Source organism: Macaca nemestrina, chromosome X, assembly GCF_043159975.1.
Source record: "Macaca nemestrina isolate mMacNem1 chromosome X, mMacNem.hap1, whole genome shotgun sequence".
In the NCBI taxonomy this organism is placed as follows: Eukaryota; Metazoa; Chordata; class Mammalia; order Primates; family Cercopithecidae; genus Macaca; species Macaca nemestrina.
Genome location: NC_092145.1, coordinates 21,669,757 through 22,246,472, shown reverse-complemented (window position 1 = coordinate 22,246,472; position 576,716 = coordinate 21,669,757). Strand labels below are relative to the sequence as shown.

At 40.5% G+C, this 576,716-nt stretch overlaps 1 protein-coding gene, 1 non-coding gene and 2 pseudogenes across 4 annotated transcripts; 2 read left to right on the top strand and 2 right to left on the bottom strand.

Moving 5' to 3' along the window:
- Positions 1-108,853: 108,853 nt before the first annotated feature.
- Positions 108,854-108,957, bottom strand: LOC112426589 (U6 spliceosomal RNA). Its single transcript, XR_003017967.1, has one exon. It is a non-coding gene; the product is annotated as a U6 spliceosomal RNA (small nuclear RNA).
- Positions 108,958-113,127: 4,170 nt separating this feature from the next.
- On the bottom strand, positions 113,128-571,343 carry LOC105481423 (glypican 3). 3 transcript variants are annotated; one of them, XM_011741015.3, is made up of 8 exons: positions 571,019-571,343; positions 539,583-539,744; positions 335,058-335,752; positions 277,600-277,733; positions 265,012-265,137; positions 234,447-234,567; positions 175,726-175,885; positions 113,128-113,684 (listed from the first exon to the last, which is right to left on the bottom strand). In XM_011741015.3, exons 1-8 carry the CDS (start codon positions 571,191-571,193, stop codon positions 113,515-113,517), a joined length of 1,743 nt encoding a protein of 580 aa, XP_011739317.1. In that variant the 5' UTR covers positions 571,194-571,343; the 3' UTR covers positions 113,128-113,514. The 3 variants fall into 3 exon arrangements, with proteins under 3 accessions (XP_011739317.1, XP_011739319.1, XP_011739318.1); XM_011741017.3 differs by lacking the exon at positions 571,019-571,343 and adding an exon at positions 565,431-565,519 and having other exon boundaries at positions 113,129-113,684; XM_011741016.3 differs by lacking the exon at positions 571,019-571,343 and adding an exon at positions 565,425-565,501 and having other exon boundaries at positions 113,129-113,684.
- On the top strand, positions 243,646-244,061 carry LOC105481422 (small ribosomal subunit protein eS24-like; annotated as a pseudogene).
- LOC112426574 (small ribosomal subunit protein uS2 pseudogene) lies at positions 343,312-345,283 on the top strand (annotated as a pseudogene).
- Positions 571,344-576,716: the final 5,373 nt, after the last annotated feature.

Genomic DNA, 576,716 nt, shown 5'->3' with positions numbered 1-576,716 from the left:
GGAGAATGGAGTGAACCTGGGAGGCGGAGCTTGCAGTGAGCCGAGATCGTGCCACTGCACTCCAGCCTGGGCGACTGAGCAAGACTCCGTCTCAAAACAAAACAAAAAAAAGTTTGTTTGACAGATTCAGCCCATCTTCAGCTGAGATTTCACCCAGTAGCTTTCCTCCCCTGCCCCGTGCCTCTCTTTCAAGCAACCAATGTCCTCTGTTTACTTTGTACAAAGGTTGATTCTGTGAAGGTTCCAGAAACTTAAATGATAGATGCCTTTGAGGATCTGACAGCTTGTTTAGGGAGGTAGGACCCATATATACATGGAGAAAGACACTGACAAATATAAGGCAATGCATGTATGCCAGTCATCCTGAGACAGGAGAATAGGGTCTGGAGGCAGGGAACCTAAGGCTGATTCAGGCTGACTTCCTAGAACCAAGTCAAAAGGAAAAACCCAACTTTCCACGCCTCAGTAACAAAAGGACCAGAGGCTACACCTTTTGCAAGCCTCCTTCCTTTTTCTGTGTGGCAGATGGAAAATTGAAAGTACCTCTGATTGGTTGCTTTTTGAAACCAATCAGACGTTTGCATAGGAGTGTAACTTTGTAACTTTGATTCAGCCTCTTATTGGTTGCTTTCCAGAACAAATCAGATGTTTGTATAGGGTGTAACCTTTGTAACTTGGCTTCAGCCTCTGATTGGGGGCCAAGTCTTCATTTGCATAGAAGTATAACTTTGTAACATCATTTTAGCCTTAGCCTCTGATTGGTTGCTTTCCACAACCAAACAGACGTTGGCATAGGGTGTAATCTTTGTAACTTCCCTTCAGCCTCTGATTGCAGGCCACTACTTCATTTCCATGGGTTGTACACCAGGTGGCCATTGGGAAACCTCTAGACGGTATTTAAATCCCAGAAAATTCTGTAACTGGGTTCTTGAGCCCCTGTCCTCAGGCCCGCTCCCACCTTATGGAGTGTACTTTCATTTTCAATAAATCTCTGCTTTTGTTGCTTCATTCTTTCCTTGCTTTGTTTGTGTGCTTTGTCTAATTCTTTGTTCAAGACACCAAGAATCTGGACACCCTCCACTGGTAAAAATCCCAGTTTGCTCTTTTTTATGAAGTCTGGTTTCTTTCTTGGTCACTCTGGAAACTTTTACAGAAGTGCCAGTAATTAAAGGATCAGCCACCTGGAAGGAGTTGATGTGAGTAAATTTGTTCCTGTCTCCCAATTCCATATATCCCTTCAGTATTCTTTCTTTACTGCCTGAAATTTGCTCTGCCTTTCCTTCTCCCTCAGAGAGCTCATTCGTGTTTACAGATTTAACCACCAGCTATAGGTCCCCAGCACCCTACTTTCCTTTGTGTGCCTGTGTGTGCAGTGGCTCCCAGTTCTGTAGTTGCCTGTCTCTCTTAATCACTTGAATCTATTGCATCCTCCTTTCCATTCCACAACCATCAACCCCTATCCAGATTCCATTACCTCTTGTCTAGACTGTAGAGCCACCCTCCTAACAGATCATCTGACCTCCAGTGCTCCACTCCATCCATCCATCGAGGGAAGAGTCCCCATATCTATCTTCCTATAACATTTACAAGAATCATACCCCTTGGTTAAAACGTCTTTCATGGAAAGACAATACCACAATAATAACTGATATTGATTTAGTACTGTGGAGTTTATGAATTGCTTTCACATGCATTATCTGTGAAGTATGTCATATTTTCCCTAATTTATGGATGAGGAAACACATTCAGAAATTTAAATTGAAATTCTCTTGAGTCCCAGTTTGATGAAACAGCCATTTTTTACTATACTCTAAGCCCAAAATTTGCCCAAGAAAACATCAAACACAGTACAAGGCTGGTGGGTAAAAGACTGGAGATGGTAGGAACCCCTTGAGGCCTTGTGGGATGAAGAGGAGTCCACCTAGGCAGAGAGACAGGGTGGGGAATGGGAGGCCAGCAGAGACCCGTGAAGGCATTATCTTGAGTGAGTACAGGTTCATCTGGGAGACTATGATGAAGTAAGATGCCGGATAATGGAGGCACATTATCCTGAGGTCACAGTGCCATCTTGAGCCTCTCAACACTGAAGATTTACAAGCAGAGAGGGAGATATCAAAGTAGTACATTGGAAAGAATGATCTGAATGGGTGGGAGGCTTAGGATGGATTGAAAAGTGGCAAGTTGCAGTCTTCTCAACAAAGAGGCGAAGGCCCAACACTTCCTCATCCAAGGATTCTGTATGAAAAGCAAAAAATAAATATGGCCAGGCACGAAGGCTCACGCCTGTAATCCCAGCACTTTGGGAGGCTGAGGTGGGCGGATCACTTGAGCTCAGGAGTTCAAGACCAGCAGAGGCAACATGGTGAAACCTTGTTTCTACAAAAAATAAACAAAAAATTAGCTGGGCATGGTGTCACCTGACTATAGTCACAGTTACTAGAGTGGCTGAGGTGGGAGGATTGCTTGAGCCTGGAGGTTGAGGCTGCAATGAGCTCAGATTGCACCATTGCACTCCAGCCTGGGCAACAGAGCAAAACCTTGTCTTAAAAAAAAAAAAAGAAGAAAAGAAAAGAAATACAATAAATAAATAGAAGGAAAGAAGAAAGGCAGTGTTACCCAATGAAAGGGCTATGGGGCCAAGCAAACAGAGTTAAATCCTGGTTCTGCCATTTACTGTCTGTGTGTCCTTAGATAAGTAACACCCTCCCTGAGCCTTACTTTTCTCATGTGTCACACCTACACTATGAGGGTTAAAAATATAGACAGATAGAGCAATAGATGCATATAAAGGGCATCCCTCTTGGTCCAAAGCATGCCTAATTCATTTTTGCACCCTCAGCACCGGGCACAGAGTAGGAAATACATATATCTCGAAGTAATTGGAAAGCACTTAGCACACTGCCTGATACAAAGCATGTATTTATTTATCCATTACTCATTCCTTCATTCAACAAGTATTTACTGAGGATCAGCACTGTTTTAAGCTTTGGAGATATAGTTATGAATAAAACAAAATCCTGTCTCTCATGGGGCCTAAAAGCAGGCGCTCAATACATAGTAGCTACTATTATTATTATTATGGTTGTTATAAATTCCATGTACTTCGCATTTTGCTCACACCCAGCCCTGCCAGCACTAAATGCTATTTAGTATGATAGTAAATTGATCTAATAATTTTGTATCAGGGCTCCTGAGTTACATCTGTATTGGTCCATAATTAGCATTGAATTATTAATTATTGTGTTGTAGAACAGAAAGGGATTTCAATTACTTTCATACAATATGACCTCCTCACTACAGAGAAAGTGTTTCTTATTATCCTCATTTTCCTGACAAGATAACTGAAGCCCAAAGAGTAACATGGCCATTCTTATGTAATAATCATATAAGTGATTAGTATTCGTGTTATTATTTGTGATAATAAGATAAGTGATATAAGTGATAATAAGATATTTGTGATAATAAGATAAGTGATATTATTTTATACTTTACTACAGGGACAAAGGTTGCATGAAGTATGCAGCTTTTGTAAAATTTACATCTCATGCCCCATGCTCATAGGAGAACAAAGACCAAAGGCAGTATAGGAAGAGAGCTGGCTAATGTTCCCTGCACCTAAGCTTTAATTTATAGTCTGATTTATAAAGAGCATTTCTGCCGGGCGCGGTGCCTCATGCCTGTAATCCCAGCACTTTGGGAGGCCGAGGTGGGCGGATCACGAGGTCAGGAGATTGAGACCATCCTGGCTAACACGGTGAGACCCCATCTCTACTAAAAATACAAAAAATTAGCCGGGCATGGTGGCGGGCGCCTGTAGTCCCAGCTACTCAGGAGGCTGAGGCAAGAGAATGGCGTGAACCCAGGAGGAGGAGGTTGCAGTGAGCCGAGATGGCGCCACTGCACTCGAACCTGGGTGACAGAGCAAGACTCTGTCTCAAAAAAAAAAAAAAAAAAAAAAAGGATTTCTAATTACTGAAAAAAGAGCCCACATTTCAGTGAGTACACTTCCATGTGATGGCAGAATAGTTGCCATAGATATTCATTACTCTAGCTTGTTGTACATGATTTGATCTACAGTTTTAGATGTAAAATGTGCATTTCAATGTAATTGGGGGAGAGTTTCTTCTCTAATTTGCCCACTGGACATAAATGGTTCATTCATGGAAATAAAAGTATTTCTTTTTTTTTAGACAGAGTTTTGCTCTGTCGCCCAGGCTAGAGTGCAATGGTGCCATCTTGGCTCACTACAACCTCCGTCTCCCCGGTTCAAGCGATTCTTCTGCCTCAGCCTCCAGAGTAGCTGGGATTACAGGCGCCCACCACCACACCCAACTAATTTTTTTTTTTTTTTTTTGAGACAGAGTCTAGCTCTGTCACCCAGGCTGGAGTGCAATGGCGCAATCTCAGCTCACTGCAACCTCCACCTCCTGGGTTCAAGTGATTCTCATGCCTCAGCCTTCCAAGTAGCTGGGATTACAGGTGCCTGCCACAACACCTGGCTAATTTTTGTATTTTTAGTAGAAACAAGGTTTCAACATGTTGGCCAGTCTGGTTTCGAACTCCTGACCTCAGGTGATCCGCCCACCTCAGCCTCCTAAAGTGCTGGGATTACAAGCATGAGCCACCACACCCAGCCATATTCTTTTGATTAAATAAAAACACTGACACTTCTAGTTGGCTCTTAGATTGTTGAAGGTACTTCTGGAACATTTATTTTTCAAACATGTTTCTATTACTCTTCCACATCTCACCTGGCTGATGAGAAAATCGCACAGGCAAAAAGAGACAGGATGGAGGCAGGGAGTTTACATTATTACAGCAGAGGCTGTGGGAATATGAGATCTGGAAGGGGCCTTGGCATTCTAGTCAATCCACATCAAACTTGACCTTTCCTTTTTTGCTTTTCAAAATCTCAAGCCTGTGAAGGGCTGTCACAGGCAAAGCGCAAGGTCTGACTAGAGCAGTTGCTGTAGCAATGGTGTTTTCCAACCTTGCTTCTCCTACTTGGATTTCATATGAGAATAAGGGCTCCCAGGTATCAGGCACATTTATGGCTCAAGATTGCAAAGGAAGCCTGGTGACATGTGGTACTGAACATTGCCTTTTCTCTTTATTCTCTACCCCATTTGGAAAAGCGGATAAGCTGTCTGGTGTCAGCTTCACTCTCCCAGGGCTCCAGGGAGCCGAAGGGCACCCTCCCCCAACTCTGGCCCTGAACTTTATGAAACCTGCTCCTCTTCAGTGAGGATCAGGAAACCCCGAGCTACAAAAACAGAAAACAACAGAACGTTTTAAATGGACATGAAAATGGGCTTAATGAAGTGCCAATTAAGCCCAACAGGTTTTTTTGGACTTGCACTTCAAACCTGGGGAGTTGGAATGAATTCCTTTTCTTCTTTTCTCCTCCTCCTCTTCTTTCTCTTACTTTTTCATAGCACCATCATCCTTGCCTTTATGTGAAGAGACAATATGCATTTTTAAGAAGTCCCAGCAGGGAGCAGGCATTTTTATTCCAAAGAGATACCGTAGATAAAAAGAGTTGGAGAGAGGGTCAGCCATAGTTTGACATTTGTCATTTTCTAACCACTGATGGGCAATGTCTGTGGAACTGCTGCTGTTATTGCTGCTACAACAATAACGCATTCAAATGAGGAAGGAAACTATGAAACCTGGATAGACATTCCAAAAGTGTAGCTAAATCCAGGCTGTCCACCAGCACGAGGGAGTTGGCTTTTCCCATGTCCCTGTCTACTGACATATGCAAACTTCTCTCACCCAGTCTGACTTTCGATGATAATTCTATCCAACATTTTCTTAATAATTCTCAGAGGGCCTGACATGGTGGCTCATGCCTGTAATCCCAGCACTTTGGGAGGCTGAGACAGGCGGATCACAAGGTCAGGAGTTCAAGACCAGCCTGACCAATATGGTGAAACCTTGTCTCTACAAAAATACAAAATTTAGCCGGCTCACTGGGACAGTGAAAGCTCTCACTTTTCTTCTTTTTATTCTTTTTTATAGAGACAGGGTCTCATTCTGTCACCCAGACTGTAATGCAGTGGTGTGATCACAGTTCACAGCAACCTCAACCTCCCAGGCTCAAGTGACCCTCCCACTTCAGTCTCCCTCCCGAGTACCTGTGACCACAGGTGGGCACCACCACACCGGGCTATTTTTTTTTTTTGACTTTTAGTAGAGGGAGGGTCTCACTAAGTTTCCCAGGCTGGTCTTGAACTCCTGAACTCAATCGATCCTCCTGCCTCAGCCTCCCAAAGGCTGGGATTGCAGGCATGAACCACTGCACCTGGTCATCATTTTTCTTGCTTGCTTTTTTCTTCTGTGCCTAACGTTCCCTGTCTTTTACTTACATCATATCTCAACTCACTTAAAAAAAAGTCGTCTTTCTTCTTGTATAATTCTCAAACATTTACCAAAGCAGCTACTCTCTAAATCTGTCATCTCGAGACTTTCAAGCGAGTGTGGGTAATGGGTGATGACTAGAACTCAGTGCTGAGTTATCAAAGCCTGTGCAGGATGCTCAGAAGCTAGAAGAGCTGGAAGAGTGAATGCAATCAAGTTCTGGAGGGAAGGCTGAGGATCAAGAATGAGAAGTGACTGTATGTATACAGCATCATGGAATGGAACTGGTGACATTACCAGCTACAGAGCCAAGAGTGCAGAACCAAGTGGAAATTGGGTAAATGTAAAATTTGATAGGGCCGGGCTCAGTGGCTCACACCTGTAATCCCAGCACTTTGGGAGGCCAAGGTAGGTGCATCACTTGAGGTCAGGAGTTTCAGACCAGCCTGTTCTCAAAATTATCCAGACGTCGTGGTGCAGGCCTGTAATCCCAGCTACTTGGGAGGCTGGGCAAAAGAATCACTTAAACCTGGGAAGTGGAAGTTGCAGTAAGCCAAGATCGCACCACTGCACTCCTGCCTAGGTGACAGAGCAAGACTCCTGTTGGGGGCATGGCCCATCTTTACTAGTCAGGGGAAGCTGGGTGCCTGGCTGTCAGACTGCTTAAAGGTAACTGATTGAGGTGGTTTTCTACTCTGAGCTGATTCCTGTTAGTTGTTGCACTGTGAAGGCCCAATACTGGCTTGACTCCTTTAATGTTTCCTTAAGGCTGGTATAAGAGGTTGCTGCTAGACCCTAGATGATAGCTATTTTTTTTTTTTTTTTGGTAGACACAGTGTCTCACTATGTTGCCCAGGCTGGTCTTGAACTCCTGGCCTCAGCAATCCTTCCACCTCGGCCTCTCAAAGTGCTGGGGTTATAGGCATAAGCCACTGTTCCTGGCCTGTTGATATACTTTTTTAAATAGTGGAAGACACAGTCTCTCTCTGTCACCCAGGCTGGAGTGCAGTGGCTCAACCATAATTCACGGCAGCCTCATACTCCTGGGCTCAAGTGATTCTCTCACCTTAGCCTCTCGAGTAGCTGGGACTACAGACATGTACCACCATGCCCCGCTAATTTTTTTTAATTTTTTTTTTTAATTTTTTTTCCTGTGATGGAGTTTTGCTCTGTCACCCAGCCTGGAGTGCAGTGACGCGATCTTGGCTCACTGCAAACTCCACTTCCCAGGTTCACGCCATTCTCCTGCCTCAGCCTCCCAAGTGGCTGGGACTACAGGCGCCCGCCACCACACCCGGCTAATTTTTTGTATTTTTAGTAGAGACGGGATTTCACCGTGTTAGCCAGGATGGTCTTGATCTCCTGACCTCGTGATCCGCCCACCTCGGCCTCCCAAAGTGCTGGGATTACAGGCGTGAGCCACCACACCTGGCTTTTTATAATTTTTGTTATTTTATTTTTGTAAGTATGGGGTCTCCCCATGTTGCATAGATTGGTCTCAAACTCCTGGACTCCAACGATCCTCCTGCCTCCACCTCCCAAAGTGCTAGGATTGCAGGTGTGAGCCACTGTGCTTGGCTGACACACTTTCTTTCTCATGGATCATTTCTGGGTGTTATAAGTGAAAGTTCTATCCTGTTTCCCTCTGTGAGGCAGTCGTTGAATAGTCTGTCAGTAGCAAATGTTGGGGGTTGGCATAATGTGAAGTTATTGGGCTATGAGTCCTATGGCTTCTGATTCAGTTCTAACTCTGCCGCTTACCACTTTCTTGTCCCGAATTTTCTCATCTCTGATATTTGAACTCTGGAAGTTCTTTTTTTTTTTTTTTTTTTTTTTTTGAGACGGAGTCTCGCTCTGTCGCCCAGGCTGGAGTGCAGTGGCGCGATCTCGGCTCACTGCAAACTCCGCCTCCTGGGTTCACCCCATTCTCCCGCCTCAGCCTCCCGAGCAGCTGGGATTACAGGCGCCCACCACACGCCCGGCTAGTTTTTTGTATTTTTAGTAGAGATGGGGTTTCACCCTGTTAGCCAGCATGGTCTCGATCTCCTGACCTCATGATTCGCCCGCCTCGGCCTCCCAAAGTTCTGGGATTACAGGCGTGAGCCACCGCGCCCGGCAAACTCTGGAAGTTCTGTCCAGCTCTGACATTCAATTTTTGCACTAGACATGATCCTGGACTTCAAAAGGCTTACAGTTTTACTGGGAAGCCAAGATATGCCTCACCAAGAGACAACTGATGGTCCACAACAGCATGTGTGCAACACCAGTAAATTAATCTTACAGGTGTTTGGAAAAAGGAGCTTTTCTTTTAGTCTACCTTCTCCATACAACATGAGGAAGCCTTTTCGATGATTTTCAAATTCTTTACTGTAACAGCTGCTGCTGCACCAGTAATTTAGACGTCTTGGGCACTGCTCAGTTGGTGATATTAGCCATAGGGACCGAAGGCAATAGTGAAAACAGAAACGTTATAAAGGTTGAATTGCGGAGCTGTCAGCAATGTCCAATTCTGGCTGCACAAAGCTAGCTGTTTGCTAAGGGATAAGGAGCAGCTGGCCTAGGTCCTCCCCTAGTCTGGGGAATGGCTGCTTCCCTAAACTGAGAGAGCAGCAGCAAAAGCTTTGACCCCACCCTGCACCCATGAAGAAACACTGCTGTACCACCTGCCTTGCAGGCCCTCTTTTCATTCTGTGAAAGAATACTACACTGCTAACTGCAGCAGCCCCTCTGTGCACTGTGTACTGTCACATCCCCTCTTTGAATTCCATTCTAAATGTTACTTAACAATTGGATAAAATCACATTTCAAAGAATGCACTGGACAACATGCAGCAGGGACCCATTAAAACATTGCTTTGGTAGATACAAAAATATACTCATTTTCCCAGATTTAAATACTTCTCAGCTCTCTCCAAAGGACTGCATAACAGATGGTTTCAAAGCGAGTCACATTTACAAACAGCAGACAAAAATATGATTTAACAGATTCTCTAAGAGTTCTTCTGAGCCTTCCAGAACCAGTCTTTTTCCATGGACTCTTTTATTTCTAATTTGTGGATTCCTAACTAAAACATCTTTCTACTTGCTAGCAACCTCTCTGTGTATTTCCTGGCTTGTGGAACATAAGAGTTGAAAGAAGTTCTAGAGCTATGGAGCTGGCTCTTGTGTTATTTTAGAAAATGCTACCTTGCCTTGAAAAATAGGAATCATTTAGCCCACCATGAACACTAGCCAAAAAACTGGGGGTGGGAGGTGGAGAGGAGGAGAGAAGAAGGAGGGAGGAATAAACTGATATAGGAATTGTCACAGGAGTTATGAATCATGTACACAGCCATTTAGTAAGACAAATGATGTTTCACTTAAAGTCATCAAAACCAGAGTCAACTCCTGGACAACACCTTGCTTTTGAAGTTTTGAAAAAAAGTCACGTCACAAGCATATACTATGAACAGGGAACAAACCCCAGCCCTGGCCTGCCCTACAACAGCATCCACTGTTGGTGAAGACCTAAACATTAATTCACAAGGCAGGCGGTGTGTGTTAGATCCAGATAGCCAGTGGTCCTCATGGTCAGAGGAGGGGTGAGGTCATTGGGCCTTCTGTGGATGGGCTCAGGCAAGGGGAGTTATTCATACCAGAGAGGCTTCAAAGGGGTAGGAAGAGGGCTGAGGGCATACCAGATAAATAGAATACCTTGAATAAAGGTCTAGAGCAAGGTTGTCCAATTCGCGGCCCATGGAGGCTTTGAATGCGGCCCAACACAAATTCATAAGCTTTCTTAAAATATTATGCGATTTTTTTTTTGAAAAAATTTTTAAGTGCATCAGCTATCGTTAGTGTTAGTGTATTTTATGCGTGGTCGAAGACAATTCTTCTTCCAGTGTGACCCAAAGAAGCAAAAAGATTGAACATTCCTGGCCTAGCAGATGAGGAGCATTTGAGGATGGGCAGAGAGAGGAGACTGGGAGACACTTTAGCTTGGAGGAAGAGTGGACACAGAGGGAGTGAGAGGAGGAAGTGAGGAGAACCTAGGGGTTGACAGCGTAGAATCCTGTCTGGTTGGAAGGAAAGCAGGCTTGACGATGTATGACCAATTAGGTTATATTCTTACTGTGTCAATGAAGACTACATTTTTTCTCTTACTGTTAGCTTTATCTGGAAAACTAACTGTATTTACATCATCTTTAACACACGTATTGACAAGGAGAAGAAGGAGAAGCCTGAGCAAAGTAACAATATATCTAGGCCTGTTTCAGATTAATAGCACAATTGTGGGTTGTCAGAGGGAAGCCATGCACAAGGAGTTGGTGCATTTTCATCTCTTACAGTGAAATTCTCCTGTTTATTCCTCCCACTCATGTTCTAGAATTTTATTTATAACACTTTTTGGCCTGCTCTTTAAAGTGTGTGTGTGCCTCTGTGTGTGAGACTGACTGAGAAACTCAAGTACTCTATTGGGCTTTGAGCTTCTGGAAAACAGGCCCCACAGACATTCCAAGTATTCTAATCATGATCCATTATGCATAAGGAGAAGCAATAGAGACAGAGACGGTGGCCCACTGTTTTGGCTGCACCGTCTGGCATAGCTGCCTCCTGGGCTGAATATCATATGGACCAGCCTCAGCTTCCTCTCTGGCCCTAGCAAGGCTACCTAACCCCCAGGGCCATGGAGCTTTCTGGGAGCTGTCTCACTGCACTGCAAGGGGCTTAAGGGAGTTGCCGGATCCAGTCTTCTGCTGCCAGGCAGGTCCAGGACAAGACACCTCAGACAGGTGGCTAAAGGTGCCTAGAGAGGGAGAGGCTACCAGCCCTACTGGGCACTTGGCCTAGGGTTCACCCAGCCTGACAGGCAGGAAGGGCTCCCCCAACTCCTGCAGGGTTTGGCGGGGGAGGGTGGGCCTCCTTACCCTTGTGTGTCGCCTGGAGTTTGTGGCAGCAAGCTGCAGAGGGACTCGCCCACATTAGGCCAAAGTGAGCCCAGGTGTCTTGCCTGGACAGGGTTGCTGTTTCAGTGCCAATTTGAGCCTGGGTAACCACTGCCCTTTCAAAGGGATGAAGCTTAGTGACTGAAGAGTCTTCCTGTTGCGGTTTAGGACCGAGGGCTCTTCCACTGGCCCACAGGAGATAAGGAGCAGCTCAGTACTTTGCCCGGGGCTGGATAGACGGAGGATAGGCTGGATAAACTGAGATTTGCCCTCAGTTCTCTCCTGGTCTGGGTTTTCTCATTAATTGCAAGGGGGCAATGTGATGTAATAGAAAGGACATTCGATTTGAGATTGGACAAACTTGTGTTTGAATCCTTCCTCTGCCATTTTGTTCAGATGTGACCTTGGGAAAGTTACTTAATCTTTCTAGGCTTCAGTTTCCTCAGTTGTAAAATGAGAATAAAAATAGCATCTTCTGGCCGGGTGTAGTGGCTCACGCCTGTAATCCCAGCACTTTGAGATCAGGAGCTGAAGACCAGCCTGGCCAACATCTCGAAACCCCGCCTCTACTAAAATTACAAAAAGAAAAAAAAAAATTAGCTGGACATGGTGGTGCACGCCCGTAATCCTAGCTACTCAGAAGGCTGAGGCAGGAGAATTGCTTGAACCTGGGAGGTAGAGGTTGCAGTGAGCTGAGATCGAGCCACTGCACTCCAGCCTATGTGACAGAGCGAGATTCCGTCTAAAAATAATAATAATAACAACAACAACATCTTCCTCAAAAGTTGGCTGTGAAGATTAAATGTGTCTTTTTTTTTTTTTTTTTTTTTTTGAGACGGAGTCTCGCTGTGTCACCCAGGCTGGAGTGCAGTGGCGCGATCTCGGCTCACTGCAAACTCCACCTCCCGGGTTTACGCCATTCTCCTGCCTCAGCCTCCGAGTAGCTGGGACTACAGGTACCCGCCACCACGCCCGGCTAGTTTTTTGTATTTTTAGTAGAGACGGGGTTTCACCATGTTAGCCAGGATGGTCTCGATCTCCTGACCTCGTGATCCACCCGCCTCGGCCTCCCAAAGTGCTGAGATTACAGGCTTGAGCCACCGCGCCCGGCCTAAATGTGTCTTGAACATAGTGTACAGATGATAAATATTAGCTCACACCACTTTTTTTTTTTTTTTTTTTTTACCCTAATGGGTCATACAGATTTTTCTTTTTTAATCATTTCAAAAAACATGCAGGGACTATCTCAATTTCTGTTGATCTAAACATTGCTTTAAATAAACATGCCACTGCCTAGAGGTTTAGACAGCATTTTGCTATAGGGAAATGGGACTGTGATGAGAAGTCTTACAGCAGGATCTCACCAGTATATTCAGAACTTTTCATGCCTTTGGTGTTTTCTTCAGGGCCCTCTTCGAATTTCTTTTCAATACCTTGCAGAAGGGCTCCAGATTAGACTCAGAACACTGGGTAAGTTTTCATCACTGCCAAGTCAAGTGGAAGAATGCCTTCTTGTTTTTGCAGATTATTGTTTTTGAACAAATACAAAATGTTCATTTAACATAATGAACATTTAACATAATGAACATTTTGTATTCGAAAATAATCAATATCTCAGCCTGGGCAACATGGCAAAGCCATGAAATTAACAAAAATTAGATGGCCTGTAGTCCTGGTCCCGGTGGAGGGTGTCCAGATTCTTGGCATTTTGAACAAAGAAGTGGAGAGAACGCACAAACAAAGCAAGAAAAGAATGAAGTAACAAAAGCAGAGATTTATTGAAAATGAAAGTACACTCCATAGGGTGGGAGTGGGCCCGAGCAGCCGCTTAAGGGCCCCAGATACAGAATCTTCTGGGGTCCAAATACCCTCTAGAGGTTTCCCATTGGCCACCTGGTGTTCACTCCATGTAAATGAAGTGGTGGCCTGCAATCAGTCTGATTGGCTGCTTTCTACATTCTTCTGCTTTCTGCTGAAGTAAAGTTACAAAGGACACACTCCTATGCAAACATCTGATTGGTTGCAGGAAGCAACCAATCAGAGGCTAAAGTGAAGTTACAACGTTGCACTTCTATGCAAACGAAGACTTGGTCTGCAATGAGTGTAACTGGTTGGATACAGCAATCAGTCAGAGGCTAAAGTGAAGTTACAAAGTTATTTTATTTTATTTATTTTTTTGTTTGTTTGTTTTTTGAGACGGAGTCTCGCTCTGTCGCCCAGGCTGGAGTGCAGTGGCGCGATCTTGGCTCACTGCAAGCCCCGCCTCCTGGGTTTACGCCATTCTCCTGCCTCAGCCTCCTGAGTAGCTGGGACTACAGGCGCCCGCCACCGCGCCCGGCTAATTTTTTGTATTTTTAGTAGAGACGGGGTTTCACCGTGGTCTCGATCTCCTGACCTTGTGATCCGCCCGCCTCGGCCTCCCAAAGTGCTGGGATTACAGGCGTGAGCCACCGCGCCCGGCCTACAAAGTTATTTTTAATTTCCCCTCTGCCAGTGCAGAAAAGGCGGGGCTTTGCAAAGAGAGTAGCCTCTGGTCCTTTTGTTACTCAGGAGTGGATAGTTAGGGTTTTCCTTTCAATTTAGCTCTAGGAAGTCAGTGTGAAAAGGCCTTAGATTCTCTGCTTCCAGACCCTATTCTCCTGCCTCAGTCCCAGGCTACAGGCTGGAGGCTGAGGTGGGAGGATTGCTCGAGCTCAGGAGGTTGAGGTTGCAGTGAGCCGACATCATGCCACCACACTCTAGCCTGGGTAAGAGTGAGACCCTGTTTCAAAAAAGAATAAAAATAATAAATATAGTCATTTAACTTAAAAATAATTATATTGCAATAATGATATGTGAAGTTGTATTAAATGAGATAATATAGGTAAAGTGCACGACATAGAGTAGGTATACAATAATTAGAAGCATATATATATATATATATATATATATATTTTTTTTTTTTTTTTTGAGACAGGGTCTCACTCTGTCACCCAGCAGGATGGAATGCAGTGGCACGCTCTCAGCTCACTGCAGCCTTGATTTCCCAGGCTCAAACAATCCTTCCGCCTCAGCCTTCTGAGTAGCTGGGACTACAGAAGCATACCACCACACCCAGCTATTTATTTTTATTTTTGTTTTTAGTAGAGATGATGTCTCGCTATGTTGCCCAGGCTGGTCTGGAACTCCTGAGCTCAAGCAGTCCTCCACCTCAGCCTCCTAAAGTGCTGGGATTACAGGCATGAGCCACTGTACCTAGCCTAGCGGTTGCTATTATTATAAGTACTTCTATTATTATATTAAAGCAGAAGATGATGAGGGAGGACGCTCAAGAGGAAAGCATTATCCTTCCTCCCCTTGACTGGAATGCTGAGCTCCAAATGGATATACATTACATCAAAGGCCTGTTCAGTCATCTTAGCGAGATTTTGAAATTCCCCCATCTGAAGTCAGTGAAGTCCCCATATTTGTCAACTTGATCCTTGAGCCTGAGACCAGACAGAAAGAGAAAGTGACTGGCCAGCCTGAAGTTCTTTGTAATTGCTCCGGACAAAAGGTTAATGAGGAAGTGCAGAGGCCCTTCCCCAGAGGACACAAAGGCCGGGCCCTCCCCTCAAGGAACTTAGACTCTCCCCTAGGCTCACTCCCCTCCCTATTATACCCACTTGTAAGTTGTTTTGTAAGTGTCCTGAAGGCTTTTCTCAAGAGAGCCGCTTGGAGATCGCTAATTAGGCCTGTAAACCCATGGGAGACTAGGGCCTCTGGCTTTGATTTCTTTTGTTTCCCTCTCCCTCTCACAGAGACTAGCACAGGGCAGGGCCTCAATAGAAGTTTCTGGCTGACCTTGGAGACTTGGTCAACAGGCTAGTTAGAAGCTCCAGCTTAAGTTGTATTAAATGGCATTCACTGATGACTGTGGCTGCCTGGTTGGCTGGCTGACTGGTGCAGACAGAGCCAAAGAAATCAGAGTCCGAGGCTGCCAAGGGCAGTTCAGGAGGGAAAGCCAGGCAGTGAGGAGATGGGGATTTGGGGGAGGTGGCACCGAGGGTGGCTCAGTCATCTCCACCAGTAGATTAGATGTAATTGCCTCTACAGCATGTGCTCAGATTACCTTCTGTGCAATTGACAGCAAACTGCCTGTTAAGAGTGATGGGAGCCAAAGGGAGTGAGGGTGAAGCAGATGGGGGGTGGGTGTATATTTTGAAAAACTTGACCTTTTAAAATGCATTTAATACTGTAAACATCTTTTGATTACTGCTACTACCGCCACAGCAGAGGCACTGACTCTATGGGGTTTTATATGATATTTGCCTCTGTTGGCTAGGGATTCATTTCCCAGGTTAGCCAAAGCACAACTGTCGATTGGGCGCTGTGGCTCATGCCTGTAATCCCAGCACTTTGGGAGGCCGGAGCGAGTAGATCACTTGAGGTCAGGAGTTTAAGACCAGCCTGACCAACATGGTGAAACCCTGTCTCTACTAAAAATACAAAAAAATTAGCTGGGCGTGGTGGCACACGCCTGTAATCCCAGCTACTCGGGAGGCTGAGGCAGGAGAATCGCTTGAACGCGGGAGGTGAAGGTTGCAGTGAGCCGAGATCGTGTCATTGCACTCCAGCCTGGGCGACAGAGCAAGACTTTGACTCGGGCGGGGGGTGGGGAGAAGCACAACTGTCTGTCTGGTGGATAATGGAAATTCAGGGCAGCCTTTTTTTCTGCAGGGGATAGAAGAGAGCATACCTGGAGTAAGGAGGCATTCCTAGTAGAGCCACTGGGATACTATGTGACTTAGGGACTGTCATATCCCGCTTAGGATCACTTATCTCCCTACATAGAATCCTAAGGATGGAAAGGCATCTAACCAACTGAATATGACCATAGCAGGTGCCCAACCAAATCTGAGAGTGGGAAAACAACGTTGCTGAGGTCTGTTGGAGGAAGAGGAAGCAGATTTAATCTGTGTGGTTCCTAAAGGCGGAGCTGGGAACAAAGGGGAGAAGGTCCAAGGAGGCAGATTTCACCTCTATCTAAGAAAGAGCTTTCGAACCCATTAGAGCTGTTATAATTTAAATAGGCTGCCTGCTAAGGCAACGAGTTCTCCAAGCAGGGAATTGTTTAAGTTTCTGATTTAGTCTCTCTAACCACATATCCTGCTTCTTTGCCAAAATTTGCAAAACCAAAGCCCCAACTGCTCATGATTCAAAGCGACTACATGTGAGACCCTGACATCCTAAGCTCAGTGGCTTTTGACTCCAGGGCTACTGCCAGACCCTGCTCTCATATGTGGATTTCTTTCTCTAGAAATCAAAGTAGGAGCCCCCAAACTGGTCTCCTGCTTGGGGCGTGGCTCCCATCCCAGCACTTCCTGGAGTGAGTTAAGACGTTCCTGCTTTGGCCCTCAGGGAATTGGACACTCCAGGTGTTGGCCCTTCCTTCTGGTGTTGGACTTTCCAGGTGCCAGGCAGGCCCTGCATCCCACCTGCTCAGCGACTCTCCAAGGCAAGTCCATTCCTCTGCCCCAAGGAAGATCTGCCACCAAGCAAGCTTGGCAAGAAAATACAAGATGTTTACAAAACTACAAACCATTTTTCACTAGCTTGCCAGTCCCCTAAAGGTACTGTAAGAGCAAAAGACATGAAATTAGCATTCATGACCTGTGACCCCACACAAATCATCATTCACCAGAAAGAGTGGCTATTCACAAAGCAAAATTCAGCCATTCCCTCCTGATTGACACAACCTGGACATGTGCGTTTAAAGAGGCAGATTTAGAGCCATCCTGTGTGTTCCATCTAAGCTTTAAATGTATTCAGCCTTCAAATGAGTATTCATTACAAAGAAAGCGTTCAGGACTTTTGAATACTACTTTCAATAATAATACTTTACCTTGGGGGAGGGGAGGAGTAATCTATTTACAATTTGCAAAGCCTTTTCAAGAACCTGGACCTAAATCAAAGCAGCAAGATTCAGCACATCCCTGGAACGTAAGTGCTCAATGAATGTTAAGATTTCTTTCTTGTTTTTCTTTTTCTTTTCTTTTCTTTTCTTTTCTTTCTTTCTTTCTTTCTTTCTTTCTTTCTTTCTTTCTTTCTTTCTTTCTTTCTTTCTTTCTTTCTTTCTTTCTTTTCTTTTCTTTCTTTTCTTTTTCTTTCTTTTTTTTTGTTTGTTTTTGGAGACAGATTCCCACTCGGTCACCCAGGCTGGAATGCAGTGGCGCACTCATGGCTCACTGCAGCCTCGACCTCCCCAGGCTCAGGTGATCCTCCCACCTCAGCCTCCTGAATGGCTGGGACTACAGGCGTGTGCTACCACACTCAGCTAATTATTTTGTATTTTTTTTTTTTTTTTGTAGAGACAGGGTTTGTCCATGTTGCCCAAGCTGGTCTTGAACTCCTGGACTCAAGCAACCTGCCCTAGCCTCAGCCCCCCAAAATGCTAGGATTACAGCGTGAGCCACTGTACCGGGCTGAATGTTAAGATTTCAACAGAAATGTGATTCAGTTGGGGGAATTTACTGATGAAATCATTGCCAATGGGGGTGGCAGAGAGTATGTTTGAGGGCAAGGCATTACCATCTGTTGAGTGCCTGCCAGGTGTCACTTGTTTGTTTCTAGGTGCTTTCTTATGCTATCTCATTTAATCCTCTTTAACAACCTTACGAGATAGAGTTACTATCCCCTATTGTAAAGAGGAAGAAACAGAGGCACCCCTAGAGGGGCAGGCACCAGCCCAAGGTCACGCAGCTGGTTTTCCAGGTACTCCTGTGTGTCTAACTTTAGTGCCCGTGTTCTCTGGGCTTCGCCACAGCATTCCAGGTGCCCAGCATTGCCTGACAGGAAAGAACAAGGAGACAACAGGAGATGCTTTTCGTTCCGGGATTCCTATCATCACCATTCACAACATTGAGCCTGGGAGGGTCTTGAGCTGCCCTGCCCCTCTGGATGGTGCCTGTCGGATTCTTCTCGTGTTTACCCCCCAGATACCCTAGGAATACACAAAGTCTTTAGTGTGCATTGCTCCCCCCTTCCTCCCCGCTCACATAAAAGCTGGAGCTCTTATCCTAGAATTCAGCCCTCCCCGGAAGCAGGAATCTATGTGCTAATGTGTTAATCCTCCTATTCAAAAGGTCGCTTCTTCCCTACTGTGGGGACCAGCAGCAGTCTATAACCCGCCCCGTACAGTATTTCTGTCCTGGGGTGAGCCTTGTTCCAGCCTAATTATAGCACAAAGGGGAGTTTAGACCCACTCATGCAGTTGTTTAAATTTACTGGGAGCAAATGGAGCTAGGGGATTTGGAAGGTAGCAATAGGGTCCTGACTTCCAAATTACTGGAGGCCACGTGACGACCAGGGCTCTTAGAGAAAGCAGGAGGGGATAGGGAGGAAAGTCATGCACGTGTGCCCTAGCCAGACAGAGGAATCCCCCAAAGGGTCAGGAGAGTGTGCGCAAATGACCGAGGGCTAGAGCCGGCATCCTGGAGGAGCATGGTCCTCCCTTTGGCATGCCATGGGCACCCAAAAAGGGGCTGCGTCCATTGTGGGAGCCTTTCTTTCCTGTATGGGAAAGAACTAGGATCAGATTTCCACCTGGCCATTCTGAGAAGGCCAGAAAGAAGGGAACGGCGGACACAGGCAGACAGAGTCTTTCATCATGGTGGTGGGTGGTGGGGAGAGACAATGGTGGCCTTGCTATCTGGCTGGGGCTTCTTGGGGAACATAGGCTAAGTACAGCTGTGGGGCATTGGCTCTTACTTTGCTGAGCAAATGGAAGGGGGAGAATGGGAGAGAATAAGGGCATTACATGCTGCCCCTTTCCTGTTGCCACTTGGCAGCTGTGCCATGGCAGTGTCAGGAGGTGTGGGCCCCAGCCACCGGCCCTGGGAGGCTGCTGAAAGGATCTGTGGTTGAGTGAAGGAGCACTGGACTGGGAGTCAAGAGTCAGACATCCAATCTCTTTCAGGTTCTGGCCATGTGTCTTCATCTGTCCTCTGAGTGGGTTGAATGAGCTCATTGCTAGAAACTTTTCTAGCTCCACAATTTTGGAATTCACCTCCTCAGGAGAGTTTCTGGAAGTTAGAAGGTAGGACAGGACATGAGACTGGAACACACGGAGGACCCTTTCCACTGGTGAGTCAAAACTGGGATGCCATGGTGGCTGCCCCACTGCTCAGCCCTCCTGAAGCACTCTTATGAGGCCACAGCTAACCAGCCATGGCTGCCCCTGAGGAGCCCTGGGGCCCAGTGAAGAGTACAAGTCTATTGTTGCCCTGTGAAGTCCTTCTGACTGACAAAAGGCTCAAGATCCTAACGAGTAAGCTGGGCATAGTTGGGGGACAAATGCACCAAAGTGTATCCGTGGGAGTTGCAATCCTGAGATTAGGGATGATGGATTATTTTCCCTTTTTCATATTTTCAAACTTTTCAGGAAAGTGGTTATATTAATTTTTTTGAACACTGCTTTGCTAAAAGGAAGCTTTCCAGGGGTCACTATCGTTAGGTGGCAGGGTGACTAAAGCCTTGACTGGGCTGAGGTTTACTTTGGAATTGTACTGTCCAGTAAGCTAACCAGTAGCCACATGTAGCTATTTAATTTAAGTAAAATTAAGCAAAATAAAAAAATTCAGCTTTTCAATTGACTAACCACATTTCAAGTGCTTAGCAGCTACAAGTGGCTAGTAACTGCCATATTGGACAGCACAAATATGGGATATTTCCATGGTCTTAGAAAGTTCTACTGGATAGTGCTGCTTTAGGATATCTATGAAAATAGGTTTGAAAAGCAAAGTTTGGCTAGACACAGTGGCTCACACCTATAATCTCAGTGCTTTGGGAGACCGAGGTGGGAGGATTGCTTGAGCCCAGGAGTTTGAGACCCCATCTTTACAAAACATAAAAGTATTAGGTGGGCACAATGGCATGTGCCTGTAGTCCCAATTACTTGGGAGGCTGTAGTGAGAGAGGATCACTTGTGCCCAGGAGTTTGAAGTTGCAGTGAGTTATGATGATGCAGCACTGTACTTCAGCCTGGGTGACAGAGCCAGACTGTCTGAAAAAGAAAAAAAAAAAAAAAAAGCAATGTTCTATTGTATGCGTGTTAACAAGCTGGGCACTGTGATACTTGCCTGTAGTCCCAGCTACTCAGGAGGTTGAAGTGGGAGGCTTGCTTGAGCCCAGGAGTTTGAAACCAGCCCAGGCAACATAGTGAGACATTATCTCTAAAAAAAAAAAAAAAAAAAAAAAAGTGTGTGTTGTCCTTACTAAACAGACCAATTGTCTTTAAGTCACCTACATGGAAATCTGTGCTTATAGTAATGTGAATATTCCGTATTATTTTCTTATATCCATTCAAAGAGGTGAACCCAACCTCTTTGCACAATACTTTGTTAGTTGTTACTATTACTGCATGATTGAAAGTAATAAAATTGTATTTCTTGAAAGCATAATCTTACTACTTGTAAGGTTGTAATTGACCTGGACGCATCTTTCTGGATCCCAGCTTTTCCTGTCATTCTGTAAGAAAACTAGTCCATTTAAAAGCTGCTGTTTTTGCAGGATAGGTGGGATCTCCTGGTATATCTTGAAATGCCTGAGAGAATTTCAAACTTAGTTGTTGCTCTCATAACTCATGGAAAACTAGGCCTTATATTGGGAAGTGGGAGCATGAGGCAGAGTGGAAGTAAAGTGGAGGGGTGGGAATGAGGGACAAGCCCAGGCAACAATGGCCTTTGACTATTATCCTAGTGCTCCTGGGAAATGAAAACCAATACTCCTTATAAGGAGATCAGGGGCCGGGCGTGGTGGCTCACACCTGTAATCCCAGCACTTGGGGAGGCCGAGGCGGGTGGATTACCTGAGGTCAGGAGTTTGAGACCAGCCTGGCCAACATGGTGAAACCCTGTCTCTATTAAAAATACAAAAATTAGCTGGGCGTGGTGGCACACGCCTGTAATCCCAGCTACTCAGGAGGCTGAGGTAGGAGAATTGCTGAGCCTGGGAGACGGAAGTTGCAGTGAGTAGAGATCATGCCACTGCATTCCAGCCTGTCTAACAGAGCAAGACTCTGTCTCAAAAAAAAAAAAAAAAAACAAAACAAAAGGAGATCAGGAGTCCCCAGATATCCAGATATCCTAGTCTTTCTCTCTGACTCCTCCCAACTAAAAGAATACACCGTTACTGGGATCTTGCTGTGGTCTCACCCATTGAAACTCCTCAGGGCATCTTAAGCATCAGGTAATAGGCTAGGCTTTTCTGGCCAGGCCCTGTGCTAGGCATTATGGATTCAGAAATGAGTAAGACCCAGTCTCTGCCCTCAAGAAGCTCTGAGAACTAGCCAATAGGTGAATTTTCACACCTTTAACCAGTTCAATGAGTTTATATGAATGACACTAGGCACAAAGGACAGTGCTAAGCACTATGGGAAATATAAAGAAGAATAGGGCATGGTCACTGCCTTCAACTCTCCCAATTTTTAAATATTCTGGAAAGACATCAGAGAGTTTGCCTATAATTTAAACAGTGGTGAATGTAATGCTATCCCAAGACATCTAGACATATTTAAAATTATATCGGGCCGGGCGCGGTGGCTCAAGCCTGTAATCCCAGCACTTTGGGAGGCCGAGACGGGTGGATCACAAGGTCAGGAGATCGAGACCATCCTGGCTAACATGGTGAAACCCCGTCTCTACTAAAAATACAAAAAACTAGCCGGGCGAGGTGGCGGGCGCCTGTAGTCCCAGCTACTCGGGAGGTTGAGGCAGGAGAATGGCGTAAACCCGGGAGGCGGAGCTTGCAGTGAACTGAGATCCGGCCACTGCACTCCAGCCTGGGCAACAGAGCAAGACTCCGTCTCAAAAAAATAATAATAATAATAAAATAAAATAAAATAAAATAAAATAAAATAAAATAAAATTATAGCAACTTCTTTTGAGACAGAGTTTTGCTCTGTCACCCAGGCTGGAGTGCAGTGGCACGATCTCGGCTCACTGCAAGTTCCACCTCCCTGGTTCACGCCATTCTCCTGCCTCAGCCTCCCGAGTAGCTGGGATTACAGGCGCCCACCACTACGCCCGGCTAATTTTTTGTATTTTAGTAGAGACGGAATTTCACCATGTTAGCCAGGATGGTCTTGATCTCCTGACCTCGTGATCTGCCCACCTCGGCCTCCCAAAGTGCTGGGATTACAGGTGTGAGCCACCGCGCCCGGCCTATAGCGAATTCTAATAACAACTTTGGTAATATGAAGGTTTTTTGTTGTTGTTGTTGTTACTGGGAAATCATATACATTTAGGTAGAAATTTATTCTACTAAGATTAAAATGTGGCATTTATGTATTTGATTTTTTTTTTTTGAGACGTAGTCTTGCTCTGTTGCCCAGGCCGGAGGGCAGTGGCACAATCTCAGCTCACTGCAACCTATGCCTCCCAGGTTCAAGCAATTCCCCTGCCTCAGCCTCCTGAGTAGCTGAGATTACAGGCACGTACCACCACACCCAGCGCTTTTTTTTTTTTTTTTTTTGTATTTTTAGTAGAGATGGGGTCTCACCATGTTAGCCAAGCTGGTCTCAAACTCCTGACCTCAGATGATCCGCCCACCTTGGCCTCCCAAAGTGCTGGGATTACAGGCATGAGCCACTGTGTCCAGCCAAAATGTGGTATTAGATCACCTGATTGCCCCAGAGAAGTAAGAACTTGACCAGAAGTTCATGTTAGCCAGTTCCTTCTGTGGCTTTGGGCACATACCCTCTCTGTATAACAGTTCATTTTTCTTAAAAATGAGGACATATCTAACAGTGCTTCTATAGTTGACAAGGCTACCCTAGAAAATTTACTTTCAAGTCCTGTTAACTATTTCAATATAGATTTATATATGTAAGACATTTTCCTCTACGCTCTGTTATTCTTTCCATTTTTTTCCCCTTTACTTTGTTTCTCAGGAGGATCTGGTTCTCTTTCTCCCTATGATTTCCAGAACGTTTCAAAACTTGTCAAATGAAAATATGCGAGTCATGACTTGTGGGTAGCAAGCTAGGACTTGTGGGGACAGTTAGGGGGAGGGCAAACCCTGAGATCTGCCAGCAATTGTTTCTCCTCTTGATTTGAACGAAGGAAAAGATCATGTTATTTATACAGCATAAGGTTCCAGATTTTCAGGAATGGAATCTGAGCCCAGCATGTCAACATATTGGTCTGGTCTGTCTTGGAATCTACAGTAGATGAATTTCTTTGTACTGGGAAACATTAGGAAGGTCAACATTCTTTTCTAATTTTTTTCCTTTTAAGAAAAGGGTTCATTCTCACACTCTAAAGTGGTGGTGTTAGATATCATCCAGATAATACACTCAATGGTTGTGCAGACTTCAGTTTCAAACATAAAGCCCTGGGGCAAACAGCTTTTATGTATTCAGTTACATGTTCTTTATTTCACAGATAATGTTTTTCAACAAATATTAACGGCCTGGGAGGAAATACAGAAGTGAACAATCAAATGAAATAAAAATAAAACTGATGTTAATAACAATAAAGCCTCAAATAGCAATGAACCCAGAGAGACATCAACCTGGGCTTCCCAATCATCCAGGAGTTGTCCCAGAAAGGATAATCCAACAGATGCAGCAGGTGAGATAGAAGCCTCCCAGCAATGGTGGGTGGTTGACCCTGTGGAGTAGTGGAAAAAGCACAGCGCTGGGGATCAGAGGACTTGGCTTCAAGACCTTCCTTTTCTCTGATGAGTTGTACAGGAAGGTGTAATCACTCACTCTCCCTGGCTTTCAGTTTCCTCAAATCCAAAGAAAGGGGTTGGCCTAGACCTAGAGGAAAGGGCTTGGGCTCAGGTGTCAAGACAGCGGGAGGTCTCCCTCCTGGCTCTGCCACTCCCCAGTGTGTAACCTCAGACAATTATTCTCTGAGCCTCAATTTCTTTCCCCTGTAAATCAAGGACAATAATACCTTCTGGATTGAGCTACCCTGAGGATAAAAAGGGATAATGTTTTTAAAGCGTCTGGCACATAGTAGGCAGCACTCAGGAAACTTTAGTTTCTTGCCAGCTTCCTCTTTAAATCTGTTCCAGCTCTAAAACACGCTAGTCCCAATCCAGTTCCTTTGTCTACTAAATCCAGTCCAAAGCTTAGAAAGATCCCTAATTTCCAATCACTTCAAGAGCACACACACACCTGAATTGTCTCTTTCAGTTCTCCAAATTGCCACTGAAACTTTCTTCCTGGGAAGTATTTGCCCCAATTCCCTATCTCTTAAAGAACCTATCTACACAGTTTTCTTCCCTAACTTTACATAAACTTCCCTTTTTCAAGGCGGCCATGGAGGGAGTCTTAGGGCAAAAGAGACTGCCTGGTCTTCCCTTTGCAGCCACCAGCCGCAGGACTGCCCTGGGGACAGAGGTCCTCTTAGCCTCCCATTTCCGCCCCTTCAGGTGTTTTACTGCAAGCCCAAGAGTTAGCTAGTGTTTCCCAGGTAAGAAGGGCACAGACCCTGCCCACCTTCCAGTCTGTGGCTTTGAGATTAGCGGATTCAAAAATAGGGTCCCTTTGGCGGTTAGTTCCTTGGTGGTTTGACTAACTTGGCATGGATAGAGGACTGCTGCGTGGTGGTCCTTCTTTGGGAAAGAAACTCCTTGCTCAGAACTCCTTAATTCCAGGGAGGTTTCAGATATATGTATTTATAAAAGTAACATATAATTTATATATATATTTATAACAGGAATATAACCACATTACAGAAACTTTGAAAAGTAGAAAAAAAGAAAAGAAAAACCCTCCCTATTCATAATTACACCTCCTAAACACAGACACTGGTAGTATTTTGCTTTTTTTTCTTTTTAAGTCCTTTCCCAATGTGTAGACACACACACACACACACACACACACTTTTTTGTACCTTGGTTTTCACAATTATTATAAACTTTTCTATGTAGTGGCTTCATAGTTACTATTATTTTATGTAATTTTTGTTTTTGAGACAGAGTCTCGCTCTGTTGCCCAGGCTGGAGTGCGGTAGCCTCAACCTCCTGGGCTCGAGCCATCCTCCCAGGCTCAGCCTCCTGAGTAGCTGGAACTCCAGGCACATGCCATATTATTATTTTAGTATCTGCAGACTACATCTAGTAGATTCAGTATCATTTATTTTAGTTTTTCTTTTTTTTGTTGGTCTTTTAGATGGTTTCCAATGTTTTCTATCATAACTGCGATGAATATATATTATCATGAAGCCTTTTCACTCAAATTTCTTATTTCCTTAAAGTTGCCTCCTAGGAATTGAGATTTGGTTTTAAACAGGTAGGTTTTTTTTTTTCTTTTTTTTTTAGATTTTAGAGACAGCATCTTCCTGTGTCACCCAGGCTGGAGTGCAGTGGCATCATCATAGCTTACTGTAGCCTCAAAATGCTGAGCTCAAGGCATCTTCCCTCCTTGGCCTCCCAAAGTGCTGGGATTACAGATGTGAGCCACCCCACCTGGACAGAACATGTTTATCATTCCATAAATCATGCCCAAATGCCTTCCAAAGAGTGGAGCCAATATATCCTCTTATCTCCATTGGGTGAGAGTATCCTTTAATCACATACTTCCTAGCACAGGCTTTCTTTCCTTCATAAACGTTCATTGTTGGCCAGGTGTGGTGGCTCAAGCCTGTAATCCCAGCACTTTGGGAGGCCGAGGCGGGCGGATCACAAGGTCAGGAGTTCGAGAACAGCATGGCCAACATGGTGAAACCCTGTCTCTACTAAAAAAAAATACAAAAATTAGCTGGGCACGGTGGTGCACACCTGCAGTCCCAGCTACTTGGGAGGGTGAGGCAGGAGAATCGCTTGAACCCGGGAAGTGGAGGTTGCAGTGAGCCGAGATCATGCCATTGCACTCCAGTCTGGGCAACAGAGTGAGACTCTGTCTCAAAAAAAAAAAATTTATTTATTTATTTATTTATTTAGAGATGGAGTCTCATTCTGTTGCCCAGGCTGGAGTGTAGTGGCCTGATCTTGGCTCACTGCAACCTCTGCCTCCTGAGTTCAAGTGATTCTCTTGCCTCAGCCTCCCCAGTAGCTGAGATTACAGGCACCCGCCACCATGCCTGGCTAATTTTTCTATTTTTTTTTTTTTTAGTAGAGACGGGGTTTCACTATGTTGGCTAGGTTGGTCTCGAACCCCTGACCTCAGGTGATCCACCTGCCTTGGCCTCCCAAAGTGCTGGAATTACAGGCGTGAGCCACCACACCCGGCTCATTGTTTTTTTTTTCAAGGTAACTTTTGATTTTCTGTGAGAGGAATGCCCCCCACCCCCCTTGAGTTTTATTACAGTTTTTTTTTCTGTTTTCATTTTATAAGCAAGCTTCTTGACACGAGTGAGTGGGATTTGAATGAAGAAAGAAGTGTCAGTGACTAAAAACTGGGAGTTTTTCCCACTAGTGATGTTAAAGGAGGAATAGCAAAGCAGATAGAGTGAATGGACAGAACAGAGGAGGAGATGGGTTTGGGAGGGGCCCATGATAGAGCCTAGCCCCTTGATGTGGTCCAAACTGCAGGTGTGAGAAAGTTGTATCTAGAAGCAGCTGCTTGGACAAATTGGAAACAAGAGAGGTTGGGGTCCAGATATGAAATGAGCATTAAGGATTTGGCAAAGAGATGAAAAAGAAGTGAATTTCGAATTTGTTAAAGAAAGGACAGAATCTGTATCGGGTTCAGGGGGAAGGGAACACTCTGGTCTAACTCTCTTTTATTGATCACCTTCCCTGTGCCCAGGTACTTTTAGGAGGCTTTTTTTTTGTTTTTTGTTTTTTTTTTTTTGACACGGTATCACTCTGTCACCCAGGCTGGATGCAGTGGCATGATCATAGCTCACTGAAGCCTGGAACTCCTGGCCTCAAGCAGTCCTCTCGCTTCAGCCACCCCAAGTAGTTGGGACTTCAGGTACACACTACCACACCTGGCTAATTACAATTTTTTTTTTTTTAGATAGAGGGTCTTGCTATGTTGCCCAGGCTGGTCTCAAAATCCTGGGCTCAAGCCAACCTCCCATCTCAGCCTTCCAAACTGCTGGTATTAAAAGCACCAGGCCTGTGGAGACTGTCTTAATGAATTCTCATGATAACCCAAGAAGAGAATTACTATTGTTATTCCTATTTTACAGATGTGGAAACAAGAGCAGAGAGGTTTAGTGTCACAGCCAAGGCCTCATATAGACCACAAGTGGCAGAAGTGAGAATTTGAAACTATGCCTTTCTACTTCAATCCTAAGCACCCCTGGGATCAAGAACAAGATTTGGACAAAGGAGGAAAGGGAACCCACACTTATCCAGATGATGAAACCCTGGGGATCAGGCCTGGGCAGAGAAAGACCACAGGGACCAGTGGCCCACATCCCACATTCTTGTGGGAATGGAGGCTGGGGGCTGCCACAATCCCAGCTGGAATCTGAATGGCTTGTCCCTAAAGGCTGCTGAGCAAGGCCTCACTAAGATTCTGATGTCTAAATCCTCAGCTGTTTGAAGACCTGGTGTCTTAGAGCTTCGCCAAAGCCTCATTCAGGATGCCAACTCCTCTTAGGACCAGCATAGTGAATGTGAGATTGCAGCTTTCTGTTTGCCTAAACATGCTTTACCCTCCCCTAGATCAATGAAAGAATGTGTCTCTTGCTCAATTTCAGCTGCCTCCTCTCTCTCTCCCAATTAAAGCGGAAACTCTGCCTGGTTTAGAGAGTTTGTGGACGACAAAGCCAGAGGTAAGGTTTCAAAGGCACTTGCCTCCTAACCCGTCATTTCAACTCCTCATTATTTCCCTAAAAAAATGCCACTGGGTTTGAAACAGATTGCGTTTGACTGGTCCCCAACTGAAATGTGTTCTGATGTCACCGCTCTTTTTTTTTTTTTTTTTTTTGAGACTGAGTCTCTCTCTGTCGCCCAGGCTGGAGTGCAGTGGCGCGATCTCCGCTCACTGCAAACTCCGCCTCCTGTGTTCACGCCATTCTCCTGCCTCAACCTCCTGAGTAGCTGGGACTACAGGCGCCCACCACCATGCCTGGCTAATTTTTTGTATTTTTAGTAGAGACGGGGTTTCACCGTGTTAGCCAGGATGGTCTCTATCTCCTGACCTTGTGATCTACTTGCTTTGGCCTCCCAAAGTGCTGGGATTACAGGCATGAGCCACTGTGCCTGGCCCCTGATGTCACCACTTTTTATTCTGCATATAGTCTTTGAAAGTACTGCTGTGGGTGGCCGGGTGCCGTGGCTCACGCCTGTAATCCCAGCACCTTGGGAGGCCAAGGTGGGCGGATCACCTGAGGTCAGGAGTTCAAGACCAGCCTGACCAACACGGAGAAACCCTGTCTCTACTAAAAATACAAAATTATCCGGGCGTGGTGGTGCATGCCTGTAATCTCAGCTACTCGGGAGGCTGAGGCAGGAGAATCGCTTGAACGCAGCGGGTGGAGGTTGTGGTGAGCTGAGTTCGCGCCATTGCACTCCAGCCTGGGCAACAAGAGCGAAACTCTGTCTCAAAAAAAAAAAAAAAGAAAAAAGAAAAAAGAAAGAAAGTACTGCTGTGAAGCGCGGGTATCACCTGGAGATTTGAGTAACAGCGGCTAGCCATGGAATCAGCCTAGCTGGTGTCAAGGCCTGGATTTCCAGAACCCCCACACTCATCAGTGCTCAGCAAGGAAAGCCCATTTTATTCAGAGACCACGTATTTGTGTGAAACGCTAGTTATACCGGTTATTATTACCTTCATATTCATATTCTATCTATTTCATATATATATATTTATCTGCAACAAGCATGGTGGCTCACCCCTGTAATCCCAGCACTTTGGGAAGCCAAGGCAGGTAAATTACTTGAATTCACAAGTTCCAGACCAACTTGGGCAACAGGGTGAAACCCTGTCTCTACTAAAAAATACAAAAATCAGGTGGGTGCAGTGGCATGTATCTGTAGTCCCAGCTACTAGGGAGGCTGAGGTGTGAGAACCAATTGAGCCTAGGAGGTTGAGGCTGCAGTGAGCTCTGATCATGCCATCGCACTCCAGCCTGGGTGACAGTGAGACCCTTTTCAATAAAAGGGCCAAGCTTGGTGACTCACGCTTGTAATCCCAACACTTTGGGAGGCCAAGGCAGGCAGATCACCTGAGGTCAGGAGTTCAAGACCAGCCTGGCCAACATGGTGAAACCCCGTCTCTACTAAAAACACAAAAAATTAGCTGGGTGTAGTGGTGGGCGCCTGTAATCCCAGCTACTTGGGAGGCTGAGACAGGAGAATCGCTTGAACGCAGGAGGTGGAGGTTTCAGTGACCCGAGATTGCGCCATCGCACTCTAGCCTGAGCAGCAAGAGCCAAACTCTGTGTCAAAAAACATTACAAATAAAATAAGAATAAAAATAAAAAATAAAGAATTTGGAAGGAAATACTCCAAAACATTAGTATCAGCATGCTTTGTTCCTGGGTAGTGGTATTATAGCACATTTTAAGGATTTTTCACTATGCTTTCTGGTGTTTTTCAAAAGTATCCATAACAAAAATGATTTACTTTGATAGTTGGAAAAACAGTAAGAAACCAATGTTAATCAAGTTTAGCCTAAAGCTGCCTCCTTATGTATTTTAAGTTCAGCCTAAAGGTTTCTCTGCTCATAGTAAATTATAACCTAAATAAAAGCGTAACTAGACTATAACCTACTCTTGTGCCAGTCACCAAGTTTTGGCCAAAGGGGTCCAACTGTCCAAACCATGTTCAAATAAGATAAACGCTGAGCTATAACCAATCCAATTGTTTCTGTACCTCACTTCTGTTTTCTGTATGTCATTTTCCTCTTTTTTTTTTTTTTTTTTTTGAGACGGAGTCTTGCTGTGTCACCAGGCTGGAAGGCTGGAGTGCAGTGCAGTGGCATGATCTTGGCTCCCTGCAACCTCTGCCTCCTGGGTTCAAGGGATTCTCCTGCCTCAGCCTCCCAAGTGGCTGGGACTGACTACAGGCACACGCCACCATGCCCAGCTAATTTTTAAATTTTTACTAGAGATGGCGTTTCACCATGTTGGCCAGGACGGTCTCGATCTCTTGACCTCGTGATCCCCCCACCTCAGCCTCCCAAAGTGCTGGGATTATGGGCGTGAGCCACCGAATCCAGCCACTTTTCTCTTTCTCTCTGTAAATCTTCTTCCACCACATAGCTGCACTGGAGTCTCTCTGAGCCTTCTCTAGCTCAGGAGGCTGCCCAATTTGTGAATGGTTCTTTGCTCAATTAAACTCTGTTAGTTTTATTTGTTTGTTTTGAGATAGGGTCTTGCTCTGTTACCCAGGCTAGAGTACAGTGGCATGATCACAACTCACTGCAGCCTCAAATTCCCAGGCTCAAGAGGTCCTCCCACTTCAGCCTCCTGGGTGGCTGGGACTATGGGTACATGCCACCACACCTGGCTCATTTTTATTTATTTATTTATTTATTTATTTATTTATTTATTTATTTATCTTTGGAGACAGAGTTTTGCTCTTATTGCCCAGGCTGGAGTGCAGTGGCACAATCTCGGCTCACCACAACCTCCGCTTCCTGGTTCAAGCACTTCTCCTATCTTGGCCTCCTGAGTATCTGAGATTACAGGTATCCGCCACCACACCCAGCTAATTTTTCTATTTTTTTCAGTAGAGATGGGGTTTCACCATGTTGGCCAAGCTGGTCTCGAACTGCTGACCTCAGGTGATCCACCAGCCTTGACCTCTCAAAGTGCTGGGATTGCAGGCGTGAGTCACCATGCCCAGCCTAACTCTGTTAAATTTAATTTAGCTAAGGTTTTTTGTTTGTTGTTTGAGATGGAGTCTTGCTCTGTCACCCAGGCTGGAGTGCAGTAGCACGATCTCAGTTCACTGAAGCCTCTGCCTTCTGGGTTCCAGTGATTCTCCTGCCTCAGCCTCCTGGGCTCCAGTGATTCTCCTGCCTCAGCCTCCTGGGTGGCTGGGATTACAGGTGCACACCACCACGCCTGGCTAATTTTTGTAGTTTTAGTAGAGACAGGGTTTTGCCATGTTGGCCGGGCTGAGCTACTGTACCTGGCCTCCATCCTCTACTATTAAACTAATTTTTTATCCTTTTTCTTTCAAGACAGGGTCTCGCTCTGTGACACCATTGCCTTGGCGTCAGGAGTTTGAGACCACCCTAGCCAACATGGCGAAACCCCGACTCTACTAACAATACAAAAATTAGCCGGGCATGTTGGTGCATGCCTGTAATCCCAGCTACTCGAGAGGCTGGGGCAAGAGAATCCCTTGAACCTGAGAGGCGGAGGTTGCAGTGAGCCGAGATCACAACACTGTACTCCAGCCTAGGAGACAGAGCGAGGCTCTGTCTAAAAGAAAAAAAAAAAAAATAGCGGACAGAGAGGAAGGGGAAATTTGTCTGTCTGTCTGTCTGTCTTTCTTTCTTTCTTTCTTTCTTTCTTTCTTTCTTTCTTTCTTTCTTTTCTTTTCTTTTCTTTTTTTTTGAGACAGAGTGTCTCGTTTTGTCGCCCAGGCTAGAGTCCAGTGGCGCCATCTCAGCTCACTGCAGTCTTGACCTCCCCAACTCAAGCAATCTGTCCGCCTGCGTCTCCCAAAGTGTTGGGATTACAGGAGTGAGCCACTGCACCACACTCTGGAAAATTTCAATAAACAGCATTGGGATAACTGATCAACAATCTGATGCACTCAAAATTAATTACAGGTTTCTTTTAAAAATCTCTTTTATTTCAATAGCTTTAGGGATACAAGGGGTTTTTGGTTGCATGGATGAATTGTATAGTGGTAAAGTCTAGGATTTTAGTGCACCTGTCATCCGAATAGTGTACATTGTACCCAATAGGTAGTTTTTCATCCCTCACCTTCCTCCAACCTTACCCCCTTCTGCGTCTCCAATAACCATTATACCACTCTGTATGCCTTTCTATCAAGTGTTTATTGAATATGTAAAATATGCTGGCCTGCAGTGTGGGGGTTGGGGAGACTCAAAGGACAAGGGGTGACCATTTACTGAGTGCCTGTTATTTACCAGGTGTATTTTGGATGTTGACTCATTTCATTATTCAGCCATCCTGAGAGGTAGTTTTTCACTGTAGTAACAGCACAGATGAGGAAACTGAGGCTCAGAGAGACCAGTAGCATCACTAAGCCCACACATTAAGTCAATGGAAATGCTGGGCTCAGGAGGCAGGTCTGCCTACATCAGAGCCTGTGCTCATTAATTATATCCCATTTTTCTTCCATTATACATACAGGCATACACATGCAATATGATTCCTGGCTTTTTAGCCTTATGGTCTAGTTGAGAAGGTGAGATAAATAAAAATACAAATACAGGTAGTCGTTGGTTTATGGATACACATTACAGATGGAAATATTTTGCATATCCCAGCTGGAAACTCCATCTCTTGGGATTTCTAGAAGGCTGGGCTGGGCTGCAGGAAACTTGGCTTTTATTCACACCAGCCTTGCCTCTGGGTTTTTTAATGCTTGGATCTAGGCTGGGATCCACCGTTGTTGTCCCCAGTCTTTGGATTGCAAATCTAGGCTTCATTCCACCCTGCTTTCAGCAACTAAGACATTGCTTCTCAAACTTTAATGCACATACAAATCACCTGGGGATCTTATTAAAATGCAGATTCTGAATGAGTAGGTGTGAAGGTGGGAGCTGAGATTCTGCTTTTCTACAAAACTCCCAGGTGATGCTCATGAGACTAGTTTGAGGATTGGGTAGCAGGCACTAAGTAGTTAAACGGGTTAGCCCAGATTAAAACCTCAGTATATCTGGCTTTGGGCGAAGTGCTGGGCTGCTCCTTATTTCCTGTGGGCTAGAGGAAGAGCACAGAGCCCTGAACTGCACCAGGAAGGATCGCCAGTCACTAAGCCTCATCCAGTTGAAAGGGCAGTGATTGCCCACTCATGTCAGCAGTGAAATGGCAGCTCTGTCCAGGGAAGACACCTGGGCTCACTTTGGCCTAATGTAAGTGAGTCCCTCTGCAGCCTGCCCCAAGACCTCCAAGTCACACACAAGGGCGAGGAGGCCCATCACTTCCCTTGGGAGCTAGGGGATCCCTGGGGGACCCCAGGCTGGGTCAATCCTGGGCCAGTATCCTAGCAGAGCTGGTGGCCCCCCTTTCTCCAGACACCTTTAGCCACCCATCTGGGGCATCTTGTCCTGGACCTGCCTGGCTGCAGAAGACAGAGGCAGCTATGCCAGATGGTGCAGCCAGAGCAGTGGGCCACCGTCTCTATTGCTTCTCCTTATGCATAATGGAACATGATTAGAATACTTGGAATGTCTGTGGGGCCTGTTTTCCGGAAGCTGAAAGCCCAATAGATATTGAGCATGCTTTTTGCTAGCCTGACCACCATCGATAACATTGTTTCTGTGGGAAATGGTTTCCAATTCCCAAACTGCCTGATTGCATGCTGGGAACTGGCTGCGCAGAGAGGAAGAGAAGCCATGTAAGGTAGTACCCACTGAGAGTCAAAGGAATTGTTCAGAAAATGTGTACTTCGGGAGTTTAGGGCAAGGAGGGAGAACTATGGGCTAAGTGTTTCAACCGAAAACTTTGGAGAGCGGGGAGACATGAGCTGGGCCCTTAAGGAGAATGAGGATTTGGGTAGGTGGGATAAAAGCTTGCAAAACATAGAGACAGGAATGAGATGCTCACTACACATGCTAGGAGCCATGGATTAAGGCATTCTGGCTGGGGTCAAGGGACATCAGGCTGGATGGGATGGGAAGAAGCACTGTCTACAGAGCTTTCATATGAGAGATGAAGAAGGGGAGGAGGAAGAGGAGGGGGAAAAAGAAGAGAAAGGGACATCATTTATCATCATTTCTATGAGCCAGGCACTTTATCTACATTCTATTTCTTTTTCTTTTTTTCTTTTTTTTCCTTGAGATGGAGTCTGGCTCTGTGGCCCAGGCTGGAGTGCAGTGGTGCATCTCCGCTCACTGCAACCCCTGCCTCCTAGGTTCAAGCCATTTGTTTGGCTTGCTTCAGCCACCATGCCCAGCTCATTTTGTATTTTTAGTAGAGACAGGGGTTTCACCATGCTGGCCAGGCTGGTCTAGAACTCCTGACCTCAGGTGATCTATCCGCCTTGGCCTCCCAAAGTGCTGGGATTATAGGCTTGAGCCATTGTGCCCGGCTTATTCTATTTCTTATAAGACCCCCAAAATTAGGAGTATCCTTGTTGCTTAGATGAGGAAATAGTTTCAAAAAGGTTAAGTAACGTCCTTTTTTTTTTTTTTTTTTTTTTTTTTAAGTTCCGGGATACATGTGCACAATGTGCAGGTTTGTTACATAGGTATACATGTGCCATGGTGGTTCGCTACACCTATCAACCCATCATCTTGGTTTTAAGCCCCACATGTATTAGGTATTTGTCCTAATGCTCTCCCTCCCCTTGCCCCCCACCTCCTGACAGGCCCCAGTGTTTGATGTTCCCCTCCCTGTGTCCATGTGTTCTCATTGTTCAACTCCCACTTATGAGTGAGAACATGTGGTGTTTGGTTGTCTGTTCCTGTGTTCGTTTGCTGAGAATGATGGCTTCCAGCTTCATCCATGTCCCTGCAGAGGACATGAACTCATTCTTTCTTATGGCTGCATAGTATTCCATGGTGTATATGTGCCACATTTTCTTTATCCAGTCTATTATTGATAGGCATTTGGGTTGGTTCCAAATCTTTGCTATTGTGAATAGTGTTGCAATAAACATATGTGTGCACGTGTCTTTATAGTGGAATGATTTCTAATCCTTTGGGCATATACCCAGTAATGGGATTGCTGGGTCAAATGGTATTTCTGGTTCCTGATCCTTGTGGAGTTGCCACACTGTTCTTCCACAATGGTTGAACTAGTTTACAGGCCCACCAACAGTGTAAAAGCATTCCTATTTCTCCACATCCTCCCCAGCATCTGTTCTTTCTTGACTTTTTAGTAATCACCATTCTTACTGGCGTGAGATGGTATCTCATTGTGGTTTTGATTTGCATTTCTCTAATGACCAGCAATGATGAGCTTTTTTTCATATGTTTATTTGACGCATAAATGTCTTCTTTTGAGAAGTGTCTGTTCATATCCTTCGCCTACTTTTTGATGGGATTGTTTATTTTTTTCTGAGTAACATTCTTAAGCCCACCCAACTGGGAAGTGCTGGCACCAGAATTTGAACCTAGGTCTGTGTGGGTCTTTGCATAACACCATGCTCTCTTGCTCTTGAACATGTCCCTGACTAATATGTTGGGTTTAAAAATACTCAGGGAAGTCCATGTTTCTAAACAGGTTTCAAAAGTCATCTGGTCTGGATCCTTGAAAAGTCAGAGGCTGTGATAGCTATACTAGTTTGCTAGGGCTTGTCATGACAAATTCTCACAAACTGCATGGCTTAAAACAATGCACATGTATTTTCTCACAGTTCTAGAAGCCAGGAATCTGAAATTCAGATGCGGGTAGGGCTGTGGTTCCCTCCGTTGTCTCTAGGGGAAGAATTCTTCTGTATAGTCAGGGTTCTCCAGAGAAACAGAACCAATAGGAGTCATGCATGTTTTTGTTTTGTTTTGTTTTTTTGAGACAGGGTCTCTCTCTGTAGCCCAGGCTGGAGTGCAGTGGTGCCATCATGGCTCACTGCAGCCTTGACCTACTGGGCTCAAGTGATCCTCCCATCTCAGTCTCCTGAGTAGCTGGGATCACAGGTGTGCACCACCACACCCGGCTAATTTTTTTAAAATCTTATTTTTTAGTAAAGAGAAGGTCTCACTATGTTTCCCAGGCTGGTCTTTAACTCCTGGGCTCAAGCAATCCCTCGCCCTGGCCTCCCAAAATGCTGATGTTATAGGCGTTAGCCACCGTACCCAGCCCCAGTGATATTTTAGTTTGAGTCTGAAGGCAGTCTTCTGTAAAACCAGGAATAGCTGATGATGCAGACAAAGTCAGAAGTCAGCCTTCTGGAGAGTTCCCTCTTGTTCAGGGAGTCCATTTTTTGTTGTTCTATTGAGGCCTTCAATTGACTGGCTGAGCCCACCCACATTATGGAGGGTAATCTGCCTTACTCAAAGTCCACCAATGTAAACATTAACCTCATCCAAAATACCCCAAAGAAACACACAGAATAATGTTTGAACAAATATCTGGGCACCCTCTGCCTTAGCCAAGTCAACATATAAAATCAAGTATCGCACTTTTCTTGATTTTTTCAGCTTCTGGTGGCTTCAGTCATTCTTTGCTTTGGAGCTGCATGATTCCAATGTCTGCCTCCATCTTCACATGGCCTTTCTCCCTGTGTGTCTGTGTCCCAAATATCCCTCTGCCTTTCTCTTATAAGGCCACTTGTCATGGATTTAGGGCCCACCCTAAATCTAAGATGATCTCAACTCAAGATCCTTAGCTTAAGTACATGTGCAAAGACCCATTTTCGAAATAAGATCACATTCACAGGTTCTAGGAGTTAGGACACAGAGATGTTTTTTGTGGGGGGAAACACCATTTAATCCACTAAACTGGTATGGGAATCTGAAGAGTTCTGCTGGCATAGCTACGTCCTGGCTTCAGGTAAAAAACAAAAGCACAAGGACTCCATAATATCAGTAGTAACCCCAGCACAAGGAGTTAAATCTGCTGCCATCTAGGGTGTTTATTTTATTTTCTTTCTGAGACAGGGTATTACTCTGTGGCCCAGGCTAGAGTATAGTAGTGCAATCTTAGCTCACTGCAGCCTTGGCCTCCTGGGCTCAAGTGATACTCCCACTTCAGCCTCCGGAGTAGGTGGGACTACTGGTGCACACCACTGCTCTTGGCTAATTAAATGATTTTTAAAAAATTTTTTGTCAAGACGAGGGTCTCACTATGTTGCCTAGGTTAGTCTCAAATGCCTGAGCTCAAGTGATCCTCCTGCCTTGGCCCCCCAAAGTGCTGGGATTGCAGGTGTGAGCCACTGCATCCAGCCTAGGGTGTGGTGTCATGCTGGGGATCTGGCGATACTGCTACCCACTAAGGGGGGCGAGGAGGATGTTTAGAGAACATTTTTTTCTTTCTTTCTTTTTTTTTTTTTTGAGATGGAGTCTTACTCTGTCACCAGGCTGGAGTGCAGTGGGTGTGATCTCAGCTGACTACAACCTCCTCCTCCTGGGTTCGAGCGATTCTCCTGCCTCAGCCTCCCAAGTAGCTGGAATTACAGGTGTGTACCACCACACCCAGCTAATTTTTGTATTTTTAGTAGAGACAGGGTTTCACCATGTTGGCCAGTATGGTCTCGATCTCGTGACCTCGTGATCCGCCTGCCTCGGCCTCTCAAAGTGCTCAGATTACAGGTGTGAGCCACCGCACCCAGCCCCTCTAGAGAACATTTCTAAATTTTCTTTTAAAGTCTATTTTCTGCCCGGGCATGATGGCTCACGCCTGTAAACCCAGCACTTTGGGAGGCTAAGGCAGGTAGATCACTTGAGATCAGGAGTTGGAAACCAACCTGGCCGACATGGTGAAACCCCATCTCTACTAAAAATACAAAAAATTAGCTGGGTGTGGTGGCACATGCCTGTAATCCCAGCTACTTGGGAGACTGAGGCAGGAGAATCACTTGAACCCAGGAGGTGGAAGTCAGTGAGTTGAGATCACGCCACTGCACTACAGCTTAGGTGACAGAGCAAGAGTCTGTCTCAAAACAAAAACAAAAACAAACAAAAAAATATTTTCTTTTACAATATAATTGAGGTTTATTTAACATAAAGCTTTTCCATGGTGGCCAGATATATTATAGAATGTCTCATTTTAAAATCTTTTAAAATTATAAAAACATTTAACATTATAAATAATTTGAAAAATAAATGACGTATCATCTTACCACCCTAATACAACTGATTGATTTTCTTCATATTCCTTGTCATTCTTGTCCGCAGATGTCGTACGCACTTTGTGAAGTTTTCACTTACTTCTTCAGCAAAATGTAATGTTCCTTCCGTCCTCCAAAAGCATTCTGTGAATGATAACACCTTTCAGTTTGTTTCCATGACTGTCTTCCACTTAGATTGAACCTCCATGAGGAAGGGGACCATGTCTTCTCAGCTTTGTGTCTCCTATACATAGCACAACACCTGGTAGACATTAAATGTTCAGTAAAGTTTCTCAAATGAATGAATGCATGTGTGTGCATAGTCATGATCATGATAGACATGTAATTTTGTAATTTGCTTCTGTTAATGAACATCAGAATACACACTTTTTTGGCCTGGCGCAGTTGCTCACGCCTGTATTCCCAGCACTTTGGGAGGCCAAGGCGGGTGGATCACAAGGTCAGGAGTTCAAAAGCAGCCTGGCCAAGATGGTGAAACCCTGTCTCTACTAAAAATACAAAAAATTAGCCAGGCATGGTGGCAGGCACGTGTAATCCCAGCTATTTAGGAGGCTGAGGCAGAGAATTGCTTGAACCCGGGAGGCAGAGGTTGCAGTGAGCCAAGATCATGCCACTGCACTCCAGCCTGGGCAACAGAGTGAGACTCCATCTCAAAAAAGAAAAAAAAAAGAGTACACACGTTTTTACACATTGTTACTAATTTTTCAAATATATTTGATAGTGTCCTAATATTCTATTCCATTGATGGACAGTCGTTTGCATAATCATTCTCTTCTTATTAGGAATGCTTGTTTTCAGCTTCCCACTATTCAGAATAATACTGAACTGAATACCCTCATACACAGGGCTTCTTGTTAGTTTTTTTCAATGAATGAAATTTCCAAGAGTGAGACGAACACTTTGCTTATTTATTTAGAGACAGGATCTTGCTATGTTACTCAGGCTCAAGTGCAGTGGCTATTCACAAGCATGATCATTGCTTACCAGAGCCTTGAACTTCTGGCATCAAACTTTCCCTCTGCCTCAGCCTCCCGAGTAGCTGTGATTATAGACATGCACCACTGCACCCAGCTAATGACTATATTTATTAATAGTTTGAGTTCTATATGTAATTTACACTTTAAAACCTAGATATATCCAGCGGTTTATAGGTGTTAATAGGGGTGCATGTATATCCCATGTAGACAAGTATAAAAGCAAAATTTAATATTTAGGAAACAAATGACACTGAAGAGAGAAGTAGCTATCCCAGTACAGACCACACATCATGAGGCAAGGCCTCCCTGAGGCACGTATGAAAGAATCCCTTCTGGACGAGCTTTAAGAAGTCTCCTTTAGCCACACTGGTTTAAGCCTCCACATATTAACAGTGAAGAAAGAGATACTCTGTCTTCTACATCAGGAAACTGCTTGTGGTTTTACTAATATTGTGTGAGCCCTGTCTTTTTGATAAATTCTTTTGATTCCTTCTTTAAGTCCTTTAAGCCCCTTCCAGCATTTTATATCCAGACACTTGACTAAATAAATACTTTCTGACTACAGAGTTTATATTTGGATGCTATTGATGTTCTTTATTCCTTCCTGAATGTGTGAGTTTCCCTTTGATATTCCTCTTTCATCTAAAAAACTAGGAAGTTCTTTTTTTTTTTTTTTTTTTTTTTTGACGGAGTCTTGCTGTATCGCCCAGGCTGCAGTGCAGTGGCGCGATCTTGGCTCACTGCAACCTCTATGCCTCCCGAGTTCAAGTGATTCTCCTGCCTCAGCCTCCTGAATAGCTGGGACTACAGGCACGCGCCACCATGCCTCGCTAATTTTTATGTTTTTAGTAGAGGCGGGGTTTCACCATGCTGGCCAGGATGTCTCGATCTCCTGACCTCGTGATCCACCCACCTCGACCTCCCAAAGTGCTGGGATTACAGGCGTGAGCCACCGCGCCTGATAAAACTAGGAAGTTCTTTAGATAGTTCCCAATTCTCCCTGTTCTCTTGCTTCTAGTTCTCAAGAATAACTGTAAAATGTGCTAGGAATGCAGAGTCCTGCCATAAGGGGGGCTGGCCAGAACAGCCAGGGCTCTGTTCCAGTCCCCTTTATAAACAAGATGGCCTTCCACTTTAATCTGATGTGTCATGATACCCTGGGTTATAAAACCCAGGGTGGGATGCTTTCTGGGGTCCCTCAGCTGCAGTGTTAGTGGGGCACATGCAGTTGAGACTCCATCTACCTTGAGTGGCCTTCCTGAGCCTTGAGGAGCCAGATCTCAATGAAACCTAGGTTTCTGTTGTCACTTACTGCTCATCTGTAAGTAATAAATCCTCTTCATGTAACTTGCTGCGCATGTGGGTGTTCTGTCTCACCAGACTTAGACAAGTGGTAATCAGGGCACAGTGAACCTGCTTCACATCTTTGAAGGACTCACTCTTGAAGGATAATTTCACTGGTTATAGAATTCTGGGTTGATAATTTTTCTTTCAGCACTTTAAAGGTGTTGTTCCACTGTCTTCCAGTCTTCATGGTTTCTGATAAGAAGACCACTGTCATTTGAATCATTATTTCCTGGCATATATTTTGCTTCTCTGCTATTTGCATTAATTTTTTAATTTTGTTTTTTGGAGACAGGGTCTCTCTGTGTCACCCAGGCTGGAGTGCAGTGGCATGATCATGTCTCACTGCAGCCTTGAACTCCCAATCTCAAGTGATCCTCCCATCTCAGCTTCCCATTTAGCTGGGACTACAGGAGTATATCACCATGCCAGGCTAATTTTTTTTTTTTTTTTTTTTTAGAGATTGGGTCTCTCACTATGTTTCCTAGGCTGGTATCGAACTTCTGGGCTCAAGCCATCCTCCTGCTTTGGCCTCCCAGACTGCTGGTATTAAAGGTGGGAGCCACCCTGCCCAGCCATATGTAAGATCTGAGCACTGCTCGTTTTATTTTTCTAATCTTTATTCCCCCTTTTTAGATTCAGATAGGAGAATTTCTATTAATCTATCTTCATGTTCACTGACCCTTTATCTTTTCCATTCTGCCATTAAGTCAATTTAGTGTCTCCCCCACCCCTGCCTAAACACTGTATTTTTCAGTTCTAGAACTTGGTTAATTTTTTATTCCTATTTTCTCTCTTGAGATTTACTTCATTTTCCAATCAATTACAAGACTCTTATTCTTTTTTCTCTCTAGTTTAATTAGGTATTTTATTTATTTATTTATTTATTTATTTATTTATTTATTTATTTATATTTTTGAGACAGAGTCTCACTCTGTTACCAAGGCTGTAGTGCACTGGCGCGATCTCAGCTCACTGCAACCTCCGCCTCCTAGGTTCAAGTGGTTCTCGTGCCTCAGCCTCCCAAGTAGCTGCGATTACAGGCATGCGCCACCATACTCAGCTAATTTTTTTATTTTTTAATTTTTTTGAGACAGCCTTGCTCTGTCACCGAGGCTGGAGTGCAGTGGCGTGATCTCAGCTCACTGCAACCTCCGCCTCCTGGGTTCAAGCGATTCTCCTGCCTCAACCTGCTGAGTAGCTAGGATTACAGGCGCACACCACCATATCTGGCTACTTTTTGTATTTTTAGTAGAGACAGGGTTTCACCATATTGGTCAGGCTGGTCTCGAACTCCTCACCTCGTGATCCGCCCACCTCGGCCTCCCAAAGTGCTGGGATTACAGGTGTGAGCCACCGTGCCCGGTCTAATTTTTGTATTTTTAATAGAGACAGGGCTTCACCATGTTGGCCAGGCTGGTCTTGAACTACTGACCTCAGGTGATCCACCCACCTCAGCCTCCCAAAGTGCTGGGCTTACAAGCATGAGCCATGACTCCTGGCCAGCTATTTTATTTTAATCAAAATACCAATACACTATTATGAATTAGTGCATTATGAACCATCAGCTCCATGCCTTTCATCTTAAAAAAAAAAAAAGCCACTTTTAGTTTTGGGGGTACACGTGCAGGTTTTATGTATAGGTAAATTACGTGTCACAGGGGTTTGGTGCACAGATTAGTTTGTCACTCAGGTAATAAGCATGGTGCCTGATAGGAAGGTCTAATTGTGTTTTCATTTTTTGAGACAGAGTCTTGCTCTGTCACCTATGCTGGAGTGCAGTGGCACAATCAGGCATGTTATTCTTTATCTCATTGGTCAGAGTTACAATAACTTTTTTTTTTTTTTTTTTTTTGAGACAGTGTCTCACTCCATTACCCAGGCTGGAGTGCAGTGGTGCAATCTTGGCTCACTACAACCTTCGCCTCCCAGGTTCAAGTGATTCTCATGCCTCCCGAGTAGCTGGGATTACAGGCATGTGCCACCATGCCCGGCTAATGTTTTTGTATTTTTTGTAGAGACAGGGTTTTGCCATGTTGGCCAGGCTGGTCTCAAACTGCTGACCTCAAGTGGTCCTCCCGCCTCGGCCTCCCAAAGTGCTGGGATTATAGGCGTGAGCCAATGTGCCTGGCCTACAATAATTTCTTTAAAGACCCTGACTGATAATTCCAATATCTGGTCATCTCGGAGTTGATCTTAACTGATTGTTTTTTCTCTTGAGAACGGTGAGTCACATTTTCCTTTTTTTTAATGTCAATTTCTTTTTGTATGTTGGACATAGTAATTGCTAGCTTGAGACTCTGGATTCTAGTCATATTCCTCCAAAAATGTTGATTTTTTTTTTTTGAAAGCAATGAAGTTTTTTACTGAGACTGCAAACTGTCTCACCTGTGGTGGACATCAGCTCAATTACTAAATTTTTTAGCCTTAGCTGTGTGGTGATCTGAGTCCGCTCCAGGCGTGCACAGCTCAAGAAAGTAGGGGTCAGCCAAACACCTTGGCAGAGTTTATGCACAGGATGTGGGCCTTTCTTGTTTTGTCTCTTTCCTTTCTAGGATTCCCCCAGCATAGTTCAAGTGGCTATAGTTACCTTAGATTCTGTCATCTGGCTCTTTAGGCTAGAAAGATGGTAGATTTTCTATTAGAATTTTAGCTGTGTCGTGCCATGTAGTCTGCACTTAAGTTAAAGGCCGTACAAAGGGAAACCCACCCCATGCCAGTCCTTTCTTCTCAGTTTCAGCTCCCATCGAAAGGCTGTTTTTTTTTCTCTCTCATTCTTCAGAATCTCTAGGTTTCTTTCTTTTCTTTTTATATTTTCCTCAAAGTTTGTAGTTGTTATCGATCTGCAGAAGGCTTGCTCTGTTAACAGCATATTCCTCCATACTGAAGGTTAAAAATTCATCAATTTTTGAATGAAAATGACCTTAAGGGATTTATTCCTTGTTATAAAATTAATATATACCCATTTAAAAACCATACAACATAGAAATATACAGAGAAGAACATAAAACTACCCATAATCTCGATTTTTCTTCTCTTTTGACATTTTTAAAATTATTTTTTGCAGTATTATTTTATTATTTATTTCTAAAGTGATTTCCACTTTTATTTTAAATTCAGGGGGAACATGTGCAGGCTTGTTACCTGGGTATATTGCGTGATGCTAAGGTTTGGGGTATGATTGATCCTGTCACCCAGATATTGAGCATAGTACCCAATAGTTGAAAAACTTGCCCCCTCCCTCTAATCTCTCTCTAGCAGTCCCCAGTGTCTATTGTTGCCACCCTTGTGCCCATGAGTAGCCATTGTTTAACTCCCACTTATACATGAGAACATGCAGTATTTGGTTTTCTGTTCTGGCATTAACTTGTTTACGATAATGGCCTCCAGCTGCATCCATGTTGGTGTAAAGGACATGATTCTGTTCCTTTTTATGGCTGTATAGTATTCCGTGGTATATGTGTCTCACACTTTTTATCCAATCCACCATTGATGGGCACCTAGGTTGATTCCATGTCATTGATATTTTGAATAGCGCTGTGATGAACATATGAGTACATGTGTCTTTTTGGTAGAATGATTTATTTTCTTTTCAATATATAGCCAGTAATGGGATTGCTGGGTCAAATGGTAGTTCTAAGTTCTTTGAGAAATTTCCAAACTGCTTTCCACAAGGACCACACTAATTTACATTCCCACCAACGGTGAAAAAGCATTCCCTTTTCTCGACAGCCTAGCCACCATCTGTTTTTTTTTTTTTTTTTTTTACATTTTATTAATAGCCATTCTGACTGGTGTGAGATGGTATCTCATTGTGGTTTTAATTTGCATCCCTCTGATGATTAGTGATATGGAGCATTTTTTCAAATGTTTGTTGGCTGGTTGTATGTCTTCTTTTGAGAAGTGTCTGCTCATGTCTTTGACTATTTTTAAAATAAGGTTGTTTGCTTATTGCTTGTTCAATTGTTTAAGTTCTTTACAGATTCTGGATATTAGAGCTTTGTCGGATGCATAATTTGTGAATATTTTCTCCCGTTCTGTAGGTTTTCTGTTTACTCTGTTGATAGTTTCTCTTGCTGTGCAGAAGCTCCTTAGTTTAATTAAGGTCCCACTTGTCAGTTTTTGTTTTTGATAAAATTGCTTTGGAGGACTTAGTCATAAATTCTTTCCCAAGGCCAATGTCCAGAATGGTGTTTCCTAGGTTTGCTTCTAGGATTCTTATACTTTGAGGTATTATATTTAAGTCTTTAAACATTCTTGAGTTAGTTTTTTTTATATGGTGACAGGTAGGCGTCCAGTTTTATTCTTCTGCATATAGCTAGCTAGCTATCCCAGTACCATTTATTGAATAGGGAGTCCTTTCCCCTATTGCTTATTTTTATTGACTTTGTCAAAGATCAGATAGTTGTAGGTGCACGGCTTTATTTCTGGGTACTCTATTCTGTTCCATTGGTCTATGTGTCTGTTTTGCTACCAGTACCATGCTGCTTTGGTTACTGTAGCCATATAGTATAGTTTGAAGTTGGGTAATGTGACACCTCTGGCTTTGCTCTTTTTGTTTAGGATTGCTTTGTCTATTCGAGCTCTTTTTTGGTCCCACATGAATTTTAAAATAGTTTTTTCTAATTTTATGGAAAACAATGTTGGTAGTTTGATAGGACTAGCATTGAATCTGTAGATTGCTTTGGGAGGTATGGCCATTATAACAATACTAATTCTTCCAATCCATGAGCATGGAATGTTTTCTGTGTGTGTGTGTTTTTTTTTTTCGGAGACACAATGTCACTCTGTCACCCAGGCGGGAGTGCAGTGGCGCGATCTTGGCTCACTGCAACCTCCGCCTCCCGGGTTCAAGCGATTCTTGTGCCTCAGCCTCCCGAGTAGCTGGGATTACAGGCGGATGCCACTATGCCCAGCTAATTTTGCTATTTTTAGTAGAGATGGGGTTTTGCCATGTTGTCCAGGTTGGTCTCAAACTCTTGACCTCAAGTGATCTGCCTGTATCAGCCTCCCAAAGTGCTGGGATTCCAGACGTGAGCCACCGCACCCAGCTAGCATGGAATGTTTTGCCATTTCTTTGCATCATCTATGATTTCTTTCTGCAGTGTTTTGTAGTTCTTCTTGTAGAGATCTTTCGCCTCCTTGGTTAGATGTATTCCTAGATATATTACTTTTTATTGCAACCATTGTTTTGTTTCTTTTTTTTTTTTTTTTTTTTTGAGATGGAGTCTCACTCTGTTGCTCAGGCTGGAGTGCAGTGGCCAGATCTTAGCTCACTGCAAGCTCTGCCTCCCGGGTTTACGCCATTCTCCTGCCTCAGCCTCCCAAGTAGCTGGGATTACAGGCGCCCGCCACCTGGCTCGGCTAATTTTTTGTATTTTTTAGTAGACATGGGGTTTCACCGTGTTAGCCAGGATGGTCTCGATCTCCTGACCTCGTGACCCGCCCATCTTGGCCTCCCGAAGTGCTGGGATTACAGGCTTGAGCCACTGTGCCCGGCCCTATTGCAACTATTGTTAATGGATTGTGCTCTTGATGTGGTTCTCAGTTTGAATGTTATTGGTGTACAGAAATGCTACTGATATTGATACATTGACATTTTATACATATCTTGAAACTTTACTTTTTTTTTGTTAACGTCTTGCTATATTGCCCAGGCTGATCTTGAACTTCTGGGATCAAGTGATCCTCCTGCCTCAGCCTCAAGAGTAGTGCCCAACCATAATCTCATTGTTAAAAGATACCTTCTAGTTTTTTGTTTTGTTTTGTTGTGAGACAATCTCTCCCTGTCGCCCAGGCTGTAGGGCAGTTGCGCGATCTTGGCTCACTGCAACCTCTGCCTCCTGGGGTCAAGCGATTCTTGTGCCTCAGCCTCCTGAGTAGCTGGGACTACAGGTGTGTGCCACCACACCTGGCTAATTTTCTTATTTTTAGTAGAGATGGGGTTTTGCCATGTTGGCCAGGCTGGACTCGAACTCCTGACCTCAAGTTATCTGCTCTCTTCAGCCTCCCAAAGTGCTGAAATTACAGTAAAGCCACCGTATCAGGCCACTTTCTAGTCTTTTTTCATGTGTACATATCCAAATGTACTTATATAAGCATAGAAATAAATATTTCTCATACTATTAATAAAAGAGGAGCACACTATAGATATTATGTTGTAACCTACTTCACTCCCTCCATTTAGCAACATATAATAAACATTGAAAAAGGGCTATTCTGGGTTTAAGAATAAAGGGTTAGAGAGCTTACAGAAGACAAATTGAAAAGTGAGACTTTTGATCTAAAATGGAATGGTGCTGAGAGGTGGTACTTCTGAGGGCCAGATCCACAGAAGGGCCTCAGTCCCCTGCCCTTGCTGGCTTAATAGAATAGAGGGAACAGTATCTTTTTATCAATCCTAACCACCTGGGGAGGAGCTGAGGGTTTGGCATTGGGCTGTGGTTTCTTCTGCTGACTCCTGGCTATTAGAGACTAATGGGAGGAAGTACCAGCCCTGGAGTCTGCGGTGGACTAGGCAGGCCACACAGGCAGTTCTGCAGGACACTGGGCGTCACTGTGGCTCCTGGGTGGCCCCACCAGCTGTTGGTCCTGAAGAGGTGAGGGGTGGAGCACTGAATGAGGAGAGCACAGCTAATGTTTGCTACATTGACCTGACTTTTCAGGGGCTATCAATCATCGCCGGGGATAACTTCCTTCAGAGTCACATTACCTGATTAGAATTCCACTTACTGTTCTTCAGAAGTCTCGCCTTGGATAGATTTGACCTAAGGTATTCACTGTTTTTCCCTACCTATCCATTTGCTTCAAACGGTGACTCTGATCAGATATTTAGGCCTGGATTCTCTACTCAATTTTTTGAGCCACCAACATCCAACTTGGTATGTTTGAGGCATGTTTTTGCCATATATATATATATATTTTTATTAATAGCCATTCTGTCTGGTGTGAGATGGTATCTCATTGTGGTGATGTGAAACATTTTTTCTTTTTTTTTCTTTCTTTCTTTTTTTTTTTGAGACAGAGTCTTACTCTGTCACTCAGGCTGGAGTGCAGTGGCATGATCCTGGCTCACTTCAACATCTGCCTCCCTGGTTCAAGCGATTCTTCTGCCTCAGCCTTCCAAGTAGCTGGAATTACAGGTGTGCACCACCATGACTGGCTAATTTTTGTATTTTTAGTAGACACAGGGTTTCCCCATGTTGGCCAGGCTGGTCTTGAACTCCTGACCTCAAGTCATCTGCCCACCTCGACCTCCCAAAGTGCTGGGATTATAGGCATGAGCCACCATGCCTGATGTGGAGCATTTTTTCATATGTTTATTGGCTCTTATATGTCTTCTTTTGAGAAGTATGTGATCATGTCTTTGACTATTTAAAATAACAAATATCTCTTAATATATATATACCAAATATATATATATAAAATCTCTAAATATATACCAATATATATGCCACATACACACACACACACACACCCCATATATATATATATATATTTGGAGATGGGGTCTTGCTCTGTTGCCCAGGCTGGAGTTCAGTGGCACAATCATAGCCCACTGCAGCCTGAACATTCAGTGCTCAAGCGACTCTCCTGCCTCAGCCTCCTGAGTAGCTAGGATGCCTTTCATATTTTTGTTCAGAATATCACCATCCCCCAAGGTCATGGAGTTGCAAAGAATTCTCACTGACTCCTCCCTTTCTCAGACCTCCATCTTCCAATCAGTTGTGACTTGTTCTGTGAAGGTGAGCCACTAAAGGATTTTGAGCAGAGGAATAGGATGTGATCAGATGTGGGCTTTAGTACAGAGGATAAACTGAGTGTTGAGGGAAAGAAACAAATGTGAGGCAGAGAGAACAGTTTGGAGAACAACAATATACCATACAAAAGATGAAAGCAGTAGTTGTGAAAGAGAGGATTTCAAGAGGCAACTCGTAAAAGGAATATATAAAAGTTTTCAAAACAGAGGGACTTTTGAAGTTCCTCTGTTCCTCCTCTGAAGTTGAAGGTGGCCAGGCACAGTGGCTTATGCCTGTAATCCCAGCAATTCGGGAGGCCAAGACGGGAGGATTCCTTGAGCCCAGGAGTTTGAGACAGGCTTAGGCAACACAGGGAGACCCCGTCTCTACAAAAAAGAAAAAAATTTTTTTTTGAGACCAAGTTTCACTGTGTTGCTCAGACTGAAGTGCAGTGGCACAATCTGGGCTTACTGCAACCTCTGCCTCCCAGGTTTAAGTGCTTCTTGTGCCTCAGCCTCCTGAGTAGCTGGGATTACAGGCACACACCACCATGCCCAGCTAATTTTTGTATTTTCAGTAGAAATGGGGTTTCACTGTGTTGGCCAGGCTGGTCTTGAACTCCTAGGCTTAAGTGATACACCTGCCTTGGCCTGCCAAAATTCTGGGATTACAGACGTGAGCCACCGTGCCTGGCCTACAAAAATTAAAAAAAAAAAAAATTAGCCTCACTTGAGCCCAGGAGGTCGAGGCAGTCGTGAGCCATGATGGTGCCACTGCACTCCAACCTGGGTGACAGAACAAGATGATGTCGCAAAAAATATATACAAATAAAAAATAAGTTGAAGGATAGGGCTGGTTTAACCTTCTCGAGAAGCAGAATGTTATCAAGAACTAAAAAAAAAAAAAAAAAAAAAAAGTAGTTTATTTGGGCATAGTGGTGCATGCCTGTAGTCCCAGCTACTTGGGAGGCTGAGGCTGGAGGATCACTAGAGCTCAGGAGTTCAAGACCAGCCTGGACAACATAGTGAGAGCACAACTCCACTAAAAAAAAAAAAAAAAAAAAAAAAAAAAAAAAAAAAAAAAAAAAAAGTTGAAGCATGGTTAATGTTGCTCAGGGTATACTTTTTAAAACTTTTTTTTTTTTTTTTTGAGACAGTGTTTTGCTTTTTTGCCCAGGTTGGAGTGCAGTGGTACAATCTTGGCTCACTGCAATCTCCACCTTCTGGTTTCAAGCAATTCTCCTGCCTCCCAGTTTCAAGTGATTCTCCTGCCTCAGCCTCCTGAGTAGCTGGGATTACAGGTGCGTGCCACCACACCCGGCTAATTTTTGTATTTTTAGTAGAGATGGGGTTTCACCATGTTGGCCAGACTGGTCTCAAACTCCTGACCTCATGATCCGCCTGCCTCAGCCTCCCAAAGCGCTGGGATTACAGGCATGAGCCACCGTGCCCGGCTAAAACTTTTTAATGAGCTATAACATACACACAAAAGTATACTAATCCTCAGTGTCAGCTTGATGAATTTTCACATCTGAACACACCTTTGTAGCTATCACCTAAAGAAACAGAACACTACCCGCATCCCAGCAGTTCCCATAATTTCCCCTGTCAGTCACTTACTCCCCTCCAAAGGTGGTCACTAACCTGACATCTAACATCATATAATTTTTTAAACCTTTTTTTGCTGAGGTTTGTCTTTTATTTTTAATTTTTTTAACTTTTATCCTAGGTTCGGGGGTACATGTGCAGGTTTGTTATACAGGTAAACTCATGTCACAGGGGCTTGGTGTACAGATTATTTCTTCACCCAGGTACTAAGCCTAGTACCCAATAGTTATTTTTTTTCTGCTCCTCTCCCTATTCCCACCCACCACCCTCAAGTAGGCCCCAGTGTCTGTTGTTCCCTTCTTTGCTAACACCATAGATTAATTTTGCCCATCTTTAAACCATATATGAATGGAATCCTATAGTGTATATTCTTTTGTGTCTGACTTCTTCCATTTAACAATATATTTGTGAGATTTTTCTATTTTTTTATAGAAATTGTTCTTTCCTCCTCAGTGGTGTATAGCATTCATCCTGTTGGTAATAGTCATTTGAGTCTTTTCCAGTTGAAAACTATTATTCATAGTGATATAAGAACGTTCTTTATATATCTTTTTGGTACAAATGTGTATATATTTATGTTGGAAATATATCTGGGAGTGAACTTTCTGGTCCATGGGATATATAAAACTGCTAACTAGTTTTCCAATGTGTTTGTAACAATTTATCCTCTGCTTAGCAATGGAAGATATTTCATTTATTCCAACAATTGGTATTGTCTGCTTTAAAAATTTTAGCCATTCTGGTAGGTATAGCAACAGTGTCTACAGCTGTCCTTCCACCAGATGTAACTAAACAGAATTGTACACATTCATTTACTCTGAATTAAAGGTCAGTCAAATTAAAGAGTAAGCCTGCCCTCAGGTAGCTCACAATGCAGTAGGGGACTCATTGATATATAAACAACAGATGTTTATAACCTATAATATGTGCTATTATAAGTCATGACTTATAGTAGAGGGAAGATAATGTTAGGTTAGTCCAGGGAAAGGAGGAGCTTGCTCTGGGTGCAGTATAGAACACAGATTGGAGGGATCTGTAGGAAGCAAGGAGGCCACTTAGGTAACTGTTAAAATAGTGCAATTGGGAGGTTAATATAGAACAAAGCTACTGGAATTGTTAAGCAGGTAGACTTGACATAACCAAATGGCTGCTAAAATGTAGAGAGAGAGGGGACTTGGCAGATGGTGATACTGAGGATGTAGAATAGAGAAGTCTAGGCATCCAGTGAAATGTGGAAAAGCAGAGAGGTATTAAAGGTAACACCCAGGTTTTAGACTCGCGTGCCTGGGTGGATGCTGCTGTCAGCAGTTGAGAGAGGGAAAACAGATAAAGAAAGAGGGTGAGAGTGGAAGGTGGGAAAGATGTCTTCAAGTTGGGCAGCCTAAATTTGAAGGACCTGTGGGATATCTAGGTGGAGCTATCATCAGTAGACATTTGGCAAGATAGGTCTGGAGCTCATAATACTTGAGGGCCATTTGGTGGGTTGAAGACATTTGAAAAGTGGGAGTGGAGGAAAATCAATAAGGATATTGTGAGCAAGCTTAGGATAGAACCCTGTGGAACCCCTCATTTAAAGGGCTGGGTGCAGGGGCTCAAATCTGAAATCCCAACACTTTGGGAGGCCAAGGTGAGTGGATCGCTTTGAGCTCAGGGATTCAAGACCAGCCTGGCCAACATGGCGAAAACCCATCTGTACAAAAATTAGCCAGGCGTTGGTGGTTCACACCTGTAATCCCAGATACTTGGGAGGCTGAGGTGAGAGGATCACTTTGAACCCAGGAAGTGGAGGTTGCAGTGAGCCAAGATTGCGCCACTGCACTCCAGCCTGGGTGACAAAGTGAGACATAGTCTCAAAAATAATAATAATAATAATAATAATAATAATAATAATAATAAAGGGCATGTGGAAAAAGCTGACCTTTCCCAAACTGAGACTTCAGCATAATTATAGGCTGAGGCAGAAAGCAAGCAGAGAGGGAAAGCTTGAAGACATAGAAGGTAAACACGATGGGCGATTGTAGCAAAGTCCCAGGAAGAGGAAAGGATTGACATCAAGACTCTGGAGCTGAAGAGGGACCCTCCTTGCTGATACTTGGGGGAAAGGAAGGAAAAAGTTCACACTGGATGGCATGTGTTTTCCCTACAAGGACAAGTCAATCTGCTAAGAGTGAAGAAGACAGAGGTGGGGCTGGGGACTTGAAGAAGAGTAAAGCCTGGATTAGTCACTGTGGTTAAAGGGAGGCACAGACTAGGGACAAAAAAAAAAAAAAAAAAAAAAAAAAATTGCAGAGCAGCATTGAAGGCTTTACTGAGGTCAGCTACCAAGTAAGTCAAGATTCCTACTGGGAGAGAGAGCGTGGTAAAAACAAACAAATAAACAAATAGGCAAGCAAATCTAGCAACTCCTGTTGGGCCAGCATTTTAGGAATTCACTTCATGCTGAGCTTCCTGAGCCTTACAATTTTGTTGAAGGGATGACAGGGAAAGCACCTTTAGGTGGAGAGTAAAGTGGACTCGGAGAATTCCCAGTGTATTATTAAATTGAATGATAGGGCTGGGTGCAGTGGCTCATGCCTATAATCCTAGCACTTTGGGAGGCCGAGGCAGGCAGATCACTTGAGGTCAGGAGTTCAAGACCAGCCTGGCCAACATGGTAAAACTTCATCTGTATTAAAAATACAAAAATTAGCCAGGACTGGTGGTACATGCCTGTAATCCCAGCTACTCAGTAGGCTGCGGCAGAAGAATTGCTTGAACCCAGGAGGCAGAGGTTGCAGTGAGCTGAGATTGTGCCACTGCACTCCAGTCTGGGCAACAAAGCAAGACTTCATCTCAAAAATAAAATAAAATAAAATAAAATAATTAAATGATTGGAAGAGGGAATGAGGCCATGTCAGGTATGGATGTCCTTCAGCTAGGTTTCTCATTTGCCTCTCCTCTGGTCAATTTTATCTTCTTATACTTGTGGTTGGCTTCTCTCAGTTTGCTTAAATAATTAATTAATTAATTTTTGAAATAGTGTCTTGCCCTGTCTCCCAAGCTGGAGTGCAGTGGCATGATCATGGCTCACTGCAGCCTTGATCACCTGGGCTCAAGTGATCCTCCCACCTCAGTCTTCCAAGTAGCTGGGACCACAGGTGCACAACACTGCCTAATTTTTTTTTTTTTTTTTTTTTTTGTAAAGACGGGGTCTTCCTATGTTTCCCAGGCTGGTCTTGACTTCCCGGCTCAAGCGATCTTTTTACCTTGGATTCCCAAAATGCTGGGATTACAGGAGTGAGCTGCCGTACCCAGCCTCTCAGCTTGCTTTAGCTCTTGGGATCCAGCCACTTCCTTTCTGCTGGCAGTACGGTAGAGTAGAACTCCTAGTTCTCTTAGTTAACATCTGGGTAATTTTTAGCAGCTGAGTCAGAATGAATTCCGTCAGCCTTCATTTCTACCTTCTATCTGCTTTTCGTGCTGGCCAATATCCTCACCCAGCCATCAGGTCAGCGTCCTGTTTTGTATGTTAAACCAGCCAGTGAAAAAGCGATGGTACCTTATTGACCATAGACTACACTTGAGACACACAGGCCTAGAAGCGTCATCTTTCCAATTAGATTGGGGAAAGGGGGAGGCTGTGATCCAATGGGACCCCCAGTGAAGATCTCATTACAGCGTTAGTGACATTTTGGATGTTAACCAAAAACTGTCCATCAACTTGCAACTCCAGCAATTATAGCTTCCACTTGGGAATTTGACTCTAGATGGGACTACATTTCATCCAGGGAGAGCTATCTGGATGGCTCTGATTTAGGATGCAGGTGTGTTGGGAGATGTAAGTAGTTAATTTTGTAAAACATGCCAAGGCCTTTCAATAAAAGGTGTTTTGAGAAAATCTACTATTGTTAACATCATCTTCTTTTTGAGACACTCCAGGAGCCAAAGTGCTTGTTTTCACACTAATTTCATGAAAGAAAGGTGTCGACTGTACCAAGTTAATCCATTCTTGCAAAATGCCCAGGGAACCAGCGTGAATTGAAAAATGACTTAAAGAAGAGACCACCCTCCAAAGAGTCAAAGACCTCCTAGCACCAATTATGCCAAGAAATGCTAAGCCCATTAGCAAGTTGGCTAATTAAAAAAGAAATGTTAGACGTAGTCAGTGAAAATGGACCATCACCTTGATAAATAGTCCATCTGTTTGAGTAGCATTTCCAGTGTTAATTGAGGTCTGGGTGACTCAGTGCCCTGGTGGCCAAAAATCTGTCCTGAGAAAAAGTAAAAGAAGGTACTCAGAGGCCAAGCCATGGAGCCCATGGCTTCTCACATCTGCACACAGCCCCCAGGCCAGCGCTTTAGAACACCAGATGTTTACGCTCCACTTCCTGACCTCCCTTCCAAATGGCAGTTCTTGGAGTCCCACTGAAGGGCTTTGCAGGCTGTTTGTTATTTGTGTGGAGTGCTGTGGATTTGATTTTTGCCTGCAATGACTTCCTGACGGAATTCTTTCCCCAAATGATAGTATTTCACTGGAAAATGGTTTAAAAACAAGGACCAAAATATGAACGTGGACTTCAATGTTCTCCACAGGCCTGAGACCCCCACCAGTGCCCTGGGTGGGTGGGCAGGGGTAAGGGTAGAGATTCCTAGGAACCAAAGATCTTAAATTTTTTTTTTTTTGAGATGGAGTCTGGCTCTGTCGCCCAGGCTGGAGTGCAGTGGCACAATCTCGGCTCACTGCAAGCTCTGCCTCCCAGGTTCACACCATTCTCCTGCCTCAGCCTCCCAAGTAGCTGGGACTACAGGTGCCTGCCACCTCGCCCGGCTAATTTTTTGTATTTTTTTTTTTTTGTAGAGACAGAATTTCACCGTGTTAGCCAGGATAGTCTCAATCTCCTGACCTCGTGATCCGCCCGCCTCAGCCTCCCAAAGTGCTGGGATTACAGGCGTGAGCCACTGTGCCCAGCCCAAAGATCTTAATTTTAAGGCAAGGTATCTTTTAGAGCCCCTAGGGAGATGTGCGCCCGGGAGAGTTCTGCCTTCCCCATTGTGGAAACTGTGCCAAGGGTAATGAAAGAAGTAAATGAAAATGTTGAGCCTGGCAGCATGAAAGATTGAGTAAACCCATCATTTGGTCATTTGCAAAGTAGCTGGAGAAATTGCATTCTTGCTGGCAGAGCAGTCCCATGCAGGCGATGACATGCCAGTAATAAAGTGCCTGTCTCTCCCACTTGCTCCAGGATTTGGTTCTGGATGCCACAGGGAAGAAGCCACTGCTTGACTTAAGGGACCAAACAAACCAAATCACTTGATTGAAAGGATTGAGGCCAGGTATGGTGGCTCACGCCTGTTATCCTAGCATTTTGGGAGGTCAAGGCAGGTGGATTTCTTAAGGCCAGGAGTTCCAGACCAGCCTGGCCAACATGGTGAAACCCCGTCTCTACGAAAAATACAAAAATGAGCCAGGCATGGTGGCACGCGCCTGTAATCTCAGCTACTCAGGAGGCTGAGGTATGAGAATCGCTTGAACCTGGGAGGTGGAGGTTGCAGTGGGCTGAGATTACACCATTGCACTCCAGCCTGGGTGACAGAGCGAGACCCTGTCTCAAAAAAAAAAAAAAAAAAAAAAAAAAAAAAAAAAGAAAGAAAGAAAGAAAAGAAAAAGGCCTGATCCAGTGCTTTCAGTTCTCTAATAGCCAACTCTGACTGCAAACAAAGGAGTTGCTTTCATACAGGTCACATCCCTTCCCATAAAACCTCCTCCTCGGAGATACCCTTTTTAACATGGCACTTTATTGAATCAAGCCAAAACAGGCCGGAAAATATTGGGCACCCATTCTGTGCCCAATATGGTACCAGACATGAGGAAAAGCAGTACACCAGTCTGTTGGGGAGAGAAGAGAGACACACAACACAACTAGAAGGATGCTGTAACACTGCACAGGCCCAAGCAGTGGATTATATGGTGCGAGAGGTCTCTCATGTGTTTTTGGTTTTTTTTTTTTTTTTGAGACGGAGTCTTGCTCTGTCACCCAGGCTGGAGTGCAGTGGCCGGATCTCAGCTCACTGCAAGCTCCGCCTCCTGGGTTTACGCCATTCTCCTGCCTCAGCCTCCCGAGTAGCTGGGACTACATTAGCTGGGACTACAGGCGCCCGCCACCTCGCCCGGCTAGTTTTTTGTATTTTTTAGTAGAGACGGGGTTTCACTGTGTTAGCCAGGATGGTCTCGATGTCCTGACCTTGTGATCCGCCTGCCTCGGCCTCCCAAAGTGCTGGGATTACAGGCTTGAGCCACTGCGCCCAGCCTGGCTCTCATCTTTTTGAAGTCATTGGTGAAGGTTTGGGAAGGTGATGAAGAGGGTAAAAGGCATTCCAGGCAGAGGATTATAGCACGAACAAAGATGGCAGGGCAGGAATGAGCATGACCAGTGCGGGCCCGGCTCTGTGGCTTGGCCAGGTCAATGAGGGTGAAGTGAGAGGGGAATTGTTGGAGAAAAGTTGGAGATAAGAGTGGATCAGGAAGGGTTTTATATGGCAGGATGAGGACTTTGGAATGTGATCCCCAGGCAATACAGAAGACCCTGCAGAACGACAGGGATGTAAAAAAAGAAGCCTTTTTGGCAGATGCCTGTGGCTTTGTGTGCAGGACTTGGAGGAGTTGAGTGGAGGGTTTTGCAGCCATGCAGACACACAGTGGTCAGTGCTTGACCAAGGCTGGGGCTGGGAGAATGGAGAACCAGCACAGCCTATGGCACAAGCAAGGGCTTTGGAACTAGATACACCTGGATTCAAATTCCCCCCACCACCCTATGTACCTACCACTTATGAGCTATGTAACTTTGAGCAAGAAGCCTCTGCTTCCTTCCCTCTAAACTGGGGCTAACCCTCTTGCTTGCCTCCTAGGGAAGCCACTGGATCCCAAGAGCTAAAGCAAGGTGAGAGAAGCTAGCCACAAGTTTAAGAAGGTAAAAGTGATCTGGAAGGAAGTGTGTCTAAGGCACCTAGGAGGCCCCATGAAGCAGTAGCTTCTCATGTCTGGGCTCATTCAAAAAGACTTCCTGAGAAAGAACCAACAGGATCTAGTGCCAGGGAGGACTGGAATTGCAGGAGATGGGGGAGACACTGATGACTGCCATGGTTCAAAATGGGGAGGACAGTGGCCCAATGGCCTGAACCTGGGAATTGAGCTGGGCCTGGGTGGGGGTGGTGATAAACCAAGCTCTATTTTAGACGTTGTTTTTGAGGGCAAGAGGAACTGCCTCCCAGCTGTTTGTTTTATATGTGTATTCCTCCTCGCAATGCTCAGGCTCCAAGAGGGACTTGTTTAGAGAAGTGCTGCAGCAAAGCAGGAGAAGGTATATTTTAAAGTGACAGCTCTAAAAATACTGCTCTCTTTTTGCCCTTTCACAGCTGCAGATTCCCAATCCTGATCCTCACTGGGAGAAATAATAAAATGCATATGTTTATAATAAAAATCATATTTCCCTCTTCCTGTGATGTCTCCCAGTTGTAGGTTCCCATCCGTTTGCTGTTTGACCTATCATTTAACAAATGTATTTTAAGAAAAGTAATCTTTTCCACTGACATATCCTATAAACGTCACATCCTCAGCACTGGTTCTCATTGAGGAACATAGATGCATGTTTTGAATATTTCCATAAATGCTTTTTACTCCATTCCCAGGCGAGGATTTTTAAATGCTTGCTTTGAGACAAAATATACAGACCGTGCACTGTACAATGATGTAGGTCTCTTGGGCCTGATTGTCAGAGGGCAAGGTGAGAGTTTGGGTTCTGGGAAAATTTGCTACAATTGGCAGCTGAAACCCAGGCCTCAGTTCTTCTGTGGGTCGTCATTCAGGTGTGCTCAGCGCAAGGCATCCTGGGAAGTCAGTACTTGGGCCTTACCCTGAGTAGAGCGAATGGGACTCTGAGAGGCTTCTCTTGAAGACACTAAGTGGGATTGTGGAAGGCAAACTGATGCATGACGGTGGACTAGGTCAACATTCATTGTGCAAAGGGCAGAGAAAGCATCTCTTCCTTTGTCCTGAAGGATGAGGCCCAATCAGAGAGCAGGCGCAGATCCTCTGTCATTTGGAAGGGAGCTGATGTTGTTTAGAGACATCTATCCATCGTTGTTCTATGAATTAAAGAAAATGTGTTTAATGCACTCAGTAGGGCACCTGGCACATGGTAGACACTCAAGCAAGCAAGATCTGTCTCACTTACAGAAAGAGCAAGGAAAGATATCTCAAGGCCACTGCCAACTGTGTTGAAAGTCCAGGCAGGGATTGTGTCAAGGACTAGGAATAGGGAGGAGACATAGAAATGGTATAGTACAAGGCAGAACACAATCAGAACAGAATTAAGGGAGCCAGGGCACAGATTACCTACAGGATGGGAGAGAAAAGGGTAGGAAGAGCTGTGATTAGGTGGCAGGCAGGTAGCGAGTTCACCCCTATATGCTTGGTCATTTCACTGGTTCATTCATTCATTTACTCATTCATCCATCCAACAAATATTTACTGAGCATCTACTATGTTCTAAGCAGTGCTCTAAATGCTAGGGACACAGCAGTGAACAAAACAGAGAAGGATCATTCTCTGAGAGAATTTATAGACTCATGGCGATAGGCAATGAGGTAGATTTGGGAGTGAGAAAGTGGTGTTGGAATTCAGAGTTGGCTTTCCCAAACCTAGAACCCTCTGAATGGATTCCCAGAAGTTGCTCATCTCAGCCCTTCCCAGGTATGATTTGTCCTGAATAATGGTGATCATCCCACCCCAAGCTTCTTGACAGGGCTGGCTTTGCAGGAAGATAATGAGGAATATTTCAGGGGGAAAGATGGGTTTCCCTTCCTTTATTTCCCATGGCCAGAAATATTTTTTTGCAGAGAAAGAAGCCTTACTTTTCCCGTCTCAAGGCCCAAACAGAGCAGGGGAATAAAAGCTTTATCAAGGAGGAGCTGGATGCAAGCAGGGAAGAGGACGGAGAAGGAGGCTAGGTTCTATCATTCATTCAACTAATACTGAGTGACTCTTCTGTGCCAAACTCTGTGCTAGGTTATACCACAGTAAGCATGTAACAACCTCTGTCCTCGTGAAACTTACATTCTGGCAGATAATAAACTAACTAAATGATAAATGATCATCACTATGGAGAAAAATGAAGCAGGGAGAAGGGAAAGGGAGACTTGGGGAAAGGGTTGCAAATTTAATTAGGGGAGTCAGGGAGTCATTTACATAAGGCACTATTTGAATGAAGACCAGAAGGAGAAGGGGCCAGCCCAGGAGATCCGGAGTGGGGAAGAGCATTCCAGGAAGAGAAAACAGCCTGAGCGAAGGCCCTAAGGTAAGCGTGCTAGGCATTTTCGTTTTTTTTTTGAAACAGTGTCTCGCTATGTCACCCAGACTGGAGTGCAGTGGCTTGATCTCAGCTCACTGCAACCTCCACCTCCTGGGTTCAATGTATTCTCCTGCCTCAGCCTCCCAAGTAGCTGGGACTATAGGTGGGCACCACCACACCTGGCCTCATTTTTGAGGAATAATATGGAAGCTGTGGCTGAAATGTAATGGGTGAGGTGGAAAGCAGTATAAGATGGCACTATGGGAGGTCAGATTGGGGCAGGGAGGTTGCAGACCATGGTAAGGACTTTGGCTTTGACTGAGTGGAATGAGAAGACACGAGAAGGTACTGAGCATAAGAGTGACATGCCCTGCTCTACAATTCACATGGATCAGGCTGGCTGGTGCTGAGCATAAGAGTGACATGCCCTGCTCTACAATTCACATGGATCAGGCTGGCTGCTGCATGGAGGATAGAGTGTACGAGAATAAAGGTAGAAACTCAGATCACACTAGTGCCATAATGCAGGCTAGAGCTGATGATGGCTCAGGCCAGGGTGGTAGAGGGGGAGGAGATGAGAAGTAGTCAGATTCTAGAGATCATTGGAAAGTGGAACCGGCTGGGCGTGGTGGCTCACACCTGTAATCCTAGCACTTTGGGAAGCCGAGGCAGGTGGATCACGAGGTCAGGAGTTCAAGACCAGCCGGGCCAAGATGGTGAAACCCCGTCTCTACTAAAAATAACAAAAAATAGCCAGGTGTGGTGGCAGGCACCTGTAATCCCAGCTACTTGGGAGGCTGAGGAAGGAGAATTGCTTGAACCCGGGGAGCAGAGGTTGCAGTGAGCCGAGATCATGCCACTGCACTCCAGCCTGAGCAGCAGAATGAGATTGCATCTCAAAAATAAAAATAAAAATAAATAAATAAAAAAGAAAGAAAGAAAGTGGAAACAACAGTATTTTATTTGCTGATGGACTGAATGTAAGATTTGAGAGAAAATCAGGAGTCCAGGATGAGCCCATGTCTTTGATCTATAAAAATAGAAGAATAGAGTCACATTAAGAGTGATTGAGAAGATGGTGGGTAGGGTTAGGGAAGGAGGTAGGCAAAAGTGAAGAATTTGGTTTTTAGCCCGGGCACTGGTTCACACCTGTAATCCCAGCACTTTGCGAGGCTGAGGTGGTAGGATTGCTTGAGCCCAGGAGTTTGAGACCAGCCTGTGCAACATAGTGAGACTCTGTCTCTTAAAGGAAAAAAGTTTGGTTTTTGATGCACTATGTTTGAGGACCTTATCTGATATCTGTATGGAAACATTGAGTAGATGGTTGGATAGGTGAGCTTGGAATTCAGAGGAGAGGCCTGAGTGGACCTTTGATTGATCAATGGTAGAGGCTCAGGTGGCTATGTGGAGGCAGAGCCCTAGATAGCTTGGACTTCTCCTATACCTCTGTTCTCAGGCCTGGGGCAGGACTTTGGTATGGGATCCATCCTTAGTGGATAAAGCTATGCTTCCTCCTCCCTTTGCTGTCCTGTATTCCTCAGCTCCTAGTCTCTCTATGCTAGTCTCTCTTTGGGCACCCAGAGTTGCCTAACTCTGGTGCCTCTCATGTACTTTTCCTTTAGGAAGTCCTAGGCGAATAGCAGCAGAGATAAGGAGCAGGCTGAACTCCTGAGCTGAGTGAAGACTGGTTGCAGTCACCCCAGAGCTTTCAGGGTCACTGTCTATTGGCATCATCTTCAGAAACAACTTATAAGAAGAAAGTACCGGGGATGCTGCAATTAGAGTTTTCTTTGAACCAATGTGTACAATTAACATCTTCTTTGGAAGTCACATTTCTCATGTTTGCAGAAAGGATTTCTTCCCCTGTGATGCTGTAGCAATAGGTAGAAGTCAAGTAAAATAGTGTGTAAATACTGGAGCCTTTCTTGGATGTTTGCCTGAGTGTTTCTTTCTGATTCTCCATTTTCTATCCTGATGTTGTGCAGGCCCAGAGGGCACTATCTGCTCTTCGCTCTTCCTGATGCAAAGGGTCCCTCAGTTTTTCCATACCCAGAAACTTCCAGATTGCTTAACTCCATACATTTTTAGCAGCCCAACTTGGTGCCTATGGATTGGAGAAGGAGCTGCTCTTTCCTGGGTGTATGGCAATATCACAAATGCTCTTGCCATGTGGCTAGCAGCCAATCCCCGACAAAGTCTAGTTTGGGTGCCCTGATACACATGGAGATGCTCTGGTTATTAATCAGAATGAACACTCTTCTTTCCTTGCCAACCAGCACTGTTCCTGAACCATGCTCTTATGGAGTGCACATTATGTACATGGATACACTTGCAGGAAACATGGAATTATTTATTTTCTCATCAAGTTATCCTGACCTAATTGCATAGAAACCTTATGGAGCTTTGGAAATCTTCTGTTTATGAGTCACAGAAATTAACTTTCTCTTCATAAGAGCTCTTTATAGAAAGAAAAAAAGTAGAGCCAAATGCCTGTTCTTTGAACTGAAGTTGCCTGTCTGTGACTCGCTGAAACCTGAACCTGGATGTCTGTTAGTCTTAGCCTTAGTTTTAGCTTTGAATTTAAATGATTCAGCCATGTTACCCAAGAGAAGGCCTAAAGCAAATGTCCCAACCTGGACCTCACCCATTTTTGAACTCAGTTTTTTTTCTCCCTTGTCCCCATTGTCTAGGTGGCCTCCAAAAAGAACTATGGGAAATCCATAGGGCTCTGTAGGTGGCCATCCAGTGTCTTATAAAAACCTGCAGAGACCCCAGATATGGAGGAGATTATGACATCTCCTGACAGTCTGTGTAAATCAACTAAAAGCAACATTAAACTGAAAATAAGTACAACAAATTCCTGGTTTTCCCATAATGATTGCTTCATTTTTTTCTTTCTTTCTTTCTTTTTTTTTTTTTTTTTGAGATGGAGTCTCACTCTGTCACCCATGATGTAGTGCGGTGGTGCCATCTCAATTCACTGCAACCTCCACCTCTCAGGTTCAAAGGATTCTCCTGCCTCAGCCTCCCAAGTAGCTGGGATTACAGAAGCCCTTCACCACGCCTGGCTAATTTTTGTATTTTTAGTAGAGACAGGGTTTCACCATGTTGGCTAGGCCGGTCTTAAATTCCTGACCTCAGGTGATCCACCTGCCTCGGCCTTCCAAAGTGCTGGGATTAAAGGTGTGAGCCACCGTGCCCTGCCTCAATTGTATTTTTGAACAACCAAATTGAAAGTGCTTTCAACTACTTTTTGGGGGTGCTTTCAAAGCAAAGGGGGTGTCTGTGCTTTGCAGGAACCCTAAGCATGGGTTGAATCTGTCTATTGGGACAAGTCATTACTGTTGTCAGTGAACGTTTTACGACCCCGTTTAGCTCCAAAAGTAACTGGGCATAAAATGTATTCTGGGGACGTTAATGATCACTTTATAAGTTTAAGCTTCCTGGAACAATCTTTAAGCGATCTATTTTCTACTTGAAAGGACTAAGCTTACAGTTTGATCTCATTTCCATTAGAAATCATAAGGTATCTTTTGTCAGAGCTGAGGCAGTAGGCAACCGTTGATCGTAAGATGGGTTGGGAGAGATGAAACTTTGTCACATTGGAGCTGGGGTCCTCAGGCAAGTGGGTAGATTACAGCCAAGATACAGAGTATAAGGCAGTAGAGCAAAGCCCAGCAGGCCCAAATCAAGGGCTACATAAGCCTGATGGTGAGGGTGAGCAGTGAGACTGAAAGCAGGTGGGCATATGGTAACCATCCTCCAAACTGAAAAGAATATGCTAAATGGGAAGTAGCTTTATGTACGGGGACCACAGGGTGGGACACAGTAGAAGGTCAGGAAACACAAGATTCCAATGAGAAGACCTAGAGAACTTAGACCAAATGTTAGGTTTGTCTAAAAGTTTGTTATACTCCTTGGTATTACAAGAACCAGTCACAAACTGTGGACAGCCCAGCACAGGTAGGTGTGAGTAGCTAAGTGGTGGACTCCGGCTGAAGGGGAAACTGAGGGAGCAGGGAGGAGAATAGCTACTGACTGATTCACTTGGTCTCATGAGCCATATGTAACAGTGTGTGTTTCATGTGAGATACAGATTAAAATGGATTATTTTTAAAGTAAATATTTAACTGTAACTCTTTTTTATTTTGAGACAGGGTCTTGCTCTGTCACCCAGGCTGGAATGTAGTGGCATTATCATGGCTCACTGCAACCTCCACCTCCCAGACTCAGGTGATCCTACTACCTCAGCCTCCCCAGTAGCTGGGACTAGTATGGCTATAATCAAAAAAAGAGGTACATGCTAAGTTTTGTATTTTTTGTAGGGACAGGGTTTCACCATGTTGCCCAAGCCTGTCTTGAACTCCTGAGCTCAAGTGATCTACCTACCTCAGCCTCTGTTTTAGTCAGGGTCCTCTAGAGGGACAAAACTAATGGGAGATACACACACACACACACACACACACACACACACCACACACACACACACACGCACACACACACATACATACATACATACGGGAGTTTATTAAGTATTAACTCATATGATCACAAGGTCCCACAATAGGCTGTCTGCAAACTGAGGAGCAAGGAGAGTCAGCCTAAGTCTCAAAACTGAAGAACTTGGAGTGTGATGTTCAAAGGCAGGAAGCATTCAACAAGGGAGAAAGATGTAGGCTGGGAGGTTAGCCTTTTCACATTTTTTTTTTTTCTGCTTGCTATATATTCTAGCTGCACTTGCAGCTGATTAGATGGTGCCAACCCAGATTAAGAATGGGTCTGCCTTTCCCAGCCCACTGACTCAAATGTTGATCTCTTTTTGGCAACACCCTCACAGGCACACCCAGGATCAATAATTTGCATCCTTCAATCCAATCAAGTTGATACTCAGTATTAACCATCACAGCCTCCCAAAGTGCTGGGATTACAGGTGTGAGCCACCGCACTCATCCCCTGCTTCCCCAACAGTAATTCATTTTGTCCAGGGCATCTAAGACCATGGGACAGTCCAGGACCTGGGTGCTAAACATGTTCACAGCATCCCTACTGGCAAAGGTGCTGGCTTGTCTAATATACAGACTCAATCCATGCTTAGGGCATATGGCTCTGAGCCCCACCCAGTCTCATATCTGGAAGGTCAACTCTTGGGCTTGTCACTTTCCCTTGGGCCCTGAGTGACTCGCATTCCCCTTTGGAGGCCATAAAATTTGGTGTCCTCAGCAGTTCTGTGGTCTCACGATATGTCCTGCCAATGCCTTCTTGTAACACTCCTGAGATCAGGTAAGAGTGGATTCCCCAACTGATGAATGAGAGCTTCCTGCCACCTTTTACTGGTCTGGTCTCACAGGTCTTGTCTGAGTTTGATGGTAGCTTTTTTTTTTTTCTTTTTTTCAACGAAGTTTTGCTCCATTGCCCAGGCTGGAATGCTGTGGTACAATCTTGGCTCACTGCAACCTCTGCCTCCCAGGTTCAACCGATTCTCCTGCCTCAGCCTCCCGAGTAGCTGGGATTACAGGTGTGTGCCACCACTCCCAGCTAATTTTTGTATTTTAGGTAGAGACAGGGTTTCGCCGTGTTGCCCAGGCTGGTCTCAAAGTCCTGAGCTCAAGTAATCCGCCCGCCTCCCAAAGTGCTGGGATTATAAGCGTGAGCCACCGTGCCTGGTCAGTAGCTTTACCTTTTAAGTTTTGCAGTGTCCCTCTGTCAAAAGAACTTAGGGCAAGTTCTCCAGAGACTGGATTGGGAGCACTTGGGTGACCTCATGCTGGGTTTGTTGTACTGGAAATACTGCCTCCAGACTGATGGTTAGCGGGGGTCCCAGACATGCCATGGGTCTTCTGTTGTTTCTTTCTGCAGATGGAATTCTTGTTTTTCTGATGTATATGCCTCATAATCAGCATCAACTTACTTTCTTTTCTTTTCTGTTCTTTTCTTTTTTTTATTGAGACGGAGTTTCACTCTTGTCACCCAGGCTGGAGTGCAATGGCACTATCTCACCTCACTGCAACCTCCACCTCCTGGGTTCAAGCGATTCTCCTGCCTCAGCCTACCAAGTAGCTGGGATTACAGGTGCCTGCCACCATGTCCAGCTAATTTTTGTATTTTTTAGTAGAGACGGGGTTTCAACAGGCCGGTCTCGAACTCCTGACCTCAGGTGATCCGCCTGCCTCAGCCTCCCAACGTGCTAGGATTACAGGCGTGAGCCACCTCACCTGGCTCCTCTCTTTTCTTTATTTAGAAATTCTTAATCCAATTGACCTAGGAACTAGCTCGTTAACCCCGCAAGTCCTCTTCACCATTACATTCACTACATGTGGGTTAAAGAGGACTCTTCTTCATTTTCTTTTATTGTGATAAAAATATTAATACATAGCATAAATGTTGCCATTTTAGCCACTTTAAGTGCACAATTTAGTGGCATTAATTGCATTCACAATGTTGTGCAAATATTACCATTATCATTTCCAAAATATTTTAATCAACCCAAACAGCAGCTCTGTACTCATTGAGCAATAATTCATTCCTTGTTCCCTCTAGCCCCTGGACATCTGTAATCTACTTTCTGTCTTTATGAATTTGCCTATTCTAGTGTTTTAGATATTATACATAAGTGGAATTATGCAATATGTGGCCTTTTATATCTGACTTATTACACTTAGCCTAATGTTTTTAAGACTCATCCATGTTGTAGCATATATTAAAACTTTCGGCTGGGTGCGGTGGCTCACACCTATAATTCCAGCACTTTGGGAGGCCGAGGTGGCCAGATTGCTTGGGCTCAGGAGTTCAAGACAAGCCTGGAAGCCTGGACAACATGGTGAAACTCCATCTCTACAAAAAAAAAAAAAAATACAGAAATTAGACAGATGTGGTGGCATGTGCCTACAGTCTCAGCTACTTTTGGGAGGCTGAGGCAGGAAGATGGCCTGAGCCAGGCAGGTTGAGGCTGCAGTGATCCTAGATCATGCTACTGCACTCCAGCCTGGCCAACAGAGAAAGACCTTGTCTCAAAAATAAAATAAAATAAAATAAAACTTTATTTCTTTTTAGTGCTGAATAATGTTCCATTGTATGTGTATACCACATTTTCTTTATTCATTCATCTCTTGGTGGAGACTCAGGTTATTCCCATTCTTAGGCTATTGTGAATAATGCTGCAACTAACACTGCTATGCCAATACCTGCTTAAGTCGTTGTTTTCAATTTTGGGGAGGGTATATATCTGGCAGTGGAATTGCGGGATCATATGGTAATTCTATGTTTAACATTGAAGAACCACCAAATTATTTTCCATAGCAGCTGCACAATTTTACTTTCCCATCAGCAACGTATGAAGGTTATAATTTCTCCATACCCTCACCAATACTTATTATTTTCTCTTTTTTTGATTATAGCCATACTAGTGGGTGTGATGTGGTGTGTCCTTGCGGTTTGTATTCACATTTCTCAGATGACTCATGACGTTGAGTATCTTTTCATACACTTATAACCATTTGTATATTTTTTTTTGAGAAAGGTCTATTCAAGTCCTTTGCACATTTTAATTGGACTATTTGTCTTTTTTTTGTTTGTTTGTTTGAGATAGAGTCTTGCTCTATTGCCCAGGCTGGAGTGCAGTGGCATGATCTCAGCTCACTGCAACCTCCACCTCCCAGGTTCAAGTGATCCTCCTGCCTCAGCCCCCCAGTAGCTGGGATTACAGGCACGCATCACTATGCCCAGCTAATTTTTGTATTTTTAGTAGAGATGGGGTTTTGCCATGTTGGTCAGGCTGATCTCGAACTCTTCACCTCAGGTGATCAACCTGCCTTGACCTCCCAAAGTGCTGGGATTACAGGCATGAGCCACCGCGTCCGGCCTTGTCTTCTTGTTTTTGAGTTATAATTATTTATATATTCTGGATATTGAACCCCCATCTGATGATTCACAAATACTTTCTCTCATCTCTGGGTCATTTTTGTACTGTCTTGATAGAGTCTTCTGGTGCACAAATGTTTTAATTTTGGTAAAGTTTAATTCATTGCTGCTGTCTGTGCTCTTGGTGTCATTTTAAGAGAAACCAACAAAGTTATGCAGATTTCCCCTACGTTTTCTTCTAAGAGTTATTTTTAGCTTTAGCTATTAAATTTAGGTCTTTGATCTAAGTTAATTTTTTAATTATTATTTTATTATTTATTTTATTTTTTTTTTTTTGAGACAGGGTCTCACTCTGTCACCCAGGCTAGAATGCAGTGGTGCAATCTTGGCTCACCCCAACCTCTGCCTCCTGGGCTCAAGCGATCCTCTCACCTCAACCTCCTGAGTAGCTGGGACTACAGGAGTACGCCACCATGCCGGGCTAATTTTTGTATTTTTCGTTGAGATAGGGTATCACCATGTTGCCCAGGCTGGTCTCAAACTCCTGGGCTCAACCGATCTGCCCATCTTGGCCTCTCAAAATGCTGGAATTATAGGTGTGAGCCAGCTCACTCAGTCCTAAGTTAATTTTTGTATATGATGAAAGATAAGGGTCCAACTTCATTCTTTTGCATGTGAATATCTAGTTTTCCCAATGCCATTTGTTGAAGAGATTATTCTTTCTTCATCAAATGGTCTTATCACCCTTGTCCAACATCAATTGAGTGTATGTGTGAGGTTTTATTTCTGGGCAAAGATGATACTTCCATATAACAATCAGTAAAGAGACAGGTAGACTTAAGGTCTAGTTTGGTAGTTTTTCCCTACTAACAAGTACATACTTCTTTGGATTGCTTGTGTTTTCCTTTATTGCCCCCTAAAGAGAAACCCTTAGCTCATATTCTTACCTACTTCCTTTTGGATTAAAATTTAACTTGTTCGTAGTTTCCTCTTTCAGCACCTTCATTTTGCTTGAAAGCCCTCTGACCCAACCTGTCTCTTTCTGCATTTCTGACTTTATCCCCTTTTATGAGATCCATGAGTAGAACTGCTCCCGACTAATCAGAAGACATATTTTGCCTTCCAATTTCTTGTCTGTCATTGACTTCTTAGACTCATCAAATCTTAATGTACCAGATTTGGAAGATAACTTAGTGGCAACTTGTCCAGAGGTCTTCAAACTGCTCCACAGTAACATGGAAATGCCTCAGGGATCACAATGAGGGGCATAGCAGGAAGGTATTTGGGCCCCCACCCCTGTTCAACCAAAGCTACCCAACTTTTCCTCTTGTATAGATTGGGGCTCAATGTAGGGTCTTGCTGGAAGAAGGGGCTGATTTCTATTTCTTATAGGTGCAAGCAATAGAAATTTACTCTGGATAACAAACAAAGGGAATGGGGGATATATACTATTAGAAGGAAATGGGAATAGTTGAAGGGAAAAGTAGACAAGCTGATCTCAGAAAAAAAGTAGGAATGGGGTAGCTCTGGGGATCTCAGTTGTGGGAACTCAGTGACAGATTCATTAGGCCACTTCTGCTGAGATTAATCAGCTTCACCTGGTCCTGCCCCTTTGCAACTTTACTTTGCTAGACATTTACTATCCCTGGGGAGAGACTGGCTTATCTTAGTTCAGCTGTTTGCTTCTGGCCAGAGAAAGACAAGAAATCATCGATTGACAGTCCCACCAAGACACCATGAAATGGGGGAGAAGCTGCTTCCCCAAAGAAAATGCAAGGTTTTGTTCTGTTTTGTTTACCAGGAAAAGGGGAACCTAGAAAGGTAGAACAACAGGTGTTCGTTAAAATCACTAAAAAATAAATTGAAAACCCATGATCTAGATCAGAACTTAGCACACTATAGCCTATGGGTCAAATCTAGCCAGTGGCCAGTTTTTGTAGACCTGTGTGCTAAGAATGGTTTTTACATTTCTTTCTAAAAGATAGGGGTCTTCTTATGTTGCCCAGTCTGGACTCAAACTCCTGGGCTCAGGTGAATCTCTCAGTTCAGCCTCCCAAGTGGCTGGTACTACAGGCACACACCACCACACCTGGCCTGATTTTTAACATTTTAAAGGATTTTTAAAATACTTAAAGAATGGGACAAAATATTTACAACTCATATGTTTGATAAGGGGTTTTTATCCAGAGTAAATAAAGAACACTTACAGCCGGGTGTAGTGGCTTACGCCTGTAATCCCAACACTTTGAAAGGCTGAGGTGGGTGGATCACCTGAAATTAGGAGTTTGAGACCAGCCTGGCCAATATGGTAAAACCCCATCTCTTCTAAAAGTACAAAAATTAGCCAGGCATGGTGGCGCATGCCTGTAATCCCAGCTACTTGGGAGGCTGAGGCAGGAGAATCACTTGAACCCAGGAGGCAGAGGTTGCAGTGAGCTGAGATCATGCCACTGCACTCCAGTCTGGGTGACAGAGCAAGACTCCATCTCAAAGAACAAAAACATAAACAAAGCAATTACAACTCAACCTTAAAAAGACAAATAATCCAATCTTAAAATGGGCAAAGGATTTGAATAGACATTTCTTCAAAGAAGATAAACAAATAGTCAATAAATACATGAAAAGATGCTCAGCATCATGAATCATTGTGGAAATGCAAATCAAAATCACAGTGAGGGCTGGGCATGGTGGCTCATGCCTATAATCCCAGCACTTCAGGAGGCCAAGGCAGGCGAGTCGCTTGAGCCCAGGATTTCAAGACCAGTCTGGACAATATGCAAAACCCAGTCTCTACTAAAAAAACAAAAAATTAGCTGGCCACGATGGTGTGCACTTGTAGTCCCAGCTCCTCGGGAGACTGAGGTAGGAGGATTGCTTGGGCCTAGGAGGTTGAGCCATGATCGCACCACTGCACTCCAACCTGGGTGACAGAGCAAGACTCTGTCTTAAGAAATAAATAAAACCTAGAAAGTAGATTATAGGCTGCCTAGGGCTGGGGGTGATAGGAGAAAATGGGAGTGACAGCTAATGGGTGTAGGATTTTGTTTGGTTTGGTCTGTGTGGTGATGAAAATCTAAAATTGATGTGGGGATGGTTGCCCAATGTAATGAATATACAAAAACGCCAATGGGTGCACTATGATATGCAAATTCTATCTCCAATAAGGCTGTTAATAAGGCTGTTAACAAATTAAGAGGTAAAGAGGAATATGCTGGGATGTCTGTGGTCTGTATTACCTGCATGATTTCCTTCCTATCTGGAAGGGTTTGCTGAGCCCTGCTCTAGTCTGATTCTCTCAGTTTACACAGAGACTGTGATCCAGAGAAGGCAGAGTGGAGAGCCAGACGATGGCACTGGGCTGTATGAGTCATTCTCTCACCCACTCCTTGTTAACATACAGTCGAGTCCCAAAGAGAGCCATTCGTCTTCCCTAGAGGCTTTGGAGATGAAACTCAAAACCCTGTGGCCAAAGGTTTCCCAGTCTGAAGTGGCAAACTCTTGGTTAGCCTGGAAGAAGTGAGCAACTTTCCCTTCCAATCAGATATTTCCAGTGGTGCCTGCAAGCTCCATGCTCCTTGGGATTTAAAAACACAATTTATTTTCTTCACTAAAGCCTATTCTTCTAACACCCTGCAACATTTACAAATCACTTCAGTAGAAGAAATACTTAGAAAGTGCACTAAGTAAGACTCTGTATCCTTTTTCATAAAAGATTTAAAGTAATTTTTAAGCATGGCTTTGGAACACAGAGTGAAAGGTGTTTCATCTTGCTCCTTCAAGGATTAAAGGTGCGCATGAACCTCTTGCCATAAAAATAGCCCCAGAGTAATGCTTTGCTTTATTCTAGGAAATGGTAGTGAGTTGGCCTTCATGCCTGCCCCTCCATTCCTAGTCTTGTGTTAGATGCTTTTGGGGTTGCACTTCTCCCCCAGATTGGACTGTGATCTCTTTCTGGGGGGTTGGGAGTATAAACTTCAGTGTATACAACATGTAATAACATATGTGGCTGATATTACTGTCGTAACCAATGTATCCTTCACAGCACTTTTATCCTTGGACATGGGTAGGGGCCATGGAAGCAGAGCCTTGTCTGCAGGTGCCAATCTCTCTGCATCTCTGCAATCCCACCAGTTTTACTTTTCACAGACCTTCTGGCCTGTACACTGATTTGCAGTGGGGGTCCAGCTCTGTCTTCATTCCTGAGCCCCCTTCTTTGTTCTCCTTTTTGTACCAGCTCCACCCCATTCCTTGTGCTCAACTCGGCCCTGACTCCCAGAACTGGATCCTAGGTCAGTATCTGGGCCCCTAATTATAGGAAAAGAATTCCCATAGCCATCTTCACCTCTTTCTCCAGCTGGCCTCTCAGTCTGGGTCTCCACTTAAACACCGGGTTTCCTATAATGAAGTGAACGAGTGGTCCAAGGTCTCCAAAATAGCAAATTTGCTTTTTCTTTTCTTTCCTCTTTCCTTTCCCTTTCCCTTTCTCTCCTTCCTTCCTTCCTTCCTTCCTTCCTTCCTTCCTTCCTTCCTTCCTTCCTTTCCTCCTTCCTTCCTTCCTTCCTTCCTTCCCTCCTTCCTTCATTCCTTCCTTCCCTCCTTCTTTTCTCTCTCTCTCTCTCTCCTTTTGCAGAGTCTCACTGTGTTGTCCAGACTGGAGTGCGACAGCACCATCATAGGTCATGGCAACGTCACCTTCTGGGTTCATGTGATGCTCCTTCCTCAGCCTCCCAAGTAGCTAGGACTACAGACGTGCACCACTATGCCTGCTAATTTTTTGCCTATGCTGGTCTCAAACTCCTGACCTCAAGCGATCCTCCCACTTCAGCCTCCAGAAGCGCTGGGGTTACAAGTGTGAGTCATCACTCTTGCCGCAAATGAGCTCTTGACACATTTTCTATCTTTGAGCTTCTATTCAGTTGCTGAATGTACTGTTTCTTCCTCTTCCTCCCCCTACCCTCTTTTCCTTGTGAAGCATCTGCTAGAAAATCAGTCAATCCCTAATTTGGTATTTTCAATAGGATTTTTGTTTTGTTTTGTTCTGTTTGCTTTGTTCCATTCCGTTTTTGAGACAGAGGAGACAGATAATTGACTCAAATCCAGTTCTATACAACAATATAGGCTGAGGGAGAATATAGGTACAGGTAGGGCCGAGAAAAACTGTACTTCTCAGATAATGCCTGGCACTCCTGTAACCCTGAAGATTAGGTCAAACTGTTTGAAGCACCCCAAACCACAGAACAAAGCCCCAGCCTTGAAATATGCATTTCGAAACTGGCAGTTGAATTTTCCAGCCCAGTTCTGAGGCTGGGAAACACAGAGACAGTTGAGCTATTTGTTTGGAGATTCTTCAGTGAAGTTGATGAGCTTCTCTCTTTCCAGGAGTGCTTGAAAATGCCAAGAAACTTCATGGATCATTTCGCTGCTCTGGATTCTCTCTCGGGTCATTGTTGGCCTTCATCCCAGGCCTCCTCTGGTAGCCAACTCCCTCATTCCAGCAATCATTTCTTTGCAGGAGTTTGCTTCTAACCTTTCAGCGTGTGTCCCAAATATTTAGAGATGGACTCAATCCAGTACGATGATTTTTTTTTTCTTTAACTCATCTAAATCACTTAGGAAAAATGAAAGCTATAAGCTGAATAAACATAGCAGTTGCCTCGGCCCAGTCCCTTCTGACTGGAGCCTCTCTGATCTACCAGTTCCTGGGGCCCCTTCCGTTCTGACTCTCACCTTCCTTGCCAATCCAAGGGCACTTGGGATTTAACGATCCAGTCCCACGTGTAGGGCTTCTTTGTAACGTGCCAGCCAACAGTGCTCCTTGAGCAATCAAACCTTAAGTTTTCTCTATGATCTTCTTTGTTTCCTTGAGGTTTATGATGGGGCGTGACACCTGCCATTGATTATCTGGCCCTGTAGCCTGGCTTGGCTCTACCGGGATAGAAAGAGTCTGCTCCTTCTGGAGGGAGCAGGCTGAGGGCTGGCACAGGGCAGAGCTGCATCAGGCTCCCTGGCTCTGTTTATTACTTGCTATTTTGAGACTTTCTTCCCATGGAAATGCCGCATGGCTCCAGTGCTAGAGAGAAGCGTGAGATGAGTTCCATGTGAGGGAAACATTTTGAGTGTGTTGACACATTATGTTTATCTTTCAAGGCTCTCTTAGGTGGTGTCTGCCCACGCAGAGTGAGGAGAAATGGAGATCTGTGGGGATTAGATGACTCCTTCAGGCTGAGAGAGAGAGAGAGAAAGCGAGAGAGAGAAGGAAGGAAGGAAAGACAAAAGAAAAGAAAAAGAAAAGGAAGGAAAGAAAGAAAAAGAAAAGAAAGAAAAAGAAGGAAAGATAGAGGCTGGGTGTGGTGGCTCACACCTGTAATCGCAGCACTTTGGGAGGCTGAGGCGGGCGGATCATTTGAGGTCAGAAGTTTGAGACCAGCCTGACCAACCTGGTGAAACCCTGATTCTACTAAAATACAAAAAATTAGCCGGGCGTGGTGGCGGGTGCCTGTAATCTCAGCTACTTGGGAAGCTGAGGCAGGAGAATCTCTTGAACCCAGGAGGTGGAGGTTGCAGTGAGCTGAGATCACGCCAGTGCACTCCAGCCTGGATGACAAACTGAGTGAGACTCCGTCTCAAATAAATAAAATAAAATGTCTAACAAAACTAGAGAGAAAAAAGAATGAGGCTTTTAATAAATGGGAAAAAGAAGTAAATTTCAAGAGAACAAAACTCTGTCTCAAGGTTTAAAAAAAGAAAGGAAAAGAAGAAAAGGTAAAAAAAGGAGAAAATAAAGAAAAAGAAGGAAAGACAAAAGAAAGAAAAAAAGAAAAGAAATATGGTCCCATATTTCTTCCAAGTTCTTCCAAGGGACCACCTGTATTTAGCCTAGATTAGGCATCTAACTGCTTTCACTCTCCTCAGTGCTTGATCTGTGTGTGGATACAGCCCCAGTGAAGCCCTTTCTGCTTAGTGGTTATGACCGTTGAAGCTCTGGGAAAGCTGTGAGAAGAGGCTCTTTTTGATTCTAGGATCATATTATGGTTTCTAAGAGACATACATTTTATTCACATAGCCCTTACCGCTTGTAAGAGGGAAGCACACAACCAGGATTTGCAGACAAAAGAATCCACTCCAGCCTTGGAGGGAGGACAGGGAGCCATGGGCAATCAGCAAATTACCCAGAGTGCCCCCCGCCTGCCTCCAGGAAAAATAGAAAGCATATTAAGAACAGGAAGAAGCCATTTAGCCGAACTTTCCCATCTTTGGGGGATTTACTTTAATCACATCTTTCAGCTCTTTCACCATCCCCGACACTTCCTGACGCCTCCTTGAACAGATCTAGGTGTCCCTCTCTGGAGCCCGAGCTGTTCTCACGCGGGCTCTGTTGCCCTGCCTCTGATAAGCTATTCCACATGGCTAGGGCTCTTTGTTCTCACAGTGCTAGGTTTTACAACTTCCCATTGACTTGGAGTTTCTTATTTTTTCAATGGGCTCTTCGGGGATTTGCACCTCCTGCTAATATACAAATTATTTTCTCAGTTGCATCATGTCCGTTTCTAATTTTTAAAACATTTTATAAGGAGCTCTCCCATATAAGGGCCAGCCAGAGGAATACAGGAAGGAACTTATATAGAGCCTCAATTCCCCAGGGAAACCTCTCAGACACCACCTTGTGCAGCTTGCTCAGAAGGTAAAAAATCCTAAGGCTTTTGTCATAAGTCAAAGGAATGCAGCTAAGAATCTTTAGGGTCTACCTGTAGTCTGCTCACCCCATATAAGTTAGGCCAGAACTGTCTTTTTTTTTTTTTTTTTTTTTTTTTGAGACAGAGTTTCCCTTTTGTTGCCCAGGCTGGAGTGCAATGGGACAATCTCAGCTCACCACAACCTCCGCCTCCCGGGTTCAAGCAATTCTCCTGCCTCAGCCTCCTGAGTAGCTGGGATTACAGACATGCGCCACCATGCAGGGCTAATTTTGTATTTTTAGTAGAGATGGGGTTTCTCCATGTTGGTCAGGCTGGTCTCAAACTCCCAACCTCAGGTAATCCGCCCGCCTTGGTCTCCCGAAGTGCTGGGATTACAGGTGTGAGCCACCGCGCCCAGAAGGCCTGTCTTTTGGAACTCAAAATATTCAGGGGGAAAGCACACAATTCAGGGAAATGAACAGTGGAAGTTTCCAGGGGTAGAAGTTAGAACGGAGTGACTGCCCTCACCTCTCCTATCAGAACAGGGAGCAGCAGGTTGAGGTCTTGCCATCACCATTTGTTTGATGTTAGTGCCTTAAATAACTTCAGCCTTGTCTTTTGAAGCCACCAGTGCTAAAAGTATAGAGCCTAATAGTTGCATTCACATCTATGCCAGACTAATGTACCTAGGAAATAGCATGGTATAAAGTAAGGTTTTACTGCTGTATATTAGAATCACCTGGGGAGCTATTAAAACCTACTCATACTCAGACCTCACCTCCAGGGACTCTGTTTTAATTGGCCAGGGACGGGGCCTGGGCATTGGGATGCTTTAACGCTCCCTAGGTGATTCTAATGTGCAGTCAAGGCAGTCAAGGTTAAGAACCACTAGTGTGATGGAAAGAACTTGACCCTTGGTGTTGGTCAGAACTAGGTTCAAATCCTGCCTTTGCTCCTTAATAACAGTGGAACGTCTTGAGCCTCAATTTCTTTGTTCAGAAACTAGTGATAATAATACTACCTCTGTTGGAGGGAAGGAGCTAATATATATAAAGCATTTCACAATGCCTGGCATACAGGTATCCCAATCCCAACACACCCATGCTCTTTTTTTTCTTTTTCTTTTTCTTTTTTTTTTTTTTTTTTTTTTTTTTGAGACAGGGTCTCACTCTGTCATCCAGGAAGGAGTGCAGTGGTGTGATCACAGCTCACTGCAGCCTCAACTTCCTAGGCTCAGGTGATTCTCCCACCTCAGTCCTCCCAAGTAGCTGGGACTACAAGGCATGCACCACCACTCCCGGCTAATTTTTTTGCATTTTTTTTGTAGAGAAGAGGTTTCACCATGTTGCCCAGGCTGGTTTCAAACCCCTGGGCTTAAGCAATCCACCTGTCTCAGCCTCCCAAAGCTCTTGGATTATAGACTTGAACTACTGTGCCAGGTTCATGCTACCTTTTAAACCATTAAGCTTCAGCAGTTTGTAGAAATTATCCATATTCAAATTTTTGTATAGATCAAAATACATAAGGTAGAAAAAAGCTAATGAGGAAGAACATTGAACTTGAGGTTCAACATTTAGATCTAGGCTTTCCGGCCCAGAGGAGTTTGATGGCATTTTACTTCAGTGACTGAAACTTTGAAAGTAGAACACAAAGTAGTCTGCATAGTTTACAAGCACTTGGTTGTGCAAAGACCAGATGAGAGAGACATGGTTTGATAACAGTTCATATGAAAAAGACCTTGGCGGTGGAGTGCGGTGGCTCATGCCTATAATCCCAGTAATTTGGGATCCCAAGGTGGGCGGATTGCTTGAGCCCAGGAGTTCAAGACCAGCCTAGCCAACATGGCGAAACCGTGTCTCTACAAAACACACAAAAATTATTGGGGCATGGTGGTGAGCATCTGTAGTCCCAGGTACTTGAGAGGCTGAGGTGGGAGGATGGCTTGAGCCCGGGAGGTCGAGGCTGCAGTGAGCTGCGATAGTACCACTGCACTCAAGCCTGGGTGACAGACTGAGACCCTGTCAAAACAAACAAACAAACAAAAAAAAAAAAAAAAAAAAAAAACCTTGGAAGTTTGAACTGACCACTGACAGGTTAAATAAGGGTGGACAGTGCCATGTGACTGCTAAAGCAGCCAACACATTCTAATAACATTTAGAGGAAGGAGGAAAGGAGTCCATCATGCCCCTGCACTGGCATGGGAAATTGTCTCCAGAGGCTAGCAGAGAGGCATCTGTCAGAGAGACCTTAACAAATCCAGAGGAGTGTCACATGGAGAACTCTTGAAACAACCAGGGATTTATTTGGAGAGGCTGTGTTGACTGTTATCAAATCCTTATCAAAGAGAAGGATTTGGCATTTTCTGTGTTGTCCCCGAGGGCAGGACTAAAACCAGTGGGTGGCAGTTATAAGCAGGTCTGTTTCAGCTTATTTGACAACAGGTCCAAGGACAGCACTTTGACAATTCTAAGAGACTACAATTCTAGAAGGGTCCTGTTTTAAACTCCTTGTTTATATGAACAACCCATGACCTAGTGAAGGCTCTGTCGCTGGCCAGCTATATGATCCCGGACACATCACTTCCTCTCTGTGCTTTGGTAAAATGATGTTGGGCTAATTCATAACAAAGAACCCTTACAGCTCACTCAGTAAATATGTATTGAGCATGTATTATGAGCTAGTCACTACACTAGATTTGCACTCAGATATTTCTGCCACCTAGGACATTTCAGTACTTTTTCATTTTTTATTTTTTATTTTATTTTATTGTTTTTTGAGACAAGGTCTGGTTCTGTCACCTAGGCCGGAGTGCAGTCACGGCTCACTGCAGCCTCAACCTCCCAGGGTCAAGTGATTCTCCCACGTTAGCCTCTGGAGTAGCTGGGAACACAGGCATGAACCACCACACGTGGCTAATTTAATTTTTTTTTTTTTTTTGTAGAGACTAGGTCTCACTATGCTGCCCAGGCTTGCCTCCAGTGACCCTCCTGCCTCAGCCTCCCAGAGTACTAGGGTTATAGGTGTGAGCCACTGTGCCAAGTCCACTTCAGTGCTTATTCACAGCATTTCCTCTTTGTCAAGTGACCCTTTAAAACGCATTTACAATGACCTCCCCAGAGTATCCCACTCTAAGCCCAGGTGTTGGGATTGAACTAAAGGGAGACACATAGGGTCCTTAGACCAGAACAATAGGAGTCTGTGGAAACTTGCTTATATGGTTTGATGAGGCCAAATGGGAATTAAATCCAGATTTACCACTGAAGAAGATAAATTCCCCTTAGAAGAGGGCTTTTTAAGAAACTTCATTATAAGCAGATTTTCTATATCAGATTTGTGGATCAAAAGCATTTCGACACGTGCGTGTGGGTATATATATAGGCATATGGCAGGCTTCAGGAACCTCTTGTTCAGTACCTAATTATATCCAGTCCTGGCAAAGTTCAGTCACAAGTTTGAGAATCTGTGGGAGGGGCACAGTTAAGGCTGGGCTTCCTAGTGAATGGCCAAATACTTTTGGGGCAACCATGAAGTATAATACTTTCTGCAGCAATCAGGTTTGAGGGGCCCTGACAAAAAAGACAAACCCGAAGTTGGCCTGGATCTCTCTTTTAGTCCAGAGTTGGCAGAGTGAAAAGCCCAGCCCAGAGCGAGTCAAGGGTCAGCTTAAGGTGGGGGAGACTTTACCCATCTTGCCTCTGATTTCCCAGGAACCTTTAGCGTTTTCTGATTTCTGTCTGTGCTTGGAACTGGGAGTGGATGTGTAGGTCTGCTCTCAGGAAGAACAGATATCCAGCCTGCGGTTTAGGTTCCTTTTTCTGGCTAAGAGATCCTTGGATAACCTCAGGGGCTAAGTTCATTTGTCTGTGTATATCTGGGGACTCCAGCAAGCCCCTTCTAGGCACCCCACCATTCTTCAGTACCTTATGGACCTGAAGCTTCCGCTTCCGATTATGCTGTCTCTCAATTGCCTGAACTTGGTCTGGTGGGGTCTGGGGCTTTCTGCTTTCCTTCTTACATTCAGATTTATCATGTAACATCAGGCCTGGATAAATGATGTCAGAATTAGCCCAGAAATTCTAGAGTGTAGGCTGACTGTGCTTTGATGGACATGTTCCCGGCCTGGGAGTCTGTTGGCCTGAGGTCTAGCCTTAGCTCAAGCATTAACCAGCAGCAAAACTTTGGCCAAATCACTTCCCCTCTCTGGGCCTCAATTTCCCCCTCAATTAAATTAGGATGTTGGCATGGCTGATACTCTGATTTTCTCTGGCATCCTTTCTCCTTTTCCTTTTTTATATCTTTCTATCTCCTTTTCTCTACTACACCCATTTACCTTTCTACCTTCCATTTTGATTTCTTTCTCCCTTTCAGTCATCCCTTGTGGCCTAACCCCTGTCTTTCTCCTCACTCCCCACCCTTCTTTTTAAAGACAGGGTCTTGCTATGTTGCTTCAGCTGAACTGGAACTCCCGGGCTCAATTAATCCTCCCACCTCAGCCTCCTGAGTAGCTAGGACTACAAGCACATGCCATCAGCTATTTTTTTTTTTTTTAATAGTAGAGACGGGGTTTCACCATGTTGGCCAGGCTGATCTCAAACTCCCGACCTCAAGCGATCCACCCCCCTCAGCCTCCCAAAGTGCTGGGATAACAGATGTGAGCCACCACACCTGGCCCTTTCTATCTTTCTCAATTGCCTTCTATCTTATTTTTTCCTCCCCATTGTCTTTTTTTTTAATACCCCCATTCCAACTCTCTTGCATGTCCTCCCTTTCTTGCTTAAATAGCCAGCAGAAGGAATGAAGCAAATTTGTAAAATAGAACATGTTTTTCAGTAAATTGTCATGATCCACTTTCTTAATGATCCAGTGTGTGTTGCTGAGAGGTAATAATGGGGCCCCGCACCTTGTTCTTCCTTGAGAAGCAGTCACTGCCAATAGAAGTCACTTCTGATAATCGCATGTGACCTACAATTGGCATTCGTTTAGTGGGTCAGTGGCCACCACAGAGGAGAAGTTCCCCTGCCCTTAGCTGTAACATCTGATCCACTTGGTTAGCTCAGGCTATGGGCAGGGCATTGTTAAAAATAGCTGGCTTGGGTGGGGGCATCTTATGTGTAGCTTGGGACTTGATGAGTCTGTGAGGAGAGAAGGGAGTGCCTTGCTTGCTATAGAAAGTGCAGACCTTAGACACATGTCAGCCTTCAGGTTTTTCTAAGACAGAACCCCTTGTATAACAATCAGACCCTTCTGAATCCCCAAAACTAGGAGAGAAGGGCACTTGGACTTCATTTAAAAAATCCAAATTTCAGGTTATTTATTTGTTTATTTATTGCAAGGGGTAGGGGGAGACAGGGTATGGCTCTGTCACCCAGGCTATAGTACAGTGGCATGATCATGGCTCACTGCAGCCTCAACCCTCAACCTCCCACGCTCAAGTGATCTTCCTGGCTCAGCTTCCCAAGTAGTTGGGACTACAGGCATGTACCACTTTGTCTGGCTAATTTTAAAATTTTTTTTAGAGATAGGGTTTCACCATGTTGCCCAGGTTGGTCTCAAAGTCCTGGGCTCAAATGATCCTCCTGCTCCGACCTCCCGAAGTACTGGGATTACAGGTGTGAGCCACTGCACCTTACCTGTGAAGCTTTTTGACTGGAACTTCCACCTCTGTTTCCTGATGCCTCCTCTCTCCACTGAGCCCTTTCCCTCAGACCTCTTCTGTGTTCCATCCCAAAGTTTCTGAGACACTTAATAGTACTATCAAAATCAACCACTAATATTATCATCTTAGAGCCTGGCCTTCCTTTCCTACAGCTATAGTCACTTGACATGCCCCTCCACCTCAGCTCAGCTCACCTCACCTCACCTCAGCAACTATTTTTCTTTTCCTTTTTCCTTTTTTTTTTTTTTTTTGGAGATGATGAGAGTATTTTTATGTTGTTCAGTCTGGTCTCAAACTCGGGTACTCAAGCGGTCCTCCTGCCTCAGTCTCTCAAGTAGCTGGGACTACAGGTGTGTGCTACAATGTTGGGCTAGTGACTATTTTTCAAATATTCAACCAATGGGTATTGAGCATCTACTCTGTGCCAGACAGTAAATAAGGTGCTGGGGGAGATGAAGAAATGCTGACGCGAGCAATCATTAGTCTCTGCCTTTGAATTGTGCTCAACCTAGTTGTTGAGCTACACAAAGAGGCAGTGAGAGGTAAGGCTGCAACAGACCAGGCTAAAGGGGCCATCTATGCAATCAACCTCCTCCCCAAGCCTTCCTTCCCTCCACTCCTGAGGCTTCTACTTCCATGAGATTAGCGAGACGTGCTTATATCTTGCTAATCTACATCTCAGCTCACAACACTTTCCTCAGTTCCAGGCCCTAGTGTTGCCAACTGTCTACTCAACATCTTCTGGATGTTCCACAAGTCCCTCAAACTGAACGTGTCTCAAATCAAAGTCAGGATTTTCCTTCAAAAGCTCTTTCCTTTTGCATTGTCTATCTCATTTTAAAATTTCTTTTGAGATACAGATCACATTTCCTCTTTCCACTGTACCTTTTCCGAACCCTCTGGGTGGGTTTATTGGCCCACTTCTAGGTGTTTCCATTGCCTTTAATACAAATCTCTATCACAGCACACTGCCCTTTTTTTTCTTTTTTTGAGATGGAGTATCACTCTGTCACCCAGGCTGAGTGTAGTGGCACCATCTCGGCTGACTGCAACCTCTGCTTGCTGGGTTCAAGTGATTCTTCTGCCTCAGCCACAGCTAATTTTTGTATTTTTAGTAGCGATGGGGTTTCACCATGTTGGCCAGGTTGGTGTCAAACTCCTGACCTCAAATGATCCACCTGCCTCGGCCTCCCAGAGTGCTGGGATTACAGGCATGAGCCACCACTCCTGGCTGTTATTTTTTTCTTAATGCATCCTCCCTCAGTGTACTGTGAGCTCCTTCAGGGCAGGACCTGTATACTTTATCATTATTGTACCCTCATTCTGAATATTGCATGACATGTAACATGAAGTGAGGACATGCTAGCTGAACTAAATGGAACTGAGTGACTACCTCTGTCCAGGAAAATTCAATCCAGGTTCACAGAGGAGATTATATTTATACTGGATCTTGGAGATGAAACATTTGTTAGTTTTTGGGGGAGTGGGACAGGAAGGGAACAAGGGAAGTCTATCAGGCCATTCTTGCATTGCTATAAGGAAATACCAGAGACTGGGTGATTTATAAATAAAAGACATTTAATTGGCTCATAGTTCTGCAGGCTTTATAGGAAGCATGATGCTGACATCTGTTCAGCTTCTGGGGAGGCTTCAGGAAGCTTACAATCATGGCAGAAGGCAAAGTGGGAGCAGGCATGTTACATGACCAGGACAGAAGCAAGAGAGTAGAGAGGGAGGTGCCACACACTTTTAAATGACCAGATCTTGTGTGACTCAGAGTGAGAGCTCACTTGTCACCAAGTGGATGACCCAAGCCATGCATAAGGAGTCTGTCCCCATGATCCAATCACCTCCAACACTGGGGATTACAGTTCAACATGAGATATGGGTGGGGACAAATATTCAAACTATATCAGGAAGACTGGCTCTTCCTCGACAGATGGAACAAGAGCATGAGCAAAGGGTCAGAGGGCAACAAAATTTAGTATATTCTCAGCATGGCAGGTAGTTTAACGTGGCTGGAAGCACTAGAAAAGAGTCTGGAAGAGTAGGTAAGGGCTGGATCATGAAGGGCCTTCAATATTTGCCTATGAGTTTAGATTTGGCCAGTAGGTGTAGTCAAAGGGGGAATCATTGAAGAGTTTCAAAAATGTGTACAACATAATCAGAGCTATGCTTCTGGAAGGTTATCCTGTTGTCAGTATAGAGAATAGATTTCAGGACTAAGGGAGATAGTTAGGAGATAGCATGGAGAAAAGTGAAAGTGAACCCAGAAACAGGGTCTCTACCTCCCTACATGACCTAGGAAGTCAAGCACTTGGGCAAGTTGAAAATATTTTATGACCATGCTCTATTTGAGTGTTTTATTGCCAAGAGTGCCAAGCCAGAAAATAATTCAATGTTTTAAGCCTTTGTTGGGCCTGTGGTCTATTTGGAAACATCCAAAGCAGAATCTATAGGCTGTTGTGACTGATTAGAAATATGGAATAAGGAACCAAAGAAGATTCCAGAGTTTTGGGCCTGTGTGACTGGGTAGGAGAGGAGTGGGTCTGGACTTGTGGGAGTGGGGTAAATACTGTCTGGGCATGTTGATTGTGTGAGGTGCTGTGAGATACCCAAGTGGAGCCATCTGGGAGGCAACTGGATATATGGGCCTGGAGCCCAGGAAAATGATCTGAAGATGATAATCTGGGAGTTGCCAACTTGGAGACAGAGATGAAGCCACGGGGGAGATGAGATCACTTGAAGACAGTATGTGAAGTGAGGACAAAAAACCACTTAGGACAGAACCCCAAGGGAGATCAAATTTGAGGGGTGGGCAGAGTACAAAGGGCCTATGAAGGAGACTAAGAAGAAGGGAAGTAAGAAGATGGGGTGGGCAAGAGAGTGGTAAGAGAAAAACAAGGAGACAGAGAGGAGTTTCATGAAGAAATAGGGCTACTCCAAAGAAGAGATGCAAATGGCCAAAAAGCACAGGAAAAGATGCTCAACATCATAAGTCATTAGGGAAATACAAATCAAAACCATAATGCCACACTACTTCACACTCACTAGGATGGCTAGAATTTTTAAAATGGAAAATAACAAGTGTTAGGCTGTATGCTATGACACATGCCTGTAATCCCAGCACTTTGTGAGGCTGAGGCGGGTGGATCACTTGAGCCCAAGAGTTCAAGATCAGCCTAGGCAACATGGCACAACCCCATTTCTACTAAAAATACAAAAACTAGTTGTGCGTGGTGGTGCATGCCTGTAGTCCCAGATACCTAGGAGGCTGAGGTGGGAGGATTACTTGGGCCTGGGAAGTCAAGGCTGCAGTGAGTTTGATTGCACCACTGCACTCCAGCCTGGGTGACAGAGCGAGACCCTGTCTCAAAAAACAAAACAACCAAACCAACCAAACAAACAAAATAAACAAGTGTTGACCAAGATGTGGAGAAACTGGAACCCTCATACATTGCTGGTGGGAATGTGAAATGGTGTAGTCACCACAGAAAACAATTTGGTGGTTCCTCAATAAGTTAAACATAGAATTACCAAGTGACCTTGCAATTCTTCTCCTAGGCATATACCCAAGAGTGCTTAAAACAGGTGTTCAAACAAAAATGTGTATATAAATATTCATAGCAGCACTATTCCCAATATCCAAAAGATGGAAGCAATCCAAGTATTCATCAGCAGATTAATAGATAAACAACATTTATATCCATATAATAGAATATTATTCAGCCATACAAAGAATGAAGTACTGATACATCCTACAGCATGAACGAACTTTGTTTTTATTTATTTTTTATGAGCCAGAACCTCACTCTGTTGCCTAGGCTGGAGTGCAGTGGTACAATGTTAGCTCCATCCCCCAGGTTCAAGCAATTCTCCTGCTTCAGCTGCCCAAGTAGCTGGGATTACAGGTGCCCACCACCATGCCTGGCTAATTTTTGTATTTTTAGTAGAGAGTGGGTTTCACCATGTTGGCCAGGCTCGTCTCGAACTCCTGGTCTCAAGTGATCCACCCTCCTCGGCCTCCCAAAGTGCTAGGATTACAGGCATTAGCCACCCCACCTGGCCCAGCATGGATGAACTTTGAAAACATGCCTAAGTGAAAGAAGTCAGACACGAAAGGGTATATGTCATATGACTCCATTAACATGAAATATCCAGAATAGTCAAATCCATAAAGACAGAAAGCAGATTAATAGTTGGCAAAGCGATGGAGGCCAGGGGCCAATGGGGAGCAACTATTAACAGGTACAGAGTTTCTCATAGGGGTTGGCAAAAAGGTTCTAGACTTAATACTGATGGTTTTACAACTTGGTCAATATACGAAAAAACACTGAATTGTATATACTAAAAGGCTTAATAGTATGGCATGTGAGTTATACCTCAATAAAGCTGTTAGCAAAAAAATACATAAATAAAAGAATGGTGCCTTGATTGGGTTTTGTTAGGAAGTGGACGGGGGTGCCATTTACTGGGGCAGTACAGATGGTAGGCAAGGTGGAAATAAACAGAAATGAACAGATCCATTCATCAGGTCAAGTTTGAGGTGCCTGTTAGTGGAGATGTCAATGAGGAAAAAAGAATAAAGGAGCCTAAGATGTTTTTTTTCTGGAGTGCTAGGAGAACCTGGAGAGACCCTGGCTGCTTAGCATGAGACTGACAGAAGGCTGATGGGGCTGGCATTTATTGGAGCAACTGGAGTCATAAGTGGTTAGGAGGGGCATGAGGAGATGAAATAGGTGCTGCACAGTTATGAAGGACAGGGCCTCGAGATGAGTCCTTTACTGGGTCTCTTGGACTAGAGTCCATTTTCACATGGGTCTACATACAGGTTTTGTACTATGGTCATTCCATGGGCATTCAAAAACAGCTTCTGGTTCTTTATAGAACTCAGGATACGTAAGATGGGGAGGGTTGGACCTAGGACTTGTTTTTCATGTCACACATCGCTGGTGAGTAGTGACATCACTCAGGAATGGATGCAGAGTCTTCCTTAATATAAGTGCTATTAGTCTTCCTGAATGATCACCCTTTCAGCTGATATCTATGAGGACTATGTCCCCACCACAGCAGCCATCTCCTTTCCTTCTGCATAACCTGAACTAGAGTCTATGTCTATGTCTCTTTGCCAGGTGGATAGCTCTAAGAAATAGCCAAGGCATTGACTCGTGTCCACCCATAACCTTTTCTGGGAGGACAGTAGTAGTGGTTCATCTTAGCAGGGCCTGCAACCTCAGGAAGAGCACCTGTATATGGGATGCCTGTCCAGTCCTTAATCACAAGGCTGGGGCAAATGAAAAAAGAATGCCAAGTGTATCAGTGGTGCTAGAACTTGGATTGAATGGGACCAGTGAGGTAGCAATGGGTAGGTCTTATTTAACGAAATCAAGGGGTCAGTACCAGCAGAGCAATACCTGCCCTAAACACAACAGGGTGAGTGTGAGGTCTGAATCAAGATGACAGACAGGAGTTCAGGAGGGTAGGGACCATCTGGGAAATTAAGTGGTGATAGGAGAAAGTGGTGGAACCCCAGATCTGGGCTGAGTACAGTGGCGGAGGGCCCAGGGCTCACTGGTGTTGGGTACTGGCAATGTGGAACAAGAGCTGGCTGGTGTGCTTACAAGTTCATAGCCAGGTGATGCAGGAAGTGCCTGATGCGATTAGGTGGGGACAGAGGCCCTAGGCAGTTCCCTGAAATGAAGTCTAAAAAGCATGCGAACATATTCAGTCTGTGGGCTTGTAGACATCCTAGTACAAATGGCCAATGAAGTGGTTAGGGACAGAGTGTAGGGCCCTAGGTACAGATCAGAAGTGGAGGGAGAAGCTGTGGGAGTGGATGAGCTCACCAGGGAGAGTGGGCAGAGGAGACTTTAAGAGGGCTTACATCTGAACCCTGGATACTTAAGGGGCTGGCAGAGAAAATGCGGCAGGCAAAGGAGACTGAGTGGCAGGAGGAATGAGGAGGGACAGTGACAAGGTGTCAGCAGTGACAAAGTTGACTAGGATGAATGAAAAGAGGCCTTTCTGGCTGGGCATGGTGGCTCACACCTGTAATCCCAGCACTTTGGGAGGCCGAGGCAGGTGGATCACGAGGTCAGGAGATCGAGACCATCCTGGCTGACACGGTGTAACCCCGTCTCTACTAAAAAATACAAAAAATTAGCGGCGTGTGGTGGCAGGCGCCTGTAGTCCCAGCTACTCGGGAGGCCGAGGCAGGAGAATGGTGTGAACCCGGGAGGCGGAGCTTGCTGTGAGCCGAGATCGCGCCACTGCACTCCAGCCTGGGCAACGGAGCGAGACTCCGTCTCGAAAAAAAAAAAAAAAAAAAAAAAAAAAGAGCGAGAGAGAGAAAGAAAATAAAAGAGCTCTTTCCATTGCTGGTACAGGAAGTGATCTGTGTTCCTGGGTTAGAGGGCAGGAGTCAGGAGAGGGAGTCTGCTTCCTCTCCATGTTCACAGGGAGTTGAAGAAGCTGTAGCTCCTTGCTAGGTCCTTGTGGATCATTCTTGTGACCCAATCTCCTCCTGACACTGGGCTCTAGTCACTGACTTCTTGCAATCCTGGTCTTTAACTCACTGCTTGCTGAGGGGTCTGTGCATAACGCTGGCTCCCAGAGAGCCTTTTGCCATATTGGCTCACAGCTGGCTGGGCCACTCTGATACCAGCTACCTGCTGGGGTCTGAACTGGAAGCCATAGAGCATCTCTTGGACCTCTATGATGTCCTTTAGTGTGGTGGGACTTCTTTCCATCGCTGTGTATTTGCCCTATGCTCCTCCCTCCCTTCCTTCTTTCCTTCCTTCCTTTCTTCCTTCCTTCCTTCCTTCCTTCCTTCCTTCCTTCCTTCCTTCCTTCCTTCCTTCCTTCCTTCCTTCCTTCCTTCTCTACCTCCCTCCCTCCCTTCCTCCCTCCTTTTTTCCCTCCATTCTCCCTTCCCTCCTTCCTAACTTCTTTTCCTTTCTCCCTTCCTTCTCTCTTTTCTTCTTCCTTTCCTTTCTTCCTAGAACAAATACTTGTTTCATTTTCTTTATTCACTGTAATATTTTTATTAAAAAATAAAACACAGATTCAGAAAACCACATAAAATTTAAAAACATATGGCTCAGTGAGTTACTACAAGACAAATACCCTTTTAACTACCACCCGGGACATGAAGTAAAACTTTGCCAGCCACCCCAGAAGTCCTTCCACATCACTCATTCCAATTATAGCCCTCCCCTCCTCTAAACATAACCACCAGAGTCTTCCTTTGTATACAGATGGAAACAGAGTTCTCATTTATTGAGCAATTACTTTCTGCCAGAACTGTTCTAAGCATGCTTCATGTGTGTTATTTCATTTAATCCTCACAATAATCCAATGAATTCGGTAGTATTATCCCCATTTTAGAGATACAGAAGTTGAACTTCAGAAAAGTGTGGAACTTTGTCCAAGGTCACGTGATGTGGAAGCCAGGATTATAACCCTGGTGTATCTGACTTCCAATCCTGTGCTTTCTCCTTTCATCCTACTATGTGCAACACCTCCCAGCTGAGCTCAGAATAATGCCCCCTGCGTGCCTGCCTGCTGCTTGCCTGACTTTGTGAGGAAGGAGGTTGTCATAGAACTAAATCCAATGGCCTCCCTAGCAGGGAAATGGTAGAGAGAGAGAAAGAGAGAGGCAGGGAGAGGGAGAGAGAGATCACCAACACATTTGCAACTGCCTATATTTCCTCCTTGTCATCTGCTGCTAACGTCCCGCCATTACCCAATGGGAAAATAAACAGTGAATGGCCACACCAGTTAAACTGTTTAATTACGTAGGTTGGGAAGAATGACATTTGTGTACATTCCCAGAAGACATGGATTAAAGAAATGACCTTTCTCTTGGTGTGAAACTCATTTGCTGTGTATTAGAACTCAGATAGCTTCAGTGAGGCCAGGCATTTTGTTGCCTCCATGTTTATGTCTAAGACTGGAGATGAGGCTGAATGAAGCTCCTTCTCCAACTGCATTGATTTGTATATTAGCGTTTTCTAAAACATCCCCATCTGAAATACATTTCCAGAGAAGTATCTCTTCCTGTTGCCATTCCTGGTATTTTGTGGATTTATTTGAATGTAAATGTATCTGAAACATCAAAGGGATAAGAAAAGTGATCTTTGCTATGAGTCACAGAGTGGGAAAAAAATTGCCCGCAGATCAATAACATCTATTCAAAAGACACAGGAGCATAATTTATGGGACGGGTGATCTTTTTATAATTAAAAAACTTTTGGAACCAGAAAAAAGTCATGGAACTAAATGTCAGGTGTCACATTGTGAGAACTGTATTAATTACTAATTAGTAAACTTCATTAATTCTTAATGAACTTCATTATAATGTTTCTCTGGAGTAGCATTTGGGCTGTTAGTTAAAGCACAAACATATTCAGTTTGTATTCTTCCCCATCAGTATTATTTTGAAATGTATCAGGGGTATTTCCATAATAGTCAAAACATTTGAAACATTTTAAAAGTGCACGTATGAACTCAATTTCTCTCTATTTATTTAGGTTCTGGGAACTCTTAACTGATTTTTCCTGCCTGAATACAGAAAAATCAGTTAAAATTGGTTATGTCCATGAGGAAAGATTTATTATTCCTATACACACCCTTGAATTTTAAAGAAAGCATGTGGTATTACAGGCTCCCCAATCCTCAAGTTTCAGGGGGAGAAATAACAGTGACCAAACATAATGTGTATCTGAAGTTTCAATGAACTCCACCAGCTGCCACCAAAGACACAGAGGGCCACAATTTTCAGTGTGATAAGTTTAGGACTGTGGTTTGGTTTTTTTTTTTTTTTTAAATGAAGTGCTTTTTGGAGGGATAAAAATCACCAAAGAAAATCTATATGATGTGGCATTTAAAGAAAGAAAAACACCAATAGATTCCCCATAGATGGCAACAGTGGATTTCGAGTGAAGTAAGATCAGATGTTTATTTTCAAGAGGATCTAACTCTGAACAAAATATACTCTATTTGGTTAACAGAAACTTTCTTAGACAACAAAATCACTAGCTGTATAAACATGCCAGGAGCTGTTCATCTGCTTCTAACAGGAACCCTGTTACCTCAGCTGAGGGGAATGCCATTAAGTTGGAACCAAAAAAATCTGAGACTTCTTAGGCTCTGCTTTCTTGCCTGGTGCCCGCCCCCACCCTCCTTGGTTCCCCCTCCACCTCCAATCCATGTTGTCCAGAACACAGCGCTGGCCTAAGTTGGCCCCACCTGCCAATATCAGCAGGAGTTGGACGGAACCAGGCCAGATCCTATTACTTCTCTTGATTGTTAAAGTCCTGATGTTCCCTCTTGGATAATGACTTGAGAGCCACCCTATTGATCCATTGCCCAACAGTGAGCTCCCTGAGAGAATCTCAAAACTCTTTTTTTTCTTGGTGCTTTCTTGTCTCCCAAGTTGGGTAGGAGAGGGACAGAGTCGTGTTCCCACACATTCCCAGCTGAGCCCCCTTTCTCTCGCAGGACTGCTTCAGTTCTGTTATTCTTGGCTGGCCACAGAAAACTCAAATCCACCTTTTTATTATATTGGCTCGCAGCTGCTCTGTTGCAGTTATACTTTCCAGGGTAAACTAGCACCATTGGTACTGTGAATTGGATAGCTGTAAAAACACACAAGGAAGGTGCAAATTTGGTCATGTTTTATTCAAATAGGTCTGCTCGAAGGCTCATTTTCCTCCTCTCTGAGGCCTGACTGGTGCTTTTCAAGGTTACCAATGTCTAGGACTTAGAACTCTGCCCTCAGTGTCAGTTACTTATAGGACAGCCTCCATTACTCAAGAGAGCCAAGAGCCAGGAAGCACTTTCACTTCTCATGTTTGAAGATCACTGGGCCTATGACAGTAGTAGGAGCGTGAACAGCTATGAAGACTGCTAAATAGAGTTTCGTGTTGAAATAGAATTTCACAACAGAGTTCATTGGACTCATGTAACAGTTTGCATACTTGTTTCTATGGGGCATGCTAACCAAGAATAAATGATGGATCGTTATGGAAATGGTGGTGACTAGTCAGATTTATATATAGTCAACACAGTTATTCTAGGAAGAAAACTCTAGAAGGGGAGGAGGAAGGAGGAATTGTCATCCTTAATCCTTTTCTGCTGGAGGATGTCAGTCATTGCCCTGGTGACATCCTACAACAGTTTTCTATCAGGATAACTGAGGCCAGGGATGCCCCTGTCTGATCTAGGGCCTGTGCTGCCTTAAATCAAGTAGTCCCAGGATCCCATGGTTGCTTCTAATCCAAGGGGACCAGTGAGCCTGTCAATAGGTGGTCCTGGAGTGTCTGCCAGACAGTGACACTGTCAAATATGCAGGTTCTCCTGGATCCTCATCTAGGGGTCTTCAGAGGGGTCTCAGAAGAGCTTCTTGTTACACACACTTACTTTTTGCCTCATCTTCCCTCTTTCCTGCTAGAGGCAGGGACTGGGTTGGAAGTGAGATTTTGAAGAATCCTTATCCTTTGTCTTCCTCCATCCCAACCTCCCAGGGTTGCATTCTATGAGGGGGTGGAACAGGCTGAGTGCTACAACTTACGCAGCAGTCCTCCACCTTGGCTGCACACTACAATCATCTAGGCAGAGAGCTTTAAAAAATACTGATACTTGGCCGGGCGCGGTGGCTCAAGCCTGTAATCCCAGCACTTTGGGAGGCCGAGATGGGTGGATCACGAGGTCAGGAGATCGAGACCATCCTGGCTAACACGGTGAAACCCCGTCTCTACTAAAAAATACAAAAAACTAGCCGGGCGAGGTGGCGGGCGCCTGTAGTCCCAGCTACTCAGGAGGCTGAGGCAGGAAAATGGCATGAACCCGGGAGGCGGAGCTTGCAGTGAGCTGAGATCCGGCCACTGCACTCCAGCCTGGGCAAGAGAGCGAGACTCCGTCTCAATTAAAAAAAAAAAAATACTGATACTTGACTGGGCGCAGTGGCTCATCCTGTAATCCCAGCACTTTGGCAGGCTGAGGTGGGCACATCCCTTGAGGTCAGGAGTTTGAGACCAGCCTGTCCAACATGGTGAAACCCAGTCTCTACTAAAAATACAAAAATTAGCCGGGCGTCATAGCAGACACCTGTAATCCCAGCTACTTGAGAGGTTGAGGTGGGAGAATCACTTGAACCTGTAAGGCTGAGGTTGCAGTGAGTTGAGATGATGCCACTGCACTCCAGCCTGGGCAACAGGACGAGACTCTGTCCCAAAACAACAACAACAACAACAACAACAACAACAACAAGAGCAACAACAACAGTAACAACAAACTGATACCTGAATCCCATCCCCAGACCTAATTGGTCTTGGTTGCAGCTTTCTTATGGGGAATTTTAAAAGCTCCCCAGGTGATAGTAAGTTGCACCCAAGGCCAAGAGGGAGAGTTTTTAGTTAATAAATAAGTTTATGAAAAATACTTTCAGGCTAGCATTTTCTGAACCACCTGCCAGGAAGATTTTGAAAGCATCAGGGCCCAAGTCTCACACCATCCATAGTTACCAATGAGTTCGCTGGGAAGTCTCAATCCTGTCACAAAGCATTTCATCACTTTGGTATAATCTGTAAGTTTGGAATTTCTGTGACTTGAGATTAAGTAATCCACTTTTGTCTCTGGGACTCCCCAGGATTCCTGGGCCCCAAAGTCTCACCCAGGGAAGCAAAGCCTGTGTTGGCCCTATTGGTCTCCCCTCTTTGGTTTGTCACAAAGAGAATAAACTTTACCTTAGGGGCCAGGTGAAGTCCCCCACTAAGGAGGGGCCTTGCCTGAAGTTGAGGAGCATCCCCCTTGTGTTAGTTTCCTGTGGCTGCTGTAACAAATTACTACAAATTTCGTGGCTTTAAAACCACTGGAATTTATTGTCTTATAGTGCTGGAGGCCAGAAATCCAAAATCAGTATTACTGATCCAAAATCAATGTGTTGGGAGGGCTGCCCTCCCTCTGGAAGCTCTAGGTACACATCCCTTCCTTGCCTCTTCCAGCTCTGGTGGTTGCCAGCGTGCCTTGACTTGTGGTCATGTCACTCCAGTGTCTGCCTCTATGGTCACATTGCCTTCTCTTCTGTCTGTGTCAAATCTTCCTTTTATAGCGACACTTTTAATTGCATTGAGGGTCTACCCAGATCATACAGGATAATCTTCTCATTGCAAGATCCTTAATTTAATCACCTCTGCAAAGTTCCTAGTTCAATATAAGGTGATAGTCACAGGTTCTGGGGATTAGGAGGTGGATATCTTTTGGAGTGGGACATATTTCAGCACAGTATACCTCCTTGAGACAAGAATGAATGTCATTATGAGGGGTCAGCCAGTGCTGTCAAAGGAGCATGTACCCCCAAGAGGTTGTCAAAACCTGGGTGAGGAGTTGGGGTGCAGCGCTAAATGGGGAGCTGAGGGCTGCAAAGGTCATGAGTGAAGACCAACATGTTTGTTCGGGACAATTCTGTAAGCAGGTGGTGATGAGGATATGTAGGGTTTGGGGAAGAGGCAATGCCCATGGCTGGGTGGGTGTTTGTTTCTGGTATGTGCTTCCATTGTCCTCAGTAAAGAACCCTAAGGAGAATCAGCCTCTTGGGAACAGGCCTGATAAGTCTGTTTATGTGTAGAGAGACAGCAGCGAAGAGTTCACTTCCACCCTGAGTAGATGGAAGCGCTCACCCCACACCTACATTTTACCTTTGACCTTGTGAGGTACTGACTATTCATGCCACAGACAGACCTGCTCACGGGTTCCTTTCTGTCCCCTAAGTATTCCCACTGCCCATTCCTTCTAATACTCACACCCACGGCCCCTGTTCCCAAGCAAGCCCAAATCTAACTCAGCTTCCCCAAGGTCAGTCACAATGGACTGACCTTGGGGGTCTTGCCTCCAGTGAGAGAGGCAAGACTTTGGGCATGAAAATTCAGGATTTCCTGGGACTGCCAACTCTGTGGTTTTTACCAAAAGGTTTCTCTCTTTGTAGCAAAAATGATGGGATCAGTATCAAACATTCTGTGGAAACACTTTAACTTTTTTTTTTTTTTTTTTTTACTTTATAGTGCATACAGTGACCACTATAGTGCACTGGGGAATTGTTTTGCAAAATGATTTTTTCTTTAATTTTGGCTCCCTTATAGCCATGAATGTATGTTTTCAAAAGCCAAACATTAATATCACATTTAACCTGTTATCATTTCCAAACCACCAGACGGACAAGATAGTACCTATTCCTTGGCTAAACTGCAAAACTCATGATAACATCCAAGATGCAAACCTAACAATTCAGAGAGCTGCTTTTACACATTCTTGGCTCTGGCCTTGCTTCTGGATAAATGAAGCAGAGGAGTTATTTCAGAATGCCATCTTACTGTGTTGGGTGGGGCTTGGTAAGAGATTGAACGAAGGCCTCTTTCTTATTTTGAAAACTTGAAGTTACCGACACCACTTGCCATACATGTGGTGGCTGGCAGCTCACCCACATATTTACCCAACCACCCAATTTGCCCAGGCAGAACAGGAGGAAAAGTAACGCCCACTTTGGGAAGGAAAACTGCGTCCCACATTTAGAAGTTGCCTTTGCAGATTAGGAGCCCAGGCCTACAGAAACTGCCCTCTGTGTTCTGCTTTCCCACAGGAACAATGCAGAGGGCACCCAGAACATCAGTTTGAACCCTGCACTCACTGAGGCAGACAGGGTCAGGTCTGTAGTATGGAGGTTCAGGGAATGTGAAAGACAGAATGAACATCAGACAGCACCTAGTTCAGATTTGCGGACTGGTGGTTCCTCAGGTGGAATAATCATGCAAATGTTTTATTTGGGCCGAATAGTTGTGTTTTGTTTTGTTTTTGTTTTGAGACGGAGTCTCACTCTGTTACCCAGGCTGGAGTGTACTTTTTGGCTCTTATGTGTAATTTAATGGACACTCGTGTACAAGATTTCTTTTTGTTTTTTTAGGTATTTAATTGGTTTTGTTAAACTGCTTTACTTAGATATAGTTCACGTATCATACAATTCACCCATTGAAAGTGTACAATTCAGTGGTTTGGGAGTATATTCCATTATTAATTTTTAAAACATTGTATGAAAATACATATACCATAAAACTTGCCATTTTAACCGCTTTCTAAATGCAAAATTTAGTGTCATTAATTACACAATGTTGTGCAACCATCACCACTATCTGTTTCCAAAACTATTTCATCATCTGAAATAGAAACTCTATAACCCATTTAGAAATAGCTCCCTGTTCTCCCCTCCCTGGAGCCCCTGGTAACCTCTAATCCACTTTCTGTCTCTATGAATTTGCCTACTCAAGATATTTCATAACAATGGAATCACAGAATATTTGACCTTTCGTATTTGGCTTCCTTCATTTGCAAAATGGGTTTTTAAATTATTGAGTTTTTCCCCTCTTATTTTTAGTTGATATGTAATAATTGTACATATTTAATGGCATACAAAGTGATGTTTCGATATGTGTATACAATGTGTAATTAGCAAATCAGGGTAATTAGCACATCCATCATCTCAAACATTTATTATTTCTTTGTGTTGTGAACATTCAAAATCTTGTCTTTCACTTAGCATAGTGTTTTCAATGTCCATCAATGTTGTAGCATGTATCCAAACTTCCTGTTTATGACTAAATAATATTTCATTGTATGGATATACTATATTTTGTTTATTCATCTGTTGATGGACACGGGTTGTTTCTGCCTTTCAGCTATTATGAATAATGCTGCAACAAACACACTGATGGACAAGTATCTGGTCAAGTCCTTGCTTTCAATTTTTTTGAGTATATACCTAGGAGTTGAATTGTTGGGTCAAATGATATCTCTGTGTTTAACATTTTGAGAACAGCCAGATTGTTTTCCAAAGCAGCTGCACAATTTTAGATTCCCAGCAGCAATGTAGGAGAGTTCCAATTTCTTTACACCCACATGATCATGTATTTTCCAATATTTTTATTATAGCAATTTGAGTGAGGGTGAAGTGGTGTCTCATTGTGATTTTGATTTGTGTTTCCCTAATGGCTAATGGTGGTGTTGAGCATCTTTTTATGTGCTTATTGGGTATATGTGTGTGTGTATATATATATGAATGAATATATATTCATTCTTTGGTAAATGACTATTTAGATCCTTAACCCATTATAGTTGGTTTATTTCTCTTTTCATTATCACATTGTAAGAATTATTTATATATTCCAGATACATGTTTCTTATCAGACATATAATTTTAAAATATATTTTTGCATTCTGTGATTTATCTTTTCATTTTCTTGCTGGTATTCTTTGAAGCACAAACTCTTTAATTTTGGTGATGTCTAATTTATCTATATTTTTGTTATAATTGCTTGTACTTTTGGTGTTGTATCTAAGTACCCATTGCCAAATCCAACGTCATAAAAATTCACCCTTATTTTTTTTCTAAGGATGTTATAGTTTTAGCTCTCACATTTAAGTCTTTGACCAATTTTGAGTTAATTTTTTGTGTGTGGTGTGAGGTAGGGGTACAATTTTCTTCTTTTGCATGTAGATATCCAGATGTGTCAGCATCATTTGTTGAAGGGACTATTCTTTCCCCATTGAATGATCTTGACTCTCTTGTACAAAAAAATCAACTGACTCAAGGAGTAGGGGTTCATTTCTGGACTCTCAGTTCTGTTCGACTGATCTATATGTCAATGCAATGTCAATACCATGCTATCTTTATCTTGATTACTCTTGCTTTGTAGTTAAGCTTTGAAATGGGAAAATCTGATTCCTCCAACTTTGTTCTTCTTTCAATATTGTTTGAGCTATTATGTGTCCTTTGCATTACCATATGAATTTTAGGATCAGTTTGTCAATTTATACAAAGGAAACCAGCTGGGATTTTGATAGAAGTTGTGTTGAATCTGCAGATAAATTTGGAGAGCATTACCATCTTTACCCCTTCAAGCTTTTTTTTTTTTTTTTTTTTTTTTTTTTGAGATGGAGTCTCACTCTTGTTGCCCAGGTAGGAGTGCAGTGGCACGATCGCAGCTCACTACAACATCCGCCTCCCGGGTTCAAGTGATTCTCGTTACTCAGCCTCCCAAGTAGCTGGGATTACAGGTGCCCATGACCATGCCCGGCTGATATTTGTATTTTTAGTAGAGATGGGTTTTCCCCAGGTTGGCCAGGCTGGTCTCGAACACCCTACCTCAGGTAATCCACCCGCCTTGGCCTCCCAAAGTGCTGGGATTACAGGCACAAGCCACCGTGCCCGGCCCCCTTCAAGCTTTTTTAAAAGCAGCAGGCTCTGCTAACTTCCCCATCAATGCCAGGTATCTAAGGCAGCAGGTGCTATAATAGCCAGAGAAGGCAAGTACTTGTCCATTACTTTAATTCCACATTACTCCTGGATTGCACTGTTCAGTACAGAGGCTACTGGCCATATATGACTACTGAGCACTTGAAATGTGGCTAGTCCAAACTGAGATTATGCATTGAAAGACACACCTGATTTCAGGCCGGGCGCAGTGATTCACACCTGTAATCCCAGCACTTTGGGAGGCCGAGGCGGGTGGGTCACCTGAGGTTAGGAGTTTGAGACCAGCCTGACCAACATGGAGAAACCCCATCTCTATTAAATATACAAAATTAGCCGGGCTTGGTGGCACATGCCTGCAATCCCAGCTACTCAGGAGGCTGAGGCAGGAGAATTGTTTGAACTTGGGAGGCAGAGGTTGCAGTGAGCCAAGATCATGCCATGCCATTGCACTCCACCCTGGGCAACAAGAGTGAAACTCCGTCTCAAAAAAAAAAAAAAAAAGACACACTGGATTTCAAAAATTTGACACAAAAATATAAATGCAAAATATCTCAATAATTTTAACCATATGTTGAAATGATAATATTTTAGATATATTGGTTTAAATAAAATGTATTTAAAAATTATTTTACCTATTTCTTTTTGCTTTTACTTTTTTTTTTTTTTTTTGAGACAAGGTCTTTCTCTGTTGCCCAGACTGGATGGAGTACAGTGGCATGATCATAGCTCACTGCAGCCTCAACCTTCTGGGCTCAAGTGATCCTCCCACCTCAGCCTCCTGAGTAGCTGAGACTCACAGGCACATGCCATAATGCCTGGCTAATTTTTTTTTTTTTTTTTTGTAGAGAGAGGGTTTCATTATGTTGCCCAAACTGGTCTTGAACTCCTGGACTCAAGCAATCCTCTTGCTTTGGTCTCCCAAATGTTGGAATTACAGGAGTGTGTCTGGTTTTGTTTTTTTTGTAAGTGACTACTAGAACATTCAAAATATCTATGTGGTTTGTATTGTATTTCTGTTGGTCATCACTGGTCTAGGGATTCTTAACATGGAGTCAACCTAGAAGGGCAATAGTATAAGATTTAGGATGTCCTGGAATCCAGTGAACATTTGGCAAATATGTGTGTGTGTGTGTGTGTGTGTGTGTGTGTGTGTGTGTGTGTGTGTAAGGTATCTATTGCTGTGTAACAAATTACTCCCAAAATGTAGCAGCTTAAAAATATTTATTATCACACAGATCTGTAGGTCAGGAATGTGGGTGTCACTTAACAGGTGCCTCAGGTCAGGGTGTCTCACTGGTTGCAATCAAGAGTTGGTAGGGTTGCATTTATCTCAGGGCTTGATTGAAGGTGGTTCTGCCTTTACACTCACTCACATGGCTATTGGCAAGTTTCACTTTCTTGCTAGCTAATAGACAGAGACATTCGTTTTTTGCTATGTGGGCTTCTCCACAGTGCAGCACACAACATGGCAGCTAATGACACTCAACAATGAGTGAGCAAGAGAGCAGGGAGGGTAAGCAATATGGAAGCCAGTCTTTTATTTTATTTTTATTTATTTATTTTTTTATTTGAAATGGAGTCTCACTCTGTTGCCCAGGCTGGAGTACAGTGGTATGATCTCGGCTCACTGCAACCTCTGCCTCCCGGGTTCAAGCCATTCTCCTGCTTCAGCCTCCCAAGTAGCTGGGACTACAGATGTGTGCCACCATGCCCAGCTAATTTTTTAATTTTTTGTAGAGATGGGGTTTCACCATGTTGCCCAGGCTGGTCTCAAACTCCTGGGCTCAATCAATCCACCCCACCCACCTTGGCCTTCCAAAGTGCTGGAATTACAGGTGTGAGCCATTGTGCCCAGCCAGTCTTTTTTTCTTTCTTTCTTTCTTTCTTTTTTTTTTTTTCAGCTGTGGGAAAACACACATAAGGAAGCCAGAGTCTTTTTGTAAACCAATCTCATTACTTTTGCTGCATCCCATTCATTAGAAACAAGTCACTAGGTACAATCTACATTTAAGGAGAAGGGATTACACGAGGATGTGAATGCCAAGGGACCATTGCAAGCCATCGTAGAGGCTGCTGGCCACAGTGTATGTGTGCATTTTTTTCTAGAGAGACGTAAGCTTTCATCTGATTCTCAAAGAAGTCTCTATCTCTCAACCAAAAAAAAAAAAAAAAAAAGTTTAAGAATTGGTTTGGAGGAAATTAAAATGGTGGTTTTGACTAAGGAAGAGATTTTCTTGCAAAATTTCAGTGCTATATACAATATTGAATCACTTAGTATCTCCAAAAAAAAAAAAAAAACATGGAAAGAGGTCCATAAAGATAAAAACTCAATGTATACATTTTTTTTGAGACAGAATCTCGCTCTGTCACCCAAGCTGGTGTGCAGGCCTGCCTCAGCCTCCCAAGTAGCTGGGATTACAGGCATGTGCCAGTATGCTCAGCTAATTTATTTATTTATTTATTTATTTATTTATTTATTATTTTTTATTTTTAGTGGAGACAGGGTTTTTACCATGTTGGCCAGATTGGTATCGAACTCCTGACCTCAGGTGATCTGCCCACCTTGTCAATATATACTTGAGTGAAATAATCACAAGATTTCTCTCTATAATCTCTCAGGCATGGTTCTCTATACTTGAGGAGCCACCAGGGCCTTGGGAGAAGGTGTACTGAGGCCCAGGTTAGACCAAGTCTTTATGATCCCACCCCTTGGTATTGCTGGAGTTATAGTTTGCATTCCTACTGTAGGGAGCGTGTGAGTTTCTCCTCATTCATACTTCCCTGACATTGTCAACCTTTCTCCTTGGTTCTAAGAATTAAGTGTGTGAACTTCTCCTAGAGCTGAGACTTCCAGAGAAGGGGCTTGGCCAGGCCTAAGTAATAGGTATGGATAAAAGGCAATGCCCAGCCTCCTTATGTTACCAGCAAGTAACATAAGGAGGAAAAGTGAAAAGAATAATATATTAGGCCAGATATGCTGTTATTCTTGGACAATGGTTTCTGGAATTGGTGGCTGAATTCTGCCTCCCTATAATGAAGGGCTGAACAGATTTGTGAGAGGCAGATCTCTGGATAACTGCATTGCTAAACCCCCAGGGGAGAGGCCTGTGTGTAAGTTACTGCAGAAGAAAATGACCATGGCCCTTGTGCAAATGTGTTTTTTCTTCTACATCACCCTTGAAGTAACTCTCCATGTGTTTCTGTAAGGAAAATTCATGTCTCGTAGGACTCATAGGAAATGCCTATTCTGACAGGCTCACCAGCAACTGCTCTAGCACCTGGTGCCCAGGCAATTTCGATTCTACCTGGTATTATTGGTCTGATTCTTGTTGCAAACACTGGTGACAGAAGTTAGTGATAAGAACCCAGGGACTCTGAGGTGGAGAAAGTTCTAGATTCTGGCCTGGCAGATGCTGTCTTATTTCTCATCCTACTCAGGAGCTGGAAACCAAGAGAGCCTTGGGTTGGAAACAGGAGGCACTAGGCTCTAGAACCATCCCAATGTCCCTCATTTACCTTGGGGCCTTACTTGCATCATCTGCTAGCTGAGGCACTAGGCTAGTTGACCTCAAGGGTCTGCCTGCCTGCTCTGCCCCTGTGTGATTTCTGTCTCTTCCTGGTTGCAGCATAGAGAGTAGGACATGTGGAGAATGTGGAAGCCCACCTCTGGGCCTTGCACTGGCTGCAGCAGGGAGCTCTGCAGTGCCCTTGTTTGAAAGGCATAAGCTTAGCTGCTGCCAGGCCCTTCCCAGTCTCCTGCTGGAACACAGCACTTACCCTGCCCCTTACCCTGGCACCATCTTACCCTGCCCCTGGCAACCCCAAATCCTACACCTCCCCATCATCCAAATCAGCCACCCTGATTAACAATAGAAAAGCAGCCAGTTGTGGTGGCTCACACCTGTAATACCAGCACTTAGGGAGTCCAAGGCGGGTGAATCACTTGAATCCACCCTGGGCAACATGGCGAGACCCCTGTGTCTACAAAAAAACAAAATTAGCTGGGCATGGTGGCACACACCTATAGTTCCAGCTACTCGGGAGGCTAAGGTGGGAGGATCACATGAGCCTGGGTCGTGCTGCTGCACTGCAGCCTGGGTGACAGAGTGAGACCCTGTCTCAAAAAAAAAAAAGAAAAAAAAAAAAAAGAAAGAAAGAAAAACTATGGAGATTTTAGGCAAGAAATCAACACTCCCTAAGAACTCAAACAAGGGCCATCAAATTCACTTCCCCTTGAAAATCAGCACCTAGGAGTGAGTTTGCCCTTATTCGTGTAACCAATTCTTTTCCCCCACTCCCTCTCCCCAATCTCAGTTGTTATAAGAATGTTGAGTGGGTTTGGAATTATTACAAATAAAAAATGCCAGAAGATTTTTGGATAAGAAACACTAAGCTCTGCAGCTTCCGGAGAACTCTTCAAGAGGAAGAATGTGGAAGGCACTTGAAACCAGTCCTGGCTGGCTGCCTTCTCTGAAGCCTACGGTTTCGTGTGGACTCACAGTAACATTACGGATGGCACCTCTGAGACACTCAGCAACTGAGGAAGTTGGGTTCAGCTGCTCTGACTTGCAGTTCAGGACTTAGGGCCAAAAGCAAAATGGGAATCTCAGAAAACCGAGTCCCATGTGCTTGCTGGCTTCCATCTCATTTGGGAATATGAACTTCTGGAAGCGTCCAGGCCAGATCGTGTGAGAAGGCCTGTGACTCACTTTGCTTCAGAGCACACACCAGGGTGGAAGGTATTTTCTCAAGCAACAGGGGCAATGCCTGTGGCTCACAGACTAGGCAGGGGAGTCGTGGATCAACACAGCCAAGCCCAGGCGCAAGGAGAAAGGAATCACTGCAAAGCTTCTCTATGTAAGCAGCAGGCTTTTACTGGGAGCGGGTGTTGGATGTGGGTACGTGAGCGGGCAGGTTTCCTGCCTCACTGCTGGAGAAAGTCATTCTGTAACTGAAGATCTTGTCAGGATTAATTGAGTGGATGGGCCTGGCAAGCTCTTGGAGAACATGAAGACCTTTTTCCTTAAGTCTGTGGCCGGCTCACAGCACAGGCTTCAGCTGTTCTAGTCAACTCTTGGGAGGTCTAAGCCTTCCTCATAGTGTGGCTATATAGAACCTGATCTCGTGTTAGACACTCATTCTGCTCCCAGTGTCCCACTAAACTGTAACCGATACTCATCTCTAAATCACTGATGGCTTTGCTATGAGCACACTCATTGCAGACCTAGATTCTGCCTAACAGTTGAGTGGTGACTTCAGTGGGATTTCAATATCTCCTGGGGATGACCTGTAATGGATGGCCATCCCATGGGGCCTTGCCTCCTGCCCTAGATAAGGGATGAAGCAACAATGACCAATAAGAGAGATGTTGGAAGATATCTGAGATAGACCCTTAAGCCCCAAAATACAAAAGATGGGGGACTGGAGTCCCACTGCATTGTTAGGCAAAATCAGACCACTGGTGAGGCTTTAAAAATGCCATTTCAAGAGCAATTATTAATAATCAGTGGATGAGGTAAGACAGATTAATAGCAAGTTTCTGGCCTGGGCAAGGTACCTCATACCTGTAACTCCAGCATTTTGGGCGGCCAAAGAGGATGGATTGCTTGAGGCCAGGAGTTCGAGACCAGCATGGGTAACATAGGGAGATCCCCTTTGCAAAAAAAAAAAAAAAAAAAAAAAAGTCTGGGTGTGGTGGTGAATGCCTGTAGTCCCAGCTACTCAAGAAGCTGAGGTGGGATGATTACTTGAGCCTGGGAGGTTGAGGCTGAGATTGCACCACTGCACTCCAGGCTGGGTGACAGAGTGAGACCCTGTCTAAAGGAAAAGGCCAGGTGCAGTGGCTCACACATGTAATCCCAACACTTTAGGGGTCAAGGTAGGTGGATCGCTTGAGATCAGGAGTTCGAGACCAGCCTGACCAACATGGGAAACCCTGTCTCTACTAAAAAGACAAAAATTAGCCAGTCACAGTGGCTCATACCTGTAATCCCAGCACTTTGGGAGGCTGAGGTGGGCGGATCATTTGGTGCCAGGAGTTTGAGACCAGCCTGTTCAACATGGCAAAACCACGTCTACTAAAAATACAAAAAAAAAAAAAAAAAAGCTGGTCATGGTGGTGTGTGCCTGTAATCCCAGTTATTCTGGAGGCTAAGGCATGAGAATCGCTTGAACCCAGGAGGTAGAGGTTGCTGTGAGCTGAGATCGTGCCACTGCACTCCAGCCTGGGCGACAGAGTGAGACCTTGTCTCAAAAAAACAAACAAATAAACAAAAACAAAATGAAACAAAAAAAACTTCCTATTCATTTCCCTGTGTGAGCCTTAGAACCAGCCGGGAGCAGGCAGTACAGGACTTAATGTAATTGATAGTGTTCTTAGTGATACTGGGGCTGACCCAATGCTGGTGAGAGAATGTTGACAAAAACTTCCCTAGTTTTTTAGAGTTTTACCAAAACTCACATAGGGGAGCCACGCTGAGGAACCATAGATTTCATATTATCAACTGCTATAGGACTAAATGAGAGTCTGAAATCACAGGAAATGAGACCATCAACATTAGAACTAACCCTTTGATGCAACAGAAAATCTCAAAGTTTAAAAGGAACTTAAAGAACTAAGGAGATGGTAAACTTATCCTTGAAAAGGAGCATTTGTGGCACTCAGTTTGGGATAGATTCTAATTTGTTGGGAGCCCTAAGCTGTGTTTGAAATATTCATGATATTAGAAAGACGACCACTAACTACAGGCTTCTGGACTGAAATAATGGTAATGTAGTAAACTTTTTATAATCCAACAGATTTGGCAAACTAAATATACTGTTTTCTTTCTTTCTTTTTTTTTTTTTTCTTTTGAGACAAGATCTCGCTTTGTTACCCATGCTAGAGTGCAGTGGCGTACATGGCTCACTGCAGCCTTGACCTTTGGGGCTCAAGTCATCCTCCCACCTTGGCCTCCCAAAGTGCTGGGATTACAGGCATGAACCACTGTGCCTGGCCTATGCTGTTTTCTTTTTTATATATACATACATTGTTTATTGATTTTCATAGAATTCAAGTATGGTAAAATACGCAGAACAAAAATGTGCCTGTAGTCCCAGCTACTTAGGAGGCTGAGGTGGGAGGTTCAATTAAGCGCAGGAGGTCGAGGCTGCAGTGAGCCATGATCGCATCACTGCACTCCAGCCTGGGTGACAGAGTGAGACCCTGTCTCAAACAAACAAACAAACAAGAACAAAAACAAAACACACACACTGGGAAAACATCGACTCTTTCTTGAATGATTTAGGACTTTGAATGCTCCAAATAGAAAGTTAAGGAGGAAATTGATTTGGAAGTTTAGACAGTATGTGGCCACTTGAAAACAGCTCAATTTTTGCCATAGTTCCTAGACAATATTTTTGCCCTGTTGGGTTTTTGCAACTGTAGCCATAAACAAGTTCTAGAAAATTGGGAGAGAATAAAGCTTTCTCGTTGGTAACATGGCAGAAAACAATATGATATCATTCTAAGTGAAATGAACCCTAGGTTACTAATGAATGCTCCATCAGTAGCAACTGAAGCAGGTCAGAGTTGAGGGATACGATTACATTTCACATTTGGCCAGTGCTTAGTGGCCTCATTGCTGTATAAATGTGAAGGTCTCTGGTCCTGGTTGAGAGAAAGTGAGTGGTTTCCACCCCATCTGCCAGGGCTTTGGACACTCAAATTGATGTTCCTTCCATAAACATCTTCTGTGGTGTGACCAAGTGTAAGAGGAGCTGAGTACTGTGGGAGATGCCAGGCTAAATGGTCCCATTGACTGCAAGCCTAAGGCAGACACTCTTATTTGGAATTCCCTATCTTCTAGAAGCTTCTCCTGTCACAGTTATGGATGGTGTCTGGGAAGCTCTGAGGATGGGACAAACCTCTTCAGATTTTCCAGAAGGGCAAAACATGGTTACTATTGGCAATGTATTGTAATGGTAAAAGTAAATGTAATTAGCCATGGTGAAACACAAGTCATGCTTCTATTTATTCTGTGATAGTAAACAAGTTCAAAACAGGCTGGGTATGGTGGCTCACGCCTGTAATTTCAGCACTTTGGGAGGCCAAGGCAGGAGGATTGCTTGAGGCCAGGAGTTTGAGACCAGCCTGGGCAACATAATGAAACCCCATCTCTACAAAAAATAAAAAATTAGCCGGGTGTGGCGGCATGTGCCCATAGTTCCAGCTGCTTGGGAGGCTGAGGTGGGAGGATCCCTGAGCCTGGGAAGTCAAAGCTGCAGTGAGTTGTGATCGCACCACTGCACTCCAGCCAGGGCAACAGAGTGAGATCCTGTCTCTAAAAAACCAAAACATTTGCATCAAGATAGCACAGAAAGTGAACGGCAATTAAATCCAAGAAATCCATGCCCTGCTCTCTCCTCATACTTTTTCTCTTGCTATGCCTTTGCTCGTTCAGGATAAAGGAAAATCTACAGGTTCTTGATTGTGGAAACCTGTAAGTAAGCAGTCTCTAGGATCCATGCAAAAAGCTCCTTTTCATTTCCAAATAGGCTGCATTTAGTGCCCTGGCTAAGACAAAAATGTGGGCAACAAATTCATCCCAAGTACCAAACAAAGATTATTGTGGGATGGAGAGTATTTTCAGAGACAGAACATTTCCTACCTCCTCAATTAGTGAATTCAATCTATTCTGTGGTCGTGTTTATGAACATTTAGGTGTGGGGGCTGGGTGGGGAGGAGCAGTCTCTCAGCCTTCCCTAAGAGAACAGCACAGAAGGGGTTACCTAATTCCACTGTGGGAGTTTTATCTGCCTCCTGGATGGTTCAGTGTAGGTCTGTCTAGACTGATTACAAAAGCACCAACAAAACAAAATAAATACCTAACATCTTACAGAAAAGGCATGAAACCAAACAGTATGAGTGGGGAGAACAATGCCTCTGTTGTGACAGGAAGTCTTCGTGAGGATGATGGAATTCCTGCACCCCAGGTTCTAATTTGTAAGGGCAACATTAAACGTCTCAAAACAGGCCCTGGCTTGAACATATTAATTTTGAAAGCAGTGTGTTTGGTTAGATAAGGGATTTTTTTTTTCACTGCCACTAGGATCAGAATGAAGATCAGTATAACTAACTCCATCTGCAAGGGCACAGATTTCAGAAAACAGCCTTTACTGTCATTCACCAATATAACCCATTTGTTAATCCTTCCAAGTGACAAGGTGTGTGCAATGTGATTGAAAAGGCTCTGGTTGGCTCAGTCCTGACTTGCACTCACTGTGCTGTGTGACGTTAAACAAATCTCTTAACCTCTCTGAGCCTCAATTTCTACATATGTAAAATGAGGGGGTTGGGGTTGCTAATCTATCTTTGTGAGTTTTAAGACTCTAACAAAGCAAAATAAATGTAACAATCCCATTGCCTAATGGTGCTGACAACTGGGGACTTTCACCCAAAAAGAAAGCTGTAACATCATATCCAAAGTAGTTCTTAAATATGTCATTCTAAACTGAAGCTGCAGTTGAGTGATGGCTTGCTCTAGAATTCTAAGTCGAATCACCTCTCAAACTCTAAGGTCAGTGTATAACTAGGTGGCAAGTATGTCACATAATTGAAGGTACATTTGTTAAGCCAGTAGTTTCAAGTGGCCTGAGGCAGAACATTTTGAATGCTTGTTTGTTCATTCCCTCAATGTCCATCCCCTCAAATATCTATTGAACACCTACTATGTATCAGGCTCTGCAGGCAAGATGTTTCTCCTGGAATCCTATGCCTTCTCCTCCCTTCCTACCCCTGACTTTCCCCTTTCCCTTTCTTCTTTGCTTTTGGTTTTGTTTGTGACCCTGGGTGCAAAGGATTGAATGAAAGCTACTGCTTGGTTCATGGTAGGCACCATAGTTGGTCCAGATAAGGCCCTTCTCTTGATTTGTTTCGTTCATTCATTCTATTTTATTCCCAAAGCTCACTGCCATTTCCCTCCCTGCAAAGGTACCCATTCTAATGCTGTAAATGTAGACCTTTTAGTATGGCTATATTTTTGTAAAATATGTATTGTTATATATATATATATTTGAGACAGTCTCAATCTGTTGCCCAGGCTGGAGTTCAGTGGTGCGATCTCAGCTCACTGCAACCTCCCCCTCCTGAGTTCAAGTGACTCTCCTGCCTCAGCCTCCCAAGTAGCTGGGACTACAGGTTAGCACCACCATGCCTGGCTACTTTTTGTATTTTTAGTAGATACGGGGTTTCACTATGTTGGCCAGGCTGGTCTCGAACTCCTGACCTCAGGTGATCCACCTGCTTCAGCCTCCCAAAGTGCTGGGATTACAGGCGTGAGCCACAGCGCCCGGCCTGTGCATATGTTTTAATTAATTCTTGAGATGCTATATAGCCCATTCTTGCCTTTTTTTTTCTTTTTTACCCATACTAGGATTTTAAGATCCATCCATGCTGCTGGGGGTACATATGGTCTGTTGCTTTTCACTGCTGCATGATACTCCATGGTGTGCATCCTCACGTTGTACCTCTCCCCTCTCCCAGGGAGGTACCTGGTATCCTGCAGTGCTTCACCATGGCAAGTATTCCAAAAGTAACCTGCCTTGCACATGGCCCATTATGGACCTGTGTCATATTGTTCTACCTAAAACACTCTTCTCCCTTAGTCTTTATTTGTTTTTTGAGACGGAGTCTCGCTCTGTTGCCCAGGCTGGAGTGCAGTGGCGCGATCTTGGCTCACTGCAACCTCCACTTTCTGGGTTCAAGCGATTCTCCTGCCTCAGCCTCCCGAGTAGCTGGGATTACAGGTGTGCACCTCCATGTCCAGCTAATTTTTGTAGTTTTAGTAGAGATGGGGTTTTCACCATGTTGCCCAGGCCGGTCTAGAACTCCTGGCCACAAGTGATCTGCCTGCCTCGGCCTCCCAAAATGCTGGGATTACAGTTGCGTGCTACCACGCCCAGCTAATGTTTGTATTTTTAGTAGAGACGGGTTTTGCCATGTTGGCCAGGCTGATCTCAAACTCCTGACCTCAAGTGATCTGCTTGCCTTGTCTTCCCAAAGTGCTGGGATTACAGGCATGAGCCACTGTGCCCAGCCCAATGCTTTATTTTTCTGTTTTTTAAATGTGAATCCTTCAAACACAATACATTAATTTCTAAATATATAAAAGTGAATAAAAAGCTATGAGCTTATTTGGTTGGTTCCTTGGCAAACCTAGAAGACCTTCTACATCCAAACTAGTACTGTGAGTTTCCAAAAGGCCCCCTTAGAAGGGAATCATTGCACCAGGGACAGTGTCCTCAAATTTTCTGGATCTTTTCTTTGGAAAAAAAGAGAAACCTCCATAGCCCATAGCACATTCTTTGGAATCTTCCTGGGGTGACGGAGGGAAGGGGCTTTGTTTCTTGAAGGCAGATTTGATTTTTGGAAACAGCTAAAAGCTACTTGGCAGCAAGTGTGGTGAATGAGGTGGGTGATCAAACTGGATAATATTATTTTTGGTTCCAAACAAGGTGTGACTATAAAGAAATGAGGCTGATTTTCTCGTATGGCACATAAACTAGCTCAACAGCAATTCCAAAAGAGGACTTCCAAAAATGCTGTGGCCTTGGCAAGAAAAAAATATTTCTCCACCCCAGTATACACACACACACACACACACACACACACACACAGTGTATGGCATCTGACTCAATCCATAGACAAGGAAATCAAAAGCCCTTGGAACATTTTTAAAAAACCAATTGTGCAAGTATGGGATGGAAGAGACCTGACTGGGCAGCCATTCTTGAATGGCTGCCATGGGCTCAGCTACTGGCCTGACAGGACAAGAGGACCACTGGCCCACTGGAGCCCAGCTCACGAAGTAGCTTGTCAACACTGTCCAATGTGTTTAGAAAAGCAGACAACCCAGAGGCAAGAGTCAGTGACTGAAAATTATTGCAAAAAGGGAGCTGTGTGAAAACTAGTGCCATCTTAGTCTCTTTTTTTGTTTGTATAAATGTAAGGGGCACAAGTGTAGTTTTGATTCATGGATGTATCGCATAATGGTGAAGTCTAGGTTTTCAGTGTAACCATCACCCAAATAGTATACATTGTACCCATTAAGTAATTTCTTACCCCTTATTCCTTCCCATCCTCTCACCTTTCCCAGTCTCCAGTGTTTATTATTCCACTCTCAATGTTCATGTGTACACGTTATTTAGCTCCCACTTATAAGTGAGGACATGCAGTATTTAACTTTCTATTTCTGAGTTGTTTTACTTAAGGGAATGGCCTCTAGTTCCATCAATATTGCTAAAAATATGGAACGCTTCACAAATTTGCATGTCATTCACGCGCAGGGGCCATGCTAATCTCTGTATGGTTCCGATTTTAGTATACGTGCTGCCCAAGTGAGCATGGCCATCTGAATCTCAGGATGCTCTTTATGGAAGAGCCAGACCATAGGAGGAAACAATAGGAAGGCAGATTTAGGCTCACCCTAATAAAGACTGATTCATATTTTTATATATATATATATATATATATATATATTTCTCAATAAAGCATTGGTTGTAAATACTGCAACAGTATGCAACTGCAACAACAAAAAAGAATTGTCTGTTTAATACAATCTCATGTATGTGAATGTGCATATACAGAGAAGGGGTGAAAGAATGGAAAAATATAAATATTTTTCTTTTTCTTTTTTTCTTTTTCTTTTTTTTTTTTTTTTTTTTGAGATGGAGTCTCACTCTGTCGCCCAGGCTGGAGTGCAGTGGCGCAATCTCAGCTCACTGCAAGCTCCGCCTCCCAGGTTCACACCATTCTCCTGCCTCAGCCACCTGAGTAGCTGGGACTACAGGCACCCAGCACCACACCTGGCTAATGTTTTTTGTATGGAAAAATATAAATATTTAATAGTAGATTTCTATGTGGTATGGAATTATGGGGCAAACATCATTTTCTAAACTTTACGTAATTATGTGTTGTTAGATTTTATTACCTGTATTTCATTTGTAATAACTCTTTTCCTTTAAGAAATGGATTTGCTAAAAATTCGAGGTATCCAACAACCAAACAGGCTACTTTGTGACCTAGTGAGAGCCCTGCCTTAGGAGGTAATCAAGCAAACATTGTGGGATGAACTATCAGGTCCCTTCCAGCCTAGGGACTCAGTATCTGCTATTTAAGGAATTAACCTTATTCAAGTACCAGAGTTGAGTTGATGGAAGTTCACTCATGCATCCAATGAGGAAGAGGCCTTCCAATACAATGGACAACTTCCCAGTTCCCAGGTCTCTTCTAAGAAAAAATAGTCATCTTAACATAATTCAAGTGTAGAAAATTTAAATCAAAGGGTAGAATCAGGCCAGGTGCGGTGGCTCACACCTGTAATCCCAGCTTAATGCCAAAAGGATATGGTGGATTTTCCATGTTTTATACATGTCTATGGTTATCCCAGCACTTTGGGAGGCCAAGGCAGGTGGATCACTTGAGGTCAGGAGTTTGAAACCAGCCTGGGCAACATAGTGAAATCCCATCTTTACAAAAAAATAGAAAAATCAGCCAAGGCTAGTGATGTGTGCCTGTAGTCCCAGCTACTCAGGAGGCTGAGGCAGGAGAATCACTGGAACCCGGGAGGTGGAGGCTGCAGCGAGCCGAGACGGTGCCATCATACTCCAGCCTGGGTGACAGAGGGAGACTCTGTTTAAAAAAAAGGTAAAATGGTAGAATCAACACGTCAAAGATGAAAAACCACTAACTAGCCATGAAACTTGATTCTGAAGTAGAACAATAATAAAAAAAAAATACATAGAGAGGTAGGAAAAGACAGAGGCAAAAAGCTAAGAGAGACATGCCATTGATACATAGGTGATGCCAATAGGATATGGTGGATTTTCCATGTTTTAAACATGTGTGTGGTTATCCAGTTGAATCCCATCTACGTAGCTGAAGCCAGCAGGTCTTGGACATGACAGGGGAGTTGTCTTCTGGTCCTCCTCAGGCTGGATGGTCCGTAGCTGCAGGCAGAGTACCAGGACAGCAGAAACACAGGCTGCCTGGGGTCATGTTCTGGAAACTGAAGCAAGTCAAATATGACCTTAGGCTGGAAAAGTTCTGAGAGGCACTGGAGGAACAGCACATTGATGCCACCAGCTGGGCAGAGGGACCGGCATTTACTGCCTTTTGGGTTGAATGGTGCCACAAAATCTGAGTAACAAAAAGGTTAGAAATATTGTCCTCATTCTCCATTTGACAATAGGGAAACTAAGGTCTAGAGAGAGGAAGTGGATGAGAAGGGTGTGCGAAAACTGACAATCTCCTTTGTCTCCCAGAGAGGAGAAATGGACTTTAAGACAGTCCTCTCCTGCTTGCAGGAGCAAACCTTGGTCTCTGAGCCACAAATTATTTTTTGCCGCATCAAATATCAACATTTCCATGGAATGACAGGGACAGTTATTAGATGATAACTGGGCTTTAAATCCTTCTTCTGGGTTGGTGTTGCTATATTAGACTCTGAGTCCAAGCAGCAAACCTTTGTAATGTGTAGGTTTCATAAACCAAAGTCCAAAGTTTCTTACAAACCCCATTCAAATACACAATGATGGTTTAAATACAAAGACAACTGGCTTCTTTCTCTTTCTCTTTCTCTTCTCTCTCTCTTTTTTTTTTTTTTTTTTTTTTTTTTTTTTTTTTTTTTTTTTTGAGACGGAGTCTCACGCTGTTGCCCAGGTTGGAGTGCAGTGGCGCGATCTCGGCTCACTGCAAGCTCCGCCTCCTGGGTTCACGCCATTCTCCTGCCTCAGCCTCCTGAGTAGCTAGGACTACAGGCGCCCGCCACCGCGCCCAGCTAATTTTTTGTATTTTTAGTAGAGACGGGGTTTCACTGTGGTCTCGATCTCCTGACCTTGTGATCCGCCCGCCTCGGCCTCCCAAAGTGCTGGGATTACAGGCTTGAGCCACCGCGCCCGGCCTGTAGTCTTAGCTTCAATAAAACTAACCAAAGGAAACGTCAAACCAAACATTTCCAGTTTACGTTTGTGAGCATTTCTGCAAAGGAAGAAGATGGATATTGGAAAATTGTGCTCTGTAGGAGACAGAAGTATGTTGGTGACAGCAGGAGAGGGGGTGCAATAAGTTGTGAGAAATTACACATTCTGCTTCCCGCATGGTGACCTCCTGCCATGGGACTGAAATCGGAGATCCTGACTAGGACCACCTCGTAGAATCAAAGGGGACTTCCCCATCCATTCCTTGACCTTTGCTCACACTCCTTCCGTGCATCTCACCCTCTCTTTCTTATATATATCAGGTGGGAGTTGAGTCCTCCCCCTTTAGAAAGAATCAACAATCTCTCTATTGACCTGACCTGGCAACAAGGCAATGTGCTAAGAATTATACACATTACAAAAATGGCAGGGTGGTTAGTCCTGGGATCCCTCAGCAGCAGAATGTCTGAGTATTACCTAAGTGCCATTATTATTGCAATGTTGTATGTGTAAAAAACAGACTTTTTTTTTTTTTTGAAACAGAGTCTTGCTCTGTCATCCAGGCTGGAGTGCAATGGCGTGATCTCAGCTCACTGCAACCTCTGCGTCCCAGGTTCAAGCGATTCTGCCGCCTCAGCCTCCTGAGTAGCTGGGATTACAGGTACCCTTCACCACACCTGGATAATTTTTTTGTATTTTTAGTACAGACGGGGTTTTGCCATGTTGGCCAGGCGGGTCTCAAACTCCTGACCTCAAATGATCCACCCGCCTTAGCCTCCCAAAGGGTTGGGATTACAGGCGTGAGCCACCGCACCCTGCAAAAAACAGATTTTGAGTAGTAATACTGGGCCTATGGTTGATGAAAAGCCAGTGCTGTAATTACTACTGGTGTCAGACCTTCAGTTCCATGAGAGCAGGGCTCAATTCTGTTTGGTTTTCCACTGTCTCCAGCATCTGGTATAGTACCTGAAACCCAACAGGTATGCAAAACCTACTCATTGAATAAATGAATGTTGAAGAAGCTCACCTGCGGCCAAGAGTGACAGTTGCTCCCTATAAATCATGGGTTTGCTGATGACAACTTCTGCAACCTGAACCAAAGCAATGGCTGCCCATGCCATGTGGCAGCCCCTGTGGAGAGAGGCAACACAGCAAGCCTGAGACAGCAGCAAAGAAGCTGGGGAGTGATTTCTTTGTACTGTTTGGGTTCACCTGTCTTGATTTGGGAGAAGGGAGAAGATGAATTGTACAACTGTACCTGATTTACATAGAGGATTCCTATTTGGGCAAAGCATTTTTGGCAAAGTAAAAGTTGTAAAGAGAGACTAGACCAGGTAACTCTTTTGAGATACCTTCAGTTTCATTGACAAGATACTCCAACCAAAGGTTTCGAAATGAAGATTGTGGATTGTGAGGGAGTGATTCTAATTGGTTCTTGGAGTCAGGATTGATTTCCACCCAGAAGGAAGGCAGGGAGGTGGGTTTCAAGGACCCTGTCGGGGCCTGATAAGAATATATTGGATGGAAAGTTTAGTGAGAAGGAAAAAAAGCATTGCACAGTCACCATAGATGACGGTTTGCAAAAAAAAAAGAGCCAATACATTTTTATTTGAGCAATTTATTTTTTTTCAAAGAAATCCATGCAAAGAGAGAGAGAAAGAAAGATAGAAAGGGAGGGAGTAAGACAGAGAGAAAGACATGGTAACCATGTTCTAGCAGCCAAACATAGGAAAATAATTTGGCACAACTTGATGGTTTTCTTTTCTTTGCAAAAGGACAATCTATATACTACCACTAAAATTTAGCTTCCTCCAAAAGATACCATTTGATTTTCAAAAACATAACACATGGTTAGTCTTCTACTTAATGGCTGGAGGAGGTATACAGGATAAAAAAAAAAAAAGAAAAAAATAAGAAAGTGGTTCCCTTTATCGAGGAAGACCACAGGGTGCTGTAGGGCAGCACATGTGCTGGGCACCAGGCAGTCAGTGCACCAGGAAGAAGAAGCACACCACTGAGATGGCCATGCTGGTGAGAAGCTTCAGCGGGGAATGAACGTTCCCAAGGTTGTGAAAGGTGCTTATCTCATTGTCCTTCGGAGTCGCCTGCTGATTGTTTCCAGGCACATCATCCACATCCAGATCATAGGCCAGTTCTGTCAACCAAAAGAGAAGGATTTGAAATGCAAGTCTACCCATAGCCTCAGTATAACACTATCCACAGCTCGAGCATGTGTCTGGACTGCTGGAAAGCCTCAGCTTTGATTTCCTTTTTTAGGGGGGAGAAAAAGGCCACTGTGAGATGGGAAAAAGAAGGGTATGTGAGGGTGGGGGGCGGGGAGAGGGGAGGCAGTAGAAGGAGCCAGCCAGAAGTGCTCCTTCCAGAGATCATAGCAAGCGGGAGTGTGGAGTGAACAGGCTGCACCCCATTGCCCTTTGGCTGCATACACATTGTAGGGTGCACGCTAGCCCTTTGCAACATCTCCTCCCAGGCAAGGTTTTGCTTGAAGGGCATTTTCAGCAGATCTTATGGTTATCAAAACATAAGATGCCATGTGGGTGACTATACCCTGTGGTGTGTTCTTGTGTGTATGTGTGCTGGTGGGGAGGGGGTGCTGTGGGTTCCCAGTGTACCTTTCTTAGGCCCTGCACCTTATATACATTTCCTTGTCCTGGGAGCTTTCCTTTAATTAGGGTTGAGAATAGGTAGTTTCCTGTTGAAAGTTGTTTTATTTTCCCAAATAATTCTCCTTTTATCTATAAGGTCTTTTCATTTCCCCCTAAAAATAATCCTCGCAAAAAAGCAAAATTGACCAAAGCATAGATTTAAACTGATACCAAGTGAATGGGAGTAAGGAGAGGCTAATGGGCAAGGGCCTTTCATTCTTGGACTGCCTAGCATTTATGATATATGTTCATGATTCTGAAAAAAAAATCACGGTGTTATTTAGCTTGTCCTAAAGCAAAGGTGGCCCCAGAAGGCAAATCTAAGGAAGATAGTGGTTTATCAAGAAATTCAAGATGACTGACCCTGTCCCAGGGCTCAATATGTTTCAGATTTGCTTTTCCAGATTTAGAGATCAAATCTACTCTCTTGGCGATTCTAGACTCCATTGTCAATGTTGCTATTTCAATATCCTGTGAAGGTGATATGATGTGAGCAACTTCACCAGCCAACTGTCTGGTAGCCAAGGGAGCTGGAAAGATCCTTTGGGACACTGAGATGCCCAACAACAGGCACAGAGGAAATGACTGGGATTCTACAGAGGGAAGGAAGGAAGAGGAAGGAAGAGCTTCTCTTACAGGGGATGAAACACTCAATAAGTCACAGGAAAAAAGTGTGGGGACTCAGCTGGTCCAGCATAGAGCAGGGCCCAGGACCAGGGCTCCGCTAAGGCTGGCACTGGTTGGGGCAGGCAGCAAGGTCAAAGTGATCAAAGCCAGGGAGTCTAATTTCACAGACTAAGATGCCAATTTCCAAAAGGTCTATTGCAATCTATACTGCCACCAGCAATGATGAGAGAACCAATTTACAGCACCTTCATTGAAAAAAGATAATTTTTGTTAATATAAGGCGACATCTCAAAGTTTCTTTATTTTGCAGGGATTTGATTACTAGTGCAGATAAACTTTTTCTATGTTTTAGTTTACTAATTATATTTCTCAACGCGTAGTAGTTTATACCTTTTGCCTTTTTATCTAGTGGGTATTGATATTTTTCCTATTCATTTTAATAATATATATTTTGTTGAACTTTTGCCTACATTTTATACAAATATTTTCTCCATTTTGTTATTAACTATTTTCATGGCTGTAGAAAGAAATAATGTCCTAATGTTTAAGATATATGAATCTGGTTACATTTTACTCCTTTAAAAGCAGAGAGCTTTTCTTCCTGAGTACTCATAATAATTCAAATCAAATTTTCCAGGAAACCCTCTTACCCAGGGAAAAGCAACAGAGCAGACTATAATCTAGATTCCCTCCCTTCCAAAATAAATACGTACAAACAAAATAAAAGAGAAAAAGAACAAAGAGCAATGCTCTACTTAGAAATCAGACCTCTTTCTTTGAAAGGTGAACTATGCAGGGTGCACAGAGAAGGCCGAGGTCAGCTGTCAGTCGGCAAGGATAGCACAGGCTTAGGTCACGATCGGGTTTCACCAAAGTGAAGAGCACATATGGCTAGATCTGTTGAAAGCCCAGCCTTGGTTCTCACAGCAACTTCTCAACTTAAATGAAGAGGAGTATTTTTAGGGTTGACCTGAATGAGAGCACTCTCAGCATTACTTTCAGATTCCTTTTCTGGATAGTGCCCCTTGCCCGACATCAAGATGAAATAATATCTATTAATGCCACTGCTCAGCTCCTGCACTGTTTCTTTTTTCAAATCATCTGCTAACTTTCAACAGTTTTGTTTACTGTAGTAGTTATGGCAAACCCAGAAGTTTTGTTAAATCCAGTTGTTTCTAATTTTTTTTTTTTTTTTTGCCAGTAAAGACCTCTTCTGATTTTGTTTGTTTTTTGTTTTGTTTTGTTTTGTTTTGAGACAGGGTCTTTCTGTGTTGCCCAGGCTGCAGTATAGTGGTGCGATCATGGCTCAATGCAGCCTCGATTTCCAGGGCTCAAGCAATCCTCCCACATTGGCCTCCCAAGTAGCTGGGGCCACAGGCATGTGCCACCCTGTTTGGCTATTATTTGTATTTGTATTTTTTTTTCTAGAGACAGGGTTTTGCCATGTTGCCCAGGCTGGTCTCAAACTCCTGAGCTCAAGTGATCTGACTGCCTCGGCCTCCCAAAATGCTGGAATTACAGGCATGAGCCACCGCGCCTGGTCTTCTTTTGTTATTTCTATCTCTTCAGCCCTGTATTTTGAAATTATAGTAATGATGCCCAATTACTGAGTGCTCACTGTAGGCCAGACACTGTGTTAAACTATTTCTGTACATTATTTCATTTAATTTAACCATCTCCACGATGTTATAAGGTAGGTATTATAATTCCCATTTTACTGGAGAGGAAGCTCAAGCTCAGATTAATTATTTTACCCATATTTACACAGCTGGTATGGAGTAAAGGAGCTATTTGAGTCCAGGTCTGACTCTAAACCTCAAATGAAGCTATACTGCCTCTTGAAAAATTCTATATACCAAATAAACTACAGTGATTAAGTAGTAATGGATTCTTCTTGAAAACAAACTCCATTGGTGAAATACACAGTGCCAAAGAGAACTTCCAAAAAGCATGAGAGCAAAGTCACTGTTTGCACATAAAATTGAAGACATACTTGATTAAGTAGCCTTGTTAAACTTTTTGAAATCCTGAAAAGAGCTCTGGGTTGGGAATGGGAGTTATCATATCAATTCTATTTCCCTGAAGAAAACAACAATGATGGCCAAAGTCATTAGATACCCCAACCACAAAGGTGGCCAAGTATTCTACCTCTAAAAGGCCCCCAGGAATATTCAGAATGCTATCTCCCTGTGTTCCCTAAGCTGTGGCTGCAGGTTTCCTGAGGCGCTTCATTCAGCAGTAGCAAAAGTTTATCACCCAATTCCATAGCCAGGTACCTGTGGCTTATAACTGATGGGAATCCCAATAAAGCCACTGTATGCTTGGGCCACCATCATGAAAATTAGAGATAAAGGGAATAGCTCAGCATAGTAAGGAAGCATTATGGAGACAGAGGAAATAGGATTTTTGGTGAAAGATAAATACAGACATTTCTGGACAGGGGAAATGTAATCCAATTTAATTCAACAAACAAAACTAGCCTATGATGTCTCAAGCATCACAGTAGAGGGTTAGAGAAAGACTTACTGTCTGCCTTCATGAGCCCCCTCACTGGCAAGGGAAATTGATCAAGAGACAATCCAACTAGCTACATGGCAGAAAGTAGAAAGGGCCCAGTTAAAGGCACAAGCAAAACATCTTGGGGATAAAAGAGAAAGAGATAAAAATTTCAAATAGACAGATCTTGGAAGGCTTCTTAAAACAATTGGGATATCCCACTACTGGGTATCTACCCAAAGGAAAAGAAGTCATTCTATGAAAAAGACACATGAACAAGCATGGTTATAGCAGCTCAATTTGCCACTGCAAAGATATGGATCCAGCCTAAGTGCCCATCAACCAACAAGTGGATAAAGAAAATGTGGTATATATACACCATGTAACACTACTCAGCAATAAAAATGAATGAAATAATGTCTTTTGCAGCAACTCGGATGGAGCCGGAGGCCATTATTCTAAGGGAAGTAACTCAGAAATGGAAAACCAAATATTGTATGTTTTCACTTATAAGTGGGAGCTAAGCTATGAGGACGCAAAGGCATAAGAATGATATAACAGACACTGGGGACTCGGGGGAAAGAGCAGGAGTGGGGTGAGGGATAAAAGACTACATATTGGATACAGTATACACAGCTCGGATGATGGGTGCACTAAAATCTGAAAATTCACCACTAAAGAATTCATCTATGTAACCAAACAATACCTGTACCCCAAAGACTATTGAAATAAAAATAAAAAATAAAATTAAGAATAATTGGGACATAATCTACACCATGAAGGATGCACAGAATTATGGGCTGAATGAATGGTTATTCCAGGCAGAGGGTGCAGCCTGACCCAAATCACCAAGCTCAGAGAATGTCTGTGAGGCATATTCAGAAGCAGCAAATAGACCCCATGGTAGGAGGAGCCACAGAATGTATATTGTTGTGGGGTGTGTGTGTGTGTGTGTGTGTGTGTGTGTGTGTGTGTGTGTGTATTGTGGGGGAAGAGGTGGTGGCGATGAAAGGTAAGGCGGAGGGACAAGTAAGAGCCAAATTACGGTGGATTAGGAAAGCTAAAACTATTCTGTGAGCAACAGGGAGCCACTGAAGGTTTTGAAGTAAGCAAACAACACAATCTGATTTGTGTTTTTTAGAAAGATCATTGTTAACACTGTGGAAGACAGTTCTAAGAGGGAGAGACTTGTCAGACATCTTGTGTTGAAATAAATAAGAAGCCTGTGGGAATAGTATCTGGGGATCAGCCAGTAGCAAAGTTAAAAACAAACAAACAAACAAACAAACAAACAAACCTTACAAAGTGGCTAAATCTACACCAAACCAGAAACTTCTCAGTTTGCTACAAACCAGATGTATTATGAGAATCACCACAAACCATTCTCTTTTCAATCATTCATATCTTTATGTTTATCAGTGATTTTCCAGAACATATTTTTGCTGTATTAGGTACATATTATAAAATGCACATAAATTGTTTCTATCTTGATCATCAGTAAGAACCTTTTGGGCCAGCAAGGAGATTTTCATGCTAAATCCAAAAATCTGTTTCTATTTGTAATCAGTTTAACTATGCCCAGAGGGTAGACCCAACATCTGTACTAATTACACACTCAGCCCCTGACTCTCATTTTGCCTTCATGTCCTTTGTGTTGCAGATTAAATAATTATTTTAAAAATAATGGTCAGTCATTAATGTCTGCAATGTTTTGTGTGTTGAAAAGTTTTTCTTTATTGGGAAAAGCAAAAAATGGAGAGCCCTCTATCTTTGGTTATTCAGCATCTCCTAGCAGAGTCCCTAGGAGGCTGGTCTTAAATTCCTGGCCTCAAGTGATCCTGCGCATCCTGGCAGTCTGAAGCCCTGGGTTCCACGCCTACTTTAGCTATTGACTTATTATCTCACCTTAGACAAGTCATTTCCTTCTTTTCTGGGCCTCAGTTGCCCCATCTGGTAAATCAAAGTGTTGAACTGGATGACTTCTAAGTTTCCTTCTAGTTTTATTTCTCTTTGATTCCAAGGCTCTTGCAGCCCAGTGAGGGATATAGCCTGCTGCAGGCTGTAATCATTCTTCCACCCCTGACAGGGCCTCCATAAGCAAGCCAGGTCAATCAGTTGCTTCCCTTGGGATGTTTCTCTGGTAATATTCATCAACTACCAAATTCTGAATTCTCTTTTTTTCTTGAGCTATTTTTTAATCTTGGATGAGAGATCCTGGCAATAAACACATCCATGCTGGATTGTTTCTGTTTTGCTTTTAAACTCTGGCATAACAACTTCCATTGAAGCCAGTACACACAGAGCTTTGGGGGAGAAGTTGCTGGACCTGGGGTGCATCAAGCAGGTATGGACAGGCATGCACAGGAGGATCTGGGAGCCAGGAATACAAGCCTTTGGGCCCTTACAAAGCTACTGGAGTCTTGAGCACATAATAGGAAGCAAATGCTCACCCTCTGAGGGCGTGGGCTTCAAGGAGGATGATGCATTGCTATGGGGGCTTCACCCATACCAACAGGAAGACTTCACAGGGCAGCCTGAAAGAAGTGCTGCTATCAAAATGCCAGGAGAGAAAACACTGCTGCTGAGCCAAGCATAGGGATTTCTTTCTTGCCAAGCTTGCATCAGCAGATGGCTTCAATCTGGCCCTAATATAGCAACAGAGCAATACTGCTATCTCTGTGTTTTGCATTTGCTGTGTACAGTTGGCCTCCAAGACATGAATACGTGAAACCTCAGGACATTGCTTGGCAAACCCCAGAGGCTGAAGTTGGGGGAAATCTCTGGAGAAATCACATTCATTGCAATACCGCTCACTCTGCTGCCTGTTCCCACAAGAGCCATTGGGCTCTGCCATTCGCTCTTGAATCCAAAACAGACCCTGGTTTCCTTGTTCTCCCTTCAGCACAACCCTCTTTCCTGCCACCTCAATACCTCCTCTTTTGTGAACTTTTAGATGTGAAATGACTAGACTTTAAAGCAGAAGAAAATGACTTTGCAAATGACCCTTGGGTCTCCGGGAGTCTAGATTTTCTTCTTCATAGATCAGATAAGGAGGACAAGGAACACTTGAGACCTCTGGTTTTTAATTGGTCTAATGGGACTCCTTTTGGGAATGGGCTCATTTAACAATCTGCCTTTTTTTGAGACAGTCTCGCTCTGTCACCCAGGCTGGAGTGCAGTGGCCTGACCTTGGCTCACTGCAACCTCCACCTCCAGCATCCAAGTGATTCTTGTGCCTCAGCCTCCTGAGTAGCTGGGATTACAAATACACACCACCACTCCAGGATTATTTTTGTATATTTCATAGAGACAGGGTTTCACCATGTTGTCCAGGCTGGTCTCGAACTCCTGAGCTCAGGTGATCTGCCTGCCTTGGCCTCCTAAAGTGCTTGGATTACAGGTGTGAGCCACCACATCCAGCCCACAATCTGCCTTTTTGACAAACAAATGAGTTGCTAATTTTGCCCACTAAATGACAGTAACACCTGGGAATAATCCAATGGCCTCTCCTAGAAGAGGGTTTGGGCAATGAGATGTCCGCTTCATTTCTTATGGCTCATTCCAGCTTGCAAACATCTTTAGTTACAACAATGGGATGTTGAAAGAATACAATGAATTTTTCCCATTAGCTGAGGCATGGCCTCTCTTATTATAGGCCTCTGTTTCTCAATCTGGAATATGTGTATCTTCAGATTACACTGCAGTGGGTTGTAGGTACCTGAAATCATCGCATGCTTCTTCCTAGGGAATTAGGGGGAAAGCACACTTTTTTATACTAAAATATGCAAGGCTAATGATGGAGCAGAAATATATTAGTTGCAAGCTCACTGAAGACTTAATCAGACATTTCCTGTTTAGCAGGTTATGTCTCAAATCCTCAGGAGTGGGGATTCACTCACTCTTCTCTGACGTAGCAGGGTATTTAGGTAGAAGAATCTTAAAAACACTGTTAGAGATCGGGCACAGTGGCTTACACTTTGTAATCCCAGTATTCTGGAAGGCCAAGGGGGATGGATCACTTTAGCCCAGGAGTTTGAAACCTGCCTTGGCAACATGGTGAAACCCTGTTTCTACAAAAAACAGAAAAGTTAGCTGGGCATGGTGGCATGTGCTTGTAGTTCCAGCTACTTAGGAGGCTGACGTGAGATGATAGCTTGAGTCCAGGAGGCTGAGGCTGCAGTGAGCTGTGATTGTGCCACTGCACTACAGCCTGGGTGATAGAGTAAGACCCTGTCACAAACAAACAAACAAACAAACAAACAAACAAAAACAACTCCAGCACTGTTAGGCAACTTGAGTCACCTGGGCTTTGTCAACTACCATGCTGGACCTTTTGACTCACAAATTCCTGATGAGTGACTTAATGTGGTCTTTTCTATGGCAACTTCCTTGTTACGAGGGAAACATCATGGTGATTGTCCTTAACTAGGGCTCAGACTGCTTTCTTTTTCTAACACAAATGTTTCCAGGGGGTTTCAACCACCAACTATGCTTCACTATTATGTGTAGCCATTAAGAAAGAAATAAAAAAGTCATATAGGCCACCACTTACTTACTTACTTACATACTTACCATTTATAGAGATGGGGTCTCACTCTGTTTCCCAGTGCAGTGGCACGATCATGGCTCACAGCAGCCTTGAGCACCTGGGCTCAAGCAATCCTGCCACCTCAGCCTCCCAAGTAGCTGGGACCACAGGTGTGTGCCACCATGCCTGGCTAATATTTTATTTTTATTTTTTGTAGAAACAGGGTCTTGCTCTGTTGTCCAGACTGGTCTTAAACTCCTGGCCTCAAATGAGCCTCCTTCCTCAGCCTCCAAAGTGCTAGGATTACAGGCGTGAGCCACTGTGCCCAGCCTACCATAGTTATTTAGGCATATCATGAGTCAAATCATATTCCCAGGAACAGAACAACCCCATCCTGGAAGCACTGACAGTATGCGTGGGTAATGCGGGTGGTGGCTCTCCTCCAGCAGCCCCAGCATTCTTACCACCTTCCCCAGCAGTGTCATGACCACTCCTCTGATGTCTACAGGTCCTTCTTGCCTGAGGCTGCTTAACAGCTCCACAGATATCAAAGCTCATCAAAGCCTTTACTTCCCACAGGAAAGGTTATCTCATTCCCATGGGAAATGATGGTCCTAACAGTCAGTAGTAGAAGAGGAGCTGGGGACAGAGACACTGTACACAATGGCCAGGGAAGAAGATCAAGAGAACTGATGTAGAGAAGGCAAGGGACGGGAAGTACTTTAAAGAGGGGTGGGTTAACACGGTCAAATGTTGCATAGGGGTCAAGAAAAGTAAAGACTGAAAAGAAGCCACTGTAGATGTTAAATAGAAGGTTATGGGTGATTTTTGAAAGATGTTTCAGTAGGATCATTGGGTAAGAAACCAGATGTAGCCATGGTGCCTGTCTGTAGTCCCAGCTACTTGGGTTGCTGAGGTGGGAGGCCAGGAGTTCAAGATTATAGTGCACTGTGATTGCACCTATGAATAGCCACTGTACTCCAGTCTGGGCAACACAGCGAGACCCACTCTTTAAAAAAGACAGGGAGTACTGAGTTAAGGAAAGAGGGGGAGCTAATGTGGATTCTCTGAGAAGTCTGAGAGTGAGTGAAATGAGGCATTTGCCACTCTGACTGTGCCTGGGGTGCATGGCAGTGCTGTTAGTGCCACAACACCTCACCAGTCTGTACAACCAAGTTTTGTTAGAAGGTGCTTCTAGAATTCCAAAGCAAAATGGCCTTTAAAAATACTATATTCTTTCTGTTGTTGATGCATAAACAACCTGTAACCATATACTCAAGCAGATACTTGTATGCCAATGTTCACTGCATTGTATTCATAATAGCCAAAAGGTGGAAAGAATCTAAGTGTCCAGCAACAGATGAATGGAGACACAAAATATGGTACATCCATTCAATGGAATATTAGCCAAAAAAAAAAAAAAAAAAAAGAAATGATGTACCGATAAATGGCACCACATGAATGAGCCTTGAGTGAGACTCCATCTCATAAATAAATAAATACACAAACAAACAAACAAATGGGGATGTCGATTTCTAAAGACTGACAAACACTGATAGGACTTTAACTACTTCTAATATGTTGGTGGCCCTAAATTCTCCACAAGGTAGTCATTTCTCTAACTTATCTCCTATTGCTGTTAGTTTTTAGTTGCACCAAACACACATTGAAATTAGCCTGCATTCTAGAATAACACAGAAACTTATGCTGGAATTTTTCAGTTTGTCCAATTTTCAGCCCTTACAAGTTCTGAGACATTAAGGTTATTATTACTCAAATGTTCCTCACTTTTATTTTCTTTGTGTCATTCCAGGTCAGCCAAAAGAATTATTTTACATAATGATATGTATACACTTCTTCTACCTAGCTGAAGAACAACTTAATATACACATTAAGAAGGATGTGGAATAGCCAAGATTAAAACAACAACAACAACAACAAAAACACACACACACAACTTAAAAAAAAACATTACAGTAAGTGAAAGAAGCCAGTCACAAAATACCACATAGTATATAATTCTATTTATATGAAATGTCCAGCATAAACAAATAGATAGAGAGAGAAAGTAGATTAGTGATTGCCAGGGCCTGGGGGTAGGGGAAGGGTGAGTTACAGCTTAAAGGTTACAGAGTTTCTTTTTGGGGTGATGAAATGATTTGGAAATAGTGGTGATGGTTGCACAACATTGTGAATGAAATTAACACTACTGAATTGTACGCTTTAAAATGGTTCAAATGTGAAGAAAGGGGAACCTTGTACACTGTTGGTAGGAATGTAAACAACCACTATGGAGAACAGTTTGGAGGTTCCTCAAAAAACAAAAAATAAAACTACCATATGATCCAGCAATCCTACTGCTAGGTATATACTCAAAAGAAAGGGAATCAGTATATCGAAGAGATATCTATACTTCCAGGTTTCTTGTAGCACTATTCACAATAGCCCAGATTTGGAAGTAACCTAAGTGTGCATCAATAGATGAATGGATAAAGAAAATGTGGTATGTACACATAGTGGAGTATTATTCAGCTATAAAAAAGAACGGGATCCTATCATTTGCAACAACATGGATGGAATTGGAGGCCATTATGTTAAGTGAAATAAGCCAGGCATAGAAAGACAAATATTGCATGTTCTCACTCATATTTGGGAGCTAAAAAATAGATCTCATGAAGGTAGATTGGTGGTTACCAGAGGCTGGGAAGGGGAGAAGCAGGAGGGATGAAGGAGAAAAAAAAAGAACACAAATGTATTCATTACCACTGAACTGCACACTCAAAATTAATAAAGATGGCAAAATATATATGTATATTTTACTTCAATAAAAAATAAAAATTGGTTAAAATGGCAAAGTTTACATCCTATATATTTTGCCATAATTAAAAGAAAAAAAAACCATACACTAGAAACCAAGAGATAACAGCATCTGGGGATGCTCCCTAGTTCCTAAGGGGAGTGCACCACTACTCTGGTATCTTACCTTGTAGAGGAGTCTGTGTGTGAATATACCTGATACCAAAGCATCCATGCCAAATGGTATGCTTTCTGTGCTTTGAAAGTCAATTTAAGTTGTCCAAAAGAATGAAGATGAATGGATATTTGAGTGCTACCCTGGAATAGCAGATATAAATAGCTCCTCAATTGGGAATGGGGAAGAGGGTAATTTTCACCAAGGATTTTAATCTGAGGCTGCATCATCATCATTATTATTATTATTATTATTATTATTATTATTATTATTTTGAGACAGGGTCTGGCTCTGTCGCCCAGGCTGGAATGCAGTGGCGCAATCGTAGCTCACTGCAACCTCTGCCTCCCAGGCTCAAGCCATCCTCCTTCCTCAGCCTATAGGACTAAGATGCACATCACCACACTCGGCTAATTTTTGTATTTTTAGTACAGACATGGTTTCACCATGTTGTCCAGGCTGGTCTTGAACTCCTGAGCTCAAGCCATAGGCCTGCCTCAGCCTCCCAAAGTGCTGGGATTACCGGAGTAAGCCACCACACCCAGGCATGAGGCTGCATTTTTTAAGAGACACTTTTACACATTCTCAGGAAACTTACATTTGCTTTTGTAACTCATACAAAGGCTGCTACGCTGAAACTGTTAAAAAAAAAAAAAGAAAGAAAGCATACACTCTGTCCTCATAACATTTTAAAAAATTATTCAGTCATTTAGATTCACAGAGCTCTGTTTGTAATATACATTTCAGGCATGATGCAGCTACAGAGGTATGCATCATTGGGCTTTGAGCACACAGAAGAAAAACACAAAGTGTCACTTATTGTAGCCAAATCCAATTGCTGTTGAGGGGTTGTGGGAGTGAGGGAGTGGCCTTGCAGTCCCTCGGAGCCCAAGTATATCAGGGCTTCATCAGTGTATCAGGGTTTTAGATATATTTGGATGGGAAAACCCCAAATCAGGTAACCTTACATTTTTAATCAGCCACGATGGATCTTACAAAAAAAAAAAAAAATGCAGTCAAAAGAACTAAAATGCATGAAAGTCCTGGCAATGCCCAACAGCCAAGAAAGATACTCATACAACAGCCAAGGGGTCAAAATGGCTCAAGGCCCTGAAAATGCCCTGTCCAGTAATCAACAGCAGGCAGGTATCCTTATACATGAAAGATGAACAGTCTCCCTAAGTTATTCTGTTTGAATTTGTTCTTTAAATACTCTCGGCCGGGCGCGGTGGCTTAAGCCTGTAATCCCAGCACTTTGGGAGGCCGAGACGGGCGGATCACCAGGTCAGGAGATCGAGACCATCCTGGCTAACACGGTGAAACCCCGTCTCTACTAAAAATACAAAAACTTAGCCGGGCGAGGTGGCAGGCGCCTGTAGTCCCAGCTACTCGGGAGGCTGAGGCAGGAGAATGGTGTAAACCCGGGAGGCGGAGCTTGCAGTGAGCTGAGATCCGGCCACTGCACTCCAGCCTGGGTGACAGAGCGAGACTCCGTCTCAAAAAAATAAATAAATAAATAAATAAATAAATAAATACTCTCTGAGTATGAAATCTCTCCCTCATTGATATGGTTTGGCTGTGTCCCCACCCAAATCTCATATTGAATTCCCAAGGGTTGTGGGAAGGACCTGGTAGGAGGTAATTGAATCATGGGGGCAGGTCTTTCCTGTGCTGTTCTTGTGATAATGAATAAGTCTCACGAGATCTGATGGTTTTAAAAATGGGAGTCTCCCTGCACAAGCTCTCTTTTTGCCTGCCGCCATCCACATAAGATGTGACTTGCTCCTCCTTGCCTTCCACCATTATTGTGAGGCCTCCCCAGCCATATGGAACTGTAAGTCCATTAAGTCTCTTTCTTTTGTAAATTGCCCAGGCTCGGGCATGTATTTATCAGCAGCATAAAAATGGACTAATACACTCATTATCAATGGGATTTTGAGAATTGAGACTCATTTTCCCTCAATTTACTTGAAGCACACACTGTCATCCTGGCTCCATCCTCCTCTCTTCCCACCTTTGGACCTGCATGTCAACGAGTGCCCATTCTCACATTCACACAGGTGCCATCTCTTTTGATGCTGTCCATTTCTCCTCTTTCCTTCAGCTTCCCCACCACCGCCACCCAGTCCTCAATGCCTTAGCCACATAAGAGCCATTCCTCTCCAGCAGCCCATTGCCATCCAGGAAGAAAGAATATTCCATTCTGTGATAGCTGGAACCAGAGAAAACTCTTTTCCTGAAACATACGTTGGAACACATTTCTCTCTTCCTCAAAATCCTTTGATGGCTCCCTACTGCATGTGGGATAGAGTCCTAATTCCTGAGCATGGCATTCATGAGCCTCTCCAGCTCATCTTTTCTTGCTTTCCAGTTTCAACTGCCCATTTATTTCTCCAAGTGCCATATGCTGCAGTCGTACCATCCCATTCACCATTTGCTGAAAATGCCGAGCACTCTGGAGTTCCCATGTCTTTCTTCATGCTATTCCCTTAGCCTCGAATGGCCTCTCTCTCTCTCTCTTCCTCCCTCCCCGCTCTTTATCTCCCTCTCTCTTCTTCTCCCCTCCTCCCTCTCTTCTGTCTCTCCTTCCCTCTCTCTCTCTTTACCATCCTCCCTCTCTCTCTCTTTACCTTCCTCCCTCCCTCTCCCTCCCTCCCAATCCTTCTTTTTCTCCTTCCCTCCCTCTCTCTTCCTGTCTTCCCTCCCTCCTTCTCTCTTTCTATCCTTTTCTCTCTCTCCCTCTTTCTCTTTCTCTCCTTCCTCCCCCTCTGTCTTTCTGTCTCCCACCTACCCTGTCTTTTCTATCCACAATTGTATCTTTCTGTTTGTTTGTTTTGTTTTGTTTTAGACGAAGTTTTGCTCTTGTTGCCCAGGCTGGAGTGCAATGGTGTGATCTTGGCTCACTGCAACCTCTGCCTCCCGGGTTCAAGTGATTCTCCTGCCTCAGCCTCCCAAGTAGCTGGGATTACAGGCATGCACCACCATGCCCGGCTAATTTTGTATTTTTAATAGAGATGGGGTTTCACCATGTTGGCCAGGCTGGTTTCAAACTCTTGACCTCAGGTGATCCGCCTGCCTGGGCCTCCCAAAGTGCTGGGATTACAGGAGTGAGCCACCACACCCGGCCCCACAATTGTATCTTTCAAGCCTCAAATTACATGATAGCCTCTTCCAGGAAGCCTTCCCTTCTCACTTCAACCCAAATTAATCACTTCTCTCTCTGAGTATTAATTGAATTGAACTTCTATTACAGTACTAATTTCCATCTCCCTCATAGTAGAGTTAGTCATTTCTATGTTCCTCTCCTCAACTAGACTGTGCTTCATTGAAGGAAGAAATTCACCTTATTCCCCTCTGTCACTCCCACACAGTGCTTGGCTAACACAAACACCTAAAAACATCAGTCATTCAGTTGACTGACTGAGTGAATGCAGGAATCAATGGCTGCATGAATGAACACACATCCCCAGCCTACTGAGAATGTGCAGGTGAAGGGCTACCTCCTTACAAGACACCCTTCCCAAGGAATTGGTCTCTACTAACTGATGATTTCCTTAGGAGAAGGAGCCACCATTGATCCATGAAGTCAAGAAAAAGGCAGGGCCAATGGTGGGAGGCTCAGGAAGCAAATGGCAGGGTTCAAGCCCTGACCTCTAGATTCCAAGGCATTTCTGAGCAACACCCAGTCCTCATTACCCACAGCATCAGTTTACTGCACTCAATGTGGATGGAATCCACAAAGATTATGTTCTTATTCCCTTTTGCTGCCTGGAACTTGATGCTTTGCTATGTGAGCAGCTGACATATGCCGGCATTCTGTGTGCCATGCTGAGCAGGAAACAGGGTTTTTGATGAGTAGGTTCTATTCATTTCTTACTTGGAACCTTCATGATTGTGTTCCCATACCTTTGACCCCTGTCCCAGCCTCACAATCTACCCCCCACCCCCACCCTTCACCCTTGGCCACACCCTGCTCTTCCCATCACCACTGATTCTCAAGTGTATGGACTGCTGGTGATTGAAGTTTCAGTGCCTGTCTCTGTGACATCAAAACACAGGCTCGTTAATGAAGTCCCTCGCTTGGCTGTAATAGTACAAAGCAGTAAGACTTCAATCCCTGCAGTCACACATGCCGGCACCCCTTTCCCCCTGCAGAGGGCTGCAGGATGCTTGCCAGGAAAATACAATTACGTGCTGGCACAGGAATAAATGCAATTCCTTAACCTAAAAGTTCTGTTTTCATTCCCCCTCCTTTCCATTTCTCTATTCACTTCTTTTTCTCTTTCCATTGCTCTTTAAACTAATTTCCTGTGTCCAATTATTCCCTTCTCTTCTGTCTAGTCCTTGTTCTAGTAAACATTCTTTCCTGTCTCCATAATGCTCTTTTCCATAGCTGTAGGCAAAGGGCAAAGTTGGAACCCTCTGATAGGTTTTGAATCTTAAAAATGATTTTCTGTTCCTCCCCCACTTTGATTTAAACCTCTAGTCTGGGTTCCATTCCTTTTAGAAGAGACTCCAGTATCTCCTTCTTTAATTTTCTACCAGTTTCCATTCCCTTACTATTCTCCTCTCAGCACCACTTCTGCCTCTCACCTCAGTTTTCCTCCTGTGCCCCTCTAGCTCCACAGACCTATTTATCTGATATTGCCTGCCTGTCTCCTGACTCCGGCACCTGCCTGCACCCTTTTTGTCATTCCTCTTCTCTCTTTCTTCATCTTAGATTCTTCTTGCCCCATAGTCATGCCATTTTAGTTAATGCTGGTTCACGGCTTTGTCTTTTCCCTAAGGGCAAAATGATTTGGATTTAAAAGAAATCAAGAACTTTCTAATAACACAATCTGAAAACTAGACTTAAAAGATAACTTTCTAATAATTAGTGCAATCTGTAAATTGCATAGGCTGGCCCTACCCAGTGAGATCTCTCTCTGGGAGGCAGCCTATGAGAGTTTGGACAGCCATTAGGTAGAGATGTTGGTGAAGGGATGCAAACATGGAATGAGGGGGTGAAGGTAAATAGCTTCTGATGACCCTTGCTAGCCCTAAGAGTCTAAGATTTCATTCAGGTCTTGAGAGGTCTCATGGCAGGAAGAAGGGTGAAGGCATAAGGGTTAAAGTGACCTTTGCATTCCTCCCTTTGACACAGACACTGGAGAGAAATCTAAAGAGACTGCTTCGCATCCTTTTCAAAGAAAGGGACCGGCATCTTTTGGAGACCATGACTCGCTTAGGGAGGAGGGCTTTAAGTCTGTCAAGGAGTTATTGACCAAGACATAATCGTAGGGAAATAACCACGGATCTGCCTAGAGTGGGGAGAAAAAACCCACATAATCTATCCAGTTTATTAAACTAGACGTTAATCTCACGAATAGTGTGAATACTTATCAAGCAATATGAAATGTGCCTATATGGTAAAGATGGTCATATGAAGACACTGCCTATGGAGAAGATGGAGCAACAAACTCAGCAATCGTTTACATTGAATTTTTCTCCCTCCCAATAGGAAACTAATTCACAGGTAGTAGATATTTTGCTCAATGCAATTACACAATGGCATCACTCAGGATCCAGAGGAAGAAAAGAAGAGGCATCAGGTGAAGAAAATTCAATTTGGGAACATGATTAGGACATAAGTTAGAAGGAACCAACAGAAAGGCAACTGAGGAGAAAAAGCTGGATGATCCTCATACAAATAGCTCTGTGGGCATTAGAACAAAGCAAGCAAGTGCAAAAGGAGGCCAGGAAAAGGAAAAAGATGCTAAGTGGCTCAAACTCACGGCTATAAAGATGTGAAAGGGAAAAAGGAAAATTCTACTACAAAGAGTGGCAGCCAGATCACTAAGCAGGACTATAATAAGCAGCAGGAAGATATTGAACCAAAATAAAAAGAAGATGCAATTGGCAAGAAACGAACACTTTAATTAAGTAGGGTCATTGGCAGCCCTGGTTCCTTACAACTAAGAAGGGGCAGAAGTTTTCCATTTTGTTTTTACCTAACTATAGAATACATCACATGTGCCCATTAACCAAGACAAATACATCATGTGACTGGCCAGGTCAAATTAAGAAGGAAAATGGCTGAGAAGGACAGGCATCATAGAAGTGTCAGAAAATGAATGATGAGATTTCAGTATGAAATCTCTTATTGTAGGGCCAATAAGGAATCCATGTTTAAACACATTAAAATGCAATCAACAACAACAACCAAAACAGGTATAAATTGAGGCTTTAGAGCCTGGCATCCTACTTTTTTCTGGAAATATGTGCTAAAAATAGAAAATGATAAAAATAAGTAAAACAACTAATCTGCAATTATCCAAAGGAGGACAGGACATAGGGTGATAGTATCAGCTTGGTGAAAAGCAAATCAAACGATAAGCTAAATATTGATATTGCAATATAGGGGTGTCGAGGTGTAGCATCAGTAATCTCATAGACTCCCTGTCATTTTACTTCACAGGACTTTTCCCAAACCATTTAGGAAGAATTTAGACTAGAAGTGCCCCTTGGAATAATAGCTTGCCCTAAATTAACTTTCAATGGATTCTTTTTTTCCATTTATATTTTTGACAACTTTATTAAGGCATAATTTAAAACAAAATTCATAAAATTCACCCATTTCAAGTACATTTCAAGCACAGAATTCAATAATATTTTAATTTACTGAGGTGTGCAACTATCACTATAATCCAATTTTAGGTCACTTTCATTAGCCCAATAAGATCCCTCATGCCAGTTTACAGTTAATTCCTCAATGGATTCTTTTCAGGGTTTCCATCCTGAGCTCTCTACAGCATTCAAAACTACAGACTATTCTCTTTCTCTCCCTCTTTTTTTTTTTTTTGAGACGGAGTCTTACTCTGTCACCAGGCTGGAGTACAGTGGCGCAATCTCGGCTCACTGCAACCTCCACCTCCCGGGTTCAAGTGATTCTCCTGCCTCAGGCCCCTGAGTAGCTGGGACTACAGGTGCACACTACCACACCCAGCTACTTTTTGTATTTTTAGTAGAGATGGGGTTTCACCATGTTGGCCAGGATGGTCTTGATCTCTTGACCTCGTGATCCGCCCACCTTGGCCTCCCAAAGTGCTGGGATTACAGGTGTGAGCCACTGTACCTGGCCTTTTTTTTTTTTTTTTTTTGAGATGGGGTCTCACTCTGCTGCCCAGGCTGGAGTGCAGTGATGCAATCATGGCTCACTGCAGCTGTTAGATACAGTGAGTTCTAGATTTCTCATCAAAGAATCAGTAGGTCAGTATGTTCAGTTCTTTGTCCTGCATTTTAAAGTTTAACTTCCTTGTCGTTTCAGTAAACAACCTTTTCCACCAGTTTTAATCAGTAGTTCACATCTGTTCCCCTGGTCACCTGCTCTGTCCTGACTCACCATGGCCACCTGCTTTGACCTGAGTCACCCCTGGTTACCTGCTCTGACCTAAGACACCTTTAGTTACCTGTTTCTAACCGTCCTTCCCACCAAACTACTCACCCCGCTGCTCTGGCTCATACCCCTGCTCTCTTTAAAATAGCCAATTGGAATTAGCTTAGACTGTGTGGTCCAACCCTAGCCAATAGGGGAATGACACAGCAGTAGGGGTTACCTGTGTCAGGAATAAGAACCCCTTCCCCTCCCTTGTTCAGGTGTGCTCTTGCCATTACTCCATTCGTGAGTTTCACCCTTCTATAGAAGTAAAAATTGCCTTGCTGAGAAAATTAAATTTATGTTCGAGTGCTATTTCTTTGTGGCACTGAGGAACAAGCATTTTGTTTCTAACATAGCCTTGACCTCCTGGGTGCAAATGATCCTCCTGCCTCAGCCTCTGGGGTAGCTGTATCTACAGGGACATGCCACTACACCCAGGTATTTCTTTTCATTTTTTGAGAAAGAGTCTTACTCTATCACCCAGGTGGAGTGCAGTGATGCAAACATAGCTCACTGCAGCCTTGAACAACTGTGATCAAGCAATCCTCCCACCTCAGCTTCCAAGTAGCTGGAACTATGGGCACATGCCACCTGGCCAGGCTGGCCACTCCCTGTCTTGAAACTTGGTGTCCCTCTTACACCACTTCCTTCTGGATCCTCCTCCTACTTCTCTGATCATTCTCAGATTCCTTTGCAGGCTCTTTTGCCTCTGCTCATTTCTTAAAGATGGGTGTTCTCTCATCTCTTCCCTGGCCTTCCACTCTTCTCATTTTACAAGTCTTCCTAAATGCTCTCATCCAAGTCTCTGATTCTGTTTATTGCCTAGGATTTCCAAATCCATCTCTAGCTCAGACATCTTTCTGAAGATCTAACTGCCCACTGGCCATTTCTACTTGGATGTCTCTCAGGCATTTCAGACTCAACATGCCACTGAAGGCTAGGTGTGGTGGCTCACGCCTGTAATCCCAGCACTTTGGGAGGCCAAGATGGGTGGATCCCTTGAGGCCAGAAGTTCGAGACCAGCCTGGCCAACACGGTGAAACCCTGTCTCTAATAAAAATACAAAAATTAGTCAGGTGTGGTGGCATGCACCTGTAGTCCCAGCTACTTGGGAGGCTGAGGCAGGAAAATCGCTTGAACCTGAGAGGCAGAGGCTGCAGTGAGCCGAGATTGTGCCACTGCACTCCAGCCTGGGTGACAGGGTGAGACTCCATCTCAAAAAAAAAAAAAAAAAAAAAAAAAAGCCACTGAAATGATGAATGCAGCAATGCAGCAGTTCTATTCCCTTAACTGCCCCTCCTCCCAGGTTCCCCTTTTTCAGTAAATGCTTCTACTGTTGCCCAATCCAGAACTTGCCAGCCACCCCCAGATTCCTCCTCCTTTTTCATCCTCCAGTTCTAATTAATTACCCCATCCTGTAAATTCTGTTTCCTTGATATTTTGTGAACTCTTATTTCAATTACCATTGTTTGCTACTGCTTAGATTATGTTCTTATAATCTCTGATCTGGACTATTGTGACAGCCCCCCTGTTTTGTCCCCTCTCAAATCATCCTCCCTGAACTCTTGATAGAGTTCTTTTATTTTGTTAATTTTAAAACTACTCAACATGTGAATACATTCTTGAAGCTAAAGATTCAAACAATGCCTAAGTATATAGAGTAACAAAAGAAAGCCCCCTTTCACCTCCCCCTCCTAGCACTATCCAAGAGTAATTACTGGTAAGTGTATTTTCCATGAGTATGCATACATAGGCTCAGACTGTAAAGCAATGTGTTAGAAATCTCTGCCTGTTCATACATGTGGAACTACCTCTTTCTTTCTCATTACTGCAAGGAATTTCATAGTATTAATATAACACAATTAACATTTTCCCACTGATGGGCATTTAGGTTGTTTCTCATTTCTCCCCATATAAACAATGCTGTAGTGAACATCCTAGAACATACCACCTTTGGGTACATGGTGATTCCTACATGCCAAGGTCCTGCCATGTAGGAATGGAGGCTGTATAGGGGACAAGTTATAAGATAGAAGGTGGTACAGATTGGTTGGAGAAAAATATTTTGTGAGAAGGGAGACTTTTTTTTTCTTAAAAATGATGTCAAAAAGATTATGTAGAGGAGGTTATCAAGGAAATATGACATTAAAGTTTTTTTTGAAATATCATCTTATAATGCTATTACCCTAATGCACTTGCTATTAAAAAATATTCATTTGAAACAAACAGCATTTTCAACATCTGATGAATCTGGCTGGGCACAACGCTGTAGAAGATGACCTGGGAGTCACAGTGACTCACCACAGAATATGACTTGGCAATAGAGTGCTTTCATTAAAAATAAATAAATAAATAAAAAAAACCAAAACAAAACAAAACAAAAAAGCAAACCAAAAAAACCCCAGCATGACACGAGGCTACATCAGTTAGATTATGGAGCAAATCCTAGTACTTGAGCTACCACTACTATGGTCCTTGGTTGAATCCATTTACAATATTTCATTTTTATTTTCAATTTTAAGGTGTTGAGAATACCTCTTGGAGAAAATAACCCAAATGATTTAAGAGGGTGGAGAATACATATTTTGAGGAAGTGCTAAAGGAAATATAATTATCTGGTGACCTTGGATTCACTTCCCAAAGTGGTGACATTTTGGACCTGAGACCCACTTGACCGACAGTTTTTAATGCCAGCAGTAAGTTCATTGCTCAGCCTGCAGATCCACAACTGCATAAGAAGCAGGCAACAATATAAAGAGAAAATCAAAATGAGCAAACTGTAATTAGGTATGCAAGGTCACCAGAGAACGCAATTTACTAAAGGGATTACCATGATTAAAGATGCATTCCCCTTAAATAAAGAATTTTTTTTTTCTCAATTGATTTGTCCCAAGTGGTTCTCCCTATGCCATGCAGAATTCCGGTCGGACAGCAATTTCTGGTTGTCTTTTTATTTCTTTGCCAAGAGATTAGAGAAAGTAAGTTGAGCCTCTCAAGTCACTGTAATTTCCTCACAAATGGAAGAAATATTTACAGAGGGCTATGGAGACAGATTATAGCTTAGGTCACCCATTGGAGAAATGTGAAGCCCCCTTTTGACTAACAACAAGGTAAGTAATCTGCAAATCTTCTTTTTTTCCTCAGTATGAAGCCCAAGACCAAGTTTAGGAGGCTCCCTTTTCAATTTGGGCTTTTTTTTTTTGTCTCATTTTTCTCATGCCTTGGTCAGGCAGCATTTAGAGGGTGCAGGGCCCTGAGAACAGACTCAGACAGCATCCTTTGCCTTCCAGGCTCTCCCATCTACCTTCTTTATCTCACTACTTTTTCTTTTCCTTTCTCTATAGCTTCTTTCTCTAAAATCTCTTCTAACCCTTACAATTTGCTTTTTGGAGTACCTTTTTGGGGAAAGATAGAGTTGAAAATGTATCAAATTCTGGATGCTGATCTTTGTCACCATTACCTGAGGCCTGATGAAAACAGTTTGGTTTAAACGTGTCATCGGCCAGGTATGGTGGCTCACACCTATAATCCCAGAACTTTGGGAGGCCGAGGTGGGTGGATCACGAGGTCAAGAGTTCAAGACCAGCCTGGCCAAGATGGTGAAACCCTATTTGTACTAAAAATACAAAAATTGGCCGGGCGTGATGGCTCAAGCCTGTAATCCCAGGACTTTGGGAGGCCGAGACGGGTGGATCATGAGGTCAGGAGATCGAGACCATCCTGGCTAACACGGTGAAACCTCGTCTCTACTAAAAAATATAAAAAACTAGCTGGGCGTGGTGGCGGGCGCCTGTAGTCCCAGTTACTCGGGAGGCTGAGGCAGGAGAATGGCGTAAACCTGGGAGGCAGAGCTTGCAGTGAGCTGAGATCCGGCCACTGCACTCCAGCCTGGGCAACAGAGCAAGACTCCATCTCAAAAAAAAAATACAAAAATACAAAAATTAGCCAGGCCTGGTGGCGGGGCCTGCAGTCCCAGCTACTCGGGAGGCTGAGGCAGGAGAATCGCTTGAACCTGGGAGGCGGAGGTTGCAGTGAGCCAAAGATCACACCACTGCACTCCAGCCTGGGCGACAGAGCAAGACTCTGTCTCAAAAAACAAACAAACAAACAAACAAATAAATAAATACATGTCATCATGAATGAGTGGCGGGTGTGGCAGCCACAGGTGAAAGGAAGGGTTTATATTGAGTATGTTTAGTATAATGTAATTAATTCATTAATTTATATAACCTACCTTCCTTCCTTCCTTCCTTCCTTTTTTTTTTTTTTCTTTTGAGACAAAGTCTCACTCTGTCACCCAGGCTGGAGTGCAGTGGTGCGATCTCAGCTCATTGCAACCTCCACCTCACAGGTGTGAGCCACCGTGCCCGGCCAATTTATGTAACATTTCTTGAGTGCTGAGAACATTTATGGATGTTCGAGGAACCAGTGGGCCAGGCATTGGGGACAGGAGAACTCATGGAGCCTGCCCTCAAGGGGCTCTCCATCTAGCAGGAGATTGACACATGGCATAGGTGTTAGGAGGGGCAGTGATGAACATAAATTGGGTACCTGTTGTTTGCTAGACACTGTGCCAGGTGCCATAGTGGGTATGGAGTTGAGGAAAACTCAGTCTTGGCCTCAAGGAACTCTCTATCTTGTGGGGAAGATGGGGCAAGTACCAAAACCCCCTGTAGGCCAAGGTAGAATGTGATGAGTGCCACAAGAGAGGCATGAACAGAGTGCCATGGGGATTCTGAGCAGGGGCAGAGCCTGTGGAGTGTTCTGAGAAACCTGGGAGCTGATCCACAGACCTTTCCTGCTGTGTCTATAAGCAGAGAGGACTTGATTATTTGGCATCAAACTTGTATAATACTAAATACTTGTGCTCACTTCTCAAATGAGATATGTAAATATTATTTGTAAACTTTAACGTGCTCTTCAAGCATAAGATGTTATTTTTTATTTGAGAAAGCCATTAACATTTCTGGAGAAACACTGCTCTGGAACCTAAGAAAATCTCTCATGCGTTTTCACATAATCTACCCTCCCACCCTTTGATGTCCTTCCTTTCTCTCTGTCTGTGTCTCTGCTTCTCTCTCTCTCTCTCTCTAACCTTTATTGTTTGATGAGCCAAAGTACTCAGGGAAGGATCTGTGCTTTGGTCTTAGTTACTGACGGACAGGAATCCCAGGTCAATAACCCAGGGCTGGATGTTCGGAAGGCATGGATTGCAGGCAGTGTCCTGTCACCCAAGGTTCGCTGTCAACTTACCCAGGGTGATTTCCAATGGACCACCTCGCTCATATTCTGTGTATCAGAGCATAGGCACGGTGGGGTGCAGCTGCTCTTCAAATGAAACCCAAACCCTTTCAAACACTCAGCAATCTTTCTACTTTCTCAGCTCGTGAGGCTCTGAAGATTTCCCTGTGTACATTTTTCCAGCATGATGTGAGATGCCAGTTATTCAAGAGAGACTTAGGACAATGCCTTTAAAAAGGAGTTCCCTCTCCCCCTGGAGTTTTTGCCATTAACTGTTTGTAAGTGCAAATGTATTCCTACTATAAAAAGTCCATATTTTGGCCAGGCACGGTGGCTCACGCCTGTAATCCCAAGACTTTGGGAGGCTGAAGCGAGCAGATCACCTGAGGTCAGGAGATTGAGACAAACTTGGCCAACATGGCAAAACCCTGTCTGTACTAAAAATACAAAAATTAGCTGGGCATGATGGTGCATGCCTCCCAGTTACTTGGGAGGCTGAGGCAGGAGAATTGCTTAAACTGGGGAGGTGGAGATTGCAGTGAGCTGAGATCGTGCCACTGCACTCCAACCTGGGTGACAGAGTGAGACTCCGTCTCAAAAAAAAAAAAAAAAAAAAAAAAAAGGCCCTATTTCTTCATTCCACATTGTAAACATATATTGAAACATCACATTGTACTCCACAAATATATACAATTATTATTTGCCAATTAAAAATAAAATTTCAAAAATCTTGGATGGGTTTCTTTGCTTGTCCTAATTATTGAAATGAATACAATTAAAAGCCAGACAGATAATCGAAGAGGTCAGATGCAATGAGGTAAGGGAGTGACATATCCTCTGTCTCATATTCTCTCGCATTCCTGCTTAAAGAAAGAAAAGCAAAAGGCCTGTCTTACTGAGGAAGAAAAGACATATACCTCTTTTCAAAGCATTTCTGACAGACAGAGAGGTGCTACCGTGCTGCCCATCAGCAACCTCCAACTTGCTTCACTACCTTCCCCCTCCATCACTTATTTTAAAATACCAACTTACCTTAGCTGAGAAGCACATTGGTACTGTAGTGATGGGAAGGTTTTATCCAAAAGATTGGTAAACAGAAGCTATCAGCTTGAATTACTGAAATTAGCAAGGCTAATGCAATGTCACTGTTCAAAACAGTGCCAATTTAGAGTTTCTTAATGGCCTCAGGAGAGGGAGTCTTTATACATCCTACAATCTCTCTTCATTCTTACCTAAATTCCTTCTCATAGATGTTGTGAATGGCCTGTTTTGTAGCCAACACAAACTTTGTCCACTAAAATAATGTAAGGAACTCAGAATGAAAAGAGATTAGCTGTTCCTGGCTCCTGTTATTTTAAAGCAGAAATAACTTTGGCTTTTACTGGTTCATAGACAAAGCTTGAAATGCAAAGCATGCCCAACTCCAGATTCAGCATGAAAAGGACCTTAAAATATGCCCAAGTGCAAGTAATAGACTTATTAAAGGGAAGAAAAGAGGCACTTTTCACACACTCCGAAGCTCTTTAGTCCTGTCATATCAGTAATCTTGCTTAAGAATTTCATCCTATTTACATTTTTTCTCCTTTTAAATATCCTCAGGATTCATATGGCATCAAATATCAAAGCTTGTAGGACATTAATTTCTTTATGTTAATTATGAGGAAGGCACGTGAAGTGCACAAGTGATAGAATTTGGAGCACTTGCAATGATGTCAATGGGAATTTAAAAATCAGTTCTGTAGTTTTAATTGAACACCTGATAATTTATCTACACAGATATTTTATGACGCAAACTTCAAGTATCTTCTTTGGACAATTTCTGGCATTGTTCCAGAATGAATGCATTTTCCATTAGGAAATTTAGTTTATATCCAATGACAAAAGCATGAACTGCACCATTTGGGTGATTATGAAAACATTTATAAAATCAAAATAACATAGAAGGCTTTCAAGCCACAGTACATAAAGCACACAGTTCTAAAATATGTGCATGCACAGACATGCAGGCATTCTGTTTTAACTTTGAGAGAATTTTTAAAAGTGAAAATAGTGCCTGAAAAATGTTTGGGTACCTTGGAATATTTATGTGAAATCAAAAAGGCAAAGGAGTCACGAGCAGTTTTCCAAGCAGCATTAAAGTAAGGAGGCAGCCTGGTCCAGTTCCCCTTAGAGGTATTAGGTTCTCATCCTGATTTTCCTGATTTTTCCCAAAATTAAGAATAAATGACCTGGCTGGGCACAGTGGCACACAACTGTAATCCCAGCACTTTGGGAGGCTGAGAAAGGTGGATCGCTGGAGCTCAGGAGTTTGAGACCAGCCTGGCCAACATAGTAAGACCCTGTCTCTAGCAAAAGTACAAAAATTAGCCAGGCACAGTAGTGGGCGCGTGTAATCCCAGGTACTCAGGTGGCTGAGGCACGAGAATTGCTTAAACCCAGGAGGTGGAGGTTGCACTCCAGCCTGGGCAAAAGAGTGATAATTGGTGTGAAAAGAAAAAAAAAAGAATAAATGACTTAATGTCTGCACCTTAGTCTCCATCTGCGATACAGTTAATATAGTAAAGTAGGACTTAGATGAAATTTGCTATAGGCAGGTCCATTCTGAACAGACACTAGTCTGTTTCCACAGGAGTCGTTAGAAATGGGGATCACCACCATAGAACCATTATGGGAGTGTTAGGATCTGGAGGGACCACATGAGAGACTGAGTAGCTCAGGTCAACTACTAGCCATGTGACCACAGGCCTTCAAATCTGAGCTTTTGTTGCTAATCTGCAAAATAGGGACAATATCACTGCCTTCACAGGATGGTAGAATAAATTATATTAGATATTATATATGTACCAGTTTGTGGATCAAAGAGAGGGAAATGGTCAGGAACAGGGAGAGATAAAAAGGACAACTGAACTATGTTGTTGTCCCTGAAGAGGGGTAGGGAAGTATTCTGCAAGGCTGGGTTTGGATGTATTTAAAATAACACGTTTAGGAACCAATAAATGAAGCTGGGGTACATGATACCAAAACACTTGAGGGGGGAAAAAAAAAGCAAGCTGGCTATCCAATGCTATGAATTGAATACAAAAGAACTGAATTTTGTTTGTTTTAGAGAAGGCATCTCCCTCTGTCACCCAGGCTGGAGTGTAGTGGCATTGATCATGGCTCACTGATGCCTCAAACTCCTGGGCTCAGGCGATCTTCCTGAGTAGCTGGGACTAGGCCTTAGAGCTGTTTTGTTGAATTCAACTTTCTATTTTAGAAAGGCAGTTCAACTGATTTGTGTCAAGATAGTTATACTGAGCTTTAATATACATAGTTGTACTTAGCGATAAAAACATTAGAAACAATCAAATTTATACATTTTGCTCAAAAGAGAAAATAAAAGATGATTATAGGTAATAGCTAAATCTAAAGATATGAAATATTTTCTTGTATTAAGTTCCAGCAACTCTTTTTCAATGCCAGATCCTAGATTTTCAGATATAAATCAAATTGTTGCTCCTCATAGCTTTATTACTGATGAAGAACAAGGCAGCACATGGAGCATTTCTGAGATAACAAAGTTCCAATACTTGATTTTTCAGACTACTTGGCTCCTCATTTTCTGAAAAGATTTCCCCAAATTTTAATCCTCCATAACCAGGACCCCAGTCCCAGGTATTAATGAATGTTTTCTTTAACCAAGCTCAGCCCTACTTCCCATTTCCAGTTGTGAGAAGGGGTGGGGCCCTAGCCAACTATTTCACAAGGCTGTATTTCCCACTCCCAGCCTTCATCTAGAAGTATTTTGGAAAGAGTGTGCTGGAGAGCTTAGGCCAACACCAGATTATGAAATCATAACCAAGCAGGGGAGTTAGGGTACTGAAAGGGATCCCAGGATCAAGTCCGGGATTCAGACACAAACTAGAGTGATACGCCACTGTTAGTTTGGTCTGGGCCTATTTACCAGTCTTTAGCTCTGCCACCAGCCCATTGGTCTTTTAGGAGAGAGGAGAGATGGATGCACAGAAGTGATATGGATCTGTACTCACCAAGAGATGTGATAGCATTGTTATGCTTCTATCTAGGACACAAATTGAGAATCAGGACAAGTGTGTTTTTGTTCCCCTCTTGATGTCATTTTCATTATAGTCCTTCCATATCTTCAGAAGAGATTTGTTGACTTCATGCTTTCTTATAGCTGATCAGGGCAACCTTCTTGGGCTAGCAGTGTTCTGTCAGTACCCGGTCCTCCCAACATGTTCCTTTCCCTCATCAAAATGTGAGGTTTGAACCCCATTTCTGCATGGCCCTGTGCTTTGTTTAAATGACAATGGGTGGTCATGAGCAAGTCAGAGAGTCTCATCCCCTTCTAGTGATGCACCCTGTGTACACACACTCTAGGAGTATGAAACAGATCAGTGAGGGAGGTGGATGGTGTGGTGGTAAAAGTTTTAGATTTGGAACCAGTAAACACAGCCATCAACTCTGACTCTACTGCATACCAATTTTGATTTGGGGTAAGTTATTTAACTTCTCTGGGCCATAGTTTCCTCACCTATAAAACAAAATTGCTGTGAGGATATGTGAAAGCATTAGCATGGTGTCTGGCACACAGTAGGTGCTGATTAAATGTAAGCATTCCATGAAAAGGTGAACAGGGATGGAAAATTCCTGACCTCCATTGGCCCTCATGATATAAAATGACTTCCAAAATCTAATGTACTTTAATTGTGCATGCCAATGGACCAAACCTACAGAAACTTTAACTCTTATATAGATTTTAATCTCTCTAAAGTAACAATTTACAAATTCTTCTTTCTTTCAAGGATTTTTCTGGCACAATCAATACAAATATGCTAGTAATAAAAATCACAAGAAGAATGAAGATGAACAATCAATAGATCCACTACGAAAATATCAGGCAGATGCTCTTCTTTCAACTGGTTCAAAGTTGCTAAGTCTTCATGCTGGTGTCTCCTTTTTAAACAAATATGTTGCTGCAGATGGTTTATATCCTTTCCATTAAACTGTGGGATTTCACATGTATGGGAGGTGCTAGGCAAAGATGCAGAAACTGTTGCATCTTTAATACCCCAGCATAGTACAGTCTGGCTTTTTCAACGCCCACTGCCCCATCCCTACTCAACAGCTACTCTCTCCTGACCCCCGCAATAGCCCAGAAGGAATGAATAAAAGCATACCTTGGGAGCAGTTGTCACATCTCTGCTCAAAAGCCACCAATGCCTCACGACTGTTCACAGAATTCAGCCCAAACTCTTTGGTTCTTCTGTGTCTTCCTTTCCCCTACAGAGCAGGTGCTGTATATATAGCCTCTTTATTCTCACTGTGCCTAACACTGTGCTAGGCATGAAGGAGATGCTCAGTAAATATCTGTGAGTTGAACTGAAATAACTGGCTTCCTTGAATTCTCTCTCTCTCTCTCTCTCTCTTTCTCTCTCTCTCTCTCATCACCTTCTCTTCACTCCTTGTGCCTTCCCAAGTTAATGGTGATGAAAGTAGTTTCCTGTGCCATAAACAAGAACACTTTTACTATATGCATGCAACTAACTAAGGAGGACCTTAGGAAACTTTGAAGGTCCTCATGAACAATGGTTAAAGGGCTCATCCCCAAAGTACTTTTGTAACTGTGGAACCCTTAACAGAGTTATGCTTTTTGGTACAACTGGGCTACGAAATAATTGGAAGAAGGACAAAGAATTCCTGGGATGCCACAGGGCAGAATAGGGAGAGTCTGAGGAAGAGACAGACCTCAATTCAAATCCAAGCTCTACCCCTTACCAGCAGTAAGACTTCACTTCTTTAAGCCCTAATTTTAACATTTCCAAAGTTGTCAAAATTACCTCCCCAACAAAGTTGCCAAGAGAATTAAATGACAGTGTTTATGTAAAGTTCTGCACATAAGGCTTGGTATTTAATGGGACCTCAGTAAGTATTTGTTGATCAAATTGGAAGTGTGACTTTAATTTTTCTAAATAAAGCAGTCAGGTCCACGACCAGATTGGTCATGGAACTTCCTTTTAAGCACAATTGAGCTTTACACATAGAACCTGTCAGGCTCCAACATGACATCACCATAATATGCACTGCTGGCCCATTAGATACCTCCAAAGACTGCCATATGTTTGGATGATATTGCCTATTCCAGCAAGATGGCTAGACCATTTGTCTAGAGAACAGGAGCCAGGGGAGGGAATGATGGATTCAGACATGCAGCTCCAGAAATGTCATCTACTTCCAGACTCCAGTAGGGTGGTCCTCCTCTGGAGAGGACATGTAAGGCCTGACCTATATTGCAGGCACTTCTGTTCATAGCATGAGGCACTAGGGCTTGTTTGACTTTTCTTTTCTTTTCTTTTCTTTTTTTAAATAAAAGCTCTACTCACATGGTGGTGATAGAGAAGTCAAATGTACTGGCATTAATATTTGCTTTTCCACCCTTCCAAAATCTTTAGCTGTACTGTTACCAAGCCTGAAAAATCTACCAAGATCACACAGAGTATCACGTTGAACACAACATACATGTATACTTGCAGGTGTACTATGTAAAAAAAATACTCAGCAATTGGTTTGAATTGGGGAAGGTGAGCAGAATCCAGGATAAAGTATGGCCCCAGGTATCTTCCTCTTACAGACAGGACCTCATCCCCTCAGCTTCACCCTACTTTTCATCACCAGATACACAGAGCACAAGGAGGCTAATACTAATGAGCCCTGTCATTTAGCTCAAGCCTGGCTTCTAGGCTAGAGAAAGAGATTTGTTCAAAGTGATGAACAATTAACAAAAACAAAAGCCTTAACATCTGTGCAGACATCAACAGATCTCAAGTAGATAGGGAAGATTAAATAAAAATTTAAAAGGAATCTTTCCCTTTCCCTCTACCAGCTTCCAAACTGCATCGACCCTCAAGCAGGAATTGCCATAAAAGTCAGAAGGCAGAGGAAAGGCTGATGAGTATTTCTCCAATGTTCCTCCTGCACTGATACCAGTGCTCTAAAAGCTCTAAAAAAGGCATTCTCATAGATAAGTACTTTCCATTCATTCAAATACTTACAGGGTGCCTCCTGAGTAACAGACCATGGGTTGAATGCTGAGTTTCCCAGGTGAGCCCTGTCTTGCTCCCATCCTAGGGTGCTCAAGGTTAAGAACGATGTATATCTAACTATGACATAGTGTTGCATATCCAATCTGTCTCACCCACTAGGCCCTTACCATGGGTCTAAGAAAACAGCAACAACAACACAGACTAATGCCCCACATGTTTTAAAATTATGGCTAAACTTCTGAGTGTGGTCAAATCACACCCCATGAGCAGCATCCTCTGGTTCTGATAGAATGGTAAAGAGCTGCATATTTTGCCTGTGAAGGACAAAACTCATATCCCCCTTGGCAATGAAATCAATGGCCTGTGGCAGAGCCCTTTTAGTAGGTTGTTTTTCTTCCATTTGAGTTCCCTGATCCAGGTTTGAATTTATCCTTGCCTTAGCTCCTGAAAATGTGGTCAAAACCTATCGACCAGTCCCTCTTGGCACTCAAGACATTTTTTCTTTACCCTAGGAGTATTTTTCTTAAGGAAATACAGAAACGCCATTTGATTGAAAGTCAACTTGGAATTCAATATACTTCATGTGTCTGCCAAAAAGAGAATGGAGAGAGGCCCAAATCCAACAAATAAAAACTAAGGCCCACTTATAACACATGCTTTCCTCTTGACTTTACCAGAGGGGCAGTTTAGGAGAAAACAAAAAATTTCTCATTTATATACACATAAAACATTTAATGATCTTTTGAATGTACCAAAATCTTTATGAAACCTTTCAAAGACACTTTGAAAAAAGAGAAAGTCATATTTTGGCCAAGGATAAACAAACAAACTACCAGACTACCTGAACTTGGCTGAAAACTTAACAATGCAAAATTCTGAATGGATTCAGTCCTCAGCAAAGGATGAGCTCCAGACTCTACAAAGGAGAGCAAAATCCTCAGGGAATAATCAGAGAACTGGAATGAAGCACCAAGCACAAAATTTACATTGCTTGACCTGACTCTTAATTTAGAAACAGAGAAGGACAGCTCCATTTTGTAGGCTGACAAGGGAGCCATAGGAAGGCAAGTGACAGACACAAAAGATCACCTCCTAAATAGCTGGAAACACTTCGCACATCTCCACCATATTCCCATTACTAAAGGGGTACCTATTTACTCCACAAACATTCACATAGTACCACCCTGGGCCAGGTGCAATGCTAAGTGCTGAGAGTACAAAGTTGAACAAGATGTGGTCCCTGTCCTAAAGGACAGCTATAATTGAGAGCTGTGTAGGTTCTTAGCATACCTAATCTCATTTAATTCCTACAAGAATCCTATGAGACAGGTATCATTGCCTCCATTTTACAAATTTAAGGTCTCAGATTCGGAGAAGAATTTTGCCCAAAGCCACACAATTCATAAGTGGCTATGCTGTTATCTATTGTGTTACAGTGTCTCAACAAGGTACAGAGAAAGAGAGGAAGTTTAGAGGAGATAGTAATCACCTCTGGATTAGGTAGGAGTGTTTTAGGATCAGAAAAGACATTATGGAGGAAGAAGCATTTAAACTGAGGCTGGAAAGCATGGGTAGGATTGGGATATGTAGAGACTGAGAGGAGGAGTAAGTGGAAGGAGAGGCAAAAGTATTCTAGATAGAAAAAAAATGGTATATATAGAGGCACAGAGGCATGGAAAAATGGAAAATGCTCAGGAAATAGTTCAGCTGGACTATGTGAGAAGAAGCAAGAGATTAGACTAAAGGCCGGGCAAGGTGGCTTACACCTGCAATCCTAGCACTTTGAGAGGTGCAGGCGGGTGGACTGCTTGAGCCCAGGAGTTCAAGACCAGCCTGGGCAACATGGCAAAACCCTGTATCTACAAAAAATGAAAACCTTAGCGCGGGCGTGGTGGCGATCCCTGTAGTCCCAGCTACTTGGTGGGGCTGAAGCAAGAGGATCACTTGAACCCAGGAGCTTGAGGCTGCAGTGAACCATGATCACACCACTGCACGCCAGACTGGGGGACAAAGTGAGACACTGTCAGGTATCAGTTATACCTGATGTAAATGATGAGCTGATGGGTGCTGACGAGTTGTTGGGTGCAGCACACCAACATGGCACATGTATACACATGTAACAAACCTGCACATTGTGCACATGTACCCTAGAACTTAAAGTACAATTTAAAAATAAAAAATAAAAAAAATAAAATTACCAGACCCTAACTCTAAAAAAAAAAAAAAAACAACAACAAAAAACAAAAACAAAAAACAAAAAAAAACACAAAGATTAGACGGAAAAGGCAGACGAGGATGAACCTGAAGAGGGCCATGAATATGTGAATCAAAAATGAAGAAGTGAATGAACAAGCATAAAGCAGTTGCACACTGCAGATGAGCTTTCCACTTTGGAACCACAACCCTTTAGAAGCTGCTGTGTCCCTGCCCTCTTTTTGTCTCCAGCCAAATGCCAGGAAGATTTCAAGACCAACTATGGGATACTGAGGGCAGGGGGTGGGTCTGTGTGTGACTGATTTGGAAACCATGGTTCCAGTTCCTGGAAGCTGGGGACAAGAGCTGCCTTTCCTTAGAGGAAGTCCACTGCTGTGAACCCTGTTTATCATTACTGTCCCTGAGAGCTTTAACTGAAGTAAAGACACAACTTCAATTAAAACAGCCCTGAAGCATCATTCCATAAATTCTTCTCTAACCAGACAGGCTTTATATTTTTCTGAGCAAAACTTACATTTGGAAATTAAATGTTGTATTTTAAATCACCCTATAATGGATGGATGTTGGTATCTGTTTTACAGCTAAACGTGAGACACATGTGGCCACAGGCACCTGTCCATGTAGTGCCCCTATAAATACAAAACATAAGCTCTTAAGAGCAATTTCCATCTTGCATAATGAGTATTAGCAGATGGAAGTTATCTCTAGATTATACAAATTTTGGTTACGCTAGAAACATCAGCCTTAATACATTTATATAGAAAAAGAATGGTTTTTTGTTTGTTTTTGTTTTTGTTTTTTTGAGATAGAGTTTCATTCTTGTTGCCCAGGCTGGAGTGCAATGGCGCGATCTTGGCTCACGGCAACCTCTGCCTCTCAGGTTCAAGGGAGTCTCCTGCCTCGGCCTCCCGAGCAGCTGAGATTACAGACATGTGCCACCATGCCCGCCTAATTTTGTATTTTTAGCAGAGACGGGGTATCTCTATGTTGGTCAGGCTGGTCTCAAAGTCCCAACCTCAGGTGATCTGCCCGCCTTGGCCTCCCAAAGTGCTGGGATTACAGGCGTGAGCCACTGTGCCCAGCAGAAAAAGAATGTTTTAAAACAGAGGTATTAACAAATATGAGATGAAATGGTCCCATCTGTGGACGACTCATTCTAAGTTGAACAAAATAATTCCATGAAAGGCATCCATTCTTTAATCTCCCAGCAGAATTAGACCCCTTTGAGTCTGGGCTTCCTTCTTTTCTCAGCATGAGATCCACTGCCTTCACTAGCTTGATTTACTGAAGTAGAATTAGATACACAGTCTAGATCCAAGAGCCTGGTCTTTGGCCCCATGACCAAATGCTTAAAGTGATTCACTATTCCACGTTAGTTCTTGGCCATCTTTATATTGTTATAGCCAGTGTACCCAATTTTATTACTCAGAGACAGGATATTCTGTGGTTGGATTTTAAGAGTGCTCATATAAGCACTGAAAAAAAATCTCACAGGAGAAATGGTTCTCCTGTGTTTCAATCTTAAACCTACCTACTGTGAAAGTCTGTGATTTTATTATCGCATAGCTTTATAAACTTATACATATGTGTATGGCATAAGTATCATGAGAATTTAGAAGCATAAAAAGAGATCAAAATTTTTATTTTTGTCTTTAAACTCACATCTTGGTTGATCATAATATTTTTATTTCTTTGATGTTTATTTGTATTACCTTATAAATCTACAAGTGAGAATGGTTTCTCTGACAAAAGGCAATATTGAACACCATTTAAAATAGGAAATTAGTTCCAGAACGTATTTTTTGAGGCATGGCTAGCTTTCAAAAATGGCATAAATGATACCAACATACAGTTAAGCATTACATTTACTTCAGCCAACCACTCACACTCAGCCATTGTGTTCTGTGCATTTAGGTTGGCCACTTTTTTTGGGGTGTCCTGACAGCCATTTTCTAATAGCTAATTTGATTAGGTTACCAAAGAGGCTTAGAACACTAGTCAGATGGGCTTTTTGTATTGAATATATCCAGTCCCTATGGCTTCAGTGACAGTCTAACAAACCACCCTGGTCTGATACTTAAATGCCCCTCATCTGTGCTGGCTTACATCAGTGGCCTGAGCTTGGGAGAGGTGGCAGAAAGACTAAAAACTATAGGTCACTTCAGATAAGCCACAAGATAAAAAATCTCCTTGTGGATAATTAAGTGCTGCCTCTATGGTTCTAAAGGGCAGAGGAATTGGAATGTCAAGAGGAGGACTTTCTGTAGTTCTGTTTTTAATCCTGAGACCTGAATGGTGATTATGAATCATATGTTCTTTTCTGAAAGACATGGAGGAAGGGATTACTGACTGAATCTTATTTTAAAATATGAAGTATAAGCTGAAGAAGTACTTTACTATAGCTTCATATTAATCCTGTAGATAAAATTAACCGGTTTACAGCAGAATACACATTCTTCTCAAGTGCACATGGAACATTCCCCAATATAGACCTTAAACTAAGCCATAAAACAAGCCTCAATAAATTAAAAATGATGGAAATCATGTCAAGTATATTCTTCAATCACAATGGAGTGAAATTAGACATCAATAAAGAAAACTATTTGAGAAATTCACTAATATGTGGAAATTACAGAATACAATCCCACATAAATTTCAGTCAAAGAAGAAATCACAAGGAAAATTAGAAAATACTCTGATATAAGTGAAAATGAACATACAACAGACCAAGGCTTTTGGAATGCAGGGAAGTAGTCCTCAGAGGAAAATTTATGGCTATGATCACCTACATTAAACAAGAAGGAAGATTTCAAATCAATAACTCAAGCAAACTAAACCCAAAACAACCAGAAGGAAGAAAATAATAAGGATTAGAGGTAAAGATAATAAAATAGAGAACAGAAAAACAGCAGGGAAAATCAACAAAACCAAAAGTTTGTTATTTGAAAAGATCTACAAAATTGACCAACCTATAGCAAGACTACATAAGAAAAAAATGAAATTACAAGAAGACCTAAATTACCAAAAGCAGAGATAAAAAAGGGACATTACAACTGACTGTAAAGAAATAAAGAAGGATTATAAGGGAATATTATAAATAACTGTAAACCAAAAATTAGATAACCTGGATGAAATAGACAAATTTCCTAGAATTGCATGAACTACCAAAACTGACTTAAGAAGAAACAGAAAATCTGAATATACAAAGCCCAGGCCCAGATGGCTTCAGTCCATCAAATGCTGAAAGAAGAATCAACAACAATCATTCACAACTCTTCCTGAAATAGAAGAGGAAGAAATACTTTTTACTTATTTGATGGGGCCAGCATTACTGTGATACCAAAGCTAGGCAGAGATATCACAAGAAGAGAAAACTACAGACCAATATATGTTATAAATATAAACACAAATGTTCTCAACAAAACATGAACAAAGCAAATCCAGCAACAGGTTGAAAAGATTATACCATGACCAAGTGGGATTTATCCCAGGAATGCAAGGTTGGTTTAATATATAAAATGTGAACAATGTGATATACCATATTAATAGAATAAAGAAAAAAAAACCCTACATGATTATCTTGATAGAAACAGAAATAGCAATTGGCAAAATTCAGCATCTTTTCATGGTGAAAACACTTAACAAACTAGAAATAGAAGGAAACTCCCTCAGCCCAATGAGCATCTATAAAAACCCCAGAGCTATTAATAATTTACTTAAGAGTGAGTGAATGAAAGCATTCCCTTTAAGATCATGAGCAAGACAAAGATATCAGTTCTTGCCTCTTCTGTTCAACATGGTACTGAAGGTTCTAGCCAGTGTAAGCAGGCCAGCAAAACAAATCAAAGGCATCCAGATTGGAAAGGAAGAAGTAGAACTGTCTTTATTTGAAGACAACATGATCCTGCATGTAGAAAAACCTAAAGAAATCACAAAGTCTATTAGAACTAATAAATGAATCCATCAAGGTAGTAGGATAGAAGATTAGTATACAAAAATCAATTGTATTTCTATGGACTTGCAATAAACTATCTGAAAATTAAATTAGGAAAGTGATTCCATTTACAATAGTATCAAAAAGAATAAAATACATAGGAATAAGTTTAACAAAAAAGTAGAAAACCTATACTCTGATTAATACAAAAACATTGTTAAAGGAAATTAAACAAGAACTAAATAAATGTTGATGGAAATGTGTTTTGTTCCCACTTTTTGGCTATGATAAATAAGGCTGCTTGTTTTGTTCCTACTCTTTGCTTCCACTTTTTGGCTATAAACAAGTAGCCTTATTTATAACAGCCAAAAAGTGGGAACAAAACACATTTCCATCAACTGATGAATAGTTAAGTAAAATAACACAGCCATACAATGGAATATCATTAAGCAAAAACCCACAATGAACTACTGATACATATTTCAACATGGGTGAATCTTGAAAATGTTATGCTAAGTGAAAGAAGTCACAAAGACTACATATAGTATGATTCCACTTATATGAAATTTCAAGAATAGGCAAATCCAAAGAGACAGAAAGTAGATTAGTGCTTATCTAGAGTTGGGGGTGGGGTGGTTAGGAGGGTTGGAGAGTGATGGCTAAGGGGTAAAAGGTTTTTCTGGAGGTGATGAACGTGTTCTAAAATTGATTGTACACTGCACAATTCTGTGAATGTACTAAAAACCACTGAATTCTACATTTAAAAATGGTTGAATTGTATGGTTATGTGAATTATATCCCAATGAAGCTGTTGAGAAAAAGAGAGAGAGAGAGACCAGTTCACCAATCCACATTTAAAATTATATTTTATAGAAAGCCATATTAATATAAGTTACATTCTGTATAAAGGGGAGATTATAAATTCTCATTGGCCACATGATATTGACCAAAGATAACGACTGGTTCAAAGTTATTTCAGTCATTGTGGTTATTTCCTACTAGACATCTTTATGAACAAAATTATATTTTTCAGCTAAGGTTGTAGGTTTTTCAAACTGATATCTTCTTTATGGAACATCTCCAATCTTTGTCTTGCCAGCAAGGCTGACTGTGAATTATGTGATTATGTCTGGGCCTAAGGAGAAGAGGAGTATTTAACTAGATCAGATCTGTTTATATTTTTACAAAAGTTTCAGAAGACCAAATGAATTTAGTCATATCGCATCCCACACACTCCATCTGCATTCTTATCTTTACTGTCTTTGCTGGGAGAATGAAATGTAATGAGGCTTAAGGGTTGGCCAGTGGAGCACAACGGCATGGTTAGAATGAACAGTTTGGGACCCTTTCTGCTGCATGCTGGTCACTACTCTTTAGTTGACCTCAACACTGGCTGAAGCACTTCCTGTGGGTCTCAGCTGGGTGCCGACTGAAGGCTTACAAGGCATAGACAGGAGTACCAAGAAGCAGCAGAAAGGGAGGTGGCAGAGCAGAGGCTAGTATTAATAGTTTCATAGCCTTTGGAGCCAAAAAGGCGTGGGTTTGAATTTTGGCTGGACCATTTATTAGTTGTGTGACCTTAAACCATTTACTTAATCTCTCTGAGCTTTATTTCCCTTATCTATAAAATGGGAGTTATATTACCAATGTTTCATAGGGCCTTGTAGAGATTAACTGAAGTAATACTCACTTAGACCAATGTCAGCATAGAGAAAACAATTAGCAGTAAGTGCTATTATGTTTCTGACTATTATTATTATCATTATTTTAATCAGCAATAATCATGCTGTGGATAAACCTCATTGGCTACAATACTGCTACTATGTGAAGATTATTATTGCAGCCAGAATGAGATTCACTCCAACATTCATTTTGACTTCCCATAACATGCAATTCTCTAACATACCAAAGACCTACTAAAAGCCAGGCTTCCTCATGAGTATGCATTTTCAAATTTAGGGATAAGCGGAAGGGATACTGAATAATTCTAAATGTGTTATTTTAGCTGGGGCATTGGACCCAAGAACAGCACATGGGGCCTCTAGCCTGGCTGCTTGCTGAGTCTCTCAGTACCGAGATTATGCAAGTTTCCAAAGCTACCTTCAGAATAAGCTGTCCAAACCAACTGCTGCCCAGCAAATGATAGTCTAGGATGTACTGAGGCCGGATGGTCATGGGGCACAAGAATGTACTGTGGATCAATAATTATAGCTCTCAAGTACAGCACAGAGGAGTAGACCTAGATCTCCCAAGCACATATAGTGACTTACTTGAATACCACATGCTCTTCAATCTCTCCTTTTTGGGCCCAGGCTCAGGTACCCTGAAGAACTACGATTCATGGGAGAGATATGGGGAAATGTATATAAAGAGAGGGAGAAAGATCTTCTGGGAATCCAGACTAGTCCCACCCAACTGAGTGGAGCAATGTACTTTCAGCTCCTCTCTATAGCACTTAACCCTAAAAGGCTACAGAGGTGCAGAACTCTTTTTGCTCAAGCTATTCTGATTCTGAGCATCAACTCCATGGAAAAAGTCAGAAGCTATTTACTATCACAAGAGGATTGTTGTCATCATCATCAACAAATACTTTTCAGCTATGTGTGCTGGGTCATGCAGCATGGTGGAGAGGGAAATGAATTTGACATCAGAAAGATCTGAGCTCCAATCCTAGCTCGGTTTTTTTTTGTTGTTGTTGTTTGTTTGTTTTTTCCCTGAGATGGAGTCTCGCTCTGTCACCTAGGCTGGAGTGCAGTGGTGCAATATCGGCTCACAGCAACCTCCTCCTCCTGGGTTCAAGCGATTCTCGTGCCTCATCCTCCTGAGTAGCTGGGATTACAGGTGTGTGCCACCACATTTAATTTTTGTATTTTTAGCAGAGACAGGGTTTCGCCATGTTGGCCAGGCTGGTCTCGAGCTCCTGACCTCAAGTGATCCACCCGCCTCAGCCTCCCAAAGTGCTGAAATTACAGGCATGAGCCACTGTGTCCAGCCCAATCCTAGCTCTTAATATCAATTGACTTTGGGCAAGTTATTTAATTTAACTCTCTGAACCTCAGTTGTCTCCTAAGAGCTAATATTAAAGTCTACCTTACAGGGTTGTGATGAAGATTTGATCAGATGATGAATTTCAAATTATTAGTAAATAACAATCTGCTAGTTGGTTATTGTTATTGTTATGTATAGAATGGTGGAGATAAGGGTTTCAGAAAAGAACGAGATGTCATGGATAGCTGAAGTCATCAAGAATACGTTTTGTGGAGGAGGGTCTTGAATTACTGGCAGGCTTCAGGACAGAAGAACTGAAGACATCACAAGCAGATGTAATGGCCTGAGTTGGGGTAAAGACGTGTTTATGAGAATGACATGTTCAGGCAAAAATTGCATATTTGTAGTTTATTTATAGCTGTTCCAGAGGACACTATGGAATCATTAGCAAATCCATGGTCTCACAATCTGAGTTCAGGATTAACAGCAAATATGGCGGACAGGTCTGAAACCCTCAGCTGTTCAGTCCTCAGTTCACCTTGACTCTAATGTTGAGCTACATGTTCAGGCCATGGGGCATGGACATTCATCCCTTCCTGGCTAAAGTACCTTGACTCTTGGTAGTGCTCACACTGCAATACTGACACAGCCCAGATAGCAACAGTCAGACATGAAGCTAAGATGAAAATGGCAACACGTCTATTAGTCATTGAAATAGCCTGTTCCTTAAAGTAATCAAGCTCCTGTAACACTCAAATAAACATGGCATGAGAAAGTGCTTTGCAAAGTGCAAAGTTATTAAACAAATTGCATAAATATATACATTTACATACACATACATACCCATATATGTATACAGTGTAATTATTAAAACAAGAAAGGGTTAATCATTAGAAAAAAACAGCACAATTTAATGTGAGGTATTCTCTTAAAATTCAATACCCTTCCTAACCTTGCCCTTTTAATATTCAGGGTGGAGTGGGTGGAAGTGTTTTTATTATAGCGTTCGTCAAATGAGGTGCTCTGGGGGAGTCTGGGAAACTAGCCACCCCTCAAACTATTTTAATTTTAAGAATGCTGGATGTAGTTTATATTTGAAGATTCATTTGGAAATCATTTAGGTCATCATTTGGACAGGCTTGTTTTAATTCGTATTCCTACTGATGTTTGCCCCTGTGAGTAGAACAGATGTGGTAATGGCAGGAAGGATTTATACACATCGAAGTGGGCCTCTTCCAAGAATGATAAATCCTTTGGTTTCCAAAACATTAAAGATGAACTGATAAACCCTAGCATGGGTGCCTAGCGACCTGGCTGGCTCTATCCATATTCCTCCAAATGACTCAAGTGTGGGTTTTCAGCTTTTCTCATTCTAACATTCTCCCTTAGTGCCCTTGATTGTGTTAGCTCTTCAGTATTCTATACCCCTCTGTGTATCTTCTTCTTCTACAAAACAAATAATAATGGTACCCATGCCACAGGGTTGCTAGGAGGATATAATGAGTTTATACACATAAAATGCTTAAAACCATGCCTGGCACATAGTAAGCACTCAAAAAATATGAGCTATTATTATTGTGCCAACCCTATCATTACCTCCTCCATGCTTTCTTTCTGAATGGCACTGGCATCTGCCCATTTGCCCAAGGTGGAAACAATGACCTCATCCTCGACAACTCTTTCTCCCTCACTCTGCCACATCTAAATAGACGGGTCTTGCTGATTCTTCTTCTTAAATCTGCATCTTCATCCACTCCCCCAGAAAGAGATTTCCAAAATGCAATTCTGACCATGTCAGCCTTCTCCCTTCACTTGCACTCACTTGCCGCCTCAAACTCCCAACATGCTTACAACCTTTCTCTGGCCGGGCATGGTGGCTCATGCCTGTAATCCCAGCACTTTGGGAGACTGAAGTGGATGGATTGCTTGAGCCCAGGAGTTTAAGACCAGCCTGGGCAACATGGCAAAATCTCATCTCTACAAATAAAAAAAATTAACCAGGCATGGTGGCACATGCCTGTAGTCCCAGGTACTCAGGAGGCTGAGGTGAGAGAATTGTTTGAGCACCAGAGTTTGAGGCTGAAGTGAGCCGTGATTGTGCCACTGCACTCCAGCCTGGGTGACAGAGGGAGACCCTGTCTCAAAACAAAAAACAAAACAAAACAAAACACCAAACCAAACCAAAGGTTTGAAGGCAGCAAACCAGAGTGCTGCCTTCAAGCCTTCAATCTTTTGGTGATATTTCCCTATAGTGCTATGTTCAGAAGGATTAGGATGTCACATCTGGGCTCAGTGGAGTGGGGTGCTATGATTATGAATGTCAGCTGTGGAGAGGGATGGGGGTTGGGGAATCTAATGGCCCATATGTTGTGAATTTATAGACCCTGCTACAGGATCAAGACCAAGCTCCTTAACAAGGCAGAGAAGGCCCTCATGATGTGACCCCTAACAAATCTTCCAGCCTTGCCTCTTGCTTCTCTACTCTAGTCACACCAAAGTGCATGTCATTTTCAGAACTACGGTGCTCTTTCTCATCTCCAAGTCATTGCTCACACTATCCCGCCAGCCTGCAATTTTCTTCCCTTTCCACCTGACCCCTACACATTGTTTCAGACTCAGCTCAGTTTCTGACCACCCAAGACTGGGTGTGAAGCTTTACCTTTGTGTTTCCACAACTCCCTGTACATACTGCAATCAGTGTTTTAACCGCTTTACATTACAATGATCCAGTTAAGTGTCTGTGCCCTTCCCATTGCCCACCACCCCCAAAGATCCCCAACTACACTAGGAACTTTTATGGGCAGGTACTTTGCTTATTCATTTTTGTATGGCCAGGGCCATGCAACAAACACTTATTGAGCACCAATTAGGTCCCAGGCACTGAGAATTACCTGACCATCATGTTGGTAAATGCTTGAAGCGTATTAACGGAGCACTCTGCCTAAGGCTAGGTGTCACTGAGGAAGGAGATGTATCTGAACTGAGTTTTTTATTTTAATTTTATTTTTTTGTTTTGAGACATTCTCACCCTGTCGTCCAGGCTGGCTGGAGTGCAGTGACACCATCATAGCTCACTGCAGCCTTAACCTCCTGAGCTCAAGCGATCCTCTCACCTTGACCTCTGGAGTAGCTGGGACTACAGGTTCACACCATCACACCCAGCTAATTTTTTGTAGAGACAGGGTTTCACCATGTTGCCCAGGCTGGTCTCAAACTCCTGGGCTCAAGTGATCCTTCCACTTTGGCCTCCCACAGTGCTGGGATTACAGAAGTAAGCCACCATGCCCAGCCTGAACTGAGTTTTAAAGGTACAAAAGGGGAAACAACTATCGGCTAACAGGTCAGCATGTGCAGAATATTAACAGCCACTATTTATGGGAACCTACCAAGGCATGGGCACTGGGCTAACTGCTTTATGTATATTACAGATACAAGACTTTACAAAGGCCCGGCAGGCCTGAAGGAACAGAATAGCAAATTTGGCAACAGTGAAAACTTTAAGGTAGTTGGAGTATAGGATGGAGTAGGGGTTAGAGAGAGAAAAGATTGGAGATGTAGGTTGGGGCCAGATTAGGAAAGACTGAGCTAAGGGATTTGGTTTCACTACTCCTCATTCATGCCTAGAATTTAGGGACAGCAAGGAGAATGCCCTTATGACTCCAAGCTGGCTATTGGTGAGAAGACTACAACCTCTCCTTGAAGGAAGGCAGACTAACTTTCATTCCTTAAGTTGAACATGTTTCTAAACCCCTTGGAGGCACTGACCTTTAGCTGCTTTAGGCTAAAGTACAACTTGTGTACTTAGGTTTAGAAAGCCCTAGAGCTGAAAGAAATGTGCATTATTTCCACAGATACCACCCAAATCATTATTGTTTTTCTCCCAAAACATCCATCTTCTTTGTTCCAACTATCATTCCATATGAAGTGGTGTGTGGGGAGAAGGAAAGCCAGAAGAAGAAAAACTAAATGGAGAGACATTCGTGGCTCCACACTCTAAAAATGCCTGAATCAAAAGGATATCAGTGCAGAAAGGTGCTATCTCTGCATGTGGACTAAAAATGATAAAGAATTTATGAACCCACAGGCATGAAATCCCTGGGTTCCTTTTCCTTATCAATTTAGTCTTCTAGTGCTGTGTGTCACAGACAGGTTCTGACATCTGCAGAAGCAGAGCACAGATGTTCTTACTGAACTGCTGCATATTTGTATAGAAAATCTCCAGTGATCTGACCACATTTTGGGAGAATCTCATTTCTTAGTCCTCTAGCAGTTGGTACTGTATGTGAGTATGAGTAATATGTTGCCTCCCTGCACAAACAAGAAAGAAATGTTGAACAGGAGAGTGGGAGTGTGTTCCAAATTTAGCTTTCCTCCCAACCTCTGCCCATATGGTCGGTGGTTCAAAAAATGATTACCGAGCCAACAAAATGTAACCTGATATTAGGAGTTCCACTTGAACTCTATGAAACCAAGGCTAATACTGGCACATGGTATACATTTGTCTTAATGCCATCTTCTACAGTGAGGCTGAACTCTAAAAGTGGTCCTCACCTGGGTGCTCCAGTGAACTGACCTGCAAGAATACTATCCAGATTTGGGATGGGACTGATGAGATTTCCACTGGTTAGCAGAGAAATTTCAGAGGGAGCTCCCGAACCTCAACAGGGAATAAGAAGTTTTGAGGAAAAAAGTTTATGGATCTTACAGATCCAAGTTAAGAAAGTTTCCAAGTTTGGGATTCCTAGAAGTCAGTATCACTGAAAATGAGGGGCTCTTTATTTTGCCAGCATGACTTTGGGAGACAGAAATTTTCTCTCACTCATGGTGGCAAGAGCTATTGATTTAAGCTTAGAACCTTTAAGGATAAATGAAGGAAAATAAATCCTCTAAATATCTTGTCTTACCCAGGGGTGAGCTGGTAAATATTTAACAACTGGCTCTCAAAAAAGGAAGTATGCATGTCAGGTTATTTTTAATTTTATTGGAATAAAGGATGTGCAGCATCTTACAATTTACAGATAAAAATATAAAATGCTCTTCATTACAAATTTTATTTAGCCAATTAGTTCTCACAGAATGCTTTCATTGACTTTTGTTCAGGCTCTTGCAACTGGAGTCAAACTAGGGTTGTGACTGATGAGCACATGTAGTTCCTACAAGAATACTGGTTGATATATTGGAATACACCAAGAGGCAACACAAAAGTGAAATAACACTATTATTATTAGTGCTCCAGCTCCAATGGAGTCAGAACTTCACTCCATCAGTGATAGGAGCAACTTCTTTACTGAATTGGATAATAGTTTTCAAATACTGGAAGAATATTTCTTCATTTTTTTGTGTGTGCCATTCACAATGTAATAGCTATAGAGACAACACGATTTTAAGTTTATTTTGTGCTATTAACATTTTCTCCTATCACTTTCTTAAGTCTAGAGTCTAGACAATCAACAAAACAATAAATCAAGCCCTGATTTGTAGCTTCTTCCTGATTTCTGTGGTGTAAATATTTCTATCCTGGCCAGCTTCAAGCTACCAATGTGACCACACTGAATACAGAATTGCAAGAGTATATATTATTTCCACCACACATACATACACAATAGACATATAACCTCAAGAGCAGAGATAATTAAAAATGCAATAAAATAATTAGGATGTGATGAGTCTTCAGTGTTTTTTTGTTTAATAGAATTTATTTCATTATAAATTTATACAATTTAATTTTTAGTAATGGCCATGTTTAACAACTGGCTCACAGGAATTCTGAAAATTTAACAATTGGTTCTTGTGAACCAGTGCAAGCCAGTTCTAGTACACCACTGCCCTCACTCCTTTTAGACTGCTTTTGAGCGTTTCCCACCATGAGATCCAAGGTGAGGAGGAATACAAGGCAGAGACACACAGAGCAGGCTACATCTCCCTACTCAATGTGTCGGCTACTGCTCTGCTATTTATTGCTAATCTGCAAGAAGATAAGTACAGACATTGAAAGTAAACACTTGGAAACTTTTATAGCAATTTGACAGAGATTTTTAGGTCTGTTGAATCTCATAATTAAAAAGTGTGGCTTGTATTTTATAGGGTTTTTTGTTTTGTTTTGTTTTGTTTTGGTCATTTTCTCCTTCTGGTAATTTAGTTTTATTATTTTCTACAAAGATATTGGTCCACGACAGAATTGGGAGGAACGAAAAAAACAAACAACCAAACAAACCCTGGGCCCTTCATCATAGATAACTTGAGATGCACTGGTCTATTCTGTGTGGGCAGAATCAGAAGGGAGAGAGTGGTACAGGGGATGAGTGTAAACCGGACAACCTTGATATTGACAATACAGCCATCAGCACTTACTGCTTGTAGCCAGGGGAAGGGCTCTATCCCAGGTTTGCTTTTCTAACATGGGGCAGGACGGCCACAAGCCTGGAAATAATTGGGGAGAAATGAGAACTGGATTCTTGTAGTGGCAAAACAAATCTGGAGGCTGTGAATGACAGAAGATGTTGAGAAGAATTGCTCCCTGGAAAAGTCTCTGCCATTTGTAAGGATCTGTTTTCTTAGGAAAATAGTTACAGAAAATCATAATTGGTGACATATGCTCATAGACGAACAACGACAGAGATTCTTTTCTCCACTCCTCTTTCTTTCCCCCAGCCTGAAAAATGGCCTCATTGGTTTGCTCCACCATATTGATTCTCTTTTGTTCTATTTACATGTTTACGTCATAAAATTTTAGCCCCTCAGAGCTATTCAGGACCCTGCAAGTCAAAAGTCCATCATGATGTAGGTATCTATCCACTCTCTGACACCTGAGCCCCATCCAGCCACTATTTCTTATTCTTTTGTTTTGTTTTGAGATGCAGTCTCACTCTGTTGCCCAGGCTGGAATGAAGTGGTGCGATCTCAGCTCACTGCAACCTCCACCTCCTGGGTTCAAGCGATTCTCCCATCTCAGCCTCCTGAGTAGCTGGGATTACAGGTGTGCGCCACCATGCCTGGCTAATTTTTGTATTTTTAGTAGAGACAGGATGTTGCCATGTTAGCTAGGCTGGTCTCGAATTCCTGGCCTCAAGTGATCTGCCTGCCTCGGCCTCCCAAAGTGCTGGGATTACACGCGTGAGCCACTGCACTTGGCCTGATATGCTTATTTATTCTCTAGTCAAATACCTTCAAAGTCAGGAAGCTGATTGTTTCTCACAGCAATCCATTCAATTGAGGAATAGCTCAAAGAGATAGTTCATCTTTCTGTTAGCCAAAATATGTCTCCTTGTAAATGTCATGCATTGGCTCCAGATCTACTCTCCTCTTCCATATGCAAGACCTCTTACTATTAGAAGACAACATTCATATCTTCCTAATTCTTCTCTCATGTAGACTGAACACTGTTACTTCTTTTCACCACTCTCCCACTGTCCCTGTGTGCAGAATCTTTCCCATCTGTCTCTCTCTTTTCAAGATGCACAGGAGGCTACAAACACCCTATGTTTCACATGCCGTGCCTTCCCCCACTCAGCTGAGTCCTTACTCCTGTGTTGACTGGAACAGGGATCTCAGATTTCTTTGCTCACAAATACAGCTGCTAAAAGTTGAGGACACTTTGAGGAAGCTAGTTTAAGATGCAGTGAAGGTGAAGCACACTGTTGCCTATCAAATATGGGACCAAAGGAAGCAAATGTGAAAAGTAAACAATACACATCCATAACTGAATATTTACTACATACGTACTAAGTGAGAGTCACTGAGCAGCATGGAGGGAAGGAGAATAGGTGATTGAGAACTGTGAAGTGTATACACAGGATGAAAAATACTTGCTTTCAACCCTCCAAGGAGTTCACTGTTAATTGGAGAAACCACTCTCCTCTGAAGCTCATCCTGAAGGTGCTCATGAGATTTCCTCCTGCTCTAACCTAGACTGTCCTCGGATACCTGAATTTGTAGAATAGCCTCTACTCCATTTTTGTTTTTTCTTTTTAAAACAGATTCTCACTCTGTCACCCAGGCTGAAGTGCAGTGGCTAGATCTCGGCTCACTGCAACCTCCACCTCCCAAGTTCAAGCGATTCTCATGCCTCACCCTCCCGAGTAGCTGGGATGACAGGTGCTCACCACCATGCCTGGATATTTTTGGATTTGTGGTAGAGACGGGGTTTCACCATGTTGCTCAGGCTGATCTCGAACTCCTAGGCTCAAGCAATCCATCTACCTTGGCCTCCCAAACTGCTGGGATTACAGGTGTGAGCCACTGTGCCTGGCTTCTACTCCATTTTTATTTACTTGGTAATTATATTACTGCTTCAGTCCACCAATGAGCTACAAATTAAAAGATTCTATTTGTGCTGGTGCTCGTGTTCTCACCTTAAAAGCTTATTTACCATCAGACATTCGCATTAGAATTGTAAAAAACAAAAACAAAAACAGACTAAAAGGCACTTTTTTAAAAACTCAGAAAGTATATTTGGAAATGATAAGAATCATTAAACGTCTTTTAGGCAGGTGTGTACACAGGCAAGATCTATAACAAGGTTTCCTTTCAGAAAAAGTAACCACACAAAAACTTGCCAGTAATTTCGTTCCTACCAGTGCGAATGGGAAATCTCCTTGTAACTGGCACAGACGAATAAAGGAAAGAGGGGAGGTGATGGCTACATCTTTGTTCTTTTTGCCATGTTAGAAAAACCTAGAGGACTGCACTGTCTGAATTGGAGAGATTTGACAGCACCTATGTGCACGTGTGTACAGTTTAAGGAGCCTTATGGAAAGTCAATGATTGCAGGGCATCGGATGGCTCCACATCCCTCCCCCTCTCTGAGTAGGACCTCAGCCCTCACTTTATTCCTGATCTCTACCTGCAGCCACCAGGACTATCCACACTAGATCTTTTCAGCTTCTGTCTCACTCTGCACGCTCATGATTCCTTGTTTCTGATTCTGATTTGAACCCCCTAGGAGATCATTGTTTATCATGGAAACTTTGGATGACAGCACAGGTTTAATTAGACATCTCTACATTTCTCTCTTTCTGCTATGTTATTTCTTCTTGCAGGGGAGCACTTTCCTTTTGCTGGCATGTAAGTCTGCACTCCCAGATCCCTCGGGGATGTTACCCTACAGGAACTGCTTCACTTCTGTTTGGCAGCTCAGCGAGAGGCTTCGGGCTTGCCACTTTCTTGCTGGATCCTTCTCTACTTTCCCACCAGATGAATGCGGAACCTCTCCATCCCTTTCCTTTCTACCAATACTTGGCTAAATTACCACATTTTAGTTGAAGCTGTCATGAAACTGGCCAACATGGCTTCTGTCCAAAGAAAATCAATTACACCACTTAGTCAAATTCATCTGTTCAACGGTTTCCTCTTAATTTGAAAATTGATTAGAAAATATAATACAATGGCACTAAATTGCTCACAATATCCCTAATACTTACCCAATTCTTAGAGAGTTATGTGTAAGGCCTACCAGCAAGTACAACTTTTACAGTATTACTCCTGATAAAAGCCTTACAGCCTACTGGTTCAGATCGGAAAGTATCACAGTGCAGCATACCTAGAAAAGCAAATCTCAGAATATTTCCTTCCAAATAATAAGAAACAAACTCCCTAAGGTATCCTGAGTTACGATAACTTTATGGGAAGTTTTAACCTTTGCTCATTCTCATCTATCACCAGATTACCTATAGTAATTCCCTAGCCAACACTAAAGCATGGGGAAGGCCTCTTTCTTGGTATACCTACTCAATTGGCAGGTAATATCACTGCTAAAGCTCACATCTAAGTCCCCTTTGTGAGCCCTGGGAGCTTTGCAAAGCTCTAGGGTAAGCTGGGATTGGCTGTCTTGTCAATTGATTAGCGAGTACCACCTGGTCTGTATCTGTGTGAAAAGTGCTATTATGGTGAGCTTTGCTTCCTTCAGCTTCCCTATGACATTGATCTCTAAAAGAAAAGATCAAAACATGAAAGCAGATTGCTTGTAGCTCAGAGCGAGATAGAATAGAAAAAAATCAGAGGCCCTTTCTCCCCAACTCGTTGTCCACCCATGCCCTTACCGCCCCACTAGCACCAAAGAAAACAAAACATAACTAGCTGTGATTCTTTCAAGATGTAAGTGACTACTACTGTTGTGACTATGTGGTTATTTGTACAACTCAGCAGACATATTTGTCATTGTTCAAATAGGTTCTCACTTCAAATCACCCTGGGCTAAAAACAAGTTAATGAGTAATTTAAAATGCCACCTTTGGGGGTGGAGATGATGGAGAACATCTTTTTTTCAGAGATTCCTTCTTTTTTTATTTTTAACTGACAGGTAATAATTGTATATATTTATGGCGTACATGGTGATGTTTTGTTTCATTTAATATATACTGATCAGATCAGGGTCATTATCCATCAAGGGTCATTAGCATATCCATCATCTCAAACACTTATCATTTCTTTGTGCTGGGAACATTCAATATCCTTCTTCGACTATTTGAAACTATATATTATTGTTAACTATAGTCATCCTACAGTGGTTCTAGAACACCAGAACTTATTCCTCTTATCTAGCTGCAATTTTGTATCCTTCAACATATCTCTCCCTACCCCACCTCTGTTCTACTTTTTACTTCTATGAGTAAACTTTTTTTAGTTTTCATATATGAATGAGAACATGTGGTGTTTAACTTTTTGTTACCAGCTTATTTCAGTTAACACAATGTCCTCCAGTTCCATTCACATTGCCTGGAATGACAGGATTTCCTTCTTTTTTTATGGATGAATAGTATTCCACAGTGTATATACACTGTATTTTCTTTATGCATTCATCTGTTGTTGGAAACCAAGGTTGAGTCCATATTTTGGCCATTGTGAATACTGTTGCACTAAACATGGGGGTGCAGATGTCTCTTCAATATATTGGTTTCCTTTCCTTTGAGTAAATGCCCAGTAGTGGGATTGCTGGATCATATGGTAGTTCTATTTGTAGTTTTTTGAGGAATCTCCACACTGTTCTTTATAGTGGCTGTACTAGTGTATATTGCCACCAACAGTGTATAAGAGTAGCACATTTATAATGAAAATATTGACTTAGACATTTGGAACTTAGTTTAGTTTTATTCACCAAAAGCCTTTAGCTAAAATTATAATTTAAGTTCTAACCCTGAACAATATTAATAATATTATCCTAAATGGATATGATGCTTTAAAGTTTATAAAATATGTTACATTCATTATCTCATGTGTTTCACTCAGCAACTTATGAGGTGGGTAGGTCAGGAAATATTTTATCACCATTTTTGCAAGTAAGGAAACTGAGGCTCAGAGGAACTGAGTGACTTTGTCCAAAGTCACAACATTGGGAAGTGGCAGACACAGAATTGGGACCCAGTTTGTTTGACTCTGTAGAAGTGCGCCTTTCCCTTCACATCTCGAACTTCAACAGTCTAAGGGTAAGAAGGTGTCTCATTTGCCCAACAGATGGGATCTCCCTCCCAGTGGATGACATGGGGTCCCTTGCACTGAGGTCACATGTTGGAGGGGCTGATATCCAAAGAAATAAGTTTGGAAGGAGTCACTACAAGATCTTGCCTGAGAGTTCCAGGGGTGGCTTACTTAGCAGGAAGCAATCTACAACTTATGTGACAAAGATCTGAACGGTGCATTTCCAAAGAGCACAAAGGAAGTAGAATTGGGTTACTCACACTATAAAATACATTTTGGTAAAACTGCCACAATTTATTCCTGGACTTGTTACCAACAGGGTAGTATAAATAGATATATTGCTGTATCTAATGTATTCCGAGCTCTGCATAGGACCTAACAACTTTCCCATTTAAAAAACAAAAAACAAACAAACAAACAAAACCCAGGACATTTCATTTCCCTACAAGCTTCCTACTCATTTTTCAGCAGGCAACATAATTTGTTCTAAATCATTAATATTTTGCAGTTGTCACTCATGATAAAAGGCCTATCATAAAGTTCCAATGGCCCTTTTCACCAGACCACTCTATTAAAATTAATGAGTTTATTAATACAAAATGACTACCAGCCTACGTTTATGAAGGTTTGACTTGACACTTTAGAAGAACGCTTAAGCCATTGAAGTGTCCTTCACCTTTCCTATGTGCGTAGGCTTATTAGGAGTAGAAGTGTAAGGTTACACTTGATCCAGTTAAAAAAAAAAAAAGAATAAAGATAATTGGCTTATGAAAATGTTTCCTAATTGCTGTTTTACTTGAGGTCATTTTTATTTTGCTTTCAGATTATAAGGTAACTACAAAAAGGGAATATATGCTACAGACAGCTTAAATAATAAGTTATAATCCAATGATATCAAATAATACTAATGATATTACCTTAAATGGGGCTCACAGCTGTGAAATCATAAAGGCTTCCTCCACAGTACTGCTGGGAAGAAGTGACTAGCCAGAGGCAGACCACTGCTTTCCCCCATAGCACTTGGAGATGACAACAGAAGAATGGCAAAAGGGACCAGTCACCCCCTGTCAAGCAACAAGTGGCAGGTTTTCTTTTTGCAGTCCCCACACTGACATCTGAGAGACTGAAAGTTTCTTGAAGGCAAGCATTTCTATGAGAAATATCTGTGTACCAAGGGCAATAAACAGTCATTTGCTTTTAATATTGGTGATACTGTTTGACTGTGTCCCCACCCAAATCTCATCTAGAATTGTAGCTCCCATAATTCCCACATGTTGTGAGAGGGACCCTGTGGGAGGTAATTGAATCATGGGGGCAGTTTCTCCCATACCATTCTTGTGGTAGTGAATAAGTCTCATGAGATCTGATGGTTTTATTTATGCAGTTACTTATTTTATTTTTTTGAGATGGAGTTTCGCTCTTGTTGTCCAGGCTGGAGTGCAATGGTGTGATCTCAGCTCACTGCGACCTCCGCCTCCCAGGTTCAAGCCATTCTCCTCCCTCAGCCTCCCGAGTAGCTGGGATTACAGGCATGCACCACCACACCCGGCTAATTTTGTATTTTTAGTAGAGGTAGGGTTTCTCCATGTTGATCAAGCTGGTCTTGAAGACCCAACCCTCAGGTTATCTGCCCGCTTTGGCCTCCCAAAGTACTGGGATTACAGGCATGAGCCACCACACCTGGCTGATCTGATGGTTTTATAAAGGGTTTCCCCTTTTGCATGGCTCTCATTCTCTCTTGCCCACTGCCATGTAAGGTGTGCCTTTGCTCTCCCTTCATCTTCTGCCATGGTTGTGAGTCCTCCCCAGCCATGTGGAACTGTGAGTCCATTAAACCTGTTTCCTTTATAAATTACCCAATCTCTCATATGTCTTTATCAGCAGCACGAGAACAGACTAATACAATTGGTTTAAGCCCTAAGCCCAGGATGTGTTTCCTGAACTGTACTCCCCAGCCCACACCCCTCTTACTCCCATGTAGTAACAAGGAATGTTTCTGTCTTCTATAGTAGGTTTCCACTTTCTTCATTCATCATTTTGCCCTGTCTTCAGCCCAGCTTGAGACAAGATCATCTTTTTGTTCTGAGACTTGCAGTTATAAAGACATTAGGATCACTAGAATGTCCTGGCTGCACCCACAGAGCAGGGTAAGCTGGAGCAAGAACAGGTCCAGGGAGGACAAGGAAGGATGAGGAATGTTAATGCAGGTGTCTCTGAGATGGCTGTTTCTTGCTGGGAGTTGCTTTTTCTATGTTCCAATTGTGTTTCCAATAGCAGATGCGCGTGTGTGTGCATGTGTGTTTCTGTGCAGGTAAGAGTGGGAACACAGTGGAGAGGGGGCAGATGGTCAAGATGCTTAGTCATCACATATTAACCTGGGACACCTGGCCAGAGTTTGCAAAGCTTCTCAGGGATCTGCCCCAGCCGAAACACTGGGAGTGGCCAGCTTCCCAAACAGCTTACAAGAAGGGCTTTGAGAAAGTCATTAACTAGGAACACTGCAGATGTCAGCCTGGCAAAAAGAGAGCTTATTACACCAGATCCATCATGGATGAAGATCTGTTTCTGGAGGGGAGTCTGTACATGGGTGTTCAGACTCATGGGCAAAATCTAATCTTTGCAGAAAATACATGAGCTAGAGATGCTGAGAAAGCTAAAGGACTTCCCAAGATTTTAGACTAATAATCATCATCATCTATGGTTGCTTTAAATATTTGTAAAGCTTAGCAGGTTAAAAAGCACTTTTCTAGTCATTATTATATTTGATTTTCACAATAACTCATTGAAGTAGGCAAGGCAAGGGTGATTATGCCCATTTTACAACTGGGGAAACTGAGGCTCAGAGCAGCTAAATAACTTGCTCAAGGACCCAAGTGTCCTAATCAATTACATGGATGACTGGGCCTTGAAGTTCTCTTACACTTAGAATACTTAACTCATTGTTGGGCAGTTTAGTGACTTCTTACATGCTTGAAGTATTAAACCTAAAAGGACAGAAGTTCCCAATTTGAATGTAGTAAGGGGCTGGGCACAATGACTCATGCCTGTAATCCCAGCACTTTGGGAGGCTGAGGTGGGAGGATGGCTTGAGCCCAGGAGTTCAAGACCAGCCTGGGCAAGAAAGCAAAGCACTATCTCTATAAAACATAAGATAATTAGCTGGGCATGGTGGCATGTGGCTGTAGTCCCGACTACTCAGGAGGCTGAGGCAAGATGATTGCTTGAGCCTAGGAGTTCGAGACTGCAATGAGTTCTGATTGCACCATTGTACTCCAGCCTGAGCAACAAAGTGAGATCCTGTCGGGGAAAAAAAAAAGGCTGCAAACAAATCACCCAAGGTCTTGTTAAAATGGCTTTCTGATTCAGTAGGTCTTGAGGTGGCCCCTGAGATTCTGCATTTCTAATAAGCTCCCAGATAATACAAATGCTTCTGGTTCATGGACCCCACTTGGAGTAGCAACGGTTAAGAGGATATTGTTGCTGAATGTTGGTTACCTGGTTGTAATTGTCTTTCATGGGTCTTAAACAAACAAACAAGCAAACAAACAAACATAAGACAATTGTAATCTACCTCTACAGGCACTCTGAGCTCTCATAGGTCAGCAACAACAGAACAGTAGCTTTAATATCATTTTTGAGTGCTTACTAGATACCAGGCACTGTGCCAAATGCTTTGCAAGGATGATTTTATTTAATCCCCACAACTCTATGAAATAGGAACTATTACTATCTCCATTTAAACATACATACACACACACACACACACACACACACACACACACACATATATATATTTTAAGTTCTGGGATACATGTGACAGACATGCAGATTTGTTCCATAGGTAAATGTGTGCTATGGTGGTTTGCTGCACCTATCAACCCATCACCTAGGTATTAAGCCCAGCATGCATTAGCTATTGATCCTGATGCTCTCCCTCCCCCGATCCCCCACCCAACAGGGCCCGGTGTGTGTTGTTCCCCTCCCTGTGTCCATGTGTTCTAATTGTTCAATCCCACTTATGAGTGAGAACATGCGGTGTTTGGTTTTCTGTTCCTGTGCTAGTTTGCTGTATATCCACTTTTTAGAAACAGAAGCAGGCTGAGAGAGATGAAGTATCCCACTGCTACAGTTTGATGAATGGTTGTGCCCCATCCAAAATTCATGTTGAAACTTAATGCTCCCGGCAATGTAACAGTATGAAGAGGTGGGGCTTTTAGGAGGTGATTAGGCCATAGGGCTCTGCCCTCATGGAGGGAATTAGCCCCTTATAAAAGCGCTGGAGAGAACTAGGTAGGCTCCTTTCTACCTTTCCATCTCTTCTGCCATGTGAGGACACAGCATCTGTCCCTTTTTTGCCCTTCTGCCTTTCCCCAGGTGAGGACACAGCATTTGTTTCTTCTGCAACATGAGGACGCAGGAAGAAGGCATTCACCAGACACCAAATGCTGGCACCTTCATCTTGGACTTCCTGGCCACCAGAACTGTAAGTATAACTTCCTAGTATGTATATATTATTCAGTCTACGGCATTTTGTTATAGCAGTGCGAATGGACTAGGATATGCATGGAAAGGGAAATACATTACCCTTGGTTCTGAGAAGTGCAAGGAACAGGCGAAGATGTAACCATGGGTAAGACATCATGCAATGGTCATCCCACCAACAATTAAATTCGACAATCAGAAAGAAGAAGACTCTAAGGATTCTATGTAAAATTTATAAATAAGAAGTAAGGAAAACACTTAGGGAACTTTGAGATGAATAGTTTTATAAATGAATATACCCCAGAAAGCCTGGAAACGACTAAAACCTTATTATTAGGTTGGCGCAAAAGTAATTGTGGTTTTTGCCATTACTTTTAATAGCATCCTAATGCACAAGTGTGTTGAAGACCACATGTGGGGAGCCCTTGGTAAGAAGCCCAGCTTGCCAAATTGGTGGAAAAGTCAAGGGGGTTAGAGTGGGGAAAATGAGATCTTTTCTATATGGAACTATAGCTCAAGAGAAGAGAACAGAGAACCTGCAAGGTCAGATGAAAACTTACAAGAAGATGTCCTCAAAAGACTCTGATAAGCACCTTGCCAGAGATCAAAGCCAAAGAAATGAACATAATCACAGACTGCTGGCACTGGAATGCCCTGCAAGACTTGTGTGTGCACTCCCTCTATTTCACAAATGGAGAAACTGACTTTTCAAAAGTGGAAGGGGCTCGCTTTAGGACACATGGGAGAAGCAAAGCCAGGAATAGAACCTGGGTGTCCTGCACTTCATTCAGTGCCTCAAAAGAAGGGAAGAAGTAAACCAGGGAAGCCAGCCAATAGAACTACTTGCTGGTCATGTTGCAAAAGGTCTGTTCAGGGACAAAAGGGAGATACAAGAGAGTCTTAACATATTCCGAGCCATGCTCTTTATTCCCAAGTTGTCTTTTGGAGGAGGCAATTTGGAGGGCTAAATGAAATGGTGGTGAATGTGCATGGTGTTCCAAGTCTAGCTGACTAAACAAATGGATGCTGATGAATCATCAGGACCAGATGGCATCTATCCAAATTTTAGGTAAAATTGTGTAACAGTTGACCAAAGTATATAGCCTGTCATTCCAAATAGCTATTATGCCAAATAGCTATTGTACCATGAGCCTGGCAGATTGGCAATGAGTCTCCTCTCCATGAGAAGAATTTGTAAAGGGGGCCCAAGGAACTTCAGGCTGGTAGGATCACTGAACATGTTAGGCAAGTGTAAAGCATTGGGGACAAGGCATCACTTTTCCTCTCAATTAAATTAACCACCATTTGTCTAATGTTTTACAGTTTATAAAGAACTTAGTGTTAATCATGCCTAACAAATTGACTAGAATTCTTTTACAGGATAAATGTGTATGTGGACAAAGGGAAACCATGGATGTAATCTATTTAGATTTTGAAAAGGCCCTTGACAAGATCCCACGCCAAACACTGTTTTAACAAGTTAAGTCACCATGGAATTGTGGAGTAGTGCTTTGAAATGGATAGGAAAGTGGCTTATAGTCAGGGAAGCACAAGTAGGAATAAGCATAGACTTTTCTGGAGAAGTATGAACAGTGGTATATCTCAGGGATCAGTGCTGGGACCAGTCAACGTTTTGGTAAGTTGTCTGGGCAACCTTTAGATGACCACAACTTTTACAGGTAACAAAATGCAAAGCTGACTTTGATCCTTTTATAGTTGTATTGATGATCAGAGAAAAAAGAGTCAGAGTAGGCTTGTTTAAGGAGTGGCCTCTGAAACCAGACTTCTTGGCTCTGAATCCTGACTCTGCCCTTTGTGAATGTGACTTTAAGCAAGTCACTCCACCTCCTCCAGCATAATTTTTTAATTATTATACTTTAAGTTCTAGGGTACATGTGCACAACATGCAGGTTTATTACATATGTATACATGTGCCATGTTGGTGTGCTGTACCTGTTAACTTGTCATTTACATTAGGTATATCTCCTAACGCTATCCCTCCCCCCTACCACCACCCCACGACAGGCCCCAGTGTGTGATATTCCCCGTCCTGTGTCTAAGTGTTCTCATTGTTCAATTCCTACCTATGAGTGAGAACACCTCCAGCATAAATTTTGTCATCTGTAAAGTGAGAATAGTAATGACCCCTACCTCATAGTGGTATTGTGAAAATGATATGAGACAATGCATGCCAAGCCCTGGCACAGTGTTTAGAGCATAATAAGTGTCCAATGAACATTAGCTTCTCTTATTTTTACTTTTCATGTTTATTCAACATTCTTCTAATAGGTTGCCAGGCTCTGAGTGGTCACTTTATGTCCTATGGAACCTTGGAGCTATTGTAGACTGTTTCATGAAAGCACTGGCAGAATTCATTTTAGTAATGAATTCAGAGGACAGAGGTAACTATGGACTGAGATGGCTATGAAAGATTTCATGGAGAGAAACTAACAATTATGGAACACCTAGTATATGCCAGATACTTGCCTAGATGCTTTATAAATGTTCCCCCTTGATTTAATAGTCCTATGAAGCTGGCGTTATGATCCCCATTTAATGGATGACAGAATGGAGACATAGAGAGGAGGCTAAGAAACTTGTCCCAGGGCATGCTTGCTCATAAGTAGAGCAAGAATTTAAATAAACATTTGTCCTACCCCAAGACCTATTTTCTTTTCACTGCATCACACTTGAATTGCACCTTGAAGGATGGGTAAAATTTAAGATGAAAGAAAAAAAGGTAGATCTATATAGAAATAAAATGGGCAGGCCTGGCACTGGGGTTTATGCCTGTAATCTCAGCACTTTGGGAGGCCGAGGCAGGCAGGGATCACACGAGGTCAGGAGTTCGAGACCAGCCTGGCCAACATGGCAAAACCCTGTCTCTACTGAAAATACAAAAGTTAGCTGGGCATGGTTGTGTGCACCTGTAATCCCAGCTACTCAGGAGGCTGAGGCAGGAAAATTGCTTGAACCCGGGAGACAGAGGTTTCAGTGAGCCAAGATTGTGTCACTGCACTCCAGCCTGGGCAACACAGTGAGTGAGCTCTGTCTCAAAAAAGTTAAAAAAAAAAAAAAAGAAAGAAAGAAATAAACATGGGCAGTGGTGTGAAAATAGAAACAAGAACAGTATGTTTATGGGGTTCATGGAGCATGAATATGGCTGTTCTTACCAAAGTGGAGGGAACTTATGGGGGCTAGTGGTGGGGAATGAAGCCAGAAGGGTAGTTGAGGCTAGACCAGAAGGCCCTCAGAACTCTGCTAAGGAGTCTTAGCTTTATCCTCAAGGCATGAAGGCAGCTGAGCTGCGGAGAAAGTATAAGTTGCCTTCAAAAGATTAACCAGGTAGCTATGCAAGATGAATTTGATGGAATCTTCTGCTTGGGTCTCAAATTCTTTGTCCTCTAATCTACTAGCCTAAGGCTCTCAATACTCCTGCCTGAGCCTAGAAGCCTGGAGACCACCTAGGATGTGTTTGCAATAGTATGTGCAGGAGGGTGTGAAGGTGGAATAGAAAGGAAGGATTGGGCTGGGCACGGTAACTCACGCCTGTAATCCCAGCAGGCTGAGATTTGGGAGGCTGAGGTGGGTGGATCACCTGAGGTCAGGGGTTTGAGACCAGCCTGACCAACATGGAGAAACCCCGTCTCTACTAAAAATACAAAAAACTAGTTGGGTGTGGTGGTGCACACCTGTAATCCCAGCTACTTGGGAGGCTGAGGCAAGAAAATTGCTTGAGCCCGGGAGGTGGAGGTTGCAGTGAGCTGAGACTGCACCATTGCACTCCAGCCTGGGCAACAAGGGCCAAACTCCATCTCAAAAAAAAAAAAGAAGTATCAACAGAAGCAGAATAAATTATAAATTACAAAGAAAGAATCAACAGGGACTGGGGGCCTAACTGCATATAAGGGCAAGGGAGAAGAAAGAGCAAAGATGGCTTTAGGTTTAAGCCTCAGTGATCAGGAGAATGATGGTCAGTTGATAAATCTGACTTGTGACACATCACGTTGGGGGTGGTGGTGGTGAAGTCAGAAATGATTAATAAGCAGCTGGAGATGTGGGATGGTAGCTCAGGAGATCAGTTGAGACTCGTGGTAATGACTTTATGTAAGTTATTTCCCACAGTGTTATAATAGTTAAAGAATGTTCATTGTAGGATTATCGACAACAGCCAAGAGGTGGAAGCAATCTACATGTCCATTGATGGATGAATGGATAAAGAAATTGTAGTACATACATACAATGGAATATTACTCAGCCTTAAAAAGAAGGAAATCTTGTTAGATGCTACAACATGGATGAACCTTGAGAAAATTATGCTAAGTGAAATAAACCAGTCACAGAAGGACAAATACTGCATGATTCCACCATATATGAGTTATCTAAAGTAGTCACAGAAGCAGAAAGTAAAATGATTGTTGCTAAGGGCTGGGGGAGGGAAAAATAAGGAGTTGCTGTTCAATGGACATAGAGTTTTAGTCACACAAGATGAAAATGTTCTAGAGATCTGTTGAACAACAATGTGCATATAATTAACAATATTGTACTGTACATGTAAAAGTTTGTTAAGAGGGCAGATACCATGTTAGATTTTTGTTTACCCTAATAAAAAATAAATACACAAATCATAAAAAAAAGTTGAGGCCAGCCATGGTGGCTCACACCTATAAATCCCAGCACTTTGGGAAGCTGAGGTAAGAGAATCACTTGAGTCCAAGAGTTCGAGGCTGCAGTGAGGTGTGAACGTGCCATTGCACTCCAGCCTGGGGGACAGAGGGAGACCCTATCTCAAAAAAGAAGAAAAAGTTGAAAGAGGGAGAGTAGATAAGATCTGCATTCTCTCTGGAGAAGAGAGAAAAGATGGAGGCTTAAGAAGGGACATCCGGATAATAGCCAGTTTCAGGTAGGATTAGGAAGAAGAACTAAGAAGGAAAGAGGCTGCCAGAGAAATAGGAACATTTAGCATCTCAGAGGCCATGGGTGATACGGTTTTAAGGAGAAGGCTGTGCACCGCAGAAGAAAGAGAATGGCACTGGAAGTCTCAAGATCCGAGGTAGATTTCTAGTTCTTCCATATAGAGCAATCTCATTTCTTCTCTGAGACCTGGTTTTATTATCTGTAAAATCGAAGAACACCTATCCACATGACAGTACTCTAAACTGTGATATGGGATACAAATGTTAGGAATTTTTGTTGTTGTTTTGCCTCCTTGACCCCAGCAGTACTATATTACTTTTTTCTATTGCTTTTGTTGTTTAGTTATTATTATTTTTTTTTAAATTGAGACAGACTCTGGCTCTGTCTCCCAGGCTGGAGCACAGTGGCACAATCTCAGATCACTACAACCACTGCCTCCTGGACTCAAGCAATCCTCCCAAGTAGCTGGGACAATAGGCGTACCACCACACTCTGCTAAGTTTTGTATTTTTGTAGAGATGGGATTTCATCATGTTGCCCAGGTTGGTCTGGAACTGCTGGGCTCAAGCGATTCTCTCACCTCAGCCTCCTAAATTGCTGGGATTACAGGCATGAACCACCGTGCCCTACCACTCTTGTCTTTATGTAGGTCTTCAGTTATGTGCCATAGCCTATCTATGTTAGACTACTTGTGAGAAAACAAAATAGACATAACGTCCTAAGAAAAGAGGCTCAGCTAATGGCTCTTCCTTTGAAAGTTATCCCACCATTGGTTTTCAGAAGACTTCCAAGGTTGCATTTCTTTTTGTTTGTTTGTTTGTTTGTTTTTAACTTTTGTTTTAAGTTCAGGGGTACATGTCTAGGTTTGTTATATAGGTAAACTTGTGTCATGGGGGTTTATTGTACAGGTTATTTCATCATGCATTTGCATTTCTTATTATACATTTCTTTTTATAAATGAGAAGAACCAAGGAAAACTCCAATGAGAAACAGAGCCAAGTGATTAGGTCAGTTCATTTTAAATAATGAAAAACAGGAAGTTACCCTTTTAATCTACCAAAGGTTGGAAATGGTGGGAGGAAAAGAAAGAGGCTACTTGAAAACTTCACTTTCTAGAGCTTGTATAGTCTTTCCTTGAAGAGTTGATGAGATGCGTGTTACAGGGAATGTAAGGGAATTGCAGAAAGCAGGTTCAATTTATTTTTAATTCCTGAGCATCACCATTTTTAGATTACATTTGGGTCAGCACTAATCAGTTACCTGCAAGGAAGCGGAGCTGATTCTTCACTTTCATCATTCCATCACCAGAGCCTCCAATGCACTCATCTTCATCATCACCACAGTCTCCACTTTCAAACCCTTCCTCATCCAGGTTTTTATCCAGAACTCTACCTTTGGGCACAGACATGGTTCTCAGGAGCTGAAAGAAAACAACCAGGAATGCATCAGCTCTTCATATTTCTCAGGTAAGTCTGCACAATGTGTTATTAACAGGAGGCATTAAAAATGTTCAAGGAATTACACAGAAGCTTTAAAAAATCACTTTCAAATTTAAGTAGGTGTAAACTGCTTATACTCTTTAGAGATTCATACTTCTGAACCTTTCCACAGTATTTGATGTGATGGTCTACTCCTTGACTCTACTTACATCATGCAGTAGCCAGAGTGTATATTGCATTAGATCTTCTCATACCACGGTATTTAAGCTCCTGAAAGTCTCCATGATACAACTCACTCATGAGGAACTTAAGACATGATAAGGCAAAGCTAAGAGGACACCAAGACCAGGAAAGATCCCGATGGAAGCCCCCAATAACCAAATTTACAGTCGCTAAATTAAAACCACAAAGTGCTTCCTACCGAATGAGGAGAATAGCAGTGCCATTTTACACACATGTACAATAACTACTTATAATCAATCATCATGAATATATATGCCTTGATCACTAGAAAAATTGTTCAATATTCTCCTCTCCCACAATTCCAGTAAGATGCTTTTAAATTTAGTTTGCTTTTTGTAGATAATATGCACACTAAGAGACATGTTTGTTTCACTCTGCAGTGTCTGGCTTTTCAGTCACATGGCCAATGCATTACTAATTTAACGGGACTCCTACCTTTCAAAAGTCTCTACACTGACTGACCCAAAGACCCAGCGCACCGCACGAAGGGTCCCCAAGGGCCGTTGTCAGATTCCATCTTATTTTTCCTCGCCATCTCTCTCCAAGGCTTCATTCTCATATTCTATTTTTATCCTGGCTTCTTCCCCATCACCCATTTCTCATCCTAAATCTTAGACCCAACCCCTACTTTTAAAAGACAGCCAACAAAACATTCTGGATATACAGAAACTGAGATTTTTGTGATTGTGGAAGAGGTATCCAGAAAGAAAAACTGCTGCAAACATAAGCTGGGGTTTCTGTGGTTTCCATCGTCCCTATGTTTATGTCACGGCTAAGTATACTTTTATGCTCTCCACCTGTGATTTAGCTGCCACCCTGAGATCTACTTGGAAAGAGCTACATACTACAGAGAAATGTGATTCTGCAGGTGGTTTTTACGTTTTTATTTTTATTTTTTAGCAAAGAAAGGAAAGCCCCAAAGAGGTTTTTGTTTTTGTTTTTGTTTTTCTCTGGCCAACAACCTCTAATGGTATTGGAGAAGCCAATCTACCAACTGTTTCCCACTCCAGCACCACGTTCACCCTGACACTTCCTCTGCTGCTCATCATACACAACTACATTTATTATATATAAATACAGGCTAAGATGAACTAGATTAGTGGTTCTCAAACTTCTTGGTCTCAGGACTCCTTTATACTTACTGAGAACCATAGAGAACTTTTGTTTATACAAGTTATATCAACATTTGCCATCTTAGAAATTATAACTGAGAAATTTAAAAAATATTTATTTGATAGCTTCTGTAAACATAACAAGAATGAACCCATGATGTGACATGGGTTTTTTTTTTTGACACAGGGTCTGGATCCATCACCCAGGTGGGAGTGCGGTGGCATGATCATGGCTCACTGCAGCCTCGACCTCCCAGGCTTAAGCAATCCTCCCACCTCAGTTTCCTAAGTAGCTGGGACTGCAGGTGTGTGACACCATTCCCAATTTTTTTTTTTTTTTTTTTTTTTTTACTTTTTGTAGAGGCGAGGTCTCACTACGTTGCCCTGGCTAGAACATAAACATTTTTGAATGACAAACATATTTTCCCAGATATAAGATAATTCGCAGGAAGAGTGGCACTGTTTAACAGTTTTATAAATCTCTTTGATGTCTAGCTTAATATAAGATAGCTGGATTATCAAATCTGCTTCTCCACTCAATCTGCTGTGATATATGGTTTTGGTTGAAACATCTGCAGTTAATGCAACCTCCCACAGATATGTCGTGGGAAAAGAGAGAAGTATTTTAGCAGACTTTTCAGATAATTGTGGAGATTTTTCTTTGATACTACATAAAAACTCAACAAGTAGTTGCAATGTAGAATATGAAACTATATAAATAAATATTTCATGTCCTGTTACATTTAAATCCATTGGTATGTTTTGAACTTTGAACACGCATTTTACTCATTTTGTGTCATCATCCATGGATCATCTGGAAAATACTGGCTCACTAAGCAATGCGGATCTTCCCAATGTCAACACCTTTCATTATATGATATAAAAAATCACATTCGTTAATATTATCGCCAATCTCATCTGAAAAGTCTTTAAGTTTTGGGAAGCTCTCAAGCTCACAGTGGCAGGTAAAACTTTAAAACAACTTTTGGTGTTCTATTGAAAGCCTGAATTTTATTATTGGCAATAAATACTGCCAGTTGTTTTCCCTGAACTGACAGGCTCTCTTTGTTCCTTTCCAAGAAAATGTCTAGCAAGTATTCAAGTCTGCATAACTATAGTTTGTCAGTCATTCTCTCAAGTAAAAATGAAACAGAAAGCTCACAGCTCAAATTTCTCACAAGTGCCTTTTCTTGAGATGCACACTGACATGGTTTACTGTGTAAATACTTTAAGTGTACTTCCCATTTTAAAACACAGAATCTTTTAAAAGTGTACGAGATGAGGTTTAATAAAATTGGTAAATTTTTACAGATTCAGCAACGATATCCTTAAGTGAAACTGCCCTTTATTTTTCTGCAAGTACACACCAGTGAAGAATACAATGACTACTAGTACATTTCAGTGCTATTGGCTTAATTCATCCTGTGGTGTCTTGATTCATATTGTGGCATTGAAGAGTTGTACTTGCCACTGCTTTTGAACCATTGGTGCAAATATCAACACAGGGGGAAAGACAAATAATATCTTAGTACTGTTGTGCAAGTAGTTTTAACCTTGTGGATCCCTGGATTTCTTGGATTCCCAGGATCCATAAACCATTGTTTGAGAACTGCTTATCCAGCCTATAACATAACTTCAGTTTCACCAAAACCCCCAACGCCCTCCTTTACCATTATGTCTTATGAGAAATTTGCTTTCAACATAAGCATTTTTATGTTAATTTTCAAGAATGCATCCTTTGTGTACATCATGGAATACCTGAATGATAATTTTTCACATAAGCAGAATTTATGTTTAGATATAGATTAGTGAACTTGCTATTTCTCAAGCACGTCTTGCATCTGTCCCTTTCATTAACACCTTCAGTACACATTCATTGAGAATGTACTATGAGCTGTTCTTCATTTGTGTCTGTTCAAAGCCCTCCATACTTTCAAGCCAAGTTCTAATGCCATGTCATTAATAAAGTTTTCCTGGTAGACAGTCATTATAGCTCTCCCTCTCCCTCTTCTACCACTGTTCCCTTTATCTGTACCTCCTAAATGCCACTTTCTGTATGCAATCTGGTATTATTTGTACATATGACTTCTCTCTACCACCATTCTATGAGCTGCCCAGGGGTTTAATCTTATATATCTTTGAACCCCAGAGCATTTAAGGCAGTGTCTAGCACATAGTAGGCACTCAATATATGTGCTATTGAACTGAAGCAAAATGAAGTGTTACGGTATCTTTAATTCTTTAAAAGCTATTTCCACAACCTTATGAAAAAGGAGAAAGTCAAGGTCCAGATTAATTATAGAAGAAGAATTTGTGAATGAATAGCTAAACATTTTTGGAGGACCTTGGCTAAGACCTGTAGCTAATCTTTGAGAGGCCATTTCCAACCTGTGTGCAATCCCCCCACTATTCTTGAGTAGCTCAGTTTAAAACAAAGTGCAATTAAACAAAAACCCTTTAAAACTTTGTCAGTGAAGTTACTTCTTTAGGTATTAAATCATTCCCATTCTGGTGACAAATTCAGCGTGGAAGAAGGATTACAGTAGACTTTTAAGCCATTTTACACAGACAGCCGCTGATAAACCTAACTGTCACACATTAACAAAACAAACCCAAACCTAGAAATCTATTGTTAATGCAAAAATCTTAAAGAAGAGACTGAAACTCCAGAGTGTTGAAAGAAGGGTAATGGGTCAGAGAGGAGGAATTGCCAGCAAGGAGTGGATTTAGCACAGCCTGGAATTTGGCCCAGAAATCCAATTGCCTAATTACAATTCACAATATTGACCTTTTTGTTCCCTCTCTCAGTCTTTCAGACTGAACATTCACTTTATGAAAAGAAAATTATGAGGGACTTGCACACAAAAGGAGGTAACTTTAGGGGCCTAATGCTTTTTATTAACTGCCATTTTCAAAGGACACTGTCCTGTTAGGTTTTTAAAAGCCAGGGCATACAATAATGATTATCAATGTAAACTATCATATTAAAACTTACATCTGAGTATTTCATTCCACTATCCCCATAGACATTCTGTTAACCTGACACTTCTGCTGTGCATTACTTTGCATACAGAGGACACCTTAGTGGAAGTGCACAAGGCCCTTCACATTCCAGCTTTTTCTATAGCCACTACTGTCTGTGCAACTCTGTTTTAGCCACTGAGACTACCAAAGTTGCCTAAGCATACAATCAACTTTCTTTTAGAATCTAATATTTTAAATATGCAAGTATCAAATATAGAAAAGTGAAAGGAAAAAGAAACAAGGAAGAAAACCCCTAATTCCCAAACTTAAATAAACAATGTTTGTGTTTTCAAAGGTCAGCACTTTTTAATGCTTGTTTTTCAATTGAACTTGTATTTGGGAAGCAGATTGACTTGAGCTAGAATACTACTTTTTCTACTTATTAAAATTGTATTTTCAGACAAGCTGCTTAATCTCCCTAAACCTCAGTGTCCTCATCTATAAAATGAGGGAAATAATGCCTGCCTCACAGAATTGTTATAATAAGTAAATGTGATAAACGTCATACTTTACATGGGATAATGCATCTATCCATTAAGGGATCTATCAACATTTACTTAACCATTTTCCTAATATTGATATTTGCATTGTTTCCTGTTATTCTGCTTTTATAAACAAAAATGTAATCATCAGGAACATTCACATAACTCTTTCCATATTTTGGATTATTTCCTTAGTAAGGATACTGGGTCAAAGGGTATGTACATACTTACACATTAAGGGAGTGATTCTCTAAATTCCATAAGAATCACCAGGATGCTTATTAAAAACTTAGCCATGCTAAACTCTTATACATGTTGATAGTAATGTAAATTAGCACAAGCATTATGGAAAACAATATGGAGGTTTCTCAAAAAACTAAAAATAGAACTACTCTATGGTCCAGTAATCCCACTACTGGGTATTTATTCAAAGGAAAAGAAATGAGCATATTGAAGAGATATCAGCACCCCCATGTTTATTGCAGCACTAGTCACAATAGCCAAGATTTGGAATCAATCTGTAATGTCCATCAACAGATGAATGGATGAAGAAAATGTGGTACATATACACAATGGAATAATATTTGGCCATAATAAATAATGAAATCCTGTCATTTGAGGCCAGATGGATGAGCCTGGAGGACATTATGTTAAGTGAAATAAGTCAGGCGTAGAAAGATAAGCACCCCACATTCTCGCTCGTATGTAGGAGCTAAAAAAACGTTGTGCTAATAGAAGTAGAGAATAGTGGTTACTAGAGTCTGGGAAGGGTAGAATAGGGAGAAATTGGTCAATAGATACAAAATTACAGCTAGATAGGAGGAATTCGTTCTAGTGTTCTATAACAGGGTCCCCACACTGCAGGAGGTGAGTAGCAAGTGAGCCCCTGACTTCCACCGTCTATCAGATCAGCAGCAGCATTAGATTCTCATAGGAATGGGAGCCCTATTGTGAACTACATATGCAAAGGATCTAGGTGGCACTCCTTATGAGAATCTAATGCCTGATGATCTGAGGTGGAACAGTTTCATTCCGAAACCATCACACCCCTGGTCCGTGGCAAAATTGTCTTCTATGAAACTGGTCCCTGGTGCCAAAAAGGTTGGGGACCACCGTTCTATACTACTGTAAGATGCATATGGTTAATAATAATTTATTGTATATTTTCTAAAAGCTAGAAGAGAGTATTTGAATGTCCACAACACAAATAATAAATGTTTGAGGTGATATGCTAATTACTCTGATTTAATCATTGCACATTGTATACATGTATTGAAATATCACTGTGTCCCATAAATTCATACAATTATGTGTCAACCAAAAATAAAAAGAAAAAATAAAGAATTAAACATTTTTTAAGTTGAAAGACATTTTGTAGGAAAAAGAAAAATATCTAAGATAATACGTATTGTAGAAGTAATATTTAAATAACAAGTAATTCAATGTGTAGCCATAATTCCCCCAAACACCTAACAGAAACATAAGTTTTTTAGTGTACAAACAGTCTTGATGGTTTACATTTTTGTGTTGATATTGAGCTCTTGGCAATCATTCAATCTTTTCTTTCCCTATAATATTCAGGTCAGCAATTTTGACAAAATAAAAATAAATTGTGATTTTCAAAAAAATAAAAAGGTAAAAGTTAAAGAAAAAAAAAAGACATGCTCCCTGGCCCAATTCACTCACATAGTTTCTGATTTGGTGAATCTGGGATGGAGCACACAGATCTGCATTTATTTTTTTTTGAGCTGGGGTCTCACTATGTTGCCTAGGCTTGTCTCGAACTCCTGGGCTCAAGCAATCCTCTTGCCTCAGCTTCCTGAGTAGCTGGTACTACAGGCACATGCCTAATTAGATCTGTCCCCCTCATCTTACTGTTGAGTGAACCACAGACCACTCCTTACTCTTTTAGAAAGGCTGTTCCAATGTTACTCTGCTTCCCAGAATCCCACTGAAACCATCTTCTGACAAGAGCCACCAGAGTACCATGCGTGTTAGAATCCTTAGTAAATGCTCTTCAAACCATGTGTTTAAAAGTAAATGCAATATGATGATTTCCTTTTCAGTTAGGTATGGATATCATGATCTTTTGTCTTTGTAGTTAAGGAAAATACCCTTGTATAAAGGTGATTGACTTCATTTGATTAGACAGGGAAACATTTAAAGTTAGCCTTGGAACAGGTACTCAGGGTTGTGTGATAAAAGGAAACAACAAGCCTGGAATAATTACCTAAGAAAATTAGAAACACAGTGTAAGAGAAAAAAGGGCTTTGTGAAGCACAGCAATTTTATATTTTTAAAGCCATAACCAAGATAACAAAAGGGTACGGCAGCACGGGACAATGAGATTTGGCTGAAGCTCTTTTTGTGCTTGGTCCATGGGAGATCAAAGGACGTACTTGTTCTGAGAGTGATCAAATATGTTGAAATTAGACCAGTGAGAGCAGCAAGTCTTGATCTGCCTATATGGTATAAATAATATGCCTCTTGGAATTGTCTTGATTGCAAAGATATGAACCTTATCAGTCACACACTGTGCTGGGGTTTAACATATGTTCTCTCACATAATCCTCAATCATCTCCACGAGTTTGTATAACAGGAAAGACTGCCATCCCCATTTCTCACATTAAGGGAGGACATTGAAGCTCAGAGAGGGGACATAACTTGACTAAGTTACTGAGTAATAGAGATCTCATTAACAATAATATATTTGGCCCCCCACCCCGGTCCAGAACTCTTCAAAAGAAACATGTGTCTTAGGTAAAGACATCAATGAATGGGGCCTTCATTGTACATTTTTTGCCATCTTTACTGCCTTTAGCTCAGATAATTTACATTTCAATTCCATTTTCTCAGATGCTGGGCATTAACTGTAACTTGATGGGAAAGCTTTTCACTATTGGGTGGGAGGACCAGAAGGGGGAGAGAAGCACTGGGCATTGAACAACATTGGATGCCTCCTCCTTGCTTTCCCCAGGCTTGTCATCTACTGTGTTTTAAATAACCAAACTATCTCATTATGAAGAGGTTTGTTTTGAAAAGCTTCAGACAGCTGGTTAGTACAGAATGAAAAATTCCATTACTGCTGCTACATGGCTAAGAGTTTGCTTGACTTTAAGCTCTTTAGCATTTAAAAAAAAATAAAGGGATAAGTAACAAAATAGATACTGCAAATATGGGACTTGGTACATATTTTAAGTATTTAGCTGGTTTTGTCTCTTTTGGCTACTCACATACCTTCTGTAGGCATTTTTTAATATCTGGAATCCAGGTTACATTTTAAAGCTATTAAGCTGGGCTTATAAAACTGATTTTGAACTATTTGGATGCTCAGCTTTATACGACCTGCAAAATGTGCTTTGGGGTCCTGGCTTTCCATATCCACAGCAAAGTAAACACATGTTTTACTGTTTGTATTTGAGTAGCATAAACTAATGGAAAACAAATGTAGTGACTCTAGTGAAGCCGTTTTTTTGGAATGCCATTATTATTTATACGTTGTGCACATCCACAAGGCCTAGCACATGACCTGTGCTTTGCGTGCACACTCTCTTTGAATGAATGCACCAAACCACAGCCACAACTAATTGGAAACAATTGCAACTCCATACATTTGAGATAAAGCCAGAACCCAAATGTATAGGCCTAGAATTAATGGCTATATATGCACTTCACACATTGGGGGGCAATAAAGTATAGCAGTTAAGGGCATGAGCTTTGGAATCTGACCAGCATGGATGTGAATCCCTACTCAGCCTACGTACTAGCTGTGTAACTTTGGGCAAGTAACTTAAACTCTCTGAGCTTCACTTTCCTCACCTGTAAAATGGGGGATAATACTATTTATTCTCTTCACAGGGCTGTTGAAGAATTAAATAAAATAGCACCATTCACCTTTCATATTGTTCCATGTATTCTTCTTTTCTAGAACTTTTCATGGTTTGTAATTATATATTCTCTGTTGCATCCCCACTAGACTAACAGAAGGGATAAAAGTATGTTCGATTCCCAGTATCTAGCACAGTGTTTGGTACAAAGTAATATTCAGTAAATATTAAGTGGATGAATGAACAAATAAATAGAATAATGCATGTAAAGTGCTTAGCACATTGCCTGGAAAGGTAATAAGTTCTTGGACATTTTAACTCTTCTGCTAAGAATAATGATGATGATATTAAAGAGGAAAAGAGGGGGAGGAGGGGTAGTAGCAGCAGCCATAGCAGCAGACATAAGAGCTTGTTACGAATACCTCCTAAGGCAAAAATAGTAATACTCCATGGCCACACACTGAAGCACTAGAAAGAAGGCTGGGTGAAATTTTTGTGGGTCTGGGAAATCCCTTCTGGATGCTCCCAGTAAGATAAGAGTCTGTGTACCAAGGATGCGCACAGAGATGTTTAATGACAAAGAAGAGAGACCTGCTAGAGGCTGTGCTTCCATATGGTATCAGCAAAGCTACCCATACCCACATATGTTCTTGCCTGGGCCTTGCTTCCACATCTGTCTCTGATCCACTTAACACACTTTCTCTACCACTTCCAGCTTTCCCAATTCTTACTTTATGGTTTGTGAATGCAGCAGTGAAACTTATGAAAATATGTCCCCCTGTTAAATGGATGGGAAACAAACAAACAAACAAAACACCAGGATGTGAAGAAGCTGACCCAGGATGGAATTAAATCCATTTCAGTGGGGCTCCTTCCCCAGTGGTAGAAATGTTCTCTGTAGTTCTAAGAAACTGTCCACTACCTCAAAGTGGAAAACTTCCAATAATTCTACCAATAATATTACCAATAGTTTAGAAGTATATAGAGTTTGATTCTTTTCCAAGAGGAGGTATAGCATGGTGGTTAAAGGTTCATATTCTGGAGTCAGAAAACTTGGATTCAAATTGACTCTATCATTTACTAGCCTTGTTACTATAAATAAGCTATTGTTTTATTTGCTTTTTTGAAACAGGGTCTTGCTCTGTTGCCCAGGCTGGAGTGTGGTGGAGTGATCACAGCTTACTGCAGCCTTGACCTCTTGGGCTAAAGCAATCCTCCTGCTTCAGCCTTCTGAGTAGCTAGGACTACAGGTGCATGCCACCACACCTGAATAGTTTTGAAATTTGTTTTGTAGAGATAGGGTCCCCCTACATTGCCCAGGCTAGTTTTGAACTCCTGGACTCAAGTGATCCTCTCACCTTGGTCTCACAAAGTGCTTGGATTACAGGTGTGAGTCACTGTGCCCAGCCAATAAGTTATTCTTTAACCTCTCTGAGTTCCATATTTCTTCTCTATGAGTATAATAATACTTGTATCCATCTCCCACATTGTGTAATTATGGGGATTAAATGAGGTAATTTGTGTAAAGCACTGAGCTTAGTATCTGGTGCACAGCACTCACAAAATATTAATTTTATACATGAAAAACTACATATTTATAAAACCTGAATTTCCAAGCAGGATGAATTCAGAATTTTTGGTATAGGTTAACATTCAGTTATGGCCTGGGTAAGACTAAATCTGGAGAACATGTTAAGCCCTCAATAAATCTTCAATATTGAGTCACAACTACTAGCATTTTATGATTTTTATAATTAAAGGCTTCTGTATCTGTTCTCTTAGTTGATCTATATGGGACCCCTGTGAGGCAGCAGGGCAGGTATTATTAGCCTCATTTTACAAATGAGGAAATTAGAGCCAAGAGAGATGTGGGGCAACATGTCCATTTTCAACCTGAAAACTTTCTTCAGTGTAGAAAGGGTATAGCCCTGAGACTAGCACAATGCCTGACACATAGTGGGTGCTTAGGACATGTTTGGTAACTAAAAGAATGAATGAACAATGGGTTAAGAAATTAATAAGTAGTTTATTCACTGAATTTTTTTCTTTCTTTCTTTTTAATAGAGATGGGGGTCTCGCTATGTTGCCCAGGCTGGTCTGGGACTCCTGGGTTCAAGCAATCCTCCTGCCTTGACCTTACAAAGTGCTGGAATTACAGGCGTGAGCCACTGTGCCAACCCTCTTCATTGACTTGACTTTTTTCCAACCTCTGTCTCTTTGACTGAGTCTGATATGCCATTGCTGTTTTCCTGGTATGGTAATAGCTGATTCCTGCCAGGGAGCCCTGACTCCACAGTTAGACATCAAGACAGCTGAACAGACGGACTGAGTGATTGACTACTAGCATTTACTTTATTGTGCTACCATGAAAGGCAGGTACCATCTTTCCCCACAGATGAGGGAGACTCCTCCCAGGAGGGAGTAGGGTAAAGTCAAAGAGGAAGGCAGTCATTCGATCTTTTGAAGCAAATGAACCGGCTAACCCAAAGGGATGTGGCCAACCAAAGCACTAAGTGGCTAAACAGGGTTACCGGACCCACCCAGGGAGCCTCTGCCAGTTCCCAGATAAGTACTCTCTTGGCTAGAGTAGTCTGCCTGTGTGTGTTAACTCTGGGCTCTGTAATGCCCTCCTTGAGGGTCTCCAGCCCTACTAGAATAAAGCTCAGTTTAAGGGACCAAAAGCCCCACACAGTCCAGTCACAGTTATAAAGGCTGGACATGAGACTGGCCTAGGCCCAAAAAGTTTAGCCAGATCAGGCTGATTTGCCAGCTGTGGCAGCAAAGTGCAAACACAGCAAGGCACCCTTGCAGGCCACCAAGTTCAAATTCTCCCTGAAGGTCTCTAAGCCTTGCTACTCGCTTTGTGGAAGATTGGTGACATTTTTGTCCCTATACCAGTTATTGTGAAAAGCCACAAGGACAAAATATAACTTTTTCTCTGGAAGAAAAACCTGCTTCAAAGACATCTATGGAACCCCACAGCCCTGCTCCATTTCCAAATAAATAACCTCAGTTAGATGAGGGCCACTGACAGAGGGCAAGGGTCCTGGGGTGAGATACCAAGATATTACATATTTCTTCAGGGAACTGAGGTTACGCAGACATGATCTGAACATTTACTATTGTCCAAATGCATAATGTGATTCATTCCAAATAGACATCTTGTGGTAATACTTCTGGGAAATGAGAATTCTTGCCTCTAAAAATAACATCTGTGTATGAACCACAGCAGCCATGTCATCAAGCATTGGGTTTGAAGAGTCAACCTCAATGACTGGGGGACATCAGTTCACTATTCTTCCAGAAGGCCTCTAGCCCACTGAGGATTAATGAGATGCCTCTAGTTACTGACAAAGCTTCCTCCCTTTAAAGACTATGTCTAGATCAGGGTTTATAAATAGGTTTTCGGTGAGAGCAGTTTTCCTGTTCTGGTATACTATTTGAAGAATATGAATTTTTAAATATGTTTCAGATAATTGAGACTGGGACTTAAAAAACTCTATTTTGAGTTTCTAGTTTCCTTGGAGGTCAGAGATTTTCAAGCCTTTCCCTTCCCAAATTTTAGGTCACCGAATCCTAAGGGGGAAATGGGCTCTCTCTCAGTAAACATGAAAAAAATCATTACAATATTCCTATTTAATCATACACCTTTACAGGCTGAAGCAATAGCAGCAAAGGAATGGTGCCCTTGTATATTTTTTTTTAGCTTCACTCCTTAAGTAAACATTAACTTAAGAAATGCTCAGGTCATTCTTTTAAATATAAAAAACTGGGACATGTCCTAAAACAGTGCTTTGTTTGGTAAATACAGCATTAAAGATGCTAAAATGATTGGGTCTCTCTGAATTCAGCATGTATAGCTTTTGTAACATGTTGGTCACAGAAGACCACTAGAGCACTAGACTCTTACATGGGCCATTGGCAAGCCAAGTTATATGCTGCAGCTACCAAATGATTAAGTACTTCCTTGTTGTAGTGTAGTTCTCTTTTCTGTACCTCAAGTGGTTTGACTGGCATGGTCAAACAGTGGATGAAGGAATGTGAAATTGAACGGAACTGATGGTATTCTCCAATAGGAAAGGAATTTGAGCCCTGCCTTTGGTAATTATTTAGGACATTGTTTGAAAGGATATCACTGAACACTGTAGTTCAACTTAAGCTTAGCCATTTGCAATTTGAATACATTTACTACCTTGTTGGCATCCCATATTAGGTCAGATAGTCTTTTAACAAAATTCATAGTTATTTAACATGTACTTATTATTGATATTGGTGAACATTCTCTCAATTTTAGCTAGTTAATTCTATCATATCCTTACATGTTTTTTCCACAGTTGTAAAATTTTCTGTTGGGTTGACTGTACAGGCTTACAAAATAATTTCTACTTAATATTGGCCTAAACTAACCTTCACAAAATAATTGCTACTTGGCATTTGCCTAAACTAACATTCACATCGACCTTTCATCCCCTAAAACACTAGCTGATTTAGTGTATCTATATGCTTGTCTTGGGGTAGCACAACTTAGGTTAATTTCATTTCTCTGAAATAAGAATACAGTTGGAACTTAGTTCGGATACAATCATTTTCATGCTCATCTGGGTCTCTCTCATCATTGCCTCTTATTCTTGAATTCTAAACCTCATCAAGCATTCCCAAGACAGGACTCTTGTTTTTCCTAAGAAGGTTATTAGAATTTAACCACAAGGTCTGGGAAGAGCATCATGTAACCAAGTCCAGCTAATCTGTACTCAGTGTTGGGCAGTGCTTGAACTCTTCCTATTTTGGCTAGGTATAGTTTGGTAGAGATTCTGGTGAATTATTTTCTCTATTGGCCCTCTTTGGTGGATAGGGTGTGCACATTTTGCTTGCTCCTGGGACTGAAGTGTTTGGCTGGGCTTCTTACTTGTAATCCTTCCCTATCCCACAAAATTGTTTGGTGATGATGGTGGTGATAGAGTGGTAGGAACAGCAGAAGGTAAGTGTGGGAAGGGAAAAGGACAGCTTATAACAAGCTATAGTCAACACACTTACAGTTCCACCTTTCTTTCTCTTCACTGAGCTCAGTAGGTAACAATGTCTTGACTAGTTCTAACATGGGCTTCTCCATCATCCTCTGAGATTCCTTGTAGTCATATTCAATTAACATTTTGTTAAATAAACAGCTGTTACCCTCCCCCATAACATTTAACCCCTTTTTAATATACCAGGTAATATACGCACAGTCTTAATATCATGTTCGTTCAATATAATTCTTCTGGATACAGCTATGGTAATTTCCATCTTTGAAGAAATCAACCTGAATGGCCTAGGTGGATGCAACAGGAAAGGGGATGGCTGGGAAATGGGGCACTTGCCTCCCAGAGGATGGCATCTAGTATGAGAAATGGAGATATTAGATGTATCGATCACCCAGAAGTGCTCATCATTATATTCAACATCTTACAAGGGAATTAGAAAAGGGTTGCGAAGAAAGTCATAGACTGGAATGGTAAGTGAGTTAGAAAGCACCTAATAGAGCATATGGTAAAATCCCGCCCCCCAATTTACAGGGGAAGACAGAAAGTCTACGAAGACAATAGATAGTAAAGCCTTTCAACCACACCAGTGCTATAAATAATGCTAGATTTCTGCCTAATCCTTGGGGATAACACAGAAGAATCAGTTGAGGGCAGGTAAAGTGAAAAAGAAGCAAAAGAATGTAAGAGCTGCAAAATGAGTTTAAGTTCCAGTAGGGGAAAATGAGGTTCTTCCCCCTGAATCCTTAGCCAAACCTTGCCAAATCTCAGGCTAGAGGGAGAGCAACACAGCCCCTAGGTGTGGGTGGGGTGTACGTTGGGGTGTGGGTGGGGGGTGGAGCATGTAGCAGCCAATTTCCAGGTTGGTGTGAGTAAGTGGTAGTTACAGAACATAGAGCCTACCCTCATATAGTCCACAAGGAGTTCCTTTCTGCAAGGTGCGGAAATGTACTGGAATAATACCAGCTCAGTGCAAGAAGAGGAAAAGGCTTGGTTCCTACACTCAAATAATCAACTCCGACAACCTTTCAAAGTTCTCATTCTGATCCACTCCTGATTAAGTGGATAAATCAAATGCCCTTTATTATTTTTTCCTATTCATTTCTTTCTATCTATTGCCAAGCAATTCCAGTTGAAAGCATCTTAGAGAGGCTTAATTATACTAAAATCATTGCATTTGCATTCAATTACACATAATTCCATTTTGTTTCCCAGTCTCTTATACACATTTAAGCATTTGATAAATTTTGTTAATATAAATGGTAAACTCCTAAATTGTCATGCCTTTCAACTAAATCAAAACTTCAAATATGTTGCTGCCCCAGAGATGAAATTTGGTGGGATGGTTATAATTTATACATCTTTAAATAGCAACTATATTTAAGGACTACCCTGACATTTCAGATGGTCGACATCTTGTGTTTTCATGTTTCTGGAAAGAGGCAGGAACATATACAGTGCAATAATCACTGAAGTTGTATGTAGTGATTCCACAAGTTTGAACTAAATTCTAGCATCACCATCTGTGAGCTGGCAATGAAGAGACCTTTTGCCATAAATGCACCACCCACAACATCAGAGACAGAGTGCCCAACAAATTAACATGCTTAGGCACTCACACTTAAGCAGATACCTTAATTAATGGAAAGGAAATACATAACTTCCCTAACAAGTAATATAAAACATGGAGGACCACGGGAATTTGGAGGAGGTTGCTGCTGCTGCTAATCAAGTACTTCTTCCCAAAACATGGCCTTGCCCCACCCCATCCCAGCTTGACTTCTGTTTCTAGGTATGCCCGCCAGAAATAAGATTTATTTTCCATGAACTCAACTGGCAAAACAGTTCCTTTATTTCTGGCATGAAAACATTCACTCCTTTATGTAGGTCAAAACTTTACCCTTAGAAATATTATCTTGCTTTTAGAAAAGCACACTCCTTCGCTGTATTGCTTTGTAAAATTTCACTTTCTAACCCTATGGTAAATAATTCTCAAAGTCTGCTATTTCTCCCACCTCTCTCTCCCTCTCTCTCTCCTTCCTTGTAATTTATAGCACTTCTCACCACTCAGTCTAGCTGACAGGGAAACAAAGAAACAGTACCTTCAATTGGACAAGGTTGATCTTCTCTATTTGCTTCTGCCTAGATGACCCAGTCTTTTAAAATGACCCTTGAATGTTTAGTGTCTGCCTATTCACTCGTCTAACCGGGGGACCTCTTCCATGCTTCATGTCCTCCACCCTGGCAAAATCTACCTGTCAGTCACTTAGGATCTTGTTCTTGGTGGTTTAAGTTTTCCATATTTGTCAAATCAAGATAATATCACCTACCTTATATGAACTATCATGAGGAAATAATTTAGCACAGTGCCTGGGCACACAATAGACTGAGAATAAATGTCAGATTCCTTTGTCTGTTAACAGAAAATAATAATGGTTTAAGATATGACTCCGCTTTGGTAAACTGTGCCTTTAAACAGGGCCTTCTGGGAAGAACGGCTCATCCCAAAGTAATGATTGGCAGTGGAAATTATAGAGACTGGGGAACACCGGTGAAACAGATATTTTGGTGTAGGTGGAATGTTTCTGGATATCCTTGCATTCACTCCACATTGACAGTTGTCTAGTTCTCCTATCTTCAAACTTTAACTCAAATTCTTTGTATTATAAGAAAACGGCTTTGGTACCTTAAAAATCAAAATATCAGGAGAAAAAAAAGCAACTGAAATAAGGGAACATGTAAAATAAACCTGAATACAAATGAACTTCTCCCAAATGAAGAATTCTCTTAGGAGCCAGAAGTAAATCTAAGTATTTATGGCTTTTGGTGAATGTGGCTGTTCTTCTATGTAGTTTGCTTCACAAAAAGAATTTAATAAGAATGTTCCAAGAGCTTTTACAACAATTTTAAACCTATTTTTGTAACAATCTGGAATAATATCAAGCCCAAAGAATGAAAGAAACCAAACTGAGCTTGTACATAAAACAACATAGTGGAATTATGAATGGCAGCAGGCTAAATGTAAAAGACAGAGGGATACATAAAATATACAGTATCATGGAAAGAGGCTTGTCATACGAGTTTCAGTTTTCTCATCTGTAAAACAGTAATAAAAATAATCTCTGCCCTGGAAAAAGCACAGGGCTGCCTTTAAGATCAAATGTAGTAAACTTAAATAAGTATTTTGGAAACTATAAAACATAAGAGAGTGGTTTTTGTAAATACAATGGATCCACAAGTATAAAGTAATTTCCAAGCATTCATGTTACTTCCTCATGAACAAATGGAGATTTAAAAAATTGAACGAAAAGAAAATACAGCTCATACACAGGGGAAAAAAACCAGCCAATAGAAACTGCCCCTGAGGAAGCACAGACATTGGACTTACTAGACAAAAACTTTAAATCAGCTATTTAAAACACATTCAAAGAACTAAAAGAAATCATGTCTAAAGAATTAAAGAGGCCGGGCGCGGTGGCTCAAGCCTGTAATCCCAGCACTTTGGGAGGCCGAGACGGGCAGATCACAAGGTCAGGAGATCGAGACCATCCTGGCTAACACGGCGAAACCCCGTCTCTACTAAAAACATAAAAAATTAGCCGGGCGAGGTGGCGGCGCCTGTGGTCCCAGCTACTCGGGAGGCTGAGGCAGGAGAATGGCGGGAACCCGGGAGGCGGAGCTTGCAGTGAGCTGAGATCTGGCCACTGCACTCCAGCCTGGGCGACAGAGCGAGACTCCGTCTCAAAAAAAAAAAGAAAAAAGAAAAAAAAGAATTAAAGAAGTGTTTTATAGTGATATCCCATGAAATAGACAATACTAACAGAGACAAAAATTATTTAAGAACCAAAATAGAAATTCCGGAGTTGAAAAGTAAAATAACAAATGAAAGTTCACTAGAAGAACTCAACAGCAAATCTGAGCAGGCAGAATAAAAAATCATGGAATATGAAGCTACATCAATTGAGAAAATTCAGTATGAGGAAAAGAAAAAAAAGAAGGAACAAAAATGAACAAATCTGCAGAGTCATGTGGGATACCATCAAGCATATCAACGTATATATAATGGATATCCCAGAAGCAGGAGAAAGAAATAGGAAGAAAGAATATTTAAAGACATAATGGCTGAAAACTTCCTAAATTTCATGAAAAACATAAATTTATGTGTCTAAGAAATTCAGCAAGTACCAACTAGTATAAACTCAAAGAGATCCACACCTATTTATATCAATCAAACTGTTGAAGTCAAAGACAATGAAAAAATCATGAAAGCAGTGAAAGAAGAGATTCATCATGTACAAGCAATCTTCAATAAGATTAATAACTAATTTCTCATCAGAAAGTATGGAAGCCAGAAGGCAGCGAGATGACGTTCAAAACGCTGAAAGAAAGAAAAAACCTGTCATCCAATAATTTTATAACCAGCAAACATGTCCTTCAAAAATAAAGGGGTACAGCCGGGCGTGGTGGCTCACACCTGTAATCCCAGCACATTGGGAGGCGAAGGAGGGTGGATCACAAAGTCAGGAGATCGAGATCATCCTGGCTGACATGGTGAAACCCTGTCTCTACTAAAAAGACAAAAAATTAGCTGGGCATGGTGGCGGGTGCCTGTAGTCCCAGCTGCTACGGAGGCTGAGGCAGGAGAATGGTGTGAACCCAGAAGGCGGAGCTTGCAGTGAGCTGAGATTGTGCCACTGCACTCCAGCCTGGGTGACAGAGCGAGACTCCATCTCAAAAATAAATAAACAAATAAATAAACAATAAAGGGGAAATTAAAAGAAACAGAAATAGAAGCTGAGAGAGTTTGCTATTAGTAGACATACCCTAGGGGAAATGTTAAAAAGAGTCTTTCAGGCAGATGTAAAAGGACACTAGACAGTAACCTACACTGTAGGAAGAAATAAAGTATATTAGGAAAGGTAACTACATAGATAAATAATAAGTACTACAATATAAATTAATGACATTTAAAAATAGAGCTAATTCATAAAACCCAAAGTTGATTTTTTGAAAAGATTAACAAAATTGATATGCCATTAGTTAGACTACCCAGAAACAGAGAGAAGACTCAAATTACTACAATCAAGAATGAAAGAGGGAACACAACCACTGATCTTACAGAATTATAGAGGGTTATACTGGAATACTATGGACATCACATTCCAACAAATCAGATCGCTTAGACGAAATAGACAAATTCCTACAAAGACACAAACTACAAAGACTAAAACTGACTCAAGAAAAAACAGAAAATCTGAATAGATCTATAACAAGTAAAATAATGAATTAGTAATCAAAAACTTCCTGCAAAGAAATGCCCAGGAACAGATGGCTTCACTGGTAAATACTACCAAAGGGCAAACTATAATTAACTCCAGTCCTCCACAAAATACTGATAGAGCAGACTCTATAGACTGACAGGAAACACTTGCAATCTATTATCTCTGAAGCCTGCTACCTGGAGGTTTCATCTGCACAATAAAACCTTGGTCGCCACAATCCCTTATTGTAACCCAGGCATTCCTTTCTATTGATTATAAGTTTTTCAACCAATTGCCAATCAAAAAATCTTTGAATCCATCTATGACCTGGAAGCCCCCACTTTCGGTTTTCCTACATTTCTGGGCCAAACCAATGTACATCTTACATGTATTAATTGATACATGTCTCTCTAAAATACATGAAACCAATGTGTGACCACCTAGGGCACACATTCTCAGGATCTCCTGAGGGCTGTGCCATGGGCCATTGGTCACTCATATTTGGCTCAGAATAAATCTCTTCAAATATTTTACAGAGTTTCACTCTTTTCCTCAACAAGAAGCAGCAGTATAACTAGTTCTGATATGACAAGGGCCTATAGTGTTTTAGCACATGAAGAAGCACTGGGAAAAAAAAAGAGTTCAGGGGAGAGGTTCCAAGATGGCCGAAAAGGAACAGCTCCAGTCTACAGCTCCCAGCATGAGCAATGCAGAAGACAGGTGACTTTTGCATTTCCAACTGAGGTACCGGATTCATCTCACTGGGGCTTGTCGGACAGTGGGTGCAGCCCACAGAGCGTGAGCCGAAGCAGGGCAGGGCATCGCCTCACCCAGGAAGTGCAAGGGGTTGGGGAATTCCCTTTCCTAGCCAAAGGAAGCTGTGACAGATGGTACCTGGAAAATCGGGACACTCCCACCCTAACACTGTGCTTTTCCGATGGTCTTAGCAAACGGCACACCAGGAGATTATATCCCGCGCCTGGCTCGGAGGGTCCCACGCCCACGGAGCCTTGCTCACTGCTAGCAAAGCAGTCTGAGATCGAACTGCAAGGCGGCAGTGAGGCTGGGGGAGGGGCGTCCACCATTGCTGAGTCTTGAGGTGGTAAACAAAGCAGCCGGGAAGCTCGAACTGGGTGGAGCCCTCCGCAGCTCAAGAAGGCCTGCCTGCCTCTGCAGACTCCACCTCTGGGGGCAGAGCATAGCTGAACAAAAGGCAACAGAAACTTCTACAGACTTAAACATTCCTTTCTGACAGCTTTGAAGAGAGTAGTGGTCCTCCCAGCAAGAGTTTGAGATCTAAGAACAGACAGACTGCCTTCTCAAGTGGGTTCCTGACCCCCGAGTAGCCTAACTGAGAGACACCTCCCAGTAGGGGGTGACTTACACCTCATACAGCAGGGTGACCCTCTAAGATGAACCTTCCAGAGGAAGGATCAGGCAGCAACATTTGCTGTTCTGCAACATTTGCTGTTCTTCAGCCTCCACTGGTGATACCCAGGCAAACAGGGTCTGGAGTGGACCTCCAGCAAACTCCAACAGACATGCAGCTGAGGGTCCTGTTAGAGGGAAAACTAACAAACAGAAACGACATCCATACCAAAACCCCATCTGTAGGTCACCATCATCAAACACCAAAGGTAGATAAAACCACAAAGATGGGGAGAAACCAGAGCATAAAAGCTGAAAATTCTAAAAATCAGAGCGCCTCTTCTCCTCCAAAGGAATGCAGTTCCTCGCCAGCAACGGAACAAAGCTGGAAGGAGAATGACTTTGACGAGTTGAGAGAAGAAGGTTTCAGACGATTGGTAATAACAAACTTCTCCGAGCTAAAAGAGGATGTTCAAAACCATCGCAAAGAAGCTAAAAACCTTGAAAAAAGATTAGACAAATGGCTAACTAGAATACACAGTGTAGAGAAGACCTTAAATGACCTGATGGAGCTGAAAACCATGGCATGAGAACTACGTGATGCATGCACAAGCTTCAGTAGCTGATTTGATCAAGTGGAAGAAAGGGTATCAGTGACTGAAGATCAAATGAATGAAATGAAGCGAGAAGAGAAGTTTAGAGAAAAAAGAGTAAAAAGAAACAAACAAAGCCTCCAAGAAATATGGGACTATGTGAAAAGACCAAATCTACGTCTGATTGGTGCACCTGAAAGTGATGGGGAGAATGGAACCAAGATGGAAAACACTCTTCAGGATATTATCCAGGAGAACTTCTCCAACGTAGCAAGGCAGGCCAACATTCAACTTCAGGAAATACAGAGAATGTGACAGAGATACTCCTTGGGAAGAGCAACTCCAAGACACATAATTGTCAGATTCAACAAAGTTGAAATGAAGGAAAATATGTTAAGGGTAGCTAGAGAGAAAGGTCGGGTTACCCACAAAGGGAAGCCCATCAGGCTAACAGCAGATCTCTCGGCAGAAACTCTACAAGCCAGAAGAGAGTGGGGGCCAATATTCAACATTCTTAAAGAAAAGAATTTTTAACCCAAAATTTCATATCCAGCCAAACTAAGCTTCATAAGTGAAGGAGAAATAAAATCCTTTACAGACAAGCAAATGCTGAGAGATTTTGTCACCACCAGGCCTGCCTTACAAGAGCTCCTGAAGGAAGCACTAAACATGGAAAGGAACAACTGCTACCAGCCACTGCAAAAACATGCCGAATTGTAAAGACCATCGATGCTAGGAAGAAACTGCATCAAGTAACAAGCAAAATAAGCAGCTAACATCATAATGACAGCATCAAATTCACACATAACAATATTAACCTTAAATGGAAATGGGCTAAATGCTCCAATTAAAAGACACAGACTGGCAAATTGGATAAAGAGTCAAGACCCATCAGTGTGCTGTATTCAGGAGATCCATCTCACGTGCAGAGACACACATAGGCTCAAAATAAAGGGATGGAGGAAGATCTACCAAGTAAATGGAAAACAAAAAAAAGCAGGGGTTGCAATCCTAGTCTCTGATAAAACAGACTTTAAACCAACAAAGATCAAAAGAGACAAAGAAGGCCATTACATAATGGTAAAGGGATCAGTTTAACAACAAGAGCTAACTATCCTAAATATATATGCACCCAATACAGGAGCACCCAGATTCATAAAGCAAGTTCTTAGAGACCTACAAAGAGACTTAGACTCCCACACAATAATAATGGGAGACTTTAACATCCCACTGTCAACATTAGACAGATTAACGAGACAGAAAGTTAACAAGGATATCCAGGAATTGAACTCAGCTCTGCACCAAGCAGACCTAATAGACACCTACAGAACTCTCCACCCCAAATCAACAGAATATATATTCTTCTCAGCACCACATTGCACTTATTCCAAAACTGACCACATAGTCAGAAGTAAAGCACTCCTCAGCAAATGTAAAACAACAGAAATTATAACAAACTGTCTCTCAGACCACAGTGCAATCAAACTAGAGCCAAATTATGAGTGAACTCCCATTCACAATTGCTTCAAAGAGAATAAAATACCTAGGAATCCAACTTACAAGGGATGTAAAGGACCTCTTCAAGGAGAACTACAAACCACTGCTCAACAAAACAAAAGAGGACACAAACAAATGGAAGAACATTCCATGCTCATGGATAGGAAGAATCAATATTGTGAAAATGGCCATACTGCCCAAGGTAATTTATAGATTCAGTGCCATCCCCATTAAGCTACCAATGACTTTCTTCACAGAATTGGAAAAAACTACTTTAACGTTCATATGGAACCAAAAAAGAGCCCACATTGCCAAGACAATCCTAAACTAAAAGAACAAAGCTGGAGGCATCACGCTACCTGACTTCAAACTATACTACAAGGCTACAGTAATCAAAACAGCATGGTACTGGTACCAAAAGAGATATAGACCAATGGAACAGACCAGAGCCCTTAGAAATAATACCACACATCTACAACCATCTGATCTTTGACAAACCTGACAAAAACAAGAAATGGGGAAATGATTCCCTATTGAATAAATGGTGCTGGGAAAACTGGCTAGCCATACATAGAAAGCTGAAACTGGATCCCTTCCTTACACCTTATACAAAAATTAATTCAAGATGGATTATAGACTTAGATGTTAGACCTAAAACCATCAAAACCCTAGAAGAAAACCTAGGCAATACCATTCAGGACGTAGGCATGGGCAAGGACTTCATGACTAAAACACCAAAAACAATGGCAACACAAGCCAAAATTGACAAGTGGGATCTAATTAAACTAAAGAGCTTCTGCATAACAAAAGAAACTACCATCAGAGTGAAGAGGCAACCTACAGAATGGGAGAAAATTTTTACAATCTACCCATCTGGCAAAGGACTAATATCCAGAATCTATAAAGAACTTAAACAAATGTACAAGAAAAAAATCAAACAACTCCATCAAAAAGTAGGCGAAGGATATGAACAGACACTTCTCAAAGGAAGACATTTATGCAGCCAACAGACACATGAGAAAATGCTCATCATCACTGGCCATCAGAGAAATGCAAATAAAAACCACAATGAGATACCATCTCACACCAGTTAGAATGGCAATAATTAAAAAGTCAGGAAACAATAGGTGCTGGAGAGGATGTGGAGAAATAGGAACACTTTTACTCTGTCGGTGGGACTGTAAACTAGTTCAACCATTGTGGAAGACAGTGTGGCGATTCCTCAAGGATCTAGAACTAGAAATACCATGTGACCCAGCCATCCCATTACTGGGTATATACCCAAAGGATTACAAATCATGCTGCTATAAAGACACATGCACACGTATGTTTATTGCAGCACTATTCACAATAGCAAAGACTTGGAATCAACCCAAATGTCCATCAGTGATAGACTGGATTAAGAAAATGTGGCACATATACACCATGGAATACTATGCAGCCATAAAAAAAGGATGAGTTCATGTCCTTTGTAGGAACATGGATGAAGCTGGAAACCATCATTCTGAGCAAACTATCACAAGGACAGAAAACCAAACACCACATGTTCTCACTCATAGGTGGGAACTGAACAATGAGAACACTTGCACACAGGGTGGGGAACATCACACACCGGGGCCTGTCATGGGGTGAAGGGAGGGGGTAGGGATAGCATTAGGAGATATACCTGATATAAATGATGAGTCAATGGGTGTAGTACACCAACATGCACATGTATACATATGTAACAAACCTGTACATTGTGCACATGTACCCTAGAATGTAAAGTATAATAATAAAAAAAAAAGAGTTCAGTAAATAGTTCTTACTTGGCTAAATTCTTAGGGTCAAAATTCTTAAACCATGAATAAAATATTGAAAGTTTATAGTTTCCTGGGAGAGTTAAATTCATTCCTACCATTAATATTAACAGGCACAGTGTGAATGACTGGATACCAAGCCAGAAACATGGAATAGGAGGTTGTTATATTTCTGAAATTTCCATCATATTCCCAGCTTCATCAAATATAACCATCAAATGCTTTCAAAACATAGCTACACTCTTTCCTCTAAACTAATGTTGCTGGCTTTCTATCTGATAAGTACATATTCAACAAAGGCCAACTTCTAAAACTGGCTAAGTGAATTTAAAGGCTTATATGTGTTGATCCACAGGTATCTTAGGACAGCACATGTAATGTTTTGAGGCTTATTGTTACAAAAAGAGAAAAAGTACAAATTCCAAATCCATTCCAAATCCACAATGAAACAAATGATTCTGTGGGCAGTCTCTCTATGGGGAAATCTGCCTCCCTAGGCTCTGAGTAAAGGCAGAGCCCTATGGGCAAAGGCTATAGGAATATAATGTTTACTGCCAAGTACTGCATTTACCAAGTCATTAATTCTCTTTACAAAGAGCCGCCTACAAGTCTCCCTGTTTGCACTATTGTTTGACATTACTAGACGAGGATACTGGAGTCTAGAACAGTGGGAAAATATGTATTAAGAAGTAAGACTTTTTGTGTCGATGGTAAGTGTTTTAACAATCTTTAAATCCACTCTTCTATTTGTTGTTGTTCTTTATAATTCCTCCATTTAGAGATGGTTGTTTAGCTATCCTAAAAAATAACTAGACTCCACCTATCTCAATATTTACATTCACAAACCAGTGAGGTTGTTTACTTAGTTGTGGACTCTCCCAAGCAACATCAAAAACAGTGTGTCCCGACATTAATTATTCTAATGTGCTAAGAATCCCTGTAGAGAACCATGAAATAAACTACTAGTTGACATCAGAATTGTTATCCTAACTGGTTGATGGATTTAAAGCTGCTTAATGACATGTGGCCTTGGCCAGGAGTGGTGGCTCACACATGTAATCCCCAAAGGGAGGCTGAGGCGGGCAGATCACCTGAGGTCAGGGGTTCAAGACCAGCCTGGCCAACATGGGGAAACCCTGTCTCTACTAAACATACAAAAATTACCCAGGCATGGTGGCACATGCCTGTAACCCCAACTGCTCAGGAGGGTGAGTTGGGAGAATCACTTGAACCTGGGAGGTGGCTGTTGCAGTGAGCTGAGATTGCACCACTGCACTCCAGCCTGGCCAACAGAGAAAGACTCTGTCTCAAAAAAAAAAAAAAAAAAAAGATATATGGCCTCAAATACATAACTTACCAATGTGTTAATCAGCAAGTGATTATAAACATTACTAAAGAGCCCTCTTTTTTTTTTTTTTTTTTTTTTTTGAGACGGAGTCTCGCTCTGCCGCCCGGGCTGGAGTGCAGTGGCCGGATCTCAGCTCACTGCAAGCTCCGCCTCCCGGGTTTACGCCATTCTCCTGCCTCAGCCTCCCGAGTAGTTGGGACTACAGGCGCCCGCCACCGCGCCCGGCTAGTTTTTTGTATTTTTTAGTAGAGACGGGGTTTCACCGTGTTAGCCAGGATGGTCTCGATCTCCTGACCTCGTGATCCGCCCGTCTCGGCCTCCCAAAGTGCTGGGATTACAGGCTTGAGCCACCGCGCCCGGCCAAGAGCCCTCTTTTTAAAAAATTTTAGGCAACCAACATTTTATCTCCATTATACTCTAGCTGACCTTTGCTATCAACTATTTCCTGGTTGCAACTTACAAATAGGATATGTCATACAGAGTACCTACAAAGCCATATAATTCACAGTAAAAATTGTCTTCAGAATCTGCTATGGATGTCCACATGAATCAAGGCCACCAACTAATTCCAGTGGATGTATTTGACCTAACTGCTATATATTTATGCATAAAACAAAATGTTACATTACACTTGTAATGTACATTCTTACATGGTGTGAACACTGATTTATTTCAGGTTTTAAATTTCATGCTCAGCTTACAAATTGTATTACCTATGAGAAATCACATTCTGACATTCAAATAAAGCCCTTATTATTTGCTTGTCCAGTCAATTATAAACAAATTTGACCTGTAGTCATAGATATATTGGGCCTCCATAGACCATCTTCTAATGAAGTAACTATATTAGAAAGAGCACTAGACAGGCAGTCAGGTTTTCTCAGCTCTGTCACTCTTTTGAGTGTTGGGGGAAATCTCTTCACCTCTCTGCTCCTTGGTTTCCCCATATGTCCAAGAAGAGAAGTGGACTACATGAACTCCAAGTCTTTCCCAGCTCTGACAGTCTATGATTCTTTTTTTTTTTTTTTTGAAACAGAGTCTCGCTTTGTTGTCCAGGCTGGAGTGCAGTGGCATGATCTCAGCTCACCACAACCTCCACCTTCCAGGTTCAAGCAATTCTCCTGACTCGGCCTCCCGAGTAGCTAGGACTACAGGCACGTGCCACCATACCCGGCTAATTTTTGTATTTTCAGTAGACACAGGGTTTCACTATGTTGGCCAGGGTGGTCTAGAACTCCTGACCTCGTGATCCGCCCTCCTCGGCCTCCCAAAGTGCTGGGATTACAGGCGTGAGCCACCATACCTGGCCTCAGTCTATGATTCTTTGAGATTGCTAAGGAAAGGGAAAGGGGAAATTATTTTGGAATGATCCTTTACGAAAAAGAGTTGGCTGGGCACAATGGTTCATGCTTGTATTCCCAGCACTTTCAGAGGCCAAGGTGGGCAGATCACCTGAAGTCAGGAGTTCAAGACCAGCATGACCAACATGGAGAAACCCCGCCTCTACTAAAAATACAAAATTAGTCGGGCATGGTGGTGCATGCCTGTAATCCCAGCTACTTGGGAGGTTGAGGCAGGAGAATTGCTTGAACCCAGGAGGTGGAGGTTGTGGTGAGCCGAGATCGTACCATTGCACTCCAGCCTAGGCAACAAGAGCAAAACTCTGTCTCAAAAAAAAAAAAAAAAAAGAAAAGGAAAAGAAAAAGAAAAAAGAGTTGAGTTATTTGGGGCTTGTGTTTTGTATATGTGTGTTTGTGGTAATGTAAGGAAACCTGATCCTAATTTCAGGTTCAACACAGTAAGGAATAATTATTAATCAAATGTTAATAAAATGCTTACAGGCTTCAGGTCTGGAAAAGTCATTTTAAACACTTAGAAAAACAATCAGGAATGTCAGCTGTTTTTTCACCTGCTCGTAGAGGAAATGCTTGGCTTTTAACCATGACATCCTCCTTTAACTCAACTACAGTACATTTAAATCTACTAGCAACCTCTCGTTTTGAATTACACATGAAGATATTCAACCTAGAGAATTATCTTTCCCTTGACCTGAATTCTGTCCATCCGGAGTTTCCAGTACAGCATTAAAGCTTTTGCTTGGAAATGGCTGCTGTCTGTACTGGAATGACTGGGTGCCTTAATGAAATTATGAAACTCTATAATCAGACACTGAAGATTGTTGCCTCCTAAGAGTAGTTTCTAAATTTGATGGCTTCCTCTCAATTGCCAGAATGCTGGGCTGACCTTCCTGGCAGGCCGAATATTTGGCTGTCGACAAGCAGAGATCTGAGAGGTGCTGGGTGGCCTTGTGCCCCAAACCTTTTCCTTCTTAGGTATTTACAAGGCTTGACATTCTATCTCTAGAGACACATTCCTTTGGAATAAACATTGATCACCCCAGGTGTCTCCTTGAAATCAAATGTTTCTTAGAGAGGTAAGACCTTAAATTACCAACATTTTGTAGTAGTATTTCCCAAAGTGTGTTCCTTAATATACTCGGCTAGTCCCATAATATATTGGAAAAAGAGACCCATGGTCAGATAAGTTGGGAAAACACATTACACTGTATCTCCTCATGCAGAGTCACAATACACATTAGTATATTAAAGGTTCTGAGAAGTCTTGCTATAAACAAACGAAATTAATTTTGTTTGGACAACTGTTTCCTTACTTGAGCACATGGAACACATTTTTAAAAACATTACTTGTAGTAAAACACACAAAAATGTACCATATTAACCATTTTTCAGTGTACAGTTCAGTAGTGTTAAGTATATTTGCATTTCTGTACAACCAATCTCCAGAATGTTTTCATCTTGCAAAACTAAAACTCTGTACCTGTTAACTGTCTATTTCCTTCTTCCCATAGTCCCTGGCGACCACCAACTCTGCTTCCTGTTTCTGTGAGTTTGACTACTCTAGATATCTCATATAAGTGAAGTCAAACAATATTTGTCCTTTTGTGGTGCTTATTTAACTTAGCAAGATGTCTTTAAGGTTCATCCATGTTGTAGAATGTGACAAGATTCCCTTCTTTTTAAGGCTGAATAATATTCCATTGTATGTATATACCAAATTTTTTCTTATCCATTCATCTGTTGATGAACACTTAGGCTGCTATTATATAAGCCAATAACTTTTGGCTTTTATGAATAATGCTGCTATGAACATGAAAGTACAAATATCTCTTGCAGACCTTGCTCTCAATTGTTTTGAATATTATATATACCCAGAAGTGGGACTGCTGGATCATATGATAATTCTATTTTTAATTTTTTGAGGAACCACCATACTATTTTTCAGAGGAGCTGCACCATTTTACTTTCTCACAAACAGTGCACAAGGGTTCCAGTCTCTCCACATCCTCCCCAACACTTCCTATTTTCTGTTTTTCTTTTTATAGTAGCCATTCTAATTGGGTATGATGTGATATCTCATTGTGGTTTTAACTTATATTTACCAATTGTTCAATGATGTGAGCATTTTTCATGTTCTTGCTGAAGGAGCACTTATAAAGAAAAAAACACACCAACACAAGTTCTGTGGAACATACTTTAGGACATACTGCCAGAATGAATGAGTGATAATGATTTTTTTTTCAGGATACAGGAATTTTGGGTTATTTTTAAAACAATTAACATTTACCACTTTAAAAAATTTAAAAAAAAATTTTTTTTTGAGACAAGAGTCTCCCTCTGTTGCCCAGGCTGGAATGCAGTGGTGCAATCTCAGCTCACTGCAACCTTTGACTCCTGGGTTCAAGTGATTCTCGTGCCTCAGCCTCCCAAGTAGCTAGGATTATAGATGTGTACTACCACGCCTGGCTAGGTTTTATATTTTTAGTAAAAACGGGGTTTCGCCATGTTGGCCAGGTTGGTCTCGAACTCCTGACCTAATGTGATCCCTCCACCTCGGCCTCCCAATGTGCTGGGATTACAGGTGTGAGCCAGCATACCCCACCAACACTTGTTACTTTAACAGCAACACAATATATGTGCTCAAAGGGTGGTTATCTCTGAGTAGTAGGATTAGGGGTAGATTAACTTATTTTTACTTATATATAATTTCTAGATTTCTCCAATGAACATATGTAATTTTAAAAGTTTAAGATAGATGATGATGGATTAGTTGATAGCTAAATAGATAGATAGTCCAACACTATGCTAGTTGCTTTGGCCACAGCACGCAGCTTCCAGTAATTTCTTCCTTTTCATAATTCTTACTGTTTTTGTGCCCAAATTAGCAGTTTCTTAGGTTCTGCCTTATACGATTTTCTAATTGTTCTTTCTGTGGGAACATTCAGTGCTCCATAACTTGTAAGCTTTACAGGAGAAGGGACTGTGCTTTATATTTCTCTTATATGCCCCAGTAATAATAACCATATTTTCAACCCAACCAAAGAATACCATCTAACAAACGACGGGTGTGTGGCTGTGTGTGTGCATGCATGCTATATTTGAGTATGTGAGGCAATATGGGAATTTTCATATGCATATTAAATACTGAAATTATCATGCATGTTCAATGATTTATGAGGCCAAACAGATAAAAAGCTTTAAAATGAGCCCCTGAGTGATTCAGAACTATTACTCACACACTCCCCACACCAATAAAACTTTCTTAAAACATTAGGGAGCACTGAATATAATATATTTTAATGTAATTTCTCCAGTAATAAATACATTAGTATTCTCATTTCTACCTTTAATAATTTTTAAACAATATTTTGACCTATGCCTTAGCATTTTGTCAATTAAACATTGTTTAGTTGGTTTTATGTAAACTGATTTGTTCCTAAAATAATCTCCAATCAGAATATGCCATCTCATCTATTAGATTTCCTTCTCTCAACAGATGTTTTGAGTACTCATTGTTTCCAGATTACAATCAGGTTGTCCACAACACAGAGATCCAGACATCTGGGCCAAGGGAAAAGGGCAAAGCCATTTACTCAGGTATGGGAGGAAACACTTCCTGAAAGTTTACCCAGCAGCCATTCCCACGTGTGATATCCTGAAGGTGCCGGTCTGGGCTTTGCCAGAGTTCCGATACATGAAAATAAAGTGGACCTTAAGTGTGATTGCCAGCTATAGCAGAAAGAGTAGAGGATTTGAAGACCTGGGGTCAAGAGTCAGCTCTACCAATTTACCAACTGATGATCCTGGTATAAGTCACTTATCCAATCAGAGTCTCACCCGTAAAGAGCAGATCATAAAAGCACGTACCTCATGAAACAACTACAGAGAGTCAATAAGATTATACATATGAAAGCACTTTGTAACATCTCACCCAAAGCAGTTTAAGGTAACTTTACCTCTGCTCTAGAGAAGAGAAACTCTATTCCTACTCCATATAGAAATTCTGTTTAGTTCAGTGAATTGCTATGGACCATGTCAGTCCTTTACTTGCTCAGAACAGTACAAACAAAACCCCCAAAGCCAACTACAAAAAGAAACAAAGACTGATTAATACTTAGGAGGGGAGAATGCAAAAAATCTCCTGGCACAGTCATATTCTTTCCACTTTTTTCTCCCCATTGAAACTATAAAATATCTATTAAAAACCATTTGAATAGACATTTCATGAAAGAATATGTACAAGTGGATAATAAGCTTATAAAGAGACACTTAATATCATCAGTTGCTAGGGAAATGCAAATTAAAACCACAGTGAGATACCACTACACACCCACCAGAAAGTCTATAATCAATGAATGACAATACCATATGTAGAATAGGATATGGATAAAAAGAACCCTCATGCATGGTTAGTGGGAATGTAAAATGGTACAGTCATTTTGCAAAAATAGTTTAGCAGTTTCTCAAAAAGTTAAACATATATTTATTATATGACCAAGCCATTACACTCTTATGTATCTACTTCAAAGAAGTGCAAATATTACATCTACACAAAGATTTGTATGTATATGTTCACAGTGACACTATTCATACAGTCCAAATCAGAAAACAATCCAAATGTCCATCAACTGGTGAATGAATATTTTTAACAAAATGTGGTACACCTGTACAATGGAATGCTACTCAGCAATAAAAAGGAACAAAGTATAGATACATGCTACAGCACAGATTAACCTGAAAAACAATATGCTAAATGAAAGAAGCCTGACACAAAAGATTACATCTTGTAGAATTCAATTTACATGAAATATTCAGAAAAGGCAAATCTATAAGGACAGAAAGTCCTTAGCGGTTGCCTGGGGTTGGGGTGGGAATGAGGATTGACCGAAAACAGGCATGGGGCAACTTGTTGGGGTGATGGAAATGTTCCAGATTGGGTTGGGGTGATGGTTGCACAATTGTATAAATTCAGGAAAACATTTTGCATTATACATTTACAATAGGTAAATTTTATGAGATATAAATTATACCTCAATAAAGTAACCAAAAATGTATTTGCAAAATGGAGAGATTATGCTAGTCTGTGTGACAAGTGAGGAACTCAAGCTTGGATTAAAATACCTGCCCTTGGAGTCAAAACCCAGTAGAAAGCTAGCTATCTTTCAGCCAGCAATACCTTACCAGACTCCTCCCCTGTCCTAGCATTCAACCACCTATAATCATGCCATCAGCCAGGAGACACATTAACTCCATGAAGTTCAAGTTGACACTTTTTAAAATGAAATTTCTGCTCTTCTGAAATATCTCTTTTTCATCCCACAGCCAATATTTAATAATAATAAATCTCTACGAGAGCATCCTATCAGATGAGTAAACTCCTTGCTCTGTAGAAATTAGTCATTGCTAAGGTATACTAACTCTTTACCTATGCAAAACCCTTTTATCCAACGACACGAAAGTGACAAGAAAGTGAAAATGGACCAGATAGACGCACTTACTTGAGTTATGCTGTGAAGCCTGGAGGTCTCTGGGACATAGGCAAGCCCAGCAGCAGTTTAAAAGAGTTTAAAAGACAACTTAAAGCACCCCCATCTACAGGAGAAAGCAATCATGTGACAAGGTAGGGAAGTCTATTTTAGAAATGTTAAACTGTATTTTTAAAAAGTTTAACATTTTGAAATTTTGGTCCTAACCTTCAGATGTCAAAAAACAACTGAGCTTTCCAGAATCTCCAGGAATTCTAGTCATTCAAAGTTTAAAATATACCTAAGAAAGTATGCCAGACTCACACTCCATTCATCAAACCACAGCCAACACACTCATCTAGTTATGGTGTGCTGAACAGACAAAGGATTTAAGGTCAGAAAACCTGGGTTCCCATCTATTTTGTTTCTTCTACTTGCTAGAAGTGAGACCTTATGCAGATCCCTGAACCTCACGAATCCTTAGTTTCCTATGTTGTGAAATCAGGGTAAGAGTTATACCTATCTCACAGGGTTATGGGAATTCAGTGTGTGTACATAAAAAAACACTTCGTAAATTGCAAAGGCCCATTCAAATAGAGGCTGTCTACTTTCCAGAAAACTCCAAAATTCTTTATATGTTATTCTGAACTATAAGCCCACTCACTAAAATTACTTTTAAAAAATATTCTGTTTTCATTTCCCTATCTCTAATGGGTCCTGTTGAGCCCTGACATACCTAGCCTTGCATATGGTCATTGCTTACTCTGTTGTACACACTAACAATTATTCCAAACAGTGTTTAAATCTGTTTCTTACACTTACACTTCCTGGTTCACAAAAGAAAAAAAACATTGTCAATCCAACATTTCTATAGCACACTTCTCCCAAAGGATTTCCACATGCATTCTCTGCTTGGTGAAATGCAATTGCTATTTAATAGCACATAGCAACACTATAGAACAGTCTAAGACAGGATGCGAGAGAGCCAATATTGTACACAGCTGAAAGAACAAGGGAAGCCAGTGTCAACAGATGCAATTACCAGATGTGAACTTTGGCCAAGGAGGTCAGGGCAAACTCTCCTTTAAGAAGTGCCACAGGGGCTAGGCACAATGGCTCACGCCTGTAATCCCAACACTTTGGGAGGCCAAGGCAGGTGGATCACCTGAGGTCGGGAGTTCGAGACCAGTTCTGGCCAACATGGTGAAACCCTGTCTCTACTAGAAATACAAAAATTAGCCGGGCATGGTGGCATGCACATGTAGTCCCAGGTACTCGGGAGACTGAGGCATGAGAATCGCTTGAACCTGGGAGGCAGAGGTTGTAGTGAGCCAAGATCACGCCACTGCACTCCAGCCTGGGCAACAGAGGGAGACTCTGTCTCTAAAAAAATAAATAAATAAATGGCCACAGGATCTTTCATGCCCAAAAGTCATTGCAATCACATTTTATTCAGAATGGAATCCTTTGGAGCCCCAAACCTCTGCTGTTGCACTGATCCTGTTTTGTGGTAGGGGAGGGTGATTTGCATGGCTTCTCACTAGCAGATCTCCCCTCACTATTCAGATGGCAGACTCTCTGAAAAACTTACTTCTAAATAAGAACTTGGCATTATTTGGGGGTGATTTAAAGGGATGATAGCTGCAGTGGATATGAACACAAGCCACAATTTAACACTTCTTCCCCATGCAGCTGCCTTCCCACCACCCCCTGCCAAACACGCTGGGAAAAGCAATTGTTCTCCAGTCCCACACAAACTTGGAATGAGCCAATTGTCCTTATTTTGTTCTCACTTTGACATTTATTTCCTTTCCAATACAAGACAGGTGCACTGGTCCCTGTAGTATAGGGTGATGAAAATCAAGTGGGAAGAATGATGCTTTAAAAGGCAGCAGATGCACGGTGTGGTGGCTCACGCCTGTAATCCTAGAACTTTGGGAGGCTGAGGCGGGCAGATCACTAGAGGTCAGGAGTTTGATACCAGCCTGGCCAACATGGTGAAACCCTGTCTCTACTAAAAATACAAAAATTAGCTGGAAATCGCTTGAACCCGGGTGGCGGAGGTTGCAGTGAGCCAAGATCGTGCCACTGCACTCTAACCAGGGCAACAGAGTGAGACTCCGTCTCAAAAAAACAAACAAACAAAAAAAATAATTTTAAAAAAGGCAGCAGATGCCTTAGCCAACCAGATTCAAAGGGAGGGCTAGGAAGTTCACTTGTGGGAAATTAGACTCTTCTCCAGGACTTCCCCTCTAAAGTCATCCATGGGGACTTGCATAATGTTGTCCAGAAGAAAATTCTTTTGGGGACAACATTAATTCACCAAAGATTCTCTTTTATATTATTTATTTGTTAAAATAAATTTTTTTTAGAGATAGGTTTCTCTCTGTCACCCAGGCTAGAGTGCAGTGGCATGATCACGGCTCACTGCAGCCTCGACCTTGGCTGAAGCGATCTTCCCACTTCAGCCTCTCAAGTAGCTGGGAACACAGGTGCATGCCACCAAGGCTGGATAAGTTTCTTATTTTTTGTAGAGACAGGGTCTCGGTATGTTGCCTAGCCTGGTCCCAAACTCCTGGGCTCAAGTGATCCTCCCACCTCAGCCTGCCAGACAGCTGGGATTACAGGTGTGAGCCACCGTGCCTGGTCACATTATCTTTTAAATCTATGAAATTCTTAGAGGCAAAATCATGATATGTAAATACCTGGCCCTCAAAATGAGTCATTACTAAATATTTTAATTAAATCTATTTTCAATGCAGCATGAAGTGTCAGGTACCTATGTGTTCATAATGAGAAGGGTTTTTGTCCTTTAGGGAATCTATGTATGGGTCAGAAAAACTTCCCTTTCTCACACTTTACAAAAGCAAAGAATGAATTTGGTTTGCCTGCTTATTCCATTTTGTACTACGAGGTGTTACTTTCAAAATGTGAACACCTCCTTTATTCACGACAAAACAAGAGAAAAACTGATTACCTAGAATTTATGACCAGTTAATTTTCTTATTCTCAAGCCTAAAAATGAATTGCTTGTTCCCTTGCCTGCCAGTCTTTTCTCCTCTGTCTACTTCCCTCCCAAACACTAGTGCTGATGAATGAAGTCTGTTTGTGGTTTGTGTCAGTATTTGTCTAGGAAGGGAGTGACACATGAGTTGGAGTGGGGGCATAGCAACTTGGACCAACTCCAAGTTGGCCTCAAAAATGACAAGTTACCAATAATGTATTGTGCTCTCCTGCATCCACTCTTGGCTGGTGCCCATGTACACTGCATCATACGATACTTAGGTCGTTCTGTTTTCCAGTGTAGATGTATATGAATGCCTTGCTTCAAATTTAGTTGTGGATCCCCAAAGAACAGATGCTGAGTTCTAATATTGTTCCTCAAGGCATGTGGTTCACAGGGAATGATACTTTTCAGACTTTTAAATCAGGAGTGTACAATCTTTTGGCTTCCCTGGGCCACACTAGAAAAAGAATTGTCTTGGGCCACACATAAAATACACTAACACTAACGGTAGTTGATGAGCAAAAAAATAAAAATCGCAAAGAAGTCTCATAATGTTTTAAGAAAGTTTACAAATTTATGTTGGGCCACATTCAAAGCTGTCCTGGGCCACATGTGGCCCGTGGGGCGTGGGTTGGACAAGCTTGTTTTAAGTAAAAATTCTACTGTCTAGACTTTTCCCTCAGGCTCCTAACTCAAATTTATAACTGCCCACGGTATACTTCCACTTGACTATCCCAACCTCAACTCCCAGAATTCGCCGCACACATCTTCGCTAATCAACATTCTCTAGATATGCCACACAGTTTCACACCTTTGTGCTTTGTCCACGCTATTCTCTTAGCCTTGAGTGATCTCTCCTATTGAAATTCTGATTATCTTCCAGGAACCATCTCATATGTAATTTCTTCCATAAATTCTTCCCCAATTCCTGCAAGTGAATCTAATCATTTCATCTGTGCTCATACAACATTCTGTTTGGACTTGTCTTAAAATCTCAATCACATTCTGCCTTGTATTGTAATTATTTGTGTCTGTATCTGTCTCTTCTATGAGGCCAAAGGCTTTTTGAGGGTGGTACTGTGTCTGATTCATCTTTGTGTCTCTCCCAGGGCCTACCCAAGTACTTGACACTCAGTGACCGAATAAACAATAAACATTTAGAGTAAGAACTCAAATACTATGCGTTGATCTATTAAACTGTGGGTATGTCCTCTACCTGTTAATCAAGGAGCCTGGCATAGACCATAAACCAAATACAGAACACAGAACGTCTGTGTCAGAACAGCTCCAAACATTTGTCAAATTTTGGAAAACTTGTTTAAATTATTTTACTTGCACAAAAACTTTGTAGGCCTGGCAGTTAATAGGAAAAAAAAAAATCAAATCACTGACTTACCTCCAAAAGTTTTAGCCACGGAACATTTTGCAGACCATTAAGAATGAGGGCTTCTGTTTAGGCAGTACTGGTTAATTTCTAACATAGAAAGTTACTTCTGGTCACAGTGTTAGTGGATCGATTATTTTTTGCTGTTCTCAATACCGTCATGCCTTGAACAAATACTCCTTTTTGGAGAGTGTGCCTTTCTGAGGGTTCCACTAACTTCTACTGGGAGTGCAAGTGCAATCTGACACTGGCCCCCTACTCCTGCCAGTCTATCAGGAGCCAGATTTCAGTTTCCCAGCAGGGTGCACTTGCCCCTGCCACCAGAAGCTGGAAATAAATTGCCTAAAGTTCTTCTGTAAAAAATATTTGGGGAAGGCACCTTGGAACATACTCCATTGATCCTAACTAAACACCTTTGCCAATATTTCCTGTCTTAGGCACAGTAAATCAGTGATATGCTAGGTGTTGATATGTGGTGGTTTCTTTGTTCCTTTCTAAATCCTAGACATCTTGGAATCTACACTATTGATATTCCAACATGCAAGTTATTATCATGACTAACACAGACAGAATTACCTGCTGCTACATTCCAGGTATGTTTACGTATTTCCCTGTCTAACCTGCTTCCTCCCTCCAGCTGTCTCAGTGTGGACGAAAGGGAGGCTTTTCCCCCTCCCCTGCATTTTCTCTAACAACTGTGATGTCAAATGCAATTATTTGTGGAGGAATCTGCTGTATGCATGGATGAAAGAGACACATGCAAATCCTCAACAAGAAAGGGAAATACCAGCTATAGGGAACTATGTCCCAAAAGCACGCTGATCTGGCAGCCTCTGCCGAAGGCCCCCTGTGCAGATATTAACAAGCTGAACACAATATGACTTTAGGAATGCAAAAGAAAAAACTGTTTAACATTTGAAAAATCTCCTCCTCAATCTGAGGTCAACCCAGCTAATAAAAAAGCTTCAAAAACTTCTGAAAAACCATGAATAAGCCCCAGATGCTCCTGTTCTCAGCTGAACTTTCCACCAAGTTATTTCATACCCTCTATTTTTCACAAGTAGAACTATTTCAACCTCTTGTGCCATCCTATCTCTTTCCAAAGAAAATTGCCTGCAGCCAAATTCCTTCTCCCACCCACAGTAACTAATTGTCCATACTGTTATTCATCTCCTTTTCTGAAGAAGAATTAAATTGGCAAGACCCCTTAGTGCAAGGGTGGGGACCTTTTTTTCTATCAAGGGCCACTGACCCACAGGGGAAAAAAATCAACTGGGGCCACACACAAGTAAGAAGCTGCTTGATTTAGTTTAGCTTTTTTTTTGCTTGTGTTTGTGGAAGAAATAAAAAACATTCACCTTGTTTTCTTTAAGAAAAAAAAGGACAGGGAAAGGAAAACTCCATTGAATAGGTATAGTAAATTAAAACAAAATTCCAGGTGTATGCTATACCAAGTTTGGGGAATGAGGAGGTTAAAAAAAGATGTCCAGGTCAGGTGCAGTGGCTCATGCCTCTAATCGCAGCACTTTGGGAGACCGAGGCAGGTGCATCACTTGAGGTCAGGAGTTTGAGACCAGCCTGGCCAACATGGTGAAACCCTGTGTTTGCTAAAAATACAGAAATTAACCAGACATGGTGATGCGCACCTGTAATCCCAGCTACTCGAGAGGCTGAAGTGGGAGAATTGCTTGAACCCGGGAGGCAGAGGTTGCAGTGAGCCAAGATGGTGCCACTGCACTCCAGCCTGGGCGACAGAGCAAGACTTTGTCTCAAAGAAAAAAAAAAAACAACGTCAGGAAGGAGGAGACAGAGAGATTAGGAAAAGAAAACAAAAGGTAGGGAATAGAGAGAGGTCAGGGGATGGTAAGGAAAAAAGGAGAGAAACTAGATACTGGGACACAGGAAAAGATGGACAAACACAGAGGAAGGTCTGGCACACTCCCTAGTTCATGTGTTAGTTGCAGTAAACAGCTTGTTCTACCCCTGGTGCTCCCTGGACCGTGGGCATTAGAGTAAGTGATCACTGCCCTTTGAAATCCTTATTAGCTTTCTAGCAGTTTAGGAAAAATTCTTTCTGTGCTGAGAAACAGCTGGCCTGCTTTGATTTTCAAACTTCAAAGCTATTTTTTGAAATAAAGGTTATTTTCTCAAGAACGTCTGAAGGTTTTACATGTGTGTAAAGGAATGACTGAAAGTCTCTGACGTTGCAAAGCTGTCAGATGGCCTTATCTTTGGTCTTTCAGAGATTAGAGCTGTCTTATTCCATAGAGCCTGTATGTTACATTTGGAATCAGCGTTTATTTCACTGATTTGAGGGATTTCCCACTGCACCCCACCCACCTTGCCCCACAATCAAACTTAGTTTGGGGTTCCATTGGATCTTAGTATAGACAATATAAAATGGAGGCCACATATACATCTCTAAGGTAAGGAAAAACAGACCAGCATTCACAGCTCTTTCATGATCACTGTTCTCCCATTGAAAGCTGAACTTGTGAATGTCTGCACCTAGCAACCCACTAAGAAAGAAGTTGCTTTCAAGCTGCAGTAACTGTTTTTAGCACTACCATATATGTGCTACTGTACCTTATTCCCAGAATATTTGGGGTTATGTTCTGCTGGTGGCACATTAAAGAAGACAAAATAGAACAGGAAAATGTCCAGAGAAGGTGAAATAAAATAATGAAGGATGGAGAACAAAGCAAAGCCATATAGGGACAAACTAAAATCACTGGCTTCTTGAGTCTGAAAATATGATGACTGAAGGGGAAAAGAAAATAAGTGCATAGAGGCTGGGCGTGGTGGCTCATGCCTGTAATCCCAGCACTTTGGGAGGCCGAGGCAGGCGGATTACCTGAGGTTGGGAGTTCAAGACCAACCTGACCAACATGGAGAAACCCCGTCTCTACTAAAAATACAAAAATTAGCCGGACTCGGTGGCGCATGCCTGTAATCCCAGCTACTCGGGAGGCAGAGGCAGGAGAATCGCTTGAACCTGGGAGGCGGAGGTTGCAGTGAGTCTAGATTGCGCCACTGCACTCCAGCCTGGGCAACAAGAGTGAGACTCCATCAAAAAGAAAGAAAGGAAAAGAAAAGAAAAGAAAAGAAAAAAAAGAAAGAAAGAAAAAGAAAGAAAGAAAGAAAGAAAGAAAGAAGAGAGAGAAAGAAGGAAAGAAAGAAAAGAAAGAAGGGAAAGGAAGGAAAGGAAGGAAGGAAAGGAAGGAAAGGAAGGAAAGAAAGGAAAGGAAAGAGAAAGAAAAGTGCATACAACGTGATAGGTAGAGTTACTACAAACTTAAGTCTAGAATACTGGAGTTTGAGGGGTATCCCCTTGAACTTGAAAGAGATGGTTTGGGGTTAGATAAAGGGAGGCCCTACTTTGCATATCAAATACTAAGGAATTTATTTCCCTAAGGGGTTGGGCAGGCCAAAAATAGAAATAGATTCTAAAATATTTGGGCCCATTTGTGAATGACAGAATCATACTGGGTTATTCTGAGAAGTTCAGATGCATGGAGGCTACCTCTCACTGTACACACATCTCTGAGTGTGCCTGTCAGCTCGAATCCTGGGTGGTGTAGATCATGGGGGCTGCCCCTGGGACCATGTCTCTAAAAGGTCCTTGGTGTTGCCCTCAGAATTAAGGGGATGACTCCTAGGCTATGAGGCTGAAACACTGGGTCAGTATGCACTGGTCAGGAGGTCACCAGGCCACCAGACCGAGTGATACTGCTGTTGCCTCCTCACAGAAGCTAGGCTGCTTCTGAGACAGCCAATAGAGATGAATACAGCTCAGTTGGGGAACAGGGAGGAACAGCTTTGGTTTGGTCCAGCGTGGCTTCAATCTTACATCTGTCTTTATCTATTTCAAAAAGTTGATTTGTTTTAAGTGAAAATAGATTTATTTTTTCTGATTAAAAAAATAATTTTTAAAAAGTATTTGGGGGCGCCTGTGGTCCCAGCTACTGGGGAGGCTGAGGCTGGAGAATGGTGTGAACCCGGGTGGCAGAGCTTGCAGTGAGCCGAGATCGCACCACTGCACTCCAGCCTGGGCAACAGAACAAGACTCCATCTCAAAAAAAAAAAAAAAAAGGATTTGGGCAGAGTACAGAGAGGTGTAAAAAAGGAAATGAAAAAATGAAAACTACTGTAATACTGCTAATGTTTTGATATAATTCTTACAGACTTCATTCTACATACATATATATATATATATATACACGCTAATTTTTTAAAAAAATTGGATTGTACTTTACTACTGTCTCATAGTCTGCATTGCTTTTTACTTAGTAATATATGATAGGTATCTTTCTATGCACAATGTGTTTTAAAAAATATTTTTAAACGTCTGCAGATTACTCCATTGTATGGAAACAGCATAGTTCCCATAATAAATCTGCTATTGACGGACATTTGGATTGCTTTTATTTTTTATGGTTTTTTTTTTTTTTTTTTTTTTTTTTTTTTTTTGAGACAGGGTTTTGCTCTTTCGCCCAGGCTGGAGGGCAGTGGCATGATCTTAGCTCACTGCAACCTCCGCATTCTGGTTTCAAGCAGTTCTCGTGCCTCAGCCTCCCGAGTAGCTGGGATTACAGGTACCCACCTGTAATGGTAGCTAGTTATAATTAATAGTGGATATTATTAATCAAAGGATAGTGGTGAGAAATGTGATAATGTAAATAAAACATTTACATGTATGAGCCTATAGATTTATTGTTTTTTCTGATTTAAAAAAATAATTTTAAAAAGCATTTGGGCAGAGATATAAAAAGGAAACGAAAATTACTGTAATGCTGCTAATGTTTTGATATCATTCTTACAGGCTTTATTCCACATACATATAATGCATTAATTTTTTAATATATGTGTGAAATAAATGTGATAATGCAAATAAAACATTTATATTTATGGGTCTCAAAAGTGTTAAAACACTTAAATGCTGCAGGGATTCTTTGTTTCTTTTTTTTTTTTTTTGAAACAGAGTCTCAATTTGTCACCCAGACTGAAGTGCAGTGGCATGATATTGGCTCACTGCAACCTCTGCCTCCCAGGTTCAAGTGATTCTCGTGCCTCAGCCTCCCAAGTAGCTGTGATTACAGGTGACTGCCACCATGCCCAGCAAATTTCTGTATTTTTAGTAGAGACGGGGTTTCGCCATGTTGCCCAAGCTGGTCTCAAACTTCTGACCTCAAGTGATCCACCCACCTTGGACTCCTAAAGTGCTGGGATTACAGGTGTGAGTCACAGCACCCAGCTGCATTCTTATTTTCTTATTAACATTTTTCTGTTGTTAAGAATTAGACAGCTTTAGAGTAGGTCTCATCTCCTAGATGTCCCCCACACAGACAGGGCCCCCAAAACTCTCTGAGGTCTTGCCATCATCCAGAATAACATTTCTGACTTTTCGGACTGGATTCAACTGCTTTGAGGGGCAGGTAGGCCTCACAGTCTAGCAGATGTCTGCTCTCACATACCTAAATGGCATTTGGCTCCCCACAGCATTCACCTGGCGATTGTTTGCCATTGTCTACCATACTGGGGAGGAAAGCTTATCGTGTTCTCTTCCTTGTTGGGCCCTCTATAAATACACCCAGATTGCGTGGGCCTGAATTGAACACTCTGGCGAGAAACCAGCTTTCTCAGGAAGAAGGAGATCAGTTGCATTACAACGTAACTTGCAATTCCTTTCCAAACTTCTGGTGCTTTTGCTTTGAAAAAAAAAAAAAAAAAAAAAAAAGCTGCTGCTGCTCATCATTGCTAGCCAAAAGCATTTATAGATTATGGACTTTTTTTTTTTTCATCTAGAAAGGAGCACATAGCAAGCATGGTGTTCTTCATTAGAGGTTGTGAGACACCCAGCCAAGGACTAACACTAAGTGAGTCCCAGATAAATGCTATTTGGTCTTGATCACTGTCTTTTTCCAGATCATTTCTTCTATTACTTTCCCTTTAAGATAGAGTCACTAAGACCATAGAAAATAAATCAGCCTATAAGAGGAATTCTTAAATTATGTGGAAGATGAGAGTGGGTGGATAGGAAGAAAAAAAAGTGAGGAGTTGTGGGGAGAGAAGTACCTCTCTCTCAGAGAAGGTGGCAGAAGTGGGAGTCAGGGAAACATGGGACTTATAAAAGGAAGGCAACATGTCTTTTTGTGGCAGAGAAAAAAGTTACACAAAAAATTGTTTCTGGATCAACAAAAGAAAATATATAAAGCAAAATATAAATAGAAGTAAGTTGAAGACTATAGTACTATAAGAAAACAAAGACAAAAAAAAAAAAAAAGATTGTGGGTCCCTAGAAGCCAAGGGCAGTGACTATCTCATTGATTTTTCTAGTTCCTGTGCCCAGCACAGGACTGATGGTGAAGCAAGGCAGGTCTGGACTAGGGCAACAACATGGGGACAGAAAAGGATCTCAGACAGAATTGTACAAAGAATGACCTGAAAGCACTGGTAATCGGCCACCTAGAAGAGAGTTCAGGCCTAGTGATGTCAACAGAGAAGTGAGAGTAGGACATAGTAGGTCCAGGGAATATGCTGAAAGTAGAGAGGATCACAGACCCATCTGTCCTTCCTCACAGAAATGATTCCCTCAGGGAAAGCACGAGAAAGCTATGCAATAGGGGCAGGTATGCCAAAGATTTGTCACTTCATTCACTTTTATATCCTGCAAATAAGGAAGTTTCCCAATATCCAGCTATCTATACTCGAGGCATGAATCACCACAGGACTACACTACCCAGGGAGACTGGAGTCTAGATAGAAATACGCACATGAATTGCTGTTTTGGCTCTGCTCTTCAGGCCTCAACAAGCTGAGCTTGGAGTTGAAAGGAGGCGGACAGGAAAATGAAAGTTGCTATTACTCAGGCTTTGACAGATAAAGTAGGTTTCCCATCTTTGCTCAATACTATATTTTATAGCGACTGAATAGGCAGAGTAGGTGGAGAGTAGGCCAGAGCCTGGGGGCTCTGTCAAAAATCATTCCACTGTATGACAACCACAGCATAGCCCCCAAGTGAAGGTCAGAAAAGGGTGACTGAACAGGAAGAGAGTTCATGAATTTTCCAGGTTCTTAGCAAGTTGAGGACCTTCTGAATTGATGTAATGAAGACTTATGGGGAAGCTGTGGTATTATTCCACTGCATTTCTCAATAAAATAGAGGAAGGGCTATTCCAGATGACTTCTTGAAGAAATAAAATATTCTGTACATACCTGAAAAGCAAAACCCCAATGTAACATTTTGTAACTTTTTTGATGGCAAAAAGAATCCCCCTACTTTCTTGCCTTCTCTCTGTACCTGCCACTACATTTTCTCCCCAAAATTCATATCTGTCCCATGTGCAAAATATATTCACCCTGTCCACACAGCTCCAAACTGGGGATAAAGAGGAACAGAATTTTTCACTTATTTATGCAATAAATAGTTATCAGTCACTTATTATATACCAGGCATTGTTCAAAGAGCTGAAGATACGGTGGTGAGTGGGACAGACAAGTTTAGTCTAGCCGAGACATCTGTTCTGTCTTCTCAGCATCTGCTCTGACCAGCAAGGGCACGGGGTGCTAAGGTGGAGAGAAGAGGCGGTGTCGAGTACAAGGCAGAGCATCTTGGTGAAATGTCAGGTCAGCTCCTTGTCAGCACATGCTTGAGTAAAATGAACAAGCGAGGTCTTATATATAACATGTGTAAAGTTCTTGGAGACTGTTCTAGTGAAACAGCACCAGCTATAAGGAGCTGCCATAATTAGAAAGACATAGGAGTTGATAACAAATAGGAAAATGTGTTCTGAGAAGGTATGGAGAAGGCGAACAGTCACTGCTTCCCTCTGGGGCCCCCACTCTTCTTTGTGAGGCTGTCACGAAACACAGTAGTCTCTCCAACACATCTAAGCACCCACAGTGGCAGCTGAAGAAAAACACTATAATCTCTCTCGATCTTTCTCACAGTTTTGGTAATTTTTGAGACTTCAGTGAATGGATGGCACTCAACATTCAACAGCCAAGGAGCTACATTTAATTGGAATTCTGACTAAAAAAAAGTGTGTAACAAATTGATTAAAAGTAATAGTTAACACATTCATCAGGGAATCTAAATACCTCATTGTGAGAACTTTTACTAAAGATTCAATAAGGGACAAATCTCTGCAGGTACTAGAAATTTCTTTTCATTTTCTACTGTGGGACCTGGAGAAGCTACTGGTCTACTGTGGGAGGGCCACACCCTACTACTTTCTGCGGAGACCCAAACCACTGCCTGCTCCAGCCTCTCCTATGTCCTGGCTAATGGCCAAAAGATGACTGAGTCAACTTCAGGGACAAAGCGGTTCTCATCTCCTAAACCAAGCTTGTCCAACCCGCAGCCCACGGGCTGCACACAGCCCGGTATGGCAGTGAATGAAGCCCAACACAATTTGTAAGCTTTCTTAAAATACCATGAGGTTCTTTTTTTTTTTTTTTTTTTTTTGGCAATTTTTATTTGTAGCTCGTCAGTTATCGTTAGTGTTAGTGTATTTTATGTGTGGCCCAAGATAATTCTTCCTCTTCCAATATGGCCCAGGGAAGCCAAAAGGTTGGACACCCCTTCCGTTTTCCCATCAGGCAGTGGGAAGGAAGGGTAATGAATTTGAATAACAAGCTTTCCTTCTTTGCCTTGTAAACACTATCACTTAACTGGACTCCTTGCCTCCAATTTCTGATCTCTAAAGCACCCTTTGTGCTGCTGGCACTTAACATTACTGATGTTAACTGATCTGACCATGTCACTCTCATGCTTCAAGCCCTTCATGTGCTCTGTGCTGCCACAGAGTAAAGCTCAGATTCCTTAGTACGCTATTCATGGCCCTCCCAAATTTTTTACCACCTTTTCCGTCTCATCTTTCACTGTCCACGTCCTCTTCCAATCTGGCTTGTAGCCTCAGCTCCCCAGCCACATAAGGCTATCGATGTACTTTCATGTCTTTGAGCCACTGCTCATGCCATATTCCTCTGCCAGGAAGATCTTTCCTTCCAATCTCGATCTGTCAAAATTCTCCTCATCTTTCAAAGGCTGGCTTAAAGGCTACCTCCTATTTTTAAAGTCTTGTCTAATTCCCTCAGTAGGAATTAATCCTTCTCTTCTCCGGGCGAGCATAGTACTTGGTTTATATTTCTTTTATGACACAGTGTGCCTTGGAGTCTAGTAATGTAGCCATGTTTTCATCACCCTCATTGAAAGTAATTAAGTTATCTCTGTATCTTTGTCTACAGCCCCTATGCTCAGTGCTTGGCACAGAGAGCTGCTCAATATTGAATAAATGAATGCAAATGGTGATGATATATGCATACGTGATGAGTGTGTGTGTGGGGGGATTCTCTATGTCCTTATCAACAGACCCCATCAAATCCAGCACTACATAAAAAATGGGCATTCAACAAATAACTCCTAATAAATGACATGGATATATATATACACACACACACATATGGGTGTGTGTGTGTTTTACTTTTTATTTTTCCCTGTGAATTTCATTTTGAAAAGGAGTCATAGAAGTAATCATGTTTTCAGTGACTTCCAAGAACAACAAAACAAGAACAAAGACCATTCAACCAAGTAAAAGCTCAGATCTGAGCGCCATCTCAGTATATTTTAAGGAAACCTGCAGTTTTAACAATAATTTGGACCATGGGTTATCAGATTGCAATTACTGATCAATCAATTTGCCACACAATAGCTCAGGGAATGACATAACTGAAAAAAGAAATTGGCAATATGAAAATTGCTCCCCACGGGGATACCCTTATCCTATATTTGTGTCTGGCAAACAAAGGCAGCAGCACCACTGGGTTCTGGTCTGGAGATCTTTCAGCTCTGACCGCCTTCGAGCATCCATATGCAGCTATAACAAACTGCCTCTAGCTTGGCTTAATCTTTTGTATTAGCTCATTAATGAGTCTGGATTCCTTCCCCATTTTCCATGGTATCCCAGGCAGGCACAAAGGCTCAGGCGGCAGGGGGCAGCTTTCCTTTTGCCTGACAACAAGTGGTCACTGGTTCCAGTCTGGGGCTAACAAATTCCATAGTTCTTTGAAGGTAGAGCCTATGGTGTAGGTCTGCCCTAGGCTCTGCAATGCAAAAAAAGAGCTTTGGGAATTTGGGCCTAGGCAGTGCCACTGGTATCTGTGACATCACCCCAACAGCTGAGAGTGATGGTGTCTCAAGAAAGCTCAGTAGCCACAAGCCCCGTGAATTCTTTCTGCTCTGTTGGCATGTGAAATACACACACACTCACAAACATATTATATGCTGCTTAAAATCATTCTAAATACCTCCTGTGAGACATCTGCCAATAAGGATATCATGTCAGCCGGGTTTTAAATATAGGAACCTCTCACCATCTTCAACCAGAGAGCAAAATGCAAAAGGAATGCAGATTAACTTGCCCTGAACTTTATAGCTCTGAAGTCTCTCCACTTGATACCATCCTTCCATGAAAGGTCCTGGTGGGGCTGAAGATTAAAATGGGACTTCTGGATCATGTGGTAAAATCTCTAAGCTGTACTCCAAGGGCAGCCTGCCTATTTATAGAGCCTCTACTTCAGGGCAGAGTTCAAACTTGGGAAAATCTGAAGAACTTAATTTAAACACACACACACACACACACACACACACACACACACACACACACGCAAAATCATCTTCATTTTCCATTCAGTCACTTTGAGCCAAACTAATCTTTAAATAGTTCAAAAATCTGTTGAAGGTTGGCTAGATATATTTTTCCAAGAATCTTTAGAATTTAGATTATTATATTTAGAATTTTTAAATCATTTAAACAACACTCCAAACTAGAAAAGTTGTAGTCTCTCCATTCCAGAAATTGATAAACTGAGGCACAGATACTCAAGTCACTTAAAAGGTCACTCTTGACTTGCCCTTATGCTAACCCTTCATATTGTAAGAATATGAAGAAAAACAGTACCTAGAATTATATTGAGTGCCTACCACATACATTATCCCTAATATTTGTCTTAACTTTTCAAGATAGATGATAGTATACCCATTTCACAGATTAGGAAGCATGAGTATAGGAAAGTTAAGTAATTTGACCTAAAGCCAAGTAACTACAAAATGACAAATCTAAGAATTAAATACAGATCTATTTGGCTCTAAAGCCTTTGTTCTTTCCCTCAAACTAAATAATCCAGTGTTTTGGCTCTCAAACATCTCACTGAGACTCTCAGTCACATACCAGTGATGCTTTACAACTAAAACAGGTAGTATTGGTGTTAACAAAAACTCACGTGGAGCAGTGAACATCACAATCCCAAAACAGTCCTTTTTAACCTTTAAACAGGGTGGAGAGTATTTTTCTAGTCACTTCCATGTCTCTCCCTCTCCCACCTAAACATACATGTAAATCTGTATCTTTCTCTTCCCACAAAAAATGGCAACAACATCAAGAGAGTTACTAAATTACCACAATATTTGGGGGATATTGTTTTGGGTCAGTGAAGGTTTCATAGCTATTTCCATCATAACTAAAAACTAACATGTGTGCTAAGTTGGGTTTCCCCTATCATGCTTAGGCACTCATTTTTGTGAATCTAGATGTAATACTTCACATTTAACCCCATGGGGATATTACCCTGCTAGCTTTTTCCTGTGATTGCAGCCTACTGAGATATTTTTGCATCCCAATTGTGTTATCTATGTATTCACTAACCCCACCTAGCATCATGCAGTCACTAAATATTAGAAGTATGCCTTCTCTATCTTCAGTTAAGTCACTAGCAAAAACTTTAGGCAATAAGGGGCTAGGCACAAAGTTAATAACTAAAGGACTCACTCTGGGCTGATATTGATACATTTCATATTTGATAAATAATTAGCTACGCATTTATCCAACTAGATGATCAGTTAGCCAATATTTCTCCTTACTTATTTTAAGACAAATCATAGGAATCTCTGTCAAACACCTTGCTGAAATTGAGACCCAGCATGTCTATGCCAATCCTCTGATCAATAAGGCATGTGCATGCGTGCTCGTATAAGGAGAAATGGCCTGATTAGTTCTGAGTAAGTCCACAGTGGCTACTTGTAACCACCATGGCTGCTTCCAAGAGCTCATGCTCTCCAAGAATCTAATCTAGAATTTCATTAGGATGTGACACCAGACTTTCTGGTTTGTGGCTTCCAGAATCCAATTTCCATCCCTTATTGAAGGTGAGGGTAAATAATTGTGCCAGTCTTCAGTCTTTTGGCTCTTCACCAATTCTTTGTGATGCTTCAAAGTTTAATAACAGTGATACCATGATAATAACCATAAGAATCCTCAGTGACCTGGAATGTAACTAACCTGAACTTGTACTTCATTTTTGTGGCATATCAGAAGAGTAATTCTCTTAGCTTTTATTTGGTTTCGTCAGCTGCTTGCCCATAATACAGAACAGATATTACTCTGAGAAGTGATGACTTAGCAAAATAGGGACTATGAAAAAAAATCTAGATCAACTTATTAAACAAGGAAAAGAAAACCATACTTAAGAAATTATCCAATAAGATCCAGTGTATATGAATAATATGTAATCTTTATTTTGGATATTAATTAGAACTCTGTTGGAGACACTCCACTTAACAGTTGCTACGTAAAATCACTGTGGTCACTATCTAATGAAAGCACATAGTTAGGAATACAGAATTAATCTCCTTATTATCATTTTACCTTAACTGTGTACCAACACTGAGCCCATACAGAATTTGGAAACATTTCTTGCTATGTGTCAAATAAATTTACAGTTGAACGCTAGATCTCAAATAGCCATGGGATTAAAGGACCAAGACCAAACATTTGTGTGGGCCAGTTAACACAAGACTGCACCATATAGACAAGCTAGTTTAAGACAAAAGAGCTCAGCTCAGTACTTTGTTCTCATTGGATTTTGTTAGAATCCTAATGACATGGGCAAAGAAAACTCATATATGCTGGTCATCAGCTTCAAAGAAGCCACTTCTGGTTCACTAGTACTACAGCATGGGCCTTTAGCTATCACTTCAATAATGTTACCACCAAGCCATTCACATTCTCCCATTTGGTCTCCATTCTGACCCACAGTTCATTTTAGAAAGCAGCTGATGGGGACTGGAGGGCATGCTGTGACTTCCTTGTGTATTATAGATATTTAGTACCTCCATTGACCACTCAAATTAAGAAATGGCTCACATGGATTTAAGCCTTTAATGTTAGCTTTAAGGGCATCTAAGATTTTTGTTATTTTTGCAGTTGGACCCCTTTAAGTGAAATCTTACTTAGAAGACCAATATGTGAAGAAGATTTTTAAAAATGGAGCTGCTCTGGTTAAAATAGGAATGGGGGACTTAGAACAACCTCCACAGCACCTCTCCCACATTCCCTATGGAACACAATCTGAATACACTGCCCTAAACAACTGAGCTATCTGGCACAGAAGCCCACTGACTAATATGATGCTAATTTTGTCATTCTGGAAGGAGGAAGGAGGCACGAGATAAATTATTATAGGATGTCCAGGAAGGTGGAGGAGTTGAGATCCAGGGGATGAGACTGAAAGGATGACTGACCCTGAATGAGAACAGGAGCCTGAGTCAGACTCTGTGAGTGGGTAAAAGGCCATGAGCAACAGGTCTTGCTGATTCTGCCTTCCTTTGGTTCAGTGATCCCAGCAGAGACCTCCCCACCCGGTGCAACAACTGCCCAATGAGTTGAATGAGGCAGTTGGGCACTAAGGTATACTTGTTAGGCCCAAACCTACTTAATATCCAAAATAAGTGATAAATAATTAGGAAGTTCATGGTTCCTGCTGTACAGCCTTTTGTTCCAAAGGTGAACTTCCTAAGTATGGGCTTCTGCAATGATTTGGAGTACTTACTGTATAAGAAAATGTGTTTGTATATTTGCAAGCACGTTTGTATCAAGAGCCTTTGGAAGCAGAGCAAATGGCTGTATAGAATATTAACCTGTTTATTTCCCAGTCCCAGTGTTGTCATTTACTGGTAGTATGACTTTGGACAAGTCATTTCTCTCTCTTGGCTTTAACATCCTCTGTAAAATCAAAGGGTTAGACCCTATGATCCTGCACTTATGTAATTCTGTCCTTTAGCACAGACACTGGCTAATATTGAATGTGAAAATTACCTTAAATGAAATCTAAATTCAGAAATAAGTTAAGGACAGCAAAGGTTAAGTCCTTTGAATTGACTGATCAATCAATCAATTATATATATTGAGGGTCTACTTTGTATATGCTACTGTGTTAGGTGCCACGGGATACAAAGAATTAAATGTGTGATCCCACACTTAGGGAGCTTACAGTCTAGAAGCAAGATACATATTCATAAATATATCTCAGTTAATTTCTGAAATAGTATTTGAATACACACACATACATACACACACACTGATATACTTCATATAGCAAATGTTTGTAACTGCAAACCTTTTAGGGAACGAGTATTTGTAACTGTTTATTAAAAAGTATCAGCCAGGCACGGTGGCTCACACCTGTAATCCCAGCACTTTGGGAGGCTGAGGCAGGCACATCACCTGAGATTAGGAGTTGGAGACCAGCCTGGCCAACATGGTGAAACCCTGTCTCTACTAAAAATACAAAAATTAGCCAGGCATGGTGGTGGGCACCTGTAATCCCAGCTACTCAGGAGGCTGAGGCAGGAGAATTGCTTGAACCCGGGAGGTGGAGGTTGCAGTGAGCCAATATTGCACCACTGCATTCCAGCCTGAGTGACAGAGCGAGACTCCATCTCAAAAAAAAAAAAAAAAAGGTGTTGCATTTGGCCAGTGGGTAAATGTAAATAGAATAGGAGACCCTATGAATTTCATAGATAATTTAGATATGTATTTCTAAACTTCATAAACCTGGTAGTCTATATTGTTTGACAGAATTGTCTTTTCATATGTAGAACTTGCCTTTCCATTGCTAACACTTCCAATTAAAAGTATTCTATGAAAGAATACAATAATGTAATGAGAAAAGTTCATGTATTTCCCTCCATTGCTCAATCAAGATGACCCCAACACTAATACCAACAACATTTTGGCTCGCCATTCCCGACTCATCTTCCATTTTTGAGTAATTTAATTTAATATGCAAGGACTAAAATACATGACCTAATTTAAGTATCTTTAATCCTGTGTATTCTAAATATAGCAAATAGTTCATTTTCAAGAAATTTAATATGAAATACTTGGGAATTCTTCTTGGTGCGGTGTTATTAAACTGTATATAATAATTAAGATATTAAAAACACATGCTCCCCAAAGCCACCAGACATTGTAATTATTTTTCAGGCTATTAGACAAAGTGACAGAAGATTTTTTAATGATAAATCCCTTTTGGAGTATATCAGAGAATTTCCTTTTGTGTCATGAAATAATGTTTAACTCCACAGAGTCTAAGTCTGGTATTTAAAAGACTAACTCACATTGTCCTTTTGTGACTCAGAAGTCATTCATTGGCTCTTGTTAACATGCCATTGTAGGTACTCTGTCCTTCACACACACACACACACACACACACACACACACACACATTCTGGCTCCATATGGAAATAAAAGGCAATTACTAGAGTTCTGCCATGTCACTTGTATGTGAACAAGTAAGACAGACACTGGGACATAATTCCATTTGGGAAGGTCTTTTACTTAAAGTTGACTTTCAAAAGGTTTCTCCTTTTACTTAGAAATTTTATATCAATATTGGCTTTTCTAGCAACCATTGCACTAGGCCAGTGTTTTACAACTCTCACTCCTGTTATTGTGAGAAGACTATGAAAACAAGTTACCTGGAGTGTTTTTCATCATGTCTGAGATTCATTTCAAACATTTTTCTAAAATCACATGCTAAGGAATGTCCTGAGTGCTCCTTTGGCACTTAACAGCTTTACTAATTAACTTATTAAAAATTTTAACTTTCTATTTCAAAAGTTAGTGTCTTCATCGCACTAGAGTCTGCTAGGCATCTTAAAAATACTTTTCTGGTGTTTACAGAGGGGGATGGAAGTAGAGACATTTCAGTGTCTGTTCTAGATTTTTAAATTATCTTTGACCATTTAACATCATTCTATGAATTAGGACTCACTAGCAGAAAGTTCTTCTGCTATTTATAACTCAAACTCATGCCACAAAGTTCCTCTGTTTCCATACAATGTGGTGGTTAGTTTTCCAAGAATCTCACCAATTGAGATTTTGTAAACAATGTGCTTAATCTTTCATTGCTGCTGATTTTAGAGTTCGGCCATAGAAATGACCATATTTGGCACTTGAAAATTATCAGACCACAAATTAGGGAGTTTTTGTTATTTGTATTCTGCACATCTTTTCTATATAGATCTTCCTAATAGGTGTGCCATGTCTTGGTACAAGTAAAGGAAAGTGCACAGAGAATGAAATCAGTAGCTCTGGATTCTAGGTCTAGCTCTACTACTTACTGTATGGAAATCAGTAGACTTCTAATGCCCATGGTTTCTTCATCTGGGAATGTAAGTAACAATGCCTGCCTTGCTTTCCTCTCTGAGCGGCTATAAAGATCACATTATCTAATGGATAGGAAAGAGCTTTGCAAACTGAATTGTGCTATGTAAATATATGGCAGAATTATTATCATTTATATGGCATCACATGGTTAACATGATTCGAAAACAGGTCACCTATCTGGCCCTGGAGGAGGAAAACTTAGGGGTGATAAATGCAAAACTGTTTTTATAGTTTAATGTTTTCATAGCCTAATGAGAACAAGGCAGAACAGAAGAATTGGGTGGGGGGAAGGGCAAGTTTAAGTTCCATCTGCCCAGGCTGGAAGGCTGGTGGGAAGGGAACAACCTCTGAAAAGATGAGAGGTTACAAAGTGGAAAGGGGTGACCTGGGAACAGGGTGTTTTAAAAAGAGTGGCAGAGTGGAGAATAAAGTCACAAGACTTGTTCACAAGAGGGTGCTGGGTTAAAGCCTGACCTTGAGCCACAAATCATGGAATCACACGGCTGGAAGGAATCTTAAGAGGCCATCTCGTCCACTCCCCCACCATTCAGCAGGACATTTCAACCATCCCAAACAGATGAGACTTTATCTAACTTTGAATGAAAAGCTCTGACACCAAATGGGCAGGTATTGACTACTCTGGCTTCAACTGTTTACAACGGGCAGGAAAACAATTTCTGGTATTTCATTTGAACCTGAACTGAAATGGGAAAACAATAAATGGATAGATTTTTCTTGGGAACAATAACTCCTGTGGCAGTTTAGGGACTGCTAAATTAGCACTAACTACATGACTACTCTTAAAGAGAGAGAAAAGTTAACAACAAAACTAGGTTAGGGGATAAATGACCCAAAGTATTATATGAGTAACGGTGTGTTGTGATCATTTTTGGTAATTGTGGAGTCTTCTCTCCATGTAGGAGCCTGGAGCAGAATGACACTAACAAAAACAAAACTTAGTTGTTGTTGTTGTTGTTGTTGTTGTTGTTGTTGTTGTTGTTTTAAAGCAATATGGCCTAGCAAATTCCAGGACTGACACTGAGGACGTAAAATAGTTCAATTCCTCTCCTAACACAAGACAATAAATTCTCACACAAATTAGAAACTGAAAAGGAAATAAAAAGGTCCTCATTTCTGATCGTGGGAATGTTACACAGGAACTCTGGCTTGGAAGGAGGAGGGGAGAACATTCCACACCTGTAGGCCTTCCCAGGAAAGGCGCCTGAGCCTGGCCCTGAACCCATCCCCTCAAAGTTATACCATGGGACTATCAGTATGAAAATAACGTTACTTTATTCTCTTAGTGGGTATATTATTTCCAGAGCTATCAACAGTAACCATAACCTGCAAGGAGGCAGCTGAGAATTCCCAGGAAACAAAGTGAAAAGCTATTTTGGGATGTGCTCATAAATGGCCTAGCCATAGTTCATCTGGATGGACAAACATGGGGCATACATGCAGAGAGAGAGAGAGAGAGAGAGAGAGAGAGAGTGTGTGTGTGTGTGTGTGAAAGAGAGAGAGAGAGAGAGAGAGTATCTCTGTATTAGCACGCTATTATAGTTTTAATAGATGCAGCACCGAGCAAGGGGCTTAGGAAAATAACATCACATTCTCAGATTCACCACTCAATTACATGTGAACTTGGAAAGTTAACTTAATTCTACCTCCCTATCACCAAAGCTTTAGGCCGATTTAGTCAGGCATTCAGTGAATCCAGATGTTTGGCAGTATATAGGAAACATCTGGATAATTGACTGAGTTTTCAACTGAACTCACTGAATCTTTTGGCAGCATGTCTACGTCTACACAGCCACTGATGGCTTTCTGCCTCAGTTTCTCTAACTATAAAAAGGACAAACATTATTTATCACTTACCTCCCCAAAAAACAGTGAAAATGAGATAAGGTTTAAGAGTAATAATGAGTTCTTGAAAAGATTCTGTCACAGTTTTATATCTTATATAATTCCAGGTTGGATTTTTTTTCTAAGCAGTTAGACCTTAGAACATGACATCACTTTGAAATATGGGTAAATGCTATACAAAGACAACACATTATCATTATCATCAACATCATCGACATCATCATGACTTTCTTCTTTATGACTTCCCTAAAGTGTCTCACTTTCAGATCGAATCATGGCCAAAATATGGATTTTATTTAAGGACTGAAAAAATGTGTTTCAGCTATATAAAGCAACACAGATGAGAAAAAAATCAATGTGGGTAATTGGAGTCCAACAATTTTAACAGCTCAACTGAAACAGGTAAAACTGGTTTATCAATGAGAATTAATTGGTTGCTCAATGGTATTTGTATAGAAACTGACAATGTTCACACACTTATTCATGGCCAGAGGTAGGAAAAAGGAATTGTAATAGCGACCTTTCTCTCTATGTACATCACCCTACCTGTCAGCCGGTTTCAGCTTTTCGTGGCTGAAAGTTAGAGAGGGAAACAAGGAGACAACATGGGAGAGAAAGAGAGAGAAGAGATGCATTAAAGGGATCTATAAACATACAAAACTGGGGGAGAAGAATTAGACTGGCAGAAAGTACTGGAACTCCCTTTCAAACTCAAGTCCTGCCTATAGAGAAAATCCTAAACACAGTCCTCACAACTAACTGCCATATATTAAGTGCCTGTCATGCACATGCAATTACATATATCTGTGTGCATATTTTATATATATATATGTATATAATATATATACACACTGGAGTTTTTGATACCTTTACCATAATACCAATGAGAGAACTAAAGCTCAGAGAGGTTAACTGATTTACCCAAGGTTATATACCTAGTAAAATCTATAACTGAATTCAGATCCATTTGGATTCAAAGCCCATATTCTTTCTACTGTGCCCAAAGCCTTTGCTGAAAGGGCTTGCTATAAATACTTTTTAGTGACTGCCTGATCATATAGAAGCCCACGTCTGATGCAGCTTTCCCATTTTCTAGGGTGGGGTCCGCGCACAGGTCTTCACTCTATCTTTCTTATGACTGCCCCTCCCTTGCTTGTCTTTACCTACTCAAACCCTACTCATCGCTTATGGCAGATCTTAACACTTGCCCCTCTCTGCAATCTTCCCACTAGCCTAATCATGCCACCCAAAACCAATGAGCAGCACTCCTCTTCAGGCTCTGCATCACAGGCTGCCCTTTATCTTTATTTAACCACTTCCTATGCTTGTGCTTCCTCTCCCAAGGATGCTGAGGACAGAGGACTAGACTTCCTTTGAATCCCCAAAATCCCTGGCACCTGGCTGAGTAAATAGTAGGTAATCCTTAAGGTCTGTTGACACAAGGGACCTGTTGACAATACTCCTCATTTAGGATTAGGGACACAGTGATGGAAACTGAGATTTTGGCCTCACCAGTATTGGGGTCTAACCAGTTGAACATAGCCACCTAGACACATTTGGTTTGAGATAATTTGTACCACTGTCCCCAAGTGAAGTATATCATGCCCTCAACTCAGTAGTAAGTGTTTTACATTGTTTGTGCTCTGATCCCCTCAGAGATGCATTTTGATATTATCACACTATATCTAGCAAGGCTTCATAGAACTTAGTGAAGTTGTACTTTCACACACACACACACAAAAAGGCTCAGTTAGGTAGACGCTGCTATTATCATTTGCTCAGCAGCACTATCAGCTATTTATTAAGTGCTCACTGAGTACAGAGTACTTTATTAGGCACCAGAGGAGTTTACACTCAAGCATGTCATCAATACTTTCACAATGCAATTGCAGTGAAAAAAATACTACTCTTAGAAAGCCCTTCTAAGTATTTTCTAAGACCCACAAAAATTTCACTGCTAAAATCCATATTTTAAAGACCCACAAAAATTTCACTGCTAAAATCCATATTTTAAAAACTCATGCCAATGTCTTTGTATAAAACCTCTGTTCTTGCATAAGGATTTCAGTTCCATTAAGTTCTTCCTAAACTATAAATAGAAGTCAGTGATGCCGGAGTCCTCCCACCCATGGATCATGGGGCAGGAACACTGTCACTCTGGTATATGCCTTTTTGGTGGCATTTTTATTGTGGCCACAAAGCAATCACAAGCAGATGGTACAACTAACTTCTATTTGTGTCTTGTTACTAAACTTCTTATGAGAGGAAAAACTATGTGTACAGGTCAAGGGAATCTGTGGGTGTCTCTGTGCATGGCAGTGAGTCAGAAGCTGGCAGGGATGCAGTGAAATTGGACTTCTCCTGTCTTGCTGGTGACAGTGAAAACTGATACATTCTCATTGAAAAGCAATTTGGATACATGCATTTAAATTGCTCATATCCTTTGACCCAATAACTTTAGCATGTTAAGAAAATAAGCTAAGATCAGGATAAAGCATTATATATGAGGAGGTACCTTTATTTATGATGGCAAAAAATTTGAAGCGACCTGTATATCCAGCAAAAGCATGCAGATTAATTATGATGAATACTCAACAGAATATTATGCAGCCATAACAAATAATTAATATAAAGATTTGTGGGGACCAGGCATGGTGGCTCACACCTGTAGTCCTAGCACTTTGCGGGGCCAATGCAGTAGGATCGCTTGAGCCCAGGAGTTTGAGACCAGCCTGGGCAACATAGTGAGACCTCATCTCTACAAAAAAATTAAAAATTAGCCAGGTGTGATGGTGCATGCCTATAGTACCAGCTACTTGGGAGGCTGAGACATGAGAATATCTTGAGCCCAGGAGGTCAAGACTGCAGTAAGTCACGATTGTGCCACTGTGCTCCAGCCTGGGCAACAGAGCAAGACCGTGTCTCAAAACAATACAATACAAAACAAAACAAAACAACAATAACAAAAAAATTTGTGACAATATGGAAAAGTGTTGCCAAGATAGTGTTAATTTTCAGAACTACAAATCACTTGTGGATTTCTGATTATGGAAAAAGTCTGTGTGAGTGTGCCTTTCTGGACAAATGTTAGACGAGAACATGTAAAAATGAAAACAGATGGGATAGAATAGTGCGATTGTGAGAAATATTTTTCCCTCTATTTTCTAAGATACCCCTCATATTGCAATATTGTCTTTATAATTTAAAAGTCGGGTGAAAAATGAAGGCCAGAAGTCCTTTTTAGCAGACAGACTATTTGAAGAAAATAACAGTGTCTTTTCTAAAAACCCAAGAATATAGTTTGAACAGTGGAAGCTGTCTCTCTCTCTCTTTCTCTCTGTCATTTCTACTTTTTATTATTATTTTTTTTGACATTCCACATACCTGGTTAATGTGCTTCAATTTGTCAATAATTTGACTGACTACTGGCTCAGGGCCCTTCATTTTCAGCTCATGGAGATTGAACTGGTTTTTCATTCCATTCCTTGCCGCCTTTTGGCTGTATCTGTAAAGGTGAAGGTAAAGAAAAGGTTTGTCAAAGAAAGTCCCAAACAAAGGAAAAGCTGACTTTATTTGGCATCAACAGTCAGGCTGACACAAGCTCATGAGACGACCTCATGGTGCAAAAGTAGACCATTCCACATAGTGTCTATTTACAGTAAGAAAACATTCATTCAACAATCAGCAATTATATTCAATATCCCTTTTCTTCCCTAGATGTTGGGGATACAACAATGAACAAGACAGACAAGGTCTGTGTGCGCTTATTGTGCTCTCAGTCTAGTGGGGAGTCTAGAAGAGTAAGGGCCAATGACAAGGCAGAGTGATTAGAGCTGTGCTGGGGGAGGTTCAAGGTCATGACAGTGAAGTACACAGAATGAACCTTCACTGTGTGTAAGCCTTCTACTCATTTGAAGGAGAAAGATTCTTCCATATTCTTTACCTCTTCCTTCCCCTCTTCTTCCTCCTCCCACTGTTTCCTGTAGGCTATGGAGCTGGGTATCTATTCAGGAGACTTTCTCAAATCACTTGCACCATAAATTACACCTGTCAGCTTCCCTCTGCGTTCTCCATGAGAGGAGAGAACACTAGCCTGAGGGAAGATTTTAACGTGCTCCTGTAGGATAAACCATAGGCTTTACTCCAGAATTGAAGTTTCAGGGTAGCAATGGACATCCTCACCATCATGAGAAGGGTAACTACTTAAAGTACTAGGCAATTCTGCTTTCCAGTGTGGGGTTTTGCCAACTTCAACTGGGACAGTGATGCACAGATGAGGTGGTTTCCTTATTGCACCCATAGTTCCAGACCTCTACATAGAATTATTCCTCATTTTGCGAAACAAAGAAAACAAGAAACAGATGTCATTTATTCCTTCTGCTTTCATCATGTGGGAATACCAGAACACCACTGCCAAAGAGAGAAAAAGGTTTTGAGCTCTTTTTTACTTGCCCCTGATCCTGATAATGGAATGCTTTCTTAAAGAAATGAAAAGATTCCCAGGGCTTTTGCTCTCTCTTTATATACTTTTTTTTTTCAATTACAATAGGGTAGCCAGGGTTATAAGGGTAAATTGATATCTATAATTCATATTTTAAATTATGAAATAATAATGTTCATTATAAACAATTCAAGAAGTACAGAAATAAACAAGGCATAAAGTAAAAGTTGCCCCATCAATCTGTTTTTCCAAGAGTGGACCATGGTCAACAGTTTGATATACATGTAGAGGTTTTCACCTACATATACTAATGGGTAATTTTAACCAAAATTGGAATGATGTTACTCATACTGATTTGCAACTTTGTATCACTTAATATATATACTTTGGACTGGACTTGTAATCTCAGCACTTTGGGAGGCCAAGGCAGGAGGATTACTTGAGCCCAGGAGTTTGAGTACAGCCTGGACAACATGGTGAAACCCCATCTCTATAAAAAATACAAAAAATTAGCCAGGCGTTTTAGTAGAGACGGGGGTTTCGCCATGTTGACCAGGCTGGTCTCGAACTCCTGACTTCAGGTGATCCATCCACCTCGGCCTCCTAAAGTGCTGGGATTACAGGTGTGAGCCACCATGCCTGGCCAACTTTTTGTAGAGACGGGGTCTCCCTATGTTGCCCAGACTGGTCTCAAACACCCGGGCTCAAGTGATCCTCCCGCCTCAGCCTCCCAAAGTGCTGAGATTACAGGCATGAGCCACAGTGCTCAGCACTTTTTTCTTTTGAACTATGACTCTCACATGATTTTCACTGCCACAGGTGGGGGTCCTCTGAGGTAGTTTGTGTGTTATCTCCACAGGGTGACAGGCTGTGTTCTGGAAGGATGTTCAGGATTGAATTTCAATTTTCAGTCACTCGCACTGGATTCCCAAACCAGCCTAGTTTGGGACAAGAGATTACAAAACACTCCTTAGAAACACTAACTCATCTCAACTAAAACAGGGAGTGAATGAACCTGGCATATTAAACTGTTAATAATGACAAACTGAAAAATATAAAATAACCACAAAATAATGAGGCAGTCTCGATGGAATGGGCACATTTACCTGTGTGCCTCATTTTATGCAATGTAGGTATTTCAAAGAAGTTGTGTGTGAAATGAATTTCTGTGATCTAAATACTCTAAACAGGTCGAAGAAGCCTTGTTATTTAAAGAAATTCTGTAAGCACATCTTTTTAACTGAAAAAGTAAGGAAAGTCCTGCTTCACAAATCATTTAGTATATTTTGCTTAAAGTGAGGTACACTTGTATTAAACTAAGGAAAAACATCAGTGAATTGTGTTCTACTGTTTACATTATGTATAATTTCCAATGAGATAAGATAATGAAAAGTGAAGATGCCTAAACTGATTTGTGTTTAATTCTCCACATAGCTCAATCTACCAACAAAGAGTTTTCATTTGGCATTTGCAAACAGATTATCATTTAGATGGCACCACCAAAGCAGCTTCAATGTTGCAACTTGAACGTCTTTAAAGAGACCACAATTTTATTTTAGGAATTAATTAGGTATCCACTTAAGGTAGGCATTAAGCATTTCTAATTCTAATTAATTGATTCTAAATGATCACTTTTTAAAAGCACAATCAAACTGTTTTGGTCCTATAAAAAATATGGTGGTTAATTGTGGCTTTAAAAAGCTGGACTACATTTTAATGCTCAAAGTAGAAGCTAAATATTTTGTAAAATGATAGTAATGCCCCAAAAAATGAAACTACATTTATGGTTTAGTGCCTCTATAATCTTGTTTATATCACCAAATACAAGTCACAACTGTCAACAACAACTACCAGCTGCCAAGTTGTTGGATGTTATGCTTGAGGAATGGGGGAAGGAACACTTTTTGTATTTTTCAGGCTTTTGTCTCTGATAAGAAAGTGGAAACTTTGACAAAAATATTGAGTTGCAGTATTTTAATACAAAAAACAGAACTGCTTAAAATAAAACAATTAAGAAACCGAACCACTAAAAAAAAAAAAAAAAAAAAATTGCTGGGCGTGGTGGTGCACAACTTTGGAGGCTGAAGTGTTGAGCCCAGGAGATCAAGGCTGCAGTGAGCTGTGATCACACCACTGTGCTCTAGCCTGGGTGACAGAGTGAGACCCTGTTTCAAAACAAAAACTAAAACTAAATATATACTTTGGACATATTTTCATGTTAGGACACATGGAACTGTCTTGTTCTTATTTCTCTGTATGGCTCAATAATAACTTATTTATCCAATACCTTACTGATTAACAATAATTTGTAATATTTTGTTAATATAAACAATGCTGCAGAGAACATCCTCGTATACTGATTTTCACACATTTGCATTTACATCTATAAAGGATAAATTCATAGATTTGAGTCAATTTATATTTCTAATCCCAAATTATGAAGTACAAAGAATAATGAACACTACCATATTTTTGCACAGCACTTTACAAAGCAGTTTCATATCACTCAGCTCATTTGAACTTCTCAACCACACTGTGAAGTTGAGAGGTAGATAGGGCATTATCTCTTTATTACTGAAAATTGCACAACTTCAGAAGATACTAATCTCGTTCTATTAGATGTCCCCGTCCATGATACAATGTATCTGCCAATATTAAGGACATACTTTGAAAAACATGCATGCTAACAGAGGAGGTCAGGAAATCTAGTTCTGACATTCATAATTAAATGTCATCCTCTGAGAAGGAAAATATTTTGTAGCAAAGATGCTGAAGAGTACATTTGATTGCATTTCTTCTAAAATGATAGCTTAACACATTCAGATTATTTAACTTTAAAAGTTAATTCGTGAATACACAGATCACCAATCATCAAATACCAATTGCCTTTGGGGGCTGTTTTAAAGAGACATAAAGGAACATTCTTTATCTGTTGGGAATCAGCTCACTACTAGCCTCCTCTTTTATGTTCATATAATGCGGTCTGTTTAAATATCATCCACCTTCTGATGATACTACCAACTCCATCTTCTCTTCTTTAACTCCTACTGATGCCTGAAGCAGAGACCCTATTTGCAGATAAAGAGGTAAGGTTCATTATAAATCTTCTGAAATGAACTTCAGGAATGTGTCCCTAGAGACATATCCTTGGTCTTTTTTATATCAAAGCTTGCCAGCCACTTTTATGTCCACTCCTATAAAACAAGCGTCTTCCTGAAGCTACTTATTCTCATTGGAATAGTGTAAAGACATCTGCCAACTTAGCGATTTTGCCCCGTACTCCAGCTTCCAAAACTATTATAAATATTAAATCAAATTAGTCCCACAGCTGATTCTTTGTGGTCCTACTGTATTAATTTCTGCCATTCAGAAAAGTGCCCCTTTAGCTATGTATTTTTTAAAATTTCTTATCTCCCAGCCATGGATAAAGAGCCAGGACTAAACACTGCTCCCTGATCCCACAGTGACTCCATTTTTAAAAGACAGTTTTGGGTTCAAAAGCTTGCCAAACTTTTTGAAAGTTGAAATAGCATCTACTGTTCTGCTCTATCCATGTGCTATTTAAATTCTCAAAGGACTCTCGCAAATTAAGCATGGATTCTGGTTACAGAAGTGTTGGGAATAGCTGCCCTGTGTCTTAGGCCTAAAACTTGCCATTATTGCATCTACTTCACAAGGCAGTAACCAAAAGTCCTGGTCCAACTGATGCTTATAGTTGCTTAAGTTTAGTGGCACTATTTAAAAACTCTGTGTTCTTGCACTATCCTTTAGGTATCTTGATACTTCTCCCACAGCTCTCAATACTTTTTTGCTTCTCATGTCTCTATCCTTTGCTCCTTAGCCAGACAAAATATTGAACCAAATTTTAAAAGTAATGAGTGTTAGAATGAAATACTATGAGCACATTAATAGGGCAAAGTAGATCTGTATGTGTTGATATGACATCAAGTACGAGACACATTATAACAGATACAAGTAGCAGCATCCGCGGTGAAAATGGGTCTACATTTGCATTACTCTTATATACTCTATACATGTTCAAATATGCCCAGAAAAATTTTAGATGGATACATAAGAAAATGATAAGAGCAGTCACTTTCAGTGAGTGAGAATAGGGAGATGCTAGTGAAATCTTATTTTTTTTATATCCTTCTATATTTTAAAATATTTTTTACCATGACCGTTTTTAATCTTTATAATAGTTTAATATATAATGAATGAGATTTTATATAGTTGTTAATTAAAATGTTTTTCCAGCTTTCTTGAGGTAGAATTGATAAAAGTTAAATACATGTACACTTCCAATATGATGTTTTGACATATGTACTCATTATGAAACAATTATGCCAAACCAGCTAATTAACCTATTCATCACTTCACATAATTATCTTTATTTTTGTGGTAAGAACATTTAAGAACTACTCTCTTAATGAATCTCAAATATACAATATAATATTCTTTAATATAGTCACCATATTATACATTATATTAACAGGCATTAGTTGTTTTAAAGGCAAAAGAGAACAAAACAATAGAAAAACAAAAAGTGGGCCCGACTCACATGCACATCTCAGGGCCTCTGGGAAATCCTTCCTGTTAATAAGAGTTATGTTGGCCATCACCAATGTCCTTCCTCAAAGGTGCTTTCTTATGACAGAACACATATTTGGGGCAATGTTCACAATGTCACCCTTGAGTTTCTTCAGACCTTAGGTGGTTGACATCAGGTCACGAACTCAACTTTGCTAGGTTAAACATAGCCCACATTGGCTGGGTGTGGTGGCTCATGCCTATAATTCCAGTACTTTGGGAGGTCAGGGTGGGCAGATCGTTTGAGTCCAGGAGGTTGAGACTTACCTGGGCAACATGGTGAAGCCCCATCTTCACAAAAGACACAAAAATGAGCCACGCATGGTGGCGTGTGCATGTAGTCCCAGTCCAAGCTACCCAGGAGGCTCAGCTGGGAGGATCACTTAAGCCTGGGAGGTGGGGGTTGCAGTGAGCCAAGATCAAACCACTGCACTCCAGCCTGGAAGACAGAGTGAAACCTTGTCTCTCTTGTTCTCTCTCTCTATATATATATATCCCATATATTTTATTTTATTTTTTTTTATTTTTGAGATGGAGTCTCGCTCTGTTGCCCAGGCTGGAGTGCAGTGGCTGGATCTCAGCTCACTGCAAGCTCCGCCTCCCAGGTTTACGCCATTCTCCTGCCTCAGCCTCCCGAGTAGCTGGAACTACAGACGCCCACCACCACGCCCGGCTAGTTTTTTGTATTTTTTAGTAGAGACGGGGTTTTCACCGTGTTAGCCAGGATGGTCTTGATCTCCCAACTTCATGATCTGCCCGCCCACCTCGGCCTCCCAAAGTGCTGGGATTATAGGCATGAGCCACCATGCCGGGCCCTATTTTCTACTCTTCAGTGAGGTAACTCCAACCTACCTATTTCAAAAAGACAGTATATCAGTGAGGATGTGAACATGAATGTAAATTATCAGTTGTATCCTCTCTCAAAACAGAGGCAAAGAAGTTATCCAAGTTCTCACTACCTTTTCCTGTAGATGCCTGAAGTCCTCACCTGATGAGAATTGAGGGCCTCCCTGAACCACCCTGAGTCATGCTGACCTCACTGCCCTCACATTGAAATGTATTGTGGGCACTGCCCTGAGTTGCTAGTGCTCCTTTTATGTATATTCCATTTGCCACTTCATGTACTCTGTGAGGTCTTTGAAGGCAGAGGTTTGGTTAGTTGTTTTTGTTTTTGTTTTTTTAAATCACCCAAAGCACCTCATGGTACTTATACTGTCAGTTACTGAGTGCTTTCTCTGTGCCAGATACTGTTCGAAGCACTGAAGAAAAAGAAAACATGTACTTAATCCTCCTGACTACCCTATTGGCAGCTGTTTTTGCTGCTGCTGAGGCACAGAGAAGGTAAGTCACTTGCCTAAAGTCACACAGCTTGTCTGCAGCAGAGCTGGAGTGTGAACTTTAAGAATCCATCTCCAGTTGTGTGGGTTCTTAACCACTATGCTGGTCTTGCTTCCTTAGAGAGAAACAATGTCGACTAAATATTTGACATTTCCTCACCACCCCGCTCCATTGCTTCCTTGTAGGAAACAATGGATGAGCTGCTTATAATGGTCTTCAAGGCTCCCAGCAGCATCGCCACAAAGCTCTCTTGGCCTACTCAGCAAGATTACTGGACTTGCCCTTTAAGAGCCCCTGGAGAGAGCCCTGTGTGTGGGGTTTCTTCTCTTACACAGAGATCTGACAGTATGGCTATTTAATAGCCATACTTTGGGAGGCCATGGTGGGCAGGCCAAGGCTATTCAGTGACATACTTGTGTTCTTGGGAGACAAGGTGTTGAAGTTAGAGAAATAAATAATCCACCACCATCACCATCCATGCCACTAGACACATACCAAAGACTATTTAAAGATTTCAAATGCCTAAGGACAACAGGAAAACAAATACAGGATAACAATGTCTTAGTGCATCCCTGCCTTTGTCACCTTGGCTACAGCAAGGAAACATGTGTGATGTGCCCCTGGGGAATTTCATGTAACATGCGTGCTCTGAGCTTCAAGCCCAGAGGGAAGTCAATCGGTGAAGGGTGCCTCGGCAGCTTTGCATTAATTCATTAATTCAGCATTTCATTTTCTCAGGCTAGCTCTGTGCCACTGGAGCACATGGTTCATGACAGGCCTTGAATGAGGAGGAGCCAGCGTGGCCCCAATTCTTCTTATCCACAGACTGCTCAGAGTGTGTCAGGAATGGGGACACTGTTGGCCATGGGGGATTGTAATGATGGGTTAGCTACTTAGTAATACTCATCTGTAATTAAATTAATTGTCCTCCTCTGCAAAATGCTGCTTCTCTACTGAAGCTTTGACATGGTTCTGGCAATGAATACTAGCAAGTGGAGGAGGAAAAATAAACTGAGAGATGTTCCTACCTCCCAAATCTAATATTTTCTTAACTGGACATGCTATGTAGCATGTTATAAGTGTTACCTTACATGCGGCATCTTCTTTATCCAGTTTGGTATCTGTTTAGCACAAAAATGACTGTCATAATACTAAGAAAATCTTATTTGTGAAGTGAAAAGGGGGACATGCTTCTGTTCAGGAAGATTGTTAGGGATTGGGGAGGGGGTTGGGGAGAGAGGGAAAAAACCTGCGCAAAAGCCATAAAGAGAAAAGGAACCTCATTAAAACAGGACATCTGGGCATGCTTGTCTTGGGACAGTTGAAGCAAAGAGAGCACTTGTAGAAGAGGAATAGAGTCAAACAAACGTAAAATAGGCGATCTTTTCTTCTCATTTCTGTTCTGGCTGAGGCAGCAATGGCGTAGTGGAAGGAAATCAACAAATTCAAATGTAGATCATTTGAAATGGAAGCACTGTCAGAGATCATCTGATCCAATCCATTCACTGTGTAGATGAAGAATCTGATACCCAGACAGGGTTTTGTAACAACACATACATTTAGTATCACAAGTCCCACATTTAGAAGAAATCCCTTTCCTTAAAAGGTCCCTCAAGCAGATCTTGCTGATTTTTGACACTTGCTAGTACTGATTTAGGACGAGGGAACTGCTAGAAAAGTCACTTTCCTTCTTCCCTTAAGTATCAGAATGGTTCCAAGTGCTTGAGAGCCAATCAGAAGGACTAGGTCCCCACCAAAAAAAATTTGATTTCACAAAAGTTTAATACGCTGCCCAGCTATACATGGCTAAAAATAAGTTAGAGATCTCACATTCTCAGAGCGCCATCTTATGGACAAGCTTCAGTATTGCACATAATCCCTAACTTTACCTGTTTCTTTGGAACCCATTCTAGTCACAACAATCACTGTGGGAAAAACTGGATAATTTAAAGAGCATAAATAGCTTTAAAGACAAACCATAAAACAGGGTAGAAAAACCATCCTATTAAGAGGCCTAAGAAAATGTCCTTTTCTTTATCCATGATACAGTGTTAATTTACATAAATGCATGGTAAAATAAAGCAAAGGTGAAAAGAGCTGAGATTTGTAAATGTGCTTAATAAAGACAGAAACAATTAACTTCTCTTTATTTATGCACATATCTAAATAAAAATGTCTTTCTCCTTCCTGGCTGTCCGAGGATAGACAGCCATCATGAACAACACGGTAACTATCTGAACTACAAAGTTCATGACCAACCGACTACTTCAGGGGAAACAAATGGTCATTGGTGTCCTTCACCCCAGGAAGGTAACAGTGCCTAAGACAGAAATTTAAGAGTGCCTAAGACAGGAAAAACTAGCCAAAATATACAAGACCACACCAGATGTCATCTTTGTATTTGGATTCAGAACTCATTTTGGTGGTGGCAAGACAACTGGCTTTGGCATGATTTATGATTCCCTGGATTATGCAAAGAAAAATGAACCCAAACATAGACTTTCAAGACATGGCCTGTATGAGAAGAAAAAGACTCAGGAAAGCAAGGAAAGGAACGCAAGAACCCAATAAAGAAAGTCAGGGGGACTGCAAAGGCCAATGTTGGTGCTGGCAAAAAGCTGAAGGAGTAAAGGGCTGCAATGATGTTATCTGCGGCCGTTGTGGATTTTTCATGAAAGCATTTATAAACTAAAAATTTTCATGTGAAAAAAATGTCTTTCATAATTGTTTGCATAGCAGTACTACTTCAGAGCCAATGTTAAGCTAGGAGGGTGCTAGAAACAGATATATCCACTTTACTCCAAGAAGTACCTGTGTTCTCCAACAACAGCCTTTCAGAAATTACAAGTAGATTTCAGTAGAAAGGAAGCAAAATCTAGGAAAGAAACCCAGGGGATGTAAGCCTATTTCCTTCTTTTTCTTTTTTTTTTTTTTATTATACTTTAAGTGTGCCGGTTTATTACATATGTATACATGGCCATATTGGTTTGCTGCACCCGTTAACTCATCATTTACATTAGGTATTTCTCCTAATGCTATCCCTCCCCCATCCCCCCATCCCATGTCAGGCCCCGGTGTGTGATGTTCCCTGCCCTGTGTCCAAGTGTTCTCATTGTTCAATTCCCACCTACGAGTGAGAGCATGCGGTGTTTGGTGATGTAAATCTATTTCTGTATCTCAGTTAGTAGCCATTAGCTATATGAGAATAACTGCATTAGAATTCATTTACAGCGCAGTCTCCAACCTTACTTTGAGGAGGGACTAAAAGATTTGTCTCAGTACATAATCAGGAAGCCACTGAAACCCAGAGAAGCAAATAATATTTTTCAGATGGTGAGGAAAGAGTGAGAAGTTAGTATCACCCACTACAAGGAGAAGAGTCTGTGGCTGTGGGGAACAGTCCTCCAGCAGAAAGGGGAAGGTAATGAGAAAATGCTTGAGATGAGGTCACCTGAATGTTACTCTGAAGAAACCAACTTTGCAGAAGAGGCTAGAGATAAAGAGAGAGAAAAGTAAATAAGCACAGCAAAAGTGATTCTTGTGAGAATTGCAAGCTAGGCAGAGCCCAAAGTGTATACAAGCTGGTGAGAACTAAACGTGGCGGTCAGGACACTAGGCCAGAGCAGTGTCTCTCTGATGGCTGTCCTTGAGGGGAACATACAAATGAGGAGAGGACTCCAACTGTGTTTAAAAACAGAGAAAGAAAAAGGTGTAATTCAAAGCTCAATAATCGGGGGTGGGGAATAACAGAACAAGGAGATGTGGTAGAGACTTCTTATTCAATCACCCCAAACTCATTTACCAAGTCCTTCTAGTCCAGAGAACTAGGACCAGACATTTTCTTGTTCTACTCAAGTTAAACCAAAAGGACATGATCTTTACCTGGTGTTTGTTTGGTTGTTTGTTTTTAAGATGGAGTCTCACTCTGTCTCCCAGGCTGGAGGTGCAATGGCGCGATGTCAGCTCACTGCAACCTCTGCCTCCCAGGTTCAAGCAATTCTCTGCCCCAACCTCCCAAGTAGCTGGGATTACAGGCACATACCACCATGCCTGGCTAATTTTTGTATTTTTAGTAGAGACAGGGTTTCACCATCTTGGCCAGGCTGGTCTTGAACTCCTGACCTCATGACCCACCTGCCTCGGCCTCCCAAAGTGCTGGGATTACAGGCGTGAGCCACCGCACCCGGCCTCTTTACCCATTTTTAAGTTATATTTTAATTGATGAAAATATCAGGGTTGGAAAGGACCTTTGAAGTCATTCAGCCCAATGTTCTCCTCTTACAGAGGGGCAAACCGAGGCCCAGAGGCCAAACAACAGCAACTGAAGTTATTATTGGCATCACTGCTAGGGAGACAGGAATGAAGCTGTTACCTCCCCCAAACAGAATAGCAAAGAACAAGGGGGCAAGGAACTAGTCACATACCTCAGCAACATGAGGGCATTGTATGAAGGTCACTGAAGTTCAAAATAATGACCAATAATTGTTGTAAGACATTAAGTTCAGTTAGGCAGTCATAGTTTACTGAGGCAGCAAGTACATAATACATTTTAGAGAGACAGAGTTATGTGATGGAAAGAGCACTGGCCTTGGAGTCAGAGACATGGGTTCAAAGCTGGTGCCCCCACCTGCTGTGTGACTTTTGACAAATAATTAAACCTTGCTGAACTAGAGTTTCCTCATCTATAAAATAGGAATAATGCCACCTGCACTGTTTTGAGACTTGATATAATGAATTTTAGCAAATTGAGATAACATGTGCTTAAAACAATGCCAGGCACATAGAAAGTTCTATATGAGGGCTGCTGTTATTATTTTTATCACATGAAAGCACCACACACAGAATCTCAAATGCAGTAGATGTTCAATAAATGTTATTTGAGAAGAATCCCCTGCTAGGCATGGTGGCTCACACCTGTAATCCCAGCACTTTGGGAGGCAGAGGTGGGCGGATTGCTTGAGTCCGGGAGTTCGAGACCAGCCTGGGCAACATAGGGTGACCTCGTTTCTACATAACTTAAAAACAAATTAGCCAGGCATGGTGGCCCATGCCTGTGGTCCCAGCTACTTGGGAGGTTGAGGCAAGAGGAGCACTTGAGCCCAGGAGGTTGAGGCTGCAGTTAGTTATGTTGGTGCCACTGTACTCCAGCCTGGGTGGAGTACAGGAAAATCAGTCTCTAAAAAAATCAAAATAAAAAATAAAAAAAGAGCTTCCTGAGAGAGAAGAAATAAACCTTGCAACGAATAGCCAAGGGAAGCTTCAAATCCCTTCATCCCCACATTAAGAACTTAAGAAACGGAAGAGTATCAGTTCTCTTATTTTTGTCCTCAGTAAAGTATGGGTCAAGGCATGAGTAGGAATGGTTTATCATCAGGGAAAATGGGCAAGGGAAAAAGCACTGGAACTTTCTTTGCCATTGCAATTGAGCAATGATGTGTGAATGGCTGGCACTAAGCATTTAAGCCTAGCTGAGAGGAAGTTTTTAGCAGAGGTGCCCTCCCAAACCTTCCAGGAGACAGGGCATCATCTGAAGGGGAAATGATCAGAAAGGACTTCAAATGGTTCGAAATTAATTTTAGTTCACAGAAGAACTAATCATTCACCTGTGGCCCAGGGCAGCCCTCCAAAGTTTCCCGAGTGACCAGTTTTGGGCGTCAGAAGCCTGTTCCCCTCCCTCCTTCTCCCACAGTTCATATTCCTCCTCTCAGTGATAGAAAATATTCTGCTTCCACTTTGGATAACTGTCACAAGTAACGAATTAGATGACTCTTGAAAATGCCCACATGCTTTTTCAAATCTGTCTGTTCAGAATGCTGCTTTGTTTGTCTCCGGTCCCTGCAGGGCCCACAACAAACATCCATTCTTTAATGTGGTGATCTTCAAATTGAAGAACAGGACTCTCAAAGTCCACCTAAACAATCACTCTTAACTGACTCCAGACACGTTTGGGAGAGAGGCAAGTCTGAAACCAGAAAAAGTGCGCCTGGTGGGTTTTTTTCTTGTGTGGCATTTCTAGAATATGCAGTAAACAGAGAAAAGACTCCTCAGTGTTCTTTTGGATGTCTGGCTGAACTGTGGTTAATAAATTGCCAACTATCAGCCTCAAAAAACAAACTGTTTTCATGCAAATAGGTACTACCGATACACTTGAAAAGAAAGCTAAACATTCCTGCCACTGTTTTCTGTCAGCTCCTCTGGCCTTAGCCACAGTCACTTCCAGGCCTCAAACCTTCAACCTGCGGAATTAGCCCTACCCAGATCCCGAGCCAGTAGTGACAAGGGCAGGAAGGTGTTAGTTTAACTGACTCACCTGTCAGGCCCCAGGCTCTAGAATTAGTTTTGTTCCTCCAAGCCAGTATTTCATGTTTTTTTGAATGAGCCCCGGGTGTTCAGGTATGACTTCCTCTTGCCAGCTGTGTTTTCCTGGGCAAAACTCTGTCCTGGGGCTCTTGTCTGTATTCATTTCTAGGCCCACTCCCTTACCCAGTACCTGGCACCCAGTATGCACTCAATAAATGTCTACTGAACTGACCTGAGATAAAAGGCCTCATCCAATGCTCAGTTTGTGTGATGGAGACTCTAAACTATTCTGCCTAATCCTTGTCAACCTGTTGTCCCTGAGGCCTTTCCCCCAAATCTGCAGCCACTGACTGAGGACCTACGTTACACTGGGCCCTTCGATGTAAATCTGTCAATGTGTCCCACCTGCCAGATCACACCATTTTAGAAACCAGGGGTAACCTAGAGAACAGCAGAGTTCCTTTTCTATACTCCACTGAGTGTCATCATCTATTCTACACTTACCTATTAAGCATCTACATAGCCCTGTTCTCAGCCACAGAACATTAGTAGTTGGAGGTCCTGAATTTTCCAATGTTCTGGCCCACTAATTCCAGCCTGGACTTCATGAACCAGAATTTAGTTTCTGCCTTGGCAAATCTGGTCTTCAGAAAAGGAAACATCCAACTGATGACTGTGGTGGATTCCCACTGCAAACTGGTGATTGAGAGTGTGTGGCCGTATTGCTTCATGAGACATCTATACAGCCACACCATCCTACATCACAAAATCCAGAGTGCTGGCACAAGGGGGCTGCCGTGGTTGGTGGGAGGGAAAAGAGACTACCAAGAATAAGGTAGCTAAGTGTTAGATTTGTCCAAGAACACTGGCTGGTCTTGTCTGCAGAGAGTAGAACTCCTCTTTCTATAGTCTTCCTAAACTCATGTCCAGAGTTTGAGAACCAAGGCTGCAGCAAGAGCCCTGAAGCAGCAGAAAGAAACATATTCACCAAGTCTTTGCCTGGTGGAAGCACGTGGCCATGGTGGGCATGGGCAGAGACACTGGCACAGGGGAAAGAGCCTATCTCTGCCAGTGTCCATATGTCAGGACAGCTCTGCACTTGGCAGGCCCAAGCCTTGCCCCACCACTCTCAAGTTGCCAGCAATAACATAACACGAAAGAATAACAAAGGGGGAGAAAAGGTGAACTGAAGTGTAAACTACCCCCACTCCAACTGCCCTGCTAGCTGCAGGTGCCCTTCACTGCTCAACTCTTTGCACCTGCTTTCCTGCTAGAACAAGTGGCCTATTGTGTGAGGCTGTACACATGGAGGTGCTAAGCAAACAAGAAATGACTCTTCTGACCATAAAGTAGATGGGATTCCAGGAAAACGTTACTAAGCCAAATAAAAGTGATTGTAAAGCACTTGGTAAAATATAAACTGCTGCATAAATACTTAATAAAAGCTCACAGCCATGTACACAAGGACAACTAGGTCAAAATTTACCCAAGCTCTCTAGCCTGGAGGGTGTTGGAAAGGGTGAAAGTTGTCTCTCTCCCTTTGGTTTTCTTAACCACTTTGTATTACTTTGCTCTTACCTGCCCTTCAGCCCTTGGCACTCCCCCGATGTCTCTCTCCTGTCACTGATATATCTCTGTGGTTAGAGGGCTTCTAATTTTCATTCTGGACAGTTGTGTCAAATATTATTGGGAGCAACAGACACTGAATTCCATACTTTTTTTCTGTTCAGAAGCCCCATCGGAGTTATGCAGTGCTATGGGGGAAACATTTTCTTTAAGGTTTAATTATGTGAGTTTCACCCAAAACTCTCCAACATTAGAAATTGAGAACAACAACTCTGACATCTCAAACAGCCAACCTACCTGCTCCCCTGTAGCTCCAATAATACCTGGAGGAGTAAAATGAAGAGCTCACTGCGGTCCTCATGAGAATGATTATACCCTGGGGCTCCTTTTGAATCACTTTCACTTTGGTCTACTTAGGAAGGCATCAAATTCAAAGTCATTAAGGTGGCTTTATGGTGTTCCCTTTCCTTTCACATTCCCTCCCCCATCAAATATCTTTGTTATAGGATCTCATAGCCCGTTAGAGGTGGAAAGTGCTTTAGAGGTGATTTTGTCAAATTCCTTTATTTTGCAAGTAAAAGAAAAAACAGAAGTGCAGTGACTTGTGCAAGGTCACACAACAAGTTCACAGTAGAGCTAGGACTCAGGTTGGACTCTCAGCCTAGGGCAAAGGTTTTTTGTTTGTTTGTTTGTTTGTTTGTTTGTTTGTTTGTTTGCAAGGACTCCAAAGCGCCACAGGGGATGCACAGGCAATTACTTTATTATCAGGGGCATGTGAGTACGGGAGATTAAATGGAGAATTAGCCTCAGAGGCAGGTGAACGCCATTTTCTAGCAAGGGGTTGAAATATCTCTAAGAAGAACTCCTTCTTCCAGGGGATGCCGCCTTACAGACTTGAGAGGACATGAGAGCAGAGAAGCATGGTATAAGAGGCAGGAAATGTACGTCTACTCTCATGGACCAAGACTGGGCAGGGAACAAGGGAAGGATAGGGTATAGCATTATAGGCCAGAGAAAAGCTGGACAGAACACTCATTCCAGGTCTGCTGGATGAAGAGATTAAACCAAGCTGAGGTCAGGATTTCCACCAAGAATAGGAAGAAGGTGAGAAGGCTTTAAACCTTGCAGGAGAGAAGCCAGGCATTTGACAGGCAGGACAGTGCTGTGGGTAAGGGATGGATTGGATGGGTTTGAAGCCCATCTTGCTGTGGCCTTTGGTAATTTGCTCAATGTCATCAGTAGAATCAGTAAAGTGTGGGTAATAATATTGTCCACTTCAAAAGGCTGTTGTTGAGAATTAGTCAATGCATACAAACTGCCTAGCATATTGTGTGGCACTTGGGAAGTTCCACAGAATGGTTAGTTACTACTATTATTAGCCACTCTACTGTTTGAGTCCTGCTTTCTGAAGTCCCACTGTACCCTTAGACAGAATTTAAGAGAGCAAAGGGAAGAGGACAGTGATCAAAATGCATCAGGGAGGAAAAGGTAAGAGGAGTTAAAAAGCGAAGACAGAGAAACCAACAGAATGTGTGAGCTGCAGCTCTCCCAGCTCTCCTCCACCCCTTCAATATATGTAAACCCCCATGACTGCATCTTTTCCCTATATTTTGTAGCTGTAAGAGTCATAGGTACCGATAGGTAACCAACCACCCCAGTTTGTTGGGACTGAGGGGTTTCCTAGGACTTGGCAAAAGTCTAAACCTGGAAAGTCCTAGGCAACCTGGAAAAAGTTGATCACTGTAGGGGCCAGAGGGTGTTTGCTTGTTGCTGTTATTTGTTTTAACCAGAGAGCAGGGCACTGCTGCTAGATGCTATCCACTGGGGTTTGAAAAAGCTGGGTTATCCAGAAGCCATGTATAGGATTTTTTAATGGTATTTTCTTCATGCCTATAAATGAAAAAAAAAAATAGGAGTTTCTTAAATAGATAAGTTTCTCCAGGGGAACATTAGCCAATTTGAGGAGGATGGTCTTTAGCAGGACAGTCACACAGCAATAGCCTCATTATCAATGATTCCTATTTGTATGCTTTGATTCTCTGACACATGCTATCTTTCTCCAAGTTCAATTCCCAGCATTGTTATTATATGTGCTTGAAAGTAATAAAACTGCATTTACTTTAAAATGATCTGTCACTCAGACTTTTCATTAATTTAAACTGATGCCACCAATCTCTCAAAGTATTTCCTTATCCAGGGCCAACTGGTTTAATTCAGCATCATGGGCTGATTTGTTTAAAAATAAAATTCGTGGGGATAGGTGGATTTGCTTAAAACTTTTTTAGGCCGGGCGCTGTGGCTCAAGCCTGTAATCCCAGCACTTTGGGAGGCTGAGATGGGCGGATCATGAGGTCAGGAGATTGAGACCATCCTGACTAATGTGGTGAAACCCCGTCTCTACTAAAAAAATACAAAAACCTAGCCGGGCGAGGTGGCAGGCGCCTGTAGTCCCAGCTACTTGGGAGGCTGAGGCAGGAGAATGGCGTAAATCTGGGAGGCGGAGCTTGCAGTGAGCTGAGATCCGGCCACTGCACTCCAGCCTGGGCGACAGAGCAAGACTCTGTCTCAAAAAAAAAAAAAAAAAAAAAAATTATAATATTCCTCAAGTCCTTGAGAGACGTACAGAGAGAGATACTCAGGAAGCTGCTAAAGGGTCTATGTTTGTAAAGAGAGCCCACTAATGCTGTGTTGATTACCCAGTGTTCCATTTATTCGGGATAAAACCTCCCCCTACATCTGATCTACTCTTCTACACTAACATCTAGTAAACGGAGGGTAATTTATAATTTTCAAAAACATCTCATATGCATTTTCTTATTGGAGCCTCACAGCAACTCTTTGAGGTAGGCAGGGGAGGTATTAATTTTACAGAAGGAGAAAACAAAATAGAGTTTAAGTAATCTGCCTAATGGTACAGTGATACCATGGGAAGCTAGGCCTAGTACTAAGGTCTGTTACCCGCAACTATGTCTGTTGGTTCATCCAACGAATTCAATATACATGTATAGAGAGTTTACTCTACAGCAGGCACAGCTAAGCAATGAGGTTTTATAGATGGAAGACACAGTACTACTCTTTTTTTTTTTTTTTTGAGACAGGGTCTCACTATGTCACCCAGGTTAGAGTGCAGTGGTGCGATCATAGCTCACTGCAGCCTCGACCTCTCGGGTTCAAGTGATCTTCCTGCATCAGCCTCCCGGGTAATTGGAACTACAGGCACATGCTACCATGTCTGGCTAATTTTTTGTATTTTTGGTAGAGACGGGGTTTTGCCATATTGCCCAGGCTGGTCTCAAACTCCTGAGCTCAGGCAATCCACCCACCTCGGCCTCCCAAAGTGCTGGGATTACAGGCATGAGCCACTGCGCCTGGCCCACAGTACTAGTCACTAAGGAGCTACTAGAAGATTACAGACAGACATGTAAAAGCTCTCAATATAGTGTCACTGGGGACATGCTAGAGAGAAGATGAGGTGCCAGCAAGCCTTAACCCAGACAAAGTTGTGGACAGGAGGATTCAGGGTCCTCAGAAGAGATGATGTTAAGGATAAGTAGGGGTAAGCTAGCCAATGGTTTTTTTTCTAGCCCATTCTAAGATGGTCCTTGTCTTAGTGCTCCCTAATAGTATTTGGAAATTAGCTTTTCAGCATGAGTTCTTACATAGTGCAATCCTCTATGCATCCCTCCAACCCCAAACTGCTGTATCCCTACCTCAGGTGGGAACACCTTACTTTGGCTCCTGCTGAACAGGTACTCATCCCAGCTCTAGGCCCGAAGCTGTGACTAGAAGCAAAGAGAACAATGACAAAATGGGCCAACAAGTGGCTCAAACCAAGAAAAAGTTCATTTGGGTAGTTTTTAAGATTCATCTGACCATGTGGATCACTAAGATCTGAGGGGGCAAAAAATAGGAAGCTCCTGTGACACTGGAGTTACAAATTAAAACAAATTTCCTTTCACAGGGAAATGAAACTACATTATAAAGGAGACAAACCCATGGATCAAAGCCATACTCATGTAAAAGAATAAAATTCATTGGCTTGAGAAATTGGGAAATCATGACTCATTTTAATGATCTTTCTCCTTTTCTACAAAGGCTAACTCAAGGGTGACAGAAAGGACTTTAGAGCACTGAACAACTAGTTTTGACCTGCAACTAGACTCATCATGGTTTTTAATGTAATTTAGGAAGATTGCCTGAGTTAATCTCTATAAAGCAGTAGTAGGAGAAATGGTTTAAGATGTTTTTGCTGTGAAACAAGATGCTGAAGGTAAGAAGGTCAGCCTAGTGCATACCCTTAGATGCAAATAACTCTCACTTGATCCTCAGTGGACTCAAATGCCCACCATTTGCACCAACCAGGACCAAGGATTGGGATTTTTGCTTTTGCAGAAAAGAGAGGAAATAACATAAAAATCAGAGGGGGGTAGGTGAGGCTGTTCCTGAAAAGTTAAGAATGGGTTATTGAAGGGAGCCAATATCAGGCCTATCTCCCAGTAAAGATCTTCAAGGGCTTTTTAATAGGTTTTTTTTTTTGGAAGAACAGCAATAATAGCTACCATTTTTGAGAACCTAACTGTGTTCCAGGTACTATACTCCGTACTTTACAATCTCCTGGAATCTTTTCAACAAACTGTTAAGGGAGAAACTATTAACTCCATTTTACATGTGGGGAAGCTGAGGATCAGAGAAGAGGAGCTAATAGCTAATAGAGCAGGCATTCAAACCCAGGCTTTGCTGACTCTAAAGTTGTAAGTTTAAACACTTTAATACACTGCCTTACGTTGCCACATAACTCTATGTGCTTTTTGTTAATCCCTCAACTGTTCGGCTACATTTCTATCAGTAAAAAATCATCAGAGAAACTCAAACAAGATTTTGTACTTGCTGAAGTATAGGAAGAAAGAGCAAAAAATAGGAGAGCTAAATTTCTTTCAAAGAAGCCACCAAGAGCTTGTACCCTAGGGAAAGAACTGTGCCAGTAGCAGCAAAGAAAGTGACACCTGCCAGTCATTTCCTGTGGCCTGTGGAACAGAAAAACCACCACCACAATCCAACGATCACAATCACAACAATGACAACTGCCAGAGGTGTTCTAAGAGCAGGGCCACTAGCAGGAAGCTCCCAAGAAAAGAGGCTTCCCTAACATACCTTTCCCTGTGCTTCACACTCCAAGTCCCAAGAGTCCACTTTCACTGATGCTCAGTGATTGACTATCAGAAATAAACTTTCTGAGTCAGAGAAATTGGACAAAAATGTTTCAGGGGAGTGTTACTGTTTGTGGAGGTCAGAGGTATTCTGATGAAGTGACATTGATAACACTAAAAGAAACTTACCAGGGAAACATCAGGACACTTATCATACTCAGCAGCCTTGTTTCAATCATTATTCAACTTACATGCTCTCTGAGGGGTGAATATAAAGTCATGACAGATTTCAAATTTGTATAAATCTACCAGAATGTATGCAGCCCAAAGGTTTTTGCAACAATTATGCTGACATCACTCAAAACAATTCTTGCTGGGCATGGTGGTACATGCCCATAATCTCAGTTACCTAGGAGCCTGAGGCAGGAGGATCGCTTAAACCCAGGAGTTCCAGACCAGCCTGAGCAACATAGCAAGACCCAGTCTCTACAAAAAAATTCCTGGAACTCCTCTTTGGAAACCCCATTTAAAGCCAATATAAATGTCAGAAGAAGTAAACAGCCGTATTATTTTATCCTCTCCTCCAAATGAACCCCAAATGGTATAAGCCTGCTTAATCAGCTACCTCATTTAGCAGTTTGGTTCCCAAAGACTCACAGTATTTCCCCCCAAAAAATCCAGTTTACCTTTATGGGAAGAAACATGGCCCACACCTCTTCACCCTTACTCTGGACATTTACATGGGCTGCTCAACCATGGTATAATGGTAATGACAACATCAACACCAGCTATCAATTATTTAAGTGCCTATGTGCCAGAATTTATCTTCACAACGGCCCTGCAGAGTAGGTATCACTACTCCCATCTTATAAATAAGGTAACAGAATCTCATATTAAATGTTCTGCCCAAAGCACACAGCTGGTGTCTGAACCAGGATTAAAATATCCATCTGGGGCTGGGCGCGGTGGCTCATGCCTATAATCCCAGCACTTTGGGAGGCTGAGGAGGGCAGATCACTTGAGGTCAGGAGTTTGAGACCAGCCTGACCAACATGGTGAAACCCTGTCTCTACTAAAAATACAAAAATTATCCAGGCATGGTGGCACGTGCCTATAATCCCAGCTACTCGGGAGGCTGAGGCAGGAGAATCGCTTGAATCCGGGAGGCTGAGGTTGTGGTGAGCCAACATCGTGCCACTGCACTCCAGCCTGGATGACAGAGCTAGACTCTGACTCAAAAAAAAAAAAATCCTTCTGGATCATTCTAAAGACTGCACTCTTCCCAATATATATTAATCACCAAGTGTATGCTTCCTAACATTTCAGGGTCTTCTCACTGAAGACCTCAGCCCGCACCACTGATGATCAACTGGCTGAGAATCAACAACTTGTAGATGGCAGGGATCAGCCATAAACCCACAAGGCTTTTTCCAAAGAGGAGGTAGAAAAATTATTTGGAAGACTGGCAGCATCAGTGGAGTTCATCTGTCACTTATCAAGGCACTACCTTTGAAGGAGGCAATAATACTTAAGGGGCAGAGTAGCTCTAGTATGTCAATTTACTCATTTCTTAAAAGCAGATATATTTCTTCCTGGTTCCATCTCCTAAGCCTTCCAGGCTAAAATAGAAGACTTCTGATTCATGGAGCAGTGACAGTAAAAGGAGACAGGCCTTATCCAACCACCAGAATCACATTTCCAAGAGGAAATTAGGAGGTGATGTTTATTTGTTGAGGGTGTGGATATGCTGGGACCTGTTTTGGAGGCCCCCAAATGCTCTTCGTATCACAAAATGATCCAACTGAGCTCAACAGAGGCTGGCATTGTATACTAATAGGACACAATCTGCTTAAAGTAATAAGCTATCCAGTATTCAACAGGTTGTCTATAGACATATCAGTGTTGAGCCATGAAAATGTCTCTTCCTGCTACTTAAGACATGACAGTCAACCAAGTCTAACGCATCCTGAATGGAGCACACTGTATTAAGCCATCTGTCAACAGGATAAGCTGTGTTTCTCTCACTCAATTCTGAAGGTAAAGCTACTGTGTATGACACCATAATCTTAAGGGATAAATGTTACTGTATTGCCATGAGAGTATGTCCTGATAAATAGCTGTCACTAAAGACCACATCTAAGATAAATCGCTGCTGAAAAATATTCCAATCTAAGTCCATAGTGAGATTATTACATGGGGGTACTCTCCAAACTGATCTGTTCTGCCTTACCAGGATTTAAAAAAAAATCATAGCTGCCATAAATATTTCATGCTATATCAAATTAAGTCATTTTCTGCATAATCCATTTCTCCTTCAAAGGCTTTCCAAGAACAATCTTGACTTATCTAAGGCAAGGTAGAATATGTAAACTGCCATACTAGCAAAGCATCGTTATACTTCAGTGTGTTCATTCTTGGGCACACACTCAGGCTAACTAGCAGTTCCCCAAATTGGAAAAAATGAAGTGTCATGTTTCTGCTCCTGGGAAAACTAAAGTAGAAATGAAATCCAAAAATGTCTTAGGGGGACCAGGAACTGTGGAGGTAGATAGTGATAAATCAAATACTGAAGCCCTATTTGTCCCTCTCTCCTTCCCACCAGCGTTTCATAAGCAGAGCCTCCTCCAATATAGGGGTAAAGGAAGAACTAGCCATGAGAAGAGAGAGCTGGGAGGTTGAAGACTATGTCTCAGCTTCTAACTCTCAAATCATCATGACAGTGGCCGAGAAGAGCTACTGAGTCTCACCTTCAGCATGACTTTAGTCTGGCTTATGCCTGAATCAATGGACTTTAGGACCTGACTCAGTGCTACTGAATATTATTTCCATTCTCCATTGTTTATGTTTTTCTGTACCCTCTTCCTCTTGGCTCTGTATGTTATTTATTTATTTCCTCATTGATGTTTGCATTGGCTATCCTATATTTAAAATTGTGTGGATACTGCCTTGGTCCTTTTGGAGAAAAGCCACACTATAAATTAAAACAACAACAACAAATAACAAATAATAATAATAATAATAATAATAATAACTTATTTTAGCATGAGAGCATGGGGACGATGTATAGCAAGTGCTGCATACCACTGGCCTGTTCTGACATGACTAGAATGAGATGTGCATGTTTTATATGTATGCGTGAGTATATATGCACTTTAGAATATAGGTCTTTTTTTTACTTAATCTCTTTATTACCAGATTGAAGATTCTGAAGGTCTTTCCTTGTTTCCATGTAAACCAGTGAAAGACTTTTTCGTATTAGAAATTTTTAGGTACAAAATACACTACTTGGGTGATAGATGCACTAAAATCTCAGAATTCACCACTACATAATTGATCCATGTAACAAAAACCCATTTGTACTCCAAAAGCTATAGAAATAAAAATTAAAGAAAAGAAAGAACTGTGCCCCCAACCAAATTCTTCAAAACATACTGTGTTGTTAAAATAATTGCATTATAAAATCAGAATCAACTATTCTCCCTTGTCTTTCCTAGATCATAGGGGAGAAAAGAAGCTATTTCGGTCATTTAATTGTTTGTATGATTTTACACATCTCATGAATTGGGTGTGGATGGTTCTCTCATATTCACTTCAACTTGCTGACATGCCACAGTCTATCCTTCCAACCCAGCAGAAAGGAAAGAAAAATGTTTCCTTACTGTGCTTTTCTGAAACGTCCAGAAGGTTTTGAGACAACGGACAAAACTCTGAGAATTAACACAATTGCTTTGCATATTCCCAATTCTGCCTTCTCAATTAAGCAGAGAAATCCTGAAGAGGCATTAGAAACATTGGAAGACTTGTCTGGTCAGTGGAAATAAGAGAATTCAGTGTGTGTGTGTGTGTGTGTGTGTGTGTGTGTGTGTGTGTGTGTGTAATTTCTCAGGTGAAATGAGAGGTAAGATTGCATAAGATAAAGAGGAGGCAGATTCACCACAACTTACCCCTGCAGATCTTAGGGAGTTTATTTAGTAATGCCAGCTGCCCCATGTAAGAGTGTCAGAGTCATCATGAGAGAATTAAAGATGAACATGCATTTATAACATAGTTTTTTTTTTTTTAAGAAATGGGGTCTTGCTGTATGCCCAGGCTGGACTGAAACTCCTGGGCTCAAACAGTCCTCCTGCCTTAGCCTTCTGAGTAGCTGGGACAACAAGCACGTGTCACTACGCCCAGCTCCGATTCATAATGAACAGAAGTGGCTATGTAGAAACTGTCAGTCAGAGAACAGCAATATCCTGGAGCTGACATCTGGAGCCAGGCCTATCTGGCCCAGCAACATGATAAAGGGGTAGCATGAGCAGCTCCAGGTGAATCACAAAGGGAACTAAGGTATCATGCCACAAAGTAAAGTACAAGTAGCTGTCTATGCAGAGTTGATAAGTCTCAAAGTCACTAGGGAAATATAAACCCCTATGGGAGGTGTGCTAATTGTAGGAGAGGCCAGCTGACTACAAACAGAAGGCTGAGACAAAGACTCAGGGGAGAATCATTGCAAAGGATTACAGAGATGAGGTCTGGTGATAGGCTAGCATTTAGGTTGTGCTCAAAGATGATGGGGATGGGAGGCCTATAGGTTTGGCTGACCTGTCTTCAAGGATAAGGGTGAGCTAAGCTGAGTGCAGAGGTAGTGAGAGAGATCTGACAGAGAAGTAGTTGCTCAGAGTTTATATAAAAATGGATAAAAACTGATGAATGGATAAACAAAATACGCTATATACATGCAATTGAAATATTATTTGGCCATAAAATGATAAAGTACTGATATGTGCTACAACTTGGATAAACCTCAAGAACATAATGCTAAGTGAATGATTCAATTTATATGAAACCCTTAGAATAAGTAAATCTATTGTGACAGAAAGCAGATAGTTGCTTGCCAGGGGCTGGAGGAAAGGGGAAATGGGGCGTGCCCATTAATGTACAACAATGTTTCCTTTTGGAGTGATGAAATGTCTTGGAACTAGAGAGAGATGGTGGTTGTATAACATTGTTAATGGACTAAATGCCACTGAATGGTACACCTTAAAATGGTAATTTTGTCATGCAAATTTTACCTCAACACACACACACACACACACACACACTTGCGTCTGCACACACACACACACAATACACATGGATGGGGCCTCTGTTGTGATACCTCTAAGAGGAGCTCTCCCTGGATTGCTGGGGAAGAGATGGGTTGATTTTCTTTTTTTGTTTTTGTTTTTGTTTTTTTTTTTGAGACAGAGTCTCGCTTTGTCACCCAGGCTGGAGTGCAGTGGTGCGATTTCGGCTCACTGCAAGCTCCGCCTCCCGGGTTCACCCCATTCTCCTGCCTCAGCCTCCCAAGTAGCTGCAATTACAGGCGTGAGCCACCGCGCCCGGCAGAGATGGGGGTGATTTTCCTTCCTCATCCTTCTCATTAGGTTGTCAACTCCTTAGCAGGGGCAGGAGCTGGATTATACTTATCAAGGTATGCCCTATTATATACTAAGTGCTCAATCTGTGTGGAATGAGCCTGAATTATCAGATTTTTTTTTTTTTTTGAGATGGAGTCTTACTCTGTCACCCAGGCTGGAGTGCAGTGGCATGATCTCAGCTCACTGCAACCTCCGCCTCCTGGGTTCTCGGCTCACTGCAACCTCCACCTCCTGGAAAGCGATTCTCCTGCCTCAGTCTCCCAGCAGTTGGGACTACAGGTACGTGCCACCACGCCTGTATATATATATATATATACACACACACATATATATATATATATATATACACACATATATTTTTGTATTTTTAGTAGAGATGGGGTTTCACTACATTGGCCAGGCTGGTCTCGAGCTCCTGACCTCGTGATCCGCCTGCCTCTGCCTCCCAGAGTGCTGGGATTACAGATGTGAGCCACCATGCCTGGCCTATCAGATATTAAATGTAAAGACAAAACACCTTTTTTTCCCTCAGAAACTAGGGGTTTTTGAACATATATACTTTAACCAGTTTCTGTGTTATACTAATCTAAACAAGCGTCAAACTCTGTTTACCAATTTATAGATTCTAAACTAATTTATAGAAACTAAAACTAATGTATAGTTGCTCTGTTATACTAATTTATAAAGTATCAAACTATCCAGAAGATGAATGAAAATTCAGTCAATTATCCAGATATTTGGCCTAGCAAAAAGGGTGTTTGAGAATGACTTACAAAAACGTTCGCTCTTCATTTGGGTGTTATCAGGGCAAAAATGGCATTTACCTATTGGGAAGCCCAGTGTTAACTCAGCAATCTGGGTTCCTTTATCTTTCTCTTGGTCCCAAGGACTCTCTAATTGAAATTCTCTGTAGTTTGACAAAGGCAGAAGCTGGAGGATCTTTCTGCCTTTGGCATTTGTAGGAAATCTTTGCCTGTAGGATATGCTGGTGGCTCACATAAAAGAGGATATCTCACATGCACCCAGTTTGCTAATTTGAAGGTTTCTCGGCTAAGTCCTGGTAGACAAACCAATGTTTATCTCAAGTCCAGATGGGGTGGTGGTGGGAAGCTGAGAAGGATGAATGATAGGCTTATGTGGTGGTACTCCCTAAGACTGAATCAGTGTAAACATTTTCTTCATTCATATTTCAATCGACTGCATTCATAAGAGATAAAAATTCAAATGATGGAAAATATGACCTTATTTAGAGAGACAAGGAATTAACTCTTTAAAAGTTGAGTGATCTATACATCCATAGTAGGCTACAAACAGCTCTAATAACCCAGCTGACATGAATATTGCTCAGTATTTCTCTCAACATCAATATTTTCCTTTTGATCAAGTGTCTCCACTGACAAGTCTCATTCCCTATCAGGATCCTTGATTTTCGTAATTTTTCTTGACTAAAAGTAAAATTTTTTACAGGCACACAAATTTGACCTAGAAAGATAACAAAGTTACAACCCATTGGACAATAGGAAGTGGTAACTGTTACTTAAGACTAAATTAAATGAGAAATTTATTGTAAAGCTCTGGAAAGAGGTTTCCACTATAGATGAGACACAAGTGCAAAGCTAATCTTTATAAATGTTACAAATACGGGCCACACGTGTCTTCAGGCTAAAGAACTTCATATTATTAAAGGTATATTCCTGAGTAATTTAAAAAAATTAGTTTGACATTATTCCCTAGTTTTATCATTGCATTAGGTCAGCAATACAAGTACAAGTTAATTATAACCTGAGGTTACTGACCAAGAAGGAGTCACTTCCTGGATTACACTACCCTTATTCTGTCTGAAAATATGTTTGATTTATTTTCTTCCTCCCTTCCTTCCCTTCATCCTTCCTTCCTTCTTACCTCCCTCCTTTCCTTTCTTTCCTTCCTGGATAGTATATATTAACAATAAAAGTCATTTTGAAAATAAAGATTTTTCAGAAATCAGAAATATGAATAGAAGTTTGGAATAATAGCTTTTCTCCTACTACAGTATTTATTTTATTATTTTGTTCAATACCTTAAGGCTTAAAGCTAGCAAATGTAACAAAAATATTTCAGTTACCAGTTATTTTAATGATATAAAAGTACATTCGGCTAACTTTTGGACTCATTCAAATTTAGCAGGCTTTGGATTCCACCATTTGATAGAAGAGAAATTTCTTGGTTCCAGGGCATCATCCTTCACTAAAGTGTACCAAACATGAAGTAGTTAGTATGAGCAAAATTCAATAAAAATTCCAATAATTCAAAATACATAGGCCTGGGAATAAATTATTTTAAAATTAACTAAAACTGGATCAATCTGATTTTTCACCATAAACAACAGAAGATAAATCCAGCAGGGTTATAATATTTGCTTCAAACAATCACAATGAAGAAACAAATATTAGTGCTTGATATTGGATAAGTGCTCAAATATTTGTTAGAATAAATACATGAATGAATGAACACATCAGTAAATAAATATATTTGTAAAGTAAAATTTCCTTTTTAATAAGAGACCCTGGTTAGAAGATAAGCTGCTTAAAACAAATATTCACGAGTTGTTCATTTTTCGCTATAGTAACATAACATTGGACAAGGTACTGGAATGGTTTCTCATCAAGTTTATGTAAGAAGCACATATTTGATCTGTGGATATATTCTTTTTCAAATAGTTATTGTTTGTATCAGTTTTAAAGCATCAGCTTTTTATAAAGCCAAATACCAACTGCTTTTCTCTGAAAATTAAAAAAAAAAAAAAAAAAAAAAAAACATGTTCATGATTCTTCTTAGTACCTGATGAGCTTTTACGATAACTAATACACATTATTTCTCTAGTGCATGGAGCCATTAATCCTTCCAGGCTGATTTACATTTGCTAGAGGGAAGTGTATCTCCATACAACTTCAATGCCTCTTCCAGGGTGGCATGCAACCTTATTTGCATTGTCCCATGTCAGTAAAATAGCATAGATGAGGAATAAGCTATTTTCTGACATATCTTTTGTTTTGCGTTGGAAAGAGGAGAAGTGAAGGGGAAAGGGGGAAAAATAGAGACGTAATATAAATTGAGCTTCCAGTATGTGCCAGTCTGCTAGGGGCTTTTCGTTTATGACCTCTCCTAATAGTTACAACAATTCTGTGAGATGTTCTTCCCTTACAGAGGAAGAGGATGTTGAGACTTTTTAGGTTAAGTGACTCACCCAAGGCCACAGTTAGTAGCAGAACTGAGAGGCAAACCCAAATTCATCTGGCTCCAAAGCCTTCCTCTTTGCACTTCATTATACTGCTAATAAATTCCATTCAGCATTCCATGTCCTGGTATTGGGTCCCACTAGAATGTAAACTCTTCAAAGCAGCTAACTTGCCTTTTTCGCACTTGCATCCCTAGCACCTAGCTTGGTGCCTAACACATAATATCTCAAAACATAAATGTTGAAGGTATGAATGAGTGAATAAATTAATAAGAAAAAAATACACACAGACTGTCAGACCTGGAGGGGCTCTAATCCAACCATCTCCTTTTTTAGATGGGGGAAAGCAAGGCCTAGAGAGATTAAGTCACTTGCCTTTGGTTAAGCAACTAATTAGTGAAAGATTCAGAACTCGATTTCGGGTCTCTTCTGTATTCTCCTCTACAACATGCTACTACTTGTACAAACATTTTCTAAAGCATGTTCATCAACTCCTTGTGGTTTCCTAAGCATTGTATCCTCTTGATTTAATTTTTTAATCGCAAGCATTCTTCCCACATGGAAAGCAATGGAGGTTAGGAATACCACTAGCGCACCAGAATGAAAACTCTGTGAGGACAGGAAATTATGTCTGTTTTGTTCATTTCAACAGGCTTGGCACTTAGAAGGTGCTCAGTAAATACTTGCTGAATAAATGAATATAATGAATATATATGATTTCCTTTTCAGTGATGAGCAAATTCTTCATAGATAATGATAGCATAGATTATATGAATGAATATTAGGCCGGGTGGAGTGGCTCATGCCTGTAATTTCAGCACTTTGGGAGGCTGAGGCAGGCGGATCACCCAAGGTCAGGAGTTCGAGACCAGCCTGGCCAACATGGTGAAACCCCATCTCTACTAAAAATACAAAAGTTAGCCAGGCATGATGGCGGGTGCCTGTAATCACAGCTACTTGGGAGGCTGAGGTGGGAGAATCACTTGATCCTGGGAGGCGGAGGTTGCAGTGAGCCAAGATCGCGCCATTGTACTCTAGCCTGGGCAGCAAAGTGAGACTCCGTCTCAAAACAAAACAAAACAAAGCCAAAAAGACAAAACAAAACAAAAAAACACCAAAACAAATGCTCAATAAAATATTTCAATAAAATTGCTCAGTGAAATAGTATTCCTCTTTCCCTCCCTTTTCTTCCTTTCTCTATCTTCATCTGTAAAATGGGGGAAAATAACAGTATTCATTTCATAGGATTGTTATAAAGATAAATAATACATATAAAGCACTTAGCATGGTACTTAATATACAATTAACTCTCAATAAATGATAGTTATCAAGATGAATGTGATTTCTTCAAATCAAATACATAAGGACCCACATAATGAGGAGATGGAAGAATCGAAGACAAAAGAAAGTTGTTTTATGCTTTAAACTCTGTAAAATTGCCTTCAGACACAGTTCTCTATGTGCGTCAAACTTTGCAATTTCTAGGAGGGCTATAAATTATAGACATCATCTAAAATATCATAGATGTTTTCTCTTTTTCTTGGAGAGTCTCGCTCTGTCACCCAGGCTGGAGTGCAGTAGTACGATCTTGGCTCACTGCAACCTCCACCTCCCAGGTTCAAATGATCCTTCTGCCTCAGCCTCCCGAGTAGCTGGGACTACAGGCTTGCGCCATCATGCCCGGCTAACTTTTGCATTTTTAGTAGAGATGGGGTTTTACCGTGTTGGTCAGACTGGTCTCGAACTCCTGACCTCAGGTGATCTGCCCACCTCAGCCTCCCAAACTGCTGGGATTACAGGCATGAGCCACCGCACTCAGCCTCATAGATTTTTCTAGAATTTTTCTTGTGAAATTAATGGAGACAGAAGACATAATTAACCTTTATATAAACATATGACAATTATTCCTCAAATATTGCTATATGTAACTTTCAAAAAAGATCACCTCTCCACGAGTTCTTGTCCATTCCAGCAAAGGGTGTCGTTTTCCGCCACAGGGCTATGGCTGCAGATGTAGCCAGGCAAAGCACTATAGAAGCTGATGAAAGACTTCAACTTCTGAATTAGTTCCCTAAAAGAAAAACAAAACATCTGCGCATAAGAGGCAAGTAAACTCAGTATGAGAAAAGTTTAATTTCCTTATCAGCATGACAGAAAGGCTCTGCCAGGCTGATTAGAGCAATAAATGATTTTTAAAGACATTCTTGGCTACAAGGCCACAGTTTAGTTTTTTTAAAAAAAATCAATAAAATGATATTAGAAAAAAAGTTGCCTGTCATATAAGGTGCTGTTTCTATCAGAAGGATGATTTAATTCCAACATTCATTTTCTAAGACGTTCCACTTCCATTTTTTTAATTCAGAATGCTGTTACCTACATTTTCAAAGGTGCTGATTACAAGGCACACTGGAGCACTACATATCTTTTGGTTTCTGAGTGTAATTGGGTGCATTGATTGTAATTTACAATGCTATTACCCTAGAGGTGGCCCGTTTCCATATAGGCTCTGGCTAATGGTTGCAGATCAGAATTGCAGGGTGCTCAGAACAGTATAAGCTCTATGAAATTCTCCTGGCAATATAGTCAGAGCAACTCACATCTGCCAGAAAAGAAAGATTTCTTTGTTCTTTGTATATTGTGGCTCCTGTGAGGGAGAGGGAGCAGGGTGGGGGACGATTCTAGTATATTTTATTATTTATTTGCTTTTGCTTTTGTGCTACATATAATAAGACAAGTGTGTGCGTGTGTGTGTGTGTGTGTGAGAGAGAGAGAGAGAGAGAGAGAGAGTGACAGAGAGAGAGAATATATTATGTAAACACACACACATAAATACCAGAAAAATTTCAGGTCTGTTATCTCATTTCAGATGTACATGGATACACAAAGTAATACTCCTTAGACTGGAGAGAAGTGGGTATGTTTAAAAAGAAATATTAAAATATGTAATAGAGGTACAGTGGTAAACAGACAAAAATAAAACACACTTTATTTTCTAAAGCAATGTTACTGATAGAAAATTAAAGCATCCTTCACATCCAAATGTATCTCATGTCTATACTAAGTTTTTGGAGACTCTATTCAGGGAATTTTCTGGCAGTGGAGTAATTATTCAATATTGTCTCCAGGCTAAGAATGGACTGGCCTGATGTATAGGCCTCTATAGGAACCAGAGGCCTGAATATCATTTGGACACTGGTGGAAGTCCTTAGCCCAGAAATGCCTTCTGGGAGTTGTTCTCAGATCTGGCCAAATGAGGAAGACTGGTGAAAATATCCTCTTGTACTTAATTTGATTCTTCATTTTATTACTGCTATGGTTTAAGATGGCTTGTCCTCACCAAAACTCATGTTGAGGCGTGGTCCCCAAGGTGGCAGTGTTGGGAGCTGGTGCCTTTTAGAGGTGAAAATGGACTTATGTCTGCTTTGTAAGCCTGGGTTGGTTCTCCAGGGAATGGATTAGTTACCAGGAGAGTGGTTGTTATAAAGTGAGACTGCCTCTCATATTTGTCCTTTTCACTTGTGCTCAGTTCCCTTTCCTTTTCTCCACCATGTTTTCACATGGTATGCGGCCTTCACTTAGAAGGCCTCACAAGATGAGGCCGCCCAATCTTGAACTTCCCAGTCTAATAAATAAACCTCTTTTCTTGATAAATTACCCAGTCTTAGGAATTCTGTTACAGAATTTACAGCAACATAAAACAAACTAGGACAATTACCATAAAACTATTCATTTCAACTAATGATTTAAGAGGTTGGGGAGGGAGAGAAAGGGTTCTCAGCATAGATTCACAAAGGCTTGGGTCACTGCAAAGTCAAGGTGATGGACAGAACAACTCAAGAAAGGTTTTTGGGACATATTTAACTTCTGATACCCCACAAGTTGCTTCCTGTTATGCCTGTACCCCCCACCCCACAGCCTACCCCTGGTGTCTGAGCACCATCAATCTCCAAAAAGAAGAGGCTCAATACAGAGCTCTGAAAATAAAAGTCAACATTATAGTTTCTCATAGAGGAAAAAGATGGGCTCAATTAACAGCTAATAGGAGAGATGCTCTGTTTTACAAGGTAATAATGCAGTTCCCAAGAGTGGATGCTGAAAGAGTAAAGGCTGAGTCTAAGTAATTCCCCCCACTCCATAAGGAAACTGAATACGGCCATTAGTCTACGGGAAACAATGGCCCTCTCTTAAAGGAAAGAGTTTCCCTTAGGCCTTTCCCTACCTCCAAACCCCCTCTCACTAACATAGCACATGGCAAGAAAAATTGAACCCATGGCAAGGCCTTCCATTTTGATTTCCATAGAAGTTAAAAAAAAAACAAAAACACCCTGAACTTCTCCCAACCCTTGCAGTTTTCTTGGTGGATCATAAAGATTATTGACAACTTGAAGAAGATCTAGATGAGGTTCGATCTAAATGTCAAGGGAATGAGGGTCTGCAATAAACATAAGACCTCCCACTTTAGTATAGAAAGATATTACCTGGAAGGGTTAAGATAAAAATCTAAGAAAACCACAAAGACAGTGAATATATTACTCTCGTCTCACACTGCTATGAAGAAATACCCAAGACTGGGTAATTTATAAAGAAAAGCCAGCGCTGCATGGCTGGGGAGGCCTCAGGAAATTCACAATTATGGCAGAAGTGGAAGCAAACATATCCTTCTTCACATGGTGGCAGGAAGGAGAAAAATGAGTGCCAAGCAAAGGGGGAAGCCCCTTATAAATCCATCAGATCTTGTGAGAACTAACTTACTATCATTAGAACAGGATGGGGGAACCACCTCCATGATTCAATTATCTCCATCTGGTCCCTCCCATGACATGTGGAGATTATGGGAACTACAATTCAAGATGAGATTTGGGTGGTGACACAGCCAAATCGTATCAGTGAATAATGTGAACATAGTCTGAGTTATCATGTTCTAGAACTCAGGGAATCTCTTTGAAAGTTGAACAAGTTAACTTGGAAAAATAAAAGGTTATCCTACTTTATTAACTCCACAGGGCATATAGGATGGAGACAGAAAGAGACTGTGCTTTAAAAATTTACTTCTGAATTAGTTATTTTGAATTTGTTATTTTGAATTAGTTATTTTGAACACAGTTTTATTTTGCAACCATGTTAGAATGATTGGGTTCTCAGAACAGCCCCTTCAAACCTGTTGTGAGTAGTAGCTGAGAGCACTGATTATGGAGTATGACTCAGCTGAGTTTCAGATGTCAGCTATGCCCTCACTTACTGAGCAGTGAAATCTTAGGCAAATTCTAAGCTTCTCTGAACTTTAGTTTCCTTATTTGTAAAATGAAGATAATGATGATACCTATCTTGCAAGTTTACTGTAATGATTAAATGAGACAATGCATGTAAAGTGTTTAGCATAGTACCCACACAAGTAAGCACACAGTAATCACTCTACAATGTTAGCCATTGCCAATATTACAACATTATCATGAATCTGTAGAATAGAAATATATCATTGATATTGTTTGGCTGTGTCCCCACCCAAATCTCATCTTGAATTGCAGCTCCCATAATTCCCATGTTTTATGGGAGGGAACAGATTGGAGATAACTGAATCGTGTGGGTGGTTTGCCCCATACTGTTCCTGTGGTAGTGAATAAGTATCACGAGATCTGATGGTTTTATAAGGGGTTTCCCCTTTTGCTTGGCTCTCATTCCCTCTGCCTGCCACCATGTAAGATGTGCCTTTTGCCTTCCGCCATGATTGTGAGGCCTCCCCAGCCACATGGAACTATGAGTCCATTAAACTTCTTTTTCTTTATAAATTACCCAGTCTCAGTTATGTCTTTATCGGCAGTGTGAAAATGGACTAATACAATCACATATATATGAAATACACATATTATATTCCAGATAAATTCATGTATGCAGGACAATTAAAAGTTTTTCAAGTGCTACATAATTTTATGTACAATAAGATAATTAAAATTCCTCACTTTTTTGAGGTAGATATTAATAAGTACAACCATATTCTCTCCCAACAGATTTTTCCTGGTATTCTTCCCAAACCAGTTAGCTACTGGGCTGGGTAAACCTCTTGACTTATTTGGTACAGCAGTTTGAATGGTCTTTTTCTCTGAGCCTGGTAGGAAGGTGGTGGTGACCCTGACAGGGATTTGTGTCTAAGAATTTAAGCACTGGATGTGGAGGGCTAAAATGAAGTCAAGTTAGAAAAAGATAGATTATGGGCTGGGTGCAGTGGCTCACACCTGTAATCCCAGTACTTTGGGAGGCCAAGGCAGGTGGATCTTTTGAGAATAAGAGTTTGAGATCAGCCTGGCCAGCATGGCAAAACCCCATCTCTACTAAAAATACAAACAATTAAGCCAGGCACAGTGGTGTGCACCTGTAACTCCAGCTACTAGGGAGGCTGAGGCACAAGAATTGCTTGGACCTGGGAGGCAGATGTTGCAGTGAGTGGAGATCACACCACTGCACTCCAACTTGGGTGACAGAGTGAGACTCTGCCTCAAAAAAAAGAAAAAAAGAAAAAAAAAAAAGAAAAAGATAGATTAGTCATCAGAGAAATGCAAATCAAAACCATGAGATACTACTTTACACCCACTAGAATGGTTATGATAGACAACAACAAGTCCAGTGAGGAGATGAATAAATTGGAACCCTCACACATTGCTGGTGGCAATGCAAAATGGTACTGCCACTGTGGAAAACAATCTAGCAGTTCCTCAGAAAATTAAGCACAGAATTACCACATGACCCAGCAATTCTACTCCTAGGCATATATCCAAAAGGATTGAAAGTAGGTACTCAAATAAGTTTCTGTTCATGGCGGCATTATTAACAATAGCCAAAAGGTGGAACAAGACAGATGACCATCTACTGACGAATAAACAAAAGATGATTTTATATATATATATATATATATATATTATATATATATATAATGAAATACAATGAAGTATTATTCAGTCTTAAAAAGGAATGAAATTCTGAATGTGCTACAATATGGGTAAACTTTGAAAACGCTATGCTAAGTGAAAGAAGCCAGTCATGAAAGACCATGTATTCTATAATTCCACTTTTGTTAAACGTTCAGAATAGGCAAATATATACAGATATACAGTAGATTAGTGGTTGGTTAGGACTGGGGAGATGAAGGTTGAGGAATGATAGCTAAAGGGTACAGAGTTTCTTCCTGAGGTGATGAAAATGTTCCCAAATCTATTGTGATGATGATTGCATAACTCTGGATATACTAAGAACAATTGAATTACACACTTTAAATGGATAGATTATATGGTATGTGGATTAAATCTCAATAAAGCTGTTACCCCTGCCCCTCAAAAGAAAGGGTAGAGAAGAGGTGAGAAATATGTCTTAGAGAAAGAGAGGGTTCTCTATTATGGGGAGGGATGCCCCTTGGAAGAATGAAAGAGACATGGAGGAAAGTTGGGAAAAGCCAGGTTGGATGCAAATAAAATAAACATATAGGTGGCGCGGGAAGAAAAGAGAAATTTGTAAAAGCTGCCGCTTCAGTGCTGCAACAGCTGTAAACAGTTCAAATATATTTCTTCCTCCGTCTTCTAAAATATTTTGTTTTCTTTCTCATTGTAAAAGAAATACATGTTCACTATGGAGAATTTAGAAAATAAAGAAAGATAGAAAGAGAAAAAATTCATTGTCCCACCAGACACAGATAATCACTGTTAATATTTCAATGTATTTTGCTCTAGATTTTTCTCTTGAGTAAAGTTTTACATTTATTTCTTTAACACCTATTCTTCTTGATAGGCTTGTTCTCTGAGTTCTTTTTGGTTCTTAGTGTGTATGATCTCCATTAGAATCCACTTAGAATCCAAGGTAGATTTGACTAGAAGGACCTCAGAATTAAATAAATCCTGGTTCTCAACTAATTCCCAGGCCCTGTGGGATGAGACAGTACCTGCCTTTTGAAGAACAAAGAGTAGGTCTCCAGCACAGTTCGCAAACTGGCAAATATCTTAGAGTCCCAAAGGACAGTGTTACCATTCCTTTATGGAAAACCTTCTGAATTACTGTGAGAAAATAAATCTTGGTCTCTAAAAGAAACTGATTATTGAAAATAAGTGTAGACATACTGTTTTGGAGAGTAGGGAAGAAGACTTTACAAACTGTTGGAGAGTTAATGAGCTTTTCAAAGGACAGCAACAACAAGGGATAATGTTCTCTGACACTACAGCAGCAGTGTGACAAAAGTAGTTTACCTCCCACCAAGTTTACTGGGCCTCTCTCATCTCTCCTCTTCTTTGTCTCTTCCTGTCATTCCTTTCTAAACTTGTTCCAGCACAAGAATTAAGTGTATTTTAATATTTTCTTAAATAAAGATTTATATTCCTCTGCTTATAGTTTTAAAAGAGGAGTTGAATATTTCTATTTTTCTCTTTTGTCTTTAAAGAAAGACACATGAAACTAAACTAAGTGACATGTTAACTACCCATGTATGACACAGTCCAGATTTTTTTCCTTTGTGCTAGTAGCCCATGACAGACAACAAAAGAATCTCCACCTGTGAACTAAGACAGTCTGCTCAACTGAATTGTTCCAGGGGAAAAAAAAGAGGATAGAAAGTTTGGACAATTAGTTGCCTGGGATGGGAAAAACAATTTGATTGAAGGGAATGTTCTTTGACTGTAATTCCACTTTATTCTAATACATACATGTCAAACATAGCATTGACATACAAATTCTGACACCTACAGCTCTCAGACAGATCCAACATTTGCTTACGACAGTCTGCTCAGGAAAAAGTCTCTTCCTAGAGGTTTCCATTCAATGTGTTAAATGTGGAACTAAAGGATAGGGCCCCTTTGCATGCACAAGCCATTTTCAAATATGGCAGCTGAGTGCACGTGATCTTCCCTGGAGGGCTTCCATCATCCTGAAGAGGATCATCCCTCCCCTTCTTTGGTTGCAGGGGAGGGGACTGTCTGCTTTCTTGCAATGATTTGCTTCGGCAGGCATCAAAGCAGCACTAATTGGAAATCACTGCAAGTAAAAACAGTTTTTCATCCCTGACTGCAGACCTGGAACTTTTTTCCTTTATTATTAAGGCTCATTTTTTTATCTTCATGTAAAGTAATATGAGCTTATTATTTTTAAAAGTTGACAATGCAAGAAAAGTACCTAAACTAAAATAACGAAAATAGGAATGACATAAGATCATGCCTAATTCTGCTGGAGAGAGCCTTTCACAGTTTAATCCCAAACTAGAGCTTTCTACCGTTCTAAAGACTTGCCCATACTTTTTCTCAGTGTTCCCTTTGCCCAGAATGCCCTCCTTTCCTTCCTCAATCTGCTGAGTTTGTTTGAACTTATCCTTCAGGCTGAGCTCAAAAGTTACCTTTTCCAAGAAGTCTTTCTTAATGCTCCCAGGAGAAGGGCTATCTTCCCCATCTGTGACACTGCCACTCTTTTGCACATAGCTCTGATTTGGCACTCACCCCCAGTGTATGGAAATTATTCATTTGCATGTCTCCCTCCCTAACTAAGCTAGGTGCTCCTTCATTCCTCAGAGCCTAACCCTTACACAATGTGAAGCATAGAGATGGTGTTGACAAATGTTGAAAGAAGTAGAGGCCTATTTAGGGCAGAATGACTTGTACTAGATCCAGAACTCATTGATTCACTCAGGACATACTTTGTTGTTTTGTTCAGAGTGGGTGGGAGTAGGTATTGATTTTGGACTAGGGGAGCTGAGATCAGCTTTTGTTCTTTGCTTTCTAGGTCATTTACTAGTGTTACCTGATCCATTGCCCCTTTAGACCAAGTCAGAGGGGAAGTAGAGGAGGGGGAGCATAGGAAGGAGAGGGCTGGAATATGTAGATATAATTTCACAAGGGTGGAAGGACCGTGTGACTTTCTCACAGGTTAGCAGTTGGGCCAAAAGCTTGTTATATGTAGATGCAAGATGAACTATTCAACCATAGATTCAGCATTTGAACAATGGAAAAATATTGTCCATGTACTCAACCAAACAGTATATTGCATAAACATGGCAAGGGAAACAGTATCATAAGGGAAGCAGTGAAGTAGACATTTGGAAGGGCAAAGAAGGGAGAAGCTGACAACTGAGATGTGCCGAAAATATGAAAGTTAGAAGGGGCTGTGAAGATCTGATTTCTTCTCTTCTGATTGTACTAGTTGTGCATCTTGTTCTCCACTCACTGTTTTAAATCTGATGACAGATATTTTCAATACTTATCCCTTAAAGGAACACTGAGTCCCACACATAGACCACCAGTTGAGTATCAAATCGCCTTGAAATTGAACTAAGCTATTTCTAAGATTAGTTGTGTGTTGCAAACTACCCAGTTGGGGGCAGACAAAACAAACAGATGACTTCTGAATGCTACCAAAGGAATCCTGCATTTCATTGTGTGTTGTTATTTTAATAAGGCAAAGGGCTTTTCAACTCATAATCAGATTCAGACAGCTTGCTCACAACCTCCACAGACTGAATACTACAATAGGGTTCCTTTGCAATTATCATATTTTTAACAACAGAGGACGGAGCTTGGGCATGGGCATGAGGAGTGCTAGAGGCACATATATTTTTCTGGACAGTGTGAAATGCTGTGCAGAAAACATACTGAGAGATTTATAGAGGTGCTAACACTGCAAAAACAAACCCTCTTAATAACATCAGATTGCAGGGGGCAGTGCATTTAGCAAGAGATCATCTTAATTCCCACTTCTCTCTCCCTAAGAGGGGTTACAATGCCTATTTGAGGGAGTTAAATAAAATCAGATACTCTCTTGTTGTTTTGTTTTCTTCTTCTGCCAGAGAATTCACAAAGAAAGGCTCCATCTCAGATTCTAATGCTTCAGTTTCAATACAAGTGAGTAACATCGTTAGGCATGCTCAAGCTCCCCACACCCAAAGAAGCTCTGCCTGACCATCATTTACTCAACTCTACAGGCTTTGTCAATTTTTCTTACTATCCTTTCTTTTCCTTGGAGGATGAATCTAGGCCACGTGTGGTGGCTCACGAGAATGGCTTTAACCTGGGAGGCATAGGTCACAGTAAACTGAGATCGTGCCACTGCACTCCAGCCTGGGTGACAGAGCGAGACTCAGTCTCAGAAATATATGTATATGAGGCCGGGCGCGGTGGCTCAAGCCTGTAATCCCAGCACTTTGGGAGGCCGAGACAGGCGGATCACGAGGTCAGGAGATCGAGACCATCCTGGCTAACATGATGAAACCCCGTCTCTACTAAAAAATACAAAAAAACTAGCCGGGCGAGGTGGCGGGCCCCTGTAGTCCCAGCTACTCAGGAGGCTGAGGCAGGAGAATGGCGTAAACCCGGGAGGTGGAGCTTGCAGTGAGCTGAGATCCGGCCACTGCACTCCAGCCTGGGCGACAGAGCGAGACTCCATCTCAAAAAAAAAAAAAAGAAAGAAATATATGTATATGAATCTAAACAAAGTACCAAATCCGGTGGCCAGCCAAAACCTCATTTATCAATTTCTTCTTTCCCTGGAGGAATCAACACACATACAGCTGTCCCCACTAAGGCGAAAGGGAATGAGTTCCCCAGAGCCCAAGACAGAAGTCATAGCAACAGGCCTGGATAAACCTCCTACTTATAAATGTGTCTAGGTTGGCAGAGTAATCTCAAAATGGGACTGAGTGGGTGTGTTAATTTTGAAAAAGCTCCGCATGTGATTCGGCTACAAATTCATATACCACTTCCTCCATGAAGCCTCAAGGTTCTGTCTTTCCCTGTAGGCTGCCTCTGTACTCTGGACATTCTTTTGCTTTAGCACTTACAAAGCTGTTTTGGAATTATTTGTATTTAAGTCTATTTCCCATTAAACTGAGCTGGAGAGCATAGATTGTGTCTTTGTATTTTCAGTGCCTAGTATACATTTTGGTATTAACAAGTGTTTACTAAATTTTTGCTGAATTGAATAAAGATACCCCCCACCCACACACACATATAGAGTAAGTCCTCACTTAATGTCATTTATAGGTTCTTGGTGAAACAATGTACAACAGGTTTTTGAATAACGTGGTTTCATTCAACATCGTTTTGTTATAGTGGTGATGAGGAAAAAATTGGTTTTGTTATATGCCGTTTTGCTTAAAATTGCAGTTTCCAAGAACTTACAGACATAGTTAAGTGAGGATTTTCTATGTATCTATCTATCTAGCTATGTATCTATCTACCTATCAATCATCTTCACTTCAGTCAAATATGGAAGGGGTTGCCACTAGTTAAAGGTCAATGCCTTAGATGAACTGAAGTTTATTCCTCAGGTGGTCCAGTCCAAGAGTAAATGCAATGGAGAAAAATGGACAAAGGACAGGCAGGTGCAAAAGAGGGCCTTAATATATGGCCTAAAAGACAAAAATTTTCCAAAGAACCCCTAAGCTATAGGAAAATGGCTCTCAAACATTTTGATGTTGGGAGCCCTGAAGTAGTTTTAAAATACGTCCACAAACTCCTTGATTCTCCTCCCTTCAAGAGGTGGAGCTTAATTTCCTCCCTCTCCTTGAGCATGGATTAGAACTAGTGGCTCACTGACTGGGTGCAGTGGCTCACGCCTGTAATCCCAGCACTTTGGGAGGCTGAGGCAGGTGGATCACCTGAGGTCAGGAGTTTGAGACCAGCCTGGCCAGCATGGTGAAACCCTGTCTCTACTAAAAATATAAAAATTAGCCAGGCGTGGTGGTGGGCGCCTGTAATCCCAGCTACTCAGGAGGCTGAGGCAGGAGAATTGCTTGAACCCAGGAGGCAGAGGTTGTGGTGAGCTGAAATGGCACCATTGCATTCCAGCCTGGGTGACACAGCAAGACTCTGTCTCAAAAAACAAAACAAAACAAAAAACCACAAAGAATTAGTGGCTCACTTCTAACAAATCAAATATGCCAAAATTGATGATGTGTCACTTCAAAGACTAGGCCATAAAAGACACTATAACTTTCTCCTTGCTGTCTTCCATGGATCACTTATTGTGGTGTAGCCAGCTGCCATGTCCTAAGGCCATTCACGTGGTCCATATGGTGAGGAACTGAGACCTCCTTCCAACAACCAGCACTAACTTGTTACACTTGTAAGTGAGCCACTTTGGAAGTTGGTCCTCTAGACTCCATCGACATTTTGAATGACTGCAGCCTCAGGATCCCAAAGAGCTTTTGTTTATATTATATATATTTATTGATATTTACTGTTTTAGAATTTTTTTTAATTTAAAATTTATTATTAATTTGAAACTAGCAATTATGGGCCCATTACATGTTAACATAAATATTAATAACATTTTATGATAATAGTGAGAAAAATGGTATCATTTTTCATTTTTGCAAGCTGTCTCTACTGTCTGGCTTGATAGGGGATAGGTAGATTCTCCTATTGACTTCTGCATTTAATATGTTGTAATAAATTGTTTTGGTTGAAGTATATGAACAATATCCAGTTTCACACAAATATGTAATTAGCAAAAGGAACATCTCATAGGTGCCCTGAAAGTGTCACTGGGACTCCCAGAAGTCCTGGAATCACATTTTAAAATAGCTGCTACAGGGAAACTAGGAATCCATCAGATTGGAAGTCAACAAAAGAGAAGAAATGAGGACTTTCCAAAATGCTTCAGTAGGGGAACTCTGTTAAGTTGCATTACTGCCTTCTTTCATCCTAAATTGTATCAGATCACGCTAAGAATTACCATCTCAGAAACCCCTATAGGAAAATGAGAGGAATGGAATAGTTTAACCCAAATCTGGGATGTTACATAATTCCTTTCTTTATTTTCTATCTATAGGCCAATTTCACCTAACCCCCTCAAGGTTAATAGGAACAACTCATGTCTAGCTATTCTTGAGCCAGTGGTAGGGCTGGCTATATGTGCAGTCTTTTCAGGTAGGGCAGTTCTTCTAGAGTTGTATTGGGCTTTTGATCCAATTTCTACCCCTTTATTGTAATCAAAAAAATAGAATGGGGATAGAGGGAACCTGGATCAGGGGAGAATGGATGAAGAGAACAAGAAACAAACCTGGATTTTGTCCCTTGACTGTTGTTTTAAGAACCAGGAACCAGATCCTTCATTTTATCATTTTTAAAAGAGTGCGTAAAGTGTGCAGTGTCTGTGTGTGTGTGTGTGTGTGTGTATACACATGAATGTGTCTCACCAGCTTCTCTCTGGTGAATTTACCTCTGACTCACTGTTAATAATGGGAAAAGCTACAAAGCAAGCCAAGAAATTGTGAGACAAGATTGTAAGCAGAAACTATTTTGCTTAATCAATTAAAGATCTTGAATAGGGAAGTCCTTTCCACACATATTGCTGTACTAGATATTTATGAACAGTAAATTTACATTTAACTATGGCTTGGATATAATACTATATCTTTTTTAAAACATTGACAGATGATACAATTTAATTAATCAAGCACTCTACTCAGAAGAACTAAATAACATGTATTTAAGAAGTTTCACTCTAGTGGTTTTTGACCTTAAAATACAATTGCTAATTGTATGCTGGAATAAAGAAAAAAGAAACCTCTCACCTTCTTCGGCTGGATAAGGTTTCTTCATGTTCTACATGAGCAACTTTTAATACTTTCTTGTCAATAAACAGATCTTCAGGATAATAAGCAGATCTATATTGGCGTTGTTGAGAATGGGCACATAACTTGCCAATCTGAAAAAAGAAATGCAATATAATTATATGATACTTGTGCAGATATGATAGTAGAAACAAATTCTGAAAGGCACTTCAATTTCTTCCCCCAATTTTAAACAGCAGAACAAAGCTATGACTAGAGTCAAAAAAGGTGATAAGCTTGTAAGGCAACGAACCATTGGTGGAAAGAAGGCTGGAGACTGAGAATGGGGACCCCATTCTGAATACAGCCTATTCAGAGATTTCCTAAGATATAAAAATGGCTTTTTTTTCTATAGTGAAGTATACATTTGAGAGGACCGCCAACACAGGCCTCATGCTATTCATACCTTTTAATGGCATTTGGTATTAATACATATGAAGAAGTTCACAAAAGGGAATTGCAAAATTTAGGTGCAGAAGATGAGGGTTGTGTAGCCAGTTAATAGAAGAGCTGCCTCCCAAGCACAGAGTGCTCCCAATTTCTATGAGTATTTTGATATAAGACCCAAGCTAAGGTACTCTGATAAAAAGTGTGGTTGCTCATCTGGCTTTCCTAAAAATGCCCAAGGGAAGAAGGCAAGTCAACCAATCAGTAGCCAGTGACAGGCAGCTCACACCTGTAATTCCAACACTTTGGGAGGCTGAGGCAAGAGGATCACTTGTGGTCAGGAGTTCAAGGCCAGCCTGGGCAACACAGCAAGACCCAGTCTCTGCAAAAAGTAAAAACTTAGCCAGGCATGGTGGTGTACACCTGTAGTCCCAGCTACTCAGGAGGCTGAGGTAGGAGGATCGTTTGAGCCCAGGAGGTCAAGGCTGCAGTGAGCCAAGATTGTGCCACTGCACTCCAGCCTGAGTAATAGAAGGAGATCCTGTTTCTAATAAATAAATAAATAAATAAATAAATAAATAAATAAGCAAGCGTAATCACCTATGAATCATATATCATTAAATAAGCTCAGGATTAAAAGTATTTTAAAAACATAATTGCTCAAGAGTCTCCCTTTCTTCCTTCCTCCCTGTCTCCTTCTTTCCTCCCTTCTTCCCTCCCTTTCTTCCTTCCATCTTTTCTCATTCATTCATTCAAAAATATTTATTGGATATCTCTCTCTAAAGCTGACCTCTTTTATACTCATATAGCAATACTTTTTTAAAAATGGTATAATCTTTCTTACTTAGCTCCATTCTACTTGATTTTTTTGGTTTAATTATTACTAGATTTGCTACTTTTTTCACGTTCAAGCAAAAGCCTAAATGAACTTCCATATAAAGAAATATGAATATTAACATTCTTATATATCTCCCTTGTGCCAGACACTATGCCAACGATTATCATCCCCATTTTAGAGATGAGGAAATTGAGGCTTAGGGAGTTAGGTGACTTGCATGAGGCAAATAAACAGCAGACTGATTTGTCTGACTTAGAACCCATTTGTCTGATTTCAAAGTTTATGCGGTATTGCCTTCCTAGCAGATAATGCTTGACCTTCCAGTGGCTTACATTGTACATTGTAGAAAAATATAAAGAATTACCGGTGCTCAAAAACATAGCCACCCAACGTAGCCAAGCTAAATATATAGACTGTAAACTTCAGGAAAAATATTAGAAATATTTGGCAAGGAGAAGGGTTGTATGTTTGTCACTTTTGTATTTCCACGCTATTCAGACTGGATTTTGTGCACTGTTAGGTGAATTAATTGAAGCGAATTGAAAGAATCTTCTATTATCAGCCTCAGCTCAGCACTCTACTTATAAGCCATGGGTTCTGTATGGTAATCCCAGCTTCTGGATTTCTCAAGATGGTCCTGACAGCATTTACTAAGTTATCTATTTATACAGCTTTGGAAGGCTTTTCATATAAATACATTATTGAATTAGAAAAAAAATCTAGAATCAGAGTAGCATCACCTTCATTTATAAAAGATAGCATCTATAGTTTGATATTCAGATGAGCTATACTCAATGGTTTATCTTAATGGGAATAAAACAAAAGCCGAAGACACTTAAAGACATTCAATTTAGCTTTGGAATGCATGATACTGAATTTTTCAGATGTGCTTATGTAATGCTATGTGACTTGGGCTAATATTAATTTCAAACAAAGTGTGTGCATTCCATGAATATGCCTTAACTAGTAGCAGTCTGGTAGGGTGCTTTAGGTCAGGGCCTACCTAGCTGGACTGGAGAGTTAAGTTCCATTCATTTTCAAAGCATATAATGCAGATGCCAAATAAATGAGGGCAGACTATGTATTACCACTTTCTATCTGAAGACATATACATGTTTACTTTGTGAAAATGCAGGTGAAATTTCATGGAACAAAACCTTGATGTTTGTTCCATTAATGTCTATTATTCTGTGAACAAACATTCATGTGAGAACTTATTTCACTAGGATCAAAGTATTCTTGGCACATTCAGGAGCACAGTACACTTTCTCTTGACCTACACCTGTTCCCAATCCAGCACCAAAATCAAATCTTTCACACATCTTTCACAGTAACTTGTCTACTTGCAACCCACAGCTGTGAAATCTCCTTCCCCATTGAAAGTCAGCCCTTTGTATCAGTGAATAGTATCTGGTCCACAGCAAGACTTTAAAGTTTTTGACCCCCTCCCCCCACTCGCCAGCTCCAACCTACTGGAAAGGGGTGCAGCTGAGGCAAAAGTAGGAAGGTTAAGAATAAATGATAATGTCGCCACTCTGCAATCTGACCTTTCTTCCCAAGCCACCCAATGTGGTATTATCAAGCCAGCTTTCCAAGGCTCTGTGTGGGGTAAGGGGCAAACAATGGTGTCCTGCCAATAACCCTACTCCTCCATCTGAAATGTGCCATATCTTATCAGACAGGCTGCATTTTCTTCCACAAATCTACCATGAAGCAAATTCTTCTCATATACAAAGCATTTGTCAAATATATTCCCTCCTTTGGGCCCTTCTCCCTACATCTTTCACCTCCACACTATGTGAGCTATAGGTGAATATTATGAGCTTATTTTGAGAAGTGGACACTAAAAGAAAACATAACTTACAAAGAGATGCAGCATTCACATTAAAGAAGTCCTTTCAGCTTCACACTAGGGAAATGTCAGGCTATGCTGGGAGACTTGAGTCTTATTCTTCAGCAGCCCCTACTGAAGAAGTCAGCCTCTCAAGTGGCATTTTAGAAATCAGTATCCTGCCCAAAAATTTTAGGCTCTTAAATAAGAAGTGCAATCCAATTTCCTTTCACTGACTAATGTATCTAGTCAAGGATGCTGCTACCTTTAAATTTGGTTAGTTGGAGGGAATTTATTGGATAGGTGAGTGTCTCTATCAAAAGACTGGAGTATAAAACCTTTTTGTTTTCCATAGACCGTGATTCCTAAAGGTGTTTTTTATTTATGTGCCAGACTTATGACAAGGAAAGCAATAGTGTTCTGCAGGGTTACAAGTCCTGAAACATAAGAAGAAGGCAGGGCCTCTGACCATATCCAGGCCAGGAAGATAATTTTTTTTTTTTTTTGAAACAGTCTCACTCTGTCGTCCATGCTGGAGTGCAGTGGTGAGACCTCAGCTCACTGCAAGCTCCACCTCCCGGGTTCACGCCATTCTCCTGCCTCAGCCTCCCGAGTAGCTGGGACTATAGGCACCCACCACCGTGCCCAGCTAATTTTTTGTATTTTTAGTAGAGATGGGGTTCACTGTGTTAGCCAGGATGGTCTCGATTTCCTGATCTCGTGATCCACCTGCCTGGGCCTCCCAAAGTGTTGGGATTACAGGCGTGAGCCACCATGCCCGGCCAGGAAGACATTTTAGTAACCTTAGCATCATTCTTTTCTGCCAGGATCCAGAAGCACCATCCTTGCACCTACATTAGGAAAATACACTGCTGGGACCCAGCAAGGTATAGATCAGGGGTGTCCAATCTTTTGGCTTCCCTGGGCCACATTGGAAGAAGAAGAATTGTCTTGGGCCACACATAAAATAAACTAACACTAACGATAGCTGATGAGCTAGAAAAAAAAATCACCAAAAAATATCATAATGTTTTAAGAAAGTTTATGAATTTATGTTGGGCCACATTCAAAGCCATCTTGGGCTGCATGCAGCCTGCAAGCTGCAGGTTGGACAAGCATGGTCTAGATCATGCAGAGCCCAGTAGGCTGGGCATCAAGAAACCTGGCCTACCACCCCACTTTCACCTCTCACCCACACCAGGACTTCACTGTGACCTGGTCCCATAGCTTCACTCTACCTGTAACTCTAGCCCTATACACAGGAGGAAGATAGGATATTTGAAGTGCCGTATTTTCTTCTCAGTTTCCTTGAAAAAAAAAAAGGTGAAAATTACTTTCTGAATGGAGTATGTTATTGCAGGGCAGGGAAAATTTTATTTTCTTGACCTATGCCTGAGGCACCTCTAATAAAAGACAAATTAAAAAGGGAAATCCATACAAATATGTTTAATATAAGTTTTACGTCACACAAGATCCTTTAGAAAGGAAGACCCAAAGAAATGGTGAAAGCTGTGGATTTTTATGCTAAGTTTGTTAAGGAAATGGAGAGTAGTGAATTGTGATTGGACAAAGAGGTTATAACTGAATGGTAATAAACTGGGGGAAACTTAGCCAGGGCAGTTTCTTCAGATTTTTCTTTGTGTCCCTGTAACTTTGGAGGTAAAGATGTTTCTTTCTTCTGGGTATAGGGTGGGTACCTCTCACATGACGGTCTTATGACATACTTCAGAAGAGGGTCAGTTAGGTTTTATGACCTGCTTCAGGGGAGAAGGGTGAGGGGAACGTGAGAGTGACTTTCTTGTTTTGGGGGTTTTCTTAAATGCAAAGGTGCCATATTTTGGGGTGGTGTGTCCTGAATCCCATTATTACCAAAGACTCTGAAATCATGCAAAAATTTGGTCTGATATAATTCACTCCTATACCTTATAATGAACATGTCAAGAAATGCAGCTACTCCATTGGTTAAAATCTAACTGTCATTCTCAGGCCCCTATTCACTGTTGGTTCTGGGAACTCTCAAGTGACAAAAAAATTCAGACTTGATCTTTTACTCCAGATGACTGAACAGAGAAAGAAAGCCTATATCGAAAGCTTCTCAACAATACCAACACTTCACGTTTCTTACACAATACCCTATTCCAACCTAGTGCTTCATAGATAACTTCTACATCCATTCTCCATTCTCTTTACTCAGTCCTACCAACAATGCTGTGAGGTATACAGAGCAGGTATTACTTATTTATTTATTTTTTTGGGACAGGGTCTTGCTCTGTTGCCCAGGCTGGAGTGCCATGGTGTGGTCATGGCTCACTGCAGCCTTCATCTCCCCAGGCTCAAGTAATCCTCCCATTTAAGCCTCCTGAGCAGCTGGGACTACAGGCACACACCACCATGCCTAGATAATGTAGCTAGACACGGGCTCTCACCATGTTGCCCAGACTGGTCTTGAACTCCTGGACTCAAGTGATCTGCCCACCTTGGTCTCCCAAAGCACTGGGATTACACAGAATGGGTATTGTTAGCCCCATTTTTAGATATAAGGAAACTGAAGCTCACAAAAATTGGGGAACTTGAAAGCAAGGTCACAATGTTAGTAAATGGTAGAGCTGGGACTTGAATGCTGGTCTGTCTGACTCTAAAACCTATGTTTCTGTTTTTGATTTTCCCGTGTCATGGATTTCTGTCACTGGCATAGGCTCTGGGGCTTCCCAGTATTGGGTGTGGCCCAGGTCTGTGGTTATGTGGACACCTTACCTATAATTAGAGGATAGTAATAATGATGAAAAATCCTCTAAACATTCCAAGAAATGGCTAAAGTTGTTCAACAGAAAACTGACATTCAATTTTAACTTAGGTTTCAGGTAGTATTTCAAGTGGCAGTAAGCCAATAGTGGGATGATTTAAATTCTTTGGTCTGCCAAGTAAGAGTCAATTAGTAACCATACGAAAGCACTGCATGTCAAATTCTATGGAAGAGGAGGCTCCCAAGTAGGTCTAGCCTGCCACTTGCTGCCTGCAGGATGTCCCTTGACCCTGGCTCCAGAATTCAGATTATTGGGTCAACTACAAAATCTTTGGTAATTCCTACATTTAAAAAAATTCTGATGTTTAACCATCTGATCTTTGGCAAAGTTGACTCCCTATTCAATAAACAGTGCTAGGATAAATGGCTAGCCATATGCAAAAGATTGAAACTGGACACCTATCTTTCACCATATATAAAAATTAACTCAAGATGGATAGATTAAAGACTTAAATGTTAGACTTCAAACTATAAAAATCCTAGAAGAAAACCAAGGAAATACACTTCTTTTTTTTTTTTTTTTTTGAGACAGAGTCTCACTCTGTCGCCCAGGCTGGAGTGCAGTGGCACAATCTCAGCTCACAGCAAGCTCCGCCTCCTGGGTTCATGCCATTCTCCTGCCTCAGCCTCCCGAGTAGCTGGGACTACAGGTGCCTGCCACCATGCCCAGCTAATTTTTTGTATTTTTAGTAGAGACAGGGTTTCACCGTGTTAGCCAGGATGGTCTTGATCTCCTGACCTTGTGATTCGCCCGCCTCGGCCTCCCAAAGTGCTGGGATTACAGGCGTGAGCCACCGCACCCGGCCTGGAAATACACTTCTTGATATCACCCTTGGCAAAGCATTTATGGCTAAATCCTCAAAAGCAATTGCAACAAAAACAAAAATTGACAAGTGGAACCTAATTAAACTAAAGAGCTTCTGCACAGTAAGAGAAACTATTAAGGGAGTAAACAGACAACCTACAGAATGGGAGAAAATATTTGCAAACTATGCATCTGACAAAAGCCTAATATCCAGAATCTATAAGGAACTTAAATAAATCAACAAGAAAAAACAAATAGCCCCATTAAAAAGTGGGCAAAGGACATGAACGGACACTCCTTAAAAGAAGACATACAAGTGGCCAATTGGCGGGGCGCGGTGGCTCAAGCCTGTAAGCTCAAGCCTCCCGGGAGGCGGAGCTTACAGTGAGCTGAGATCCGGCCACTGCACTCCAGCCTGGGCGACAGAGCGAGACTCCGTCTCAAAAAAAAAAAAAAAAGAAGACATACAAGTGGCCAATAAAGATATGAAAAAAATGCTTATCATCACTAATCATCAGATAAATGCAAATCAAAATCACAATGAGATATCATCTCACAGAATTTAGAATGGCTTTTGTTAAATAGTCTCAAAACAACAGATGCTGGTGAGGATGCAGAGAGAAGGGAACATTTACACATTGCTGGTGGGAGTGTAAATTAGTCCAGCCACTGCGGAGGGGAGTTTGGAGATTCCTCAAAGAACTAAGAGGTGAACTACCATTTGATTCAACAATACCATTACTGGGTATATAGCCAAAGGAAAACAAATCATTCTACCAAAAAGACACCTGCACCCATATGTTCATCACAGCACTATTCACAATAGCAAAGACATGCAATCAACCCAGGTGCTCATCAACAGCAGACTGGATAAAAAAAATGTTGTACATATACACTATGGAATACTACTCAGCCACAAACAAGCATGAAATATTGCTCCTTGCAGCAACATGGATGCAGTTGGAGACTATTTTCTTAAGCAAAGTAATGCCGGGACAGAAAATCAAATACCACATGTTCTCACTTATTAGTGGGAGCTTAATGTTAAATACACATGGACATAAAGATGGGAATCACAGACACTGGGAACTACAAGAGGGGAGAAGGAGGAAAAGGGACATGGGCTAAAAAACTATCTATTGGGTACTATGCTCACTACCTGGGTGATGGGACCATCCATACCCCAAACCTCAGCATCACGCAATATGCCCATATGACAAACCTGCACATGTACTCCCTGAATCCAAAAAAAAAAAAGGTTATTTGAAACTGTGATGTTTTTATGTTTCTGAAACATATATTTAATATTTTGTAGGAGAATCCTGTCCTTATGTAACACCAGTGTAATTAAAATATCCAAAGGGAGAAAACCCAGATCAATATTCTGGGTTTAACAACCTGGAGAGATTCAGCAAGGTGAGGACCTAGTATGCACTGTGTTTAGTAAATTTAAATGATTGATAATGATGACATGAGTCACTTCAGTGGAGAAGTTCTGAAAATAAGAATCATAAGATGTAGAATATATGGAGATTAAGCAAATACATGGAAAGCATAGACAGTTGTTTTACATAAAGGTTATGTCATGTGTCTTATTAAGTATAATTAATATAATTAATCGTGTGTTAGTAATTTTCAGAGATAATTTTTAATGGGGGGGGCAGAGTTTATGCTGCAGCACATTAGCTCTTTTGGTTGACGTACTCTTTTTTTTAATTGAATGTTTTAAGACCCAATATACATAAAATAAAATGCATCCCTGAATTGTGGTTTGATGAGATTTGTAAATGTATACACATGTGTAAACACTACCTCATAATGCATAAAATATTGTCATAATTTTATAGTGACTGACATTTTAATCACTACAGATGAGATTTGTCTTTTTTAGGATTAGATTGATAACAGAAAGAAAGAACAGAAATATAGAAAATAAATATGGATAGATTCAGTATTTACATATTTGTTTCTGCTTTTTTGCTCAGGATAATTTTTTCTTTGAGGAACTCTATGTTGGTGGTTTACCATAGTTTGTTCTTTTAATTGTTGAATAAATATACCAAATATGTTTACACATTTGGGTAGTTTCCACATTTTTGCTTTTGTGAATAAAGCTGCACTGTTTACTCAAATCTTGTCGTTTCATTTTCAAATATGTTTTGTAAATACTCCCTCCCAGTATCTGGTTTTTCCCTTTTCTTAGTGATGCCTTTTGCACAGAACACTTTTTTAAAAATTTTGATGAACTTGATTTTATCTATTTTTGCAGCTTTATGATTGATGCTGTTTTCCATCCAAAGAAGTCTTTCCATATGGCAATGTCACAGACATATTTTCTTCAGAACTGTTACCGTTTGTACATTTATGATGAGGTATTTAACCCATTCTGTGTTAATTTTTGTATATTGTGTGATGTAAAGATTGCTGTTTTCACGGCCTAGTTGATGGGATCATTGGGACCCGAAGCTTCAGTGTCGTACAATATACCCATGTAACAAATCTGCAAGTGTACCCTCTGATCTGTAATAAAAGCTGAAAATATTTTAAAAAGAAATAAAATAAATTGATCTTAAATAAAATTTGTACATGGCTAGATATTACCTGTTGATTTCCCTTTCACTGACATTTCTACTTCATTTCACAGTGCTTAAATCATATGACCTGTTGGATTTCTACTTTCACAAAGTTAATGACATGTTTAGGCCTAATGCTTTTCCTTTAAATATTTTTCTCTGGTATTTAAAAATAATGTGTATGCTCTGTTTATCTGTCATGAATGCTATCCATTTGTTTATCTGATTAACTTGTCAAACTTTCCAAATTATTTAACACTCAAGAAATAATGATTATGTTTTTCCAAATATTTATCAGATTATTTCAGTACAATTTGTTAAGATCATTCCTCATTTAGTTACTTCAATTTTTTATTTCTTTAAATTTAATTGGCCATATTTTGGATCTATTTCTGAACTCCATTCTGTTTATTTAAATGTTTGTGCTTATGCAAATATATCACTCTCTTAATTGAAGTGTTATTATAATGTCTTGAATTCAGTTAATGAAAGTTCATTCAACTTAGAAAAAAAAGTGCTTTTCTGAGAAATGTTGCCAAATATCGTTTAAATTTAGTCTTGGATCATTGATGGATCCATCCATTGATGGATTCATCAGAACCCTAAAGAATTAAAACTAAAACTTCCTCTGGGAGTTATGCAATTTAAATATCAACTCTGATCTAGTTGTCTAGTTTGGATGAATATTACCTGTGGCATTTGCTTTGTGGTACCTTGGGGCTGAAGGTGGAGTTGGGTGGGAATTTCATAGTTTTCCAGTTAAAATAAAATGATGAATTTCAGTTCATTCTCTTGAATCATCTATCATACCACTATACAATTTCATTTAATTAAATCTTCAAAGTTTAAAAACAATATATACATTGAAATTATGTGATATACAACATAAACTTTTTAATAGTAGCAACCGTGCCCATTTAACAATTCTACAGGTATAATAAAAATGCTAATATATGTTAATGTTTAGTCTGTGGTTAATGTTTTGTCTTGTTAATTTCCCCAGGGCTTTTATTACTGATTTAAATCTGCCACACTACTCAACTGATTGCACTGCTTCCACAAACTGCATGGAGGTAGCTCAAATGAATACTGATTAACAGAAATGAACAAACATTTGGCTAAGCAAACCATTCTTATTATAGGCTTGTAATCATTACATACATTTTCTTACAATGAGATGGGCATGGCAGGCATTTTCCTCTCACTTTTCCTACAGAAAATATGCATATGAGCATTAAATTAATTTATAACCTTGTACTTCAGGAAGAACATCATTATTAATTAACTATTGATTGATCTGATATAGAGCACAGAGGATAATGAACAGACCTGGTGACAATGTAAGCGTTTTTTTCTTTCCTCACCTTTCAGACATTTTGCTGTGACTCATTGTTAATTTCTTGACCATTAAGATAAAAGCTCACTAATAATCTGTAATGTATTAAGAATCAAGCAATTTTAAGAAATCAAGTGCTATTATTTGAACATTTCATACAAGTTAGTTTTTGAAGTAAATTGGAATCCAAAAAAGGGACAAATGTCCTACAGATGAGCCTGCTGCTAAGTTGAACTACAGCACGGTATTATCGTGAAAGGAACACACAATTTGGAGTCAGGATACCTGGGGCCCAGTGTCAGTTCATCCTCTTACCATTTCAATAACCCTAGACAAGTCATTTACTTTCCTTGAAACTCAGCCTCCTCATCTGCAAAATGGAGATAATTAAAATGCCTGCTGGACCTGGCTGTAATGTGAAGATCAAATGAAACAATGGTTGAAAGTGTAATGTCTCCCCCAACCAGATAGAAATTTGACTCATTCTTAAGTGGGGACTACTTCCTTCTGCAGCCTGCTTTGTGTCATAATCCTGGCTCAGCTGGTCAGGAACATGGGTAGCTATATGTCCCTGAAAGGGAAGCACATGGAAATTGCTCAAGTCTGGCAGTCACACAATTGGGTCCGGTCTGATCTGGAATATCTGGAATATTCTCTTCTCTTCTTCTAATATCAAATTACCAATAGGTGGTACATGAGTTTGGCTGTTTATGCTGTGTCTCATACCCACATGCTTGTGTCTGAGGGGCTGAATGCTGTAGGGAAGGGAGACAGGTTTTAAATGCTCCTTATGTAGAAGAGACTTACATTTTGCTAATTTATATCTGCCACAAACGGAGTCTGAGCTGAGAGCAGAATCCTGCATGTGTGCCTAACACTTCTTATGCATTACCAATCCCTTTGCAGCACCAGGAGTCCATGACATTATTATTTAACCACGTGAAACCATCAATGTGCAGGTTAAAAGAGAACTTTGTGTAGTAAATCAACTCAATACTGATTTCAAATACCACTCCCTCAAATATACTCATCTCCTTGTGTCCTTTGTCCCAGTGAAAAGGAATTACCTCCTATTCAATTGCTCAAGCCAGAAGAAACCAAAGAATTTCTGGTGATTTCTCCCTCTCTCTAACTTCTCTACATCCAGACACGAAGTCTTGTTTATTGCCTCTTATAAATAACCTTTCAATTTGTGAACTTTTCTCTATCTTTAGGTCTAGGATTCCATCAACTGTCTCTTAGAGCAGTGCTTCTCAAACTTTAATGTGTATACAAATCACCTGAAAATCTTATTCACAGAGTTTCATCTTCAACAGATCTGGGGTGAAGTCTGAGATGATTAGCAAGGTCCTAGCATAGTGGTTCTCAAAGTGTGGTCCTAAAACAAGCAGCATCAATACCATCTGGGCACTTGTTAGAAATGCACATTTTGGGGCCAGACTTTGACCTACTGAATCAGAAATCCTGGGAGCAGAGCCCAGCTTTTAACAAGCCCTCCAGGGGGTTCTGATGCATACAAGTTGGAGAACCACTGCCACATAGACCATCCCAACAGCCTCTTAATTGGTCTCCAAAGCTCCAGTTTTGACCTCCTCCAATCCATTCCTTCCAGTTCTCTGAGACCTCTTGGGAGGTCCTAAAAGGCAAACCTATTTTCATAATAATACTAAGACTTTATTTGTCCTTTTTACTCTTATTCTCTCACAAGTACACAGAGGAAATTTCAAGAGGCAACATGATGTAAAATGATATCACTGCTCTGAAATATGTATTTGTGCATTCTAGAATGTTCTAAGGGAGCAAGTAAAAATACATGCATTTTCAGAGTTTAACTTATACTCAGAACTTAGTGCTCTTGCTGGCTATTTAGGTTATGCATACCATAATCTTTGTAACCTTCTTATCATTTAATAAATTGTTATTTGGAAATCTAGAAGTTTTGTATCTATGTGAAAATATATGAAGTGAACATACTTTGTAGTCTTATTTTGCAATAACACTTTAAAATATTTTTTGAAGAATATAAATTTTAAATTTTTTCTACAACTTACTGGACATATTATACAATAAGATACAATTTATTTGCAACATGTTTTTCTGATATTTAAGAATGGATGACTGGCTTTGAAAAAGGAGATTAGAAGACTTACTTCACCAACCCACAGCAGCAATTTCTACATCTAAAACTGATAAAAACATGTCAAAACAACTTATCACAGGGTTCTGGCTCATGGAAGAGAGAGATCTACTCTGTAGATTACAATTGTAATTAAGAAACAAAAATGCAACAAAAGCTGTCTTTTCTTTGACCTTATAGACATGCATAATTTATTTTATTTTTCTGATGCAAAAGAACATTTTGGAATAGGATATTAGAGTGTAAGTTAAATTATAGAGTCATCTTGAAATTAATTATTTGGAGTTTAAAGAAAATGAAATTAAACATTCAAAGTAAATGTTATGAGCTCTTTAAAAGTCAAAAGTGTTTATTATGGCTTTTCCAAATAGAAATGAAAAATGCACTGAAACATACTATAGGGTAAGTTACTGCATTATATTAGCTGTAGAAGTACACACAATAGTGAAAAAACTAATAAATCCCTGTAGAGGCTGGCACAATGGCTCACACTTGTAATCCTAGCATTTTGGGAGGCCAAGACGGGAGGATCACTTGAGGTCAGGAGTTTGAAACCAGCCTGGCCAACATGGTGAAACCCCGTCTCTACTAAAAAAAAAAAATAAAAATAAAAATAAAAATAAAAATTAGCCAGGCTTGGTGGCAGGCACCTGTAATCCCAGCTACTTGGGAGGCTGAGGCAGGAGAATTGCTTGAACCCAGGAGGCGGAGGTTACAGTGAGCCAAGATCACACCACTGTACTCCAGCCTGGGGAAAAGAGTGAGACGCCCTCTCAAAAAAAATAAAAATAGAAAATAAAAAATAAACCCCTGTAGAGTTGACATTACTGAATGCCTGCTGGGTGAAAAGTCATAGAAAAAATCATGCCACTCTCCAAGGATGGAGAAACAAACTCATCAAATAAAAGGTTTACCCACAAACATAAAGCCCTCTTTAGTTAATGTCTCTTCTGCAGAATGTGTTTTTGCCTTATAAATGGACAAATCTACAGATTTGGGGTGGAATTGCTGTTTTGCTTATATTCATCCAGTATTAAGCACTAACTAATCATTGAAGAAGATCTATTATGTGAAAGCTTTGGGGGAAAAAAAAAAAACATGAGTGGTGTTGAAATATTCAAAGTGTTAAATAACATTGTTAAAATTAATGGTTTTACCTTAAACAAATGTGATGACATTTGCACTGATGCAAAAGCTATGGTGGGTAAAACTGCTTGCACCTTATCATGAGTCAGGGTAGTGACACCAAACTGCAATAGTAGTCATTGTAGTTTTCACTGCCAAGCACACACATTTTTTAAAAAGCTAGTTTCACTTAAGAATGTACTTGAAGAGGCAGTAAAAGTTAATTTTATCAAATCTTGACCCTTGACTACATGTCTTTTTTGATATTATGTGTGATGAAATGGGAAGTATACATAAAGTACTTCTGGTATATACTAAAGTATGATGGTCATCTAGAGGAAAAGCACAAGTGTGATTGACTTGTGAGATGAACTAAACACTTTTTAAATGCAACACTATTTTTACTTGAAAGAAAAACTGACAGACAAACTCTTATTCAAACTCAAGTATTTTGTAGGCATTTTCTTGGAAATGAACAAAACAAGCCTGTTACTTCAAGGGAAACAACTGACAGTGTGCATAGCCAATGACAGAATTTGCACTTTCAGGCAAAAATTAGAATTTGGGAAAACTTGTTATCTTCCACTATGAAACTTGACAGCTTCCCAATACCTAAAGGCTTTTCTGATGAGAACAGTGGTGACACTAATGAATATGAGTTTTGATGTTATACAACGAAGTGTGTTAATATTTGGAAAATCTGCATAAGTCAGTGAGCCAAAAGTTTTCAAATGACCAAGGCATCATGATGCAAAAATCACACAATGACTAATAATTCACCCAAAGTGTAAGATAGATTTTAACATAACAGAAAATGAAAAGTCAATTGATATGTTTGCAGCTTCCATATTGTAACTAACCTTTAAGAAACTATCACTTGCCAACTTCTTGTATAGTATCAGAGAAAATATCCCTAATTGTCAAAAAAAGGGTATTAGGACACAGTTCTTCTTCCAACTGTATATATTTGCGAGACCAAATTTTCCTCAGTCAAACCAGATTGAGTGCAGAAGAAGATACGAGAATTCAGCTGTCTACCATTAAGGAAAAAATTAAAGAGATTTGCAAAAATGTAAAACAATGCTATTCTTCCCACTAAAGTATTTTATTTTGGAAAGCATATCTTGAAAAAATATATGAGTGCCTGATTCCTTTATTATTAACTTTAAATGAATTAGTAAGTAAATACTTTTAATATTCCCAGTTTTAATGTCTAATACAGCAAATAACAATAGATATAACTCCATCGACATCTCTTTGGGGTCCTGTATAGCTTTTAAGAATGTAAAGAGTCCTGGTACCACAATCTCTGCTCTACGTTAACATCCAAAATAATCTGAAAATAATAATTTATAAGTAAACTATAAATTAAATTATGTATAAATAAATAAAATGGCATTTATGAATAACATATTAATTCATCACCTACTATGTGCTGGACAGTATTTTAAGCGCTCCTCCATAAAAGCAATGAGAAAATTGGCAAAAACGTTCAGGACCAACTTCTTTGGGGCTTTAGAATTTAATAAAAGTATTTTCAGCAATCTGAGAAGCATTTATTCAAGAAAATGGCTGAATGTCGGTAGGAACAGTGAGCATTGTAGCATTTTAACTTTCCTATTCTCATTCCTCTTCTCCAGCTCTGAAGTACTTTTGAAAACTAGCAGCCCACATTCATGGTGAAATCTAGCATCCTGGTGCCACCGGAGGGAGCAGAATGGGGTTTGTGATGGTTAATATTGAGTGTCAACTTGATTAGATTGAAGGGTGCAAAGTATTGTTCCTGGATGTGTCTGTGAGGGTGTTGCCAAGGGAGATTAACATTTGAGTCAGTGGACTGGGAGAGGCAGACACAACCTCAATCTCGGTGGGCACCATTTAATCAGTTGTCAGTGTGACTAGAATAAAGCAGGCAGAAGAATGTGGAAGGACTAGACTAGCTGAGTCTTCTGGCCTTCATCTTTCTCCTGTGCTGGATGCTTCCTGCCCTCGAACATCAGACTCCAAGTTCTTCAGCTTTTGGACTCTTGGACTTAACACCAGTGGTTTGCCAGGGGCTCTTAAGCCTTTGGCCACAGACTGAAGGCTGCACTGTCAGCTTCCCTACTTTTGAGGTTTTGGGACTTGGATTGGCTTCCTTGCTCCTCAGCTTGCAGATAGCCTATTGTTGGACTTTACCTTGTGATTGTGTGAGTCAATACTCCTTAATAAACTCCCTTTCATATATACATCTATCCTATTAGTTCTGTCCCTCTAGAGAACCCTGACAGGTTGGAGTTCTTTCAAAGCTACACTCAGTAAACTGTAATTGTCTGATGGTTACCTAAAATACCCCATTTGCAAGGCTGTTTTTAGTTGAACTGATATTGAGCTCACCTGTGCAAAAGCCTGTTCCCTGGGGACATTTACTGAACTCAATTAGAGGTAATTATTTAACTTTGTAGCTGCCTGAAGCAAGGGGACAATAGTTAAAGCAAATAATAGGCTAACCAAAAAATTTACAGGAAAATCTGGGTAATGAGATGTCCATAAGTGCTATAAAAGCTGCATATTCCTGGGGATCTAGTAGGTTGCACTCAAGCATAAGGCTGTGTGCATGCCCAAGTCTATACTCATACTCAAGAAAGATCTGAGAAGGCCCTATTCCCTACCTTTGACTGACCTTGAGGTTCTGTGCAAGGAAATGAAGGCTAAGGCAGGGTCTTCAACTGCTAGGCTGAATGTTAAAGGTGTGCCCAGCATACACAAAGAGTACTTCAGCAAAGACTGAGAGATTTACTGGTTCCAGAAAGTTAAGAAAAACACTGTTCAATCATTAACTCACTACCACTAAGCTAACGGAACAAATACTTCAACGGCTATACATGACAAAGAATACAGACTTTACAGAATTGGTTGAGAAAAGTTACAAAGAAATAAGAACTACCACCACAATAACAAACACTAACAACAACACCTGAGGATAGGGGAGAATCTGATTTCCAGAGACACTACATTATGTTCTTTAAATATCTAGTTTTTGACAAAAAAATTACAAGAGATGTAAAGAAATAAGAAAGCATGGCCCATCCACAGGAAAAAAAAAATCAATCAACAGACACTATCTCTCAGAAAGCCCAGATATGGGCTTTATTAGACAAAAAACTTTAAATTAGCCATTTTAAATATGTTCAAACACTTAAAAGAAACAATGCCTAAAGAACTAAAAGATGGTAGGAGAATGATACCTTGATAGGCAAAAAGATAGAAATTACTTTTCTTTTTCTTTAAGAAGAACCAAACAGAAATTCTGGAATTGAGAAGTGTAATAACTGAAATTAAAAGTTCATTAATGGGGCTTAGCAGGAAATTTGAGCATGCAAAAGAAAAAAATAATCACAATTGAAGATAGATCAATTTAAATTTTCCTATCTGAGGAAGACAAAGAAAAAAGAATTAAGAAAAATAAGTAGCACCTCAGAATCCCGTGGAACACCAGTAAGTGTACCAACACACATATAATGGAAGTTTCAGAGAGAGAAGAAAGAAAAGAGCAGAAAGAGTACTTCAAGAAATAATGGCTAAAAGCTTCCCAAATTTGATGCAAAACACTAATCCACACATCCAAGAAACTCAGTGAATTCCAAGTAGATACATAATAATCAAAATGTCAAAAGACAAAGATAATCCTGAAAGCAACAAGAGAGAAGTAATTCATTGCATTCAAAAGGCCCTCAATAAGATTAACAGTTGCTTTGTTTTTCTTGTTTTTTAACTTTTTGAGACAATACCTTGCTCTGTCACCCAGGCTAGAGGGCAGTGGTGTGATCTCAACTCACTGCAACCTCTCCCTCCAGGGTTGAAGCGATTCTTGTGCCTCAGCCTCACGAGTAGCTGAAATTACAAGGCACACACCACCAAGATTGGCTAATTTTTGTATTTTTGGTAGAGACAGGGTTTCACCATGTTGGCCAGGCTGGTCTCAAACTCCTGGCATCAAGTGATCCACCCACTTCAGCCTCCCAAAATGCTGGGATTATAAATGTGAGCCACCGCACCTGGCTATAGTTGCTTTCTCTTTGGAAAGTAGAAATACAAGAAGGCAATGGGATTAAGGGAGGAGACCACCCCTCATATTGTCTTATGACCAATTTCTGCCTCCAAAGAAAGAAGAAGTAAATACTAAAAGGCAGAAATGAAATACACAAGCAGATAACCCGGTGCCACACCCTGAGCCTGGTAGTTAAAGATCGACTGCTGACCTAACTGGTTATGTTATCTATAGATTACAGACATTGTATAGAAAAGCACTGTGAAAATCCCTGTCCTGTTCTGTTCCATTCTAATTACTGGTGCATGCAGCCCCCAGTCACGTACCCTCTCCTTCCTCAATTGATCACGACCCTCTCACGTGGACCCCCTTAGAGTTGTGAGCCCTTAAAAGGGACAGGAATTGCTCACTCAGGGAGCTTGGTTGTTGGAGACATGAGTCTTGCCGAAGCTCCCAGCTGAATAAAGCCCTTCCTTCTTTAACCTGGTGTCTGAGGGATTTCGTCTGTGGCTTATCCTGCTACAGGATGATATATTCAAAGCACTGAAAGGAAAAAACCATCACCCAAGAACTCTATGATCATCAGAAGTATACATGAAAAATGAAAGTGAAAATAAGGCATTCCCAGATAAAGAAAAATTGAGAGAGCTTATCACTAGCAAATATATACCACAAGGAACACTAGAAGGAGTCCTTCAATATGCATCCTGTAACTTAATTCACATAAAGAAATAAGGCTGAGGTGGTAGGATTGCTTGATCCCAGGAGGTGGAGGCTGCAGTGAGCCATGATTGTGCCACTGTCCTCCAGCCTGGGCAACAGAGTGAGACCCTGTCTCTAGAAAATAAGAAAAAGAAAGAAGAAACATCCACAGAGTTTACTATATAGGTTTATATGGAAAACAGTGTAAACATATTTTTGGTTATAACTCTTTTTTCCACCTATCTGATTTAAAACGCAACTGCATAAGCAATAATTATAAATCTGTGTTGATCAGAGTACAATGTTTGAAAATGTAATTTGAACGACAGTAACAGCACAAGAAGGGGGACAGGAATTAAGCTTTATAGAAAAAAAGGGATTTACATGCTATTAAAATCAAGTTGGTATTAATCCAAATTAGATTGTTACAAAATGTTAGTTGCAATTTCCAGGGCAACCCCTAAGAAAATAACTTTAAAAATATGGTTAAAAATGACAGGAGAATAAAACCATTACACTAGAAAATAATTGTTTAACACAAAAGAAGGCAATACTGGACAAACCAAGAAACAAGACGTAAGGCATTTAGAAATCAAGTAGAAAATGACAGATATAAATCTTACCTTATTTCATTACTTATTCATTATTACTTGTTTTATTACATTAAATACAAATGGATTGAACACTATAATCAGAAGGCAGGGATAGGCAAAATAGATTTAAACCAACATGGTGCAAGTCTATGCTGTCTGCAAGCGACACACTTTAGATTCAAAGACACAAATATGTTGAAAGTAAAGGATAGAAAAAGATATACAAACTAGAATCAATAGACACTGAGAGTGGTTCTACTAATGTTGGGGAAAATACCAGACTTTGAGACAAAAATTGTTACTAGAGACAAAGAAAGACATTTTATAATGATAAATGTGTCAATCGATCAGGAAGATAGAATAATTATAAACACATATGTATATGAGCCCAAAATATGTGAAGTAAAGCTACCAGAATTGAAGGGAGAAATAGATCATACAAAAACAATACTTGGAGTCTCCAATTCCCCACTTTCAATAATGGATAGTTCATACAACTAGGCAGAATATAAAGGAAATGGAAGATTTGAACAACACTATAAGCCAACTAGATCAAACAGACATCTATACAACACTCAATACAACAGTGGTAAAACACAATTCTCTACTACACGTGGAACGTTCTTCAGTACAGGATACATGTTGGGCCACAAAACAAGTCTCAATAAATTTAAAATGTTTGAAATCATATATTTTCTGATCACAATTGAATAAAATTAGAAAACAATAACAGAAGGAAATTTGGTAAATTCACGAATATGTGGAAATTAAACATACACGCTCCTAAATAACCAATGGGCCAAAGATGAAATGATCAGGGAAATTAGAAAACCATATGAGATAAATGAAAATAAAAACACAACTTAACAAAAATTACCATAGGTAGAGAAGGCAGTGCTTAGAAATTTATAGCTGTAAATGCCTATATTAAAGAAAAGGACTTTAAACAAAATAAATAAATGGGACCTAATTAAACTAAAAAGCCTCTGTATAGCAAAATAAATAATTGGCAGAATAAATAGACAACCCACAGAGTGGGAGAAAATATTTGCAAACTCTGCATTCAACAAAGGACTAACATCCGAATCTACAAGGAACTCGAATCAGAAAGAAAAAACAAATAGTCCCATCAAAAGGTGGGCAAAGGACATGAATAGACAATTCTCAAAAGAAGACAAACAAATGGCTGACAAACATATGAAAAAAATGTTCAACATTACATCAGAGAAATGCAAATTAAAACCACAATGAGATACCACCTTACTCCTGCAAGAATGGCCATAATTTAAAAATAAAAAAAAATAATAGATGTTGGTGTGGATGTGGTGAAAAGGGAACACTTCTACGCTGCTGGTGGGAATGTAAACTAGTACAGCCACTATGGAAAACAGTATGGAGATTCCTTACAGAACTAAAAGTAGAACTACCATTTGATCCAGCAATCCCACTACTGGGTATCTACCCAATATATAAAAAGAACACTTGCACACACATGTTTATAGCAGCATAATTTGCAATTGCAAAAAAAATGGAACCAACCTAAATGTCTGATATGGTTTGGCTGTGTCCCCACCGAAATCTTATCTTGAATTCCCACATGTTGTGGGAGAGCCCTGGTGGGAGGTAATCGAATCATGGTGGCAAGTCTTTCCCATGCCGTTCTCTCGATAGTGAATAAGTCTCATGAGATCTGATGGTTTTATAAAGAGGAGTTCTTCTGTACAAGTTCTCTCTCTTTGCCTGCTATCATCCATGTAAGATGTGACTTGCTCCTCCTTTCCTTCTGCCATGATTGTGAGGCTTCTCCAGCCACATGGAACTGTAAGTCCATTAAACCTCTTTCTTTTGTAAATTGCCCAGTCTTGGGTATGTCTTTATCAGCAGCGTGAAAACAAACTAATACAATGCTCATCAACTAACAAGTGGATAAAGAAAATATGATATATATACACCATGGAATACTATTCAGCCATATAAAGAAACAAAATAATGACATTTGCAGCAAGTTGGATGGAAGTAAAGACCATTATTCTAAGTGAAGTAACTCAGGAATGGAAAACCAAACATCATATGTTCTCACTTATAAGTGGGAGCTAAGCTATGAGGATGCAAAGATAAGAATGATATAATGGACTTTGGGGACTCAGGGGGAAGGGTGAGAGGAGGGTGAGGAATAAAATACTACACATTGGGTACAGTGTACACTGCTCAGGTGATGGATGCACCAAAATCTCACAAATCACCACTAAAGAACTTCTCCATGTAACCAAAAACCATCTGTTCCCCAGAAACTATTGAAATAAAAAAAATTTTAATAATGAGAAGGAAGATCCCAAATCAGTAACTTTTCTACCTTAAGAAACTAGAAAAACAACAGCAAAGTAAACACCCAAACCAAGCAGACAGAAATATAAATACTAAAATGGAAATAACTGAAATAGAGAATAGAAAAACATTAGAGAAAATGAATAAAACTAAAAGCTGGTTCTTTGAAAAGATCAACAAAAATGATAAACCTTTAGCTAGATTGATAAAGAAAAAAGAAATCACTAAAATCAGGAATGAGAGGACACTACTAGTAACCTCGCAGAAATTTAAAAAAAAAAAATGACCATAAGAGAATACTATGAACAACTTTACACCAAAAAGTAGATAACTTTAATGAAATGGACAAATTCCTAGAAAGACTCAAGAAGAAATAGAAAATGAATAGATCCATAAATAAAGAGGCTGAATTATTAATTTAAAAAGCCCAGGTCCAGAGGCTTGACTGGTGAGTTTTACCAAACATTCAAAGAATTAACACCAATCTGCCAGGTACGGTGGCTCACGGCTTTAATCCCAGCACTTTGGGAGGCCGAGGCGGGTGGATCACGAGGTCAGGAGATCGAGACCATCCTGGCTAACATGGTGAAACCCTGTCTCTACTAAAAATACAAAAAATTAGCCAGCGTGGTGGCAGGTGCCTGTAGTCCCAGCTACTCGGGAGGCTGAGGCAGGAGAATGGCGTGAACCCAGAAGGCAGAGCTTGCAGTCAGCCGAGGTCGCACCACTGCACTACAGCCTGGGTGACAGAGCGAGACTCCGTCTCAAAAACAAAAAAACAAAAACAAAAACAAAACAAAAAAAACCCACCAATCCCAAAATAGAAAAGGTAGAATACTTCCCAACCCATCCTCTGAGGCCAGTATTACCCTGATAACAAAATTAGACAAAGACATCCTAAGAAAAGAAAACCACAGACCCATATCCTTTATGAAGATAGGCTTAAAAATCCTCAACAGAATCCTAGCAAGCCTATTCCAGTAACATACCCTGAATTTGGACCCCTACTTCACACCATATACAAAAATTAAATAAAAATTAAGTCCTAAATCTGTAAAACTCTTAAATAAAAATTCTGTACATTTTTGTAACCCTGTATTTGACAATGTTCTCTTAGATACGACAATGAAAGCACAAATAACCAAAGCAAAAAAATAGATGAAATAGTGCTTCATAAAAATTAAAGCACTTTGGGGCTTCAAAGGACACTATTAAGAAAATGAAAAGACAACCTACAGAATGAGAGATAATGTTCTCAAATCATATATCTAATAAAGATCTTCATCATCTCAGAAGTATTCTTCTTTATCGGCTTCTTCTGAGCATTTTACCACTCAAGCCTTGCCCCAACACCTTGCTTGGGGGGCCATTGACCACCAACAGGCATTATTTCCTTAAACCCCTTGGAAGTACCCCTCCTAAACACCTCTGTACTACTCGCGTCTGGAGTTACAATCACCTGAGCTCATCATAGCCTCATAAACAATAACCGAAAACAAACAATCCAAGCCCTGTCTATCACAATCCTACTAGGTACCTGTTTTACCCTGCTACAAATCTCAGAATACTTTGAAGCACCTTTCACTATCTCTGATGGTATCTATGGTTCAACATTTTTCATTACCATAGGTTTCCACGGACTCCACGTTATTATTGGATCCACATTCCTCTTTATTTGCCTCATCCGCCAACTACTATATCACTTCACATCAAACCACCATTTCGGCTTCGAAGCTGCCGCTTGAGATTGACACTTTGTAGATGTTGTCTGACTACTCCTCTATATTTCTATCTACTGATGAGGATCCTACTCTTTTAGTATAACCAGTACAATTGACTTCCAATCAATCAGTTTTGACACCATTCAAAAGAGAGTAATTAACCTAGTGCTAGCCTTAATAATCAACACCCTATTAATCTCGCTACTGATAATTATTATATTCTGATTACCCCAGCTCAACTCCTATGCAGAAAAAACTAGTCCCTACGAATGCGGATTTGATCCCCTAAACCCCGCTCGTATTCCGTTCTCAATAAAGTTCTTCCTAGTCGCTATTACTTTCCTACTATTCGACCTAGAAATCGCTCTACTACTATCCCTACCGTGAGCCATTCAAACAACAAACCTCCCAGTAATAATCAAATCAACCATCGTTTTCATTATCATCCTAATCCTCAGCCTAGCCTACGAATGGACTCAAAAGGGGTTAGACTGAGCCGAATTGGTAAGTAGTTTAAATAAAACAAGTGATTTCGACTCATTAGATTATGATAACCATACTAACCAAATGACCCCCACCTATATAAATATTATACTAGCATTTACTATCTCTCTTCTGGGCATATTAACCTACCGCTCACACCTAGTAGCTTCCCTCCTCTGCCTAGAGGGAATAATAATATCACTCTTTATCATAGCCGCCCTTATTGCCTCAAACACACACTTCCCCCTAATAAACATTGTACCGATCATCTTACTAGTATTTGCCGCTTGCGAGGCAGCAGTAGGTCTCGCCTTACTAATCTCAATCTCCAATACATACGGACTAGATTATATCCACAACCTAAACCTGCTTCAATGCTAAAAATAATTATCCCCACAACCATACTACTACCTATAACATGACTTTCCAAAAATAATACAATCTGAATCAACTTGACCATACACAGCCTAGCTATTAGCCTCATTCCCCTACTATTCTTCAACCAAACCAACACCAACCTCCTCAATCACTCAACCTACCTGTCCTCTGACCCACTAACAACACCTCTCCTAACACTAACTTTCTGACTCCTACCTCTCATAATTATAGCGAGCCAATACCACCTATGCAATGAACCCCCCTCACAAAAGAAACTTTTCCTCTTCATAATAATTCTCCTGCAAATCACCCTAATTCTGACATTCATAGCCACAGAACTAATTATATTCTACATCCTATTTGAAACCACCCTTATTCCCACTCTAATTATCATTACTAAATGAGGCAGCCAAACAGAACATCTTAATGCAAGTACATATTTTCTATTCTACACACTAACCGGCTCTCTACCCCTACTCATCATACTAAGCCACACCTACAACAACACAGGCTCATTAAATATTACATTACTAACACTTACAAACCAAAAACTAACAACCACTTGATCTCACAGCTTTACCTGACTAGCATGCATAATGGCTTTCATGACAAAAATGCCCCTGTATGGCTTACACTTGTGGCTCCCTAAAGCTCATGTTGAAGCCCCCATTGCAGGATCAATAGTTCTTGCCGCAGTACTCCTAAAACTGGGTGGCTATGGCATAATACGACTCACTCCCATTCTTAACCCCTTAACAGAATACATAGCCTATCCATTCCTTATATTATCTCTATGAGGCATAATCATAACAAGCCTAACATGCCTCCGGCAAACAGATCTAAAATCACTTATCGCATACTCCTCTGTAAGCCACATAGCTCTTGTAATTGTAGCCTCCCTTATCCAAACCCCCTGAAGCTTCTCTGGCGCAACCATCCTTATGGTCGCTCATGGACTCACCTCTTCCATATATTTCTGCTTAGCTAACTCAAACTATGAACGCACTCACAGCCGTACCATACTACTATCCCGAGGACTCCAAATCCTACTCCCACTAACAACCTTCTGATGATTCACAGCAAGCCTTACTAATCTTGCCCTACCCCCCACTATCAACCTACTAGGCGAACTCTTTGTAATCGCAACCTCATTTTCCTGATCCCACATCACCATCATACTAACAGGACTTAACATACTAATCACAGCCCTCTACTCTCTCCACATATTCATTACAATACAACGAGGAACACTTACACACCATATAATTAACATAAAACCCCCCTTCACACGAGAAAACATACTAACATTCATACACCTCGCTCCAATTGTCCTTCTATCTCTCAACCCTAACATCATCCTAGGGTTTACTTCCTGTAAATATAGTTTAACTAAAACATTAGATTGTGAATCTAACTCTAAATACAAAAGGAACTCTTACACCTCAACAATGAAATCATAATATTATGCATATGGATACAGTCTGATGAGCCCCTTTATAGTCTGTAACTTATCTGATATTGACTAATATGTACCTGTACTTCATTTTTCAAAGTTTGTTACTATTCATGTGTCTGTTCCTATTTATTATATACAATTAAGACTTGAGTCTGATTTAAAATGTTTTTTTCTGGGAATGCATGGGAATGGCATATAAAACCAGGATTGACTATCATGGAACACTACATACCACAGAACCCCAAATCACACACAACAATGCCACTGCCTTTCCAATTTATAAGGTTCAGAGTACAGGATACCACCACATAGCACAGTATGTTAGAAGAGGCCAAATTTGGATCTTATTTTCTCACTGTCATTCAATTATTACAGGCTAAAGGAGTACTGTATGAGTTAATAGAGGAAAATATTAAAGTGCAACATATGTTGTTTTCATAATTCATTTCTCATGCAAATAGTACAAAACACTATATTTAACCAGGCATCATTCCTAAAATTGTACAGGAAGCTTTGTACCTGGTAGGCAGCAGTGCCGTTGCAAAATTGCTCTGATTGTAACTTCAGCCAATCCGATTAGCCACAGTCCATCTAAATGAAGATATCATATCTGACCAATACCTTGGGTCTCTGTTGATTGCTTTGCACTGTAAGCAGACCTCTGCTGATTGGTTTTAGCAAAAGTTGTAATCAGAATGGCTCAGAAACACTTCTGAGATGAATTTTGAAAAGGGTATGATTGAAAGGAGAGGAAAAAAATCAGGTGAATTGAGAAGAGTGTGACTCTTGAACAAAAACAGCAGAGAGAGACTCATCTTGCGCATTTCCCTCTGTGACAGCAGCATTACACATTGCTATCATCCTGGGCCTTCCTGTCTACGATGTTATTTTCACTTTCCTCCAATCGCTTCTTTTGATCAGTTCCTAAAATGTCAGTCATGGTTTCTTATACTCAGAATTGACTTCCCTCTCTGCCCATTCTATTAATGAGGTGATACTGTTTTGGCAGCTTGTGATTTTTCCCCCAGTATTTGCACAACTTCAGCTGCCCAATAAAACTTTGTGCATCATCTAAAACTGGCTTTCCCCTGTTGCCTTCCATATATCTAGACTCACAGACACATGGACATCAGAGCTGGCAGAGACTGTGTGACTACTTAGGGCACTTCTCCCTTTTACAGGTAGGGAACTGAGGCCCTGAAAACGTCAGGGACTTGCATATGGCCTGCTTCTGGAATTCTTCCTCAGTTGAATTTCACTTTCAGCAAACAGAGTTCAGAGGCTCCCCCAAACTAAATGTATTTTAAACATAAACACAAACAGTAGAATGAGTTTCTGTTTTGTATTATTTGTGTTCCTCGCCTGATATGGTTTGGATGTTTGTCCCCTCCAAATCTCATGTTGAAATGTGATCTCCCCTGTTGAAAGTGAAGCCAGGTAGGAGGTGTTTGGGTCATGAGGGCAGATCTTTCTTTCATAAATGTCTTGGTGCCCTCCTCGAGGTAATGAGTGAGTTCTTGTTCTGAGTTCATGCAAGATCTGGTTGTTTAAAAGAGCATGTCACCTTCTCCCTCTCTCTCTTGCTCCCTCTCTTGCTATGTGAAATCTCCTGCTATCTCTTTGCCTTCTGCCATGAGTGGAAGCTTCCTGAGGCCCTTGTCAGAAGCAGATGCCAGTGTCATGCTTCTTGTACAGTCTGCAGAACCATGAGCCAATTAAACCTCTTTTCTTTATAAATTACTCAGATTCAGGTATTCTTTTATAGTAATGCAAATGGCCTAACAGATTGCCCTTAGCATTAGTGTGAATAATCAAGAGATAGTCAAGAGTTTTATTGCTGTGCAGAAGGAACTGAGGGCATCCCAGACTACTTTCGTGAAATACATACAGTAGATATTCTCATAACCAACACTTAGGTTGGGCAAAGCCCTTTATTCTTTACAAATCACTTGTCCACATTACGTTATCACATGGAGATCTGTAACCAGCCCTGTGAGGTAAGATATCATGCCTAGTTTTATCAGTTCAGGTTTCAAGAGGTTAAGTGATTGCCCAAGGCCACACAACTAGTAATGGACAAAACAGGGTCCTGAAACCAGGATCTACAACTTCAAAGCCCAATGCGTTTGCTTGCAGTCTTTACTTGAGGAAACCCTTTGGGAATAACTAAGGATCAAAGATTCAACTAGCTGAAGGTAATTACTTAAGAAACTATGGTCTTCAGGAAGATGGAAATAATGATTAACAGAAAAAGAAACAGACCTGACCAAGTGTTTTCTCTATTCCTACCTTAAGAATGAATGGTCTCAAGTGATACCTACATTATAAGAATCTCCAGCTGGACATGGGGGCTAAAGAGTAGGGTCTATTTTTATTTATTTTGAAGAATAATGAAGACTTTGCTTGAAATGTATCTTAGGAGCCCCAATTTGAAATTTAAAAGCCACTAATCATTCTTTCTGGGACACTGAATTTGGAATGTGAATAACAAAGTCTACGGTGCTAGCCTGCTACTGAGATTGCATGCCATTGGTAAGGTCCCTTCTCTTCTCTGGGTCTCAGTTCCCTCAATTATAGAATGAAAGGGATTGAATTAAATAATCACTCTCAACTCTGGAATCTTATAATTCTATGGATCTAAGAGGACTAGTGAAAGGAATGGGAAGTAATTTCCCTTTGAAAATAGAGGATGTCTCCTTTTCCCATCACCCTGCCATTTTGTTCCTGAAGAATTTGCAGTAGCCATAATAAAGGTGAGTAAGACTTGGACAAGAGCTTTGTTCTTTGTGCCACAATCTTTTTTTTTTTTTTTTTTTTTTTTTTTTTTTTTTTTTTTTTGAGACGGAGTCTCGCTCTGTCTCCCAGGCTGGAGTGCAGTGGCCGGATCTTAGCTCACTACAAGCTCCACCTCCCGGGTTTACGCCATTCTCCTGCCTCAGCCTCCCGAGTAGCTGGGACTACAGGTGCCCGCCACCTCGCCCAGCTAGTTTTTTGTATTTTTTAGTAGAGACGGGGTTTCACCGTGTTAGCCAGGATGGTCTCGATCTCCTGACCTCGTGATCCGCCTGTCTCGGCCTCCCAAAGTGCTGGGATTACAGGCTTGAGCCACCGCGCCCGGCGCCACAATCTTTTAACAGTCTTCATAATTGAGCATAGTAATAAGACAAATGAAAAAATAAAGAAATAGCAGTTTGGAGGTCATACATGGGGCTCCTAATAGGTACTACCAGATCAGAAAGGCTGCAGTCTGTTAGGACAGCACATTACCTCAGGCAGTTGGGGTCCAGAACAGATTTGAGGGGTCAAGCAACAGAGGGTCTTCCATTGATTTCAGATGCCCTTTTATGATGCCCAGAATATTGTTAATAGAAATAATCTCAGTTCTGCTACTGATTCAATGTGGACAAATCACACACCACAAGAGAATTCTCAAAGCAAGTTGATACGAAGAAGGAAAGGTGCTTTCAGCAAAAATTCTGGCCAGGCATGGTGGCTCATGCCTATAATCCCAGCACTTTGGGGAGGCCAAGATAGGAAGATCGTTTGAGCCCAGGAGTTCGAGACCAGTCTGGACAACACAGGGAGACCCTGTCTATTATAATAAAAAAAGAAAAACTTCCTGTTGTAACATCAGATTCTTCCCATGTGGGTATTGCCTGAACGATATCAGTGATTCCTATTACAAAATGTTTGTAGACACAATTATGCTGGTCCCACAGGTTGCATGGCAGCTGCACAATTCCATTTGGACCAGGGACACCTGAAACATATTGTTCCACCTGAAGAAAATCAAATTACTTCATTCTGGAGTTGACTTACAGGGAGTGAGTAGAGCCTCAAAGACATAGATCTAGAGGAGGGCAAGTGTGATAAAGAAATAAGTTACTGTGAATATGACCAAACAAGGGAGGAAAAGCAACACTTGGCTACACATAACTTGTGTTAATAATTCTTCCAGCTCTTCCAAGGAATCGGCTCCTAGCCTATTATCAAGAGGAAGACAGACAAAATGAGATTCTCACCCTTCACAACTAGGCACAGGTACTACTGTTGGCAACACTGCCATGGAGAACAGGCAGCTCAGACACTAGAAGTCCAATCGAGTCACTGGGAAAAGACAAGATGATGATTAGCTTCATTTGTGTTGACTTTTCTTCAGCAACTTTTGATGAACTGACAAATCAGCAGGCCTCTTGCTAGCATCATGAAATCACATATATCTAGATTCAAAGAGGGGGAGCGAGACCAGACACATGAATCCTCTATCTCCTAGGTTTTATTAAAAACTCATTGCTTGGTGCTAAGAAATATCACAAAAGATTGTTTTTCTAATAAAGACAATCTCTTCATTCTCTGTTTGCTTATCTAGGTTTCTGTAATATACAAAACAGTATCTGCCTCATGTCTTGCCATCCTGCCAGAGCTAATAACATACATGAATCAGAAATGGATTGTTTTGATCCAAACATTGGCAGCTGGGTAACAAAAGAACCTAGCATTCAGGTTACAACTCCTCTGCAAAAGTCTGCTGGGTAGAGCTCCCTTAGGACATTGTCTCAAATATCAACTGTAAGACAGGAAATCCAGATTAATGAGTCATCATAAACACTGAAAAAGCAAATAATGATAATAAAGACACAGGAAGTAGCAATGACTACATGAAGTTAACATTCAGTTGCCTCAATCACTCCATAAAAATACTCCTTGTACAAATGTCTAAAGAGCAAACCAGCCTGTTAGGAATTCCCTGGAGTCTTTTTGCTGTCCCCCAATTATTCACTTCCCTAATCACTCATCTGCCCGATGTACCAACTCTCCCAACCTCTTCTCATGGGGTCCCTCTCAGCAGACAGTCACTCTCTTATCACTCCACCTTCCTACTCTTGATCCCATGTGCTCAAATATTCCTTCTCATCTTCTTCCCACCTGCTTCCAGGTTCACAAATCTTTCTGTTGGCTGTCATTTCTCAAAAAACAAACAAACAAACAAAAAACCAAGTGGCCACACTGGCCACTGTGAAAGCTGGAGCACCCATGTGCTCTTCCTATCAGGAAACTTCCTCCACACCTAGATTTCCTAATTTCTGATTTGGTCCTGTCTACATATTGACTTCATGACTGACACGTGTATGTTCCTTGTATTTGCTCCTAGGTTACAGACTCAGCAATATGGGCCAGGAAGCAAGATGTTTGACTTGAGCCCCTGAAACATAGATATCTGTTTCCAGGTCTCCTGCTTTTTCTCAAAGGGAAAGGCAATATTTCACTCCTCTAAGCCTCAGTTTCCTCATCTGTAAAATGGGGGAAATAAGAAGTTCCACTTTATGTGTTTGTGGTGAGGGTTAAACTAATGAATATATATGAAGTGTCTAGCACAAAGCTTGGTACATGAAAGGCACTTAATAAGCTGCAGTTCCCTTTTCCCCCATCTTTACGACATGCCAACCTTCTCACACCATCTTCTACAATTTTAAAAAGTGATATGTGAGCTGTGTGCGGTGGCTCACGACTGTAATCCTAGCACTTTGGGAGGCTGAGGTGGGCGGATCACTTGAGGTCAGGAGTTCGAAACCAGCCTGGCCAACATGGTGAAACCCCATCTGTACTAAAAACATATATATATAAAAATAAGCCAGGCGTGGTGGCAAGGTGCCTGTAATCTAAGCTACTCATGAGGCTGAGGCAGGAGAATCACTTGAACCCGGGAGGTAGAGGTTGCAGTGAGCCGAGATCGCACCATTGCACTCCAGCATGGGCAATAAGAACGAAACACTATCTCAAAAAAAAAAAAAAAAAGAAAAGAAAAGAAAAGAAAAAAAAAAGAAAAAAAGTGATACATGGCAACTTTTAACATACTTCATATTCTTCCTTTTGACTCCTTTGTCATGGTTATTTCCAGATCCCTATTCTCCTCTACATGCATCTCCCCATCTGGTTATCTCTTTCTTCACTGGTAAAAGAATGGGATTGGACTATATAATCTCTAAGGATCTTGAAAGTAGTACCACTGTGGCCATAGCCTGGGTTCCAATGTTTCTTAGGCAACCAAATGTTATAACTACTTCCTCATAAATAGGTTAGATAATGATAGCACAACATAAAGGAAATTATAGAAAATTCTGAAAGGCATTTTTTTGCTCTGAATTTGTATCTGATCAGGGGAAAGAGCATGAGAAATAGTTAAAGGAAAGGCATTTGTCATTTCAATGAAAATCTCTGGAAAGCAAATACTTATTACTACAATCTAGATGAAGCCTTGGCCTTTTGATTAAAAATGTGAAACTGACATATGGTGCCTCCCCATGCCCAAGGAAACAAGCCTTCTAGGTTCCATTTATTTGCTTCTGAAAGTTTTATTGAGTTTCCACTTTGAGTCCTGCAACCTATCTTAAAGGCAAGGGAAAGGTGCAAGGCTGACTTCAGTTCTCCCCACATGCAAACAGCTACACACCCATGCCAGTGGCCTATGTGTCAATAAAGACCCTTTTGGCTTCACTTTTTGGATCAGCTAAAGATCTGCCTCTGGAGACAAAACACCCTGTAGCAGGTTTTCCCTTAAAAGGACATTGCAATCTGCTCTTACCAATGCATTTTTCTTGAAGAAGAATGAGAAGGAGAAGGAGAAAGGAGGAGAAGGGAAGGAAAGAAGGAGTAAAGGAAAGAAGGAAAAGATGAAGGAGGAGAATTTAGATAGGAAACACAGTTACCTTCTAGGATATATAATTCTCAAATATGAATCAGAAGTCATCATATGAATCTCTGCTGTCACAAAGTGTTGATTTGTAACACCCCCTACTCAATATGCTTACCCAACTCTATTCCCGCTAACTTAAAGTCCACCAATCCAGCCTAGTGGTCTCTCAGCACCGTACCCATGCAGGTCATTTGGCTTAGTATCTCCTTTAGCAATGTTCTCTACAAAGATTGGCTATGGCTTGACTTTTGTGGTTATGAATCCAATTTGAGACAACAAATACATTTTACTGCAGCAGCTAGCAATTAGTTATTTGTATGCAATTTATGATTAAATATAACCTGAGTCTTGACGGGCAATATGCTGAAAAGCTGTGCATTAGCTTTTCCACCAGTGACTTCACGAAGGCTGTTTTAAAATTAACTACTCATAAAAGTTAAGTAGAAAAATATTGATGATGTTCAGGTCTTTTAATTAGTTCTACATCCCCCTAATAGTCTAAAAGCAAAGGTACACTTTTATAGAAAACTGTTTCTTTAGAAACAGGACCAGTTTTTTCACTCCCAAACCTTTTATTTTCTTTTCTGGAACTACTCCAGGGCCTCCCAGATTTATAAGCTCCTGTGTCCAAACCTCCCATATATGCAGGTGGCTGGTCCAGTGTGGGAGGCCTGACTTCTCCAGCCACTATATTACCCTCTTGCTGCCAGGGCCATCTTTAGTGGGGCTTCAGGGAAGGCAGTATAAGAGCACCCTTGCTCCCAGGGTCAATGTTAGGTCTCAGGATTTGGGTGGTTTGGTACTGCTCAGAACATGTATCTGGGCCATCAAATGAGTTCTGGACTGGAGTAAAAAGGACCCTATTCCCTCCATTATTCCTCAGTCTCTACCCAAGCCCTAAGTTTCCTTTGTTCCTACCCAGCAGTCATCTATTTCTCACAGACCCTTCCCTCATCCCTTTAGTGGTTAGAAGAGTTTTCATTCAGGGGGAATTCCTCTAGGACAAGTTCCCTGTCCTACCCAGGCTGGATTAAATAATACTCCCTTAATCTGTGCAATCATAATGCCTGGGCATAGGCTGATCTCTGTTTCTATGACTCTATCTCTCACTAGACTATGAACTCTTTTGAGGGCAGGTGCTGGCTTTTTCATCTCTCTGTCTGTATTACATATCTAGTGAAGAACATGTCAAAAGTACTCAATAAATACATATTGAGTATATAGATGAAGCTGTGACTTTGGCAATATTGGCTACTGCCACTTAGCTAAGCATTTGCTCCTGGGGAGAAACCTTATCAAATGAAGTCAGTTCTCTAAAATTAACCAGGTAACAAAAGAATCTTCACACACATTGTCAAACATTTAAATGTAACATTCAAAAGTTCTTTCATATGCATATTTTTAAGCATTAGTTTAATTAACACTGACACTTTGAAAGTCCTAGAAATAATCAGAATCATTAATGTCAGCCTGACAATGGTATAAGGAAAGTTTCTGTAATATAGACTAAACTGCTTTCACAAGACTGTCTGGAAATAAATAGCTCACTGTAAAATTTATGACTTGCTTTATATATTAATCAACAGTACAGTGGTGCTCTAACAAGGTTAAAAGTGTTCTCTGATTTCCATTATAAAGATAATTTCAATCAAGCAGTCTAACAGTCTAATAGTGTAGGTCATTCTATAATTCAATTGTACTAATGACTCTGTCATGCATGCAAACAACAGAATAAAACAGGCTGAGAGACCAAACCTTGAAAAAATGCTTTATTAAAAAAAACAATGATTTGCATCTTATATTTTCAATGACCTTTATAGTACTCATCTGCAAATTAAATAGAATCATTCCTCATGGCCCAACAGATACCTTTTGTTCCTGCCCATCCATTTTGTATAAATTATATACGTTGACCTTTAATTGGCTACAACTGAAGCACATTTTGAGCAACACTTTTATATCGATTTGCTTAGACTTGTGCAACAGTCAAAGCTGGGAGAAACAAGACTGACAGTTTTTATTCACTGTTTCTATAGTGAGCCATATTTCAGAGGTTCTCCTAGTCTCAATTGCGTATTTATATTTGATTCCTTCCTCATAAAGAATTTCTCAGGTAACTTGTAAAAACACAGATCCGAAAATATCTTGGCAAGAAATTTCATCTTCTGCTTATTTTATTTCTCTTTTTCACATAAAAATGCTCATAATAGTCTGTGCATTGAAATCCATACTAATGTTGCATCTATTGTGATTTCTAGGAATCCTACAATCAAAAAGCAGAGAAAATCAAGAAGCATCTTAGATGCTAATTTGAATATTTTTAGGTAGCAGAAGATACAATAATTCTAAAAATAAGCCTTAGAAGCATACAATGTCATATCAAAAAAAAAAAAAAAGGAAGGTATGGCAGAAAGAATACTGGTGTTATTGTCAGAAGCCATGTTTTGGTCCTAGTTTGACATTAACTGGTTGATCTTTGGCAATTCCTTTGCCTCTAATCATATGCCTCAGTTTTCTTGTCTTCAAAATGAAGAAACAAAACTGGACATTTGAAGGCCATTCAAAATGTCATTCTCTACCTCTAAATGGAAAGTAAAGAAGAAATGATTTTTTAAAAACCACAAACTTTAGGTAAGAGGAAGGAGGGACAAGGATAAGTGAGGATACTTTACAGGATTAGAGATGAGGAGAAAATTTTGATAACAGAAACAAAGGTCCTAACCCAAGGACAGTATTTCTCTAGGATGTTTTGAAGAACAGACCATTAAGGGAAGCTTGTAATTTCAGAGGATACCTCCCATGGAACCCCTAACAGAGAAGAATCCTGGTTTACATAAATGCCGTGGGACTAAGCAAAAAAAAATTTCCAGGTCGTATGGCCTTTCTTGGACATGTATGCATGGGCGACGTTGGACTATTTATCCATATTTCTAGACTTAAGCATTTCACTTTCCCCTGTAAGTTGATTTTTAAATTAACCATATAGTACAAAAGCAAACTTCTTGAAGTATTTACAGATTTTTTTCTTTGATCATAGAACTTGTAGATGCTACAAAAGTAACCACTTAGTGTTTGTTTTTCTTGTCTTCACAAAAGGCAGCCATATCTCACTTACTTACTTTGTCATATTTCTAACCCTCACTTTTCTACTTTGCTGGTTTGTCTACTACACCCAACCAACTAAATATCCCTATTCTGCCTTGAAAAGATAAAACAAGGAAAAGTCTGCCCTGTCTCTATGTTAAGCCTTCCTAGCTGCTAGGCTGATAGATTTGTTTCCTTTTTAATCCAATAGCCTCTTTCATTCTGTAGAGTAGAGCTCCCCCAATAGATGTCTTCACTTGCTGCTTCCTGAAAACTATGCATTGCCTTACACATTGCATTCAATGAGTATTTTGTTCTTCCTCTTTTGCTGTCACTTTGAAATCCAAGTCCAGGGTCCAGGATAGTTGGCTGTGGTGGATGTGAGATAGGGTTTCCAGCTAATACCTAAGCTGGGAAGTCTAGATGCTGTATTAAGAGAAGTGTATGAAGGAAATAAAGGAGAAACAGGTAAGTAATTTAGATCCTGGGAAGACTGATGGCCTGTACAATCAGGATGCAAGGTTCAGAGACTCAGATAAGGATCTATGAAACAAGAGACCAGGGACCCAATCACAAAATCTGGGAAAGAAGAAAGCAGCATCCACACAGAGTCTGATTGGCAGGCTCATGAAAGTAGCAAAAAGGGAACTTGAATCTTAAGCCACTTACTGACAAAGCCAGAGTAATAGGTGGAAATCAAAGTTGGGAGAATGGATGAGGGAACACAGAGCATTTATAACCTGAAAAAAATCAGAGGTCTAGGTTAGTTCATCTGGGCTGCCCCAAACTTTAAACAAATAGGGTAGGCATGGAATTAATTGACAGAGGAAACTGAAGAGTTGGATGGGAAAGTAAATGATAACTCTAGCTCTTCTTTAAAAGGCAAAGGTGAGGTAAAAAAAAAACCAATTTTCAAGTGCTGAGAAGCCTTTAATCATCCTTATGATGAGTCTAGTCAAGCAAAATGATGGAGAGATTAGGGCAGATGTACAGATGGCTTCACTCATCTTACCACCTCCTAATTTCCAGCCAAAAAGAAAAAGAGAAACAAATACACAGTTCAGGAGAAAGAGATCTGTAGAGGATCTAAATCACCCAAAGTGGCATCTGAAATGATTGGATTCCTCCATTCCCTGTGCAGCTTTCCCCTTGCTTGGGCCTCTAGTTCAGTTCTTTGGAGGCAATCCACTAAAGATCCTTGGTATCAAGAGTTCACATTTCTTTCTTCTTCTTCTTCTTCTTCTTCTTCTTTTTTTTTTTTTTTTTTTTTTTTTGGAGACATAATCTCACTCTGTCACCCAGGCTGCAGTGCAGTGGCACAATCATGGCTCACTGCAGCCTTGACACCCCAGCCTCAAGTGATACTCCCACCTCAGCCTCATGAATAGCTGCGACCACAGGTGCACACGACCACACCTGGCTAATTTTTGTATTTTTGTAGAGACAGGTTTTGACCATGTTGCCCAAGTTGGTCTCAACCTGAGTTGACCTACTACTCAGCCATTAAAAGGAATGAAATAATATCTTTTGCAGCAACTTGTATGGAGTTGGAGGCCATTATTCTAAGTGAAGTAACAAAGGAGTAGAAAACCAAAAACCGTATGTTCTCACTTATAAGTGGGAGCTAAGCTATGAGTATATACAAAGGCATACAGAGTGATATAATGGACTTTAGAGATTCAAAAGGGGGAGGGTGAAAGGGGAGCCAGAGACAAAAAAGAAAACTACACATTAGGTACCATGTACACTACTCTGGTGATTCACGGACTAAAATCTCAGAATTCACCACTATATAGTTCATCCATGGAAGAAAAAACTACTTGCACCCCAAAAGCTACTGAAATAAAATTAAAAAAAAATCTAAATTGTTGCCTAAAGACACTAGAAAGAAGAGCACATTAAACATAAATCAAGCAGTAGGAAGGAAATAACAAATTACAGTGAAAATCTGTGAAAACTAGAATAGAAAAACAATAGGGAAAAATTGACAAAATCAAAAGTTGGTTCTATGAATAGATCAACAGGTTCGATAAACCTTTAGCTAGACTGACCAACAAAAAAAGTAGAAAATACTCAAATTACTATAATCAGGAATGAAAGAGAAGGGACATTACTACTGGCCTTATATACATAAAAAGAATTACACGAGAATACTTTAAAAAACTGTGTGCCAACAAATTAGATAGCAGATATGAAATGTACAAGTTCCAAAATGATTCTTAAAAACTATCAAAACTGACTCAAGAAGAAATAAAAATTAGAATAATCCTATAACAAAAAGTTTGAATTAATGCTTTTAAAACTTTCTACAAAAAAAAAAAAAAAAAAAAAGCATAGGATCAGATGGCCTTACTGGCAGATTCTACAAAACATTTAAAGAACAGTTAATACCAATCCTTCTGAAATTCTTCCAAACAGAAGATCTTTAGAAGAGGAAGGAATACATCGCAAGTCATTCTATGAAGCCAATATTACCCTGATAACAAAAGTAGACAAAAATTACAAGAAAACTATAGACCAATATATCTCTTAAGGACAGATATAAAAATCTTCAACAAAATCCTAGCAAATTGAATCCAGCAAAATATAAACAGCATCATATACCATGACCAGGCGAGATTTATCCCAGAAATGCAAGGTTGATTTAACATCTGGTAATCAATGTAATATATCATATGAATAGAATAAAGGATACATCCCCATGATTATCTCATCAGTTTCTAAAGAGGAATTTAATAAAATCCAACATGCTTTGATGATAATAAAAACAATCAACAAACTGGGAATACAAAGGAACTTCCTCAACTTGAAAAAGAGTATTTATAAAAAAGTCACAGCTAATACTATACTTAATGGGAAAAGACTGAGGCTTTTCACCTAAAATCAGGAAAAAGACAGGGATATCCATTGTTGCTAGTTCTATTTGACGTTATACTGGAGGTTCAAGCCAGAGCAATGAGGAAAGGAAAAGGCAGAAGTAAAAAGAGAGAAGGAAGGAAGGAAGAAAGGGAAGGAAGGAAAAAGAAAGAAAAGGCATGCAGGTTAGAAAGGTAGAAATGAAACTGTATATGCATCTGTATTTGCAGATAATGTTATCTTGTATATAGAAAACACCAAAGACTGACAATCTCTCTCTCGCTCACTCACTTACACACACACACACACACACACACACACAATTAAAACTAATAAACAAGTTCAGCAATGGTAGTGGGTACAAGATCAGTATACAAAAATCAATTTATGTACTCTAATAATAACTAACCCAAAATGAAATTAATAAAACAATTCCATTTACAATAACTTGAAGATGATAATATTTAGGAATAAATGTAGCAAAAGAAGTACAAGGCTTTTACACTGAAAACTACAAAATATCATTGAAAGAAATTAAGTATCTAAATAAGTGAAAAGACATTGATATATTAGAAGACTTAATGTCAAGATGGCAATACCTCCTAAATTATCTACAGATTTAACACAATCGCTATCAAAATCTCAGCTGACTTATTTGCATAAATTGACAAGTTGCTCATAAAATTCATATGGAATTGCAAGGGGCCCCAAATAGCCAAAACAATCGGTGGCTCAAGCCTGTAATCCCAGCACTTTGGGAGGCCGAGACGGGCGGATCACGAGGTCAGGAGATCGAGACCATCCTGGCTAACACGGTGAAACCCCGTCTCTACTAAAAAATACAAAAAACTAGCCGGGCGAGGTGGCTGGCGCCTGTAGTCCCAGCTACTCGGGAGGCTGAGGCAGGAGAATAGCGTAAACCCGGGAGGCGGAGCTTGCAGTGAGCTGAGATCCGGCCACTGCACTCCAGTCTGGGCGACAGAGTAAGACTCCGTCTCAAAAAAAAAAAAAAAAAAAAAAAAGAAAAGAAAAGAAGAGCAAAGTTCGAGAACTCACACTTCCCATTTTCAAAACTTGCTACAAAGTATTCAAAGCAGCGTGGCACTGGCTCAATGATAGACATAGAGATCAATGAAATAGAATTGAGAGCCAAAAAAAATAAAAAACGTACATACATTTATGGTCAATTGAATTTTGATGATAGTGCCAAGACAATTCATGGAGGAAAGAACAGTCTTTTCAACAAATGGAACTTGGGACAAAAGGATATCCACATACAGAAGAATGAAGTTGTACCACTACCTCATACCACATACAAAAATTAGCTCAAATGAACTGTAAACCTATATTTAAGGGCTGATTCTATAAAATTCTTAGAAGAAATCATAGGTATAAATCTTTATGCCCTTGGATTAGGCAGTGATTTCTTAGATATGACACATAAATAAATATATAAATTGAACTTCACCAAAATCACAATTTTTGAGTTAAAAAGACATTATCAGGAAAGTGAAAAGACATCCCAGAATATAGGAGAAAATAATTATAGGCTGGAGGCAGTGGCTCACGTCTGTAATCCCAACACTTTGGGAGGCTGAGGCGGGTGGATCGCTTGAACCCACGAGTTCAAGACCAGCCTGGACCACACGGCAAAACCTCGTCTCTACAAAAAATACAAAAATTAGCCTGGTGTGGTGGTGTGTGCCTGTAGTCCCAGCTACTTGGGAGACTGAGGTGAGAGGATTACTTGAGCCCAGGAATTTGAGGCTGCAGAGAGATGTGATCACACCACTGTATTCCAGCCTGCATGACAGGTGAGATCCTGTTTCAAAAAAAAAAAAAGTAAATCATGTATGTGATAAGGGTCTAGTAGCCAGAATATGTAAATAATCCTTACAATTGAACAATGAAATGACAAATAGCCCAGTTTAAAAATTAAGATTTCAATAGACATTTTACCAGAAAAGATCTGGCCAGTAAGCACATGAAAATCACTCAACATCATTAATCATAAGGGAAATTCAAATGAAAACCACAATGAGATACCACTTAAAATCCACTACGATGGTTGTAATAGAAAAAGGTAGATAATAACAATTGTTGGTGTGGATGTGGATAAATTGGAATCCTCACATTGTTGGTGGGAAAGTAAAATGGCTCAGCTTCATTGGAAAACAGTTTGGCAGTTCTTCAAACAGGTAAATAAAGAGTTACCACATGGCTCATGATTCCACTGCTAGGTATATTCCCAAGAGAGATGAAACATACATCTACACAAAGATCTGTGCACAAATGTTCATAGCAACACTATTCATAATAACCAAGAAGTAGAAGAAAACCAAATGTCCATCAACTGATAAGAAACAGACAAAATGTGGTATATACATACAATCGAATATTATTCATCCACAAAAAGTAATGTAGTGATCCATGCTACAATGTGACTGAACCTTGAAAACATGCTAACTGAAAGAGGCAGATGCAAAAGGCCATATATTTTATGATTCCATTTATGTAAAATATTCAGAACAGACTAATCGATAGAGACAGAAAGCCAGATTAGTCTTTGCCAGGTATGGGGGACAGCAGAGATGGGGAGTAATAGGGAAGTAATAGCTAACTGGTACTGAGTTCCTTTTGGGGTGATACAAATCTTCTAATACTGATTATGGTAATGGTTGCACAACTCCATGAATATACTAAAAACCAGTGAATTGCACATTTGAAATAGTTGAATTGATGAATTGTATTCTATATGAATTATATTTCAATAAAGCTGTTTTAAAAAAGAAGTAATGTGGTATAATTTACCACTAATGCAACGGGAATAATGATTTGGACTTGAAATTAAATTAATATAAAAGTAAAAGATGCTCCAGACAAAGAAATATTATTCAACACTAAAAAGAAATGAACTATCTAGCCACAAAAAGACATGGAGGAAACTTAAAAGCATATTACTAAGTGAAAGAAGCTAATGTGAAAATAGTATAATTCCAACTATGTGACATTCTGGAAAAGGCAAAAGCATGGAGACAGTAAAAAGGTCGGTGGTTATCAGAGGTTAGTGGAGAGGGAGGGATGAACAGGTGAAGCACAGAACATTTTTATAATAGTGAACCAATTCTGCATGATACTAGAATGGTGGATACATGGCATTACATTTGTCAAAACCCACCAAGAATGAAACCTAATGTAAATGACAGGCTTTGGGTGATGATGATGTTTCAATGTAGGTCCATCCATTGTAACAAATGTAACACTCTGTTGAAGGATGTTGCTAGTGAGGGAGGGTGTGTACATGGAGGAGGTAGGAGGTATAAACGAACGCTACGTAATTTCTGCTCAATTTTGCTATATGAACTCCACACCCCTTTAGCTTGATTTCTTGATTTAACAGAAAAATTAAATACCTGTTATGTATAAGATGATGTATACTAGGGGACGAAGAAAGAATAGTAGTCTCACATACTAAAACTGCTGTTTGATTTAAGAAAATGGCAAATATATCATAGTTGAGATAATATGCTTCTACATTTTTAAAATCTAGAATTTGTGACATTTGTATTGTGGCAGCATGAGTGGGGCAATGATTATATTAAGTAAATACTGCAGAAGACATATGTCTGGAAAAAAATCATTTTCAAAATGATCTGATTCACTTTTTGTTTTTTTCAGACAGGGTCTTGCTCTGTTGCCCAGGCTGGAGTACAGTGGCATGATCAATGTTCACTACAGTCTCAACCTCCCAGGCTCAAGCAATCCTCCCACCTCAGGCTCCCGAGTAGCTGGGACCACAGGCATGCACCAGAACACCAGCTATTTTTTGTTGTTGTTATTTGTAGAGACAAGGTCTCATTATGTTGCCACTAGTCTCGAACTCCTGGGTTCAAGGGATCCTCCCACCTCAGCCTCCCAAAGTGCTGGGATTATAGGCGTGAGCCATTGCACCAGGTCTCTGATTCACCTTTCATCTTCCTTGTACTTCTGTTAAACTCCCTTCACTCCCACTGTCATTGCTTTTCCCTTTCCTTCCATCAAAGAAACAGTGATAACCCAAATCCCAAGAATCAGAAAAGTAGTTGTAATTCATTATAAAAGAGGAAAGACTCTGAGTAGGCAGGATAGATAAGAAGAGACAAGTAAATTTAAGGACCCAATAAAAGGAAAATATCTAAAACAAGGGGATATCATTAAATTATCCCAAAGATTTGTAATAGACATCTATTCATTTTTATACTCAACCTAAATTTAATCATCATTTAACAGTGGTACCCAGAAAAACAATTTAGCATTATACTACACAATTCACACTCCAAAACAAAGGAGCCATAAACACAGCTTGAGTCTTCCCTCTACTCTCAGGGATTTCAGCACTAAATCTGAGCAAAAGAAGATGAATGCTAAAAATCCCCATAGGGAATCCAGATATATCACACTGCCCTTTATTCATGAGTCTCTGTGAAGACCACTGTGAGTAGTTACAAAACTTGTGAGTTCAACTTGGTCTGCTTGGCTGTGAATCAATCTCTCCGAACATCTGGGGGATATGATTGATTCTCCTGGTTATTAGTGGCAAAGGTTGGGCAAATAGAAGCAGAGGACTACAGTCGTACATGCTGAATAAACTTGTTCAGAGACACAGCAATTTCTGAATGCAAAGACTAGCAGGAACTTCAATAGGAAAAGGTAGAGTTGTCCTATTTATCATCATTAGTTATTGTCATTACTCTCTTAGTGTGCCTAATTTATAAATTAAACTTTATCACAGGTGTGTATGTATAGGGGAAAAAACACAGTATACATAGGGTTTGGAACTATCTGTGGTTTCAGGCATCCACCGAGAGTCAGGCATCCACTGGATGTCTTGGAACATATCTCTCTGTGGATATGGGGATATTAGTGTATTTGGGTTATCAGCTCCTGACATAGGGCCTTTGTCACAGGAGTGGGGTAAATATTTATCAATGATGGTGCTGTTAATGAGAGTACCCCAAAGATGAGTGCCTCCATGTGAGAGAAGGTCTAGGAAGAAAAGGCTATTTTGCCTCACAGCAGATTAAATAGATCATGTTACATGTCAGATTTTATAGTGCTGCCATATGCTAGGCATTGTTGCAAATTTTCATAGTAGTTCTGTGAGGTTGGTATTTTTATCCCCATTCTATAGTTGAAGCAACCAAGGCTCAGAGATTATACTACATGCTCATGTCACTAAGATAAAGAACGGTTGAATAGAAATTCACATTCTGGCCAGACGCAGTGGCTCATGCCTGTAATCCCAGCACTTTGGGCGGCTGAGGTGGGAGGATCACTTGAGCCCAGGAGTTGGAGACCAGTCTGGGCAACATAGCGAGACCCTGTCTCTCAAAAAAAAAAATACAAAAATTAGCCAGGCATGGTGGTGCACACCTGTAGTCCCAGTTATGGCGTGGGGCAAGGGGTGAGGTGGAAGGATCACTTGAGCCCAGGAGGAAGAGGTTGCAGTGAGCCAAGATGGCGCCACTGCACTCCAGCCTGGGCAACAGAGTGAGACTTTGTCTCAATAAATTAAAAAAGAGAGGGAGAGAAAGTCACATTCTAACTCCTGAAGCCCATGTTCTTTTCACTGTATCACACAACCTTTTCTTCCTCTGCTCCTTGCGATGCCAAGCTGATCCATTCTTGTGCAGGGTATTGACTCAACTTTCCATCTAGAAAGCTTTGCTCTTAAAAATCTCTATGGTGCCATTAAAAATGAATGTTTGTTGTAATTTATTATTCCTGGTATCTCATAGAGTTTTCGGTCAATGCTAACCAGAACTGAGACAATTCTGAATGGGGCCTTTCAGAGCAGAGCAGTTTGAGTCATGCATTAATTGTTTTTAAATCAATGTATTACAGATTCAGGAGAATGGTAGGGGAGGAAACAGACTTTAAAACTTTATAAACACAGATGTGTGAGGAAAATGTTTCCACCAGTGTGTATTCTTTCATTCTCTGTGATCTGGGAATTGTTAACATCCTTTTCAGAATGATAGAAATCTAACACGAATTCTATAGCTTCTATCTGTCAAGTCTGATTATACCGATTTGTCACAATTATTGCTTTATTTTTAATCAGAGTAGGGACACTAGTTTAGTTCCCTGCTTTTTTGACTAGAATACTTTATGTTTAGAAAACTTGTGAAGAAACCGCTCAAAGATTAAAGTGCTCACCATTTTTTAAAAAATATGCTAGCAGGTTGCTACAGTCAAGAAACTCATTCATTTTGCATTAAGAATTTGTTAAGAGGAATGAGCAGTTGAGTAAATCAGAAACTTATTTAATAGGGAACTCCTTCCATGTATGGAAAGAGATCATTACAGGGTTTAAAACAGAATAAGAAAGACACAGAGCTTGGTATTTCACAATTCTTTGGATTTCTGATCTGAAAGAGAGAAAATGTTGAAGCCCTATATGTTTTAAAGTATTTTAAAAATACTTTTAAAATACTTTCAAATACTTTTAAAAATACTTTTTAAAGTATTTTTTCAAAAAGCTCATCAAGAATGAATGTGTGTGTGTGTGTGTGTGTGTGTGTGTGCGTGTGCGCGTGTGTTTTGTTTTGTTTTGTTTTGTTTTTAGGTAAATGAAATAGGCCCTGATTCTGGAGGAGGCCTGAGCTCCAAGAAAATTTAGAAAAATTCAATTAGCTCATTTAATCTTAATCACTTCATTAGAGGCCTCATCTCTGAATAAGTGTGGGGCCCTGATCCAATAGGATTAGTGTCTTCATAAGAAGTGATACCAGAGAGGTTGTGTTTTCTCTCTCTGTCTCTCTCTATGTCCTCCTCTTTCCCCGCAGGGTGCACATGCACCAAGGGAAAGCCATGTTAAAACAGAATGAGATGGCAGCCATCTGCAAGCCAAGAAGAAAGCCCTTACTAGAGACTGAATCTGCCAGGACCTTAATCTTGGAGTTTTAACCCCCGGATCTGTGGGAAAATAAACTTCTGTTGTTTAAGCCAAAAAAAAAAAAAAAAAAAAAAGAAGAAGAAAAGAAAAAGAAAGAAAACTTTAATTAAGATTAATTAATACAAATATGAGGAAAAGCAGAGAAGAAAAGCTAAGCCCATTGGAAGTTTCCATGCAATTCTCAAGGCCACACGTAGAAAACAGGATGAATAATAACTAAAAGAGTAGGCAAGAATGAAAGACCCTTAGTAACTTCTGGCTCCCCATCCTGCCTCATTCCAGACAACTGAGTCAGCTTATATCCATCTGCAGACAAGGCCAAGCCACGCCCATATATTCTAAGACTGGGTCTGGCCCTGGGCAAGAGATGCACCTCAAAAGTTGCTGCAGTAGAGAGCAATTAGCTGAAGCTGCCTTGTTGCTGGCACCTGCTTCCAAGTCTCTCCGTCTCAGTTCCTTAACTAGGAAAATGGTACTGATAATTCCCTTTTCATTAGTATTGTAAACATTAAATGAGTTGATCCATGTAGAGAGCTGTGAGGCACACAGCAAGTGCTTACTAAATAATCACTCTTGTCATCATCTTCCTCATTGTATAGATTAAGGAACAGACACAACGAAGTTGCTTTTCACAGGCCACTTGCCTGTGGCAGCACGGGGCAAAGATCCTGTGTTAAAATTCTGAACGAATGTTCTTTATAACTTACAATATATAGCAGGTAATTTCATAAGGTCCCACATACACTTAAATATTTCTCCCTACAACTGCATCACAGTGACTGAGATCTAGCTTTTTTGATAATCCTTTTTAAGAATTTTCTAGCGATAACTTTGCTAATGAAGTTTGCTTCTCATGAGAGGGAATGCATTAGAGAACTAGTAGAAGCAGAAATGGGTTTCCTGTGATGACTAAACCATAATCACACATCACCACTCTAAATAAAGTACAGGGTTTGAATGAACAGAACAGAGCAAGGTACAAATTTGAAGCAGAAGGAAAAGGAATGGGTTTAGTGTAGGCATTGGCCAGAGGTCGGGGACAGGCAGCTGGGATAGAAGGGCAAAAGCCTTCCAAAAGAGTTGAGAGGAATTCCTTCACAAACACCATGCTCTTAGTGTGGGGTTTCATCCATGAAACTGAGCCTGTAACTTAGAGCTGATCATTATTTTCTGGAAGCATAAGAGAAACCCACACCCAGAACTCAGTAACGTGTATATGTTGCTGAGATGATTTCTAAGCCAAATCAGTCTCCTTCAGCTCTACTACATGAGATTTAATGATAAAAAATAATTCACAGCATAGGTTTGAGTTTGAAAAAGAGGGGTCCATCTATTAACTATATGAAAATACAGAATAACTTTTAAAAATCATATAATGTGTATAAAATTTTTTCTTTGGAAAAAAAAGGTAGAACATTAACTGTGAGCAGTACTTGGGCTGCATATTTTATGAGGTTTATTTGTACTGCATATCTTTGATGGGCTCTATTTGTGGCTGAAAGTACAAACACACTGATTACAATCACTCTTCCCTACATTTAGGAACAAAATTAATTATCTGCAAAAAGCAGAAAGGCTTAGCTAGACTCTCAGTCAGTAAATGATAATAGACATCACCCAAATATAATGACTCTGCTTCCTACTTTATCTGTTTTAGGCATTCTGAGTGGAATGAAAAAGGGAAAAATTAATTCACTTTCTGAATATTCTTCAGAATGAATTTGAATTGGGTAATAAGGAGGCAGCAACAACCCTCCCCTCACCCCCATATGAAATAAGAAAGCAGCCTTGCCGGATTATGTACTTCCCAAAGGGGCATTTTAAAAGGACATTAAGAAATCTGTAATTTCACCAAAACAAAGGCTATTTGTTTTACCCCATTAACATTCCCCCCAACAAGGAAGGGAAAAGTAAACTGTAAGACCTAGAACAGTGCTCAGCACTCAGCACTCAGAAAATTGTGGTTGCTGGTAATGATGAAATTTGTATTTTATCTTCCAAAGGCTGCAACATGCTGGAAGACATCTGCTCAGAATTCCCTTATCTTCGCCTTTTGTAAAATTCTTTATTACAGCAAGTATTAAAATTGCCCCCTACCTTGAGGAAATTACTATAGGACAGTGCAACTTCATTAAAAAATGCTTCTGTGACATTCAAATACGTTTTCCATTTTTAAGGTAGGGGCAGGAGGATTGGTCCTTTTAAGAAACAGTCAAGTTAGAAAACATTTTTCTGCCAGATACTTGAGCCAGACAGTAAAATGCATAGGCATAAGAGGTCAGTGAGCCAAGGTTACTTGTGGTGCCATTGTGAGTGGATAATGCAGAACTACACTCGCCAAGAGGAACCTTGTGCCAAGTAGGGGAAATTGAGTCACAGGGAAATCACAGTGTATATGACTCTGTTTTGTACAGCATTTCAGCTTTTCTAATGAAGGGAGCAAGCATCCAGGGGCTTTTTTGCCCCCACAAGGTAGGAGGCTACTTTTACTGTACTCTGATTCCCTAGCCACTCAATATCTTTTTAAAAAGGCATTGTGGTTACTGTAACCTTGTAGTATAGTTTGAAGTCAGGCAGCGTGATGTCAAAACAGAGATATAGACCAATGGATCAGAACAGAGGCCTCAGAAATAACACCACACATCTACAACCATCTGATCTTTGACAAACCTGACAACAAGAAGCAATGGGGAAAGGATTCCCTATTTAATAAATGGTGCTGGGAAAACTGGCTAGCCATATGCAGAAAACAGAAACTGGACCCCTTCCTTACACCTTATACAAAAATTAACTCAAGATAGATTAAAGACTTAAATGTAAAACCTAAAACCATAAAAACCCTAGAAGAAAACCTAGGCAATACCATTCAGGACACAAGCATGGGCAAAGACTTCATAACTAAAACACCAAAAGCAATGGCCACAAAAGTCAAAATTGACATGTGGGATCTAATTAAACTAAAGAGCTTCTGCACAGCAAAAGAAACTATCATCAGGGTGAACAGGCAACCTACCGAATGGGAGACAATTTTTGCAATCTATCCATCCGACAAAGGGCTAATATCCAGAATCTACAAGGAACTTAAACAAATTTACAAGAAAAAAACAACCTCATCAAAAAGTGAGCAAAGCATATGAACAGACACTTCTCAAAAGAAGACATTTATGTGGCCAACAAACATATGAAAAAAAGCTCATCATCACTGGTCATTAGAGAAATGCAAATCAAAACTACAATGAGATACCATCTCACGTCAGTTAGAATGGCGATCATTAAAAAGTCAGGAAACAACAGATGCTGGAGAGGATGTGGAGAAATAGAAACGCTTTTACACTGTTGGTGCGGGTGTAAATTAGTTCAACCATTGTGGAAGACAATGTGGTGATTCTTCAAAGATCTAGAACCAGAAATACCATTTGACCCAGCAATCCCATTACTGGGTATATACCTAAAGAATTATAAATCATTCTACTATAAAGACACATGCACATGTAGGTTTACTGCAGCACTGTTCACAATAGCAAAGACTTGGAACCAACCTAAATGCCCATCAATGTTAGACTGGATAAAGAAAATGTGGCACATATACACCATGGAATACTATGCAGCCATAAAAAAGGATGAGTTCATGTCGTTTGCAGGGACATGGATGAAGCTGGAAACCATCATTCTCAGCAAACTAACACAGGAATAGAAAACCAAACACCATATGTTCTCATTCATAAGTAGCAGTTGAACAATGAGAACACATGGACACAGGGAGGGGAACATATCATGATACACTGGGGCCTGTCAGGGGGTGGAGGGTTAGGGAGGGATAGCATTAGAAGAAATACTTAATGTAGATGACAGGTTGATGGGTGCAGCAAACCACAATGGCACATGTATACCTATGCAACAAACCTGCATGTTCTGCACATGTATCCCAGAACTTAAAGTTTATTTTTAAAAAGGCATTGTTGGCTCCCTCACTGTTGTCTCAGGACCACAGGGGTACTGAGAATATCAGGTCATGGTGAGATCTTCTTGGACTTCTGCCTACCTGGGCAAATATCTCTGACTTTCTAACCTTTCTGGATACACTCTGAGGACGAATCCGTCCTCTGTCACTGCCAGTAGGCATGGATAAGCATGTGCTTACCACTCTGTGGTCATCACAGTGCTTCACCCTAGAAGTGCAATAAAACAGAAAACTTAATTCAGCCAAGTCACTTAGCAACACAAAACTCCCAACCCTACAGCCTGAACAGAGCAAGAAAGGAAATGACAGCTTAGAGACTGAAAAGAGAGCAGTGGAGTAGCTGGAGGCTCACAATAGCAGAGTTTACTGCTAATGAAAAGCAACAAACAGGTGCCTCTTTGATATTTTCTTTTTAAAGTATTCTCTGAAGAGCTGAGAAAACTGCCACTGTTCTCAGTATTTGGATGTGCCTTCTGCTACCCTCCAACAGGTGGCACACGGGCCTGCTTTTCGGCCAATCAGTCAGGGTTGAGCTAACTGTCTTTTACTAACTTCTAATTTCCTTGCCAGATCCTCCAAAAGCATTGAGAACTTGAAAGGTTCTTGGAGCCATCCAAGGGTGGGGGACCATGTGTTGGAAGACAATTCTCCATGGATCTCTTGTGTTTTGGCATGTCTTAGGAACAGACGAACTGACTACCCTTTGTTCCAGACTATCCTTTTCAAGTATCTTTGTAGCCTTGGAAGATAGAGATGATATTTCCCTTTAGAATAAAGAGCAGGTGGGCTTACCATCTATTATAAAAGATTTGAGTTCCCTAAGTTCAAAGTTTCTCTTCTATAATACAACTTACTATGTGTACAGGAGTCATTCAGTTCTCTTTGCCTTACCCTGTGGGAATTGGGACTCAGGGATCTGGCACAAATGCTAATACTCTGGCTGCTGCTATTGCTGTAAGCAATAAACTGTCCTTCATCTCTGACTCAGGAGTCTTATGCCATTAACTAACATCGATGAAACTTCAGCAGGCTAACTTGTTTGCTTGCAATCAGGGTAAAAATCTCAGATCTTTCACAGCTCTTGAGGATGTGTTCCTGCCACATCAGTCCACTGACCACAGAAAGGATGTAAAATTTCTCTCTAAAAATTCAGAACATATAAGCAACTGGCAATTATGCCCAGGCAAAGGCAAGCAATTCTAGATTTATGAAGAACTTATCTAATTTCTTAACATGACCTGTAATGTATGTATAATTTCAGGATGAAACATTTAAAAAGGCTCCCTTTATGTAACCACTTTTTGAAACCTACCATAAAGTTAACATTTATTGCCTAAAACATGGTGCCAATTTTTTCATTTGTATTCTTGCAATAAATAGGTAATGTGTGTTTTAAAACTATATATTTTCTCCATGGAAATCACTGAAGCTATTTTGATTGTGAATGAAAAAATGATGGTAGCCTGTAAACAGTTTTTGTCTTTCCAGAAATAAACCTTGTGTAAGTAAAGTTCCTTACCATTGTTCTAGATGCTGACCTGCAGACACCAATTAGGTAGTGAGCCATTTACTTGTTTTTATCACTTTCAAATCACTTGATACTGAAAACAGTTTGTATGAATTCAGACAAGGTATCTCTATCTGAGATTGAAAAATGAAAGTCCAAAGTGATAGCATGAGGAGAAAAACACTGACATTCTGACACCTGAGAAATAACCTCAGCCTTCAACAGTGGAGAGGAAGGTAAGGCTAATCTTGGAAATTCTGATGACTTACAGTCACTCACACTGACAGCAAAATATAAGAGTTTGATGGAGTTAATTATTATTGAGGATCAACAGAGAATCTTCCCCAGAGCTTCCTGGCACACAAAAATAAATACTGACTTCAGAAATCCTAGCAAAGGAAATGGATGTACTTGGATACGTTAGGTTCTCAGTAGGCCATGTTACTATTATTAAATGCCAAGGACACTCCATACCGGAGATCTGATGTTCTTCTAATGTCCGGAATCAAAGGCAGATGCATTAAAAACTATCTGTTGGTCCAATTGGCAGATTTCCAACTTTGCAAGTAGAAGAGAATCTCTTTCTCACCACCGGCACTGCTCACATAGATTCCAGGCCAAGTCATCTGACTGTGTGACTGGACCTTCCATCACCTGCACAAACATTCCTTCTTCTCCTTGAAACTACTCTGTTCCTTTAAGTGTTAGGAAGATGAAAAATCTCATGCCTTTTAGTACTTCATTGGGAAATACTAGAGCAAAAGTCTCCAAGGAGGGAGAATGAATTCAAAAACTGATTGTGCAGCTGGAAAAACAGTAGGGAGTAATACAGGATATTAAATAATATAATAAAAACCTACTTAGTCTGTGTTTGGGGAATAAAGATCCTGCTGAAGAGAATAGAACTACTTGAGAGAGCAATATAGAGTAATGGTTAAGAGCATGAGCTTTGGAGTCAGACAGATTCAGCTTTGAATACCACTTCTGCCACCTACTAGCCAAGTGACCACTGAGGGCAACACAACAGAGTCATGTGCATCTTTCCAGCTATTCTCTCTGATCCCCAGTGGCTACCATAGTGTTTCCATTATTAGATGCTCAATAAATGCTTCCTGCAATGAATACTATTTCAGATAGTGCTAAAATGAATATCACAAAGAAAAAAGAAAGGAAGAAATAATGGTGGTAGAAAAGGTTGCAATTCTACACAATGTTCAAGGAAGAATAGAACAAGCCAAGGTAATGAAATTGTGGGAGAGGAAGCACTAACTCTGAGAAATGCTGAAATGAATAAATAAAGATAGTATGTATGTGTGTACACGCAGAAAAATAAAAGTGCAAATCGCCATGTGAAGACATGTGAGTAGTTACTTTGGGGATTAAAGGAAGTGAACAAAATTACAGAAAGTTTTGGGAAAGTTTCTGGGAGAGGGATAAACATCCAACATGCTAATTATTAATCATTTAGTAAATGGATAAATTATACATGAAATATACAATGGCTATGCATATAGTCCACACATGGTATATGGTAACAGCAATCAAAATGGTTTTCAGGATAAAAACAGTTGTATTTTAAAAAGAAGCTGTGGCATTCAGCAGTTTGGGTGTAACAATACTGAAAATATATGTATTGCAAAATGGTACATATTTGTAGTTGCTTTAAGGTATAAGATATAGAATTCAATAATGCACTGATAAATTTAATAGTGATACTTTCACCCAAATACTGTTAAAGATCTATTCAATTCTCACTTGGGGCCAAGACATTTATCCTAGTTTGTACAGATATTTACCTCAGTTTGCAAAACGGATCTATTTATAGTCTCATCATTAATACTTTCTTGGATTATCAGCACAAATCTTCTCTTTCCCCCTCCCTCCCTCCCTCTCTCCCCTCCCCCCCACACATGTATTTACACACACATTCTCACACACTTACTATTTTTATTTACTTCATTTAGACTAAAATAACATTAAGAGATCTTGGCACCTAAAAATAAGTTTAAGAAAAACTCATTTTTCGTTTGGCACTTAGATCACTGTAGTAAGAAAGAGTACTGGACTGGGACTTAGTGAGTATTTGCCATGTTCCTGAACCTAACATTGCATTTAATTGCCATATCTCAACCCCATTTTATAGATGAAGAATTAAAGGTCCTAGCTTTGCCACTAATTGCCTGTGGAACATAGGCCATTCACTTCCAACCTCTGGGGCTTATTTTCTTTATCTTCCAAACGAGGTGGCTGGATATGCCCCCAAGGGAGCATCAGAATCAACTGGGACATTTCTTAAATGAAAAATCATTTGGGCACGGTGGCTCAAGCCTGTAATCCTAGCACTTTGGGAGGTTGAGGGAGGTGGATTGCTTGAGACCAGGAGTTCGAGACCAGCCTGGCCAACATAGCGAAACCCCATCTCTACTAAAAATACAAAAAATTAGCCAGGTGTCTTGGCACACGCCTGTAATCCTAGCTACTCAGGAGGCCAAGGCACGAGAATCCCTTGGGCCTGGGAGACGGAGGTTGCAGTGAGCCAAGATCGAGCCACTGCACTCCAGCCTGGGTGACAGAGTGAAACCCTGTCTCAAAAAACAAAACAGAACAAAACGAAAGAAAATCATCTGACCTCTTCACACACCTTTGGTATCAGAATCTCTGCAGGGGTGGACTCCAGGAATGTGTCTAACAAGTAACCCAGGTGATTGTGATGATGAGCCGAGTTTGAGAACAGGATCCTTTACCACCTCCAGTGGTGCTGCCAGAGACAATACCCCAGTATTTGTCTGCCTGCCTTCACTTGGTAGTCTGAAGTATTGAGAACTATGCTAGAGAAAACTAAAGCACCAACCAGCCACACTTAAAAAACCGAACAGTACCACACTCACTTAGAAGACCGAAGCAATCTTCATAATCTGGGTAGATGACAGCCACAAAAACAACTAGGCAAAGTCTCTGTGTGGCAGACCTCAGGTCATGGCTTAAAACCATCTCGAAAGGATATCCCAGCAGAGCTCAGGAAGAGGATATTTTTAAAGAAGTCTCTCACCACAACTGAACCTCAAGCAGGACTGAATGGCAGGTTTTTACATTTTATCGCAACAGGAAGGTGAGGGTGCTACTGGAGAATCTCATTAAAGCTTTAGTTTTAAACCAGCTTTTGCTTTGGGGCATTCTGTGGGTTTGTTAATGTGAATAGAGTTCTGCAGCTCCGACTTCCCTTCGCCCTCATAAATGCCCAGTCCCTTTTTGACCCGTACTGAGTATGGGCTGGATCACACCTGGCCAGTGATTCCCCTACCCCCACCATTTGGTACATATTACTTAAGAGTTGGTGATCATAAAACACGAACAAGGCAGAGTTTACATATGTTTTCTGGTTTAGTTCAGGCATTCCCTGGGGATGGCAGAATTCACACTCTCATAACCAGCTGGGAGCTGGGAGCAATCAGGCCCTTAATGGCCAAAACAGAAAGGGCCTGCATCACTGAGCACCTCTTGACAGCCAAAGCCTTTCTTCCTGAATGATAATGACATGAAATGCACTCCCCCTGCACTCATGTGCATGCACCTAAAATGTAGCAGGTTTGGCAGCCAGAAATAGCTATCCAATTTAGGTTCACTATGTGTTTGCAAAATCCTAATGGAGCTCTTAGAGTAAAAGTCTAGGGGGGCCAAAGGGGGGACAGACTGGTATGATGGAAAAAGTACTAGATTGTAGCAGCAGAAGACCTTGGATTCTACTTCTGGCTCCTCCATTAATTATATAACTTTGGGTAAGCCTCCCTGAACTTTATTTCTTCCTTTGTAAATCAATGGGATTGGACTAGCTAATCTCTCACAGTCCTTTCAACATTCACATTATGGTGAAATGTTCACTATGGTGAAATGTATTCTGTTACATGTCTGTCTACCAACTAGACTGTGACCTTTTCAAGACTTAAGAACTGTCTTGGGTAGTTTTGAATATCCAGCACCTAGCAAAGTGCCATACGCAAAGCAGATGTTTAATAAATGTTTCCTAAATGAACCTTCATGTCTAGTGTCTGATCAAAACAGTGCACTTAATTCTTTATAAGCTCCTCACTTCATTTTTTTATGTGTTTAAAAGCACCACATGGCCGGGTACAGCGGCTCACGCCTGTAATCCCAGCACTTTGGGTGGTCTAGGTGAGTGGATCACCTGAGGTCAGGAGTTCGAGACTAGCCTGACCAATGTGGTGAAATCTCGTCTCTACTAAAAGTACAGAATTAGCCAGGCATGGTGGCATGTGCCTCTAATTCCAGCTTCTTGGGAGGCTGAGGCAAGAGAATCGCTTAGAACTAGGAGGCGGAGGTTGTAGTGAGCAGAGATTATGCCACTGCACTCCAGCCTGAGCAACAGAGCGAGACTCTGTCGAAAGAAAGAAAGAAAGAAAGAAAGAGAAAGAAAAGAAAGAAAGAAAGAAAGAAAGAAAGAAAGAAAGAAAGAAAGAAAGAAAGAAAGAAAGAAAGAAAGAAAGAAAGAAAGAAATGCACCAAAGGAGGATACTTGTTTTCAAGATCAATTGTGTTGCTGTGAAGTGACCAATATCAGAGGCAACCTTTAAACACTCCTACACCCTGTCTTTAATGTTGTCTCTTTATTTTCCTCTTACTGAAAGCATTTCCACGCCCCTGGCATGCTTGCTTTGTGTCTTACACATGGTAGGCCCTGAATTAGTATTAGGTGAATGAACATATGAATGCATTTACTTTCTCTAGTTTGGTAAAATTTACTTTTGCAGAAGGCCCCAGAATCTGGCCTCAAATTGTGAAGCAGTCAAGGGAATAATTAGCCACTGAAGAACACTGTAATTAGATAGGACATTTTTGTTCATTTTACTATAAAATATTTTCACAGGAAATGTGTTTTAAATGACTAACATTGTGAATGGGGCAATTACAGCAACTCCATAAGTAACCAGGCCGAGGGTTGCATCATTTTTGTCCTCTTTCCTAGTTTAATTCACCAAAGAAACTAACTACCCCTAGAGTTTAAAGACAAGCTGAAATAGCCTAATCCATCCTCCACATTTTGGATAAGCAATGGTTCAGAGTGCATAGCAGTTGCACTGTATAGATGCTAAGGGTGTGGATCAACCAAGCCAACAAGGTCTGGGTTTGAATCCCAGCTCCTCTGACTTAACTAGCTTTGAGGAAGAAATAAGACTCAGTGTTTGATAGATCAGTAGGGTGTCTACAGTGTATAGTAATCTATCATATATTTCTTTCTCTTTTTTTTTTTTTTTTTTTTTGAGAACGGGTCTCATTTCTCATTCTTTCGCCCAGGCTGAGGTGCAGTGGCGTGATCATGGCTCACTGCAGAGTTGACCTCCTGAGCCCGTCACCCTCCCACTCCAGTCTCCCCAGTAGCATGCCACCATGCCCAGCTAGTTTTTTGTAATTTTTTTTTTTTTTGGTAGAGATGGGGTCTCTATGTTGCCCAGACTGGTCTTGAACTCCCAGCCTCAAACAATCCTCTCACCTCGGCCTCCCAAAGTGTTGGGATTACAAGCATAAGCCACAGCACCTGGCCACATATATTTCAAAGTAGCTAGAAAAGAAGAATTTGAATGTTTCTAGCATAAAGACAAATATTTAGGTGATGGATATCCCAATCATATTGATTTGACCTTTACAAATTATATGAATGTATTAAACTATCACATGTCCCCTGAAAATAGGTACATCTATTGTATATCAATGAAAAATAATTAGCAGAAAGGAGAAATAGAATATTTCTAAAACAGAAAAACAAGGCAAAACCCAGCTTTTAGGTTTATTAGGACTGATTTCATGGGTTACTATGAAATGATATTATGTAAACTAGCCAGCATAGCACTTGAGATGTAGTGGAAGCTCAACAATGGTAGTGTAATATACTATTCTGCCACCTCATTCTACAAAGCTGGCAGCATTCAGGAATCAGATACTACTTTAGGGGAACTGACTGGTAGCTCTTGGCTACATGTTCTGCTATATATTGGAAGTTGGTGTCTCCTGTGGTTCCGTTACTAACAATATCTGACTGAAACCAAGCAAACTGCTGCCTCACTCACAGAACTTCCCTTCCTCCATCACGAATTTCATCAGGCTTAGACTGATAGAATCAAGGCTATAAACAAAACCACTGGAGAACATGGATTGTTTGCCTTGCTTATGTGCTTGTGAGGTTTAGTTAGTGAACTCTAGCTGGGTCTTCTGTGTTTGAAGTTACTACTCAAAATGCTAATGTGATATACATGACTGAAAACACCAAGAGGAAATTAGAATCAGAAAAATTGGTGATAACCAAATTAAAGGGAGATCTGGTCAATTTCTGAAGCATGGCTCTTCCACTAACTTTAGGTGGGTGCTCTTAGGCAAGCTGCAATTTCATTAAGCTTCAGTTTCCTCATTTATAAAATGAAGATAATAGCTCCCACTTCACAGGCTTGTCATCTATTATGTATCAAAAATGAGGATTATGATAACTGACAATAATGCTAATAATAGCCAACATTTATTGAAGACTTACCACGTACCAGACACGTGCTAAGTGCTTTAACAAACGCCATTCCCTATGAAGAAGATATTCTTTTTATTTCCATTTCATGAATCAGAAAAATGAACCCATAAAGATAAAATGACTTCCCAACGTCACACAGTAAGGAAGTGGGTGGACCATAATAGCCTGTGGTCTTAATATGCTGCCTAACTCTGTGAGGTCATTCAGTCTATCATCATCCCTTCCCCCGCTTCCAATTTTGTTATCATTTCTCTCTATCAGCACCTGCTACTGGCCATCTCACCCCAATAAGGCCCAAATCCTCCGAAAACTGTAGACTGGTACTCACAGTGGTGGTCAGCTTTCCTGCATTCTTCTGGACATACTGGATAGAATCGTGGATTGTTGAAAAGAGACCAAGCAGTACGTTTTCCATGTCATAGATTCTGTACATGCCATTCACAAGCTCTTCAAGAGACAGAATGTATTCTCTCCAGTACTTGTCAATCTCCACCACACCTGCCATACAGCCTTGCATGACCACATTGCAGTAACCACCACAAGGTTTAACCATCATCAGTCCCTGGCAGTAAGAGCAGTACCACATTCTGGTGAGCATTCGGCCACAGTCCTTACTGAACTTCAGGTGATCGGTTGTGTTGATCACTTCAATTCCAAGATTCAGAGCCTGAAGGAAGATCCTAGTGACTTGCAGTGACTTAGAAACCTGGGTCATAATAAGCTTGGGGAAGTTCCCAAATACTTTCAGGTCACGTCTTGCTCCTCGGAGGCACTCATTGATGTCCAAGGCTGAATCAGGCAGACCTGGGTTCATTAGTTGGGTATAGATGACTGGAAACAGGCTATCAAACAATTCATTGACCATGTCATCCACATTGATGTCAGAACCCAAGATATGGAGAGACACATCTGTGAAAAATTCACCCACAAACTCAAAAGCTTGTGGAGTCAGGCTTGGGTAGTTGTTCTTGAACATGGCATTGGTGTAGTTCTTGGCATGGCGAACAACAATTTCAAAGGCCTCTGTAAAAAAAAAAAAAAGAAAGACACAAAAATGTGTACAAATTAAAGCATGAAAATCCAGGGTGTAAATGAATTTGAGAGTTCTCTATTGCTGTGGTGATTAAGGTCCCATTTGCGTTAAATAATTGACTCTCATTCACTTCTGGCATTGCCTCTACTCTTGCAGTTGTTTGCTCCTATAAATCAATTTTCCTTTCTGAACATGAAGTCCAGATTCTGATGTGCACATAAATTCTTAACACACAAATTATATTTCAAATGACAAAAGCCAGGATTCGGTTAACATTTCGGCCTTTCATGAAAACATTGATTAAAAATTGGCTAAATGAGAAGTTATTTCTCTTTCTCACATTGATTTATTCAGTTAAAAAGAAATTGTATTTCAGGACATTTCATTTTTAGACAGAGATAAATATTTGACAACAAACCATATATTGTATAAACTCACACAACAATTTAAGCCTGTTTAGCCCTGGAGGGGAGGCAAGTTCCTAGCCAAGAATAAAAGCTATCACAAATTTAATCATTTTGGTAATTTTCTCCTGATAACTTTAAAGAGAGCTTTCTGACAGACTGCCAGACCTGGAAATGGAATTTATCCAATGCATTTGTATCTGGGTGGAAAAACAATCCATGTACTTATCTATCATTTGGTATTGAAAACAATACCTCTGGTATTTGCAAGCTGAACATCCGGAGGGATAACTACTAAGCTTCCTTGCTAAGTTCAGCTTTCACGTGGCTTGGAAGCCTTATCTGCTCTACAGAGACCACAAATTCATGGTTACATCTGCTGCCCCAATCCCTTTGCATAAAACCTAATCAGTGTCATTGGTTTGAAAAAGAAAGTAGTAATGTCACCATCTCATTTTCTCCAAACTGAAACATCCCAGACCCAAATTATTTCATATAATCAGAGTTCTACATTTATATGAGGGAAGGAAAAACAACCACAATAGGCTTTTGAAGAAGTAAGACAGTTTAAAAACAAAAACAGCCAAGTTTCCTGAGACACTTAAAATTAACTTAGTCCTTCCTTCCATTTCCTTCCAAAGTTCAAAGGTCCATGACAGATGTACTCCAAATGATGCCAGTTCATGAGCCTTGAAAAATCAAATTATTACCACTTCTAGACTACTAGAGAGACCATACTCTAACAGTTCCTTGGGATCACTTAGTCCAACATTTCAGTCATCTGTGGCAGAACTGAGCTCTAGGTTGTGCTACCACCATCTGCCCCAGATCCCTCCCAGGGTAGAACATGCTCCCTAGATTCTTCCCTTGGGCTTATGACATGGCCAGCAATGTTGAACAATTGCCAGGACAATTCGATTGGGCTTCCAAGCTCACTTGAGAAAATAATAAGTTTAAAACAGAACTTAACTTCCTACAAAGGTTTTGAGTATATGTGTGTTGGCTGCAGGTCTGAGGGCAGTGAGAGTGTAACAGTCTCTGAGGGACACTAGCTTGCATTGATTACTTCTACTTTGCAGCTGTGTGTCCCTGGGGGAAAAAATCTGCCTTTCCATAAGTTGTTGAATGTTCATTTGGTTTTTTGTTTGTTTAGAACATTAAGCAATTCCTAGAAAGTTGGTCTATCTTATAACAACTCTCCAAACTCCACATGCTCCTTTAGTCTCAATCCTTGTTTTCTAAAAGCTGGATGAGGCCAAGAGATTAGCCCAATACAGAGGACCAGTCAACAAATTAATTAAAATCATCAGAAATTTGGAGATTTGAAACTATTCATTCATTTTAATTTCAGCCGGCAATCACTTGTTATATATCAGGCTCTGTGGCAGGTGCTAGAGGCACGTAAGTGCTGGGTAGATGGAGATAAATGATAGACCATCCTTGTCTTAGAAGTATTCACAAGCTATATGGTTTAGAGTTTACAAAACATTCTCAAGTATATTATGGCATCTACTTTTTACAACAATCTTTTAAGTTTGGTATTACAACTCCCATTTTATAGATAACAAAATTGAGGCTCAGTAGAGTTAAAGCATTTTCCCGTGGTTACACAGGAAAGTAGAAGCAATCAACACAAACTAGTGTCTTCCGTAACAGTTACACTCTTGCTGCCCTCGACCTACAGCCAATACACATATTCTCAAAAACCTTTGCAGAAAGTAAAGTTCTATTTTAAACTCATTATTTTCCCATTGGCTTCCCATCTTCAAATGGAAACATACTAGAAGGAATTGCAACCCAAAGACCAACAAAGCAGAAGCACACCTTTCACATTTGCCTTTGTGCAGAATGAAGAGGAGGGAAAAGACAGCTGTGGATATGCCACTCCTGTAGATCTCAATCATCCAAGCATCCCTAAAATGAATTTTATACAAGGAAAGCTCTATCTCAAGTACAGTGCATTCATTCTCTAAAGTGCAAGATGTACAACAGCAAGATTCCATTGACTGTACCGTCATAACATTTTTAAAAAGTTTCTGCTACTAGCACTCTTAAATCTATAGAAAAAGAAAATTATAAAAGATCATGAACTCTTCTGCAGAAAGAACAATCACAATGCATGTTGCAGGGGAAAAGGTCTAGGGGTTTACTTTGAACCTCAAGCTCATATGTGCTCCCTGCTCCGACTTCCACAGCTCAGAATCCACTTAGCACATCTCTGGGCTTTCCCCAACCCACTTACTTCTGTATCACAGAACAACAAACCAAACCATAACTGGTCAACTAAAGGCTCCTGGGAGACTTACAGAAACCAACACTAGGTGAAAAGTGATGCTCAGCTTTTCTTGGCAACTTGAGGTTTCATGAAATGAAATCAAGGGCTAGAATTACTGCAAAGTTCAGCTCATTGATTTTTTTTTTTTTTTGGTCAGATAATAATGTACACTTCAACTAGGGGAGGTTTTCCTCTGCCTCTTTCCTGGGAAGAAATCAAGGGTTATATCCAGGAAAACTTTGAACAAACAATGTAAAATCAAAGCTATCATGAACATTTTGGCATTGAATAGAAAATATTCTAACTTTTTACAACATAAAGAAAAATAAGTGGTGCAGGCAAATAGATTTAATAAATTTGGGTTAATACATGTCCTAATATAGCAAGGTTTCTAGACATCTAGATGCCCCATTATCATTCTGGTCATCACCCTTTGGACATGTTCTAATGTTGTTAATGTCCTCCTTAAGTTATGGTGTTCAAAAAGGGATACAATTCTCCAGATGTGGTTTGATGGTGAAGTGTACAATCAGGCTATTACCTCTCTTTAAATGGTTCAATAACTTCTACTACCCCCCAGGACATATAGCCTATCACCGGAGCAAAATGACTGTCCTTAGTATTTGATACTGATGTTCTTGTATTCAGACCCAGACAGGAAGAAATGTTTTTATGGGCCTTTTCAGTAGTAAGCTGGGTATTTAAAAAAAGGAGAGTATACTTGTGTTTGGAAGAAGAGAGGAATAAATGAACCATGGAATCTCTTTCAAGCCCTTTAGGGTAAGGCAGTCCTTATAGAAGCAGGTTATTTTTTTCCAAGGCAGTTTTTTCAGCACTGTAAGAATGGCAAATACTTAAGAACTTTTTATGTTCCTGGTATAAATGCCTCACAATGGGTTAGAATAAAAATGGTCCTTGTTTTCAAGCTTAGGTACCTTAACAGAAGAAAGAAAAGTAGTATTTATGAAGTAACTGCAAGGTACATGCCAGGATCTGTGGTAAAATTGGTCATATCACATGAAGTTTCTGTTCATGTCCTTTGCAAACTTTTATGCAGCCAATACATGTATGAAAAAAAAAAAGCTCAAGATAACTGATCATTAGAGAAATGCAAATCAAAACCACAATGAGATATCATCTCACACTAGTCAGAATGGCAATTATTAAAAAGTCAAGAAACAACAGTTTCTGGTGAGGCTGTGGAGAAATGGGAAGGCATTTACACTGTTGGTGGGAATGTAAATTAGTTCAACCATTGTGGACGACAGTGTGGTGATTCCTCAAAGACCTAGAGGCAGAAATACTATTTGACCCAGCAATCCTATTACTTGGTATACACCCAAAGGAATATAAATCATTCTATTATAAAGATACACGCACGTGTATGTTCACTGCAGCACTATTCACAAGAGCAAGGACATGGAATCAACCCAAATGGCCATCAGTGGTAGACTGCATAAAGAAAATGTGGTACATACACATCTTGGAATACCATGCAGCCACAAAAATGAACAAGATCATGTCCTTTCCAGGAACATGAATGGAGCTGGAAGCTGTTATCCTCAGTAAATTAATGCAGGAACAGAAAACCTAATACCGCATGTTCTCATTTATAAGTGGGAATTGAACAATGAGAACACATGGGCACATGGGGGTAAACAATACACACTGGGGCTTGTTGAGATGGGGAGGGAGAGAGAACATTAGGAAAAATAGCTAATGCATGCTGCGCTTAATACCTAGGTGATGGGTTGCTAAGCACAGTAAATCACCATGGCACACATTTACCTATATAACAAACCTACACATCCTTCACATGTACCCTGAAACTTAAAATGAAATAAAAAAATAAAGAAAACTAGGGAAAAAATCAGTTAATGTAGTCCATCACATCAACAGCCTAAATAAGAAAAATCATCTGATCATATCAATAAATGCAGGAAAAACATTTGCTATTTTTCCTGCCAATAATATTTGCTGTTTTTCCCGCCAACATCCTACATCATTCATGATCAAAACTCTCAGCAAACCAGAAACATAGGATAACTTTCTTTACCTGATAAAGAACGTCCACAAAAAAATTTTATAGCTAGCATCATGCTTAATGGTGAGAAACTGCATGCTTTCCCCTTAAGATCAGGAATGAGGCAAGAATGTCCCTGTTTCAGCACTCCTATTCAACATTATACTTAAAGTACTAGCTACGGCAATGAGACAATAAAAGGAAATAAAAGGTGTACAGATTGGGAAAACTACAGAACTCTGGTAAAAGAAATTTTAAAAATCTTAATAAATGAAAAGATACTCCATGTTTATGGATAGAAAGACTCAATATTATTAAGTTTTCAATTCTTTCCAACATGATCAATAAATTCAATGAATCCCAATCAAAATCCCTGCAACTTATTTTGTGGACATCAATACTAAAATTTATAAGGAAAGACAAAAGACTCAGAATAGCTGTAACAACACTGCAAAAAAACAAAATTGGAGGACTGGCATGACCTGAATTCAAGAATTCCCATCAAGGAACAGTAATAAAGACAGCTTGGTATTGCTGAAAGAATTGAAAAACAGATAAATGGAGCAAAATACAGAGCCCAGAAATAGACCTACACAAATACAATGATCAACTGAACTTTGACAAAAGAGCAGAGACAATTCAATGAAGAAAGAATAATCTTTGCAACAAATAGTGTTGAAACAATTGGACATCCACATGCAAAAACTGAATCTAGATATAGACTTTTCACCTTTCATAAAATTAAGTCAAATATATCATAGACATAAATATAAAATGCAAAACTATAAACTTATAGAAAGTAAATTGGGAGTTCTTGGTGACTGACCTTAAGTTTAGCACTAAGTTTTTAGATATAACAGTAAAAGCACAATCCATGAAGTTGAAAATTGATTAGTCAGATTTATTAGGCACTAAGCAGAAAAACATCCATTCTGCAATGTTAAGAGAATGAAGAGTAAAGCATATGTCAAGAAAATGAAAAGACAAGCCATAGACTAAGAGAAAAATTTGCAAAACACATATCTGATAAAGGTCTTGTATCCAAAACACTCAAAGAACACTTGCAATTCAACAGTAAGAAAACAACTCAATTAAAAAATGGGCAGAAGATCTGAACAGACATCTCACCAAAGAAGATATACAGATGGGAAAAAGATATTCAATATCATATGTTACTAGGGAACTGCAAATTAAAATAACAATGAGATACCATCACAAAGCCATTAGAATGGCTAAAATTCATAACACTGACAACACCAAATGATGGCAAAGAGGCAGAGCAACAGGCACTCTTATGCATTGCTGGAGGGAATATTAATACAAATGGTACAGCTACTTTATAAAGCAGTTTGGCAGTTTCTTATAAAAGTAAACATACTCTTACCATGTGATCCAGCAGTTGTGCCCCTTGGTGGTTACCCAATTTATTTGAAAACTCATGTCTACAACAAAACCTAGAGTTTATAGCAGTTTTATTTATAATCACCAAAACTGGAAGCAAGCAAGATGTCCTTCAATAGGATAAATAAGCTGTGGTACATCCATACACTGGAATACTATTCAGTAATAAAAAGAAATGAGAGATTAAGACACAAACAGACATGAAGGAACTTTAAATGTGTATTGCTAAGTGAAAGAAGCTAGTCTGAAAGGCTACATACTATATGATTCCAACCATATGACATTCTGGAAAAGACAAAACTATAGAGACATTAAAAAAATCAATGGTTGTCAGGGATTTGAGAGGGGAGAGGAGAACATTGGGAAGTAAGTGAAGCATGGGATTTTAGGGTGGTGAAACTATACTGTATGATATTCTAATGAAATATACAAGATATTATACATTTGTAAAAAATTATAGAACCATGCAATACAAAGAATGAACCTTAATGTAAACTTATGGGCTTTGGTTAATAATAATGTATCAATATTGGTTCATTAATCATAACAAATGTACCACACTAATGCTAGTAATGTTAATAATAGAATAAGTCCTGTGCAGGGAATAAGGAGCACACAGAAACTCTGTACTACCTGCTCGATTTTTCTTTAAATCCAAAACTGTTCTAAACAAATAAGGTCTATTAATCTTTTAAATTTTTTTTAAAAGACTGGACCTTGGAAATTAGCCCTTGATGGAACTAGTGACTAGAACCACTGAAGAGTATTAAATCACTCCCTCTTTTTCCCCCTCAATCTGCTTTGACATTTCTTTCATGAGTTAGGGAGTTTTCACATACAATAGATGCCATATGGCATCAATGTAATTTTAATTGAAAAAACCACTGGAAAAGGTTAATGGACCAAAACAGCCAAATAGGTAACACATTTCAATGTTATTTTTAAATACTAAATGATTTTTTAGAAATCAGTCACATAGAAACTGCAAGTTAAGGTTGTAAGGAAAGCATCACATTTTAAAAACTAAATAATAGAGAAGACACTAAAAGTGTTACTCCAATTTCTGTCAGATTTTTCTTGCATTTTATGTTTCACATTAACTTAACTAGAATGGACAAAGCTTAGAAATAAGTTGCTATTAAATATAAGCAATTTATTTGTGCAGGTCCATGACCAGCCTGTAAATATATACAGTCTTGCTTTTTATATTTCACACACTAGGCTTCTAAATACAACGTACATCAATGAGGAATAGAGGAATGAGTGAAAGAAAGAAAGAAGAAACATATGCTTTTCACAGGCTATTACGTATATCATTTGATAGATGGAGAGATAGATAGATACAGATATTTCCCTAAAGGCTATTATAGATCAGAGAGAACAATTAAAATAATTCACTCAAAGGGTCCTCAGAAATGAGAAGTGAATATCTCTAACTACTAGAAAATGTATGAGTCTGCAACAGTTGACCAACTCATTAGCCCAACTACTTCTTATCGTTTACCCACCATTAGCTTTCCTGAACAACTAGTTTATTTAAATGTTCTGGACACCATAATTCGGGTAACTCATCATTTTTCCCTCTTCAAATTTATTACTGGAAGGCTTAGGGCCAGATTTATGGTCTGCTTCTATCAAGCATAATAAACTTCATACCATGCACTTTGTGTCATAACCTTACACTTGGCTCCATCTTACTTTCCCCTTTGCCGGATAGTTCCTATGTATTTCAGTTGCATTGCATCTTACATTTATTATGCACATATTTGTAGAGCACTTTAAATTCCTCTGGGGACAAAGTAGGATAAAAACAAATAGGTAGGTAAGTAAATAAGGAGAAGGAGAGAGAGAAGTTATACCTATCACTTAAAGAAAAAATACCATTTCAACAATGTTTTCTCACAAGTATGAGTAGCAACTATAGAAATGTTTATGTTTATAAATGGCAAACACCTTGTCAGGGACTCATTAGCAGTTCAACACTGTCTTCCCTAGCAGTGGTCAAAGCCCTTGGTTGACATTCTGGACACTGGCCTTGGGAAAGAATTTATGAGTAAGTCCTCAAAAGCCATTGCAACAAAAACAAAAATTGACAAGTGGGACCTAATTAAACTAAAGAGCTTCTGCAAAGCAAAAGAAACTATCAGCAGAGTAAACAGATAACCTACAGAGTAGGAGAAAATATTCACAAACTATGCATCGACAAAGGTCTAATATCCATCATCTATTAGGACCTTAAACATTTGAACAAGCAAAAGACAACCCCATTAAAACATGGGCAAAATACATGAACACACACTTCTCAAAAGAAGACATAAAAGTAGCCAACAAACATATGAAAAAAAAATGCTCCACATCACTAATCATCAGATAAATGCAAATCAAAACTTCGATGAGATACCATCTCATACCAGTCAGAATGAGTATTATTAAAAAGTCAAAAAAAACAACAGCCTTTCCACACTACCCACAGAGGGGTCCATACAGCATTGTTTGGGATTCCTGTCCTAACTTAGAGGAAAACTTTCACAACGTCCGGAGCCCTTGATGTCCTGCAAATGAAATAGGAGGGTGTCCTTAAGTTCCTTGCAGCAGGAACCCACTTAGGTGGCACCAACCTTGACTTCCAAATGAAACAGTACATCTCTAAAAGAAAAGTGATGGCATCTACATTCTAAATCTGAAGAGGACCTGGGAGAATCTTCTGCTGGCAGCTCGTGCCATTGTTGCCATTGAAAACCCTGCTGATGTCAGTGTCATATCCTCCAGGAATACTGGCCAGAGGGCTGTGCTGAAGTTGGCTGCTGCCACGGGAGCCACTCCAATTGCTGGCCACTTCACTCCTGGAACCTTCACTAACCAGATCCAGGCAGCCTTTCAGGAGCCACGGCTTCTTGTGGTTACTGACCCCAGGGCTGACCACCAGCCTCTCACAGAGGCATCTTATGTTAATCTTCCCACCATTGCTCTGTGTCACACAGATTCTCCTCTGTTCTATGTGAACATTGCCATCCCATGCAACAACAAGGGAGCTCACTCAGTGGGTTTGATATGGTGGATGCTGGCTCAGGAAGTTCTGCACATGCGTGGTACCATTTCCTGTGAATGCCCATGGGAGGTCATGCCTGATCTCTACTTCTACAGAGATCCTGAAGAGATTGAAAAAGAATAGCAGACTGCTGCTGAAAAGGCTGTGACAAAGGAGGAATTTCAAAGTGAATAGACTGCTCCAGCTCCTGAGTTCACTGCTACTCAACCTGAGGTGGCAGACTGGTCTGAAGGCGTGCAGGTGCCCTCTGTGCCTATTCAGCAGTTCCCTACTGAAGACTGGAGTGCTTAGCCTGCCACAGAAAACTGGTCTGCAGCTTCCACTGCTCAGGCCACTGAATGGGTAGGTGCAACCACTGGTTGGTCTTAAGCTGTTCTTATATCAGCTCTTAAGCAACATGGAAGCAAGCTTGGCAAAAAATAAACATCAGTTTCCAAAAAAAAAGAAAAAACAAGTCAAAAAACAACAGATGTTGCTGAGGATGCAGAGAAAAGGGAATGCCTATGCACTGTTGGTGGGAATGTAAATTAGTTCAGACACTGTGGAAAGCAGTTTGGAGATTTCTCAAAGAACTAAGAGTTGAACTGCCATTCAACCTAGTAATCGCATTGCTGGGTATATACCCAAAGGAAAATAAATCATTCTACCAAAAAGACACATACACTCACATGTTCATCACAGCGCTATTCACAATAGCAAAGACATGGAACCAACCTAGGTGCCCATCAATGGTGAACTGGATAAAGAAAACGTGGTACATATACACCATGGAATACTACACAACCATAGAAAATAATGAAATAATTTCCTTTGCAGCAACATGGATGCAACTGAAGGCCATTATCCTAAGCAAACTAATGCAGGAACAGAAAACCAAATACCACATGTTCTCAATTATAAGTGGGAGCTAAACACTGGGTACTCATGGACATAAAGATGGCAAGAATAGAAACTGGGAACTACAGGGGTGGGGGTTTAAAAACTAACTACTGGGCACTATGCTTAGTACTCAGATGATGGGATCAATCATATCCCAAACCTCAGCATCACACAATGTATCTATATAACAAGCCTGCACATGTATCCCCTGAATCTAAAACAGAAGTTGAAAGTAGAAAAAATGCCCTCGGTTGAATCTATGTATATGATCCTTCCAAAATCTTCCATCTTTTTACCTTTTTCCATATCTTGAAAATGTGGGTCAAATGTAACAATGTTAAAATTAGGGAGTTGCTAATAAGGCTACCTTCATCGTGGCTCAGAATGTGTCTGTTTTCACACTGGGTTCAGGAAAAAGACACCCTTGAAAATCCGGGAAAGTAGCTAAACAGAACAGTGTAGGAGAATCCCACATGAAAACTTGTTTCTTAAATAGATAAAACTTTAAGAACAGTTTGTCTTGTAAAAGCCACTGGGGTTTAGAAACCCATTTTACTGTGGACACACCAAGAATAACTCAGGTTCTTGTAAGAGAAGCTTGGGGGTCGGTAATTTTTGTGCTATCATCTCGATGAGTTATTTCTGTTATAAGTCATGATCCTTAGCCTTTTTTCATTCTTCTCTGTCTCCCAGGATTTCATTTGGACCAGCTAATTCTTGGTTGATTGGAAAATAGTCTTACTTATTTGACATTCTCCTGGCTAAGAAATGACACCTACAAAGAAGTATCAGGATCACATTCTTAAATTTTTTAGTTCATTCTTTACAAAAGAAAGACTGATGGTACCCAAAGAAGTAAAGTTCTACTACAGTTCTTCCAATAATCCACATAGTGAGTAGTTAAAAGGCCCCCAGGACTCACCAAATCATTCTATTTAATTAAAAACTTTTCTTTTTTTAAAAAAGGTCATTCTCCAAAGAGTTTATGAGGAGAGGACATGGATTACTCCAAACAGCCATGCTAAGAGTGGATTATATCTTAGCTAGACCAAAAAAAAAAAAATCACTAACATATATTCTACATCTGGCTATTGTTTTCTCAACTTGTGAATTTTTAAATAGTGTATGACCATAATTCCACAAATCAAGGCTAAGGAGTTTCTTCTCTCAAGCACTTACTATTACTAACCATAGCTTAGGAAAATAAAAATAGGCTTTTGAATAAGTATTGAATGAAAGATTCTGTACCATAAAGAAGGAATAGCTGCACTTAAAGGTTTAAATGCAAACATTCTGGTAGTACCTTTATCTAATAAAAAACCTGTATTTCTTTTCAATATCCTGTAGTCATTGAAAAGAAAGAGCCAAACATCTAGGGGACCTTTTGTGTTATTGTTAGGACAATTAGTGTGTGCATTTTACATAGTCTTGCTCTTATATGCTCTTCTTTCCCTCTTAAACCACTTAGACACTAAATTAATATCCTAAGAAAGGTCAATTGCCAGTAGTGTATGCAACAATTGTTATTGAGAGCATTGTGTCTGTAACAGTTATTAAAGATTTCCATGGCACTTTTTATTTCTGCAAGTGCTTTACAGCCAAAGCTTCAGTGATTACAAAAGCAACAGACTCCTCTTCCCCATTGTTATTGGAAGGTGCATTCTAGCCCTCCTTTCCATCATTAATGAGAAGTATCATATCTGAATTGGCTTAACATTTAAACACATACCCCCTTCCAAGGCCTTAATCATTCATATACCTAACAAGTACTAACCGGGCACTCAATGTAACAATTTTCTTTTGACTCTTTACAGATGGAGAGCCATAAGACTCACTGCCTACTCTCTTGTTAATGATAAGGTATATCTGAGATAAGCAATCCCAAGCCCCAAAGGTTTGGGCTATTGCTTCCCTTGGTGACTCATATCACAGTCTCTAAAGATGTGTCCAGTACGAATTTCAACTTGTTTGGGACCTAAATTATCATAGGCCCCTGACATTATGTAAAGTCAGCAACATTAACCACTTGCTAAAAAACTATTTAAAGACCGTTTTTGAGGCATCTTTGCTGTCTCATTAGATTGATTGCACTTGTGTAAAATACATTTTTTCCATTTAATATTTACCGAGTGTATACTCTCTGCTAGACTGTGAATAAAATATGCAAACAACTTGTCCCTAGATCCTAAAGGCTTGCAATAGCCAGATATAGCCAGCTGTGATAAATACAAGATGGCCTATCTCATTTGAAAACCATAAAATACCATATAGATATAAAAATATTAATCTATTTTGTTCTGGGACTCTTTTACATGGCAGCAGATCACCATATCTGCAAAATGCCTCATGTCATTTCAGATTTTTTAAAGTCTGTGTTCTAACTTAATTATCTCTTTCTCTATCATTGAATGTGAGCATGTGTGTATATGTACTCGTGAATGCATGTGTTTGAACAGTTGCTAAGGGAAACATTATTATCCCAATTTCACAGATGAGGTAACCGAAACTAAGACTGTCTCCAAATCATATAGCTATGTAGTAGATGGTGGCAGCAATGAAACACAGAACTCCTATTTGTCCAATATTTTTTCCATTATGTCCATCTTCTTCAGGGGCAAATATTGCAGAGCACTTCAAGATTAGCTTTAGGTATAATAAGAACTAGCATCCTTGGAGCATTTACCATCTGCCAGGCAGTGTTTCAAGCGTTTTATATGAATTAATTTATGTAATTATCAGAACCACCCTATGAGGTGAGTATAGTATTCTTTTCATTTTACAGATAAGAAAACTGAGGCACAGAGAAGTTAAGTAACTTAGAAAGCTTATACAGACAGTAAGTAGAACAGCCAAGATTTGAATACAAGCAGTTTGAATCCAGAGCTTACCTACTAAATTACTATGTAACAGTGCTTCCAGATATAGGTAGTTTTCTTTTCCTTTTGGTTTGACTCTAAGTAAACTTAATACCTCAGCTGTTTGGCTACACTGGGTCTACTAAATATTTCAGGAAAATAACTCTACAACTTGGGCAAGATGCGATGAACAATGCAAAAATCTGAATGATTCCAACTACTTAACAACAACAATAATTCCCCAGAAATGCATTACCTGTGTTGCCTTCGAGTCATGATGAAATGGAAATTATAAGAAAATAAGTGAAAGAGGTCAATATTGTGCATTTCCTAGGGATTACTGATACAGATATGAAATCTCAGAGCTCTCAACTCTAACCACAAAACTCTGCTATTTAATTGGAAAGCTAGCCTTTGCAAAAAGGCCAGGCTATCCCCTGAGTCGCAGTTCATTCAAAGGGCTACTGGCAGAAACAAGGCTCAAGGGCCAAGATCTTGACAGTTTCTTAGGACTCAGTTTCCTGCAGGGTATTCCAACACATGAAACACAGGGAAGATGAAGGCCAGGGGATTCTTGAAGGCTGGCATAATTAAATCGGGTGAAGAGAGCTACTCAGGTGCACTCAGTGGACTCTGGAAGCAGGTGAAGACTTAGCAGGAAGGTAACCACCACCACAGGGACTCCAGTCAAATTCAATGGCACGTGGGCAGGGGTGGCACACAAGCAAAGTTCAACCATGCAGCTTTCCCCTGAGTCTGTCCAAAAGAAGGAATGTTTCACCTTCAGTCAACTGCCCTTATATTCTATAAACATTATAAAATGATTTTTGCATCCACATTAGAACTGAGTTGTATGTATGTGTGTCTTAGGGAGTCTGTGTGAGAGAATAGGGTGGCGGGGGATGGGGCGGGGGTAAATCTCCAGAATTAAGGTTAAAACCTGACAAAATAAGTCAGCTGGTAGGAAAGTAGCCATGTTGCTCTAATGAAGTTCCTGGTCTAGCTGGGCATGTTAGTTTCTGTTTCCCCCGGTTGTCTTACAAGGTCATCAAGGCACTAAAGCAACCATGTAATTTATCATTATTATTTGATTGCTGAGGAGTTTCATAAATTCTGGATGCATCTCCAAAAGTCTCTAATGCCTACATGCAGAGGGGGAAGAGTTTCACAATTTACTGAGCATCAAGCACCTAAAGTAAAGAATTCACTCTCCAGGAATAACTTGAGAGTAAGTAAAGATTGACTCCATGGACTTTTCATGAAGCAAAACTTTTCTCCTTTTTCCAGCAGGTCTTTGTAACCTCTTTTTGACATCGCCTTTGCTTAAAAAGAAAATTATTGTCATGTATCCAAAGCCAGAGTATATACATACCTGAACACTACCTATGATGTCTCTCCTCCTTCATATTCCACTATACCCGCTTCTCCCCTCCTTAATTTTTGGACAAAGAGCCAGTTCTACTGACATCTAGAATGGAGGGAGGCAGTAGAAAAAGAGATACCCACACTCCCATGTTCATTGCAGCATTATTGACAATAGCCAAGACACAGATAACAACCTAAGTGTCCCTTGATGGATGAACGGACAAAGAAAATGTTACAGCTGGGCGCAGTGGCTCACACTTGTAATCCCAACACTTTGGGAGGCTGAGGTGGGTGCATCACCTGAGGTCAGGAGTTCGAGACCGGCCTGACCAACATGGTGAAACCCCGTCTCTACTAAAAATACAACAACTAGCCAGGTGTGGTGGCACATGCCTGTAATCCCAGCTACCCAGGATGTTGAGGGAGAATCGCTGGAACCCGGGAGGCAGAGGCTGCAGTGAGCCAAGATCATGCCACTGCACTCCAGCCTGGGTGACAGAGCAAGACACTGTCTCAAAAAAAAAAAAAAAGAAAAGAAAAGAAAAAGAAAGAAAGAAAAGAAAATGTTACACGCACATATGCACACGCACATGCACGCTCACATATACACACAATGGAATATTATTCAGCCTTAAAAGAAGAACATCCTGCTGATGGCAAAAACATGGATAAACCTGGAGAACATTATGCTAAATGAAATAAGCTAGACACAGAAGGACAAATACTATATGATACTACTTATCTGAAGAATCCTAAATAGTCAAACTCATCAAAGCAGAGAGAGGAATGGTGGTTTTCAGAGCCTGGGGTGAGGGCAAAACAGAGAGGTATCATCATTCAATGGGTACAAAGTTTCAGTTACACAAGATGAAGTCCTAGAGATTTACCATACAGAATAGTGTCTATAGTCAATGATACTGCATATATTTAAAATTTTGCCAAGAGCATAGATCTTATGTCAAGTGCTCTTATCACAAAGAAAATAATAAATTAAGAGGATGGGAGGAAACTCTTGGAGAAGATGGATATGTTTATGGCACTGATTATGATGAAGGCTTCAAGGGTATATACTTATCTCAAAATTCATCAAATTGCACACATTAAATATTTACAGCTTTTTGTATGTCAATTACACCTCAATAAACCGGAAAAAAATACTATAATACCAGTGTTATCTAGGAGGCAGGTCATCTAATCTATGTAGGCCTAAATAAAGTATTACTTGGTACCTATTTGCACCAAACCAGCTAAATTCTGAGGCTTAGCCACCACCTTAGTTCTGGTCTGCAGCAATTGCTAGGGACTTTAGCAACTATCTGAAGAGCCTAAAAGCCTAGTGCAAATTCAAAGAAATGAGTTAGAGAAACACCTTTTTTATTCAAAGCTTAACTGGATTTGTTTTTAAATGGGACAAGATTTATTAAGATTCAAATATATAAAGGACATACAAATAACAGTTCTGTATACGAAATGCCAGATACCCTGCATGTAAGAGCATACATGCAGGGTGCCTGGCTTAAGAAACCTTTCTCCATAGAGCAGTGACTTAGCCACAAGAGCTGCCTGTATTGTACTATAAAACAATCACAGCTGGGTGCAGTGCCACATGCCCGTAATCCCAGCACTTTGGAAGGCCAATGTGGGAGGATTGCTTGAGCCTGGGAGTTCAGCCTCTGAACAACATAGTGAGACTCTGTTTCTACGAAACATCAAAAAATTTGCCAGGCTTGGTGGCGCATGCCTGGGGTCCCAGTTATACAGGAGGCTGAGGCAGGGGGACTGCTTGAGCCCAGGAGGTCGAGGCTGCAGTGAGTCATGTTCCCACCATTGTACTCCAGCCTAGGTAACAGAGGGAGACCCTGTCAAAAAAAAAAAAAAAAATCACATATGAGGTTCATGATTAAGGACCAGATGACCTAATGAAATTGGACCTTCTGAACATTCTTGAACACTTGATTATTTTAACAAAATGTGGAAACCAGTTTAATAAGAAGGTATAAAAATGGAGAGCCAGCAATGAAAGTAATCCTAGAATTAACCTGGAAGAAGAGAGGGTATGGTCAGAAAGACAAGCAACCACTCCCACAAGTATAAATGCTTGATTCAGCTTCTCTATTTTGTGTTGTCCAAACACCCCTGGCAAGGTTCATATGCAATATTAGAATCTCTTAGAAAGTCCCAAGTCCTGAGCTAGAAACAGAAAGCAAGTCACCCACTGCTACCTCGGTGACTTGCAGGCTCAGAGACAGGGCCATTTGTCCATTTGCTACCATTTGTCCCCAAGCTCCTAACAAACTACAGGTCTTTGTTTGCACAAGACCAAAACCTATTATTTCAGAACTCTCTTGAGCAAACCTCTGGCAGCCCTTGTCACTACCTCCCAATTGCTATTCCAGATAAAAAGGGAAGAGCAAGCACAGAATCCACCTCGTAGAAGGATTGTTCTTCTATTTTCTTCTAGGAGTTTCACCCTCAATATCTCACAATGAATTTCTTTCCTCGTAACTACCCCATCTCTCACCCCCACAAACTCAATTTAATATTTAAATCTGGGAGGGAATCGGGGGAAGGAGTGAATCAGAGGAAGATAGCTCCATTCGGACAGATGGACAAGGGACAGTTATATACTATGAGGGCTCAATCCATCTGTGGAAAAGGAAATCCAGCTCTTGGCCAGGCCTGCCCCATTTACGTCTGCTCTTGGTACACTGACATTTTCTGGGTTCAAAGGAAACAGCACCTGAATTACTTAAAGGCCTGGGTACTATTTTAAAATAATGCTTGGAGTAATCTGATGTCTAAAGTGGCTTTCTGCCAAAAGGATCCTTTGTCACAGTGCTACATTCAAGACGGCTTATTTTAAATTGGCATTTGAAAAATGGTCCATTGCTGTAATTTGGCAATGTGCCTGGAAAAGGCTGAATTTGAGATTGGGCATTTTAAACAAAATCTGTAAAATACAAGGTACAGTCACTTTCCCTAATGAGGTCGTCTGATCCTGCTGCTTAGCACTTTCCTTAAACATGCCTGGGGGCCCCTCTGTGTGGGCCTGGAGGCATCCACAATTCCAGTGCAAAGGAAGACATGGCACAATTGCACTGTGTCTCCTCAGCTGACCTCACTAGCCTTAAGCAAACACTAAATTCCATCTCATGAGGTCTAGAATAGTGAAGTTGACATCACTGAAAATATTATTTGTTTAAGGAAAGAAAGATGAGGCCAAATCCCTCAAAATGGTATTGCTTAGGTTTGAAACGCATCACAAAGAGATGAATTAAATTTCAAGTTTGTCACTTTCCCAAATCTGCATGTGGAAGTCACTACAGTCTATGCCTCTGGCCCGGAATGACCAAAACCAAACTGGAGAAGTAAATTGTTTTCTATTGTATTCTCCTTAGGCTATAAATTCTCTGGGCAGAGAGGGAAGAAAGAAATATTAGTGCTGTGTGGTCTTGGCATGCCATTATGTCAATGTGTCATTGGAATACTAATGTCAATGATGTTCAAATTGCCCCTGTAATAGACCCATAATTAGCTTGCCCCATTCCTATGCTGTGTTTAAGCTCTTTAGAATTGCTCAGATCTGAGGTTTTACTATAGAACAGGACACCAGTATTCAGAGACTCTGACAAATTCCATTATGCCTCTTTTCCCTGTGTTCCTTTCCTTCTCCTGTATTTAGTTTTCAGTCTCCTTTCCACATGCCTCTCAAAGAACAACAGGTAGAAGTCAGTCGATGTAGCCATAAAAAGAAAAAAACTAAAGTTTGCTTGCCATCGCTCAATCCTTGTTAGAGTAAAATTACAATGATATACAGTACATTTTTTTAAGCCAAGGGGTTATATGGGTCAGCTTACATACTAGCTTGCAAATCTGTTTTCTCAAAATGAGTTGTGCCAGACAAGAATGTTAATTTATTTGAGCAGACATATGTCACTACTGATCATAAACAAAGGTGCTGGTGTGGTGCATCATGCCAGCACATACCAACACAGAGAAAGGTCTGCTCCCGACAAGCAACCAGGTGAATACATTCACCATGATAGGTCCCAACCTCCCTGGAATCATGTCTCTTTCATCAGCTCATTTGGGTTGATGGTATCATCATACCCCACCCCCTAAAAATGTTATATACTCCTTTTTCATTAAATTAAAATGAAAGGTTTTTTTGTCCTAAGAATGCCATGGCATTACTGGAGACAGTGCCGATATTGACAATCTGGGTTGAGTATCATAGTTAACGTGATTTCAGCAGACCAGTTTTATAATGATGACTAAATAACAGTAACAAGAACAATGATGACAATAGTAACAAGAACTAATATCAGCATAGCACATTCGTTTGGGCCAGACACTATACCAAGTGCCCCTTACATTTTATTAAGTAATTAAATTATTATTTAATTATTATGATTATTCCCACTTCATAGGTGAGAAAACTGAGGCTCAGGGAGTAGAATCAACTTCCTCAAAGCCACACAACTAGTAAGTCGTGCAGAGCTGGAATTCAAAATGAGCTCTGAGGCACTCCTTTCTAATGCCTGATATGGAAGACTAGACATTGCCCTTGGAGAAGGAAAGAGGAAGGCAGTTTTAAGTGGCATATTCACTGTTCCTGGAATTCCACACAACAAAAAGGGAGTAGAAAATCTTTATTTTTATTATTTTGAGATGGAGTTTCACTCTTGTTGCCCAGGCTGGAGTGCAAAGGTGCAATCTCAGCTCACTGCAACCTCTACCTCCTGGGTTCAAGAGATTCTCCTGCCTCAGCCTCCCACTGGGATTACAGGTGCCCGCCACCATGCCCAGCTAATTATTGCATTTTTAGTAGAGATGGGGTTTCACTATGAAAATTTTTATTTTTATTAAAAGAGTGCATCAGTTAGTCATGAAGGCAGAGTCCAGGCGGCCTGCATACCAAATGTGAAGAACAGTACCAATTGACAAAGAAGCACAAAACTAGACAAAGAAAAAGACTAAATAAATAACTGAACTAACTGAAAATTGAGAGGCAAATGCAAATAAAATGGGAGCACTATGTAGAAGGAAGTCCCCTTTTAAGGAAAAAGAAGAAAGAAAAGCATTTTAGGATGAACAAAATGTCTTGGAAAATGAGCAGAATCGTTTTAATTTGACCTAGTTCACGAAGAGTAAGCTCTCGAACACTAGTGACGTTTATTTCTCCAGGAAAAATATCAGAACGAAGGAAAAAGCCAATAAAGTGAACATAAAAGAGCAGAGTGAAGGACTCCAGCTACGGAATATTTTCCATGTGGCAGAATAATAATGAGGTGGACCCTTCATCTTTGGGTTCTGTTTTGGTTTTCTGATACATTCTTTCAGTCCTTTATCTCTGCTTTGATGAGAATTGCTTTTATATGAGTATAGAGATGTCTCAAATAAACTACCTGTCATCCTGGATAGGTCATTTTTCCTCTCTGGCCTTTAGGAAGATAGGACTACCTGAGTGTTAAGTTCCCTTCAAGCATTGTAATTCCATAATTCTGTGCTATTTCTCCATAGTTACTAGTGCTGATATTACACATCAACTCCAGTAACAATATAATGTAGTATCTTACTAAGGCCCTGTATAAACTCATATAGAACACACGCAAAGCATCGGACTCCAGCAAACATACACAGAAAATATGAAATGAGTTTCTGGTTTTATCCCATACAATTTTGTGTAGAAACAGAGGGAGTTAATTGGCGAGAGGATGCTGGCAGACTGGCTGCTAGGAAACCTCATTAGGTCTGGATTCTGGCCCTCAGAGGTGGATTCACTTCAACCAAGCTCACAGAGGGCCGTGTTTAAAATATTTAGATGCCCAGGATTTGGAGGCTCAAAACTCAATTTGATAAGGTTCCAGACTGATTGAACCCACACTATCAAACCCTCCAAAGACTGCTGGAATAAAGCTGAACGCCAGTGTACCCATTTATAATGACATATATAATATATGTAACCCATTTATAATGATACATATAATTCATGAGGTGACAGATCCTCATATAATCTCCCTACTGATAAATAATATAGGAAGACAAAATATAATCCAAAGCTCACTTAGTGACCATGGAAGCAATGTCAACCCAAGGTATAAGCTTTGAATATCTAATTATGGCATCATGTTAAAATATATCTCTATAAAAAGGGTATTATAAATAAAATATTATAATAATAGCTAACATTTATTGAGAGATTACTGTGTGCCAGGCACCATACTGAATATATAGATTATCTCCTTTTATTCTCACAATGGCCCTATATGGTAAGTACCGTTATTAAAATTCCCATGTTATAGACAGAAACTGAGGCTCAGAAAGGTATAACCACTTGCCCAGGGTCATGAAGCTGGGGAGTGGTGGGCATGAGATATGAGCTCAAATCAGTCTGGATCTGGGATCTCACTTATAACCACTTTGCTGTGTTGCCTCTGTGCCTAGCTCAGAGTCCAAGAAGGCAGTTTCTTTCTTGGTAGAAGGGCACTGATCAGTGTTACTATCTTTCTCTGTGACTTTCTCCTTTTCATCTGCTTTCATAACTGACAGCCCATGGCCCCCACTCCCTGATTGACACATTCTTTCTTCGACTGTGTTAACACTGTCAATCAGGCTACTGTCTGGTCTTTTTTCCTAGCAGCCGTTAAGTCTGTCTGTCTCTGTCTCAGTCTTGTTTGTTCTCTTTTTATTTGAAATTAAAACAATAAAGTTCAAAGAAGTAAAGTAATAGTCACCCATAGTCCCACCAACTGTTATCAACATGAGTTAACTTTTGGCAATTTGCTGCCAGCATTGTTTTCTTCCTTAATTTTTTCTTCATTTATACTTTACGAAATTAGACAACGAATACGCGACTCCATTGTTCTTTTGTAATTCAGTCTCTTCAAAGTGAATTTGCATAGTTCTGTTCTCATCCAAAGCTTGTTGATGTTCTACCTTAACTTTTAGGTAGCGATTTCATTTTCCTTATTTTCAGGGTCTTGGGGAGACCCCTGTAAGTTGCTTCCATGTCTCAACTATACATTCAAAGATATGTTGAGATTGATATGAACAGACAGGCAGATAGCCTGGCCATCTTATTAAATTTAGGGCCCAAGATCATGCACTCTGTCTAGCCTGTCTGACTGCCCTAATTGTCAGAAAAATCTATTTCAGCATAAGATTGTAAAAATTGGTATCATGCTGGGGTCAGTAATTACATAGTCTTTCCCCAACACAGCAAAAGGATGTGTATATTGACAAGAAGATTACAGGATTGGACATAAACAATTCACTACACGAGGGACTTTGGCAGAATTGAGAGCATCACTTTGAAAAAGAGATACCTTGGAAACAAAAATGTAACCCATGAAGAAGACACCTCTGGCCATCTCTGAGAATCATAAGCATAATTCATGATATCTAATAACTACAACATTAAGTCTACATTTATTTCAAAATAAAAAATTAAAAGGGGCATGAGTTTAAAGAAAGGTGCATACCCAAAACTATTTTAAAAGGTTATCAGTGGAAAAGGTAAAGACTGGAAAGTTAATGGAAAATAAAAAGCCTCCCAGAAAGGAAAAACTGTGGTGTGCATAGCAAATATCAACACGTGAGCACAGTGAACAATGGTCAAAGACATCTTTTCTACCAAATCAAAGAAGCCTTTTCCAGTCTGTGACATGTTAAACTTCTAGGGTTGTAATTATAGAGTTATTTTTATAGTTTATCTACTCTAAATATATCTTTCTAATAATATATATAGCAGAAAACTGAGGAGATATTGTTAACTAAATTCATTGCTATTTCTGATCAAAACACATTCTCAAAGAATCTCATTACACAGATTATAGGGTATCAACCAAATGACTGGCGCCCCCTCCTGGCCTTCCCAAGAATGACAAAACAATCCCCATGTCTCAGCCCTTCACAGACCGCTTTTCCGGCACTACTTGGTCTATCTGTCTATGCATAGATCCACAGTGAGGCCTGCTGCTAGTATTCGAGACCATCAAACTGTGATGCTCATATTTTTATTGACTTTCAACTGGAGTGGCAAAATGTACCTATCTATACAGGTCATGGCTGTATGTGGAAAAGCAAGTGAAGAGCCTCTCCATTAAATGCAGCTCCTGATGACAAGATCCTTCACTATTATTTATTATTCCTTGTTATCAATTTTCTTAGTCATTTGAGCTGGACATCTCAGGCTCCTTGAGATCAACCTCCATCTTCCTATCTTTGCCCACATTGGCTATTATTCCTTTCCAGTCATGGCCATTTCCCATAGCCTTGACAGTGATAATCCAAAGGTCAGAAGAGTACTAGGTCAGGTGCATCCCCAATACCTTATGACCTAAGAGACACTTCTGTTCCAATCACAGTCCATGAACTTGCTCTCATTCTCTTACAGCAATGAGTGTACTCAAAAATTAGTACAGCAAGTACTAATTTTCTTTTTTTTTTTTTTTTTTTTTTTTTTTTTTGAGACGGAGTCTCACACTGTCACCCGCACTGGAGTGCAGTGGCGCAATCTCAGCTCACTGCAACCTCCGCCTCCCGGGTTCAAGCGATTCTCCTGCCTCAGCCTCCCAAGTAGCTGGGATTACAGGTGCCCACCACCACACCCAGCTAATTTTTTGTATTTTTAGTAGAGATGGGATTTCGCTATGTTGGCCAGGCTGGTCTCAAACTCCTGACCTCATGATCTGCCTGCCTCGACCTCCCAAAGACATCCTTTCTTTCTTAATGCATGGACCACAGCTATTCCAAGAACAGAGATCTTATTCTCATTCTCCTGGTTTCAACCCCTCTTTCTCCACTCCTCTCTTGGTCTCCACCCCCTCTTTATTCTCTTTTTACTTTAATTCTAAATCTCAAGCAATTCCTGTATGGTAGGCTTCTGTTCCTATTTATGCCTGCTTAGCTTCCCTGGACCTCTGGAGCCCAAATTCTTGATGTGAAATTATGACTTTGCGGTGCCCACCTCCTTTTCTTAAGTTAGAACTCTGACCTCTGACTCCAGCACACTTGCTGGACCCACAACCTTGCAAACATCTTCTAGTTGTGCCCGATACCCCAAATTCTGGTTTCAGAATACAAAAGCCCAGCATGAAACTATTTATATACATTTCTTCTTATATCAGTTCTGTTTATTTTCATCTATTGTTTAGATTAGAAATCTTTGATACTAGAATTACATATGTTGAAACCTGAAAGGAACCTTAGAAGTAATCTAAGTCAATGACTTTCTAACTATTGTTGGTCTGCAAACCTATTATGTCAGAATCTCCTGGGGTGCTTGTTAAATATACAGATTCTTAGGCCCTACCATAGACCTGTCAATTCAGAGTTTCTAGGCATTGGTCGCAAGAATCTTTATTTTAACAAGCTCCCCAGGCAAATCTGATGCAGAGCCAAGTCTGGGCACTCTGATGATCAAAGCCCGTCAATTCACAGATGAGGAAACTGACAGGGCAGGAACTAAAACCCAAGCCTCATGAGCCCCAGTCTTTTGTTCTTTCCATCATCCAACTTTCTCTCCTCCTGGAAGAAATATGTTAGAACTGCCTTAAATAAGAACAAGTTATAAAGTCAATTAGCAATAAAACCTTGTTTTATAAAGAACACAGTGGCCCATCTGTTGAACTGCTCAAACCCCTGTTTTAAAAAGGGTTGCACACTACTGAAGACAGTCATCTTGTGGTGACACACATTAGCCACTAAAGATTTATGATTTTTCCCTCCAAAATTACATGGGTCAAAAGCAGGAGAGACTCGAACATTTCAGCAATGCATTGGAGCTTGAGAGAATTATATTGAGATGGTTACTTGAGCTATCTGAACTGCTTGTTACCCTTTCTTTATGAAGATTGTAGAAGGCAAACCAAAATGTCAAAAGCAGAATGGAAAAGAAGCAATAAAAGAGAAAGAACCTGGCCCCTCAGACAGCCCCCTTCTTTAGTTGTTTATAGTTGAGTTGTTACTTATATGTAACCATCAGAATAGATTCTCACAAAGAATTTTTTCCATTATATATAAATATTTTGGAAACAAAATTAGTAATGGACCCACTGAGCAACTGACACGAATTGAAACAGCAATGTGATTATTAGACATTATAAACAACTGAGAATTTGATATAGTTTTCAAGTACTGTTAGGTCTGGCCAAGATGAACATAAAGTCTATTATAGCATTATCATGATCTCCCTCTTGGCAAAAAATGTAAAAGGTCACTTTAGATTTAGTTAAACATGATAGCCAAAGACATGCAAGAGACACTCAACTGGGAATATCAGGTTGTCTTCTTGACCTGGGACTGCCTGAATGACTCTGAGAGCTTGGTTTGAATATAATAACAGTGCAGGGCCCGTGGCTGATTCCTCCCTTCAAATACCAAGACAGTTGGGGTTATGTTGCTACGCCAACCAGAGTTGAAGGACATGAAACACTTTAGATTATCACACAACACTTGAAAAATTTACATATTTTCTGCCTTTAGTGTTTTTTTTTTTACCCTCTAAAAATATGGTCTACAATTTTGAGAAAGTATTATCAAAGGAAATCACAAGGACTTTATTAACATCATCTCATTAATCTTCAAAAGGTAGCTGTAAGGCAATAGAAAATTTTACTGATGAGGAAACAATTACTAAGGAGGCTAAGTGACTTGCTTGAAGTTATTAACTTAATTCCTGGCTCAGTTAACATTTGACACCGTTGACACTTTCCTTCCTAAATTGCTTTCCCTTGACCCCCATGACTCTAAACTATTGTCACTTTTTTTCTCTTCTTATGAATTTAAGCTTCTTTACAGAAGAATGAATCTAACATTAAATCCAATCATTTGCATCACTGCAAATTGTCTTTAACAAGGTATTTATATGTGGGTAGCTATGTTTATATACTTTTGATGTTCTTTTTCCTGTGCAGAGACAGTTATACTATAGTAGTTAAGAACATGAACTCTGGAACCAGAATACAGCCTTTCCAATCCTGGTTCCTCCACGTGCTAGTTGTGTGACCTTGGACCAGTCACTTAACCTTCCTGTACTTTGAGTTCTCTACCTGTAAAATTGGGATAATAATAGTACCTGCCCTAAGAGGGCTGTTGTCAGGGTTACATGATAAGATATATACAAAATGATTAGAACAGTGCCTGACACATAATAAGCTCAATCAGTGTTCATTTTTATTAATAGCATTATTTCATATCCACATTTTCATGTAGCTATGAGATGTTCATTCCACTGTGTTAATATATAACACCTTGCTTAGCCAATTTTATCTTGCATGGGTTTAGATGATTCATAGGAGTTTGGAAAATCACTGAAATTAAAAAAAAAAAAAAAACAGAGGGTGGATCATATCCATCATTTTTGTTATTCAAAGTTTTTCTCCCCTCTCCTACCACACCCTGGTCCTCCCTGACTATCCCCACCCCTAAGCCATGGCTACAATCCTTGCCCAGGCACCCACCACCTCATAATTTTTTTTTAAATTTATTTTTTATTATTATTATACTTTAAGTTCTAGGGTACATGTGCATAACGTGCAGGTTTGTTACATATGTATACTTGTGCCATGTTGCTGTGCTGCACCCATCAACTCGTCAGCACCCATCAACTCGTCATTTACATCAGGTATAACTCCCATTGCAATCCCTCCCCCCTCCCCCCTCCCCATGATAGGCCCCGGTGTGTGATATTCCCCTTCCCGAGTCCAAGTGATCTCATTGTTCAGTTCCCACCTATGAGTGAGAACATGCGGTGTTTGGTTTTCTGTTCTTGCGATAGTTTGCTAAGAATGATGGTTTCCAGCTGCATCCATGTCCCTACAAAGGACACAAACTCATCCTTTTTTATAGCTGCATAGTATTCCATGGTGGATATGTGCCACATTTTCTTAATCCAGTCTGTCACTGATGGACATTTGGGTTGATTCCAAGTCTTTGCTATTGTGAATAGTGCCGCAATAAACATACGTGTGCATGTGTCTTTATAGCAGCATGATTTATAATCCTTTGGGTATATGCCCAGTAATGGGATGGCTGGGTCATATGGTACATCTAGTTCTAGATCCTTGAGGAATAACCATACTGTTTTCCATAATGGTTGAACTAGTTTACAATCCCACCAACAGTGTAAAAGTGTTCCTATTTCTCAACATCCTCTCTAGCACCTGTTGTTTCCTGACTTTTTAATGATCGCCATTCTAACTGGTGTGAGATGGTATCTCATTGTGGTTTTGATTTGCATTTCTCTGATGGCCAGTGATGATGAGCATTTTTTCATGTGTCTGTTGGCTATATGAATGTATGAATGCACCTCATAATTTTTTTAAATGGGGCCCAAATAGGAGCATGGTGAACTAATAAAGTCCCCACCAAGGTGGAGTAATGTGGCATTAGATCACAAAACACCTAGAAGTATCTTGCACATGGCACCTTTCTATAAATGCCATATGGATGGATGAAATGAAATGGCTATGGGGTCCATATGGAAGAAGAGGCTGAAAGCAGGCTGGGGTCAGGCTGGGAAATGACCTAGACACCATGCCAGGAGGTTTAGGTTTGATCTTGTAAGCTATGAAGAGTCACAAATTTTTTTTGTTCTTATGAATGTGGGATTAGACAGAAAGCTATTTGGAAGCTAGAAAAAATGGTTATAGCTTCCTAACCATTCAATATTATAGCTCGTTTCTCTTTAATTCTAAGGAATATTTTTAAGTTATATTAAATTTTGAAATTTCTCCTGCCAAAACGATGTCAGAGTATCCCTTTTCTTCCTTGTGCCTCTCACAAAGAGGCTTCTTTAAAGGTATAATATTTTCTTTTATACTTTGTTTTAATAACAGATTTTAGTTTTCGAGAGGGCCTAGCCATTCCTCATTTTAAATGTTTTCCTGTCTTACAACATTTAAAAGAAACGATTTGTGTCCCAGATTACCCTGACTCAAAGGTAATGGCTGGTGGCCTGGGAAGCCTGGACCTGAGCTAATTGTGAGTGCCAGCTGGTCAGTTTCACGATAATTACCCAGCTCTGAAAGTAATTCATGGGAACATATAATTACCTATCAACTCTTTCACAGGGCTGGACCTGTAGTCTCAGTGACAGCCACCCTTCAGAAATGTGGTGCCTAGCTTAGGAATGAAGCAGGCCCTATTGCTAGTAGTGTAAAAGGAGATCAATGGGCAACATCACCACCTCGATCAAACCCTGTACAGTCTGCTTGGGATGCTGTCATCCCAAAGGGAAAGAGAACGATGATCTTGAGTACCTCAATGAAAGCTTGCAAATAGGAGGCACCAAAGGATTTCTGTTTAGTATCATTATAGTCTAGTCATAGTGAATAGCAACTCATCAGAGACCTTTCTCCATAACGGCTTATTCCAAATATTTACTTTATTTTTCTCATATCCCAAGCCCTGTGGAATTGCACTGCTTTCACTGACTTATTGAAAATTATTTCAGAAATGATGTTCTCAGTATGTAAGATATTGTATTTCCTCCCCCATTACAGCCTTACATTTTGTTTGTTTTAAATTCTGTATTTATTTTATTATTTTTCTCTCTGAGTCGATCCTCTGTATCTACAAAGGTAGCTCTATATTTTCTTTCCCAACTGCCTCACTGATGAAGAGTTCTTTGGCAACACAGGCTAGAAGGAAATCTCAGTCTCATTTCCTTCACTTCAAAAGTAAATCCACTTGTCTGCCTCATCTACAAAAATGTAATGGGAGTGTTTTTCTGCCACATTAGTCAATCCTGAGGCAGGAAGAGTGAGAGACCAGGCCATATGGTGACTATCACAGCTGGCAGGCTACACTGCCAGGATCACAGAGGCTAGAGCTGAGCCAGGTGTCGGCACTCAAAATGCAGCAACTGGGAACTCCATGAAATGACTTTAAGGCCAGTCTCTCAGGAGACCAATAAAGCACTTTTTCCACAAACTGAGAAAACAACCTGCAACACTATCTTCACAGACTGACTTACATTTGCAAAGGTGAACTCCAGATAGTTTGGCAGAAGGGGTACGTTAGAGCAGACTTTATTCTGAAAGCCTTGGACAAGGCTGATGAAGCAGAAACTAGGTGTAAGCATGCCTAGTGGGAAGGTGGGGAAGAGGCAAATTGGAAGTCAGGGAACTGCACAAGGCCTGCAGTTGCAATGGCCGAAGCTACCCTTTAGTCTCCACTCCTACCCTTCCTTGTTAAGCCTCCACTCCTGTGTTTGGTGAGTGCCCACTCTGTGCCAGACACCATACTAAGGGTGCCAGGAACCTGAAAGAGAATCAGGCATGATTCCTTTCCTGAAGAAACTTACTGTCCGGCGTGAAATCCAATGTCTATTATGCCCTTAACAGCTTATTTTGGGTTCCTGGGGCTTTATTCTTCCCAGCACTTCTGAGGACAGAAATTCATAACTTCTTTTGGATTGGAAGCACTGCCATTTGCAAAGACCTCTACAAATCGTGCAGACCACAGTGACTCATCAGAGAGCCCATTCCCAAACTAGCAATTCCTCTGAGAAGTAACAGCTCTGAATGCTACCAGAGGGAATCTACTTATTGAAGATCCCAGGCATTCCCTTCCATCTCCTCTGTGGGAGACAGAGTGCTAACCCTAAACCCCTGGCCCAGCACCAAAGCAACATCACTTGTGACTACCCTGCAAACTCACATTCTCTGCTGGGGATGGAGACCTTCACCGTAATTATTACCAGCTGCTAAATTTCATCTTTACAGAAAATGTAATAGAAAGGTGACTATCTGAGAAGCACTTGTTAGAGTAATCAAGCCTGAAACTCTGTGATAGAAATGTAAATCTGAGGTTAGCATTTACGGAACACAAGGAAAAGACAAGGCCAGCAGAGCAAGTCAGTTACCTTTGGAAGCACTCAGCACTCCACCTGTTTTAACTCAAGGAAGCACTCACCTCTCAGTGCGTCTCTTCACATTTCCTATTCTATATTTCCATCCCCTTTCTGTCCTTTTTCCCTTCCTCTTGTTCTTTTCATTTTTCTCATGTACCCTTCCTTCCCTGTTCCTAGCACCTTACTATAAAACAGAAGTCAGAACCAGACTCAGAGTAGTCTCTTTATATATGGCTGCCCGATGACGTATGTCCATTTCAACTTCAAATACAAATTAATTTTGGATCACCCACTCTATCAGATTACCTATGTCTCTGCTCCTGTCCACTAGCATTGACAAACAAGAGATGACCATAGAGATTTAGACTGGATGCTTATCATATAAACATCTGTGCCTAGTTCCCATGGTTACAGTAGAGATCTGCCACAAGAATAGGTATTACATCTATGCAAACAGGCTGCCAAAGCTTTTGACTCAGGCAGCAAGGAGACAGGTTAGCAGGGGCCAATTCTGAGAGCTCATTAGGCCAGCAGAGTTGGGTAGATGTCAAGGGGTCAGTAGGCAGGGGGTGGACAGAGAGGGATGTGTGATCACAATGGATATCAGGCCAAAAAAGATGTCCAAGGTTCAGGTGTCCTAGGACTTAGCTTGGTCAGGAGAGCCCAAGCAGATAGAGGCCAAAGAGCTAGGAATCCAAGGCCTGGAGGGGCTGGAACCACAGCAACCCAAAGTACTACCTCCCCATCCCTGATCTGAACTTCTGGGCAGAATTTCTAGGAGTTAACAGCCGCTACCACTCACAACATGGGTTGCATTTCAGGAGGTGTCAAGCAATTCTAGACCACTGTGTAGTTTGCAAAGCTTTTTGAGGTTCTTTAAGATGAGATGGAAAGTGTGTTTTACAGGGCCTAGAAAGATGAGCCTGTATATCTCAGGTATCCTCAGGCAAATGAGCTTGCTTTCATGTTCTTATTAGCCAAGTTAAACAAAGTACGTGACAGGACACTTTATGTTGATGCACTTGATTGCCTGGTTTCTCCTTTCACTTCTCCATGCTGGCCTGCAGCTGAGCAAGAAGGCTTTTAAAAAAGAAGACAATTTTTGCTTTCTCCCTAGCTAGCAAAAGGCCCCTTTGGGCTGAGAGGTGATGCTATCATTCTCCAGCATGCTCTAGAGAGGGACAAAAGTCTGAAGAGGGCTTCCAAGAGGAGGTGCTGACCAGTGGGACTTCTTTATTTTCCTTTCTTTCATTCTGACACATCCTTCAGAGTCAAATGCAAAGAGATACTATTTTCAGAGGAGCCATACCATTGCTCTCCCTCATTACCATGAAAAATCAAGAGCTGACTGCAAGCTATTGCATTTGAATCCTTGGAAAACAAAACTAAGTTTTATAAATACCTTCTGGCCATTGTTTTAAAAGGAGAAAACCTGATGTTGGTTTTTATGACACTTATCCATATTCGGGTTTTGGGGACACATTAAACAGTATCTCAAGTCAGACCAGATTGGATTCATTAATGAAACTGGACCGCCTCTCTAAACATCAGAGCAACTCTTTAGTAACGAGAAACCTTACTTCCTCCACTTAGTTGAGCTGGAAAATTAATGTAGTGTGCTTCTAAAGAAACACATAATGAACATGATGAATTTTCATCATCTTGCTGGAAAGTGATTCTTTATGTTCTTATTCCAAATTTACAGCAAGTAAATTTAACGTTCCAAAGCTGCTGAGCCTTTTTAAGACCTCACTATCAATTTGTGGGGCGCTTTAAATGATTCTGACCTGGAATTGATTAGTGCTTTCTGAAAAACGCACGTGTAGCAAATTGCTGCACTTCAAGATAAATCAAGTTATTTGCAGAAGTTACACTTTAACTATTCACATTTCTCCTAAGGGGGAAAAACCCCAGCCTTTACCTGAGTATCATGCAGAGAGGCAGAAACCCAAACTGAATCTCCTACTTTCATAGGAAGTTTGTAATCGGGGAATTGAAAATCCCCACTGGAATCTAGGAGCCCATACTGGCCAGCTCCTCGGCAGAGCTGATTTCAAAGTTACCACTGTTCTTTAGTCAAAGGTCATAGGCCACAAATGGCATCCCAGAGCACTGTGAACCCCCAAGGACATGGACGCTTTAAACAGACATTCCATTTCTAGGACTGCTCCCCCTTAACAGCAGACTGTTTGTAACACAGAGAATGTAAGGAAATTGCCATTATTAGAAAAGAAGAGGGGCATGATCATTCAATTCTTTAAAAACCGACATGTAATTTGCATATCATAAAATTCACTCCTTTAAAATGTACAATTCATTGGTTTTGACATATTCACAAAGATGTGCAACCATCACCACTATCTGATTCCAGAACATTTTCATCACTCCCAAAATGAGGCCTGTGTACAGTAACAGTCACTCTCCATTTCCTCTCTTTCCTCCCCCCGGCCCTAGGCAACCACTACTCTACTTTCTTTCTCTATGGATTTGCCTATTCTGAACAGTCACTTCTTTTTGCATAGGGTTTTGTTTTTTATTTATTTGTGTGTGTGTTTTTTTACCCCCTGAAGGAAACAGATCAGTGGAAATGTTGAGGTGGTCCCACTTAAAATTCAGGTCTTTGAATAAACCAGGATGGGAACTTTCTTGGAAGAAACTTCCCTTAGGGGGCTTCACTTGTAGATGTATATAGCTGCTGACAGATAGCAGTGCTTGAGCGCAGACTTTTACCCCAGGTCTGATTCTCTCTTTCTCTTTCGGTTGGGGAAGTGGGGGGTCTTCTTTGCTGTTTGTCAGAGGCAGGGCAGATCTGAATATCTCAAAGCCAGTTCCAGCCTGTTTGTGAAAAGCAGTAGACTAGAGTGTCAGGTAAACTAGGTTCCAAGCCATAGCTCTACTACTTTTTGCAGGTTATGTGACTATGGGGAAGTTACATGACCTCTCAGCCTCAGTTTCTCACCTGTAAAAGGGAAATGATAGTACCTATCTCACAGGATTTATTTTGAGGACTAAATGATAGATAGATAAGTAGGTAGATAGATAGACAGACAGGTACCAATAAAAATATAGATACAGACAAATAGCTTGGTACTGTGCCAGGCATTAGTAAGACCTCAACAAATTATATCTAAACTTAAATGCCTATTGTGTGCCAAGTACTGGTTTTTGCACTTACTCATTGCTTACTTATTGGAGCTAAGTGCACCTCATCAAAAGGAAAGATGGGATTCTGAATACAAGTATTGGCAATGCCTCCAAAAGATATCGATGTAATAAAATGATATGATGTCTAATCAAGTAGGTGAGACTGCTATATCAGTAAGCTCTAGCCACAGATTAATTTCTTGACAGGCAAGGCAAGTTGACATTCTCAGGAAATTAAAGTTCAACATATTGTTTCTGCAAAGAATACTATAGTCCGTGAAAATCAATGTTTTACCCTGACTATATGGCAGTTTCTTCAGTAATATAGCAATAGCTATTCATGCACAGTATAATATAAAACCTATAGATCAATAAGACCTTTGATTTACAAAAATTTACAACAAATCACCAGGGACAAAAGATCTAGAAAAGATAAATGTCTCTCACCAAAAGCTACCTTAAACATAATCCTGCCAAAATAAAGAATACATATTTTATAAAGTGACGCTGGGTGCAGTGGCTCACGCCTGTAATGCCAACACTTTGGGAGACCGAGGTGGGTGGATCGCCTGAGGTCAGGAGTTCGAGACCAGCCTGGCCAACATGGCGAAACCTATCTCCACTAAAAATATTTTAAAAAATTAGCTGGGTGTGGTGGCAGGCGCCTGTAATCCCAGTTACTCGGGAGGCCGAGGCAGGAGAAGCGCTTGAATCCAGGAGGTGGAGGTTGCAGTGAGCCGAGATAGCACCATTGCACTCCAGCCTGGGTGACAAGAGTGAAAGTCTGTCGAAAGAAAAGAAAAGAAAAGAAGAAAGGAAGAAAGAAAGAACCCAGATAGGGTGTTTAAACACAATTGAGACAGCCAAATGCCTAGGCAGATAAAAAGGGGTCCTCGGAGAATCTCCGACCTGCCCCACAAGTATATATTAGATGCTTTTGTGCAGATGAGGGAACCCGCCCAGGGCTTGTCTGGGCATGCCCACAGCAGACTGGAGCCGAACAAATGCACTGGGAGAAGTCAGTGGAGCCATGGGGAATTGCAGCTTATGCAGGGGAAGAGCCTGGCCTCTTCAGTTCCTGTGTGGTGGCCTGGGATTAGCTCTGAGGTCGGGGGCCTGTTAGCAGGACTCCATCTCGTTTTGCTGAGTATTTTTTTTTCTTTTTTTCCTTTTCGCCCAATAAAATCCTGCTCTACTCACCCTTCACTGTGTCTGCATGCCTAAATTTTCCTGGTCATGTGACGAGAACCCGGATTTTTAACTGAACTAAGGAGCAAAATTCTGTAACAATCAAACATCTATCTTCCATAATAAAAAGTTCAAAGTCAAGTATTTTATAACTGCACACATAGTTGGTCTGGTAGGTGAACAAAAACAAGGAAATTATCACAGGTCTCTGTGGGCATTTCACTCCTTTCTCAGGTTTGATGGATAATAACATGACACTTAATACTATTTATAGTAATAGAAAATAATCACAAAGCAGTAGGTTCTCAACACAATTCTATTTCTATAGGATTTCCTATAATGTTAAAAAACTTGGGTCATTCTAGTCCCTGGTCCATGACACTATTCAAGCCTCAAGAAATCATATCCAGAAAGAGTAGATTAGAGCCTCTAACATTTATCAATGGCAAAGGAATGAGGAGTCTGACACAATTGCTTATCATTAACCTGATATTGGAAGGTATATTTTTTCCCTCTCACTCATTAGCAACAGCCATCTAAAGGAAACAGTCCTGGATGCTAGTTAGGTTCTGGGGGGCCTATGCCAAGGTCCATAATTGTATGAAGTAATGATTAACTTTTAGGATTTTTTCCTCCACTGTTGTAGGAGGTCTTTACTTCTTCTAGCAATCAGGCATTGGTTCTAGACAGGAGGAACACTGAACAAGTAGTGAAGAACCCCTAGGAATTCAACTAGCCCTTTCCCTCCAACACAAAGAAGTTTTGAATAGAATGGACTAAACAGGGAGTGGCAGGTCCCCCAGGGGCCCAAGGCTGTTACCAATTAGAGGTGAAGTCAGTCATCTGCTCACTTCCTTCTATTCTGTTCTGTTCTGCTCTGTTCTGTTCTATTCTAATTATTCATCAACTGATCTAGCTTCTGGCCCCACCTCTGCCATTAACTGTACAACCTTGGGATGTGGCTTCAATCCCCTGGTCTTTCGTGTCCACACCTGTAAAATGTGAAAGTGGACCTACATGATCTACTTTTCTGAGCAACCCATAGTTCAATTACAATGCACTTGTCTACTCTCTCTTCTACTCTCATCATCATCGGGACTTGGAATGAAGAAGATGGGACACAACCACTCTCAAAGAAACCTTCATTCAATAATAGGTCAGTGATTTAGGCTTTCCTTAACATTATTTCCAGGCACTGTGTTAGCCCCTGGGGATTAAAGATGAATATGTGTGTACCTTCAAAGATATTTTATGATATATACATATATATAGTACATAATATAAATATATCATATGATTGTGTATATATATGATACAGAAATATCTGCAGTGGTACAAAGCAAATGTCATTAGCTTCATAATAAACTCCCCTTATCCAGCTTCCTAGGTAAAGAGACCTAGCCACCAGACAGAGGATATAACAAAAATTTCAGGCGAAAACTCTGCTCCTGGGCTCTAGGAAAAGACCTAGAAGGTGGAGAGATGTAAAAATTTGAGCTTAAAGAGCTATGCCTGGGATCCCTTAAGACAGCACCAAAAGATCCAGTTGTGGGATTAGATGCTTTCTCACTATTATGAATTTTCCATTGATCTATGATCAATCCTTTCTTCCCAGGTAGAGTTCAGTCTCACTGTTTCACCTCTGACATGAGAGCCACATGCCCCTTACCTATTCAAGAGGTTGTCCCTTTCTTGCCTTCCTATTCCCATCTCACAAGATCACCACTTCTCAGCCCTCCATATCTCCATTGGTAGAAAAGAAAACAGTGATGGTTGCCATGCTACTTTTGGCTACCAACAGCTATATATATGGTGTTAGGCAAATTGTTTTTGATGCCAAACCTCTCCTTCACATCTCTCCCTCCTCTTCCTTCTTCTCCTCCCCCTCCTCCTTCTCCTCCTCCTCCTTTTCCTCTTCTTCTTTCTTCTTCTCTTTCTTCAGAATATTACCACCTTACTTTTGGATAGTTTCCAAAGCACTCTAAGCATGCAGACACTGAGGCTCAGAGAGGAGAACTGGGTTGCCCAAGGTTACATAGCCTATGAAAGCAGGAATCCTTGGAGGTTCAAAAGGACATATATGTGATGATAATGAAGGATGTCACCAAGGAAGGCTGACAGACCAGGCAGCCACTATGAGGCTTCACAGGGGAGTCTTCCCTTTGATAAATTTTCTATAGTCTGAAATTTGGTCCTCAGTTTTGCCCACGAGGAAATTTGATTTTGACAGTGTCCCAGTATTCATCTGACTCATGCTAAGTAAGTTCTCAAGAGACGGTCATATGCAACCAGAATACCAAAGTATTCATTTGAGGTATTAAATATTACTACCAAGAGGACTAGATTCACACATTCTCTGGCCACACTCTCTCTCCAATAGACAAGTTACATGAAAAGATGAATTATAATCAGAAGGTTGGTTGGCAAACCTGGAAGTATTACCCAGTGAGTTACTTAAATCATCTACATGTGCAATGGCATCAAGTCTTTGCAATGTAATGAACTATTAGACACCCACACCCTCAGACAGAACTGGACAGGCCCTTCAATGTGAGCTCTTTTACTCTCTCCAGTCTCCATTCTCATTGACACATCACTGCTTTAACTTACATTAATACCTTCCAGAGACAGCTCTCTGCGTTGATCTATTGCTTGTTGCTTAAGTTTAATTGTCATGGAACAACCTACTTCCAGGATCTCCAGGGGACACCTGCCACCTCTATGGATGGCTTAAAGAGACCAGGTTTTCTGATTCTGAGTCTGCAATGCTTTCAACTACATTTTGCTGCCTTGCCATCAAACAGGGATGATCCCACATCCCTCCCAGGGTTGTTACAGGGAAAAAGGAGATAAATACAAAAATGCTTTTAAAGTACTGTGCAAATATAAGCTATTATCTATTATCAATTTAAAATCCTCACAAATGGATCATTTTGCTGTCCTTCAACTTTGCCAAATAAAGTGGTAAACGAGAGCAGAGAGCACTTAGTGGAAGGATTTCCAAAAGGGCAAAATTCTCAGTCAGCTAAAAACTTGGGGAACTCCTACTTAACTACTGTTTTTTTTTCTTTCCTTTAGCTCCCCAAGGCTATCACCTATTTCTAAAACAGTGCTGATGCCAGATACGCAATGAAATGAGGTCAGTGAATCGCAGGTTCCTCCCCAGCCAAAGTTGGGAGAAGGCTAAGGTAATCAGTGCACAATTAGTTGTTAACTGATAAACGAGGAGTCAATTGGCTGGATGACATGGAAGAAATGAATATCAGCCAAAAAAGAAAAAAAAAAAAAAGACAGACAGACTGGCTGATTTACGAGCAAGAAAGGGAAAGAGTCAGAGGACAAGGAGAGAGAGAATGAGAAACAATTTGAAGTCCCAGAGAAAGACGAATATGTAGCAAAGAGGTTCTGGCAATTGGCAAGCACCAGAGGTAAAGGAAGAATTTCTTCCCCTCCCACCCACCCCTTGGAACATTTCTCTCTCTGGGAAGAGGAGGTGATCATTTCCTCTGGAGATTGATGACATTCACACAGACCATCCTAAAAGTTGACCTCAGATTATATTCACCATATTTCATTTTTTGATTGTCACATGCATCATTTTCTGTGTTGGGGGAGACCGAAAAGGGTATTTATTGTAGCAGATGAAATATACATATCTTTCAAAGGAATATATTTTCTGTTGCAAAGTTCCTTACTCCAAAAATGCTGACTTAAAAAATTCTCTTTAGTTGTAGAAAAATCAGAGGTAATAAATGCTAAACCAGTTACCCACTCTACCTCTATGCAGCCTACTGGTGTGTTTGTTTAAAAGCCTGTCCACAATAAGGATGTCAGATATAACACCATATCTACATATAACAGATTTCAGAAAGATGAAAATCAGGCTGTAAAGATCAACTAGAGAAATTCTCCCATCCAATCTCTGAACCATTATGTTTTAAAAAAATGAGGACAGACAGCTATTTCTTCTGAAGAAAGATCCTGGGCACAGTATAAATCACCCCATGAAAGCAATAGGAGTTGGGTACTCAAAGCTGGGGGAACCAAAGGCATGACAGACGGTGTGGGTGTGGCAGGGTCCAACAAAGGCAGCATCTCCTCAGCCTGTCCTAAATGACTGGTCTACCATGTGGATGAGGGTTCCAGTTCATTAGTGCTTTGACCCTGTCTCTGAATCTGATTCCCTTTGAGCATCACCACCACCACTTTGTGAATAAAAGAGACCTTCTCACCACAGAGTTCTCCTGACTTGACTTCTTTCAAAGCAAGCCAAGATAGCCTCTCCCCATGGCCAATACAGAGTCCGGGAGAATATAAGGAGCAGCGACTCTGCTGGGGCAGTGGTTGAGGGGACAGCAAGTGGCCTGATGCTGCAGCTTCCCCGGAAACTCATCCTTTAGCACACAGGGTACCTAACACTCAACTGGCTAGTCCCAGACACCACAGGTCTGCAATGTCATATTTGAGCAACAGAGTGCCATTAGTGCAGGTAGATGCCGACTTTCTAGGCAAAAGATACCTGCCAGGCACATGATTTAGACATTAAGTTCCTTTAAAACAGGGAACTCACCATCATTCATGTTTGTGTGGCCTCTGCTGACCCAGGGTCTAGCTGTCTCCTGATACATAGAAGCAGCTCAATAATTATTTTTTTCTGTTATCTTACTTAGATGCAACTCAGAGGTAAGAACATTGGCTTTGGAATCAGGGAGTATGCATTCTAGTCCTACTTCTACTATCAAAAGAGCTATGAGACTTGAGGTATGGCTCTCCCCTTTTCCTGACCTCAGTTTTCCTGACCTAAACACATTCTAAATGGCTGTTCCTTCACCTCACTCAGAAGCTTATCCTCACCACCCTATCTAAAATGTCACCCCACCTGCATCTCTCTCTAACTCCACCCTGCTTTCCTTTTTCCTTTTTCTTTTCCTTCCTTCCTTCCTTCCTTCCTTCTTTCCTTCCTCCCTCCCTCCCTTCTTCCCTCTCTCTCTTTTTTTTTTTTTTTTTGACATAGTCTGGTTCTGTTACCCAGACTGGAATGCAGTGGCACAATCTCGGCCCACTGCAACCTCTGCCTGCCATGTTCAAGTGATTCTCCCAACTCAGCCTCCTGAGTAGCTGGGACTACAGACATGTGCCACCATGTCAGGCTAATTTTTGTATTTTTAGTAGACAGAGTTTTGTCATGTTGGCCAGGCTGGTCTCAAACTCCTGGCCTCAAGGGATCCGCCCACCTCAGACTCCCAAAGTGCTGTTGCTTTTTCTTCAGAGTACTTACCATAAATTTAAATTTGCCTTATTCATTTATTTTCTTGTTTGCTATTCCCTCGCCTTTCACCCACCCACCCCCCCACCAAAAATGAATGGAAGTTCCTTTAAGACGAGGATTTTTGTACACCTTGTTCACTGTTACATTCTTTGCTTCAGGACACAGTGCCTAGCACATACTAGGTGTGAATAAATATCTGCTGAATTAAAAATTACAAACATAGTAGATGCTTAATAAATGGGTATAGAATGAGACAAGGAAGGTGGTGAAATGGATAAGCCCCAAGGTCCTTCCCTGAGTTGAAAGTCTATGGACTACGGCATTCACACCGTAGGGTCCTTTTCTGATAAGGATTTGGCATTCAAACAGGCACCTCCATAGCTGCTCCCAAGTACCAGAGAGAGGGCTCAGGCGTTTGTCTCCCCCTGAGTTCCTGGAGTTCAGAACTCCAGCTTTTGGCACCTCTCCGAGCTAGACACCAGAGGGCGGTATACGCACACTTACTGCTTCCATCCAGTAGAGGGCCAGAAGTAAGCGGAATCCAAGTTCTGGATAAATGGCAGTACTCGGGTGTCAAATTGGCACGTCAGGACCGGCGCCTAACTGACCCCTGATGTGAGGAGCTGCAGACTGCAGGACAAAGGGTTCAGTAAAGACTTCATTCAAAATTTGTAACATGGAAATCAAATGTGAACAACAGACCCCAAAACCATCTGTTCTTGTCAGAGCCAAGACGGACTCCATGGCCAGCTGCCAGAATTGTCCTGGGTTGTTCTATACACATTAGGGGAGGGAGCCACGTTTCCTTCTAACAAAAGGCCATTATGCAAAGGGCTGCCTAATGAAATCGTCCTTTTGATGTATTCTCTTTAACTAGAGTAATGTAATAAAATGATAATGATAATGTTTTGGTTTATGATTATCCTGAATTAACACCAAAAAATAAAAATAAAAATAAAAATAAAAGCCAACTCCTGGCATCAAAGTAGGCTGACATTACAAGTTGCTTATTTGCCGCTCCAAGAAATTTATCATTGTGACTTGGTGGAAATGCATTTTAATTAAAATACTATATACATTACAAGTTGGGGAGTTTTTCAAAAGAGTATAATTAAATCCAAAAATTGAACACCTTGCTATAGTATTAAAGGTGTGCAAGAAAATATATAAAGAAAAACCCATTACAGTTAATGTGTATGGGCATACGCATATAATTTGTATTAAGAAATTTAAGGGCTTAATGAATATCCAAAAACATTTAATATGAATTTTTATTGTGATGGCATAGGTTTTGGCTACTGTGATGTATGCATTTAAGTTTGACAATACCCCCTTGTGAAATAAATGGTCTGATGCTCTTAGTAAGTGTACTCCAACCCTTAAAACAAAACAGATTTTCCTCATATTTTTTCCTAAGTCACCAAACCCAGAAATATCCTAACTCTGCACCCTGGGTGACATCCTTTTATGAACTCCAATCTTGTACACAACCCCTCAAGCCACAACTGCACGGCTGCTCACAATTCAAATAGCCTATATATTTGTGTGTAAAACCAACAATCTCTAGCTTCAGAACCAGATCACTGCCTTGGACCTCTGAGAGCCTTTTGTATGGTATTTCTTCTATAAACCTGCATAGCCTCACTGTAAGCTTTTGATGAATTAAAGTGTTCATTTGGAATGAGATAAGCTTAGCAGGCTTGTCCCTGCAAGTTCCTGTTAATAAAAAAGTTGAGAGTGTTTAAACCCTCAGGAGGTGAAAAGAAAGAGCTGGTCCATCTTGTGCTGTCAGAGGTGATCATTTTCAGTTGGGCCCCATGATAGTGCTGGCAAATGTATCCCTTTTAGCATCACTTAAACCAAGCTAATATAGGAGGCTTCTCTTCCATCTGCACAAGAGGCAACAGAATGAAAGAAAAAATAAACAGCTCCAAACTTATCGAAATAATTCCACAGAGAATTCGAAAAAGCAAGATTTTTAAAGCACTTCTTTTTCCTTTGAACAAGGCGTGTAAAAGGCTGATCCCATATAGTGTTTTTATCCCAATTGCCCTGGATTCACTTCACCTGGTCCAGGGTGTGGACACCAGTAAGCAATGCTTGGTGTCTGTTCCATTTTTAACTTATCATGTCTACAGAGGCTTTAGTTTTTAATCAAGAGAACAGGAAATAAGCTGAGAGCAATAAAACACAGAACAGAGCAGGGCCTGTGAATTCCAGGGAAAAAACGTAAGTGCTTGAGAATGTCCCTGAGCACAAAGGAGGCCTCGTTTGTGTTTAAGTTGCTAAGAAGAAATTCAAGGAGTAGACAGCTGAATATAGCTTATTGAAAATATACAACGTTAACACCAGGGTCAGTCACCTTTTTAGCCTCAAAGGCACACATTTGGCTTTGGGTCGGGGGGCATCATCTGTGCCTTTTTAGGTTCTCTATTCCTTTTTTGCAGTGCTTCTTTTTCTTCCTCTGGTCTCCACTCATTGTCTGTTTCTTCCCCATGGGGAGGAAGAGAAAGACCAAAAGTAAGTACCATCAATTGGGGTTGTAAATGTGCCTTCACAACCGCCTCACGTGATCTCAACAGAATCCCCCCTGTAAATGCACTTCCTTATGATAACAGGTCGGCTACTAAGTGGCTGAAGATGTCAGTGGCTTCCTATGCTAGTTGAAGGGAGAATTTTTTAAAAATCTATTTAGTGAGTAGCAAGGGGAAAAACAGATTCTATGAGTCATAGACCATGTTTTTGTATTGGCTCCAATGGCACATTCTGTATGCTTCTATCTGAGTCTATCAAAATATATTGAAAATACCTGTCCATTTGTCTTCCCCACTGGTCTGCGAACCACTAGAGGGTTGGGACTGTGTCTTTCTCATCTTTCTGTCTCTGTATTTACCTTAGAGCATGACACAGAAGGGGCTCTTTAGAAGCATTTGTTTGACAGAACCAAGCTATGTAACAACAATCAACAAAAATGGTGGTCTCAGCCTAAGATATGCCAACTGAAAAGAATCTGATGTGTGGATCATGGAATGTTTTTGAAAACTAAATTGCTAAGACACAGATGGCTATTCCAACCAGAAACAACTGATATAATCGAAAGAAACAAGGAACATTTAAAAAGCCGTTCTATTTTTCAGGAACAATGTCTTTTGGAAAGACTATCCTTTATCTGCCTGTCAGGGACCATGTCCTCCCCTTGTGGTAATTCACATAAAGTGGTCATAGCCATGAAAAACTACAAATGCAGAGAGTCTGCTTATGCTTTGCTAGGATTAGATATTAAATAAATGGATAAGGGTCACACATGGTCCCAATTCCAAATTCATGTTGCAGTGCCTGGTCAAGGTGGGGTGAGACAAGAGAAAATTTCCAGCTTCTATTCTCAACAACCTGGCTTAGGTCCGATAAGATAGATTGTCATGAAAACCACCCAGTGAAGTGTAATTTTTCATTGAAATCTTCAAAAGAAAAAAAAAAACAGTAAAACAACTTTACTATCTTGTGTATGTATCTAAATACCTATGGACTCAAAATCTGTTTTTAAAAGGTTATGTTACAAGTAATATAAATTATCTTGAGGCTTTTGAAAAGCATATTACGTACCAGAATCCTCTCTATTTCCCTGAACTGCTACAATATGAAAAATGGTGGACTGGCCCTCTCATAAGAGTCTCCAAGTAAACAATCATCATCAATATAGTATATTCCATGGAGCAAAAGTCCTCATGGGCAGTGACTACGGTCATTTTTCACAGTTTAATATTTTACTAATTTAGATGTTTCTTTTTTAAATTTAAAAGGCTATAAGAGCCATTTTCAACACACATCAACGAATTTCATTTCTGTATGCTGAAGTATAAGTACAAAATCAACCCTATGCTGATACAGTTAAAAGTACCACAGTTGAAAAATATGACTTTCTACCATGTATGACAAATCCCTAAATGTGCCTGAAGAGAAATGTACTGACAAGTTAGACCTTGGCTACAGCAACACTAAGAAAGGAGGAACTGGGAGAAGACAAATGGCTTTCAGTTAAAGCGCAGTAATTAGAAATTGGGTATACCTTATCTGAGACTCAAAACAGAAACTATTTAAAAGGCAGCCTTCTCTAAGTCTGGAACATTCTCTGCTCCCATAGATCAGCTCTGTGCTTATTCAGATGAGGTTTCTGTAGCATCCTCTGCCTCAATTACTTGGAGACTCACCACTCAAATAAGGATTTTAGAGGACACATTGGTCCAAACTAACCAACAGCTTAAGTGGTGCAATTTATAAAGTGTCAGAAATAACCTTTTTTTTTTTTTTTAGTCTCCTAGAAATCATAGAACTTTTTAGCTTTGCCTTTACAGTTAAACTAACTCAACTTCACTGCCACTATTTTCTTGAATGACTACAGATGAAGCCTACTTATTTCTCCCCATAGTACGCCAGCGCTACCTAGGCTCACAGTGATCTCCTAACCTGAGGAAGCTCCTAAGACACACAGTGCTCAACATCAAGTCACCCCTCAGCATCAAGTCTTCCAGTCCTGCTCTGACATTTTACCCAGTTGCAATAACTGGGCCTTTGGTAATTCCTTGTGATTTATATACTTTAGTCAGTTCCAGCAGTTCTGCCTCTGGCTTGATACTATATCTCGCCTGAGTCCCTGTCTTGGTTTCTTGGCCAGAACCCTGGCTCTTGTGGACTGCCTTGCTGCTGCTGTTAAGAGTCCTACCCCCAAACCTTGGATTAGGAATCCAGGCTCTTAACCACAGTCTGGTGGTCTCAGCCGCAATCAGACATACTGACTGGGTACATGTCTATCTCCCCACCTAGACTTTGAACTCAAGAGCAAAGATCTTATTTAGTTCATCTTTATTCTACAGAACAGAACACAATGCCCAGTATATAGAAAGACTAGAGGTGACTGGATGACTAGACTTCTGCCATATTTATCACATGCTGCCATGCTTGCTTGAACATGGTGTTGTGCCCACAAAACTAAAACTTCTTCCCATTATCTACCTCTGGAATTCTCCCTGATCACCAGCTCTACCCCCCTGAGATTCCTTAAAGACTAGGGGACAAATGTATTATTAGGTTTTGTTCTAAAGTGCATAAATGGGCCAAGTGCGGTGGCTCCACTGGTAATCGCAGCAATTTGGAAGGCCAAGGCAGGCAGATCACTTGAGGCCAGGAGTTTGAGACCAGCCTGGCCAACATGTTGAAACTCTGTCTGTACTAAAAATACAAAAAATTAGCTGAGCATGGTGGTACATGCCTGTAGTCCCAGCTACTTGGGAGGCTAAGGCAGGAGAATCACTTGAACCCAGGAGGCAAAAGCTGCAATGAGCCAAGATCGTGCCACTGCACTCCAGACTGAGTGACAGGGTGAGATTCTGTCTCAAAAAAATTAGAAAATAAAAAATAAAATGCATAAATGATTGTTAAATCTAATTTCTTCTCTTTCTCTTCAGTCTTCTTTCAATATCCCCCCAAAGCTGTTAAGAAAAAAAAATCTCTTTCTGAAGAAAAATTATAATAAGTTTCCTGAAGTCTCAAGTTGATAACTCTTTTCTCAATAGTGCACGTTTGTCAAAACTTCAAGACATTGCTTCTTATAATGCTTCTTTAACACACGTGAAAAAAAAGGTCAATTTTAAATTCAACTAGGGCTCAGTAACACATTAAGATTTTATGTTTCATTTTAAGCTTATCTGTCTAAAATAAAAGAGCAAACCAGTTTTCCTTCCCCCAAAAGATCAGAGGGTAAATAATTAAAAGAGGACCTGGTCAGGCAGATGGTGTGATGATGGTGTTCATGAGAGACAGACCCATGTCAACTGTCTTAGATGGGTCCATGTAGTAAATTCCCACATGATGAATGGGACCCCTCAGCCTGACATAATCTCCCCTTCTTTTTATGCTTTAGTACTCAAAATGTTCCCCTGAATTGATGCTAGCAAGGAAAGAGGGAATAGGGTACAGCCACTGCCAACACCGCTAGATACTGACACTGCTAGATATTGAGTACAAGCATTTGTCTCCCATGGGTCACAGGATAAACGTGCTTGTTTTAGGGAGCTTACCCCATCCATCTAACTTGTTGATTTACCTTTTATGAATACAACACATAAACCATCAGACTGCTTGTGCTTTGTCAATGGAATAATATATGAGAAGCAGCTTTGCAAGTACTCAGTTCAAATGTTGTTGCTGCTGTTGCTGCTATAATTGTGATAAACACTTTATGTTTTTCAATATCCACCCTTAAATGCATTCCTTTGAGCACTACACCCTTTGCCTGCTATCTTCTTTTAGAAGGCAATTAGTCCTTGGAAGGGAAAGCTATTAAGTCCTGTAAACTTGGGTAGGAGTAAGTCTATCTGAAGTTTCCCTCACTGGGAAACAGCTGGGGTGGTATGTAGAAGACAAAAGGGTACTAGAAAGGGCAGTGGACATTTGTGTTTTGCCTCATGTCAGCACATTAAAGTAGCATGGGACACCAGCAGGACCACCTTCATTACTTGTAGGGTCCTGTACAAAATAAAAATGTGGTCCCCTTATTCAAAAAATATTTAGAATTTTAAAAGATGGCAATGGCAGAATGTTAAACCAAGCACTGGGCCCTTCTGAGTGCAGGGCTTTGTGTGACTGCACAGGTTGCACGATCCTGAAGTTGGGCTGGGCACGGTGGCTCACACCTGTAATCCCAGCACTTTGGGAGGCCAAGGCAGCAGGATCACTTGAGGCCATGTGTTTGAAACCAGCCTGGGCAACATGGTGAAACATTGTCTCTATAAAAAATACAAAAATTAGCTGGAAGTGGTAATGCATGCCTGTAGTCCCAGTTATTTGGGAGGCTGAGATGGGAGAATCCTCTGAGCCCAGGAGGCAGAGGTTGCAGTGAGCCATTATTGTACCACAGCACTCCAGGCTGGGTGACAGAGTCAGACCCTGTCTCAAAAAAAGTCCTGAAGCTACCTCTGGGCCTAAGGCTTGAAGTTGAATCCACCATCAGGACAAAGCCATCTTAATTACTGGGAAAGGAAGTCAGAATAGGTAGCCTATTGACTGTGAGCTCTACAAGGGCAGAGCTTGTATCATATTCATCTTTCTAAGTCTGGTATACAGTGCTACATAGCTTTTCTATGTGCTGTTTATTCTCTGTGCCTGAAATTTCCCCTTTTTTGCACTCCCTGCCTGTTTTTTATATACCAAATTTTTGTTGACCCTTAAAGCTACAGTTTAGGCATTCCTTGTCCCAGAAGCTCTCCTTGATAATTCTTTCCTCACTCACATACAAGCCCAGCATAGTTCTCTCTAATAAGATTGTGACTCTCATTCTTCTTGCTTGGGAATATATGGTATACTCAAGAGGGGCTCCAGATAGCTGTAACCTCTCTGGAGTCTAAAAGGTCAAAGTCTGAGACTACAGATGGAAAGACAGAATTCTCTTCTAGACCTTCATTTAGCCACCTGTCTAGAAGGATAAGCTCTACACCTTTCCAGGTGTCCTAATGAGTCAATGTGTCAACAAAAAGGAACATGAATGACTTTGGAAGGAAGCCCCTGCTTTCTGACTGATATAAAAAGTTACCTAAAGTTACAGCACCCTTTTGAACAGAGATGGCTGATTAACCTTGCACTTTATTTGATCTGTGGTACCTTCAATCCATTCTTTCTTTGGCTTCCCAAAGATTGATTCCTTTGGGGAAACTGACACGGTGCAAAAACCAATAACTAAAACATGCCCAAATAGCCAAATTCAGCATTTGGATCAGATAAAAATGATTATGTTGTCATGTGATTGGAAGACTATTTTGGCTTTACCTGACCTCCTCCACCATCCACTTATTCCCCAGAGCCAAAGGGCTTTACTAAATGTATCACAGAAATGTCCATTTCTTCAACAGAGAACAAGCAATATTTTATGAATTCCAGACTAGACCAGATATTGGAGATTACAAATCAGGGCTTTCAGATTTCTGTGGACTTGAGCAGAGAATTCCAAGCCCCACTCTAAATCTGATTTCATCTACTGTGTTGTAATGCTCAAGCATGCACAACTCTGAAATATGGTTATTATGGTGTCAGGAGACAGGTAGTAACTTGATGAGTACTGTCAATCTAGTCTGTTTGGGCTCATTTTTTTCCGAAATCACTTTTGGTTGTCATTTTTAAAAGAACGAAAGAAACAAAGCACATGTGAATGGCTTTACAAGTAATACAGCAGGCTACAAATTCAAAAAGCAAAAATAGAAAAGTTCCTAAGTACATTCTGGAAAGACTGTTTAGAGAGAGCCATTAGAGCTGCGTACAGTAGGAAAGTCCAATTTGAGGAAAAAACAGTGCCAGTAGTCTGTTTGGAGTTCAACTAGATTGAAATGCATCATGGAAGAAGACCACCAATGTCTGTGAGGAAGACTACCAATCAAATTGAGGTCCACCTCTTTCACCAGAGAAAGTATCAAACAGCCATTTAATGAGACAGGCAAGTCTTTTGTTCAAGCACCTCTAGTCCATTTCAAATACTCTAAGCTGCAATGATACTATCTCTGCTGCTTTGATTTGAAGTCTACTCATGTAAGACATCTTCCTTCACAAGCAACTAACAGAATAAACAGAAATCCCACCCCCAGTAAATGAACTAGGATATCCAAGCACTAGTAATCAGTTAGTAGGAAACACAGGATTGATCTATGAATTCTGAATCTGGTAAGGAACACCTTATAAGAAAATTAATCGTGGCAACACAGTTCACAAAGGCAATGAGAAATGTCTACCACCAATAACTTTCCATCTGAAACAGCCATAGAAATTAGAGAGACAGGTGGTCTCAGCCAGAGATGCTCTTTGAAATACATTTCTACTTTTGGTCAGGTTCAGTGGAAAGTATTTTAAGCAATGGCGCTGTTGCTTCCTTCCTTCCCTACCTTGGTAAATGGAGGTTCACAGTCCTATTTTTCATTAGGATATGCTTGCTAACATGTGTTTATACATGCATCTTCCTGTATATGAATCCAATAAGGCCTTATGTAGTCTAACGCATTTTATAAAATCATGCAGGAAAAAATCACTTCTTCCCCTTCTTCTATGGAAAGAAATAGCAAGTGTGTTTTTAAAAAACTGTTAATCTAACTGCCATTACCCTTAACAAATGCCAATCTTTGGTAAATTCAACTAAATCTATGTCATCTCTTGAAGGTTTCATTTCAAGGGATTTTAATTAAAAGGTCAAGAACACTAAAATACAACACGACATGTATTAGCACATCTCAGTTAAACAAAGAACACTTAGAGATACATTTTGTCAAGGCTATAAAGATTCTTTATACCTCAGGCACTCAAATGAACTTCACTAATAGGTCTCTTAAGCTTTTGTTTTTTATGTGTTGTTTCCACGAAGTCTGCATTCTAAGTTTAACTGCACATGAATGAACTAACCATCTAGTGGTGTGTGTGTGTGCACATGCACACGTGTGTGTGTTTAAAGACAGTGAGAAAATGCAACTGAGAAACAGAAAATGGGCCTGAGGAAGAAAAAAAAAAAACCTTACTGCCCTCTTCATTTCTGTTTGCCATTCCCAACACACTTAATTATAATCTCTAACAGTCTTAATCATAAATTCCAAGCCTTATAACTCCTTCCCCAACATCAGAGTCAATACAAATAGAACATGCAGATTAATAATTAACCTTTTTGAAGGTCTAGACATAAGCATCATTTCATGGGATCACGTACTCTAATCTTACACATCGTACATAAAATGAGCACAGTATTAAGTGCAAAAGCCCTCTATCATGAGAGAAAAGTCAAGGAACTGCAATTTGTATACACATTCACACACACTCCCCCATCAGTTCATAAAAAATAATAGCATTTTAGGAGGAGATATTATATTTAAAAAAACAACAACATATTAAGAGCTAATTCTGTGACTCAGTCCAGTCTGCAAACTGTTTTGTATAAACTGTGTGGTTCTCAAGACTGTGCTTAATATTTTTGCCCCTATGGGAAAACTCATAATGATGATCACCTGCCTGCAGATTTGCAAAACTGTTTCATAGCCATATACACATATTGTCTTGTCCATCACTCCTCCTCTTCCTGATTCCACAGGAAGGCTGAATGTCAAGGACCCTGGACTGAGATCATTCCAAGCACAGATGTCTTATCTATAAAATGGTGGTATTAAGCCAGCCCTATCCTCCCTATCTCACAGGGCTATAGTTAGAAGTGAATAACACATATAAAACTGTTCTGAGAACTTCCCCCTAAATGATGCTAAATAACATTTTATCAATATAAACAATCTATACATCAGACACTAGTGACTGATCATTCCAAAGTCTTCCCAGTTTTCCCATCTAATGAGAATTCTTGCCTAGAAAATAGGGACTGTGTCCAGCTCCAGATATAGAAATATCTGTCTACATCAGCAGAGAGAATGAGAGAATGAGTAAAAGACTTGGAGATGTGTATAAAATACAAGGTTACAGTGGAAGATATTATTATTATTATTATTATTTTTTTGAGACAGAGTTTCACTCTTGTTGCCCAGGCTGGAGTGCAATGGTGTGATCTCAGCTCACTGCAACCTCCGCCTCCCAGGTCCCAGTTCAAGCAGTTCTCCTGCCTCAGCCTCCTGAGTAGCTGGGATTACAGGCACGCGCCACCACACCCAGCTAATTTTTGTATTTTTAGTAGAGACGGGGTTTCACCATGTTGGCCAGGATGGTCTTGAACTCCTGACCTCGTGATCCACCCACCTCAGCCTCCTAAAGTGCTGGGATTACAGGCGTGAGCCACTGCGTCCAGCATCAGTGGAAGATATTCTAAAAGTAAAATGTGACACTAATAGGATTAAGCCAAAACAAAAATACTGTATCAAGTAGTATAACCAAAGTAGATACAGTTTGTTTTAATTCCATAATCAGGAATTTAGACCAACTAACATTTCCAAGTTCCCCACCATGGTCCAAAACTGTCCTATTCCAGGCTTATAGATCATCTGAAAAGGCAAGACTGGTTCATGGCCATTGCAAAGGATTCGGACCCTTTGAGATCTATAATAGCCACTGCTCTCTCCATTCTTCAATTTGACTACTTGGATTGGGTTTAAATGTACCTGAAAAGAATGGCATCCTGTTCTTCCAAAACATTGTCAAAGGGGAAAAATTCTTGATGGTTCCATCTGTCTCAAATGAAAAATAGGTCTGATTCAGGAAGCCTGGAGTGATCTGAATTTACACTTAGATCTGGAGATAACCCTTACAAGAAAATCCAAAAGTCAACCTCAAATAGTACCCAGCATTTATTGAACTTCATTTAGGTTATTTCTACCAGAGTTATCATTTACCCTATATTACTGTGCAAAAACAACTTTTCTCAAATTTCAAGTATGATTTTCATATCTGCAGGGTTCTATTTCAGTGTAGAAGCCACTAATAGCTGCTAAGTATATTCTATATATGTAGTAAAATTAGCTCAGCACTCTGAATTTTTAAAATTATTATTATTTATGTGACTTTGGAAAATATGTAAAAATGACTCATTCAGTGTCTGGAATAAATACACACACACACACACACACATACACACACACACACACAAAATTGCCCCCCCCCCTTTTTTTTTAAACAAACCAAATCCAGAGGGTTGAAATGCAAGTGGCTCCACTATTTCTGGTGTTTTCACAAATATTTCCTCAAACTATATCTCTCAAACTTGCTTTGTTTTGGAAACTACCCTCTTTTGAAAGAACAGGAGAAGAATCTTTCACATTTTATGATCCCCCTTAGAGGCAACAAAGCAACAGCCAAGACCTGAGGTGATAGATGAGCCAATGCGCTAACCTGGCTGCAAATCGGAATGGCCTGGGGAGCTTGTTAAGGAAGTGGGGGTGGGGGGGGAATGAGCCCCATTCCAGATGTGCTGAATCAGAATCTCCAAAGGCAGGACCCAAGGAATCTGTATTTTTAACCATTTCAAAACATCTGTACTAAGTCATCCCATCCTAGGGTATCATCTCTGCTCTCTTCTGAAGATTCCTCAATCTCTCCCCAGCCCTGACCTTTTTTTTTTTTTTTTTTTTTTTTTTTTTTTTTGAGCTCCAGACAAGCCCATAGGGTATCTCAGAAGGATCTCAAATATACGAAGGCCAAAACACTAAATTCATCTCTTTTACTCTCCAACCTGTTCCTTCTTTAAGTATAAATTTCAAGTTGATTTTCTTAACACAATATTTCAAAAAGAGGCATGTCAAGATCCCTTGCATTTCCATGAACTAGAATTCTAACATCCCTGCCTTATGCCTCTTCTTTTAAAAATAATTTCCAAAAATTGACCCAAAAATGTGTTATAAAACTTAACCACTCTGCATTTGCCATTTTTCTTCACACTACATATGTTTTTTATAAGTAATGAATCCTAGGTTGTGGTGGTGGAGGTAAAAAAAATAGTAAAAATAAATAAAAATAAAAGTAATGAGCCCTAGCAAATACGTGCTCTATTTACAAAAATCTAATAGGTATACTATATTATCTCTATGCAGAGATGGAATACTACCATTAGATACTATATGGCATCCATTTAAAATAGGTCCTGATTAAAGCATCAGTGGTACTATGAGAGGCAAATTCCACCATCAGTTTTTCAGAGAAACTTCTTATTCACAAGGTTACACAGAAGCAGGCATATCTGGGTCAAAAATGGTCCTGGAGTTGTGTTGAGTAGATGAGAACAGAAGTGAAGCAGTAGACTTTGTTTAATTATCTGATTATTTTGTCTTGCAAATAAAAAAGAAATACATAAAGTGGGCAAAAATTAAACAAAGTTATGACAATGCCACAAACTGGACCATCTACAGGGATTTATACTAGCCCACTCCCCACCCCTCTAATTATCCTCCTCTTCATCTCACACTAGGTAGAAAACAAAGGTTGTGTCCTGGAACTCCCTCTCCCAGAATGCCTCGGAAAAGGAACTGAACCAGTAAAAGGGAGCAGGGGCAGCCTAGGACTGGAGGACTGTGGAATATAAGGTCAAGTTCTATGCCAAAGTTAGAGCTGAATGGAAGGGAGCTTACCTTTGAATGTGGTCACCAGTGAATGCTGCCTCCTATGCCTTATCATACACAATTCCCTATACTCAATTACAACATAACGATGGTAATACAGTTGAAAAAAGCCCAAGCTTTGGAATCAGCTAGACTTAGGTTAGAATCTCAGCTTTGCTGATTAATGTGTATGACTTTGACCAAGTTCCTTAACCTCTCTGAGATTCAGTGTTTTCCTTTATAAAGAAAGGCTATGAATAGTATTAACAGTACCTACCTCCTAAGGTTGTTGAGATGAGTTCATGAGGGATCACATATAAAGTACATGGCACATAGTAGGCCCTGTATAAATGCTAGCTATTATCCTTATCATGATCATGATTATCATCATTATCATCAAGTACCTTAAAGAATCAGTTTATATTTCCATTTTAAAACTGTATTATTTAAAAGTATTTTGTGGAAAACAGTATGGCGATTCCTCAAGGATCTAGAACTAGAAATACCATATGACCCAGCCATCCCATTACTGGGTATATACCCAAAGGATTATAAATCATGCTGCTATAAAGACACATGCACATGTATGTTTATTGCGGCACTATTCACAATAGCAAAGACTTGGAATCAACCCAAATGTCCATCAGTGACAGACTGGATTAAGAAAATGTGGCACATATACACCATGGAATACTATGCAGCCATAAAAAAGGATGAGTTCGTGTCCTTTGTAGGGACATGGACGCAGCTGGAAACCATCATTCTCAGCAAACTATGACAAGAACAGAAAATCAAACACTGCATGTTCTCACTCATAGGTGGGAATTGAACAATGAGATCACTTGGACTCTGGAAGGGGAACATCACACACCGGGACCTATTATGGGGAAGGGGGAGGGGGAAGGGATGGCATTGGGAGTTATACCTGATGTAAATGATGAGTTGATGGGTGCTGACGAGTTGATGGGTGCAGCACACCAACATGGCACAAGTATCCATATGTAACAAACCTGCACGTTGTGCACATGTACCCTAGAACTTAAAGTATAATAATAATTTAAAAAAGTATTTGATCGAACCATAACAAATAGCCATTTTTACTGATGAAAAAAGGAAAATTAACAATTTTATGTGGTGCAACCTAATATTTTAAGAAGTATATCCCAGGGAAAGAGTACACTATATTTAGTAGCCAGTTACATGTGGAAAATACAAAACCTGATCCTCTGGAATCAAGGAAAGTAAATTACTTCATGCCATTGAAGAGCAATTATCTGGCACTTAGTACAACTTAGCAAAATACCTATGGTGCTCTATGTTATATGAAACAAGAGCAGAATGTACAAGATTTTCTACTTTGTTTTCATTGTTATTTTTGTGGTTAAACCAAGACCCATAATAATGTCATTTCCCTCTCTGCTTTTGCAATAAGACACAAACAGAAAAGAGACACAGAGACTATTGTCAGATATAATTGGAAGTGATAAGATCACAAAAAAACTTAAAATTTTATCTCTAAGTTAGAATTCTTTGGGCCTATCTTGGGAGTGAAGATAAAGCCAAGCTAACAGAACAGTGACCAGAGCAGAACACTCTTCATTTGATGTGTTACTCTAAGTCAGCCTTCAAATTAAGTTAGAAAGTTGTATGCTGCACAAGCCTGAAGAAAAAAGTGGTCTTGATTTAGCATCCTGATCTATGCTTTTGTTTATATGTCAGTAAATTATGCAGATTTAGAAAAACAAGATCATAGGCAATTTGTTGAAATTGAGATCACCTATTTTAAAGGAATTCTGAGGGTTCACTTACAGGAAAGGATAAATGAGTGAAAAAAGCATCCTACTGCATGTTCTTGGATCACCAAGATCAGGTGATACAGTTTGGATATTTATCCCCTCTAAATCTCATGTTGAAATTGGATCCCCAGTGTTAGAGGTGGGGCCTGGTGGGAGGTGTTTGAGTCATGGGGGGTAGATCTCTCATGAATGGCTTGATCCCATCCTCACAGTAATGAGTGAGTTCTCACTCTATTCATTTTTGAGAAAGCTGATTGTTGAAAAGAGCCTGGCACCACCCTCTGCCTTCTCTTCCTTCCCCTCTCACCATATGATGCCTGTTCTCCTTCACCTTCCACCAGTGGAAGCTTCCTGAGGCCCTCACCAGAAGCAGATGCTGGCACCATGTTTCTTGTATAACCCGCAGAATGATGAGCCAAACAAACCTCTTTTCTTTATAAATTACTCAGTCTCAGGTATTCCTTTATAGTAACACAAATGGACTAAGACTCCAGGGGGAACAAAATGGTATGAACCTGACACAGCTGCCTGACTCACAGGCATAAGACAAAGAAAGAAATATGAGTCTCTAGAGGGTGAGTTTGCCAAACGAGGCAAGTGCTGTTAAGTGCTCTTGCACAGGTAACTTTTTCTAGACTAGAAAAGGCTGGCAAAGGGAAAAGTACAGTGAGTAAGTATCACTGTATACACACCAAAATAAACAGCATTGACATGCATTGAGCACTTATTACGTGGCCAGGGACTGTGTTCAAGAGATGTACAAATCTGCAAAAAATAATATCAAGCGGTAAAGCTAATTTCCCTTCATTCTCTACTACCATGATCCTCAAAGAGCAGTCTCTGGATCAGCAGCATCAGCATCACCTGGGAGCCTGTTAGAAATGTACATTGCTCAGCCTCAGCCTAGACCTACCAAATCAGAAAATATGGGGTAGGCCTTAGAAATCTGTGTTTTACCAAGCCTTCCAGAGGATTCGGAAGGAAGATCAAGTTGAAGAACCACTGTTCTAGTGCACTGTCATCTCCAGCTTCCCTGCCTCCCATGCATTTCTGCTGGACCAAAACAACATCAGAATAAACATAAGGCAACTCTGTTAACACTACTGGCCAAATGCCAAAGGCTAAGGCACTACAATGACACCACCACGACTTGGGTACACTATTATGAAGCAATCATGACAGGACCCTGAGAATAGGAAGAAGACCATGTCCGCATAAAAGCAAACATTAACCATACGCCCAGGCCCACAGGGTTGCTCCCCACAAAAAAAGGCAAAGGACTTAATGAAAACCATGCCCTTGAGACAAAGGGAAATTTAACACACTCTGACTTTCCTTTCCTTCTTAGTCTCAAATGACAGTTTGATTTTTTCAAAGAACTCCATATGTCTTGGGGAAAGAAAATGGGGGGTTATCCCATCCCAAAATACAACTCAAAGCTTAGAACGCTTTGTAAATAGAAAAACTACTCAACAGACTTTGGGATATAAAGAAATTCAATATAAGAACACTGAGCTCAGTGGGGAAATATGCCTGGTCCATATATGCTATAATATCAGGAAGTAGGAAGACCCAGAATTATTCACATTTTGAAGCAGTATGGTATCATGGAAAAAGTCTGGAGCTTTGGAGCCAGACAAATCTGCATTCCAATTCCACTTCCATTACTTACTAGCTGTGAGACTACGAGCAAGATGCCACATCTTCATGAGATTTTTGTGAGAATTAAATGAGATAATATATTTAAAGTACCCAGGACATGAGTATTAAAAAAAAAAACCAGAAAACAAATACCTGTTCTAACTTTGAAAATGTATAATCCCACTACGTACAGTTTCTTGTACATCCTCCCCAACGAAAAATGCATAATGCACAAAATGAAATTTCATACATAATAAAAAGACAGTTTTGGCTTCAGGTATTCTCAAATACAAAGACAAGACACATAAATAGATATAGCCACGTTCCAAATGCATTAGAAAAGTTGTTTTTAATCCATCTTTCAAGTTATTCTCTTTTTCCTATTCATATCCTTGTTACAAGGTCAATGGTGTGGAGAAGAGACAGACAATGGAGAAAAACTGTTAAGCATATGTGAATAAGGAGAAGAAGTGAACCAAAATAAGGGCCAAATAGTAAAACATCAACTATACAAAGTGTGCAAGAGGAATATGAGGAGTGCAGAAAGAAATGACTCAGGGAAAAAAATAATTGACCAACCCACAGCTATATTTATGCAATTTTATATGCCTCCTTTCTAGGAAGTTAATAAACTTTCTAGGAGGTTCACTTACAATGAAGTTAGTCATGTTGGTGTTCCTTTTAAATCATTTGTTAAAATTTATAACTTGTTAAGCCAAATGTCTAGTTTGCCTAGACATCCAGGTTTATTTGGAGGGGAGGGGAAAAGTATCAGGGTGATCAATTCACTATAAGGACCCACTAGGAAGAAGAAAAGCAGGGAGGACAGTGAGAAAGAGCTAGAGACACTTCCACCTCTCATCCTTCCCAGACTCCTAGTTGAACCTTGTTGCAGCTTCCCAGACTCCTAGTTGATCCTTGTAATCTAATTTCCAGTCTCTGGTAAAACAACTACCAACAGTGTTACTGCTGGCCACAGAACATCCTCCTACTCTGGAGTCATTAGACAAATGAAAGGAAGAACTCACATTGGCCTGCAGAATCAATGGCGGCATCCAGCAATGCTATTCAGTCAACAAATGATTATTGAGCTATACATAAAAGGGGAGTGAGATATTGACCTCAACATTAAGGGCCCTGTATTAGTCACATCCATATTTCCATTAGGATCTGACAGGATTTTTATTCTATGAGTCCTTGTTTTCCTGTGTCCTAAAACTCATCTGTATGTTTTCTCTGTCATCTCTACTACTGGTAATAAAGTTTGTAACAACAAAGTGTGTTTTCAGAACCCATCCTTTTCATTAATGAGGGAATCATCATGCTGCCTGTCTACCACCAGGGCAAGCAAACCTAGTGTGTGAACAGAGATGAAAGAAGACATACAGGATAATAAAAATATGAGACAGTGAGCATCATATTTATAAACTTAATCCCAGTTTCTGGCCCATTTTATTTCAGCTACATTCTGTTCAGTTTCAAAACATAAGTCAGTCACAGCTGAGAGTTTTACTCATTCTCATCTCTCACCCAGAAGTACAAGCTCAAGTTCATTATCAAAGGAGAAACTTTACTCCATTGTGTAACCTTGTTGGTTAGCAGATGACCACATAAGTATGGCTAGTCTGAAAAGTCTGCCTTGAAATCAATTAAGGATTCACTGGTTTTGAATTTTAAAAGGAAAAATATTTTTGAATCCAAATTATCTGAATCTTTCTATAATATCTAATTGGCTTGGGTTTTGTGAATTCATCATCCTTCCTAAATTACCAAAAAGTGGGGGAAAGACCAAAAGTGAGTTAGCAGTGAGAGTTCAGCAAGTATCAGTGTAGTTGCTTAATTGTGAAGCACTGATTTGGAGGGAAGAGGAGTCTGGGATTCTGACATCCGAAATGTTTCATGTCTAAAAGCTATTCATTGGAGAGTGAGGAATAAACTACAAAAATGAAACTAGTCTACGCTATATGTACTTCCATCTGGGTAGAGAAATGAGGCACGGGAAGTAGTTGAAAGAGTCCTGGCAGCTGGGTGCAGTGGCTCACGCCTGTAATCCCAGCACTTTGGGAGGCCAAGGTGGGCGGATCACGAGGTCAGGAGATCGAGACCATCCTGGCTAACACAGTGAAACCCCATCTCTACTAAAAATACAAAAAATTAGCTGGGTGTAGTAGTGGGCACCTGTAGTCCCAGCTACTTGGGATGCTGAGGCAGGAGAATGGCATGAACCCGGGAGGCGGAGCTTGCAGTGAGCCGAGATCATGCCACTGTACCCCAGCCTGGGTGACAGAGCAAGACTCTGAGGAAGGAAGGGAGGGAGGGAGGGAGGGAGGGAGGGAGGGAGGGAGGAAGGAAGGAAGGAAGGAAGGAAGGAAGGAAGGAAGGAAGGAAGGAAGGAAGGGGCCTGGCCTAGAAGATAGAAGACCTAAATCAGAACCAGGCATTACTGGTTCAGTCTCCGTTTCCTCTTCCAAAGGAGGGAACACTAGATGCTTTCTAAAGCCTCTTCCACCTTAGCATCCTAATCATCTGTGTGAAGAGGGTGACCATATATCCTGATTAGCCTGCTACAGGCTTGGTTTATACCTTGTAGAGCAACTAACCTGTTAGTTATTTTTAGCACTTCTTTTCACTCTCAAAAGTGTCCTTGTTTGGACAATAATTTTTATTGTCACTCTATCTGTGAGTCATTTCTAAATGTAAGTTTTGTACTTTGGTATACAGCTCTAGTTAATTACATCTCTCTAGCTAACATACTTAAAATTACAGAGCTTCGTTCCTTAAGGAAGGAAGAAAAGGAGGAGGGAAGGTGGGAGGAAGGAACTGTACAAACAGTGAAATAAGAAACAAGGTTGAGTAGGGGAGCGCACAGTTGAGATTTAACTGTTTGGCTAAAGAGATATAAGGACTATCCCAACTGAAATTGGTGGGGGTTGTTTTTTGTTTTTTTGTTTTGTTTTGTTTTGTTTTTTGGTTTTTCGTTTTTGGTTTTCTTTTTTTCCCCCTTGTTTTCTGTTTGTTTCAGAATAATTGCACAGGAAACTCTCCTATGTAATTCAGCTCCCATGGGACCATTTTAAATCTCTGTTGCATATCTAGAGACAGTTATTTATATTCTGCTTAATGGGCACTGATGTTGCTGCCTAAGTGTGACTCACTCTCTTTTGTCATCAAACATCATTTGCACACAGTAGGTCAACTTGCATAAATTAAACTGAGAGAAAAATGTCTAATTCTGAAAACTAGCCATTTTAAAGCTACATAATCAACAAAGCTGCTCATGTAGGTCAAAATCTGCCCTCACGTCTCCACAGACAATTCCCACCAGACTAATCACAGAATTTAGGGTGCTAGTTTAAACTTGTCTTGAAAATCTCAGGCTTAAATAACTTCTTTAACTTGGGGGTACTTAAAAGAAATTCTTAGACAAGTATTTAGACCTAGTTAAAATATAGAAGTCCTACAAAAAGTATTAGTTAAAAACCAAATAAGGAAAGGAGATTTTGTTGCAAACAGTGATGCAAAATTGATATCCTCTTTTTCTGGGACTGATAAAGGCTACAGCAAACTATTGTGAAGACCCAAGGCCGTATTTAAACCTAATAAAGTAGTCCCAAACTTCAATAAACATTCTTATTATTTGGACAAAATTTTATTGAACCGTTATCAAAACCTAAGTGCTTTAATTATTTTTCAAGCTGGAGACTGATATAAATGGGTCTAAAGGACTTCATCATATAAAAATATTTAAATACTCTGGTGAAGAGGTGCCTGACAGACAGATCTAGTCTCAAAACCATTTACCATTCTAGTCAGAAGGATCTACTTTTAAAATTCCAAAGCCACATGAGAAACAAATTGCCGTTAATATTTAAACTCGAATGTGTTTGGATGTCACTGTAGTTGACTCAGGCTATGTATACAGATATACAGATGTGTTCTGAAAGCAGTAGCCATGATTTCCATAAGCCCTATAGAAAACTGGGAAGGAGAACAGGTGAGGAGGAATAAGGAGACCTCAGTCCAGATCTTCCTGGCTTCACTGTGAATTGATCTTTCTGCTTAGGGCCTTACTCAGGTTTCTCTTGTAACTGGACTCTTGCTTCCTTGGCTGTATGCCTGCCTGAGAGTTTAATCTCCAACCCCTCCACCCACCCTATTCCGGCCAGCCAAAGAACTAAATCTATGAAGTTTGAATATGTGAGCCTCAGTTTTCTTAAAAGGAGCCCTCTTTGGGAACCCAAATAGGAAAGAGCTCAGGGTGGCTACTAAATGTGATAAACACAAGGTGTCCTGGCTCCCTGTGAGCCTCTCTCTGGCTCAGCAAAGCTCAAATCCTTTGACTCTAGGAATTATATACCAGACAGTCCAGAAAACAATCCTTCCCAGTGCCCCAGACTCTCTAGGTCTAGGTAGATGTCGGTCTAGGTTCCAGTACAATTGTTGATGCTACCTGTTTAAGGCTTTTCTCCAGCTGCAAGCTATTACTTGCCCTACTCTACACCTTGGTGAAGTGAAAGAAAAGCCTCCTGAGAGGGTTCTATACTGAACATTTTACCTGAGAAACTCTCTTTTAGAGAATTCACTTGGCAATTTAAATGGCAGGGGTGGGAGCTCCTGACAGAGTTTTTGACTTTACAAATCTTGCCCCATGGGCCAAATCTATTTAAGTTTAAGGTTTTCCCCTTCTTGGCACAGCAAGTGCCTACTTATTCTGGCCCCTAATACTAGGCCTACAAAAGAGGGCTTTCAGCTCTTCAGGATGTCCTGGTAGCTGCTTAGCTATGCTTCTGTTAGGGCAAAGAATGTCCAAGAAACAAGAGCTGTCGTAGCTCCTTAGCTAAAATGAATATCCACATCTTACTTATAAAGTTGATCACCATTCCGATAACACTGGCTGTAGCAAAGATCAATAGACCTAATTACCCTGTCCTATGTACTCCGAAGACTAACCTCTGGGGAAAGTATTATTGGTGGAAACACTATATGCAGCATTAAGTATTAATGACATTCTCAGGTTTTCTGAAAGGATAGGTAAAGTTAGGAAATAAAAAAACTTTGATTCTCTGGCAAGCATTAGGAAACCAGCCTGCCCTTGAATGTCAGTATCATGTCAGTAATTCTGATGCAGAATGAAAGAAATGTGGTGCACAGCCACTCATTAAATAGAACATCAGGTGACACTCCCAATGAGTTTGCATAATTAGTAAAGGTTTGGAGCTAGTGGTGCATGGAGCACCCATCAGCAGAGAGCCCTCTGGTTAGTTAAAATTCTGGAGGACATGCCAGTGTTTCTTCTTTCCACTCTGCTCACTACAATATCCTGAGAAAGAAAATTGCAACTTAATGTCGACCCAGATTTGGGCAGTTGATGGAAATGGTGGGTGAACGGCATTAAGATGCTGCTCCTCAAGGCCCCGACTTCTCAAGCATGGATGGCCTGCGTCATACAAAAGCAATCCCGGATTTCCAGGAGGGGATTCAATCATACAAATGTCAGAAATGTAAAGGAGCCTAATATGCCCTTGTGTTAAGAAATGCTGAAGAAACATCTGCAGAATGGCATCTTGCAGGCTATTAGGGCAAACAGTGAGGTTTGAAGCATGGAGAACAGACAGCTGTGCTTTCAGGGAACATTTTCGGATGTCAAGGTCACTGGAGAAATATGTCAGTTGGCATGGTGAGTTACCCCATGCTAAGAGAAACCAGATCAAATTTTTGGCTAGTTATCCAGGACACTCCAGGATACCTCCTCTATAATATGATTTTAACCCACATCCTCCTTCAGCAAAGGGAGTATTTGTTTACTCAGTTTTGCCTTTTTTCTGAAGCACACATACTTTGCGGGGCTCCTTGTCAGAAATAGTTCCCCACCCTGGAATGAAATCTGCTGATGTGGTTTCCGAAAACTGAGGCTTGTCTGCTCGCTAGGAGAGACAAACAGTTTCAATTAAGGACAGCACGTAACCCTTGTAAGCCTTGTTTGAGACACTACATTTTGTCAAAATCAGAGATCAAAATACTAGGATGTCAGTGTTGGAAGGGACTTAGAGAGTTCACGCTTTATTATTGTTATTATTATTATTATTACTGAGATGGAGTCTTACTCAATTGCCTAGGCTGGAGTGCAATAGTGCGATCTTGGCTCACTGCAACCTCCACCTCCCAGGACTAAGCGATTTTCCTGCCTCAGCCTCCCAAGTAGCTGGGATTACAGACATACACCACCACGCCCAGCTAATTTTTGTATTTTTAATACAGATGGGTTTTCACCATGTTGGTCAGGCTGGTCTTGAACTCCTGACCTCAGGTGATCCACCTGCCTCAGCCTCCCAAAGTGCTGGGATTACAGGCATAAGCCACCACGCCTGGCCCACTCTTGTGGCATTATATATTGTAAATCCAATGATAGCTGATCAAATCAGTGCCTCTTCTGTTCCAAATTTGACATGATTGAATTGTCAATAAAAAAGATTTTACAGTAAGAAAAGGAAAGCTGACAGTGTAAATGTCTGAAAACCCAATGAAGCTCAATATAAAATAAAACAATGAGCTAGGATATCATTTTATAATTTCCAATGGGAAAAAAAGTGTTTAGTGAATCACAGCTGAAATTGGGGGTGATCACAGGGAGGGGGAAGCAGGAATGAAAAGCCTGCTAACTTGCATTATAATTTTTGAGAAATCTGAAATGCAAATTTGCAGATGCAAATTTTGGGAATTATGCATCGTAGTCACTGAGTTGTTTATTTACAGAAATGGTTCAAATACTCTCCACCTCTTTCCTCCTCCACACACATATTTTTTAGTGATAATACCTAGTTGCTGGGGAGAAATGAGCATCTTTCCCCAGGAGTCCTGTTGACTTCTAATAAGTGGCTTGGGAACAGATCTTGTAGAACTTATCCTTGCATTCTTAAAGTTGATCTGCAGAGCACTAGTTTCACTTAAAAGATCCCTAGAAGGAGTCAGGTTTGTTTTTGTTTTGTTTTGTTTTGAAAGGAAAAGCTATAAATAAGAAGCTGCAGAACTTTCTCAGATATATACATCTGGCTTCACACGTGGCCAACCAAACTTCCCTTAGGAAAACTAAAAAACTAAAAAAGCTGTACCCCTTAAAACTTGAAGAACTCCTGCCAGTTTTTCACGAGACCTGATTTGTCTGGCATCATTGTAATACAAAGAGGGTTAGCAAGCAAGGATGCTGGCTAAAAGCAACCTCAAAAGTCTATACACTAGAAGAAAAGGTCGCAAGAGAAGGTGGTGAAAAAAGTAAGAAGAGAGGAGGGATACATCCTAGAGGCAATGGTCATGTACTAGATATATGGGGAAAATAGGATGGCTTGGAGGAGAATAATGGTATTACACTAGCAAAAAGTGGGTGGAGGTGAGATCAGTAACCAGTTTGCAGCGAGGTGACACAAAAAGAGATGTTACATGAGGTTTTAGACATGTTAACTTTTGGGGTACAATGGAAACTGTGCAATGGAAAACTGAAGGCACGAGCCTGAAGATATACCTTTGTTTTGTTTATGGGTCCCTAATTAAACCTGTGAACTCATTCCCCAGAAAATGTATACATGTAGATGCATGAAATTTTGCATCACATTTCAGAGGGTCAATGATGCCCCAAACCCACCCACAGCACCTCTAGTACAGTGCATGTGCAATAAGCTGAGGATGGAGACATACAGATTGGAGAGTGTAATTCATGGTGGGTGTCACATGAACTTCTCTTGACTTCCAGGATCTTGCTCTTCCTGGTTCCCCTCCTTCCTCTCTGTTCACTGCTTTTCCATTTCTTTTGTTGGCTCCTACTCTTTTCCCTGTCCAGTAAAATTGGGTGTTAACCAAGAATCTAGAGTGTTCTTTGGCCCTGTTTCTCTTCTCTCTGATTTTTGTAGAGATTCTGTGAGCATTAAATGAAATAATAGATGTAATTTGAACAGCACAGTCTTTGGCTTGTAAAAAGCACTTAGTAAAGGGCAGTCATGATAATAAATTGAGAGCAACTGATTGAACTTTATAAGAACTCCACTGTCAGAACAAGAGATTAAAGAAGTGGTTGAATGAGACAAAGAACAAGCCATCAAGAACAATTTTGAGAAGCTTCAAAAAAAGAGTAATATTAGGTCAGGTTCAGTTGCTCACACCTGTCACCTCAGCACTTTGGGAGGCCAAGGCAGGAAGATCCCTTGAGGCCAGGAGTTTGAGACCAGCCTGGGTGACAAAGTGAGACCTGGTCTCTATAAAAAAGTTTTTTTCATTAACTAGGCATGGTGGCATGTTCAGCTGTAGTCCCAGCTATTTGGAAGGCTGAGGTGGGAGAACTGCTTGAGCCCAAGAGGTAAAGGCTGCAGTGAGCTATGATTGCACCAATGCCCTGCAGCCTGGGTGACAGAAGGAGATCCCATTTCAAAAAATAAATATAATAAAAAGTGCAATATTGGAGAAGTTTCCTGGGAGAAGAGCACATCACAGAAGGAGAGAGAGGATGGTCAGTGGTGTAATGTGCCACCTCCAGAAGGAGGAGAATAATGCTGAATTTCATTTATATTTAAAGATGTCTCCAAAAATATGCTCCAACAACCTCAGCATATAATTTTCAAGATGAAAACTCAGAAACCAAGCATCTCTCAGAAGCTAATTCTCCCTTAATCAGGTCCCATGCATTTAGAGCAACTACTGAGGCAAGAATATCATGCAAACAAGGCTCTGTCTGCTTTTAAATGAAACAGCATTCTCTTATCAGTTCACAACCTGGTCTCTCCCTATGGGATGTCATATGCTTCTCAACATACAAATAAGTACCATGCTCTTATATTTGCAAACAGACAAATCAGGTCTCTTGAAAAATTGGCAGGAGTTCTTCAAGTTTTAAGGGGTACAGCTTTTTTAGTTTTTTAGTTTTCCTAAGGGAAGTTTGGTTGGCCACGTGTGAAGCCAGATGTATATATCTGAGAAAGTTCTGCAGCTTCTTATTTATAGCTTTTCCTTTCAAAACAAAACAAAACAAAAACAAACCTGACTCTTTCTAGGGATCTTTTAAGTGAAACTAGTGCTCTACTGATCGACTTTAAGAATGCAAGGATAAGTTCTACAAGATCTGTTCCCAAGCCACTTATTAGAAGTCAGCAGGACTCCTGGGGAAAGATGCTTATTTCTCCTCAGCAACTGGGTATTATCACTAAAAAATATGTGTGTGGAGGAGGAAAGAGGTGGAGAGTATTTGAACCATTTCTGTAAATAAACAACTCAGTGACTACGATGCATAATTCCCAAAATTTGCATCTGCAAATTTGCATTTCAGATTTCTCAAAAATTATAATGCAAGTTAGCAGGCTTTTCATTCCTGCTTCCCCCTCCCTGTGATCACCCCCAATTTCAGCTGTGATTCACTAAACACTTTTTTTCCCATTGGAAATTATAAAATGATATCCTAGCTCATTGTTTTATTTTATATTGAGCTTCATTGGGTTTTCAGACATTTACACTGTCAGCTTTCCTTTTCTTACTGTAAAATCTTTTTTATTGACAATTCAATCATGTCAAGTTTGGAACAGAAGAGGCACTGATTTGATCAGCTATCATTGGATTTACAATATATAAATGACAGCACCATATCTGGCCTTCGTCTAAAGCAGCTGCCTTTTATCGATTTATATTCCACTAGCAAGGAAGAAAAATTGCAGCACAATGTAGTGGTATGGTCCAAGATCAATACCAATTTTTTTCTTAATGACACAAAGGCCAAGATAAGGACAGCATAAGTCAAAGCTAGACAGATCAAATTTGCCCGATATCCCTTTCAATTACTGAAGAACATGCACAGGGATGTATAACATTATGGTAAAGGAGAATATTATTCCAAGTGGTTTAAAATTATGACATCCAACAAGACTGCATGGCCCTCTCCCTGAGATAAGGAATTGAAATGAGCTGAGAATGGAGAGCCACCCACCCTTGCACCTTGGTCTAAAAGCAGCTAGGTGTTTCCAGAGTTAGTCTAACTATTAGAAGTCAGAGCACTGATCAGCTGTGTAATCCAAATGATAAGGATTTAAACCAGGACTCCAGCACCAAACACCCTGAATTCCTTAGGTGTTGTTATTGAACAACAGGTAATGAAGAGTGTAATAGATTGGTTGCCCCCTAGAATAGAATATGTGTTATAATAAGCTAAAAAGCAAATTACCCAAACAGTTTAACAAGCCCAATAGGGTGGTAGACCATATAAACTCTGAGAAAGTTGTAAAGTTATAACTATCTGCACTATGGCAATGAATGGCTGCCCAGTCCCTGTGGGAATCTGAGAAGATTCCCTATTACAGTAAAAATAAAAGTGGGTGCAGGTCAAAGCAGTTCTTTCTGAAACTGGTATGCCATGACCACAAACCATCCACCATGTTTATCATAACATGGAAAGTTGGGATGAAATCAGTTCAGGAGAATCCTAGACTGGAGACCCTTTTGGTGATTTTTCTCTATTGACTGGTTTTTTTTTTTCTTTTAACCTGCTACCAACACTTCTGGCATCAGGGGCTTCTCATTAAACTAGACTCCCATTCTACTTGCATACTTCCTGACAGTCCCTTCCCTTCTATTGGTGCCCTCTCCAACATAATATAAACATGGTTAGACACTATAAATGACAGCAATCTTTGACATAGAGTACAATATCAGCAAAAATTATGCAAAGTATAGACAAACTAAGGTGTTCAAGAATAGCTTGAATCTTGGCAGGGCTTTGTGAGATATGCTGTGAAGGCAACTGGATCAGTGGTATAATAGATGACATTTGAGTTCCTTCCAGTACTAAGCATCTATATTTCTAAGTAATAACACATCAAATGCCCTATAAATGGGAAAACAAAACAAAACACAGTAGAATAAACATGCATCTTTGAAATCAAGCACACTTGGATTTCAGACTGAACTCTGCCATTTACCAGCAATATAACCTTGGGCAAGTTACTTAGCCTCTCTGTAAATCAATAGCAGGCTAAGTGACAAGTGTGCTATAAACAATATCACATTTGATCCTGACAACAACCCTGTGAGTTTGTTATCTCCATTTTAAAGATAATGAAACTGAGGTTCAGTGAGTTTAAGTAAACTTGCTCAAGGTTATACATGGTTAATGGTAGAATCTAGATTCAAACCATAATCTATATGGTTCCAAAATCTATTCTTACCATTACTTCCATTACACTACAGTCCTTTCAGTTTAACCTAAGCCTGAGCTATTGTCTTCATTGTCTCTCTGGTCACTAAGAAATAAAGTTTGGGCCACATAGCTAACCATAACAGAACTGTATAATCCCATTGACAAAGAGGAAGCCAATAACAACTTAGATGCCTGGTCAGGAAATGCTTAGAAACCAAACATGGAAACCTCACTTTTTCATGCCACGTTTGTTAACAGTGTCACCATGATAATTTATGTAACTGAAGAGAAATAAATGTTCCAACCCTAAGGACAAGAATGAAAGTTGTAACAAGAATGCAAAGGGCAGCATAAGACGTATTATCTTATACAGTCAATTTTGACTTGATTTTTCTACTAGTGCTGCTAATGCATTTTTTCTTGCAAATTAGTGCAATATTACTGATCATAACATTAGATGATGCAGTTTAGCTGTGGGCAACAGAAGGAGGCAGTTCAGCATGGTGTGGAGCAATCAGAAATGGGATGCTTTGTTTTCAAGAAAATGTCATGCTGGGACTTTGAGTGGCAGTAAAATTTGAGTTACCAGATGATTTGGGGACTAGGAGGTTTGGTAAGACCGTCCTAGTAGTTACAGTTAGCACAATTAGGAGCTCAGGAAGCCGAAGAGGTAAGACTGAGATAAAGAAATATACAAAAGCCACAAATCAGAGCAGCCAGTTGGGTCATAAGTTTGGGTAGAACAAATGGGAGGAAGTCCATACAAAAATTATGAATCAGGGCACCTAGCTTGAACCTGATACTCTCACATACTTTCTCTCACAGAAAGAATACACTAACTATCCTAAGCTAGCAGCAAAAGAGTAATGATGTCTGGCTAGCAAGGGCTCTCAAAGGTGCTGGGCAGCCTGAAAAGTGATAAGCAAAAAAGTCAGAGGAGCAACTAGCTGGTAGATGGAAGATAGTACAAGAATGTGATTTGGCCATCTAGTACTAGGATCTCAAACTGACTGTGTTCAAAGGTATGACTGAGGAAACATATGCCAGAAATTTAGTCCAATGGCCGGCACATAGCAAGAGCTCCAGGCCTTTCTTAAAGTCCCACAAAAGAGGTTGTGCTGAAAAGCCAAAGGATGAAAGTCTTCAAGTGTATACAAAGTGATCTTTCTAGCCACACACCTGTATAGCAACATTTTCAACAGAATCATTATTTTCAACACCTGGTGAATGAACAATGAAGATAAATTAATGATCAAAGGTAACCTCAAAATAGCTTATTTTGGAAGCATAAATGTACACTAATTATTACAAAAGTCACCAGCCAATGACATATGCGCTCCAGTGACTAATAAGCTTTTGGATGCCATCAGAAGGAACAAGAACTTTGGTAAATACTATAGCCAATTATTAATACTTTGACTTTCTGTATAATCCTGGCACATTCTTAAGTGGTCCATAAAAGTAAGGAGCAACAGTGTCACAATCTTTACACAGTCAATTTTATCTATCGTTTGGGAATACTACTAGCACACTAATAGTTCTGTTCAAACTTGAAATACTTATTTCCTTTTGTCTCAGATTATGTACTTGATAGAGGTAAGCTGGGGCCATAGAGATACATATATAGTCAGAACACTTGAAATGGAGGCCTGGTTCTACCACTTACTAGGTGAGAAATGTCTGACTGGGCCTCAACTCCCTCATCAACATAACAAAAGGTAATAATACCTAGTGTAGGCGTTATTCATCTTTATATTCATCATGGGCCTGAAAATCGTGGTAGACAAATAGTGAGCAGATGCCAAAGAAACATTTGTTGCTTGGTGATAAGACTTTCAGGAAAATATAGTATTTTTGACCCTGGAATTTTGCATTGCTAGGGAAACATATTACAAATAAAGTATTAATAATCCTATAATTGTCACTCACAGTCAAAAATCATTTTGTTGAAATAGATTGCTTTGGCCTGATTGAAGAGTCATCTTTGAATTGGCATCACTTGACCCAGAAAATAGATAATGGTATACTACAGAGTCTATGCATTTTTACCTTTCTAAAGGGCATGCATAAATACAGTAGTCCCCTCCTTATGTGTAGTTTTGCTATCTGTGGTTTGTTCTAAAGGCCATGCATAAATACAGTAGTCCCCCCCTTATGTGCAGTTTTGCTATCTGTGGTCTGTTTCCTGTGGTCAACCACAATCTGAAAATATTAAACAAAAAATTCCAGAAATAAACAATTTATAAGTTTTAAATTGCACACTGTTCTGAGTAACATGATGAAATCTCACACTGTCTTGCTGCATCCCACCTGGGATATGAATTATTCTTTTGCCTAGCATATCCACACTGTATATACTGCTCACCCGTTAATCACTTAGTCTCTCAGTTATCAGATCTACTGTCATAGTATCACAGTGCCTTGTATTCATGTAACCCTTATTTTACTTACCAATGGCTCTAAAGTGCAAGAGTAGAGGTGCTGGCAATTCACATATGCCAAAGAAGAGTCAGAAGGTGCTTCCTTTAAGTGAAAAGGTGAAAGTTCTTAATAAGGAAAGAGAAAAAATCATATGCTGAGGTTGCTAAGATCTATGGTAAGGACAAATCTATCTGTGAAACTAAAAAGTATATCATTGTATTCTATTTTATTATTAGATTGTTGTTGATAATCTCTTACTGTGCCCTGCATATAAATTAAAACTGACCATAGATGTGCATGTATAGGAAAAATGTAGTATATACAGGGTTCAGTACTATTTGACTGAACTAAGACTTGAGATTTCAGGCATCCACTAGGGGTCTTGAATGCATGCCCATGAATAAGGAGGGACTACTATATCATATGCCAAACATTTATACATGTTTAAAAGATGAAATTAAACTAATTACCACAGACTAGAAACAAGACCCAGAGCCTCATAACATAATGTACAAAATGTCCAGAACACATATAAAATTACTTGGCATAAAAGGAACTAAATGGCCTGGCACGGTGGCTCATGTCTATAATCCCAGCACTTTGGGAGGCTGAGGCAGGCAGATCACCTGAGGCCAGGAGTTCGAGATCAGCCTGGCTGACACGGTGAAACCCCGTCTCTACTAAAAATACAAAAATTAGCCAGGTGTGGTGGCGGGCGCTGTAATCTCAGCTACTCAGGAGGCTGAGGCAGGAGATTCGCTTGAACTCAGGAGGCAGAGGTTGCAGTGAGCCAAGATCATGCCACTGCACTCCAGCCTGGGTGACAGAGCAAGACTCCGTCTCCAAAAAAAAAAAAAAAAAAACTGGCTGGAAAAATGTCATATTGCTTATAGGAGAATAACAATTTGAACGACTGTGGATTTTTCATAAGAAACCACAGAGGCAAGAAAGAAGTGGCACATTTTTAAAGTATGACAAAAAAACTATTAACCCAGAATTCTGTATCCAGTGAAATATCTTTCAGAAATGAAAATGAAATTAAAAAGAAAAATATTCCCATATAATCGAAAACTAAGAGAATTGATAGCCACTGAAATGCTCTAAAGGAAGTTCGTCATGTAGTAGGAAAATGATATCAGAAGGAAAATCTGAAAATAAGAACTAAAGAAAGAGCAACAGAAAAGATAAATATCCAAATAAATATAATAGTCTATACTTATGGTCTTGAGGTCTTTAAAATGTTTTAACATTAAATACAAACACAATAATTTCTGATGTGATTTTGCAATATATTTATATAAAACAACCATTATACAATACAAAAGGGGGATGGAAAGGGGACTTACATAATAGAAGATTTCTGCATTCAGGTTAAATACAAATTGTAAGAAGACTGTCCGGGCAGAGTGGCTCACACCTGTAACCTCAGCACTTTGGGAGAATGAGGCGGGCAGATCTCATGAGGTCAGGAGCTCAAGAGCAGCCTGGCCAACATAGTGACACCCCATCTGTACTAAAAAAATACAAAAAAATTAGCCAGGCATGGTGGCACATGCCTGTAATCCCAGTTACTTGGGAGGCTGAGACAGGAGAATTGCTGGAACCTGGCAGGCAGAGGTTGTAGTGAGCCAAGATCGTGCCACTGCACTCCAGCCTGGGTGACAGAATGAGATTCCATCTCAAAAAAAAAAAAATTGTAAGAAGACTGTAAAAAGTAAAGTGTGTATATGGTAATCCCGTAGAGCACTAAAAACCAAAAACACTAAAAAACAAACAAACAAAAAAAACAAAGAGATACAGCCAAAAAAATAAAATGGAATAATAAAAAATGTTCAAATAACCCAAAGGAAAACAGGAAAGGAGAAAAAGAGAAACAGAAGGGAAAAAACAGAAAACAAATCATAAAATGATAGATTTAGATCCAAACATATCAATAATGACATTAAATGTAAATGGTCTAACAATCCAATTAAAAGATAGATATTATAAACTACAGGGTGTCTATAAGAGATCTATTTCCTATGTACTGATATAGGTATGTTTAAAACACAAAGATATAGAATGACATCAGTGAAAATGGCAGAGTAAAGAATTGAAATCATAGAAGCAGAGAGCAGAATAGTTGTTACCAGACACTGAGGACGGGAAAAGGGAGGAGACAAAGTGGGAGAGGTTAATCAACAGGTATAAAGTTATGATTACATAGGAGGAATAAATTCCAATGTTCTATTGCACAGCAGGATGATGATGGTTAACAGTAAGATATGGTGTATCACAAAACAGCTAAAAGACAGCTTTTGAATGTTCTTACCACAAAGAAATAGTAAGTGCATGATGTGATGGCTATGCTAAATAGCCTGGTTTGATCACTACATAACATATATCTGTAGTGAAACATTAAATTGTACCCCATAAATATGTATAATTATAATGCATCAATTTTAAAAATTGCTCTATACACCTAGTATGTGTTCACAAAAATTTAAAATTAAAAAAAACAAGTTAATACCAAAAAATTTCTCTCCATAAAAGCAAGCAATGAAATACTGGCAAAAAATTGCAAGAATTACTTTTGTTTTATTCTTTTTTTTTTTTTTTTTTTTTTTGAGGCGGAATCTCACTCTGTCGCCCGGGCTGGGGTGCAGTGGCGCGATCTCGGCTCACTGCAACCTCTGCCTGCCAGGTTAAAGTGATTCTCCTGCCTCAGCCTCCCAAGTAGCTGGGACTTAGATGCGTGCCACCATGCCCAGCTACTTTTTTTGTATTTTCAGTAGAGACGGGGTTTCACCGTGTTAGCCAGGATGGTCTTGATCTCCTGACCTCATGATCTGACCGCCTCAGCCTCCCAAAGTGTTGGGATTACAGGCATGAGCCACTGTGCTGGGCAAAAATTACATTTTTATGAATTCTGAAAATTAATGGAAGGCTTGGAGCAACTCAGGGAGCAGTTATTCAAGTAAAATGAATGAATCTTTGTAAGAATAGTGAATTTTGTGAAATTTTAACTTGCTCTAGGTCCATCTCCTGCTCTCCAGCTCTGTAGTAGCCTTGAAAAATAACAGCCTACATTCCTGGTGCAGCCTGACAGCCACCTTAAGGAGCAAAATGGAAGTGGAGCTCTCACAAAGTGTCATTCTCAAATAAATGTCATTATGTTACCCATTGGGAGGTTATCTGGAAGATTCAACTTAAAAGGCTGTTTGCATTTGACCTGATTTGGAATGTATCCACTATAAAAAGCATTTTCTCAGGGAGGAGGGAGGGTGGGGAATTAGTCAAAGAGTATTACTGACAAGGCTCCGTGACTGTCTGAGGTGGTGGATACAGCTGGGGCAAAGAATAAACAAAAAGCTTAACAGGAAAAACCGGGAAAGAAGATATCCACAGGGGCTTTGGAAATCTTGGACATATTCATGGAAATACAGAAGGTCATGTACACATGTAGGGCTGTGCTCATCCTCGGGAAAGACCTGAGAAGGCACTAAGGTCTTACTTATGGTTGACCTTGAGACTCTGCACAAGTAAGAAGTGATGGCTAAGGCAGAGTTGTCAACTGCCTAACTGTTGAAAAGATGCCCCAATATACACACAGAGCCCCTCAGCAAACATTGGAAAATTTGTTCATTCCAAGCATTTGAGGAAAATCTCTGTCCAATCATTCGCTGACCACTAAGCTAACCAGACTTCAGTGGCCACACACAGAGATTACAGAGTTCACTCAGAAAACTCACTAAACAAATAAATACAATTAAAACAAGTAGCAACAGCAGCAACAAACACTGGGGAAGGGAAAGAATCTGATTTCCAGAGTTACCATATTATATTATTTAAAATGCCCAAGTTTTAACCAAAAACCCACAAAAGACATGCAAAGAAACAAGAAAGTACAGCCCATACACAGAAGGGAAAAGTAATCAATAGAAACTGTTCCTGAGTATGCACAGACATTAGACATACTGGATAAAGACTGAATCAGCTATTTTAAATATATTCAAAGAGCTAAAGAAAACCACATCTAAAGAACTAAATAAAGGTAAGTATCAGAATAATGTTTCAGCATGTCAAAAATATAAAGCAATACAATTTTTTAAAAGAAAAACTAAATAGAAATTCTGGAGCTTAAAAGTGAAATAACTAGAATGTAAAAATTCCCTAGAGGGGCTCAAGAGCAGATTTGAGAAGGTAGAATAAAGAATCACTGAATTTGAAGATACATCAATTGAGATCATTTGGTTGGGGAAAGGAAAGAAAAAAGAATGAAGAAAAACAAACAGCTTCAGAGACCTGTAGAATATCATCAAGCATACCAACAAAAACATAATTGTTGTCCCAGAAGAAGAGAGAGAAAAGCGGGCAGAAAGAATATCTGAAGAAATAATGGCCAAAAACTTCCCAAATTTGATTTAAAAAAAAAAAATCAATCTACACATCCAAGAAACTCAACAAATTCTTGGGAAAAACTCAAAGATATCCATACCTAGACACATCATAATGAAACCTTTGAAAAACAAAGACAAACAGAAAACCTTGAAAGCAGCAAGAAAGAACTGATTCATGCACCAGGAATCCTCAATAAAATTAACAGCTGATTTCTTATCAGAAACCATGAAGTCCAGAAGATGGTGGATTAGTATGTTCAAATTGCTGAGAATACCTGTTAAACAAAGAGTCTATATCTATCAAAACTATGCCTCTAATGAAGGGGAAATGTAGAATAACTGCTTTATGGATACAAGATTTCATCTTGGGGTGATGAAAATGTTTTGGGAGTAGATAGAGGGGGTGGTTGAACAACACTGTGAATGTACCAAATGTCACCGAATTGTTCACTTTAAAATGGGTTTTATTGCATAAGAATTTCACCTGGGTAAAAAGATGAAGGGAAAATCAAGACATTCCCAGATAAACAAAAACTGAGAGAATTTGTTACTAGCTGACTTGCGCTACAAGAAAAATTAAAGGAAGCCCTTCAGGCTGAAATATAAGGATATTAGATAGTGACTCTAATTCACATGAAGAAATAAAGAACACAGGTAACAGTCTTATATAGGTAAATATAAAAGACAATATAAATGTAGTTTTTGCATGTAACCCCTTTTTTCTTTCTCCTGATTTAAAAACAATTACATACAGCAAAATTTATAAATCTGTGTTTATGGGCACACGTTATATACAGATGTAATTTGTGACAATAACAGCATAAAGGAGAGGGAGTAACAGTGCTATATAGAACCAAAGTTTTTAGGCCGGGCATGGTGGCTCACACCTGTATTCCCAGCACTTTGGGAGGCCAAGGCAGACAGATCACTTAAGGTCAGGAGCTCGAGAACAGCCTGGCCAACCTGGTGAAACCCTGTCTCTACCAAAAATACAAAAATTAGCTGGGCATGGTGGCACACAACTGTTGTCCCAGATACTCAGGAGGCTGAGGCAGGAGAATTACTTAAACCTGGGAAGCGGAGGTTGCAGTTAGCTGAGATCAATCCACTGCACTCCAGCCTAGGCAACAGAGTGAGACTCCATCCCGGGAAAAAAAAAAAAAAAATTATCTGGGCATGGTGGTGCATACCTGTAATCCCAGCTACTTGGGATGTTGAAAAGGGAGGATCCCTTGAACCCGGGAGGCGGAGGTTGCAGTGAGCCGAGATCGTGCCACTGCACTCCAGCCTGGGCAACAAGAGCAAAACTTTGTCTAAAAAAATAAATAAATAAAAGAACCAAAGTTTTTATATTTATTTAAATTTACTTGGTATTAACCTGAACTAAATTGTCATAAGCTGAGAACTTAATTATAGTGCTGACAGCAAGCATTAAAAAATAACATAAAAATATATAGTTAAAAATGATGACAAGAAAATTAAAATGGCACAGTAGAAATTATCTATTTATTTTTAATTTTTATTTATTTATTTATTTTTTAAATTTTGTTTCAAAATAGAGTCTCACTCTGTTGCTCAGTCTGGAGTACAGTGGCGCAATCTAGGCTCACTGCAACCTCCACCTCCTGGGTTCACGCGATTCTTCTGCCTCAGCCTCCAGAGTAGCTGGGACTACAGGCGAGCGCCACCACACCCAGCTAATTTTTGTATTTTTAGTAGAGATGGGGTTTCACCATGTTGACCAGGCTGATCTTGAACTCCTGACCTCAGGTAATCCACCTGCCTCGGCCTCCCAAAGTGTTGGGATTATAGGTGTGAGCCACTGCGCCTGGCCTGAGACGATCTTTTTTAAAATGAACAATGCAGGAGTAGTGGAACAAGAAAAAACATAAAACATATAGAAAACAAACCAAAAATGGCAGATGGAAATCCTACTTTATCAGTAATTACATTAAATGGGAATTTATTAAAGCCTCCAATTAATCTTACTTATATGTGGAATCTGAAAAGGATGAACTCATAGAAGTGAAATCAAGTGACAGTTATGAGAGCCTGGGGTGGGGGAGTGGGGAAAAGGGAGATGTCTGTCAAAGCGTATAAAGATTCAGTTAGATAGGAGAAAGAAGTTTTTGAGATCTATTGCACAGCATGGTGTCTACAGTTAATAATTAAGTATTGTATTTTTCAAAATTGCTTTAAGAATAGATTTTAAATGTTCTTATCAGAAAAAAAAATACATAAGCAGACGAGGTGATAGATATGTTAATTGGCTTCATTTAATCATTCCACAATGTGTACATATATTGAAACATTATGTTGTATTCCATAAATATATACAACATTTGTCAATTAAAAATACAAATAAAGTAACTGAATTAAATTGGATAGGGAAACAACAACAATAAAAACCCATGTCCAACTAAAATGATCTAACTATCTGCTGTCAACAAGAGACACACTTTAGATTCAAAGACACAAATAGGTTGAAAATAAAAGGTTGGAAGAAAACATACAGATATACCATGAAAACAGTAACCAAAAGGAGAGCTAAAGTGGCTATACTAATATCAGACCAAAATGTTACTAGAGACAAAAAAAAAATTTATAATGGTAAAGAGTTATTCCATCAAAAAGACAGAACAATTATAAGCATATATGAATTTGATAACAGAGCCCCAAAATACATGAAGCAAAAGTTGACAGAATTGAAGCAAGAAATAGACAATTCAACAGTAATAGTTAGAGACTTCAGACAATTCAACAGTAATAGTTAGAGACTTCAACACTTCACTTTCAATAACACACAGTATAACCAGACAAAGATCAGCAAGGAAACAGAAAACTTGAACAACACTATAAACCAAACAGACCTAGCAAAAATCTATAGAACACTTCTTTCAACAAGAGCAGAACGCATATTCTCAAGTGAACATCAAGCATTCCCCATGACAGACCAAAAGTCAGGCCACAAAACAATTTTAAATAAATTTTAAAGGATTAAAATGACACACAAGATGTTTTCTAACTATGGTAAAATGAGATTAGAAATCAATAACACAAGGGAATTTAATAAAATCACAAACATGGAAATTAAAAGCAAAAAGAAAAAATAATACACTATGCAAATACTAATCAAAAGAAAGCTGGGCTAGCTATATTAAAATCAGACAAAGTAGACTACAGAGCAAAAAGAATTATCAAGGATAGAGAAGGACATTACATAATGACAAAAGAGTCAATCCACAAAGAAAGTAAAGCAATCCTAAATGTGTATGCACCTAACAACAGAGCTTCAAAATTCATATAGAGTTTACATAGTAAAGATGTAATCTCCCCAAATTGATCTACATTAACACAACTGATCTAATTAACACAATTCCTATCAAAATCCCTGCAAGATATTTTTGCATATACAGAAAACTGATCCTCAAATTCCTATGGTAATCTGAAAGACCCAGAATAACCAAAACAATTTTGAAAAAGAAGAATAAAATTGGAGGAATCCTATTGCACAATTTTAAGTCTTACTGGAAAGCTCCAGTACTGTAAAGATTAGACAGAATAGTATTGCTAAAGGGATAGATATATACATCCCCAAAATACAACTGAGAGTCCAGAAATATACCCACATAAATAAGGGAAAATGAGTTTAATAAAGGCTTAAAGGCAATTCAATGGAGCAAAGATTTGACAATAGTGTTGAAAAATTACTTGTGAAAAAATAATAAATCTCTCCCTAAAATCAAACCTTTTTCAGAAATTAACTCAAATGTAAAATGTAAAACTACAATTTTGGGGGCTGGGCGTGGTGGCTCACACCTGTAATCCCAGCATTTTGGGAGGCTGAGGCGGGCAGATCACCTTCGGTCAGGAGTTCCAGACCAGCCTGGCCAACATGTGAAACTCCATCTCTACTAAAAGTACAAAAATTAGTTGGGCATGGTGGCACATGCCTGTAATCCCAGCTACTCAGGAGGCTGAGGCAGGAGAATCGCTTGAACCTGGGAGACGGAAGTTACAGTGAGCTGAGACTGTGCCACTACATTCTAGCCTGGGCAACAAGAGCGAGACTCCATCTCGAAAAGAAACTATACAATTTTTGAAAGAAAACATAGGAGACGTTTTTTGACCTGGAGTTAGGCAAAGAGTGATTTTACATGACACCAAGAACACAATCCATAACAACAATTACAATTTGGAAGACTTCATCACAATTAAAAACTTTTGCTCTGAGAAAGACATTTATAGGACAATGAAAAGATAAGCTACAGACTGGAAGAAAATATTTGCAAATCATACATTCCACAAAGGACTTATATCCATAATATATAAAAAAAAAATATCATGTGATGGATCTCCAAGGGCATACTGAGTGAAAAAAAAGGCAATCTCTAAAGGTTACTGTATAATTCCATTTATACAATGTTCTCAAAGTTAAAAAAGATTATAGTGATACAGAATAGTGTGACTGTTAAGGGGTAACATGAGGGAGTTTATTTGTGGTGATGAAACAGTTCTATATCCTGATTATCATGATGTGTACTTACAAAATACATTTTTAAAGTGCGTGTAAAATCTAGGTCTTTACCTGATTTAGTAGTATTGTGCCAATGTCAATTTCCTGGTTTTAACAATATATATGGCTTTGTGAGATATTATCACTGGGGGAAGCTAGGCAAAGGACACTTGAGAATTCTCAGCACTATTTTTGCAATTTCTTGTGAGTCACAAACTATTTCTTTTTTTTTTTTTTTTTTTTTTTTTTTTTTTTTTGAGACGGAGTCTTGCTCTGTAGCTCGGGCTGGAGTGCAGTGGCCTGATCTCAGCTCACTGCAAGCTCCGCCTCCCGGGTCCACGCCATTCTCCTGCCTCAGCCTCCCGAGTAGCTAGGACTACAGGCGCCTGCCACCTCGCCCAGCTAGTTTTTTTTTTTTGTATTTTTAGTAGAGACGGGGTTTCACTGTGTTCACCAGGATGGTCTCGATCTCCTGACCTCGTGATCCACCCGTCTCGGCCTCCCAAAGTGCTGGGATTACAGGCTTGAGCCACCGCGCCCGGCCGAGTCACAAACTATTTCAAAATAAAAAGTTATATTTAAAAACTCAACTGTAGGCTGGGTGTGGTAGCTCACACCTGTAATCCCAGCACTTTGGGAGGCTGAGGCAGGTGAATCACCTGAGGTTGGGAGTTCAAGATCAGCCTGACCAACATGGAGAAACTCCATCTCTATTAAAAATACAAAATTAACCGGGTGTGGTGGTGCATGCCTGTAATCCCAGCTACTCGGGAGGCTGAGGCAGGAGAATTGCTTGGACCCAGGAGGCAGAGGTTGCGGTGAGCTGAGATCACGTCATTGTTCTCCGTCTCAAAAAAAAAAAAAACAAAAACAAACAAAAAAAAAAACACACACACACACAAAACTCAACTGTAAAAAAATAAACAATCCAATTTAAAACTGGGCAAAAGATTTGAACTGACACTTTGCCAAAGAGGATATACAGATGGCCAACACACTTGAGAAGATGTTCAACATCACTAGCCATTAGGGGAGTACAAATTAAACATCTATTAACTCATTTAATTTTCACAATAATCTTATGAAGTAAATACCACCATTTTCCCCTTTTTACACACAAGTGATATACACTGAGGTTAAGCAATTTATCTAAAATGACAGAGCTGGCTGGGCAGGGAGGCTCACGCCTATAATCCCAGCACTTTGGGAGGCCGAGGCAGGTGGATCACCTGAAGTCAGTTCAAGACCAGCCTGGCCAACATGGCAAAACCCCATTTCTACTAAAAATACAAAAATTAGCCAGGTGTAGTAGTACGTGCCTGTGGTCCCAGCTACTCAGGAGGCTGAAGCAGGAGAATCATTTGAACCTGGGAGGCAGACGTTGAAGTGAGCTGAGATCGCACCACTGCACTCCAGCCTGGGTGATGGAGTGAGCCTCCGTCTCATAAATAAATAAATAAATAAATAAATAAATAAATAAAATGACAGAGCTTACTACCAGTGAGGCTGGGGTTAAAGTTAGCTTCAGTCTAACATCAATCTCTGCTGTTAACCATGAAACTACACTGTACTCTATTCTATGGCTACTAGATCTTTAGAAGACACTGTACCCATGAATGAACCTACCTGAGGTACTTATTAACTGATATTTTATGGAGAAATCCCTTACAATTCAGGAAGATAAATTCACATACCCGATTAGTCAGAAAGAGACAAAAAGAGAAAGTGAAAGGTCCACATGTCATAATTTATAACACACTTTCCTACATACTGTACTGATTAACAAAGGTGACTGGTCTCTCTCCACTCATTTTTTGTTCCCCTTGCATAAATCCATATGATACTTGCTACAAAAATATAGGCAAAAGTGAGCTTTTATCATTCACAAAATTGCCAAAGGAAGTTTGAGTTTCTTACAGTAGCTAAAGAAGGAGGAATTTTTGAACTTGTTTGCTGGTATTAAAATTAATTTCTAAAGGCATGCAGGACAATGGTACTAAAAAGATTATTAATTTATGTGGTCTTGATTTGTGTTTGTTCCTACCACATTGCCTTTGCCTGCATTCAGAATAGTTAATGAAAACTCACACACTCCAAAGTGCTGAGCAAAGACAAAAGGAAAATAATACAAAATCTCTCCTTGGGGAAAAGAAAGAATAGATGTTACAGAAGACCATGTTTAATTATTGTTTTAAAAATAAAATTGGCCAGAAAAATTAATTGGGAGGTGCCGTTTAAATTGTACTGTCTCTGCAAGGTCTAATTTTACTTTTAGAAGAAAACAGAGCCAGATATGTTTTTTCAGGAGGGAAATGGATCCTGCAGGTTTTTATAGTTAGGATGTCTTAGGATCATCTATTTTTATGTGTTCAAAATAAGTCCTAAAATGAAGGTGTGCTTTCATGAAATAGATAGGGAATGAGCTTGATTAGAGGCTAAAGATGTATAAGGGCAGGAACATATATATAAGGTTCATAGTTAAACAACTCTGGACATGTTCACTGACTATCCAAACCCATGTTAACATACCATATAAGGTCCATAATTTGATAACTGAACAGCAGAAGTGCATCAGTGACAAGGAAAGAGGAGAGAGGGTCTGATTAAAATCGAGAGACAAGTATATGATACATTGGCTATTCATTCAACAAACCGACGCTGAGCACTTGCTAAGCGCCAGGCACTGCACTAAGTGGAAAAGATACACATAGGGCCATAACCCAGCTACCAACTGCTACTAGGAGCCCGCAATCTAATATGGGAGATCCCAGAGCATCTGGGGGAAATTCAAGTGGACCCATGTGACTGGAGTTTGTAACACATATAACAAAGGATGGGGGACTATCAAAACAGAAGCTAGAGGAATATGCAGTGACCACCTATTAAAAGGCTTTGTATGTCATAATAAGGAGCTTTATATTATTTGTTTAACCACAAATAATCCATGTTTACTATAGAAAATTTTTAAAGTACAAAGAAGCAAAATGCAAAGAAATGCAATCACCTTTAATTTTACCACCTAAAGCTGTACATTCTCTGTGTGTATCTGTGTCTGTCTGTCTGTCTCTGGGCGTGTGTGTCTTTGTGTCTCTATGTCTCACTCTCTCAATAAATGATAGGTGGGTAGAAAAATAGGTATCAAAAGAAATTCATGTATATTCACACACAGTTTTTCCACTTAAATATATATCATGGATATTTATTCATGTCATTAAATCTTTTCAACATCTTTTCAATGGCTGCATAGTATTCCATCATATTGCTGTTTCATAATTTAACCAGTCTTTTCTTGATTGTTGTTTTCTAGTTTTTTCAATATGGTAGGAGTAATTTTTGAAATGTAATTGTATTTGTATCCAAATTGTATTTGTGGCAGCTGTTGTCCAAAACATGGCAGATGCAGACTGCACAAGGGTGGAAATGGTGAAAAAGAGAAGGAAGAAGAGGAGATCACTGAGAAATGAATTAAGAGAGTAGTCAGACAGTACATGGAGAAAAAAGCAGATTCACGTAAGGTATTCCCTAGTAGAGAGAGAGTACTAAGTGGGAGAAAAGTGTCTGTCCAGGCTGTGGACCTTGGTAAGTTATTCATTCAACAAAATTTTATTGAACACCTACTCAAAGTGTATGGATAAACCTAGACCCTGGGTCCTAGAGTTACCTGACCAAGATTTCCAACATGATTCCTATGCAAGCTATAGTCAGGCAATGGTCCCCTTGAGGCATCTGACCCTTGAGAAAGAAAGAATAAAGTGGGCATGATAGCTAGATGATCAACCACATTCTCCAAGTTCTATTTCCATATTTTAAATAATCAGAAAGCCATGTATCAGGACTGTATTATTTCAGCCTCCAAAGAAATGTCTAAACTGAATTACAATTTAATATTACACACTCACCCCTTATGTAGAAGGTCAATACAGGAATTATCCATTTTAACAGGGTTATTGTTCCATTGCAAAACTATAGTTGAAGGTGTCTACTATTACCTATTATCTTTCACCTGAGGGACCATATAATAAATATCAGGATAAAATTTGTCTGGGGAAAAGAATACATATTTTTCCGCTGCAACAATAAAAACATGCAAGCCAATATATTTTCCTGTTTACTTTTGCTGCTAGGAAACAGACTTGGATTGACATATCTAGATACTTCATGACATCCATGCTTTTTGGTTCCTTAGTTGGTATCCTTGGTTTTTAAAATGTAAAGGCCCTATATTTTACAATGTTTAATTTCGTACAGTACCTCTGACTCTTTTGAATGTGTAAGGAATGAAAGAATCTTAAATAAATGTGGTCACTAAAAGCTGTTTTGTAACAATTGGCCCACATGCTACTAAAAATTGGCTTGATGGTTGTATCTGCCTTGGGAGCTGTGAGATTTGATATTCATAGTTGATAGTTTTGATTTTGGTATAATTAAATAGTCTCCATATCATGAGTGTCTTGAAATGTGCCATTCTAATTTGTTTTCACAGCAGACAAATGTACACAGACAGTGCCAATAATATAGCATCTTATGATGTCTAAACTTCTAAAATAATCTATAACCCCCATATTCAATGAAGAGAACCATGAGCTATCCTTTCTCTGCACGGGAAGCAATAAACAATGGAATGAATTAATCCCAAAATTGCATAAAAATTATCTTCTCCCTTCTCTACCACTGACCTGGAGAGGGATGACTTACAGGGAAAATTACTTAAAACCCTTCACTGGCTCCCTACTTCCTTCAGGATGCAGTACAATTGCTATAGTAAGATGCGCATACTATTTTGATAAGTAAAAGGGGCAAATTACAGAACAATATGACTCCAATTTTATTACGCACGCAAAATAGTCTAAAATATGCACTGAAATTGGTAATAAGATTAGAAATTACTTTTAAAATCTATAATTTCTTATTTTTCTAAAATAAACATGTTACTTCTATTATTAGGAAAAAAAATCATCCTTTCAAAATGTTCAAATATTCACACATTCCAGAATTTAGAGACCACCAGAGGTATGTCAGAGCTAGTAGAACACTAAAAGATCATCTGGCTTCTCTCTTCTTTAGGTCTGAGTACACCTAGGCTGGAGAAGACAAGTGATACCCACAAAGTCTCACAGCCCATCAGTGGCAGAGTCTAGAACAGATCCAGAGCTTTGCCTAGTCCAGCTACCTCTCTGAGAGGAATTAATGATCCTCTGTCAAGAAGTTACAGTACGGACTTAGCCCTGGGGGCCAGGCTGGCCTGCAGAGCTCTAAGGTTCCTTGCAACTTTAAGAGTCTATGAAATACAATCCGGCAATACAGCCTTCTCTCATGTTGAACTTCCTAGAATCAGGCAAGAAAACAAAAGGATTTTTTAAGGCAAAATTTTGAAGACAATAATTTTTGGATTTTCATGACAACACAGCTCTATAATTCAATATTTTTTGTTAATTTCAGATTGTACAGCTTGCTGATTTAAACATAATATTTCTACCTATGTGAAGAAAATGTGGCAGATAAACAGAGATCTTTTGGCTGGCTTTGTGGCCCCTTTGTCCAGAAGCTTATTAAAGGCTATGTCAGGAGACCTATTTTTCTTCAGGGACTGGGAGTTGGCCTGAGCGTCCAAATTCCACAACTTTCCTTCCAACAGAATGGTTTTTCCCTTCAAAGCTTTGAACCACTGAGCTGAAGCTACATAAAGCTTCAATCAAGTTAGTTATTTTTTTTATAAGTGAGAGATAGGAGTAAACCAAATTAGCATGTTAACTTTTTAACTACTGGCCCCCAATCTCAAGTCACAAGTCAAATTATGGTGACCAAGTTACATCCTCCCAAATCTCCTGGCTAAACCAGAGTCAGGTACAGAGTACAGACTTCCTGTTTCAGGAAGATGAAGACAAAATTCTTCCAGGCAAGAGTAATAGTAATGATGGTAATGACTATGGTGCTTTGTCCTGTCAGCAGAACTCCCAAGGATGGACTAGGCCAACAGTTCTTCAGAGGCCATCTTGGCCCTAGTCTGTGTTGGGAGACAATTCCCAGTGGATCTCTTGTGTTTTTGCACATCTTGTGAGCAGATGCACTGAGTGCCTTTGTTCTGGAATAATCTTTTCAAGACTGTTTAGAGAGAGATAGTGTCTTACTCTGGGGGGAAAAACAGCAGATTTGCTTACAGCCCTTGAAGATACAGATGACTACAGTGCAGTATAATAAATATAATGTCACTCTCTGGAGCAAAGGGCTGGCATGCTTACTGCCTGTTATAAAATATTTGAGTCCCCTAAGCTTGGGGTTCTCTTCTGTAATGCAACCCACTGAGTCAGCAGACATCATGTGGCCCTCTTCACACCATCTTGTGGGTACCAGGGCTCAGAGAAAATGCTGAGACTTTGGCTACTGCTACTGTTGTGAGTAATAAAATGTTCTTCATCTCTGATACAAGAGTCTTGTGCCTCCTGCCAGCAACTAAGAAACTGTCTTAGCTAACTTGCTGGCTTGCAGGTAAGGTAAAAAAATCCCAGACGCTTCACAGTTTTTAACAGTCTATAGTTTCTGACTGGACTCTCATGAAATATGTGGGAGGAATTAGAAAGAAAGTAAGGAACCTACAGCCTAAAGGTTAAAGAATTGCTAGTAGCTCAAGATAATCATTCTTATATAATAACTGCATATGTTTTTGACAATTATTATTAAGTACTTTAATTGTAACTGGGGCCTCAGGGTCACAGAACCTCCTCAGTGCCTGATTTGGAGTAACAGTGATAAAAGAACAGGTTTAGACCTAACCCAACATGTCTTCAAAGGCAGGTTTAGACAGAAACTAAACTGCCCTGTGAAGGAACTCCTTAGAAGAACCAAGAAATCTAGTCACTGATCGGTTCTATACCTCACTTTAGTTTAACTCTCACACCAAATACCAAGAAGTATTTTTGACATTTTGTTCAATTTACACAGCATCACTGTTACAAAAATAAAATATTCGGCCGGGCGCGGTGGCTCAAGCCTGTAATCCCAGCACTTTGGGAGGCCGAGACGGGCGGATCACGAGGTCAGGAGATCGAGACCATCCTGGCTAACACGGTGAAACCCCGTCTCTACTAAAAAAATACAAAAAAACTAGCCGGGCGAGGTGGCGGGCGCCTGTAGTCCCAGCTACTCGGGAGGCTGAGGCCGGAGAATGGCGTGAACCCGGGAGGCGGAGCTTGCAGTGAGCTGAGATCCGGCCACTGCACTCCAGCCTGGGCCACAGAGCGAGACTCCATCTCAAAAAAAAAAAATAAATAAATAAATAAATAAAATAATAAAATATTCAGAATAACTAATTCATTGTTGAGGGTTTGTGGTACCTTTTTCATTTTTATTTGCAGCTCATTATAAACCATACAATATGCCAACGTATTCTCTTAGTGCAATTATACAAAAGGAATATAATGCACGACTGGAATTCTTTATTCAGCAGTGGCCATGTTCCAAAAACTAACTGCAAAAGATGTTACTTTCACTCCAAAAAACAAACAGTAATTCTTAAATGTCTACAGAAAACTGAATGGAATTTTAGAATTACTAGATTATTGCTTTACTCTTTTAAAAAATCAGCAATTACATCTTGCTGGGAAGTTATATTTTCAAAATATGTCATTTTAATAGCCTACTTCTCTCTATCCTAAAAAGTAACCCCATTTTTCACTTATGAATATTGTTATTTCTGCAATTAAAATCACTTGTAATTTATTTTTTTCCTGAAATACTAGACTATGCCAACCAATCCTCATCTCCCTTTTTAAAGATGAAGGGAGATGAAAGGGATGTTCCCATGTTCACTTCCATGTCTTAAAAATAAGTCAAGGTCCCCCACTGTCTTTGCCTCAAAGGGTCCCAAAAGTACTTGTGGAAACAGATGTGATGTGAGCTTCATACTGGGTACTTGAGTCTTTTTGGTCCCTGAACACATTAACTTGACATTTGGAAATATCGTGTTTGAAAGTTATTATCACATGTAAATTTCTTAAATATTTCTGATAGAAAAAAAGATCTGCAGGGTATCAATGGAAACAACAGTTTAATTAATTTTTACATTCTGAATAAGCCTGAATTTCTCCATCCTTTATACGTACTCCTGGTTTGGGGCCAAATTTCTTCTTCAAATGTGGATTCAGAAATTTGCTTTATCTGTCAAAGCCAGAGCAACCCTTTTTGCTCCTGGCTTAACTGAAATATTGGTACTACCAAAGTTAAAGCAGTGCTAAAGGCCGTAATCACATGGGATTTTCTCTCCCAATATCTACCCACCTTCTGCAAAGAAAGCAGTAGAAGTCTTTTTACCAGGTCCTCTTTAACACCCTTAGTGGGAAGTGGCAGAAGCAGCTCCAATGGGCTGATGGGGCAAGATTACTGACCCAGTGTTAAGGGAGCAGACTTCAACAGGCAGCTGATCCAATTCCCCCCGACAGTGGCAAAAGAATGCAGCTTTGCAGGACAAAGTTCCAGTAGGAGAAAGAAATAGGTGATGAGAACACAGTGCTGACTGGTTGCTCAGAAGAACTTTATCTCTCAGGATCAAGTTTCTTCAGATGAAAGTCCCCTACCCCCATCCCATGCCCATATACAAAAACACTACCATCAGCATCAACACCATCTACTTTTCCTTTCTGGAGACTGCTGGGAGGGCCTTACCGGCAAAAGAAACCAGAAAGGAAGCAGGATTTTCAGAACCTCTTAGTGTTTTTCATCTCCTAGCCCCCAAAGCATTTTTGGCTCCCCCTTGTGGGAAGAAGCTGTATTAAAGCATGCCTTGCAGGAAGACGCAGGACTTTTATTAGGGGGGGTGTGGGAATCCTGGGATAATAGACTTATTTTAAACAAGTTGGGTGTGTTCATTAGCTTGATTGTAGTAATAATTTCACAGTGTATACATATATCAAATCACCATGCTGTATATGTTAAATATATACAATTTTTGGGGTCAATTATACCTCAATAAAGCTGAAGGGAAACATGTTTAAAGGACTCAAGAGGGCGCTTGGGTGAAACCAAATGAGTCATCAACACTGATACGGTAATTCTCAAGCACATGACTGGTATTGGTCCTTTGTTCTCCCCAATTATAAAAATCTATATCATTTAAGATATCTCAGAACAGGCCTGCTGCAGTGGCTTATGCCTGTAATCCCAGCACTTTGGGAGGCAGAGGCGGGCGGATCACAAGGTCAGGAGATCAAGACCATCCTGGCTAACATGGTGAAACCCCGTCTCTCTAAAAATACAAAAAAATTAGCCAGGCATGGTGGCAGGTGCCTGTAGTCCCAGCTACTCAGGAGGTTGAGGCAGGAGAATGGCATGAACCCGGGAGGCGGAGCTTGCAGTGAGCCGAGATCATGTCACTGCACTCCCGCCTGGGCAATAGAGCAAGACTCCATTTAAAAAAAAAAATCTCAGAACAGTCATGTGTATCTTCTGGCTAATGATAATCAGAAATGTGGCTCCACACTCATACCCTTGAACACTAAAATAGAAGAAAAAAGGAACTAGGTATGAGGAGGCCTAGATTCTAGTTCCAGCTCTATCACAAGCTTACTGGGTGATTTTTGGCAAGTCACATATCCCCTAAGTGGTGATAATATCCTTTATAGATACTTCACTGAGCCATTGAGAGTTTCAACTTAGAGAGGACACTAAAGTAACAGCAGAAGCTATAGTGTCTTATATTTCACATATGGAGGTTTATAGGCTATATATATGACCTTTGGAGTTTCCTCTAACTCCGTGACTTTAGGCAGTATTATATCCTTTAAGAAGGTATACAGCACCTATTAAGGTGATTGAGGTTAGGGGAGGGGGTTTGGAAGGGATTACAAAGATATTTTGAGTAAGACAGGTGTCATTCTCAACCTGAATGCATCTCTTATTCACTGTGTGATCTTGGGAGGTTCAGTTGCTTCATCTCTAAAATGGGGTTAAAGATAGTAGTAGCTATCCCGTGGGGTTGTTGTGATGGTTAAATGAGATAATGCATACAGACCACTTAGCACATCATTTGGTACATACAAGAAAATTCCTATATGTTAACTATCATCATTCTCCTCTTCATCATCATCATCATCATCATCACCATCATCACCAGTCTCTTTTCCTGTCCTTTGACAAGTTTTAGTCTAAGCTTCTCAGAACCAGTGCATTATATAGACAGAGTAGGTCAAAGGAGAAAGCTGAAGTTATGCTGGGGTTGGGGCAAGAGGTGGTTGTAAAAGGCCACATTTGAAGAACACCCAATCAAAGAATTTTTGAAAAGGTAGAGCTTTGTTTCCATCCTGATGATACCTAGGATTATGAATCCCTTATGGCAGTATTGGGTATTGAGACTTCAAGTAATAGTCGACAATGACTCTCAGACATCTTTTCTGGTTCATAAATGTTTGAAATGAACCATAAATATTATATCTATGTGTATGTTTACTTTTACCCATTTATCCCTAATGAATTGCCTATATTTTAAAAAAATTATTCTATCAAAGTTTTATTTTTTCTTTTTTGAGAAAGCATCTTGTTCTGTCACCTAGTCTGGAGCACAGTGGCTCACTGCATGCTCAACCTCCCAGGCCCAAGCAATATTCCCACAGCAGTGTCTTGAGTAGCTGGGACCTAATAGCACCACCATGCCTGGCTAATCTTTTAATTTTTTTGTAGAGATGGGGTCTCCCTATGTTGCCCAGGCTTGGTCTCGAACTCCTTGGATCAAGCAATTCTCCTGCCTCAGCCTCCCAAAGTGCTAGGATTACAGGTGTGAGCCACCATGCCCAGCCCTAAAGTTGTCTAATAATTTATTTTTGCCAGTGTGATATTTGCCCACACTGAAAAGCATAAAGATGCCTACAATTAGAGATGTCATGATGCATAAATATATTCATTCAGTAAACACTCCAATGTCAACTTCATGTCAGATACCAGAAAGAGGGTACAGGAAGAGTAGGCTTAGAGAGAAAAGTGATCAGTTAGAATTTGAAAATGGTCAATTTGCAATTATTTTAGAGATAGGAACCTGAAATAAAAGAAGTTTAGGCAGAAAATACAAATGTGAGACCTCAGTAGTGGGCACCTGTGATGGTTAATACTGAGTGCCAACTTGAATGGATTGAGGGATACAAAGTATTAATCTTAGGTGTGTCTGTGTGGGTGTTGCCAAAAGAGATTAACATTTGAATCAGTGGGCTGGGGAAGGCAGATCCACCTTTAATTTGGTGGGCACAATCTAATCAGCTTCCAGCTAATATAAAGCAGGCAGAGAAACGCAAAAAGAGAGATGGGCCTAGCCTCTCAGCCTACATCTTTCTCCCCTGCTGGATGCTTCTTGTCCTCAAACATCAGACTCCAAGTTCTTCAGTTTTGGGACTCAGACTGGCTCTCCTTGCTCTTCAAGCTTGCAGACAGCCTATTGTGGGAACCTGTGACCATGTACATCATCACTACTGCTGTGTTCTATTCTACATTATTACTTAATAAACTCCCTGCTGGGCAGGTGGCTCACACCTGTAATCTCAGCACTTTGGGAGGCAGAGGTGGGCAGATCACCTGAGGTCAGGAGTTCAGGAACAGCCTGGACAACATGGCGAAACCCCATCTCTACTAAAAATACAAAAATTAGCTGGGCGTGGTGACAGGCATCTGTAGTCCCAGCTACTCGGGAGGCTGAGGCAAGGAGAATCGCTTGAACCCGGGAAGCAGAGGTTGCAGTGAGCCGAGATTGTGCCATTGCACTCCAGCCTGGGCCACAGAGTGAGACTCTGTCTCAAAATAATAATAATAATAATAATTAAATTTTAAAAAAAAATTTTTTAATTTTTAAAAATTCTTCTATGTATAGATAATGTATATACATATGTATATATTTTGTATAACATGTATGTAATATATGTATTACTGTATACAGGTTATATGTATATTATATATGTATACAGTAATACATATATTACATACATGTTAGTTCTGTCCCTCTAAGAGAACCCTGACTAATACAGCACCCTTGATGTCACCCAGGTAAAGCATGTACAGTGAGAATAAGCCCCTAAGGAAACATGTTGAAAGGGGAGACTGAAGAAAGAGTTCCATGAAAGTGATAGACAAAACAAAGGCAAGGAGGAAAGAAGAGAACCAGGAGTGCATGCCAGCCCAGAAATTACACTAGGAGTTTCTATACAGAAATTATTAAGACAGAAAAGTAGGAGCTTCTGTTATTGTTGTTGTTGTTGTTATTATTATTATTAGATACTCAGAAGGTTTTTTCTTCATTCATATGGATGGCGTGATAACCAGCTTCCAAGATGTTCCCCAATGATGCACACCTTCTGGTATTCTTGACCTTGGATAGTCTCCTCCCACAATGAATCAGGCTTGGCCCTGCATGACCAATAGAACACAGTAGTAGTGATGATGTGTGACTTCCAAGTATAGGCCAAAAAAGGCATTGTAGCTTCCATCTTGTTCTCCTGGATTACTTGTTCTGGGAAAAATCAGTTGCCAGGTTATAAGGATATTACAGAAGACCTATGTAGAAGCCCACAAGGAGAGGAACTGAGACTCATCACCTACAGTCAGTTCCAACTTGCCAGCCATGTTATTGAGTCACTCGGAAACAGGTCTTCCCGCCCCAGACAAGCCTTCAGATGACTGCAGCCCCAGCCAACATTAGATTGCAAGCTGATATGGTTTGGAAGTGTGTCCCCTCCAAATCTCATGTTGAAATTTGATTCCCAATGTTGGAGGTGGGGCCTGGTAGGAGGTGATTGGGTCATGGGGACAGATCCCTCATGAATGGTTTAGCACCATCTCCTTGGTTATAAGTGAGTTCCCACTCAGTTCCGATGAGATATGGATGTTTAAAAGAGCCTGACACCTCTACCTCTCTCGCTCCCACTTTTGCCATGTGATGCAATTGTTCCCCCTTCACCTTCTGCCATGATTGGAAGCATCCTGAGGCCCTCACCAGAAGCAGATCCCAGAACCACACTTCCTGTACAGCCAGTGGAACCATGGGCCAATCAAACCTCTTTTCTTTATAAATTTCCCAGTCTTAGATATTTCTTTATAGCAATGCAAGAATGGCCTAATGCACGAGCCCATTAGAGACCTCCAGCAGGAATCATCCAACCTAGCCATTCCCAAATTCATAACCCACAGAGATCATGAGAGATAATAAATTATTATTGTTGTTTTAAGCAATGAGTTTTGGGGTGATGTGTTATGCAGCAATAGATAACCATACAAATGGCTACCTCTCATGAATCTAGACAATAATTTAAAAATCTGGAAAGTTTCTGTGGCAACTATGTAACTATGTATTTCCTGATACAAAAAAATGTCTTCCACAAAGTCATTTTTAACACATTTCATTGTACTTTTTCCCTGTCCTTTATTACATAGCTGTTGCCAGGAATCTTTCCTTAGCTTATACATCCTTTTAGCAAGAGATAAAGTCTTACATAATAGATCTCACAGAAGACAATCATCACCAGAAAGCGAAAAGAGTAATCAACATGTCTTCTGAAAGACAGAATATGGCTAGCAAAATATACCTGTGAAGAAAGACAAGTTAACCACGGCCAGTAGAGCCTTCACAAAATGACTCCGTGAAAGGAGAAAGGGAGGTGTGAGACAGGAGGAATGAGGAATAGCTAGTCAAAGGGTACAAACTTGTAGTTATAAGATGAATAAGTTCTGGGGATCTAATGTACAGCATGGAAACTAAGTAAATAAAACTGTATACTTGAAATTTGCTAAGAGAGTGGATCTTAAGTGTTCCCACCACACACACACAAACAGTAACTAGGTGAGGTGATTGTTGTGTTAATTAGCATGATTGTGATCATCATTTCACAATGTATATCAAATGATCACACTGTACACTTTAAACATATACATTCAGTCACACTTTAACAAAGCTAGAAACACATGACTGGACACTCCCTAGTGAGGTAGATTGTACTTATTCTTCGTAAGAAAAAGCATGAGGAGGTCACCAGCCATACAACTCCAGGGCTGTTTGTATAGGGGCCCTAGATCAATGGGAGACTGAGTATAGTTATTTGTGAAACCTTATTTGGTAAATCCATTTTGCTTTCCAGAAAAAAGAAGAAAGGTAAAGAAAAGAAAAGAATAAACCAGAACTTATTCTTCACATTCTAAGGGAGGCAAGACCTTGTTTCACAAAACACTCTCACTCTTCACACATCCCCTCACCCTCTGCTGTTACCTACAGTGGAGATTCTAGAAAGTGGAGTAAAGATATAGTTGAGTTACAAGAATAACAGCATATAAGGAAAAATTCTGATTTTTAATATTTGGTCCCAGTTTTAGACCACATGCCCCTACCATGTTTAGTTCAAAAATATCTTCACTGTAGATAAAGAGTAAATAACTCAGTGGTCCTCAGCTGGTGGGAGCTGTAGAAAAAATACCTAATCCAGGGCGAAAGCTTGAGGGTCCTAGTTCAGAAGACAGGGATGTTGTAGGTAACAGCGGAAGGAACAGAAATACAAAATTCCCTTTTTGCACTCCCCTCACAGCCTCCTTGGTGGGAGTAGGAAGCCACCTTCAAAGTTTAAACAAACAACTTTCTTGTATATGCTAATTTGGAATAGATAAGGTGTTGGTCAGGAGTAGCAAAAATGACACTTAAAATAGATCAGATGAAATGAAAGGGGAAGTCTGGCCTGAAAGGAGTGAAAACTGTGAGGAATCAGACAAAAGTGTAAAATAAAGTATGGAGAGTGTGTAGCTGCAAACTAGTTGAGTCCTGCTGACTCAAAATAATGAGAATTAGGCTTGAGGTAACAATGTGGCTGGCTGAGGATAGAAAATGGGGGTTTGAGTGAAAGCTTTTCTTTCATCAAAGATGAGGGGAGTTTAGGAAAAATTTAGCCTTCGAGCAAGAATAATAGAATACAACTAGAAAGAGAAAGTCTACTTCTCAGACACTCAGAAAAAGGTCCCAGTGTTCTGGGATCAAAGTGAGTCCCAGTAGCTAAACATAAGTACCTAAGGCCTTGGGCTCCCTCAGAATTCTCTCTTGAGCTGAACAATGCCACATTCCCTAGAGTTTAGGAGACTGTGGTTACAAGTGACCCTAAGAGAACTCTTAGAAATATTTGTTAATGCTCATCAAAATAAAACAACAGAAACAGCACATTAAGTAAAAAGAATATCAATTGTTGGGTAAATGAGCACTAAAGGATGCTGTACAATTAACTTTTCACTTAATCTGCTGATTACAAACTTTCCAGGGTCTTCCTCTCTCACAGTTTTAATGAGATCCTTGTAAGTTCACTTTTCCATGTTACAAATAAAATATTAAGAAACATTTTTTCATTGACCAATCCTCCATCCAGGTGTTTGATTTGGGGTACCTTGATAATGCTCCCAAATTCAAAACTTGGAGTGAATGGATATTTGTTTAAATCTCTATCCAAAATTCTTGAGATGATGGTGGGAAAGAAGTACATAGATGCAAGTCTGCCTAGGATATAATTTTGATTAAGGGAATTCAGGCTTAGGAAAGGATTACTGTGCATACCATAGCTAGAGTGAAATGAACAAAATGTTGCCCAGCAAGGATGTTTGCCTCACATGCAAATAACTGTTTGAAATTAGTATACCAGGCACTACCTCTAAAGTGTTTGAAAAGTTTGCTCTTTTAAGCAGTTTAAAAGCTCCCTGAGGCAATCTTGTTTACAAATTAACAGAATACTGAATTAATGAGGTTCAACCGCTTTCTTTTTAAATAACTTCAAATACAAACTAACCCTGACACATATGGAAATAATCCTCCTCCCACTCCAATGATACACTGGACCTCGAAAACATAACTTTTCTTTTGGGAGCTGCTGAAGACTTCTTGCCAGTTTCATTTTCTAATGGCATCCTTCTGAAGTGAAAGACAAATACTCTAATATTTACCTCCTTTATACATGACATAGCTAATGAAAGTACATATTAGTATTCCCCACTACTCTTTCCATATTTCTCTCCAAAGACCTGAAGAAATAGTTTGGTTTCGCAGTCATCATAAATTTATTATACTGAACTTGTGAACTAGTCTGGATGAAAACCAGAACGATATCCAACATGAAAAGGCAGAATTCACTCAGTTCTGTAAAACTGCCTTTCTTCTGAAATCCTGAAAAATAAAAGTAGTTTCTTTTATTTTCTTTACACGTTGTGCTTTCTAATTGCCACCAGAATAGCTTATATTTGTAGTTTAATCAGTACTAATAAATGCATACTATATTGTCTTTGTGCCTGTAAGTTATAGATGAAGAATTCTAAGATTTGCTACCACAAGCTTTGATATAGTTATATCAATTGAAACTTCATCACCTAAACCAGCTTTGCTCGTAGAATTCATTCTGAATTCTTCCATTACCTGAACTTTTCCTTATAAGAACTAACAGATAACAGATTTTTTCCTAAGTTTTTTTCCACTGATACCTTAAATGTTCTTTATTTCGAAATCTCAAATATGTGACCCCTCTAGCCACATGGTAAAGAAAAAGCCAAGAGTAGTTAATTTAGGTGGATTTATCCAATCAAATTATATGTATACATACATATAACTGAGTATACGCATATGAGACAAGATAAAGACAACAGACATCCAGCAAGGCAAACCCATAAAATGTTTCAAGATGAAATGATATAATTACACGTGATACCACATACAGGGCATTTGTCTACAGTTTGCCATCTGTAGTAAGGAGTATTTTTTTTTTTTTTGTCAGAAAACCAATTTATCCCTTTAGCAAATTAAACCACATAAAGATCCTCACAATAGTTTGTTTGTTTGTTTGTTTGTTTAAGGAAAATTAATTATGGGTTATGCTTTCAGCCATCAGTTGTTATCTAAGCAGTCTAGTTAGGTGAGAGAATCTTAGCAGGAACAGTTTTATATATATGTAAATATAGCAAAGCATTATGCAAAATTTGTCAATGAGTGATCTTTATTGGAAGTTTTCAGAGGTAGGTTTGCTATTTAATGCATCACAACTTTTAAACTTACTAAATGGTATTAAAATAATCTAGAGTTTAACTCTTTTTTTATTTTTTTTTTAATTTATTTATTATTATTATACTTTAAGTTGTAGGGTACATGTGCATAACGTGCAGGTTTGTTACATATGTATACTTGTGCCATGTTGGTGTGCTGCACCCATCAACTCGTCATTTACATCAGGTATAACTCCCAATGCAATCCCTCCCCCCTCCCCCCTCCCCATGATAGGCCCCGGTGTGTGATGTTCCCCTTCCTGAGTCCAAGTGATCTCATTGTTCAGTTCCCACCTATGAGTGAGAACATGCGGTGTTTGGTTTTCTGTTCTTGTGATAGTTTGCTAAGAATGATGGTTTCCAGCTGCATCCATGTCCCTACAAAGGACACAAACTCATCCTTTTTTATGGCTGCATAGTATTCCATGGTGTATATGTGCCACATTTTCTTAATCCAATCTGTCACTGATGGACATTTGGGTTGATTCCCAGTCTTTGCTATTGTGAATAGTGCTGCAATAAACATACGTGTGCATGTGTCTTTATAGCAGCATAATTTATAATCCTTTGGGTATATACCCAGTAATGGGATGGCTGGGTCATATGGTACATCTAGTTCTAGATCCTTGAGGAATCGCCATACTGTTTTCCATAATGGTTGAACTAGTTTACAATCCCACCAACAGTGTAAAAGTGTTCCTATTTCTCCACATCCTCTCCAGCACCTATTGTTTCCTGACTTTTTAATGATCGCCATTCTAACTGGTGTGAGATGGTATCTCATTGTGGTTTTGATTTGCATTTCTCTGATGGCCAGTGATGATGAGCATTTTTTCATGTGTCTGTTGGCTGTATGAATGTCCAAAATTGACAAATGGGATCTCATTAAACTAAAGAGCTTCTGCACAGCAAAAGAAACTACCATCAGAGTGAACAGGCAACCTACAGAATGGGAGAAAATTTTTGCAATCTACTCATCTGACAAAGGGCTAATATCCAGAACCTACAAAGAACTCAAACAAATTTACAAGAAAAAAACAAACCCCATCAAAAAGTGGGCAAAGGATATGAACAGACATTTCTCAAAAGAAGACATTCATACAGCCAACAGACAAATGAAAAAATGCTCATCATCACTGGCCATCAGAGAAATGCAAATCAAAACCACAATGAGATACCATCTCACACCAGTTAGAATGGCGAGCATTAAAAAGTCAGGAAACAACAGGTGCTGGAGAGGATGTGGAGAAATAGGAACGCTTTTACACTGTTGGTGGGATTGTAAACTAGTTCAACCATTATGGAAAACAGTATGGCGATTCCTCAAGGATCTAGAACTAGATGTACCATATGACCCAGCCATCCCATTACTGGGTATATACCCAAAGGATTATAAATTATGCTACTATAAAGACACATGCACACGTATGTTTATTGCAGCACTATTCACAATAGCAAAGACTTGGAATCAACCCAAATGTCCATCAGTGACATATTGGATTAAGAAAATGTGGCACATATACACCATGGAGTAAGGAGTATTTTTATTTCTCTTGCCAAAAGGTACTTCATAATGGGCACAGATATCTTTTTTTAAAAAAACAAATGCTTAAGAAGCTGATTCTTGCTTGAAGGTTTGTTTCCCTACCGCAATTTTCATTTTTTAGGAAGAATATCTTATCATATGAATTGTGGATTTCACATGCTCTCAATTTCAGGTCCCACTGCGCATGCACTTGCTGAAAGAAGACATCTGACTGCCTATATAAAAGTTTTATAAATGGAGCAAGTTGGCTTAAATTGGAACAATTTTAGGAGACTTTTCCATTGCCTGTTTTCCATGACAGCTCTCCAGCTCAGGGCTTTCAAATTTGAAAGAAAGGTCTTTTATAACAGTGAGCACATGCACATATCTACAAACAGGAAATTTTTCATAAGTCATGCTCAAATATATGAATGAACTGTTTTCCAAACTAGAACTAGTTAATCTTCAGGGTTTTGCCTACTTACAGAAAATAAGTGCAATGCAGAGTGCCTGACTTGTTGGGTGGGAATCAGAACCATGACTAATATTTTGAGTTATTTCTCTGGTTCCTGCTTCTAACAATGTACAAGAGAACTGGTGCCTGCTTCTATTAATGTACAAGAGAAGTTGACCATAAGAAAATAAATTTCTATTAAAAACACTATTTAGAAGAGACAAAAGAACAGCTATTTGCAGGGATGTGTGTCTGACTATTGTTTCTGAAAACAGAAGCAGAGATTAACAAAAGAAAATCAATGCTGCCACTTCAAGGAAGGAAGAGAGAAGGGATGTCATTTCAAATACATGAGGTGATAGAGGAAAGGGAAATATTTTTCATATTTCTTATACAAGGTCAGTCAGTATTAATAAAAACTAAGGTGGAAAGAGGTGCTGCCAATAATTATTATGAAAGCATCCATTAGAGCCAAGAATTCAAAATTAGTTCAGACTCAAACCTAAATCAGAGACTAATGACACTTTATGGTTACTGACTCTATGCTTGTTTTGGGGGGTAAAGAAATATAGAATGGGATTGAGAAAAGAGATTGGAGTGGGGGAAGCGGTTCAAGGAAAAAACAGAGAAATAATTTTTTACCTTAAAATAAATCCATCATAGCCCTGCTTCCTAAAACATTCTATGGTATTCATCCCATAGAGCACAAAGATAGAGAAGGGTAATGGACTGGAAGATGAACTAAGAGATACACAATCTTCCCATAAACCAACTGAAGTGGCCATACCAAACAAAAGCAGCATTGAAGCATGCAAGCTGATAGACTGCAAGAATATCAATGCTGGTCACATTCCCATAGGAAACTGAAATCAATTGGAAATAGACAACGAATCTAGCATTTCTAGTGACACTGATGAATTTTTTTTCATGAAAGTCATTAAAAGCATGAGGTTCAAAGGCACATCCTTCGTTTATGTTATATAGTCTCTATAAGGGCCATGCAGTCACATGAGCACAGTACCAGCAAGGTACAAATCAGTGTTGTGAGAGAAGGAGGGCTGATAATGTTGCAGCACTAAGCACTGTGGCTCACTCACTCTCTAAATATGTCTGGGAGGAAGGGAGGAAGGAAAGATGCATAGAACATAGAGGCTTAGAGAAAAAGAAAGATCATCAAAGCAATGGAGAGTAAGGGGTTGTGAGTACAGGCAATGACAGTGGGATTATGTAAGCCTAGATAAAATGGGAAAAACATTTAATAAGTCTTGCAGGATATTATACACATAGCTGATCTCCATCTGCACTGAAGACAGAACAAGATAAAACACCCTTCACAAGAGTTTGGTTAAACAGACAGCAAATGCTTGAACAGATTACTAAGGAAAACTAAATATGTTTTTTGTTTGTTTGTTTGTTTTGAGACGGAGTGTTGCTCTGTCCCCCAGGCAGGAGTGCAGTGGTGCTACCTCAGCTCACTGCAAGCTCTGCCTCCCACGTTCAGGCCACTCTCCTGCCTCAGCCTCCCAAGTAGCTGGGACTACAGGCGCCTGCCAACACGCCCGGCTAATTAACTAAAGACGTTTTAAAAATAAAACTTATTCTCACCTAACCATAATAAACGAGGCTGGACAACAGATTAAATGAGTTCACTGAAGTTCCATAATGCTATAATAACTTCCTGATCAATTCTAGTAAGAACTCTGAAATTCAAATGCAAATTTTATAGACTATGGAGGTACACCCGTACTGACCTGTCAAGATATAACAATAATATGTCCATAATTCACCATAATATCAGTATTCAGCTGAAGAGGTAACCATTTCTATTTCATCAGCCTCCTTTTTTTTTTTTTTTTTTTTTTTTTTTTTTTTTTTGGTAAGCTTCCCTTCAACCACTTTCAAATCTTTTCCATCTGGTAAAAAAGTAACAGAAAAATCTCATTTCCTGTGCCTAGCCTGCCTGATCCTGCTGGAGACAGGACCCACTTAACTGTCACCTGATCCTTTGGTCCAGTCCTCACCTGATCTCCCTACCCCAACTCAACTGTAATCTTTACCAAGCCTAAATTCCAGAGTGCTGTCTTTACCTCTCTTAACCACCTTCAACATATTCCACTTTAGATTATTATTGGGCTTCTCCTTCCTATCAGACAAGAAGTCCCTTGAGGGCAGAGATCATGGCTGACTCATCTCTGGATCCCTCTGACTCCAAGGAAACTGCCTGAGTGCTAATGCTTAATGAGTTGAACTACAGTCATCTTCTGGGTTTAAAGAAACTATTACCTTATCAGTAGTTCACTGATCAGAACTTACCTAATTCTCTATTTCTTTCATTTAAAGTCTGGATTATTATGCAAAATATTATGATGGATGAAATCAATAACCTTCACTTTAAACCATGAGATTATAACTTTAAGGCCCAAGATACTACAATTCTGTTCATTAGATATGTTCATCTTTATAATCTGACTTTGTGGGCTGTTTGTTTGTTTGTTTTGTAAATAAAGCTAGCTGAGCTCTTCCTTACAGTTTAAGATGAAAAAGAAAAATTCCAACTTTACTGTTCAAACCCAGCAAATTCACAGGTTTCTCATTAGCTTCTCCACAGTCACTGGTAAAATATTTTGAAGAGTAAAGGTTCAGAACGTCACACAATTATCAGAATCTCTGAAGCCTGGGAAGTATCATGATGAATGAGAAGAGATCACTACTGCCAAATTTCTGAGGGAGGTGAAGATCAATAGCTAATATCACTACCAAACACAGAAATAGTGTTTACTTGGTAATCCTTGCTACAACAGCTGTCAGCCTTGTACTTCCAACACCAGTACAAAGGAATGCTAGCTGAGGCCGTGGGCTCGGAATCATGCAAGCTCCATTTCATAACTATCAGAATGATCATTCAGTTTTAAGTATGTACAAGGCATATCTATTTGGTGAGTTCATCCTTCCTCATTAATGGCAACTTCTCCGTTTAGGGTCCCAAGAATGTACTCTGGGTGACAATAGTCTTTACCTACTCTAACTTCCTCTTTCCTTAGGCAGAATCTCCAATTAGAAGTGAAACAGTGATCATATTCAGGATTAAACATGAACTTTCCGGTGGCTCACGCCTGTAATCCCAGCACTTTGGGAGGCCGAGGCGGGTGGATCACGAGGTCGGGAGATGGAGATCATCCTGGCTACCACGATGAAACCCCGTCTCTATTAAAAATACCAAAAAAAAAAAAATTAGATGGGCGTGGTGGTGGGTGCCTATCGTCCCAGCTACTCGGGAGGCTGAGGTAGGAAAATCACTTAAACCTGGGAGGTGGAGGTACAGTGAGCTGAGATCGTGCCACTGCATTCCAGCCTGGGTGACAGAGCAAGACTCCGTCTCCAAAACAAACAAACAAACAAATAATAATAATAATAATAATAATAATAATAATAAAAAACATGAACTTTCATTTGTCTAAATGAACTGTTCCAAAATTTACTCCTCAAAGATTTACTCATTTATATTCAGGTGTTCTCTAGGAAAATCTTTATCCTGGCCTACATGAATACCCATTCAAAATGGATACTTCTCAAATGTAACTTCTCATTGTGCCAAGGCCTTATAAAGGCACATCGTTCCAATTACACTATCACCAGAGTTGTTCTTTACTTGTGCTTCAAAATCAGTGGATTACTTAGCTCTCTAAATACTATACCACCATCTTACCCTCCTGATAAACCAGTCAGTATTTTCCTATATCTATTTCCCTTCCCTACTTCCCAGTATACTCATTATAGTGTAGATTGCATGGGTTATACAATCAATCTTGTTCTCTCAATTTAAAATCTATCCCCTCAAATCTCTCTGAAGTGGGCCCTATCTCTTCCAATTATTTCACATTATTGCCCTAAAATTTTTCTCCTCTACTGATTCATTTCCAATGGCATTAGTATAAGTTCTACTTTCTCTACCTGTTCTTTTCCCCCTCCCATAGACTGCTTCATCCTTATTTGCATGCAAATTCATGATGAAATCAGTTATACATTTTCCTATTCTCCTTACATCTCTGCAGGCTGGCACGATTCTTCATTGTTTCTACTGTAATCCAACTCTGAGTACTTTTCAGCAAATTTCAATGTCATGCATTTCCCTAGGACTTCTAAATTGCTTATATCAATTGGGCATAAAAGCACAGCTAGAAAAGAATTCAAACATTAGGGAGAACTTCTTGACCACGCCAGAGACTTAAACACCAGAACATACTACTGACTAAAAAGACACAAAATACCTACATTGAGAAATATTTTCAAAAGAATAAAAACTATCACTCATTTATGATTTGGGTATTGATGTACCTAAGCAGAGGGATGAATTAAACGGCTTATGTATATCCCTTCCAGGTCTTAGATCTCACATGGTCAACCTAACAGTATTTCACAAACTTTTCTAAGAAAGCTTTAGATTCTTGTAGAATAATGATAAAATGCATTAAGGCAAAACCAAGTCAAGATATTCTACCAAATGACCTAATATTTTATTCAGTCTGAGTTCCTCTCCAGAACAGGTGGAATTTGTAACTTCATAAGGCCTTTGAGGGGTAGAGCGGTGAGACAGACTCATCTTCCTGCCTTCTCTCAAAGCTGGTGCCAGGCTGCCTCCAGAAAGGAGGATGAGAATAATTAGAAAATCTTTATTGGATCTGGAACATTGTTTAGACAACTAGGTGCAATCAACTGCTTGGATATTAACTTTACTTTTGAGAACACGCAGCTAAAATGGGATTCTTTGAGGATCCAGTCAAGATTTCCTCTTTCTTGGAGAACTTAACACATTCTAAACTTTTAAAATCCTGGAAAGCAACTAATCACTTCTAATGAGCTGCCAATTGCTTGTGGGAAACTAAACAATAGGAATTTTGCCAATCACAAGATAAGCAGCATGCTGAAGTAGGAATCATGGAGCTTGTGGGAAGTTCAATAAAGCCAAGAGAGTGGCAAAAGTGCAGGAGGTGAACTGAAGGTGGCCAGGCTTCCAACAGCAGCACACATGCTGGCATTTTATCCCCTCAATGATGAGGCAAGATGATGTATGTATAATTTTGGTGCTTTCAAAGACTGCTGTTCTCTTTCATTAGCACCATTGCCACCAATAACTTCTCCTTGACTCTATCTTGTAGAGTACTTCACAGGTAATGTTATATAAATAAAGTAGGCTAAAGAACTGTTAGGGAAGTTTAGGGGAAAGTCTCAAAAGAAGACATGGTATATCATTAATATTTGGTTAATTTGATATGCAATTTTTAAATTAAAAAAAAAAAAGCTTTCTTTTGTTTTATTCCTTTCAATGCCAGTAAGAGGCAGCATGGAGTATTAGAAAGCTACAAGGAAAAATACAGGTTTTGAAATTAGACATATGGTACATCTAGTTCTAGATCTTTGAGGAATCGCCATACTGTTTTCCATAATGGTTGAACTAGTTTACAATCCCACCAACAGTGTAAAAGTGTTCCTATTTCTCCACATCCTCTCCAGCACCTGTTGTTTCCTGACTTTTTAATGATCGCCATTCTAACTGGTGTGAGATGGTATCTCATTGTGGTTTTGATTTGCATTTCTCTGATGGCCAGTGATGATATGACCCAGCCATCCCATTACTGGGTATATACCCAGAGGATTATAAATCATGCTGCTATAAAGACACATGCACATGTATGTTTATTGTGGCACTATTTACAATAGCAAAGACTTGGAATCAACCCAAATGTCCATCAGTGACAGACTGGATTAAGAAAATGTGGCACATGTACACCATGGAATACTATGCAAACTATCACAAGAACAGAAAACCAAACACCGCATGTTCTCACTCATAGGTGGGAACTGAACAATGAGATCACTTGGACTCGGGAAGGGGAACATCACACACCGGGGCCTATCATGGGGAGGGGGGAGGAGGGAGGGATTGCATTGGGAGTTACACCTGATGTAAATGACGAGTTGATAGGTGCTGACGAGTTGATGGGTGCAGCACACCAACATGGCACAAGTATACAATATGTAACAAACCTGCACGTTATGCACATGTACCCTAGAACTTAAAGTACAATAATAATAATTAAAAAAAAAAAGAAATTAGACAGACATGAATTTAGATTTCATCTCTGCCACTTCCTAGCTGTGTGACTCTGGGAAAGTCAGTTAACATGTCTCAGTTGTCCCATCTGTCAAGTGGGTGTGACACTACACAAAGAATTACTCTGAGGTATGTATGCATATGAGAACACGTACCACAAAAGCACATGGTTAACACTAATGGCTAATTTCCCATAAGATCTTCTTCTTCTATCCAGTATCTCCCTCCTCTAGTCTACTCAGTTTTCCCTATCTGCTCTGTTTCCCTCATATTCCCCTTCCCTAGCCTGTCGTCATTTCTCTACAATAGTCATTTCTCTCCTCTCCAAGTACAGCCTTACTTATGGAAAAACCCTAATAATTAACAGAAATTATTGGGAGTTATTATATACTTGGCAAATTTATTCAACTAGAAAGCTTTCCAGACACTCAGGGTTTGAATGCCAAAACATAACAACACAGATTTGGTAATTAACATGATATCTTTCATGAACTAACATTAAGCATCCAGATGAATCAAGCGTTATGTTAGATATTGAAGTTACAGAGATCAGGACTCAGTTCCTGCCCTTGAAGAACAGAATCTACTGAGGGAGGCAAAAATAAAAAACAATTGTAGTAGAGTATAAGAAGTGCAAGAAGAGAGTATAAGAAGTGCAAGAAGAGATAGCTATTTAAAGTATAGAGCTGACAAGGAGAATGGAGAAATATAAACTGCTTTGATGCACTGCTGTGAGGTGTGGAGGATAGGAGTAGGATCTCATTGAAAGACACTCCTCTCAGTCTTAGCTATGCTCTTATAGAAGCTACATCACCTTAGACAAGTCAGTTCACCTCTTTAAGCCTCAGTTTCCTTATGCAAAAAATTTTCCACTAGTCTTTGCAGCTTTCATGCTCTATTTACCAAGTAGAAAAGTGAAGGAAAAACAGCTCTAAATTGCATATATTTTCTTTTTTTCCCCCTTATTTCTTCTCATCCATTTATTTTCCTTTGTAGCCATTTCCTCATTTCTAGTAGCTTTACTTTTGACTCTCCTCTATCATAATGGTGCTGTGTTTGTGGATTTGATACCATGGCTAGAAAAAGGATCCTTTGGCAAAAAGAAGTCCCCTTTTATGGAAAAATCTGTTTCTTCATTGTTCCTGGTCACATGAGATGATAGGTTGAGGCCTGAGCAATGGTTTTAAATTTTGACTCCAGGGACTATTTTTTTCACATGAAGAGATTTCAAAAGCTATTTCAGTAACTTAACATTGACCCTCACAAAAGCTCCACCTCCATATCCATTTAACAAACATTTATTAAAGCTTACTCTGTGTTAGGCAATAGGCTGGGGGTTATGGGGGATGCAGAAATGATTCAGATATGGGCCTAGTTGTCAAGGAGCTTATGATTTATTTAGCGGCTGTGGCACTGAGCCCAGTGCTATATAAAACATATTAGCAAGGCAATCATTGTTCTGTCACAACTGGAGCCATGAGTCCTAAACATGTATATGTGGTTTTGACTAGAAGTTGTGCATTCAGTAGGCGTTGAAAGCCACATGTCAAAAACCGAGTTGTTCCAAAAAAAAGTTCAATCTCATTAGCAAAGAAATGAAAGTTCAAAGGATGAGATTTCATCATTCTTCTAGCAAACTGGCAGAGACAGAAGAAGTTAAAATGCAATGATAATGAGAATGTAGTGACACAGGTCCTCTTATATACTGTTAGTGAAAATAAAAAATAAACTATAGTGCATCCATAAGAAATTATGGTATATTCACACAAGTGAATTCTAGGCAACCATTCAAGATAATGTTTTTAACTATATATAATGATATGGTGAAATACTCATGATGCAATATTAAGTGAAAATAGCAAGTATCAAACTATATATACAGCATAATCACATTTTAATAAAACATTTTTCTTTGTGAATACATAGGAAAAAATACTAAAAGGAAATATACCAGAATGTTCACAGTAATTATTACTTGATGGAGTAGCTATAGGTAGTTTTACTTTTCCTTTTAATTTTGGTGGATATTTCAGATGTCCTTTTCCTTTCTTTTCTTTTCTTTTTTGAGACAGGGTCCAGTTCTGTCACCCAGGCTGGAGAGCAGAGGCACGATCATGGCTCACTGCAGCCTCAACTTTCCAGGCTGAAGTGATCCTCTTGTTTCAGCTTCCTGAATAGCTGGGACTACAAGTGTGCGTTCCTACACCCGACTAATTTTTAAAATTATTTTTTGCAGAGACGAAGTCTTACATGTTGTCCAGGCTGCTCTTGCACTCCTGAGCTCAAGCGATCTGTCCACCTCAGCCTCCCAAAGTGCTGAGATTACAGGCATGAGCCACCGTATCCAGCCAGATTTTCCTTTTTTAAAATAAGTTATATCGTGTATATGTAAGTTATGCAACATGCTGCTACAAGATATATATATATATGGTAAAATGGTTCCTATAGTGGAAAAAATTAACATCTTTATCATCTCACATAGTTACCTTTTCTCTGTGGCAAGAACAGTTATAATCTACTCATTCAGCAAAAGTCCTAAGTACAATATACTATTATTAACTATAGTCCTTATGTTGTACATTGGATCTTTTGACTTTTTCATCCTACAGGTTTGCTACTTTGTATCCTCTGACCTACATCTCCCCATTTTCTCCCCACTACTCCAATTCTGGTAACCACTGTTTTATTCTCTATCTCTATATATTCTACCTTTAGACTTTAGATTCCACATATAAATAGGATCATAAAATGTTTGGCTTTCTGTGCCTGGCTTATTGCACTTCATGTAATGTCCTCCAGATCCATCCATACTGTGGCAAATGGCAGGATCTCTTCCTTTCTTAAGGCTGAATATTAATAGTATTCCATCATACACACACAAACACAGCACATTTTCTTTATCCATTTGTCTGTCAATATTTCCATATCTTGGCTATTGTGAATAATGTTTCAATGAACATGAGAGTACAGATATCTCTTCAACCTCCTGATTTCATTTCCTTTGGGCATATACCCAGAAGAGCAACTGCTGAGTCATATGGTAATTCTATCTTCAGTTTTTTGTGGAATCTCCATACTGTTTTCCATAATGGCTGTACTAATTTACATTCCCACCAACAGTATACAATAGTTTCTCTTCCTCTATACCCTTGACAACACTTATTATCTCTTGTCTTTTTTATCATAGTTACCCTAACCAGGTATGAGGTGGTATCTCACAGTGACTTTTATTTGCATTTCCCTAATGATTAGTGATGTTGAGTACCTTTCATATACCTGTTGACCAAAATTTAAAAAAAAATAAAAACACTTAAAAGAATAGTAAAATTACAGGTGAATGTACTAACATTAAGCATCCAGATGTAATCAAAATCACCTGTAATCAAAATTGCAGGTGATTTTACTGTTCTTTTTAATATATTTTTGAATTTTCCACATTCTCTGCTACAATACTGTATATCTTTCTAATTATAAAAAGGTATTAAAATGCATAGAAAAAGGAATCTACACTAAAATGTTAATAGCAATTTTCCTCAAATAGCAGGATGATGGTATGAGTTTTATGTTATGGTTTCCATATTTTTACAATTTTGTAGAGTGATATGTGCTAACTTTATAGCTACAAACTAAAACTTGATTAAGAAAAACTGGACAATCACATGAATTATCAAAGACTAATGTGAACAAGCATATATTATTTAAATGAGTCTGTTGTACTGCCACAGAGCTTTGCAATACTTTTAGGTCCTATCTCCACTACTTATGGTTTGGGTCAGGTCACTTAACTCGTGTGTGCTTTAGGGAATCAATAATTAGTGCGTGCTTCTAACGGATACTGTGATGGTAAATGTGATAGCATTGGTGAAAGGCTTTGAACTCAGGAAAGAAAGATATACAGCAAGTGGTAATGGATATTTTAATTATCTACCATGTAATGTTTCTGTTTAGATTATCCCCAGCAATTTCACCCATTCTCATTTCTTCAACTATCATCTCTCTACAGACGACTCCCAAATTTCTATCTACCCCTCTCCAACACATAAGTAACACTTCTCTCTAAATCCCCCTTCTCCTGCCCTATTCTTCTTGTTCTCTGGATCCTTTTTTCTCCATCTCTTGCTCAAACCACAAATATTTTCATATCAACTTAAATTGATTATTAATGAATCATGAACTTGATTAACCAGTTTCTCTTAAATCAATAAAAGTTTTTTAATTAACTTGGATATGACGTTTATAGAACTATTTTTAAATTATTGTTCTTTGGCTCCTGCTAGGTATAGCTATCTATATAAATTTCATGTGTTAGAAAACACTCAAATAGAAATATAATCTTCCCTTTCACCCCATGAGGTCAGTGCCCAAAGCTATGAGTTCAGGAGTCCTGGTCAGAGTCCTGGGGAGCTGGGTTTCATCTTGGCCCCATCACCAACACATAGTATGATTTGGGGTAAATCACATTCCCTTTCTGGACCCATTTCCTCACCTTTAAGATGAAGGAAGCAGGTTGAATTGTCTCAAAGGTCTGAATGATAAAAGTATCTCAACAAATGGAGAACTGGGAAGCACCATCAAACAAATGAGCTGCCTCTACTATATCCTCGCCTACAATGACATCAGGCACAAATCTCACCATATGACAATATAATTGGAATGACACAGGACAGCTGAGGGGCACACATCCCAAGCCAGCAAATAACCTTTCACTGGCAAGTACAGTCCACTAAGCCTTTTGACAATTATTCCTGAACAATAAAGCTGTCAGCCCTTGTTTTAAAAAGTACTTATAGATAAAGGGATTAAAAAGAGGAAGGAGGAGCTAGTCATGTTATAAGAGTGGGTTAGCAGAGCTGGGGAGATATTTTAATCTGCCAGACAGTGTTCTGAGATGGTGTGGTGAGTGGGAAATCAGGTTGTGATCAGGATGAATGGATATCCGGGTACACAGGACATGACATACGTCAGAGTTTAATAAGTGGAACAATGGGAAACTCAGGAAAGGGGGGCTGCTACGGAAGTGCCTTGCCATTATCTGGAGAAATTTCCCAACTATCACTAATCTTCCCTACGCCTATACCAAATAGACACTCTTGTCTTTGCACCATCTCCTGTAACCACCCTTGAGGTCACTACTAAAACATAGGGCACTACTGTGCAAACTAGGAAAAGTGTCCTCTCTGGCGCTAAAAGGTACCCACTCCGGGCCATCCAGCTAGAAAAGAGAGAGAGGGCTTGTCAAAGGTACTTTCTGTGGCTGGAGTAATTAGAAAAACAGCTTGTCTAGCAGTATCCTGGCTGGATTTCAGCTCCCACCTGGATGCCTTCACCCTGCCATGGCACCTACCATATCTACCATATTCTGGCACTCTCATATATCCCTCTCTCCTGCCCCAGCATTAGTCTGGGGTCAGATTAATTTCTGACTGCAGATTAATTTCTGCCACTCTTGCATTTACCTGCCCCACCTCCATCACTGCTCCAATTATACTAGACACTACTGTCAGTTATCATTGCAGTTTGGATTGGGACCAGATTCATCTTAATGAAAAGGATATCATTTTAGAAGACAGAAACCAGAATGAGTCTCATTTGGTTTGGGTTGGGGGGTGGGAATCATATTTTCAAAAGCAAGTTCCATGTAGCATTTTGTCCTATGAATACTTCTTAGAAAAATAACAGTCCTTTCATCCAATAAGTTTAGCAAACCCTATATATTATCTCTCTCAGAGATTAGAATCACACAGTAGTGAATTAAGGCTGTCTGACCCACCAGTTCCCAAATGTATTAACCATGGAATCCTACCCAGAAGCCCTCATCCTCTATTCAAGGCTCCATTTCTAGGAACTTTCCCTACCACACAGGGGTGCTGAGCCAGTCTTCCTGGAGAGGACTTCCCAAGGCAGAGCTATTAGGACCTGAGGGAAGGATTCCTGGAGTGCAGCAATTCCAGACTAAAATTCCCAGGCTTGGGGTCTCCCTGGGAATTCCCTCAGAAGGCCCATGTGTGTACCTGGGGCGGAGGGTGGGGGGACTATTGCCAAGGAAATCTGCTCTGCAGGGACCCCAGGGCCCACTTTGGGCGTGTGTGAGTAGGGAGAGATGAAGGGGAAAGTTCCAGCCACTATAGATGGTGGTGAATGACGTAAACAAATAAGGACTGGGGCTTGGGAGAGAAGAGACAGCGCGAGTCTGGGCAGGTTTCAGGTTTCTGACAAAGAAAATTTTGAGAGACATTTACAGATACTCTCCTCACTCATCACACAAATCTATGTCAGGAGTTTGAGTTTGCGAAGCATCATCAGTGTCATCTCATTGGATCCTTGGCAATTCTGTGAATTAAGAAAGGGAAGTAAACACTTATGTGTGTTAGTCCTTTTGTACTATTATAAAGGCTGGGTAATTTGTAAAGAAAAGAGGTTTACTTGGATAGTGGTTCTGCAGGCTGTACAAGAAGCATGGTATCAGTATCTGCTTCTGGAGGGGGACTTGGGCTGCTTCCAGCCACAGTGGAAGGTGAAGGGGAGGAGAGATCACATGGCAAGAGCAGAATCAAGAGAGGAGGAGGGTGGTGCCAGGCTCTTTTTAGCAATCAGTTCTGGAAACTAACAGAATGAAACTCACTCATTATCTTGAGGACAGCACCAAGCCTGTTCATGAGGGATCCTTCCCCATGGCCCAAACACCTCCCACCAGGCCCAACTCTAACACTGGGGATCAGATTTCAACATGAGACTTGGCAGGCACCAAACAAATCATATCCAAACCACTGCATCGTAGGATATGTGAACCACTGAGGCTTTTGTTCATGTGTTATCATAGCAAATACTTTAAATCCTCATAACAACCCTGTGCGGTTAAGTGCCATTATTAGTACTGTTTTTTCCCACCAAGATTTTGAAACTGAGGCTCAGTATTCCCACTTTGTAACACTCACTGGGCTAAGGTAAGAATACAAAGGGGAACCAGGCAGAAAAATTAAAAAACAAAAAATCCTTTCCTCAAAGTATTCACAGCCCTCTTGAGGGAGAACAGCAACTGAACAGCACTCGGGGAACACCGAATGATAAACTATGACCACTAAAAATTTGTTAACAGTTAGCATTTAATAAGTGCTTATGTCCAGGCTCTGTGCTAAGTGCTTTGAACGCATTACATTATTTAATCCTAACAACATTTCTATGAGGAAGACTCTATCATTATTCTCATTCTAAAAATGAATAAACTAAGCCTGAGACAGATGAACTGAATACTCTAGAGTTGGTCAGCTAGGAGAGAGTGGAGCTGGGATTCTAACTCAAATCTCTTTGACAGTAGATCTGTTGTTAATTACAAAGTTCACTGTAGAAGGTCCTATGGAATCAATGGTGAGGAATATCTTAACCATCATCATATTCTAGCATATATGGTAAGTCATCATTTAAAAATTGATTGGCCAGGCATGGTGGCTCATGCCTGTAATCCTAGCACTTTCAGAGGCTGAGGCAGGTGGTTCGCCTGAGACCAGCCTGGACAACATGGCAAAACTCTGTCTCTACAAAAAATAGAAAAATTAGCCAGGTATTGTGATATGTGCCTGTAGTTCCAGCCACTTGGGAGGCTGAGGCGAAAGTATTGCTTGAGCCTGGGAGGTTGAATCTGCAGTGGTCACGCCACTGCACTCCAGCCTGGGTGACGAAGTGAGATCCTGTCTCAAAAAAAATTGATTGAATTGAATATCCATTTTAACCCAATTGGGAAGGGGTATTATCAGCATACATATAAAACTGCACAGGCTTAAAATTTTACTTATAGATAATCTCTATCTATCTTATAGATAGATAGAGATTATCTGCATCTAGTTTGGTTACTCTTAATTTATGGTAACTTGGGGCTGCTGGGCTCTCAAAAGGAGAGAAGCTATGGCAGGGACCATTTAAGTCACAAGAATGAAACTGACTCAGCAGTATCTGGAATTTAGATTCTAGGAGCTAGAATCTGGCCATATTTTATGTAAAGTTTCAACTTTGGGTTATTGTTTCCCCAAGATTAACAATCCTAAAGTTTGATGAACTAGAATTTGGTTACCTCTTCTGTGTTAGTTTAAATGGGGACTGGATCATAAATGATACTAAATATATTTGGAGATGCTTCAAGAAACTGAAGGGTTTGGAAAGCCCACATTCATACAGGAAGTTTTTAGCTCTGATATAGTTTGGATATTTGTGCCTACCCAAATCTCCTGTTGAAATGTAATCCCTAGTGCTGGAGGTGGAGCCTGGTGGGAGGTGTTTGGGTTATGAGGGCAGATCCCTCAATGGCTTGGTGCTGTCCTAGTTGATACTGAGTTCTCACAAGATCTGGCTGTTTAAAAGTGTGTGGCACCTCCTCTCCCTCTCTCTTGCTCCTGCTCCAGCCATGTGATCATGTGATGTGCCTGCTCCCTCTTCACCTTCCACCATGATTGTAAACTTCCTGAGGCCTCCCCAGAAGCAGATGCTAGCACAATGCTTCCTGTACAGCCTGCAGAACTATGAGCCAAACAAACCTCTTTTCTTATAAATTACCCAGTCTCGAGTATTTCTTTATAGCAATGCAAGAACAGCCTAATATAAGCTCCTTAAACCAAAATCATAAATTAGTTTTGCATGTGATTATGGTGCTTGCATTTCCATTTCCTCTTTACTGAGGAGTATGATCTTGGTATTTTAGAAAAAGGGATTATTTTTTTTGGCAACTCAATAATTGAGGAATGTTACTTTCAACTCTACTCTTGAAGAATGGAACACATTTACTAAGTCATACCTGTCTTCCTGTCTAATCCACATATGCCAAAAAAAATCATTTACCAGACTCTTCCCACTACAGAAATGCAATCATTTATACATGCCAACACAAAGATGCATAAATATGTGGTTAATGCGGCCAATAGACCACATAACAAAGGTAAAACAGGCCACCTTTACCTTTATAAGGTGCCAAGTCATAAACGTCAGCCATCTCATGGCTGTATTGCTTCCTTTAAAAAAAAAAATAGTAGCCAGGCGTGGTGCCTCACGCCTGTAATCCCAGCACTTTGGGAGGCCGAGGTGGGTGGATCACAAGGTCAGGAGTTTGAGACCAGCCTGGCCAATACGGTGAAACCCCATCTCTACAAAAAAAAAAAAAAAAAAAAAAAAATCAGCTGGGCGTGGTGGTGGGTGCCTATAGTCCCAGCTATTCGGGAGGCTGAGATGGGAGAATCGCTTGAACCTAGGAGGCGGAGGTTGCAGTGAGCTGAGATTGCGCCACTGCACTCCAGCCTGGGTGACAGAGCAAGACTCCATCTCAAAATAATAATAATAATAATACTGATTACATTTATCACAGAAGACACAGAAGTTATCCTACTGCCTCCCAGGCTTCCACATATGGTTGCACCTTGCACAACTCTAGAGAATACCTTTCACAAGAACCACAATGTGAACGTGCAGAGCACAACCTGCACAACTACACATAGCAGGCTACTACCTCTCCATATCCTCCATTCTCCCAAACATCACATAGGGTAGTTTTGAGTTTGCATACTGTAGACGCCTTTGCTCATACAACATCTTGGCATCCAGCTCTGGCTCTGCTTAGCAGCACTAGGAAAGCCAAGAGATACATACTCACTTCTTAGCACTACTTTTCTCTTGTCAGTTCTAAGAACATTCAACAACATTTTCACTCTTTGTTAGACATTAATGAAAACAATAAGCAAAGCTGGGTCAATAGTAATTGGTCTCATGTAGAAAATGACAGCTAGTCAATTATTTTTGATAAGCCCCTAGAAACAGCAAATAAAACATCTGTGCAATAACCCCTTGTCAATAGAATAGCCATAAATCTGAGTCTCAATACTCCAACTAATTCTCTAAGGAAAAAAATATTTTCTTTAAGCATAGTAACAGAAACATTTTGAAGAACGATGTCATCTCTCTCTAAGAATGAACATTTTGATAATCTTGAAAGTTTCTTCTTGGCTTCACTGGGCAACAGGAACATTTTTAAATTGTGGTTTTGGCAGGCAGTAAATAAATGGATGTAAACATCACCTATTCAGAGATAGTCTCAGTAGGCAGAGAAAGGGGCACCCAAGTGATGGGATTTGAAGAGTGCTGAGAAGGCCACAGAACTAATAAATGCTATCATTTATGTTTCATTCCTTTGTATTAAGGGCACTATGCAACCACCACCACCATCAACACACACACACACACACACACACACACACACACACACCCCTAGTTAACATAAAAATATTCCTGAGAGAGATAACACATTAAGCCTTTTTGATTACTGGCAAATTTCCCTTCCCATAGATAGTGTCTAGAAAAATAAGAATACTCAGTTAACTTTACATAGAGGAAGAAGCAGGTCAAGTAGTAGATTCAAAACCTTGCTCACAGGGTATTTTCTGGAAAGGGTGCAGGAAGGTGGTGGCATGGGGGAAGAGAGGGGATAGGAAGCAATAAGAACAGTTGGGATAATATTTTAAAGGCATAGGATACTGAGCACCTTGAGAAGAGGAAGAAGGGATGACAGATGAAGGGAAGGTTAAAGGGCATGAAACCCAAACTTTGCGCACTTCACGGTTTTGACTAAAACCGTTCCTGATCCCATTTCACAGGGATTGACTCTGAAGAAATTTCCCATCATAGAATTAGGAAAGTAAGCTATTATTTGGTATGTGTTCCTGGAAGGCTCACATTAACTGACAGTAAGGTCCTGGGAATTTATACCAAATTGGTTCTCCAGCTGTTGGCATATCATGATGGTGGGTAGAAACAAACAGCTGCAACTCCCATCACCTCTCCTTTCCACCTGGCCCCATCACTGTTCAGCCCCATGCCTAATCTCTATGAATACCCAATGCTCACATGTCCCAGCAGCCTTGTCTGTCCTGAACTCAAGTGTAAGTGACAGATTGACTGTGTTTCCCGATTTAACAGTATTTTTTCTTGGGAGTACAATTCTAAAGTTGTGGTGAAAATTTAGGGAAAAATGTGTTACAATTTACCAACATTTGACTTTTTTGTTGTTGAAAACATTTTATTCATGATGCAAGGAGGTTTCTTATTCAAATATGAGTGTGAAACACAATTCTCAAAGTGTAAATAAAATGAAACTCATATGACAAGTGTTCATTCTGGATCTTCTTTCTGAATGTCGCTTGCATTTAAATAGTTTATGGAAACATACCTAATGTTTTACACAGATTACAACTTGCCAGTAAGAAAAAGGATGTCCCTGTTCTTTCTTGCTGAATTTAAAATGTGAGGCATGCAGTATAAACTTCCTCTTAGACACTTGTACTTTAAATGTGATATTGTTGTCTTTAAATTTAGTGTGTCCAGCTGTTGCCCTATTTACAAGTTCTCTTCCTTCAATAAAATGCAATTACAGTTATCTGTGGGATGTTCTTTTATTTGTATCCCACACAAAAAATAAAGATATTTTAATATTTATGTTTTCTCCGTCATTAAAAATTCAAACCTATCATTGCAACCATAGTTTCTAAAAGGGAATAACTGTTACATTGTGTGATTTTGGTACTGGGAAGCAACAAGAGTCCTTTTTTTACATATAAGCAACAAAACAATTTAATTAAGATTACATTATTGCAGGTGGTATTTTGCCAAATATATTACTTTTGCAATTTTTATAAAATAGATGCAAACAAAATATTGTGATTTCATATTGGAATGTCACAGGCAATCTTCTCCATAGGGTACCTACTTCATAATGAGCTATGTATGTTCTTATTAAATGAAATGGGAGGAAAATAATGACAAGAAACATTTCACACAGGAAAATACACAGTTAGGAGGGGAAATCTGCCTGGATTTTGGTTGCTGCAACAAAAATCTATACAAAGTTTGCTTACTTTAAATTGTATGGGTAGATGTAAATCAGTTGATGTTGTTGTCTCAGTAAAATAGAGTGCTTTCTAATCTTTTCCTACATGTGGTAATCGGTCAGCAACGAAGCTGATAGTTAACAAAAACCTGAAGCCCACATCCAATTAATGCACCATTTTGGCATTAAATCTGAAGCACAATTAGGAGGGTCAGGCAATTCACTGTATTGTATACCAACAAGTTCAACCAAGTCACTTCATGTCGACCAAGAATGCTGGGCCTCACTGGTTTTAGTAGACAATGCTACAGCGATATCTGGAGGTATTTTCCAACAGCTTAAGTAGCTCTTTAAAGTAACTATTACTTGTCATGCAAATTTCTAGTTTTAAGCAGTAGCCAGCTACTGACATTACTAAGGTATACAGACAATTTAAATACGAAAAAATTGAAATAAAAATAACCACAATATCTAGTATTTCCAGACACAATCATCTGAAGCTATTTTTCTGCCTTCCTCTATGTGAGCAATAAGGAGAGAAAGAAAATGATACTTAAACTGAGGGAAACTAAAGAGAAATGACCTCATGTTCCATTAGCCAAAATCAATACCTTATATATGCAAATGCAAGTTTCAACAGGGTATCCACATGCAAATTGTAAATATGAAGCAGCATCCCTTTTAGTGCACAACTGAGCATTAGGTTGCTATTTATTTAGGGGATTTTCAGTAAATTGCATGCTTTAATCTCTGTGTTATGGGAAATGGTTCCCTTCACCTCCTTCAGCAGTTACCTATGGCAGCTATTAATGCCTATAAGCAATGCAGTGACCCTGGCAGTACATAATTCCACAGTGAATATTTAATTTTGAAGGTGAAAAATGAGGCATACTCCCCTCATAACACTTCTTTTTATGACTCTCTTAATTCTTTGAAATTTATTATTTTTGCTAAAAGCACCCAGAAGGTAATTGAAATAGATTTTCCAGATACATTTCTAGATTATCTTAACCTACAGTAACATGTTAACTCATTCATAATATTCTCAGCAAATACAGGAAATATAGCTTCCCTGCTTAGAAACTATCCCAACTAACCTAATATTTTATACTTCTTTAAGAAAAAACTAAAGTCATTTTCAAAAAACTTCTGGCTTCTTTCTTTTTTTCATTTTTGGAGATCAAGCAATGGCCCCAAAACTTCTCCAGTCAATCATCAAGACTAGAAAAAGACATAGGTAAATAAGAGATGGAAGTGGCCCTATGGGACCAACCATACCGAGAAAAGAACCAATTATTCTCTCTCAGGCTCCTAGCCCACCATTTAGCCCCTGAATAAGATCATTTACAGCCAAGTGCAATGGCTCACACCTGTAATCCCAGCACTTTGGGAGGCTGAGGCAGGTGGGTCATTTGAGGCCAGGAGTTCGAGACCAGTCTGACCAACATGGTGAAACCCTGTCTCTATTAAAAATACAAAAATTAGCTGGGCATGGTGGTGCATGCCTGTAATCCCAGCTACTTAGGAGGCTGAGGCAGGAGAATCACTTGAACTCAGGAGGTAGAGGTTGCAGTGAGCTGAGATCATGCCACTGCATTCCAGCCTGGGTGATAGAGCCAGACTCTGTCTCAAAAAAAAAAAAAATTGTTTATTCTAAGATTCCCTTGTGCCTTGAAATGGCTCAGTGGCTCCCAGGAAGAAGTTCGTTACCATCACTATCAGGTCTAGCAGTGACTCTTCACTGAACTGAATATTGAATTATTGGGTTACTAGTCCCAGAAAATAAATGGCTGAAGAATTGATAACAATTTTCAGAGCAAAGAGAGTATTTGCTAAAATTGCAACCAGGGAAATGAGAAAGATATGCGAACAAATCATCCGCTAGCGGAATCCAATGGGACCTATGGAATCACAAGCAGAGCAGTCTTTGGCATCTATGCATCCCACCTAGATATGCAGCTGCTGGAGGGCAGGCTTCAATCTCAAAAATCCTCTCTATCCCCATAATATTGATGCAGACAGGAGACAGGGAAATACTAGGTTGGAGAGGCCGGTTCCCTGGCAAAGGCCCCATCTTCAAGCCTGAAGACACATGGCCCTGAATGGGGACAGGCATTCCTGTTTTTGTGCCCAAAAAGTTGCCTTTTGGCCCACCATGCCCCCATCTTGTACCCATACAAATCCTGAACCCCAGGTTCCAGGAGCAGACAACAGATGAGGAGATGAGATGAGTAGACAAGCAGATGAATGGCAGAATGGTGCAGCAGAGAAAGAGAGAAGGGAAGGAACATCTAAACGCCGAGAAGTGTTCAACTAGGGGCAGTGGGAGGGTAGTTTGGCTGCTGGACAGTCAAACTCCCGGGGAAGATCATCTTCCCACCCCATCCCCTTTCCAGCTCCCCATCCATCCCACTGAGAGGCACCTCTACCACTCAATAAAACTCCATATTCATCCTTCAAGCCCATGTGTGACCCAATTCTTCCGGGATGCTAGGCAAAAGCTTGGATACAAAAAGCTGTCACACTGGCCCTCTGTCTGTGAAAATGCAGAAGGTCCACTGAGCTGGTTAACACTTAAGCCATCTATGGATGGCAAGGTTAAAAGAACACTGTAACACTGAGGCTGCAGGCACCCACCCCTAGACACTACCACGGGGCCAGAGCCCAAAGCACTCACCCCAGCTCCTGCTCCTTCCCGTCTGTATGTTCCCCCTCCTGTCAGGGGTTAGAGCAGTGGTGAGCCAAACCACTGTCGCAGGTCCCGTGAGGGGGATCAGGGAACTCTTCCGTTTCATCAGCAGAGCTCAAATAATACTTGTGGAATCAATGCAGAAAATGGTAGACCATAGGCTACATTCACTTGTTCTTTCAGTTAAAATGAAATAAGTCATTACTATGGGCAAGGCACTGGAACAAAAGCTGCAGGACAGAGGATATCTCCCCTCAAGGAGCTCACAGTCTACTTGGGGAGATAAGGCATGTTTGCAATTAGCTGCTAAAATACAAGATAACAACAACAAATACAAGATAATACTAAATAATAGGCTTTTTTTAAAGGGGTACAGGTAAAGTCCAGAGCAAGGGAGGATGACTTCTAGCCAGAGGAAAAGGATAAGACCTCATGATAATGTGCCATTTGAAAAAGGCATCCTCCCCGGGCCCTTTCCAGAATCCCTCAAGTCAACCCTCACTTTCTCCTCAATGGGCGGGCCTCCTCCCTCCCCTTCTCTGCTGACAACACTTACTCTTTGACTCTGCTTTCTCTTGGGCCACTGCCAAGTAGAACACAGCTATATAGTTTCCCCTCCTCCCCATCTGTATCTACTTAAGCCCAGAAACCCTTTTGAGGTTTTGTAAGGGGTTTTAGGGCTAATAACTAAAGGGGAACAGACAAGGTTTAATAACACACAGAGAAAAGTGGTAAGAAACTGAAAAAGTCTCTAGAAATAGTTTTCACAGATTTTCAGTGGAATGAAGATGAAGTTAGGCCTGATTTTCCTAGTTTCTTTCTCTGAGCTCAAGTCTTCCTCCAATATTCAGCAGTACCTACTTTTCTTTCTTTCCTTGTTCCCCTCCTTTTCTTTCTGCACTTAAAACTTGTAGAGGAAAAGTCACCGTAGGAAATTGGGTGTCTCTAGAGGTAAACATGACAGTACTCTACACTTCAGAAAATACAGGCTACATTTAATATCTTCTTATGTTGCTCACAAAAAAAGAGTCATCTTAGATCAGATACATCGTGCCTAGGAAGAACACAGTGTTTTTGGACATAATACTTGCAAAATCAACCCTAGTAAGTAATAGCAAATATCACAAGTATAATTGCACCGAAAGCGCACCCAGAATCTAGTGCTAACAGATATTTTCCTGTATCTTTCTTTAGCATCTACATTAAGTCACAAACCTGTTGGGGTTCAGTGAGCACAAGCAACTATAGGCATGATGAGGAAGGACTATTGACACAAACCATGGCAACACAAACACATTTCAAGCTTGAGTGGCATAGCCTGCTTTAACAATGAGTACAGAATAGTAACATGAAATTTCCAAGGATGGGAAAGGAGGGTAACTTTTTTTATTTTGCTTCTAAGAGTACTGGGCGGCCAGGCGCAGTGGCTCATGCCTGTAATCCCAGCACGTTGGGAGGCTGAGGTGGGTGGATCATGAGGTCAGGAGATGGAGACCGAGACCATCCTGGCTAACACGGTGAAACCACATCTCTAATAAAAATACAAAAAAAATTAGCCGGGTGTGGTGGCAGGCACCCAGCTACTCAGGAGGCTGAGGCAGGAGAATGGCATGAACCCGGGAGGCAGAGCTTGCAGTGAGCCAAGATCACCCGGGAGGCAGAGCTTGCAGTGAGCCAAGATCACACCACTGCACTCTAGCCCAGTCTCGTCTCAAAAAAAAAAAAAAAAAAAAAAAAAAAAAAGTACTGGGCAACTACAGAAATCACCACTTTATGTTTCATATGGCTTCAATGAATTCTCACACACAAGAATTCAACTCTGATTTTTTAGTGATGATATACCAATCATCACTCGAACAGCAATAAGATAGGGGTGGAGCGAATCTTTTGTTGCTGTTGTTAATCAAGACACATTTGGAAGGATAACTGAGCTTATTTGCCGCAAAGGGAATGAATGGTCAAAAAATTGATGATTTAAATTATCACTTTTCTTATTCCAAATATTCAATGCTCTCATTAGTCTCCTAAAGTTCCTCACTGTGTGACTTTATTCTCAATATGACAAATACCAAATCATGTACTTTCTCGGCTCCCATTCCCAATTTCATGACTTTTTTCTTTAGTAAGTGCCAAGTGTTACTGGAGAAAGTAATGTAATTTTGCCATTTTGATGGTATAAACTTACAGTATAGCTTAACTTTAGCTGAGCCCTGGTTAATGTTTAACAAGACTTTTTATTTACACTTTGCTGACTACTTGTCATTTCCCAGGGCAGCCAATCTAAACCTTTCCCACTTTCCATTTGTCCCACATTTCCCAAGTCCTAAACCCAATCCTATCCTTTTCACTCTTAGCAAATGATTATTTCTCTGATAAAATGAAGATATTAAACATGATTTCCTATGATGTCCTGCCTCTTTCTCTTCACCTGATCTCTCCTTCCCTCCTGTCTCAAATTACCACACTCTTCTCCACTCTACCCCCAAATATATTAAAAGAGGAATCAACATTCCCTTCCTCAACTCCAATCAATGTGACTTTCATGCCCATCACTCTAATGAAATTTGGTACTCAAATGTCACCAATGACTTCAGAGTTGCTAAATGTGATGGTCACTTCTAACCTCCATCCTTTTCCACCCCTATGGAGTATTTTACACTGCTTCTTCTTCAATCTCTCTGTCTTATACACTAACATACCCTCAAGGCTTTCATTCTCATGCTCTAACTATTTCTTTGCTGGATATTTTTTCTAAAATATCTTCTTCGGCAAATTTTTCTACTTTCATGATTTCCATTGTGATGTGTTATGTGGATAACACTGTATTTCACTGGATTTCACTGTAAGTCTCAATTTCTCTCCAGAGCTACAGGCCTATATTTCTGACTCCCTCTTGGACAGCTCCCTGTAAGCAGATCACTTGTATTACAAACTCAACATGACCAAAATCCAATTCATTTTGCCTCTTGATCATCCCACAATCCTTATTGCTTCAACCAACTTTCTTATTTCTACTCCTGACATCACTCTGCTCCTTCCCAGTTACTAACAGCTCTGAAAGTAAAAACTATTTCCCTCCTTCCTCTTGCTCACCCTCATCCATATAGTCACAAATTCTATCAGTTCTCTTTTCCTCAATGTTTCTTACATCCACCTCCAGCTTTTCCCTATCTCCACTGCTATAGCCCTAGTTAAGATCTTCATGCCTTACCTTCTATGTGAGACATCATGCTCAGTGCTTTACATAATGTATCTCACATAGCAGGTGCACAATAAATATTTGTTCATTATACTATCCTTTTCCTACAAATGATGCTAGACAGATATTATCAACCATCACTACAAACTAGTACCCCCAAAAGAATTTCCCTTTAAAAATGTAAAAGCCATTATTTAAAAATACCAGGCAAGAGATTATACACTTTAAACCACATACAAAGTAGGATGGAAGAAGTGATTAGGTGACAATATAGTGGCAGTTCATCATCCTCAAGTAGTGCAACCGTATAGTACATGATAAGTAGAATCCTACCACCTCACATTCAGAAAGAAAACTATATGATAGTGAAAATGGTGCCAACACATTTTGTTCCTTCCAAAGGGATCCACAAGGATGCAAAGTAAGACATAAGGATAGCTATTAAACTGGTTTCCAGCTTGCTTAATACCCAAGAAACTTAAAGATGATGGCAGGTAACCACGGCCACCTTCCCCACCTTTTTAAGAGATAGGGTTTCCCTCTGTCACTCAAGCTGGAGTGGAGTGGCACAATCTTAGCTCACTGCAGCCTTGAACTCCTGGGCTCAACTGATCCTCCCACCTCAGCCTCCCAAGTAGCTAGGACTATAGGCACGCACCATCATACTTAGCACCATTTACCTTTTATGTTAAATGTCTTTGGGCACATCATAACAACATTTTTCCTCAAAGGCTTTTAAAGAACATGACAGGAAGAAAAAGTGCAATTTTTTATTTCAAGTACCCATAAACCCCATGTATTCTTTTTTTCTCTGAGGTTCGGGCTTTCTACCTTGGTATATAAATGTCAAGGGGATGTTAAAAGACGCAAATATAACTTCTTGTAGAAGAAAGCTAGTTATATGATTACCTGTCTGACTAGCCCTGTAAGCATCTTGATGTCACTAAAACATTTAATATTATTTAAAGACACATTCCTGTTTTTGTAAGTGTAACCTACAGTCCTGTGGAGCTCAAACTGTTCATGCAATAAACAGTGCTGGAGTTTGGGTAAGGGAGAAAGCAACTCAAATAATAAAATGATTTTTTCTTCCACCCGACCATCTTTTTCTCACTCCTGTATTGCTTTGGGCCTTTGGTGGAACCTTGAGAGGAATGGGGATGGAGGGAAAACAGAAATAAAAGGAAAGGAGGAAGGAAGGAACGTACAGATATTGTTTCTGTTTTCACAATTACTTAGACTGAACATTTGTCTACTGGCTTCAAAGTCTGCCTCTTTTTTTCCCTTTAGTTGTATTTTTCTGTAGGGGCTGAAGAAGCTCCTGATGCCACTGATTTCTGCAATCTCAGGCAGGACCAGCACCAATGCTAGAAGAAACATGCCTGACCCAAATGCCCTGGGGTTAGGACATTTATTACTATGCTGTCTCATTTTGTGTCCCCAAACCACAGATGTTAAAACCATCTCTTCTGAATGATGGCTGCCTCCCTCACTTAGTGGCAAGTGCCAAGATGACTAACATGTTTAAAAGGCACCTACAAAGAAAGCTTAAAAGTCTTTCCTTTCCCTTATATTTCCTGGTACAGACTGTTTTCCTGAAATAGGGGCTGTGCAGTGCCTAATAAAAGGCTGAATTTACTAAGAAGCTTTTATACCCTCATAAAGTAGCCCTAGTGAAAGTCATCTAACTGGCAGGAACTGTACAGGTAACAGACGGCTAGGACCTCTACCACACAGTCTTCTAAACTCTGGTTAATGGGCCCTAGAAGGCTGCCATCCCAAAAGTTTACTACAAAAGTTAAATACAAGGCAAATGAATTAAAAATGGTGCCAGGCACAAACACTATCCTTTGGCATTCTATTGCCAATGAACAATTATCACAGACAACTCTGCAGGCTCCCAGGCAGGCCAGCCAACAAAAAATGCAGAGAGTACTATGCCAGTCCCAATATATATATATTCCACATCCTCCAAACCCCAAGAATGTTGCTGAGATGTAAATAATCCACAAATTATTAAAATAAACAAAGTGGTGTCCAGGAGTTTAAGCAAGGTGCTTTTCCTCCTGGGTTACAACATACTATTCTAGGCCCCATGGGTGATGAGACAGAACAAAGCTTGAAAAAGTCAACTGTTGGGGGTGGAAATACTGCTATATAAGGGCATATTATAGATGTCAGGCACTCCAGGTTAAACAGAGGAAGTTTGAAAAGGGATGCAATCAGTTTGTTGAACAAGAATGGATATTGGCAGGGTGAACTGAATTTATTCACCAAATCCTAATACAGTAAAGATAAGGACTTCTTAAAACTAAACAAAGATAAGCTTAAAACAGATTAAAATGGGTAGTGATATGGGAAACAGCTGGTTTAAATATATGGAACTCTATATTACTCAAAACAAGAGGTGCTAATAGTTGAAAATACATAGTTTCACCAAAACAGGGTTCAATATGTTGATAAGATTTAAATCCACGATGGCTTATTGAATGAGAACAATTTCAAACCATACTCTGCTCTTCAGGAGTAGATTACTGAAAATCACAGAAACAACACAGTTCTAATTTGGCACCCACGAAGAGCTCCCAAGAGCTCCCAAGGTTTATCTGGGATCCAATTTGCACCAAAAAAAAAAAAAAAAAAAAAATCACCAAATCCTAACTTCCTTCTTGTAAGTCTAAGTCAGTTAAGGAACAAGATTATTCTCACCTGCTTTAACTTTACAATTCTCCCATTCCGTGTTCTTTAGCCACCTGGTCTCCCAAACATTTTGCAGTTCCATTTTTGAAATGCATAAACCATCTCATTTCTTCATCTCAGATAAAGTATTTTTTTCATTTTGTGTGAACTTTTCTGTTTGGTTTGATCAAAAATTTCTTTAGCATTAACTGTGATGTTATCTTGGTTTTACTTCAACTCATTTATTTCATGTAATCTTTAAAGATTTGTCTATGTCACTGAACCCCAATCCTTCCATTTTATGCACATATATATATTTTTTGCTATAGTTTCCTGTACACAACCATTCTACTTTTCCTTTTTAAGTCCTTTGACCATGATTATCACTTCCATATTTATTGAGGACAAGCTAAGAAGAAACAGCTGTAAGCCACAGAATAAAATATTTCAGTTACACATGTCAGTAGTACTTAGGATGATGCTATGTCAGTAATAGGTTGGACAACAGACGATGTTTTTACTTTCTCCCCAGCATGCAGCAGGTTGCAGGAAATTGGGCCAGCCTCTCAGCAGCTCAAGTCAGACCTTTACGTATGACTTCATTATTTAGTTTGAAAATGAATTGCTGAAAAACAGACTCACCCATAGTCAAATGTAAATATAAACAGGTTTTCCAACTCACATATAAATGAGTTATTCATCATCTTCCATTTGCAATTGCCTATACTTCTGGTTCTCTGCCATTAATTCAAAGCATCATAAAATTCACCTTAGAATATTGATTTAGAAGGTAAAATTTTAGGGTCTTGCTTTTAAAAGAACATGACAGATGAAGGTGGTGGCCAAGACAGAACAAGAGAAAACAAGATAATGCATCAAGGACAGATTCTGGGCTCTCACTGGCTGGTGGAGTGTCTCATATGAAGGGCTCATACATGAGATCATTTGATCAACGACTTTTACTTCCAAACATCTAGAAATGCACACTACATCATTTAACTAGAGAGTAGTGAGTTTGAAATCACAAAGCTGGTTAGCTTGATCCAACAAGATCTGAATCACTCTGGCAAAATTTTCTAATCCTAGTGTCTCATTTCCAACTGGCATCACTGGGTGGCCCACATGATATACACAGAGACGAAAGAGGAGGTGGTTTAAATTGGACACCCTGAAGGATTATTTTACAATGCCACATGTTGTACAAATTAATTTGAGATTTTGTTCTTTGGGTGTTGCTTTAAATTGGACAAATTTTTAAATTTATTAATATTTATTTAGTTCTAGGCAGACAGCCCTAGAACACAGCTGGCAAATGGAAATGAGAGTATTGTATGCCCCGCCTGCCTTTTCAACTTTCTCTTCCACTACACTATTTCCTTTAAGGAATCTTTTTATTCAAGCTTAAATAGTTTTTTGGCATTCACCAAGTTCATTTTTCCTGTCTTTAAGATTTTGCTTAGGCTATTATATCTACTCACAATGGATATCCCAGTCTCTCATATTCTTTTATCAATAGCCTCCCCACCATCAAGGATCAGCTCAAAAAGGGATAGTATGTTCATGGTCTCTTTGTTACTCAGTCTATACACTCTCTTGTGAGTAAAAATTAGATCTTATATATTAGCCCTACAGTACCTAACATAGTGCATGGTACTTTGTAGATGCTCAATAAATACTTGTGGATTGACTGAACCCATCAATCATCTGTTTCAAGATGCCTACCATAGCATGAACATTCTTGAGACTCTAACTTCAGCAGATGCACTCATTCAAAATACAGTCCCTGCTGTCTGAAAACAGTTAAGCAATAAGAACTTACACTATTATCAGTATTTGATTTCAGTATAAGTACCTTGATTAAAAAAATTGTCATTTCCTGAAACACTGAAAAACTGATTCATTTAGAAATATTATTAGGCTATTTAGATCTTTATTACTAAAGCCATTGAGATTTATCATCTACCCCAAAGGTGGTTCAATCAACACAAAACAATTGAAGTGAGGAACTTTAACACCACAGTTTAGGCAATTATTGTAACATGATCATATTTCTTAGGCAGCTTTAATTTTTTGTCAAAACACAACAAAATTCATATTACATAGACTCCTATTTCATTAAGATAATGTGATTTGAAATAACAATGGCATTGGCCTAAAACAGAATACAGACCCTGTTAACACTTGAAGGGCTTTGTTTTTCCCAAAGGCATATCAGGATACAATAAGAAGCCTTCCAGCAATGCACTTCTAACCCCAGAAGTAATGGTACCTATTAAACACTTAGGAGGGCTCCCAGGGTAAGGTGATACTAAAGAAAACACAGCTTCAAATAAGATAAAGTGTTATCTTGGCTTTCAGAATCTGAATGTTTTAATTCCAATTTATGTCCTATCTACCTGGGAATCAAGAGCAAAACAATGTTATCACATTTATTCTCTAAGGCAAAGAGCAAGAGACCTTTAGCAGAGTCCAGACAGGGCTCCCTGGTGACCTGGAAGTTGTGAATGGGCTATTCTCAAACAAAAAAGGCCAAGATGCCTAGTTATTCTAAGAATTAAGTAAGTGCTACGTGAAAGAAATGAAAACTACTAATGTGGTTAGTCCTTTTGACAGTATCGTTTTGTTTTTATTTGGGGGAATGGGGTAGATGTTTGCTTTACTTCCCACACTTGGTTTGATTATGTTTCATTGGATGAAATCATCCATAATTGTTATATCCCATCTCATTCTGGAGTCTTGACATTAAAATTATATTTTTACCTTCATCTTCTTCCAAAAAATGAGAATCAACAAAAGTTTCAGTCCATTTTGTAGACATTAAGGGTTACTTATGATGGTTTGAGAGCAATTTAATCCTGATAGAACTAATCTTTTCAAGGTCTTGATGCTGTACTGGAAAGACTATTACTTAATAAGGAATGATACTTTAAACCAGATTTGGTGACCAAAAAGTTACAACAAAATCACTTTAGGCTATTATTTCTCAGTTAAACATAACCTCTATAGTGGATATTTTAGATGTGAGTCAGAAAACATATTGAAGATATAAAAGAATGCCTTTGGGAAGTGAGTCCTCACTATATATCACATTCTACACATTAGAGTTTGTAATAATAATAATAGAAGTAAATTTATTTTAAGGCCATGGTTGCATTAAGTTTTCCCTCACAGTTATATCACTGTAGATCTGTCACCAAGTTTCACTACAACAGTGGTAGAGTGGAAAGAATACAGAACTGGCTCAGAAAACCAGAGGATAAGTAATACCATTATGTGACCTTAGACAAGTCCTAAATCTCTCTAGACCTGAACCTTTGCATCTATAAAACAAGGATAATGCCAACCGTTCTCTACTTACACCCTGCTATTGGGACTAAACAGAAACACTTCTCAAAGTGCAATTTGGAAATGCATCAAAGAATTTTTACATCTTTATAAATGTTTCTTTGGCCTAGTAGTGCTGAAATTCTAAGAATTTATTCTAATAAAAGAATCAGAAATGCACCCAAATATTTATGCACCAGAATGCTAATTATAGCATGAGCTCTAATTGCAAAAGTCAGAAACAATCTAAGATGATTAACTCAAAACAAATTACTCTATATTCATATAATGAAGGGTATACAGCCATAAAAAATAGGTTTTATAAAAAATTTATTGAACTAGAATGTTCACAATAAATAGTGTTGACAGTAAATAGTGGGAAAAGCGAGTTTCAAGGCAGTACATATTACATAATGCAAACTATAATACACACACACACACACACACACATACACACACGCACACACACACACAGAAAAAAAGACTGGAGAGAAATACACCAACATATTAACCATTGAACCACTGTTATCTTTGGGGAGAATTATAAGTGACTTCTATGTTTTTTTTAATATTCTGCATTTTCAAATTTTCTTTTAAAGCATATATTGAATTTATAATCAGAAAAAAAGAATTTTAATTAACTTTTTTTTCTCTAACTCTATTTTGAAAATTATATGAGATATCTGGAAATGTGTATTTGTAAACGCTAAGATAATATTATGAGAGTTAAAATCATACTATCTTTGAGACCAGGCGTGGTGGCTCACGCCTGTAATCCCAGCACTTTGGGAGGCTGAGGCAGGTGGATCACCTGAGGTCAGGAGTTCGAGACCAGCCTGGCCAACATGGTGAAACCTCGTCTCTACATAAATACATAAATTAGCCAGACATGGTTGAAGACGCCTGTAATCACAGCTACTCGGGAGGCTGAGGCAGGAGAATCGCTTGAACCTGGGAGGCAGAAGTTGCAGTGAGCTGAGATCACGCCATTGCACTCCAGCCTGGGCGACAAGAGTAAGACTACGTCTCGAAAAAAAAAAACTCATACTATCTTTGTTAAAGAGGTCGAAATCCTCACTGTCACTAGACAAAAATTAAATAATCCAAGTGTGGAGCAAAGACCAAAAAATGTGTTTCTGAAAAGAACTGTGCTGAATTAGTTCAATTCTTTTGGCCTTAATTGACTTTTCCACACCCAAAACCTGCTTCTGCTGTTTTCTTCTTTTTTGTTTTTTTACATACACTTCAGTAACTGATAGTAGGGGTCAGAGCCTGCTGCAAACTTCTTAGCTATTTCAGCTGCACCACATCTTGGTTTTAAAAGGTGAGAAACGATGTGCCACTACTCTGCTCAGTTAGATACACAGCTAAAATGTCCCGTTGTCTTGGGAGTCAAATAAGGGCTAAAAGAAAAGCCAGGAAGACATGGTCAAGTCACAAAGCATCTGTTTAGTAAGTATAATAAATGCGGATGCAGTGCATGTATCTATCTCTCATCCTTGGCAAGGCTTCCAGTTCATCAAACAAGCTTGGAATTTATAAACTACTAAAGAAGAGAGTAATGCTGGAAAACTGTACAAGTCGAATGTCTGCTTGGGAAAATACAGGAACATGGTGGCATATATGACAAATACAGGGAAGCGAGATATAAAACACAGAATTTAAAAATGTGTTTGCTGGATTACTGTGGCTTTGTTGGACTACATCAGCCTCAGAGAGAAAGTATCATAGTACATCCAGGGAGGGATTTTTAAAACTGAGGAAACCAGGGTACATCAGTAAATTATTTACATAGGATTAATTCCCTTACCTCCCCACCACCTCCGTAACCTGAGAGATAACAAAATTTACCCAAATTTCCATCCTAAGCTTTTAAGGTTTCATTCTATGTATAGAGTCCAGGTTTCCACAGAGCACAGTTAGGGTGCTTGATGTTACCTAACATACTCCAAGTGCAAAACTCAAACAACTCGGTGACTAACTCTGTAACATCTAAATGCAAATTCTAAAACTAGTGATATTAAGAGGTGTGTCTGTCAAATGCTCAACTGAGAAAGTTGATGAATGGAAATGATAGGGACAATCCAATCAATATATACAAAAAACCAAGAATGCAATCCTTGGCTGGGCATGGTGGCTCACACCTGTAATCCCAGCACTTAAGAAGGCTGAGGCAGGTAGATCACTTGAGGTCAGGAGTTCAAGACCAGCCTTGGCCAACATGGTGAAACCCCATCTCTACTAAAAGTACAAAAATTAGCCAGGCGTGGTGGTGGGTGCCTGTAATCCCAGCTACTCAGGCGGCTGAGGCAGGAGAATCGTTTGAACCCGGGAGGTGGAGGCTGCAGTGAGCTAAGATTGTGCCACTGCACTACAGCCTGGGCAACACAGTAAGGCTCCATCTCAAAAAAAAAAAAAAAGATGCAATTCTTATTAAAACCCTTATTAGTTTTTGAAACAGCTATTGCTACCTTGCTTCACTGAAAGGCTTTTTCTTTTTACATAGTTTAAACTGTTTAAAAGACATCATCAACCATTTCCTTTTAAGAGGATTTCTCTATACAACTCCCTAAAACTGAATATAATGGGAAGGCAGAAAACAGAAGTCCACTAGGAGACAGCACTGTAAAAGGAAGACAAAAATCCAATGATTCTTGTATCCCAGTGTTTATGACCACCTATCTGAGAGAGAAAAAATAAACACAACTTTTATGAGCACAGTAGCTGACTTTGAGGTAAATGGTAATCCAACCCTCATGTGATAAAAAATCAGGTCAGGTCCTCGTGGAGAAATTAGATATCCTGAAGGAAGCCAGCAATGAATGATGTCTTATACTTAACAGATGCTATTAAATAATTTTTCACTCACTCAACCTCAACAACATTCACTTGAACTTTCATCAACCTATTAATATGAGTTGAAAGCGAAAAACTGATGTTGCTATATGACCGCAGCTACTTCCTCAGAAATGTGGACCTACCCTGGCAAGTTACCAAACACAATGGGCCACATATTCTCTCCCACCGTTTCATAGTAAAGATCAAAGATCTAGAGGCAGCATCTTACTGTTTTCAGCTGCATACACTGAAGAGATTACAACAACCACCTTGCCTATTTGAATACTGATTTTCAAAAAGACCATTCCACATTGATGTTTGTCTTGCCCACCTATTTAGCTTTGCTCATTCAATCTTCTATTTGATCACAAGGAAAAATCATATAATGTGATCCACCAATGTAAAAGACTGGTTGCTTCTCCAGGAAATTGTGAATGAGATTTATCCAAAGATTAGGAAAAAAGAAAGACAATAAAAATAACACAAATTGTAACAACAGGAATGTGTTTCAGCTTTTAAAATCATTGACCATAATGCTGAAATGATGTTATTTAAAATAAGATGAGGGAGTAGTCTTCAAAACATCATCCTAAACTACAAAGCTTATTCTAATATTTACCAAATAATAATAATAATATCAGCTTTCCAGCTCTGTATCTCTTTACTTGGTCTATATTGCTATCTTCTAAACATAGCCAGTTGTTTAAAAAACCCAGCAAAGTTACTTGTTTACAGCAAGTAACATGCTTCTTAAAGTAATTAACCAATTTGCAATCATTTGAGAACCTCTTTGCCCTGAGATATTTCCAGAAGGCCAAGTTTGTTAATCATTTGGTCATGCTGCAATTCAATATCAGCAGCGGAATGAAGCCTTAAACCCCTCCAAATTCTAAAATACCTTCCTGAATCCCTTATGGTATTGCAAAGGGCTTTTCCTGCTCTCACTGAGTACCCACAATCCCCATCAGTATTATGTGCACATGCACCATTTGTCGCTGACACTCATCTAGAGACACAGACAGACATGCTCCACTGGAAGACCGATTTCCAGAGAGGAGAGATACTTTAAATGAGAAAAACAATCTACCCTGCGTGCTCTAATTGACTGCGCACTGTACACAATTTGAAGGGGTGTGGGGGGAGGCAGAAAATGGATTTCAATTTATAAAGTAAAAATTAATACATGTGGCGTTTTATGTTCAAATTTAAATCATTTTCGTTAAATTTAATTTACCTAATTGTTAATGAATTAGCAAATGCATTTAGCAACCAAATCACCTACTAATTGGATACTAATGAAAACTACTTAGCAGTTTGTTTTCATGTTGATCATCATGTATGTTTCAACTGGGTGAACTACACCCCACACTTTTGGTTGGTGAAACCATGCTTTTTATTTGTCACTCTGTTACCTGAATTCTTAAAGGGTGAAGTGAAGAACTAAGTCCTTTTTTTCCCCTCCTTCTAGGGTCAGGGACAATATCTGCTGCAAACTATAAAGCAGAACAAAATATTTTTGTCAAAGAGCAAGGAGATCACCCAGCTCCAACAAACCAGGACTACACAAACTTCATATGCCACTGTTTACTAATATACTAGTAAAAACCTCTTCCCCAAGTTGCTAGCTGAGGCTTCTAAACATCTGCTGGTTTTCAATATAAAGGCTGAAACAGGCTAGAAAATCTGGAGTTGCTTTAGAAAGGTCTTCACGGAAGGCCAGAAGGGCCCTTCCCACGGTGCCTCCTGCTCCCACCCTTATCCCTCCTCCTTTTCCGTTGCTTCAAGGCAGAGGGATGTAGCCAGAGGCAGAACTTCTTCCTGTGGAATGTATGGCTAATTATGTGTAAGTCCTTAAAGCACTCTGGGCTCCTTTAGTCTGAGGACCAAGGCTTCAAATGAGGGTCTTCCCCTCCCCCACAATGATTCCAGCGATAACAATCTTGCAATCCATTCTCTTTCCTCTATAAACACAACCCAGTGACCTGCTTCCTTTTGTAACCGGTGTCAGACCCTGAGTTGATTTTCATCTGCCACCTTTCCTAATCTCTAGCTTGACCTGAATATGAAACTCTTTAAATCTGGACCCTGACCAAAATTGTTTCTAGGTGCTGCTGAGCAAAATGGCCCTTAGGTCCTGCTTGAATTTGCCTACTTTTGCTTCTGAAAGACACTGGACCATGGATAAGCTCTTTAGAAACAACTGTTCAGATATATCATCGTTCTTTCCCCCCCTAGAATGAAAAACACATAATTTTGGCTTGATTTCTATTTAAATGGTCACCAGATATTTTCTACAGTTTTTTTGTGGCTTAACTGTAGGTTGAATTAACAAGGAATTGCCCTTGTGGTGCCAGTCGCAGAGAGTTTACTGGAAACCTGAAGCATGCCCTTGCAACTGTGCCCCAAATCAAGAGAAAAGTTACTGACCAACTCTATGCCTACAGGCAATTTAAAATCTGGCTCTGCCATTAACTTGTCCTGTGACTTTGAACAACTTCTGCAAACAGGAAGGGAACGATGCAGAGAACAGGGTTCAAAATGGAAAGATATCCTGGTCAGAGGCAGGAGGCACGGTGGAGGAAGATCTATCCGATCCCTTGAGAATCTTATTTCCAATCTGACTCTCAGTAGGTCAGAGAATTCCAAATAAATTGGCCCACAGCTGCTCCCACTTTCTCTTCCCCAGATGGCCTAAGATCATATCCATCTTGTGCTCAAATAGGTCCTGCAACCCCAGCAACATACTTCAAACTGAGCATCATTTACTTAAAGATAGATTCTGAAATTTGCCCAAAATGCCTTCACAATCCTTCACTCTAAATTTAGAAATATATTTGTGTGTGTCTGTGTGTGTGAATGCTTATATGTGTATATAGAGCTTTTCCCTAACCACCTTTTTAACAAATTTAAAAACCTGCAAAAGGTTAAAAATACCTTTATTCTTACTATGCCTTTATTCTGGGCCTTTCAATACTTACAGATTCTGCTTCTATTGCTTTCCAATACAAGTACAGCAGAAGGTTACAGAGGTATTTACTCAGAAACACCACTGCTCTGGAATCAGCAAAATAATCCCCTTTGTACAATCTTTTCTATACCTTTTCCATGAGCATTTACAGTTTCCAGCTTAGCATGGCCAAACCAAAATTCTGTAGGCTTTGTGGTAGACATTTATTTAAATAAGATTCTTAATACAACATAGTCATTTTTGCCATCCTGCCATTAAATAGAATTTTATTTGCAATATATACTGAATGCATATGTACTGAAGGACACAGAATAAAGTAGGGTAATTTAAAGTCAAGTTTTATAGAATATGGGAACTTAAGTTGCAGGATAACAGCATGAAAGAAGGCAATTAAGCTGAAGAAATCCTTTAAGCAACTCTATTGGGGTAGAAATTAAAAGCAGACCAGGATATGTTCTAGAATCTAGACCCTCAAATTCTGAATACTATCAAGTCTACTTTAAAGTACTCATTACTGATATTTTCTCCCCAGCACTCTACCCTTCTTTTATTTGTGTTCTTTTTTAGCTTTCATTACTGAATTCCATTTGTCCAGAAGAAATGTTATTCTTCAACACTGCAACCATAATATACTAACTGCTTTAGATATGTGTTGCATGAATTGTTAAATCCCTTTAAACTATTAAAGTAAAGCTGTCTTTTTTTTCTGGCTCATTGTTGTCAAAGATATGTTAAATGGTCTTTTAAATTTCTTTAATTATTTAGTCCTGAAATTATATTATATAATCCTTATGCAATGATTAACATGTGGCTTTCAACAGTAATTAGTGAGCTTTTATAATGGTTATGATGGCTCATTCATAGATGAAGTTTATTAAGTCTATAGTCCAGATCTCATTGAGATCCCAGAGTCAAGAGAAGTTTCTAAGGGTGCTCATTTAAAGGATGAGACAGAGACAAAGAGAACCAAATTTCAAAGTTTCATGAGCAAAAGATGTGCAGCCACTTAACTGCATTTACCAATTGCCCTAAGAAGTTTTCACTTTGGTGAGTCAAGAATTATCCGTTATGATTATCTATCAGTTTTCTGTGAGCAAGTTGTCTCTACTTCCAGAGTCTCATTCCCACAGACTGCAACAAGCCCCTGGGCCTTCAAGAGATTTATCAAATTGCAAGAAAAAGATAGCCAGCTCAAATACTGGATGTCTCCTTACCCAGTCATCAAAGCCAGGTCTAGCTTTAGGTGGTAATATTAACCTGTCATTGAATTAATATGATGGACAAGCAGTATACTAGAAGCTTTGCACATATTAATCTTATTTAATACTCATAGCAACCCTTTGAGATAGTTATTACTCCTTCTACTATACATACTAGGAAATTAGGACATTGAGATTAAGTAACTTGCCCCAAATCACAAGCTGTAGGGCCCTAGTTTCAATGTTGTAACTGTGTATCTGTAGAGAGAACTTCAGGAATATTAATAGACCAGAATTTTCCTGAATGAAAATGATGTTATCTGTATTTAAACATACAAATGTCAAAGTTAGCATCTGGCATTCACTTGACAGTCCAATCAATGTTCAACATAAAACATACTACCAGAAAATTCACCAGAAAGTCTACCAGATATGAACTATTCATTGATCATGTCAAATTAGGAAAGTCACACGACTAATCACAAGGTCAAAACCTTGTTCAAACCTACATTGATTAATCTCTGGTATTTTTTGTTTACTCTCAAAACATTAGTCCACCACTCTTGACTATTGCACATTGGTTCTATTGTCAAATATTAACTAGACATTTCAGACAGAAATATTTCTCCTTTGTCTATCAGGATGACATTGTGACCATGGCACTAAATATTTTGCTCATGCAAACACATGTCATTTAACCTAATTTGAAAAGATACCCCTCTCCAAGACATTTGACTCCATATCACCTATCTATCACTATTGGTCAGCTAGTTTCTGGTGATTTTGGTAATGCCTAACCCAATGAAACAATTTACTGCGGCACTGGGTTACTTGTCATAGGATTATTACATGTAGTTTACTGGCTAGTTCCTTTTAATGAGTAAAAGAACATTCTTTTCATATGCTATCAGGGTCACACATTTAAACTTTAAAATATTATTTGGATTTCTCTTATACATGATCCTCAAGTGTCCAGAATGTACAGAACAATCAGAATATAATAAAGGAAAAGGTATCTCAGCAGCAAAAACGGGGACCTCTCTCCCCCCAGCTCAACGCCTTATTCATAACTGAATACTTTTGTATTACCAATAGAATTCAAACAAATTTTGTAAACTAGTTTTCAAGCCCCCAACAGATTAAAAGCAGCAAGTTAGAGGGAGAGTGGGGTGTTATTAATAGACTTACAGTATTCTGATAAGAATTACAGAAAAAGCCACAAATGCCTTATATTTGAAGAGGCCAAATATATTAAGATCTAGATATGTGTTTATCATTATAAAAGTCCAAAGGCTGGGAAGAAAAAACAGAAAAATCAGATGACCATAAGTAGGTATGGTTTCATGATTGCTACAGGATTCGTTGGGTTTAAATGTTGCATTTGTGCATTTTATTTTGTCACACACCAGTAGCTCCTATGTCAGTATTTCATCATTGTAATATAAAATATCCTTAAAGTCTAGATTTAAAATTTCGAGTTTTAGCAATTTTAACAATGCATTTTAGACAAAAAATCAGGGCAAGGAAATTTGAAATGTACTGAAGAGAAGAAAAAAGAATAGAAATTGTCTCCATTTTCCCCTTTAAATTCCCTTGCATACCCATTAAAAGCACCAAATTTTATTCAGCTCTTACAATATACCATGAAATATGCTAAGCATATGGAAAGGATTACTTTTTTCAGTCTTCATTCAATCATCTAATTGAAGTATTACTTCATTCAATCAACTCTGTGAGATAGATATTATCATCCCCATTTTATTGATAGAAAATTGAGGTTCAGACAGTCTCAATCTAATCAGAGATTAGAACTCAGATTGGGGGCTGGGTGTAGCAGCTCACACTTGTAATCCCAGCAATTTGGGAAGCCGAGGTGGGAAGGCTGCTTGAGGCCAGGAGTTCAAGACCAGCCTGGGCAACATAGTGAGACTCCTGTCTCTAAAGGTGGGGGAGGGGTAGGAAAGAACTCGGGTTGGTCTGACACAAGGTAGAATTCTTTTTTAAAAAATTCATTAGATATTCACAAATTATAATTGCATATATTTATGGGGTACAAAGCATGTTATGATATATGCATATACTGTAGAATGATTGAGTCAAGCTAATTAACATATCCATCACCTCAAATACTTATCATTTATTCCTCCTGTCTAACTGAAACATTGTACCCTTTGATTATCATCTCCCCATTCCGAGTCCCACCCCGCAGCGTCTGGTAACCAGCATTCTGCTCTCTCCTTCTATGAGTTCCGATTCCATATATAAGTGAGATCATGTGGTATTTTTGTCTTGCTGTATCTGACTTATTTCACTTAGCATAATGACCTTCGGTTTCATCCATGTTGTTGCAAATGATATAATTTCCCTCTTTTGTGTGGCAGCATATTATTTCATTTTCTATATGTTCCACATTTTCTTAATCTGTTAATCTGCTGATGGATATTTAGGTCGATTCCATATCCTGGCTTTTGTGAATAATGCTGCAGTGGACATGTGGGTACAGATATCTCTTCAACATACTAATATCAAATGTTTTGAATATATACTCAGAAGTGGGATTGGTGGATCATATGGTAATTTTACCTTCAGGTTTGTTTTGTTTTGTTTCTTTTTGAAACAGGATCTCAGTTCTGTTACCCAGGCTGGAGTGCAGTGGTACAACCATGGCTCACTGTAGCCTCCACCTCCCAGGCTCAGATGATTCTCCCATCTCAGCCTCCCGAGCAGATGGGACTACAGGTGCCTGCCACCAGTCCTGGCTAATTTGTGTATTTTTTGTAGGAACAGGGTTTTACCATGTTGCCCAGGCTTATCTTCAGTTTTTTGAGGAATCTCCATAGTGTTCTCCATAATGGCTATACTAATTTATATTCCCACCAACAGTATATAAAAGTTCTATTTCCTCTACATCCTCACGAACACTAATCTTTCATCTTTTTGATAACAGCCATTCTGACAGATGTGAGGTGAAATCTCATTGTGATTCTAATTTGTGTTTCCCTAATGATTAGTGATGTTGAGCATTTTTTTCATATACCTGTTGGCCATTTGTATGTCTTTTTGGAGAAAGATCTATTCAGGTTCTTTGCCCATTTATGAATTAATTGGACAATCTGCTTTCTTGTTATTGAGTTGTTTGAGTTCCTCATATACTCTGAATATTAAAACCCATTTATGCCTAGTGTTCCATTATTGTAACACTGAGCTTGTGGGAGTTATTTATATCCTACTGTTCAAGGTCATCGCCAGGGTCTGATTTTTCACAGAAAAAAATTTGTGACCTCTGGCAAATATATAGGTTAACCTCTTACCAGATGTGTAACTTGCAAATATTTTCTCTCAATCTGTAGGCTGCTTTTTCACTTTGTTGATTGGTTCCTCTTTCTGCAAAAGCTTTTCAGTTTGATTTAATTTTATTTGTCTGTTTTCGTTTTTGTTGCCTGAGCTTTTGAGGTCAAATCCAAACACTCATTGCCCAGACCGATGTCATATACTTTTTCTCCAGACAGAATTCTTTTTGTTTTGTTTTTTTTAATACTTTAAGTTCTGGGTTACATGTGCAGAACATGCAGTTTTGTTACATAGGTATACACATGCTCTAGTGGTTTGCTGCACCCATCAACCTGTCATCTACAGTAGGCATTTCTCCTCATGATATCCCTCCCCTAGCCCCCCACCCCCTGACAGGCCCCAGCATGTGATATTCCCCTCCCTGTGTCCATGTGTTCTCATTGTTCAACTCCCACTTATTAGTGAGAACATATGGTGTTTGGTTTTCTGATCTTGTGATACTTTGCTGAGAATGATGGTTTCTAGCTTCATCCATGTCCCTGCAAAGGACATGAACTCATCCTTTTTTATGGCTGCATAGTATTCCATGGTGTATATGTGCCACATTTTCTTTATCCAGTCTATCATTGATGGACATTTGAGTTGGTTCTAAGTCTTTGCTATTGTGAATAGTGCCACAATAAACATATATGTGCATGTGTCTATCATAGAATGATTTATAATCCTTTGGGTATATGCCCAGTAATGGGATTGCTTGGTCAAATTGTATTTCCAGTTCTAGATCCTTGAAGAATCACCACACTGTCTTCCACAATGATTGAACTAATTTACACTCCCATCAACAATGTAAAAGTGTTCCTATTTTTCCACAATCTCTCCAGCATCTGTTGTTTCTTGACTTTTTAATGATTGCCATTCTAACTGGCATGAGACGGTATCTCATTGTGGTTTTGATTTGCATTTCTCTAATGACCAGTGATGATGAGCATTTTTTTATATGTCTGTTGGCTGCATAAATATCTCCAGACAGAATTCTTAGCTTCAATCCAACACTATATCCAGCCCCAAAAGTAACTCAAGTATGTTCATAAGGAACTATACATGCTCATGTTGGGCCAAGCTGACTTGATCTCCAAACAGGCAGTCAGAATGGCTGTATGTCAACACACAAACTAGTTTCACTCTTCGTGACTGACTTTTGGTGACTGGCTGGATGGCCTGATGTGAAAAGCCAGTGAAAGCAATGAACTGAATTTGTGTGTACTGATGTAGCCGAAGGCAAGGCTAGCCTATTATTAGAATACACAAATCTCACTTATGATGTAAATGGAACACAGATTTAAATTTCCCCCACACAATAAAGGCATGGAATGTAGTAACACTTTCTGAAAGAGTTTACACCATGCTGATAATCAATGCTTAATGAGGTCCTTTTCTCCAGACTCAAGACCTTTATGTTACTGTCATCCTGTTAAGCATCTCATTTTTCCCCACTTGAATAGCTTTGTCCTCTTACAAAGGCCCATCACTATGTGAAAGTGGCAGTATAATTAATTTTTCAGTAAAAGCCAAGTTGTTTGCTCTCAAACATCCTGCAGTTTAGGAAATGTCAAAATGTCAGACCATGTAAGTGGAAATAAACTCTGCATTACACTTCCAATCACTTACTGCAGGGAAAGAATAGCTAGACATTCCATTGAGAAGGGAGAAATGCACAGAATCACTCCAAAAAAGTGATTCAATGTCTTTCTTATCCGATAAATATGTCATCTGTAAATCTTAACCTATTTGGAGTTAAAACATAACACCCCAGTGCTGCTTGCAAGATCCTGTTACATCCTCAGAAGTTGGTGCATGTGTACGTGTGTATACAATACATAATTCCATACATTCCATTTTTGGATTGTTTTAACAATAACATTATTTTTTCTATATTTTTTACTACACAATACATATATTCTAAACAATGTCTGGCATATACTATGTGCTCAGTAAGTAATTATGGAATACTTTCTAGAGAAATTAGAAAATATAGATAAAAAAGAATAAAATAACCCCTCCCCCCATAACTCCACCATCTAGAGAGGACCATGGTTTCCTATTACCTATGATTCTAGCCTTCGTTCGTTTTCTTCTTCTTCTTCTTTTTTTTTTTTTTTTTTTTTTTTTTTTTTTTTTTTGAGACAGAGTCTCACTCTGTCACCCAGGCTAGAGTGCAATGGTGCAATCTCGGCTCACTACAAGCTCCGCCTCCCGGGTTCACACTATTCTCCTGCCTCAGCCTCCTGAGTAGCGGGGACTACAGGTGCCAGCCACCATGCCTGGCTAATTTTTTGTGTGTTTTTAGGAGAGATGGGGTTTCATCATGTTAGCCAGGATGGTCTCGATCTCCTGACCTTCTGATCCACCTGCCTTGGTCTCCCAAAGTGCTGGGATTACAGGCATGAGCCAATGCACCTGGCCTCTAACCTTCCTTTAATGTATATAAATACATTTTCATAAAAATGGAATCACACTTTATGTACTGTTTAATCACTTAATAATAAGTTGTCAGCATTTTTCAATGTCATTATGAATTATTTCATAATACTATTTTAAGAGCTGTACAGTATTCTATCATATAGGTGTCCCATAATGAAACTAATCTCTTAATGTTGGAGATTGTTGGTTATTTCTAGTTTTTCACTTTCTTGATAGCACAATAAAGATCCTTATAATCCATTCTTTATATATCATCTTGATTATTTCCTCAGGATAAATTCCTGGGTGTGCAAAAAAATGCAAACAACCCAAATGTCCATCAGTTGATGAATAAATAAATAAAATATATAGGCCAGGCATGGTGGCTCACACCTGTAATCACAGCACTTTGGGAGACCAAGGCAGGAGGATCCCTTGAGCCTAGGACCTCAAGACCAGCCTGGGCAACATAGAGAGACTCTGTCTCTATCAAAAATAAAAATAACAACAACAAAAAAAGGGTCGGGTGTGGTGGCTTATTCCTGTAATCCTAGCACTTTGGGAGGCCGAGGCAGGTGGATCACCTGAGGTCAGGAGTTGGAGACCAGACTGCCCAAAATGGTGAAACCCTGTATCTACTAAAAATACAAAAAAATTAACTGGATGTAGTAGCACACACCTATAGTCCCAGGTACTCAGGAGGCTGAGGTAGGATAATTGCTCGAACCCAGGAGACGAAGGTTGCAGTGAGCCGAGATCATCCCACTGCACTCCAGCCTGGACAACAACAGCGAAACTCTATCTAAAAAAAAAAAAAAAATTAGTTGGGCGTGGTTACCAGCACATGTAGTTCCAGTCACTTGGGAGGCTGAGATGGGAGGATCACTTGAGCCCAAGAGCTCAAGGTTACAGTGAGCCATGATGGCACCACTGCAGTCCAATCTTGGTGACACAGAGAGACCTCGTCTCTTAAAAAAATAATAAAGAAAAATAAATAAAATGTATATACAGGTATCTATACAATGAAATATTATATAGCCATAAAAAGGAAAGAAGTTCTGATACATGCTACAACATGGGAGCACCTTGAAAACATTATGCTAAGTAAAAGAAGCTAGACACAAAAGGCCTCCATGTTGTATGATTCCATTTACATGAGATGTCTAGAATACAGAAATATATAGAGACCGCAGCTTGATAAATGGTTGCTCAGGGCTAGGGTTGAAGGAGATAGGGGGATATGAGGGTGATTAGCTAAAGTGTATAGTTTCTTTTTGAGGTGATAAAAATATCCCAAAACTGACTGTGGTGATAGCTACAAAATTTTGTGAATATCCTAACAACCATTGAATAGTATATACATTTTAAAAGGGTGAATTTTGTAGTATGTGAATTATATCTCAATAAAAGTTGTCATTTAAAAAATTCTGGGCCAGGCATGGGAGCTTACACCTATAATCTCAACACTTCGGAAGGTCAAGGCAGGAGGACTGCCTGAGCCAGGAGTTCAAGACCAGTCTGGGCAACTTAGAGAGACCCTGTTTCTACAAAAAGTAAAAAAAAAAAAAAAAAAAAAAAAAAAAAAAAAAAAGAATAGTCAGGCATAGTCACGCATGCATGCAGTTCTAGCTGCTTGGGAGGCCAAGGGGGAAGATTGCCTAAGTTCAGGAGGTGGAGGCTGCAGTGAGCCGTGATCATGCCACTACACTCCAGCCTAGGTGACAGAGCTAAGACCCTATCTCAAAAAAAAAAAAAAAAAAAAAAAAAAAAAAAAAAAAATTCTGAGGCATGCTAAAAATTTTAAGCTTTTGAAGTAAAAAAAAATTTTTTAAGTAAACTAAAATTAATTTTTAAATTAATTTTAAAGATCTTCCTTTAAGAAGGGAATCTGTGTGGGGACTTTGAACATTAGGCACTTTAGATTTTTCACCTGGAAAATGGGCCCCCACTTCATCAGGTTATGAGAATTAAATGAGATTGTATAATTACAAGTGCCTGACACATAGAAACTCCATAAGTGTTAGATAAACAAATGCATGCAGAGTATTTCCTAGCCCAGTGTCTCTGTGCACAAAGCCCTTCTTAAGAGCTGCATCAGATGTAGTCCTTGCCTCTGAGGGTCTTCTCATCTAAGACATGCTACATTTTTTTCCAGCTTCCTTCTGCTGTCTTTGAATAAAACACCATGAAAACCATTTTATTTCTGGAGCAGAGCTTTCAAAAAACCAAAACTATCGACAAACCCTTCATTGTACATTCTACTTTCCTCTTGGTGACCTCTTCGTTTCAAATGCTGTAATGAGCTCAGTTTTGCTCCTTCACTACTCCTTTCTGGTATGCTGCTCCCATGGGCACCTCCTAAGTGGTTCAAGCAAAAGACCCATCATTGCTCAGCAGTCAGGGCAAATTACAGCCACAAGTCAAATACCTTCCTGAGACCTTTAACCTTGCTGAATGGGGTGGGAGAGTGATGAAAGCCATTCTGCATACCAGGAAGGTCTAATGTCACAGCTTACAACCTGTCCAAACAGGATGCTCGGACTTTTTTTTTTTTTAAACTAAATAGTGATCAGGGTGGCTCAAAAACAATATTCCTATGGTGACACCCTCAAGCCACCCCACACCAAAAGGGAAAGAAGGTCAAGCTGGAAGGGGGGAGATATACTTCGGAAGTTCCTGTGAGGAACTTTACATACCTTGGAGAGGACTAAAGGAAGGTGAACAGGCAGTGTCCACACAACCAGTTAGTCAGGAAAACCTTTGCAATCAGGGTGCAGGTTACGTTAAGTAAAAGCCACAATCATAGACACCAATTGGAAGAAACCAGAGATTTGTATGCATCTTGAATTACTTTATTAGGTACTAGCCTAAATATCTCTCAGAGCCTCAGTCTTTCGGACAGTCATTGCACCTTTTTAAGCTCTCAGTCGGGCTGGGCACGGTGGCTCATGCTTGTAATCCCAGAACTTTGGGAGGCCAAGGCGGGTGGATCACCTGAGGTCAGGAGTTCGAGACCAGCCTGGCCAACATGGTGAAGCGCTGTCTCTACTAAAAATACCAAATATTAGCCGGGCGTAGTGGCGGGCACCTGTAATCCCGGCTACTCAGGAGGCTGAGACAGGAGAATCGCTTGAACCTGGGAGGCAGAGGTTGCAGTGAGCTAAGATCACACCATTGTACTCCAGCTTGGGCAACAAGAGCAAAACTCCGTTTCAAAATAAATAAATAAATAAATAAGCTCTCAGTGAAGTTATATTGTTGAAGTGCCTATCATTTCTCAATGGTTTCTAAAGCCATTGCGCTGTGAGGTATTTGGGGAAAGAGATTCAATTTTCCCATTAAGTTTAGCCTATTTCATCCTTTGACAGCATCTTCACTTTATTTTTATTTTTTTATTTTTAAATTTTTGTCTTTTATTTATTCTTTATTTTGTTAAAATTTAACTTACATAATTATATTTATGATTAACTAATACTTAATTCTGTTTTTAATAAGGCCTCATTCAAAGTGTTTCATTTAAAAAAATAATAATGGTAGAGTCAACCAATAAAGTGATGATATGCAGGTTTCCAGCTCCTAGGTAGTAGAATTCTCATAGGGAAGATGTTTCACTGTACAAACGAACTAACCCTCAGGAAGCTTAAGGATCCTGTGAAGGACACATACCATCTAATCTAATCATGTCAGATGATGTAAATGTGCAATGATTAAATTTTTGACGGGGAGGGAAGCCCCTGCCTACTCATCCTCCCTTCTTTAGGATGTTTCCAGAACATAATATGCCTGATCAAAAGTTTTCTCTTTTTCTTTCTTTCCTTTTTTTCTTTTTTGAGACAGGGTCTTACTCTGTTGCCCAGACTGGAGTGCAGTGATACAATCTCGGCTCACTGCAACCTCTCTGCCTCCCAGGTTCAAGTGCTTCAGCCTCCCAAGTAGCTGAGATTATAGGCGCCCGCCACCACGCCTGGCTAATTTTTGTATTTTTAGTAGAGACAGGGTTTCACCATGTTGGCCAGGCTGGTCTCGAACTCCTGAACTCAGGTGGTGTGCCCACCTCGGCCTACCAAAGTCCTGGGATTACAGGAGTGAGCCACCGTGCCCAGCCTGATCAAAAGTCTTGACCTTTTGATTTTACAATGCAAGTTCATGGGCCTCTGACTCTTGGAACTGCAAATACTTACCTCTAGAATTCGCTCAGGGGTCTCTCCTAAGGTATAAGCGAGACAGGCACAATGTGCATCCTCTCGTATCTCAAGAAAATGAGAAGTTTTAAATTGTTCTCTCTTCTACTTTTTTTGTATGAATGTGTGTGAAATTATTTCCAGATTTTGTAGTTGTTTTTGTGCTACTTTACACGCATGTAACTCTGATAATGCTTATCCAATATTAAAATCATGTTTTCTCTATATATTAATATGGAAGGGTCTTTTTTTATTATTATTATTATACTTTAAGTTCTAGGGTACATGTGCATAACGTGCAGGTTTGTTACATATGTATACTTGTGCCATGTTGGTGTGCTGCACCCATCAACTCGTCAGCACCCATCAACTCGTCATTTACATCAGGTATAACTCCCAATGCAATCCCTCCCCCCTCCCCCCTCCCCATGATAGGCCCCGGTGTGTGATGTTCCCCTTCCCGGGTCTTTTGGTAACAGAACTGTTTAAGTTCTCTAACAATGACAAGGTCACTGTTAATGAGCAGTTTGGTGTGACTGAAGATGCACAGAAACACCCGAAGAGGCCAGGCGTGGTGGCTCATGCCTGTAATCCCAGCACTTTGGGAGGCCAAGGCAGGCACATCACTTGAGGTCAGGAGTTTGAAACCAGCCTGGCCAACATGGTGAAACCCCATCTCTACTAAAAATACAAAAATTAGCCAGGCATTGTGGTGCGTGCCTGTAATCCCAGCTACTTGGGAGGCTGAGGCAGGGAACTGCTTGAATCCAGGAGGTGGAGGTTGCAGTGAACCCAGATTGCGCCACAGCACTCCAGCCTGGGCCACAGATCAAGACTCTACCTCAAAAAAAGAAAAAAGAAACACATGAAGAAAAAATGGGACACTGCAGTTACATGGAAGCCAATTTAATACACTTGATCTTGGGACCAAAAGCATCTATTTGTTTACTTTCAAGTGCATTTTTAGCTAATAAGTCTATCAACAAACATTTTCTGAGATCCTACTATGATCAGGCTGTATGCTAAGTGTTAAGGATACAAATAAGATATAGTTTGCTAGAAGTGTTCATAGTATAGTGAAGGGATCACCAGACCACTGGATCCCTATAGGTCTATTCCAGGAAAGTGAGTCCAGATTCCATTCAAATAGACTAATTTTTCACTCCAGCTACAACTGTGAATGGGGACTGATGATGAGAATTTCACTGCCTCCTTGGGGTAGCCTATTCTCTCTTTGGTCAGCTTATGTTGTTGGAAAGTTATTGCCTGGATTGAGAAAAAGATGTCTTCCTATATCTCTCCTCTACTGATCCGAGTCTGCCTCCTCCCACCCCAAAGCCACCAAAACTAGTTTATTGTTACTTTGACTTGAGAGCCCTTCATGTTTTTGATAACAGCCACCAACGTACCCTGAATCTCCACCCCCCGCCCCAAATTAAAGAGATTCAGTTCCATCAACGTTTCCTCATAGAATGCGATTCTGAGTATCCCTGCCATTCCTTATTAAAGAAATCACAGGTAGCAGCAGATAGAGCAGTTATTTAGGGGGCTGGTAGCAGGGCCCTGATGACAATTTACAAACCTATTTTGATGAAGAAAAAGGAATGCATTAGGTCCTCAGATAACAGGGTCCCAGTTTGTGGCCTTCATTATCAAGTATAAGCAGAATTAATAATTCATATCCTGCTAATGCACAGCAAATCATGTAAGAGCTTCAGCTTTAGAAAAGTCTTTAAACCATGCGCGCGCACACACACAGACACAGGCACACACACATCTCAAAAGCATGAATAAAAGCAATCTATATATCCAGCCCAATCAATCATGATTACTGAAGGCCCTCTGATTACTGAAGAGAGTTCCCTCGCTGGCAAGAAAAGTTTCTGTCTTTGCTAAGCTTTTCCATCCTTGGACTCAGCAGCCTCTCCCCAAACTTTTCACTCTACATAAAAACTTTCATTCCCAATTAATACAGACTCAAAATCCAACTGTCCCCATGAATTTAGGGTGTTGGCAAAGAATCACAGTGCTTCTCTAGTCCAGTTTTTATTGGATAGAGGAAACGGCCCTAGAAAGGAAATGTCAAGGCTGGGCATGGTGGCTCACTCCTGTAATCCCAGCACTTTGGGAGGCCGAGGTGGGTGGATCACCAGAGGTCAGGAGTTCGAGACCAGGCTGGCCAACACAGTGAAACTCTGTCTACTAAAAATACAAAAAATTAGCCAGGCATGGTGGCACATGCCTGTAATCCCAGCTACTTGGGAGGCTGAGGCAGGAGAATTGCTTGAACTCGGGAGGTGGAGGTTGCAGTGAGCCACGATCGTGCCATCGCACTCCAGCCTAGGCAACAGAGTGGCAGACTGTCTCAAGAAAAAAGAAAAAGAAAAAGAAACAAAACGTCCATTTTAGGTGGCAGACCCAACTAAAACTCAAGTTCCATCTCTTTTCTTTGTTCTCCATCAAAATCTCTCCAAGTTCTCTTTTAAAAGTCAGCAAAAAGCATCAAGAGAAATATAATTCATTAGTAGTGGTATCTTGGGAAAATAGGTTCCTGGTAATCAAATTTGTACTCAGTGAATTTGGGCCTCCCTTGCCTTTGAGCTCTTTTTTTTTTTTTTTTTTTTTGGGGGGGGGGACGGAGTCTCGCTCTGTCGCCCAGGCTGGAGTGCAGTGGCGCAATCTTGGCTCACTGCAAGCTCCACCTCCCGGGTTCACGCCATTCTCCTGCCTCAGCCTCCCAAGCAGCTGGACTACAGGCACCCACAACCACGTCCGGCTAATTTTTTGTATTTTTAGTAGAGACAGGGTTTCACCGTGTTAGCCAGGATGGTCTTGATCTCCTGACCTGGTGATCTGCCTGCCTCGGCCTCCCAAAGTACTGGGATTACAGGCGTGAGCCACCACGCCCGGGCTTTTTTTTTTTTTTCCAAATAGAGACAGGGTCTCACTATGTTGCCCAGGCTGGTCTTGAACTCCTGGGCTCAAGCTGTCCACCCACCTTGGCCTCGCAAAGTGCTGGAATTATAGGCATGAGCCACCAAGCCCAGCCTCTTTGTTCACCTTTTAATGACTTTAACAATGAGGATGATATTGACGGTATATTCTATCCACGTTTTTGCTTGCATCACAAACTGATTTTTTTTTTCTTTTTAGTTTCATCAAGTTGAAATTTCTTGTTAAAAGGAACAAAAGATCCAACTTCAAGCAACCCCCTTGTATATAAGGATACCGTACTATTCTGCCTATATCAGCAGTCAGGGCAGCAAGATGTTTTCTTTTCTATCAGATTTCGGCAGACTGTAATAAAACTCAAAGCCTGAAAACGGGAGAGATGAGGTAGTCTCTCCAAACATGCTCATGTGGATGGTGCCAGGAAGCCCCTAGGCAAGTAAAATAACTGGGTGCTTCTTTGAAAGCCTCAAATCACTTTAGCCTCAAATAAACCTTGACACCCAAGTAGGGGTATCAGGCAATCCACATAGGCCATTTATATCTCTGTGTTGCTGTGAGAAAGAAGGACAGAGTTTCCTAATCCAGACACTGAAACACTAAGTGGTAGCCTCCCATTTGTAACCAATGAGTATTCACAAGGACAGGTGGGTAATGGAGGATGAACATTCCCTCCCAGCATTTTTAATTAACTGGTTGTTGGATTTATTGGTCAGCTCAGTGGGAAATCAGAACCTACTACTTGGGGGCTATTTTTATAGCCTTCTGGAGTTGGGTTGCCTTAGTACAGACATCTGGCACCATTCCTAGAAGTGGTTAGATTTGTATTTTTCCCTTTTAAACAGCAACCAGTGAGTAGATTTGAGCATTCCAGGCATCTGGCAGTAATCTGATATAATAAAGGTGCCCCTCTCTCTTCCCACTTTGGTAATATAGCATATGCACCACCAGTTTATCCCTTCACATCCAGCAGCAGGTCAGAGGCAAAGGGAGTGTGGTTAAAACACAAATAAACTCTGTAAAATCTTGGAAGCAAGGGGTCATATCTATCATCAATACATTTATAAGCTATAAAACCAGAGTAAGTCATCTCTGAATAAGCAATATTAGATCTTATCAACCCCAAATTCCTCAAATCAGAGTTTCAGCTCATTTCCTCTGTCTTCCTTCAGATGAAGTACTGTTTAGGAAAAATGGGAGCCTTTTGCCATCAAAGATCTTTTTACAGCATACACTAACAATTTCTGTGCAGATATTTGGGTGGCAAATTGTAAACCGATACCTATTTTGCAATAAAATTACCACAGCATTAAACTGACATAATAGAGACAGAAATTCTATTCTGTTGACTTTTGGTCATGCAGGCACTCACTTTAATGTGGGAGATGAATTAAACTCATCCTTGGGAAATCCAAGGGTAATGACCGAAACACAATGTGATTGAGCTAATTATCAACCAGGTGTGCTTTAAGGAGTTGATGGTTCAATCTATTACTGCTAAGTGCACAAGCCTGTTTTAGGGAGGAGTTTATGAGAGCAGGTCAAACACTGCAACTTCCCAGAGGGCAAAAGACAATGTTTCTGCAGATCCCACATTATGTTGAGCCCACCTAAATCCTGTTCAACCACTTAGGCCAGCTCAAGAACCTGAAAAGATTTCTGGACTACCTAAGATCCCAGGAAGCTGGCCATCCCTGAAGTCCACAGCAGTTACTGTCTATAAGCAATGGGCCTGTACTGCCTGGTACTGAGAGTCAACTTCCCATTTGTATATGCCTCGTCTCAACTAAGTAAACCGCGCAAAGGTACACACATGTTTTTTAAATATCCCCCATGATGTCTGACCTCGTTAAGTATTTGCAGATTGAGATCTGGATAAAAAGTAACTTTTAAAATACTTCACATTACTGTATGGATATTTCTTTCATTTGTTTGTCTCTGTAAATGAAGTACGGTATATGAAACATAACCATTTAATGGCTCTGGTTCATTATAAGGAACATCAGTCTCATATGGTGTGGGACACAGAGCTGGGTGTATATTTACATCATGATATCCCTGACCAACATTGGCACATACTACAGAACAGAGCCCTGCTTCTCTGAGAGGCCACATTTACCTTCCTCCAGACATCTCCTTTCATTTATTGCTCCACCATTTATTGGTACTCCCTCCACTCACACATCTACCTTGTTCTAGCATCACAGGATCCTGAATTCACAGCCATTACCAACCAATTCCAGTACACATTTCTTCAGGTGGTCAAAGTGTCTGTTCCTCAAACTGCATATCATCAATCTTCTTCGATGAATCCCATTCTACTAGACTGTAAGATCCCAGAGAACAGGGACTAAGTCTGAATCATTATTGTATGTAAACCCTGCCTCCCACACTCCACCACCACCCAACCCAGAAGCCTACAGTTCAAGGAATGCTCAATATACAGTTTAACTGAATTCCAGGATTCCAAATTTCCTACCAGCTACTGGAAAATTCTGAATCTCTAGGTGATTGGTAAGTGATTTGACCAATGGTCTAGTTGTTTTTATTTTTATTTTATTTATGTATTTATTTATTTATTTGTTTGTTTGTTTGTTTTTTGAGACAAGAGTCTCACTCTGTCACCCAGTCTGGAGTGCAGTGGCATGATCTGGGCTCACTGCAACTTCCACCTCCTGGGTTCAAGCGATTCTCCTGCCTCAGCCTCCTGAGTAGCTGGGATTACAGGCGCCCGCCACCACACCTGGCTAATTTTTGTCTTTTTAGTAGAGACGGGGATTCACCATGTTGGTCCGGTTGGTCTCGAACTTCTGAGCTTAGGTGATCCACCCGCCTCAGCCTCCCAAAGTGCTAGGATTACAGGCATGAGCCACCACGCCCGGCTGGTCTAACGGTTTTTAAATTCAACTTAAACTAAAGCACAGAAGGAGAACACACACATGACAACTGGCCTATAGGAGCAGGCCCAAAGTATTCAAGTAGGCATCCCCCTAGCAGAGATCCCCTTGTTTTTCGGCATAGGGAAACTTCAATATTTGAATGTTAAATGTTGAATTTGCATTTAGAAGATAACAATCAATCAAATATTTATTGATTGCCTGGCACATAGACGGCCCTGTGCAAAAAGTCCATGAGAAAATGGATGTTTTCAATAAAGAAGTACAATCAAGTGGTGGTAGCAAGAACATAGCAGCAACTCTGCACACTTTTTATCTTAAGTCAGAGCTCATCCAGACTGAATAGCCATGGTCCCTGAGAAAATACCAGGTACTTATTTCTTACTCCATGTGGAAGATTTGAGGATTAAACAAAACAGCAATACAAGGGTTCATCTTCTTTAACTTTTTTAAAAAAATCCATTTATATTTTCCTAGTCAACTGAAAATCAATTTCTTTCTCAAACGTTCCTCCAACAAAATAAGGAGGAAGGGGAATCTGATTACAGGATAAGAGATCTTACCTAGGACCATTTCAAAGATTTTCTAAGGTCTGCTTATTACTTTGCTGAAAACTTCTCTCATGGTTATCCTTCTCCTCAGTTACAGCCCATGTTCTCTGGCTTCTTGGTGGTGGCAGAGCAACCACCACTGAATGAAATGGCTTCCCACACAAACTCCAATTGTGCCAGAGCTGACAGACTACCGATACCAAAGGGTTTACTGAGCACCACCCAGAGGGAACTTTTTCACAAAGTAGTATTTATTTTTAGAAGTGGATTATGTTTTATATTGTCCATCTCTCTCTCTTTGGAAGAATGTGTCCTTAAATTGCTCATAAAGAAAACCACATGGGTTTTCCAGGAATTTCTGCTTGAATCTAACTACTTCTGTTTCTGAAGCAGATATAATAAAAATAATGTTGTATTTCTGGTTAATACGACAACATGCCACTATAAAAGTTTATCAAAAGAACCATTTCTATAATAGACATACTTAATGGCATCTGAAATGTTAACATTTGATTCAGAAGTTAACTGTAAATCAAATATTATTTCTTTGCAAGAGGGTAGACCAAAAAAGCTTAAAAGACATTAACTGAGGTGAATTTTTATACCAAATATTTACTTAATATTAAACTTTTTCTTGCCGGGCATGATGGCTCACGCCTGTAATCCCAGCACTTTGGGAGGCCGAGGCGGGCAGATCACAAGGTCAGGAGTTCAAGACCAGCCTGGCCAACATAGTGAAACCCCATCTCTACTAAAAATACAAAAAAAATTAGCTGGGCATGGTGGCGGCGCCTGTAATCCCAGCTACTCGGAAGGCTGAGGCAGGAATGGCTTGAACCTGGGAGGCAGAGGTTGCAGTGAGCCGAGATCACGCCATTGCACCCCAGCCTGGGGGACAGAGCGAGACTCCATCCCAAAATAAACAAACAAACAAACATTTTCTTTAATTTGAAAACATTCTCAAACACAAGTACCTTTTTTTCATGAAAGCGAAAACTTTTCTCATTTCATATCACGTACATATACACAGACACATATTTCTTTTTAACTTGTCTCTGGATTTTTATTTTATTTTATTTTATTTTATTTTATTTTATTTTATTTCATTTCATTTCATTTCATTTCATTTCATTTATTTTTGAGAGGGAATCTCGCTCTGACACCAGGTGTCAGTGGCGTGGTCTCGGCTCACTGCAACCTCCGCCTCCCGGGTTCAAGTGATTCTCCTGTTTTAGCCTCCCGAGTAGCTGGGACTACAGGCCCGTGCCACCACACCCAGTAAATTTTTATATTTTTAGTAGAGATGGGGTTTCACCACGTTGACCAGGATGGTCTCAATCTCTTGACTTTGCGATCTGCCCGCCTCGGCCTCCCAAAGTGCTGGGATTACAGGTGTGAGCCACTGTACCTGGCAACCTCTGGATATTTCTGAGTTAAAGTTATATACCTGAAGAGGGTGGAAAAGGTAATTTCTTATTTCAGAAAAGAGGTTTGAGGTATGTGTTTTTAAGAATGCTACCATTTACAGAATGTCAAAAACATCTTTCCCCGTTGGAATTACAACTGATGGAGCAAAGTACTGACTATCTCCAGATTTCTAGAGCTGGCTGTGTGACCTGAAGCAGGTCACTTAGACTCGCTGAGTCTAAGGGACGTTAGAACAGTGCCTGACATAGAATACCGTCAAAACCTACTCTTGAACTTTACCCAGGGGTTGGGCCAGATGATATATAATGTCCTTTCCATTTCTAAAAATCATGGATGAAGATGCCATCTAAATAAAAGAATCTGCTTTAAAATATTTTGTATTAACCAAATATTTGAGCCTTTGCTATTTTATTAGGTAACAGAAAGTACGGTGATACTTCAAATAAGCTTTTCTGAAAAAGAAATCAGTTTTATTTAAAGAAGGACACTTTAAGACAATTCATAGCTATTTTTCCTTCATATTTTTGTATATTTTTAAAAAGTTTTAATAATTCAAATATATTACTTTTGTTCTCAGAAAAAATAATTCTCTACATCTAGGCATGTGAGATGGCTTGGGTTGGAGGCTGAAGATTATGGCAAAGAACATTTTCTTCTCATTTTTCTGATTATAAAAATCATAGAATTTTAAAATTCTGCATTATAGAAATTTTAGGATGTACACCTGTAATTCCAGAACTTTGGGAGGCCAAGGTGCGGGAATCACTTGAGGCCAGGATTTCGACATTAGCCTGGTCGATATGGCGAAACCTCGTCTCTACTAAAAATACAAAAACTAGCCAGGCATGGGGGCACACACCTGTAATCCCAGCTACTTGGGAGGCTAAGGCACAAGAATCACTTGAACCACGGAGGCAGAGGTTGCAGTGAGCCGAGATTGCACCACTGCACCCCAATCTGGGTGACAGAGCAAGATCCTGTCTCAAAAAGAAAAAGAAAAAAAGAAATTTTAGGATATGTAAAACAAAAAAGAAACTATCCATGATTCCACCACACAAACACAATCTCCATTAATATTCTAGCATATTTCCTCACAGCATTTTCTACCTGCATACTATAGTCAACTGAGATTCATTATATTGCCTGATGGTTTGCTTCTTCCCATGTATTATTTTGTGAATATTTTCCACTGTCATTAAAAGTCTTTAAAAACACCACTTTAGGCCGGGTGTAGGAGCCCATGCCTGTAATCCCAGCACTTTGGGAGGCCGAGGCGAGCAGATCACTTGAGGTCAGGAGTTCTAGACCAACCTGGCAGGAGAATCGCTTGAACCCGGGAGATGGAGGTTGCAGTGAGCCGAGATTGTGCCACTGCAGTCCAGCCTGGGCAACAGAGTGAGACTCTGTCTCAAAAAAAAAAAAATCCCCCATTTTAATGGCTTTATCATAGTGTCCTCTACACAACCATTCCTCTATGTTCAGACATTTAGATTGTTTTCCAATTGTTTGCTCTTACTGCATAAACAATGCTGCAGTTAACCCCCTTATAAATATGATTTTACAGCCGAGCGTGGTGGTTCATGCCTGTAATCCCAGCAATTTGGGAGGCCGAGGTACCTGGATCACCTGAGGCTGGGAGTTTGAGATCAGCCTGGCCAACATGGTGAGACTCTGTCTCTACTAAAAAAAAAAAATGCAAAAATTAGCCAGGCACAGTGACGTGCACCTGTAGTCCCAGCTACTCAGGAGGCTGAGGTAGGAGAATTGCTTGAACCCGGGAGGCAGAAGTGGCAGTCAGCAAGACCTGTCACTGCACCCCAGCCTGGGAGACAAGAGCGAAACTCTGTCTGAAAATAAATAAATAAAAAAAATGTAAATAAATAAATACATTTTTATGTACATCTCTATGACTGAACAGAGACTTGTATTTCCTTTGCAGCAAGCCACTGGCAGAGAAGGAATGGGGAATACTGTTAGGAGCCAAGTAGGACTTGACTTGTATCATTCCCACTCCTCCCCTTTCTTGCTTGCCTTTATGGCACTCAGTCTTCCTCTCCCTTACTGACCTAAATCTGGTTCTGGTTTCTGATCGACCCTGACCGTGATGTACTGAGCAGAAATAGCTGAGGAGACGGGCAAAGGCACACAAGACTGTGACTGGAGGAGCAGGAAAGTCACCAAATACCTGGCCCACAGGTACCCTGGCTCAAGGTAGCAATGGGGCCACAGGAGCTTCATCCAGGTAGTTGCTGAGCCCTGAGCAACATCTGTGCCAGTACCGAGGTACAGATCCTCAGTGCAATCTAGAGGACAGTGTAGAAGGATAGCTGAAATGTTTCAAATAACTCAGTGTATATTAACATTCTCATCAATATCCAGTTGATGTTTTGATATATCTGACATGATTTTAATTCATATGTAATGAGAGAGCTTAGTGCCAACCCCTTCACTCTCTCACCATTATTTTTCTTTGAAATCTGGAAGCCCTGTGTTTCTTACATCATTTCTTCCTCTGGTCACAAACTGTGTGACAACAAAGTGGTCACTGGACCATATACCTCTTGTTAATAAAGGAATAATTCTGTGAAACATGGTCTCTCCCTTCAGAGCCCTGCAAACAAATTGGGAAGTAAAAAGGAAAACGCCAGAAAGAACCAAAGAATAATAAAGTGGAGTGCTAAAACTATTATCAGGCTGGCAAGTGCTCTGAGAGGTCAGAAATGGGACCGAGGCCAGTTTGAAATGGAGAAGAGGAGGTAGGACTTAGTTGTGAAGATGGGTAGCCTTTAGTTACCCAGAGAGACGGGAAAGATTCCCAAAACCAACAAAGCCACTTAGGAGAAAATACATCCCCATCAATAGTCATTCTAGCATGTGTCCTCTCACAGATTAAACTGTTGATGAGAAGGCATTTAGGAAAAATATGCTGACTAGGTTACTGGTTCAAGCCTAGTTTATCACTGGAGTCTTTAAGAAACTGAATTATAGTGGTGGGACTCAGCCACTTCAAAGAGAAACCTAAGTCATTGATGAGGCAGCACTAAATAAGTAGCAATAAAAAAGAGAAACCAACAAACAACATTGAGGCCTAGACCTATATAAAAGCAAAAATAAAGAAAAATAGTCTTTCCTGAAAGAAAGTTGACATCTAAGTGCAAACGGCTTTAAGGGTACCTTCATTTGCTTTCTGGCCATTTGTACATGACCTATGCACACAGCAAAGGAAGCAAATGTACCACATCATCTCCACCCCACAGGATACCATCTGCTCTTTTCAAAGTAAGTCTCCCCTCACCAAGCACCAACAGTTTACATGTTTAACTGTCAGTACTTATTCTTAAAATCATTGTATTAAAGAAAAAAGAGAGGTTGGAAAACCATATAATCAAGACCCCCATTTCATAAGAGAAGTTGAAACCATGGAAAGCGTACATCTTGTACTGATATTTGCCAAGATATTTTGGACATACTGGAGGGAAACATTCATAAAATTGTGCTGGATCTGCCATAAATCACTCCAAAAGAATTCTTTCTGAATTATTCTATCTCTATCTATATGGAGATCAAAGACCCACTGGCTATTCCCCACTGAAATACTCTACAATTTCCAATGGAGTTATCTGCAGGCAAATGATGAAGCTATTAACACTTGCCAGACCAGTGACACTATAAAGTTAACTGTGGTTGAGGTGTAAGGAGCTTTGAAGTTCACAGCTTTCTTTCAAGTTGTCCAGATCCCCCATTTGAGAATACGCATCCCCGGGAGATCACACCTTCAGGTTATCATATGGAAAAATCTCTCAGTCAATTGAATCTGCAGAACGCTAGTCCAGGACATCTTAAAAGAAAATAGATGTCAAATCTGTTCCCAAAGATTCTCCTTTCTTTGGCTTTGTTGAAATGTCAATCTAATACAGTATGAAACGTTTCATTTAGTGGGGATTTGGGGTTTAAAAAAAAAAAAAAAAGGACTTGACCAGTTCTGAAGAATAGTTTGCTTCCTGTTGAGACAGAAACAAGGTGATACAAGAAAAGATGAATGAATATATTTAAAACAAAATGGAGGGTGGACAAGGAGGAGGAGAGAAAAAAGGCAAAAAGTAGGTAAGAAACAGAAATCGTTCTTGTTAAATTCATCTTCTTAATAGTACTGTCCGCAATAACCTTAATATGTCATAAACATGAAAACAGAGGAGAAAATTAATTTCGTAGAGATAGAGCTACATGCTAAGCAGAACTGCAAGTCACAAAGACCAGGGACATGCAATAAGAACATGTATAAAAACTCTACATTCTTCAAACCTAGATGGACCTCACACATTCTTAATGAAACCAGATCTATTCTGGCCGTATCCCTACTAGAATGCTGATACCCACAACATTACGGACAAAACTCAAAACCATTCCATTTCCTAAAGTCTGCAGTGTTCTTTTTCTAAGTGGTAAAGAAGAAAAAAAAATGCAAGTGACTCAAGAACCAAGACATCTCTGCCATTATTAGGGAAAGGAGGGAGGACAGGCTGCATTAATATGCAGCCCAAAATTGACTTAAAAACATAAGAAATTAAGTTTGCATCAAATGTGCCTGTGAACATGCCTTCTACATGTAGGAGATAAACTGTGTATTAAATTAAAATGTAAATATTGAAAGGGCAACTAGTAATTTTGATAAGAGGTCAACTGAACTCAATTGAATGTCCAGAGTCACAGGTTAGCGCAAATTACTTGTAATGGATGCATTTTCACAGTCTACAGAGGTCTGACAGCTAGAACTTTGATACATCTGAGCAATATATAAATATCCATTAAAACAGATTTGATGTAATAAGGTAACACCTGATTTCCAGATTCTTCCAGTATACATCCAGCCACTCAGTTGTATCCATTTACAATCAAGCTCTCATTCTTCCCTACTCACCTTCAGGAGTTAGCCATTCAAAACTGTATTAAGTGCCTGCTACCTGCAAGACACTTTTTCATTTCCATCTGCAGAAGGTGCCTGGCTCTCTAGAAGCTGGGATGATTAATTTTTTATTTTTAAAAGTTGGCCGGGTGCGGCGGCTGACGCCTGTAATCCCAGCACTTTGGGAGGCCAAGGCGGGCAGATCACGAGGTCAGGAGATCGAGACCATCCTGGCTAACACACGGTGAAACCCCGTCTCTACTAAAAATACAAAAAAATTAGCCGGGTGTGGTGGCGGGCGCCTGTAGTTCCAGCTACTCAGGAGGCTGAGTCAGGAGAATCTCTTGAACCCGGGAGGCGGAGCTTGCAGTGAGCCTAGATCGTGCCACAGCACTCCAGCCTGGGCGACAGAGTGAGACTCCATCTCAAAAAAAAAAAAAAAAAAAAAAAAAGTTGTATCTTATTTGTGAGATTCCTTAACATACCCCTGATCTAAAAGTGTTCATAACATATGTTTACATATATGTTTTAAATTGAAGTGAATTAAAATTAATTTCAATTAACTTTAGAATTAAAATCAATTTTGCTCTGAAGATGTTTGGGTTTGTTTTTTCCTCACAATTTCATAAGGCCCTTGATATAAACTGGAAATATACAGGGATGTTGAAGACCTGAACTAGAAATTCAAAAGTTCATTTCTAGCCACAATAGAGCACACTATAAAATTTGTCTTCAATATAAAATCTTTTATATGAAAAATTTAGAAAATAGAAAAAAAAAGCAAAACTAATTGATCATCTCACCACTAAAAAATAGCTTCTATTCACATTGTGGTATAAGACTTCACAGATTTTTGTCTATGTACAGATTTCAGTTTGTTTGTTTTCACCCATTGTATCATACTATATACACAGCTTTATACGCTTCCGAAACTATAAATGGCAAAGCTTTATAACATTCTATCAAATGGACATATCATAGTTTATATAACCGTTCACTCCTCTACTATGGAACATTTTGATTGTTTCCAATTTTCTGTTGTCATAAAACACCTCTGTTCATAAAGCCTTTTTCCTCCCTGTTTTCAGGATGACTTTTCTTAGGAGAAGGTCCCAGAAGTAAAATTCTTGGATCAACCAATGAATATTTTTAGGCCCTTGAAAACACATATTGCCAAATTGCTGTTCCAAAAGGATTGTACCAGAAATGTACAAATGTGTCCATTTGACTAAATCCTTACTGATAGCAGATATTTATATATTTATATATGTAATTTATACATACATATATATTCCTTTGCTAATTTTCTTGTAAAAAATGGTATCCCATTGTTTTTGCATCTCCTTGATACTAGTGCCAGAACTTTCTCCCATTTTAAAATATGCTCCTTTTGGAGAGATGACTTTTTAAGATTCCTGTCAAACCAGACATGCAAGTCTAGTATCAAGTACTATCAAAGGTCAAAAGAAAGTCAGAGAGGCCTTTAAAAAGAAAAAGAAAAACAAAAGCACCATTCAAAAACTTTTAGGAACTCCTTTAAGTTCCTTGTTCGTTTTTTAATTTAATGATTATAGATGCCAGGCGCGACTGTTCTTTATCATTTTTACATCATTTTTACATAAGGCCCTCACAATTGGAAATTTCACTCACTCATTCTCTGAACATTGCTGAGGACACATCCTGTCCCATGCTAGGTCCTATGGATATCATAGTGAACACAGAGCCCCTACCCTGCTTTAATAAAGTCCTCGGTCTAGTGGGGAAGGCACGAGGCTTGTTCAGAGGACTGTGGAACACATAGCAAGGGAACCTAACCAAGACTTGAAGGGTCTAAACCAAGGCTTAAAGTAAAAGCTAATTATCCCCAGTTATTTCTTTCAACCATTTCTCATATGACATGATTTTCAGACCCGTCCTGGTCACTGTCTTCAGGATACATTCAACTTTGTCAATGTTCGTAAAATGTGGTGACTATACTTGAACATAATACTCCAGATGTGGTCTGAGCAGCACACATGCTTCTAATACAGCCTAAAATTGTTTTTGCTTAAAAAAAATAAGCTACACCACATTGTTGGCTCATATTAAACTTGTGATCAACTAAATCCCCAAGAACTTTTTACATAAACTGCTGCCAAGTCACATCTCTCATATCCTGTACATATGCAATTTTCTTAACCTAAATTCAAGACTTTACATCTATCACTGTTAACTTTTGTCTTGTAAGTTTTGACCTAGAGTTCCTACAAGTTGAGATCATTTTAAATCTGGAGTCTGTCATCCTATATATTAAACTACACCACCCAGCTTTGTGTTATCTGCAATGCAAAAAGGCTGTCTTTGTGATCAATTATGACCAACAATCTGCTTCTTTAGGGCAGGGGCCCTGATCTGGACAGCTGTGTATTCCTCACAGTGCTTAGTAGGGTGCCCTCTATATAGTAGGTGTCTGGTATTTGTTAAATAAACGAATACTTGGACAGAGCCAAAAAAACAGTTCCTGTGGCCCTTCACTAAAAACATCTTCCAGGTTGACATTGAATCCACTGATCAACCAGCTGTGAATCTGCCTAATTACTAGTTATGCAGTCAAATTTCACAATTTATGCATAAGGATATTACAGAAGACTCTCAAATGTTCTGCTAAAATCAAGACATCTTATATTTATATTTGACATTCTGGCATGGTTGTTCTGATTCAGCCATCATGATGCAGCCATGACAAAAACAGACTACTAGGAGCTGTTTATCATTTATCTGACATTTTTTCCTCAACCCTTATCCAAATTATGGGGAACTCTCACTTTTTACTTTCAATATGAACTTTTTGGATTACACATTCCTTTTTGCCTTTAGATTCTCCATATTTCAGAAGTAAACTTTAAAGAATAATTTCGTATGAAAAACTGCCTTGAGAAAGTGAAAAATTCATATATGTATAATCAGGAAACCAATGTATTTTTAAGTTTGTTTGGTATTGAAAAAAAAGATAAACCTCTAAAGAGCCTAATAAACCTATTCCCTCAAACCATCAGAAAATCTAAGTTTTATGATTTTAAAAATAGCAGATGCATATTACTTTTTCATGGGATTTTACAAGGAATATTAATGATAGAACTGACAGACATTGACTCAAGGACTCCCAGTAAAGCCTGGATCTGAGTCTATGAGACCATATTATGACGCAAACATTCTCCCCTACTCTAGACTCTTGTCTCTTGAAGGTTTGGAATCAGAAATTTTAAGACACAGACTATTCAAGAAATAAGAGAATTCTCAGAGAATGAGCAGATACTATGCCCAAAATGATTAATGGCCTTTCAAAGATGAGCAAGTGTGGGAAACATATGGCTCCAGGAGATGTGTGCTTTGCTTGCCAGATGGTGCCTGACCTCCTACTCCATCCCTCATCTCTTCTCTGAGATTCACCCCATCCATGACACCCATTCCATTTTTGACCCCTACTCCCACCTTATCCCTGATCTCCATCCTCATGGCTGGGGGATGAGGTGAAACTGAGGGATGGGGCATATCTGTCTGTTTTGCACATTACTTGGTAATAAAAAAAAAATAGTGGAATGTTTTATTGGTTTGTTTTGCAGCTGTTGTAGAAGCACCCCCATATCAAAACAGTCTCATCAGAAAGTTCCCAGCATCAAAATGGTGGATCAATATAAGCATGTGAAAACATCATATAACCACCTATATAACAGAATGGAAAAAAAGGGGGGGGGGCAGACTTGAGTGCTAGTTCCAACTTCTACCAGTTGTCTTCCAGACCTTGGGAAATTCTACTTCCTAATCTGAGCTTAACCTTTTTGAAAATGGAAATTTTGGACTAAATGATCTTCATAGTTCCTTCTCAAACTATGATTTTCACACTACCTTGTACTGTCATTTAACTATTTCATTTGTGAGTATCTTGCCTTTAAGCATCTCTGCGACAAGGACCGCATCTCAAACTTTCACAGAAGGCATCACACAATCTAAGCACAAAGTAGGCACTTACAATCATTTGTCAATTGCACTGACTACCAATTTATGGGGAAAGCTAGTTGTTAGTAGGCTTCTATTCAATTACTTCTCTCTGAGAAGCGTAGAACATCACATGTAACCCTGGTTGCTGATCAGATTCTAACTAGCATCAGGCCTAACTCTTTGCTTGAAGGACAAGAATTTCAGGAACAGTCCAAGAGAATATTGAGTCCCCGAATGAATCTGATGCAGGGTCCTCCATGATCTGTGTCCAGATGAAGTCATGCTTCCAAGCAACCCTGTGTTTAACCTCACCTCCTCCCCACTGTCTTTCATCCAATTGGTACGTGCTAAATGTGAAAACACTCTCTGTACTATGTTCAGGAAGAAAAAAAGTGGCCTGTTGTAAGATATTGTTAATATTTTACATTTTAGCATAAAGCTTTCCTTAAAACCTAAGCATTTCTGTGATCTTCTTTGCAAATTAGATTTTGCTCTGATCAAACTTTTATTTATGCTAACTACTATGGGAGCCATTTCTTAATAATTCAGTACTTTTTAATCTTTGTTTTGCTAAAGTTACAAATTTATATTCTATATATTTTCATTGAGCCTCAAATACATGTTAGGCACTGTGCTAGTTGTGAACAAATCACATCTATATGCAGTACATATAGGACGAATTTACACATTTGTTCAACTAGATACAGGTTAACATCCTGGGAAACACATCAGCCTTTTATCTTCCTTTCATGACAGTGATTAAATATCCAGGCACTCAGATTTTCTTAAAAAGGTATGTTCTAATTTCCTTATTAAGAAGACAAGTCACCAAAGGCTAATCTGAGTTTCTCTTTCAACTCCATGCTGCTATCCAAGTCAAGTCTAATTAAATAGTAGTGTCACTACAATTTGGGGCATGGATACCTTACTAATAGAAGAAACTGACATACCAAATAGATAACCAAAATTTCTCAATGGGGCTATACTTCCTTGTAGCTTGACTTCACAAGAACAGTATATAACTGAACTTTTGACCTTCTGTACTCCTCCCATTGAAAATGATGGCAGCTATGGTAGATTTCCGCTTTAAAAAATGAAGTAGTCACAGAAATGTTAGTGGAGTAAAAACAGCCCAAGTAAAGCATTTGGTTTGGCATGTGCAACATCTCAATGAGATGTTGTCACCTGGTGATCCTGTCATAGTCTTCAAAAAAATGTTCAGTTTCTCAATTCTCTGATTCTTGAGTAGTATCAAGTTTAAAATTTTGTAGCATTAGGCAAATATACCACACAGAAATGAAAGCTGACCCTCAATGATGGGCATTTGGGCCTTCCCTAATAATCTGTGAAAGTGGTTTTCAAAATCATTGTCTCAACACATTGGTATGTCCAGATCAGCTGTGAATATGTATTCTGCATCAGCTATTATGAATACTAACTACCATCATTTGTAAGTAATTTTCTTTACAAGAAAAAAAAGTGAATTGAAAGTCACACCTATATATAGAAATACCATTGCTAAATCACTCACATTCCAATAGGCTTTCTAGCTTCTACACAGGAGGGGTGGGATTACTGCCTGTGCAAGGGGAACTACACAGAATCTAGGGCAGTCCTGCCTATGGGAAGGTCCTGTTTGGGAAGAGCAAGTCCTGAGAATTAAAGAAAGCACAGCTAAATCCTGAGAATTATGCTTAACCCTAGGCAGCCCAGAGTATGCAGTTTATGAAAGCTATCAGATTTAGCTCTCATAATGGTTGAGGATTGCTCATCTGTATGATAGCTTAAACTTTAATTTTCAAGATTTGGGGTTGCAATGTATTGGGCTTGGGGGATTTTGAAGGAATTGGTTTTTTTTTCGTTTTTGTTTTTGTTTTGGTGGGGGGTGCGTGTTATTCCGAAGCAATCGCCTGACTGATTTTCAATCCTCTCAGCCTGTGAGTGACACAACAGAAGGTGGGAGAATGACACTGCCTTAAAGTGAGAAGGACAGCTAGTTAGGACCCACAGAGGGAGGAATTCTCTTTTGGACTTGCTGAGTTTCAATTAATGTCAGGAGACTGAAATGGAAAAATAAAAGCATATATAACTTATTTGAACTGGCTGCCTTGTCTGTAACATGGACTTAAGACTATCTGCTTTGAAGACTGTTGTGAGGATTACAGACAATGTATATAAAGCACATAGCACAACGTCTGGCTTATAAAAGATACTTTTAATTACTATTAGGCCGTAAGAAATACAGGACTAGGCCGGGCGTGTTGGTGCATGCCTGTAGTCCCAGCTACTCAGGAGTCTGAGGCAGGAGAATCGCTTGAACCCTGGAGGTAGAGGTTGCAATGAGCCAAGATCATGCCACTGCACTCCAGCCTGGGCAACAGAGGGAGACTCCATCTCAAAAAAACAAACAAAAAAAAATTGGACTAGGCATGGGTAAGAAGTCAGAACTGGAGAGTTAACTGCATTGAGGTAGCAGTTGAAGCTCTGGGAATGAATGCAGAGTAGAGGGACAAGGGAGCACTGCACCCCTTTGGGGAACAATCACACTTGCATAGGAGAGGCAGAGGAAGAAGACTTTCCATCACAAAGGAGAGAAGGAATACTCAGAAAGGTAGGAGGAGAGTTAAATTCATGTAGTGTCTGGAACCAAGGGAAGAGAAACATCCATGGAGAAGAAAGGGATGAGGAAAAATAAGTCCCAATGAATTTAGCAAAAAGTCAGTTGCTGGTAACCTGCAAGGGCACAATTTTAGCAGAGAGGCAGTGGCAGAAGTCAGATTACAAGGTGTTTCAGAATTAGTGGTAAAGAAATGGAGCCAACAGATGTAAACCACTCGAGAAGAAAAAGTCAGTAATATCTCAGTCTGACAGCTGGACCTGGTCCAGACATGCAAGAACAGACTTTAGCTGTAAAGACTTAAATGTGGGATTTTAATATGGAATTTCTGATGACTGCAGGTATAGAGGGGCCTCCCAAGGGAAAAACACATTCCTCCTCAATCTAAATATGGCTTTCATAAGCTCAACAAAGAGAGGCCAACTTTGGTTGTTTCGTAAATCTCCATGGCTTCAAGATAATGCCACTCTATTCTAGGGACTGAAGAGAGGAAAGAAATAGAATGAAAAATTTAAGAACATACAAAGATTGGTGGAGAGCCTGCTCTCTTTGGTGGCCTCCCTGCAGAGCCTTTGTTCTCAAAATTCCCAGACTCTCCAAGAGTCTTTAGGGAGCATAACCCAATCAAGCCTCCTCAAGTTAAAGGAAAAAAAAAAAAAACTTGCCTATTAACTCCAAACCAATCACCTCCTGCTTCCCTTGTATTACACAAAGTCCCTATTTTCAGTGAGTAAATAAATACCACCCCACCCCAAAAGCAGAGAGGTTTTCTAAAAAAGCTGGTAGGGCCCACAAAGCTGATTAGGGCTTGTTTATTTGAAAGGTTCAAATAAAAGGCATTTCAATGGTGAGGAATGTTTGAGGACTATTAAGATGTGACAGGATTCACTAGGGTAAACATGTCTTGCCTCAGGCTTCTGGGAGCCTCTAATCCCTATAACAAGCAAGGTCCTAAATAAGAGAAATAATAATACTAGCTACTATTTATTGAGCAAGCCTGTACCATGTGCCCTTTACATGAATTGTCTCATTTAATCCTCACAATAGAGCTATGAGGCTAGATATTATCAGCCCCAGGGATTCAGAGCCCCTGGGCTAACCTCTGGCGCCAAAGGACCTCCCAGGTTTCACCAGCATAAATGCCCTATACCTATACCCTGGCTCTCAATTTGTACTTTCTTGTCCCAGTACTGCTTAGACTGCTTGGTCTGCAACTGGTTAAGAAAAAATAAGCCTCCTGTCTCTTAACCCCACTATATTTTATCTCACACAGTCTTTGGAAATAAACAGACCCAAGTTGAAATCCTGACTCTGCCCCATCCAATTTGTGTGGTCTTGGGCAAATGACTTCCTCAAATGGATAATAATGGTACCTTCCTCGAGGTGTTGTAAAGACTAATATGCTAGTACAGTATAGTTAGCACTTAGTTAACAATCAAAAATGTTACTTTTTAAATGTTTTAGCATTAATGATTCCATATTTCCCTCACTCAAATATGATTATCTTTTTTATAGCAAAAGATATATATCACTGTAATTTTTTGAAAAGTTCAGAAAATAATAAAGAGAAACAAAAATTAACTCTTAGTCCACCATGTCCAAAAAAACACAACCAGATACTGCAGCATGTGTTTCTTTCATCAAACTGGAAATATAAATACATATAACATATATATAATTTTGTATTCTTTATAAAATTTTAACAAGTATCATCATCTGGCTCATAAAAGATTATTTTTCTTATCATAAAGTGTTCTTTGAAAGCATAATTGTTAACAGCATAATAATATTCCATCGTATGGATGTACCATAATTGATTAATAGTCATGACACCAATTTAACAAAAATAATTGTCTTTTTTTTTTTTTTTTTTTTTTTTTGAGATGGAGTTTCACTCTTGTTGCCCAGGCTGGAGTGCAATGGCACAATCTCAGCTCACTGCAACCTCCGCCTCCTGGGTTCAAGCAATTCTCCTGCCTCAGCCTCCCAAGTAGCTAGGATTACAGGCACCCACCACCACACCCGGCTAATTTTTTATATTTTTAGTAGAGACGGGGTTTCACTATGTTGGCCAGGCTGGTCTTAAACTCCTGACCTCAGGCGATCTACCCACCTCAGCCTCCCAAAGTGCTGGGATTACAGGCATGAGCCACGGTGCCTGGTCATACTTGTCTTTTAACCTGAATCTTTAGTACTTCAACCCAGAGGACACTTCCAATGAAAATTCAAGAGAAAAAAGTGTTTCTGTTTCCCCTAATACATACATCATGTTTGGTCATCATGCATTTAACTCCCTCTGTCAGAGGTTTCTGGCTTAGTGTTACCTGTGGATGTCTAAGCAAAAGTTTCAGAAGTTAGGCTTTTGGGTCATGTCCTAGGAAACCACCGTCTTGAAAAAGAAGTCTGCAACATTATGTACATTCAATCATAGCTACCTAATAATGAAATGCATACTCTGAACATTTTAAGAAGCCACTACTTTGCCAGACATTGTGACATCAGAGGGATACTCTCAAGCCAGCAGACAGATTCTCATTAAGATGGCTAAGATGGATTAGTTGACCAGGCATAGTGGCTCAAGCCTGTAATCCCAGCACTTTGGGAGGTCAAGGTGGGTGGATCACTTGAGGCCAGGAGTTCAAGACCAGCCTAGCCAACACAGTGAAACCCCATCTCTACTAAAAACACAAAAAAACTGCCAGCGTGGTAGCATGCACCTGTAATACCAGCTACTTGGGAGGCTGAGGCAGGAGAATCGATTGAACCTGGGAGGTGAAGGTTGCAGTAAGCCAAGATCACACCATTGTACCCCAGCCTGGGTGGCAAAGTGAGACTCTGTCTCAAAAAAAAAAAAAAAAAAAAAAAAAAACAAGGATTGTTTTTACGGTACACTCAAACAATATTGCATAGCCATTACAATGGCATTGGCATCAACATAATATGGAAAAATTTTCACAATATATTGTTAGGTTGTTTACAAAGCAGGGTATAAAATGGTATGTATACTACAAGCCTTTTTAAAAAGTATATATACACTTTTTTCTGTTAAAAAGTCTGTTAACTAAGCTGTCAAGAGTAGTTATCTCTAGGTCTTAGTATTATGGATGAATAATTTTCGTATCTGTGTTTTTCAATTTTCTAAAGTTAACAGGTATTATACCAATACATTATTAATTTTTTAAAAAACAGCCAACATTGTTAATTTTCCCACTGTCTAACCTCTCCGCATAGGGTATATTACCATTCCCTAAGTAGTCTGGCTTATCAAGACTTCATTGTATCAAGAATAATAAATAGACTGGGCATGGTTGCTCACATCCATAATCCCAGGACTTTGGGAGGCAAAAGCAGGGAGATCATTGGAGCCCAGAAGTTCAAGACCAGCCTGGGTAACACAGGAAGACCCAATTTCTACAAATAATAAAATAGCCAGGTGTGGTGGCACATGCCTGTAGTCCCAGCTACTCAGGAGGCTGAGGTAGGAGGATCACTTGAGCCCAGGAAATCAAAGCTGCAATAAGCCGTGGTCACACCACTGTACTCCAACCTGGGTGACAAAGTGAGATCCTGTCTCAATGATGATGATGATAATGATAATAATAATAATAAATAACCCCAATGGAGCCAATAGAACACTGAAATTAGAGTGAAAGTCCTGAATTGGAAACTAAATTCTACCATTTCCTAGCATTATGTCTATGGCAAATTCTTTAATCTCCCTGAGCCTCAGTCCTCATCTCTAAAGTAGAGAATAATATTACCTACCCTACAGGGTTGTTGTGAGTTTAAATGAGACAGTGCAGGTGCAACTGCCTATCTCCATACTTAACACATGGAAAGTCATTCTATTGCTTTCTCAGGAAGAAAGTAAGTGTGAAATGAGTCTCATTTTAATTAGTCAATTCCTGCTCTGTGTTTCTCTTTTTGTTCAATGTGTTCAGACTGGAGTCTGAGAAAGAATATACAAATAGGAGATATACCAATGAGAGTGGAATTACCTGAGACAATGGAGGCAGGCAAATGCCTGAGTGACCCACAGTCCTTGTACCATATGTAAATTAGACATGCTTGATCCCAAACTGAATCTAAATTAATATAGTAGATACCTTACCAATTCTGTAACCATGACTTAAACCAAAAAAGAAGAAAACCTCAAGTTTAAATAGTCCAGTGTTAATGCAGCCATGCTTGCCAGAGGCACAGATCTGATTTAAGCTTTGGTGGGAAATGTATTTGCAAATATGATTAATAGTCATAAGGGAGGGTTAAAGAAAATCCTCATTGAGTTCGTAACAGAAGTAAAGGGCTATACAGTCAATGTTAGTTATGTTCTTGTTTGCTATATGAGAGTATAAGAACAGATCTGTCTCCTACTGTACTAATAAGCACTGAAAACTAAGGATCTGTCATGTGTATTTTATGACTGTCATTGGTTTTTCAAAAAGCAGTGTTATATTTGTCCTAGAGAGAAAAAGGGAAGATATTTTTTTAAAAAGTTACAGTAATCACAGTAAAAGTCTCCAACTCTTCCTTTTTCTGTTTCCCCACCACCTCTCCAATACTGCTGGTTCATCATTCTATAACACACAATTTCCAAACACCAAATTGAAAAATGTGATGGTATTAAATATGAATAACCATCTGCTTTATCTCTTTGAGGAGAGCTGGAGCTCAAAACCTCAAATATAGGACACTAAAAAAGCCTATCCTCCGGCATACTTAAGCAGTTTTCTTTCTGTCCACAAACTACAAAATTTAAAAAGGTAGATGAAAAAGCTCTTTAATCAAAATTTTTACTTTTTAATGTCCATAATTTTATCCAACATTCAAAATTGTATCCAGGGTTAGAAACTGTATACTTCATACATCTTTTTTTTTAAAATCATATAAATAAAAAACTACCTAGAAGTCTCAAAACATCAGATAACATGATTGGTTTTATTCTTTTATGACTACTTAAGCAGGAGAGGAGTGAATGGGCTTCAGAAATATCTCATTTTTCCAGCAGCATTCCTGCAGAATAATATACTTTCATAATGAAATGTAAGATTATAAATTGCCAAATTGATTTTGCATCAATGGTAAAAAGTCATACTTGACTAAGTGTTCTAAGGTGACCTAGTATGTTATAGAAACTGTGAAACCATAGTATACTGACAGTTTAATTGGTTTAGCAAGAGTTCGTATCACTGGGCTGAAATGCATCATTGGCCTTTTTATCGTTACATCTTATTGCAGCTTTAAAAATAAAGTAGATGACAATCTAGTGAAATGTTTCCTTTACTAAATCAGGTTCCTGTCCTTGACTTTATTGCTACGCCTAGCTTTCCAAAGCAATGTTTACAAACTGCCTCTGCCTTTTAATATATTTTGAATAGTGAGATTTATCTCCCAACTTGATCCATTCGTGCCAGGAGACAGGAAAACACTAGTGTATGGTCCATGTGAGGAGCACCAAAACAGATGGCAGCAAGGAGTTAAATACCAGAGCGGATGGCACCTTGACATTTATTGCTGTCTAGTGCAAACCAGAATATATAATTTGACTCTTTTATAGCATTAGGAGGGCAATTTAAATGTGTTAGGACTTGAACTATCAAAAGATGCTGTCTCCTGTCTCCAGATGTAATTACAAGACAAGACTATTAAAGCAGTCTTATAAATACGAGAGGAGCTGAGACTGTGAAGGGCGACAGAAGTGGAAGGAACCACCTCCCTTGTGGTGGCAGCTCATTTTCTGACAGAGCAGCCCCTGCTGCAGAAGAGGCCAGCATCCCGGCTAGAATACTCTCCTCCAGAAGCACAGGTGCTAAGCGAGGTCCCTGAATTCAAATGAGACCCAACACAGTGAACTAGGAGCAGAAACGGCATTCCCACCACCAAGAACATTCTAGACCCTTTTGCCTCCATTACACCATGGCAGATTTCAGTTGTTCATCCTGTTTATTGAGAAGGTACTTACTACCTGTGAGTAGCACACAGTGCTAGGCAATGGTACATTTAGTAAATCCAAGTCATGCCAAGTTAGTGCTCTCCAACTCCAGTAGGTAGTGGTTCCCTAAACTTCAACTTTCACTTGTTTGCACAACCCCTTGCCTTCGGTGACATTAAAGTGTGTGTATGTAAATACAAAAACATTGTCTGTGAATTTCATAATATTACCAGAAATAATGTAAAAGACAAAGAGAATCTCCTGTTACATGTCAGTAAGCTATGGTCTTTAAAAAGATAATATCCCACATAACTACCACGTTAAGGAACTACAGATAAAAATGGTAAAAGGTTAAAGGAAGAGAGGACTGAGTCTGGGTTGGCCAGACATGGTGGTTCACACCTGTAATCCCAGGACTTTGCGAGGTTGAGGTGGGAGGATTGCCTGAGCCAAGGAGTTCAAGACCAGCCTGGGGTAACACAGGGAGATCCCATCTCTATAAAAATTTTTTAAAAATATTAGCCAAGTGGCTGGGCGCGGTGGCTCACACCTATAATCCCAGCACTTTGGGAGGCCAAGGCGGGTGGATCACGAGGTCAGGAGATGGAGACCATCCTGGTTAACACGGTGAAACCCTGTCTCTACTAAAAATACAAAAAATTAGCTGGGCCTGGTGGCGGGCGCCTGTAGTCCCAGCTCCTCAGGAGGCTGAGGCAGAAGAATGGCGTGAACCCGGTAGGTAGAGGTTGCAGTGAGCCGAGATCGCACCACTGCACTCCAGCCTGGGCGACAGAGCGAGACTCTGTCTCAAAAAAAAAAAAAAAATATTAGCCAAGCATAGGTGGCTTGCCCCTGTGGTCCCAGCTACTCAGGAGGTTGATGCAGGAGGACTGTTTGAGCTCAAGAGGTCGAGACTGCAGTGAGCCTCGACCTCGATGTGTGTGTTCACGCCACTGCATTTCAGCCAGAATGACAGAGCAAGATCCTGTCTCAAAAAAAAAAAAAAGAAAAAAGAAAAAAGAAAAAAATCTGAGTTGAAACTGAGATTCTGCCAGGTACAGTGGCTCACACCTGTAATCTCAGCACTTTTGGAAGCTGAGGTGGGAGGACTGCTTGAGCTCAGGAGTTCGAGACCAGCCTGAGCAACACAGCAAAACCTCATCTCTACTAAAAATTAAAAAAAAAAAAAATTAGCCAGACATGGTGGCACATGCCTGTAGTCCCAGATACTTAGGACACTGAATCAGGGGGATCATTTGAGCTCAGGAGATCGAGGTTGCAATGAGCTTGATCACACCACTACACCCCAGTCTGGGCAACAGAGTAAGATCCTGTCTCAAAAAAAAAAAAAAAAAAAAGAGAGAGAGAGAGAGAGAGACTGAGATTCCCAGAAGGGAACTAAGTTAAAAGTAAGTACATGAAGCAAAAAGATGCCTTTTCCTAATAGACTCAATTAGGAAAAAGAGGTAGTGGCACAGTCACCACACACTGCTCACAGGTATATAAATTGGTCAAATTCTTCTGGAGGATGATTTAACATTAAGCATCAAAATCTTTTTAAAAGTTCATATTCCACAATTATTTTACTTTTAGGTCTTTACCCTCAAGGAAACATTAGAAATGAGCATAAAAGTATGTGTACACAGGTAGTAACTGCAGCATTATTTACACTAGCATAAAATTGGGAACAACCTACGCATATATCAATAAGGGGCTGGTTAAATACATTATACATATTAACAATCACATTTAGGTGAGCTTTTATTGGAATATGAAAATACACATATTGTTAAGAGGGAAAAGGGCAGAGTTCAAAACTGAGTATATAGTAGAAATATGCTAATTCCTATCCCAATCCTATGTATTTTTGAAACGTCTTCAGACACAGTGCAATTAAATAAAAACCAAAACAGAGCTCGTCAATGTTGATAGTAAGAAATTCAGCCACTTAATTTTTAAAACTTTAAATTTTAAAATAATTTTAAATTTACAGAAGGGTTGCAAAATTAGTTTCATCCAGCTCTCCCTAATATTAACACCTTACATAACCAAGGACTATTTGTCAAAATTTAAAAATCAACATGGGTATAATATGATTAACTAAACACCACCTTTATTTGGATTTCCCCAGATTTTCCACTAATGTCCTTTATCTGTCCCAGGCTCTAATTCAGAATACCACATTGCATTTACTTGCTCACTTAAGTTTAACAAGATAATCCAAATTTTTGCCTCACTCAAGACTCATAAAATGCCATTTCATTTAATCAGGTTTTCTTTTAGCTTAGCTTTTCTATTACAAGGTTATGAAAATATAGAGAAAACACCATTTTAGAATAAGTCAGAATATTCTGTTTTCCTGATTTGCACACGAATTAACTGATCTCAGAATTCTTCCCAGAAACTTTGGTATTGTTTCTCTCCTCTGGTCTCTGAGCCCCTCTTAGCTCTATTCATGCCCCACTACCAATCAGGTCTTTGCTGGCTGGGAACCAAGGCAGCACCGGTAGCCGCTCCACTCATCTTAAACAAGGGACAAAAATGAGTACTAAACCAAATGGAATAGAATTTTGAGGTGGGAAGCTACAATCAGTAACCCCAATCCTTCTAGAAACACCTCTGGATAAAAGTGATTTGCTCAACAAACATTTCTTTAGCATCTGTACATATGATTTCAAAGTGGTGCAGACAGGCTGAGTAACTTGACAAAAAGTCATTTAGCTAATAGATGGCAGAGCAGTGATTCAAACCCCAGTTCCTATGTGATTCCAAAGTCTATGATCTTTAACTATTCCATTATTGTGCCTTTCTTGAAATATACTCAATAAATAACTGAGCTGAATCAGTCCAATTCTAGCTTTTGAGCCTTGATTTTTCCAACCTTGAATTGAACACTGACCATAGCACTGGTTCTGACTTGATCTTTATGGCAAATATGCTTTCTTTCTTCTTCTACAAAAACATTGGCCCTGCCTACCCTGATATGTTGCACTGTATACCAACCCAGTTGCCTGCTCTGTGATATGTCTCCGCCATGTTCTGTTAACATTTCCTGGATGTGCCTGTCTCTCCTAGTTAGAGACCATCCTACTTCTTTCTCCCCGCAACAATGAGGGACCTCTGATGTCCTTTGCTCTGGCAGCAGTCTGGTTACCATCTGGCCATTAAGCAGTTCTAGACCTGCTCCTGGCCCTCTGCTGCCCTCTAGCAGTCACCAGCTACTCTGCCCCATCTGGAACAGGAACTTTACATTTGGGCTCTGTGCACTTCCATCCACTTGGCGTGGTAACCTTAAAGCCAGGAAAAGGGAAGTCCGGCTGAAACAGCCTGGATCCCCTGGGAGAATGACACTTGGCAGCAAGTAGCTCAAGAATAATGACTTTCTCTTCTTCCTTTTTAAGAGAAGGCTAGACGGAAAGGAGGAAGAAAGCCTGGTCCTACGCCTTTCCCACTGAGAATCTCTCAAGGGATGCTGTTCCCAAAATGGCACTGTGGAAGACCTTGTGTGTCACACTTACAAAGTGTGTTTGTACTAGTTGTGGTCCCAGCTTACAAAGGAGCTTTGCAGCTCTGAGAATGGAGGACAGAGGGGGCAGCAAGTCCTTGGGCCTTTGGGAAATGGATATATCAGTGTCTTGACCCAGTGGATACTTTCTAAACTCCTCTAGCCACTATAGGGGTGACCTCAGGAACTACCAGCTGTGCACAGGTGGCAGAAGTCTTTGATGACTGGTTTCCTCTTCCCTAGAGTCATTTAGCAGCAGGAGCGGGTGCAGGGTGGAAGGAGCAGCTGTTTATTCTCATGACACTTCCCACTGCTGAAGACAGCTCTTTGATTGATTCACCACCAACTGCCCCCTTGCCCCTTGCCCCCAGAAGATCTAGCTTGGTCTCCAGGGACAGAACCAGTTTGGAGTTAGATAGGTTGTGCAACCTCCTCTGGATCAAATACTGGATCCTCAGGAGAGAAAAAAAAAAAAAAAAAAAAAACTTTCCTCAGTTCTGTCTGCTGGTGAGGATGATAGGGGGTGACAATAAAGGTACCACAGCCACCATCTCCTCCATCCCACCTTTTCCCAACTTATTTACTTGATCCTGACTACAACTATATGAGGTAGAGTCTTCTATTAGCCCCATTTTAAAGATGGGGAACATAACGGTCTAAGAGGATAAGGCTCTTGCACAAGGTCACATAGAGGCAGAGCCAGAATTTGAACCCAGTTTTAGGATGAAAAGAGCCATTAGGATTGAAAACAGATTTCTGACAAGAAGCCTTACATTCCCCATCTGAGCACACTTTACCAACAGATACACGCGTGTACACACACACACAGCATCCCAAGCGACAGTTTGTTTCTCTTTTCCAGCAAAGAGCAATTTAATCTCCTTTTAGGAAACAAAATCTGACCCATTTAGTCAGGGAGAGGAGACAGGCTGAGAAGAGAAAAGCAAGTGAAAGTAAAAACCAAACTTGCTAAACACAGGAAGTGGAGGAGGCAGGCTGGAAGCTCTGATCAGACAGATAGGACGTGGTAGGTCTCAGACACTGCTCCCTCATTTATGAGATGCCCTAAAGCAAGAATTCAAGAGAGAATAATCTAAAACATGTCCTCTCTAAATCCCCACCCCACCCCCATCCTGAACTGGAGGGTAGATCTTGCCTGATCACTGGGAAGACAGAGGAGAGAAATTATTGCCTTTCCCTTCTAGCCTTCCATAAATTCCAGTCATTAGTCAAGGCTGAGAACCTAACACAGAAAGAGGGAAAACTGGAAGAACCTCTAAGATGAGGGCTGTACAACCCAGCCAGCAGGTCAAAGGATTGGAGGACCACCCTGAACAGCACGGGAACAACTGGAATACAACAGCTGGTTGGGCCGAGGCTTCTCAGCCCTAGGCTCCGCAGTGGCCCAGGCCTACTGTTTATTTGCATTGCAAAAGCAAGTCACCCTCAAGCTGGATCTTCCAAAGATGATAACATCAGCTCCCATTTAACTATGAAAAAGGAAAAGTCAAAATAAGCAGATGACTCTCGGCCTTGCTTTACTGCCACAGGTTGAATTTCAGTGCTGATTGACACTGACAAATTCCAGGTACGTGAGGAAATGGCAGAGTCCTGAGATGTTCTGCTTGGTTGTTCTCTGTCCTATAAATCGCCCAGGGACATTGTTTTTAAAAGGGAGAAATCACCTTGACATTCTGATGATTGTAAATTTGGGAATCACTATCAGATACCAGTGGCTTTTACACAATATTTACATATGAAGAAATGTTTAAATGAAAAATGTATTATATATTCTTTAACATTAACACTTGGCTGAAAAATATTCCACTATGTTTGCTGGTACAGGGCTGCAATTGAAATTCCAATCGCTTTTAGAAAATGCTCAACACTTTTGAAGCTATTTCCTACCAATGAGTTTATCGCACAATATATAGAACCCAACTGGCCACTTTAAATGACTATAGAAGGCAATTGTATATCAAACTCCTCCATAATGGATTTTTTAAATTGTTAAAGAAACTCATCAATCCTCAGTAATCATTTTAAAGTAAAAATGATTCACTCATAACTAGAAGCGAGTGCAGCCCCTGCTCACACTCCAAAAGCAGTGACCATGAATAACTCCAATTCACCCCCAATTCTGGAAGTGCTAATTACCTCCAGGGATGCTACACAAGCAGCTAAAAAGCCAGATGATCACAAGCAATTAGCCAATCAATTTGACTTGAAATCGCCCCCAACACAATTGGCAGAAAGCCATACATGAAATCGAAATGTGTAGCCACCTATTTGAGAGAAACGTTTTCACCACCCACACTACATTAATAACCTGCCATGGTGTCCCAAATTACCACCATTCTAATCACACATTGGGACTTAGGCCCTGCTCAAAAAGTGAATAGGAAAAAGAAACTCATTGTCAAAAACACGTTAGCCCATTAGGACCTATTACCACACTAAGTAGCTCTCACCTAGGAAAACTGAGGGCAGTGTTCTGAGTGAATGGGAAGGAGGAGAGAGTCAGTCCAGTTCTGGGAAAGGTGACAAAGAAAAAAGTATTCGTGGAAACAGAGGTTTAGAAGAGGTGGGTAAGGTGACTGAAAACAAAGCCCATCTAGTTTCCATATTCCTTAAAGAGGAAAAGAATGTGGCTGTCATCATTTGAGCCCAGCAGGCAGAGGTTGCAATGAGCCAGGATTGCACCACTGCACTCCAGCCTGGGTGACAGAGTGAGACCCTGTCTCAAAGAGAAAGAAGGTGGCTGTCACAAATAATAATCCCACCAGTCTAACATCAATCCCAAACAGGATTTCAGAACATGTCATCAAGCAGAAGATGTGTGAGCATTTCAAGAAGGAAGAGACATTCAAAAGAAACTGGCACAGTTTTATAAGAACAAGTCATGCCAGAGTAACCTCATTTCCTTTTATGATGGGGGTACTGGGCTGAAAACCAGAGAAATCCAGTGGATATACTGATTCTGGATTTCAAGAGGGCCTTGGACAAAGTGAACAGTAATGTCCAAGAGAGACTGCTCTGGACTGCAAAGGATACCACTGGTTGGTTCCCTCATTAATTTAATGGCAGTACTAAAGGTACTAGTTAATAGATTAATGTCAATTGAAAAGGAAGTCTCCAATCAGGATCCTAAGGTATCTTCTCTGCTCAGTATTTTTAATCAATGACTGGTGTGATGGCATAAATGATGCACTGATCATATTTACAAATTACTAAAGCTGGAAGAACCGTTAACTAATTTTGAAACCCTAAAATCTGGGCTCAAATTTAGTAAGATGTCATATCAATACAGGACCAAATCCCCAAAGGTGAGATGAAGGCCAGTGACAAAAGTTTGGAGAATTTTGCTTGATTATAAATACAACACTTGCTGACTCAACCATGAGTGATTGTTAAATTGGCTGCCTCAATAAAAGTAACACTATATAGATAATAGGAGGTAATTGCTACCCTGTGCATCACACTGGGCAATTCTGAATACCACAATTTAGAAGGATAATAACCAAGTAGAAACCTACTTGAGTAGAAGCCACATGAGAGCAACTGATATGGTAAAAGAGTTACATGGAGATGGATTGTGCTCCAACAAACGTAAGAACTAGCAACTAAAGCTAACCAAAAATTAAATGGCTGCCTCTTAGGGGAGGGAGTTCTTGCTCAGAAGAGGTTTTTATTCCAAAACCAAATGACCACTCACCCAAAATATGTTGTACAGAAGAGTCACACAGAGGTAGGAGGGTTGCATTTGATGGTGTTTCTAAAGCTCCCTGACAACTCTGATATGCTATGATTCTATGGAACCACCTTCCTAATTTACAAAACTGAAAAACGACACACAACTAAAGCCAAGCCTCTGGGTAGTAAATTAACTCATGAAAAGAAATGTTCTGAACCCAGTAGATAGAATAAGGAAGTGACAGACAATCCTAGTCCTTTCTTCCTCCAAACTCCGTAGCTGTGGGGGTCTTATTTGCATGGATGGCTTGGGAGTTTAAATAAACTTCACTGGGTGGCTGAGATGTTTGTAATGAGGACATGGGTGAAGGGAGTCAAATGGTGATGTGTAAACAACTTATTTCCCTGACTTCTGTGAAAACAGAATCTGATGTTTTTCTATAGAGTGATTTATATGGATAGAGACAAAAACAAAACAACGAACTAAACCACACTCCAAATGTGGATTATTTGTGAAATATAATTGAAACAGAATCTAAAGCAAAGCATTTCCTCTATGAGCCCTTATTTGAGATATAAAAATAACATGGATATCATGTCCATAACAGACTAACCTAAATGTTTGAGGAATTTAGCTGAATAGACTACCATGTGCATGTCTGAAACTACCCAGCAGTGCCTGACACACAGTAAGTGTTCACTAAATAGTTGGCTGACAGTAACAGAAAAATTAAAGTGTTTGAGGCATCTAACCAAAAATACACCCCTCCGCAACCCACTGCCGCGGCAAATTCAAGCCTGCAATACGACAGCAGGATTCAAGTCTTTTGTTCAAGGTAGCTTAACTAGACTGGGCCTGGAGCTTGGTGTTCCTTGGCCTCTGGAACGATGAAAGGGAGAACACAATTTCCTAGGCAGACTGCTCAGGGTCACTCCTCTGGAACCACCAATTACACTCACTTCCCTAGTGAACTATGGAAAGGACTGGCTCTTTCTGCACATTGGGAGGCAGCAGAGAGTATAATTCTGGCCCGTTGTCCCTGGAAACCCTAAGGGGTTCAGCTCTAGTACATGAAACATAGGAATTAAATATTCCCTTTGGCACTGTAAGAGAAAAGAAAAAATAAAGAACATATCTAAATGTTTGCCAGTAGGGAAGCAGATAGATGGGAATATTATGCAGCAGATTTTTTTTTAAGTACAAAGTATTTAAGTACTTGCTTCAAAAGATGCCAGAGATATATAAAGTGAAAAGGTATGTTACCAAACAGTATATATGGCATGACCTCATTTATGTAGGGAAAAAAACTGTGTGAGTAGTGAGTGTGTGCATACATATACACAAATACATGGGGAAAAGTTCAGAAGGATACACACATCAAACTCTTTACAGTGTATCCAGCTGACAATATCAATAAGATAGAGTGAGGGATAAAGGGGGGACTTTCACTTTTTTTTTCTAGACAGTCTCCCTCTGTCACCCAGGCTGGAGTGCCTTGGTGCAATCATGGCTCACTGCAGCCTCACCCTCCCTGGGCTCACATAATCCTCCTGCTTCAGCCTCCCAAGTAGCTGGGACTACAGGTGTGCACCACCAAACATGGCTAATTTTTGTATTTTTTGTAGAGACAGGGTCTCGCCATGTTGCCCAGGCTGGTCTCGAACTTCTGACCTCAAGCGATTCATCTGCCACAGCCTCCCAAAGTGCTGGGATTACAGGTGTGAGCCACCATGCCTGGTTACTTTTACTTTTTACTCTCTATATTTCTTTTATAAAATAAATTTTACTGTGTATATTTAAGGTATACAATATGATGTAATGAATATATATATGTGTGTATATATGTGTGTGTGTGTGTGTGCGCGTGTATATATATATATATTTACTATAGTGGAACAAATGAACATCTCCATCATCTCACGTACACATTCCTCACTTTCCTTGTGGCAAGAACAGCTATAATCTACTCATTTAGTAAAAATCCTGCATATAATATACTATTATCAACTATAGTCCTCACATATTCATGTATTATATATTAGTTGGACTTGTTTAACCTAAATATCTGCTATTTTGTATCCTCTGACCTGTATCTCCCCATTTCCTTTCCCCTGCCCCAATCTTGGTAACCACTGTTTTATTCTATATCTCTGTATATCTCTGTATATTTGACCTTTTTCCCCTTTAATGTCCTCCAGGTCCATCCATGTTGTGGCAAAAGGAAGGATCTCCTCCTTTTCTTAAAGGCTTAATAATGTTTCATGAAACATTTTCTATTCATGTTTCTATTCATGAAACATTTTCTTTACCAATTCATCCATTAATGGACAACCAGGTTGTTTCCATATCTTGGCTATTATGCAGCAATGAACATTGGGAGTGCAGTTATCTCTTAGACAGACTGATTTCATTTTGAGGGGTACGTACCTGCTAAAAGTTGCTGGGATTGCTAGGTCATATGGGTCATATGGTAGTTTTAATTTTAATTTCCTTAGGAACCTCCATACTGTTTTCCATAATGGTTGCACCAATCTACATTTCCATCAACAGTGTGCAAGGGTTCCCTTTTCCCTACACCCTTGTCAACACTTGTTATCTCTTGTCTTTTTGATAATAGCTATCTTAACAGGTGTGAGGTGATATCTCATGGTGGTTTTGATTTGCATTTCCCTGATGATTAGTGATTTTGAGCATTTTTTCATGTACCTGTTGGCTATTTTTATGTCATCTTTGGAGAAATGTCTATTCAAGTCCTTTGCCCATTTTAAACCAAGTTATATGTTTTCTTGCTATTGAGTTGTATGAGTTCTTTATAAATCTTGGATATTAACCCCTTATCAGATATAAGGTTTGCAAATATTTGCAACCATTTTCCCAATCTGTAGGTTGCCTTTTCATTTTGCTGATTGTTTCCTTTGCTGTGCAGAAGCTTTTTAGTTTGATGTAGTCCCATTTACTTATTTTTGCTTTTGTAGCCTGAGCTTCTGGTGTGATATCCATAAAATCATTGCCAAGGTCAATGCCAAGGAACTTTTCCTCTGTGTTTTCTTCTAAAAGGTTTGTGGTTTCAGGTCTTACTTTTAGGTCTTCATCCATTTTAAGTTGATTTTTATGTACAGTATAAGATAAGGGTCCAATTTAATTCTTTTGCATGTGGAAATCCTGTTCTCTCAGCACCATTTATTGAAAAGACTATTCTTTCTCCATTGTGTCTTTTTTGGTGCCCTTGTGGAAAATTAGTTGACCATATATGTTTGGGTTCATTTCTGGGTTTTCGATTCTGTTCCACTGGGTTTCCATATAGTTCTGTATTGTTTCTTTTTTTTCATTAAGCATGTCTAAACACTGTATGCATTTCTCCATCTTAGAAAATTACCTTTGTAATTTGAAAAAATATCAAAAATGGAAAAAGAAGAAACCCCTACCCTTTCATCCAGCCTTCTGGGAATCCACAGAGGGACTTGGTGAAGGAGTCCAGCCAGGCCTGCTTAGCTTCCCTGCTTTCCTTGCTCCATCTAAGACATTCCTACTCTTTCTTTTTGGTGGCAGGTGGTCACAGGTTGCAAGGAGACTAGTTCTTAGGGTAGTACACTGCCCTAAATGGAGAGAAAATTTCTTAATAAGCAATTCTCTCGGAAGTTCAAAACTATGGGAGAAGCAACAACCTTTTCAAAGCCTTCTCATAAGAAACAGCAGCAGTGCCCACTGGTAAAATTATACAATCTATGTGCCAAATACTTCTGATGGAGAAAATATGGCATTCGAGGCAAACAGAAACTTAGTAAAATAAAAGTGCTGATTCACATAAGCGTAAAGACAATAAAAACCTTGACACACATGTTCTTTTCTATCAAATCCATTCAGATACCATGCACACATGAAAGTTGTTTAGGAAAACAAAATTGGGCAACACTGAATAACTAGATTCAATCAACAAAATACTCCTATAAACCACTTCTGAACTCCTCTTTGGTTAGTCACCAAATAATTTCCACACTTTACAAAGAGCATTCCATGAAAAAAAGGTTCATGTACAAACATGCCTCATGGACCACAGTTTTCCCCATCAGAATTAGAATGTGAACCAACTCAGAAAAATTAAAGAGAATTATATTTAGAGCTAGAAGGCCAGTTTTCAAACTGTGACTTGCCAACACAAGATTTTATGCTGGTGGTTCTCAATGGAAGATGAATTTGAGCACCCCCCCAACTGCCCCAGCCCCAGAGACTGTTTGCCTCGAATGCCACACTGTCTGGTGACATTTTTGGTTGTCACAACTGGAGGGAGATACTCCTGGCATCTTGTGGGTCAAGGCCAGGGATGCTGCTAAACATTCTACAATGCACAGGACAACCTCCATGACAAAGAATTACCTTGTCCCAAATGTTCAAATGTTCATAATGCCAATACTGGAAAACCCCGCTTTAGACAAATCACTTCTCATCTTCTATCCTTGGTTTTCCTACTTGGAAAATAGGGACTATGTGTCTCATGGAAGCAGAAATGTTTTAAAATATTTAGTTTTATGTAAGTGTGGAATGATCTGATCTTACCATTATTTTTTAGTACTTCAAGTCTATAAGAAATGCCTGAGAACTGATCATTTTCAGCTTCAAACTTTAATGTAGAGTTTTACAAATACAATTTTCTCTTTCTTTTTTGAGATGGAGTCTCGCTGTGTCACCAGGCTGGAGTGCAGTGGTGCGATCTCGGCTTACTGCAACCTCCACCTCCTGGGTTCAAGCGATTCTCCTGCCTCAGCCTCCCAAGTAGCTGGGACTATAGGTGCATGCCACCACGCCTGGCTAATTTTTGTGTATTTTTAGTAGAGACGGGGTTTCACTATGTTGGCCAGGATGGTCTTGATCTCCTGACCTCATGATCCACCTGCCTCAGCCTCCCAAAGTGCTGGCATTACAGGCATGAGCCACCGTGCCCAACCACAAATTATTTTTTAAAGTAATTTAGGAATGAACCATAGACATCTTCCTGGTGAAAGCAGTACTTGAGGCAACAGATAGTATCAAGCAGAGACTGAGAGACCAGGCACTCAAATAAGAGTGTCTGGGGTTCAAATCATGGCAAGTTACTGAACATCTGTAAAACATGGTACTAACAGTACCTACTATATAGGGTTGTTGTGAGGATTCGATGTGTTAATGCATATAATGAGCTTCTAATGATACTCAGTACATAGTACATACTCATTAAATATTTGCTATTGTTATTTTTAATGAAGCACACAAGAGATATACAAGGTATTATGAGACACAAAGGAGGGTAACCTAATCCAGTGAATGGGGTAGTCAGGGAAGGTGTCCTGGAGAACGCTGTACTTCAGTTACGTCTTAAAACCTGACAGATGTTAAAGGAAGGGTATAAAACTTGAGGCAGGGAGGCTGGTTAGTAAGCAATTAAATCCTCAGGATAGAGCTGAGGGCTGAAACCAGGGCAGTGATAACCAACAGGACTTGGTGACCACTGGCTATGGGAGTAGAAGGACCCAGGAAGGAGCGGGCAGAAGATAGGACATGAACAAGTTGCTCACCCTCTCTGAGCTTCCATTTCCCTCATACATCAAATGAAGACAATGTTACCTATTTAACAGGATTACCGCAGGGATTAAATAAATGTATTAAAACCCTCTAGCATAGTGGCACATAGTAGACAATATATGGAAACTCTCACTATTATTCCTAATTATTATTAACAACAATTACAATAGCCCTGGAAGGACTAAGGACTAAGGACTAAGCCCTAAACGACAGCTAGCCCACAAGGCTCAGCATCAGGATAAGACATGCCTGGTGTCACACTATTGGCTTCATAGCAGAGCCGGGAATATAAACTCTATTTTCCACCTCCTACTCTGTGGTATGTTTTTTTGTTTTGTTTTGTTTTCCTCCCACCGTACTGTTCTAAATGGTTGGAAGAGGCTCCCCTCCAAAAGATCAAGGTTAGCTTACCCATATTGTCAGCAGTCTTCTCCCAGTGTCAGCAATGAATAGGATTCTAAAACACACTGGAGGACTGCTTCCTTCTGCTCAATGTAAAAATTGCCCATATTCCTTAATCTGATCATTGTACCCCACCTCTCTTTATTAAAACAGAAAGCTCAGTGTACATAACTGAGTGAATAAACTTGCTATTTCTACAGATGCTGGGATTTTAACTGTATCACTTCCCAAGAGAACTAAATGGTAGACAGTAGCCTGATTATAATCAGAACAAACACAGCTGGATTTCTAAATGGTGCAACTCCCTTAATGCCTCCACTGGGCTATACCTTTGCTATTGTTGTTGGGTTTCTTTAAAAGATGTTTATTATACTCAGTTGACAAACACAAGGGTAAAGCTTCTAATTCTGCAGGCCCCAAACCAGCCCCTCTTAAAAGCAACATAGGTGAGGTCAAAATAACTATGCTTGAGAAAGAACATGGGAGGCAACATGTAAAATAACAGTTCTTCCCTTAAGCCAAGTAGAAATCTGAATGGTAGCAGAATATGCCAGCAATCAGTACCCAAATGGACATTATTAAATCTAAGAATCCTGAGTTTACTGCTGTTAAAATAACTGAGACTGCTTATTTGAGTCCATTAAATAATAATAATTTGAATCTATTTGTTCAGACTGGGATTTTTCATAAAACCAAATTAGAGTGGAATGGAGTTTTAGAGATTAGCTAGCCCTGTGGTCCTTAACTGTTTGGGAGGCATAGACCCCTTTATGAATCTGAATGAAACTATGTGCTTTCTCTCCAGGAAAAAAGTCACATATACAAAAAAATTTTACATAAAATTTCAGGGGCTTCAAAGAACCACTGTAACCTATTAATGGACCCAAGTTAAGAACCAATGTGCTGGACAGACAAAGAAAATTAATTTGCCTGATTTCCTGTTGGAAAACAGCCTTATATTTTAAAATGTGAATTATGCATAATAACCCTAATTAATAAGAGCCCCTTATACAAGTGTGCATATAGCACTATTTGGTTTAATATGCAATTTTACATATACATCTTCATATTCTTATAACTAATATAAGAATATGGACTAGACACGTAATAACTCCATTTTATAGGTTAGAAATCCAAGGTTTTGGGAAATTAAAGCTCAACAAACATTTAGAAAATCTACTATATATATCTACCTACCAACACTGAGTAAGGGGGCGGAGATACAGAGATGAACTCAAAACAGACCCTTGAGTTGCTTTCAGTCCTGTGAAGGGGACAGACATTCTCCACCCCATCCAAATCACATCATTTCTAGGTTACTAGAAACCTAGAGATGCCAACATAGAGCAAGGGAACATGGTGTGGGGCAGGTGGGATGGGGACTAGGCAGGGTGGCAAGGAGACCTAGCCTCACCTGCAGGTTTAGAAGAGGATCCCCAAGGTGTTCAGATAGCTTGTTGCAGGACCCAGAGCCTGAAAATGACCAACTAGGAACCGGAATCTAAGTATTCTAAGACTTCTCTATGGGCTGAGCTTCCCAAAGGCCTTTGCTATAGTTTGGATATTTGTCCCGGACCAAATCTCATGTTGAACTGTAATCCTCAATGCTGGAGGTGGGGCCTGGTGGGAGGTGTTTGGATCTTGAGGGCAGATCCCTCGTGGCTTTGTGCTATCTTCACAATAGCGAGTTCTCTGGAGATCTGATAACTTAAAAGTGTGTGGCCCCTCTCCCGCTCACTCTCTCTCTCCTGCTCCTGCTTTCGCCACGTGATGTTGCAAGCTCCTGCTTCACCTTCCACCATGAGTAAAAGCTTCCTGAGGCCTCCCCAGAAACTGATGTCAGTACTATGCTTCCTGTACAGTCTGCAGAACTGTGAGCCAATTAAACCTCTTCTTTTTTTTTTTTTTAGATGGAGTCTCACTCTGTTGCCCAGGCTGTAATGCACTGATGAGATCTCAGCTCACTGCAACCTCCGCCTCCCGGGTTCAAGAAGTTCTCCTGCCTCAGCCTTCTGAGTAGCTGGGATTACAGGTATGTGCCGCCATGCCCAGCTAAATTTTTGTATTTTTTTCTTTTTAGCAGAGATGGGGTTTTACCACCTTGGCCAGGCTGGTCTTGAACTCCTGATACACCCACCTTGGCCTCCCAAAGTGCTGAGATTACAGGCGTGAGCCACTGCACCCAGCATAAACCTATTTTCTTTATAAATTTTATTTTTATTTATTATTATTATTATTGTTCTTTTTTCAGATGGAGTTTCACTCTTGTTGCCAAGGCTGGAGTGCAGTGGTGCAATCTTGGCTCACTGCAACCTCTGCCTCCTGGGTTCAAGCGATTCTCCTGCCTCAGCTTCCCAAGTAGCTGGGATTACAGGCATGCACCACCACACCTGGTTAATGTTGTATTTTTAGTAGAGATGGGGTTTCATCATGTTGGTCAGGCTGGTCTCGAACTCCTGGCCTCAGGTGATCTACCCGCCTCAGCCTCCCAAAGTGCTGGGATTACAGGTGTGAGCCACCGAGCCCAGCCAAACTTTATATATATATATATATATATATATATATATATATATATATATATATATACACACACATACACACACACACACACACACACACACACACACATTTTTTGAGACAGGATTTCCCTTTGTTGCCCAGGCTAGAGTGCAGTGGGGCGATCACAGCTCACTGCAGTCTTGACCTCCCAGGCTCAGGAGATCCTCCTACCTCAGCCTCTCCAGTAGCTGGGACTATAGGCGTGTGCCACCACACCCAGCTAATTTTTTTTTTTAATAGAGACGGGGTTTCACCACATTTCCCAGGCTGGTCTTCGAACTCCTGGGTTCAAGTGATCCTCCTCCTCAGCCTCCCAAAGTGCTGGGATTACAGGCATGGGCCATCATGCCTGGCCTTCTTTATAAACTATCCAGTCTCAGGTATTTCTTTATAGTAATGCAAGAATGACCTAATACAGCCTTGCAACTAGACAGGGCTGAAAAATCACTCCTGGAGACACAGCTTCAATCACATCAGGAATATAGAAAATGTCTAGCTCTTCCATTTTTAATAAAAGTCACTCTCAGAACATGCTCAGTACATACAAATTTGCTTTAGCACATGAAAGTTAATTAGCCATGACTCAACTTAAACATGAGATAATTCAGTAGGTAAATCTGAAACACTTCCTTCCTACTAGTGATCATGTTACTATACTCACATGTTCCCCCTCCACACTTCTCAATTTTCTAATCTTGCTTCCTTTGTGTTTTGCTTTGGAGCTAGGTATTTATCTCTTTTCTTTCCTGCTATGCTGGTAATCAGGGCCTCTGAATGGCTCGGCAGAATAAAGAAAACAAAAGTGATTCTTAGAGGGGGCATACAACTTTCTTGTAAGTACAAAGGCACATTTCTACTACAGTTTCACCATCTGTATTAAAGATGTCTGGGAAAGGAATAATAAGTGTGTGGTGGGGGTTGGAAACAGCTACTTGGACTGACACAGAAAGAATTGTGCAGGACAGCTATATTTTAAATGTCTTTTTCTTCTGTCTTCTTCTCTCTCTGACCTCCCACTGCCAACCGCCCACTCCCCCATCCATTCTACCCCCCAAAAGGCCCTGAGCATTTTGGAAGCAAGATGAATTATTTCCCTTTTCAGAGTCTCTAGAGCTATTTTTTAAAGCATTGTATTTAATGATTTGCAGTGCTCACATTATATTTGAAAATCATTCGGTTTTCAGTTCAATATGATTTTTTAAAGTTTGTTGAATGCTTTAATTTTTCATGACGTCTGCAGGATGTAATTTTCTGTGATAATATATGAGAGTATCATGTAAGGCACAGAAGAGTTTTGATTTACAAAATTGACTTCCAAGTAACTTTTCAGGACTATATATGTTATACTATGTCAGACCTACCTACAGAAGGCCTAAATAACAGTGCTAATGATAATAATAAAACCTCACGTTTATATGACAACTAAAGCATTATCTTATTTGAGTTTCATAACAATTTTTTTTCGAGATGGGGTCTCGCTCTGTCACCCAGGCTGGAGTACAGGGGCATGATCTCGACTCACTGCAACCTCTGCCTCCCAGATTGAAGTGATCCTCCCACCTCAGTCTCCCAAGTAGCTGGGACTACAGGAATATGCCACCGTGCTCAGCTAATTATTATTATTATTGGTAGAGATGGCGTTTCACCATGTTGCCCAGGCTGTTCTTGAACTTCTGAGCTCAAGCAGTCCGCCTGCGTCAGCCTCAGAAAATGCTGGGATTACAGGCATGAGCCATCATGCCTGGCCTGAGTCTCATAACAATTTGAGATTTAGGTAAGATTAGAATTATCTCCATTTTATAGATGAAGAAAATGAGGCCCAGACAGGTTAAGTGGTTAGCTCAAGGTCACACACCTTGCACATGACATAAACAGGACAAGAAATCAAAGGTAAAAGTTTTCCACACGTGCCTAAACCCCTAGGATAAAAAATATCACAGCTCTCTCACCTTGACTTAAAAGTACTAACAACGGCTTGTGAAAAATGAAAAGCCTTGAAGGAAGGCAGAATAAAAATCTGAGAGACAATCACTGATCTTTTATCTTCTAGACTTCAAGCTGAATCAAGTTCTTCAAAGAAAACCCAATAAAGCCCAGACATTTTCATCATAACAAAATAAATAATTCAGTCGGGCTTTAGAGGGCTCCTGCATTTTGATTGGCTATTTGATATATTTGTGACTTAGCCACCACTAAACTGATTAAAGCTAACCTGATTGACGCAGTGATGTTGACAGAGCCTCTGACACTGACAATTATGAATGGAAAGTGTAAATAACAATAAATAACCTGGAGCTTCCACATTTACTCCTAATGGAGAATTTAGCACTTTCAAAAGTCAAACGCCTGATAGGCTAAAAATTACAGCCTTTGGTCTATCTGGCGCCAAAGAAACTGCTGAAATTCATCACCCCTCCTCTCTTTAGGAAGATATCCACAGAGCCTCGGGTTCTTCCAGGCAGACAGACAGACAGGTTTGATTTTTTTTTTTTAAACACTCAGACTCTTTGAGCTGCAAGGGGCTGTAGAAATTATCTGGTCTAACCCCACATCTTATATATGGGAAAACCAAAGCTCAGAGAAATGAAATTGATTGTCCAAGGTCATCCAGTGAGTCATGATGGCATCGGAGCCACAATCCATGTCCTCTTACTCCCAGTCTAATATTCTTGTCACCAGACCCCACAACAGGGAAAAGTCTCCACCTGACACACACAGCACATGTGCACACACAAAAACACACACACACGCATCCATTCTTAATTATAATAAACCTACAAAGATAATTGAAGCTATATTCTCTGGGCTAAATTTCTATTGGTGTCAATAGAAATAGATTTGAGGCAGACTCTCAGATAGAAAATTATATGCATTTTTTCAACTTCAAGTCCATCTTGTGATTACAAATTAATACCCCTATTTTAAACCACATCTGAAAATAACTGTAGAGAGTATGCACACACTCTTTGGTTTATCATCAGCATTGCTTTGAATGTGTACAGTACAATTTTATTGTTGTAAAAAAAAACCTACATGTATGAAATATGCAGGAAAAAAATGAGAAAGCCTACGCTCACCATAGTGATCTCTGGATGTTAGGATTCTGGGTGATTTTTATGTTCTATTTTATATTTATCAGAACTTAGTAACTTCTCTTCTAAAACAAACACCTATTATTTATGTAGTAAAGTGTCCTTATCAGCAGGACAGCAGAAGAGGAACAATATTAGAAATGTTGTAATAAAATATTTAGACATATAAATTCTTGGTATTTTTCAGGCTCTATAATAACTTCACAATATCAACTCATGGTCAACTAAGCTTATAACATAAAACATGTTCAATACAAATTTCCCTCCTGGGAAACTGAAAAGACTTATACACCCAACGATCATCTCTTTCCATGTGCATATTTGGCCCACAGAACAGGTAGACCATTTTATGAAGTTACTGTCCCCAGATGGCTGCTCATTCAAATTCAGGAACAACTAGCTCAACAAACAGGATGTTTTCCTGGATCTTCACCAAGCCAAATTGATGAAGGGAAGGATGGTGAAGTGGGATTTATAACTACTTTCCAAAAATAACAAACACAAGCTAACATTCATTGAGCACTCACTATATACTAGGCACCACCCTAAATTCAGTTTTATATGCATCATATCATTTATTCCTCACAAAAAAACCATGTAAGGTTAGGTCCTATTATTGTTTTAGAGATGAACAAATTGGGAGTTAGAGAGGTTTGGTAGACTCCCCCAGGTAACAAGATTCAAACCCAAGTCAATTTATTCCAGAATCTGTTCTCTTAAACACTACACTGCCTTTTATTATTTTTCCATACCTAGAGTAACTTAAACTCACTGCTAATAAAGTGTTTACAAGTAGAGGTTCTATCAGGTTTGCTTTAATAAGCAAAGCTCATTGTAATTAGCAGCCTCAATTAATGGGCTTGCTCAAGTCCTTCAAGCAAGTTAAACATGACTTCCTGCAATCTTATATACACTATTAATTTGTTAGCAGATTCTTTCTTCATAAATGGGATGAAAGTAAACTTCAGCCCAAGTCAAACTATCACAATATTCAAATTAACAGAGCCCAAGTTAATGAGAGTTCACTCTAGATCATTAATTTTTACAAAATATTTACCTCCTGCCTTGAGTTCACTTCTGCCATTTCAGCATTTATTGCCTGTATAGTTAATGTACAAACATATGTTTGCATTGTTACAGTTTTCACATAAAAGACTTCTGACCGCCTTCAAAAGAAGAAGAAAAAGCCCAACTATGGTCCTGCTTAATTGTGAGACATTTCTAACATAGTCTCTAAAGATCTGGGCTTTCACAATTTGTTGAAAATCTCGTCTGGCACCAAGTAAATGTACAATAGAAGAAAATACTCAAGTTGGCGTATGTAACAAAAACTTCCATTCAATTTTCTTAAATAATTCTCCTTTCTTAAGCAAAGTTTAATGTTACAGGATTTGGGTGCCTGAATTAGTAGCTACCCCCACCTCACTCCCCAAAACAAATAAGCATAATTACATTGCTTTCTACTAGGTCACCTCTCTCATGTACATCCTACTAGCTCAAGTTCCAGACCAGCTACTGGCTCCTTATGTTGATTAGGTCAGGTCACTGTCTAAATTCTTCCATGTCTACATTCAGACAGTAGAGAAAATAACAATCGTGCCACCAATTTTCAACTGGAAATGATTGAAAATACAATTATTGCATGCGAGGCACATTGAAATCCTTTAAGGAAAACTGCAGTGTATATAAATTATAATTGATTATACCTTGAAAATATTGAATATTTCTATTACTGTCTTCTTTACATGTCTAGTATAGTGTATATAAGCAAAAATTAGAGCTTCAGGAGTCTAGTTCAGTGTTTACTCTAAGTAGACTTCATGAGCAAGGAAATGACAGACCCACATGTTCCTCTAACATTACAGTGGCTACATTTTAACTAGGCCAAGAAAGAGAGGCCCTGTGTGGTATGGCTAACTACTTATGGGAGTAATTTCTCCATACGACTATAGCAAATTTATTTCAGTTCCAGATATCACTTTCCCCATTAACTCAGGAGACCAAAGGAGCATAACTGCTTTCCTTTCATCCCTGTCGAATGCTGCAAGTTTCTCAGGAAGCAAATACTATTTAAATCATTTTCATAATTCTAAAATGCCTGTAAGACAAGTCCAGGGTCTAATTATACCACTTAAATTTGTTGAAGATGTTTGGGTTTTTCTTTTTTTAATTTCAATAACGAAAGAGCCCAAGGGTTTAAAGCCCTAATAATCTAATAAACTTTGCTAAGTGAACATTGTAACAGATACGCCTGGATGGGATTTTGTAAATACCAGACAATTTCCCCTGATCTTTATCAGGGAAAAGAAGCCTAAATCTTTGGCAGGAAGAAATTAAATGTAGTGCAAAATAATAACATCTGGCCAGATTGTGTTTGTCAGGGTAGCAGCCCCTTTAGATGTCAGGCTGAAAAGTACTAAAATGAACTCTGAAGGGTGTGTGTGCGATTCTTTATGAGGCAATAGGAAAGGCTGCCACCCTGCCATAGAATACTCAGGGTACAATTAACTCACCCTAGTATGTCCCTACAGAGAATTGTTTCATATCAATGGAATTTGAAGCCTTCTGCCAAATAAAAGTTTGGGGCCATTCTTGGGGTGTTTTGTTTATTTCTCCATTACTGTACAGATTCCTAACAGCACTTTCTATTTTTCAAAACCATCTATGATCATTTTAAGGAGTTTTATTTTTTTTTATTTTTATTTTTTTTGAGAGGGAGTCTCGCTCTGTCGCCCAGGCTGGAGTGCAGTGGCGCGATCTCGGCTCACTGCAAGCTCCGCCTCCCGGGTTCCCGCCATTCTCCTGCCTCAGCCTCCTGAGTAGCTGGGACTACAGGCGCCCGCCACCGCGCCCGGCTAATTTTTTGTATTTTTAGTAGAGACGGGGTTTCACTGTGGTCTCGATCTCCTGACCTTGTGATCCGCCCGCCTCGGCCTCCCAAAGTGCTGGGATTACAGGCTTGAGCCACCGCGCCCGGCCCATTTTAAGGAGTTTTAAAGCTTATTTTTATCTTCTAACTCCAAGGGAGACCATGTGGCTCAATGAAAAGGGCAATGACTTTGAAGTTAGAAACTTAATGCTGCCACTTGCTGGTTACATGGGCCTTGGACAAATTGCTTAATAGCTCTTAACCCCAGTTTCCACATCTGTAAAATGGGGATAATAATACCTAATTGTGTTATTACCATTACGAAGATTACTCAAGTCTAGCACATAGTACACTTTTAGTAAGATTAGTTAACTTTATTTCTCCTTCACTGAAGTAATCCGGGTAAGTTAAAATGTCTAACCTCACCAAACTTCCAGAGGTCTCTGACCTTCAAGAAGGCTTAATTTTTTGCAAGTTTACACTATCTTCTCCTCCCATCAAAACAAAAACAAAAAACCTCAAGGTTATATTTGAAATAATATGTGCGTCATTTAAGCCTCTTCTTCCACTATAAGCCATCTCAACCATCTGGCAGAGATTGCCAGAAAGAATATACTTTGTTTTCCACTAATGATTACTTTGATGCATGAGATACTTTAATTGTTTTTCCTGTCTCTCTGTTTTTTTTTTTTTTTAATCTGGCATTTAGAGAGGGAGAACTATGGTCATCTCACAATTTTTAAAAAGATTTTCCTAATAAACAACTCTTTCCAGAAATTGTACCACGAAACAATGCTAAGCCACTGATTTATCTGACAGGCCAGTATATCTGTTTCAAATGTTAATTGCTAGAAAGAGTACTGTTTTTCCAGGCACCAAAGAAGAGGAGCGTGGATAGCAATCTTTGGGGTTTTCCCCCACCTACTACTCTGTTGGTAGAACAAGCACTTTGGCCTCACTGACTGGGTTTCTTAAGCTACCCTTCAAGGACTGGGGCATGTAGGAGTAAACACACACATTACATCAAAGAATAGTTCCAGGGCCCATTTCCCCAGCTGGGAAGGATGCCCAGAATCCACACTCCAGGCAAAGAGACTGGTGGCAGGCTACATTTCACCACCCTCTAGAGCACTTTTCCAGCTACCAGGGCACAGGCTCCAGTGTATTTCTAGACCAAATTACTTCCTACTAAAAGGCCAGAAAGGTTTCAGATCCAGAGGAAGAAAGGCAATGCTGATATAGTACAGACTGATAAGTCTCAAGGGACAACTGAATAACAACTACAATAGTCATTAAAACTTTCAAAGTATTTTCATATATATTACCTCTTTTGATCCTCAAGAACTCCAGCAGGTTGGCAGGTCAGGTGTTACCATCTTGCATATAAGAAAACAAACTTAGAGACTGAATTACCTACCTATTTCCACACAGCTGGTGTCAGAATAGGAAATAGAACACATCTTTGACTCATGCTAAGGCCAATATCAATTAGTAAAGAATCAAAGAATATATTGGAAACCAAATTAAGATATTGATACATTTGACTGAAAGTATTTTTAAAACCCCACAAAAAACCAAAAACTTGAATTAACAAATCAGTTAAAGCAACTTATACAAAATGGGCTAGCATTCTGAATATACAAAGAACTGTTTGTTACAAATCAGTAAGAAAAGGACAACTAGTAAGGGACACGGTATACTTAAATTTTTCCAAATGAAAGAATATTAGTGAGAAAAATCACAAAATAAAAGGTACAAATGATCAACAAATCTCACTGGCAACCAAAGAGTACTATTTTTTTCACCCAAACTGGGATTATGATAAAATGGCAAGGGGCAAATAGGAAAATGGACATTCTTACACTGCTAATCTCCATTTCACATTGTATGCCTATATCAAAACATGTAACGTACCCCATGAATATTTACACCTACTAATGTACCCACAAAAATTAAAACTTAAAAAGTTTTTAAAAAGAAGTAAAGTGAAAGCACATACAAACTTTATGGAAATCAAATAGGCAATAAATGTGAGAAATCTTAAAAACTGCATAGCCTCTGACCCAGTGATTCCACTTCCAGGAATTTATCCTGAGGAAATCATTAAGGATGTGCATAAATATTTAATTACATGGACATTATTTAGTTCACTGTGGCTTACGGAAAGCAACCTACATTTCCAACAATAGAGAGGGTTAGATTAATAACATATGAAATATCCACAGTACTAAGTAAAGGGTAGCCCCTAGATACTATATTTATATTGTGTTACAGAAGCATATTATTGACATGGAAAGATGGCTACATGAAAAAGCAGTATAGTCAATTTTTTAAAAACTATACGTACACATATGTATGAATAAAAAGTATGCAAGATGATATGTCAAAATGTTAACAGTAGTTATCCTCTAGTGGGTAGAATCAGGGTCATTTTATTTTCCACTTTTTTTATTTCTTTGTGGTTTCTTCATTTTCTCTAATTAAAAAAGAAATACTTATTTGTGTAGTAAAAACTTATTTTAAAAAAAGATTATCCTGAAATAAATACTGCTGTATTACTTTCAAGGTCTCACATAATCAGGAATAAATAAACAATCCATTGGTCTCTAGAAACCTGCCTTAACAAATAGATAACAATACTTTCTAATGAACCTATGATTATTGATTTTTTAATGCACACTAAAAATTTTATTTAAAAACTTATTCTTTTAAATTGGTTAATGACTCCTCTCTACAATTTTGTTTAAACTATTCATTGATTTGACAAGTCCTTTTTTAAACTTGAGTCAACCTTAGTCCCACCTGTGTCTGATCAAATTCCTACACCCATGTCAAATCCCAATTTATTAGAGTCGATAAAGGAAGAACAACTATAAACAGATATAAGAATGAGTACCTTAACTTTTAACTTTGAAGAGTAGCAATAGTTGCCATTTATTAAGCACCTATTCTATACCAAGCAATATGGTAAATGTTTGACACAATTTATAGCTCACTTTCACAGCAGTGCTGTAAGGTTGTAATTATTATCCTCATTTTGTAAAAGGGGGTTACATAACTAGTGAGTAACAAGAGTATTTGAATACAGGACTATTTGACTCAAAAGACTATCTATTCTGACATTGTGCCTTCCACTAAAATATCAAATATAAAACTCTAAGGAAAGGTAAGGTTATGTGACTAGTCTCCAAATTTGATGCACTAGCAACAATATTGAGAGAGAACACATAGCACAATTTAATTTCAGCAGTCTTGGATCTAGCAACTCAACTATTTAGCATTGGGTTAAGTTGCCTACATTACTAAACTCTCTTAGTTTTAGTTTCCTTATGGGATTAATACCACCTTTTTGAAGGGAAGCTGTCAAGATCCAAGTAAATACAAGTATGTCTGCTTGCTACAAGGCTTTCAAGAAAAGCGAGCTTCTCTTCCCTTCAGGTTCTTGTGAAAGGGTGGTAGGACACACAAGAATGTATTTGGACAAGGTGACAGGTTCTTATTCACAAGGTGCAAATCTGTGGCACTGAATCTTGTTCACAGTGTTCTGGGAAGAGCCTAGGTCATGCTGGAAGAAAAGACAACCAGCAAGCCTCGGAGTTATGAGGCCGGAAGCTGAGGCAGAGGCTTAGAGAAACAGATGTTCCATCTCAATGGGCAAGAAAAACCCCATTATCCAGACTTTTAAGATCTTATGTATGAGCAGCTTTTAAAACCTAGAAGTAAATGCTTCAGGCAACAGGACCTATCTTTTCTTCTCTGTTTGGTCATACTGGCAGTTGTTGTAGGGGAAGGGGAACAGTTAGGAATCTATTTCTATCAATACTACTTATTCTAATTTTGTGTGAGAGTGTATGTATATATATATGTGTTCATTCAAACATTTACTGAGAGTTTACTGTCTCACCTGGGAACAGAGGGATATGGTAGAATAGACACAAGGCCTATCCACAGAAAGCTCATTCTTTAGTAAAGGATACCCATGTTAATCAAATAAGCATACATGCTCATGTACCACTGCAACCTGATGAGTGCTAGAAAGGAAAAGCACAGGTTCCCAGGAGAGGGAAGAAATGCAATCCAATAATGACATTTCAGTTAATTGGGTTCAGAACTATATGCTAAAGAACTTTTACCAAAGGAGAGGAGTGTCATAAGCATAACAATTTCCTTTCAACATTTTTGTTCTCCTTCCTCTCTTGATGTAATCCAGTGGAATCAGTCTCCCTTTGCTGGTTAGATCTAAAGGCTACATTAATTCATTCAGACCACTAGGGGACCATTTAGAAACTGTATACTGTACGGTTTTAAATATACACATACACACAGAGAGAGAAAAGAAAACACACAAAAATGTTACAAGTGGTTATCTCTGAATGATAGGATCATGAGTGGGTATTTAGCACATTTTGACATTAATTATAATAAAATATAAAAAATTATTTTAAAATGTATATATGCCAGATATGTGACATTCATTACTGTAAAGCAAAGATATTATATTTCGCCGGGTGCAGTGGCTCAAGCCTGTAATCCCAGCACTTTGGGAGGCCGAGACGGGCAGATCACGAGGTCAGGAGATCGAGACCATCCTGGCTAACCCAGTGAAACTCCGTCTCTACTAAAAAAATACAAAAAACTAGCCCGGCGAGGTGGCGGGCGCCTGAGTCCCAGCTACTCGGGAGGCTGAGGCAGGAGAATGGCATAAACCCGGGAGGTGGAGCTTGCAGCAGTGAGCTGAGATCCGGCCACTGCACTCCAGCCTGGGCGACAAAGCGAGACTCCGTCTCAAAAAAAAAAAAAAAAAAAAAAAAAAAAAGATATATTTCATACATAAGTATGCTTATAAATACACAAGAGGGAATAATAAAAACAATGGCTACCATGCGTTTGATTCCTATGGGCCAGCATAGAGCTGAGTTCTTCACAGCACTCATCTGATTTAATTTTCTTTAATGAATGGCTCAGAGAGAAGTGGCCTGCCCTTGGTCACAAAGAGAGGAAAGGGCAGAGTTGGGACTTAGACACCAGCCTGCCTGAAGCCAGATCACATGGCCATCACACTATGCCCCTTGCTGCCTCCTAGGTGTTTGGCCCTTTCAAGAGAGAAGTCTAAGTGAGAGACTACAGGTGTAGACAAGGAGTCCAGAAAGGCTGGTATCTAATAGGCAATTAATAATTTGAATTTGGCCAGCCAGGCATGGTGGCTCACACCTGTAATTTTAACACTTTGGGAGGCCGAGGCGGGCAGATTGCTTGAGCCCAGAAGTTTGAGACCAGTCAGGGCAACATGGCGAAACCCCATCTCTACAAAAAAATGCAAAAATTAGCCCTGTGTGATGGCACGTTCCTGTAGTCCTAGCTATTCAGGAGGCTGAGGTGGGAGGATCCCTTGAGCCCGGGAGGCGAAGGTTGCAGTGAATCAAGATAGTGCCACGGCACTCCAGCCTGGGCAACAGAGAGAGAACCTGTCTCAAATAATAATAATAATAATAATAATAATAATAATAATAATAATTTGAGTTTGAGTTTAATTGAGAAAAAGATGTGCACTGATTTACCCAACTCCCTCCTCCATTCTTCTCCTTGATCAACAGCATGTCTATCTGGAGAATTCATACAGCCAGTCTCCTCCAAGAACCTCTACCCTCTGGTTGGAGTTAATGTCTTCCAACCCCACACTACCATCTTTATGTGAATTTTCATACAAAAATTAGCCAGGTGTGATAGCGGGCGCCTGTACTCCCAGCTACTCAGGAGGCTGAAGCAGGAGAATCGCTTGAACCCAGGAGGCGGAGGTTGCAGTGAGCTGAGATCAGGCCATTGTACTCCAGCCTGGGTGACAGAGCGAGACTCCGTCTCAAAAAAAAAAAAAGAAAAAAAGAAAAAAAAAAGTTACTTTTCTGTTAAACAATGAAACTTCAGCTATAGGGACCCTGAACTTGTACAGTCTGTCACAGAAGAGCCATGAGCATTTTGTATTTTTTATTGTCTTCTTTTTCTTAAAGAAGGTCCCCCAATTATATAAGTTTTGAGCACTACAAAACCTGGATCCACCTGTACTCCCCTTAGAAAACTGCTAAGGTTTTCTCTTACATTTCTCTTAGGATGTCTTGTACCCAAGTTATTTGTATACAAATGTCTGGGTTTCTGAATTTTGATCTACTTGAAGATAGGCATGAGGTAGTTTTCTCTTTGAATCCCCCACGGTACCTGCCTTTAGACATGCTCAGCCAATGTTTTTTTAATTAAATACAATAGAGTTCCCTTGCAAGGAGGACAGCTAGAATTGAGGAGACTGCTTATAACCATGAGATAAAATACACAGAGGCTGTATAACACATACAGCACTGTTTTAAGGGCACAGGCTATGGAGTTGTACTTCCTGCATTCAGTTCTTGTCTCTGCCATCTACTGGGTGCTACTTTAAACAAGTCACCTAATCTCTTTAAGCCTCCATTTTGTCAGTGATAAAATGAGACTAATGAAAGTACCCACCTCCTAGGGTTGTTGTGAGGTTTAAATGAGATAAGTAAAACACTTGAGAACAGAAAACTTCTCATTCATCTCTCTCCAATACAGTACATGTTCAGAAAGGAGGTTTCTTTTTTTTTTTTTTTTTTGAGACGGAGTCTCGCTCTGTCGCCCAGGCTGGAGTGCAGTGGCCGGATCTCAGCTCACTGCAAGCTCCGCCTCCCGGGTTTACGCCATTCTCCTGCCTCAGCCTCCCGAGTAGCTGGGACTACAGGCGCCGCCACCTCGCCCGGCTAGTTTTTTTTAGTGGAGACGGGGTTTCACCATGTTAGCCAGGATGGTCTCGATCTCCTGACCTCGTGATCTGCCCGTCTCGGCCTCCCAAAGTGCTGGGATTACAGGCTTGAGCCACCGCGCCTGGCCCCAGAAAGGAGGTTTCTAATCCTCACCCAAGCCCTCAGCTTTCTTCTCTCCATACCAGCCTGCCTACCCCCACCCAGACTCATTCAAACCCTGTCAAAATGCCCCCTAGAGCCTGCATTCTTAATCATTACACTCCATTGCTGAACTAGGAAGCAAGGGAGGCTAAAGGCATGTAACCCAGGTATACATTTGCTGGTAGTCTAGATGTTAGCTGATGGAGCCTGGAACTGAAATCAGAGAGGAACTAAAGTCAAAAGGCATCTGCATATGATAAATGAGATAACTGAGACCCATAGGGGGTCTCAGTTGGAATGTAGGAAAATGACGTGGGAAGGATGCAGGAAGAAATGAGACCTGGTGACTAAAAAGTACAATGAAGGAAAAGGAGCAATACAGGTGCCTCAGCCCCTGGAAGCATCTCAAGTCAATAGAAGGAAAGAGGCTTTTAATTTCTATGTTACCACTTCCAGCTTAGAGGGAAATTGTTTCTACCTCCACTCTACTGACAAGAGAATTCAAATCTCTCAAACATATGCTTCATTACTCCAATATCAGGTACTTCAACTCAGTGAGACAGAAAGAAGAGGAGGAACATATGTTTTCAGAAAGCAAACAAATCCCACTTTGGGGGCTGGTGGGGAGGTAGAGAGTAAGCACTCTAGGCAAAAGTGGTGTTTTTCCTGGAAGCTTCTAGAGGGCAGGGACACTGTCCTTTAATGTGCTTTGTTGATCCCACTAATGAGAAAGGTGGGCAGTGATGATGACAGCAAGAGGAGGTGAGTTCAGAGCCCTGTTAAATCAAGGGCATGAGTTCAGGACCTTGTTCAATCAAGGGCGATGGGCTGGGGTAAAAGAGTTCATCTGCATAATCTCCTCACCTCATGGTTGGCCCCAGAATGGTCTCCGGCTGCACATTGAGTCGTTTTTCTAAGCTCTTTTCATTAAACAGTTTTCAGCCTAATGACTGACTTCTAAATCAATAGAGGGCCCAGGAAAGGTTTATAACTCCCCCAGCCTCTGGCTCTACTAAAGCCACAGAATTTTGAGACCGAATTTAATCCAAAAGTTTTTACTTTAAAACTGAAATGGCTTTAAACACTCAGTTTCCAGTTGGTTTTCCAATAACCCTAATAATTAAAGAATTGCATTTTTAAAAACTTTGTAACCAAAATATGCCTTTGAGTTGGTGCCATAAAAGTCCACTAATTAAAGCCAGCATCTTTTGGGCTCTGATGAGAAATTCACTCTTTTATAATGGGATTACTAGAGCTTTGCTGTACAGATGAGCGGTTTGATTAATAATTTACATTTTTGAGGATATATAACTTCACTCATGGCCGTGGTTTGAGTTCCTAAAATTATTCTATTTAGTTTAATGCTATTATATTTAGCTCCGGCAAATGAATTAAGTTTTGATTAGACATCAATGTAATTATTCTCTCCCATACATTATTTTTAACCAAGAAAGGGTTGTGACAGACTGGCGGGCAGTTAGAGTTGGGGATGCAATGGGGCTCAGCCTGCACAGAGCTGGAGTGTGGGCAGAACTGTCAGGCTAGTCAGGGGGAAAGAATTGTGAAATGGAGAAAAACGGCTCAGTACTCACTTAAAATCCCCACTACATAATAAAAACTAAATTAGCAAATGATTGAATCTCAAAAACATGTTTATCAACATTCAAGCAATTATTGAGTCACATATTAACTGTGAAGGAAAAAAGCTTTGCTTGAATAATGTCCCTAAACAGTTATTTCAAGCAGAAATGACTGGAGAAATTGCTATGAGCTGACAGAAAAGGGTATTCTAACCAAGGTCAATTTTATTTAGGGGGAGTGGGAGAGACAGGAATCTGACAGAAGAGAGTCTAAAAACTGCCAAGAGCTGATGGAAACAGAAAATAAGGGAGAGAAACAACAGAAGAAGCACAGAAACATTGCCCTCCCCCGCATTCAGAGATGTCTTTTTCATCTCCACAGAAAGCAGGTAGAAGAAAGCAAGCTTGCCAATACTGAGTGAGGATCAACTGAAGATCTCCAGACTTATACCAACCTTTTCCTCCTCTCTGCCATAACAGTGTGGACCAAAAAATGCAATTAAAATATGGCCTGACAAAATATGGAACCGACAAACCCTTCCTGATCTAGCCGCTTATTCGTATATGAAATACACCAGATACTAGCCAGAAGAGAAGCTTCAGGAAGCTGAAAAAAGGATTACTCCTGGCAGTATTGACACTTCAAACAGTACAGCTTCACATCCAAGAGTGCATAAAATAAACCCTTTTCTCAAAGAGTGTTTTGCCTAAGTACTCTTTCATCTGTACACTGGAGCTGTTTGCATATATATCATCTATAAGTGGCAAAAGTTGTTGAAGTACATCATGAACTCCAGCCTTGTCGAGGTTAATGTCTGTAATGATAATGCATCATTTATTTGGCACCACCTGGGGTGAAGCGGTCCACATAAATGAGCTGTCTAGATAATGCATGCATATAGTGTTTTACAGTTTTCAAGATACTTTCACATTCATTATTTCTACTTTACAAAAGTAAGCAGGACTGCAATTTTTATGTCCATTTTGCAGATAAGAAAACTGAGGCTATTGGAATCTAAATAACTGCCCCAAATCATAAAGCTCATAAATGCAGATCTAGAATTTGAACTTAGATTTTCTGACTCCAAGTCCAGTGTTTCTTTCACTGATCTTAAGCACTGAGGAAATTCATTTTAGCCATTTAAAATGGAAATATTAAGAAAAGGACAGTGAATGTAAGTTGAACTTTCCTTATTTACTTGTAACCACACTGTGAACATTGGACCTAATGTAATACAAGAGCCACTGTGGCCTGCAGGAGTATGGTCCTCTATTAAATGTCCCCAAGTGCCACATTTAGTGAGTTCTTGGATCCCCCACTAGAAAGCCAGAAAATCAAGTGTGTGAAGACTACACATAAACATGGAACAGTAGTAGGCTCTAAGCAAGGACCCAAAAACCTTTCAGATGAGGTGATTTCCTGCTTAACCACTATTTTTCCTTTCTGATGAAGAGAGTTCAAGTTGTGGGATAGGCAACTTCCAAAAAAAGCAAGGTATTGCTGCATATAAAAGAGTCTATTATCACTCAAAGTCAGTGGTACCTTGGGGAAGACTAGAATTATCCAACATCTGGAAAAGACCTGGATATACCCCAAATATTTCTTGATAGTACAAGGCTGAAAATCATAATAAAATTCTACAAAGAAAATAGAACTCAAGGTTTGAAGGTATAGAGGTGGTAGTGAGATGATGAAAAATTCAGAATTCTATTCCATTTTTCTTCACAAGAACCACAAATTCAACTTCTCAATTTTGTTTTACCTCAAGTACATTCAGAACAAGCAAAGCCATGTCATATGATGGCTCAGAAGAAGCTGTGGCATCAATGAGTTTCCTCGTCTGTAAAATGGAGATAATTACAGTACAGACCTCGTAGGGCTACTGGTAAAATTAAATGAGATAATTATGTAAAAGTAAGCATCATATAGTAGGCACTTAATAAATCTTCACTATTATTATCATCATCATTATTATAAGGTGGGGAGAAGAAAAAGAAAAAGAGAAAGGAAAATCTACTTTTAGTGGAGCTTTTCAGAAAGAATTAATTAAGCAGAAACAAAAAGTGATTGTGCTGCCTCATTTTACTAAGCACATCTAAGTAAATTAAATTTAGGAAACGAGGCAATGCAAAGATTGAAAATAAAGAACAACTTTTTTAAATGTTTCAATCATTATCAAAACAACATTAGCAATAGAGCACTCCAACCACTGTAGCAAAGGGCCCCAGGCACATTTATAAGGGCAAAGGCTTCCTGCAAATGAAGACATCAAACCCAAATCGAGGCAGTAAGGACTGCTCGTGCAACTGTGCACATATTTGCAGAAAGCACTCACTGCTTAAATACCCTCAATGTGGACTAGTGAAGGAATACTAAAGAGATTGTGGATCTAGGCCAAGATCAAGATGAGCTTTCTTCAACTTCATGTGATGAAGAAAATAGCTAGCAAAAGCTGTCATATCAAATTTCATATGAGTGAAGTACTGGGATGGTTTTCTCACTAATTTGGTCTACCAGAATATTGGGGAGGGGATGTATTTTAGGGGAAAAACAATTGTGTCTCTTAATTTCAATTCATTGGAATAATAAACGGTCATAAGAAAGAAAAAAGTGGATGCTCTCTTTTTCTTAGCAATTAATAATACATTATCTTGTAGTGGTCCCCAGTTTGAAGTCCTGTCTCTACAAATGTTTGTTACAAAAGGATTTAGGTGCAATGTCTTCTGCAACACTGTACAAGTGCCTTGAGGTCTGGGATCATGGTTTATTTATCTTTGTGAGGTTTATTTTTTCTAAAAGTGAGGCAGGAAAAGAATGAGAAGAGGGAGTGAAACAAGATAAAGAATGAGTACAGATGGTGACAAGGTAAAGGGCACTAGCAATAATGAGCTCAGACATCATTTCATTGTCTCCAAGTTCCTTTGCTAGGGTTGTCCTTCTGTCTATCCCCACAATTCAAGAAAGTGTATGTGTGTGTAAGTGAAAGAGAGACAGAGAGAAAGGCAGAGAGAGATACAATTAGTAGATGCTGCTCCATTTTCTACCCTCTGTTTGCAGTACTAGTATTCAGCCTCCAAGCTACAGCAGGCTTATCTGGAAGCTAATCCAACTAAAATCTTGTCAGAACTTCTTTTCTCTCCTAGTCTCACATTTTTGCAGATCTAGAAAACACAGTATGCAAAGTGCAGAACTGGACAGAGGTGTAAATACTGACAGCCCAGGCCCTCAGATAGATAACCATGTCAGCTACTATGCATGTTAAAATACCAGTATGATCACTCTACCACTCCGCTCCAATCAGACAAGGATTATAAGGTAACATCTGTGAGCTTGGATATTCTGGGAATTAAACAAATCACTAATACTCTGTTCTAAAAAGGGACCTTGATTCCCCAAAGAGCAAGACTCAGCTCTCTGCTTCAACTCAATTCTCATGTCACATCATTTCTTCTCACCCCACTTTCATCCAACAGATCAACTCCAAAACCAATCTAAGAAGTTCATGAATGCTACATGTATTTTTAAAATCTGCCTAAATTATTCATTCTATCACCAAATTGTTAGTCTCAACGAACTCTTCACAAGAGTTTGACTGCATAAATAGGTTAACAAATACTTCAAGCTTATATGTTATATTTCATATAATCAACCTAACATCCCCTGAGGCTTTGACCCAAGAAACTGTTGTGAATGTAGGCTTTATTCACTAATCTAAACAATTTTCTTAGCTAATTCTAAAGATTTCATTCTAATACAAAAATAAGCTATAATCAACCCACCTTATAATTCAAAGAGGTTAATTCTTGTAACAGTGTCATAAATCTCAAGCTTTGCTATGTCAGGCAGTCAGAGTGTTATTTTTCTATCTGACCTCGATACTCTCTTGGTGAGGCAAGAAAAAGGTGGCTGATTCCCTCTGCTTGAAGAACGATAGAAGAAAGCTCGATAATTAATTAATTACTAATTAATTGTGGATATCCATAATTAATTTTCCCAGTCACAGGAGACAGCCTATGGGGATAGTTAAAAGAATAGACTCTAAGAGCCATGCCACCTGGGTTCAAATCCTGCCTTTGCCATTTATTTATTAATTTTGGGGCCTTGAGCAAGTTACTTAATCATTCTGTGCCTTAGATTTCCATCGACAAAATAAGGATACTAATATGTACTCATAATTACATTGTGAGGATTAAAAGAATGAATACATGTAAACCACTTAAAAGAGTACCTAGTACATGGTGCCATATAAGTGTTTGCTATCATCACCACCACCACCACCTCCATCATCATCATCATCTTCCTAGCTGGGTGTTAGAATTGAGGGAGGTACTCCCCATCCTGCTATGATAGTCCTACAAGTTAGCAAGGAGAAGTGTCATTTCCTACCCATTCTGGCAATGCCACAACAGCTTCTTTCGCAATCATTCACAGGCATGGTAAGAAGTGAGAATCACAAAGAGAGGAGAGGTCACCACTCACACAAATGGGAAAATGCTGGGCCAATAAGCCAGTGTCTGCCTCTTAAATGGAAATGGTCCTAGTGGTCAGAAGGAGTTCACATGTGTCCCACAAGCATCTGACTCATTCCTGGAGAAAACCAGGCTCAGTATTTAAGGAAACTTTTTTGCTTTTGAACCCAGCTGAGATAAAATATTATTTATTCTTTCTGTAGAGATTTATAACCTTTATATACAGATAAACAGAATGTCCTTGAACAATGATTTTTTTTGACAATACTCACCTTTCCAAAGATTGAAATGAAGCTTCTCTGAAAATGTGATTTTTTAAACCAGAATTTCTCACTAGGAGGTTTTTAATATCAAGCATTAATGCTGGAATGGTAATTTATAAATTATACTTAGCATTTGAAAGCCCAGTGCCCAAATAATGATGCCATTGAGCAGCACATCTAAAATAATCCCCAGAACTCACCTTGGAAAACTGCAGCATTCTGAATAATTAAGAACTTGAGCTCCATACTTGCAGACTGAAGCAGCTGTTCCATGTTCAATCGTGCTGTTAGTTGGTATTTTTCTTCCATCTTTCTTGAGCAGCATGTTGGGCCCTTAGGGAGACATACTTGCAAATCTGATCCTGAAACAAACAAGGTTTTCATGTTTCAGTAAGCAGGATCTCTCTCACACCCACACCCACACCACCCCCCACCATACACACACACACACACACACACACACACACACACTCACACATGGCAAACAGGGCAAACAATGCATTTCTTTTGAGACACAGTAAAATTTTGATTATTCAAAATTGTATTTCATCTTAACTAATCCCTGCTTTCTCCCAATTGTCCTTATGGCTGACTCTTTTTGAATAATCATCAGAATTAATTGCCTAGGTTTGACTCATAAATTCTGCATAAACTAATTTATAGCACCAAAAACACATCATTGAACACCGATATTTAATTTGTCTTTTAAAAGATCAATCTTCACTCCTATAATTTATTTTTCCTCATTATAATATATGAATGAGAAGACAACCAAGAAACAATTTTCAAAATTCCAGTTATGATTTCCAATCCAATACTGCTTTTCAGGATAAATGATCAAAACATCAATATCATATCAAAGCTGTGTTGTTGCTGTGTTAACTAAAGGTCTGAAGTAAGATACAGGTGTTCAACAAATATTTATTAGGTGCCTACTATATGCCAAGCACTGTGGTTGTAACAGTATACAAAGCAAAGTCCCTGCCCTCATGGAACTTACATTCTGGGAGACAGCAAACAAACAAAAATAGAAACATAACGTCAAAAGGTGACAAATACTATAGAGAAAGTAAAACAAAGTAAGGAAAGGAAAACGAACTGTGGTATATCTATAAAATGGAATTCTATTTAGCCATAAAAAGGAATGAACCATTAATGCATACTACTTTAGGGACAAAACTCAAAAACAATATGCTATGTGAAAGAAGCCAGATCAAAAAGAAGCACACACTCTATGGTTCCATTTATATAAAAGTCTAAAAAATGGAAACTAATCTAGAGTGACAGAAAGCAGTTCAGTGGTTGTTAAGGGCGGATGGTGGGCAGGAGGGGTAGGAGAAAGGGTTTATAAAGAGTAGTGGGGAAACTCCAGGGAGTGATAGATATGTTCATTATTTTGATTGTGGTAATGGTTTCATGGGTGTATATGCGTGTCAAAATTATCAACTTGTACCCTCAAAATATGTACGGCTTATTATATATCCATTATGCCTCAATAAAGGTGTCAATTGTTTTATTTATTTATTTATTTATTTTTATTTTTTATTTTTCTTGAGATGGAGTCTCACTCTTGTTGCCCAGGCTGGAGTGCAGTGGCACGATCTCAGCTCACTGCAACCTCTGCCTCCTGGGTTCAAGCGATTCTCCTGGCTTGTTTTTAATTTTTAAAAAGTAAAGTAAGGGAGACACAGAATGCAATGATTGCGGAGACTATTCTGTTTTGTATATGGTAGTCAGGGAAGGCTTCTTCCATAAGGTAACGTTTGAGGAGAGATGAGGGAGGTGAGTGTGAATCCCACGATTTTATATCCTCCACCAATACTAGCAAATATTAGGGCTCGGTGAATATTAAGACCAATCTCCTTCCTCTCTTCAACTCCTGTCTTATTCAAACTCTTTCTCTCTCTCTCTTTCCTTTCTTTCTTTCTTTCTTTCTTTCTTTCTTTCTTTCTTTCTTTTCTTTCTTTCTTTCTTTCTTTTCTTTCTTTCTTTCTTTCTTTCAGATGGAGTTTCGCTCTTGTCGCCCAGGCTGGAGTGCAGTGGTACTATCGCCGCTCACTGCAACCTCCACCTCCTGGGTTCAAGCAATTATCCTGCTCAGCCTCCCGAGTAGCTGGGATTACAGGTGTCTGCCACCACGCACGGCTAATTTTTTGTACTTTTAGTAGAGATGGGGTTTCACCATGTTGGGCAGGCTGGTCTCAAACTCCTGCCCTCAGGTGATCCACCCACCTCGGCCTCCCAAGTGCTGGGATTACAGGCATGAGCCACTGCCAAACTCTTTCTCCAATTAGCATTTGTTGATCTCCTTCTGTGGTGGCTGTGAATATGGGCATCTCAGATCTTCTACTGTGGGGAATGTAATTGACTAAGGGTCCCAGCTGCTGCCCTTTGAATTCACCACCACATTGTGCCTAAGCCACATTCCCTGGGGGCTGCTCCCAGCCAATGACTGAGCATGGCAAAGATACTGAGCATGACAAAGTCACGTAACACAGGACTTTGCTCACAGGGAACTTTGACTTAAAGACTCCCTGTTGACCCTGCCAAACTTTCTTAAAACAGCACTGCAGTCTAAGATTCCTCCTACTCAAACTTCCGTTCTTTCCTCTCTCTTCCACAAGGGTCAGACCTGCACCATGGTCTGATGGCTTTTCTGGCCTCCTTCAGCTCCCTCCTCATTTTCCTTCATAAGTGTTTTACCCCAATAAATCCCTTGCACATCTATTCCATATTGGATTAGATATGAATCCAACTGGCATCTGCTTCTCAGAGTACCCAATCTAACATACCTTCTATATGCCAGGCACTGTGCTACATGCTGGAGGTACAACTTTGAACAAGAGAAATTTAATCCCTTCTCCAAAGAAGCTCACTGTCTAAAGGGACTAGCAGAGATAAATAGCTAGTACAGAGTAAATGAGTGCAATAAAGCAAACTAACAAGGTAGAATGAAAAAAAAAATCTGTATATGGGATATAAGGATGACTCCCCTAAAGTTTTACAAGGTTCTCAGAAAAGCAAGTTTCAATAAATCTTACTGAAGTCATACTAGAAAACATATTCAGACATTTTAGACAGCTTTTCAATAACTGGAGGTTTTATTTTTTTAAAAAAGGAGGGGAGACTAGTTAGCCCTAAGTCACCAGAAAATTTATTTTTATTACAACATCTTATTTCCCTAGGAATTTCAGTTGATCATGTCCTTAATTTATGTGTCCAGATTTTCTTAATTTAGGAACAAAATTCATCAAGTTTTGCCTCACATGACATCACTGCTGGGGTCTAGGGTATTGACTCCATGCTCTCCACTTCACCCTTCTCAAGGGATCTGCTAACAAAAGCAGTAAAGGAGATCACAGATAATATATATCACCAAACCGAACACAGCACTGTAATTTATAGTACTAGATGGAAAGGTGATATTTAATGTCAAAATACAATTTGGGGTCTGGAGACATAGAGTTCAGATTTATCTCCTATAAATGTCAATCTCATATACAAGCCTTAGACTGATTTTCAATACGGTCTAAGCTTAAAACTTTATGATTATCTTCAGAAAAAGTACAGAAACAGCTAGTTCTTGCTCACTGTGTTCTGACTACATGAAGTTACAAAATGTAATGCTATTCTAGGAACAGGAACTGATACGGTTTACTGGACCAAGAAGGGAAAGAGTCCCCTTGTGTAAGAGTGGCTAATCTAAATTTAAACAATGCTGGTTGGGACAAATATGTAGAATGAAAAATCCTATGCGGCAGGTACTTTCACATACAAAGTTCCTGTTCATCTAGCAGGGCTTTATTTACTTTCTTGGTAAACCAATGCCTAAGTAGTACATGTGCAAAATATCATATTTAAATAAGTTCATAAAATTAATTGTTATAGATAAAATCCTTTGTGTTTCTAAATCTGCATTGACAATGACTTCCAGTTTTCAGGAATGGTTGAGTTTATTTGGCAGGGTAACTGTTAGTACTGGTCCTATTTCCACCAGTTCTAGGTCAAATAAAAGGGCTCAGCTCTTTTCTCAGTGAAGTGCTATGAGTGGTTCAGATTTTAGAAGGTAACAAGTTGTTGCTTGATGTACCTACATGGGTCGGGGAATGACTCTTTGAATTACCATGACACCAGTTTGGTTTGCCTTTGATATGATAATTCATATAGTAATTTAGAGCTTGCATATAGTATGTCTCTTCCCTGAGTTGGGCAAGTCTCATCATTTTATAAACTCCCACCACCTGAAGAATCAGTTAAGTCAAAAATCTTTAAAAGAATAAAACTTCAAATGAGAACTTTTGGGAAAACATGTCAGATGTCATGAAGAAAGGTATATGTTATATCCAAATATAAGTGGATATGTTGCAATATTTACCCTCCTTCCCAGTTATTACTGCTTGGTTCATCAGTGAACTGGTACAATTGATCTATGGGCTAAAAGTCAGCCATATATTTAAGGAAATAAAACACCCATAAACTGATTAAGAATTCAGAATTTCCAAACCAGGAAGAAGAGAAATACATGCCAAAGGAAAAGATATTTTGTATTAAGTAAATTTCATATAAATTTCAGTAAATTTCACAGCCCAGCTTTTAAGAAAAGCCCCATCGCAAGACAGCATGAGGAACAAAGAAGCCTAGGCGAGCTAGACATGCCTAAATGAAATGACAATAATGAAATATAACTATTTCAATGTATGGACATGTGCATGAAAGAAATAAAACAGAAAGAACACAGAAAACAGAAAGAAACAGAAAAAGAATTTAGAGGGAATCCTCATCAAGTAAACAAAGAATTAGCCTGAGAACTGAATCCCAAATGGAATGAAAAAAAGTAAAACCAAAAGCAGATGACTAAGGAGATAAGCCAAGAACTGGTACGTACTTGCATGAGTAAAAGCAGAAAGGTAAATTCAAGAAATAAGATGCCACCTACAAAAGACATACTAAATACAAAAGCACTCTTTAAATATACGAGGGACAAAGGAAAGTTAAAAGAAAATAACCCCTTTATTAGATATAAGGGACAAGTAATCGTGGAGCCCAGCTATCAAAGAGGGGTTCTATTATTATTATTATTATTATTATTATTATTGTAAAAATGGAATTCAGCTGGGAAAAGGGAATAGAGGCAAGCAATATAGCCTGGGATGGAGATAAGGAGAAGACTTAGCAATTGACTATTCAAATGAGCCAGAAATGTTCAGCTCTTTAGGGCTTAATAACTTGCATTCCCAGACGCTAAAAAAAATTAACTGAAGTCATTACATGGCTGCTAGTTCCCATTTACATTGAAGGATTAAAAAGTACCTTCATACTATAATCTCCTCTCCTAGACTGTAAGTTCCTGAAGAGCAGAGAATGACTCCCATCTCCTTTGGGATACTCCTTCGCTCCCATTCAGCCCTGTGCACACAGTGTTGAATTAATGAGGGCTGCAGATTGAGAATACTAACAAAGAACTTTGTGTCTGTCTGTATCTAAGAAGAGCGAGTGGAGGCTGGGTGTGGTGGCTCACACCTGTAATCCCAGCACTTTGGGAGGCTGAAGTGGGAGGACCCCTTGAGCCCAGGAGTTTGAGACCAGCCTGGGCAACACAGTGAGACTCCATCTCTATAAAATATATAGTTTTTAAATGTAGCCAGGCACGGTAGTGCATGCCTGTGGTCACAGTTATTCGGGAGGCTGAGGAGGGAGGATCACTTGAGCTCAGAGGTCGACACTGTAGTAAGCCATGATGGCACCACTGCACTCCAGCCTGGGCAACAGAGTTAAGACCCAGTCTCAAAAAAAAAAAAAAAAAAAAAAAAAAAAAAAAAAAAAAAAAAAATATCAAGTGGAGGCACCTGTACACTTAACTTCAATCTTGGAAAAATATTTTAAAATACCAAAAAAGTAAACTACCAATAGCCTGGCCAACATGGCAAAACCCCATCTCTACTAAAAAAAAAAAAAAAAAAAAAAATATATTAGCCAGGCATGGTGGCATGCGCCTGTAATCCCAGCTACTCGGGAGGCTGAGGCACGAGAATTGCTTGAACCCAAGAGGCGGAGGTTGCAGTGAGCCAAGATCGGGCCACTGTACTCCAGCCTGGGAGACAGAGTGAGACTTTGTCTCAAAAAAAAAAAAATCCGAACATCTTGAAGATACAATAAATAGATGTTTCGCTTGAATTAACTATGATGTAATTTATTACTAATTATTTTAAGACAACTTCTCACACACATTGGGTCCAGTTTTGGGTCATATAAGTAAAAGGAGATATTTGAGCTATGGAAGCTTTTTCTCTGGGGGATTACTCCACTCCTAGAGGCCAACCACAGATGGTCCACAGAAGGCTCTCTCCTGAGGCATACTCTTGTGACAGATCTTTTCAAGCCTGACTACCTGTGACTTGGCCTTCTTGACCTCCATCACAGGCTCTTTCCTTTGGGCCTACTTCTTGCTCTTTGTTGGCTCCATTTAAATATCTGACCTTTTAGACTGCTCCTGGTTTTCTTTAGCCACCTCCCCCAGGAGTGGGACTTCAGCTGCTCTTTGCCATGAAGTCCTATGCTTACCACATTCACTTGTAGACCCCATTCCAGGCTTAATCCCCATCCATACTTGGAAGAGGAAAGCCAACAGTGTGTATGGGGCTGTTTAAATGTGTCAGTTCTATTGGATTTTATTCCAAGTCAGCATTAATGGCTCCGAGGTTAGCATCATCACAGGCACTAGTAGGCAGCAAATAACAAAACACTTATGACTCCTCAGGTCAAGTTGTTTACAATTTAATCCTAGCCCTATCACTTGCTAGCTGCACAAGCAAGGGTAGGTTATTCAACCTCTACCTGACTTTTTACCCTTATCTATAACATGGGATCATCAATAGTACTTAACCTTATAGAGTTATTACAAAAAGTGAGATTATGCATGTGAAGCTCTTTGTCTTTTTGATACAAAGTAAATATTCGATATGTATTAAAAGTAAACCAAAGATAAATTCATGCTGAGAGACTAGACTTTCACACAAAATAACAGCTAGAGAACAGTAAAAGTTGGTATATGGTTATGTGACAAAATATGCAGTATATGTTCTGAGGTAGAAGAAATAGTCTACATTCTAATTAGGTTAGTGGTTACATGGGTGTACACATTTGTCAAAACTCATTGAACTCTTCACTTAAAATGAGTGCATGTTATTGTTTGTAAATTATATCTCAATAAAGTTGACTTTTAAAATACGTGATATAGACAACATTTGCGGATAAGGGAATGCTTACCAGAGGCTCTAGGGGTCAAAGAAGACTTCCAGGAGAAGGTGAGGCTTGAGGTAGACCACAAAGAATGGAAAATATGTGGAAAGGCCAATGGGTGAAATGTGTTTGGAAACAGTGGAATAATGGGGCAAAGCTAACATAACTGGAGACAGGCTAGACCCTAGGGCGTAATAGCTTATCAGGTAAGACAGGCTCAAATTTGAAGGGCCTTGAATGCAGGCAGAGGCCTGTGGGCTTGACTCCTAGGCAGTAATGGACCACTGGAGGTTCTCAAGCAGAGACATAATATGATGAAGAGTGCTGTTTAGGAAGATTAGTCATATAGCTTGAAATTGGGAAATGGACTAAATAATCCCTCAAGGTCACTTCCAGGTCTCTGATTCTCTAATTACCTTTATTATGTTCTATATGTTGGTTATTTTACTAGACTGCAATTTTAGTTAATGACTACAAATTGTCAAAAATCACATTAAAGAACAGAAGAAATATTAATGTAGACCTTGATCCTTACACTTTTCTAAGAGCAGATAAAGCATATTCAAACAGCAACAGAAGAGAATGAATCGTCAGGGCTCAGTAACAATGAAAATTGAAATCTTTTCTATATATATATGATGATTTGACACATTTCATTGCCAAGGTCTGCTTTACGAATGGCAGATTATATTATTTGCTAACAAAGGTACTTTGTGCTGAAAATAATAATGCAATGTTATCATTAAATTAATATTAAACAAAGGAATTAATGATATCCCAAACTGGTTGCTTCATGACTTATAGGGAAAATAATAGATGCCTAATAAAATCATTCAAAGGATTAAGTGCAGATTGCTCTACTAATGAACCAAAAAAAGCCATAACAGGCATTTTTTAAAAGGTATTTTTTTAAACGCAGGACAAGTCAATTTGCCATCCAAAAATATGAACTAATTTCCTTAGCATATAATAGTGACATGCTATTAGAATGACGTCTTTTCCCCTAATTAATCATTATCTAAATCAAATCTTACACGCTCATTTAATTTCTCACTAATCAAGATAGGAATACAGATGAAAGAAATGGTTGCATTAAAAACCGGTGGGGAAAGTGATGATTGCTGGTGAAAGAAATCATCTTAGGGAACCCAGCTGAAGGTTACCCTTCTGTTATTTAGCCTGAAAGAACATGACCTTGCAGAAGGTGCACCTGGGTATCAGGAGCTCAGACTTTAAATCAAAGATCGTGCCTGGGGCCACCATGGACTCTGCCTCTGTAAAAGCAGGCCAAAATGTCGCTACCACACTGGAGTACTGGGAGTTTAAAGCAGCCCTGGAGATAAGCCATTCTCTAAAGCCCGAGAATTAAAGAATGAATTACCTTTATCTCTACTGCCAACTGTCAATTAACTGCCTATCATTTCATGCCCAGTAAAGGTTGAATCCCCAGATCACTACACTCTCCCATAAAGAGGTTCTTTCTGGACCACATTCCCAACCAGTGGTCAACATGTGCTCTGAGAATACAAATTCACTGATTATATCCAGCTTGCCAAAGTGGTGAACAATTCATTCATCCAACATTTACTGAATGCCTACTTTGTGCCAAGGACTATGCCCAGCCCAAGGAATATAATAATGAACAGGACATGGTCCCTGCCCCAGAGTTCATGAATTGGTGTAGAAAATGGACTCTCAAATTAACTAGAAACCTTTCACTCATTCTGGATACCTCACTCACACCCTCATCTGCTATAGCCAAATGTCACCAAATGCTACTGATTTTGCTTTCTAAATGTCATCATTCCCCTCCTTTCCATTGCTGCCTCATCACCTCACCTTCTTTCACTTGGACAACTAACAACAGCCTCCAAACTGGCCTGCCTGCCTCTATACCCTCCTCCACCCAACTCCCAGAGAGATATTTCTAAAGTACATATCTGATTATGTCATTCTATTTCTTTTAAAACCTCCAAGAAAATGGAGTAAGGGCACAGGGGTGTGAAAGTGGGTGGCATCTTCAGGCACTGCCAAGAAACCTGGCAAGGCTAGAGGGAAAACTGAAGTGATGGAGAGTGGCAGAAGCCAGATGACAAGGAGCTATGTGAACCCTGCTACAAGATGACTACTTGTTATCTTTGGATTGGATTCCCACGGGAAAGAATGTTTATGGGAGCAGAAGGAGATGAACTCCAAAAACTTTCTATCCATTGAATTCCCATGGAACTCTCCAGTCTTTATAAAGACACTTCTCACACTCTGTAAATTGCAACGAAGTTATATATGCATGCCTTATTTCCACTAGATTTAAGTTCCTTGAGGGAAGGACCCTTGACTGATTCATCTTTGAATCTCAAGGGGCCCATTGTAATTTGGGCTTGATGTTCTCTCCTTTCACTTGGAGGTAATGTCACAACTTCAAGAGAGTTCAGTTTAAAAGGAGCTGGATCAGATTAATTGATGCTACTAGAGCAACTTTTAGAAAAGTGAAAGTATTCACACACATACACACACATCATTGATTATTTAGATGAGGGGAAACACCCTAATAAAAAGAAAACTGGGTTGGAGAACAATGCCAGCTATGCTGGAGTTGGGATGCAGAATCTTTTAGTTTAGAATTCTGCCAGAGGGACTAAGCTAAGGCAATTTTCCTGCCTCCCCTAGTCACTTCTTCACTAATTGTTATTCTACTCAGATAAGTAGCTGAGATCCTGTCTTTCAGAAGATGTATAATTTTTATTTTTCAGATACAATCTTTAAATATGCAGACCTGAGGCATAGTTGAGAATTTCAACACCTTAGGTCCAATCTAAGTGCAAGGTCCCTCCCCGCCATGTATGAAATCACATCAGAGAGAAAAGAGCTCTTCCCTATCAAAGCTAAAATGTTATTATCTGCTCTGCTACCAAATCAGCTGTGTGACTTAATCAAGTGTGTTCCCAAATCTGGGCCTGTTTTCCTCAAAGGGATTGGACTAGCAAGTCTAAGTTTCCCAACTGTAGGGTAATCAATATTCACTGAGCCCATTCTCAACTGGGCATTGGGAGGACACAAAAGAAGCAAAGGACTTGCTTTTGCCCTTTTAGGAAGGTTTTGTCAATATCACTTGAATACACATGAATACGGATATGGGGCTAAGGCAAAGACCAACAAGATGGCCTTTATAGCACTGTATCCCGAGTAATAACCACATGTCCTTTTGTATATATGCCCCTGTATCTCCAGAGGCCAACCAATGGCAGATATCCTCCTGATGGATGGCATGCAGTGGCAAAGGGAAAAACTCTGAAATCAGACCAGAATGTGAACCTCAACTTGGCCACCCACTTAGCCGTGTGATCTTAGGCAAGTTACTTAATCTCTGAGCCTCAGCTTCCTTACCTATGAAATGGAGACAATAACACCTACTCTCAAGGTGGTTGTGAGAATTAAATTAAACTCTTATTTAATGTTTTCCAAACACATGCCTCCATTTCCTGCTTCCCCGTTTTGCTCATGCTTTTCCTGTCTCTGGAGTGCTCTTTCCCTAGCTTCAGCTATTAAAATCTTCTCATCCGTAAGGTCTCTCTCAAGTGTCTTTCACGTTTTTTCCCCCTCCCTTCCAAACGAACTCTTTGAGCTGCTATCTCTCAGAATTTTCAGTACACTTTGTACTTCTCTAAAAATGTGTTTTGCAATCTAGGTTTTGTAGTCATTGGTGTACCTTTCTTATCCCTACTATTAAGTTGTAGGTTTCTGTGGGCAAGAGCTATATTTTGGCCATCTCTGTATTCCCTGACATGGCATAGTGGTTCAGTACATAGTACACACTCAATAAATGGTTGTTAAATTAATGAACAAATATTAGTCAACAATGACAGCCTACTTCCTATACATAGTAATCTCCCTGTCTCTTGAGGCTTTCAGGCATAATTTGGGTAGCAATATCATATACCACAGAATGGACTCCTACACTAGGTAGGAGGCTGAATCTGATGACCCCCAGGGTTCCTTTCTGTTTCCCTGAAGGCCACACTCTAACTCACTAATCTCTTGACACACCACAGTTGTCACTGGTATGCTCTGATAATGAATCGGAAGAGAGATGCCCCACAGCCATAAATGTTAGAACTGGTCTTTTGGTCATAAACAAGTGTGACAGCATTTCTTCAGAGAATATTTCATCTGTGAAAACTCTATATTTACCACTTTACATGCAAGTTGTACCTAAAACTCAGTATTCCTGAATCTAAAAAGGAAGACTTTTGCCTCACAGATGTTTCTGACTTCTAAAATTCCCTGTAGCTGATATTTCAGCAAACCACAAAGACCAGGTGAAAAGCTGCAGTAGATTGCAAGTGCACCACCGCCTTGATCCTACAGATCCCGCAAAAAGGTTTTTCAGGTGAATAATAAGCAACAATTGCCTTCCCATGGCAAAAGTGCTTAGAAAAAATATTATATTTTTTCAGAAAAAAAGTCCAACAAGAATGATGAGGTAAGACCTAAAGCCCATGGTGAAATGGCTTAACCAAAGTAGTAACTCACCAATGATGACATATTTAGACATTAATAAGCAGAAACATTTAGGTCAGGTAGAGGGGGAAAGAGTGTATTAGTTTCCTAGGGCTTCCATATCAAATTACCTCAAATTGGGTGGCTTAAAACAACTGAAATTTATTCTCTTACAGCTCTGGTGGCCAGAAGTAAAGTTGTCTTGTTTCAGACCTCTTCTTCTGATCCAGGGACTTGGGTAAGAGTCATTGTTTCAGACCTCTTCTTCTGATCTTGTTCAGAACTCTTCTGTCTCAGAACTCTTCTTCTGATCCAGTGACTTGGGTAAGTCATTTTATTTCCCAGGTCCTCAATTTAACCATTTAAAAAATGAGTTAACAGTAGTTGCCACCCACATCCCCCTCAGGAAGCACACTGACATTTTTGACACTTTACAACTAACTTTAAGATTTCTTCAAACAAGTTCCTCCTTACAGTAGAGAGTTCTGGTAAACTGGTATGATTCAGAAAGCCCCAGAAAGCTCTTCTCTATATGGTGGGTTGAATGGTGTCCACCCCACCCCTGCTCCCCCAATATATGTCCATGTCCTAATCCCTGGAACCTGTAAATCCCCACCCCTGCTCCCCCAATATATGTCCATGTCCTAATCCCTGGAACCTGTAAATGTGACCTTATTTGGAAAAAGCGGTCTTTGCAGATGTAATTAAGGATCAGGCTAGAGATCTTCCTCCAGCACAGGACAGAAGGAGTAGAGGGGAGGGAGGCAACCCAGAACACCTGGATAGGACTGGGCTGGAGAGGTGTCAATCCTCCTGGATTATCTAGGTGGATCCTAAATCCAAAGACAAGTGCCCTTATAAGAGACACACATAGGAGAGATACAGGAAGAGTAAAAGGCCATGTGAGGATGGAGGCAGAGATTGGAATGATACAACCAGAAACCAAAAAATGCCCGGAGCCACCAGAAGCTGGAAGAGGCGAGGAATGATTCTGAGAATCTGTGGAGAGAGCACAGCCCTGCTGACCCCTTGATTTTGGACTTCTGACCACGAGAGCTGTGAGAGAATAAATTTCAGTTGTTTTAAGCCACCCAATTTGAGGTAATTTGATATGGCAACCCTAGGAAATTAATACACTCTCTTTCTTCCTCTACCCAACCTAAATGTTTCATCATTGCTGAGTTACTACTTTGGTTAAGCCATTTCGTCAGGTGTTGTCTTCATGTATTATACTCTGTGAGTAATGCCCTCATACCTCAGGCTAAAGACTTTACTAGGAATCTTCCTCTAGCACAGGACAGAAGGAGGGGGTGGGGCGGCGGGCCGGAGAGGCAATCCAGAACACCTGGATAGTACTGGCGAAGTATTAAAAAGGAGGGAAAGATCAAGAAAAAGATAAACAGGGGCCAAAACCAAATTTTCTGTAAGGTCAGCTCTGAGGAAGTAATATTAACAGAGGCCGAATATTACTTTAACAGCCATAGTCCCATATAATAAGAAGGAAAAAGTCTTGTAGAAGCAAAAAATACTAATAATATTGTCTTCGTTGGCCCATATTCCAGAAAGTCTGTTAGAAGAATGCTCAGGCCAATCTAAAAGCCTCATTCTCACTGCTCAAAGGCATTTCTTTTGTTACGCTTACCAAATTAGGCATATTTTGAATACATGAAAAAAAACTGTTTCAAGCTATTAGCAATTGAATAATCACAAAGGGAGCTAGGCAATAATGAAAGATGAAGATCAGTCTGGGCCTCCAGCACAACTCTGAATTTGGTATGAGCTTCTCTTCACATTCCCCCGTCCTGGTCTTCAGCATTCCTGGAGATGTTGTTTAACAAGCTCCCAGGCAAATCTTTCCGATGCCCAATTGCCCTTACTGTTAAGATGCTTCTCCTAGCTCTAATGGCTAACTTAAATTTCAGTTTCAAGCCATTGCACCTTGTAATTACATTCTCAGCCACTGTAAATAATCCGTGCCCTCTATTATATCTCTCCCCTTTCCCTATGATAGGAACCTGTGGAAAAAGGAGTCAGTTGCCTTGTTAGTACAACATACACACTGCACCTGAGCAAAATGCAACCAAAAGAAAATCACTCACTCTTGATCCCCAAGTGAGAAGCGCTGTTATTGATCTTTTCCTTTTTCCCATTCTTCAGCTTATCTGAGTGTCTACACGAACGTGCTCTAGTGCTGTGGCATTTATGCCATCTTGGGGAATAGCTGTGTAAATGCTCCAGTAATTTTACACATCTTCAACATACTGTTGTGTTATAACTTGAGTATCTGAAGGACTGGGAAGGACAGATTTTCCTCCTCCTCCTCCTACCTTCATGTAATGCGAATCCTCACTAATTCGCCCTCCTTCTGCATGTTACTAAAGTCTAGACTTGGTGGCAACCCTTTTCTATGGAAGAGATTTAATGGAGGAGAAAGTGCACAGGAGGGGAGTTGGCAAGCAAAGCACTGCAGAGCAACTATAAGAAACTTGGAGACACAAGAGTTCTTGGAAAGCTGACGCTGGAAGCTAGAGGATATTGTTTCAAAAACACCCACACGTACATTAGTGAATTCACTTTTCTCTGAACCAAATGTTTCCTAAAATTGAGGGAAATCTTAGGTTATGAATGTAACACATAAAAGACTTTTAAGTGATGCTCAGTAATAACTTTTTTACTTCTTGCTTTCTTTAGGAACTATGAAAAACACAAATTATCCAAACAGGTGATTTGGAGATTTCCCTTCCATTCCTATAGTTATACTGAAAAACTCAAAAACGGTAAGAGTAACTTCATTCTCCCATCAAATCGTGGGTGACCCAGATACAGAGATCTCCAGATCCCAGTGTGGGCTCCAAGAGGTAGCACCAGGAGGGCTCTAGATCAAGCTGAATGAACCAAGCCTGGATCCAGAGTCTCCCTGTGGCTTGCCAGTCTTATATAACTTGTCTTCAGAAAACCACCAGCTCTTGAGAGGACAGCAGTTTGGTTCAGGAATATGCCTCATTTATTTTTTACTTTTTTTTTTTTGAGACAGGGTTTTACTCCCATTGCCCAGGCTGGAGTGCAATGGTGCAATCTTGGCTCACTACAACCTCCACCTCTCAGGCTCAAGCAATCCTCACCTCAGCCTCCCAAGTAACTGGGATTACAGGTGCACAGCACCCTGCCCAGCTAATTTTTTTTGTAGAGATGGGGGATTTTGCCATGTTTCCCAGGCTGGTCTTGAACTCCTGAGCTCAAGCCATCTGCCCACTTCAGCCTCCCAAAGTACTGCGTGGGGTGAACCACTGTGTCCAGCCTACGTTTTACTTTTTTTTTTTTTTTTTTTTTTAAGGGAAAACTGAAAGGGAAATGGTGACACTATGAGGCCAATTGCCCCAAACTGTGCTGACCGTGCATGTCTTAGGAGTGCTGGGTTCAAGGTAGCTGATGCTACACTGGGTTGAGGCAATGATGGAAACAGGTCAATACAATCATTGAGACAATTCAATTCAAAGGATGACCTTCACCAAACAGGAAAAGAAATACCTGTAACCCCTGGCTGCTGGGCTGCCTTCGTGATGTAGCATTCCCACAGGTTCAAGCCACTGTACTGGTCTTCCCATTTCTTCCTCTTTCCCCCTCAACCACCGTGGGGACCACTCCATAAATGGCCGTCGTCTGTCTACATGTCTGCTTCTCCCACCAAGAGCAGGGAGAGGGGAGTATTTGAATTTGAATCCCTAGCATCTCACACATACTGGGTTCTCAAAACTGATTTAACGAGTAATTCCTACAAATGCTGAACCCATCACAAGAGTAATCATTAGGAACATGGCTCTGGAACCAGACTAACTGGGCTTGATTAATTTCATAGCTATTTGACCTTGAACAAGTCATTAAACCTCTCTAAGCATCAGTTTCCTCATCTGTAAAATGGGGAAAATAATGCTACCCACCTGGTAGTGCTGTTGTGAGGATTAAGTGGGATGTTGCCCATAAAGGGCTTAGCACAGCGCCTGGCTCAATAAATGTTAACGATTATTAGCACCGCCCCCACCACAGGTGCTCAATAAAAGCTTGCTGAATTGAAGTCACACTAGTGGGAATGACTAGCAGATGTGAAGTCGACCTGGATTTTTTTTTTTGTTGTTTTTTTGTTTTTTTTGCTTTTTAGTTTTTCCCTCCTCACTGCACTCACTGCACCAGATGACCTCTGTGAATTTTTTTTTTTTTTTGAAATAGAAAACGGATAGAATAGGGGATACTTAGGCTACACTTTTGCACTGATACCCATTTTTCATTCAGGGCAGAAAACCAAGTCTGGCAAAGTCAGGCACATGATTTTCCAAGAAATATGACAAGGCTATTAAAAATCCTAAATTAAAGTTGTATAATGAGCATGAATCTGAATACATTTAAATGTCCTCTAGAGCCAGTAATTCCAGCAACATCCTAATATATTTTTAAGTGTGTTTCTGCAAATGTGAGGAGACCAACGCTCTAAAACAGCAGAATTTCTTCAGGGGTGGGGGTGGAGAGGCAACACACAATTGTCATGAAAATTAACCCCTGAAAATGCACAGGACTTTATTACCAAATGGATGTCTGAGGAGATTACTAGATTTTTAGGGTCTTTACTATAAAGAGAGCAACCTGCATGCCTGACATAATTAAGAAGAAGAGGCTCAATTATCTAGTAAACTGAAATTTCAAACCACCCTGCCTACCTAAATGAGAAAAGCTGCTTAGACTAAAGCGTCATTACTTCTATTTAGAAGAGCCTTAGCAAAGACATACAAGGAGCTAAAGAATGGGACCCCACATTCTTCCCTAAGCCACAACAATGCCTGTTTATGTAAATAGGATTTTCAATAACACAACGGAATCTGAAAAAAATGTTTTCATTATTGTCTCTGAAAACATGCAAATGCAGAAGATGAAAGTCAAGGGGCTTTCACTATGATGGGCACTGAATACCCTAAAATATTTATTCTACGTGAATCTGAGCCTGGATTCCAAGTGGATCTAAGAAACAGGCAACGAGGATTTCTCCTTTAAAAAAACATCTGAGTGCAATATGAGGAGGCACAAAGGTTTCTCTGACTCCATGGCAAGTTGAATGCATATGCAAAAAAAACCTCAGTTTAAAAAGAAATAAAAATAGTAGTAGATATCTATTTACCTTAATTTGGCAGCCCCTTCCAAAATCTGGGCCAAAATATAAATATCCTCACCTCCATCATCATCACTAGATGACAATCAAACACTCCTACACGACCATAACAACCTCCAGGCACAAACTAAAAGCTCATTAAAGAGTATATGAAGGCTATTTATAGAAGAACTAAACAAAGAAGGAAAGAACTATTAACAAAATTAATTAGACGATTCATACTTTTGACAACTATTACTATTTGTTTGAACTCAAGTGTCTAACTCCTTTACTGACAGGTATCAATGACTATAGCGATACCACATATCTAGAGTTTTAAACTGACCTTGTAGCTTTTTGGTTCAAGAACTCAGGTTTTGACCTGTACTCCGTATATCAGCCTTCCTGTTGCTGTTTAGGCAGCTGATAAGAGACAGAAATCCTTCTTGCTCATTAGGCCACTAGCTGCTGTTAAGCAAAGGGCTGGGGAGGGGCGTGCTCAGTGGCCCAAAGGAATGTGCCAGGCTCCACATATAAAGCCAGCTCCGATTTGGGGTTAAGAATTTAACCTTAAAAGGCTGACAAGTCATAAATTTGCTTGAGGTTCATATATATGTGTGACTTTCACAGTTTATATTTCCTAGCCAGGACCCAAAGTCAAAACATGCCCCCTGATTAATGAATGGTACTAATTGTTATTCCTGACTTGAGAACATTAGTCTTTATCCATAATATTTTCTTAAAAAACACACAATCTCATACCTAAAACTCTCTGGCTTAAGGGAGTTTGGATAACCAGTTAGAAAAAAAAAATAGGAAGAAGAACCTAATGTTATCTGTTACGTGGTGCTACTATTTTGGTAGTCAAGATTGACTCAAAGACTTCCATTTAATTGTGTCCATCAAGCAAAGTGCAAAGGAATGTCCTCCAAATCTAAACATCTGAGATAAAGCAACCATCTGCGACTCTATGCAAAAAAATGAGCTGGGGTTGGGGGGTGTGGAAAGGTCGGGGGCAGGGCTAAAATGTCTTTAAGCACATTTTGTCTAACTTATCTTGTTAAATATTTATACATAAGTGCATAACCTAACAACCTTGGCCAAGCTTGGAAGAGATAATAGATACAGGACAAACAACAGAGCCCCATAAGTATAAAGACAAAGAGAAAAAATACCAAGGAATAGTCCAATTGGAATACAATCTCTAACCTGCAGTCAAAATTGAAACTGGGACAATAAGACCCCACAAGCAAAACAATGTCCCTGAAGTGTGATAACTTCATCAGGGAACAGCAGGTTATAATTTGGTTAGCTTACAAGGTAGGTGTCAGTTCTAACCCACACTAGCCCTGTTTCAAAGGGACTCCCTTATCTTTAGAAAAAAGGAAAGCATTCAATGTAAGAAAAGAGATTTCTAAGAACAAAGATGCAATTTTCATGTATTTAGAGTTATGACAAGGTGAGAGAGAATGTAAACTACATAGCAATGATCTGAGGTACACAAGTCAGGTCATCTAGTCTTTATCTGTATAGAAAGCTTTTTAAATACTCAGTTCTTAGAAAATGGAATGTAAATTCATTGGTGTATTTTTTTAGAGCTCTTCATTTTCAAACTAAAGAATGGAATTTTACAATATCCCAAGATAAGTAAACCAGGTACCCAAACAAAATACGTGGGCAGAAATGGAAAGCCTGTTTTCTCTCCAGTGAGGACAGACAGAAGCCGAGGAGGCAGAGGAAAACGGAGGAAGAGAGAGGAGAGATGGAAATCAGAAGCTACAGGGAAAGGAAACACAGCTTCAAACTAAAATGCAGAGGAAAATATAAAACATTTCACTCATCTTTTTTTTTAAGAGAGAACAAGAAACACAAAACCATTTAATAAATAAACCATAAAGCACCTTCTGTTCTAAATTATAACCAGTTGAGAGAGGGCGTGAGGGTAGGAGGAAGGGGAAAAGGGAAGATGTGGAGAACAGTCAAACAGACAGATGAAGGAGGGCCCTCAGTAGCTTCAGAGGTATACTGAGCCCCAGGAGGGCTGTGATGAGAACGCACAGAACATCCATTGTTCCCCTTAACTGTGGGTGTTAGAGTAACCTAGGCTACTTCTTATCACTACTCTATGAAATGTTGAGGAGCTTTTCAAGAATCTTACCCATTTTACCTAGAATTATTAGTTGGTAGTAAATTTCATTGCCACTAGGATCTAATTTGAAGATAAAACTGGATATTGTTGGGAAAAGACTCTGAATGACTGAATAAATGCTGGTTCCAACATCTCCTTCAAGCTTCCTAAATGAGGCAACCTTACACTCTCAAAGAACAAAGAAAAAGCAATCTGACAGCTTTTGAAGGCCAAAAAACCCTTCAGGCAACGTTCTTAAATTGACCCAGAGCACTGAAGTTTTAAAGCCAAGAAATGACTTAGGTTTTAGAAATTAACACTTGTATAATACCTTCAGAATACCATGGAGAAAATAAACCTTTATTTCAGAAATAAACTTTGAAGTTTCAAAGCAAAGCAGAAAACCTGTTTCTGAAACAGAAAGGACTATGGGAAACACTGAGCGTAGTTCTTCTACAGCTCTTTGAAACTCTTCAACAGTTCCACTCTGACTTCTGGAGATGGCCAAGTAAGATATACCCCAGAATGCCAGCAAAAGAAAAAGTGGGAAACCATTGGTTCCCTATGGGAAGAGCCAAATGATCTCAGGAGATAGCTGCCTCTGGCCACACTAAATTAAGCCAAGACCAAGACTAGACGTTCTACCCATCTAAGGCAGCAAAGGCAGTACTTTCCAACTAGTTACAAATTATTAGCCACTGAGTAGAGATCCTACTGGCTCTCCCTAGCCCATTCAATATCACATTCTCATTCATTGGCTCAGTCTGTTATGCTTAAATAGAGGCCATGCATGCCAAGGCCATAAGAGTGAGAGACATAATAGACAGAGGTAGACTTGCAAGATTTAGTCACTTAATTTGGGTGTGGGATGTGTAAAAGGAGAAATCAAAGACAATTTCAAGGTTTCGAGTTGTGCCAGGCAGAGATACCATCACCAGAAATATAGAACGTTAAGGAGAGGCAGGTTTGTGTGGATGGGAAAAGAAGATAATGGACTAATTTTTGGCTCGGCTGAAAATGAAACACTGGCAGGACTTCCAGATGGACATGTCCAGCAGACAACTGGGAAATACTGAACTGAAGAGCAAGGAAGAGGTCAGGTTGAAAAGAGATATGGGAATCATTCAAAGAGCAAAGATAATGAAGTCATGGGAATGGATTTGGGAATAAGCAAAGAGAGAACAGAAAGGGCAAAAGACAAACACTACTGGGACACTTACATCTAAAATGTAGGAGGAAGAGGGCAAACAAGCAAAGATTGAAGTGAGTAGGAAGGGAACCCAGAGTACACAGTGTCACAGAAGTTGACAGAGTATGAGAATTTAAGTCAAATACTTTATATCCAGACTATATCCCTTCCTCTCATATTCCAGTAGGTATTCTGGAAACAGCATGAGCTATGGAGTAAGACAAACCTGGGTGAAAATTCCGGCTCCACCACTTACACAACCTTTGGGAAAGTAAACTTTTCTGAGCCTCAGTTTCTTCATCTGTAAAATGGAGTTGATACCACCTACCTTTCAGGTTTCCTGTGTTGATTAAATGAGAGGTTACATATAAAGTAATTGACATATAGTAGGCACTCAGTAAAGGTTATTTTCCATAATCTTCCCTCATGGTCCTTCTAAACTATTCCACCAACCTGAAAGTGGTGTCAAAAAATCGACTGGAATACAAGGAGTTTCAAGCTTATGTGGAAAGAAACACTGATGAAGGCAATCTCGTAAACAATGGACAAATTAAAGAAACCATTTATGCCAGAGGAACAGAAAATTATACAACCCTCTCCAACCCCCAAACCAAAAAATAATACATCTCCATAGACACTTATGAAAGATCAGCCCAATTACACAAGTATTCCTAGCGTTTACTTGGAACCACATGTTTCAGAGACCAGCCATCAGGGCCAAGTCTGAAACAGAATACAGACTACAGCTCCAAAAGCTACACATTGTTACAGTTTTCATTCTTTACATTGGGAGAGTACTCCCCTGGGGAAGGGACAGAGGAGCCACCATGTTGGAAGCACTAAAGTTGCTAGAACTCAGAAGCTACAGACACTTTATGAGTAGTTGCATTGTGTGCACATGAGATATATGAGGACAAGGCTTTCACAAGACAAATGTAATGTGTGATTGTGAAAGACCACCTACTGCTAAGAGTAACAGCTAACAACTGTGAGGGATTTTTTGTTTTGTTTTGTTTTGTTTTGTTTTTGTTTTTCTTTGTTTTGTGTGTGTGTGTTTTTTCTTTTTTTGAGACAGAGTCTCGCTCTGTCACCCAGGCTGGAGTATGGTGGCGTGATCTCAGCTCACTGCAACCTCTGCCTCCTGGGCTCAGGCAATCCTCCAACCTCAGCCTCCTGAGTCACAGAGACTACAGGTACATGCCACCATGCCTGGGTGATTTTTGTATTTTTTTGTAGAGGTAGGGTTTCACTATGTTGCCCAGGCTGGTCTTGAACTCTTGGGCTCAAGCAGTTCTCCAACCTTAGCCTTCAAAAGCGCTGGGATTACAGGTGTGAGCCACCGTGTCCAGCCTTTCTGTTTAAATAACATGCATAATTATTCATTATTACTATTAAGAATAATAGAAGTCTGACTCTTTGATTCTAATATATTCCTCTACATGGAGATGTATGTGTATGCACATGTGCACATGCACGTGTATGTGTTTGGTAGTACATTATTTCATTTGCAGACTCTTGGATCATGACAACATATACTCATACTTTCTCTTAATCAAGAGGGTTCTTGAAGTCTTTGGCAGGTTTTTTTTTTTTTTAATCATCAGATGTTGGCAAAATACATTTTAATACATGTCACATGCAAAAGCCTGGAAAATATCATCCACACTCATGACTTCCAACTTAAGCCTATATGCTGATGAGTCCCAACTACGTGCTTCTCCTTAACTCCAGAAGAATATATACACTCTTTCCCAGTGATCTCATCTGTTCCCAAGGCTTCAATTACCATCTATATGCTGATAATTTCCAAGTATACATCTCCATCCCTGATTTCTCCCTCTTTTGTAATCCAAAACGCAACTTGAACTACTTAGCAGACATTTTCTACCTCCATCATCAAAGGACCTTTCAAACTCAATCTGTTTGAAACCAAACTGACTATTTCAGCCCTTAAAAACATGTTCCTCCTATATTTCAAGCACACTCATTTGTTCAACAAATATTTACCAGGCACCTATTATGTGCCACAGCACCACCACCCAGAAAAACCAAAAGTTCTAGATTCTCCCTTCTGTCCTCATATCCAGTCACTAAGTCATGTCTATTCTATTCCCTCTATTCTCTCAAGTTTAGATTTTATTCTCCTATTTATGGTCCCCTGCCCTATCACCTGTGTTACTAAAACTCCCTGCCACTGCTCACTCTCCAGTCATCTTCCAACTGAATAATGTTTCCCTTCTTAAAATGTTTTTAAGGCTCCTCATCATCCTTGGATATAACCCAAACTCCTCATCATTTCCTTTTTTTCTAATTCATCTTCTTCATCTGTGCTCCAAGAAATCCCAACTACTCCAGTCCAACAAATGTGTCATTTTGTCTCTTAACTTTGTACCTTTGTACATGCCTTATATGATAGCCACCTACCCCACCCCCCCGCTTTTTTATTGAGACAAGGTCTCTCTCTGCCCCCCAGGCTGGAGTGCAGTGGTATGATGGTAGCTCAATGCAGCCTTGAACTCAGCCCTCTTAAGACAACTAGGCAACTTCCTCCATAGCTCAAGAGCCCTCAGGCCTCCACATGGTGCCCAGCTCAATGGCAGGCCATAGTCATGCTGCCTTGACATCTATGTTTTTCCTTGCCTGGATCCCTTGCTAGGCAGCGAGTTCCTTGCTGGCAGTGATTTTATCTTGTTCATCAGCTCCTAGCTCAGTACCTGGCATAGTATCAGTGCTCAATAAATGTTGGTTGAAGTAAAGAATACATTTTAAACTTTTAAATATTTATGCAGAAATGGCATATAAAGTTCATTATTAAGTGAGTTCCTATTCTGCAAATTTCCATCTGTTTTCCAAATCAGATAACTGTGGTCCTCAGTGCAATCACTCCATGAAACCTAACCTGGAAACTGCTTCTTGAGTCATATTCTCATTTCTATGGTGCTCAACATGCAAAGCTGCCAGTGCTAGAAGTAGTTCTCCAAAGTGGGCCAAACTCATATTATTGGTGACTGTCACTGCTTAACAAGGATAACATCTGTGTACTTGGGGAAATGATGGAACTTGATTTTAAGAGTGGTACCTCTATGATATCAGTGACGATTAGCTCTGCTACAATTTCAGGCCAATCCAACTGAAAAGGGTTTACTCAATGTCTGAAAGCTATACCCATTAGATCTCCCCCAGCATAAATTAGGCTTAGTCTCTAGATTATTAAAGATCTAGGGATATTATATGTGTGTATGTATGAGTATACAAATATGTGTGTGTATGAGTGCTGGAACCAGGCAAGTTGTTGGAAGTCGGAAGTGACAGATACTTTATGAGTGGTTGCCTTGTGTGTACATGAGATAATATGAAAGCAAGGCTTTCATGAGACAAATGTAAGGTATGACTGTGAAAGACCACCTACTGCTTAGAGTAACAATTAACTTTCAAACAGTTTAAGTAACAGAAATATTTATTAATTTTTGCTGTCTAAATAACGGAAATCATTCTATACATACATAAAATCTATGAATACAAATGTATAAAACATATCCAAACACTACACTTAGGTAAAGCTATAGCTAAAAAATATTTCTTTACTTGTCACCTCCTCTTCAATCTTAAGTTTTAAAAGAGGGGCAACTCGCCAGGAACAAAATTGGCTCACACTTGAAATCCCAGCACTTTGGGAGGCCGAGGCAGGTGGATCATCTGAGGTCAGGAGTTCAAGACCAGTCTGGCCAATGTGGTGAAATGCCATCTTTACTAAAAATACAAAAATTAGCCAGGTGTGGTGGTGGGCACCTGTAATCCCAGCTACTCGGGTAGCTGAGGCAGTAGAATCTCTTGAACCTGGGAGGCAGAGGTTGCAGTGAGCTGAGATTAAGAAGAATATGCAAATAGAATTCTGATTTTTGTTTTCAAATGAACATCATCCCTTTGTTTTTTATCCTTTTTCCTACTTGGGCCTCTATTTGAATATTTGAAAGAACTTCCCATCAACTTTCAATTAGTTTACCTAGGCAACTAATTGAAAGTTTGGCCTAATGCAGACAGAAATTAAGAGAACTCTAATGAGGCCCTTTATCCTACCCAAATGAAATTTCCACGGCTGAAAATCCACTCTGTATTATGTTCTTTTTTAAATTTTATTTATTTATTTATTTATTTATTTATTTATTTATTTATTTGACAGGGTCTTCCTCTATCGCCCAGGCTGGAGTGCAGTGGTATGATCTCAGCTCACTGCAACCTCTGCCTCCCGGGTTCAAGCGATTCTCCTGCCTCAGCCTCCTGAATAGTTGGGATTACAGGTATGTACCATCATGTCCAGCTAATTTTTGTATTTTTTAGTAGAGATGGGGTTTTGCCATGTTGGCCAGGCTGATCTGGAACTCCTGGCCTCAAGCAATCCACCTGCCTTGGCCTACAAAAGTGTTGGGATTACAGGTGTGAGACACCATGGCCAGTCTGGATTATGTCCTTTTAAATGTACATTTATGAAGCTTGATACCTTAGGTAAGAAACACCAAACACTGAGGAAAAACTTACATACATTCAGTGTATGTTTCCATAACTGGCACCAAGTTGCATTATTTTCACAAACCTAAATACCACAGATCTGTAAGGTGAAGATAAACATATGCATTTATATATACATGTATAATATATCTTCAATTTATCTTGAAATTACTTATAATATCCTTATAAACAAGCACAAAATACTTACCTCTTATAAGATTTGACTAGTCTATTTCTTCCAGAGAGTTATAGTATAGCCAAATGAATTAAACTAATATCCTTTATCATTTACCTATAGAAAACAAATGGATTTTTGACCTAAAAAAAAAACTGGTTACTTTTTTAGAAGGCTTAGTATATTGGTAAAAATAAATCAACTACTTAAATATTGGCTTTATGGAAATTTTATGTTTGTAATACATTTCTAACTCCATTCAGTCTATAAATATATATTTAGTACCTATTATTTGTACCCTGTGCTGTGCTAGACACTGGGATACAAAGATGAATAAGATGTAGCCCCTAACCTCAAGATGATCACAGTCTAGTAGGGAAGACATCATTAGAAACATGAACTTCAAAGTTGCCATAATCGGAGACTTCTAATTTTCCAGTAATAAATTTAGTTGCAAAAGGCAGACAAAAAGGCCATTTAAAATTTTACTCTAAAGTTGTGCTTTCTTCTGGATTTATAAGGAATAAATACATGTTTCACTGTGGAAATTTTGAAAAATACAGAATATTTTCAAAAACATCACTTCTACTGAGACATGTACATTTTTCAGCTTTCAGGTGGCCGGACAGTGGAAGTTTCTTTTATAATAGCTTTTGACTTCTCTTCTTATTGCCACTCCCACTTGTATTTTATCTCCCTTCCTATCAATTATTTATCAATATAAGCCTATTAAGTACGCTTCAAAGAGCTTAGTAGATTTACTAATCTAGCATATAAATACAATTTCAGCTACTAGAAGTAATTAACTGTTCGGAACACTAGCAATGCATTTTGGTCATAACATTGACTTCCTTTTATTCATGAGGAAGAATACAAACCCTCAAATTAGGCTTTGTCCAGCTACACACAAAAAGAGGGAAAAGTGAAAATGCCTCTCCTAGTAATCAATCTTGATTCATTTTTTTAAATTGCAAACAAGTATTTCTAATAATTAACACTTGGTTAATTGATCTTGAATTGCCCTAATTAGAAGTACAGAACTAAATCTTCTTTACTTTGTATATTCAACAAGATATTCAAGTAAGGCTACAATGTTCCAATGAGCATTCTCACCACCCCCACCCCCATACACATAGCATTTCAAAACACACACTTTCTCTGCTAATATACCCACCTTTACCTTGATTTTTGAACAGCATTCTCCCTGTCATTATGTCTCAGAAGGTAAATTCCCATTACTTTATGCTGTCTCTAAAGCCAGTCTGGGGCCTGTAACTTGGATTCTATTTTCTGACGCTCATTTCCTAATGGAGTGCCAGGGATCCTGTTTCAAGCCAGACAATTTGCTAAATATGGGCAGATGAGTGGGAGATTTTTCTGCCCACACTTTCCATTAGATCCTAGATTACCAAAAACATCTAACCCATTTACAAGATTGGCTAGGACTGAATAGATATTGGCTCCTGGCTCTTGAATTGAGCCTGCACACGAATTCTGATTCCAGGTTACAAAAACCTGTGAGATACTTCAACAGGTCCATGCATGTGTTATATAGCTCAACTCCCAAATATGGTAATATCAACCTTAGCAAGAAAGGTCTAGCTGACATTAAATCAAAGAGGGCTTGATTTAAGAGATGTCCTACAATTTATGTGCTGTAATAATTGTTGATCGTTAATGATACTAAGCCAGTCATAATAATTCTGCTAATTTCAATTTGTTATTTGGGTGCTCAACAATTTAATAAGCCCCGCTGATGGTAAAAGTTGCCAGCTAACTGAGGTAAGCCTGCATCTGTCTCCAGCCAAAATATATGTAGGCTGAAAAGTTTGTCCACATGCCCCAATAATGTATCGTAACAATTTGGGCTTAGACTTTTAAAATATGTAAGATGACATATGGCTTAGGAAAGTATGTGAGAGTTTATAGGGAATACATAATGATCTAGAAACTCTATTTTTGTCAATTATTTACTAAATGCTGTATGGCCTTGTGCTCAACACTGCTCAAATGTAGTGCTTTCCCTTTAAGAGGCTTATAATCTAAAACATACAAATAACCATATGCAGAAAAAAAGCTAGAGATCAGAGTAAAAGGAAGCATTCACAAAAAAATGTACAAATTCAGCATGCCAGAACTTTTCAGTTGAGCAACATGATCCCCAGTGAAATTCTTTCCAAATGATGTATCGTGTGCACAAGTTATAAGTGATTATCTTCAATTTTCTTAGAAATGAGTAATAAGATACCTCTTAAGACCCATGCTTTTGTATATGCATCAAACACTGAAGTTGGCGTGGTCATTGATAGCTGTCATTTAGGGAGAAAACATATTTTCTGTCTTTTCTCATACCAGACAAATCCAGGACTCTTTTATCCCAGATCGGTAATAAGCCGCCTTTTTCTAGGCTACAGTGAACAGCAAACATTGCAACTCTAAAGATGGAAGTAGCAGAATGCTCAAAAATATTGCATCAAAATATTGGATACAACCTACCAGTCTATAAGGAAAAAACACATTGCAAAACTGACACCATCTGTGTCATTTAGCATCCATCAAAATTCTTATGTCTGTATTTCCTAATGCTTCCAAAATGGAATTTGCTCCAAGAATTAAGAAACTCTTTAAGATGGCGGCCCTATTAAGAGACTTCTCCCTATCTCCCACTTCATCTCTTCAGTTCTTTTCCCTTGCCCAGGCTGGCTATTGTGACCATTTCAGCCAATTTCCTGGAGGTATTTTCTAGCCCTTTTCACCCTTTTTAATCCTACAAGTTTCCTGGGAAGCCTGTTTACTTGTATGCTCCCCCACTAGACTGTGAGCTCCTTGACAAAAGGGATTGTGTCTCACTCCTCTCTGCACCCCCAGCACCTATTACAGAGGCTGCCAAGGAGTTGGCAGTGTTAGACTCCTTTCAGCCCAAGGTGCCCCACCAATCATCAGCCATGTCCTCCATCAGATTGATGGCTCCCTCTAAGCACAGCTTGGTATCAGTATCAGGATTCGTGTACTATTCAGACCACATTTGAAAGAATTCTCTAACTGTTCCAAGTTAGCACACAATACAAAGTTTTTTGTATTGTTCAAAGTTTTAACAAATCAGCTGGTCACCCAAATGTCTAGTGCAATCTCAGAAGAGAGAAAACCTTTCCACACCTCACTTATTATTCTCTCTCGATATTAGGACCGCTAACTGCTTCAAACTAATTGGGGAACCGCAGCTGGCAACCCAGATACGGAGGCTAGTTCTCACAGTAAAAACAACAACAACAAATACCAAACTCTCTCTTTGTTTCAAGCACGTTGCTTTTTATTTTTATGTTGTTTCATCTATTTCAAGAAACTGCAAGTCAATTTTGGCTGTTCAAGACTGCCTTTTACCCATACAGGCATTTGGCCTTCTGGATTGGTTCTCGCACTTTCCAAGGCCTTCCAAGGCAAGATCCCTCAATCTTTTGGGAGTTGCAACACTACCACGGTTTGTTTGATTTTCTCATTTCCATCCATCCCTTACGCTACCCCCCTCCCCTGACAAAAGTGGTGTATGGCATTCATAAAGTGAATTACACTTGATTTTTGTTTAGAGGAATTTTTTTCTAGACTTCTGTAACATTCCCTTGAGACAATTGGAAACATCATTGTCTGATTACTAGCTCACTTTCCTTGCCTAAAATTGTATCCATTCTTGATTGCGCCTGTGGGTAGGTTAAGCAAAACAAAATAAACATCTAGACTTATGAGCTCATTGGCTTTTTTCTGAATTTTTCTAAATTAAATAAGGGCAAAAGAGCTGTACTGAAAGTCAGTTATATGGATTTTTCTGCCAAATGCTAACTCTGTGCGCCTGGTTTCCATCTGTGGTGCTTTCCAAGTTACAAATCCTTAAAAAAAATAAGTGGGGTATGAAGAGATCTATGGATTTTGGGGACATGCTATTTAGAACTGCTATCCTGTGACTTGAACACTCCAAAAGAAATGGGAACATGAGATTTTAAGGCTTTAGATCAGCTTTGTGGAAGTCTAGTGTAGTCCTTCAGCACCAGTGATTTATTTTTTAGGCTGGCTTGTCTCAAATGCCATTTAGTCTCATCCATATCCGCATAAGAAATGTACCTTATTCAGGCTAACCCAATTCTGCTAATGGCCAAAGTTAGCCGTCAATCCCAAATGCTCCCCCTAAGTGAAACAGGACATTCTTGAGGATTTCTCCTTACTGTGACTGAATCTCATTTGATCTGGGACAAAGAAAGCTTTAATGCAGTTAATATAGTACAGCAGGCAAACTGAACGTGGCTTAAAATATGGATGTGGAGGGGGAAAGTCAAGCGGTCATCGTGATGGTTCATAATTATCAAATAATTTTCAGCTCTCTTTCAATTTCCAACCACTGAACGACAGCAGCAAATTATACATTCATTCACTTCAAAATTATGCACTTACCATTGTATTTAGTCTGCCATTGTTGTCTCTTCCCTAAAATACTGATGCGCTCTTTCCACACACGAACATTAGGATTTTCACATTTTCCATATCTACAGTGACCATATTTGTCCCACTAAAATTCAGGACACATGGTTTCATGCCAGGGCAGAGTATTAGAAACCTGCACTGCCCCTGGAAAATCCAGGATATATAATGGTAGCTGTATGGGTATCACCATATTTGAAGTTTGGCTTGGCCAGTGCAAGTCAGGACAGTGCCTGCCATGTAGAAGGTGCTCAACAGTGTCTGTGTTTGTTAAATAGAACTGAAGCAGGGAATGTTAGGTTTATATGATGAAAACCCTTGAAAAGTGATTTCTCCTATAGAGTTTGTGAAATAGCAGAGGAAAATGAAAAACCTTTATTACAAATCCCTCTTCTCTATAAGTGTATGGCTATCCCTAGGCCTAAAGGGAGGGAAGGAGCCCAGGCCAAATCTCATACACACAGTGTGTGGGCCCTCCCAATACTTTTATACAGATGCTGCAAAGAGGCAGGCAGCCAGAGAGCTGGGGGAGAGCGAGGGAGGGCGATTGCCTGCAGGAGTGTGTGTGGAGAGGGGGGTTGCTAAATGACTATCTGTGCTTTCCTCTGGCCTTTTTCTTCTTTGGGGCACCATCTTTACCTCCTGGCTTTGAATCAGCCAAATGTGGCCCCAACCCCAACCCTGGACCCATTCGTCTTGTGGGGGCTCAGCCTGTGAGGACCAATTTTTACATTACCAACAAAAGCATGTTCTCTAGCCTTAACAATCTAATTACCATGGCACTTCCAGGGGAGAGAGATTCGCCAGTTGTTTCAGTTCTGTGGAACTGATTCATAGGTTGCCCCTTACAGCTCCTGCACATGCCCACGTGGTACATTATTAACACTTAACAGTGGATGAGGTAGTTCGACCCTCCCTTAGAGCGAAATCCTGCAATGCAATATTTAACATATGCGCAAATGCATTTCAGTCACCAAAAAGGGTGACCAATTACCTTTGCAACTAAACAGCAGGCTCACTCGGCTCTTTTCATCAACCTAAAGAAAAGGCTGAGGGCGCGCTGGCTGCCTAGGTAACCTCCTACCAGTGAACGCTGGCTGGTAGCGCCCACGGGGCGCGCATCCGCATTCACAACTTGGTCCAACCATCGGGCCCGCCTCCATGACTTGTTGAGAGCCACCAGCCAAGTTTTGGCTAGGGCTGCTCCCCGATCCCTCGGAAGCGCGGGACGCGCGCCTCACTGAATGCCTGAGTTGAGAAGAGACCCCGGAGGCCACAAACGTCTCACGGTTACGGAATACAACTGGCCGTTTCTTCTCAGTGCACCCCTGACAAATTAACCTGTTTGAAACCGACTCTTCTTGTCCGCATTGTCAGTGTAGCAACTTGGTCTAATTGGATTCTAAGGCGGGCGTTAGGAGCCCAACCGCTGGACAGTCAATCACGCAGGGCCATTAATATTCATCTGTTGACAGCGGCAGCCCTCCGCTAATGTTAAAATACGTCGTTACGGCACGATCTGATTGTGCAGAACAAAAGGCAGGCGTTCAGAAACTTTCCTCCACCTAAAATCATCTCCCCTTTAGGATCCAGCCTGTCAAGAAGGCAGATGAATTTGGGAGGGGGAGGAGTTAAATTTCTTTGGACTCCGGCTCCCTGGGCCAGCAGCACCGGTTTTAAAGCGATTTCGCTAACCTATATAAGGGATGCTGTTTTGAAGGAAAAGGTTCAGTCCTCCTCATTTTGGGGACCCTCTTATTCAAAAGTTTGCCTCGGTGTGTCTTCACCCGCCACTGCAAATTCAGAAATCTGTCCTCAACTTTGCTTGCACTTGGGCCCAGGCTTAGGAAACCCAGGCTGGGTAAAGGAGGGCATGGGGGGCACGCTGGGGAAGGGACGGCTGGAGCTGTGGTCCAGCTAAGGCTGAAATTCTGACACGTATGTGCGAGCAAGGATGGCAAATTCCCGAGGCACCAGCTCGGCTGCGGGGCGCCAGTTCGCAAAGACCCGGGAAAATAGCTCCCACCTTCTCGCCCTTCCAAAAAAACAGGCGCTCACGAGAGGGCGATCCCCACGGTTCCTCCCGCTCACACCTTCCCTGACAGCAGCGTGAGACTGGGGTATGTGGGCTCCGTCCACACACACCCTCTCTCCCTCCCTCAGTAGATCCAGCCAGGCCCCAGGCACACCGACCACTCCCAAGTGCCCAGCTGCAGGGCGCACGACTACAGCCCGGCGGGGCCACCACGTGCCCCTTGCTCCCCGCTGAGTGCGGGGAACGCTCAAGGGACCCCTCCTCACCTGGCACGGGAGTTTCGGGCACCCACTTGAGTCCGGGCTGCAGTCTCTGGAAGAAGGAGCGGACTTGGTGACAGGTGGCGTCCGGCGGCGGCGGCGGGGGCTGCGCCTGTCCCGGGAAGTCCAAGCTGAGCAGCATCGCCACCACCAAGCACGCGGTGCGCACGGTCCCGGCCATCCTGCTTCGCAGGGAGCTAGGAGAGCGCGGGAGAGTGGCAGCCGGAGCGAGAGCAGTCCCAGGACTCGGCAAGCCTGGCAGTGGCCCTGTGGAGCAAGAGACGTGCTGCTACCCAGCCGCTGCAAAAGTTTCCTCGCAGCTACCTGGGCGCTGGGCGAGGGCGGGAACCGCTTGGCGGCGCGGGGCAGGGCGGGGCTGACTGGGGTGGGGCGGAGCGAGGAGAGACGGGGCGGGGCGAGGCGAGCCGCGCGGCCAGGGGGCGGCGGCGGTTGTGCAGCCGGTAGCCTGCGGGGTGCGGGGACGCGGCGTGGAGGGCGGCGGGGGCCACTAGGGCACCGCGTGCGGGGACCGGGCGGAGGCAGTGCGAGAGGAGGGTGCGGAGCGCGCGCGGTGGCTCCCGGCAGCCGAGCCAAGCTGCCCGTTCGCCGCCGCTCTACACAGGGCGCTCTGGCATAACTACTGCAGAGGGGCTGCAGGCTCGAGCGCGCTGATTGGCTTCCCAGCAGCCGTCCCCTCTGACTGGCTCTGGGAGAAGTTCCCCAGCCTCACTCCTCCTTCCCGCCGCTCATTGGCCTACAGCCTGGAGGGCTTTTCCCTTTAGGATTTTTGCCTCCTTTTCATCCTTCCTGGGGGCAGGTGGGGGTCCCTGGCTTAGGTGCCCCTCCGCTTCGCCACAGGCCTTCTTTCAGCCTGTGCCAGCTCTTTCCTGGCCACCAGAGCCACACAAGGTATTCCTTCACACAAAATCCACCTCCTCATTCTACTCTCTGAGGAGCTTCCCGCGAACAGTTTTCCTAACGCAGCTCTGACCAGGTTCTCAAAGCCAACCCGCAAATAGTCACGTTCAGGGACAGCCAGGGACCACTGGGCTTTTCACAGCCTGCCTCACCTTTGAATACTGTATCTTAAAAGTCTGAAAGCCCCTGTGGCTTGCTAGATTTGATTCAATAGAGCCACACAAAGTCAGAGAAAGCACCTGATTCTGGGGCGTTAAAAGAAAATCTACTGCACGAGAGTCCCAGGTGGCCCTTCAAGAGGCAAAGCCTAACTAGTTACAACGAAATAACCAGGGGCTTAAAGCTAGCCTAACTCATTAGAAAATCATTACACAGCAAATTTATTGAGCCAAAGCTAGCCTATTTCATAGATGGAGTAGAAGGCTATTTGAAAGATCTTCTACACCCAAATCCCACCTCTCCTGCTTAGATTTCACCATTAGAAATCCAGTTGAGAATCAAATATCTCGCCGAGGAGGAATACATTTTGGTCATTACCTATATGCTGGTAAGGAGGGATCTTTAGCATGGATTCTTTTCATGATCCTCCACACCCTACTCCACTAGAGAACTCAATAAGTATTTGTATGATGAAATTACTTAACACCTCTGCATGAATTAGTTTGTCATCTGAGGTTTTGTTTCCGACCTAGGTGAAAGTAGGTTTTGAGGGATAACCTCAGCACCAGGAAATTGTCTGGGGTGTGCAAGGTCAGGGGAGAGGAGGTTGTGTTCCAGGACCCATGGGCTGAGAAGGGAGACAAAGAGAGAGGAAGGTCACGGTGGAAGTTCATTTATCCATTTATTCATTCGGTAACAAATATTTGAACTCCTACTGTGTTCCAGGCACTGTAGATTACAAACAGACAATGAGGATACAAAGATTAACCAACCCGTGGTACCTGACCTCAAAGAACTGCAAACTAATGGGGAAAACAACCAAGTCGAATGTTAACCCACTGTGTGAATGCTAAGATAAGAAAGTTCTAAGGGTTACTAAGAGGGGGAATCGGAGAAAGCGTGCCGGAGATGATGACCTAAACTCAGACCAGTAGGAGTTTAGGTGAGACAAGCAGATGGGGAGAAGGGTGCTGAGGCAAAGAAAGCAGTGTAAACAAAGACACTGAGGGGAGAGGGCTTGGCATGGCCCATTTGGAAGGTGGGAGGTGCAAGTAATGATTTCATGTTGGGGAGTTGGAAGAGCTAAGGTGAGAGAGGTAAGCAAGGGCCAGATTATGCAGTCTTGAAGCCATGTGGAGGAGCCTGGGGAACCACTTAAGGAAATTTTCAGCACGGTGGGGGAGGGGGGCGCCATGATCACATTTGCCTGATTAAAAGATCTCTCCAGCAGCACTGTGGAGAATGGCTTGGAGAAGGAAAAAGATTGGAAGCAAGGAGACCAGTTCAGAGGCTGTGAAAATAATTCAGACAAGAAATGATAAAGTCCTGTAGCAGAGAAGATTTGGAAATGGAAAAAAATTACTGGAGATATTTAGCATATAGCGTTAAAAGGGTATAATGACCTAGTGGATATGGGGGATGGGAGAGAAGGAGTCAAGGACGGAGGGCCCATTCACTCTTTTTTCAACAAACATTTGAGTGCGGCCAATGTATCTGGCATTCTTCTCCTACTTCATAATTTCGCCTGGGGCTAGGCCTGCGCCTGCATTGAACATTTGACAAATGACATATCCACTTTAAAAGAAACACCAATTAAGAGTCATAATTTGGCTGGTGAGTTTGATATGTTCCACCTGTGGAGCCCTGTGACCAAAGGGCAGATTGGAAGGCAAGCATTGATTGAATTTCATGACCTTGCAGAGGAAGACATGACCTCCCATAAATTCATGATCTTCCAGAGCTCATGCAACTAACTACAAAGGCAACAGTTGTTTTCAACTACTGGATATTGAGTACCTGGAAAAAGGGGAATGTGACTTATTTTTAATACATGCCTTTATATTTAATATACTTTATATGAGCTAGGTCAGTGCTTTCCAAAGTGAAGTGTGTGAATCCCTGGGTTAACTGAAGTGGACCAATGAAGTTTTTGCTTTTCATTTTAATAAATATTTATTTTAATGGTGGATTAGAAAAAATATATGTAACTAGTACATCCAACCCATGATTTTGTTAGGACAAAACTAAGTAGCTGGTGCCATGATACATTTATTTCAATAAAAATGTGAACTGGTTTGAAGAAAAATATTTAATTGTAATGGGAATATGAAGATATAACAAAATGTGTGGGGTGATATGTGAATGACTAGGCTTTGGGCTGTCATAGGCAAGCTGGCCCTGAGGTTTTGGAAAATATTTCTTTGGCCTAAAAGCTTCTGCTGCCCCTCCAAGTGGCTACTTCAGAGCTTTTAGCCAACCTAAGGTAAGAGTTAATAAAACTTGCTAGGTTTAAGGAGTGGTTCCATTTTTATAAGTGCCTCTCAAAGACTTTCTAACCTTCTACTCCCTAAGCGATGACTCTAATAGCAGAATTTCAGGCACTGAAACTGACATGGAGGAAAGCTTGCAGGAAAGCTATGAGCAGCTGTCCGCCCTGCCTACCCAGTAACTTGGAATTTTACTGATGAAAATCCAGTTCCTTAACCAAAGCATACAATCTGTTACATCACATACTATATACTGCCCAAATGGGCGACTGTGAATTAAGACTGGGTTGTCTTTTCCTCTTTTACATAAACAACTGTCTTATCTTTCAAGGTTCCCTTCCTTGTGTTAGAAGTAAGGCCAGTGATTCATCCTTACTCTTCAGCTAGTAGAGACAAAGAGAAACAATCAGTCTAGAAACACAAAAGGGTGTGCTGATTGAGCCAGTGTTCACTTTTGACAATTCATGATTCTGTGCTTTCAGGCCCAGTTGGAAGCATTTAGATAACATCGTTGGGCCCCATCTTTCTCTTTGGACCCCAGAGGAAGGCTACCTAGCACAGCAGGCCCAGAAGAACTTTTCTTCACCTTTCGCTCCTAGTCTCCAGTTTGAAAGAATTCGAGAATTCCCAGCTGTAGCCAGCAGCTATTATCTTGCTGTAGCTGGGAGGAGAGTCTGGTTCCATGGCTCCAAAAGCAGCATAAATCAAGTTTTCTGGGAGAGGGTTAAGAAAGGGTGTTCAACAGCTGCCGCCATGGGAGGAGCTCATACACAGCCGTGCACGCGGCCACACACGCACACATTGTTTGTCTTGGGCCCAGTTTCCTTTGCCCCCCAGGTGATGTTCTCCTTTCCCCATATCCCTCAGGTACACAGTATCTTCTGCCCTGAACTCCACTCTCAAAACCTGCTTTCAGAAAAGAAACTTTAAAACTCATCCGTTTACAGTGTATATGGTTGATAGGTTATAATGGGGCTGCCCACCCAGGGGTACAAGTATTTTAACAGGATCAAAGCTTTAAACCAAAGGAACAGAGCTCTAAAAACAGTGGAATTCCAGGCATCCGCCAGTGGGAAGGGAGTGTTTAAACTGAGGGGCAATGAGGCCTTTTTTGGTGCACCTGAAATCACATCATGTAGACAGTTGCTTATATGTTAGACTGGTGCTGCTCACAGTCAACACCTCCCTGGCCACACCTCTGCACTCTATGGCACACAGCCACTTTGTCTCCCCTTCTCTTGCAGTGTATGACTCCTTTGTGGGGCAGAGGGGAGGGGAGGCGCCAGGCACACTGATCCCAATGCTCCCAAATGTATAAGCTATGATCAGAGAATGAATTATGGTCCTTTGGGAAAGAGTGTTCATTCATCCATCCCAGCCAGCAGGCCAGTGCAATGTAAATGGTAACTTTGTAAGTTGAAAGACTTAGAGCCATTTTGAAAATTGCATAATAATCCCAAGCAGAATTTGGCTCCATGTGTATGGAAAATTAATAGACCCTGCTGAGATGCTTGCATTGTGAGTTGTGGATGGATAGCCTCTCCTCAGACCAGGGACTATGCTTTGCCCTCACTAAATCCACAAAATATACTGAGCTTCTTGTAAGTCAGAGTCCAAGTCTTGAAAAAAACTACTGAAAATTTTATTTGTACCATCATGTTGATTACCACAAATAAAAAATTATTCTATTCTGTGTTTATTTGTATAAGGGATATTGACCTAGATTTCTAACATATTTCTTCATATCCCAGTCCATTGATTTTCTTTTTGATTGGGCAGATGCACTGTATGTAAATCTAACATTTTGTGTCTCTTGCATAGGATATTTGGTTTTCTATAAAAATTTAAGGGGTTTTAGTTTGGTGATTGAGAGCACAGTAGCTTTAAATCCAAATGCTGGTGATGCCTGAGGCATGGCTTTATGTGCCACATGGCAATTCACACGTACTTTGTTTTGCTTTGAATCATTTTGGACCAAAAAACACAGTGGTTCAGGTAATGTAATATATCTGTTTTGATGTACGATGTGTAGAACCTCTAATAATTTCACTAAGATTTTTTCTGGGTCTTTATGGTCTGGAGCCTGGGTCCCCAGTAAGCCAACTGGCATTCAACAGTTGACATCTCACATGTTTGCTTCCATTAAGGTCCTTTCCTCTCACCAGAGCTCCATGAATTTCAAGCAACTTATCATGGGAAATCAACAGCCACCATCACAGATAACAACTCATATTTTTGATAACTTCTCCCTTCCCCTTCTCAAACCCTATCCACACTCCTAAGTCTTGTGGAATTTCAAAAGTAGCATATCATAAGAAAACCCCATCCCCAGCACCACCTGTAACTCTATAGTCACCATA

Coding starts and splice junctions, on each gene's coding strand:
- LOC105481423 (XM_011741015.3), bottom strand. CDS start 571,193: ATGGCCGGGACCGTGCGCACCGCGTGCTTGGTGGTGGCGATGCTGCTC. Junction 335,753..539,582: donor GAATGCTGCAGTTTTCCAAG/GTGAGTTCTGGG, acceptor TTTTTTTTACAG/AGGCCTTTGAAATTGTTGTT. Junction 265,138..277,599: donor ACCTTATCCAGCCGAAGAAG/GTGAGAGGTTTC, acceptor TTTTTCTTTTAG/GGAACTAATTCAGAAGTTGA.